Below are 572,296 nucleotides of genomic sequence, written 5' to 3'. Positions count from 1 at the left end.
ATGCTTAAAGTATTAAATTTTATTTTATTTTTTATCCTCATCTGAGGACATTCTTTTGTTGCTTTTAGAGAGAGAGGAAGGGAGAGAGAAAAACACTGATGAGAGAGAAGCATCAGCTGGTTGCCTTCACTACGTGCACTGGGATTAGGGATCATAGGCACCCGGACTGGGCACCATCAACCTAGGTGTGTGTCCTGACCAGGAACCGAACCGAAGCCCCTGAGTACAGGATGACACTCCAACCAATTGAACCACACCAGACAGGGCAAAAGTATTAAATTTTATGTTTAGACTTTTGAAACCAGATGCAGGGAGCTGCTGAGGAGCCCTGTGACTGCTATCTGCGGTGGGCGCCTGGCAATGGCAGGGCAGCTCTCCTGGGGGAGCTGAAATCATGGCTGAATTCTTCTCATTTGGCATCAGCAGCATTTTATATTAGATAAACAGTGTGGCACATATCCATCTGGAATCTTAACTAGGCTGCGGTAATGTAGATTCATCTTGTTAGTAACTACCAATTCTGAGATTATAAAATGCCTAAATAATGTGGTGAAACAACTAACAGATTGGTTATATGAGTATTCAGTTCAGAAACTGGTGGTAGTCATCTCCGATACTGAAAGTAGTGGGGTCTTTGAAAAACGGCAATTTGATACTGAGTGTGACAAGACTGCCAAAGATGACAATAAACAGTGAAAAGTATCAGAAAGCTATCCAAGGTGAAATCTGATCAAGACAGATCACAGCAATAGTTAAATTTCTGTCACTGTTGGAATTTCCTTGTTCATATCATCTTCTGGTTGATACAAAGATTTGGCTGTACCTAAAGTGAGATGGGTCAGGACCACAGTTTCTTACCACTTCTGCTGGATTGCTTCACTACTACAATCCACAAAGCCTACAAAACCTCTGCCTAAAAATAATAATGTAATTCTTGGGACTTCCAGTCAAGATGGCAGCATAGGCACACATGGCTCACCTCCTCCCACAACCACATCAAAATTACAACTAAAATATAAAACAACCTACACTCGGAACTGTCAGAAAACAAGTTGAGTGGAAGTCTGACAACTATGGAATTAAACAAACCACATCCATTCAGACTGGTAGGAGGGGCACAGATGCAGAAGAGGCCAAACCCACATTCACATGTGGTGAACAAAAATTCAGAAGGGTAAAATAAAATAAAATTTAAAATAATTTTTAAAAAATGCAGAAGGGATATCTTGGGAGCAAGGAGTCCCAGCCTCATACCAGGCACCCCAGCCCAGGGTTCCAGTGCCAAGAATATAAGTCCTCACAACTTCTAGTTGCCCAACCAGCATTATTGAGTCAGTGGAAGAAACTGCTGGAGCCCCAGGCAGTTCTAAAACAACCCCCACACATACTCATCTACTCAGATTCACTCCCTCTGAGCTCCAGCAGTGGGGTAGCAGCTGGAAAGGCAGCAGTGGTATACAAGGAGAAACTGAAGTGTCTGGCATCAAGGCAAGCAGAGGCCATTGTCTGAACCCTCCCCTGACAGAGGTGGCAAGTTGGTGCCATATCTGAGACTCCATCACCTGGCTAACACTGTTTGACCCTCCCTGGAGAGGCCCTGAGACTCTGCCCCACCCAATTTACAGGCCCAACCAAGCTGCTTTTCCCATATGAATGGCTGGTCTTGACTCATGCTTCAAAACTTCCTAAATACCATGAAACAAGCAACAGTTGGCATAGTGAGCACCAGGCTCAGCACTAGCAGCAGCCAGCCTAGATTCACAGTTCGGCTTCACCTGGGAATCTCCAAGCCCAGTACAAATAGCAGCCATATTAGATTGCTTTATAGCTCAGGCAGGATGTCCCCAGGCAAAACACAGATGGGAGCTGACCTTCACCTGTACCACCCAGGAAACCCCAGAGCCTGCACACCCAGTGTGGAGCTACAGACCATATCAGAGTACAACCACCCTGCCCCTACACAGCATATCCTCCATGGAGGGCAGAGGGTGATGATCAGTGGTCACAGCCAGTCCTTGCAGCTGACTGGCCTGGGTAAATCCCTCCCATTGACCTGGCAATAGCAATCAGGTCTCAACTACAAGAAAAATTGGGACAACTCTAATAGCATAATCAATAAAATATAACAAAATGTTTTTAGTTTGTCATAGAATCAAGCTTTAAATGACAATGTATACTTTTAAAACAATTTTAAAAATAAAATTTTCAGCTTGGGTGAAAGGGGAGGCTGTGACACTGGCCCCTACAGGACCTACTACATTAGGTGATGCTACCAAAACAGGGAGTCATAACAGCTCTACTTAATACATAGAAACAAACACAGGGAAGCTGCCTAAATAAGGAGACAAAGAAACAAGGCCAAAATGAAAGAACAGATCAAAACTCCAGAAAAAGAACTAAACAAAAGGGAGCTAAGCAATCTATCAGATGCAGAATTCAAAACACTGGTTATAGCCCCGCTACTTGGATAGACTGCCGTGGGCTGGTCTTGTTGGACGCGAGAGGTGCTACTGAACCAGGATCATTTTGACCCAGGGGCCTGAGGACAAAAGGTTTAGCCATGGCATCCTTAATCAGAAAGGTGATCAGCACCACGAGAGCCCCAGCAGCCATTGGTCCCTACAGTCAAGCTGTGTTGGTGGACAGGACTGTTTACATCTTGGGACAGCTGGGCATGGACCCTTAGAGCGGACAGCTTGTGCCGGGAGGGGTGGCGGCAGAGGCTAAACAGGCTCTCACAAACATGGGTGAAATTCTGAAAGCTGCAGGCTGTGACTTCACTAATGTGGTAAAAACAACTGTTTTGCTGGCTGACATAAATGACTTCAATACTGTCAATGAGATCTACAAACAGTACTTCAAGAATAATTTTCCTGCAAGAGCTGTTTACCAGGTTGCTGCTTTGCCCAAGGGAGGCCGTGTTGAGATCGAAGCCGTCGCTGTCCAGGGCCCTCTCACAGCAGCTGCGCTCTAAGCGGACCGAGTGCTACTTAGTCTGGAGTTTTCACAGTGTTTTTGAATTAATGTCTTAATTTTTATAGTCGACGTGGAGAAGTATACAATTGACTAAAGTATCTGAAGTATTATGGAAATATAATATAATAAAGGGAATGGAACATGAATTGGAAATGAGGAGACGAATCCCGTTACTGATACTGTAAGTTTCACTTATGCATGCAGATGCCTGGATGTGCGAAAGAATGAGTGTGCCTCCTTCAATTAGGTCCTTTTTAATCTAATGTTGTGAAATATTTCATTGTCGTGTCAGACATACGATTCTGCTTTTACTTGAGTAAAAATAAAGATTTCAGTTTGAATGGCNCTAGCCAGGGGTGGCAAGTTTTTAATTTTAATGAAGTCAGTTATCAATGTTTAATATTACATTTTGTGCTTATTGTGTCCTAGCAAAGAAATCTTCTAGCAGTGCACTTTATATTGATATCTTATCTTTACACTGCATCTCTGTCTGTTGCAGTCAAGCTGTGTTGGTGGACAGGACCGTTTACATCTTGGGACAGCTGGGCATGGACCCTTCGAGCGGACAGCTTGTGCCGGGAGGGGTGGCGGCAGAGGCTAAACAGGCTCTCACAAACATGGGTGAAATTCTGAAAGCTGCAGGCTGTGACTTCACTAATGTGGTAAAAACAACTGTTTTGCTGGCTGACATAAATGACTTCAATACTGTCAATGAGATCTACAAACAGTACTTCAAGAATAATTTTCCTGCAAGAGCTGCTTACCAGGTTGCTGCTTTGCCCAAGGGAGGCCGTGTTGAGATCGAAGCCGTCGCTGTCCGGGGCCCTCTCACAGCAGCTGCACTCTAAGCGGACCGAGTGCTACTTAGTCTGGAGTTTTCACAGTGTTTTTGAATTAACGTCTTAATTTTTATAGTCGACGTGGAGAAGTATACAATTGACTAAAGTATCTGAAGTATTATGGAAATATAATATAATAAGGGGAATGGAACATGAATTGGAAATGAGGAGACGAATCCCGTTACTGATACTGTAAGTTTCACTTATGCACGCAGATGCCTGGATGTGAGAAAGAATGAGTGTGCCTCCTTCAATTAGGTCCTTTTTAATCTAATGTTGTCAAATATTTCATTGTCGTGTCAGACATACGATTCTGCTTTTACTTGAATAAAAATAAAGATTTTAGTTTGAATGGCAGAGGTAAAGAAGAAGAAAGTGGACCAAAATTTTATAGAACATTTTTCTAATGGCAATAAAGTAGACATACAGATTAAAAAAAAAACAACAAAACAACAAAACACTGGTTATAAGGATGCTTAAGGAACGTAGTGAGGATGTCAACAGCATAAAAAAGATCTAGTCAGAAACGAAGGATTCACTAATTGAAATAAAGAACAATTTACAGGGAACAACAGTAGAATGGATAAAGCCTAGAATCAAAACAATGATTTGGAACATAAGGAAGAAAAAAACAACCAATCAAAACAACAAGAAGAAAAAGGAATCAAAAGAATGAGGATAGTATAAGCAGCCTCCGGGACAACTTCAAGAGGTCCAATATTCACATCATAGGGGTGCCAGAGGAGAAGAGAAAGAACAAGAAATTGGAACTCTATTTTTAGAAATAATGAAAGAAAACTTTCCTAATTTGGTGAAGGAAATAGACATGAAAGTCCAGGAAGCACAGAGAGTCCCAAACTAGATGGATGCAATAAGGCCCACTCCAAGACATATCATAATTAAAATGCCAAAGTGTAAATATAAAGAGAGAGTCTTAAAGGCAGCAAGAGAAAAGCAATTAGTTACCTAGAAGAGAGTTCCAGTAAGACCGTTAGCTGATTTCTCAAAAGAAATTTTGTAGGCTAGAAGGGATTGGCAAGAAATACTGAATGAAAAGTAGGGACTTACAGCCAAGATTATTCTACCCAACAAAGATATCATTTAGAATTAATTGGCAGATAAAAAGCTTCCAAGAGATAATGATTGGACTTCTGGCCAAGATGGAGGTGTAGGTAGACACACTGTGCCTCCTCCCACAATCAAAATAAGGACAGCAACAATTTAGAAGCAAAATAACAACCAGAACTGACAAAATTTAACTGTATGGAAGTCGGACAGCCAAGGAGCTGAAATAGACACATTCATCCAGACTGACAGGCAGGGCAGAGTAGGGCAGCTGAGTGGAGAGGGGTCATGGCACAAGAAACAATGACACTGGGCACACAAGACAGAGGTGGGCACACCCTGGGCAAGCAGGCGGTGGCTGGCAGACCCTGAGCACAGGTAGGCACTGGGCAGACACAGTGAGGAGGTGATTGTGAAGTGAGGCACTGTGAGCAAGCCAGCTGGCTGACTGAGTGGCAGTCCCACATTCCCACACAGATAACTGGGGAGCAAGACAAACTGCGCAACCCAGGGCCCAAGAAATTGGAAATAAAGCCACCGATTGAAAACACCTGGCGGGGTTGAGGAACAGGGAGAGACTCCCAGTCTCACAGGAGAATTTGTCAGAGAAACCCACAGGGTCCTAGAATGCACACAAGCCCGCCCACAGGGGAATCAGCACCAGAAAGGCCCAGTTTGCTTGGGGGAACCTGTGGAGGGGACTGAGATCTGATAGCAGGGCAAGCGCTATTGTTCCCTCTCGGACCCCCCTCCCACATACAGAGTCACAACCTAGCCACTGGGTTGTTCACCCTGGTGAACACCTAAGGCCCCGCCCTTTCATACGTAACAGGTGCAATAAGACAAAAAAATGGCCAAAAAGGAAGAACAGATCAAAGCTCCAGAAATAATGAAACTAAACAACCAAGAGATAGCCAACCTATCAAGTGCACAATTCAAAGCACTGGTGATCAGGATGCTCACAGAACTGCTTGATTTTCGTCACAAATTAGATGAAAGAATGAAGGCTACACTAAGTGAAATGAAGGAAAATGCACAGTGAACCAATACTGATAGGAAAAAAACTGGGACGCAAATCAATGGAGTGGACCAGAAGGAAGAAAGAAGTGACCAAACAGAAAAGAATGAAGAAATGAGAATTCAAAAAACTGAGAGGCTTAGGAACCTCCGGGACATCTTTAAACGTTCCAACATCCAAATTATAGGGGTACCAGAGGGGAAAGAGGAAGGGCAACAAGTGGAAAAGTTACTTGAACAAATAATAAAGAAGAACTTCCCCAATCTGGCAAACGAAATGACTTCCGGGAAGTCCAGGAAGCTCAGAGAGTCCCAGAGAAGTTGGACCCAAGGAGGAACACACCAAGGCACATCATAATTCCATTAGCCAAGATTAAAATGAACGAGAGAATCCTAGAAGCAACAAGAGATAAGGATACAGTTACCTACACAGAACTTCTCATCAAACTGTCAGCGGATTTCTCAAAAGAGACCTTACAGGCAAGAAGGGGCTGGAAAGAAGTATTCCAAGTCACGAAGGACAAGGACCTACATCCAAGATTGCTCTATCCGGCAAAGCTGTCATTTAGAATGGAAGGGCAGATAAAGTGCTTCTTAGATAAAGTGAAGTTGAAGGAGTTCATCATCACCAAGCCCTTATTATATGAAATGTTAAAGGGACTTATTTAAGTAAAAGAAGATAAAAAATATGAACAGTGAAAGGACAGCAAACTCACAGTTATTAACAATCACACCTAAAACAAAACAAACTAAGCAAACAACTAGACTAGGAACAGAACCACAGAAATGGAGATCACATGGAGGGTTAGCAACAGGGGAGTGGGAGGGGGAGAGGGGAGAAAAAGGTGCAGAGAATAAGTAGCATAGATGGCAGGCAGAAAATAGGGGGAGGGTAAGAAGAGTATAGGAAATGTAAAAGGTAAAGAACTTAAGACACATGGACATGAACTAAAGGGGGGTAATGTGGGTAGGAGAGGGTGTGCAGGGTGGAGGGGAATGAAGGAGGGGGAATGGGACAACTGTAATAGCATAATCAATAAACTATATTTAAATATTAAGAAAAAAAGAGCTTCCCAGAGAAGAGAAAATTAGAGTTCATCATTACCAAACCATTGTTATATGAAATGTTAAAGGGATTTATTTAAGAATAAGAAGAAAATCAAACTATGCATGATAAAATAGCAATAAATACATATCTACCAATAACTAAATCTAAAAAACAAACTAAGCAAATAAGAACAACAGAGATAGAATCATGGTTGCGAGATGGGAGGAGACTGTGGGGGAACAGGTGAAGAGATAAGGGGATTGAGAATTGCAAATAGGTAATCAGAGCATAGCCATGGAGATGTAAATTACAGTATAAGACATGGAGAAGCCACAGAACTTATACACAGTGACCCATGAACATGAACAATGGTGTGGGGATGGCCTGAGGGCGTGGTTATGCTGGGTGTAGAAGGACATAGGGGGAAAAATGGGACATTTGTAATAGCATAATTAATAAAACATAATAAAAATGTTTTTGTGTTATAAAATCAAGCTTTTAATGACAGTGTATGCTTTTAAAATATTTTAAGTAAAATTTTATGATATGACATATATATGTATAACTGTGAAAATCTTACCACTATCAAGCCTATGAAAATTTTAAGCTAGAAAGTAAACCATTATGTCTACTAAATTTTTGTTGTTTGCTGATCTGAGAGAGAAAGAGAGAGAAACATAAATTTGTTGTTCTACTTATTTATTCATTCACTGGTAGATTCTTGTATGAGGCCTGACGGGGGATCGAACCCTCAACCTTGGTGTATCAGGGTGACACTCTAACCAATTGAGCCATCTGGCCAGGGCCAATCTCCACTATTCTCTGATTCAGAATTTTTGTCTCTACAATTTTTTTCTACTGAAAATGTCTATTTGCTGATACAAGAAAAAAGTGAATAAATTCTAGACAGGCAAAAACAAAATACAGACATTAAAGGTAAGGTAGGAAGGGAAACTTCCTGAAGAAACTATCATTTATAAAGCAGCTTCCATATAAATTATCTATTGCTGCATTATAAACCACCCCTAAAATTACTGCCTTGTTCATGATTCTATGGGTCAGCAAATTGTGTAGCTTGGGTGGTTCCTCTGCTGGTCTTAACCTGGAGTCATGCATCTGTCTTTAGTCATCTGTGGTCTAAACTGTGACTGAATGTTCTAAAATGGCCTCACTCACTTGTCTGGCCATTGGCCAGTTGGACATAGGCAGGCTGCTCCTTGGACATACTTTGTTATCTTTTGAGCTTTGTATTAGGTTATTTCAGGCTTGTTCATATCTGTCTCAGGTTTACAGCCACAGACAAAAGGGGGCCAGCCCTTATGTACAAGCACATTTTAAATCTCTATTTGCATCTCATTTGCTAATGTTTCATTGGCTAAGCCCAGACCCAAGGAGTAAAGGAATAATCCCTACCCCTTGGTGGGAGGCGCAAAGGGATTTGCACATAAATGTCAGTAAAATCCTTGCAGCCATGTCTGTAAACTAATGACTTCTCCTACCACCTATTTAATATGTATTTAGTTAGTAAATGTTATGGAACATATGCTAGGTTCTAGGTCTAAAGAGAAAACAGACACATCATCTGTGCTGAAGAAGATTGGATTTAGTAAAGAACACAGACAACTAAGCTAACATCACAATGCAGTGCAATTGGAGCTACAACAAAATTTAGAGGATACTGTGCTAGGAGGTGGGAGGGCACATGTTTCACACTGGGTCAGGGACACAGGAAGGCTGCCTGGAGGAAGTGACTGCAGAGGAGAGTCTTGAGACCCTCTTAATTTGCCTCTTCAGTGGGTAGAGGTGGGGAGACGGAAAAAGGAAAGATTGAGAAATGAAGTGAAAGACCTAGCAGCTTCTATCAGCCTTCAACCATCAACTATCCTGCTTTCACTCATTAAGTGTGAAATCACAAAATTAAGATGGAAGCCCAAAGTTAAGCAGAACAAGAGCAAAAATGTCAGAACCATTTTTCCTGAAGCTCATCAGTGTCTTGGTCCCATCAGATTTTCCTTAAAAGCCCCTTTGTTAAAGTGATTTTCCTAGAGAAGGGTTGTGGACGGAGTGGCTACTGCTTACAGCGTCAGGTCTGGAGCACAGTCTTTTCCACTTATTTTCAGAGATGCCACCCAGCACAAGTTACCGAAAGAGAGCTATGATCAGCATCATGGCCAAACACCCTAAAGCAAGCAGAAGAATGAGGAGGAAAATGTCACAGTGGTACAAAGTACATGGTGCTCAATAAATACTAATTTAAAAAAGTGTTTGGGACTTCCGGCCAAGATGGAGACATAGGTAGACACACTGTGCCTCCTCGAACAACCAAAATAAGGACAACAACAATTTAGAAACAAAATAACAACCAAAACTGAGAGAAAATTGAACTGTATGGAAGTCCGACAACCAAGGAGTTAAAATAGACACATTCATCCAGACTGGTAGGTGGGGCAGAGTCTGGCAGCCAAATAGAAAGGGGTCATGGCACAGGAAGCAGTGACACTGGGTGAACAAGGCACCCTGGGTGGGCATGACGGCACCAGGCAGACCCTGGGCACCCAGGCAGCAGCTGGCAGGCCCCAAGTATGGGGTGGCAATGGGCAGACCCAGTCAGGCGGCAATTGAGAAGCAGGGCACTGTGGGCAAGGTGCCTGGTTGACCAGGCAGTGGTCACACATTCGCACGTAGATAACTGGGGAGTGAGACAGATAGTGCAACCCAGGGTCCTAGCACCAGGAAATGAAGCCTCAAAACACTGATTGTAAATACATGTGGGGGTTGAGGCATAGGGAGAGACTCCCAGCCTCACAGGAAAGTTCATTGGAGAGACCCACAGGGTCCTAGAATGCACACAAACCCACCCACCAGGGAATCAGCACCAGATAGGCCCAGTTTGCTTGGGGGAAGCTGCGGAAGGGACTGAGGTGCAAGAGAGAGTGGAGTAAAGCACAATACTTCCCTCTCAGACCCTGCCCCCAAATACAACATCAAAACCCAGAGACTGGGTTGCCCCGCCCTGGTGAACACCTAAGGCTCCACTCCTCATACACAATAGGCTCAAACACACCAAAATATTATGGCTCAAGTAGAAGAACAGCTCAAAGCCCCAGAGCCAATACTTCTAAGCGACAAAGAGATAGCCAACCTATTGGATGCACAGTTCAAAGCATCCAATGGTGATCAGGATGCTCACAGAACTGGTTGATTTTAGTCGCAAATTAGATGAAAAAATGAAGGCTACACTAAGTGAAAGGAAGCAAAATGCAAAGGAAGCCAATAGTGATGGAAAGAAAACTGAGACTCAAATCAATCAAATGGACCAGAAAGAAGAAAGAAATGACCAAACAGAAAAGAATAAAGAAACAAAAATTCAAAAAAATGAGGAGAGGCTTAGGAACCTCCAGGACATCTTTAAACGTTCCAACATCCCGATTATAGGGGTACCAGAAGGGGGAAAGAAACAGCCACGAGTGGAAAACTTATTTGAACTAATAATAAAGGAGAACTTCCCCAGTCTGGAAAAGGAAATAGACTTCCAGGAAATCCAGGAAGCTCAGAGAGTTCCAAAGAAGGTGGACCCAAGGAGGAACACACCAAGACACATCATAATTACATTAGCCAAGATTAAAATGAAGGAGATAATCCTAGAAGCAGCAAGAGATAAGGAGGCAGTTACTTGTCTGTCAGCTGATTTCTCAAAAAGAGACCTTATAGGCAAGAAGGGTCTGGAAAGAAGTAATCCAAGTATAAAAGACAAGGACGTACATCCAAGATTGCTACATCCAGCAAAGCTTTCATTTAAAATGGAAGGACAGATAAAGTGCTTCTTAGATAAAGTGAAGTTGAAGGAGTTCATCATCACCAAGCCCTTATTATATGAAATGTTAAAGGGACTTATTTAAGTAAAAGAAGATAAAAAAACCATGTATAGTAAATTGACAGCAAACTCAGTTATTAACAATCACACCTAAAACAAAAGCAAACTAAGCAAACAACTAGACTAGGAACAGAACCACAGAAATGGAGATCACATGGAGGGTTAGCAACAGGAGAGTGGGAGGGGGAGAGGGGAGAAAAAGGTGCAGAGAATAAGTAGCATAGATGGCAGGCAGAAAATAGGGGGAGGGTAAGAAGAGTATAGGAAATGTAAAAGATAAAGAACTTAAGACACATGGACATGAACTAAAGGGGGAAATGTGGGTGGGAGAGGGTGTGTAGGGTGGAGGGGAATGAAGGAGGGGGAATGGGACAACTGTAATAGCATAATCAATAAAATATATTTTTTAAAAGTGTTTGGAAGCAAAGATGCGCAGCCAACAGTTTGTGTATTTACTTCTGTTCTGGTCACTGGAATTTAGGGGAAGCAGGAACTTTCATGATTTTTTATATTTACTTCTATATCATTTGAACATTTAACAGTCAGCAGATAGTACCACTAGCATTGTAAGTTTAAAGACTTTGAAAAGAGAGCCAAAGGTCTGAAACCTTACCATTTGATATTACTACTACCACCAATAGAAATAAGTCTTAGTGCTCAGTTGGTATGTGCTAAGCATTTTATAAGTATTTAACCCATTACTACTCTGTCAGTTAGGTATAATCATTTTTCTTACTTAGAGATTAAGAAACTGAAATTCAGGTAGGTTGTATAATTTGTTCAGGGAGACACATCCAACAAGTGTCAGAGCAAGAGTTTGACTCTGGGTCGTTTGGCTAGAGAGCCTACTCATAATCACTGCAGTGTACCAAAATACTGCTATCAGCTCAGGGAAGGGACAAATATTCCTGGAAATCTGAGAGTAAAGCCCAAGGCAGCAGGTGTAATTCCTTTAAAGCTCATGTTTTACCCTTAAACTTCATTATAAATTACTTTCTGTCTTATAATGCAAGTACATTTGTTTGAAAATAAAACATGTAAGTTATTCACCATCAAGTCAGATGACTGCTCCAGGAAGATGCCCCATGTCTATCCTATGGCTTTGTGTGTCCTGGACACACCACGGTTTGTGTCCAGAGAACCGTTTGCCCCAGGTTGAGAAACACAGACAAAATCAGTTCTGTGTTGCTTCTGGCCTTCTCTGACAGATCAGAGGTCAGAGATGTTTTCCTAAGATCCTGAAACAGATGAGACATCGGTTAACTCTGGTCTCCTCCAGTTCCAGTTCAGAGGATATATTCTTCCTATTAGTAGAGCACAGCAGGTGACCTGTCTGGCTACAGCTGACAGATTGGCAGACCTGCTGGCCAGGGTGTGACATTCCTCAGGCTGGTCCCAGCTGACTCTGACTTGGTCAACTGTTCCTGAGAGTTCACAGCCCACTTTCCAGGAATTCACACACAGTGACTGCTGCCATGATACAGTTCAATCCAACACAGCAGTAGAAGGTTTAGTAAGTGCAAAAGTTTATCCACAAAGGAAAAAAAATGGAAGTAGGTAGTGGTAATTGTTATACACCATTGTGAATGTAATTAAAGCCACTGAATTCCACACTTAAAAACAGTTAAAATGGCCAATCTTCTTTTAAAATTTATTTATCTTTAGAGGGGAAGGGAAGGAGAGAGGGAGAGAAATATCAATGTATGGTTGCCTCTCCTGTGTACCCTGCTGGGAACTGGCCTGCAACCCAGGCATGTGCCCTGACTGGGAATCGAACCACAATACTGGTGGTTTCCAGGCCCGCACTCAATCCACTGAGCCACACCAGCCAGGGCTAAAGTGGCAAATCCTTTTTATTTTTTATTTTATTTTATTTTTTTAAGATTTATTTATTTATTTATCTTTAGAGGGGAAGGGAAGGAGAGAAGGAGAGAAATACCAATGTATGGTTGCCTCTCGTGAGTCCCCCGCTGGGAACTGGCCTGCAACCCAGGCATGTGCCCCGACTGGGAATCGAACCTCGATGGTGTGGTTCACAGGCCCGCGCTCAATCCACTGAGCTACACCAGCCAGGGTTAAAGTGGCAAATCTTATGTCACATATTTTACCACAACAGTAAAGTGGTAAAAAAAATATCCTCAGACAAACAATATTTGGTCTGGGCCTCATGAATATTTTGGGATTGGGAAATGGTAACTGTTCCAGATGGATGGAACCATTAACCAAGGGGAGAGCAAATCTAATCCTGTAACCTGAAATCCCTTCAATTGCTCACCATTACTGTTGGGATAAAGACCAAAAGCCTTAACAGCTTCTGAGGTCCTATGTGGTCATCTCATTTTGTGCCACTTCTCCCCTTGCTTTTCCTGTGCCAGCCACCCTGGTTTTTCTTCTCTTCCTTTCAACATGCAAAACTCCTTTCCACTTTAGGGCCAATGCAAAGGGACTTTTTCCCTTTGCTTGAAACCATTTTACACCCCACTCCATCCTTGGCTAACTCAATTCAAGCATCACTTCCTCAGAGAGCCCCCAATATGGCTCAGATTCCATGTTACATATGCTGATAAAACCACATATCTTCTTGTTGTAAACGAAAATCACAGAAAAACTCCAAATAACAGGAGTTTAAACAAAACCAAAGCTCATTTCTCTTTCCTGTTCACAAGTCCTGGGCTGCTCCAGGGTACCTGGAACTCAGGTTTGTTCTATCATTTTCTTGCATCACACATGGCTTTCATTCTCAAAGTTTCTTCATGATCCAAGACAGCAGCTGGAGCTTCAGCTATTATGTCCACATTCTCACAAGCAAGAAGGAGGAGGAAAAGAGGGCAAGCCTCCTCCCTTTAAAGACATTTTCTGGAAGTTGTACATACCATTTTGGCTTACATACCAGAATTTAGCCACATGACCACATCTAGTTGCAAGAAGGCTGATAAATGTGTTTGTTATTGTAGGTAAACATATATACACCTGGTAGTGGACATTTACTTACGTTACTCATAAAGAAGGGGAGAATGGACAGCACAGAATAAAACATTTCTGTTATCACAGCTCTTTTGGATTGCATAATCTCTAATGCAGATCAAAAACTGCCATGTGTGGGCCAAATTTAGTTCATAGTAGTAAAGCATGATGATTAAGAGAAGTCTCTAGAGCCAGATGACTGAGTTCAAATTCTGCTCTGCAACTTATTAATCATATGACTGGATAACTTAATTTCTTTGCCTCAGTTTTCTCATCTGTAAAGTGGAGGAAATGACATAAATGACTTTACAGGTTGTTATACAGACCAAATAATTGATACTTGTAAAGTACTTAGGAAAGTACCCAACACATAATAAGTACTCTTAAATACTTTGATTTGCCTATTAGTTACTAGCAACTGAAATGAAAATCAAAATTAAAATCTAGGCTTCTGGCTTCTTTTTTCCCTTTTGCAAAGCCTAGCAACCTAGCCTCACATCATTCCTGATATGTTATGACTGGCCAGAACAGAGTGGCAGCTGCCCAGATAAGATGGAGCATAAGCCCCACTCAGAGCAGGCATCTTTTCCTAATTTGCACAAAGACAGAGTGTAGGCTAGTGGGCAACCCTGGCAAAGGTGGCAAGCACAGGGACATCAAACAATGTCTTAAGGAGGGGGAATGTCAGGTGGTTAGCCAGGGCACTGATCACTAATGTTCAATTTTAAGCTGTAGTCCAACCTGTAAAGTGTTGTGATTCTGTATTTTAATGGAGTCTGCTGCACACAAAGTTTGAGGTTAGTAGTACAGCATTTTTGGGGAAAGGAAGGAATGAGGTTGTCCAGCAAGGAACAAAAGATGATGATGAAAACAGCAAAGACTGAAAATTTTGTAGTCTCTACAACAGTGAACCCCTTGAAAAATCTTAGGAGCTCATTTAGGGGTGGGCACCAGAGTATGTGGAATAGTGGCTAGAATCCTTGTATTTGAATAATTAGGAAAGCATGACTCACTAAGGCTGGAAATACTGGCTATCTCCCAAGGCAGAGATCTGGGTTATAAACTCATACACCTTGAGAACAGGGAACAAAGAATTCACAACTTCATAATTCCCTTTTGTTTCTTAGTATATCATGAATGTCTTTTCATGGAATTCTTTTATATCAGTGATTCTCAAGGAGGAGAGAGGTCATATCAGAATCAAACCACCAGAGGACTTCCAAGATGGAGGCGTAGGTGGAAACACTGTGCCTTCTCCCACAACCAAGTTTGAATACAACAAAGGTTTAGTAAACAAAGACACAACCAAAGAACAGAATATTGAACTATATGGAAGTCCGACAACAACTATACGGAAGTCCGTTCAACCGGACCAGTAAGAGGGGTGGAGCCAGCAGCGGAGCAGGGTCAGGCAGGAAGGATCCCCCAATCCAGGCGTGCAGGCAACCAGGGTAGCAGCGTGGACCCAGTGAGGGAGCGGGGCAGGCTGACCGTAGTCACACATTCACGCGCAGATAAACCAGCAGAGGAGTGAGCAGTGGGACGGACCGCACAGGCCCCAGCGGGCAAACCCAGTGAGTGCGCAAGGCGGTGGGCTGACTGAGGTAGCACATTCACACACAGTGGGATGGACTGCGCGGTTTCGCGGCGGAAGGCAGCGGCAGAGGGGTCCACTATTGCTTTCCTTTGACCCTGCCCCCACATACAGCATCATAACCCAGTGACTGAGTTGCCCCGCTCTGGTGAACACCTAGGGCTCCACTCCTCATACGTAACAGGCATGAACAGTCCAAAATACTGCTCAACAAGAACTCAAAGCCCCAGAGCCAATAACTCTAAGCGAAAAAGAAATAGTGAACCTCTCAGATGCACAGTTCAAAATACTGGTGATCAGGATGCTCACAGAACTGGTTGATTATAGTCACAAATTAGAGGAACATATGAAGGCTAAACTAATTGAAATGAAGGGAAATGCACAGGAAACCAATAGTGATGGAAAGGAAACTGGGACTCAAATCAATGGAGTGGACCAGAAGGAAGAACGAAACATCCAACCAGGAAAGAATGAAGAAACAAGAATTCAAAAAATGAGGAGAGGCTTAGGAATCTCCACAACATCTTTAAACATTCCAACATTCAAATTATAGGGCTACCAGAAGGGGAAGAGGAACAGTCACGAGTGGAAAACTTATCTGAACTAATAATAAAGGAGAACTTCCCCAGTCTGGAAAAGGAAATAGACTTCCAGGAAATCCACGAAGCTCAGAGAGTCCCAAAGAAGCTGGACCCAAGAAGGAACACACCAAGGCACATCATAATTACATTAGCCAAGATGAAAATGAAGGAGAGAATCCTAGAAGCAGCAAGAGATAAGGGGACAGTCACGTACAAAGGAGTCCCCATCAGACTATCAGCGGATTTCTCAAAAGAGACCTTACAGGCAAGAAGGGGCTGGAAAGAAGTATTCCAAGTCATGAAATCCAAAGACCTACATCCAAGATGGCTCTATCCAGCAAAGCTTTCATTTAGAATGGAAGGGCAGATAAAGGTCAAATTCAAGGAGTTCATCATCACCAAGCCCTTATTATACGAAATGTTAAAGGGACTTATATAAGAAAAAGAAGATGAGCCTGGCTGGCATAGCTCAGTGGATTGAGCGCAGGCCTGTGAACCACACAATCTCGGTTTGATTCCCAGTCAGGGTACATGCCTGGGTTGCAGGCCAGTTCCTGGCAGGAGACACACCAGAGGCAACCACACATTGATGTTTCTCTCCCTCTTTCCTTCCATTTCCCTCTAAAGATAAATAAATAAAATCTTAAAAAAAAGAAGATGAAAAATATGAACAGTGAAAGGACAGCAAACTCACAGTTATTTACAAACACACCTAAAACAAAAGCAAACCAAGAGGACAGCTAGATCAGGAGTGGAACCATAGAAATGAAGAACACATGGAGGGTTAGCAACAGGGGAGTGGGAAGAAGAGAAGGGGGGAGAAGATACAGAAAATAGCATAGATAGTAGGTAGAAAATAGATAGGGGGGAGGGCAAGAATAGTGGGGGAAATATAGAATCTAAAGAACTTGAGACACGTGGTCATAAACTAAAGGGGGGAATGGTGGGGGAGGGGGTGTGCAGGGTGGAGGGGAATGAAGGGGGGGAATAGAACAACAACTGTAATGGTATAATCAATAAAATATATTTTTTAAAAAAGAAGAAGAATCAAACCACCAGGTGCTTCTTCATGCCACACAGATGGGACAGTCAGGAATCAGGTGAGAGAACAAAATCACTTCTGATGTTTAAAAACAGAATGGATTCAACACAAAGATTAAGTGATGACCAAATCCCTGGGAGGGTGGAAGGAGCAGGCTCCAGGCTTGCTTTCACAAATGCCTCCCAGGACACTCCCAGGGAGCCATTCCCTTTTCTGCCTTCAAGAAATTGAGTTCCAGGATATGCTGCTCTAGCTACAATCCAGGCACCAGAAAGCTGGGACCGGGAGACTGCTGTCACCAGCCCAACCTGAACACTGGAATTTAGAATTCTGCCACTGCTGCCCCCAGAATTTCCTCTCAACATCCCTGAACTTGGAGATGGCACACTGGCAATCTCATCTCAAGAATATGGCACAACCCCTGCCCTGGCTGGTGTAGCTCAGTGGATTGAGCGTGGGCCTGCGAACCATACGATCCTGGTTCAATTCCCAGTCGGGGCACATGCCTGGGTTGCAGGCCAGTTCCTAGCGGGGGACTCACGAGAGGCAACCATACATTGATATTTCTCTCTCTCTCCTTCCTTTCCCCTCTAAAAATAAATAAATAAAATCTTTTAAAAAAGAATATGGCACAACCCCTACCCCACTTCCCCTTTTCAAATCTCACAGAACCTAACTTGCACCCAGAATCCTAGCTGCATGAATGTAGCTTCATCCTTTCAGCCTCTGTAGCACAAAAGACCCCTGGAATCAATGCTGATTCAACCACATCATTTACAGAGATTCTAGTGTGTCACCTCTAAGAAATCAGTCTTTGTTATACGCAAAGCTGTTTTTCCCTCCCTGCTACCCAGGTCCCCTTTTTCTAATCATAGTCCCCCTGATTTTCCTTTTGAGAACCACTCTTCCTATTTGCAACCATTGCAGTGGCTGAGGAGACCCCAGATCCCAGTCCCAAGGGAGGGCACATATCCCAGCCCTGGGCAACTACTACACTCCATCTCCTATTCTTGCTCAGTGTGTCATCCCTCAAAGATGTGAAGAGGTGGATATCATCCCCCTGGAGGCATGGAGAACAGAAGGGACAGCCGTTTATCTTGGACTGTTGAGAATTTACCAACCTAGAACCTGGAGGCAGAATACGATGATTCACTGTCACTTTCTGCTTTAAGACTTGGTGATCGCCTGGGTTGTGTGATGCAGATAAGCAAGTCATTCATAGGTATCTTTCAGAATTTTAAACTATCTACAAAAAAAACCAACCCTGATTTGAAATATTCTGCCCTTTAATTAAATGAAGCACTCGACCAGTCTCCATATAACATCTTCACGCTCAGCCTAAACTTTTTCCCAACACACACACACATTCTACCTCTACCTCTCACCTTCGGTTAATCTATTCTTTCTAGGTTGGGAACTCTACTCCTCAGTACCAACATCCACAGATGCTGGTCACTCATCTCTCCAGAAAGTGGACAGAAGTACACTAAACTAGAGAACAGAAGGAAAGAGAGGTAGAGATGGTTACCTGCTTAGGTCTGGTGACTGAGTGTGCCTAGAGACACAAACCTACTATCCATGTTGTTTAGTCGTGTATGGCAGAGCGCCTGGACCACCTACAATAAAAGTAGTTGTGAATGAGACCAGAGGGCTGGCTCTGAACCTGGACAGCCAAGTGACCCTGGGTAGTCTCTCTGGGCCTCAGTTTCTCATTTGTAAAATAAATGGGTTGGGCCCATTTATTTTTCTAGTTTTGATGGTTTACAGTCATACATCAGGTCAGTGTTGATTAGAGGGTAAGATGACATAAGACACAAGACAGTTTGCTTTAGAAATGCCCCACTTGTGAAGAAGATAAACAGGATTGTACTAAAGAGCTCTGAGCTGAGCCAGGAGCCAGGATACCTGTGCCCTGGTACTTGCTACATCATAAACTCTGCATCAGTGGGTAAGCAGCTTGGCTTCTCTGTGCTTTAAAGGGAGAGGCTTAGAGCAGATAGTATCTACTGGCCTTTCCTATTGTGAGATCCTACATGAGCCCACTGCTGGGGAAATAAATTAGAGGGGGCAGTGAACACCCTCTGTGGGTGAAGGGGCCACACCTGACAGGTTTGTCTGCCTCCTAGATTCATGGGAGTCTTCCCTGCCCTTTGTGTCTCTCTCACTTCCAATGGCCAGGGTTAAGGAGCTGGCACAACTGAGGCCCAGACAGGCTGAATGAGCAGGACCTTCAGTTCTGCTGAGTCCTCCTGTGGCTGGAGTCCAAGGGTTGAAGACCAGACTTTCCACGAAGCTTATCAGGGTACATCACCTGCTGAGCCCAGGTGACTTCTTGGCAGTGGACTTTGATCTATTAAGTGCCCCAGAAGTGCCACTTTGGCTGGCATCCTCAACCATACCGAACACCATGCTGTGTAGGTCTTGTCACCTCTAAGTCTTGATAAAATGAAAGTCAGTAAAGGGCCCTGGCTCATGTGGCTCAGTGGATTGAGTGCTGGTCTGGGAACCAGAGTCACTGGTTCAATTCCCAGTCAGGACACATGCCTGAGTTGTGGGCCAGGTCCCCAGTTGGGGGGTGTGAGAGGCAACCACACATTGACGTTTCTCTCCCTCTCTTTCTCCCTCCCTTCTCCTCTCACTAAAAATAAATAAATAAAATCTTAATTTTAAAAAAGTCAATAAAGGGAAATTGTCCTTGGAGATTTTCCAGACTGAGACACTTCAGAGAAGTATCACAGGGTAAGATACATTTTTGAAAAGAATGTGGACTAAGGAAGTCTAGTGGGAATAGACTAGGGGCTTGTGGGAGGAGGCACAGAGTGGGGAATTCTGGAGGTATGCTCATGGAGAGCAAGGCTTGAGATAAGGGAAGTGAAAAGATGCATAGAGTCCAAGAAATCTATTTCAGCTAGACCTTCATGTGAATAACAGATTAAAATGCATATAAAATAACATTCCAAGCAGCCTAATTACATATGCTACCTTCCAGTAATTTCCTCCCTGATTTTAAAAGTAAAATGTATATATGGAAAAGAATAACTAAGAAAAGAGAAAGCAGTCATAGTTCTACCACCTAGAAATAACCACTATTAATATGTTGGTATGTTTTCTTCTGGTCTTTTTTAAAAAGATTTTATTTATTCTTAGAGAGAGGGGAAGGAGAAAGAGAGAGAAACACTGATGTGAGAGAAACATCTATCAGTTCCCTCTTGTATGCACCCTGTCCACAGGCCAAACCCGCAACCCAGGCATGTGCCCTGACGAAGAATCCAACTGATTTGTCGGGTGATGCCCAACCAACAGAGCCACACCAGTCAGAGCCTGGTCTTTTATACATATGTACACAATGTGATTTTTTAAAAGAATGTATTTATTTATTTTTTAGAGAAAGAGGGAGGGAGAGAGAAAGAGAGGGAGAAAAACATCAATTGGTTGCCTCTTGAACAAACCCTGACCAGGGACCAATCCTGCAACCCAGGCATGTTCCCTGATCCAGAATCGAACCAGCAACACCCAACCAACTGAGCCACACTGGTCAGGGCACACAATATGATTTTTAAATGGATAATAATATATGCACTTTTTTCTAATCTGCTCTTTCCAATGAATATTTTTTCTTCTCAGTCAATATTGATTCTTATCATCATTTAAAATGGCTGCATAATGTTAGATCACGTGGATGTACTATTTTTCATTTAATGATCACTAGATATTTAAATAATGCCTATTTTTAAGCATTGCAATCATGCTTCTTTGAACCTCTTAGCACACATATATACCCTTGTACATCTGTCTAATTATTTCACTCAGATAAATTCCCAAAGTGGAGGTGGTAGGTCAAAGTGTATTATACATATTGACAAATTTCCCTGCGGAAGGATTGTCCCCGTTTATTCTCTGCCACCAGTGTCTCTGATGCTCGATCATCCTGGGTTAACAGCTTTGGCACTTTACGTCTTAAGACCATGGCTGTATTTCTTAACATCAACATTTTACAGATTTTATTCTTTGATTCAGTAATTCCACTTCTGGGTAAATGTTTAAAGAAAATATATAAATTATACAAATATAAAGGGTACAGATAGACAGGTAGATAGGTAGGTAGGCAGGTAGGTAGGTAGGTAGGTAGATAGTGCAGCGGCTGTGACTGAGTAAGCCGAATATTTTGGACAATCATTCCCTGTGGACTGGAAAGAGCACCCTTCCTTGTGTCTGGACTTCTCCATCTTTGATCATTAAAGTCGAAGGGACAGGCAATTACTCCTAGTTTCTCAGACAGTGCCAGGTTGTACATAGGGCGAATCACCTGCTTACACCATGCTCTCTAGCCTCTAGAACCTCCCCTCCCTTCCTTAATGATATCAGAGGCCTTGGCTCATACATAGTTGTCAGCCCTGCCCTGTCTGTCAAAGGTCACTGCTGACATGTGCCTAAGTATTTTTGCAGCATTAGTTACGAGGCAGGATAATGGGATAATAAGCAGTGTGTTCTTTCCCCTCCCTTTGGGTTGTGAGACTAGAGGCCACCGAGAGAAGTTGTTTGTATAGAACCATAAAAGAAAGTCAACAGAATCTCAGTTTTTAAACTCATAAACTATGTATTCACGTATAAGAGTGAATGATGTATGAAGAGACCTGTTAAAACATGTCAAGCAGCCCTGGCTGGTGTGGCTCAGTGGATTAAGCCATGACCTGCAAACCAAAAGGCCACGGGTTCAATTCCCAGTCAGGGTGCATGCCTAGGTTGCAGGCCATTATTTCTCTCTCTCTCCTTCTCCCTCACTTCCCCTCTCTCTAAAAATAAATAAATAAAATCTTTAAAAAAGAATTTAAAAAATATGTCAAACAATAGTCAAAAACAATTTTCCCCACCTCTACTCTAAAAAAGATAAAACCTATTAGAGAGAGAATAGAGGTGGAGAGTGTGAAGAGAAAACAGAACAGCAGGGACTGTGCACCTGGCCCCATCTGAAGTTCAATAAACCTCCCAGTTCAATTAACTGGGGGGTTGAAAAGACCTTGATTCCCAGGCAAGGCCCAGGCAGGTAGCAAGCCTCATAAGCAAATCTCCCACCTTTATGGTGCAGATTCTATGTAGTAGAAATGACAGCCAGGCTTGAGATAAGTAACAGAAGATTCTCCCAGCCTCTGGGGGGTCAGAGGCAGGGAGAATCTTCTGACTGAGTTAGGAGGATGCCAGGTAAGAACGAGGCTACAACATCAGTAGATTGCCAGCACAGAGGAGGGACCCTTGCCAACTTCCACTCACACACCACCACCTCCGCCCTTCTGGGAGCCAGACAGGGACTACTCACCTGTTATACTGGAATAGGAGGCTACCCTGAGGCAATGAAGTGAAAGCTCAAGAGGTGGTTGTCCCCTCTCCATTGACTCTGTCAGAAACAGAGAGGTAGGTGAAGAGCTGGGAAGAGCAGAAAGATCCTGATTATAATCGAGTTTACCTAGAAGGACTTGATTATGTTTTTTACTTCTGGAAATCTGGGGCTTAAGAAAGAAATTTATTCAATTATAGAAAAATAAAGAAAATTATTTTTTAAAAAAAGAAAATTATTTTATCCACACATCAATTCATGCAACTGTGAAGTTTGAACCCTCTTTTTAAAAAGATTTAATTTATTTATTTTAGAGAGAGGGGAAGTTAGAAAGAGAGGGAGAGGGAATCAATGTGTGAGAGAAATATTGATTGGCTGCCTCTCGCATGCCCCCAACCAGGGACCTGGCCCACAACCCAGGCATGTGCCCCAACCAGGAACTGAACCTGCGACCTTTCGGTTTGCAGGATGGTGTCCAATCCACTAAGCCACACCAGTCAGGGCTGAACCTTCTTTTACAATAGAGAAAACACTGGGAAAAGTGAGGCATCCAATAAGAGGGGAACAGTTGTAGTGTTATACATTCACTTACTGTTTACAAATACTACACAATAGTATAAAAATGTATATATTACAACAATGTTTAAAAGAAAACTTTAAAAATTATAGTTGCAATAAAATTTGGGAAATAAATGAACAAAAACTTCAACTGGTTGTCTTTGGATGGGAAAGCTGTGGGTAATTTTTTCTTCTTTTTATTTTTTCTTAATTCGTCTCCACGAGCACATTTTTTGTTACAATTAAATTTATGTATTTAAATATTTATGTGTGTGTATTACTTTAAACATGGCTTAATTCATGGCCCAGAGCTTTGAAGAGGTTGGAGAAAAGAGGAAGAAAGGTAAAAGGGATTTTTCCAGGCCCTGTTGAACTCTGTTTGGTCCAGTGACTGAACTGGTCATCAGTTTTCTCCTTCTTCCTGCCTGGTAAGTAAATGTTGGGTGATCGCATGGACAGAATGAGCCACAGAATGATAGGCCATGATGAATGAGAGCCTCTGTTTATGAGAAATACAGGAAAACTCGTATAATTTCAGTTTTATGTCAGTGGTTCTCAAAGTGTGACTCTCAGGTCAGCAGTCTCAGCACTGCTTACTAGAAGAGCAACTTCTCTGGCCCATTCCCAGACTGACTTAGTCACAGCTCGTAGAGTGGGACCCAGCAAGGGGTACTCTAACAAGCCCTGCAGGGGATTCTGATGCCTGCTCAAGTTTGAGAACCGTTTTCTTTTTCTAAGTTTTACTTTAATTTATTTTAAGATTAGGCTTTTAAAAATAAATGTTTTATTTTTAATAGTTTTAGATTTATAGAAAATTTTCAGGACTTCCAGCCAAGATGGAAGCATATGTAGACACACTTTGCTTCCTCACACAATCAAAAGGACAACAACAAAATAAAAACAAAAAATAACCAGAGCTTCCAGAAAATTGAACTGTATGGAAGCCTGACAACTAAGGAGTTAAAGAAGAAACATTTACCCAGATTGGTAGGAGGGACAGAGGTGGGCAGCTGGGGTGGAGAGGACTCTCGGCAAAACGACAGCTGAAGGACTGGGGTGAGTGAGGCTGCGGCTGGCACAGTGGACAGTCCCACATTATATGTGCAGAAAAACCAGGAGGAACAACTGGGCAGTAAGACAGACAGCTCAACTCAGGGTTCTAGGGCTCAGAAATAAAGCCTCAAAATCTCTGACTGAAAAAACCTGTTGGGGTAAGGCATCAGGGGAAACCCCAAGCCTCACAAGAGAATTCACTGAAGAGACCCAGAGGGTCCTGGAATGTACAGAACACCACCCCCCTTCAGGAATCAGCACCAGAAGGGCCCAATTTGCTAGTGGGTAGCAGAGTAAGTGACTGATTACCACAGCGATTACCTAAGGCCCCGCCCCTTACTACATAATAGGTGCTCAAAGATAAAGAAATATAGTCCAAATGAAAGAACAGATCAAAGCTTCAGAAAAAATACAACTAAGTAATGAAGAGATAGCCAACCTATCAGATGAAGAGTTCCAAACACTGGTAATCAGGATGCTCACAGAAATGGTTGAGTAAGGTCACAAAACAGAGGAAAAAGTGAAGGCTATGCAAAGTGAAATACAGGAAACCAACAGTGAAGGGAAGGAAACTGGGACTCAAATCAACAGTTTGGGGCAGAAGGAAGAAATAAACATTAACCTGAAACAGAATGAAGAAACAAGAATTCAAAAAAAATGAGAGAGGCTTAGGAACCTACGGGACAACTTTAAATATTCCAACATCCGAATCATAGGGGTGCCAGAAGAGCAAGGAATTGAAAATGTTTTGAAAAAATAATGAAGGAGCCCTGGCTGGTGTAGCTCAGTGGATTGAGCACAGGCCTGTGAACCAAAGGACTGTGGTTTGATTCCCAGTCAGGGCACGTGCCTGGGTTGCAAGCGAGTTCCCAGCAGGGGCCAGTTTCCAGCAGGGGACACACGAGAAGCAACCATACATTGATATTTCTCCCCCTCTCTCTTTCCCTTCCTTTCTAAAGATAAATAAAATCTAATAAATAAATAAACAAATAAATAAATAAAATTATTTTAAAAATAAAAATAAAATAATGAAGAACTTCCCCAATTTGGTGAAGGAAATAGACTTCCAGGAAGTCCAGGAAGCTCAGAGAGTCCCAAAGAAGTTGGACCCAAAGAAGCACACGCCAGGGCACATCATAATTGCATGAGTCAAGCTTAAAGAGAAGGAGAGAATCTTAAAAGCAGCAAGAGAAAAAGAGAGTTCTCTACAAAGGAGTTCCCATAAGACTATCAGCTGATTTCTCAAAAGAAACCTTAAAGGGAAGAAGGGGCTGGAAAAAAGTATTCAGAGTCATGAAAGGCAAGGACCTACATCCAAGATTACTCTACTCGGCAAAGGTATCATTGAGACTGGAAGGGCAGATAAACCGCTCTCCAGATAAGGTCAAGTTAAAGGAGTTCATCCCTAAGCTCTTACTATATGGGATGTTAAAGGGACTTATCTACAAAAAGATCAAAACTATGAACAGTAAAATGACAACAAACTCACAACTATCAAAAACTGAACCTAAAAGAACATAAACAATAACAAAAATGAACTAAGCAAACAACTACAGCAGGAACAGATTCACAGAAATAGAGATCACATGGAGGCTTATCAGCAGGGAGCGGGAGGGGAAGAATGGGGGGAAAGGTACAGGGAATAAGAAGCATAAATGGTAGGTACAAAACAGACAGGAGGCCCTGGTTGGTGTAGCTCAGTGGACTGAGCTCAGTGGATTTGATTTGTGGGCTTCAAATCAAAGGATTGCTGGTTCGATTCCTGGTTAGGGCACATGCCTGGGTGGTGGGCCAGGGCCCCAGTGGGAGCAACGTGAGAGGCAACCACACATTGATGTTTCTCTCCCTCTCTTTCTCCCTCCCTTCCCCCCTCTCTAGAAATAAATAAATAAAATCTTTGAAAAACTAGGCAGAGGGAGGTGAAGAATAGTATGGGAAATGGAGAAGCCAAAGAACTCACATGTATGACCCATGGACATGAACTAAGGTGGGGGAATGATGGTGGGAAAGTGAGTACAGGAGGGAGGGGAACAAAGCAGAGAAAAAATGGGACAACTGTAATAGCATAATCAATAAAATATATTGGAAAAGAAAAGAAAAATTTCAAAGGTACTACAGAGAAGTCCATATACCCCTCCACCCAGCTTTTCCTACTGTTCCCATCTTACATTAATATGGTAAATTTGGACCACTCTTCCAATGAATAATCACCAATGAGCTCACTTTAGATTAGTCACTGGAAGGAGCTAGGAAAGGTGCTTACGATCAGCATCATGCCTGTTCCTATTTAACTAAGACTTTAAGATGGTTTATTTCATTTTATCCTCAGTAGTGCCTTTGAAATAGGCCAAGAATTTATCTCCACTTAATGTTGAAAAAAACCGAAGATCAGAAAAATTAAATGATTTGCCCAAGATCACACAACTAATAATACTTATTCAACTTTTCCAATAGGCCAACTCTTATTGATAATATATCAACAATACATCAACAGCAAATATATATTATCTCATTTAAACCTCACACAAATTTTGCAAGGTAAGTACCATTGTTATATCTTCATTTTATAGACAAGAAAGCTGAGGCACAGAGACCAAGCAACGTACTTTTCAACATACAGCTTTTTAAAAAAGAGGTTCATACAGTGGGGTTTTTTACAGTTTACATTCAATATTATTTTGCATTAGTTTCAGGTGGACACACAGCTTTAAATAAAGGAACTGCAGTGGAAACGGGAAGTCTGATTCTAGGCCAGGTGTTCATAACTATTGAGCTATATAGTAATACAATGCCTTTGAAATGTTTCAGCTTGGCGAGACTAAATTCTATTTCCTAGAGTTCCCTTTTCTGTATGTTTCCAATTAGCATGAGCCACAAGATTCTTGTGGGAGCTTTGGAAGGTGGCAATGGAGCAGCAGCTATTGTGTAGCTGACATACGAAGTGGATTATCTGCTGCCTCACCTCACTGACATGAGGCAGCAGCTGTGCGTGTAACTGCTTCACCTTCCCTTGAACCCTCCCTTCAGCCTCTCTGACTTCTGGGCCAGGTTTGGGTGTTTTGCTGTGCAAAGAGCCCTGGCCTCTGCAGGACACCCACACCATCAACTCTAGAGGCCATGAGAACTGACACTGACTTCAGTTAATTCTCATAGGCTCCAGCTCAAGCCTGTAAGTTCCAGCTTATTTTTGTTCTCCTCCACTTCATCTCTGTTTTCTATTCCCAACTGCCTGCTCTGTGGACTTCAAGTTTCTGTGTCAGACATGAAGACAGCAGCCTGTTCAAAAGGCCAAAACTTAACATGTCAGAGTTTGCAGTAAGGAAAAGTTTGTTGATCAAGAAGGCACCAACCGAGAAGATGGGAGACGTAATACTGCCTCAAATCCATCTTGCTCACTGGAGAAGGTTAAGGAATTTTAAGGGGATCGGGGAAACAATTACGCAGAAGTGCTGGTGGGTCAATTTTTAATTGGAGGACCTCAGAACTTGGTCATTTATGGTAAAGATGCACCAACACCAGATCTTCCTGGACAACGTGGACCTTTGGCTTCCGAAAGGATTCAGATGTTCAAGTTCCAATTATGTCCTGGTCCTTTGTTCTGCTGGGGGTCCTTGTTCTGAGGGTGGCAAGACCTTGTTTCTGGGTACACCTGGATGTCAAAGTTCTCTCCTCTGCACATGCTTTGACTGCATGACTTGCAGTTTTGGTCCATTGTTTGTGTGATGTAACCGTGCCAAAAGAAATTTTATAGTTTTAAATACATATATTGGAAAGGAAAAAAGGCTAAGAATCAATGTTCGAAGCATCCATGTCAAGAAATTCTTTTAAATGACAGATTAAACTCAAAGAATGTTAAAGAATAAATAATTAATATAAGGGCAGGCCTGACCAGTGTCACTCAGTCAGTTGGGCATTGTCCAGCAAGGCAGAAGGTCGCCCATTTTATTCCTGATTAGGGCACATGTCTGGGTTGTGGCCTGGTCCCCGGTTGGGACATGTGTAAGAGGCAACTGATTGATATTTCTCTCACACATTGATGTTTCTCTCTCTCTCTTTCTTCTTCTCTCTAAAAATAAAGAAATAAAATCTTTTTTTTTAAACATAAGAGTAGAACTTAAGGAAGTAGAAAGCAAACATACAACAGAGAATATTAATAAAGACAAATGTTGGTATTTTGAAGAGATTAATTGCTAAAACTTTGGCACAACCAGTCAAGAAAAAAAAAGGTTTAATTAACCATTATCAGGGAATTTTTTTAAAAAGGGATAGTACTACAGAATCTGCAGATTTTTTTTTTTAGATTTTTATTTATTTATTTATCTTTAGAGGGGAAGGGAAGAAGAAAGGGAGAGAAATATCAATGTATGGCTGCCTGTTGTGTGTCCCCCTGCTGGGAACTGGCTTGCAACCCAGGCATGTGCCCTGACTGGGAATTGAACCACGGTTATTTGGTTCGCAGGCCCGTGCTCAATCCACTGAGCTACACCAGCAAGGCAGAATCTACAGATATTTCAAATGAGATTACAAACAACTTTATCCAAGTAATTTCTACATTTTGTTGAAATGGACAAATATTCCATATAATAAAAATAAAACTTCCCAGCCCTGGCTGGTGTAGCTCAGCGGATTGAGCATGGGCCTGCGAACCACACGATCACGGTTCGATTCCCAGTCAGGGCACATGCCTGGGTTGCAGGCCAGTTCCCAGCAGGGGACTCACTAGAGGCAACCATAAATTGGTATTTCTCTCCGTCTCTCCTTCCCTTCCCCTCTAAAGATAAATAAATAAAACCTTTAAAATAAATAAATAAATAAAACTTCCCAAAATGAACACAAGAACAAGTAGAAAACCTGGATCATTCTATACTTACGAGTAACTCTAGGCCCAAATAGCTTTATCACAGCATTCTACCAAAATATTTAAAGAAGAAACAATGCTAATTTTATGCTAACTTTATCTCTGGGCCTCAGTTTCCTCATCTGTAAAAGACAAGTTTGGCCCAGCCAAGTTCCTGTCCGCCCTTGATATCCCTCTTGGTGCCACTTCTGCTAGGTCCTGGTCCTGGGGTGAAGTTGAGGACTTTTGGCTTTAATGGGAAAAGATTCCTTAATTCTGTGGGTTAGGACCTACTGACCATCATTGGATGAACAGGAGTCACCAGGGTCCTGTTCTTTATGCTCTATCATTCGCTATGGAGGTTGCCATTTTAACTCAGGTCCTCTTCCCGTGGCCCTGTAACCCACACCACTGTCCTGTACTCCCAGGGGAGCACAGGAAATTTCAAAGTGTCCTGTAAGAAGAACCCCAGGAATAAGGGTACATACGGTCATGGGTGCAATACTCGTTTCAAAACCTGCAGACTTACCCTTTTAAGCATCAAAACTTTATTTTAACCATCTTGCTTGGAGATTGTCCTAAGTCTGTTACATCCAATACTTCTTCCTAAGTATAGGTTAACAAGCCTACATTCTTTAGTTCCTCCTTCAGACTATGGGGTCATAGTGATGAATGTCAGTTATTGTAATCTCAGTGAAGCAAAATATAGTTATTGACTCCTGCACAAACTAAATCTTTCCAATTTTCTATGATTTCTGAATTCCTGTCTGCATTAAAACAATTTTTCTCTCTACATGTTAAGCTGTTTGCAATCACTTTAGGTATAAGTGTGTTTTCTTAGCAGCTGCAGATTCTTTCCTACTCTGCTGCTTCTATTTTTCTGTGAGTTAAAAAAAGAGATCATCAGGAATGTGAATTCTGTGTGTAAACTAGGAGTAAATAAACCCCAAAGAGATAAAAAAAATTTTATTTAGATATTAACCTATGTACACAGTCTCCTCCTTCATTCAAGCAGATAATAGGTCTTATGCTACTATTCTCAGGGAGAATTTGTGACTGCTATCAGTGAAATCGGGATTAAGAGAGATGAATGTCCTCTGACCAGGGATTCTTATGACTTAGGCCTTTGAAGTTGAATGGAAAAAAGAATCACGTTTTTCTTTCATTAATCTGTATCTGAAATGTAGCATTTCCTTCCATTATGAATGCAGGCAATAAACCACTGTTGTATTAACTGTACCAAGCCTTTTTCATCAGCAGAAATCAGCTCTTTTTATGTCCTATCATGGGTGTTGCAGTATGTTCAAATATTGTTAACATTTCTCAGTACTTCCAAAGTATGAAGTTATTAGATCCATCACTAGATCTTCATATTCGATCTAAAAAACCATGCATTACTATATTGTGTCTGTTTTTAAAATACCATGATAACTGTATACACTTCAATGTTTCTCCCCAGACTGGAGGAAGGAAACAAGAAAAGAGCAAAGAAGGCTGTAAGACTGAGAGCAGGTGCACAGGTCCCTATGGAGGGCGTGGCTACTCACTGGGTCCAGGGACTGTGTCCCATGCCCCCAAGTTGGGAACAGAAACTGCAGACAGAGCCACTGTGCCCTACACAGGGATAAATGCCTGAGGGCTGAATAGCCCCTCCCAACAAAAGCCCTCCCAAAACTTTGGAACCCCCTCAAAAGCTAAGTTCTGTTTTTTATACAACTGAGTTTGAGGGCTGAAGTTTGTGGCAGCTGTAAAGTCTCCTCTAGTCATTAAAAGATGTAGCTTCAATTACAGGATTTCTGTGCACTGTAAACATGAACAGCATCGGAAAGGTTAAACATCTTTGCTCGGATTGTATGATCTAGCCTGGACCTGCTATGCATATTGTAAAGTTAAATGAAAAAAGAACCCCCCTTTGTGTTATAGTCAGGCAGTCTCAGATATGACAGTTGAATAATAATAATAATAAACAAAACAAAACAACACAAGCTCTAATCAGGTTGTTTGGGGCCTTTGATGGAATCCTGAGCAGTGGCTATGTTTCAGATGCGGGCTGATGTATGGCAGTCTGTGTGTGCCAGCGCTGGGAGAAGCCATGTGCAGTTCTGGTCTCTCGAGGTGCTGCCTCCCCGGCCAGGGGACAAAAATGGGACCCCAGACATCTTTGTACTGAGTCCAGTTTCCACTGCCTCCATTAGACTGGCAGCCTCACAGATCAACTCAGCCCTCTGTCTCACCTTCTCCTGTTTCTTCGTTTCAAAGATAAATGCTGAACTCAAGGGCTAAAGGAAGGACCCGGCCAAAGCTCCCTCCTCCATTCTACCTTGTCCACAAACTCCCTCCCCAAAATTAAATACCCACTTGGGGTGAGGAGGAGAAGGGAACTCCCTGGCCCCACCTCTTGTAGAGAACTTGCTTTCCCACCCTTACATCCCCTCCTCAGGCCTTTTTTACCCCCAGTGTACCCCAATCCTGCAGGGAGAGGGAAGGGTCAGAGGGAGAGGTAGGGGTAGTGTCCAAATTTTTGTTATTCCCTGAATCCTCACTTTGCCCTTCTACAGCTGGGCCTAATGTGGGAAGAAGAGCCTCAGGCCTCAGCCTCCCAGATTGTGCAATGGACCAGCTGACAGATAAGGCAGGCCTCTCCTGCCCCCAGATAATGTCAGCAGTTTCAAAGGCAACGTCTTCTAAGGTTGAATGTCTTGCTATTGGATGAAGCTCAGGTGGAGCTAAGCTAGGCTGTAGATCCGCCTCCCTCACCTCTGTCCCTCAGCAACAACAGGGAGGCAAAGGGATGGAGAGACTGGAGACTGGGGTTCTTGTCCACAATCTGTGTAAAGCATCCCTAGCCCATCCAAGTCTCCTTCCCACTTTAGCCTTAGTTGTTCCATCTTTAATATAAATGGGTAAAACTAGATGAACTTTAACATCTTTTTCATCCTTTAATGGTCCTTGCACATTATCTATGTCCCAAAAAATACTCTCTCTGGGGCAAACCAATAGGCTCCATGGCAATGAAGGGCCTACCACAAGCCACACAGTCAGGCAGGGGAAGAGGGGACTGGAACTCACCTATTTAGAATTCTAATCTATTCAACTGTATTGTTCAAGGCTTGACCTCACTCAGGAAGGAGCTCTACCCCTCTTCTAAAGGTTGGGTGGTCTTTCAATATACATACATGAGGGGAACGTCGGAGACCCAAGAGAGCTCTGCTCCTGCTGCTGAGCTCACAATCAGGAAGGAAGCCAAGAAAGCTCATGACCAAGGAAGGAGAAGGAAGCCTGGAGGCCCAGCCAGATGTGACACTGGCAGATGAAAAACGATAGGTGCTAATGATGCATTAGGATAAGAAAAAGTAGGGGCTAGAATGGCTTACTTGTTCAGAAAACAATGTTCCCAAGCATATGTTGTTGTCAGAGAAAAGCAGCATCTTATCTAAACATGCAATCAGCTAGGCTGGGAAAAGAGGCCATGACTTAGTGACACATACAGTCTGTGAGAAACAGATTGGAAAGGGGCAGAACAGGGGCATGTGATTGGTTGCCTCTTGCACACCCCCAACTGGGGACCTGGCCCACAACCCAGGCACGTCTCCTGACCAGGAATCAAACCCACAACCTTTCAGTTTGCAGGCCAGCACTCAATCCACTGAGCCACATCAGCCAGGATGGATTTTTATAAACTTCTGTTGGGTCTCTTCAGACTTGATATTTTGCTTCCTGGTCCACAGGCCTGTTGGAAGAGACGTGGGGTTCAGAGGATAAATAACCTTGAGAGACCACAGTAGTGACTAGGAGTTTCATCTTTCTTCCTCTTTACTTTTTACATTTTGAAATATTTGATATAGCCAAAAGAACATGTGTTATGTATATGTAGTCATATGCATAATAAAACAAACACTTGTAAACCCACCACCCCACGTAAGAGCTGGAACATCACTGCCTATGCTCGAAGATCCCACCCTGCCTTAACCTGAGTAGTGGCCACGTTTCGGGTGGGGGCTGACATATGCTGACTGCTCTTCTAAATTTGTCCCACAATCTTTTGCTTTTCTTTACATTTTCCTACACATAAAGCCCCAAACAAAACTAAACAATTGTTTAGTTTTGCTTATTTTTAAATTCAACAAGAATATATTTTATGAATTACTTTTTCACTCACAGTTCTCAAATTTATCTACGCCGATGTGTATATAGTTTATTAATTTGTAGTTGGTATAGTATTTTATTGTGTGAATATACCATGAATAATTTATCCATTCTTTTGTCCAAGGGCATTTGGATTCCTTCCAATTTTTTGCTCTTTTGGTGTCTATGTTTCCTGGAGCCCAAGTATAAGAGCTTCTCTGGGGTATATGCCCTGGAGTAGAATTACTGGGTCAAATTGTTTTTCAGAGCGGAAAAACAATTTGTTTGGTGAGCCTAGGGTACCCTGACTGATTGGGCATCACCCTGCAAAGCTAAACCTCTCTCTCTATTTCTCCCTTCCTTCCCTTCTCTCTAAAAAACAAATAACTAAATATTTTTTAAAAGTTAAATAAAAAACATATCAAATTATACAGTTTCCACTTTTCTTTGAATTTCCTGCAATATGTAGGCATCATCTTTATAATTTAAAAAAATACAATGAAACACAAAGTACAAAAATATCCAAAAGCATTTTCTGGATATTTTTAAAGGAGCTGGTTTAGATTATTCAACAAGTCCTAATAACAAACATCTTTAAATTATCAAAGGAAACACAACAGGAAAATTTTTTCAGATCTGAGGGGCCTGAGTTTCCAGATTAAAAGAGCTCACCAAAAGGCCAGCACAAACATCCCTGGCTGGTGTGGCTCCATGGATTAAATGCTGGACTGGGAACCAAAGGGTCACTGAGTTCGATTCCCAGTCAGGGCACATGCCTGGGTTGCAGGCCAGGTTCCCAGTGAGGGGCATGTGAGAGACAACCACACATTGATGTTTCTCTCCCTCTCAAAGAAAAACATAGAGTACTGAAGTCACCATAATGTAATGCCTAGAATTGATAAACTGTGAAACTGTAGGATATGCATATTATTTAAAATATGGTTAAAAACAAGGGAAAGAGTCGAAAGTAGTTGCCTCTGAGAAATGGAATAGAGATATGATAAAAGACTAGTGTATTTTGACATAAGCCTCATGGTAGTATTTTTTTAACTACATGATGCGTGCACCAGCCTGCAGTGTCTACGGTGTTTTGGATGAGATAAGATACATTCACATGGACTACCAAGTCCTGTGAAGGAAAAGGGATGGCATGCTACTCTCTCAAGGGGAGAGTGCCCCAACCCTTGCCTTGACAGGTTTTTATTGGGGTTCAATTTGCACAGAATAGAGGTAAAGCTCATTAATCATTGTCAGGCAGTAAGGATCAAACAATAGATAGCATACAAAGAACTACGAAGGCCTATTCTGAGTCAGGGTCTGTTAGCTAAAGGGCTACAAAACTCTGGGAAACAAACTTATTTCCTGCTCGGACCCTTATCATTTAATTGAGAGTATTCTTAGCAAAGCAGGTTTCACAGGACTTTATGTATTCTTTCTTAGGCCTGATCACCCGGGGACTTGTGCTTTCCAGCACAAGGCTGCACTGCCCTTTGTCATTGTTTCAGGCTTACGTCAGGGAGGGGAAGTAAGGCAGCCAAGAGATTAGGAGACTTCTCACAGACAGAATGAGGACTCAGGCTATGTCAAAGCCGAGGGGTGAGAGTCCATCACCCCCTTTTACTGTAGCCCCCCAAGTCCTTCCCAGGGACCTCCCTGTGATTATGCCTGTCTTAGGTTGTTCCCCTCTTGGGGAATCTTACCCGTCACTGGCTAACCAATCAAGCATTGTGGGCCAGTCATGGATGAAGTAAAAGGAGCACAAGCGGCACTTCTGCAAGGGAGATAAGCTTTCTCTCCTTAGTGGCTTATGATCTGAAGGTCGCTCACTCAGCCTCAGCCATGGGAGGGTTACAGCTTCTGAAACCAGGCAGGGCAGCTCCCAACAATTATGCGTACTTATTATTTTTGTAATGAAAGTTGGAACACACACACATTGCTATTTGAATGTAAAATGATTCAATCATTAATTTAAAAAGTCAAACATAGCCCTAGCTGGGTGGCCCAATTGGCTGAAGCATCATCCTATACACCAAAAGGTTGTGGGTTCAATCCCTGGTCTGGGGGCATATGGGAAGTAACCTGTCAATGTTTCTCTCTCATACAGATTTTTCCTCTCTCTTCTCTTTCTCTCCCTTTCTCCCTGCTCCTTCCCCTCTCTCTATAATCAATAAAACATATCCTTGGGTGAGGATTTAAATAAATAAAAAGTTAAACATAGAGTTACCATATAACCTGGCAATTTCACTTCTAGGAATATAGTCAAGAGAATTGAAAACAAGTGTTCAAACAAAAATTTATAAAAGAATACTTCAGCACTATCCACAATAGCCAAAAAATGGAAACATCCCAAATGTCCATCAACTGATGAATGGATAAGTAAAATGTGGTATATATCCTACAGTGGAATATTATTCAGCCATACAAAGGAATGAAGGATCAATATATAAATGAGTCATGAAACACTACCCTAAGTGAAAGAAGCCAGACACCAAAGGTCACATATTATATAATTACATTCAGAATAGGTAAATTCATAGAGACAGAAAGTTGATGACTGGTTGGCTAGGGCTAGGGAGAAGGGGAGATGAGAAGTGACTGCTTAATGAGGACAAGGTTTCTTTTGGGGCTGATGACAATGTTCTGATGATGGTTGCACCACAACTACTGAATCATACATTTAAAAATGGTCAAATGGTGGATTTTGTTATGCAATTTTTATCTCAATAAAGAATACCCAATTTGAACTGCCTTAAATAACAAAAGAGATATTTTGAGTTTAAAGCATTAAAACACACACACACACACACTCCAATATGCATGTTTTCCCTCCATTCTCCCGGGGCCTAAATGTACAGTGCTTCAAGATCCCGGTGCAATGAACCTGCAAGAGGAGTTGGGGAGGACAGGGCATTGTAGTGGTAAATAGACGCCTGAGAGCCAACCAGGGTTACAGCTCTGCCCCTAACTTGCTGTAAGACCTGCAGAATTCTTAACCTAATTTTTAGTTTCTTCACCACTAAAATGGAGCAATAACAGTTCTTATCTGTGCGATGGTGAAGATCAGAAGAGATAACCTTTTTTAAAAACCTCACCCAAGTTTGAAACATCAATGTGACAGAAACTTTCATCGGTTGCCTCCTGTACCCAACCCAACCCAGGATCCAACCCACAGCCCTTCTGTGTATGGGAAGACGACCAACTGAACCACCAAGACAGGGTGAGATAACATTTTCAAAGTCCCAGGCAAAGTGCCTGGCCCATAGTAAACACTTAGATACTAGTAAACACGATCTCACTTAGTGGACTCTTAGTTTAACATAAATATTAGACAACCCCTAAACACCAACGTTTGGAAATGATCCTCCTGCTCCTAGAATGAGTGGTGTAAGCATAATGAAGCAGAACAGGTAGGAGAGGATTTCCAGAAAATACAGTATTTATTGAGACCTTACTCAGCAACAGGCCCTGTTCTAAGGCCTTTTCCCATATGAGCTCAGTCTCCCTTACCCACCTGACCTGCCTGCTAAGACCTGTCTCAGGGAGAGACGTGTCCCTGGGGCCAAAGATGCTGGAGTTTAAGATTAAGACCAAGCAGCAGGAAGGAGGCTGGTGCTGATCAGAGAATTTTTTTAAAAATACTATTTATTTACTTATCTTTAGAGGGGAAGGGGAGAGGGAGAGAAATATCAATGTATGGTTGCCTCTGGTGTGTCCCCTGCCGGGAACTGGCCTGCAACCCAGGCATGTGCACTGACTGGGAATTGAACTGCGATCGTGTGGTTTGCAGGCCCACGCTCAATCCACTGAGCTATACCAGCCAGGGCTGATCAGAGAATTTTGGGGCCGTGGTCAGCAGCCTCAGCTAGGACCCAGAGGTCAGGTCGGGGTGGACCCAGGCAGGAGCAGGATGCAGTACAGCCTTCAAGGAAGGCCTGCAGGGACTTCTGTACTGTCCGCCTGTGGAAGGTCCCTGAACAGAAGGACAGGGAGGCATGCAGGGGTGGGGTTGGGCCACAGGAACCAAAGGGGCTTTGAATTCCACTGAACAGAGTGGCTAGGCCCTGTCCCCCAGGAAACCTCCCCCACTGAGCCCTGCCCCTTCTCTAGAGCCCTCTCATTCTGAGCTGCCCACTAACCTTTCCTGTTCATAGGGCTCAGTTTACTCACTCTGCTAGTCTGGGATTGTTCACAAAGTTGCATTTTATCCTTTTTAAACAGTGGGCAAAGGATTCAAACTGTGTGCCTCTCATGAGCTCAAGCAGACCTCTGGGCTCCACGAAGGCAGAGCTGGTCTTCCATCTCAGTAACCCCAGTGCCTAACATTTCGCAGCCTCTCAGTGATGGTGGTTGAATACATAATGAATGGCTGTGTGACTGAACTGCCTCTCTTGGGACTCAGATCTCACCCTTGGCACTCTAGAAGCAGAGGCAGAGGGCTATGATAGGAGCCTGGCCCAGAAATATTAACCGGCAGTTACTATAACCCCTTCCATGTATATACTGACAGACAATGTCAAAGCATACTCATTACTCTTTTCTTCTTTAACTCCTTAGTTGTTGGACTTCCATACAATTGAATTTTCTGTCTGTTCTGGTTGTTATTTTGTTTCTAAATTGTTGTTCTTATTTTGGTTGTTCGAGGAGGCACAGTGTGTCTACCTACACCTCCATCTTGGCCAGAAGTCCCCTTATACTTCTTATGGCTGGTCCAATACTCAATCTGATATAAGACAGATTAACAGGAACCAAATTTAATTACTTGTATAGATATGGGAATTCCATAAGAATAGGGGAACAAGGACAAATTGGAAGTTGACCCAGGGAGAAAGAGGGCAGGGTAATGGTTTAGATTTCAAAGGAAAGGTAGATACTTCACAGGTACATGAGGAAGTGTGAATGTTGGTAAGCAAATTCTAGCCCAGCCACCCAGAAACAATGGGACACAGAGGAGAGTCTAACATCTGTTCATATTTATGCATATTATGCTAAGGTGATAGTTAACCTTCTTTAAGCATGTTTTTACTTCATCTTAGCCAAAAAGCCAAGAAGCTATCCTTTTCTATCTGAGTTTCTTTAGGTAGGTAAGGTAGGGGTGAAGGGGTATAAAAGTTTCTCCTTGAGTCTTTTATTTCTTAAAAATAATCAGCTTAAAATAATATCCAAAAAAGTATATTTGGGGGCAGCAAACTCTGGTCCCCCTCAATATACATATATATTCAGGAGTTCGTGAAGTTTACCTAAAAACAGTCATTCATAACCAGAGTTCACAGAATACCTGAGGAGAATACCAAGTACACACATGCAAAATACTGATGTTAGAGTCCAACCTCATAATTTCCTGGAATGGGATCAAAGCGTGTGGATTTTTTAAAAAATGCTTTCCATGGCCCTGGCCTGGTAGCTCATTTGATTAGAGTATTGCCCGGATGTGCCAAGGTTGCAGATTTGATTCCCAGTCAGGGCGCATACAAGAATCAACCAATGAATTCATAAATAAGCGGAACAACAAATTGATGTTTCTTTCTCTCTCTCCCTCTCTCTTTTGAATCAATAAATAAATTTAAAAAGTAATTTAAAAAAGCTTTCCCTGGATTCTGATGTGCATTTTTATTGTCCTAATGCAAAACGGTTGATTATAGACCAATAAGAGAAGCACACAAATAACAACAAAGAACAAACTGGAGTGAGCACATTAATGTAGTGACAAACCAAGTACTATGGACTTTCAAAAGAGGGAGAAGTCACATCTGCATGAAGGAATCAGGAAATATGAGTAAAGTGGCAATCTGTGAGGGAATATAAAGTACGCATAGGTTATGGACCAGTTGAAATTGTGGGAAGGAGAAGAAGAGGCCATTTCAGTAAGAGAGACCAGCTTGAGGAGAGAGAGAGAGAGAGAGAGAGAAGCAGGAAAGAATACAAAGTGTGAAAGTATGTTCAGGGACCAGACCATAGTGAGTTTGGCTGGAGGGTGACTAAACATGGGAAGAAAGGAGCGGGGACTTTCAGTCAAGATGGTGGCGTAGGCAGACACGGCTCACCTCCTTGCACAACCACATCAAAATTACAAGTAAATGATAGGACAACCATCACTCGCAACCGTCAGAAATCTAGTTGAGTGGAAGTCTGCCAATTATGAAATTGAAGAAACCATACCCATCCCACCTGGTAGAAGTGGCAGTGATGTGGAACAGGCTGCCTCACCCACATGTGGTGGATAAAATCTTGGGAGGGATATCTCAGGAGTGAGGAGTCCCAGTCCTACACCAGGACCCCAACCCAGGGTTCCAGTACCAGGAAGATAAGTACCTATAACTTCTGGCTGCAAAAACCAGTGGTAATTGAATTGGTGGAAGAAACTGCTGGAATCCTAAGCAGCTCCCCTTAAATAAAACTATGAATTATAAAATGGCAATAGGTATATATCTACCAACAATTGAACCTAAAAACCAAACTAAGCAAACAAGAACAGAGACAGAATCATGGATATAAAGAGTGTTTTGATGGTTGCCAGATGGGAGGGCAGAGGGAGAGAATGGGTAAAGAGGTGAGGGGGATTACTAAGTACAAACAGGTAGTTACAGAATAGCCATGGGGATGTGAAGTACAGTACAGGAAATGGAGAAGCCAAAGAACTTATATGCATGACCCATGAACATGAACAATGGTGTGGGGATTGACTGAAGGAGTGGGGGATGCTGGGTGGAGGAGGGCAAAGGAGGAAAAATCGGGACAACTGTAATAGCATAATCAATAAAATATAATTTAAAAGAAAAAAGAAAATGAGTGGGACTCTGTTGTGAATGGTCTTATAGGTCAGAGTGAAGGCTTATTAAATACAAATGGAAGAGTATATATTGTAGAGATGCTGATCCTCTCAGAATTGATATGTATATTTAATGTAGTAACAATTAAAAATCCTGAAAGGATTTTTGTAGCAAACTTAATAAAATGGTTTCAGAGTTTATCTGTAAGCATAAATTTGGGAGAAGAGTTAGACAGTAAAAAGCTATGATAATTAAAACACATGAGTGCGTGTGTAGAAGTAGGCAGACAGATCAATGAAACAAGTCAAGAAATAAACCTAAGTATATATGGGAAGTATATATATCTCTCATCACTACATACATAAATTACTGTATGTAGTTCCCATATATACTTAGAGGACAATTCAAAGAGGACAATTCAAACTGATGGGTCAAATATGGTATTCAAATAAAACAAGCCAGTCACAAAAAGATAAATAGTGTATGATTCCACTTACATAAGCTATCTAAAATAGTGAAATTCATAGACATACAAAGTAGAACTTTGGTTACCAGGACCTAGGGGGAGGGGAAAAGGGGAGTTGTTTTTCAATTGATAGAAAGTTTTAGTTTTGCAAGTTGAAAAAGTTCTGGAGGTCTGTTTTACAATGTTCAAAATAACAGTTAAAAATGGTTAAGATGGTAAACTTTATGTTATGTGTGTTTTACCACAATTAAAAAATTTTAACAGTATTCCGCCCTGGCTGGTGTAGCTCACTGGACTGAGCGCGGGCCTGCAAAAGACGATCGTGGTTCGATTCCCAGTAAGGGCACATGCCTGGGTTGCAGGCCAGTTCCCAGTTCCCAGCAGGGGACGCATGAGAGGCAACCATACATTGATGTTTCTCTCTCTTTCTCTCTCTCTCCTTCCCTTCCCCTCTAAGATAAATAAATAAAATCTTTCAAAAAAAAATTTTAACAGTATTCCAACATTCAGCCAACCATTGGATAAGGTCCATACCTCGCTAGATTCCAGATAGAATAGATACAACAATGGTGAATATTTAGAGAATGAACATCAGTCCTCCTCAAACTGTTCCAAAAACTGAAGAGGAAGTAACACTTCCACACTCATTCTATGAAGTCAAGATTATTCTGATACCAAAAATCAGACAATGATACTATCAAAAAAAGAAAACTATTACAATATCCCTTATTAATATTAATGCAAAACAAAATTACATAAAACATTAATCCTCCACAAAATACTAGCAAATCAAATTCAATAATATATTAAAATACACCATGACCAAGTGGGTCTACTCTTGGAATGCAAGGAAAGTTTAATATATGAAAATCAATCTATTAATACACCACATAAATGGAATGAAGAGGAAAAAAACAAATGATTATCTCAACTGATGTGGAAAAAGTATTTGACAAAGTTTAGCACCATTTCTTGATAAACACACTCAACAAAGTAGGAACAGAAGAAAACCACCCCAACATAGTAAAGGCTATATATGAAAAGCCCCAGCTAATGGCATACTCAATGGGGAAAATCCAGAAGTTTTTCCTTGAAGATGAGCAGTAAGACCAGGATGCCTGCTCATGCCGCTTCTGTTCAACACAGAACTGGAAGTCCTAGCTACATCAACTAGGCAAGGAAAAGAAACAAAAGGCATAAAGATTGGAAAGGAAGAAAAAAGGGATCTTTGTTCACAGATGACATAATCTTATATGTAGAAAACCCTAAGGACTCCAGAAAAAAAATAAACAAATTCAGCAAAGTTGAAGAATGCAAAATCAACAAAAAATTAGGTGCATTTCTACATACTCACAATGAACAATCCAAAAAGGAAACCAAGAAAGCAATTCCATTTGCAATAGCATCAAATGTATAAAATACATACTTATGAATAAACATAATCAAAGAAACTATATCAGTTTTTTAGGGCTTCCACAACAAAATACCACGGACTAGGTAGCTTAAACAACAGAGATTTATTTTCTCACAATTCTGGAGGCCTGGAAATCCAAGATCAAGGTGTCAGCAGAACTGGTTTCTTCTGAGGCCTTTCCTGGGCTCACAGATGGGCACTTTCTGGCTGTGTCCTTTTATGGTTGTCCCTCTGCACTGTGTGACCTAATCTACTCTCCGTATATGGGCACTAGTCATCATGGGTTAGTGACCACCCTAACAACTTACCTTGATGTGGGTCTTTTAAAAGTCATTCAGTTTGGTACACAGTGAACACTTTCAATTTGAAGATTTCCATCTTTCTCAGCTTTAGGAAATTTTCTTCCTTTCTTTCAAACTCTGTATTCTCACCTTGTGGAACTCATACTAAATAGAGTTGGGGCTTCTGGGTACATCTTCTAAATCTTTATCTCATTTTATCCAACTTTGCCTCTCTTTCCAATTATCTTTTCCTGTGTGAGTTTTCAGGCTATGGTTTCTTGACAAACCTAATTTTCTTTTCTTTTTTTATTTTTAGGATTTTAAGTCTACTTTAAATTATAAAACTGTATTAATTCATTATCATTATAAAACAAATAAAATGGAAAACATTAAAAACTCTCATGCTCCATTGCTAATATTCCAACTCAGTTTTCCCAAAGTAACTGCTGTTACCAGTTTGGAGTTTTTCTTTTCAGATCTTTTCCTATGGTTACTTTCACATGTTTAGATCTTTATCTTGAAAGAGGTGGGTTTTCTGCTTTATATAAATCATATCAAATTGAACCTGTTTCACAATTTCCTTTTACCTTTTATATATTGGAGATTTTCCATGTTTGTAGATATAGATCTATTTATTCATTTTCAGAAAGAGGGGAAGGGAAGGAGAAAAAGGAGAGAAACATGGTTATATGAGAGGACCATTGACTGGTTGCCTCTTGTACACCCTTAGCTGGGCACCTGGCCAGCAACCCAGGCACGTGCCCTGACAGGGAATAGAACAGGTAGCCCTCTGGTTTGCAGGCCAGAGCTCAATCGATTGTCTCACCAGTCAGGGCTACTTACTGATTTTAGAGACAAAGGAAGTGGGAGAAAGAGAGAGTGAGAGAGTGAGAGAGAGAGAGAGAGAGAGAAATTAATTTGTTGTTCCTCGTATTTACGCACCGTATGTGCCCTGACTGAGGACTGAGCCTGAAACAGTGGTGTATCAGGATGATGCTCTAACCACCTGAGCCATCTGCCCTGGGCTGGTATAGATTTATTAACAGCTCTGTAGCCTCCCAAAACAGTTATGTATCGTAGTTTATTTACTCAGTCTCTTAGTGAGGGATATTTATGTTGTTCCTTTTTTTTCTTTTATAAAAAATGCGACAATGAACATTAATATGCCTACCTCAACCTCAGTGTAAACATGTGTCTCTCTGGCACATGTCTTAAAGATAGAATTGCTGGTTGGGAGAATATATACACATTTATTTATTTTCAATATACCCTTAGTACAAAACTCAAGTCACTAAATCAATCACACTGAAATGCAAGTCTCGGTCTTACTCCTGTTTCCCAAAAGACCAGTTCTTTATTCCTTAAGCAATCGCTGTCATCGGTTTTTCCTGTCACAGGTGTTCTAGGATTGGCCATTTTAGATTTTAAAATAAATATTGCTAAATTTGCCTTCAAAAGGGCAATTTAGCCCTGGCTAGTGTGGTTCAATGGATTGCGTGCCTGCCTGCAAACTGAAAAAGACTGCCAGTTCCATTCCCCAGTCAGGGCTCATGCCTGGGTTGTGGGCCAGGCTCCCAGTTGAGGGCGTGCAAGAGGCAACCTAATGATATAGATGTTTCTCTCCCTTTCTTTCTCCCTCCCTTCTCCTCTCTGTAAAAGTAAATAAATAAAAACTTTTTTTAAAGGACAATTTAGCCCTGGCTGGTGTAGCTCAGTGGATTGAGTGTGGGCCTGTGAACCACACGATCGCGGTTCGATTCCCAGTCAGGGCACATGCCTGGGTTGTGGGCCAGTTCTCAGCAGGGGACTCACGAGAGGCAACCATACATTGATATTCCTCTCCTTCTCTCCTTCCCTTCCCCTCTAAAGATAAATAAATAAAATAAAATAAAATAAAATAAAGGACAATCTATATTTGTATGGTGGATTGCAATTGATCACAAATTCTTTGCTGTTCCTTCCAGTAGGAGGTGAAGTCCATTTCCCCACTCCTTGTATTTAGGTTGGCCTAGGCCTTAAGAGATCCTGTAGCTTACTTTCTCATTTTCTTGGAATGTTGCTGCAGTGTGAATAAACCCAGTCTACCCCAGTGGAGGGTGAGAAACAATGTGAAACAGAGACATTATGTCCAGGTTAGGTTCCCTAGACCAGGGATTGGCAAACATTCTCTGTAAAGGGCTAGATATTCAATATTTTCAGCTTCGTGGGCTAGCTGATCTTTCTTGCAACTAGTGAACTCTGCTGTTGTATTGTGAAATCAGCCATAAATAACATGTAAATAAATAAGTGTGGCCACATTTAGCCTACTGGAAGTAATTTGTTGAGCCTTACCCTAGGCCAGGGGTGTCAAACTCATTTTCACTGAGGGCCATATCAGCCTTGCAGTTGCTTTCAAAGGGCTGAAATAATTTTAGGACTGTATAGATATAACTACTCCTTAACTGTTAAGGAGTTGAAACTACATTCAGTCCTTTGAAGGCAATCACAAGGCTGATGTGGCCTCCAGTGAAAATGAGTTTGACACCCCTGGCCTAGACCAAGCAGCTCGCCAATTGCCAAACATGTAGGGTCATCCTAGACCATCCGAGCATCCAACAAACTGCAGAGACCAGCTGAACAAGCCCAGATCAGAGTAACTACCCAGCTAATAGACAAAATTTTGAGTAATAATTAATGTCTTTTGTTTTAAGCTACCAAGTTTTGGTTTGTACACAGCAAAAGCTAACCAATATCCCAACCTTTGCCATCACTGAATATTATCAATATTTTTTATTTTTATTAACCTCATGTATTAAAAATGGTACATTATAGTTATTTTACTATAATTACTTATGTGTTTGAACATTTTTATATATATATTCACTGGCCAACTATACATACTCTTTTACTAGTTTCTTCATATCCATTGCTCCTTTTAACACTGGATTATTTTCTTACTGATTTGTCATTGTTTCAGAACATGTCTTGGATATTACCTGCTTGTTATATGTATATTGCAAATATTTTCTCCCTGTTAGTTGTCTATTATTGGTAGTATCTTTTTTATGTTGAATTTTTTAAAAATTTAATCCTCACTTGCAGACATGTTTATTGATTTTATAAAGACGGAAGCCCTGGCTGGTGTAGCTCAGTGGATTGAGCACGGGCTGTGAACCAAAGTGTCACCGGTTCGATTCCCAGTCAGGGCACATGCATGGGTTGTAGGCCAGGTCTCCAGTGGGGTACATGTGAGAGGCAATCACACATTGACATTTCTCTCCCTCTCATTCTCCTTTCCTTCCCCTCTCTCTAAAAATAAAATCTTAAAAAAAAAAAAAAAGGAAAGAAAGATGGGAATAGGAAGCGGGGAGAGAGAGAAACAGAGAATCAATATGAGAGAGAAACATTGATCAGTTGTCTCCTGTTCTCACCCCAACCAGGGATCAAACCTGCAACCTAAGTATGTGGCCAGACTAGGGATGGAACCCTCACCTTTTGGTGTACAAGCCAATGCTCCAACAAATTGAGCCACTTGGCCAGGGTGTATATTAAAATTCTTATATAATCAACTTTAGCAATCATTTCCTTTGTGGTTTTCTAGTTACGTGTCTTTAAAAGAACCTTCCTATTCTAAGTGTATTGAAACATTCTCCGAATGCTTCTTCTAATAAATTCTTCTAGTACTTCTATAGTTAACTTTATTTTTATAATGGTTTTATATTCTATATGGTATTTATGTATGGTGTAATTTTTATTATTTCTAGGTGGAAATACATTATTAGCTATTCTTGCACATTTTGCTTTTCAGATAAATATCAAAATAATGTGCAGTTCACTAAAAAACTTCTGGGTCTTTTACTTGTTATTCCTATTTGTGTCCTATTTCTTCACAGTACCTTCAAATTTTTTGGTCTGCCAATGGCACTATTTCTGGGTTTTCAGTCCTATTTGGAATTTACTTATTTTTAATTACCGTGTTTTTTGGACTATAAGATGGACCACCACCCCCAATTTGGGAGGAATAATGGTTGTTAATGCTGCTGTTGAGTTCTGTTTACATTTACATTGGCGAAATATTATGTTATTTATGTTATTAACTATTCTACCACATTTTTTGCTTCAATTTTTTTCCTGTTTTCCTCCTCTAAAACCAAGGTGCATCTATGGTCTGAAAAATATGGTCATATCTTCTGGTTTGGGGACTTGGAACAGGAGGAACAGTAGTCAGGTGTACACTTGGATCCAGTTCCTCCATCAGCTTTTAATAGTTTGAAACTTACTTTCCAAGTTCTTAAAGGAATTCAGCATTGTTTTATAAGAATAAAAAACGTGATGTACTAAGTGTGAAGTATAACTTGAGTAGCTCTCTGTTATGGGAATGTAAGCAGAGAAAGTCATTATTCTTGGATTAGGACATAGCTTTTTTGAGTTAATTAAGGTGGCCATTAGGTTTCTAATATATTAACTTAGTCCCCAAAAGGGAGTTGGATAAATTTATATAAGGAGGCCAGGGTCTTCTGGGCTAGAAGGAGCTGATACTCAATCATTGCTCTCTAAGACAAGAGGTTAGAGAGCTCTGTGGATATTGACTGGCTGGCCTTGGCCAAAGGACAGTGGCAGGGAAGAGTAACAAGGTCTTTGAGTAATTAACTTCTGCAAGTAGGAGTCCAGAATGATGCCCTTAGGGATTAATTTCAGCACTGTAGATGGCTGATGCTCAAAGGAGTTCTGGTACCAGCTAGGCAACATTTCAGAATTAGCATCATTACCCACTGAATGTACAGAATCAGTTTCCTACTACAAAGAGGCAGCATAAAACAAAGGTATAATTGACTAACCAGATGCCTATACTTTCTTTGCTGGTGTGTGGAAGTTGGACAGACTTCTCCTACCAGATTATATTCTTGGTGATTCGAGAGTAAATCAGGGAGATGAAACCTAAGAGGCTGATGTTGAATATCTTATTAATCTATTTTGTGCAGCCTCTAGACAATTTTCATTTTATGTAAAAAAATTTATAGATGTAATTATCATTTTACCACAATTTTAGGAGCAAGCCAACTTACGTCCACCCATAGAAAAATTAGTGAAAAACTTGTGCTGTGTCTATACAATGGAATAATGCTATGCACCCATCATAAAGAACTATATAGAACTATATAATTGAAGTAGGAGAATCTCTAAGACTAACATTTGAGTAGGAAAATATATAATGTTTATATAAAATTATTTAGTTATATAATATCCTTATAAATGTATACAGGTCCAGAAATTAGGTTACTAAAATTTAATGGCAATTGGCTCTAGGTGGTGATTTAGATAAGTTTTGCTTTCTTTTTCACACTTTCCTGTATTATTTAAATTTTTAAAAAATTTACTATGATAAACATATTTTATCTTTATGAAAGTTTTTTAAAAATGGAAAGTGACCAGAGATGTTATAAGAAATGATAGTAATATAATAATAGCAGTAGTAGTAGCTTACTGTGTATCAGAAACTAAGTATTTTACATGCATTATCTGACTTATTCTCACAACTCGATGAGATTACTATTCAGTTTTGTGATACTAAGGAAACCAAAGCTTGAATAGTTTAAGTACTGTCGATACTCACAGGGTTAGTAAGGGGTGGGGGCAAGAATAAAGCCCAAATTCCCTGGCTACAGAGCAAGAGTCTCTCTGGTTTGAACAAGAGAGATCCAACAAGAGAGTTGGATCTCTAGAGCTAACAGAGAAATTCAACATCTTAAATATAATCTACTTTCAACCCTACTAGTCAGAAAAGGTATTTTCTCTTTTACCTTTCCAGAAGAAAGCACTAAATATAGTAAAAATCCCCAGCACCAAAGTCATTACCAACTAAAGACAGAAAACTTTCTGTGGTATTTGCTACAATGGTAGATCCGGTGAACCATACCTTCTAGTACTGGAAAGTGGCATTGTCACTTGAATATCCCTCTTCTTGAATATGGTCCTTTGACTTGCTTTGACAAATAGAATATGGTGGAAGCACCAGTTCTGGGCCTAAGCTGTGAGAAGGCCTTTCAGCTTCAACTTTTGCCTTTTTGGGAGTCCTGAACCACCATGTAAGAAGCCTGGCTATTATGCTGAGGAAATTATGTGGAAAGGTCACTTGGAGAAGGAGAGGATTTGAGACTACAGAAGAGAGACCCAGTCATTCCAGCTGAACCAGCCCCCAGTTAATGTTACTACCAACAGCAAGTACTGAAGAAGAATGGCGTGGGGTGGGGGTGTCCTAATCCCAGCCCACACTGGGATGTTTTTAATTACACATTTTGGAGTGGTTTATTACATAATAGGTAACAAAAACACCTGTTTAACTTTCCTTGGATGACTACTGATACACTCAGTTCTGCATAAAGCTGAGATTGCCATTCCTCACTCCCTAATTCTCAGTTTCATGGCAATAGTTTACCAGAAGCTTTCACATTAATTACATGGACCTAGGCAAGATATTTTTTAATGGAAGCTGGTACAAGGTGAGGATCCAGAAACTTTAGTCCTAGTTTTGTTACTAGCTGTATACTTTCTGCAAGTAATCACCCTTTAATCTCAACAGTAAAATGGGGAAACTAAAGCTCACTCTACTTGCCAGAGGGTAAATGTTCATGTAACCGAGTTGAAAAGAAAAATGAAACGCATTTAACACCACTTTCAGCTCAAGAGGCAGGTGAAGAAATTCAAAGAACGTGGACTTGATGTCATCGGGGTGTAAGATCTTGAACAAACGACCCTAAATTCTTCCTCTGTAAATGAGACTACTCTTTCTTATCTCACCGTTTATCTGTGATGTTTAAATGAGATATCCAGGAGACCTGTTGCACAGTAAGCGCTAATTGCCCGCCATCAAACCCAAAAGCATTTCCCCCTGCCCCTCGCCCCCCGCTTATATATTCTGACCAACCCCAAAGACTGATTTAGTAAGTCTGTAGTGAGGCCAAGAATGCAACTTTGTTTTTAAAAAACATCTACATTTGTAAAAAACAAGTTACCTAGCAGATTCTAATGCACGTGCCTTCTTCACGCAAAGGACTCCACTTGCTATCACGCCCCTTTTTCTGTCTAAGGGAACCGCGAACTCCAGATCTCGCGACAGTTTCTTCTTTCTTCAGCGTCTACTACAGATCGCGCGAGGTGTGGATGGTCCAATCACGAGGCTAGATGACTGCTCAAGATGGCGGCGCGCTGGGAGCGTATGTTGTGCGTTTCCAGGAGCTTCGCGCTGAGGGTGGCTTAAGATTCTCGTGTTAGGGGCCCACTTGAAGTTGGTGGTTTGGCTGGAATTTGGACTCCATAGGTGAGTCGTTTATTATCTTTCATGCGGGTTGCGAGTTCACTTCAAGTATCACCCAGGTTTCTCATTCCCGGGTTTTGGGCCCGTGAGGCGCTTACTTCGGGGTCTTGGGGGAGAAACCCAATTGGGGGTGGGGGTGGGGCTGGGGCTGGGGGTGGGGGTGGGGGTGGGGGTAGTTCACAAATAGAATGCAGAGTAGGATTGAACGAGGGAACACCCCGGGGGCTGAGGTGGTTAAGAGAGATCTGAAACCGAGGTGGGAACACAGACTGAATGGGTAAAATGAGGGTGTGGAAGGAATGGCAGAGAGGGAGAACTGTTTGTGGCGGAACCACAAGAAAAAGTCGGATTTATGAGGGAAGGCAACAGGAAAAAAACGGAGGTTGGGTTTGAAGTGGAAGGAATCTGTTAAGAAGGAATTAGGAGTTACGAAAGCAGAATTCAGACTGCGTTAAGTGGTAATTGAAGATTATTTAAGGGTCAAGAGAAATCTCCTTGGCTTTTTGGGCGGACTCGGGCAACCCGGAAGAAAAAGCCCCAACCCCAGGACTGAACCTTTTTGAGAGTCGAGGTAGGGGACTTTACCAAGAATGAGGATCCTGTTTTTCAGTGGTCTGGACAATGAAAATAAGTTACACATCATGTTATTAGTCAACAAGTACTAAGTCCCTACTCTCCCAGGCCCTGACTTAGGTGCTGGGAAATCACAGTGAACAAGATAGGATGTTTTCCCTCATGAAGTTTATTGGCAGGGCCATTTTTTCAATAAGTAAAATATATGGAATATATGGAATGTCAAATGGGTAAGTTCATGTAGAAGATTGAAGCTAGTAAGGGAGACCAAGAGTGTGTTCACTTTAAATAGAGGTAGGTACTCAGGAAAGACATCAGTGAGAAGGTGACATTTGATTCGAAGACCTGAACAAGGCCAGGGTATCTTGTATGTATGTATTTCTGGAGAGAGAGAAATCCATGCAGACTACTAGCAAATGCGAAAGTCCTGAGACAGGTGTGTACCAGAATTGGTAAATGAGGAGGCCAATGCAGCTATAGTAGAATGAGCCAGGAAGACAAAAGTAGATTAGGTTAGAGAGAAGGGAATGATAATGCTGATGCCAGGTAAGAGCTGACACTCAAATAAATTGAGGAACCTGATAGATTTGGCTAAGAACCCATTGCTTGTAGAGAAGCTTGGTTAGCAAAGAAGTGGATTTATTGACTCCTTCTGTATCCGTTCTGACCAGGAAGGTTAGTGAGGTAGGAAATGAATTGAATCTGGCATACATGAATGTAAAAGGGTCTATGTATTATAATAAACCTGACAAGCTCAGTGACCAAAAGTAGCCACACAAGATGGTCTGATCACAAATTCCAACTGGGCAGGCCATAGCGGGTAGTTAATATCAGGCTTTACCTTATGAGCTATGTGTATTGTTCGTAATGCATCTAACTTAGCATACTTTTAAATGGTCAGAGTAAATGAAGGAAGAAAAATGAAAAGACCAGTATGTCTGGAGTACAGTGTTGGAAGGGGTAAGTGGTAACAAAGGAGGCTGGAGGGGTAGACAAGGCCCAGATTATGTATGCTTTGTTAATAGTAATAGTTTGGGACTTTATCAGCCTAATAGCTTTAGGAAGCCACTGAAGGAATTTAGCAAAAAATACTTAGATTTGTGCCTGATGGGGGATGGAATTCTTGTCTGCTGTGTAAAAAGTGGATTGCAGGAGCTATAGAGAGATGATAATGACCTGGGATAGAGATGTGTTGTGGAGGGTGAGAAATAGATAGGGTCAAGAAATAATTAGCAGATAAAGAATATTCAGGACACGGTGTGTTTGGAATGTGGGAAGTGGGGTGAAGATGCTAAAGATTTCTGGGTTGTGTGCCACAAGACAGATAGTGGTGTCATTTGGTGAAATAGAGAAGATAGATGACCATTTTGGGGTGGGTAGAAGTTCTTTAATTTTGAATATGTGCATGAAATACTTTGGAGCCTTTCAAGTGAGAAGTCTAGTGGGCAGTTGGATATATGATTTGAAAAGGTGAAGACAATTATTTTTGAAAATGGTTATTAAATTTCTAGTGTAGAAAGCTGTCAAAAAAACCCTTAAGAAATAGAATGTTATTTATTGCTGTGAAGTTACATTTCTAACAAAGCCTGCAAAAAAAAGGTGCTTGTTGCTAGGAAATTTTATAATAGAGGATAGGACTTAACTGGGGAGATTAGGGAAGGAAAGATTCCCAAAGAAGAGATGCTTGAGCTGTGGTAGTAAGGATGAGTAGGAATTCATCAGGTAAAGAGGGGAGGAGAGAACATTACAGACCAATGATTTTCAGTCTGTGTAAGAGGCACAATGGTGTGTCTCAGGTTTTTTTTTTTTTAATTAATAGTTGTAGATAGGGGTCAAATAGCTGCGCTTGGGATGGGGTTAATTCTCAAGGACATGCTGATCGATTTTAGAGAGAAAGTAGAGGGAGGGAGAGGGAGAAAAACATCCTTGGTTTGCCTCTCCTACACACCCCAACGGGGACCAAACACGCAACCCAGGCATGTCACCTAACTGCAATCCAAACCCACAATCTTTCAGTTTATTGGAAGACACTAGCCAACTGAGCCACACTGGGCAGGGCTGCCTGTTTAGGGCCATGTGCCTGATTTGCTAGCTCAGTCCCCAGTTGGGCATGTATGAAAGGCAACCAGTTGATGTTTCTGTCCCTCTCTTTCTGCCTCCGTTCCCCTCAGAAAAAAAGAAAAGAATTTTTAAAACATGCAGTTTAAGTCAGGGCGCTGGCCTCTGACTATTTAGTCAGGGCTCTGGCCTCTTTCCCCTTAGACTGTCAAATAAAAACATGACCACAGCCGATGACAATGGCTGTCTGGTGTGAATGAATCAAAATTTTACCTATTTTTATCAGATCAACAGAAAAAAGCAATATACTTCTTGGTGTGCTGCAGAATTTTAGTAATTAGTTTATGTGTGCTATGAGATAAAAAACGCTAAAAATCACTGTTGCAGATAAAAGGAGTGACCTGTTAACTCACTGCCAGAGTGGAGGGACAGAAAACTGAGGTGGGGGTGTAACAAACTAATAGTGAAGCAATAGGCAAGCCCACACCAGGCTGGACCTTATTTGTATGCTAAAGTAAGGTTTTTCATTTATTTTTATTTATTAAAATCTGTGCTTCCCCCCCCTTCCCCGCCATGCATGCTTCACCTCTCCACGCATTCATTCACCATTTGACTCCTGCATGTGCCCACAACTTGGTGCAGCCAGGATGACGATGTTTCAGCCAGCCGAACTATCCATCCGGGGCATGTTTTAAAATTTTATCCTAAGAGTAAGGCTTTGAGCAGTTGGGTATATGTGGAGGTGGGAAAAGGAACAGAGAGGATAAAAGTGGATTCAGAGAAACCAGTTAAGAGACTGTTAAAGCAGTGTAGGTAACTTGTATTGGGCTCATCATGGTGGAGATAGGGGAAGATACATGGATTTGAGAGGTCCTCAGCAGACTAAGTCCACAACTTAATTTCTTAGGCTGTGAGAAAGCAATTAGATGATTCCTAGATTTCCGGCTTATATAATACTGTTTAGATGAATGCTCACTATGAAAAAGTAGAAAATGAAGCAAAGGGTCACAGGTTCGATTTCCAATCAGGGCACGTGCTTGGATTGCTGGCCAGGTCCCCGTCATGGGGCCTGCAAGAGGCAACCACACATTGCTGTTTTTCTCCCTCTCTTTCTCCTTCCCTTCCCCTCTCTGTAAAAATAAATAAATAAAATATTTTAAAATCAAAAAATAAATAAATAAAAATCACCTACTACCCAGAAATATATAGTATTCTTTAAAAAATTTCTTTTTTATTCTCACTTGACTTTTAAAAAAAATTTTTTTTAAGAGATTTTATTTATTTATATTTAGAGGGAAAGGGAAGGAGAGAAATATCAATGTATGGTTGCCTCTCGTGAGTCCCCTGCTGGGAACTGGCCTGCAACCCAGGCATGTGCCCTGACTGGGAATCGAACCGCGATAGTGTGGTTCGCAGGCCCGTGCTCAATCCACTGAGCTACGCCGGCCAGGTCACTTGACATTTTTTTTAATTGCTTTTATAGAGGGTTTAAAGAGGGGGCAGGGAGGGAGAGAGAAAGAGAGAAACATCAATGTGAGACAGAAACAACAATTAGTTGATTTTCATAGGCTCCCTGATTGGGGACCAAACCCATAACCAAGACATGCCCTCACTGAGAGTCAAACTTGCGACCTTTGGTATTCGGGACAATGCCCAATCAATTGAGTCACACTGGCCAGGGCTCTAAAATATTTTTAATTTATCAACTACTTAGAGATTTACTAAACCACTACAGTGGCCTAGTTTTATTTCTTGGTATAAGTGCATTAACTTTTTTTCCCTCTTTATAATCTGGTAGGAGACAGAATTATGTTTGTTTTCATTTGGTTTTAGCTTCCTAGGAGTGACAAAACTGAAATTTATAAAGGAAGTTAGAATAGAAGATAATTTTTGAAACTTCAGTGATCGTTAATACCCTAAAAATATTCATCCATGCAAGGCCACTGTAAAAACTAACCTCTGATTATAATATTTCTAGCTATAGATTACAGTACCTTCTGCCACTTTTATGCTTTTAAAGGAATGGTTTTTAATTTTCTTGGTTTGGAAAAAAATCATCATATGTTGTGTAAATTTTTTATTGTGGCAAAATATACTTAACATAAAATTGACCATTTTAACCATTTGTAAATGTACACTCAGTGTTGTTAGGTATATTCATAATGTGCTATCATCACCACTAACCCTTTCTAGAAGGTCTTTTTAATCCTAAACAGAAACTGTATACCTATTAAAGAATAACTCATAATTCTTCTCTCCCCCCCCCCACCAATCCTTAGTAACCTCTACATTACCTGTATAAATTTGCCTACTCTTGGTACCTCATATAAATGGTATAATACAATATTAATGTAATACAGTATTTTTTGAGTGTGGCTTATTTTCCTTAGCACAATGGTTTTAAGGTTTGCCCATGTTATAGCATGTATCAGAATTTCGTTCCTTTCTGTGGTTGAGTAATATTTTATTGTATGTATATACCACATTCTGTTTATCATTCATCAGTTTGTGGATACTTGGTGGTGTTTCCGCCTTTTGGCTGTTGTGGATAATGATGCTAGGAACATTGGTAGGCAAATAAATGTTTGAATCCCTGGGTTCAGTTTTTTTGCTTGTGCTTTGGAGTGGAAATACTGGATCATATGGTGATTCTGTTTGAACTTTTTTGAGAGTCACCAAACTATTTTCCATAGTAGTGGTACTGTTTCATTTTCCACCTGCAATACTTGAGGGCTCTAATTTCTTCATGTCCTTTCCAACATTTGTTATCTTCCTCTAAAGAATTTTTTTAATAGTAGCCATCCTAATGAGTAGAAGTGATATCTTATTGTGGTTTTGATTTGCATTTCTCTAATGACAGATGATGTTGAGCCTCTTTTCATATTCTTATTGTTGTGTATATTTAAAAATATAACTTCTACTTTCTTACCTGATTGGCAAGGATGTATTGGCTGAAACTGTTGACTTGGCAACGACAGTTTTTCCTCATTAAGATTTTTTTTAGGCCCTGGCTGGTGTAGCTCAGTGGATTGAGTGCGGACCTGCGAACCAGACGATCGCGGTTCGATTCCCAGTCAGGGCACATGCCTGGGTTGCAGGCCAGTTCCCTGCAGGCCAACTCCCAGCAGGGGACGCACGAAAGGCAACCATACATTGATGTTTCTCTCCCTCTCTTCTTCCCTTCCCCTCGAAAGATAAATAAATAAAATATTTTTAAAAAAAGATTTTTTTTAAAACAAAAATGCTGATTCCCCCCTCCCTTGTTTTTTTCTTTTTTAAAGATGGCTCTGAGTAAATCAATGCATGCAAGAAATAGATACAAGGACAAACCTCCTGATTTTGCATATCTGGCATCCAAATATCCAGATTTTAAGCAACATGTTCAGCCAAGTCTGAATGGAAGAGTGAGGTAGGTAACAGAAGAAGAATTCTTGATACTGTATTATTCTAGTGTAATCTGAATGGATACAGTTTAGTGGAAAATGTACTGGGCTGATTGTAGACCTGAATGCTAATCCTAGACATTTCATTAAACATCTCATCTGACCTTGGACAAGTCACCCTCTTTGGTTTCTTTCTGTTCGATTATTTTTTTAATCCTCACCTAAGGGTATGTTTTTTGATTTTTTTTATATAGAGAGAGAAAGGAAGAGAAATACTGATGTGAGAGAAACATCAGTTGGCTCCTTCCCCATACATACTCCAACCAAGGATCTAACCCTCAACCTTTTGGTGTGTGGGATGATGCTTCAACCATCAGGTTTTGGCCAGGGCTCTGGGTTTCAGTGTTTTACTCTATAAAATGTCAGGATTGAACCAAATGTTTTTAAATTTCCTCCAGCTTAAAAAAAAAATAGAAAAAATTTCTCAGTATCTAAATTATTTCTTACCCAGCAGAGATCCCAGAGCAGCTGCAGAGACCTTAGAATTGTGCTCAAAAACTTGGTGGCTGGTGAGGGTCTAAAGTCCTTTTTTCAGTGTTATTTTGAGGTAGGAAAATAATAACTATGACATCTCAAAACTGTGATTTCACAGATATTACTTAGGATGGTACTACAATAAGTCAAAAAGCTGATTTTGAAAAAATTAATAGTATGACTGCTTCAGGAAATGGTTGACATTATGATAATGGTATGGGAATGACAGATGTGTGCAGTATACCCTTCAGAAGGAAATGTTTGATTGCATTCCTAAACTCTAGTAGTTACAGAGCAGGTGGAAATTCCAAGCTTGCCTAGGGAAAGGTGTCCTGATTTAGCTATGGGGAAAAGGAGGAACAGGATTTGTGAGGAAGAGGGAAAGTGGTAATAGGGTTACGGGGCTGACTTGCTCCTTCCTCCTAGCAGTCTTCTTATGAAGAAATAGAGGTCTTAGGGCAGGACTTAACCTGAGGATCAAGATACCTTAGAAATCATATAAAAGTGTCTTCAAAATATATTTACATTCATTTTTCTGGGAAATAATCCTTAGTCTTCATAGGATTCTCAAAGTGATCTGTGACATTACCTTCGTCCCCAAAAGGTAAGATCAGATGCCCCAGAACCGTAGTTTTAAGCTTGTTTATCTACTTCCTTCAGTGAAAAGTTGAGCATAGCCTGAATTATAATGCTTGTACTACTTAATATTTATTGATTAACCATTTTGTGCTAAGTCCTAGGAAAGCCATTATAACAAGAACGATGTGTTAGGTATGTATGGGGGCGACTTTGCCCTCAAGTCTCCCCTTCCCCCATGGATGAAAGTAAGCACTACTAACACATGATCTGCTTGGGAGGAGAAGTGGCCAGTTTCTCGGGGGGAAAAGGCCTTGAGCCCCTTCCTCCAGGGGCTTTTATTGGGTTGTAATACACAGGAATACAGGGCGGCAAGGATCAAACAGTAGATAACATTTCAAAGAAATCTGAGGGCTTAGTCTGAGTCAGAGTCTGTCAGGAAGGGGGTTTGCAGGAACTTTAGGGTTTCCTGCTCGGACCCTTAACATATGAATGAAAGCACTCTTAGCAAAGTAGGATTTTTCACAGGATTCTTTAGGAATTCTTTGTGATGCCAGATTTCCCTGATCTGCTCTAGCAAGGCAAGGAGCTGTACCCCTCCCCATCAGGTTTTCAGGCTTAAATGGATTAGAGCCAGGAAGGGCTTCTCTCAGAGGACATGGGGACTCAGGCTATGTCACATAGCCGGGGGCAAGGGTCCATCGCCGGCAGCCCCCAAGGCCTTCCGTGATGGCCTCCCAAGAGATCGAGTCTGGCTTAGGTTGCCCCTTGCTGTGAGGAGTCTTACTCGTCTCTGATTTCTGACCATACTTTGGGGGCAGGGAGAGGAAACTGAGGCAGCATTCGCTACCAGAGACAAGCCTTTGTCTCCTGTGGCTAGCATTCCAGAAGTCGCTGGCTCATCCTTAGCCATGGGAGGTAGTTACAATTCCTGAAACCAGGCAGAGCAGTCCCCAACAGGTATGTATTACATGTCACTGAGTTGGCTCCCACTCCTGGTGACCCTGTGAATGAGTGATGCCCGCAGTGTCCTCTTCCTAACAGCCCTGCTCACCTCCATAGACTCATTCCTATGGCTTCTTTTGTGGAGTTTGTCCATCTCATATTTGGTCTCCCTCTTTTCTGACTGCCTTCTATTTTTTTCCAGCAGTATTGTCTTTTCCAAAGAACCCTACTTTCTCACAATATGCCCAAAGCAGGACAGCTTCAGTTTTGTCATTTTTGCCTCCAATGTTTCCATCTTTATTTGCTCTAGAACCCATTTGTTCATTCTTCTGGTGGTCCAGGGTCCTTAGAGCTTTCCTCTAACACCATATTTCATATGAATCAGTTTTTTTTCCCTATCATCCTTCTTCACTGTCTAGTGTTCATATCTCTACATAGTAGTTGGGAATACGAAGATGTGGGTGTTCTCTGATGACACGTGTGCTCCTGGTGATCTTTCCTAATTCTTCCATTTCTGCTCTTCTGAGTCTCAGCCTTCTTTTTGGTTCTCATCCATTTGAATTGATGACTGAACCAATGTAAACAAAACCGTTAATATTTTAGTATCTTCATTGTCAATGTTAAAGTTGTATGTTTCTTCTGCTGTCTTCATTTTTGCCTTGATGTTCAAGTTCAGTCCTTCTTTGGCACTTCGTATTTCACTTTCACGAGAAGTTGTTTCAAATCATTGCTCCTTTCTGCCAGTAAGATAGTATTATCTGAATATCGTAAATTATTGATGTTTCTTTCACTAGTTTTCACTTTTTATCCTGAGTCTGGCCCAGTTCTTTTGTATAGGTTTTGCCTAAAGATTTCAATAGGAAAGGAAAGGCAAAAAAAGAAGAAGAAAGGCATTGTCACTGCCATATTTGGAGTTTACACACTAGTGGGAGAAGTATATACATAAACAAGCAGTTAACCTTGTTTGCCCCAATGTGGTAGAATCTGAGGGGTGCAGTTGAATCACATAGGGGGAAGACCTGACCCTGACTTTAGGATTTAGAGAACCATTTGAAACAAGTGGTATCCTGGTTGAGTTCTGAAGAATGAATAGGAGTTAGTTAGGTAGAAAGGTGAGTATTGTAGGCAGGGGGAGCAGCATGTGCAAAGAGCATTGAATAGTAGTGAAACTGCAAAGTTGAACATGCCTAGAATGCGGTAGACAAAGGACAGGAAATGGGTCTGCCTGTTCCCACCCCATGCCCAGGGTCTGCCAGCTTCCTCCTGGGAGCCCAGGGTCTGCCAGCTTCCTCCTGGGCGCCCAGGGTCTGCCTGGTGCTGTCTTGCGCGCCCAGTGTCACCACTTCTGTGCCGCAATCCCTCTCTGCTTGGCCGCCGGACTCTGCGTGGCCTACTGGTCTGTATGAATTTGTCTATTTTAACTCCTTGGTTGTCAAACTTTTCATACAGTTCAATTTTCTGTCAGTTTTGGTTGTTACTTTGTTTCTAAATTGTTATTGTTCTTATTGTGGTTGTGGGAGGAGGCACAGTGTGTCTACCTACGCCTCCACGTTGGCCAGAAGTCCAGCCTGGATTTTTAATAGATGCAGTTGGGAGAGCCATGGGAGGGGTGCATTATATTCTCTTTCCTACATGCGATGTAAAAGAAATTCCTGATTGTTTAATTATTTCAATATATATGTATTTTAAAGATCTTATTTATATATCTTTAGAGGGGAAGGGAAGGAGAGAAGTATCAATGTATGGTTGCCTCTTGTGAATCTCCTGCCAGGAACTGGCCTGCAACGCAGGCATGTGCCCTGACTGGGAATCAAACCGTGATCATGTGGTTCGCAGGCTTGCGCTCAATCCACTGAGCTACTCCAGCCAGGGCATATTTCAATATATTTTTAAGTACCAGATAAAAAATAAAGGTGAATGTCTATAACTTTGGGTGAAGGATTGGTCTTTCTAAGAATACTCCATGGGAGGTGGATTTAACTCCATAGGAAGTAAAAACTTTACATATTAGAAAATACTAAAGGTAAAAGGTGATAAAACAATATAAATGTTTATAGTATGTAACAAAGTATTAACTTCTTTTATATATAGAACTAATAAGACTAAGAAAAACTTAATAGATAAGGTCAAGGATAAAAATGGGTAATTCACAAAAAAAGGGGAAATGGACTAAATTAGCAAAGATAAAATGTTAGTGTTCATCAGTGGCCGCAATGTAGTTAAGTGACAGTGATAAACTACTGGTAGAATTGCACCTTGAAAGTTCTAAAAAGCATATGTAAGTGAATATATATATTTGAGGATGTTTATCCCAAGGCTATGTATAACAAGAAAAATTGAAAACAATTTAAATACTCAGTAGGTAGGTTCTTTTTTTATTATTATTATTATACAATGTGAAAACTTGTAAAATCTCTTAGCACATAATCTTTTTTTTTAAGATTTTATTTTTTATTTATCTTTAGAGGGGAAAGGAAGGAGAGAAGGAGAGAAATATCAATGTATGGTTGCCTCTTGTGAGTCCCCTACTGGGAACTGGCCCACAACCCAGGCATGTGCCCTGACTGGGAATTGAACCACGATCCTTTGGTTTGCATTCCACTGAGCTACACCAGCCAGGGCAGTAGGTAGGTTCTTAGAATGAAGTTTTGTACAGCAGAATAGCATGTAGTCTATAGAATAGATGTTGGGGACTTCTGGCCAAGATGGAGGCATAGGTGAAAATACTGTACCTCCTCGCACAACCAAGTTTATGAACAACAAAGATTTAGAAACCAGAATGCAACAAAAACAGAATATTGAACTGTACTGAAGTTCAACAACAATGAACCATTCATCCAGACTGGTAAGAGGGGCAGAGTCGGCAGCCAGCAGAGACGGGTCGTGGCAGAAAAAAGCGAACAGACCAACCAAGGCATGCAGGCTGCGGTTGGCAGATCCCGGGCGAGGGGAGGCAGTGCGCAGACCCAGTGAGGGCGTAAGGCGGCTGGCTGACCTCGGTCACACATTCCCGAGCAGATAAACCAGGTGAAAAAATGGACACTGAGACCGATGGTGCAACACAGGGCCCCAGTGCTGGGGAAGAAAGCCTAAAAGCATCAATTGGAAAAACTTTTGGGAGTCGAGGTGCCAGGAGAGCCTCCCAGGCTCACAGAAAGTTCATTGGAGAACCCCCCAGGGTCCTGGAGGGTTCACAAGCCCACCTACCTGGGAACCAGCACCAGAAGGGCCAAATTTGCTTGTGGAAAGCAGCAGAGGGGACCAAAATACAAAAGATAGCAGAAAAAAACGCCCTTGCCCCTCTCTGACCTTGCCCCCACATACAGCGTCACAACCCAGTGACCTGGGTTGGCCTACCCTGGTGAACACCTAAGGCTCCATACCTCCTATGTACGTAACAGGCACAAACAGGCCAAAATATTATGGCTCAAGAAGAATAGCTCAAAGCCCCAGAGCCAATACTTCTAAGTGACCAAGAGATATCCAACCTATCGGATGCACAGTTCAAAACACTGGTAATCAGGATGCTTACAGAACTCGTTGATTTTAGTAACAAATTAGATGAAAAAATGAAGGCTACACTAAGTGAAATGAAGCAAAATGCACAGGGAACCACTAGTGTTGGGAAGAAAACTGGGACTAAAATCAATGGAGTGGACCAGAAGGAAGAAAGAAACAACCAAACAGAAAAGAAGAAACAATAATTCAAGAAAATGAGAAGAGGCTTAGGAACCTCCAGAACATTTTTAAACGTTCCAACATCTGAATTACAGGGGTACCAGAAGGAGAAGAGGAACAGCAACGAGTGGAAAGGATATTTGAACAAATAATAAAGAAGAACTTCCCCAATCTGGCAAAGGTAATAGACTTCCTAGAAGTCCAAGAAGCTCAGAGAGTCCCAAACAAGTTGGACCCAAGGAGGAACACACCAAGATACATCATAATTACATTAGCTAAGATGAAAATGAAGGAGAGAATCCTAGAAGGAGCAAGAGATAAGGGGACAGTCACCTACAAAGGAGTTCCCATCAGACTGTCAGCTCATTTCTCAGAAAAGACCTTGCAGGCAAAAAGGGGCTGGAAAGAAGTATTCCAAGTCATGAAATCCAAAGATTTCCTCCATCCAAGATTGCTCTATCCAGCGAAGCTTTCATTTAGAATGGAAGGGCAGATAAAGTGCTTCTCAGATAAGTTAAAGGAGGCCATCATTACCAAGCCCTTACTATATGAAATGTTAAAGGGACTTATCTAAGAAAAAAGATAAAAAATAGAAACAGTGAAAGGACAGCAAACTCACAGTTACTAACAACCATACCTAAAACAAAAGCAAACTAAGCGGACACCTAGATGAGGAGCAGAACTACAGAAATAGATATCACATGGAGGGTTCGAAATAGAGTCAGAGGAGGAGATGGGGGAAGAAGGTACGGAGACTAAGTAGCATAGACGGTGGGGAGAAAATAAATGGGAGGAGGGCAAGAATAGTATGAGAAATGTAGAATCTAAAGAACTTGTGACACATGGAGATGAACTAAAACGGAATGGGGGGAGGGCGTGTGCAGGGTGGAGGGTTAATGAAGTGGGGAAAATGGGCAACTCTAATGTCATAATCACTAAAACATTTTTAAAAAATAATGGATGTTGCAGATTGTAAAACGTAATTTTTTTTCAAACTAAAACCAAAATATCCGCACTGATGTGCACAGAAAGTGACAAACAGGTTGTGAACTGTAATGCTCAGAATGGTGATTTTGTGTAACATACTGGCTCACGTGATTTAAAAAATTTCTGGCTTTTTAAGAAAAAAAAGCATTTGTCTGTGAAGGGTGAGGCAAGCATTGAAGGGCTTTTTGATACCTTGTGGCTGTACCATTTTTATCATCTTGGTGAAGCTCTAATAAATTGAAACCCATGTTGGAGTAAAATCAGGAGGCTTCAACCTTTGTTGTGTTGGAGGTTCATTGTTAGAATGATTGATGGTTTAACCACGAGTCACAGAATATATCCTTCTAAATGTCATCTATAATGGTAATACTGTATTCATCAGTAGCAAGCAGTTCAGGAGTCATTTTAGGGAAATCTGACATGAGCCTATTGGTGGTAGGCTATTTTGTGAAGCTGGAGGTGTTAAAACATCAAAGACTGATGGAGTAAATTGCTAATTTCCATGTGAGAGCTAATTTTAGTTCCTGTGATCTCAGAAATGAGAATGAGCCCTGGCTGGTTTACCTCAGTGGATTGAGCATGGGCCTGCAAACCAAGGGTCTCTGCTTGGATTCCCAGTCAGGGCACATGCCCGGGTTGATGGCCAGGTTTCTGGTTGGAGGCATTCAAGAGGTAACCTGTGTTTCTCTTCCTCTTTTTCTTCCTTCCTTTCCCCTCTCTCTAAAAATAAATAAATAAAATCTTAAAAAAGAAAAAAGAAATGAGAATGAAAAAGATCTTCCCTATGCTCAGAACTTTTTAATGTCCCAGGGTGATAAAGTGACCTAAATACTTAACTAGTAAAGTCGGACGACTAGACTTTGTCCTACAAAAAGATTTCCAGCCCTCAAATTAGTGTCTGTGTTTTCTTAGAAGTAGGAAAATTAACACGTTTTTTAATTTTTTTAAGATTTTATTCATTTGTCTTTAGAGTGGAAGGGAAGGAGAGAAGGAGAGAAATATCAATGTATGGTTGCCTCTCATGTATCCCCTGCTGGGAACTGGCCTGCAACCCAGGCATGTGCCTTGACTGGGAATCGAACCTCGATCGTGTGGTTCGCAGGCCTGTGCTCAGTCCACTGAGCTACACCAGCCAGGGCGAATTTAACACTTCTTTTTTTTACTGGTAAAGTGTAAGAATCAACTCTTCATTGATTTTTCAGCTTTCTTTCTTCAATTAGACTAGCCTCTGCTTGGTGCATGTTGTACTTTTTGGTGATTAGGATGTGGTTCCTTATTAATAAATTGTATGCTCTAGTCCGTCAAAGTAAATACATACATATTTTTTTGAATAACAGAACTGTTTCTATAAATAACTCAGAAGACACTAAGGAAACAATATATTGCTTCTTCTCTTGCTCCAAGAGTTTCATGAAGCTGTGTAATGATCAAGCTGCAGTACTATTTTTTTTCAAAGATGTTATTTATTTATCTTTAGAGAGGAAGGGAAGGAGAGAAACATCAATGTGTGGTTGCCTCTCGTGAGTCCCCTGCTGGGAACTGGCCTGCAACCCAGGCATGTGCCCTGACCGTGGTTGTTTGGTTCCCAGGCCCGAGCTCAATCCACTGAGCTACACCAGCCAGGGCCTTTTTTTCAATTTTTTTGATCTTCCCCCAAGGATGTGTTTATTGATTTGAGAGACAGAGAGAGAAAAAGAGAGAGAAACATCAGTGTGAGAGAGTAATGTTTATTGGTTGTGTCCTCAATGTGTCTCAGTTGGGGATGAGAACTGCAACTGAAGTATGTGCCTTCATCAGGAATTGATGTATAGGACAATGCTCCAACCAACTGACCCACCCAGCCAGGGCTTTGCGGTTGTTATTTTGAGAGAGATACAGTCATACATCTTGTTTTTACCACCACTTGATGACAATTATAAACATTTTTTGTATAGTTGCAAAACACTTATGAAGATGATATTATATAAAATATGTTCAGATAATACAAAAATATGAGGAGTATGAAAATTTCTACTCCTTTCGTCTACCCACACATTTCCACATTGAGAAGTGGTTCTAACCCTTCAAGACTTTTTAAAAATTGATTTGAGAGAGAGAGAAACATTGATTTGTCGTTCCCCTTATTTATGCATTCATTGGTTGACTCTTGAATGTACCCTGACTGAGTATCAAACCTACATCCTTAGCTTATTGGGACGATGCTCTAACCAACTGAAGGACCCAGCCAGGGCCTTCAAGACTGTTTTTCCTATGCATGTATAATTCATACAGGGTCTTTTTTTGCTTTGCTTTTGTTTTATTTTTACCAGAATGTGACAATTTTCTACATACATGCTTTTACTCAAACTTGTGGCTTTTTTTTTTAAATCAAGGACCCCAGTTTATACAAGAATACGTGGATCATTCTAGTCGTACTCCTTTTAATGACTATGGAGTATTCTCTTGTGTGGGTGTATTTTAACTTTTCTGTCCTACTCACTATTGTTTATTTTAGGTCATTCCTAATTTTTTTTTTAAATATAAAACACATTTACTTAACTATTGGACTTCTTTTTTTTAAAGTTTCATTGAATTTAGGATAAGTCACTTGGCTTTGCTAGAAAATTACTGTAATCTGAATTGTACTTGGAAAGAGTAAAGAGATATTAGGATGACCAGGTTTTTCTTGTTTGCTCTTTAGCTAGCATGGAGATCTACATTTAAGAGATAACCCAGGTAGTTTCTTAATATTTTGCAAGTAGGATTTTGGGTTCTTTGGTTAATTTAGCACTATCAATAATAATCATTTCCACTGTTTCAGGATCTTTGCTTTTGTACATTACTTATAGTTTAACCCATGGTGATCTTAAGTTTTTTTTTTTAATTATTCATTTATTTTTAGACAGAGGGGAAGGGAGGAAGAGGCAACCAAACATCAATGTGTGGTTGCATCTTGTGTGCCTCTTACTGGGGACCTGGTGTGTAACCCAGGCATGTGCCCTGACTGGGAATCCAACTGGCAGCCCTTTGGTTCTCAGACTGGCACTCAATTGATTGAGCCACACCAGCCAGGGAAGTGTTAAAGTTTTTTAAACTCAGTTGTAAAGAGGAATGAGTTAGTGGAAAACACAATGGAAAGTCATGGGTTTGGCTTTGGTTGTGTTTAACAACCAAATATTATTATTACTACTACTAGTAGTATATTCTAATTCAATTAAATACTCCATCTACTTTCTCTCATATTTTCTCCTTATCACAGGAACTTTACACAGTCTGCTATTCCTTCTCTTAAATATTTAATCCTTCTCTACCAGCTTCTTCCCTTTGACTTTTTAAAAAATAGAGATATAATTTACATACCATAAAATCACCATTTTAAAGTATACAGTTTGGTAGTATGTTTACAAGGTGTACAAGCAGCATCATCATTATCTAATTCCTGAACATTTTCATCCCCCAGAAGGAACCTCGCACCCATTAAGTAGTCACTCCCCACTTTTTTCCTCGGCCCCTAGCAATCACTAATTCACTTTGTTTCTACAGAAACCTCATATATGTGGCCTTTGTGATTTTTCCACTGAGTTTTAAACGTGTTTAACTTTCCCATTAAAAAATTTTTAATGAAACCCCCCACCCCCAGACTTTTCATGGCCACATTTCGCTTTTCCCTTGCACAGCTCCGCTCCCTAAAGAATTGTCTGTTTTTACTGTCTTCATTTTTTTACATCCTTAATCTCTCTCTCGTTCCAGAATGGTTTTTTTAAAAATATATTTTATTGATTATACCATTATAGTTGTTCTATTCCTCCCTTCATTCCCCTCCACACCCCCTCCCCCACTTCCCCCCTTTAGTTTATGACCACGTGTCTCACGTTCTTTAGATTCTATATTTACCTTACTATTCTAGCCCTCCCCCCTATCTATTTTTTACCTACCGTCTATGCTACTTATTTTCTGTATCTTCTCCCCCCTTTTCCTCCCCCCACTCCCCTGTTGCTAATCTTCCATGTGTTCTTCATTTCTATGGTTCTGCTCCCGATGTAGCTGTCCTCTTGGTTTGCTTTTGTTTTAGGTGTGGCTGTTAGTAACTGTGAGTTTGCTGTCCTTTCACTGTTCATGTTTTTTATCTTCTTTTTCTTAGATAAATCCCTTTAGCATTTCATATAATAAGAGCTTGAAGATGATGAACTCCTTGAATTTGATCTTATCTGAGAAGCACTTTATCTGCCCTTCCATTCTAAATGAAAGCTTTGTTGGATAGAGCAGTCTTGGATGTAGGTGTTTGGATTTCATGACTTGGAATACTTCTTTCCAGCCCCTTTTTGCCTGCAAGGTCTTTTCTGAGAAATGAGCTGACAGTCTGATGGGAACTCCTTTGTAGGTGACTGTCCCCTTATCTCTTGCTCCTTCTAGGATTCTCTCCTTCATTTTCATCTTAGCTAATGTAATTATGATGTATCTTGGTGTGTTCCTCCTTGGGTCCAACTTGTTTGGGACTCTCTGAGCTTCCTGGACTTCTAGGAAGTCTATTGCCTTTGCCAGATTGGGAAAGTTCTCCTTTATTATTAGTTCAAATAAGTTTTCCACTTGTGGCTGTTTCTTTCCCCCTTCTGGTACCCCTATAATCCGGATGTTGGAACGTTTAAAGATGTCCTGGAGGTTCCTAAGCCTCTCCTCATTTCTTTGAATTCTTGTTTTTTCATTCTTTTCTGGTTGGATGTTTCATTCTTCCTTCTGGTCCACTCCATTGATTTGAGTCCCAGTTTCCTTTCCATCACTATTGGTTTCTTGTGCATTTCCCCTTCATTTCAACTAGTTTAGCCTTCATATGTTCCTCTAATTTGTGGCTAAAATCAACCAGTTCTGTGAGCATCATGATCACCAGTGTCTTGAATTGTGCATCCGAGAGGTTCGCTGTTTCCTGGTCACTTAGAGTTATCCGCTTTGAGTTCTTAAGCCATATTTTGGACTGTTTGTGCCTGTCCAAGGCAAGTATGAGGAGCAGAGCCTTAGGTGTTCACCAGGGCGGGGCCACCCAGGTCACTGGGTTGTGATGCTGTATGTGGGGGCGGGGCCAAAGGAAAGCAATAGCAGCCTCCTCTGCTGTCTCCTGTCGCCACCACCGGCCACACTGTCTGTCTCACTGCTCACTCCTTTGCTGGTTTATCTGCGTGCGAATGTGTGACTGCAGCCAGCTCGCCGCCCCGAGCCCTCACTGGGTCAGACTGACGGAGCTGCCTGGGTGTTTGGAGTCCGGGGATCTTTCTTGCCTGTCCCCAGCTCCTTTGCTGGCTCTGCCCCTCTTATCGGTCTGGTTGAGCGGTTTGTTGTTGGACTTCCGTATAGTTCAATTTTTTGTTCTTTGGCTGCGTCTTTGTTCTCCAAACCTTCGTTGTATTCAAACTTGGTTGTGGGAGGAGGCACAGTGTTTCCACCTACGCCTCCAACTTGGCGAAAGTCCCCAGAATGGTTTTTAATGCTACCACTACCAGAGTAGCTCTTGAAAAGGTCGCCCGTGATCTGATCACTAAATCCAGTTTCAGTTCTCAGTTGATTTCTGAGAAGCAGGTCACTCAGCTCACACTGTTCTCCTTCACGGACAACCTCTTCTTTGGCTTCCTTGGCACCATACCACATATTCTGGTTTTCTTTCTTCTACCTTTTCTGTCTCCTTGTGTAGCTTTCCCTGAATTGATTATATATTCAGCCATTAAAAGATTCTTCAAGGCTCAGTGTTGAGCTCTTTTCAGTTTGTATTTTCCCCTTAAGCACTCTCCTTGCCAGGGCCTCACTTGTTTGTGAACCACTTACACATTTGTCCCTGCAGACTGGTTTTCTGAGCTCTGCACCTAAGATCACTGCTTACTCAGTATCTCCACTTGAATGTCTCAGATGCAGCTCAGATTTATGACTTTGTTCCTCAGAAACGGGTCTCTGCCAGAGTTACTGCTTTCGGTGAATGGCACTGTCTATCCTGTTGAACAATCCAGACTCATAGGAAGTACATCCTCCTGCACCTCACATATCGGTCCATCACCAAATCTTGTACATTTTCTCTCCTAAATCTCTCTTAATTCTTTTCTTTTTTTTTCTATTTTTGCCACTGCCTCTTTTGCCCAGCCTCTAGACTCAGATAAAGCAATTATTTCCTAATTGGAGCCTATGCTTCCATACTGGTCTGCCTGTCTGACTTTATTTCATCCCAGATGTAAATGGTTAACATAGATTATAATTTTCTGATGTGATTATAACAGCTTTTACTTGCACTTTCAATAGAGTCCTATATTAAATGATAAACTTGTATTTACCCTAATTATTAGGCTCTACATGATCTGGCCTGTCTTTCTCTCCAGTCTCATCTTGAGCTATGTATGCTTACCTTGCCCTCTGCATTTTAGACATAGTGGCTCTCTCAGTACCTGGAATTCCCCATAAATTTTCTCCTGCCTCAGGGTCTTTGTACCTGCTGTTCTCATTACCTGGGACCCTAGAATGCAGTGCATGTTTCCTTCCCCTAGTGCTTTCCATTGTTAATTGTTGTTCTCTCCTTAGCTCAGCTATCTCCTCAGGTAAGCCTTCTCTGACCTTCCTAAGACAGTTCCACTTAGTTATGCAGGTTTCATAGCACCTTGTACCTACCTACCTTTTACAACATTCTTCACAGTTACAATTTCACATGTATTTGAGTGATTTCTTGGGTTGATACTTATCCTCTACCCAGACTCTGCTTCATGAAGGGAGAGATTATATCTGTTTTTGCTTACTGCGGTATCACCAGCATTTTGAGAATGCTTGGTACATAGTTTGACACATAGTGACTATCTGTTGAATGAATAAAGGAATGAATGCCAGCTATCACAACTTCTTAAAAATCTAACCTATTCTATATAACTTAGTTGAGCAAAACAGTGCTTAAAGAGAGTGAAAGTTTTTAAAAAGATTTTATTTATTTATTTATTTAGACAAGGGGAAGGGAGGGAGAAAGAGGAGGAGAGAAACATCAATGTGTGATTGCCTCTTGTGTGCCCCACACTGAGAACCCAGCCTGCAACCGAAGCATGTATATGCCCTGACTGGGGATCAAACTGGCGACCCTTTGGTCCACAGGCCAGTGCTCCATCCACTGAGCCACACCAGCCAGGAGAGTGAACCATTTTTATATTTTATCTTTAAATGTGTAGAATAGCCAAATACCCCAACTTTTTAAAAATAATTTCCTTAGAGGGTACAACCTGTAAGCCTATGTGTTGCATAAGGCTTACGAGTTGTTTATTGCCTACATGGATTTTAAGAATCGGGCAAATTTAATATAAAATTATGGGTTGCTGGTTCATTTAAAAATTTTAGAGATTTGGCATAACTGAGCTACAAACCCCCTTGACATTAATTACCTAGAACAGAGTGGTGGTCATACCCTTTGAAATTGTTATTTGTGTCCTCTTGTGTCTTTTGACATAGAGCTGCTAAAAGTGTGGTCATTGAGCGGCTGCTTGGCCTCAATGTCTTTGTTTACTAGCCACAGAGATAAAGGACCTTGTGCCACATTTAATTTAGTTCAGCAGTTTCTTTGGTTGCATGACTTTCTTCAGTGTGTTGATTTACATTCTAGCACAGGCTCCATATCTTGTCAGGCACCGGCGTTTTAAGTAGCACCTTATACATATTTGAGTTTGCAATTCCTGATTTTCACAATTTAATTTAAACGCAAGTACAAAATAACATTCAGAAGTACTAGGACAGGCCCTGGCTGGTGTAGCTCAGTGAATTGAATGTGGGCCTACGAACCAGATGATTGCGGTTTGATTCCCAGTCAGGGCACATGCCTGGGTTGCAGGCCAGTTCCCAGTGGGGGACACACAACAGGCAACCATACATTGATGTTTCTCTCCCTCTTTCCTTCCCTTCCCCTCTAAAGATAAATGAATAAATATTAAATTTAAAAAAAAAAGTACTAGTACAGTAATTAAGTCAGTTACATACTGCTCTTAGGAATATTGTTGAAGATTATTTTATAATGGATGTAGATTAGGTTTTTCAGTACAAAAGTTATGAAATTTTACATTTCAGATTTTAAGGCATTGAACATTATAAATGTTCAATGCCTTAAATATAAATCCATTTTATTGAGATTTATATTTTTTGTATGGTTAGCAGTGAAGTTTAACTATAGACTGAGCTACTATTATAGGATAAAGAATGTGAATTTACTTGAATGCCATAGTATGGTACTCAGATATGAACTTCTTCCCATGTGTAAAAATTGACTCATCACTGTGCCATGGAAGGAATAGAGTTGGCTCATCTTTTTTACACGCTTGATTGCTTTCACAGGAATAAAAATACAATATTCTTGTATTTAACACCTTTTTGTTGCTGTGTCATTTATTTGTTGAACCTGAGTTTGTACTGTTTTTAAATAAGGAAGAAATAAAAAGGTAGTGCATGGTTTTGGGTGTTTTTATTCTTATTTGAAAATTGAGGCAATTGCTCTCTGATCGAGTGAAACAGCAATAGGTTCATGCTAGCCCATGGATTAACTCTCTCTTTATCAGTCCCCACAAACAACAGAATTAGAATGTCTCTACTTCTGATGTCTAGGGGGAGACTTACTATCCCTTTAAATAGATTTCATAAATATTAATGAGACTTTTTATTGTTAGCATATATTGACACAATACACTTTCACTGTTTTATAGAAACAGGTCTTTGTAAACTCACTCATTTTTGGAATTGTTCTCCTGACTTTGCTCCAGCATTTTGTATTTTTTATTGTTCCTACACAGGTTTTTCTTCTTCTCACTTAATCCTTTTCTCCCCCTCAAAATGTAAGGTTATCTATTGTAAGGTTCATGACTGCTGCTTCTTTTTTACTTACAGTTAGTTAACTGGAATGCTGTGGCTTAAGCTTCAGTTTTCAATCTCTGGGTTTTGATTTGGTTATAGTTTTTGTTTACAGCATAGTCTATCATAGTTGGTTTTGTCTTTATGATCTGAATCTTATGAATTTACTGTTTACATATATTCACACTTGTTTTATGTTGGGCTGTTCTGATTGCTTCCTTTTTTTTTCTTTACACTGTATGATCTGGGTTGCACCTCCCTATTCTTTTATTTACACATACACACACATATATTTTTTTTAATTTGAATTTCTCTCAAGGGAATTTTTTAAAAGATTTTATGTATTTACTTTTAGAGAGAGGGAAAAGGGATGGAGAAAGAGAGGGAGGAAAGCATCGATGTGTGAGATGTTTCCTCTCACATTGCTGCCAACTGAGGACCTGGCCTACAGCCCAGGCATGTGGCCTGACTGGGAATCAGACCAGCGACCTTTCGGTTTGCAGGCCAGTGCTCAGTCGACTGAGCCACATCAGCCAGGGCTATTTATATATTTTTAAAGAGAGTGGAAGGGAGGGAGAGAAATATCAATCAGTTGCCTCTTGATGTGCCCTGATTGGGGGTGTAACCTGCAACCCTGGCATGTGCCCAGACTGTTAATTGAACCCATGACCTTTAGCTCTGCAGGACAACACCCAGCCAACTGAGCCACACCAACACCAGTTAGGGCTTACCTCCTCTTTCTTTGTCACATGATTTTATCTGATTGTATTAATTCTCTAAATTTTTCTAGTGTTTATAGTCTTAAATGTCAGCTTTTATCTCTGCTGCTTTTGTTAATGCTGGAAGAAATCTTGACCCCATGTATAAAACATAAGGAAATAATGTACTATACCTTTTCTCTTCCCATTTCCCCTCCTGAATTTTAATTATGTGTACATTGTCATAGCTGACAAACATTTACATTGTATTTTGTAGCTACAGTTCACAGGTGTTTTAATCTTAGCTCTCTGCTTAAAATAGTTCCAATGCTCACTGCTAGTCCTTGTGCCATAGTTTTTTCATGTCTCGATTGGTTGAACTTTTTCCATTGGGAATTTTTTCACAACAGTGAAAAAGGATCAAGAGATCCTTTTGAAAGAAAAAATTCAACAGTTCACAGGATCGAGAGAACTGTTATATTCTTTGAGTTCTTGTATGCTCAAAAATGTTAATCTGTCATCATTGTGATTAAAGTGTAATTTGGCTGAGTATAAAATTGCTGAGTAACATCCTTTTTTCCCCAAAGGGCTTCAGAGTCACTGTTCTTTTGTCTTTGAACCTGCTGGACATCTGAAGCCAGCTTTTTTTTTACCTTGCTGCCTACCTCTCTGCCTAATACTTTGTTTATTTTGTGAGGGGAGGGAGAAAGAAAGAGAGAGACACATCAAAGTGCATGAGTGATACATTGATCATTTGCCTCTCTCACACCTCCAAGTGGGGACCTGGCCTGCAAGCCAGGCATGTGCCCTGACCGAAAATTGAACTGGCAACTTTTCAGTTTTGTGGGAAGACACTTAGTCCACTGAGCCACACCAGGCTCAGGGCTCAGGGACTTTTTAATTCTATGGGCTATAATCCCTTTAAAGTCAGGGCTCAGGGACTTTTTAATTCTATGGGCTATAATCCCTTTTTAGCACTCTTCATTCAGATTGCTCCAGATTTGGCCAATGGAAGCCCTTTCAAGGTGGCCTGTGTCCTTTTGACTCATCCTTATCCTCATCTTTGAGCATTTTCTGTTCTCTGATACAAGAAAATATTCCAAACTAATTTTGTGCTTTCATGACTCCAAACCTAAAATAGCCATTTATCTAAAGAACTCTGATTCCTTTTAGTGGGTTGTGCTGTTTGGGAACAAAATTCTGGAACCCTAGGTTTGCTCATTACTATGTGATTGTCATTGCTTCTAAGCTGTTACTGTATCTCTTTAGATTTCACTGTGGCCATTTTCTTTCTGTTTGCTATAGATTATATTACAGTTTTGTTCTTTATCTCTCGTATTTTCTCCCTGTAAATTAGTAACCTGGGCATTCTTAAAGGTCACAAGAAACAGTTATATTCAAGTATAGAGTATAATTTTTGTATATACAACTAACAAATCTATATTCCTGAAATCTAATCCTGCCTATCATCGCTCTTTTCACGAGTTCTTTTATTATTAAAATGGTGTTTTTCTAAGAGTAGGACATGTCATCTAACAAACACTGTATATTCTTAATATATATTCAGTAATGTTACTGTGTGCTTATACCATGTAGCAGAAGTATAAAGAATTTTTATGGGCCCTGGCTGGCATAGCTCAGTGGATTGAGCTCGGGCCTGTGAACCACACGATTGCGGTTTGATTCCCAGTCAGGGCATAAGCCTGAGTTGCAGGCCAGCTCCCAGCAGGGGACTCACTAGAGGCAACCATACATTGATACTTCTCTCCTTCTCTCCTTCCCTTCCCCTCTAAAGATAAATAAATAACATATTTTTTTTTAAAAGAATTTTTATGGGCTTAGAGTGGAGGATTATTGAAATCTATCTTCAGTAACTGTTTCTGTTGTTTCATATCTCTCTAATTTGCTCCATAAATTTTTAAATGACTACCTTAGTACTAGTTCACAGGGTTCTTTACAGGGCCATAAAATTTTACCTGGAAAGACCCTTAAGGTATTGTGTCCAATTCCTTAATTTTACAAATGGAGACACTGAGGCCTCAGAACTGAATTGACTTTAAGTTCATGGCTAATCAGTTGCAGAACCAAGATTAGATTCTATGGTAGGTTTCTGAAGTCACATACTAGAACGCTTTTCCTGTAGGTATTGGAGGAGCTTGGATCCATGATACCTATCTGAAGTTTCCATGGTAACCAGGTGTATAGAACTTTCTTTTGTGTTTGCACTCAAGCATTAGAGAATTGAGTTTTTCAAAATGGTCATTTGATGACTAAAAATGAAACAAAAGAATTTCAGTTCTTTTATAATGTTATTTTTTAAAAATTTTCAATTACAGTTTACATTCAATATTATTTTGTATTAGTTTTACCTGTACAGCTTAGTGGTTAGGTAATCATTATATTACATTACAAAATGTTCCCCCTCCCCAGAATTTCCAGTACCTACCTGGAACTGTACATAGTTAGTACAATATTACTGACTATGTCTTGTGCTATACTTTATATCTCTGTGACTATTTCTGTTCTCTTTTCATTGCCTTATTTATAAGTAAGATCTGTTGGTTTTCTTTTTTAAGGTTTTCACTTTAGCAGCATTTTGATATCAAAATAGTTAAATCAGCACAAGTTTCTTAAAAAGTTAAATTTAAATTTATTATATAATCCATTCCTAGGTATCTACCCAAGGGAAATGAAAACACACTCATGTGAAGACTTGTATGCGAATATTTATAGCAACATTGTTCATGATAGCCAGAAAGTAGGAACAATCCAAATGTCCATCAAGTGGTAAATGGATAAACAAACCACAGATGTGGTTATTTGTATATTAAATAAACCACAATGTGGTTGTCCATACAATGAAATATTACTTGCCCGTATAAAGGAATGAAGTACTGATACATGCTATACCATGTTTACACCTCATTAACATTGTTCAAGTCAGCAATTTTTAACTGGTTTGCCACCACTGGCACACAGGTGTCTTAGAAGAATTTTTAAACATGCAATACCTGACTATTTAGTCAGGGGCACTGACTATTTTTCCTTTTGATTGTCAAATTAAAAAAATGACAACAGCCGACACAACAATAGCTGTCTAGTGTGAATGAATCAAAGTTACATCTTTTTTTTTCTTTTCAGATTGGCAAAAAATTAAATACTGCGTTGGCCAAAAAGTCTGGTCAGTTTTTTCCATAAAATAAAAGACATCTTTAATTTTTTTCAGTATAGTTTATTGATTATGGTATTACAGTTGTCCCATTTTCCCCCCATCATTCCCCTCTGCCCTGCACACCCTCTCATACCCACATTCCCCTCCTTTAGTTCATGTCCATGTGTCATACTTATAAGTTCTTTAGCTTCTACATTTCCCATACTATTCTTACCCTCCCCCTGTCTATTTTCTACCTACTATCTATGCTACTTTTTCTCTGTACCTTTTCCCCCCTCTCTCCTCCTCCCACTTCCCTGTCACTAACCCTCCATGTGATCTCCATTTCTGTGGTTCTGTTCCAGTTCTAGTTGTTTGCTTAGTTTGCTTTTGTTTTAGCTGTGGTTGTTAATAATTGTGAGTTTGCTGTCATTTTACTATACGTTTTTTTATCTTTTACCTCGATAAATCTCTTTAACATTTCACACAGTAAGGTCTTGGTGATGATGAACTCCTTTAACTTGACCTTATTTGAGAAGCACTATCTGCCCTTCCATTCTAAATGAAAGCTTTGCTGGGTAGATCCATCTTGGATGTAGGTCCTTGTTGTTCATGTCTTGGAATACTTCTTTCCAGCCTTTTCTTGCCTGCAAGGTCTCTTTTGAGAAATCAGCTGACAGTCTGATGGGAACTCCTTTGTAGGTGACTGTCCCCTTATCTCTTGCTCCTTCTAGGATTCTCTCCTTCATTTTCATCTTGGCTAATGTAATGATGATGTGCCTTGGTGTGTTCCTCCTTGGGTCCACCTTCTTTGGGACCCTCTGAGCTTCCTGGACTTCCAGGAAGTCTATGGCCTTTGCCAGATTGGGGAAGTTCTCCTTTATTATTTGTTCAAATATCTTTTTCACTTGTTGCTGTTCCTCTTCTCCTTCTGGTACCCCTGTAATTCAGATGTTGAAACGTTTAAAGATGTCCCGGAGGTTCCTAAGCCTCTCCTCATTTTTTTGAATCTTGTTTCTTCTTTCTTTTCTGTTTGGTTGTTTCTTTCTTCCATCTGGTCCACTCCATTGATTTGAGTCCCAATTTCCTTCCCATCACTATTGGTTCCTCGTGCATTTTGCTTCATTTAACTTAGTGCAGTAGCCTTCATTTTTTCATCTAATTTGCGACCAAATTCAACCAATTCTGCAAGCATCTTGATCACCAATGCTTTGAACTGTGCATCTGATAGGTTGGCTGTCTCTCTGTTACTTAGTTGTATTATTTCTGGAGCTTTGATCTGTTCTTTCATTTGGGCCTTTTTTTTTTTTTGTCTTGACGTGCCTGTTATGTAGTGTGGGGCAGAAACCTTAGGTGTTCACCAGGGCGGGGCAACCCAGTGGCTGGGTTGTGTGACACAGTATGTCAGGGAGGGGTCGGAGAGGGAACAATGGCTGTTGCTCTGCTCTCTGTTGGATTTCAGTCCCTTCCACCACTTCCCCCAAGCAAAGTGTGCCCTTCCGGTGCTGATTCCCGGGTGGGTGGGCTTGTGTACATTCTAAGACCCTGTGGATCTCTCCAACAAACTCTCCTGTGAGGCTGGGAGTCTCTCCCTGCGCCTCAAACCCCACAGTTGTTTTCAGTTGGTCTTTGAGGCTTTGTTTCCTGGCACTGGGACCCTAGGTTGTGTGGTCTGTTTTGCTCCCCAGTTTCGCCTGGTTTATCTGTACGGGAATGTGGGACCACCCGGACTCCCAGCTGCCTTGTGTGCCGTGCCCCTCCACAATCCCCTGCCTCACCGGGTCTGCCAGCCACCACTTTGCCGCAGGTCCTCCCTGCCCCTCCTTCCAGTCTGGATGAATGTTTCCTTTTTAACTTCTTGATGTTCAGACTTCCATATACTTCAATTTTACATCAGTTCTGGTGGTTTTACTCGTTCCTAAGTTTTTGTTGTCCTTATTTTGGTTGTGGGAGGAGGCACAGTGTGTCTACCTATGCCTCCATCTTTGCCAGAAGTTTAGACATTTATTTATTTATTTAGGTTTTCTTTATTTATCTTTAGAGGGAAAGAGAGAAGGAGAGAAGTATCAGTGTATGGTTGCCTCTTGTGAGTCCCCTGCTGGGAACTGGCCTGCAACGCAGGCATGTGCCCTGACTGGGAATTGAACCGCGATCATGCGGTTCGCAGGCCCTTGCTCAGTCCACTGAGCTACGCCAGCCAGAGTGAGACATTTTTAATTTTCACCAATAACTTTATCAACTTGGATCTTCTGAGTATGTTGGCTATCTCTGCTGTTGGCTTCTAGTGGATAGAGGCCAGTGGTGCTGCTAAACATCTTCCTGTGCATAAGACAGCCCACAGGAAAGGATTATTTGGTCAAAATGTCAATAGTACCAAGAAACTTTGCAAACCAGTTTTGACACAATCAGTCACTGCGTCTTCTCCATATACTGCACAAATCTTTTTTGTGTTTCAGTGCATTTTTGTCTTGCTTGAAATAATAAAGCATTATATGCCAAAAATAATGCATATTTTCTTCCATCTTCAATATTAAAATAGCACAAAAATTCACCCATTTTGATAACTTTTTTTAATGTATGCTGATATGACAGCTGTCACAATATAATTTAACAAAATTGTTTCGAATGAAGTTAAAGACAACTAAGTGCTATTAAAATCATGTTACGGGAAAAAAATCAATGAACTTTTGGCCAACCCAATATACTTTTTGGAATGCCACAGAATTTTAGTAACTAGTTTATGTATGAATGAAAAAAGTTAAAAATCACTGTGCTAAGTGAACAAATCCAGAAAAAGGAACATGTATCGTATGATTTCATTTATTGAAGTAGCAACAAAAGGCAGATTTATGGAGACAAAGTATATTAGTCGTGGCCTAGAGCTGAGAAGAGAAAGAAGAAATGACTTGCAAATAAGCATGAGGTTTCTTTTTGGGTTGATGGAAGTGTTCTAAAATTGGATGGTGGTGATGATTGCACAATTCTGTGAATATACTTTCCGCCAAGATGGAGGCATAGGTGGAAACACTGTGCCTTCTCCCACAACCAAGTTTGAATACAACAAAGGTTTGGAGAAACAAAGACACAACCAAACGAAAGAAAATTGAATTATACGGAAGTCCGACTACATCTAACCGTTCCACGGGATGGTAAGAGGGGCGGAGCCAGCAGCGAGCAGGGTCGGGCAGGACAGGGCCCCCGACCCAGGCGCGCAGGCAGACGGGAACCAGTTGGGGTGCGGGGCAGACCGCAGGCGCATATTCGCGCACAGTGAGACAGACCACGCAGGCCCCAGGGGGCGAGGGCTGACGGCGGTGGCACACTCGCGTGCAGTGGGACGAAACGCGTGGGCCCGGTGACGGCAGCAACTGCGGCACCGGTGAGGGCCGTGGCGGCAGGCGGCGGACAGGACGCCATAGTCCCTCTTTGACCCCGCCCCCACATACAGCGTCACAACCCAGCGACTTAGTTGCCCTGCAATACCAGTGAGAGCCATTGTCCCTCTTTGACCCCGCCCCCACATACAACGTCACAACCCAGCGACTTAGTTGCCCTGTTCTAGTGAACACTTTAGGGCTCTGATCCTGCTATGGAACAGGCACGAACAACCCGAAAGATGGCACAAGAAGAACTCAAAGTCCCAGAGCCAATAACTCTAAGCGACCGAGAAATTGCCAGCCTCTCAGAAGCACAATTCAGGACACTATTTATCAGGATGCTCACAGAACTGGTAGATTATAGTCACAAATTAGAGGAACAAAGTCACAAATTAGAGGAACATATGAAGGCTAAACTAATTGAAATGAAGGGAGATGCACAGGAAACCAATAGTGATGGAAAGGAAACGGGGACTCAAATCAATGGAATGGACCAGAAGGAAGAACAAAACATCCCACCAGAAAGGAATGAAGAAATGAGAATTCAAAAAAATGAGGAGAGGCTTAGGAACCTCCAGGACATCTTTAAACGTTCCAACATCCGAATTATAGGGGTACCAGAAGGGGGAAAGAAACAGCCACGAGTGGAAAACGTATTTGAACAAATAATAAAGGAGAACTTCCCCAGTCTGGCAAAGGAAATAGACTTCCAGGAAATCCAGGAAGCTCAGAGAGTGCCAAAGAAGTTGGACCCAAGAAGGAACACACCAAGGCACATCATAATTACATTAGCCAAGACCAAAATGAAGGAGAGAATCCTAGAAGCAGCAAGGGATAAGGGGACAGTCACCTACAAAGGAGTACCCATCAGACTGTCAGCGGATTTCTCAAAAGAGACCTTACAGGCAAGAAGGGGCTGGAAAGAAGTATTCCAAGTCATGAAATCCAAAGACCTACAGCCAAGATTGCTTTATCCAGCAAAACTTTCATTTAGAATGGAAGGACAGATAAAGTGCTTCTCAGATAAGGTCAAGTTCAAGGAGTTCATCATCACCAAGCCCTTATTATATGAAATGCTAAAGGGACTTATATAAGAAAAAGAAGATGAAAAATATGAACAGTGAAAGGACAGCAAACACACAGTTATTAACAACCACACCTAAAACAAAAGCAAACCAAGAGGACAGCTAGATCAGGAGTGGAACCATAGAAATGAAGAACACATGGAGGGTTAGAAACAGGGGAGTGGGAGGGGGAGAAGGGGGGAGAAGGCACAGAAAATAGCATAGATGGTAGGTAGAAAATAGGTAGTGGGGAGGGTGAGAATAGTGGGGGAAATATAGAATCTAAAGAACTTGAGACACGTGGTTATAAACTAAGGGGGGAGAAGGGTGGGGGAGGGAGTGTGCGGGTGGAGGGGAATGAAGGGAGGGGAATAGAACAACTGTAATGGTATAATCAATAAAATATATTAAGAAAAAAAATTCTGTGAATATACTAAAAACTAATGTATGGTATACTGTAGGTGAATTTTATAGTATATAAATTATACCTCAGTAAAGCTGCTAAAAATGATCACATTTTAAATTTGATATTTGTAATATTTGTTATATCCTATTTTCATTATTAAACATTTTTTCTTCTTTCTAGGTTTAATTTTCAAAGACTGCTAATGTCAAATCATGTTAATTGATAATGGTAAAAATGGCTAGCGTTTCTGGCCAAAGTAGTTGCTGTGTACTGAGCATTATGCTACGTACTTTTTACAGATTCTCTTTCAGAAGCACTATGATATAGGTAATGTTATCCCCATAGTACAGCTGAAGAAATAATGCTCAAGTTGTCTTAAGTCGCATAGCTAGGTAAGGAGTCAGTCAGGCAGGAATGCAAGAGAGACACTGTGAAAATGCATTGTTTGGGGTGGAAATTTTTATAGTGTTTATGCACTGTCAATGTATTAAACATCTTTGCATGGATGCCTCTGTGCTGAATACTCTACACAGCTCTTATGTGTCATCTCTTGGGACATTCAAATGGGTATTTGGTATTGCCTGGCTGCCATGAAGCTTGTACAGCATAGCAAATCTTATTAATCAGTTTTACTTCTTTTTCTCCACCCCAGTCTTAATTTTAAAGACCCTGAAGCAGTCAGAGCTCTGACTTGTACCCTCCTGAGGGAGGATTTTGGACTTTCTATTGATATTCCATTGGAAAGACTAATTCCCGCAGTTCCCTCCAGACTCAACTATATTCACTGGGTAGAAGATCTGATTGGTCATCAGGACTCTGATAAAAGTACTCTTCGAAGAGGAATTGACATAGGTATGTGGTTTTAAATTCTTTTTACTAAATGTAAATTTTATAAATTTCTCAAGGTCAGATTCTTTGTAAACTCCTCTGGTTATTCATGAAAGAATCTGACTATAGATATTGCTGCTCTTACTTCCTATACCAGCACTTTTCTGCCACTGATTACTCTTAAGAAGTTGTCGGCACCAAATAGGGAGGGAGCAGATGGGTTAGAGGCAAAATGAAAGCTCTTGTTTCTTAGCTTTTCAGATTACCGTGTTAGTATCTGTGTATATTGGGTATTATTTTTACTCTGAATTATTTAGCATTAGTAACGTAGTTTCCATATTGTGTCTTTTAGTGATGGCCATTCGATAAAAGATCATGTGGGCCTGAATACTTTCAAGAACCTCTTGAATGATTATTTGTAGAGGGTATTTAATCCAAAATTAAAATGTGAGGAAAAGTCACTGAGTTAGAGTAAGATGTTCTCAATTGTAAACTTCTGCAATGGAGAAGACTGTTCAATCTGATTCATTTAGAAGAGTAAGTGGATATACAGAAAGAAATGAAGCCAGGGTGTGTTTTACAATTATAAATGTATTATATGTTTGTCATAGCTGATGTTTCTATTTGATAGCATTTAAATTCCTTTTTAATTCTGTGGCCTTTACCAGTCCTTTATGAAAAAAATTAAAAGCTTTGTGGCTCTTTTTTAAAATACAGTATAGTTGATAGCAAACGCTATTTTTAGATAGTAAATGTTTAACTTTGACATTTGCATGCATTTTCAGTCCTTGTCACACATGGCCTTTTTAGCAGCATTCATTATTGATCCCTCCTTTCTTTTTAATACGCTCTCTTCCATTGGCATCCATGACCCCAGATTCCTGGTTTTCCTCTTTCATTTGTTAGTCTCTCTTCTCCCCTTTTCTGGCTCACTTTCCTGTATCTGGCCACTAGATGTTCAAATACTAAAGCTCAGTCTTTAGCTCTTTTCTTATTTAGTACCTTACCACTAGGCAATTTCATCCACATCATTTCATTTCCACCTCCATGCAAATAACCTGCAAATTTATGTATTTCTCCAATTCAGATTACTTTTCTAGTGTCACATACATGAGAAACTTGAATATCTCAAAACATTTTAGACTTTGCCATGTCGAAGACCAGACTCGTACTCTTTCTTTTGAATCTTGATCCTCTTGTTTTTTTGTTTTGTTTTTTTTAATGTTTAAAAAAAGGTGGAGAAGGGAAGGAGAAAGAGAGGGAGGGAAACATCTGTGTGTGGTTGCCTCTCACACAACTCCTATGGGGGGACCTGGCCCACAGCCCAGCCATGTGCTCTGATTGGGAATTGAACTGGCAACCCTTTGTTTCACAGGCCCGCGCTCAATCCACTGAGCCACAAGGAGCCAGGGCGCTTCCTTTGTTTTTTATTTCAGTGAATCACCACATCCCACCCTGTTATTCTTGATACTTACTTCTCCCTATCCTGACTGAGAATGTCTGTCACCATTTCCTGTTGATTTTCTCTCAAATATTTCTTTTTTTTTAAGATTTTATTTATTTATCTTTAGAGAGGAAAGGAAGGAGAAAAGGAGAGAAATATCAGTGTGTGGTTGCCTCTCATGAGTCCCCTGCTGGGAACTGGCCTGCAACCCAGGCATGTGCCCTGACTGGGAATCGAACTGCGATACTCTGGTTCGCAGGCCCGAGCTCAGTCCACTGAGTTACCCCAGCTAGGGCTCAAATATTTCTTAAATCATCTACTTTTCTTCATCTCCACTGCCACCATCCCAGTTCAAGTCACCAGTATCTCTCCTGGTGTGTAGAATAAGCTTCTCATCTACTCTCTTGTTATCCACTCTGGTGCCTCTCTATTCCATTCTCCAGAAAGTAAAACTCATATGCGATCACATCTTTACTACTTATTAATGGCTTCCTATCGTTTCTGTGACAAATACCCAAAACCTTGACTTGTCCTATGAAAATTTTCATTGTCTGATTTCTGCCCTCTTTTCTAGGCCTCCCTAAAGCCTCATTTTATGTGCTTCTCTTTTTTTTTTTTTCCTGCACTCTTTAATTCTTCTGTGAAGGCATTATACCTTTAGGCCTGTGTACACGTTGTTCCCTCTAGGTGGATCTTCCCACCCTTACTTTATGAAATAGTCTCATTTATAGTAGTTATTAACTCAAGCCTGTTTCATCAGGAAAGCCTTCTCTGACCTTTCAGCATAAGTTCCTTGATTATGAGCTTTGGAAAACCATGTTCCTTCCTTGGCATTATTTTTTAGCTTTTAACTACACATTCACTTGTCTGATTAATGTCTTTCTCTACCACTAGGTTGCAAAGTGCAGAGCCTGTTACTTTTGTGCTTACTAACAAGGCCTAACAAAGGTTCTAGTACATAGTAGGTATCCAGTAAATGATTCACTTAATATTGATAAATATGTGATTCTTTCAACATTCAAAAATATAAACAACCCGTATAAGCTAAGAACTATATAAAAATAACGGAGTTTAACAAAAGCTTTTGCTCTTTTATGTTAATGGCAGAAGATTGGCTTGATGGGTTATAGAAAGCTTAAAAAGCTTGAGAGCCTATTTGGTACTAATTTATTTCAATTATGCCCTAACCCTTCTAGAATAACACTTGGGGATATAGGAGGTTAATGGATTTTAGCTCTTCATAAGGTGCACTGGTGCTAAAATCACATTAATTCTAATTAGGGTTTTATATAAATTCTTCCCCCAGACTCCCATCAGTTTGCTCTAATTCTATGATTATACACTTTCCATTTTTATTTATAATTACACGTTCTTTTTTTTTTTCCATGTAAAATGTCGTTCAGCTGTCTGAGGGGGTTAGGATGTTAGAATGCAAGTCTTGTGGTCTTAAGAACTGAGAAACTTGATTTTTCCCCCCGTAAGATAGGCCTTTTACCTGTGTTTATCATTAAGCAACTGAAGAAAATTTTTTTATGTGTCTGTTTTGCTTTAAATAAAATTGAAGTATAAAGAGAGAGGCAATCATGTGAGAATCAAGGGCCTGGGGTCTGGTCTGGATTTTTTTTTTCCCCTGCAAAGATGAAAGTGCTGCTTGAAATTCCTTACTCTAAGCGACTGTGGCTTACCAGAATGGCTGACAGGTAGCTAAATAACTGGCCTCTGAGAGGAGCTTGAGTACCCTTTGCCATCCTTTCCCTCACAGTGCCACATATCCTCAAGGAGGTGTGTGTTCTGTACCATCAGGGCCTGCATGTAAACATGAGAGAAAATTTAGCAATCATGGTGACTGTCAGAGAGCTTAAAAGTTCTGGCCATCAGTTGTCCTGTGTTTTACTAGACTGTTCAGAATACTTAATGAGGAAGCAGTAAAATGAGCCTGAATTTCCGCTGGGTTAGGAGTATCTCTAGCTTCCATTCTTCTGCACCAAGATGTGACCAGGGAAAACAGGCCTGGAGTGGCTGGTATGGGCTAACTACTTAAACCCTTGGGAGAAACACTAGATTTTCTTCTCTTTAAAGTTTAATTGGCTGCCCTGCTGGTGTGGCTCAGAGGATTGAGTGCAGACCTGGGAACCAAAGGGTCACTGGTTTGATTCCCAGTCAAGGCATATGCCTGGGTTGCTGGCCACATCCCCAATAGGGGGCATGTGAGAGACAACCACACACACATTGCTGTTTCTCTCCCTTTTTCTCTCTCACTTCCCCTCTCTAAAAATTAGTAAATAAAATCTTTTTTATGTTATAGTTTTCATTAGTTTATTTTTAAAATTTATTTAATTATTTTTCAAGTATAGTTCTGTGTCTGTTACTTCTATCCCATCCTCCCCCGCCCCGTGCTCCCCTGCTCCCCTGCTCCCTCCCATTTCCACCCTTCTAAATTGTTGTCCTTGTATCCTTTATATTTGTTCCTCTAAAATCTTTTAAAAAATAATAAAGTCTTACTGGCCAAGATTAGTTGGTGGTTATAAAAATGATATTTGAGGTTAGTATATAGTCCATACCATCCATGGTTAAGGGTTCTACATACAAGTTTAGGACCAACCCCTGTTTGTCAAAGAGTGATCTTTGCCTAGAGCATTTGCCTCTGAATGTCTTCCTTGAAATTTTGGTGGGGCAAGCCAGTGATTGATGTTTTGGATCTGGATGAAATGTGTTTCCATGTCTTCACATGTAAGATGAATTTTCTCTTTAGTTTTTGGGTTTTTTAAAATAATTTCTGGTTTCCTTCAAGGAACAACTCACAGATACATGAGGAATTGAGTGATTTGTTACCATAAAAGTTTTATACCTTATATATTTTTTCTATTTTGGGGAATGGGGTGTCTAATTTATAACTGTGGTGTTTTAACAATTAGCATTGATTTCTTTTAAGAAAATCAAGTTTTGTGTGAAATTTAAAATGAAATTTTATAAATCAAATAAAATTTTTTAAAGCTTTTGATTATTTATTTTTAGAGAAGGGAAAGGAGGGAGAAAGAAAGAGAAACATCCATGTGTGGTTGCCTCTCATGAGCCCCCTACTGTGGATCTGGCCCACAACCTAGGCATGTGCCCTGACTGGGAATTGAACCAGTAACCCTTTGGTTCACAGGCTCGAACTCAGTCCACTGAGTCACACCAACCAAGGCCAAATTAAATTGTTTTAACAATTTAATGTATTCAGTTATGTATTCCTTGATCATAACAATACATATTCCTTGATCAAGGAATACATAACAATCAGTTATGTATTCCTTGATCATCAGCCAGTTATGCACACTTTATTTTACATATAACATACAAGAAAAAGAGATCAACAAGATTTGTATCGCCTAAGAAATTTGAATCTAATTATGAGGCAAGACTAACACACATGAAACACGAAGGAACCTAGTAGCTACAGTATGTATATAACTAGGTACCAGCTTGTGAATTCAACTGTCAAGGCTTTAAGAAGTCTAAGAAGATAGCCCTGGTTGATGTAGCTCAGTGGGTTGAGTGCTGCCCTGCAAACCAAAGGGTCATCAGTTCCATTCCCAGTCAGGGCACATGTCTAGGTTGCAGGCCAGGTCCCCTGTGGGGGCCACATGAGAGGTAACCACACATTGATGTTTCCCTCTCTCTTTCTCCCTCCCTTCCCCTCTTTCTAAAAATAAATAAATAAATAAGATCTTTTAAAAAAAGCATTCTGAGAAGATAAGAATAGTGTTTTTGCTTGCTATTCTTACCTCTTCCTCACATATGTGCGGTGTGATTTGAATTTTCATTTTTACTAGGTACTGGGGCATCCTGCATCTACCCTTTACTTGGAAGTACCTTAAATGGCTGGTATTTCCTTGCAACAGAAGTCGATGATATGTGCTTCAACTATGCAAAGAAAAACGTGGAACAGAATAACCTATCTGATCTTATAAAAGGTTAGTTCTACAGAACAAATGTCCCTTTTAAGCTTTATTTATTAACCTGTTTTTCTAATTTAACACATCTTATTATCTTTTGCTTTAATATACAAACTTTGGTAATTGAAAAAGTCTGGTACATTGTAATGGGCTTTGCTGTGTTTTTTTTTATCAGAGGTAATTCAGAAAGAAATATGGTAAATACAGTCAATCCTCATAATTTGTGGATTTTGTACTTGTGGATTTGCCTACTTGGGGTTATTTTTAACCCCAAAATAAATGTTCCTGGTGCTTTGGTGGTTATCCATAGACATGTTCAGAGTGGCAAAGAACTTGAGTCACCCAACATGCATGTTTCCAGCTACAGTTGAGCAAGGCGATGCTCTGCCTTCTTGTTTCAGCACTTATACTGTAGTCAAGGGTCCTTTTCATGGGCTGTTTAGTGTCACTTTCTTTCACTTCTGTGCTTTTTCTTGGTGATTTTGCTGTTTAAAATGGCCTCTAGTGTTCCTAAGTATGAGAAGGCCATGACATGCCTTACAGAGAAAATATGTTAGATAAGCTTCTTTCAGACAAGGGTTCTAGTGCCATAGACCATGAGTTGTGTTAATTAACCAACAATGTATATTAAAGTGTCTTTAAACAGAAACATGCATAAATATTGGTTGATGAAAATGTTGGACCAGAGCTTGCAGTTACCTAACTCATCTTGTATTTCTCTTCACAGCCCGTTAGTTCAGTATACACTAATTCAGTGATTGTAATGACTCTGTAGAACATAAATAAATGTTCATATACTGCAAATAGTGAGGATCAACAGTATGCAAAGTAACTTAGTCACCAAGATTTTAAAAGGAAGAAAACCCGACTGTTGATTAAAATATACCATCTTTTTTTATTTCAGTACGTGGAACTGTGCTACAAATAGTTGAATTTCCTTAATAATCAGTTACTTTTTATTTTTGTGTTTATTTTATATATAAAGGGCTGGATTTTCTGTCTTTGGTTGTTGAATTTTTTCCCCATTAAAGGGAGTCCCATAAAGAAACTCCATAAAGTCTCTTTATGGAAGAAATAGCCTTTTCTTGCTGGTGTTAAACATATGACTGTACGAGGAGATAGTGATATTGTTGATGCATTTTTTAAGCTATCCATTTCTATATTACAGATTACTCTAAAATCTAGCAGCTTTGAACAGTGAACATTTATTATCATAGTTTCAATGAATCGGTAATTTGGCGTAGTTAGGTGGTTCTGGTTTAGAGTTTTTTCTGGGGTTGCCATCATCTGAAGGATTGACAACCTTCAGATGGTGAAGACTTACTTCCGCCCTGACTGGTGTGGCTAAGTTGGTTTGGTGTCATCCTGCAAAGTGAGAAACGTTACCAGTTCAGTTCCCCATCAGCACACATGCCTGGTTGCAGGTCCCTGGTCGGGGTGCACACGAGAGGCAACTGATCAATGTTTCTCACATTGATGTTTCTCTCCCTCTCTTTCTCTCTCCCTTCCCGCCTCTCTAAGGATAAATAAAAATTATAAAAAATGATTTGCTTTCAAGATGGCTCACTTTGATGGCTCTTGCCAGGAAACCTTAGTTGATTGCCATGTGGATCTCTTCTCGGGGCTGCTTGGCCATCCTTACAGCATGTCAGCTGGCTTTTCCTAGAGCAAGTAATTCAAGAGATAGGACAGGCAAGAAGCCATATTACTTTTTATGGCCTAGCCTCAGAAGTGACACCCTTTTATTTCCATGGTGTTCTGTTCAATAAAAGCAAGTCTGTGAATGCAGCCTATACTTAAAGAGAAAGAAGTCAAGCTCTACCTTTTGAAGGGACTAGTGTCAAAGAATTTGTGGACATATTTGAAAACTACCGCAGCATTTATAGTAGTTAACAGTTCCTATCTTTTTTCCTAGTGGTAAAAGTACCACAGAAAACACTCCTGATGGATGCTCTTAAAGAAGAATCGGAGATAGTCTATGACTTTTGCATGTGCAATCCTCCCTTTTTTGCCAATCAGTTGGAAGCCAAGGTAATATATCTTCTGTTTTAAAGTAATTGAATATTCATCTAAGTTAACCTTGTTTGCAAAAATAAGAACAAAGAACAGCTTTTGTTTCGGAATCTAAATGTGGCTGCTTTTCTAATCAAGCACATAAAAACACAAGCACAATTTAGACCAACTTAACAAGAAAGGACATTTATTGGTTTACGTATCTGAGAATCCAGCAGTAGTGTTGACTTTAGGAACACGTTGATCAAGGGGTTTATAGTAGTATCAAAGGTAAGGCTCAGGTTTTGCAGGTTTCTCTTGGCTCTGACCTAGCCCTTGGTTGGTTTTGTTCTTAGGCTGGTTTATTTGTGGCAGAGTAATATTTGAGCAGGGGGAGAGTGAGGGCAAAGCTCTTTTCTTCCCTAAACTATTCAACTTTTCAGTTTCTTCTGATTGGACCAATTGAGGTTACAGTGTACTCCTGCATTGGGTTTGTTGGCTGAGGGAGGAGGTTAGCTGTTTTTACTGCCACCTATCATTTGATAGGAAACAAATGTCCAATTTAGTCTTTCCAACTTCAAATGAAAAATGTATATGAATGTGGAAAGAGATGACACTGGATTAAAAACAAAGAACCTGCCCTGGCTGGTGTAGCTCAGTGGATTGAGCACGGGCCTGTGAAGCAAAGGGTCGCTGGTATGATTCCCAGTTAGGGCACATGCCTGGGTTGTTGGCCAGGTCCCCAGTGGGAGACACGTGAGAGGCAACCACACATTGATGTTTCTCTCCCACTTTTTCTCTCCTTCCCCGTCCCCTCTCTCTAAAAATAAATAAATTATTTAAAAAGGAAAAAAAAAAGAACCTGGGCTTCCGGCCAAGGTGGAGGCATAGGTGGAAACACTGTACCTCCTTGCACAACCAAACTTAAAGACAACAAATTTTTAGAAACAAAATCACAATCAGAACAGACAGAAAATTGAACTGTACTGAAATCTGACGACGACAAACCATTCATCCAGACCAGTAAGAAAGGTGGCATCAGTGGCCATCAGAGAAGGGTCCCAGCAGGAAGATGCGGTTGGCAGATATGAGTGTGGGGAGGAAACAAGCAGACCCAACCCAGGTGGTTGGCTGACCATGGACACACATTTGTGAGCAGGTAAACCAGGCGAAAAAAAAAGGCAGTGAGACAGACCGTGCAACCCAGGGCCCCAGCGGTGAGAAATATAGCCTAAAAGCACCGATTAAAAAACTTTCGGGGGTTGAGGTGCCCGGAGAGGCTCCCAGCCTCACAAGAGAGTTTGCTGGCGAGACCCACACGGTCTTAGCACGTACACAAGCCCACAAACCCAGGAAACAGCACCAGAAGAGCCCAGTTTGCTTGGGGGAAGTGGTGGAAGGGACTGAAATCCAACAGAGAGCAGAGCAACAGCCATTGTTCCCTCTCCGACCCCTCCCTGACATACTGTGTCACACAACCCAGCCACTGGGTTGCCCCGCCCTGGTGAACACCTAAGGTTTCTGCCCCACACTACATAACAGGCACGTCAAGACAAAAAAAAAAAAAGGCCCAAATGAAAGAACAGATCAAAGCTCCAGAAATAATACAACTAAGTAACAGAGAGACAGCCAACCTATCAGATGCACAGTTCAAAGCATTGGTGATCAAGATGCTTGCAGAATTGGTTGAATTTGGTCGCAAATTAGATGAAAAAATGAAGGCTACTGCACTAAGTTAAATGAAGCAAAATGCACGAGGAACCAATAGTGATGGGAAGGAAATTGGGACTCAAATCAATGGAGTGGACCAGATGGAAGAAAGAAACAACCAAACAGAAAAGAAAGAAGAAACAAGAATTCAAAAAAAAAAATGAGAAGAGGCTTAGGAACCTCCAGAACATCTTTAAACGTTCCAACATCCAAATTATAGGGGTACCAGAAGGGGAAGAGGAACAGCAACAAGTAGAAAAGTTATTTGAACAAATAGTAAAGGAAAACTTCCCCAATTTGGCAAAGGCAATAGACTTCCTGGAAGTCCAGGAAGCTCAGAGAGTCCCAAAGAAGGTGGACCCAAGGAGGAACACATCAAGGCACAACATCATTACATTAGCCAAGATGAAAATGAAGGAGAGAATCCTAGAAGCAGCAAGAGATAAGGGGACAGTCACCTACAAAGGAGTTCCCATCAGACTGTCAGCTGATTTCTCAAAAGAGACCTTGCAGGCAAGAAAAGGCTGGAAAGAAGTATTCCAAGACATGAACAACAAGGACCTACATCCAAGATGGCTCTACCCAGCAAAGCTTTCATTTAGAATGGAGGGACAGATAAAGTGCTTCTCAGATAAGGTCAAGTTCAAGGAGTTCATCATCATCGAGCCCTTAATATATGAAATGTTAAAGAGATTTATCTAGGTAAAAAAAGATTAAAAAAACGTATAGTAAAATGACAGCAAACTCACAATTATTAACAACCACACCTAAAACAGAAGGAAGCTAAGCAAACAACTAGAACTGGAACAGAACCACAGAAATGGAGATCACATGGAGGGTTAGCAATGGGAGTGGGAAGAGAAGGAGGAAAAAAGTAAAGAGAAAAAGTAGTATAGATGGTAGGTAGAATATAGACGGGGAGTGCAATAGTCGTGTGGGAAATGTAGAAGCTAAAGAACTTACGACACATGGACATGAACTAAAGGGGGGAATGTCAGGGGAGGGGTGTGCAGGAGGGAGAGAAATGAAGGGGGGAAATGGGACAACTGTAATGGCATAATCAACAAAATATATTTTTTAAAAGAACCTATTAAAAACCTCAGTACTATAAAATACTGATTTTAAAGAGTTTTTCTTCATCTGGTTAATTCTCTGTTAATGAAAAGGGAGTATATTAATCAGAAGGAAATAAGGGAGTGTATGTAGTTAAAGCTTTGAGAGAATAAATTGTTTTTAGAATCGAAAAGTACCATTTATGTAACTCAGAAGTACCATTTATGTAACTCATAACGAAATAAACTCCAGATGTATTAAATCTTTTTCAGGGGAAAGGAGGGAGGGGGACAGGAATTTATTAACAATACCAACACTCTAGATTGGAACAAAAGGTGAAGCAGAATTGAAGAAATCTTTTTGTCTTTGATGCAGATAAATTATAAGAACTAAAATAGGCATATCCTGGAGTACATTTTTTTCAATATTGAAATACTGCATATATGCATAAAAGTACATGCCATAAATGTGAACTGGATTTTCCTAAAGTGAATACGCCTGCAGAATTAGCATCCAAACAAATACAATACAGGGTAGGGCAAAAGTAGGTTTGCAGTCGTGAGTACCCAAAACACAGCATTCTTGATTGACTGATTTATTATTATATTATTTTCCAGCGGTCGGCTGTAAACCTACTTTTGCCCCACTCTGTATTACTAGCATGAGACCTAATTAACTTTTTGTAACACACTCACTTAAAAGGTAGAATTTAATTATTTTTAGTATACTTACAGAGTTGTACAGCCATCACCACAATGAATTTTAGAACACTTTAATCATCCCCTTTTACGCGCCCATCGCCCACCCACCCCAAATAAAAATACAAAACCAGTTAGTCTCAGTTTTACTTACTGTTTCTGTGGATTTGCCTGTTTTGGACATTTCATATAAATGGAATCATACAATATGTGGTCTTTTCTGATTGACTTTTCACTAAGCATAATATATATTCAAGGATCATTCATATTTCAGCATCTGTTCTTCATTTTTATTGCCAAATAATTTTTTATTGTATAGAAATAATACATTTCACTTACCCATTCATTAGTCGGTGGACATTAGGGTTTCCATTTTTGGCTATTACTAAAATGGTGCTGTGAGCATTCATGAACAAGTGTTTGGATGTGTTTTCATTTCTTTTGTTTTTTGGTCTTTGTTTTTAATTACTTTATTGTTGTTCAATTACAGTTGTCTGCATTCCCCCCCCCATAACTCCCCTCTGCCCCAGCCAAACCCACCTCCCTACCGTGCTTCCACCCTCCCTCTTGGTTTTGCCCATGTGTCCTTTATAGTAATTGCTAAAAACCCTTCTGCCCTCTGTCCCCTCCCACCTCACCTCTGGCTGTTGTTAAGATTTTTCCTAATTTCAATGTCTGGTCATATTTTGTTTACATTTTTCTTTTGTTGATATGTTCCAGTTAAAGGTGAGATCATATGGTATTTGTCCCTCACCGCCTGACTTATGGGTGGAACTGGAGAGCATTATGCTAAGTGTTTTCATTTCTTTTGGATATATAGGCAGTGGCCCCCAAAACCGCAGAATTATCTTCTGGACAGTGGGCATCTTTTTTTTTCCACTTAGATTTTCTTAAATATATATATTTTATTGATTATACCATTACAGTTGTTCTATTCCCGCCTTCATTCCCCTCCACCCTGCACACCCCCTCCCCCACCATTCTCCCCCCCTTAGTTTATAACCACGGGTCTCAAGTTCTTTAGATTCTATATTTCCCCCACTATTCTTGCCCTCCCCCCTATCTATTTACTACCTACTGTCTATGCTATTTTCTGTACCTTCTCCCCCCTTCTCCTCCTCCCACTCCCCTGTTGCTAACCTTCCATGCATCCTTCATTTCTATGGTTCCACTCCTGATCTAGCTGTCCTCTTGGTTTGTTTTTGTTTTAGGTGTGGTTGTTAATAACTGTGAGTTTGCTGTCCTTTCACTGTTCATCTTTTTCATCTTCTTTTCCTTATATAAGTCCCTTTAGCATTTCATATAATAAGGGCTTGGTGATGATGAACTCCTTGAACTTGACCTTATCTGAGAAGCACTTTACCTGTCCTTCCATTCTAAATGAAAACTTTGCTGGATAAAGCAATCTTGGCTGTAGGTCTTTGGATTTCATGACTTGGAATACTTCTTTCCAGTCCCTTCTTGCCTGTAAGGTCTCTTTTGAGAAATCAGCTGACAGTCTGATGGGAACTCCTTTGTAGGTGACTGTCCCCTTATCCCTTGCTGCTTCTAGGATTCTCTCCTTCATTTTCATCTTGCTCATGTAATTATGATGTGCCTTGGTGTGTTTCTTCTTGGGTCCAACTTGTTTGGGACTCTCTGAGCTTCGTGGATTTCCTGGAAGTCTATTTCCTTTGCCAGACTGGGGAAGTTCTCCTTTATTATTTGTTCAAATACGTTTTCCACTCGTGGCTGTTTCTTTCCCCCTTCTGGTACCCCTATAATTTGGATTTTGGAACATTTAAAGATATCCTGGAGGTTCCTAAGCCTCTCCTCATTTTTTGAATTCTCATGTCTTCATTCTTTTCTGGTTGGATGTTTTGTTCTTCCTTCCATTCCATTGATTTGAGTTCCAGTTTCCTTTCCATCACTATTGGTTTCCTGTGCATTTCCCTTCATTTCAATTAGTTTAGCCTTCATATGTTCCTCTAATTTGTAATCAACCAGTTCTGTAAGCATCCTGATGACCAGTGTTTTGAACTGTGCATCTGAGAGCTGGCTATTTCTTGGTCACTTAGAGTTTCTTGGTCACTTATTGGCTCTGGGGCTTTGAGTTTTTCTTGAGCAATGTTTTGGATTGTTTGTGCCTGTTATGTATCAGGAGCAGAGCCCTAGGTGTTCACCAGAGCAGGGTAACTCAGTTGCTGGGTTGTGGCGCTGTACGTGGTAGCGGGGTCAAAGAGGAGCAATGGCGTCCAACCTGCCGCCACCTGCCGCCTCCTGCCGCTGGGGCTGCAGCTGCCACCATCACTGGGGCCCTCACGTTTTGTCCCACTGCACGCGAATGTGCCACCGCCGTCAGCCCTCCGCCACTGGGTTCGCCCGCTGGGGCCTGCGCAGTCCAACTCACTGTGTGCGAATGTGTGACCGCGGTCAGTCTGCCCCGCATCCTGACTGGATCCGGGCTGCCTGCATGCCTGGGTTGGGGGATCTTTCCTGCCCGACCCTGCTCCACTGCTGGCTCCACCCCTCTTACCGTTCCTGTTGAACGGTTAGATGTAGTCGGACTTCCGTATAATTCAGTTTTCTGTTCTTTGGCTGTGTCTTTGTTCTCCAAACCTTTGTTGTATTCAAACTTGGTTGTGGGAGAAGGCACAGTATTTCCACCTACGCCTCCATCTGGGCGGAAGTCTCGACAGTGGGCATCTTGTAGTACACGATTCCCCCGCTAGGTGAGTGTTCTAGGAACCCATCTCTATCAGTGGTCTAGCTGGCATTGTTGTAAAAGGCTGTGTTCAGCTTCACTGTACTTTTTTGAAGGCTGTTGTTTCAACACATTTATTTATTTCCTGATGGGTCATCTATGAGCACAACTGCCCACACGGTGCTGAGTGTTCATCTGGTTTTGACGAAAAACAGCAGGACTTTTGTGTCCCACCCTCCCTATTTCTCAGATCTTGCCCCAAGAGACTTTTTTGGTTTCCCCACATGAAAAAGTCCTCAAAGGGGAACATTTTTCCTCATGTGGAAGAGGTAAAACAAAAATCAGCAGAAGCACTAAAAGGCATCAAAATCAGCAAGTTCAAAAACTGGAATTTACCTAATTTGGTGAAGGAAATAGACATGCAAGTCCAGAAAGTGCAGAAACTCCCAATTATGGATGCAAAGAGGCCCACTCCAAGACACATTCTTATTAAAAAGCCAAAGTTTAATGGTAAAGAGAGACTCTTAGGAGTAAGAGAAAAGACATTAAATACTGGAAGGTTCCCATATAGGAGGGGGGCCGAGGATAACCAGCGAAGAGGTGAGGGGATTAAGAAGTACAAATGGGTAGTTACAGAATAGCCATGGGGATGTAAAGTACAGAATAGGAAATAGAGTAACCAAAGAACTTACACACATGATGATAGACATGACAGTGGTGGGGGGAATTGCCTGAGGGAGTGGGGGGTGCTGGGTGGAAGGGGGCAAACGGGGGAAAATCAGCACAACTGTAATAGCATAATCAATAAAATATAATTTTACAGATGTTTTAAGTAATGAGAGAAAAGTCTTGATGGGTGAATAGCATCAAATGGAGAGTACCATGAAGGTGACCAAAGTTGAAACGTGTAAAAATAAATACACATTTTTTTATAACTAGAATCTGGGGTGGAGTTGGGTGCCCCCTTTTATATACCAAAGAGTAGAATCAGTAGGTCCTATGATAGCTCTATATTTATTTGAGAAGCTGCTAGACTTTTCCCAAGAGCGTACCATTTTTCATCCCACCAGCAGCAGTGTTTAGAGTTGTAGTTTCTTTACATTCTTGTTAATTATGGCTGTCCTAGTGGGGATGAAGTGGTATCTCATTTTAGTTGTGATGTACCATTTGTCTGATGACATTGAAAATCTTTACATTTGCCTATTGGCCATTTGTATATCTTTGGAGAAATACCTCTTCAGATCCTTTGCCCCTTTAAAAATTGGGTTATTTTTCTTTTTATTGTTGTAAGAATTCTTTTTGTATTATAGATACAAATCTCACATTCGATATACTATTTGCAAACATGTTCTCCCATTCTGTGAATTGTCTTGTTACTTTCTTGATGGTGTCCTTTGCAACTCAAAAGTTTTAAACTTTTATGCACTCCTGTTTATATTTTTTTCTGGTTGTTGTTGTTGCTTATGCTTTTGATGTCATACTTAAACTGTTGCTTGATCTAAGGTCATGAAGGTTTACTGTCATGTTTTTTTCTCCGAGTTTTGCAGTTTTTACTTTTATATTTAGATCTGTGATCCATTTGAATTATTTTTTAAAACGTAGTATGAGGTAGGAATGGAGTAAGTTTTAAAGGTAAAACCATGAAAGTGCTAGTGGAAACATAAGTAAATATTTATATAGTCTTTGGGTGGCATATTTACTGTACATGATACCAAGACAGAAAACATAAAGAAAAAGTGACAGAATTGGGTGCATAAAAAGGTAAAATTTCTGTATGTTTATCCACAAAGATGGAAGGTAAATGATCCTAGGAAGGAATATTTGTATGAATGCAGATTTTAAAGTGTAATATTGGAATGATTATATGATTGGTAAGTCCTAAGTCTAGCATGATATTTGGAAACTAAAATTATATCTCAGCACTCTTACTCAGAACTAGACTACAGTCAAAGACTCAATCTAAAGGTGTAAAATTTACCCCAGGCTTTTGTTGTTGTTCAGGGAGTGAACTCTCGAAACCCTCGAAGGCCGCCACCTAGTTCTGTGAATACAGGGGGTGTCACAGAGATCATGGCAGAAGGAGGCGAGTTAGAGTTTGTTAAAAGGATCATCCATGACAGTTTACAACTGAAAAAAAGATTAAGGTAAGTTGATTTTGACAATCTGGTAGTATTTTCCCCTGTGTAATTCCAAAATAAAAATGTGCCCCTTAGAGTCAGCGTAATCACAATGATCTAAAAAACAAACATAGAAAAATTGAAAAGGTAGCAGCTCCTGCAGTCTGCAAAGACCCCGTTTCTGAGGAGTACTCATGCCTTTAATTGATACGAGTTTCCTGTAATTGTCTGTACTACATGGACAGAAAGGAGGAAAATACCATATGATTTTATTACTTTTATTTCGGTACTGTGATGGAACAAAACTGATTGAAATATGGCTTTTGATTAGAAAACAGATGGATTCAAATCTGTCCCATGAACCAGAATAAATTTGATGCCTAGTTCTCAAAGCAGTTTGTGTTCTTGGAATCATTCTCCCAAACAATGACAGATGTGAGGATATTGAACTGTCAAGAACTTAATGAAGAGAAACTGAAATCACTAAAGCACTTCCAGAGGAAAGTTAAGTTAAAAGCTAATTATTTCAAGCAACACACCTGTTATTAAGTAGCATAAGGTAGTCAGAAAGAGCTATTTGCCTCACTTGACTTCTCACCCTGCCAAGTGTTGTTGAAATGATGGATAACATGGTAGTTTAAAACTAAAAGGTTTTCAACCCTAGAATTTAGCTTTGAGACATAGAGAAGATTTTTGTTTTTAAGATTTTATTTACCTTTTTTTTTTAAGCTAGGAGAGGGAAAAAGAGAGGGAAACATCAATGTATGGCTACCTCTTGAGCTCCCCCTACTGGGAACCTGGCCCATAACTCAGGCATGTGTCCTGACTGGGAATTGAACTGGCGACCCTTTGGTTTGTAGGGTGACACTCAATCCACTGATCCACACCAGCCAGAGCTAGAGAGGATTTTTTTTTAATTGACGTAAAATACACATAACAAAATTTACCACCTTAACCTTTTTTTTTTTTACCTTAATCATTTTTAAAGCAGTGTTCAGTGTTCAGTATTCAGTAGTGTTAAGTGCATTCATATTGTTGTGCAGCTGATCTCCAGAACTCTTTCCTTTTTGGAAAAGTAAAACTCTATACTTACTAAACAACAACTTACCATTCCCCTCTTCACCCAACCCCTGATAATCACTGTTCTATCTTTTGTCTTTATGAATTTGACTATTCTAGATGCCTAACATAAGTGAAATCATACCATTTTTGTCCTTTTGTGGCTGGCTTCTTTCACTTACCATCATGTTCTCAGGGTTCATCCACGTAATAGTGTTTGTGTCAGAATTTCCCTTTTAAGGCTGAATAATATTCCATTGTATGTATGTGGCACTTTTTTTTTTTTTTTTTGATGGACACTTGGGTTGCTTCCACCTTTCAGCTGTTATGGGTAATGTTGCTGTGAACATGGGTGCAAGTATCTCTTAACACTCTGCTTTCAGTTCTTTTGGGTGTATTCCCCAAAGTGGAATTGCTGGATAGGGAATACTTTTTTCTTTTTCTTTTGGATTTATAGGTATTTAAAACTGCTTGCTTTATAAAAGGCCAGTTTCAAAATCAAATACCCTGATTTGTTAAATGTGAGTTTTTAAAAAATATTTGTGGGAAGCAACTGGATTATTGGATGGTCTGTCATAGAAAATTCACACATTCTTGAAGCCAGAGGTTAATAAATTATTGCTTTAGATTGATTCATTCAAAGATCCATTACATATTTAGAAAAAAGAGGCTTAAGTAATACTGGGCACTGAGAAGAGTCTGAGTAGGTAACATAAACTTAAAGAGCCTGAAACACATAAAAAAAGGTAATCTGGGCCATTTCCAGTATCTGTCATCTTTTGACGGGACTGGTGCTAACCAGGAAAATGGGGAAGGTTGTTTTCAAGGGGCTTTTAATCAGTAAATTTCTATTATTTCCAAAGTCCCATTGAACTACAAAAATATGTTGTAAAGTAATACCAGTCTAAGGGAGAGAAATTGGTCAATATGTTTCAAGTCTGCCTGTACCTGGCTTCTGTGGTAGCCCATGAATTGAAAAAAATGAATACATTTGCTAGGAAGGATAAATTGCGAGAACCTGTCATGTCTCTGGAGTTGACTATTTGGAGGTTGATGGCCCCTTACCCAGTTATGATTTAAAACCAGGTTTTAGCCCTGGCCCGGTGGCTCCATTCACTGGAGTATCATCCCGTGCACCAGTGAGTTTCGGGTTTGATCTCTGGTCAGGGCACATAACTAGATTGCAGGTTTGATCCCCAATTGGGAGGCAACCGATTGATGTTCCTGTCTCACATCATTGTCTCTCTCGAAAATCAATAAACATCCTTGGATGAGGAGTAAAACAAAACAAACAACAACAAAAAAGGGCTCAGGAGTCTTGTCTGCTCCAGCAAGTGAGACAGATTAATTTCTTGAATGTATTATTTGCAAATACTGTTTACAGTTTCATATTGTACTATGACAACTTTCATTTGTACATGTATTACCTGTTCATGTCCTCCTGCATATTTTTATGGTTAATATGTTTATGCTACTATGCAATTCTCAAATTTTAGAATGCTGTGGAAACTGCATGTTTTGAAGCTCTAAAAATAGATCTCAGTGATGACACTCGAGATAACTCACCTGTAGCAACTGCACTTTTGTTTTGTATCTTAAGGAATTTTGCAGCTGGGAGTCCTTTGCGGGGTACAAGTTGTACATCCTCTTAGTTTTACAGATTAGAGACTTGGGACCCATTATCTCCTGATTCTGGTCCAGTGCTCTTCCCACCACTCCATTTAGCCTCTGGGGCCCAACCTGCAATTGGACTTCTAGTTAGACAGCCTTTTTCAAAAAAATAATGGATATAATTGACATACAACCCTTCTGTCAGTGGTCTGCAGGTGTCTGTTGTGCCTATGATTTGAGTTTACTTACTAGCATTTTCTTTTTTAGAGACTCACTCTCTTAACCTTTTAAATAAATTAGGAGACTTTATCAGACTTCTTATGGCCTGAATTCCACTCTTGTTATTCGTTAGTAGTTCTGTAGCTGATGCCCTTTATGGCAATAACTTTACTATTTTTCCAGGAATTAAACCTCTGTATCTAACAGTTCCAACTTAATACTGGTTTCACCTAGTCTCCCTCATTTTTCTTTTTCCTTTTCATTACCTGCCCCCAGCCAGATGGTGGATACTTCTTGAATTTGGGTATAATCCACGTATTTGGTGATGGGCAATAAATTTAATAATCTAGGCCTTTGAAAATGTAGCTCATTGACTTATCTTTTACATTTTGTTTTCTCATTGGTAAAACGGGATAACAGTATTTACCTCATAGAGTAGTCGTAGAATTAAATGAATATATACTTGATATAATTAATAATAATAAGGAATAATAAATAGGGTCATTTTAACTTGACCATTTTAGGAATTCAGTAAATTTAAATGCAGAGGTCCATGGTTATGAAAGGAAATGTTATGAGTACTTGGTTGTTTATATTACTGTAGAGCTTCCCCTCCCTTTCTGTTTTTCAAACCTGGTGTTAGTATAGTTATAGGGTATTATAAGTATTAGTTGTAGGGAACAATTGTATTGTTTTTTTTTAATTTGTCCTTACTGGGAATTGAACCAGCAACCCTTCGGTTCACAGGCCAGCACTCAATTCGCTGAGCCACACCAGCCAGGCCAAGTGTAGATTTTATAACTGAGCTTTTAGTTAATTCCCCAACTGAAAGGCTGTCCAGTTCTGTGAACTTTTTTTTAATTTTGTTTTTTTTACTTATTTATCTTTAGAGGGGAAGGGAAGGAGAGAGGGTGAGAAATACCAATGTATGGTTGCCTCGCGTGGGTCCCCTGCTGGGAACTGGCCTGCAACCCAGGCATGTGCCCTGATTGGGAATCGAACCGTGATCCTTTGGTTCACAGGCCCGCGCTCAATCCACTGAGCTATGCCAGCCAGGGCCAGTTCTGTAAACTTTGACTTGCCTTTGTAAAAGGGTAGGCATGTAAGGTTGATAATGATACCCTTTATGGAATTAAATGGCAGAAGAACATAGGAGTCAGCTCAAGCCAAAGATAGGACAGTGTGAGTTCAGAATGAATAACGACAATAATGGCTTATAATCACCAAGTAAAATAAGCAGTGCAATACGTAAGGAAGATAAAGGAAATGTTCTTCATTACAGTAGGATGCCAACTAATTAAATGTAGAAGGAATAATAAAGTTAGAAGAATCATTTTGTAATTGTTACAGTAATAATTGATTTGTGAAAGAATCAGCAATGGAAACTTTGGAAAGAAACAGGATATTTACATAGTTTCAGAGTATCTCCCCACAGTTTATAGTTTCAAAAAGAAATATGGTAACTTGATATTGAAGAAACCTGGAGGAATACCACCTTGATCAGGTGATCACCTCCTGATATGAGGGACCTAGAAGGGCACAGTAGCACCTTTTGTCTCTTTATGTCCAAAATGTATAACTTGAATCTAACAATGAAGAAGCTTTAAACAAACCAACTTGAAGGATTTTGTAAGACAGTTCTTAAAAAACATTAACGTCATGAAAGTAAAAAAGCATGCTGGCTGGTGTGGCTCAGTGGGTTGAGTGCTAGTCTGCAAATCAAAAGGTCACCAGTTCAATTCCCAGTCAGAGCACATGCCTGGGTATTGGGCCAGGTCCCAACTCAGAGGCAACCACACATTGATGTTTCTCTCCCTCTCTTTCTCCCAACCGTCTCCCCTCTCTCTGAAAATAAATAAATAAAATATTTAAAATGTACAAAATATTTAGGTTTGAAGGGGCATGATGAGCCTGGCTGGTGTAGTTCAGTGGATTGAGTGCGGGCCTGCGAACCAGATATCACGGTTCGATTCCCAGTCAGGGCACATACCTGGGTTGCAGGCCAGGTCCCAGCAGGAGATGCATGAGAGGCAACCATACATTGATGTTTCTCTCCCTCTCTCCCCTTCCCCTCTAAAGATAAATAAAAAATTTTTTAAAGGGGGGGCATGATGATATCTTTAGTTAGGTACCAAATGGTTTAGAAAAAATATATACACATAGAACAAGGAAATGGAGGAAAATGTTAATTGATGAATCTGGATAAAGAGTATACTGAATCATTGCAACTCCTTTGTGTTTGAAATTATTTCAAAATAGTTTCCTTGAAACCTGCTGTTTCATAGGAATTGCTAAACTCTGTAAATAGAAGAGTGCTATTAGAACAGTAATTGTTAAAATAGTATAATGGCTTCAAAGTCTCTTGGGTAACTAGATCTTTTTGATCATTTTTTTTACCTGAATTTTGATTAGTTGTCACAAGATTCCTGTTGAGAGTAGCTAGGATCTGTTAGGAGTGAGGTTAACACAGAATTTTTAATACAACCAGTTTATCTCTGCTTCCTTTCTATAAGAAATATAACTTGCAAAAAACAGTTAAGTATATTGATGAGATTAAGTCTTAAAAAGATTTATAATGCAGTATTCACCTTTTACAGCAAAGGTTTAAAGAAAACATGAACTCTCCCACCTCTTTTTTTTCCTCTCCCAAGTATATATAAAATACCAATGACATATTTTATCATTACAAGACTTACTTATCTAAACATTTACTTTTCTTCATCTCTTGAGGGAATCTATAGTATCTTTCTTTTGTCTCTTTTCTGGGCTATTTCTGTGGCTTCTGGTGACTGTGATCTAATCTGTTCAGGAATGTTAATTTTAACAGAAATGTGTTAATTAACCTACTTTATAGGTCACTATGTGAGTACTAATTGCTTGTGTTTTTTGGGGGGACTTTATTTTTTTAGAGAAAAGGGGAGGGAGGGAGAAAGAGGGGGGGGAAACATCAACCAGCTGCTTCTCACATACCCCCAAGAGGGGACCTGACCTGCAACCCAGGCATGTACCCTCACTGGGAATCAAACCAGCGACCTTTTGGTTTGCAGGCCAGCACTCAGTTACACTGAGCCTCAACAGTCAGGGCAAATTGCTGTAATTTTTTTCTTCATCTTGTTCTTAACATACCAAAGGGTTTTAAATTCCTTTTAATTCTCCGTTTATACAGTGTCTTCTTAAAGGGAACATACTATTTTTCTTCCAAAAATTTTAAAACCACTAGATGAAATTGATTATGTTCTAGGTAAATTCACCCAGGTTTTTTAAAAAATATATTTTATTGATTATGCCATTACAGCTGTCCTATTCCCCCCTTCATTCCCCTCCACACCCCTCCCCCACCATTCCCCCCTTTCGTTTATGTCCATGTGTCACAAGTTCTTTAGATTCTTTGTTTCCCATACTATTCTTGCCCTCCCTCCTGTCTATTTTCTACCTACAGTCTGTGCTACTTATTCTCTGTACCTTCTCCCCCCTTCCCCTCCTCCCACTCCCCACTCCATGTGATCTGCATTTCTATGGTTCCACTCCTGATCTAGCTGTCCTCTTGGTTTGCTTTTGTTTTAGGTGTGGTTGTTAATAACTGTGAGTTTGTTGTCCTTCCATTGTTCATATTTTTTATCTTCTTTTTCTTAGGTAAGTCCCTTGAACATTTCCTATAATAAGGGCTTGGTGATGGTGAACTCCTTGAATTTGATCTTATCTGAGAAGCACTTTATCTGCCCTTCCATTCTAAATGAAAGCTCTGCTGGATAGAGCAATCTTGGATGTAGGTTCTTGCCTTTCATGACTTGGAATACTTCTTTCCAGCCCCTTCTTGCCTGTAAGATCTCTTTTGAGAAATCAGCTGACAGTCTGATGGGAACTCCTTTGTAGGTGACTGTCTCCTTATCTCTAATGTAATTATGATGTGCCTTGGTGTGTTCCTTCTTGGGTCCAACGTTTTTGGAACTCTCTGAGCTTCCTGGATTTTCTGGAAGTCTATTTCCTTTGCCAGGTTGGGGAAGCTCTCCTTTATTATTTGTTCAAATAAGTTTTTCACATGTGGCTGTTCCTTTTCCCCTTCTGGTACCCCTATAATTTGGATGTTGGAACGTTTAAAGATGTCCTGGAGGTTCCTAAGGCTCTCCTCATTTTTTAAAATTCTTGTTTCTTCATTCTTTTATGTTTGGTGATTTTTTCTTTCTTCTGGTCCACTCCCTTGATTTGAGTCCCAGTTTCCTTTCCATCACTATTGGTTTCCTGTGCATTTTGCTTCATTTCACTTAGCATAGCCTTCATTTTTTCATCTAATTTGTGACCAAAATCAACCAATTCTGTGAGCATCCTGATCACCAGTGTTTTGAACTGTGCATCTGAAAGTTTGGCTATCTCTTGGTCACTTAGGAGTATTGGTTCTGGGGCTTTGAGCTGTTGTTAAACCATAGTGTTTTGGTCTGTTCACAACTGTTACGTACAAGGGGCGGAGCCTGAGGCGTTCACCAGGGCGGGGCCACCCAGGTCTCTGGGTTGTGATGCTGTATGTGGGGGCGGGGTCAGAGAGGGGCAATGGCGTTTTTTCTGTTCTCTCTCAGATTTCTGTCCCCTCTGCCCCTTCCCACAAGCAAATTGGGCCTTCTGGTGCTGGTTCCGCTGTGTGTGGGCTTGTGTACCCTCCAGGACCCTATGGGTCTCTCCAACGAACTCTCCCAGCACCTTGACCCCAAAAGTCTTTCCAATTGGTCCTTTTAGGCTCTAATTCCCATTGCTGGGGCCCTAGCCTGAGCCTTCTGTCTCACTGTTTGCTCCTTTGCTTGGTTTATCTGCACGCAAATGTGTGACCACAGTCAGTCAGCCGCCCTGCGCTCTCACTGGGTCCGCCCATTGCCATCCTGCGCCTGGTATCCGCCAACCGCCTCCTTCGCCCCTGGGTCCACTGATCTTTCCTGCCCAGCCCTGTTCCATCGCTCATTCCGCCCCTCTTACCGGTCTGGCTGAATGGTTCATTATTGTCAGACTTCCGTACAGTTCAATTTTCTGTGTTTTGGCTGCATTTTTTTAAATAAACTTTTACTCTTTTTTTCAAATTTCATTTATTTATCTTTAGAGGGGGAGGGAAGGAGAGAGGGAGAGAAATATCAATGTACGGTTGCCTCTTGTGTGTCCCCTGCCGGGAACTGGCCTGTAACCCAGGCCTGTGCCCTGACTGGGAATCGAACCGCGATCATCTGGTTCGCAGGCCTGTGTTCAATCCACTGACCTACACCAGGGCTTGGATGCAGTTTTGTTACTAAAACTTTGTTGTCTTTAAACTTGGTTGTGTGAGGAGGCACGGTGTTTCTACCTATGTCTCCATCTTGGCCGGAAGTCCACCCAGGTTTGTTTAAAGTACTGTAGGTAAAACAATTATTCCTTTGTATTTTCAAAGGGAAAGGGGATTGATGAAACAAAAATAGGGCAGTCACCTGTTCTTGAATGTACAAATAATGAAAACAAAATATATGTTAGTAAACTCTGTTTCTAAAGCAATTTGATAGTGTATTTCCTTAATTTGTAATTTCTCTTTAAAAATAATGTGCACCCTGGCTAGATGGCTCAGTTGGTTGGAGCATTGTCCCTGTACACCAAAAGGCTGAAGGTTTGATTTCTGGTCAGGGCACATATGAGGGGTACCCACCCAAAAAACCCTGGAATTTATTTATTTATTTAAAATTGTGTATTCTTACATGCTTAAACTTTAGTCACCTTCAGAGTTCTCCCATTTGATACAATATACCTATTGAGACTTTTTTCCACTGCTCAAAACAGATTTTGAACTGGTCAGTTTTGATGCCTATTAATGTTTCCACCATTTTTTGTTTCGCTTCTTCCACAGCAGCAAAAAAATTCCCTTTGAAGACTTTTCACCTGGGAAATCAAAAAAAGTCTCTTAAGGCTTTTTGTGTGGATAGGGAGTGTGGGGCACAAGGGTCATGCTGTTTTTGCTCGAAAACTGCTGAACACTCAGCATGAAATGGGCAGATGCGTTCAAACAGCCTTCAAAAAAAATTCACTGGCCCTGGCTGGTGTGGCTCAATGGATTGAACACAGGCCTATGAACCACACAATCACAATTCGATTCCCAGTCAGGGCACATGCCTGGGTTGCAGGCCAGTTCCCAGCAGGGGATACATGAGAGGCAACCATACATTGATATTTTTCTCCTTCTCTCTCCTTCCCTTCCCCTGTAAAGATAGATAAATAAAATCTTAAAAAAAAATTCACTGAAGCTGAATTCAGCCTCTCACAATAATGCCAACTGGACCACTGATAGAGTTGGGTTCCTAGAACACTCACCTAGTGGGGGAATCGTGTACTACAAGAGGCCTGCGCTCCAGAAGATAATTTTGGGTTTTGGGGAGTCACCCCTGGTATATAGGTTGTGGTTTGATTCCCAGTCTACATATATATAGAAGGGAACCGATTGATGTTTCTCATGTTGATGTTTCTCAAGATAATGTTTCCGTCTCTCTAAAGTCAAGGGAAATATCCTTGGGGATGGTAATAAAAATAAAAATAATAATAATATTAATAATAATATGCAATTAGTGCTGCCTGGATATCTCAATTGGTTAGAGCGTAACCGGTCAGGGCACATACTATAATCAAACAATGAATGCATAAGTAAGTGAAACAACAAATTGATCTTTCTCTTCCTCTTCATCTCTCTCTCCACCCCCTCTCTAAAATCAATAAATAAAAAAGTTTAAAAATTAATGTGCAATTAGATAAATTTCAACTGACATGGGTAACTGTGATGATTTGAAAAAATGCAGAATAACTCTGTATTGCTAGTGTAACTAAGCTGTTTGTTATAAGCAGAGAAATGTGAAACATTACTGTATTAACTATTCTTTATCTGTATTTGAAGAGATAAGATACATCATATTTAGAAATTTATATTTAAATGCTTTTCAAGATATAACTTACATACAAATTGAAGTAAAATTCTCCAATTTTAAGTGTATAGTTTAATGAGTTTTGACGAAAGTGTATGTAACCACCACCACAATCAAGATACAGGACATTTCCATCACCCTAAAAAGTTCCATAGTGCCCCTTTGCCATTTGCCTCACCCATGTCAGCCTCCAGTGACCACTGATCCTTCTGTCAGATAGTGTTTGCCTGGGCTAGACTTTCATATACATGGGGTAATACACAATGTAGACTTCTGTACCTGTCTTTGCATTATAAATATTTTTAATTTTTTATATATCATGTTTTGACTCCTTGAAAATCTTTTTGGTTAGAGAGAGACTGCCCCTACCTGGGCTAGCCATTTTTTAGAGATGGCAAAGGGCCCAGCTTGAGCATGCCTTTGATATGCAAACTGAAGAAGATGTGGGATGGAAATATTATAGACATAAATATACATATGGATAATGGAATAGTACTCTGCCATAAAAAATAATGAAATCTTGCCACTGATAACAGCATGGGTGAACCTAAATGGTATTTTGCTAAATCAAGTCTTGGTCTGTTTCTAATTGACCAAGACTGATTTTTAAATCCTGGTTGTGAGTTATTTTCCTGCTTCTTTTAATGTCTGGTAATTTTTTATTGGATCCTATACATTGCAGATCTTATGTTTTGTGATGCTGTCATTCATTGTGTTTCTTTTTTAAAGAGTGTTGGATTTTGTTCTGATGCTTTCTTATTTGTGATCAGTTTGATCCTTTGGAGTCTTGCTTTTAAGCTTCATTCAGTAGGGAACATACAGAATAGCTTCTAGTCCCATTATAAAACAATATGCTTTCCAGAACTCTACTAGATAGATACCCCTTTTATCATCAAGGACTGTCTGCTTTCCCTAGGGGAACCACAGACTAATCCCATCTCTATCTAGACTCTGGGAATTGTTCAGTTTATTGCTGTCTGGGAGTAGTTTCCCTGGCCTCACAGAGTTCTGCCTCACCTGTGCAAATAATTGTTCTGCATAATATTCCAGGGAACTCTTCTTCAGGTGCCCAGAATTCTGTCTAGGCAGCTCCTGCTTTGTGTTTTGCCATTTAAAGCCTTACTCCTTTGGCCTCTCATAACTCCAATATCTAGCTCATCAATTCAGCAGGATTATTGGGCTCTGTGTGAGTTTTCTTTCCCTGCATTGCAGCTTGGAAATTTCCTTCAGGCAGTAAGTTCTGGGAGTTGTAGGACTCACCTTGTTTGTTTCTCTCTCTGAGATCATAGGTCTTCAGTTATCCAGTGTCTGAAAAACAATTTTTTCATGTGTTTTCTCAAGCTCCTAGTTGTGTGTGGGAGAAGGGAAATTCCCATAGTAGTTCGTCCCATATAATGTTTATACTTTTCAAACTTTTTAGAGTAATTTGAAGGCGTAAATTCTGTTCTTTTATTTATTTGTTTGTTTGTTTTTTGTTTGTTTATTTTTAGAAAGAGGGGAAAAGAGGGAGAGAAACCTCAATGTGTGGTTGCCTCTCATGCGCCCCCTACTGGGAACCTGGTCCACAACCCAGGCATGTGCCCTGACTGGGAATTGAAATGGCCTTTGGTTTGCAGGCCAGCACTTAATCCACTGAGCCACACCAGCCAGGGCTATCATTTTTTTATATGGGGAGGGGGTGTTTATACAGCACATGTTTACTGTTGTTGTTGAGGTATAATTGACACATTATATCAGTTTCAGGTATATATGTTTTAATTATTTATTAACTAATTTCTGTCCTAAGGCTAAATGGCCTATATTCAGAGCATCACAGGTGAGACCTCTCACTCTTTCGCTCTCTATACAAATATATAACAGCCCTGAATGATGGTGAGGCTAAGTGAATTTTTCTTTTTTAAATTGCTTTGGGCTTACTTTGGCTAGATTTGTTTTTTGTCTAAATACTTTATATACAAATCTTATTTTTGTCACTTATAACTTAATTCAGCTTTTGTTTGCTACTATTCTTATCCTGTTCACTGGAATAATGCTTAATTTAAAACTGTAACCACATAGCCTGGCTGAATAGGTCAGTTGGTTGGAGCGTCATCGCCTCTGCCAAGGTTGTTTGTTTGATCTTTGCTCAGGGCACATACAAGAGGCAACCAATGAAGGCATAAATAAGTAGAACAACAAAATTACTGTTTCTCTGCCCCCCTCCCCTTTTTCCTGCCTCTCTTAAATCAATTTTTTAAAAATGTAACTACATAAACAGTGGTTTACTTGTCTGATTTTCCCCCCCAGGTGGTATAGCTGTATGCTAGGAAAGAAATGCAGCCTTGCTCCTCTGAAGAAAGAACTTCGGATACAAGGGGTAAGCCTTTGTCATTACTGTTCTTGTGTTCCTACTTTTGATGGTAGTCAGAATATAGAATTTTCCTCTATACTTTCAATTTCTAAGTGGGTTTTTTATCTTTGCTTATTTTTTTGTTTTGTAATTTTGGGGCTAAAAGGGACTTTTTATAAATTATTTAAATAAGGCCTTGTTTGACAATTACTCATAACAAAGAAAGTGGCAAAATAGGATGTGTAGAATGTCAGAGAAACCAGAAATCAAAAAACTTGGTTGGTATCTACCTTCTGCTGACCTCACATCTGACTCCTTTATAATTGTAGAAACTCAGGGCTACATAAATTAAGAGACTTGTTCTAGATTATGCGTCTAGTTATCGAAGAACAGCTGGAACCAGAACAATTCTCAGTATAGATTGTTTCCCACTATGGTACAGTCCATACCAGTTCAGCCCCTTGATTCTGTTTTGCAAAGCAGGTGGCAAATACATACTTCACCCATCCTTTCCAGTGCCCTTCCCATTTTGTTCTTTTGTCTGAGTAAGCCTGAGCAGGATGACTTTTCAGAGAAGGAGATCAAATGTGGGGTCAGTGGTAGAAGCCAAATTTCTGATTGCTGGTTTATCTCTGATATTCTATTTATCTTATGTTCCTACCACACCTTTTCTTTGTTAAAATTAGAACACCTGCAAAGTAGTTTTTTCTTTCTTAAAATCTGATAGACAAAAGGGAGACTACATAGCTGTGTTTAGCCATTTGGTGGCTCTCTTTCTTAGAAAAAGAAAACAAACAAAAAAACCATTCAAATCATTTTACCAAAGATTCCTGGAAGAGCTGTGTTTGGGTGTTTCATTTATTTGGATTGCAAGCCAGAACTATAAATTCTCTCTAATGTTTTATCGTAGTGCAGGGGGAAATCTTGTAACTTTGTTGAGATAATTTATTCATTGATTTTAGGCAGTTGGGCATAATTGTTTTTGATAGTAGTGTTTGTTAACTGATAAAAGGAAAGACCAACACACAATTTCACATGAGGCAGCAGCCAGAAACATATTGATAGAATGACTTCAGTTTGATCAGATGCTGTGCTTATTGGTTTCAGGTTCCTAAAGTCACCTACACTGAATTCTGTCAAGGTCGGACAATGAGATGGGCCTTGGCTTGGAGTTTTTATGATGATGTAAGAGTACCAGTAAGTAGAGACCTTGCTTCAATTTCTCCAAATGCCAGCACGTGGTGGGTTTTAGTAGGTCATAAATGAACTAAATTTGTGCTGTCCTGTATCCCTGAAGTTTGCTCTAAATGCTTGCGTCAGGATGGAAAGTGCTTGTGAATAAGACACAGTCTTGGAAGGCTGGCTGTGGTCGCTGTGGGGCCTTTCTTATGAGTTGGTGCAACACAGTGCTTCTTGCTCAGCAAGCATAAATGAATTGGAAGTACATCTTTTAGGAATTACAAATTCAGATAAAATAAGTTGTAGAAAACACTTTGTGATTATAATTATTCTTTTGGACATTCCTCAAAAAGTGAAGTGGAAGTCTGTTTTTCTTTGCCCGCTGCTCCTTTCCTAGAATAGCTATCTCCTGGGGCTCTCAGTTATCCACAGAAATTTGCCGTTTGGGTTTGCAGGCTTTTGATGTGTAACACTTAGAACACTTCACTAGAATGATCCCTATATTGGCTTATGATTAACACTAGAATGCTGATCATTTTTGAAGCTTTTAAAACAATCATCCTATTCTCTCTACTTTGTATATGCTTGAGCTTGAACATTTTTTGTAATAGAACATTTAAAAAAAATTATTTGTTCCACAAACTTCTCCTTTTTCCTCTTTGCTGCTATATATAAAGGAAAAAGACTTAGGAACTGGTGAGACTGAATATATTTTTTCTGGGCTATACTGAAAAGTTGTAATATAATCGCATCTGTTTGTTCTCACATTTCCCTCGTAAAAGTGATTGACTCTCGTTGTCCGTAGTCTCCCCCCTTAAGTTTAGGCACACTTGGCTCCGTTTGTGCTCCTCCTGCCCATAGTGTTGATGGAGGCCAGTACCTGACCCTTCAGATCTCTAGACCTTTGCCCATAGAATAGGGTAATTCTCAGTGCTCCTCTACAAAGGTTTTAGCTGCTCTCTGTCCCTAAAGTCATCTTAAATGTTGCTGTGTCTATGAGCTTCTTTCCCCACTCTCAGGGCAGAGGAATAGAGACACATGCAGATGTAGAAGGGGACAATTTGCAGATGTTTCTGAATACATGAGCTTGAATTTGAAACTGAGCTTGTCCTTCCTAACACTCTGCAAATAGGTATGTTGCTGAGTTGAAATAAGTTTCACAGTCAAGTTTGAATGGCCTGTCCCATGGAAGCCTAGACCCACCTCTCTGTATAGTGATTGCTATAGGGTATCTAAAGGTTAGAGTTTGAAATAGTCACTGGTTAAAAAGATGTTTTTGCTTTTTGGACCTTGCTCCTTTTTCTGTCATCTTCTAGAATACTACGGCTGTCACACCAGATTGTTAAAATCATTTCTAATGCCCTGGGTTATTCCTATGCAGACACTAGCAGCTGCAGGAAAGTGGAACTACACCTGTTTCCAAATGTTTCTGTTTAACTTGCTTCCCACATTTGTTGACACTGCGGGTGGAAGAGCTCTTATTGAGCTCTGGCACTCTTCACATCATCTCGGAGACCAGAGTTGCCCTCACACTCTGTATTAGTAGCTATTTCAGATCAAAGTATCAAAGGGCACTATGTTTCTGTGTTAGCAAAAGCAGCTTATTTTGAAAAGGAATCTTGCAAGCTTCCCTCCCTGTCTTTTAGGCCATCCTTGAGCCCTTTTCATAGTTTCAGCCGTCAAAGAATGCCTTTTGCTGAGTCGCCAGTTTCTTCCATTCCAGAGTACTCATCCCTCCCCATCACTATCCCAACCCAAAGCTCTTAATAACGCATTCCCAGGTGTTCCATTAGGTGCACTTAAACTGCTACAGGGAAAATGGCAATTTCTGACTTGTGGTAACCCAGCAACAGTTTCTTAGCACTGGTTCCCTTGATCAGTAACTGCTTTTCCAGGGGCAGTCCCAGGGCATGCATGAGGTTTTTCGTGGGCTGTTCTCTTGGTTCTCCTCCTTTCTGCTTGGACAACCCTGTGCTTTTTGAAGGAATAACTATCGCCTGATTTTCCCCCTCTTGCTACTTTTGGGGGTGGAAAAGAAAGATGCTACTTTAGATGAGGAGAGGAGGCCAAGAACTAGAGCTCATTAGGCAGAAATATTGACCTACTTCCCTGTCTCTCATCCTCAGTACAGCCTTTTTAGGGTAAATGTGCAGGTTACTATGGCAACTTCTGTTTTTACTTATCTCAGACCTAACTGACTCCTTTCTATTGGTGCTGAGTACTGAAAAATTCTATTCACTCCTGATTCAAGTGCCTACACCAAGGCCATTGCTCTTGTCTGGATTTATTTTAGCAACAAAAAGATAAGTCTTAGTGTTGATAGCATTTTTCTACAATCATTTTTGATTGATGATGGATATAAGGAAGCATCTTGTAAGGACTGTTTCTTTGCAGAATTTTAACAAGCCACTTAGAATGCCTCTTTGTCCCAGCTTCTTTCTGATTGCTCCAGGCATTATTTTAGCTTTGCTTCCAGAAGTTTGATGCTTGTTAAAAGAAAAAGAAAAAATAATGTGTCTCCAGCAAGTTGGGCACTCTTGGTATGAGCCTTGCCCGGGAACTTTGGTTTTAAAAAATTCTTCCTCTGCATTCAAGGTACTTACTAGGACTTCCCTGCCCAGGGAATAATGACTAGAGAGCCTTTGGGATTGGAAAGCAGGGGGAGGGAAGAGGAAAATTAATTAGGTCGCCTTGTTAGTGTCAGGGTTTGGGGTCTCCTGACAGTGGCTGTGCTGATAACTCCATAGGATTTCCGAACAAGTTCCAGATAGATTAGGGATTCCTTGTAAATGTCCCAGGGGATGACAGTTGGGGGGCAGACATCAAGTTGGTACTTCAGGCCTCACTCTCATTTTAACCAGAGCTATCTGCTTTTAGCAGTGTTATGTATTGATTTTAATTGTTTGAAGGATTCTTTGTTAAGAAATAGTTTGATCCCTGGCTGGTGTAGCTCAGTGGATTGAGCGCAGGCCTGCGAACCACACAATTGCGGTCCGATTCCCAGTCGGGGCACATGCCTGGGTTGCAGGCCAGTTCCCAGCAGGGGACTTACGAGAGGCAACCATACATTGATATTTCTCTCCTTCTCTTCTTCCCTTCCCCTCTAAAGATAAATAAATAAAACCATTCCCAGAATGGTTGAGAATTAGAGTTGAGAAAAGGCAGCGGTTTGGGCTGGGCTGTCAGAGGTGACTTCATGGAAGAGGAATTGTTCCTGTTGGTGCTCAGTATTTTCTGACCGTGGAAAGCAGTGACGTAGTACAACTAAGGTGCAGCATTGTGAGCAGAACATTAGTAGATTTGAAGAACTGGATATTGTCTTTGTTGTTTGAATGGTTCACTTCAAACACATTATCATTTCATATAAACCTGACAACAATCAAATGAATGAGATGGTACTATTTCCACTTACTAAATGAGTAAACTGGAGGCTCCGAAACATCAGATTGGAGCCCAGTTAATCTGATTTCATAGCCTGTACTCTTTGTCACTCTGATACTCTTGCTTTCTGCAGTACTGCCTTTTGTTCCACTCTGGCCATGTTAGAGCCTGCTCATGTGGACCCTGAGGTCTACATGGTCTACATGCTTGTAGACCATCCTCAGCAACCCCCCTTTTCTTGTAAGAGTCGCTTGGTCTCATCCTTAGCTCACCTTTCTGCTCAAAGAAAGGACTCAATGCCAGTGTCCTTATTTGGCTCATTGGGCCTTCCAGATCTCTCTGACTTTATCCTAGTTGCTCCCTGTTTTTCTGACTATACGGTTTTCTGCCATATTGGCACCCAGTCAGCTTTGACTTTGGGATCATAAAAGCCTTTGTTCACAGTCCGTTTTCTGTCTGGACCTTCTCTCGGACTTCCCTCTCCTGCAGCCCATAGAAATCTCTGGACTGGTACTTATCTTTTTCAGTCATTTGTATATACTTTGAGTTGGTCATTTGTTTAACTCTGGCTTGGTGGATAAACACTTAAACTATTGTATAGTATATAGAAAATGCCTTTTGTGAGCTGGCCCCTGCCTAGTTTTATGTTGAGCAGGTTATTTAACTTCTCTAAGCTTCAGTTTCCTCATTTGTAAAATGGGGGGTAATGATAATACCTATCACATAGGGTTTTATGGATTAAATATACTTAACACGGTGCCTGCTAAATAGTAAGTTCTCAGTAAAATATATTGTATTATCATTTTCCAGTTTGGTGCTACAGTAATGTTGAGTTACTGCTGAGATTCCTTTTTTTTTTTGACATGAAGAGAATACCCAAGTAGTCACTAGATTACTAAAAATTATCAGGAGAGTCCTCTGTGACCATCAGATTCCTCATCTATCAAGTTAGTTCAGATATTACCTTCTGTGAATCTTGTCCTGACTCTTCTGAAGCTAACGTTGGGACCCTCTCCTATCTTCACTGTAGTACTTGTCTGTATTCCTATCATTGTATCTTTATGTAGCCCCAACCTAGCATAAATGTCTGGTCCTCAAATAGTAATCATCAAATGAATGAAAATAAAGGAACAAAGATGTAGGACAGTGATTCTCAGACTTTTCCACTGAAGTACCAACGATAGCAGAAAACAGTTACTGACAAACCCCTGCGCACCAACATGATGATAAAGCACGCTCTGCCCGTGAAGTGTCCTATACTTTCCTGTTTTAAAATCCATTTGAAGTTTGTATTCTATTCCATACATGTGTTTATTTTCATTTTTAAAAATTAATTAATTTTAATACTGAGTCAAATTGACATAAGAGTACCCGATATTTATCATTTGGTTCCGTTATTATTTTTACAAAGTATGACAAATAATAGGGTTAATTTTATAAATCATAAAAAAGGTTAATTTTATTTATAGAATCATTTCTATTTTTATTTTCTTTTACCTTTCTGGCCCCAAAATGCAGCTTACAGAATTAACTACAGTGCTAGTTTGATGCATCTTTTTTGTTTGTTTGTTTGGATTGTCACTTTTTATTGAGTTACAAATTTAGGTGTTTAGCATCAGTGGCACCAATCACCCCAAACACCCCCTCCTGGGTTAGTAGGTCTTATATTTGTTCTGTTGCCATTTATCAAAACATTTTATTTTGGTTTCAGTTTCTAATTACTTTTAATTTCTAAGGGAATTCTCTTTTTGAGTTAAAATTGTTTTCAAAGCCCACATAGCTGATTTGGAATAGTATTCAAAATAGAATACCTTTGTGCTTTAAAACTGGGTTTGATTTTTTAAATTTTATTGTTATTTAAGTACAGTTCTAGTTCTTAAGACTATAACATAGCTTCTTTATTTATGTGTGTGTGTGTGTGTGTACACATGTATATACATACATACACACACATATATATACATATATACATATATATGTATAATTGATTATGCCATTATGGTTGTCCTATTCCCCCCCTTCATTCCCCCCACCCTGCACACTCCCATCCACCCCATTCTCCCCCTTTAGTTCATGTCCATGAGTCACAAATTCTTTAACTTCTACATTTCCCATACTATTCTTGCCCTCCCCCCATCTGTTTTCTACCTACCTACTGTCTATGCTACTTATTCTCTGTACCTTCTCCCCACTTCTCCTCCTCCCACTCCCCTGTTGCTAACCCTCCATGTGATCTCCATTTGTATGGTTCTGCTCCTGATCTAGCTTTCCTTTTAGTTTGCTTTTGTTTTAGGTGTGGTTGTTAATAACTGTGAGTTGGCTGTCCTTTCACTGTTCATATTTTTTATCTTTTTCTTAGATAAGTCCCTTTAACATTTCATATAATAAGGGCTTGGTGATGATGAACTCCTTTAACTTATCTGAGAAGCCCTTTATCTGCACTTCCCTTCTAAATGAGAGCTTTGATGGATAGAGCCACCTTGGATGTAGATCCTTGCCTTTTATGACTTGGAATATTTCTTTCCAGCACCTTCTTGCCTGTAAGGTCTCTTTAGAGAAATGAGCTGACAGTCTGATGGGAACTCCTTTGTAGGTAATGGTCTCCTTTTCTCTTACTGCTTCTGAGATTCTCTACTTATTTTAATCTTGGGTAATGTAATTATGATTTACCTTGGTGTGTTCCTTTTTGGGTCCAACTTCTTTGGGACTCTCTGAGCTTCCTGGACTTACTAGAAGGCTATTTCCTTTGCCAGGTTGGAGAAATTCTCCTTCATTATTTTTTCAAATAAGTTTTCAATTTCTTGCTCTTCCTTTTCTCCTTCTGGCACCCCTATGATTAGGATATTGGAATGTTTAAAGTTGTTCTGGAGGTTCCTAAGCCTCTCCTCATTTTTTTGAATTCTTGTTTCTTCATTCTTTTCTGTTTGGTTGTTTCTTTCTTCCTTCTGGTCCACTCCATTGATTTGAGTCCCAGTTTCCTTTCCATCACTGTTGGTTCCCTCTGCATTTTCCTTCATTTCACTTAGTGTAGCCTTCATTTGTTCATCTAATTTGTGACCAAAATCAACCAGTTCTGTGAGCATCCTGATCACCAATATTTTGAACTGTGCATCTGATAGGTTGGCTATCTCTTGGTCACTTAGAAGTATTGGCTGTGGGGCTTTGAGCTGTTCTTCTGCTTGAGCCATAATGTTTTGGTCTTTCGCGCCTGTTATGTATGAGTTGTGGAGCCTTAGGTATTCACCAGGGTGGGTCACCAAGGTCGCTGGGTTGTGATGCTGTATGTCGGCATGGGGTCAGAGAGGGAGCAATGGCATTCGCTCCACTCTTTTTTGGATCTGGGTCCCTTCTGCCACCTCCTACAAGCAAACTGGGCCCTTCTGGTGCTGATTCCTGGGTGTGTGGGCTTGTGTATGTCTAGTACCCTGTGGGTCTCTCCAATGAACTCTCCTGTGAGGCTGAGAGCCTCTCCTGGCACCTCAACCTCCAAGTTTTTCCAATTAGTGCTTTTAGGCTTTATTTTCCAGCACTGGGGCCCTGTGTCGCACCATCTGTCTCACTGTCCGTTTTTTCACCTGCTTTGTCTGTGTGTTAATGTGTGACCATGGTCAGCCAGCAGCCTTGCACACCTCACTGAGTCTGCGTGTTGCCACCCCATGCCTGGGATCTACCAGCTGCTGCCTGCGCACCTGGGTCAGTCCAGCAGCCACCGCTTTTTCCTGCTGTGACCCCTCTCTGCCAGCCACCAACTCCGCCCCTCTTACCAGTCTGGGTAAATGGTTTGTTGTCGGACTTCCATACAGTTCAGTTTTCTGTCTGTTTTGGTTGTGTTTTTGTTTCTAAATCTTTGTTGCCCTTAAATTTGGTTGTGTGAGGAGGCACAGTGTTTCCACCTACGCCTCCATCTTGGCCAGAAGTCTTTTTTTTTTTTTCCTTTTCTTTTTACCTAATTCTCTTCCAAGGATTTCTTTTTAATTGATTTTAGAGAAAAAGGAAGGGGGCTGGATGTGGGTGGTAGGGAGAGAGAAAAACATCTATATGAAACAGAACCAAGATTGGTTGGTTACCTTCTGTATGCACCCAAACCAGTGATTAAATTCACAATCCAGGTGTGTGTCCTGACTGGGGATCAAACCCACAACCCTTGGTGTACAGGATGACACTGCAGCAACACACTCACCCAGCGGGGGTGAGTAGTTTCTTTTTTAAAATTAAAATTTAATTTTACACATCAAATAGTACAAAAGAATTTATCATAAGCAAGTTAGCCCCATCACGACCTTTTTATACTATCCCACTCCCCAGAAAGAACATACAATAGTGTGGGTTCTGTTTTCTATAGTGGTGCCTACATAGAGCACTCTTTTTTTTTTAATCCTCACCTGAGGACTTTTTTTTTTTCTACTGCTTTTAGGTGGGGAGTGGGGGGAGAACATCAGTGTAACAGAGAAACATTGATTGGTTGCCTCCTGTAGGCTCCCCAGCGAGGGACCAAGCTCGCAACATAGGTATGTGCCCTAACCAGGAATCAAACCCCTGACCTTTGGGTTTACAGGACAGATGTTGCTCCAGCCATCGGAGCCACACTGGCCAGGGTGGTAGTACCTCCATAGCTCTTGATCTGTGCTGTCCAGTATGCTGGTCATGAGTGCCTTGACTCTTTAAATTAAATTAAATTAAAATTCAGTTTCTGAGTCTCACTACCTACATTTCAAGTGTTCCAATAACCACATGTTGCTAGAAGCTACCGTATTGGCCAGCACAGATACAGAACATTTCTGTCATCACAGAAAGTTCTACTGGATAGCAATGCTCTAGAAAAAGATATACTTTCACTTTGACTTCTTCGTTTGTCAACTTTAGGCCATTTTAATTGCCTTGGTTCTGTTTCTATTCAGATACAATTTTGTAAACTTTTAAAAATGGAAAGGTACGTGCTTTTATAAAAAGATACTAGTTATAAATTTGAATCTTAATGACTTGTTTACCAGTAACCCAAATTCCTCTCATGCTCACTTGTAATTACTAACCCCTCCCTCCTGTTGGTGATCTTTGGTATCTAGTTTCTTTCATACAAATTATTTATGTGGGATTTATCTGCGTTGGTTTGAGGAAGAGTTTGTCCTTTGAAACAATATTACTGTATCTTATGAGTATACTACAGTTTATCCATTTTACTATTTAGAGACATTTGAATTGTTTCCAGTATGAATAATGTTTCTGTGGAACATTCTTGTACATGTTTACATTTCAGTTGAGTATGTACCTAGGAGTGGAATTGGTGGGTCATGAAGTTTAACATCTTTTAAGATAGCCATTGTTTGGGTGTTCTCTTTATGTCAAGTGTCTGCATTTCTTGCCTATTTTATTACTACATTTTTTAAAAATGGAATTGTTCTGGAGGGAGTGGGGGTGGAGGGATTGAACAAAAAAGAAAAAAAGAACTCATGGACATGGACAACAGTGGTGATTGCTGGGAGAGCGTGGAGGTGGAAGAGGTTATATGGGGGGATAAATGGTAATGGAAAAATACAATAATAAATAATGTAAAAAGAAAAATAGAAGTATAGCCATTTTCAGTATTTTTCTGGATATAGGCCTCCTTTTAGTACAGGGTGGGGCAAAGGCTTATAGTTGTGAGTACGTAAAATAGTTCTTATATTATGCTTATTTATTATTGTATTATTTTCCATATGAACAACTATAAACCTACTCTTTCCCCACTCTGTATGTTACTAATATTTTCTCCGAGGTGTTAGCTTGTCAACACCTTTGCATAAAAAACAAATCGTAATTTTAGTTTAACCCAGTGTGCCAGTCTTTTCCTTTGTGGTGGTTAGTGCTTTTTGTGTGTTGTTTAAAAAAATCTTTCCTGCCCTGGATGGTGCGGCTCAGTGGATTGAGTAGTGCTGGCCTACGGACCAAAGGGTTGCTGGTTCGATTCCCAGTCAAGGCATGTGTCTGGGTTGTGTGCCAGGTCCCTGGTTCAGGGTGTGTGAGAGACAGCCGGTCAGTGTATCTCTCGCACATCGGTGTTTCTCTCCCTTTCTCCCTCACTTCCCTATTCGCTGAAAATAAATAAATAAAATTTTAAAATCTTTACTTATTTCAGGTAAAGATTTTGTTACCCAAGAGTTCATCTGGTAAAAGCAGGATAAACGCTTGGTTATTTTGCTTTCTTTTTCTTTTTATTTATTTGTTTGTTTGTTTGTTTGTTTAGAGAGGGGGGAAGGGAAGGAGAAAGAGAGGGAGAGAATCGTCAGTGTGTGGTTGCCCTCCACGTCCCCCCTACTGGGGACCTGGCCTGCAACCCAGGCGTGTGCCCTGACTGGGAATCAGATCGATGACCCTTTGATTTGCAGGTCCATGCTCAATCCACTGAGCTACACCAGCCAGGCAGGGTAATGTTTTTTTAATAATGCAACAAAATAACATTTGAAGGTCCTCCACCTGCTGATTATGATTCATTGAATCCTTGCAATTCAAAAGATACCAAACCTGTATACACTGTGGACTTTACTGCTTCCCATCAAGCCTCTCACATTGTAATTTCAGCTGGGTAACATTAACATCTTCTAATGTGAAATCAGTTGTAAATTTATCTGCTGGTCCTTTGCATTAAACTGAATTAGCCATTGTAAAGAATTGAGTTTTAATTACACTTTAAAATGGTGGATTATTTGTTATCTTGCCTGTTAAACTACATTATGACAGTTTGAATATAGCACTTTTCATTTAAAACATTTGTGGTTTGAGCCCAGGCTGGTGTAGCTCAGTGGATTGAGCACGGGCCTGTGAACCACAGGATCGCGGTTCAATTCCCAGTCAGGGCACATGCCTGGGTTGCAGGCCAGTTCCCAGCAGGGGACGCCGGAGAGGCAACCATACATTGATACTTCTCTCCCTCTCTCCTTCCCTTCCCCTCTAAAGATAGACGAATAAAATCTTTAAAAATAAATAAATAAATAAATAATAAACCATTTGTGGTTTGAGCCCTGGCTGTTGTGGCTCAGTGGATTCAGTGGTGACCTGTGAACCAAACGGTCTCCTGTTCGATTTCCAGTCAGGGCACATGCCTGAGTTTCAGGCCAGGTCCCCAGTGGGGGGTGCATGAGAACCAGTCATACATTGGTTGTTTCTCTCCTTCTCTTTCTGCCTGTCTTCCACTCTCTCTCTAGAGGAAATAAATAAATAAAATCTTTTTTAAAAAACCTGTGGTTTGAAATTATAAGCATATTCACAAAATAAGATAATCTCAATTGGGGAAAAACAAAGAGCTTCTATTTACTAGTGTTGTGGCAGGTGATAAAATTTACCTACTACCAGGGACCTGTGGGGTTGATTTTAACTATTAATTTCTAAGGACCTGCTTCTGTATTTTACTCTGGCCCTGCCTACCAAGAATTTTCAGTACAAATCTGAGGGGGAGAGGAACGATTGCTATAAGCCAGGCTTAAGTTCATCTTTAATTATTTAAAAACTTTGAGAATTTTGAGAGTACAAATTCTCTTGCTTGAGTACCGATATGGTATAATAGAGTAAAACTGAAATAATCCTAAGACTGTGTGTGTATATTTGTGTATCCAGATTGGTCAGTTATCATTTTGTATGGAAAACTGGGGCCAGGGTGCAAGATAAAAGAGCCATATCTGAGACAAGAGGAGTTTCATTTTATTTTATTTTTTTTAAATATATTTTATTGATTATACCATTAGAGTTGTTCTATTCCCCCCTTCATTCCCCTCCACCCTGCACACCCCCTCCCCCCACCATTCCCCCCCTTTAGTTTATGACCACATGTCTCAAGTTCTTTAGGTTCTATATTTCCCCTACTATTCTTGCCCTCCCCCCTATCTATTTTTTACCTACCATCTATGCTATTATTTTGTGTACCTTCTTCCCCCATCTCCTCCTCCCACTCCCCTGTTGCTAACCCTCCATGTGTTCTTCATTTCTATGGTTCTGCTCCTGATCTAGCTGTCCTCTTGGTTTGCTTTTGTTTTAGGTGTGGTTGTAAATAACTGTGAGTTTGCTGTCCTTTTACTGTTCATATTTTTTATCTTTTTCTTAGGTAAGTCCCTTTAACATTTCATATAATAAGGACTTGGTGATGATGAACTCCTTGAATTTGATCTTATCTGAGAAGCACTTTATCTGCCCTTCCATTCTAAATGAAAGTTTTGCTGGATAGAGCAGTCTTGGATGTAAGTCTTTGGATTTCATGACTTGGAATACTTCTTTCCAGCCCCTTCTTGCCTGTAAGGTCTCTTTTGAGAAATCCGCTGACAGTCTGATGGGAACTCCTTTGTAGGTGACTGTCCCCTTATCTCTTGCTGCTTCTAGGATTCTCTCCTTCATTTTAATCTTGGCTAATGTAATTATGATGTGCCTTGGTGTGTTCCTCCTTGGGTCCAACTTGTTTGGGACTCTCTGAGCTTCCTGGATTTCCTGGAAGTCTATTTCCTTTGCCAGACTGGGGAAGTTCTCCTTTATTATTTGTTCAAATAAGTTTTCCATTCGTGGCTGTTCCTCTTCCCCGTCTCTACCCCTATAATCCGGATGTTGGAACGTTTAAAAATGTCCTGGAGGTTCCTAAGCCTCTCCTCATTTTTTTGAATTCTTGTTTCTTTATTCTGTTTGGTCATTTCTTTCTTCCTTCTGGTCCACTCCCTTGATTTGAGTTCCAGTTTCCTTTCCATCACTATTGGTTTCCTATGCATTTCCTTTCATTTCAATCAGTTTAGCCTTCATATGTTCCTCTAATTTGTGGCTAAAATCAACCAATTCTGTGAGCGTCCTGATCACCAGTATTTTGAACTGTGCATCTGAAAGTTTGGCTATTTCTTTGTCACTTAGAATTATAAGCTCTGGGGCTTTGAGCTGTTCTTGAGTCATAATGTTTGGTCTGTTCGCACCTGTTATGTATGAGGGGCAGAGCCTTAGGTGTTCACCAGGGCCGTGCAACCCACTTGCTGGGTTGTGATGCTGTATGTGGGGGTGGGGTCAGGGAGGGGAAAAATGGCGCTTTGCTCTGCTCCCCTCTCTCAGATTTCTGTCCCCTCTTTGGCTTCCCCCAAGCAAATTCGACCCTTCTGGTGCTGGTTCCCAGGTGTGTGGGCCTGTGTACTCTCCAGGACCCTGTGGGTCTCTCCAATGAACTCTCTGTGAGCCTGGGAGCCTCTCCCAGCCCCTCAATACCGAGAAAGTCTTTCCAGTTGGTGCTTTCAGGCTCTAATTCCCATCACTGGGGCCCTAGTCTGAGCTGTCTGGCTCATCGTTCGCTCTTTTGCTTGGTTTATCTGCACACGAATGTGTGGTTGCAGTCAGCCAGCAGCCCTGTGCCCTCACTGGGTTCGCCCGTCGCCACCCCACGCCTGGGATCCATCAACCACCGCCAAGGACGCTCCTGGGTTGGTCCGACTGAACGATCTTTCTTGCCCAACCCCACTCTGCCTCTGCGCCTGCCTCTGCGCCTGCCTCCGCCCCTCTTACTGGTCTGGCTAAATGGTTCGTTGTTGTCGGACTTCCGTACAGTTCAGTTTTCACTGTTTTGGCTGCATTTTGTTTCTAAAACTTAGCTGTCTTTAAATTTAGTTGTGGGAGGGGGCACAGTGTTTCCACATATGCCTCCGTCTTGGCCGGAAGTCTGATTTTATTTTTCATTTGCAGTTTACATTCAATGTTACTTTGTATGATTTTCAGGTGTGCAGCATAGTAGTTAGACTTTACAAGGTGTTTCCCCCCAGTAGTGGCACTGTACATAGTTCTTACAGTATTATTCACTATATTTTCTATGCTGTGCTTTACATCCCTGTGACTGTTTTGTGACTACCAATTTGTAGTTCTCACCCCTTTTTTACTCAGTCCCCAACCCCTCTACCCTCTGGCAGCCATCAGTCTGTTTCAGTTTTGTTTATTTTGTTTGTGAATCCGATTCTTGTGCCCCTTCCTCCTATACACCACCATCTTTCTTCCTACCCAGTTGCATCTCCTTAGTGCAAAATATTTAGGCTCTCAGTAGACTGGAAATTATGTTTCTTGTGCTGGGCGGTTGAGTAATAACAATACTATTGGCTTAATGTCAATATAAATTTGTCTCATCACGTTTTCTAGCATAGAATAAACTGACTATTTTGTGTATGTATGTGCAGGGGATGGGATTGCTGGTTAGCTCTTACAAGGCCCCACCCAGTAGTTAGACCCTTCTGTGTGTGTGTTTGCACCTGATCTGACACTGTTTCCAGGTAGATTTGGAGTTAACAGCAACACAGTTCATCAGGGACTCATTTTTTGTAGGAAAATATCTGAAATGCTAAGTAGGTGTTTCTCTTTTTAAGCCTTTCTTCATATAATCTTCATCTGTTCATCTTGACCATGACCTTAAAATTACTTCAGTTTTTTTTAAGTTTGGATAAATTTTGTCAACAAGTATGAGGCTGTCTTGAAAAATAAAGTGTCAATAATATATCTGGTTTTAGCTGAGTTTTTTTTTAATATTTAAAACCTTTTTACTTTAAAGAAATAAATTTTAAATACAGCAGTGTCATTTGGTTTATAGAATGGAACTTGAGTCCCTCTAGTGGGTAGAGTACAATTCACTTTTTAAGCTTGAAATAGGAAGATGACAGCTTTGAACTATGTGGAATCAGCTTTCAAATTCACTGTTCTCATTGGTTCTGGTGCTTCCTCTCCACACTGAGAGTCAGTGCCAAGCCAGTGGCTCTACTACGGAGCAAGATCAGCAGTCCTCATCTTCCGCCCATGTGATCCTAGCACCCTGCTCATTTTTAGCATGTGATCTCACAAGCCGCAGCTCACCAGCTATTTTCTTTCAAGCCTTAGCAAGTGTGAACTCAGACTACAAGTTGGAGATTTTTAAGCCATGAAGTTCTTTATAGAAAAGAACACAGTGCCTTCAGGAGTCTTTGAGTTGCCATGAAGGAAATAATTACACAGGTCCATTGGGGACATCACAGGTAGATAAGGATATTTAATTATTGGAGGAGTTGCCACATATGAGCCAGAACACCAGAAGCATGGTACGGCAGAAAAAACCTGGGTTTGGAGTCCCATCCTAACTTTGCAGTTATTACCTATGTGGCCTTGAGCTGGTTACACAGCCTCCCTGTATTTTAGTTTTTTCCCTTCTGTAAAATTGGGAAGTGATAAGCCTATTTTCCAGGGTTAACTATTACAAACATACATACCAAAAAAAACCCTTTGTGTTTTGAGTACTCTGTGATTGGTAACAAGTCATGGACATTTCCCCAGCTGTGTTCATTATAATGCATTAAATTATTTGGATAACTTTCTCCTCTTCTCCCATGCCTTCTTTTTCTTTCAGTCACCACCAAGTAAGCGAAGAAAGCTAGAGAAGCCAAGGAAACCCATAACATTTGTAGTGTTGGAGTCTGTGATGAAAGAATTATCCCTCAAAGTGTCACCTTTGGGCTCTGAGACAGTGGAAGGCATAGTGGTTGTAACGACATGGATTGAAAAAATTCTCACTGATCTGAAGGTACCTGATTAGTAAACACATTGAAAAAGTACTTATAATCTCTTTATTTTCTTTTCCTTTTTTAAAGAAAGATTTTATTTATTTATTTTTAGAGAGATGGGGAAGGGAGGGAGAAAAAGCAGGAGAGAAACATGGGTGTGTGAGAGATACATCAACCAGTTGCCTCTCACGTGCCTCCAACCAGGGACCTGGCCTGCAACCCAGGCATGTGCCCTGACTGGAACTCAAACCTGCAACCCTTTGGTTCACAGGCAGGCACTAAGTCCCCTGAGCCACACCAGCCAGGGCTCTTTTCCTTTTATTTAAAGAAGTTTTGAGTAGAAAAGTGATTTCCTATAAAATTTTGTTTTATCTCCAAATAGGTCCAGCATAAGCGAGTTCCCTGTGGAAAGGAGGAAGTTAGTCTTTTCCTAACAGCCATAGAAAACTCTTGGATTCATTTAAGGAGAAAGAAAAGAGAACGAGTGAGACAGCTGAGACAACTGAGAGAAGTTCCTCGAGCTCCTGAGGATGTCATCCAAGCCTTGGAAGAGAAAAAGTTCACCCCCAAAGAGTCTGGCAGTAGCCAAGATTTGGCTCAGGGCCCTGGGGAGAGTACTCTGTGTGGGCCTGCTGTACAGGAAGGCGAGTCAGCCCCTATGAGGGGCCATGGCTCAGTCCAGGATTCGCTTTCTCAGGAAGAAAACCCAGAACCCATGGAGGACGACGAAAGGAGTGAGGAAAAAGGAGAGATGGAGGGTTTGGAAAGTTGTAAAGGCTCTAGCAGTGAAACCCAGGACCAAGAGGCTTGTGAGCAGTTCAGCAATCCGGTGTCTGAAAAGGGGAACCATCTTCAAGGAGTGGCTGGACATTACCTATTCAAGTGTTTGATAAACGTTAAGAAGGAAGTAGATGATGCCTTAGTTGAAATGCATTGGGTTGAGGGTCAGAACAGGGATTTGATGAACCAGCTTTGTACCTATATACGTAACCAAATCTTCAGGCTTGTTGGTAGCTAACTCCACACTTCTAACATAGTTGGGAAAGTTCTATAGAGCAACTTGTTTTGGAGTGGGCGGTGGGGTGGCAAGAGGAATTGTACCATTGGCCTGTTGGTAGGTCTCATTATGTGGCATTATCTTTAAAAACAGAAAAAAAATTCATTTTTTAACCCTCCCCCTTTCCCATTTTTTTAAAAGTTTCAGGGTACGTAGTATGGTAGTTTAAGAGGAAGAATTGTGGTTATCAGCAGCAACAAAAAGCCATCAGAAGACTCAAAAGGGATTTAAACCTGACTTAAACTGGTCACCTTAGCTTTAGATTTCTTTTGAAGCCAAAAGGATTGCTTTTGGAATTGTTCTGGTCTGGGATATAATTGTGTAGAGCATCATGCTTTCTCATCCCGTAAATGGAGGCAGGACACCTGGGCAAATAGGCTGTGTACCCTTTTGTAGAGATACTCTGAAGACTGAAGACTTTCTCGGGGTATATATGATTGATTACCCCTGTGTCAGTACTAAGAAGAGAACTGGATTGGTGGTAGGTGGTAGGAGAGTCAGGGAGAGAAAGCTTAGTAATGCCGGAAGAAGGGCGAATGTGGGCAGCACCTGGAAATGTCACATTCCTGACTCATGTCTGTTTTGATGACACTTATTTCAGAAGCAATTAGGTAAGCAAAACTCCCAGATGTGACTGAGACACAACAGAATGAAGCCATACCCCTGCCTCCAACCTGTTGAAAGTACTGTTTTGTAAGCAGTTTTACTAGTGTACAACATTTGAAATGGAGCTTTGTTTTGTTTTTTATTTTTATTTTTTAATATAAGAGTATTCAGAACTGAAAACTGTCCATCCTGTTTGAATCCTGGGGTTGGGGAAAATATTTTCTTGGCTTTGAATGGGTAAATGATGATAGAAATAAGCAGTGGAACTAGATACGTGCAGTAGGCTGCTTAAGAAATGCTCATCTATGGCAAATAAGTTGTAGCTGATCAAATACTGTCTTTTGTGGGCTCCTTTGTAAACCACCTCTGTGCTTACCTGTTAGTGTAGAGAATTCTGAGGTCAAGGTAACCCATGTTCTTAAAACGCATTTCCAGTTGGAATGTCAGGGCTCAGCAGGAATGCCTCTGGAAACGGGGTTTCGTTTTTTGTTCTGTTAGAGTTTTGGTTACCTTATGCTTAGCTTCAGTTTCAGTTTCAGTGTTCTGTTTAGTCTGATGTTTTTAGTATGATGCCAGAATTCCTTGTTATCTGCAAAGAAGACTGGAGCTGTGTAGTTAAGCCACACTTTTGAAAGGTGGCTGTTGGTTAGGGCAGGATACTTATGACCTCAGCATATTTTTGCAGTAGCTTCTAGACCAGACCCTCAGCAAAGATACAGGAAATGAAAGTAGGACTATAATACACCTCACTGTGGCAGTGGATCCTGAGCTGCAGAAGATAACGTACTAACCCATCATTGTTCTTGCCCTGGTCTGTGACTCTCTAGAGCATCCATAAACCTCCTGGGTTGTTTTTTAAAAGCTCTGTGAGCATACGTAGGGTTTTTTGTTTGTTTGTTGTTTGTTTTTTGTTTTTTCCTGGAGAAGAGTGGTCAGTAACCCACTGAAGATTAGGAAACGCTATTCTAGTCTGACCTCTCACTTGACAGACTGAGGAAACGAGTCTTGAGCTAGGTCACACAGAGTCAAGATTTAATCCACGGCCTCGATTCCTCCAATCCAGTAATCATCTCCTGTACCCATCCACACTGTCCTGCTGTACTTACCTGTGATGACACAGTTAACTGTATGCCAGACCCAAATCCAGTTTATACCTTGATGGAATTTTAGGGTAATTGAGGTAGGTGGCATCTATTCGTTCAGCAAGTGGTCAATAAGTATTTATTATTTATTTGTTTGTTTCATTAAAAAAGAGTAGCATGTACTCATTAATTTGGAAAAGTGAAAGAAAATGGTAACAAAGTCACCCCTCGTCTCAGCCTTCTCAAACACAACCACTACTGGTACTTGAGCATTTCCTTCTAGTCTCCCTCTCTGTAGGTGGGGTGTGTGATTGTGGGGGTTTAACTTGGGTCATGCTGATGCCATTTTCAGTTTTATATTACGCTGTTTTTCATTTAACACCTTACAGGTATTTTTTCATGTTTTTAACAATAGTGTATTTATTTACACTCCTTGCCTCTTCAAAATGTATTTCAGTCACAGTATTAGCCTTTGTTTAGATCTAGTACTTAAAAGATTCCCGGGGAATATGCTGAATAACTGGAGGCACGAAAGATTTGTCTTGTGTCTTTGTGTTTCAGTGCCCCAGGTTTAAGGCTTGGTGTCACAAGTGAGCTTTTATAGATATTATGTTAATGCTCTTAGAGTTTAAAAAGTATGTGACAAGGGAAGCTTCTACTGCCAGAGCTGAGTGCCTTCTTTGCTATTGGTTGTCTTCATTTCCTTCTCTGAGAATAGTTTATCTAATGAGAACTCTGAAAACATTTTAATAAGACATAAAAATTATTTCAAGTATGCATATACTTTACAATTGGGTGATAATGTGATGGTATATACCTCTGATATGGGGGAAAAGGAATTTATTTTCTTTAAAGAAACAGGTTATTGACCCATATATCATGTTGAATGATATTTGCCTTAAATGTCTAGAGATCAAGTTCATGTTGGTGGATTGGTATGAAATTAAATCTTTGTGATATTATCTCAAATTCTATTCTGGTCCCTGGTGTTGGCTTACAATCTTCTATAACTCCAATGGGAACAGAAGCTGGACTTGTTTTCCAATGTGGACTAAAGCTGCTTTTGTTCTTTGGAAACTGCTTTGCTTCCAGCAGGTTGGTTCCCTCACCCCACATCCTTGCCTGACTGTTCACTAATCAGAGCATTGCTGCATGTCCTAGCAGGGTTGGACATGTGGTAGGGTTTCCACTAATCTTGATGGTTCATGTTTATTACTTAAAACTTTAGTATATATATTTAAAACATGAAACCTCTCTTTTTGTTAGAAATCAAGGCTTATGATGCAAACATACCAAATCCTACAAGTAATAAAACTGCAAAGTGTGGAAAAGATGCAAAACCCTGTGGGAAACCTGAGGCTTCTTAAAAGGTGTTAGCACCTCCATCTTAAGCTGCAGCATTTTCCTCCATGGCCACATGGGGGCACCCTTGGCTCTTTTTATCAATTAACTGCACTATGGGAATAGTTAAAATTGTGTCCTTGGTATTTTCTTGAAATACCCATTTGCTACCCAGATAAATATTTTTATGTAAGTAAAATTTAAAAAAAATAAAAGTAGGAGAAAGAAAAAACCCACTATTCCATGTCTTTTTTATCGGCATAATCTTTCAACACTTTAAGTTTCTTTATGGTCCTAGTTGACTCTTCATTTTTTTTCTTTTCTTTCCATCTGTCCTGCTACTCTAGAACATATCCAGGTTGGGTCAGTCCTTAGGATCAAGTTTTTATTAGTATCTTGTTAATTGGGGTACCGGGGGGGATGTTTAATGATCTTAAACAGTAACTTTTCAAAAAGCCTTATGTTCAAGAAATAGAAACAGCTCTAAGAAAGAAACTGTTTTCAATGTTCTTTTTGTCTTTAAGTTATTTTGGTTTGTCTGGCTGGGTGACGCATGTAATGTGTTGTTTACATCCAAAGTTGACATAGTTGGTTCTGCGTTGTGTTTATTCTGAGGTTAGCTGGGCCTTCTTTCCCACAAGGGGTGTTTCTGTGTAGAACATGTGTACTAACCCTGGGGTCTTTGTGGGCTCAAGAGGAAGTTCATCTACCCTTGTTTGCATGGCATCAGATCAGGTGTTACGGATGGCCACCCAAAAGATTTGCACATTAGGAGGAGAAAGTCCACTTCAGGAAACTAGAGCCCACTAGGAGGAGGACAGTCGCAAAAGTGCAGCAGTTTTACCACCACCCAGGAGGTACCCCCAGGAAAAGGACCTGACCACATTATTTTTTAGGAAAGTTGGTGCTTGGGAGACTTGGTTTGCTGAATGGGCAGTAGCCCCAGTAAAACCCAGGAGAGGCTTATCAGTAGAATGAACTGGCTTCTGCCTCCTCGAGCAGAGCATTGGCGGTCTTGAACCTTTCTAATGCTTGCAAGTGTCAATTGCTCAGTGCTCAAGCTACCCCAGTATTAGCCCTGCGTGGGGCTCACCCTACTAGCAGCAGGTCCTCTGCTGTGACTCAACCAAATGGCTAAAACAGCAGTTTGTTATTTTAATTGCTGGTTGGAACAGCTAATGCAGCCTTTTGGAGACTATGCTTTTACTCTGTGTTGTGACTGAATGAAGCCTTGCATGGCTGAATGCCCTTTGAGGTATAGCCTACCCGCCTATCTTAGCTCAAGCAGAAACCTCAGAAACTGCGCTGTCTTCAGGGAAGTGGAGGGTCATTGGTCCTTATTTTGAGCCATGGAAATGAAATAAGGAATGAACCAGAGAGTACAGATGAACTTGGCAGAATTGGCTTCTATATGATGTTCTTAAGAGGGCTATGGTTGTTTTGAGTCCCAGGTGCTTTTCCAGCTACCCTAAGGGAATGAAAAACAGAAAAGAGCACAGGCTTCACAGTTCATCAGACGTCAGTTTACATTCCGGTTCCACTTATAGGGTAAGTCGGTTCCACTAAGCCTTGGTGTTCTTATACATAAGATGAAGCATTCTTGCCCCCCAGAGTTATAGCAGCAGTTAAGTGAGAGAAGTACTAAAACTTGGAAGTGTACATAGACAGAGAATAGGCTTTTCAACCTATTCATCTCTTTATTCTTTTGAGTTTTCAATTTCTAATCAGAAAACCTTCCAATAAACTCAAATGGAAAGACCAGGGCCTCAGGTGTAGACTGCCACTTTTCAACCAAGAGCAAAACCCAGGCTTCCGTGTGCTGGAGGATGAACAGTATTGATTAGCCTTTTTATGTATAAATTGTCACATTTAGTAACCCTGCAGGTGGTGTGGTGTCTCTGTGTGATAACTTAATGAAATAGAAGCTCAGAGGACCTAAATTACTTGTCTCAAGGTTAACAGAGCTAAGTCAGCTGAACTCAGGTTCAGAGATCCAAGATACCAAATCTCAAGCTCTGAAACAAGTGCTACGTTTAGGGTGGAAATCCAGGCTAATTTGACCGACCTCTAGGGAAGGAGATGTCAATTATTTGACACAGGGAAGAGAGAAAAAGCATCTCTTAAACCCAGCCTCACAATATAACACCTTGAAGTAATATTGTTTTCCAGCTTATGATCAATGACAAAGATTTAATAAGTGAGATTACTTGTAATTCTTAATGCTACCAGATCTTCATAGAATTTTGTATTTGGCAGTAGTGCAGATAATTAGGTAGTCAGTAAAACCATAAAATATCTTGTGCATGTACGTGTTGGATCAGAATCATGTAGATAACTGATAATTAGGTAATGAGTTTGAGACAATACCTAATGTATAATAATTGAAGAAGGATTTTTTTAAAATAGACAGCACTAAATATTCCATGTGTAGAATACAGAACTGATGTGCTTTTTAATCTTGCTGGAGAGGGTAGCAGTTGTCAGAAAAACAGCAAGTCATCTTTGTCAGGTAGGGTGGATGAACTCAAAATCTGGAGGAAAGAAAAGACTGCCGACCGTCTGGTAGACCCATTCAGGGGGTATGGCCTGAGAGTCTAGAAACCAGAGCCAGCAAGTTTTCAGCTGGGGGACTTGCTGGCTCCAGCAGCCTGTCAGCCCCTTAGGAAATGCCCGGCTGCTGCTGTCCTGGAGAAAGGGCCATCCAGAGAGCACGGCTGGGCCTGGAACTGTCGCTGAGGCAGGCCTGCTCACATAGATTGGCTGGGAAAGGGGGACTCCCACTCTGATAGGACAGGATCCTTCATTCAGGCCTGGTTGTCCCAGGTTCCTGCCTTCAGAGCCAAACATGGGCATTATGGACCAAACTCTGGCCTGTGTTTGAGTGACCTCTGGATGAGCACCAATAAGGACTTCATTCACAAAGGGAAGTACAGTACTTCCTCATCTTCTACACCAGGGGCCAGGCAAGAAGGGATAGCTCATGCTCTGACTAAAAGGAGCTAGCTTTTATTCAGTTTCTGCTGGTTATTGCTGTGCAAAAATAGGTGCTGCCCTGTGTTGGTGGATCATTAAATTTTTTTGAGGGAAGCCAGAAATCCAGATTTATGGGAAATTTACCTAATTGTAAATCCTGACAACTAATTAAGTATTATATAAAAGCCTGGTAGACCATCAGCTTGTGGCTGCTTCTATTCCTAACTCTCATTTACTTTAGCTAGTGAAGTCTAGTTGCTAGCCACCCTCCTTTTCTAGAGTTCTTCTCATCTCTTTAAGAGAGTATCCCAAAGATTCTGTCCATGGGCCATGTTCACTCTTTTCTCCCCCTTATGGACCTCATTTATTTTCATGACTTCAACTAGTGCTCACCCATACATTCATGCCCAAGTCTAGCCCTTTTCTGAAGTTCCTATATCCACATATCTAACCCGCTAAATACAGAATATCTACCCCCGGGACTGTGGCTGTGTCAGACTCAGCTTACTGTCTGCACCTGCTGTTTCTCCTTTGTTCTTGATCACCATCCATCCACCCAGCTGTCCAGTCACTGTCAAGACATGAGTTTGTCATCTGTGCTCCTCCCTCTTTTCACCACCAGTGACTACAGTCTTCTACCTTAGAAATAGCTTTCAAATCCAGCCCAACCTCTTCATCCCTAGTGCTGCTGTCTGTGCTGTTCCTCATATCACCTGGATTCTAAGGGTAGCCAGAACCATTTGGGGGGAATGTGAGAGCTAAGCATCAGAAAGAGGTTTAGGCCCTGGCTGGTGTAGCTCAGTGGATTGAGCACGGGCCTGCAAACCAGAGGATCGCAGTTTGATTCCCAGTTGGGGCGCGTGCTTGGGTTGCAGGCCAGTTTCCGGCAGGGGCCAGTTCCCTGCAGGGGATGCACGAGAAGCAACCATACATTGATGTTTCTTTCCTCTCTCCTTCCCTTCCCCTCTAAAAAGATAAATAAATAAAATATTTAAAAAAAATAAAGAGGTTTAGGTAGGATTGAGAGGGGAAGACAAAATCTGCTTTTGAGGGTAAAATGGGAGACCTTTCACAATAAAGACTTAAGATGGAAAATAGACCCACAGCAACATGTTAAAGTAGTTGAGATCAAGAATCGTGAGGCCCTTCCTCATAAAGCACAGGAGAACTTTTTCCCCTTTGACAAAGTAATACATTTTCATTGTAAGAACAAGTTCTTTGGCTTCATTTCCTGTACTCTTCTTAACTTGCCCTTGTCTTTTTTGTACCTCCCATTTATGCTTCTTATTCCCTGTACCTTTTCCCCCATTCTTCTTCCTCCCCCTCCCCACTAACCTTCCATGTGATCTCCAATTCTGGGATTCCGTTCCTGTTCTAGTTGTTTGCTTAGTTTGTTTTTGTTTTTGTTGTTTTTTAGGTTCAGTTGTTGATAGTTGTGAGTTTGTCGTCATTTTACTGTTCATATTTTTTAAATATTTATTTATCTTTAGAGGGGAAGGGAAGGAGAGAGGGAGAGAAACATCAGTGTATGGTCGCCTGTCGTGTGTCCCCCACTGGGAACTAGCCTGCAACCCAGGCATGTGCCCTGACAGGGAATCAAACCGTGATCCTGTGGTTCGCAGGCCTGCGCTCAATCCATTGAGCTACACCAGCCAGGGCTACTGTTCATATTTATCTTTTTCTTAGATAAGTTGCTTTAACATTTCATATAATAAGGGCTCGGTGATGAACTCCTTGAACTTGACCTTATCTGAGAAGCACTTTATCTGCCCTTCCATTCTAAATGACAGCTCTGCTGAATAGAGTAATCTTGGATGTAGGCTCTTGCCTTTCATGACTTGAAATACTTCTTCCTAGCCCCTTCTTACCTATAAGGTTTCTTTTGAGAAATCAGCTAAGATTCTATGGGGACTCCCTTGTAGGTAACTGTCTTCTTTTCTCTCACTTCTTTTAAGATTCTCTCTTTCTCTTTAATCTTGGGTAATGTAGTTATGATGTGCCTTGGTGTGTTCCTCCTTGGGTCCACCTTCTTTGGGACTCTCTGAGCTTCCTGGACTTCCTGGAAGTTTATTCCTTTGCCAGATTGGAGAAGTTCTCCATTATTTTTTTCAAAAACACTTTCAGTTTCTTGCTCTTCCTCTTCTCTTTGTGGCACCCCTATGCCAGATGTTGGAACATTTAAAGTTGTCCCAGAGCCTCTCCCTATTTTGTTGAATTCTTGTTTTTCATTGTTTCAGTTTAATGTTTATTTCTTCCTTTTGTTCCAAATTGTTGATTTGAGTCCCAGTTTTCTTTTCTTCACTGTTAGTTCTCTGTATAGTATTATTTATTTCACTTTCTCCTCTACTTTGCAACCATACTCAACCATTTCTGTGAGCATCCTGATTACCAGTGTTTTGAATTCTGTATCCACTAGGCTGGCTACTTCTTCATCACTTAGCTGTTTTTCTGGAGTTTTGATCTCTTCTTTCAGTTTGGCCACGTGTCTTCGTCTCAGTGCACCAGTCTGGATGAATATTTTTTCTTTAACTCCTTGGTTGTGACTTGCATACAGTTCAGTTTTCTGACAGTTCTTGTTTTTTGTTCTTAAATTTTTTGTCCTTTGGGTTGTGCAAGGAGGCAAAATGTATCTACTTACACCTCCATCTTGGCTGGAAGTCCCTATCTTAGTATTTTTATATGCATATATAATTTTAAACAGCAAATGTGGGATCATATTGTATATTACTCTTCCATAATCTTTTTCATTTAGCAATATATGATAACCTTTTTCTGATTATAAAATTATTCTGTATCAGAAAACTTGTGAAAATAAAAATTACCAGTAATCACCTGCCCAGACACAACCATTGTTTAATATTTTCGTATATTAACAACCCTCTTTGTCTTCACATGCCATATTATGAGCATTACTTCACTAACCCAGTTGTTCCTTGTTGAGAATTTAAGTTTGCTGGTTTTCACTTTTGTAAATAATGCTTTATTGAGTATCTCTATAAAAATGTTATTAGTTTAGTGTAAACTTACATAAGAATCACTGAAGCAGAAGATATGACTCTTTTAAAGGTTCTATATGTATGTTGCCAGTTCGCCTGTTAAAAACTTCTGGGCTAGTTTGCACTTCCGCAGGTGCCTGTTTTTACCACACCTTTGATAGCACTAGAAGTTTAATTTTGAGAAATCCTTTATCAATTTATTGTGATACTGATATGGTCAGACATTTTCATGTATTTATATGTACAACATAGAAATATGTTATACAACATATTTTGTGGTATATACAGAGTCTGGTATAAATAACACCCCTTTTAATTACAAAATCTTTTATTATAAAATCATAAGCATGTAATTCTTTAACACAACAATATCACACTCAAGCACACCATATGACATTTTAGGTGAAATGTTAAAATTAAAAGTATAAGTTATTACACCCATATTACTACCCTACCAAACACACTCAAGCGGGCATTACTTGTGCTGGACCCTGTATTATTTCATACATTGTTTTACAAATTTTAAATTACATTTGTGTTCATTTTTTATTTGCAAGTGTTCTTTCTGTTACTGAATTGCAAAGGCACATCTTGCCAATATTTTCCTGTGTTATTATTTATATGTTCCTTCTATTTATGGTGATCTTGTTTTGTTTTTACAGTTAAGGAATTTTTTGAGGGTTTGTGTAATCAAATTTGTCAGGTTGTTCCTTTACATTTTCTTTGTTTGCCTTTATGGGTAGATGCCTCCTTCACTACCCTTGGAGCAGAAAAAAATGTCTGCCCATATATTATTATGGTCTTTTTTGGCATTATTTTTTACATTTAACACTTGAATTGGTGTTGGTTTATGGTATGAGGTTTAAGGACCCTTGTTTAATGAGTTATCACAGAGTAATGCATCAGAGAGATGACTGATCACCTCTAGTACCACCATCTGAGGCATCTGGGTTGGGAGCAGGGACCTGAATAGATGAGGGTGGGAGGTATGTACTATTCCAGCCCCCAGCCTGGAAGTGGTGGGACGAGAGGCACAGACTGATGTGTTGCTCCTGGAGTGTCCTGAGTATCCTCAACACTGCCCAGTGTATACTCTCTCTCAATAGACCCTGGGGCCTTAGTAAGAATGTTGGTTGCAGGCCCTGGATCTAGGCAGTCCAGCCAATGACTGGCTCCTGCTCCTGGCCTTACATAGTCTTCTGAGAGGGTACCAGTTACAGCGCAGGTAGCAGATCTCCTGGGTTTTAAAGACTTGGTCCTGCAGCCTTGCTTTTCGGTATGAACTTAGATTGCTGGGGCAATAGAATAGACCTTAGGCCTTTCTGTAGGGCTGATTGTATTCCATCCCTTATGATCTGGAAGGGGCCTTCCCTTTCATCAACATTCCCCCACCTGCACTCATCCAGCCGGCTCTTGACTCCATTGTAAGACTTTACCTCTCTCTGCTAACTGCTCAGGCTCACTCCCATGACCTGAAATAATTTACTCCAAAGCCACATTCTCCCCCCTCCTGCTCCCCCGCCCACTCTTCCCCCCACAGAGGAATAAGTGAAACCCTCATCCTTCTCCTTGTGCCTTTCCACCCTTTACATCTTCCTCCTCCCTAAATCATCCATAGGCGCCATATCTCTAGCTACATAGAGTGGCTAGCCTCTCTGGTTTCTCAGAAAAGCTCATAGTGCGTGACTCCTCCCTTTTTGCTTTTGAACTGCTTTCTTTCCTTATTACTCAGTGTCCACACCCAGGGCGGTTGCCTGGATAAAAATCTGCCCCTTCTCCCAGTCACCTTTTTAGGCTAGCTCCGGGAGAAGAGAAGAATCTCTGTCCATCTACCTTGGCCCAGTTAGAAGCCCTTAGCTCTTCAGAGTGGCCGGCGGCAGTGTAGTACCCTCTGAGTCCTCTGATTTGTCTTCTCACTTATCTGCTAAGCTTGTTTATTGAGCACCACTAAGCAAAGGTAATGAGCATTCTTATCTTTAGCCAGGAAGGGAGAGGTTATCTCCCTGTCATCACTTATTTCTGTGAGGCCTTCGAGGACTCTGGACTCACTGACCCTGGCTGGGCTGTTCACACAATCAAAGGAGAACCAGGCCACTTCTCATTCCAGCTGACACTAAGCAGCTTTGTGACCTTGGATGAGAGGTTTATCTTGGAAGTTTGGACCAAGTGATCTCACTCTTCAGCTGTGACAACATGTGAGGCAGTGAAGAGGATAAAGTACCTGAATGGGAAGGTGGAACTTGATTGTACCTGTTTTGTAGGTTCAGGAGAGTCCTTTGACAACTGCCCAGGCAGAAGAAGGTAGGTAAAGACTTAGATGGAAACTGCCAGCTCTGCAGAGCCCGCTAAGTGAATGAGTGCCCCATAGGATACACCTCTATCAAAGTAATTAAAAATCTTGCTCTCCTTTCAAGGTGGGCTTACCAGGAATCAGGGTCAGTTGGCTAACCCAACCTTAAACCCACTTAACTTTTTCTTATCCCTTCTTACAAAAATATGATTACCTGGGAACCTAACCTTCTAAAAAACGAGTATCTCAGTACTCTTAATGGTCTTTGTGTAGTCCCATGATCTTGTGCTATCCAGCAGGGTGGTAGAGAGCAAAGCTAATCTTTTCCTAGGTATTGTATGGAGTAGAGTTCTGCTCTCTGACCTTTTTCCGCACTCTGGCTCACCAAAGGGTCACCTGACCTTGGCTACAAGGATACCCAGCCCAGTGCCTGAGATGTGTTATGCATAGTAAATATTTGTTAAAATAATGTTGTCTGGTATGTCCCTGGGTGTACTAGTTTCTGTTCCTTCCTCTACATCTTAAAGCTGATTTTCTTCTGGTTTTGTTTTAATTGTGATAAGTGAAAAACTTCCTAAAACCCCTTGCAGAATTTGAGACGTCAGGCCTGGAATGTTAAGACATCTCTGGGACCTGTCTATGGCCATACCACCCTGATTGCGCCTGATCTCAGAAGCTAAGTAGGGTTGGGCTTGGTTAGGACTTGGATGGGAGACATCTCTGTTATCTAATGTGAATACCTGTACTTTTGGCACCACACCTTTCTCCTGTCTCATTACTTACACTTTGTAGGGGTCAGGGAACTGATTTTCATAGCTCTTGGAGTTGTATATGTATGTTAAACTTTATTGGGGTGAATAGGCGGTGGAAGATAGTCCATTAGGGAATGCATATTAAAAAACTGAGGGACTTAATCTGGGCATTGGGGTGTACAGGACTAGAGGAAGAAGACTAAAAATAGAAATCTCATGAGAAAGTACAGTGATGGATGGCCACGGTGTCTTCCTGCCCCAAAAGTACTAAAGCACCTAGAAGCCATAAAGAGACTTCAAAACAACTCTTTGGAAATGGCTGGGCTTTGGATCATTCCCAAAATGTGCTAACCTTCCTGCTAAAACATCAGAAGGATTTCTTTTCCCCTTTCCTTGAATGAATACAATTGGCAGTGTCTATCCTAGTTCCACCCCTTTGGAACAGGAAGCTGAGGCTAAAATGTTAAATGGCCCTTCTGTTCATTCCCTTCTCCTTTTATTCCCCTCCCACTCCCTTTACAGAGATATCTGTCCATTCCCCAAGTGCAGGGACTATAGTAGATGAAAAATTCCGTTTGACCATTTTCAAGCTTCTGCAGGCCACAACAGGGCCAGAATAAACCACCTTTCTAAACCCTTGCTTTTGCCTAACATCCCCTGGCTGCTGTCCCCACATGACCCAAATAAACAGATGATCATGTGAAGCCAGTAAGGCTGTTTGTTTTAAATAGCAAGCATCTCCACTAAGCTCTAGAGCAGATGGGGTATTGGGGGCAAGGGAGAGGCTGGCATTTGAATCTCTTCACTTTTATCTCCTGCTTCCTCATCCCTGAAGGAAAAGGTGTCTTTAGAATATTACTTTTCAAAATGGTACCTAATGATAGAGCTGGTCCCTGATGAGAAGAATCAGGAAAATTGGACTTCAGCCTCTAGATGATACTTCAAGAGCTGTATGTGTGCAATGACTACCTGAAGGCAGAAGGGTACGCGGGTTGTGGCTCCCTGAGCATCACGGGGCACTGGGCAGAATGGTTCAGTGCTAACTCCAAACAAAATGAGAACTTTGTCAACATTATTTCAGGCCACTATTATATATACATTATATATACTGTTTACTCTCCCCCTACCACATACACCTATATAGGGCATTTAAATTTGCCATTTTCTTTGGTCATGAGGTCAGCCAAGCCCAACCACACTGGTAGCAGGTTGCAGACACCTTAGACCAGCAGGGGTGTCCAACCTGTGGCTCAGGATGACTATGAGTGTGGCCCAACACAAAATCTTAAGTTGACTTAAAACATGAAGTTTTTTGTGTGTATGCGTGACTATGTTTCACAAAGTAATGTGTGGCCCAAGACAATTCTTCCAATGTGGCCCAGAGATGCCAAAAGGTCGGACACCCCGCAAGAGCTTGAAGCAATGTCAAAACCAGTACAGATCTAACCCTTTCAGGAAAAGAGCATTCATCTATCCCCTCTAGAAGAACTGGGCTGTTCCTCTAATCCCCTGTTGCCTTCCAGCTTTATCATAAAATCAGTGGCACCCAGGCATTTTTTGTTTGTAATGGCCTCTCTTTGCTCAGGTGCAGATGCTGGGGCATTAACTGTAAAGGTCAGAGTCCTTTGTAAACTGGTCTGGCAAACAGCCCCCGTACTCCCATTCACTATGTTCTTGATTCCCAGGATCTCTGCAGATTTCCTTTCCCTAGGATGTACTGTGCCCTGAAAGGTAATGTGCAAAGCCCATAATGCGTCTGTACCAGTTTTCAATAGTCTAACACTCTGGTCCCCAAAATAGGAACCTGTTCCTCCAAGGCACAGTGGGGATGGGATGGATTAGCCAGGCGGTCAGCCACTGAGCCCTCCCCATAAAGGTTTGCTTTCTGTGAACCCAAATGGTGGTGTCCCAACTGTACTGGTTAGTAATGAAAGGAATCTTCGGCCCGGACCGAGGGGATCCCGGGCTTGCTGGTATTGGTACCGACCTGAACATAAATCAGGGTGCCCCAAGTCTGCCTTCAGCAAACCTGTATGCCACTGTAAACTACCAGGGGTTTCTGCAGCTTCCACCAAAGCAGAACAAGATTTTGGTGGTTGCCATCACAACTCCTTCCCGTGTGAGCAATTTGATGTTCCTCCAGGACCTTTTTCCTAATTGGGGACCATGCCCTAGAACTGTCCAAAAAAGGCATCCATGGGGTCACGAATAAATGCTCCGCCCTACAGAGCAACTGAAATACTGAGTAATCTTAGGCAAGTCCTTTCTAGTCTCTGGACCTGTCTCCTTATCTGCAAAAGGAGGATTTGAGCAAGCTGATCTAAAAGGTCTAACTTTCTGATTGCTCCCCCATGCGCCCCCAAACACTAGCGCCAGAAGCGGCGGTAAGGAATGTCAGCCAAGGGTCCCACTGCCCTCCCCGCGAGCGGGGTTGAAGTCTGACGAACAGGCCCCGCCCCCGTGCCCGTTCTGCTGCCCCTGTCTCCCAGCCACCCTGAGGGCAGGGCTTCCGCCCTCCACGTTGTTGTTCCCGATTTGGGCCACGCCCCCTTAGTCTGGGCTGTGGCTACCTCTCAACCTCCCCTGCCAGGTCCCAGAGTAAAGGGTGGCCTCTGGGATGGCACACTTCGATCCTCTACTCACATCAGACACGAGTGGACAAAGACAAGAGTTTGAGGGAAGGAGAGACTTTGTTTTAAAGAAAGGGTGGTGAAAAATCAACCCAGAGCACAACGGCGGAATTTCCCTCTCGGTGTCCCACCCTTATCTCAAACAGCAGCCCTCGAATGTGACCCTACTAAACACTGGCCCTTTAAAGAGAAGGCTGGCGGCCCGGGGTGTCCATGTGGAGCTGCTCCATGCCGTGTTGTCCTGCCCGCCCATTGGCCCAGGGCCCGGTGACGTCAGCTAATAGGATGCTAACGTACTGCGGGGGGAGGAATGGAGACAAAATGTGGAGTCGGATCGCCACTCCGCTCCCTCTGCCAGTTCTCGGTCGGCCTCTTGCTGTCAGCTCCGCCCAGGGGCGGATCCCGGAGGAATTGCGACAGCGGGTGGCTGCAGGAATTAGGTCACGTGTGGGTAGTGAGTGGAGACTCAGGGATCAGGCTGGTACCTACCATCCCAGTGTTTCCCTGACCAAGAATGTCCTTGTTTGAGCTAACTTAAGTGTTGACTTTTCCGTCCTTCCCTCCGGCAAGACAAATTTCGTCGTGAATGACCCAAACACACGGCCATTGCTCAACTTGTGAGATGCAATCGGGGCGGGGTGAGGCGGGAAAGCGGAAATGAAGGGCGCGAACCCCGCTCGAGCCTTTCCCACCCCCACCCAGACCACGTGTGCTCACGCCGTACTTGTAGTGGGCGGGGACAGCTCGCTCACGACCCCGCCCCTCCTTCCGTGAGACGCCACGGCCCTGTGGGTGGGGGCTCCGGTCCGGGCTTTGGCTGCGGCCCCGGTGTAGTAGCGGGGGTGGCGGCCGGGGGCAGCGCGGCTCCTTCCCTTGTTGTGTGTGTCGGTGCCTCCTCGCCATCTTGTTGCAAAGCCTTTTCTTGTCGGCGGGACTCCTGGGGGCCGCGGGGCGGGAGGCACTGGAAGGAAGGAAGAGAGGGAGGGGAAGAAGGGAGGCAGTGCCGCCTTTTTTTTTTGCAGCAAATTATTTTAAATTTGCAAATTATATTTTGCAAAATTTTGGGAGACATTGATTTTCCCCCCGGTGCTCCCTGTTCTTCCCTGCGGAGTGCGCTGCGCCGCCCAGCCCTGTCGCCCCCCGGAGGTGATCCCTCCCTCCTGCCAGCCCGCCAGCCTGTCCTGTGCCTGGCTCACGGGCCGCAGTCTTGGCCCCGGCGCGCCCCCGGCAGCTCTCGGCGCGATGAGCATAGAGACGCTACTGGAGGCGGCCCGCTTCCTGGAATGGCAAGCGCAGCAACAACAGAGAGCACGTGGTGAGCGGCCGGGCTGAGCCCCTGGGGCACTGGGAAGGGGGAGGCGAACGACCCCCGTCCCCAAACCTACGCCCAAACCGCAGGCTGAATCCCCTCCCGAGCGGCCCGCGAAACCAAGTAGCGCAAGGCTTCGCGCAAGAGCCGCCGCCCAGGGAGGGAGGAGTGTTGTGGGCAGTGAAATTAATTAATGACTTCATTAACATGCAGCGAAGGACCCGGCTTCTGTGAGCGCCACCGCAGCTGCCTGCCACCCCTTGTGCGCCTTTCGTGGGGGCTCCTTTCGCGTGGGTCAGTGGTGCCCTCCGTAGCTCTGAAAATGTGTGAGCCGGGGGTGGGGTGGGGTGAGCAATGGTTTGCGTGGGGGGGGGCAGACCCGCGTGTGCATGCGTGTGTGCACGGGGGATGTATGAGAGCCTCGAGGAGAGCGGATGATCGGATGTGCACACGGGCGAGTGTAGAGCGCACACGAGTGGGCGTGTGTGTAGCGGAGTGGGGGCTAGGAATTACTCTAGGCCGAGCAACTCCCCGGTTTCCCTGACCCTATTGGGAGGGTGAGAGGGGTGCTCCCGGCAGATCTACGCGCCACTTGGGGCGGAGGCGGCCTTTGCAGAATGAAATGACATCGCGTGTCTTATGATCCTGGCCAGCCCCGCCTGACCCCGCCTCCCAGAGCTTGGGCTAGGTCGCGCGTCAGGGGTTTGGGTGAGAGCAGTCTGATTGGGTGTTTGAAAAACGGCCTGCAGGTCGCTGAGGGCAGCCCCTGGTCCCCCCTTTTCTGCGCCCCACTTTAGCCGATGTGGAATGTGGCTTGTCTTCGCGTTCCATACCCGCTCTCGGCTGGAATGTTGCGTGTGTCTGCGTACCAAGCCCGTTGGTTACACCGGGTGGTGACGTGGACGAACCCCGCCCCCGACCACGTGCACTGGGGACACTCCCGCTAGGGATGGCTCGGCCCGGCCCCTTCTCCTTGCCTGGCGCTCAGCCGGGGGCGGGGCCTGGGCGGGGCTGGCCAGGGGCCTGGCGCCCGGCTGGGCTCTGGCTTTGGGCGCTGGGCATCTCTCTAGGCGAGCCTTTGCCCTGAGAAGGAGAAGCCGAGCTCACCTGTCAGTTCTCGCCTCAACCGCCTGTTTTTGATCATGGGGAGAGAGAAATCCGTAGAATTGCAAAGCAACAGGATATCTAGGGCTCACATTTTCCCACTGACCCCAAAACGTTCTCACCAGAACCTCCTGGCAAAATCCCTGACCACACTGTAAAATGAGCCGGGCTAAGAAGGGGCAAACTTAGGACCTCCCTCGACAGGTGAGAAGAAAGATTTCGTTCGGATGCTTCCTATCTCCACGCGCCCTTGTTAATGGTCCTCAGCTTCAGGGTGCTGCAGAAATAGAGACTGGAGTAAAGACCTCCGTTTTCCGGACTGCTGCCCAGGGCCTCGGGCCTGTATCAGTCCGTGTGTGTGCGCGCAGACAGTATCCGGGGACTCCTGCCCTCTCCGAACCTCCCCCTCCCAACCCTTCAGCCAGGTTGGTTGTGGTAGAGATTTCGCTTCGCCCTCCTTTCCTTTCTCTCTGCCTATTGTTGCTTCAGTGATGAGTCATGCAGGAGGTAGTAGTGTGTGTTGTGTGTGCGTGTGCGCGCGTGCGCGCGCGCCTGCAGCCGCTGCGGCCCGGTGGGGGGGAATAGCAGCAGGCCAAGAACGGGGGAGCAGCGGTCTGCTGACCTAGTTGGGTCCACTGGCCTCTCAAGGTCAAGAGTCGCTCGAAATATGTGAGACCAAGATGCTTGGGTTTCTCGAAATCGATGGGCTGAGACCTCATAGCACTGCCCCTCCCCCTTGGCTTTGGGGTCCAGAGCTGGGTCTTGAGGTGGATAGTGCTGGTAGTGACCAAGAACTCCTGCGTGCCCAGCGGCAGAGGGAGGAGCGTGCACAAGATTTTGGAAAGACTTAGTCAACTGCTGCCATCATCAACACAATGCAATTCAAGAATACCTGTTTTGTGCCCATTGGGTACCAGGCACTGTGCTTGAGGTGAACATGATTGACCCTAACCTTGTCCCAGGGAAACACTTAACCCTTATTTTACCTACAGTCTAGTTGGCCGTATGGGGAAAAGAAGACACCACCACCACCCTCGTTATGTGTCTGCCCTTTTCCAAAATAAGTTCACAGCTGACCAGTAAGAAGGACAGGGATGATATATGCAGCACAGTGAAGGAACCGGAGAATGGTTCTCTCCTACGCAGTTGCAGGGCCCTGCCCTCCCCCCCATGTGGTGAGAGCCAGGGGCAGGGAGCTGCATTGGGGCCTGTCACAGCCTGTTGGTGGGGCAGGGTTCTTAAGGATAGATGGATGCTGGAAAGGCAGATACACACTAAGAACTTGAGTATAGATGGCTAGATCTGGCCATGGGATTTCAGTCTCCAGAGTTCTTTTTTTTCTCTCTCTCTCTCTTATTCTTGAGGGTATGTCCTCTGACTGGGGAGGGGAAGAGTGGGAACCTGCTGACTGGAACTGCTATCCCAAGTTATGTACCTGATGAGCATCTCTGAACAGGGAGCCTCTTGTGCCTTTCCCCATTTTACCTAGAGCAGTCAGTTTGCTCACGTGGTGAACCTGAGGGTGTCTGTGCCTGTGAGAGAGAGCAGAGGGAAGGGCAAGGCCATCCTGGTGGTCAGCTGGAGTTTCTGGTCATTTCCAGCAGTCATGGAAGTGGCTCCATTGGGACCCTCTGCTGCCTTGATCAGGGGGAGCTGGCCAAGTGTCCACAGGCTTCTGACCTAAGGGGTACCCTGGGCTGCCTTATGTGCCAAGCTCCCTGTTAGCATGTAAAAGGAGAGAATGCCCCTGGAAATTTGGGGCCACCAGGTGTGGATGTCTCAGGCCCCAGCCCTGTGCTTGCTGGGCCCCTGGGCCACAGTGATGGGGGATGGCTAAAGGGAGCACAGTCCCTAGTACTCTCCACTGTGGCCCCTGGATCACTCCAGAGGGGTCATGCTAAATTCCCTGGGGTGGGGCTAGGGGTCGGGGGTGGGACAGAGCCCAGGGAAGGTACCAGAATATGTTTGTGCATAAGTGGGAGTTAGAAGGGAGTGTACCCATGGGTACAGCAGACCATTATTTTAAAGAGCCTAAACCCATATGCTCCTGAGGGACTGCCAGCTTGCTTTCCCCACTTGTCTTCCCCTCTGCAGGGCACTGGGAGGGCGAGGGTAGCTGCTGGGTTGGGATCGAGTCAGAGCTGCCAGAGAGGAAGCAGGAAGCTTTGGTGGGTGGGATCTGACTTGGGCCATGCCTGTTCTTCACCACCAGTTTTTCATGCTGATCCAGGTGTGATAGACTTTGCCTTTCACCTAGGTCCTTTTGACTCCTATGGGAGAAAGGGTAGGTGAGGAGGTTGCCATCTCCTGGATGAGCTTTGGAGTTGCTTTAAAATATGGGAATATGAGATTTGCCTTCACACTGAGTCCCCAGGGCACCAGTCCTTGGGGTTTGGGGCCCTGTCCCTCCCCCTGCTTATGGGAGACTGGAACATTTGACCCAAGGCCAATGAAAGTTTGGGTGCTGGCTCAAAGGAATGGAGGTGGGGACTTTGTTGGGCTCTGAGTTCCAGAGCCTTGTCTTAAGGGTGGAGAGGGGGAGATTCTGAGGGGGAAAGGAAGCAGACTAGGGATGTCCAAGGCTGGGCCTGAGAAGGGCTCCATGGCTGGAACTCAGCATTATATGCTGAGTTTCTTCCCATTATATTCTGTGGGAAGCTGGAGTGGGGAGCTGGTTTACTTTGGGGCTGTAACATAAGTCAGTACTGGCTGGAAAGGCATGGGAGAGCCAGGCCTCCCCTTACTGGAGTAGGCCTGCTCTGGCCTGGCAGCTCCCCTTCCTGAAGGGCAGGGGAGATACGGAAGGGGGGAAGAGGCCTGTGCTGACCTGTCCAGTCCCTGAGCTCTGGCTGCTGGGAAACCACTGAGTGCTTCCCCTCTCAGAGCATGTCCACATGTCTCCCTCTACTTCCTCCTTTGCCTACTCTGTGCAGGAGGGAGGGGTCCCAAGCAGGCCTGGCTTACTCAAGTTGTTGATTGACCAAAGGGCCCTGAGTTATCCAGTTTTCTTGGGGCCCCTGAGGCCAGCAGACTGGTGAGGGTTGATGCCCCCCTGCTGAGGGGGGCAATTGGGCAACCTCACCCTCAGCCCCATCCCTTGTTGGGTGGCCTGTTTGGGGCGTGTCCATGCTGTCAGCTGGGTTAGTCAGCAGTATGGCAAATCCAGGGCAGGAGGGAGGGCAAGCTGACCAGCCTGCTCCCTGGCCTGGGGGCTGCGGCTGCTCCCCAGGCCCCTGGCCTAGCCCTCTAGTCAGAGAAGCAGAATGGTGGGGCCCCCAAATTGGGCAGGGTGGCAGTAGAGTGGGGTCTCTGGAGCAGGAGAGGCCACTTCCTTCCCCTGTTCTTGGCCAGCTGCTGAGCAGGCCTCCCTTTCCTGCAGGGCTTTCTTTCAGCAGAGATGCTAGACCAGTGGTGCAGGGTTGCCCAAGCTCATTGCCTGGCTCAACCTCTATTAAAGCGTATGGCCTCCCTTTCTGCCTGTCTTCTACCTTTTTAGTTTGTGCTGCGGGGGAGCGGGGGGGGGGGGCGTCGGTGAGGGGTAGGGGGGGATGAGTCCTTGCATGACAAAGGGCAGAGAAGGACCAAGTATGTTTTATGTGGTCCCTGAGGAAAACAGCCTAGGAGTCCTGGGCCTAGTTCCCTCACATGTGAGCTGAAGGCGACACCCCACCCTACCTGTGGTGAGGGGCTCTTGTTAGGAGCCAGGTGTGTGTATAGACACCTAGTGAGTACATGGTGGCATAGTAAGTACCAAGCATCCACCCTGTGTCAAAGAGATAAGGCTGGGGCTACCCATTTTACCTATGACTTGCTGTGTGACCCTCAACAAATCATTTAGCCTCTCTGAGCTCATTTATCTCAATCTGTGAAGTGAAGGTACTGCCTGCCTTCAGAAGGTAGTTGGTAAATATTGTTGTTGAAGGTCTTGCTCAGAGGCTATCATCTGTCCATCGTGGACTGGCATCTGCCCACCTCATCTGTCACCCTTTTACTCCTGACCCCTGCTCGTCAGCTGCCTCACCCTTTAACCTTCAGGTGACTAGGCATCCATCGTCCATCCTAAGTGACAGCTCCCATTCCACCAAGGCCTGTGTGTGCTCTTCTAGCCTGCATTGTTATCCTGTTACTTGTCTCCCCCCCCCCCCCCCCCCCCCCCCCCCCCCCCCCCCCCCCCCCCCGCCCCCCCCCCCCCCCCCCCCGCCCTTCAGGCCTTAACCTCCCCAAAGGCAGGGACTGGGTTTCTTTCAATTGTTCACTGCTGTGCCTCCACCACTTAGCCCAGAGCCTAGCTGGGTGTGGATGGGTATTTGTGGCATCTCAGTCTGAGCAGAGGTGTCACTGAGCCCTGACTCGGACAAGGTGAGAGGATGGGTTATGGTCAGAGGACAGGTAAACGGGAGGCCCAGGGCTCTTGGCCATGCTGTGACATCCCTTGTGTTCTCTCTGTGTAGAGGAGCAGGAACGGCTTCGCTTGGAGCGGGAGCAGGAGCAGAAGAAGGCCAGCAGTCTGGCCAGGCTGGCCCATGCCCTGCCTGTGGAGGAACCCCGCATTGAGGCACCACCCCTGCCTCTGTCACCACCAGCACCCCCACCAGCACCCCCACCATCACTTGCTACCCCAACCCCACTGACCGTCATTCCTATTCCAGTAGTGACCAACTCCCCTCAGACTCTTCCCCCACCCCCACCACTGCCCCCTGCAGCCCAGCCTCTGCCCCTGGCACCTCGCCAGCCAGCCCTGGTTAGCACCCCTGGACTCAGCATCAAGGAGTCTGCTCCCCTGCCCACCAGGCCACAGGTGCCCACCCCTACTCCCCTACTGCCAGACTCCAAGCCCACCAGCAGCCCCAAGCCCTTGCAGCCCCTCCCTACACCAATCCTGACCATAGCACCACACCCTGGAGTCCAGCCCCAGCTGGCTTCCCAGCAGCCACCCCCACCTACTCTTGGGACCCTGAAGTTGGCATCAGCTGAAGAAGTCAAATCCAGTGAACAGAAGAAGAGGCCTGGGGGGTGAGTGACGTGTGGCAGAGTTGAGGCTGGTGGGATGGAGAGAACTGCCCACCCCCTGGGCTGTTTGTGCAAGAGGAAGTATTCTCCCAAACTAGCCCTTTGGAATCATGCCCTCTCTGCCTCTCCTACCCAAAAGCACCCTCCTTTGTTTGGACATTCTCACTGTGCCCATGCCCATTCTCATCCCAGGAGTGGGGAATGGCTATTGCCCTCTGTTCTCAGGCTTCTGTGTTCTCTAATCCTCTCCAAGGCTGGGGCTGTTAGCATTTGTAGGCCTTTAGAAAGAGGGTGGTATTATGGGCCTCTTGGTTGAGAGGTCTGGGGTCTACCTTCTGAGTCGCTTTCTTCTGAGTCGGAGGAGCCCTTCTGTCTCAGAGGTGGAGAGGTGGAATGGAGGATTAAAGAGCTTGTAAATTATGAGCATATATGTGCCCTCCAGGGGGTGACTGCACCAGGGCACGGGCGAACATATCCCTTTGCTGCTTTTATAAAGGCGAGAACAAAATGCCTGTGGCACTTGGGGGAATGGAGGAGGGGGCAGGAAAGCCGCCTAATCTGGCCTTTCTGAGCCTCCTGTCTGTCTGGGTTGCAGGATCGGAACCAGAGAAGTCCACAACAAGTTGGAGAAGAACAGGTGTGTGTGCGCGTGATCTGGTTCTACCCTTGGTCCCCTAAGCTCTCCCGGGGCTTTCCCGCCCCTCCCCCACCACGCCCCCCCCCTTCCTCCTGGCGCTCCCTGACCAGCGATTCTCGACCTCCTCTCCTCAGGAGGGCCCATCTGAAGGAATGCTTTGAGACCCTGAAGCGCAATATCCCCAACGTGGACGACAAGAAAACATCGAATCTGAGTGTGCTGCGGACCGCGCTGCGGTATATCCAGGTATGGGGGAGGGAGGCCCAGCCGAAAGGAGGCAGGCGGTGGCGACGGCTGCAGCAGGCAGAGCCAGCTTCCTCCCCACTCCCTCTGCCCTCCGCCCTTCGCCGTGGCCCCGCCCGACTCCACGCGGGCGCTGAGCACATGGCCGGCTGACGTCAGCGGGGCTCCCCGCCCGGGAAGGGGCGGGAGAACGCGTGCGCAGGGAGGGCGGTGTCAGAGTTTCTCTCGGCTACCGTCCCCCGCGGGGTGGCTCCAAGGAGCCCTGCCAACTGTAGGGCCCAGCAGCTCTGTTGTCAGACCCAGTACTCGTCCCTGTTCTACCACCTGGCGCTGTTAGTGCACCACGGGTGAAAAGGGCATTGAGCGGCCCTGCGCCTCCACCCCACCCAGGGGTGGAAACCAGATCAGCGGAGGCTCGTGGGTGGGTGGGGTCTCCTGGGCGTGGCTTTTTCCACCACTTGGCGGCGAGCCGTTAGAAGCCCCCCCCCCCCGCTTTCACCCCANCCCCCCCCCCCCCCCCCCCCCGCTTTCACCCCAGAAGGATTAAGATCTCTCCAGTTTATTTAGGTGCCACGACCTCTTAACCTGGGAGTTGGGAAATTGCGGCGGTCTGACTCGGTGACAAATAGACCCTACGACACTGAACCTTTAAATATTACGCTCTCCTTCCGTCTTTCCCAGGGGCCTTCCTGGACACTGCAGTATCGTGGGTGGGGGTGCGCCCGCCAGATAAGACTGTTGTTGCCATGACGGCCTGAGTTTCGGTTTCCCTGGAAACCGGCCGAAGGTTCCGCTTGCCGGGAAGGAGACAGTGGGGGTGGGGCGGGCTGCCACGCACGGCTGCAGCGGAGAACAAGTGGGAAGAGAGCCGTTGGGAGAGTGGGAGGGGCCTAGGGCTCCCAGCCCGCGCATGGCGGGGGCGGAGGAGCCCCGGGTCTCCCTGTCGGCGCGCTTGAGAAGCTTGGGGGCTGGGGCGGTGAGCCGCGGCGGGCGCCACCCCTCCCCCGGCCTAGATTGTGGGGTCACAGCCCGGAGGTAACCGCTGCCTGACTCGTCGAAGGGCGGAGCACTGCTTTGCGACTGCTCCCAGCCGGCTGCCTCCAGTAAAGATTCACCCTCCCCCCCGCCCCGCCCTCGGGCAGAGGGGGCGGAGCTGGGGCTGCCGATTGGTGGTGCTGGGGGGAGGCGGGGTCCCTGAGCGCGCGGAGGGAGGGTGCGGCCCGCAGGAGTGACGCAGCAAAGCCGGGTCCGCGTGGGTGCGCGCGTGTCCCTGGAGGGGCGGGGCGCCGCACAGTCTGCGTGTGGAAAGAAGGGGAGAGGCTTGGCCGTGGGCTTAGGACCGTATTGGGAGGGTTAATTCTGGGATGTTTTTGCGGAATTTGGGCTTTAGTGTAAGTTATTTGTCTTTCAGTGATATGGCCTGGAAGCAAATCCCTATCCAAATGATGTGACATTTCTGTGAATATCAGTTTCCTCTTCTGTATTACAGTGATGCTAAATAGGGGAAAAAAGGTACCTTCATCATGGAATGTTAGGAGTATTAGCCTTCTATAAAGATTAACTCAGTACTTAGAAATAGGAAGTTTCTGGGTATAGGCACATAACTTAGGAAGGGAAATTTTGCTTGCATGATGTATGGGGTTGAAAATAAAAGTGTGGCCCTGGCTGGGCCGTTCAGTGGATTGAGCACGGGCCTAGGAACCAAAGTGTCGCCAGTTGGATTCCTGGTCTGAAAGTTGGGGGTGTGCGACAGGCAACTACACATTACTGTTTCTCTCCATCTCTTCTTCCCTTGCCCTCTCTCTAAAAATAAACAAATAAATAAATCTTTAAAAAAGAAAAAAGTGTGTGTCTCTGTCCTCATAGGTTCGGTTTTGTGGTAGATTATAAACAAACAGGATTGTCCTGAAGGCATAAAAGGGACAGAATGCAGCATTTGTTTTGGTCATCCAAATGCTGAGGTCACAGCATTTGAGCTGAGACCTGAAGGTCTCAGGGTGACCTAGGCAGAGTAGAGGGCAGGCATCAACAGAGGCCAAAGTTTCTCCTGCAGGAGGGAGCAGGGTGTGTGTTTTTGAGTAAAAGATGGTCAGGGTGGTTGCCATGAAGAGATGGGGGTGCTGCAGAGCACTAGATGGGAGTCAAAAGGAAGTGCTGGAGGGACCACGCAGACCGAGGGCCTTGGGTGTGTGCCCAGGCAGTACGCTGCAGGAAGACTGTAGCCCTCAGCCAGACCCAGAGTGGCTTAGGGGATGGTGAAGGATTTGAAGAAAGCCACGGTTAAGTGGACAGAGATAGGAAGGAAAATAGTTAGGTACCAAACCACACATTTCCTTAGAAAGGGAATGGATTTAAAATGAAGCAATGTGGATTAAAGTTAGACGCTGGGAAATCTTTCCAGGTGCCCCAGGTTTGTGGAGAACTGGGCTAGGTAAGTAGAGGAAGTTTGGGCCACTGACGTTCTCCTTCCCTGAGCCAGAAGTCTACCTGCTCAGCTAGCTAGCAGGTGAGTTCAGGATGGCCACTACTAGTGATGGCCACTCCAGCAGCCAGGCTGGAGTGCAGGTTGACTTACCACAGGCCCTGTCATTGATGTGGCCTCATCTGATGTCATGTCTAGCCCTGGCCTCTTGGGTTGAGAAGCCAGACAGGTACGTGTGGGTAAGGGGAGGGATATTTCTGGCAGAAATATGAGGAGAAGCAGATTAATCTCAAAGATGGTGGGGGGGGTGTGGCCTGGGAGTGGCAGCAGAGATGTAAAGCTCCCAGGTTTCAGACTACTACAGAACAAGGCTGTGTCTGGGGGTTGTGTTGCAGGCACTGACGATGTGAGGTACCTCTTACTGGTGAGGTCAGAAATGTAAGGAGTTAGGGTCCATAGGAGGAAATGTGGGGAAGTTGGGCTTCGTTGGTGTGTGGAATTGAAGGCACTGTAGAGCCCAAGATAGGCAGTGAACAATCAGGAGGGACTGCAGCAGAACTGCCCATGAAGTATTTTGTGATAGGAGCCATTGTCTGATAAAATATGACCTGTTGCATTAAATGCTCAGGGATGTGGTGGAGGTCAGGAGGATGTATAGGTAAGGGCACGGGGTAGGGAAGGACAGTGGAGGAGGTGTGCGCCCGAGTGCGGTCTTGGAGCATGAGCTAGTAAGACTGAGAGTGGTGAGATGGGAGGGTCTGTGTGTGAGCAGCTGGGTATGTGGTGTTGGAAGAGGCACATAAGATAGCAGGTAAATTTGGTATAATATGAAGAGCCAGTGGGCTGTGCACCTGGCTCTTACCAGCAGATCTTTGGAGGCCAGAAGTTCAGGAGCATCGCAGGTCAGAGACCCAGGAGGCAGCCAGGCTGGATTGCCGGTGTCATCTGGTTGACCCAGCAGTCATGTCATGCCTGGACCAAGGAGAAGACTGCAACAGGGTGGCCTGTGGAACTTAGGTAGTTTTAATAGTGTCAAAATCAGAAGGTCATGGAGGACAGGTGAGACTTTGGGAGTGGAATGAAGCTGAGAAATAGGATGTGAGCTGGCATCTTGGAGCTGCTATTAAGCCCCATGTGAAGGGAAGCCAGAGGCACTTCTGATGGGGGAGTAGTGCCACAGTTGGGGAGGTGTGGCTTCCAGCCCTGAGGTGACGGGTCAATCTTAGGGGCCAGGTGACCTGTGAGAACCTGAAGGAGAGATAGCATGGTATGTAAAGGAGCTCCCCGTGGTGTTCTTAGTGAAGTGGATGGCACCAGCTCTTTGGGGGTAGAATCGACATGGAACCTGCAGTGAAAGACAGAAGCGTCTCCAGGGGCCTTCAGCCAAGCCAGTGGTGCTGTCCAGCACTTGAAGAGCTGTTTCTCATTGATCACCGCAACTCAGGGAATGGCGTGAAAGGAGGAGCACACTCCAGGGCTTGGGGTTGTCCAGCAGCTTGGACAGTCTGGAGGCTGGGGGCCGTGTGGAAGTAAAGGCTCTGGGGAGGTGTCACAGGTGGGCATTTCAGGGAGTAACACAGGAGATTGGGACAGGAGGTGCAGAGCCAGCAGCTGCTGGGGGCCAGGTGGAGGCAGTTCAAGGAGATGAAATGGCGGGGCCTGGGGGGTTACAAAGGCTCATGGGTCATCCTCAAGGGTGCTGAAGTTAAGGAGACTAGTGAATGATAAGGTGGACAGAAGGGCTGAATCATTTGGTTGTTTGGGGAATGGGTTCCCAAGAGGGTAGCTTGTGGCATTAGTGAGTGACATGGGGGCATCATGAGTGGTGATGTATAAGTCTTGGGCAATGTCTGAGGAATCTGTTAAACCTTCTGTGGTTGGCAGAATGAAGGGAGGTGCTGCTAGGAGGGTGGATGGGGCAAGAGAGCAAAACCCCTCAGGACAGAGTTGATGTGGAGAAGGGGGAGTCACTGGCCTGGATCTGCACTTTATTTCAATGGCATCTTTTTGGAGAGCCCACATTTCCTGGGACACTGGGCCCCACTGGGCACAGCCATGGCCCAGGAGGCTGGTATGGTCTCCAGCAGCCCCCATCAGCCTGAGTCCCCTGGTCACTGCAGACTGCCCTTGTGGACCAGGTGCTTTGGAAGCAAGGGTCGCTGTGGGGGTGTCTGAAGTAGTGCGGGCCCTGAGGTCTCTGCTCAGTGTCCTGCTTTTCCTCGCCCTGCTCTCCAGTCCTTGAAGAGGAAGGAGAAGGAATACGAGCATGAGATGGAGCGGCTAGCACGGGAGAAGATTGCCACACAGCAGCGGTTGGCAGAGCTCAAACACGAGCTGAGCCAGTGGATGGATGTGCTAGAGATTGACCGTGTACTCCGGCAGACGGGCCAACCCGAGGACGACCAGGCTTCCACCTCTACTGCCTCTGGTGAGCTCCACCCCTCAACTGCCAGGCTTCCTGGCCAGGCCTCTGCCCACTGGAAAAGATGTTACCCACTGGGAATATGTCCCATATTTCCCAGACCCCCAGGGGTGTCTGATTCTCCAGCCTTTTGTTCCCAAGCCCTTCTGACCTATCCCTGTCCTCGTGTCCCCCCACAGAGGGTGAGGACAACATAGACGAGGATATGGAAGAGGACCAGGCTGGTCTGGGTCTACCTAAGCTGAGCCATCGCCCCCACGTGGAGCTGCCGAAGCCACCACCCAGCACCGCCCCTGCCCCTGCGCCTCTGCCTCCCCACCCACACCCCCACTCCCAGCCTGTGGCTTTGTCTCCTGCCCACCTCCCTGGGCAGCAACCTCTGCCACAGCAGAAGACACCTCTGCCAGCCCCTCCCCCCCCACCAGCTGCCCCCACCCAGACACTGGTGCCTGCTCAGGCCCACTTGGTGGCTGCGGCGGGTGGGAGCTCCACAGTCATCTCCCACACCGCCACGACCCACGCCTCAGTCATCCAGACTGTGAACCACGTTCTCCAGGGGCCGGGCGGCAAGCACATAGCGCACATTGCCCCCTCAGCCCCCAGCCCTGCTGTGCAGCTGGCACCTGCCACACCCCCAATTGGCCACATCACAGTGCACCCTGCCACCCTTAACCACGTAGCCCACCTTGGCTCCCAGCTTCCCCTGTACCCACAGCCTGTGGCAGTGAGCCAGCCCGTGGCGGTGAGCCACATCGCCCACACCCTCTCGCACCAGCAAGTGAATGGCACTGCTGGGCTGGGCACCCCCCCGACCGTTATGGCCAAGCCTGCCGTAGGGGCTCAGGTGGTGCACCACCCCCAGCTGGTGGGCCAGACAGTGCTCAACCCTGTAACCATGGTCACCATGCCCTCCTTTCCCGTGGGCACGCTCAAGCTGGCTTGAGGGTGAGGCCACGCAAGAGACCCCCCCAGTGGGGGCATGGAGAGGGACCTGTCCCCATACTCTCCCACCAGCTCCACACATTCCAGCCAGGCCCATCCCATACACCCCCACTCCCAGGCCTCCTAGGGGAAGGGGGTGCAGAGACTCTGAGCCAGAGGAGGGAGGGGCCATCCCAGGGAGCTGGGCATAGGGTAGCGGTCAGCCCACTGCTCAAGGACTTGATAAAGTGGTGAGACGCACTCTGGTGGACATGCTGCCTGTTGGCCTGGTGCCAGTCCTGCCTTCCCGTCCTGTCCCCTGAAACCAGTCCCATGTGGGCGTCCTGTTCTCCAACTTCTCCCTCACCGCCATCCTGTGCTGCTGCTATTGCTTGTCTGGTGATGTGGCGAGAGTCCGGGCCCTCCCCTCCGGAGCCTCAGCCTTCCCTTCCCAGGCCTTTGGAGAGGAGAGGTGGGGCAGGCTGAACTGAGGCAACTTGGCCCAGAAAGTTGGGGCCCACTGTGGGCCCTGCTCTGAGTACAGGTGACAGGTCCTAGGAAGTGGCTGGTCTGGAGTCCTGCCCAATCAGGTGGGAGCCCCAGGCCAGGGCTCTCCTACCCAGTTGCAGTCACTGTGATTTCTTACAGCAGAAACTTATTTAAGATGGTTCTCTACCAACAGTAAACCAAACCCAAGCTGCTGCCAAGCTTCTAAGCCTCTCAACCCTTACTGGGCTCCTGACCTCTAAAGGGCAGGCTGAGGGAGGGGTGGGAGAGGAAGGGCTTGGCCGAACCCATGGTTCACCCCACCCCACCTCCCAGCCTGGGTCTGGACTGAGCTGCTCTGGAGCCCTGTTGCCACCCCTGTGGGGCTTTGGGCTTCAGAAGGCGTGCATCTCCCTGATTCCCAGGCCTCTGCTCAGTGCTCTCACTCCCCCAAAGGATGGGTGTTTGGGGTGCCACCTGGGACACGTGGACCAGCCACCAGTCTGGGTTCCAGGAGCCTGAAGCCACACTGTTGAGACAATCAGGAAGTTCAAACCCAGCCCTTTCCCAGATAGGCCCTGGGCACCTGGAAAAAGGGGGCAGGGCCACACTCGCAGGGCTGCTGCAGCTGTCCCAGCTCCTGTGTCTCTGGCGTCATCTTTTTGCTGTGAACGTCCCCCTTTCTCCAGTGGGCTTCATTGAGTGTGCCCTCTCTAAGGGGGCTGCCATGTGCCACTGCCTTCCTCTGAGGAAAGGTCTGTCCTGGGCCAAGGCCAGGGGAACAGGCAGTAGAAGATGCTGCTTTCCCTGCCTCTGCCTTGGCAGACTGGCTTCTCTTTGTGGGCATTTATTACAGGTGGCCTTGTGTCAGACACACACCATGCACACTTGGCTCCCCACCTGGACACTCACCAATGGCCTTTCCGTGTAGGCAGAGGAAGAGTGTCCCTGGGTGTGAAGTTTGCACTGACGGGTTGGGGCGGGGAGTGGCGGTCAGTGCTGGGGCCCAGGATCCTCCAGAGGAGCCCCAGCAGAGGTCTTGAGTAGATTTCTATGTCTAAGAACAGCCTTTCAGTTCCTTCTTGGTCCTGGGGACCTTCCAGGGGGCTTGGCCTCTCATTTCTCTCCAGGTGGGGGAAGGGAAGGCTTCTCGGACCCCTTAGAGGCCTCCTGGAGGGAGCTGCACGTAGCCTCCGGCTTCACAGGCTCGCTGCCTCCCTGCACCTGGAGCCACCACCCCCACCCTGATGGTCTGGAGAGCCTCTTCCCCGCAATGACAGTGGGAAGAAGGGAGGGCAGGCCTGGCACCCCGGGAACAGGTAGAGGCACTGGGGAAGCGCCTCTGCTCTGCTCATCTCCCCGCGTCGTGAGGCCGGTCCAGAGTTAGAACGTTTGTCAGCCAGTCTCCCCCCCGGGCCGCACAGATACCTCATCCGCCCGCTGCCCGTGCCCCTCTCCGCCCCCAGCAGTGGGGGCTCGGAATCTAGTGCCGAATGACTCTGTCCAGATTGGTGACGATGGGTGTTGTTGCTGTTGTTTTCGTTTGTGAATGCTGTGACGCTGTGTGCCCGAGAGGGCAGCCACCGCCCAGCCCTTTGGGCACTCCCCCCTCTGAGAGCTATCAGGACCTTGTCTATCCTCACCCTGTGGGACCGCCTGCCCCGCCCCTCCCCCCAGCCCTTCCAGCCTGGGGGACGCGCGTGCGGGCGCGCGCACGCGCACACACACATCTTACCTCTCATGCGTGTTTTACTTTTTGATGTTCTGAGTGGCTCACTGGCTGGGAGTCTTTACCTCGGGGAGAGGGGGAGGTTGGTTCCTTGGGGGGCCAAAGAAGGGCAGGGATGCCTGGAGGGAATGGCGGGGTCACCGGAACCCCTGCTCTCTAGGAACAGCTGCTTCTCCCCCATCCCAAGGTCCCACCCCCAACCCCCAAAGAGGTGGCCCTTGTTTACAGTGAGGACTCGGTCACTGTGTCTCCGTTTCCTGAAATATAAATTGTAGTGACCCCAGACTGTAGAGATTTTTATGTGTTTGGATACATCTGCTGTGTGGGAAAAAAAAAAAACTACAAAAACCCTACTTTTGTACATATTGTATTTTTACTATTGAACTGTATTCTAGTGGCTGTTCATGCTCCAAGACTTTAGGTGTTGAGACATGAATACTATCCATGTAATAAGCACTTGCCTGGAATAAAATATAAAATTGAAATAAACTTGCACTGAAACCTGAAATGGAGCTGCCAGCCTGCAACATCTGGGTCCTTTTGCTGAGAAAGAAACTCAGGGACCTCCAGCCACAGGCTGCAGGTTCTCTCCCTGTTGGCCTCTGAGGGATGAGCAGCTCCCATGCTGGTCAATTACAGGAAAAGATTAGGGCCCTTTAATGTTCATGTCAGTGCCACATCTTCAACGAGCTCTGAGAACTACAGTTCTGGTCGTCCCTGTGCTTTTGCAATACTTCCTCTAACCACTTTTACAAACACTATCTTGTTTTATCTTCTAACACAGTGAAGTAAATAAGCCAAGAACTAGCCTCATTCTGGCAGAAAAGGAAACAGGTTTGAGACCAGCCACGTGACTTGTTACAGTCACAATTGTGTAGCTTGTCTGACCTCTCAACAGTGCAGACTTCTCCCTGAGCTTGTGTCTTCCTGCCTTGGGGCCTGTTGTGGAACTGGAGGATCTTGAACTCAAGAAGGTTCCAATGGGAAAGGTGGAGGGTCTGTTCACAGAAGGTGAGAAACCCGAGAAGAGATGTGTTCGTGGGGGAGAGGTTAGGATAAGTTAACTGAGGAGTCCATAAAGCAGTTCTTTCAGGGAGAGGAACAAGAAGAGGAAGAGGTCAAAGGCATGTTCTAAGCTGGGCCTGCAAACCAGGTTCTGGAAAGCCTTTGTTCCTGTAACTACATCTCTCCCCAGTTTGGGGTAAACCAGCCCTTTGGGCAGGCTGTCTTGGGAATAAGTGGGGAGGTGAGAGCAATCAGCCAGGCCTAGCCATAGAGCAGGCGGGTGCCTCATCCTGCCTGCCTTTCTTTTTTTTTTTAAGATTTTATTTATCCCTAGAGGGGAAAGGAAGGAGAGAAGGAGAAAAATATCAATGTATGGTTGCCTCTCGTGTGTCCTCTGATGGGAGCTGGCCTGCAACCCAGGCATGTGCCCTGACTGGGAATCGAACCGCGATTGTGTGATTCGCAGGCCCACGCTCAATCCACTGAGCTACACCAGTCAGGGCCTCATCCTACCTCTCTTAAATCCCAACACACCTGCTCCGCTCCCAGCCATAGGCTAGGAACTGAATCAGCTTCTCTTCCTGGGGTGGATCTGGGGGTGTCATCCTTGGGGAAGGGAGTGGTGGCTACTAATGTCTTGGGGTTCTATTCTTTGAAAAAAGCCAGCTTCAAAAGACCAGACCCAGTGACCCCCAACTGGCCCCCAATCCCGTCAGCCCCTTTCACTTGTGAGATGCTGGCTCCCTCTGCTGGTAGTTTTGGGGAGAGATGCGTGCCTTCAATTAAAGGGAGGCCAACATGCCTGCCATTAGGCTTACTTACTTTCCTTAATATTTCCTGAGTGCTCGCTGAGCTCAGTGTCAGACACTGTTCAGGGCACTGGGGACAAACTGCTTCTGGCAGTGACGGCCCAGTATCATCTGAGAGCTATCACTATATTGTAAGAATAGGCAGAAATTCCCCACTGCACTCAGGACAGACCCCACCAGCCCCAGCTCAGCCGCAGCTGCAAGAGAGGGGCCTGTTGCCAGGGCATTGGGAAGCAAAAAATCCCAAGAAAGAATCCACCTGCCAGCTGTGCTCTGTGAGAGAGGGAGACTTACTTCCAGAATTAGAGGGGTCCCCGAGATGTTTGTAGTGCTGTCCTCACACTTCCTGCTCCTCCTATTCACACATTACCTTCAGCTGCCCCATCATTTTGGGATTACCTCTGGTCCCAGAAGACCATTTGTGGCCAGAACTTCTGGGTGAGTGTGTGAAGGAACCAGTCCACTTCCAGGCTAATATATCAGGGGCCTTTGGTGAACTTTCAGGTGGAGTCACAGCAGAAGAAATTCTGATTCTCCAGGCAACAGGATCAGTTTTGGGGTGGGGGTGAGGTGAGGGCAATGTTCCCTTGAGAGCCATGTAAGTTCCCCTGGCCCCAGAGCTCCCTGTGTCAAGTTTTCTCACCTGGGCAGGTAGGAGTGAGTTGGCAACAGGCCCTAATGCTCCCAAAGTCAGTACCTTCTAGATCAGACCATGTTCTGGTAATGGGAGCCCTCTACCTGGGACCATGGGTGATGGGCAGCAGTCCTGTGGAGTGGGGGAAGGAGAGCAGGAACCTGCAATTTGGCCCTTTCCAGGCCTCAGCAGGTTTGAGCCCTCTTGATGCCACCCTCCTCCGGGGCCTCCAGTCTGAAGCAGGTATCCCAGAGACAGTGTTCAGTGGGCAGGAGCCAAGGCCAGCAGGGCAGGGTCCTTCCCCACTGGCTGGAGGGGCAGGGTGGCTTTTGCAGATTCCCAGTCAAGCTCCAGCTTATCACTGTAGCTGTTCAGGAGGGCAGGCCAGGGAAGCGGTGGGACAGGGGCCTATGGTAATCCACGGGCTGCGGGGGCCATTGCTCAGTCTGAGACAGGACTGCTGGCCGTAAGGGTTCTCTCCACACCTGGAGTCTGCTTGTCATCCCCACTTCCACCAGCCTATAGCTGAGGTCCCTCTCTCTTAAAAAGTCTGCTTCTCTTCTCGCCATCCTTGCCTTGTGGGGTTGGCCTTTGCCGCTCCGTTGTGGAGACTATAGAATTCCCCAGCACACAGCCACTAGCTGTCCTGCGCCAGCACACAAGCAGCCAGAGCCTCGAGCATTGCCAAGTGCTGTGTTTATTGGTTTGTCACACTGAAGAGCAGTTTTTGAGCCAAAATACATACAGATTCTGTTCCTCACAAAAACCACTGAGTCACTAAGGTAGGCACACAATGGCCTCCGAGCTTGGTAGAGGCCAAGGACTCACGGACACGGGTGGGCAATGGGGCAGGCTGGCCCCCCAAACAGGCCATGCAGTGCCCAGGGCAGGGGTGCGTGGGGAGGCTGTGCCAGACTTCTGGGCCCTTTTTCATGTTTCTCAAGTATAGGAAGTCTCCAGACCTTAGTATGGGGGCAGACTGAGGGCAGGCCCCAGCCCTGGGCCAAAGCCTAGCTAGCCTGCATGTGTTGGGGGTGGGGAGGGGATGACAGAGCAAGCAGCATGACATGCCCCCTCCCCCCAATGTGTGAGGACCTTCCAAAAGGGGCTCTGGGTCCATATGCCTCTCGACATCCTGAGAAGCCTGTGGAAGGCAGAGCTAGCCTTGCTTCTCACCAGCAACAAACAAGGGGGACCCAGGCACCTCCTTCCCTCCAACCTCAGGGACTCAGTAGATGCCTGGGATGATGGGCTGCCTCCAAGTTTTAGGGTCACCTTTGAGAGGAGGCTGTGACAGGATCACCTCCCTAAAGAATCACCCTGGGACTCCTCTCTAAAGGAAATGCTCCGTCCACATTCCAGACCCTTCAGCTGGCAAAGAGTCACCCACATGGCTTTCTGGGGTGGATCTGACATGTGAAGCAAGACAAGGCAGCAAGAGAGGGGTCGTACGGATACACTCAGGCCTGCTGTGCGGGCTCAGGAGTGCGTGGGATGGCCTCTGATGGCCAGAGACAGCGGCAGTGCTGCTGAGGTGGGCTGCTCCCAGCCAGGGCCTGGCTCCTGACTGCCCCTCAGTCTCACAGGAGGGCCCGGAAGGCAGCCCAGGAAACACACCCAAACTGGCAGCCATTCCGGCCGCCCCAGCTACAACTGGCATGCACGCACGCACTGGGCCCACAAAGGGACTCTCAGAATAAATACATCAGAGGCCCCTTGCTTCACGTGACCCTCACCAGAGGGGCCCAGGCAACTACAGCCCTGATCGCTCTAGAGAGCCTCAGGCTGAACTGGGAGAGGACATGGGAGCAGTTCAGCCTGAGGCTGCTGGTGGCAGTGGGGCTATTTCCAGGTGTTTGAGAGGGGAACAGAGTAGGTGTTCCCCAAGTCAGCTGCTCCCTGAGGCCGCCTTTCCCCACCCTGGCCCCCGACTTGCTCAGCAGGGCCAGAACTGCCCAGAGTCAGATCCCAGGCTCACAAGCACTTTGTTAGAAACACAGCTGGGCAGGCAGGGCTGGCTGAGAGGCGGTCTCCGCAGTGCTGCCCCGCACCTTTCCCTGTGGGGCCCGGGGCACCTGGAGCCTAGGCTCTGGCTGGCTGCTGCCTCGGCTGGCAGCCCTCACTTGTTCTCTATGAGCATCTGCACCTTGTAGACGAGGTCCCGGGCGATCTGCAGGATCTCCTGGGCATCGTGACGCTCAGCTCGTTCTGCAGGAAACATGGACAACTGTGGGAATGCTGGAGCAAAGGCAGTAGTCTGGAAGGAGCCTTGGGGCTGCCCACCCACTCAGTGTCCACCTGCTGGACTCCTGACATCTGCTTACGGGGAAGCTGGCATTTCTGAGCCCCTCCAACCCTGCCCAGGCCAGGATGGGCTGGACAAGCTCCTACCATTGAAGAACTTGATAATGTCGGTGAAGTCCATGTTGTTGTCACGGATGATCTCACGGTAGGCCTCCACCAGGGCCAGGGCAATGAACAGGACGAAGTGCTCTGAGGAGATGTGCCGGGCCGCCCAGATCACCTCCCACACAGCGAACACGTCTTCATACGGCAGCTCTGGGCACAGCCAGGGGCTCAGGCTGAGCCTGGCTGCGCACGGGCCTCCAATGGGCCACAGGCAGAGATAGAAGTCCAGGGGCCAAAGCCCTGGGGCTCTCTCCCCTACAGACAGCCCAGTCCAAGGGGTGGGGTTCCCTGCCTCAGGCCAGGACCCCGTCCTCCTTGGTAATCCCCGCACCCAGGGCTCATGCAGACCCCACACCACCCTCTCTCCAGCTGGAGCAGCTCTGCTTTCACAAACCCTGGTGTTCGGGGAAGATTTGGTTTGATACAGTCCCCAAACCACTGCCTGCGGGTGGTTCTCCTCTGTCCCCACTCTGGGTTCACCCAACGGGGCTCTGAGAATCTCCATGCCTGGGCAGCCAGCCACACTAGCAGTCTGACACCGGTGCAGCCCAGGGCACTGGTGTTTCTAGAAAGTTCACCAAGTGGTTCCAAAGTGCAGCTAGGGTCCAGACCCACCAGCCAACCCTCCTCTCACCTCTCTTAAAATCCAGCAGAAACCAGCGGTAACAGAAGTAGAAGTGGGTGTAGTCCCCGTTCTGGTGCATCAGTTCGAACAGCTCCGAGTCCAGGATCTTATGTGAGTGGAGAAAGGGAGGACTGACCCCACGTCGCCGTGCCTTCCCCACGTCACCCTGCCGCCCCCGCCCCCACCAGGCCCCTTCTGCTGTGGCGCCCGTAGCTGCACGGCCCGAGCCCTCGCCTGTGCCCCGGAGGCTGCGCTCTGCGGCCCTGCCGGTCTGTCAGGGTCGCGCTCTTTGTGGAGCCATACCACGTCCTGCGTGTTTGGCTGCGTCATCAGCCACACCACTCAGCAGAACTGCATTCCCTTACGACATCCCACCTTGAGTTGTAACACTGAAAACAATGTGTTTCCCAGAAACAGACGCACAGATACAGAGAACAGACTGATGACAGTTGCCAGAGAGGAGGGAAGCTGGGGGACTCGGTAGAAAAGGTGAAGGGACTGCGAAGTACAGATCAGTGGTCACAGGACAGTCATGGGGATGTAAAGTCCAGCACAGGGAATACGGTCAGTAATATTGTAATGACTGTGCACGGTGCCAGGTGGGTGCCAGACTTTCGGGGGGACCACCTCACCTCATAAATTAGGAATATGTCTAACCACTGCGCTGTACACCTGAAACTAACAGAATATTGGATTTCAGGGGGAATCCAAGATGGCGCAAAGTAGGTGAAAGTTACATTCACTTCCTCCCAGATACAAACCAGAATTACAACTAAGTTGTAGAACAGTCACCCTGAATAACCAACTGAAGACTAACTGAACAGAGTCTTTTTACTAAGGGCTTACAGAAGAAGCCACAGAGGCCAGCAGGACGGGTGGCTCAGGGGAAAGGCGGGCCCTCTGAGAATCCAGAGGGACATCTCAGCTGCCAAGGTCCCCCTCAGAAAGGGGGGCCTCAACCCCACGGCGGGCTCCTCCCAGCTCAGAGCCAGGAACAGGAGCCCACATTAACATCTGCTTGTGTAAGTCAGCTGTACTTAGAAAAAAGAATGTGTTTCTGAAATGAAAGAAATTAAGCTTATACATAAAACAATTTTTGGGACACTCCCTGGCCTCTCTGTAGAAGATGGAGAAGCCCAGTAGTGTCTGGTAAAGTGCCCATGGGCGACAACAGACCTCACCTGGATGAGGGAGCGCATGTTAGCAAAGTGGGTGTCCATGGCGCCCCCATTGGGGAAGTTCTGGCTCATCCTCTTCATAAGGTGGCTGAAACAGCTGTAGGCCAGCTGGTCTGAGGGGAGAGGGGAGTGAGGCCACGGGGCAGGAGACCCCAACACCTCACTTCACAGGGGGTGTCCTGTGGCCCAGGGGACAGGGTTGGCTAATATTCTCACCCGTCCAAACCCAGCAGTCCTCTTTTCTTCTCCACCTTTTGTGAGCCCAACCCTGACACCATTCTGGGAACACTCCCCCACCCCCGAGCCCCATCACTCACCGTCATCAAGGATGACCAGGAGAGGTGCCAGCAAGTCACACATGCCCTGCACATAGCCCATGTCCAGGTGTTCCCACACGTAGCTGAAACGCCAAGGACAGAGTCACTGTGGGTGTGTGCCATCCTCCCCTCCCCTCTCGGATCCTTGGGAGGTGGCCTCCAGAGCAGGCCGCGCTCAGAAGTCTGCCTTTGCATGACCTCACAGCACTGGCAGTACAATGGTGAAGAACCCAGCACCCCCTCCTCAAGGCACTCGGGTTCGGGCAGAGGCAGTGCTGGGGGGGCAGCCCTGGCGTGAGCAAAGTCAGGCAAGGCTTCCTGAGGTGTGGCTGAGCTACGATCTGAAAGGCCCTAAGAGTGAGGAGGGGTGGGGCAGCGGCGCCTGCAGACCTGACCCCTCCCGGAGCGGCCCCCCCCGCCCCCGCCACCCTCCAAGCCCTGCCCTGCAGGGGCACCTGCACATGATGTCTCTGAGTCGCTCCAGGTTGGGAGATGTGAAGTACCAGTAGTTGCGGTCACATCGCTGCACATCCTTGTCAATTCGGTGCAGATTTAAGGCCACAGTGTCCAGCAGTTCTATCTGAAAGAGTGGGGGCCCCTCAGGGGTGAGCTGGGTGCCAGAGGTGACATTCACGAAGAATGCCAAGGGAGCCCTGGTTGGTGTGGTTCAGTGGATTGAGCGCCGGCTCGTAGGCCAGGGGATCGCGGTTCGATTCCCAGTGCCTGGGTTGCAGGCCAGTTCCCAGTGGGGGACATATGAGGGGTGACCACGCATTGATGTTTCTCTCCTTCCCTTCCCCTCTAAAGATAAATAAATAAAATCTTAAAAAAAAAAACAATGCCAAGGGACTGAGAGTTCAGTTCTCTGGGGATGCTGAGACACGCTTGGGGCCCCCCAAGATGGTCGGGGCACCCCTCCTTCCACCCTCCAGCCTGTGCCCACGCTTGGGGATGGCAGGGTGGCTCTGGGACAGGCTGAGGACAGGGCCTGGGGAACACCCACATACAGTGTAGGCGGAGGTGCACTCAGCCATCAGCTCCTCCCCTGCCTCTGAGGCCTTCTCTTGGCTGGGATCTTGAGGCTCAGAGAAAGCGTGGACTGAAGGCACTGGCCCATCAGAGCCTTCCTCCCCACCGCAGTCCTCCTCCTCGAAGCCCACACTTGGCCCCTCATCAATGCTCGACTGGATGCCAGAGGCCACGGAGTAGTTGCGAGAGGAAGGCAGTCCCGAGTCCGGAGAGTCGAACTCCACTGACTGCTGCTGCTCCACCACGGCAGTGCCTGGGGGCCCCGCGCCTGCATCCGCCTCAGGCTCCCGTCTGGGATCTTCAGTGCCTGGGGGCTTTGGGGGCTCCAGGTCATCCACAGAGATAAACACCTGGTGGGGGAGAAGAGGAAGGAGCTTGCACCGCACTCCAGCACCTTCCCTCTGCTCAGTGTCTCCTTCCTGGGGGCACAGAGGAGGATGGAGGATTCCACCTCATCATAATCTCCTGCTCTCACCCCACAGCCTCAGGCACGGCGCCCCCTGGGCACCGAGCCTCCCTGTCTGACCAGGAGGGAAGTCAGCTTCCAGGCAATCATGACATCAGCCCTATCCAGTCCCCTCCTCTGGCTTCTTCCTGGGGCCTGATGAAAAGCAAAACACTCCAGGCTTCCTGCGGCTGCTGTGCAGAGGAGGGGACGTGAGTCCTGAACACTCAATGGCACTGCATGGCCAGGGTGCGCTGTGTCATCCTAGGAACACCCGAGGGAGTGGCTGCCCCTCGGGAGAGCTGATGTCATGCGGCTGTAGGGCAGCCTGGGGGGCGTCAGGCTGAGGGTGTTGGGGAAAACAAGTTCTTCCTTTCTTTCAGTATCGACTGTTCAGAACAAGGCAGGAGATTTTTGTAGGGACTGCCTCATCGGTCACATTAGCCTCAAACAAGCTGAGAGGTAAGAAGTAAAAGGAAACATGTTGCTGATTAGAAACAGGCCATCACTATGGACAAGTCACAGGGAAAGGAAGAGACACACGCAGACTGGTTTGTAGTTTTGTTTTGTTTTGTTTTTTTCTCTTTGGACTATGTAGGGAAGGGGGTGCTAAAAGGAGTTTTCACTTTGGGCAAGAGCGTGGTCTCAGGTCAGGCCATGGGGTGGAGGCAAACCACAGCCTCCAAGCAGGGCGGGCGAAGGAGCGAAGTCCGTGAGCCAGGCTGCGGGGCTCTGGTGCAGACTCGGGACTTAGCAGACCCCGAAGCCAGGGAGGGCACGGGCTTGCCAAGAGGGGACTAAGGACAAAGCATAGGGCTAAGAGCTAAGGACACTAAGGAAAGGAGAGTGTGCCCTGATCGTTTTGCTGCAGCTTGAGTTTTCTGTTAATATCAGTAAGGATTTAGTAAAGTAGCAAGAATACACATTATTTAAAGTGGCAGTTGTAAAGAAAAAACGTAAGTTAGTAAAAGAATGTCCTTAAAATGGGAACTTATCCCTTCTGGTCGAGCCCAGCAGCCACCTTCTGGGAAGCATCCACCTACGGGCGGGGGCGAGGCCCTGGCCCAGGCAGGCTGAGCCGGCTCTACACAGTCCCTCTCACGGTGGTGACTGGTGGTGACGGACTGGCACGCGGGAGGTAACTCCTGCCAGTAGACACAACAGCTCCACTCTGAGTGCTGCCCTGGTCTCTGGCAACAGGGCGCAGTGAAGTCTGTGCCAGCAAAGGATAGCAGAGCTGGGAGGGGACACTGAGGCCAATGATGGGGAGACAAATCCCTCAGCTTCTCAGTAGTGGACCTGGACTAGAAGCCAGGGCTGTGTATTCTAGCCTTGAGGCCTCTCTATAGGGAGGAGGGACTTCCCTAGTCCCCATAAATCCACCTTTCCCTGGTAGTCCATTAAAACAGAGCACAACGCACTATCTTGCACACCCAGAGAAGTGGAGGGCAGGGGGCAGTCACCCCATGTTTCAGTGAAAGAAAACAAGACACAGACACACAATGCCATCTTTCCAGGGCTCCGACACCAGTGAGCACTAGAGGTTGGGCTGGTGCTCAGGACTCCTGGGGGCAGAACACGGGTGGCTCGTGTCCCATCCCTCACCCCTAGGCCCCGTCTGGCTCACGTCATTGCTGATGGTGGAATCTCGGTGGATGAGGCGCTGCACATGGCTGTCGATGCTGCTGCCCGAGGAGAACTTGGTGACCGTGGCCGGGTGAGCCTCCCGCTCCCGCTGCCGCACCACAGCCTCACAGGCCTTCCACTCCGCCAGTACCCGCTGGTACCTTGCTGCCACCACTGCGTCCACCTGTACTAGGACCACACCGTGACCACAGGGGAGGGGCGGGGCGGGGCCCTTCTCTGCAGGGCCTGGGACAGCTAAAGACTAAGCTCAGGGCCCTGGCCAGGTAGCTCAGTTGGTTGGAGCGTCATCCTGATACGCCAAGGTTGTGGGTTCCATTCCCAGTCAGGGCACATATAAGAATCAACCAATGAACACCTACATAAGTGGAACAACATATTGATGTTGTACACTCTCACTCTCTCTCAAAATTAAAAAAAAAGCCCACAAAACCAGGCTTGGGCCTAGCCATAAAGACATTTTTCTCTGCTAACATCTTCCTCTGCCATGTTTGAAGAGGCTAGGCCTTCTGAGGCCTCTTTCCTCGGGTCCCTTGGCCTGACCACCCATCTCCCTGTCCCCATGGGAACGGGCTTCCCTACCTGCTCCATCTCCTTCTTGCTCATGCCAAACTTGTAGTGGCCAAGCAGAAAGGGCCAGACGTCCTTGCGGATCTCGTGCTCCACGCCTCCGTAGTAAACTTGCCGCAGCAGCTGCAGTTCCTTGTAGTTCTGAGGAGCCCAGGGGGGACAGACTGTGCCGATCCCACAGTCCCTGTGGTCCCTGGGTGACCCTGTCCCACGGGGAGCTGGGGCTGGGAACAGTGCCTGGCTCCCTCTGCTGCAGCCCAGGGAAGCCCTGCTTTGGGGCAGTCACACCCTGCCTGCCTCGCAGTAGAGCTCCATGAGATCCCCTCCTTCTCGCAGGGCAGGAATGAAGCCCAGAGAGATGCAGAGATTTGCCCAAGGTTGTTGGGTAATATGGAAGCAGAATGAACCAGTGCTCTTCCCATGGAAACCCACAGCCCCAGCTGATAGTCTACCAGGACCAGGGCCTCTCCACGGCCATCAGTCCTGGAGAGCAGAACTCCATGCACGCACTGCCGCCCGCCGCAGCCCCGAGCCAGGCCCACCCTGATGCCCTAGAATGTGTACCTTTTCATCCTTCTGATACTTGCTCCACACGTCCTTGGTGAGGCCCCCTGATGCCCCTGGGGGCCGGGCGGGTGGAATGATGTTGTGGTGCACCAGTGCCGACAAGTGAGTCCGCACCGTGGACAGGTGGCGGCAGTGTGCCAGCCCTGGGGACGGGTTGGTGAGCCAGGAGGTTGTGACCACTGCGCTGCCCACCCTCCCCCCTGCCCCCGCCCCTGCCTCCCTTGGCCCGACTGCACCCCGCACTCACAGCCGTAGAAGGCCCGCGACACAATCTGCCTCTTCATGCTCTCGCATAGCAGCCTGAGGGGCAACCTGTGGGACCAGCCTGGCTCAGAGGGCCGTGTGCCCTCTGGTGGGGGAGGGAGAGAACTAAGGACCTTGGGGGACAGGTAAGGAACTCCGGGTGGTGCGGGGAGAGGTCACAGCTCAGCAGCATCTCGGGGGCTCCCTGTGGCTGCCAGCCAGCCAGGTAGAGCTGCTGGGAGCCCAGCCTGGCCTCCAACCACCCAGGGGAACTTTCCACCAGCTTCACCTCATGTGAGTGAATTCTGGTTTCCTCAAGTGAAAAATGGAGAGAATCACCTCAGAACCCTCAGGAGTAACAGGTGAAAAGAAGCAACAGGTAAAAGGGGCCAGCAAAAGCATTAGTGCTGGCACACAGTCCTGGCACGACCGCCCTTCCCATGCCACTCCCGGCACGTGCACCGGGTGTCCAGGGACCTGCTGCCTGTTCCCAGACACACACCCTGAGGGCGGGGCCCAGGTCTGCACCGGGAAGGGGGCTCACAAGGACTGAGTGCCTGTGCTGCCAGGCATAGCTCTGGGTACTCCCACGGGTTCTGTACCTCATTTAGTCCTCACAAAAGCATTAGGAAGTGTGTGGTGTGAGCCCTGTTTTACAGAGGAGGAAACTGAAGATCAGACATGTAGAGGCTCATAGAGACAGTAGCTTGCCAAAGTCACATGCGTAGCAGAAATGAAATTCGGACCCAGGTCTGACCAACTCAAGGCCACTGTGCCAGGCAAGTGACATAGACTGGCCCATACACATGGATGGACACACCCATACGTTGATATTCTCCCTGCCCACTCACCGGTCCGGGGCACAGGTGCAGCGCTTGGGAGTTGCATATGGGGAGCTACTGGTGGAGCAGGAGGGGCAGGGAGAGCCCTGGCTACACAGGGGCTCTAGGTGCCAGGCCGGCAGGCTGGGCCCAAAGCCCTGCATCTCGATCATGTCGCCAGCATCTGAGGACAGGAGGGGGAGCCGTGGTCAGGGTCTGGCAAGCCTCCTGCCCCAGCCACCCTGCGGCATGCCCGCCTCTGTGCCCAGAGCTGCAGCATGAAGCCACCCATTGGTGGAGAGCCACGGGGGTGGCGCCTGCCAGGTCCAGAGCCCAGAGATGGCAGTGGTGAGAGGAAGGTGCCCGACACTTCCCAGCCTCCACCTGATTTTCCTGCACGTGAGGGAATATTTTGACTGAGTTGTGGATGATTGTGTTTGTTCTCCCCAACTTGCTATCAGCAATGGGAAACACTTGCTTTTCCAGAGGAAAGAGAAAGCAAGAGAAGGGAAACAGAGGCCTGAGCTCCCTAAGCTGCTGCTAGCTAGGGTGTTCTTCGGTGACTCAGCCCGGTCCTCCCGGACAAACTCTAAGAGGCATAGGCAGACACCTGGGCCTGGAACACCGCCAGCTTTCCTGTGCCAAGAATCTCCACTAATCAAAGCCCCTGAGGACCCCTGGGGGTTCTAGACCTGGTGGCCAGTGGCTAATGAGGGTCAGGGCTCCCTCGCATCCCTGCTGCCTGCTCCCGAGAGTCCTGAGTTCCCCGTCTTTGCCCAGCCTGACTGCACTCAGCACAGTGCCCCCTCCCACACACACACACAGGCAGGCTGAGAGGAAGGACAAAGGTCCCAGGGCTCCCAGGCCACCACTGGGAAGAGGGTGGCGGCTGGGCACACCATTCCACCAACCATTCAGAAGAATGTCCCTAGGGGCAGCCTCAGAAAACTGCTCCTTAGACACATCTGCACCCAAAGTACAATAGATGGAGCCTCCTCCACCAACCCAGCTGGTCTGAATGAAAAGTCGTGACCAGTGAGAGCTTCTAGGGCCCGAGTCAGGCGGGACACAGCTCAGGGGGCACTCCGGCAGGTCCAGTGAGCCACGGAGAGGAAGCAAAGTGAGGGCGGGAAGTGAAAGGACTAGGAGGCAATGCTGGGAGGGAGGGAGAGAACAGAGAAGAGTGAAGAATGGGGAAAGAGAGAGCTGTGTGTGTACATGGTAAGGACTTCTTTCAAGCAGTGTTGCTTTCTGTGAGTCGTGGCCTGGCCCCTGGTCTTCTGAGTCCAGAGCAGACCTGGACCTGCTTTCTGTGGGGCCAGACTCCAGCTCTAGGGGTGCCTTGGTCGGGAGGGCTGAGCTGAGCCCCCTCCAGTCCTCTCAGGGGCTGCCAGGTCTTGGCCAGATATCTCTTCCCAGACCCAGGGTGGGATTTTTGTAGCAATCTGGCCCTTCAGCTCCACCAGGAGGCAAATTAAGGGAACACACTTGGTGTGGAGGGGCTGCGGCTCTGGGAATGAGGCCTTGCAAGCCATGCGGAAGACTCAGGGAAGAGAAGAGGGGAGGACAAATGCAGGTGGCATGGGATGGGGTGGGGCAGGGGGCCCAGCTCAGGCCACGACAGCAGGCAAGGAGAGCGGGTGGTCTTGAGAGGAGCTGAGGTGGGAGCAGGCCCAGCCAGGCAGGCAGCAGGCAGCAGGCGTGCAGGCAAGGGGGGAAACAGGTGCAGAGGGTGGGCACACAGGGAAACGGGCTCATGCCGGGAAAGCAGGGCTCAGCCAGGGAAAGTCTCCTGGGTCAATGCTCTTCACCTTAATTCTCCAGGAAGGAGCTGAACCAGCCAGCATGGAACACTGCATCTCTGAGTTAACCCAGTGCAGACAGCGGGAGCTCTGGAGTGACTGGGCAAGCGGTGGCAGGCTGGGAGGGGGCTCGGCTGGGTCAGCTTTGACTCTGACTCTCTCCTCTGAGCTTGAGGAAAGTTTGAAGCAAAACAATCAGGGTGGTTGAACCCCACAGCCCCTAAGACTCCGAGTGAAAGGTGCCTGGCCTGGAGCAGAATTAGAGTGAACAGCATCTCTGCTCTCTGGGAGGCAGCAGGAGAAGGGGGAGGGGAAGGAGAGGAGAGTCTGGACACCCACCACTTGGTTCACATGCACAAGTCAAGCATGTTGCAGGCCTGAAAAGCAACAGCCAGCAGGACGGACTCAACAGTGTTGTCATTATGGACTGGAGTGGAGGTGGGGCCTCTCACACCACCTCCCCCAACCACCTGCTGACTCTGCTCCCCTGTCTCCTCCCCTCTCCCAAGTACTGGAGTCCCAGGGGCTGCATGCTGGCATACTGGGTGGATCTCGCCCCCAAGTTCCCCAAAATAATTATGAGACAAGCCCTGAGGCCTCTGCACCCTGTGGGCCTGGACATTTCTGACCCTGGAGGCCTCGGTATTAAGACTGGTCAGGGAGGGGCCTCCTACCGTCAAGTCTTCCAGGACAGGGGCTCAGCAGGAGCCCCCCAGCCCCCAGCCTGACTACCAGTTCCTGGGGGTAAGAAGGGTCAGCCTGGGCCCTCCTGACTCAGCTTTTCCACGTTGCTTAAAGTCAGTTAACCTGTAATAAGCATCAGCCCCAAGCCCAGGCTTACAAGAAACCAGGTGCAGGTGACAAATATCAAGTGAGGGTCCCCAGGTTCCCACCTGGGCTGGCCTGCACATTCGACTGGAATGGCTGAGAGGGAGGGCAGTCACGAAGGGGGGCATGTGGTGAGTGGGGGGCAGCTGGCAGGGCCATGCTGGGGGGGTGCTGGGTGTGGGCTAGGCCATGGGACTTGGTTGCCCAGAGAGAGGGAGACTCATCACTGGTTTGGTGGTTAAGGAACTGGACTCTTCGGCAGAAATTTGTGGAGTGTAAAGGGAAGGTCATGTGTCCTTTGACACCCTCTGTAGGGCTGGGAAAGGGGCAAAAATTAACTCTGTGGCATGAGAATGGGGAAGTTCCCCTAAATTCCAAGAGAGCTGGCCTTTTGTAATGCATGTCTCTTGGGCACCCCAGCCTAAGTCTCACAGGTTCTCTGGCTGATTACGCTCCAGAGAGTGGGGTCCCTCTCCGCTGGCCTAGCTCTGTGCTAAGATGGGTGACAGAGCAGCTGTGGGCACTGGGCCATGCCGTTTACACTAAAGGGACCTCTGCAACTGTGCACCCTGAGGCCTGGGAGGGCAGAACACACCTGACTTATACCCCTGGCAGATGTCTCTAGATTTCATACTAAAGCACCAGGCAGTGCCTGCTGGAGCACCCAGGCTTGCTGGGTAAACTGAGCCCTGAGTCTCCTTGGTGACCCCAACCCCTCACCTGACCCACTAGTGACTCCCGTCTACATGAGCCATCCAGCCCTGCCCAGGAGGGCCCTGGTACTTCCGTCCCGTTTCATAGAGGCAGGACTCGGAGGCACAGGGCTGAGAGGCTGGGCTGCCCAGCCAGCAGGGGAGGAAGAGAGAGGCACTGCCTTGGGTTTGCCCACATGACGCTCAGGAGTAGGAAAGGGCTCAATGGCCATTAGGGGTTTCCAGGGGAAGCCGGACCATCAGACCTTCCCACCCAGTGGATCTCTTCCCTCTCCTTACAGACTCAGTGGGGACCCCAGGGCCCACTGCACTTTGTCGCATCCACTCTTGCCAGCACCTTCTTCCGCCCTCCTGGACCTGCCTCTTGACGGAAGGGAACCACCCTAGGCACAAGTCCCATAATGCCAACACTGCCATTCGAGCCCTGCGGTGGGTGGCAGGTGGGCCCAGGAGGGTGGGGCAGAAGGACAGGGTAGGGCAGGGAGAAGGGGAGGGATAAAAACCTTTCATCGGATTGGGAGCTGTGAGGTTCCGCGAGCAGATCATTGAGAGCATCGCGTGTAGTTTATCTTCCTCTTCCTCATCATCGTCCACCGAGGCCGCTCGGCTGGCCGCTAGGTGGTGGTAGTTAATAGTGACTGCTCAAAGAGAACAGCGAGAGAGGCAGAGCATAAGGACCCTGGTCCTGGGGCAGGAGAGACGGGACTGGGTCCTCCTGGGGAGAAGAGTGGTCACCTTGAGCCTATAGCACATGGAAGAGTGGAAGGGGGGACCTGAGAGTCTTTGGATGATTTACTGGGGAGAGCATGAAAGAAAGTGGGGGGACAGTAGCAGCTACAGAGCTCCACTCTTTGGAGAAGGCCCTCCCTAGAAAGAACAGACAAGAGAGAACCAAGGAGGGAGCCAGGGCAGGGAAGGATGGGGCCAGCTGGGGTGAGCTGGCGGCACAGGCGCTCCCCAGCCCTGGCTCAGACTGGGCACTACTGTTGGTGGCTGGATCCCGACCATCCTTCAGCTTGCGTCATGGTCAGACTGGGCCAAATGCACAGATTTCCCTGAACCCTCCTCTTCGGACTAAAAATCCAACCTTCTCCTCCAAGGGTTTCCCAGGGCTGCTCTCGAGGAGCCTGAGTCACTCTACTGGGTTTTAGCTCCTTGGAGCCCCCGCTTGCCCTCCAGGGAAGTGGATCTTGAAGTGAAGTGACCAGAAGTGGGAAATGCCAAGGCTTGGAGAGAGGAAGTGCAGGGTGAGTAATCTAAGCCGAGTGATCACCCGAGGTCAAATGCCAGGCTTGACAACATGCCTGGCAGATGCGTCTCCTAGTCAGGCACATCAGAGGGGGGGCAGGCCACCACATCTTGTGCCCTCCAAGCCTGTTGGGACTACTTGTGCTGTGGGCACGTGTGTGCAGTCTGGGAAACCCATCTGTTAGCACAGAGGCAACTTGTTGACAAGTAACTGGCACAAGTTAGGACATTTAGGGAGCAGGTGCTCTGGCAGCAAATGATCTAGGCTGGCACATCCCCTGACCTTCTTCTCAGATCAGTGGGTCTGGTCCGGAGAACAGGGAACAGAGCGTGCTGCCCGGAAAAGAACTCTGGTGTTGGTAGATACCTGGTGGGGCCTAGCAGTGTACAGCCAGGTGGGACAAGACCCATCAGTGCCAAGCGGCCTTTCGGCCCCACCCTCATCCCGCCCAAAGCTGAAAGTCCCACCCTTTTCAGATGCACCCCCTACTCCAGTTACAGCTCCTCTCATCAGTAGCTGGTTTGAGAAGGGCTCTGGCTTCGGCGGAGTCAGTGAACAGTGTGCACCCCCCACAGAGAAGCACTGACCCCGCCACCTAGGCCTTGTGGAGGTCAGGCAGTGGGCTGAGGCAAAGTGGAGGGTTCACCTTCTGTATCTAGTCTCGCCACATTCCTACCCCTGGGGCAGGGCATGAAAGTATGACTAAGAGAATATCGTATAGAGACACCTGGATCGCTGAGCTGAGATTCTTGGGGCAACAAGGGAAGGGAAAGAAAGCGGGTAGAAGAGAAGCAAACTCTTGGGGGGGCAGCTGCAGGTAAAAGGCCAAGCGAGAGACTAAGCCCCGAACCGCTGGCCTTATCCTGGTCTGGTCGTGGACCTCGCCTGCCACCCCTCCCGGGGGAGGCTGTCTCCCCCACCGCCCCGAGCACCCTTCTCCTCTGCAGAAGCAGTGAGGGACACTCACTGTGCTCATGTCTGTGACCAGGGTAAACAATCCGGAACACGTAGTCCGTGGCCCGCCCCGTGCCCACCTCCTCTACATCCACAGGCCGAGTGCTGCCGCGTTTCCGTAGCCTGGGGAACACCTTCCCCTGGGGAGGCAGAGGTGGGCAGTTGGCTCCTGCCGGGCGGAGTCCCGCCCGTTCCAGGGTCCCCGCCAAGGCTGCTCCTAAGAACTCCATGTGGGGAAAGGGAGGGAGGCAGGCAGAGAACCCACCTCACACACCCCTCCATCCACAGCCTCCCAAGCCCTGAGGTACCTTCCCCTGCTGGGTCCAGAGTGGGGGCTCTAGCTGTCCTCGAGGCAGAAGTCCGTTCTCCAGGCAGGACAAAAAGGACAGTAGGTGTCCTCCCTGTGGGAAGTGCAGCGGTGGCCTCTGGATGCCATCCTGGCTCACCAGGACGAGTGTGCCACCGTTCTCTGGGGGCGGGGGGTTGAACAAGGGTGAGTGAAGAGGGGCCTCCAAGACCTCCCGGCCCTCACCGCAGCCCAGTTGGCCAGGCCCCCAGACTTGGCAAGGGGACAGCAGGGCTGGGGTCTGGGGGTGACAAAAGGAGGACAAGACGCGCGACGGGCCGTGCCCAGCGTGTGACCGGGAGAGACAGCCTCCCCTCCCTCACCCCTGTACCCCGGACAGGAGGCTCACTCTGCTGGTGGCAGTGGATGCAGACAATCTGACTGAAGGGCACAACCAGGGCATAGTCCCAGTAAACACTGGAAAGAAACCAGATTGGTGTCACTGTGTCCCAAGACCAGCCATCCTGCTTTCCTCATCTCCTGGCCCCAGCACCTGTGAAACTACCCTGAAGACAGGATCACTGCAGCCAAGAAGTAACCTCAGCCAGCCATGTCCCTCTGGGCTCCATGCTGCCCTCAGGGCACAGAGCCTGGCAGTGTCAGATGCCTAGAGCTTGGCTCAGGCAACCCTCTTAATGCCCAGGCCCGGCTGGGTCTTAGGGAGCTTGGGAATACTTCCAGGCAGCCTCTCTCTGCGATTCTTGGCATCGGATACAGTGTGAGGCCTGCCTCCTGGAGCAGGCTGCGCCTTTCCACCCCCTGGCCTGCTGGCAAGCTCTTCCTCCCTTCCCTGGCTCCTGGGAGCGAGTCCCAAAGCCCCCACCTCTTTTCTAGCTCGGAGTCCCCCAGAGTCCCATTCATGAGCTGGTTGGGAGTCCACTTCAGGGTTAGGCTCTCTGCAGACTGGTGCAGGGAGAGGTAGCCAGGGACAGCCTCCATGTTCTCCTTCTACAGGGAGGAGATACACAAGAAGACAGAGATGACGAGGGGCTGGGAGTCTCCCAGGGATGGCCTATGGAAAATGAACTCCAGGTGGGAGTCAGCAGGCCACGCTATGCCAGTCACGGGGCCCTGGACTGAGGGCCCAGTGAAGGCAGCGGGGAACGTGAGCCACATGTGGATGTGGGCATATCCTCTTCCTGGCTGGCCTGGTGCCACTGGCTCTGCCCTGTCCGTCTCCTGATTGCCAAGTATGCCCTGAGCCAGCCATACCCAAGCTGGGCGTTCCCCTGCCTGCTGGCTGCCATTCCTGTCCCCAGACGGCCTGGTTCTCAGTTCACCAGAGCAGATGCCATTTCTGGCTCCTGCAAGTTCATGACTGGGTGTGAGACAGTGAAGTGGGGGTGAGATCCTTATCTCTCTTCTCTCTGGTCAAGCCCCTTAGGAAAGGGATACATATGTCTGGAAGGTTCTAGTCCTGGGGCCTTTGGAGGAGGGAGGTAAGGGGTGGGCACTAGGCTTTCCTACCGGCTGCACCAGCACGTTGTTCTTGCCGTAGAGCAGCCGTGTCCTCGAGTTCTGGTGCAGGGACTCCACGTACTCGCGGGCGCAGGCAGCTAGCCTGTCCTCCGAGGTGCTGCCACTCGAGTGCCGCTTCCGGATCTGCACAGAGCCCCAGCTAAGCCCCAGCCCTGGGAAATCAACCTGGGCGGTTGAAGACCCCGGACTTCCATGCAGACCCTCTCTGAGACACCGGGGATCCTTCCTGCCCCTACTTTGCTCTCAGCCACATGTGCCCCTGGGCATTTAAGTGTTCTTGGCATTAACTGCCAGTGTGGGGAAGAGGCTCTTCTGAGGTGGCCACTACCTTGGGGCATCTCCAAGTCCCAGCCTGCGTCTGCAAAGAACATGGAGGCCAGCTGCTCCCCCTACATGCCCACGGGCATAACTTGGATGAGCACACGGGGCAGGGAGAGGGGTGCCTACTCCTAGGGCTGGGCGTTTCACAGGGGAGTCCTGGCGATTAAAGGGACCCCGGATACGGTGTCTCTGGACAAGCTCATCAGCAGAAGGATCAGTCCAGTAGTGATCGGCTGTCTTGAGCTTGGTGTACTCCAAGGCACAGGGTCCCACTGTGGAGACAGACACAGCCACTCAGATGGTGCCCCCTACACCTGCCCCTAAGCCCCCACTGGCCCGGCAGAGGCGTCTCTGCTCTTACGCTCACCTAGAAGACAGGCCAAGATGGGACCAAACACAGGGTCTGCCAGTAACGCCTCCTTCTCATAGTACTTGCTGCCAGTGGGAGAGACAGACAGGGGCACTGCTGGGCTCCCGGACTCATCCCAGGGCAGTCAAGCTCACCAAGCGGGGACATTCCCACAGAGACTAAATTCTTGTTAGTCACCAAGAAGGAATAAACCCATAAGAACGGAGCTTGGTGGGGTGCCTGGTGTGGTCTATGCTTTTGAGGAGCTACGAGGAGAGTGGGCGTGCCTGTGGCTTATGCTGGACAGCTGAGCATGCTGAGGGGTGGGGCTGAAGGAAAGGTCAGGAGGTGGGCCCCAGGAAGGGGCATTCACCTGCAGTTCTCCACCAGGTACTGCACGACCCTGTCCAGCACCTTCTCGATGAGCGCTGTGCGTACCCATATGTGTTTCAAGGCCTGTGGGCTGAGGGCTGGGGCCTTCCCACTGGCAGAGCCCTGTCTCCGCAGGGTTTCCTGGTTACTCACCAAGGGTTTCCTGCAAAGAGGGGTGGGCTTTTGGAGTGCAAGAGCCCAGGGCTGAGCCCCAGACTAGTGGCACGGGGAGTGGAGTTTGGTGCCCTAAGACGAGAGCCCAGAGGACTGACTACAATGCGGGAGCTGAGGGCAGGGGGATAGGGCCTAGTGCCTGCAAGGGGCCAACACCTACCCTCAGGCCGGTACTGAGATGCCCCTCAAGAAATGAGCCCAGAAGCCAACCTGGGAAATAGCCAATACCAGATGGTAAAAGCAGAAGGGAGGGGTGGGAGGGCCAGGCCCAGGGCTCACCTGCCTTCTACTTGTTGCTGCAGCTCTTGTACCTTGTGGCAAATCTCCCCAGCTACTGGGCACGTCTTCCCCACCTTGGTGAACAGAGCAGCCACCTTGTCACTGCGCAGGAAGCCGGCGGCACGGCGTCTCAGCTGATGCAGGAGGCAAGCCTCCACCGCACCTGGGCCACAAAGGGAACCAGCACTTAAGCCTGGGTAAGGGGGAGAAGGGAGAACCCTCCTCGTTCCCACACCTAGGGAACAGAGAGGGGCAAGGGCAGGCTGACCCATGCTAGGACCAGGAGGCCAGTGTCAGTTTTAGCCAGGCCAGCAACACCGACCTCCTTCTAAAATTCCCCTTCTTATCCATCTCTTCCTGCCCTGAATGGACCTGGGAGGCTCTGATGTGCCACGCCACTCACCTCCCTCACTTGGTGCACAATGCCTCCCTCCATATGCAGCACTGCCCCTCGGGTGGTGAGGGCCAAAGTTGCCAATTCCAGGTGGCATGGGTGGCCCCACCCCCTGCCCACTTACTGGACTGGGGACCCAGGGAGCATACAGCCCAGCAGCCCTCCTGGAGAGCATGGATGATTTGGTTGCTAAGAAACGGGCTCTGGAGAAGGAGCTGAAATATTGAGGAAGCCATTGCAGAGATCAGACCTGACAGCAGCTCCTGAATTATTGATGAGCCCAGCAACTGAGAGTGAGAGATTTCTATCTCCCAAGCAGGGAGGGCTTCCCTTCACTCATTCATGTTGTTAGGGGCCAGGCTTCCTCTCTCTGCCTGGACACTGCCTACTGCAGACAGGCTCCGCAGGAAGAAAAGCAGGGCTTGGTAGGGAGAGTAGGGAGTTACCGTGGCCATGTATAGAATCCCAAAATACAGTGTGTGTATATGGGGGGAGCGGGGAAGAAGGCACTTGGCCATTACTGAGGCCAAGCTAACTGCTTTACAAGAGAGCAGGAAAAAGTCCAGAAAGGGGAAGTGATTTATTTGATCACAGAAACATGGTGGTAGTGTTAGGACTAGGACCCAGGGCCCCAAACCCTGGCCTGAGCTTCTTGCACCTTCTGCAGGAGTGTTAAGAGGGCAGGAAGGCGCAAGTGGGAGAAGGTGCCGCCTTCGCTCCATAGGTGCTGTTTTCATGAGGACTGAAAACAGTGCTGGGCTGGAGCGGCGAGGACAGGGTCTGGAGCTGTTGCAGCCACTCAGACTTCCTCTGGAAAACGTGTGTGACTGATGCGCTGAGTCTCTGTTTTACGGTCTGTGAAGTGGGGAACACTTCTAAGGACTGGTATGAATGTTACGAGATCAACAGGATCCTGCATGCATGGGGCACTTGACCCCCGTTGGTCTCTGACTCCTCACCCCTTTTTGTCCAGACTCTGTTCTATGGCTCACCTATAAGGCCTGGAATTTTGCAAGACCTCTCCTTGGCAGGGAGAGGAGAGGATGCATTGGAGACAGGATCACAGAAGTGGGTGGAGATACTGTTCTCTTAGAAACAGGGGAAGTGAAGCTTCTCATTTATTGTGACTAATATTAGAATAGGAGACCCAGACTTAGGACATAACCACTGAAAAGAGATGTTCTCACCTATTTTGCCTTCATTTTAGTAAGTGACAGGCAGTCACTGCTGTCTGTAAGTTTTGTTTGGCCCTCTCTTGTCCCGAAGTCAAAAAGCTGGAGTGTCCCGGGAGACTGGCCCGCTCGGGGAGGGCATCCCAGGACAGGGGAACAAGGCAGGACCCTCCTGCCCCCGAGTCCTGCCGGAGCTTCATCCCTGCTCAACCTTTGAGGACCTCACACGTGTTCATACAGGAAAAGCCCCCAAAACCTGGAATTATCTTCTGGAGGGCGAGCCCTTTGTAGTAAAGGCTTCCCCCACTAGGTGAGTGTTCTAGGAACCCATCTGTATCAGTGGGCTAGCTGGTATTGTTGTGAGAGGCTATGTTCGGCCTCAGTGAATTTTTTTAAGGCTCTTTCAACACATTTGCCCATTTCACGATGGGTGATTTACGAGGGCACCTGCCCACACCATGCTGAGTGTTTGGCAGTTTTTTTTAAAAAAGATTTTATTTATTTATCTTTAGAGGGGAAGGGAAGGAGAGAGGGAGAGAAGGCGAGAAGGAGAGAAATATCAATGTATGGTTGCCTCTCATGAGTCCCCTGCTGGGAACTGGCATGCAACCCAGGCATGTGCCCTGACTGGGAATCGAACCGCGGTGGTGTGGTTCACAGGCCCACGCTCAACCACTGAGCTACACCAGCCAGGGCTTGTTTGGCAGTTTTTGACCAAAAACACATGACCCCAAAATCCCACTCTCACTATTCACTTGCCCTGAGCGACTTTCTTTTGTGTTCCCAGATGAAGTAAGTCCTCAAAGGGAAGGGTTTTGTCCATGTGGAAGAGGTAAAACAAAAGATGGCAGAAGCACTAAAAGGCATCAAAATTGAGGAGTTCAAAAACTGTTCTGGGCTGTGGAAAAAGTCTCAATAGATGTAGTGCATCAAATGGAGAGCACTTCAAAGGTGACTGAAGTTTTAACACGCAAGAATACACACATGAGCCCTGGCTGGTGTAGCTCAGTGGATTGAACTCAGGTTGTGAACCAGGGGGTCACTGGTTCGATTCCCAGTCAGGGCACATGCCTGGGTTGCAGGCCAGGTCCCCAGTGCGGGCCATGTGACAGGCAACCACACATTGATGGTTCTCTCCCCTCTCTCTAAATAAATAAATAAAATATTTTTAAAAAAGAATACACACACGATGTTTTATGAATAACTTCCAGGTTTGGGGGCCTCCCCTTGTATGTCTATGTCCACATGTGCATGTGGAGACAAAATTTACACATGTGATGTGTGTATGGGGCACGTGCTGGAATCTTTGCTGAAGTGTCCACATACTCCTTTCCATAGTGAGTCCCCTTGGTCCCTGGAGGTCTTGGTGGCCTTGGGGATGGGGCACAGGCAAGAGGCCATTTCACCCCAGTCTCTAGGTCCGGGGGCTGCTGCCACCACAAGTCTGCACCTGAAGAAGGCGGTGACTATTTTCTAGGGCTGCACACCTCACCCAGGGCAGGAGAGACGCAGCACTGAACAGGCCAGACTGGCATCACGTGGCACCCATCCTGCAATCAAGTGCCTTGGTGACGTGACTAATGGCTGGGATAATGAGTCATTAACCTCCCCACCTTCCCCAGGAGATTGAATGCAACCCTGCTGGGGAGCCTGGCAATGGCAGGCAGCGGCCCTCCCTTCTGCCTGGCCTCACCCATCTTCCTAGGCAACCTCTGAGCAAGGGCGTCAGGGTGCTCTGGAGTGAGCGAAGATACTTATTTCAAGCAGGGAACGTGGAGAGAAGCCCAAATTGCACACCCAGTCCCCCGCTCACCCCACAGCCAGGGCAGTGTCTGGGGAAGACGAACCCCTCTCACCCCTCTGCTTTTCAAGCAAAGCGAACAACCCTCTATGCCAGGCATTCCGAACCCAGCTCCACAGGCTCCTTGGCCAGCAATTGTTCAAACTACCCCGTTCTTCCCCATTCCCACAGGGTTGTCTCCACAGAGAATCAGCACATGCACGAACAACGTTCATTGTGCTGGGTGCAGCATGCAGACAAAATAACAACACAGAAATAGTAGTAACAATAATAACACTAGTAATAAGTGAGAACTGCTATCCTAAGAGGGTTGGGGGATGGACTTCTGGAGCTCCCGTGACCCCCTGAAACTGTGTGCAAAATTGTTGACGTGCTCCAGCACCCTTAGGTGAGTGCTTTTATTCCGAATAGAGGGTTGACCCATGGCTTTCAGCTTCTAAAAGGGGCACCTGACCCCCCCAAAATTTAAGAACCTTGCTCTAAGATGTTTAGGTTGAGCAGAACCATAGACCTTCAAAACTCAGAGAGGCAAATATAAACTCTCTCGCTCCCGCCCTCCCTTCAACAGTGAACAACCCCCCCCCCCCCCCACAGCTGCAGTTCCAGAGCCTCAGCACAATGTCCAACTCCCCTGCAGTCCTTGCTCCTCGGGAGAAGCCCATTCAGAGGCCCGTGCCTCTTCTCCCCTCCCTTATGAAGGCCCAGAGCACCAAGCAGGAGAAGGCCGCTGCCTTGCTTCTCTTTCCACCCCAAACAGCCACCGTGGAGGGCCGTGGCGGGGGATACCTATCACAGCTAAAGCATCGAGTCAGCAGGACCCATCCCCCTCTAACCAAGCTCTCTGGGCCCTGGTCGCCCAGATGTAAGGGCCACAGGACCCCCTGTCCCAGAGGGTTCACCTACAGCCCTCTGGACACACCAAAACAGGGGTGGGCAGGCCTGACAGCATTCAGCTCAGTTCATGTGCGAAAGCACAGGCCAACTTATAAAAACCAACAGTTTTTGCTCATTAGTTAGCGAGGAAAGGTTTGGTGAATGAATCGAGACAGAAATAGAGACGTGACTCAAGCATGATCATCTTACCTCCCCACCCTGGCCTTCTGAGTCACCGTGCCAGGTGGACTCAGGGCACCCTCTCTACCTTGTCATCTCACGTGCTGACAGGAAGGCTCACGGAACTGCACCTCTGGGCAGGAGTGGAACCAACGTTAACCCTGGCACCTTGCTGTGGACATCTCCCTTCACCCAGAAGGTCTGGCATCGTCGTCCCAGGGAGACACCAGGAACGGCTGGCCTTGAGTCTCTGCCTCACTAGCCTCTGACGTGTCCCTGAGGTCTGTTAAGTTACAGGGTTAACAAATGCTAAATGGGTGAAGACTCTAAGTGCTGATGGAATAGGATAAGGCCCCCTCCTACAAACCCATGACACACCAATTTGGTCATTTCAAGGAGTCCAATTTGGAATGGAGCAGATATTAGTAGACAGAGATGGAAAGGACTTGGGAAGGAACCGAATCTTCTCATGCCTCGCTGGAGGGAGGGCGGGCTGGTACGGCCCTGTGGAGGCAACGTGGCACAACCTACCAGCAGGAGAAGGAACCTCTGATCCAGTGACCCCTCTCAAAGCATCTAGTCCACAGATACAACTGCAAGGTTACTTGGTTACAACAGCAAAGACTAAAAACCATCCACATGCCCATCGACAAAGGACAGGTTAAGTAAATACGGCACAGTCACAGAGGAGAATGTTATGCAATTCTGAGAAAGAATGAGGATTCTCTCTAGAAACTAAAAATGGAAGAGCAAGATGCAGAGCAGTACGGTTGCATGGTACCCTGATTATAAAAAAGAGTGGGATAAACAAGGAAAATAATTTTTTATTACTATAAAAATTCTGGAAGGATACACAGAGACAAAAGTGGTAGTGGTTCCCCACGTGGGGATCAGTAAGTGGAGGGGAGCCAGGAACAATGAGACTTTGCACTGTGTATCTTTTGTATAGTTTTGATTTTTGAACCAAGTAGATACACTACCAACTCAAAATAATTATTGTAACAATTGAGTAGGTGCCCATTCCAGCCAGATACCAGTAGTCCATCATGGCATGATACCAGAGGTTCTTTCCAAACTAGGGGTGGATCAAAACTCGCAAAACCCACGGGCACCGACCCATTCCTTCACCAGCTCCCTCCGCAAACAGTCTCCCAGTTGGCTTGGCCTCCCATCCCCACAGGAGCGTCTGGGCTCTGCTTAGGGAAGCCACAAGTAATCTGAGCTGGTCAGGGGCCATAGAAACAACTCAGTGGGCTGGGACACACTCAGGTGTCTCAGGAGTCCACAAAAATGGACAAAAGCTATGGCTGCCCAGCCCAGGAAATGCAGAAGTGGATCGGTCAGTCCAGGGGTCCTCAGAAATGACCCTGGCTTTCACCTGCATATCTGTTTAAAGTTGCACTCAGGAGTCAAGGGGCCTGCGAGCCCAGACTGGTAATAGAGGGACATGCAGAATGACCTTCAAGGAACTAGGCCTAGGGACACAGCACCCAGAGTTAGCACAGCACGAGGTGGAGGCTGGGCCTGAGGCTCTGCCCAGGAGGGGTTTCTCCTAGGAGGAGCAGGTGTTCCCCGATCTCCCCTCCCACCAGCTGCTACCTGTGCAAGGGAAGAGAGTTCGGCTGTGGTTGCCATAGAGCCCCAGTGAGGAAAGCACGGGGTGGGGTGGCCAGCCACAGGTTTGTGGACTCTACTCAGAGCAGAATTTTTCAAAGCCTTGGGTGGTGGAACCAAGACTGTCAGAAGAGGAGCGGCCTCACTGGCGAGAAAGGAAAGGGTGGGATGGGTGGCCTCTTTTTAAGTTAGGAACTTCCTCTAACTGCTAATGGAGGAAGTCAATATTTACCTGCAGCAAGGAGGTGGGAGGAGCAAAGAGGCTGGGCCGGGCTCACGTCATCAGCCTCTCTCCCCCCACCTCCCCTGGCTGGTACTTCCACCCAGGGACTCAGAACGAGCTTTTCTATGATAACTAGGGTACATTTTCTCTCAGCCTACACTGGGTGACGTTGGCTGTTTGCTTCAGTATGAGGTGGCAGCATCCAGCCTTGTTCAACATTGTAGAACAAGAAGGCACTGCCCTGATATTGCAGAACTAAGATGAGGAAAATGAAATTCACACCTCACTCACATACGCATCTTCCTCCCCCCACTGGGAAGGCAGGGCAGGGCCAGCAGGCATAGTACTCCAAAGGCATCCTGGGGAACCAGGCCAGTGCTGGCCTTATGCAGCTTGGCAAGGGACACACTGCTTCCCAGAGTATCTATCTATGGACACCATGCTTGGTGACCAGAGCTGTGTCTCCCAGACAGCTAACTGCTCGTCAATGCCCCACCCCTCCAGGCTCCACCACTGGGCAGACCTCACAGGTCGACCCATCCCTGGGCAGCTCAGGCTTTGTAGCAAGACAGATACAGGTTGAAATGCTTTCCTTACTAGCTATTTGATTTTGTGCAAATCACTAAGTCTCTCTGCGCTTCAGCTGCAACTGGGGAAAAGAACAGGCACCTCAACAGGTGTTGTGAGACTGAAGGCAACCGCAAACCAGGTGCCTTCCCTCTTGTGCCTACAGATGGTCTGGGGTGCTCCTCCTCCCGAAGGCCACCCGTTCCACCTCTCAAGGGTGTAGCTCCAGCTAACACCCGTTCTCTTTCCTGTATCTTTAATGTTTCCCTATGAAGTACTTTCCATTTGTATATAAACATTCTGTAATTTTTCCAACTTAAAAAAAAAGACACCATCACCACTATCACCTACCTTGGCCCTACATCCCCATTCAGGTAGGTGTTGAACTGTTCAGCTGTTCCCCTTTATGTAAAATTTCTCAGGGAAGTTATCTATATTCACTAACTCTATCTACTTCTCCCATTCTCTCATCGTCCCCTCCTTTATAAAAAGAAAAACATTTCATTACGAAAAATTCCAAACATACACAACAGAGGACAATACGACAAACCCTGCATTCTCACTTAAGCAATGACAAAGTCATGAGCAACCTTGTTTCAGTTATGCCAACTCCAACCACTTTTTTGCTTTCCCCCAGATTATTTAAAAAATCTTTTAAAAATCTTTTATTTATTTTCTTTTTAGAGAGAGGAAAAGGGAGGGAGAAAGAAAGGAAGAGAAACATCAATGTGGTTGCCTCTCATGTGCCCCCATCTGGGGACCTGGCCCCCAACCCAGGCATGTGCCCCGACTGGGAATCAAACTGGCGACCCTTTGGTTTGCAGGCTGGTGCTCAATCCACTGAGCCACGCCAGCCAGGGTGCCCCAGATTATTTTGACCCAAATTTTGTTTAAAAATTTTTTAAATTCATTTGAGAGAGAGAGAAACGTTAATTTGTTTTTCCATTTATTTATGCATTTATTGATTAAGTCTTGTATGTGCCCTGACCAGGGATCAAACCGGCAACCTTGGTGAGATAAACCGATGACGCTTTTACCAACGGAGCTACCTGGCCAGGGCTAGAAGCAAATTTTAGATAGACACCATAGACTTTTATCTATATTTCAGTATGTATCTCTAAAAGATGATTCTTTTTAAACATGTGCATAGTACTTTTTAAACTTCCTGATTGAGTTTCTGGAGTACAGATTTCTCTGACTGTCCAGATGCTTCAAACTCTCAGAAACAAGAATTCCCAGAGGGAAACCTGGGAAAGGTTCTAGGAGGCTTCATGGGGAAGCCTGTAGGGTCACTTTGAATAACAAAGTAGAGTGTCTTCATGGTGTGATGACAGCTACTGCCTCCTGGCATCCTTCCTTTAATCCGCACACTGGCCCTGGGGGGCAGGTTCGGAGTTGCTGGAAACTGGCACACATACTTAATGACCGGGTCAGGGTGAACCCAGGTCTGTCGGACTCTAAGCTCTCAGACACAGACCACAGCCACGTGCCCTCAGCCACAGCCCAAACCGGGGTGAGGGGAGCCAATTCCCCAGAGGGCCTTCATTCCTACTCATTCGTTCTGGAGGGAAGGTGGAAGCCAGATACCCTAAGAGTGAGCTGTTCATTCAGTGCGGGTGGGAAGAAGAGAGAGGAATCCCTTTCACTGAAAAGAGACAGACTAAAAACTGCCTGGAGTCTGAATCTCAGTGCTAAAATACCTCTGGCTGCAATACCCCAGGTGAGATGCAATCCTTCAGTAGGGCCTGCTTCTCCCCTAGCTCATCAGCATTTCCTTGCCATTCCCCAGAGGAGCTCACTGCTGCCGTCCTATCCAGCTAATGACAGCTGCTTAGCAACAGGGAGCGGGTTAATAAAGCCCTGATATTGTTCCCAGCTCCACAGACTCCACCCCTGTCTCCCATTACGGCTCATCTTCAGCCCAAAGCAACCCTCAGGTTAACAGATCTTTGATCTGTGCTGGGAGAGTCAGGAACCTGGTGACTGGGGTGTGGGGCTGCCCAGGTCTGGCCTGGAGCCTGCCCCAATGCCTCCTGAGGAGAGGAGACCATTGTGATTCTGAGAACCAAGGGGCCAGGCCAGGAACCTCTCTGCAGACCATGCAAATCCGTTCTACCACTAAAGGTTAAAAATCCAGCCTCAGCACCCAGTCAGAATAGAGCAAACAGAAGTGCAGGCACACCTTGTTTTATTGCACTTCGCTATATTACGCTTCACAGATATTGCATTTTTTTTAGATGTTGCACTTTTTACAAACTGAAGGCAAGATCCTCCACTAACAAAAAGCTTATGTCTTGCTTTGTTGCGCATGGTCTGAAACAGAACCCACGACATCTTTGAGGTACTGTGGAGGCAGACACACCCAGACCTGCAAGAGGGTGGGCAGGTCCAGGGAAAACACCAGTATTCCTGGCTGATGCCTACATTGAGTATGCCCTCTTTAAGCACACACGTTGTTATTACAAATGCAGAGTTCAAAGGTGAAACCTGCGACAATTTACTGTTCAACCTTAACCTTGAGTTGTCTGCAAGCCGAAGTTAGGTTTCCAGAAGAAGGGGTGGCAGGAGATAACTAGCCTACACCTGGGGGTTCAATAAGCCACGGAGAAAACAAGAAGCATTATTCTGATTCAAGGGTAAGTCTACATTAAAGTAAAAGTTTCAAAGACCATAGTATGAAACAAAATGCAAACCTGCCCTGCCTTGACAAACCACAGAGTGGTAGGTTTGGGCCTACTCTCCAAGCCCCAGACTTCAGCAGAAGGGAGCGGTCACATGGGTCCTGATCCTCAGGTATGGGGGTTCATAGGGGGCTGCCTCAGTTGGAGCGGCACTGCAGCCATGCTGTGTGGTCAGGGAACAGGGCACAGAGAACCCCTCCCTGCCGGCCAGGATTTGCCAGCAAAGCTTCCTCATAAGGTCTCTACCTGCGGGGGGCCTGACGGGTTTCTGGACAGGCAGGTTTAGGAACCACCAGAGCAAACACACAACAAATGCACACTGCTTGCCAGTCCCAGGAGTCCCATTCTTAACCATGGGTAAAAGGAACCAGGGTCTGATGCAAACTTCCTTGAGTTTGCCCAGGGCCAAGTCTTGACTCTAGGATTGTTCCATTTCGCTTCTATGACTCTCCAGGAAGGTTCTGTTTCCGGTTCAAATGTCTATTCTAAGAAAATTCAGACAAGCTCATCTTGCCCAGGCCCTGCCCTCCTCAGTCACTTCCTAGCCATCCTCCACCAAGAACAGAGGGGTCCAGGGCCCAGCATTCCCCAAAGCTCTAGGGAATGTCAGTCTCCACAGCCTTCACCTGATCCAACCTCTCAGCACCTTCCCTGCATGCCCATTCCTTCCAGAATGAAGCTGAATTCTGGATGTGGTTAGAACAGCAAGACCCAGTCAGTATAAGGCTGAATCTACTTCAGACTAAAAATGTATTCCTGAGCATCTTTCCAGGAGACTGGCATAGCAGAATCTTCAAAAAGTCAGAGAGGTGGAGTTTTCCCTCAAAATCTATCCGTTCTTCCCTCTGTTCCCCGCCCCCCCCAAGAATCCCTGGTTATGATTCCACTGTGTGATGCATGTGCATGGCTCGAAGGCCGGAAAAAAGGTCGATAATCACTGCTTTAAACCAACCTGGTTGCACCCGGATTGAGATTTAAATCACTGAATACCAAGTCTGACAACGCATGAGGATTCCTTTTTCAGTGGGTCTCACATGCCCCAGCCTGAGCTTTATACTGTTGGCAGCCCCCACCCTGCACGTCCCCCTTGTGACTGTGCACCAAGCCCCAGGCAGAGGCAGCAAACTGGCAGAGGCTGGCAGATGTCTTTTGTGTGGCCCACACAGTTTTCTGGAAAGGGAAATTAGCTATCAGCATTTAAAAACTGAGAAATTTCATATAATATCTCAGACTTCTGAGTTCTCTTAAGTCAAACAGAGGCCATGGCAGGCCTGGGCTGGCATTCATGCAGGAGCTGAGTGGTGGCTGCCTCTTCAAACAGGGCAACTGCTGTCCACTTCAGCCCAGCCCAGCCCCTGCCACGGCCTGCTCGCTCACAGCTGGACAGCTTCCAGTGGACCTTTCTCACCTGACCCTGTATGCATTTTAAGTTAGCACTCCTGGACCCAAGATACCTCCTGAAATCCAGCAGATCAGAGTGCCTCTTGCTCCTGGGCTGACTTGTGAACCCTGGTGACTTGGGTCCAATTCATAAACCCTTTCTATTTCAGCATCTGAAACTGGTCGAAAGAAGAGAATCATTCCTTCTGAGGATGATACCCTGCCTGCTGGAGAGCCCTGGGCTTTCAGGCAGTAGAAAAAGGCAAAAGCCCCACTGGCTCCTAGGGGCCCCTGGACTGGTTAAAAGAGAGCTAATGGTTTCTTCTCACCCTGATCGGCCTGATGTGGGATGCCTATCGCTTTTCTCCCTGCTTCTCTCTCCCCACTCCCCCATGGCCACCCACGTGTGGCTCCCATGCACAAGCTGTTTGTGCTAATTTATTTTGCTTTCTGTGTGTGCACCGGACAAAGCCTGGCATCAAACCACTCAAAATTGGGCTGCCAGCACAGCCCTTCTGGTGACAACAACAAACAGCGGCTGACGTCAGGGGAAGACAGTACAAGTAGAAAGTAGAACCCCAATACTCTTCAGAGCCGCTTATTGCAGGACTAGCAGGTTTGTTCCCTGGCATAGGTTCTACCCAAGGAAAGACTCCTCTTTGTAAATCTGGGAATCATTACATCATCTCAAAGAATAGGGGAAACAGACCCAAAAGGGAGATGGTGGGAACTCAAATCCTGCAAACCTAGCTTCAGCCTCAACATTCCAAAGAAGGAAAGACGGGCACTTTCTGAGCTCTTACAGTGCTAGGAACACTCACATGCCTCATCTCAATCCCCAGAAAAATTCCTTGAGGTGGAAACCCTCCCCACTTTTAGAGGGGAAGATCGAAGGTGACAGATGTTGAGAAACTCGTGCAAGATGACTTCAGAAGTAAGCAGAGCACCAGGATGTGTGTGAATCCTGTCTGTCACTCAGGTTCTGCTGGCAGGCCACCTCTCCCTGCTCGTCCTCCCACATCTGCTTTATTTTTCTTCATGGCCATTATCACACCTGTTATTGCATGATATGTTTATGTTATTGCATGATATGTTTATGTTATTGCATGGTATGTTTTCCATCTCCCCACAGGATGTGAGCCTCTGTGACACAGACTGTCCACATTGGTACTGCTGTTTCCCTGCCTGGAGAACAGTGCTCGGCAGCAGGTGGACATCCAGTCTTTAGGGCTGGACCGATGGGAAGAGCAGCTCTATCTGCCTTATCTGCCTCGCCACGCCACCGCCAAAAAGTACCCCCTCCACATCTGCTCTCTCCTCCCCTTCAGAAATGCACAACCTCCCTCCTAACCCCAATCTCAGAGGCCACGTAAACCAACATAGAGATGGCAAAAGGCTCTGTGTCTGCTCAGAAAGGGAGTTGCAGGGGAGGTCGAATCCCTGGAAATCCAAGAAAACTCTGCTGTGTGTAGAGACAGGATTGCTCCTGCAAAGGCAAAACTGTTCATGTTGCGGGAAGTGATGGTTTATTACGGACTTTCTCCCTTCTTAGGCAGGAAGGCTTCGGCTATCCCTTCTATCCTACACTCACGTTGTTTTGCATCCAATCAAGTGCCTGGAGATTCGGGATGCTGAAGTGACGCGGATGGGACTAATGAGAAAGTAGATGTGGCACAGAAAGCATTCAAAAAGCACAAAGCCTTCCCCAAAGTTAATATAAGGATAAACCATACTGGTGGCTCACAAGCCCTAATTACCTAGGACAATGCTTCTTCAAGTGTGGTCCCTGGACCTGCAGCATCAGCATCATCTGCAAATTTGTTAGAAATGCAGCTTCTCAGGCCCACCCCAGACCTACCAGAACCAGCAACTCCAGTGTTGGGACCCATGGAACTGTTTTAATAAGCCTTTCAGGTCCCTCTGATGTACGCTAAAACTTCAACATGGCTGTTTGAGGGAACTAAGCATACACAGATCTCTGGATCTTGAAGATCCTTATTCAGTAGGTCTGGGATGGGGCCCAGGGAGATTTCAAAAACTTTTTTTTTAAGATTTTATTCATTTATCTTTAGAGGGGAAGGGAAGCAGAGAAGGAGAGAAATATCAATGTATGGTTGCCTCTCGTGAGTCCCCTGCTGGGAACTGGCCTGCAACCCAGGCATGTGCCCTGACTGGGAATTGAACTGCGATGGTGTGGTTTGCAGGCCCGTGCTCAATCCACTGAGCTACACCAGCCAGGCTCAAAAGCTTTTGAGTTGATTCTGACTTGCACCCAGATTTAAAAATTATGAAACCTGAGGTCCCATCTTCCCCTGGCCCCAGGACAGTGTTTTCCGTTTTAAACCCATCTCCCATGATCCCCTGGTCACTCACCACACAGAGCAATGATGTGGCTGCTGTCTTCATGCACAAACTTCCTGGTGACAGCCTCCTCCATGATTTGCTTCACCTGTTGGCAAAAGGGCAGTATCATCATTTTTTTCCTAATCAAAGGCCTGCGGGCAAGTAAATAGCGTGGCTCTACCATCCTGTCTGAGTTTAGACACTTGCAGAGTAGATCACAGGATGGGAGGGGCAGGGAAGCAGTTTCCTCCGCACAGATAGCTCTGAGCATCTTGGAAAGGCAACTAGGGAAAGAGATACCATCAAGCCCACCAAGCCCACCGAGCCCTCAGTGCCAATGTTCCAGCCCCGGAGGAAGTGTCTGCTGTGGTGGACAGGGGTAGGATGCTGTTCGCTCATCTGTACTTCACTGGAGAAAGACTTCTGGGCAGACGCACTGTCCTTTAGGGACAAACTGTCTAGTACGGGCTGTGGATAAACAACCTGGCCCTCTTTTTCTCCCCCTTCTCTGAGGTTAGGGGTAGGTCCATCCAGGCCTCAGGGACACTTTCCACATGCTCACAAGCCCAGCTTTCATTGTCTAGGGAACACCCTGATGTTTGGGTTCCTAGAAGCTTCCAAATAACTTGTAAAGTAAGCAGTTTCTTTAAGAAAACACACACACAACTTTCTTTATTGACATGTAGTAAACATATAGAAAAGGGTACATATCACAATTATACGGCCTGATGAATTTTCAAATGGAATGCACCTGTGAAACCAGCATTCAGATTTAGAAACAGAATACATGACCTGCACCCCTCATGCTACCAAGTTTTCTTCTAGTCACCACTCCCCTCAAGGGCACTACTATCCTGACTTCTAACATCACAGTGTAGTTTTGTGGGTTTCTGTAGTTTTACTAGATGGAATCACTCAATGTAGTTTTGTGACTGTGTTTCTTTTGCTCCCTGGTGTGACTGTGAGATTTGTTCATGTTGTGTGTAGTTGTGGATTGTTCATTCCCCATTGTGTGAACATTCCACAATTGACTTGGCATTTGGGTAGTTCCCAATTTAGGGCTGTCATGAATGATATTGCCATGAACATTCTGGATATGTCTTTGGGGGAACACAGATGCTCATTTCTTTGGATTTATATTTTCAGGCAAGGAATTTCTGATATATTATTTTCCACTTTACTAGATTTTGCCAAATTGTTTCCAAAGTGGTTGTACCAATCTACACTCTATCAGCAGTATATGAGGTTCTGGGTACTCCCACCATGTAAGCCAAGCACTTTTGATGTCCAGGGGACGGATACTAATCCTAGAGATTAAAGGAATGGATTACCTCAAGCCCAGTGTAAAATCTTTCAGATAAAGCAAGCTCTGGGCAGAGCTAGGTTTTGCCATTCATTTTGGACAGGCATGAAATGTCCTGATGCAGCCTTTGCTCCTAAGTCCCTCACCTAGGACTGCACCGTTAGACGTGTGGTAGAGGGCCTAAAGCCTAGGGGTAGCGGGGTAGGAGATCGAGGCTTCTCCTTGCTGGAAACCGCTCATGGTCAGCAGTTAGGCAAAGGGGGTTCAGACCAATCCTGTGCTCTAAAAAACTCTTAAAAGTGCCCTGGCTGGTATGTCTCAGTGGCTTGAGTGCAGGCCTGCAAACCAAAAGGTTGCTGGTTCGATTTCCAGTCAGGGCACATGCCTGGGTTGCCAGCCAGGTCCCTGGGTTCTCCTTCCCTTCCCCCTCTCTAAAAATAAATAAATAAAATCTTTTTTAAAAAGTCTTAAAAGTTTCCTAGATTACTTACCAATGGATGTTTGCATTAAACAGAGCATAACATCACAGCTCAAAAACCTGTAGGCATCTGAGGCCGGAATGGCAGTTTTAGGTTAGCAGGACCTACAGATGCCCCTAGAATTTGGATACCAGAGGCCCACTGTGAAAAACCAGACTTGCCTACAATTATCCCCACCGTCTCTACTTATGAGAAAAGAAAGGATATGTTTCTCTTGAAATCAAGTACTCAAAGGGGAAGGGAACTAAGCTCGAAGCAGGTCAACTTTGGTCAGGTAATATACATACCTGTGGCATATTCTGGACATTTCTCACATTTGTTTAAAATTCACTCTTAGAGTTGTACAAACAGCCTTCTAAGTACTGAAAAAAGAACTGTTGTCTATATCAAAAAATCTTTCCTATCATCTCTGACCAACCCAAAATTTGGATCACACTAACAATCCTAGCACCTCTGTCCATAGTTTGGGTATGGCTACTTTTTTGTTATTGCTTATATTGTTCAGGTAAATCTCTCTCACTAGACTACTTGTTTCCTGAGTATACTCACTGAGATTTGAGATTTCCCTTTTCTTTGGGGAGACCAGAGTTGGGGCTTAAGTGCTGATTTGATATACTCCTAGCCTAAAAAACTTTGTCTTGGCCACTTCACAGCAAAGGTACAAAGAAGCTTCTCACACATGGCTGGAAAGGTAATTACTTCTTTGCCAATGAAAGTAAAAGGAGCAAATGTTAGGGCACAATAGCCAGGCCACAGTCAATGCAAGAGAACGGCCTAGAGTCCTCCAGGATTTTATTAGAACTCTGAGTCTTCTCCAATCCTGAAACTCTAGGAACCATTATGGTATAAACTTCCATATGTGAGGTAGATATAATTATCCCTATTTTAGAGATGAAGAAATTAAGATTCAGAGAGGTTAAGTAACTTATTCAAGATCACACAGAACTAGGTCCAGACTATTCTAAAATTTACACATTTTGACTGTCTTGGTAGTTTTCAAGATCAGTAGATTTAGTTACCAAATAGTCATTGAGTGCCTACTGTGTGCCAGGCCCTGGATACAGAGTAGAGGACAAAACAGAAGGGTCTCCTGCCTTCGTGGAGTGTACACCTCTGGCAGACACCGAGGTAGGTCAGAGTTGTTCCTGGCTCCAGAGGCCTAATCTATTCTAATCCACACTGCGGGTTTGAGCTCTCCAGCTCTCACAAGGGGGTGAGTCATTCCTTTGGGCACCCCACCACCAAATTGAAATGGGCTTTAGGGCAGGTCAAGGTAAAGGATGTTAGTAGAGAGAAGGACTATTTTTATTTTTCTCTTTCCCTCATGGAGGAGGGGTGCTCCTCAAAAAGGGAAAAAATCTGAGTCTGAAAAACCATTCTCAAACTCCCCCCCCACAATCCTGTCTCTGGATAAGGAGGTGGGCGTGGATTGAGAATCAGTGAGGTGTGCGGCAAACCCTCGGGCAGCTGCCACTCAGTTCCCAGAAGGATACCAGAGTGGGGTATAGGGCAAACAGGGGCTAAGTCCCCAAATCACGGGTTCCGCCACTCTAGGAGGCCCGCGCGGGGCACCGCCCCCTCCCCAGTCCGCGAGGGCAATGAATGAGCAGCCTCAGTTCTCCAGAAATCGCCGCCACCCCTCCCCCGACCTCGGTCTCCCAGCGCAGCTGCTGTCACAGGGCGGGGAGCTGTAGGCTCTCGGAGCAAACAAACCCGGGAGCACCGGCTTAGCCCCTCCGGCCGAGGGGCGCTGACCCCAGATTCCGGAGACCGATGGGAGCCTCAGCTAGTCCAGAACCCCGCCCCCGCCCGGGGGCCTGCGAAGGCCCCAGTCAGACCGTGGGCGGGGACCTTTCCACCCCCTGGGCCGTTCGGGGAGTGATGCGAAACCCCGGGGGTCCTTGCTCAGACTTTACCTCCTTTTTCACGTTCCACAGCAGTTTCTCTTTGACTGCGTGCTCCGCGCTGCCCATGATGCTGCGGGTGGCAGAGAGGCTGCGCCGAGTGGCCCCTTAAGCCCCCCACGCGCCCTCGCCGCCTCTGCGCCTCTCAGCTCAGCGCCCCACGCGCAAGGCGGAGACCTCGCCCGCTGAGCTCCCCGCCTGCCGCCGCCGCCGCCGCCGCAGCCACTGCCCGTTGCTCAGCTCCGCAGCCATCTTCCGAGCCCCGTACAGACGTCAGGCAGCTGGCCCGGCCCCTTCCCACAGCCGGGGGCGGGGGGGTGCGCTCAGCGACCCGGGGCTGCCGCCCGGGCGCGCACCACGCTGGCCGCTGTCATGGCAACGCGCGGGCTCCAGTCCCCAGGGCGCGAAACGGCATTGTGAGCGCCTGCAGTCAGGCCTGTACTGCGACCCGCGGCGAGGCGAGGCGCGCCCTGGACCCTGCGGCTGGCTGAAGAGAAAGTTGCTCGACCGGGAGCTGGCCTCAATCCAGCTAGACGCCCCTCCCCCCTAATTTCTACCCGCTCGCTTTCCCGACGGGAAGGTCCTGGGGCCCCGTGCGCCTCGATTCTGGCCATAGGGAAGGCAGTAGTCCTCTGGCTGAAAGGCCGGAGCTCCATCATTAGTCTAAGCCCCCTGCCCTCAGTTGCAGATTTGTTGGTAGAGGAGTGGGAGCGCAGAAGACCTGAGCCTAAAAAGGCTGGCTAGCCTCCCTCCTCCGTAGGGGTCGTCATGCCCAGTTCGGTCTTGCAGCTCTGTGGGTGAGACGGTCCTGCTGCTCCGTCATGCCCAGTTCGAGAGGGGTGGGCGAGATTTGGGGTAACTAGGACCCTCGGGAACTTGTACAGAAGTCGTGAAGTTTAAAGACGCGCTTTCCACGCTATTTGCCTTTAGCAGACGCCCACAAGGAAAATATGGGTGAGAAAAGGTTGCTCAATGTGACAAAGCATATACTACTGCACACTAAGGTATGGCGTATAAAACTAGTTGAGAAGAGGGGCTCAGCCTTTGCCGCGCGAAAGGAGAATCTTACACTCAACTTCTTTGTAAGTGATCCAACTTGACAGAGCAAAAACTGAAAACACGGGTGAGCAAAACACCCTCCGGGGCTAAAAGCGCAAACTTAAAAGTCTACATTCACCGTTTTAAAGCCCCTAACCGCAGACAGCCGCGTGGGAAAAGTTTACTAAGCGGTTTTGTGGAGACGCGGGAGCGGCGATAAGACAAGCTGGTGGGAAGGACCCGCGCGGGAAGCCGGGAGGATCTTTGGTCCAGCCACGAGGAGGACACGCCCCCAAGGACGGAACCGGAAGTGCCTTGCCCGGACCGGAAGTAGTGCTGACCTGGTACACGTGAGCTGTAGCATGGCAGCCCACCGTTCTGGTCCGCTCAAACAACAGAATAAAGCTCATAAAGGCGGGCGGCATCGAGGTCGCGGATCCGCGCAGCGGGATGGCAAGGGTGAGATTATAGGGTTGGAGGAAGATGGGCTGCTGAGTCGATTTTAACTGCTTTTGTCCATACGGAAACTCAGCTCCTACCCCGGCCTGAGCCAGCTTAAAGTCTGTAGATGGATGGAAAGAGGTCCCCCTTCTTCACCTCCTTCTGGTGCCCGGCACAGAATCCCTTTATGATCTCCCTCCAGGTCGTCTAGCAGTGAAAAGCTTAAGTAAGAAGGTGAGAAAGGAGCTCAGCAGAGTAGACCAGAGACACCGCGCCAGCCAGCTCCGGAAGCAGAAGAAGGAGGCGGTGAGAGGAGCAGGGACTGGGGATGGTGGGCCTTCATAATCGTCCTAGGCGGATAATGACTCATACTAGAAAATGTGACCCTGGGAAGGGACCGGAGGTGGATAATAACCCTAGAGCACGTCTCAGTGTGCAGGTCTAGACTCATGCTAGGGCATTCTTTGCTTTGGTCCGAGATCCTGCCCCACTCCTTAATATACTCGTCGCGTTTTACAGGAGAGATTCGGGAGAGGTGGTGGTTGGGGGAAGAGTAGGACATCCGTACTGTTGTTGGAAGGGCAATACTAGAACGAACTACTAAAGTTGTAGGTGAACATTGAGGTGTTCTCTGGTCCTTTGTATTTGCAGGTTCTGGCTGAGAAGAGACAGCTGGGCAGCAAGGATGGCCCTCCTCATCAGGTACTCGTGGTTCCCCTGCACAACAGGATTTCTCTGCCAGAGGCCTTTCAGCTGCTTCAGGATAGGGACACTGGAACAGTACACTTGAATGAATGGGGAAGCACCCACAGCTTTATGCTGTTATGCCCCGTCTTGAAACATCGATGGTTTTTCACATCTGCCAGGCCAGGTTAGAGTATACAGTATTGTTTATCATTTTGTATTGAGTAGTGGTTATATATTTTTTGTTAATATGTGCTGGAACTGACCACCTCTTTTTACTGACTTTGTTTTCAATATTTAGGGGATCTGCACACTGTACTAGACTTGGCTAAAGTGGCTGATACCATCCTGTTTCTTCTTGATCCACTAGAAGGCTGGGATAGTACTGGAGATTATTGCCTTTCCTGCCTCTTTGCCCAGGGCCTTCCCACCTATGGTAAGTGATTTGGAAATATTGGAGACCATGAAAGAAGTGATTTAGCATTTATTGTGCTCCTATAATTGTTTCAAGATGCTTACGATTTTCTTTTTCAATTACAGTTTACATTCAATATTATTTTGCCCAAGGTGCCTTTGTATTTTTGGATTGCTCTTTGCCCAGAGGAAGAAGACTATAAAGTTTTGGTTTTACTTTGTAATTTCTTTAACGTAGCTGAGTGTCAGGTTTTCGAGTGATCTCTAGGCTCATAACTGCTTGTTTGTGAACTTGCTTGGGGGGGTTTTCATGTAGTGAAGCAAGAGGTCATGAAGTTCTTTTCTCTTTTATTCACAGCACTAGCAATCCAGGGGATTTCTGGCCTCCCACCAAAGAAACAAATAGATGCCAGAAAGAAGCTAAGTAAAGTCGTGGAGAAGCGCTTTCCAGATGACAAACTCCTTTTGTTAGACACTCAGCAGGAGGCAGGGATGCTGCTCAGGCAGTTGGCTAACCAAAAGCAACGGCATCTTGCCTTTCGAGATCGGCGGGCCTACCTATTTGCTCATGATGCTGTCTTTGTGCCTAATGATGAGAATAACTTGGTGGGGACCTTGAAAATCTCAGGCTATGTTCGTGGACAGGCTATGGATGTAAATAGCTTGCTGCATATCATTGGACATGGTGATTTCCAGATGAAACAGATAGATGCCCCTATGGACCCTTTCCCTTTAAATCCTAGAGTGATCAAATACCAAAAGAACCCAGGCATGGCAATGGAGGTAAGATTGATATTCTTAAAAGACTGTATTGTAGATTCATCTGTAAGCTGGTATAGGCTGGGAGCTAGTTTCAGAGAAGGTAGAAGCCTAGACGACTTCCCTGGTCCCTGGAGGTGACTGCTAGTTTGAAGTAAGGTGCTAGTGAACTACTAATATATTGCTGTGTTACATGTCTATCCAGCACTCTGTAGATGCCTTACACAGCAGTTGGCTCTGAGTTTATAGAAGACACAAGAGTAGTCTCTTTCTTCAGACAATTAGATCAGGAAAAAATGGCAAACACGTGAAGTAAAGATTGAGAAAATGTGGGTGAGGTACGGACCTGTTGTGGGAGTTGAGAAAGTAGACTGACAAGCTTCACAAAGATCACACTTCAGCCAGGTGTTGAGAAGGATGAATGGGATTTATGAGTCCTAGATGAAAGACTATCCTAGAACATAGAGATAACATGAACCTAGCATAATGATGGATCAAAGGGTGTCTTTGAACTGAAGAAATTAGCTCCATGTGAGTAAGGTATATAATAAACAGATACAAGTAGGGCCAGATTATGAAAAACCTCAAGAGCCAAGCAGAGGTTTACGAGTAGACTTAAAATGCTGGGAAATAGAACCATTTGCAAAAACTCCACAAGTTTTTGGTACATTTTATTTCATTTTCTACTCAAGGACTATGTTATTTTCAGATACTTTGGTTACTGTGTTAGACCAGTAGATTTTTGGTTAATGTTTGACTGACCATCACCTGCTTTGGGTTTTTAGACTTGTACTACAGATGCTGTATCTGATATGGAGGAAGACCTTAAGGTCTTAATGAAAGCAGACCCTGATAGACAAGAATCTTTGCAAACAGAGGTTATCCCAGATCCAATGGAGGGGGAGCAAACCTGGCCCACTGAGGAGGAACTGAGTGAGGCAAATGGTTGGTAGTGGCAAGCTTGTTTTTACAGTAATTCATATGGCCTGGAATTGTGCAGTTTGCCTAGTTGCTCACAGTCAATAAGTGGAGTGGGATGAGAATGTATTTGGAGGCCTGTCTCCTCTTACCCCCAATTGCTGTAATGTTTGCACTAAGCAAATATTGCACACAGCTTTGCTCTATTTCTCAAAATCACTTGGTATTGTTTCCTAATGAATAGATAAATAACTTTGGATTTGTTACAAGGTTTATTTAGTTGTATAAGTATTGCTAGTTTTGAGGCAGCTGAATTAAATTTGGAAGTAGTAGTCTGTTTTGCTCATAATGTCTGCTAGGATTGCTAGTGTCTTGATTAGGTGAGAATACCCAGAGTAATAGGGGAAAGGAGGTATACAATTACTTGTTTGGGCTTTTATAGATGTCTTGAAGGAAAATTCCAAGGTGGTAAAGAAGGTTCCCAAAGGAACATCCAGTTACCAAGCTGAATGGATTTTGGATGAGGATGGTGAAAGTGGTGCGGAAGGAGATGAATATGATGATATAGAGCATGAGAATTTCATGGAAGAGGAATCTCAGGTGAGGAAATGGTCCAATTGGACACTTCTGTATACAGCCCCAAATGCAAGGCAAAGTGCAGTCCTAACCTTGAGGTGCATGTGTGGTCAGTTTTTCAAGAATGCTTTGTAGTTGTTGGGAATGAGACTTATTTTATGACCAAGTCTCTTAGAATTGAAACAGTTTGGATTAGGTGTCTAATAAAGTTATTTTATTCTTAGCTTTAGTCTTTAAGGGTAGAGGTAGGTATGAGTGTCTTCTGAAAGTGTAATCTTTTTTCATTTTATGTTTATTTTTTTAATTTTAATGTTCAAGTACAGTTTTCTGCCATTTACCCCCATCCCAGCCCACCCCGTTGAAAGTGTAATCTTACTCCACAGGATGAGAGTAGTGAAGAGGAGGAAGAGGAGGAGTGTGAAACTATGACGATAGGAGAATCTGTGCGTGATGATCTGTATGATGAGAAAGTGGATGAAGAGGCTGAGGAAGAAATGCTGGAGAAATATAAACAAGAAAGACTGGAAGAGATGTTTCCAGATGAAGTAGATACGCCTCGTGATGTGGCTGCTAGAGTTCGGTCAGTCAAGTCTAAAATCAATCAGTAAATTTTAACTTAAAATCTATGTGGCTCAGAGTTATGTCATGTGATGCAAAAGAAAAAACAGCCCTGACCAGTGTGGCTCAGTTGGGTGGGCAACCTCCCGCAAAGCAAAAGGTGCAGGTTCTATTCCTAGTGAGGGCACATGCCTGGGTTGTCTGTCTGTTCCCCATCTGGGGTGCTTAGGATGTTTCTCACATCATTGTTTCCCTTTCTTTCTCCCTCCCTTCCCCTCTCTCTAAAAAAATAAATAAAATCTTAAAAAAGGAAAAAACTGGCCCTGGCTGGTGTAGCTCAGTGGATTGAGCATGGGCCTGTGAACCAAAGGTTCGCTGGTTTGATTCCCAGCCCCAGAGCACATGCCTGGGTTGCAGGCTAGGTCCCCAATTGAGGGCGTGCAAGGGGCAACCACACATTGATGTTTCTCTCCCTCTCCTTCCCTTCCCTTCTCTCTGAAAAATAAATAAGTTCTTTTTAAAAGAAAACTGTTCTGCCTCCAAAGAGCTAACATTCTATGTAGGAAGATAAAACCTACATACAGGAAATGGTAATGCATTATTAAGTTCTAAACTGTGTGGTATAGACAAATAATGTTACTATACTTTAATGACTGAGAAATACTAAGAGTAATTTGCGAATGCTTCCCATGTGAACTAACACTCAATTGAAGTAGTGTTTGGAGATTTGGGGGAGTTTGGGTAGAACCACAAAAATAAAAGCATGAAGGTGTAAGTGATCATTTCTGCTCTGGGGGCCAGTCGGACTAAACCCAGAGAGTTTGTTGGGTATTAGAGAAGTAAGCCTTTCATCAAGGATCGTGTCCCTCAGGTTAAGGAGCCAGTCCCTGTAGGTACCAGTGAGCCACTGTAAATACTTCATCCTTTGTCAGTGAGAAGCTTGGGTTTGGTTTAGAAATACTTGTTAAAAACTGTTTTGGCCCTGGCTGGTGTAGCTCAGTGGGTTGAGCTTGGGCCTGCAAACCAAACAGGTCCCTGTGGTTCGATTCCCAGTCAGGGACCATGCCTGGGTTGCAGGCCAGTTCCCAGCAGGGGACACACGAGAGGCAACCATACATTGATATTTCTCTCCTTCTCTCCTTCCCTCCCCTCTAAAGATAAAAAAATAAAATCTTTAAAAAAAAAAAGACTTTTTGGAGTGTGGTCTTGATTTTAGGCTGTTACGTTATCTTGGGAGATACTGGTAAGAGTTACTTTAAGTTAGAGCCTGAGACTTTATTGACTCGAGTGAAAGGGTAAGTAGCACCATATAAATTTGACTAGAATTTTTTCAAAATCTCCTATGTTCTAGATTTCAGAAATACAGAGGCCTCAAGAGCTTCCGCACTTCTCCATGGGACCCTAAGGAAAACCTTCCTCGAGATTATGCTCGGATCTTTCAGTTTCAGAACTTTACTAATACCAGGAAACGCATCTTTAAAGGAATCGAGGAAAAAGAGTTTGAAGGAGCTGAGGTATCTGCCTTCCTTTATTGACCTCTGCAATGTGTTTCTGTTTGCCAAGGTGCCCCCTCCTTCACTCCTCTTGGCAAAAGTCCCTGATTTGGTTTTGTGCCGTCCATACCTGAATTAGTGGTGCCACTGGGTCATTGATAAGAGTGATATTGGGAACAAAGAGGTATCAGAAATGTTAACTAGAAAAGTTTAGTATGGAGAGTTGAGGCATCTGTGAAAGGCAGTTTTGAAGGGCGAAGGTTGGCTTTAGGGTAGTATGAGACTTTTAACATATTTGGAAAACTGTTTCATCATTTTTGAGGCCTTAAGGGTATAAGTGTGATTGTGCCCTGCTTTCTTCTGGCAGGTGGGCTGGTACGTCACACTCCATGTCTCTGAAGTACCTGTCTCTGTGGTTGAGTACTTCAAACGAGGAGCACCCTTGATTGCCTTCTCTTTACTACCTCATGAACAGAAGGTTAGTATCTGGTGGGAAATGGGAGTTATGAAACTTTCTGACCAGTTTTGCCTGACAGTCTAAAATTTTATTTATGACATGCATTTTGCTCATTGGATTAGGAATACCGGTGATAGAGAAGTCAATGATGGTTTAACCCAAAATGTCTGAACCTGTCTGATGCATCTCAGTGATGCAACCTATGTGGAGCTGAGACTTCTCTGAGATGATTATATTTGTCAGATCAGATTTCTTTTTATTTTTTAAATATATTTTATTGATTATACCATTACAGTTGTTCTGTTCCCCCCCTTCATTCCCCTCCACCCGCACACTCCCTCCCCCACCATTATCCCCCCCTTAGTTTATAACCACGTGTCTCAAGTTCTTTAGATTCTATATTTCCCCCACTATTCTTACCCTCCCCCTATCTATTTTCTACCTACTGTCTATGCTATTTTCTGTGCCTTCTCCCCCCTTCTCCCCCTCCCACCCCCCTGTTTCTAACCCTCCATGTGTTCTTCATTTCTATGGTTCCACTCCTGATCTAGCTGTCCTCTTGGTTTGCTTTTGTTTTAGGTGTGGTTGTTAATAACTGTGAGTTTGCTGTCCTTTCACTGTTGATATTTTTCATCTTCTTTTTCTTATATAAGTCCCTTTAGCATTTCATATAATAAGGGCTTGGTGATGATGAACTCCTTGAACTTGACCTTATCTGAGAAGCACTTTATCTGTCCTTCCATTCTAAATGAAAGTTTTGCTGGATAAAGCAATCTTGGCTGTAGGTCTTTGGATTTCATGACTTGGAATACTTCTTTCCAGCCCCTTCTTGCCTGTAAGGTCTCTTTTGAGAAATCCGCTGACAGTCTGATGGGTACTCCTTTGTAGGTGACTGTCCCCTTATCCCTTGCTGCTTCTAGGATTCTCTCCTTCATTTTAGTCTTGGCTAATGTAATTATGATGTGCCTTGGTGTGTTCCTTCTTGGGTCCAACTTCTTTGGCACTCTCTGAGCTTCCTGGATTTCCTGGAAGTCTATTTCCTTTGCCAGACTGGGGAAGTTCTCCTTTATTATTTGTTCAAATAAGTTTTCCACTCGTGGCTGTTTCTTTCCCCCTTCTGGTACCCCTATAATTCGGATGTTGGAACGTTTAAAGATGTCCTGGAGGTTCCTAAGCCTCTCCTCATTTTTTTGAATTCTCATTTCTTCATTCCTTTTTGGTTGGATGTTTCGTTCTTCCTTCTAGTCCATTCCATTGATTTGAGTCCCAGTTTCCTTTCCATCGCTATTTGTTTCCTGGACATCTCCCTTCATTTCAGTTAGTTTAGCCTTCATATGTTCCTCTAATCTGTGACTATAATCTACTAGTTCTGTGAGCATCCTGATAAACAGTGTCTTGAATTGTGCTTCTGAGAGGCTGGCAATTTCTCGGTTGCTGAGAGTTATTGGCTCTGGGACTTTGAGTTCTTCTTGCGCCATCTTTTGGGCTGTTCATGCCTGTTGTGTAGCAGGATCGGAGCCCTAGGTGTTCACCAGAGCAGGGCTACTCAGTTGCTGGGTTGTGACACTGTATGTGGGCGCGGGGTCAAAGAGGAACAATTGTGTCCCGTCTGCCGTCTCCTGCTGCGGCCCCCACAGGTGCGGCAGCTGCCACCATCACCGGGCCCTCGCGTTTTGTCCCACTGCACATGAGTGTGCCACCACCATCAGCCCTCACCCCCTGGGGCCTGCGTGGTCCATCTCACTGTGCGAATGTGCGACCGTGGTCAGTCTGCCCCACACCCTGACTGGGTCCGGGCCACTTGCGCGAGTAGGTCTGGGGATTTGTCCTGCCCGACCGTGCTCCGCTGCTGGCTCCGCCCCTCTTACCGTCCCAGTTGAACAGTTAGTTGTAGTCGGACTTCCGTATAATTCAATTTTCTGTTCTTTGGCTGTGTCTTTGTTCTCCAAACCTTTGTTGTATTCAAACTTGGTTGTGGGAGAAGGCACAGTGTTTCCACCTATGTCTCCATCTTGGCGGAAGTCCTTGTCAGATCAGATTTTAACCAAGGATTGGCAGCTTAAAAACGGGGGTTTTGCCAAGGTGTAGATCTCCTTTCTCTTGATGGCCAGCAGTCATGTAGATTGGAGTGTACGTGAGACCTTTGGCCTTCAGTCAGTTAGAGTAAGGGTTGGGGAAGAGAAGGGGCTTGAATGAGTGGTTTTGAGTGAGTGCCTTGAAGTCCCTGACCATGTGGCAGATATTGAGCTCTTGCATGTTAGACACGGGAATGTCAACTAGTATAGAAGGGTAAGTGAACGCTGTGAAAACCAGCCTATGTTCAGCTCAAATGCCAGTTGTTGGTGGAGGTAAAAAGTGAATCTCTCATCATCTGTACTACACCATGAATTAGCATTGTCAGGTTTTGTTTTTTTGTTTTATTTAAGATTTTATTTTTAGAGAGAGGGGGAGGGAGGGAGAGAAACATCAGTGTACTGTGGTTGTCTCTCACACACCCACGACTGGGCACCTGGCCTGCAACCCAGGCATGTGCCCTGACTGGGAATCAAACCAACTACGCTTTGGTTCGCAGGCCAGCGCTCAATCCACTGAGCCGTATCATCCAGGGCAGCGTTGTCACTTCTTAGAGTGAATCTGAATGTTAGTTTTGTTTGCCACCTTTCAGGGTAAGCTGTTCTAGATATGAAGTATTCTTTTCCTTACTTGGCCCCTAGATGTCAGTACTGAATATGGTAGTAAGTCGGCATGCTGGCAACACTGAACCTGTAAAAGCTAAAGAGGAGTTGATCTTCCACTGTGGGTTCAGGCGCTTCCGAGCCTCCCCTTTATTTTCTCAGCACACTGCAGGTAAGCAGTGGGGAGCCTTCTGGGTTCTTGTCTATCCTGTTGTCTTTGGTGGGGCCTATAACTATTGGTGGGGAGGTGTAGAGTACACACTTTCAAATTCTAGGCCTCTGGGTTAGAGATATTTTCAATACTGTGGTTTAGGAGCCAATGATGTATTTATTCAAAATGTCTGAACCTGTCTGAAGTATCCCAGTGATGCAACTTCTGTGTGATACTGAGGCTTCTTTGTCATGAGTATTTATTCCAAATTAGGTTTGTGTGTGTGTGTATTCATTTTCAGAGAAAGGGAAAGGGAGGGAGAAAGAAGCAGGGGAGACATGGGTGTGAGAGAGAAACATGGATCGACCTGGTCTGCAACCCAGGCATGTGCCCTGACTGGGAATGGAACTGTTGGCCTTGTACTTCACAGGTCAGCGCTCAATCCACTAAGCCACACTAGACAAGGCCCCAAAAGTAGATACTTTTCTACTTTAAATCTTTTTAAAGATTTTATTTATTTACTTTTAGGGAGGAGGAAGGGAGGGAGAAAGAGGGAGAGAAACATTAATGTGTGCTTGCTTCTCGCGCACTCCCTACTGGGGACTCGGCGCCAACCCAGGCATGTGCCCTGACTAGGAATCGAACCAGTGACCCTTTGTTTCACAGGCCGGCGCTCGATCCACTGAACCACAAGTAGATTTTTAATCAGAGTTGGCCACTTTATAAAACTGGTGTGTCAAAGTGTGGAACCCTTGGCATCTGATAACACCAGTGGCAGTATTGGTGAAGGCTAGTGGGTTGCCCACAGTTGGATAAAGCAAGAGATGTGTGGCTTATGAGATTTTGAGACTGGATGGGTGATTGGAGAGTGGTGACCCAAGGACACTTTGGTGGCAAAAATTATTGTACTACATATTAGGAGTAGGAAGTGGTTTTGTGTATTAACTTGGGGGCTTATGAACATCACCTACACACCCTTAGCTCAGCAATGGCCAGAGGAAAATGATGAAGACAGTATTAATGCGGGAACTCTGGGTAATCTGTTCTCATCAGCCATGCTGTCCAAATGAGGGATTAACTGTTCTTTCCCTTAAAATATTTTCTTTCCCTCAACTTTAGTATTGAAAAAAGGAGCAGGGTTTCACTGAAGGTAAACACAGAAACTTCAGATAGTTCTCAAGATCAGAGGTCAGAAAATTTTGGCCCTTGGGCCGAGTCTGTCTCACTGTTTGTGAAGTTGGAACACAACTTTGCCCTTTTAAAAATATATATATATTTTCTTGGCTATTTTGTGGTGCAGTGACAGAGTTGAGTAATTGGAACAGAGACTGTGTGGCCACAAAGCCTAAAATACTTATCTCTGGCCCTTTGTAGAAAATGTTTGCCAATCCTCACTCAAGACTAAGAGGTGTAGATTTAGTGGACGTATTCTCTATAAAGCACTGGTTCTCAAGTGAGGTAATGGAAGAATGTATTAGAATCACTGGAGAACTTTTTCAAACAGAAAATATAGTCCAGGCTCCAAGATTCTGTCTCGAGTTGAAAAATCACTGATAGGTTGGGTTGTAGCGTACAGGTATATTGAGGCACGAAAATATTTGGAGATCTGGTGGGGTGAAGAAACACAAGTTGCCTTGGGTATAAAAGCTGCAGAAATACAGCTTTACACAGGCCTCTGGGCTACCTATGGTTCCTTTAAACGTTTTTGATTTTTATTTTTTAACCCTTATTATGGCAGCGGATAAACATAAATTTCAGAGATTCTTGACTGCTGACATGGCCCTGGTGGTGACAGTGTATGCCCCCATCACTTTTCCTCCCGCATCTGTGCTGCTTTTCAAACAGAACAGCAATGGTAAGTTGAGTTCACAGAGGTAAACAGACCTGCAGGTCCCTAATCCATGCAACATGGGTTTCTGTATGTCAATTTGGGAGCCAAATGATACGAAGGTGATACTAGTTTTCAGAATATCCCAATCTCAGCCTGTTGGTGGGTCTAAGGCAAAGATGACAATGGGGTTTAATCTTGCTTGTAAACTTGAGCTCACTGGTAGAGACTGCTCAGAGTGCTGTATTTCAGACAAATTCTGGGGACATGCTCAGTAGGAATATCACTTAATGATATTTGCCATGGACCCAGGAAGGCAGCATAGTACATCCATACTTTAAGGTTTTCCTAAGATCTATCAGAGGTCTTTAAAGTGGGCTAGAGCAGGAAGTGCTTTGGCCTGTAGACTCCCGCTGCTCTGCTTTTGCCCCTTAGGAATGCACAGCCTCATTGCCACAGGCCACCTATTGTCTGTAGATCCAGACAGGATGGTCATCAAGAGAGTTGTTCTGAGTGGTCATCCTTTCAAAATTTTCACTAAGATGGCAGTGGTGCGTTACATGTTCTTCAACAGAGGTAGGTGTGAAGGCTGGGCTTTGACTGCCTGTGTGGGTGAGGGTTGGGTTTCTGTTTTGAGGGTAAATGTCGCATCTTGGTCTTCTGTGTGTTTCATTCTAAGAGGATGTGCTGTGGTTTAAACCAGTGGAACTGAGGACAAAGTGGGGCCGCAGGGGACACATCAAGGAGCCTGTAGGTAAGCGAACGTGGTATTTGGAACACGATTTAGGTTTCTGTAGTGCTACTAAATCACTATTGAGGTAGGGGACCATCAGTAAAATTTTTTATTTTAATTTGACCAGCTTGCTGTGTTTTCTTTCTAGGTACTCATGGCCATATGAAGTGCAGTTTTGATGGGAAGCTAAAATCTCAGGACACAGTACTGATGAATCTCTATAAACGAGTTTTTCCCAAATGGACTTATGATCCATATATACCAGAACCAGTACCTTGGGTGAAAAGTGAGATTAATTCAAAAGTGCCAGAAGTGGACATGGAGTAATGGATTCGGTGGGATTCTGTCTCATTGCTACTAGTTAGCAACCTAAGGATGGGAAACTACACGTTGTAATTGGGCAAAGTTTGTGTCTACTTTAGCCTAGAAGTCTGCTGTCCCTTTTTGCAAAAGGTTTTTCTTGGCCTTGATAAGGGGTATCTTAGTAGGGTGTCTTAGTTAAGTATGGATGTTTTTGATTGCTACTTCATCCAAAAAACTATTAAATCTTACTGAAATACACACTCTTCATTAGGATTTTAAATCTTACTGAAATACACACTCTCCATTAAGATGGCAAGATGGGAAGTTAATAGTGACTAGGACACAAAATTACCAAGTGTCTGGAGACACTGAGCCCTATTTCTTCCTTATGAATAAATTAAACAAAAACAGATTGATAAGGAGCTGGCCTTTCAGCCTGCTTCATCCAGGTTACGGAGGTTAAGTCTACATTTCCACCACTGAGCACAACACAAATGTTCTTTACTTCTGGGGCAATCGTTTGAAAATGCTGAGACAGAACAGCAGCCACTCCAACACCAGCTGTAGGTTCAATAAGCAGTTTCATCCTCTCCCACACCAGCTGGGTTGCATACTGTTGGTAGAGAAGGGAGTAAGAATTAGTGAAATGCGGGGAGGAAAGCCTAGTTGCTGGGCCTTTTCAATATATACATACATGCTTGCCAATGAAGAGCTGTGCTTTTTCATTCTAACTTTGTTACTGTTGAGGGCTGTCAACAGTATCTCGGGTACCCTCCCCCGTGTCGTGAAGTCCCCAGTGGATGAGTTGCTACTTACAAGAGAAGTATCTTTTGGTTAAAAAGTTATTCCATTCTTCTGTTAACTTTCTTTCCTGTTGGTGCCTCACCTTAATTTCATCCTCTCTGACAGTGAAGACTTCGTCCACAAGGTCCCTTATAATAGGCCAAGTATTTAAACCAATGCTGGATTTGACACCATCTGCTATGGTTTCTGGAGGGTAGGGGTTGGGGGTCAGTTCCCCTTTCAGTTTGGATTGGTAGCAGTCATCTGCATTCAAGGGTTCAGCAGCATATATCTTCACACTAGGTCTCAGAGCCTGGGAAGAGGAATATTAGACATGTCACCACCAGCCACGTGTTTTGCTTGCATGCCTGCAGTAAAAGAGGCAGGTAACACATTTCTAACCAGGCAAGAGCCTTTTCTGTGATATGTAATGAAAAATGACTTTAAAGCACTTTAAATTGTATGCCTAATAATGGCCTTCAGTTGCCTACGTCACATGTGGTTCTATTGGTAAACTGGGAAAATAGCCCCTGGCTTGGATAGAAGGTTGGTGAGAAGGAATTCAGGGAAAGGACTGTGGTAGGGTGCTACTCATTGTAATTGCTTTTGTGCTGTAAAGTCTCAGATTAAGAAAAGGTTAGTGAGGCAGGCCCTGGCTGGTATAGCTCAGTGGATTGAGCTTGGGCCTGCGAACCACATCATCGAGGTTCAATTCCCAGTCAGGGCACATGCCTGGGTTGCAGGCCAGTTCCCAGCGGGGGACACACCAGAGGCAACCACACATTGATATTTCTCTCCTTCTCTCCTTCCCTTCCCCTCTAATGATAAATAAATAAAATCTTTTAACAAAAACGAAAAAAGAAAAGGATAGTGAGGCAGAGAAGAGTCTTCCATCTCAAGTGCTAAGAAATGATGGGAAGGAACAGCAATTCAGGGGACATGTTAAGCAAGTGCCACATTGTACTATGATGGGAAATAAAATCCTCTGTGCCTGAAGTGGGGAGTCTTCCAGGAGTTGTTTTCTCACCTTAACTGTAATTGCTATTCCAGCAACCATTCCTCCTCCTCCTACAGGTACCACCAGTGCATCTACCAAGGGAACCTTTAGTGAGAAAAATGTAAAGTATAAATAGGTCTGTTAAAAAAAACCCTGGCTGCCCTGGCTGGTGTAGCTCAGTGGATTGAGCGCGGGCCTGCGAACCAGACGATCGCTGTTCGATTCCCAGTCAGGGCACATGCTTAGGTTGCAGGCCACTTTCCGGCAGGAGCCAGTTCCCTGCAGGGGGTGCACGAGAAGCAACCATACATTGATGTTTCTTTCCTCTCTCCTTCCCTTCCCCTCTAAAAAGATAAATAAATAAAATTAAATCTCTTAAAAAAAAAAAAAACCCTGGCTGGTGTGGCTCAGTGGATTGAGTGCGGGCCTGCAAACTAAGGGATCACGGTTCGATTCCCAGTCAGGGCACACTCCTGGGTTGCAGGCCAGTTCCCAGTGGGGGACACACGAGAGGCAACCATACATTGAGATTTCTCTCCCTCTCCCCTTCCCCTCTAAAAATAAATGAATAAAATCTCTAAATAAAGTGTTAAGAAATAATCAGTTTTTTATGTACATAGCAAATGGTTGATGCTATAGCCAAACATCAGATTTACCACTAGCTCAGTAAGAACGGACAAGGCTTACCTGGTTCAGCACTTCCATAGCAATTGTCCCTTGCCCAGCTATCACTGCAGGCTCCTGGTTGGGATGTACCATGATGCCTTCTGTTTCTTCCATAATTCGTTGTGTAACTTTTTCTCTGGCCTGAAAGTAAGTTAATTTAGCTTACTTGATTTGTATTTAATAGTGTTTCCAACAAGTTAGCCTCAGTCATTAACACTTTATTGGCCACCTCCTTTTTTGAGACTAGGCACTGGGGACATAACTGAACAAAATAGTCCCTGTGCTAAAGGGAGCTGTGTGCTGATACAGTGGGGGGGGGGGGGGGGGGGGTNATGCTATGGAGAAAAGTTAATTCATACGGGGTACTTAGGAAGGGCCTCTGCTAGAGTGACATTTTAATAGATGTGAATCATCTATTTCTAGAACATTCCAGTGAAGTAATTCTACGTGCTAAGACTACAAAGTAGGAGTGCTTGGCCTTTCTAAGAAATTGCTGAGTGGTTGGTGTGGAGTACTGGGGGGAGCATGACAGTAGGGTGAGATTGGAAAGATAAGAAATGGGCCAGTTCATCTAGGCCTTAGGTAATTGGAAGAACTTTGGTTTCCACGGTGTATGAGGTGGGAAACCATTGGAGGATTGGGGCTGACAAGTTTTAACTAAGGGGATAGATCTGGTTGCTCTTGGAAAACAGACTAGTGGGACAAGGATGGAAATGAGAGGCCAGTTAGGAGGCTACTAAATCTACATGGTAATGGTAGAGGCTGTTAGAAGTATTTGGATTATGGAAATATTTTGAAAGTAGAGGTAAGATTTGGATGTGGGGTGCAAAAGAGTTACCAAGATGACTCCCTTTTTTTCTTTTTTTCCTTTTTTTTGAGCAACTTAGAAGGATTAAAATTGCCATCTACTGAGATAGGTGAAACTGGATGAAGAGTAGTATAGGGTGAATAAGATGAGTTTAGGTTTAGACAGCAAGTTTGAGATGCCTAATTATGATATCCAAGAAGGAACACTGGGTAGCTGTTGGATGTACACATCTGGGTTAAGGGCAAAGGTCAGGGCTGAAGTTAGCATGTAGGTGGGCAGTATTTTAAACAATAAGACTAATAAGATCATTTGAGTAAGTGTAGATAGAGAACAGGTTGGGCATGCCAATATTTAGAGATAAAGGGAAAATAGGTCTGTTAAAAAAAAAGCTGTGAGAAGGACTATCCAATAAAGTAGGAAGTTTCATTTGACAGTGAAAACTTAAGTTGTTAACTGAACATTGCTCTCTTCCTCACCTCATCACTCTGTTCACTGAACACTATAGAGGCTCCATAGGCTTGTATTCCCAGTTTTTTACAATTGGGAGCTGTCTGAGGCACCACAATATAAGCGGGAATTCCTGAGATGGAGAAACACATTCAGTTAGTATAAGTCAGGAGAATTTAGGATAGAAGTTTCTGTTCAGTAGCTTGTAATCAGATATATACTCATTCACTTCCCACAGCTATCATCAATTTCACTGAAAGTAAGGGTACCTTTCCACTTCTAATGATCCTACCCAGTACCCTGAGAAATCAAGTACCTTCCAATTTGGCAGCATAGGCAAGAGCCTGGCCGTGATTCCCACTGCTGTGAGTAACAACAGCTTTGGGCTTTTCTGAAGTGGCAGGAATCAAACCCCTGATTGCATTGAGGGCACCACGAATCTAGAAAAAGAAGAAAGTGAAATTTATGTATTTGATTAAAGTTTCTTTTAAAAAGACCAAGGAGCTTTACTAGATTTTCTCTTCCTAACACCATACATCCAGTCCATCACTAAATCTTAACCCATTCTACTTCCTAAATATCTCCCATGTGTCTCTACTGCTACCTTGGTGAGGCCTCATTGCTCGAGTTACCAAACCAACTGATCCCGCCTTAAGGATCATTCTCATGTAATATTTCCACTAGGTTATGAAAGTGATCTTTTAAAAACAAAGATTATCTTTTCCTTTGCCTTTTTCAAGTTGCATGCAGCCTTTCAAGCACATGTACTGCCCCTCTCAGTGTTGTAGCCATCAGAATTTGCTTCTAGTTTCCCTCCTACCAGGTTAGCTCACACCCCTGTACCTCTCAGTATGCTCATACCTCTACCTGTAGTGTTTTTACCCACTTCATGATCTGGTTAAAAGTACTCATCCTGTAAAACTTGGATCAACATCATGTTAACTTCCTTGATCTCCCAGGCAAAATAAGTCGTTTTATTCTCTGTCCTTTCACTGCACTTTGAAAGTGCCTCTCTTAAGACACTCCTCATGAGCCAATTTGTTGACCAGCCTGTCTTCCCCTGCAAGGTGGATACAGAGAAGGCAAGGCCTCCTGTATATATGCCCAATAAGCCATGGAAGAAGCAAAGGGCAAGAGAGAATAGAGAGTTTATGTTCTGTTTTAGTATAAAAGCTCTCAGTTAACCGGAAAGAGGGGAGGTAGATTCTTGAGGTCCTAAAGCTACCTATTCACAGGTGCTGACACGGTACTAAATGCAGCTTTCAGATTTTTACCTGAAAGGATCTTAAAGTTCAACTGATGGTTAGAAAATCCAGGTAAGTGAGTCAACAACAGAAGCCTATCTTTTTGCATAGTAAAGACACTGACATAGTTTGTGTAATAAGATTACACAAGGGCCCTGGCCGGTGTAGCTCAGTGGATTGAGCAAGGCCTGTGAACCACACGGTCGCGGTTCGATTCCCAGTCAGGGCACATGCCTGGGTTGTAGGCCAGTTCCCATAAGAGGGGGGGCCCATAAGAGGCAACCATACATTGATGTTTCTCTCCTTCTCTCCTTCCCTTCCCCTCTAAAGATAAATAGAATCTTTTTAAAAAAAGATTACACAAGGATTCAGTTGGGTTTAGACATTTTATATTTAGAGTAAGGTAATGAATAGCAAGTTGATACCAAGTGAGTGCTTACAGTTGGTTACCCAGTGGTCACATGTGCCCGTCTTGCAACAGTCCAGAGTCTGCTGTCTCTGTTTAATCACTAGAAGTTCCCTCTTTCATTCTCACGTCCGAGTTTAGTCAGTAAACTATATCACCCAATTATAAGCAGTGTTGAGATTGTGTACAAGTGGCTCCTCAACACCTGATGCTAAGTAACGAAGTTGGTCAAAGGAAAACTTCTAGGACTCTTTCTTCAGCTATAAGAAGGTATGAATTCTATCTACCTCACTGGGTAGTAGGAGGATCAAATAAATTTAATATATGAAAAGGGGTTGAAAAGGTACATGACACTATCAAAAGGGATTTTTACCTTAAAAGATCCAGTTTTCTGGAAGAGTTCACATTTGAAGAAAAGATTGCGCCCTGTTACTTGATTCAAAATGGAGCTAGTTAGCACTGGTGTGAGGTGGATAAAATCTCGAATGTTGATATGAGCTTTTTCAACATCAGCAAAGGAGATGCAGTACTGAGCACACATGGTTCTGAAACCTGGGAATAAAAAAGGGTAAAAGCAAAGTCCAAGACAATGTGTTCATTGAAAAGGTTTTGAAAATGCAAAACAGCTCCATAGAATATATAGGAGTGAACTACAGTGTAAACCATGAACTTTAGGTGATAATGTTTTAATGTAGGTTCAATGGTACATTTAGGTGGTACATTTGTTAATGTACCTTTCTGGTGAGAGATGTTGATAACGGGCGTGGCCATGCATATGTGGGGCAGGAAGGCTTATGGGAAATCTCTACTTCTGGATCAATTTTGATATGAAATTTAAACTGTTCTAAAAATATTTTAAAAATACAAGAATATGTCTAACATAGGAAAATAGGCCTAGGGCCTTTGGTGTTAATGTGGGAACTGTCTCTATTACTGGGGCTCCAGAATCTTTGTATAGAAGGGAACTTATCTTGAAGCTGAGTTTCTTAGTAAATATAAGGTTTTTTTTCTGATGAAGCTTTTATTTATAATTGAAAAAATTTATTTTAATTGTTGTTCAAGTACAGTTTTCTGTCTTTTACTCCCATCCCAGCCCACCCCCCCCTCTGATGAAGCTTTATTGGAAGTAATTGGTGATGAGTATGGAAGGCTTAAATTTCAACTCTTACCCATACCATCCATTACTTGATTGCTACTGGTCTCTATATTTTCATTATTGTAAGGAACTGCATTCAAAATTTGCTATAAATTTTTATTTAAAAAAAGTATTTAACAATGAAAAATTTCCTACAATCCTGTCATAGTAAATTATGATCATTTTCTATGTTTCCACTTTTTTCAATATACATAGTTTATGTGGCAGTTAAAGTCAAAGCAAAAATAACATTTTGTTTACTCCTCCATTTGGCTCAATTTCTTCAAAGTCTTCATAAATTATAATTTTTAGTAACTATTATGCTTCCATTTTCAGTACTTTTATTGTAGCATTTAACCATAATGTTTCTCTTTGTTTTCCCTTATTAACTAAGAAACAAAGGCAATGCATGGTCAATAGAAAAATAGAATTTAATGTTTCCTCCCCAAACACAACTGCTATCTAAGCTCTGGTGTTTATTTCCAGACTCATATATATATGCAAACAAAACTTGACAGGTTTGGTAGCTTTTTTTATGGTATTATGAATATTGATCTTTGCTTATCAATATGTATATTTACGCAAATTTTAAACAATTTATTGCTTTCAGAGAAAGGGAGAGAGAAATATTGATTTGTTGTCCACTTTTTAAAAAAAAGATTTTATTTATCTTTAGAGGGGAAAGGAAGGAGAGAGGAAGAGAAATATCAATGTATGGTTGCCTCTTGTGTGTCCCCTGCTGGGAACTGTCCTGCAACCCAAGTCATGTGCCCTAACTGGGAATCAAACCGTGGTTGTTTGGTTTGCAGGCCCGTGCTCAATTCACTGAGCCACACCAGCCAGGACATGTTGTCCACTTATTTACTGCTTGATTCTTGTTGTGCCCTGACCAAGGATTGAGCCCACAACCTTGGTGTATTGGGATGGTGCTCTAAAACAACTAAGCTACTTGGCCAGGGCTTTATAAAACTTTTAAAATCGCTTACTACTACTTCTTCTTTAAAAAACAAAAAACAAAAACAAAAATAGTTTTACATAACTCTATGGTTGAACATTTAATTTTTTTGGCTATAATAAATAATGATGTAATGAATAATAGTGTTGTTGCAAGATCTTTGTGTATCTCCATACATGCTTTGGGTAGATCCCACCAAATGGTATTTTGCATCAAAAGGCATGCACACTTATAAGATATTTGATACCCACCCCCACTGCCAAATTGACTTCCAGAAGAGTTGTAGATTATACCATTTTATACTCCCAACAGCAGTTTCCAAGGAATGTGTTTTCCTTCATCTTTGCAACACCATTTTTATGTCAATTTAATGAAATGTCTAGTAGTCAGAATTTTGTTTTCTTTAAACAGTGATTGAACATTTTTTCTGTGTATCTATTGGCCACTTATTCTTTCATGAATCTTTAGCACACCATTACTGACTAATCATCTTTCTCCTTTGAAACGTTACATTTGTCAAAATTAAATTTTTATTAATGTTTGGGCTATTCTGGACTTCATATTTTGTTCCATTTATGAGACTGCTAGTTCCTTTTTCAGTTGTTCATTGTATTATGTTCTTCCCTGATTACTCTTTTGAAAATTTATTGGCTTTTCTTACAAATAATTCTTCCAAAGGAACATTCGACATCCTTTGTTAAGGTTGTCAGAATTTTCACTATAAAATGAACAAATGAATTGGGGCTGTGACTGACATTTAAAAGAGTCTTCCTGCCCACAAACATAGGTGTTTTTCAATGTAGTAAAATTGAAAGTAAATTTAATAAAGTAAAATTTAGTAAAGTTTTTGTTTTAGGTTTCTCAGTAAAGTTTTTATAGTATATTTGGATCCTGTACAGATGATTAAATTTCTGCCTAGGTACATTTTTGTTGCTTTGGGGGTATTTCTTTCCTTTGATTTTTATATTGCTCACTGGTGATATATATAAAAGCTAATAATTTTGCATAGTTATCATGTAATATGGTATTTAATAGACTATCTTGTTACATCTAATAATTTTACAGTTCATTCTTCAAGTAATCATGCTATCTACAAACCATTTGTCTTTACCTTATACACACCCCTCTGGTGGCCCTGACCAGTATGGCTCAGTTGACTGTGGATCCTCCCACAAGGCAAAGGGAAGCCAACTGATTCCCGGTCAGGGCACGCACCTGGGTTGCAGGTCAGGATCAATGTTTCTCTCTTATATCAATGTTTCTTTCCCTCTCTTTCTCCCTCCCATTCCTCTCTCTAAAAACAAATAAAATCTAAACAGAAAAAAATTTAAAATATCCCTCTGGTAACTTTTTCAGTGACTTCATAGTTACTGGTTTAATGTAGATTTGCCACCTCCTCCTGAATTAATTTCAGTAACATTCTTGGCAAAACAATATCTAATTTAAAATTAGTATAAAATTATACATATTAATATTTCTAAGTATTCTTCATCATATCTGTGGTATTCACTCATTCATTCACGAAATTTTGAGCACCTTCTATGTGTAGGATACCGTTTGTTTGGTCTGGGGATATAGTTTTAGACAAATAGACTTGTCTCTGCTCTCATGAAGCTTATGATCTAGTGCAGTGATGTATAATAAGTAATCCCATTATGAACACGTATTTACAAATAGTGATAGGTGATATTAGGGAACTGCATTATAATAGGATACTATAATATGGGGCCTTATTTAGATCAGGTAAGGTCCTCTATGGAGAAGCGAAATTTAAGTTATGATCCATAAGATGAATAGGCAAATAAGAAGTGTTTCAGGTAGGAGAAAAACATGTGTGAGGCTCTAAGGAGGACAAGAGTTTGGCATATTCCAGGAACTAAAAGGAGGGCAGTGTATCTGAAAATAGTGATCCAAGGGGAATGTGATAAGAGGTGAGAGTGAAATTGGTTGGCAGGGTCTAGACTGTAAGAGAAAATGGATCGTGTATTTTACTTAAGAGCAATAGAATGCCATTGGAGAATTCTGAACAGGTAAGTGACAGGTTGGAATTCATATTTTCAGAAAATCACTCTCATTATGTTATGGTGAATGAAAAGGAAAGAGATACGAGTGGTATCAGTCATTTCAGCTAAGTAGTGTTAAGAGCTGTCCACGTGAAAGACAAGATGGACCTAGATGGTGAAAGTGAAGGTAGAAAAAAATTAACACTCAAGATACATTTTGGAAAAACAAATCTTATTTAAAAAATGGGAGAATCTTGACTGGTGTGGCTCAGTGGGTCGGGCATTGTCCTGTAAACTGGAAGGTCTTTAGTTCAATTCCCGGTTGGGGCACGTGCCTGGGTTGTGGTCCAGGGCCCTGTTTTGGGGTGTGCATGAGGCAAACGATCCGTGTTTCTCTCTCACATTGATATTTCCCTTATTCTTTCTCCCTCCCTTCCCCTCTCTCTAAAAATAAGTAAATAAAATCTTTTTTAAAAAATGGGTGTAGTTGTATAGACATTTCCAAAGAAGATATACATAGAAATGGCCCACAAGCACGTGAATAAAGATGCTCAACATCACCAATCATCAGGGAAATGCAAATTGAAACCACAATGAGATACTACCTTATGACTATTATTTAAAAAAACAAACAGGACATAACAAGTGTTGGCAGGGATGTAGAGAAACTGGAGCTCTTGTGCATTGTTCATGGAAATGTAAAATGGTATAGCTACTATGGAAAATAGCATGGTAGTCCATAAAAAAATTAAACATAGGTTTACCATATGACCCAGCAATTCCACTTCTGGGTATATACCCAAAAGAATTCAAAGAGGATCTTAAAGACATATTTGTACACCTAGGTTCATAGAAGCATTATTCACAATAGTCAAAAGTGGAAGCAATCCAACACTCTCTCTTAATTTTTTAAAAATTGATTCCAGAGAGAGGAGATGGTTGGGAGAAAGACAGGGAGAGAAACATTGATGGTTGCCTCTTACACATGCCCTGAGGACCAAACCTACAACCCATTCCTTTGTGGGATGACACCCAACCCACTGAGCCGCACCAGGCAGGGCCCCTAGTATCTATTGACAGATGAATGGGTAAACGAATTCTGATGTATACATATAATGCAATATTATTCAGCCTTAATGAAATGGAACATTGTTCATGCTACAACATGGACAAATCTTGGGGATTTTATGCTAAGTGAAATAAAAAAGACACAAAGACAAATACTTATAATTGCACTTATGTGAGGTACCTAGAACAGTCAAATTCATAGAAAGTAGAACGGTGGTTGCCAGAGGCTTGGGGAAAGGGCAGGAAAGTTATGGCTTTAGGGTACAGTTTCAGTTTTGCAAGATGAAAAGAATTATGGAGCTTGGTTGTATAACAATGTGAATGTATTAATACTACAGGACTCCATTTAAAAATGGTTATGATAATACATTTCATATTATTTGTAATTAACCACAACTAAAAAAACACACAGAGAGAAAGTTACATTTTGGAGATTATAATTAGGCCTTGGCTGCAAGTGATAGAACCCCAATTTGAATTGGCTTAGGCACAAGATGGAGGTGATGAGATTTATTGGCTCATGGAACAAAAGGAAGAATTAAACAATGGGAAGGGCAGGGATATGGACCTTCAGGAACAACTGGAACCAGGGATTTGAGATTTTCCAGCACACTCTGCTTCTCACCGCTGCTGCTTTCTGCATGTCAGCTTCATTCCTTTTCATTGCAGATCAGTTCCACATGGCAGGATGCGTGGCTGCTGACAGCTCCTGTGTTTTACATTTTATGGCTTCCACACTGAAGAGGGATTTTCTTTCTTAGTTTCAGTTCAAAATATTCTGGGTAAGGACTCTGATTGGTCCATCTTGGCCCAGGACCAGTAGCCAAGGGTGTGAGGTCATTTAAGACAATACTATGCAATAGTCAGAAGTATGTACAGAAACATGAAAAAGAAACAGAATGATTCCTATAACACAGTATCAATAATGTACATTTAAAACACATACATACATAACATACTATATATTATTAAAAAATATATGTGTATCCAAGGACATTTTTCAGGCATATTAGGGTGATGACTTAAGTGGGGGAGGGGGTAGGAACATAGTGGGAATTGGATGAAGGGAAAAAGGATAAAATGAGAAAGGCCTTGATGATGTGAACCAAACAGTATGATTTCATTACATTTCTGCACCTTAGGGAAAAGTAGAAGCAAATAAAGAGAGGGAGGCAGTAAGAAGGAAAAAAAGAGAAAAACAAAAAGAAAAAGAAAGCATTTCTGTGAGTGAGGGGCAGTTTTTGAGAGGAAAGAGGAGGATGTGGAGGTGAAACGTTCCGTAAATGTCCACTACAGAAATAGAAGAGACAGATCCTAATACTGGACTGAATGTGGCAAGTGAGAGAGACAAGGAGAACTTCTGGGTTTTGTCTTGGTGGTAATTTATTGAGATATAAGTCTGACAAGTATTTTAGGAAAATTAGAGATTTGATGAGCTAAATTTGAATTACTTATGAGACATCTGGGAGGATGTTCTTCAGCTTTTTTGTTGTTGTTGCCAGAAATGTGTCTATTTTAATGTCTACTTTATTCCTGAAGAATGAGCTCTTCAATTTATTTATCAAGTACTGTTCTTTCTCCCTTACTAATTTCTGATTTTATTTCTTTCTTCTATGTTCCTTGTAATTTTCATTCTTTTAAAATTAATAATAAAAGTACCTGAATACTTCTTTAATAATATACTACAGGTTTTGTGTACAATATTTTCATTACCCTTAACTTCTAAAGAACCCATGATCTTAGTTTTGTTTATTTTTTGGTCCATAAGTTAATTAAAATTGGTGTTTTAAAAAATTTTTCAAATGCTTAGAATTTTGAAATTTGTGGTTATTCATTACTCATTTTACTACTTTATGCTGGGCAATCATGACCTGTCCAATTTTTGTTTTTAGAAACTGAAATCCTCTCTCCCCCATTATCCAAATATGCTTTGTTGTTTTATTGATTACTCTCATAATGTGACCAAATCCCTACTGGAATAATTTAAAACACTATAAAAATATATAGGCCTTTTAGTCTCTTCCATTAAATTGACTCTCTTCCACAAAGATAACCACTTTAAAAGTCCGGTATGTATTCTTCCACAGCTTTTCATAAATTTATATAGAAATTTACATATGCAATAAGTAGGTTTTGCTGCACTCAGGGCTATACTCTACACACAGGGGTGGGCAAACGTATGATTACATTTGTTTGTATGGAAAATATATAATAATACAAGAATAAACTCTGTGTTTCACATACAGCTATAAATGTACTTATATATACCTCTCCAACTAGCATTTTGTTAAACTAACATAACATCTTTAAAACTGTCCCATGTTAACATATATTTCAATTTTTATAGTGGAAAATTTTTTAAAGAACTAAAAATAATTGATTCTTAGAATAAGGGACAGGAAGAGAGGGAGCTGGGAGAAATTCTGGAGGGGGGGGAGGGAAGGAGGAAGAAAGGTAGGGAGGATGGGGAGAAAGAGAGAGAGATCAAGATCAAATTTTTGTTCTACTTATTTATGCATTCAATGGTTGTGTCCTGACCAGGGACCAAACCAACAATCTTGGTGTATTGGGATGATGCTCCAACCAAATGAGCTACTTGGCCAGGGTCATATTTCAATTCTTTAAACTCAGAAGCTTTCATTTTATACAGGTCTAAAATATGGTTGTCTTTTCATTTACTTTTATCTGGTATTTCATGTGCTCTTTAAATCTGAGGGTTGGATTTAAATCTTTTTTTAAAAGATTTTATTTATTTAGCCCTGGCTGGTGTAGCTCGGTGGATTGAGCGCGGGCCTGTGAAGCAAAGGGTCGCCGGTTTGATTTCCAGTCAGGCACATGCCTGGGTTGCAGGCCAGGTCCCCAGTGGGGGACACATGAGAGGCAACCACACATTGATGTTTCTCTTCCTCTCTTTCTCCTTCCTTTCCCCCTCTAAAAATAAATAAATATTTAAAAAAAGATTTTATTTATTTAACATTAGCAAGAGGGGAGGGGAAGGGAAGGAAAGAGGGAGAGAAACAATGATGTGTGAGAGATACATGGATTGTAGCCTCTCGCATACCCCCAACCATGGGCCTGGCCCACAATCCAGGCATGTGCCCTGATCAGAAATCGAACCAGCGACTTTTGGTTCACAGGATGGTACTCAATCCACCAGGGTGAATTTAAATCTTAAATTCAAAAATTTCCATCCAGTTAGTGAATTTTTTTGTAGTATTTCTTTGATTAATGCTCCTCCACAGTCAATTCTGTTATCACCTTCTGGAGTTCATATTTGGTTATTAGTTTTCTGGATCCATTCTCCATGTCTCCTATCCTTACCTCTAATAGTTTTGTCTATTATTATATTTTCATTGTAAATTCTAGTAAATTTTCTTGAACTGGTTTAAATTCTGGCATATCTCACCTGCAGTTCACTGACACTATTGCAGTAATTTGGCAACAGTGTTTTACCCATTCACACAAGTTTTCTTCAGATTATTTTTCCATCTTAAAAAAAAACCCAACTGATGAAATATCCTCTCCAATTTTGAACTTCCTTCATATTTATTTCTTATGTTTTAAAGACTGTCATTTGTTCTGACCACTTAAATCACTCCCCTTTATTTGATTTTTATTGGGGATATACTGGTTCATAAAATTACATAGGTTTCTGGTGTACAATTCTATAACACATCTGTATATTGTAGTGTGTGTTCACCACCCCAAGTCAAGTCTCCTTCCATCATCATTTATCCCCTTCACTCTCTTCCACCTCTCCCACCTCTCCTTCCCTCTGGTAATCACTATATTGTTATCCATGTCCATGACTTTTTTTTCTTAATCCCTTTACCACCATCCCCTGCCCACAGAGGCCCCCAACCTGCCTCCTCTCTGACAGCTGTCAATCTCTTCTCTGTATCTATGAATCTGTTTCTAGTTTTCTGGTTTAAAAATAAGCTAGATTCACCCTGGCTCAGTTGGTTGGAGTGTCATCCTTACACCAAAAGGTTATAGGCATGATCCTCAGTTAGGGCACACACCTAGGTTGCAGGTTCAGTCTCTGGTGGGGGAGTGTATGGGCAGCAACTAAATGATGTTTCTCTCACTCTCTCTCAAATCAATAAAAATATCCTTAGGTAAGGATTAAAATAAGTGAATAAATAAATAAAATAAACTAGATTCATTATATTCCATGTATAAGTGAAATCATATAGTAGTTGGCTTTTTCTGACTGGCTTGTTTCACTCATAGGTCCATCAACGCTTTTGCAAAAAGATTTCCTTCTTTTTATGGCTGAGTAGTATTTCACTCCTCTACTTTTGGACCATTGAATCTTTTACTGTATCTTACTGACTTTGTATGTCTGCTTAACCTTCTGGTGGCAAGTGTCTGTCACGTAATAGGAAATGAATGAGTTTCCTTACAGATGATTCAAATCCTTTAGATCCACTCTAAGGAATAATTCATAACTTTTTATTATTTTTTTAAAATATTTTTATATTTATTTATCTTTAGAGGGGAAGGGAAGGAGAGAAGGTGAGAAATATCAATGTATGGCTGCCTCTCGAGTCCCCTGCCGGAACTGGCCTGCAATCCAGGCATGTGCCCTGACTGGGAATCAAACCGGGATCATGTGGTTCACAGGCCCACGCTCAATCCACTGAGCCACACCAGCCAGGTAATTCATAACTATTTAAAAGCAGGGATGTCCAACTTTTTGGCCTCTCTGGACCACACTAGAAGAGTTGTCTTGAGCCACACATTAAATAACAAACACCAAAAAAGCTGATAAGCAAAAAAAAGGTTTTAAATACATTTACGATCCTGTGTTGGGCCACATTCATAGCCATCCCGGGCCACAAGTTGGACACCCCTGGTGCAATAGCCTGTAAGCATTGGAAGGAGCAACACATGGAGGAAAGCAGCAGCCTCGGGGCATGGCGTTTCATCACAGTTCTGAACAGGAGCTACTGAACAAGCGGTTAAAGTACCAGTCTCTGGATTTAGAGATGGGGAAAAAAATCAACCGGAGCTCCAGGGAAGTCAAGTAATTTTTCCAAGAATTCAATCGTTAAAAAAAAAAAAAGCAAGCCCTGGCTGGTGTAGCTCAGTGGATTGAGCGCGGGCCTGTGAACCACACGATCGCGGTTCAATTCCCAGTCAGGGCACATGCCTGGGTTGCGGGCCAGTTCCCAGCAGGGGACTCATAAGAAGCAACCATACATTGATATTTCTCTCCTTCTCTCCTTCCCTTCCCCTCTAAAGATAAATAAAATATTTTTTTTACACATAAAAGGTAGTCAGCAAATTCTAGTTGCCCTAGATAAATAAAATATTTTTAAAAAACATAAAAAAAAAGAATCCAATCGTACAGAAATTCACAAACCGACTTATAATACCTCCTGATTTACTTCCACACAAACCCTCCCCTCGGCAAGAGCCAACTACAGTGTACTTTTAAAAGAAAAAGTCAAGAGGTTTGGGGATGTACTTTGCCATAAAGGAGAATACTTGGATCTGGTACTCATCAATTGTATCACCCCAGGTAATATAGTAAGGTTCTCTGGGATTTCGCTTCCTCATATGTGAGGGCGGGGGGAGTAGGAATAACAATAATTACTCTTACAAGATCTTTAGGGTCCCAAAATAAAGGCCTGGGGCACTAGTCCGGCCCTGCGGTGGGAGACCATGGCCTAAGATGAGTGGAGGAAGCCGGATTGTGGGCTGTCTTTGTCAACCCCAGCCCCAGACCAGCACCAGTATTCTCAGCAGCGACAGCGGCCACCGCGCCACCGCCAGCCCATCCTGACTTCTCCCGGCCACATCTCACCTCAAAGGCACCGCACCTCCAACTCCAGCCTCAGATCACCTTCCCCAGACACCGCCTCTGCGCATGCGCAGCGCCCGTCTCCCACGCCCCGGCTCACGTTTGGAGTCTTCCCCACAGAAGTGACTGAATGTTTTTCCTCCCAGTGCGGCCACCGTCGTTTGGGGAGGAGGGCGGGAGGGGGCGGGGAAGAGGGTGGGAGGTGGATGAGCGCGCGCGCCGCCCGTCCGTCGTGGTTTCCTGGCTGCGCGCGGCGGTGGCGGAGTAGCTGCAGCTGTTGCAGCAGCAGCGAAGATGGCGGAAGGGTTGGAGCGCGTCCGAATCTCCGCGTCTGAGCTGCGAGGGATCCTGGCCAGTCTGGCGCCGCAGGCCGGGAGCAGAGGTGAGTCGCACCGCCCAGCTCCTGGGCCGGGCCTGCCGCCCCGCCTCCCTCCCCTCTACCTCCTCCCTGCTCCGTCCGAAGCGCTCTGGAGCCCCCGCCCCTTTCCTCAACTGTGGGGGCGGCGGGCGGAGGGCTGTCCTTCTCCCCGCCCTACCAGCCCAGGGTCCGTGTGGGGTTCCGCTCAGCCAGCTCCGGCCCCCTACGGACGAGTCCAACCCTAGTGCCTGCCTCCGCCCCCTTTCTTACAGAGAAGGTGACTGTTCCCTCATTGCCCCAGTTGTGTTAGACAGCCCGTGGATTCTCAGCCGTCAGGAGACAAGAAAAGGAGTGGGCGCTGGGGTCTGGTGGAGGCCCCAGGGTGTATCGTTCACGGAGCAATCGTCCGCAGGCCTGCCCCGTCACCTATTTAGCAGCGTTGGAGAGAAGGAACTGGGGAAATTGTGGAGGAAGGAAGCTTGGGACTTCCTTGCTGAAACTTTTTTACCCCAAGACAGGTTTCTGAAGACTGCGCCACTGAGGGATCCAGGACTTCAGAGAGTTGACTCTTCTCTGGTTTGGCTTTGGCATGTGTGGGACCTGTTTTTATCAGAGAGAATGCTCAACTTGCAAGTTAAAGTCTCTAGGTACACCAGGAAAGCTCTTACGAGGATTCTAGTGTCTCCCCTTTGTTAGGCAGTGTAGTTGTGTAGAATGGTAGTTATGCTTCTGCAGACCTGTGGCCAAAGTCTATAAAATTGGTTTTCGTTGGTCAATCGAATTGAATTATTCAGGCTGTTTTCTCCCTCTGCTGTGGAAAATAGTAGTAGCTCTTCTCCTTCCCTCCACTTTGCCTACACTACAAAGGCTGCTGAGGGTGATCTACTCTCGAGTTAAACTGCTTTATTTTATTCATACTTGATGAAGCAGCCTTTTAAACTTCTGATAATGCTGGAACAGTATCTTAAATATCAGAGGGTTTTTTTTTCTGTTTTGTTTCGCCCATAGGTGTAAATGCCACAGCATATGATACCTATTATGAGTTTGTTTACATAGATGTTTATAGGACAATACTAGGACTTTATATAACATTCTATTTTGTGTGCTCTATGATCTCAGTAATCCCCATCACTTTCCCACTGAAATGTTTAGTGGCTATTGTAGTAGTCTCTCCCCTTAATAGATAGAGGTAACAGAAACTAAAAGTAGAGACTTGCTTATCTGTCATTAAGTAAGTTTGTGGAGCCTGGAGAGTGGCTTCTGAAGTCCTGTGCTCTTACCCTTATTTAAAAAAAATTTATGTATTGATTTTATTTTTTAAAATATTTTATTTATTTTTAAAGAGAGGAAGTGAGGGAGAGAAACATCAGTGTGTGGTTGACTGTCAGGCACACCCCACTGGGGACCTGGCCAGGCATGTGCCAGGACCCCACGTGTGCCAGGCGTTGGCCGTAGGCTGGGAATTGAACCTGTGATCTTTTGGTTCGCAGACCATCACTCAGTCCACCAAGCCACACCATCCAAGGCTATATATTGATTTTAGAAAGATTAGAGGGAGAGAAACATCCATTTGTTGTTCCACTTATTTATGCATTCATTGGTTAATTCTTGTGTATACCCTGACCAGGGATTGAACCTACAGCCTTGGCATATTGGGATGACACTAACCAACTGAGCTACTCAGCCAGGGTCATGTGCTCTTCTTATTCTTGAGTGCCCTCGGTCTTTGGTATTTTAAGAGCATGTCACATCATCTTCCAGGGAAAGCTCTCTTATGGAACTTTTTCCTTCTTGTCTTCTATCATCATAGTAGCAGTTAGTCTCAGTGTTCCAATGATGATAGTCTGCGCAGTATTTCCTTGGAATAATTCTGTTGGCTGCTGTTAGAAAGCCAATGATCCTGAGTGAAGTTGAAGAATGTGAAAGGAACTGCTTCCAGTTTGCTTCTATAGGAGGTGTATGATTGGGTAATTGGTATCCTAAAGAAGAGGATTGTTCTGGCAATTTTTTTCTCCAAAGATATCCAGAACCGTGGGTTTTTATGCATATCCTGCCTTTTCTCTTTTTCCCCCTCTTTTCTTGCTAGTATGTTAAAAGGACTTAGCCACCCTGGAAAAACATTAGAGGCAGAAGAAGAAAAGATTAAGGGAGATCTTAGGACTCTATAATAGAGAACAGTCTAATACTGAAATGTTTGGAAATCTTTTACTTTGACCATGAGAGTGTAGTGTAGAGTCTTGGAGATCTGAATATGACTTGGTGACATAGGTTTTTTTTTTCTTGTTTTCCTATCTGGGGTTTCCTAAGAACTCCAACACAAGTTCTTAGCTTTGCCAGTTGCTGAATAAATATTGTGAACTTAGTAGAATTTCTACTTCTGCAGAAATTTCCTTCCTTGTTCATCAGTAATAGCATTTTGATGTATAATTCTTGCTTGATTTTTCAGTTAATTTACCAGAATGACATTTTTCCCCCTTCCCTTTTCCTTTATCCTTTTCTTCTACCTCCCCCCCCCACCCCCATCACTTCTCCAACATCACAGAAAACATTAAGGAACCCAGGCAACGCAAAGATAACAGGCGCCCAGATCTGGAAATTTATAAACCTGGTCTTTCACGTCTAAGGAACAAACCAAAAATCAAGGAACCCCTTGGGAATGATGAATTTAAGGATGAAATTGTTAATGACAGAGATTCTTCTGCTGTTGGAAATGGTACACAGCTCACTAAAGATGTCTGCAAGAAACTGGACAACCAACAGCAAAATGGTCCTATGGACCCAGAAAATACTCAGGCACAAGAATCCTGTCCTAGGACTGCTGGACAAGAGGATGGAAGTCTAAGAATTATCAAGAGAACAAAGAAGCCTGACATGCAGATCTATCAGCCTGGAAGGCGTTTGCAGACTGTTACCAAAGAGTCTACTAGCCGATTGGATGAGGAAGAAATCCTCAACCAGGTAGAACAACTGAAAGTAGAAGAAGATGCGTCTAGGGGACATACAAAAGAGGAGGTTGTGAATAAGCCGGAAAAAAATGAGGCACACAAGAGCTTAAATTGTGACAGAATAAGGACTGCAAAGGGAGAAAAAGGAAAGAGGATTGAAAAAGGGGAGGGGATAAAGAAAGTGAATGAAGACCCCGCACAGGGGAAGCTGGGTTCTGCAAAGCGATATTCCCGCTCAGACAAACGGAGGAACCGCTACCGAACTTGTAGTACCAGCTCAGCTGGTAGCAACAACAGTACTGAGGGGACTGGCCTGACTGATAATGGATGTCGCCGCCGCCGCCAGGACAGGGCCAAGTTGAGGCCGAGACTAAAGAAGCAAGTGTCTATGTCCTCAACTGACTCCTTAGATGAGGACAGAATCGATGAGTCTGATGGGCCTAGGAGGAGCTCAGAAAGGAAGAAACATTTAGAAAGAAGCTGGTCTGGCCATGGGGAAGGAGAGCAGAAGAGCAATGGTAAAGAAAATCGAGGTACTCTTCATGTCACTTTCGATGCAGAAACCATGAACAAAGATTCCCCCATGGTGAGGTCAGCCAGGGAAGATGTGGATAAGATAAAGCCTGACAAAGGCTTGAGCAGTGGGGGCAAAGGCTCTGAGAAGCAGGAGTCCAAAAACCTGAAACAGGAACTTCGGGGTCGTGGCCGTGGCATTCTGATTCTGCCTGCCCATACCTCCCTATCTGTCAATTCATCTGGTTCTCCAGAATCTACACCTCTGGGGTCTCGGCTTTTATTTGGATCTGGTAGTAAGGGATCTCGGAGTTGGGGCCGAGGAGGCACCACTCGACGATTGTGGGACCCGAACAATCCTGATCAAAAACCTGCTCTAAAGAGCCAAACACCCCAGTTACATTTCTTGGACACTGATGATGAAGTCAGCCCTACATCTTGGGGTGACTCACGCCAGGCCCAGGCGTCTTATTATAAGTTTCAAAACTCCGACAACCCCTATTACTACCCCCGGACACCAGGCCCGGCCTCCCAGTATCCTTATACAGGCTATAACTCTCTGCAGTATCCAGTGGGCCCTACAAATGGTATGTACCCTGGGCCTTACTACCCAGGCTACCCGACTCCATCAGGACAGTATATTTGTAGTCCTCTCCCTGCCAGCACCATGAGTCCTGAGGAGATGGAGCAGCACATGAGGAACATACAGCAGCAGGAACTACACAGGCTTCTTCGGGTGGCTGATAACCAGGAACTGCAGCTCAGCAATCTGCTGTCCAGGGACCGCATCAGTCCTGAGGGCCTGGAAAAGATGGCTCAGCTTAGGTATGGTGTGTTCCATCCTGGCTAAAGGGAAATGGGGATAAGCTGGGAGGTGCATAGGCTTCTATGGCTGAGGAAGTTAGAAACCTTTTGGGTAAGCCATTGGGTGTTAACTCTTTTTCATATTGATTTTTGTAAGGGAGGGGCAGTTGGGGGGGAAAAACAACTGAGTATTTTTAGTTTTAGAAATTATTATGCTTCCCACTTTTTAAGGAGAAAAAAATAACCTTAAGAGAACATGGAATATGGAAATGGAAAAGAAAGACTTTTCAGAATGCCAACTAATGAACAACATATAACTTGTGAAGATCTTATGTCAGCTGTTAAATTTAGGTGGAGGCATATGGGGGGAAAACTTTCCTAGACATAACTTTTTAAAATGGCATTCTATTGTGCGGGAAAGAAGTTAGGATGATTACTATACCTGGTGGCATTTTGGATTTTCTACCAAGGAAGATGCTTAATTTGTAGGAAGCTCAAATCTTGGGTCTGGCCTTTTCTGTGGTGTATTTGGAGCTAGAAGTTGCATGTATTTTATTCCAGAGCTGAACTGCTGCAGCTATATGAGCGCTGTATTCTATTAGATATTGAGTTCTCTGATAATCAGAATGTGGATCAGATCCTGTGGAAGAATGCTTTCTATCAGGTGATTGAGAAGTTCAGGCAGCTTCTCAAGGATCCAAATGTCGATAACCCAGAACAGATTCGGAACAGACTTTTGGAACTCTTGGATGAGGTAAACCATCATCTTTTTGTCCTCAGGAAAAAGGCTTCAGCATCCTGTAGTTGTGATGGATTTTTACCATCTGAAATACTATATGCTATAACAGAACATTGACAAAAAACTGTATGCTCTTTTCTTAGGTTTAGGCCTGCCTTATTCCTATGGCTTCCTTGAGACCATAAATTGCATTTAGAGTTAGTTTTTAGCTTGGAAGCTTTCTTGAGCATATTTGTGTTGAGAAGAAAGGGCTAGGGGATTTAAATGTCTAAGGAATGTCTTAGCTAGGGGTAGGGGAGTTTGGAGGGTGGGTAAAAGAGTATATGTGCAGATGTTTATATCTTTAAAATCATGGAGTGGCTTATGCAATGGATTTGTCTTTTGCTTAGTTGGTGGCTACTAAATACTGTATATGCCTCCCTTTACATCAGATGGCTGAGCTTTAGCAGAACTGTTGATCACTTGCCCCAGTTTCTGATGGGTAGACTGAGTCAGAACTTGCTGATTCAGCATTTAATTTTTTAATTTCTTATTTTTTCTCTTTATAGGGTAGTGACTTCTTTGACAGTTTGCTTCAAAAGCTACAGGTTACCTACAAGTTCAAACTGGAGGACTACATGGATGGCCTTGCCATTCGTAGCAAGCCATTACACAAGACAGTAAGCCAGTTTATCTTAAATTTATTTATTCATTTAGTAAGTGTTTATCTAGTGTCAGTTATGTGCTAGGCACTGTACTGGGTGTCAAGGACACCAAAAATAAAACACATATTCCATTACTGGGGTGACAGTAATTAAATCAATAATTGTAATGTCATAAGTACTGTGATAATGGTATATATAGAATGTTAGGGAAGTGGAACTGATTTAGATGGATGGGGTCAAGGAAAGCTTCTCAGAGCCTGTCAAGTTGAGTTTTAAAATAATGAATAGGAGCAGAAGGGGCAGTTTCAGTACAGGGCACAGTGAGAGAGAATCAGGCCTTGTTGGAGAAGTACAAGAAGTTCAGTATGCTGGTGTCTATAGTGTGGAGTTGGGTTGTACAGGAGATAGAGCTGATGAAGTAGGAAGGGACAGATCATAAACCCTTGCTGAAGAGCTTAGGCTGTTTTCTGAAAGCACTGAGGAACCATTGATTTCCAACAAATGGATATTGTAGATTTGTTCTTCCAATGAATCACTCTGGGAAATGGATGAGTTTGGGCAGGAGTGGAGGTAGGAGAGTCAGGGTGTGGGCCTGAAAGAAGGTAAAGGTATTGGATGGAGGCAGAAAAGAAGAGACAGATTGGAAAAATATAGGGGAGATAGAACTGAACTACTGGCTGACTTGGTATGAATGATGAGTTTGGAGGCATGAAGAGAGTCTAGATCATCTCCCAGTTTGTGGCCTAGGAGAGTGGCTGGGAAGAAAGAGGTTAGTTCAGTTTTGGATATGCCTAGGTGGAGGAGCACGAGAATGAACAGATGAACATTTTGGTCGGTCTGGAGCTCGGGAGAAAGAGCTGGGCTGGTGATAATAGATAGAGGGGTCATCAGTGTATAGGTGATAGTTGAAGCAAAAGTTGGGATAAGGGGAAGGCTGGGCAGAAAGTGGGGTTATCAGATTTCAAGGTGGTGGTGGGTAAATTTGTCAAGTGCTATAGAATCATCAAATGCTAAGCTTACTAAAAAGTGTTCATTGGATTGGATGGCCTTATCATGAGTTACTTTAATTGGAGGTAAAGGAAACCAGATTGTAGTGAATGAGAGGTGGAACAGTATATATAATGAGAGAGTAATATAAACCATTCTTTTTATTTTATTTATTTATTCTTAGAGAGATGGGAAGGGAGGGAGAAAGATAGGGAGGGAGAAACATCAATTTGTGGTTGCCTCTCACGTGCCTCCTTCTGGGGACCTGGCCTACAACCCATGCATGTGCCCTGGTGGGGAATCGAACTGGTGACCCCTTGATTCACAGGCCAGCACTTAATCCACTGAACCACAGCAGCCACAGCAATATATAAACCATCCTTTTAAGAATCTTGGTAATGAAGGCAAGGAGGGGAGATAGTAGTTAAAAGAGAAAATACTGTCAAGAGATGTTTGTTTATTTGGAGGTTGTTAAGCTGGGAGAGACTTGAGCATATTTGTGTTGAGAAGAAAGGGCTAGGGGAAAGGAAGGATTTAAAGATTCGTTAGAGAAAGGGGTGTGATTTATGGAGAAGAGGCTTCCTTTTGACTTTCTGCTTTTTCTGTTTAATTGTTATTACTAATCAGTAAGTATTTACTGTGTCCCTGCTAAGTGCCATGTGCCATTCTAAGTACACACAATTCATTGTGAAGCCATGATCCCAGCTCTTGGAGTTTAGAGTTTGATTAGGGGTGAGTGCAGGTGTTGGATTAGTAATTGCAGATGTAGTGACTTTTGCAAAGGATATTGTGGGGGTATATATCGTAAAGGAGCTTAAAACAGGTGTCAGACTCATTTTCACCAGGGGCCACATCAGCCTTGAGGTTGCCTTCAAAGGGCCAAGTGTAATTTTAGGACTGTATAAGTGTAACTACTCCTTAACTGTTAAGGAGTTGAAATTACATTTAGCCCTTTGAAGGCAACCACGAAGCTGATGTGGCCCCCCAGTGAAAATGACTTTGATATCCGTGGCTTAGAGAATGGATCACAGAGGATTGAGGAAGTTACAGTTAAGCTGAGGCTAAACACCTGAGACATTAGTCAGGTGTATGTGAAGATGCAAGAATGACAACTTTCTAGGGAGAGTGAACGGTGTATGTAAGGACCTGAAGTGGGAAAGAGCGTGGTATGTTAGGGGGATTGGGAAAAGTCTAGTCTGACTGGGGCTCAGAGAGTAAGGAGGGTAACGGTGCTGAAGAGATGAGCAGAGGTTAGATCATCTAGGACTTCACTGTGAGGGTAGTGGAGAGCCTTTTGTGTTTTTTCTTCCCCTCTTGAGATGGCAAAGTGGCTGTAGTATGGAAACAGAGCTGGTTTTCTTGGTGCTTTATCAGTTAAATACTAAGGGTTCTCGGTGTTTATTCATAAAATGTGTGGAATAGTCAGGACTCCGAAGACGGGTGATGTAGTGATGTATATAGCTTTACTGAGGCACTTTTTGAGTTATGTGTTAGGAGGCCGGTATGCAGAAGCTAGTTATGTAGTTAGTAAATGAGCTTCTTAAAGCTTTGTGCTTTTTTCAGGGACATGGTGAGTTCTCATGTGTGGGGTGAAGTGGAATTATGTATTGTGAAGTGATGTTCCTCAGGGAGGTCTTTAGGTTGGGCACATGTCTTGGGGCTGCTGAGGGTTTACTCTCTTGTTTTCTCACTGAGTGACAGATGCCAAGCCCATCAGTAAGAATATATACAATACTACACAGTACTGTCACATTGTAGGTATTTGGTAAAGAGTACTGTTTTAGGGAATTATTTCGCAAAGGGGATTTAATGCAGTAATACAATGTGTTGATGTTAACAATTTGAAGAGAGAAAGTCTATAATGATAGGAGGAAGAAAACAGTAAACAATTGTCTTTATATTTGTATGTAATTTTAAAATTTGTAAAGTATATTTATTCTCTTCAGTTATTCTGTGGAATAGGTATTTTTACATTCAAATGAAGAAACTGAGTCCCAGAGACCTTGTTGAGATCGCACAACAATTACATGGAGAGTCAGGCCTCCTGGCTCTTACTTTCAGAATGTTTTCTTCCATTTGCCTGGGCCTCGAAATAAGAATGACCCCTCTCCCTTCTGCACCTCTTTCTCAGTAAATTTTTCACCATACTGTTCACTTTTTTTTGGTAGTCTAGGTTAGACTGAAAACTTTTTACTTTATTGAGGACTGTTAGTGCTTTATTAATGCTGCTCTGTCATTTTGACCCTATCTGTGTCCTTTGGGATTGAAATTAAGAGTTTCTTGGGAATGCTATTAACTAATTGTTTTTCCTAAAGGTAAAATATGCCTTGATCAGTGCCCAGCGGTGTATGATTTGTCAAGGAGATATTGCTAGGTACCGGGAGCAAGCCAATGACACGGCAAACTATGGGAAAGCACGCAGGTACTATTGCCTCTTGTACATTTGCTTTTCTCCCTATGTGGCTTTGAGCTATGCCCTACTAAGAACAATAGGCCACCTGACCTGCCTCTTATAGGGTGTCCTATAGGTGTCCTTAGTGGTCTCTGTAGTCATGCTTTACTACTCCAGGGTTATATCTAATATTCCAGCTTATATCTTAAGTAATAAGGGATATCAGGTGATGAACTGGGAAAGAGTTGATAGGGAACTAGCATTTTTTCAAACTGTTTTTCTGTTCTAGTTGGTACCTGAAGGCCCAGCACATTGCTCCCAAGAATGGGCGCCCCTATAACCAGTTGGCTCTGCTGGCAGTGTATACGGTAAGAAATCCTGTGGACATGGGAAGAATTCTGCAGGCAGTATCTTAGAATATGGATTTTGATAGCAACAGCTCCTGGAGCTAGATTTCATCTCTTCAGCTAGAATAATGTAACCTAAAATATATCCCCTTATGTCTCCTATCCTCAAACTCCTTTTTAAATTTTTTTATATTTATTTATTTTTATTTTAATTGTTGTTCAAGTACAGTTTTCTGCCTTTTACTCCCATTCCAGTCAAACTCCTTTTTAAAAAATGATTTTATTTATTTATTTTTAGAGAGGGGAAGGGAGGGAGAGAAAAAAAGGGAGAGAAACATCAATGTGTGGTTGCCTCTTGTACACCGCCTACTGAGGACCTGGCTTGCAACCAGTCATGTTCCCTGGCTGGGGATCAAACCAGCGACCCTTTGCTTTGCAGTTCAGGCTCAGTCCACTGAGTCACACCAGCTTGGACACAAACTCCTTTTATTACTATTCCTTTTGGAAGTAAGTTGTCAGGGATTCCTCACTTCAGTTGAATATTTATGTTATCCACTTTAGCTGCACTTGAGTTCCTTGGGGAATGCTCTTGCTCCAGTCAAACCACTGTTTTTGATCAAGGTTTCTGCTCTGAATCTTGTCTTGCTTCCTTTCCCTGTCTCTTTGAACCAGGTTACTTATTTCTAGAAGAAAAATAAAGCTCCGTCTCCCTTTCCCTCTTAAAGTTCTCAGTTACAGGCCTGCGAACCACATGATCGTGGTTCGATTCCCAGTTAGGACACATGCCTGGGTTGCAGGCCAGTTCCCGGCAGGGGACTCACAAGAGGCAACCATACATTGATACTTCTCTCCTTCTCTCCTTCCCTTCCCCTCTAAAAATAAATAAATTAAAAAAAAAAAAGTCCTCAGTTAGCCCCAAGTACTTAAAACTCGATCCCTGTATCCTTTTTTTCATATAATTTTTTTATTCCTCTTAGCTTTTCACCTAAGGAGTCTTCTTAGCAGAAGCACAGTAAATGCCAAATCATACCTCTCCGGATCGGACCAAACTCCTCTAAATGTGGCTGTAACAGAGAGCCTTGGGGTCTGACAGAGTTCCTAGTGAGGAAGCTGAATTGGAGGGGAAAGGGTGGGGGCCAGTGGTAGGTATCAAAGGTTCAACTATAAGAAGCAGCTGACATGCTCATTAGCAGGGAGAGTTTTCTTAATGCTGTAAAGTTCACTGCCCAAATAATGTTGGAGTTATTCCACAAAAGATTCAAAGAAACACCTCGTACTTAATTATGGATTTAAATTGTTAAAGAATGTGGCTTACTGATAAACTTCCTTCAGAATCTGTTGAATCTGTCCTTGCTTTTTACCTTCGTCCTATTCTCTTTCTGATTTCTTTTTTCACACTTCTTTGTGGCTTTATTTTCCTCTCCCCTTTCTCCTTCTCTACTGTTTTTCTTTTTCTTTTTATTTTTTTAAGATTTTATTTATTTATTTATCTTTAGAGGGGAAAGGAGAGAGGGAGAGAAACATCAATGTATGGTTGCCTTTGGTGTGTCCCCTGCTGGGAGTTGGCCTGCAGGGAACTGGCCTGCAACCCAGGCATGTGCCCTGACTGGGAACCGAACCTCGATCCTCTGGTTCGCAGGCCTGTGCTCAATCCACTGATCTACTGTTTTTCTTCTTTCTCATTTCATCTCCTTGTCTGGTTTTTCTTCTTTGTAATTATTGAATTAATTTTCATGTTTCTTGTTAATTAGAAGATATAATTTAATTTTTTCTTCAATGGCTTTAAAAATTGCAGTAAAATTCACATAACTTGTAATAATTTATTTGTAAGTAACTTATTATTTGTAGAATCTGTTGGCATTTAGTACATTAACAGTGTAACCATTAGCTTTCTCTAGTTCCAAGGCATTTTTACTACTTTATTTTTCAAGGTGTTTTGTTTTATTTATTATATTTTATTGATTATGCTATTACAATTATCCCCATTTTTCCCCCTTTGTCCCCACCCACCCAATACCCTCTACTCTCTCAGGCAATCCCCATACCTTTGTTCATATCTATGGGTCATGCATATAAGTTCTTTGGCTACTCCATTTCCTGTACTGTGCTTTATATCCCCGTGACTATTCTGTAACTACCCATTTGTACTTCTTAAACCCCTCACCTCTTTTACCCATTCCTCCAAACCCCAGTCTGGCAACCATCAAAATCCTCTGTGTAGCCATGATTCTGTCTCCTACTCGCTTGCTTAGTTTTTTTTTTTTTGTATGCAATTGTTGATATGTATTTATTGCCATTTTATTGCTTATAGTTCTGATCTTCTTTTTCTAAAATAAGAAGATCCTTTTAACATTTCACACAGCCCTGGCTGTTGTGGCTCAGTGGCTTGAGTGCTGGCCTGTGAACCAAAGGGTTTCTAGTTTGATTCCCAGGCAGGGCACGTGTCTGGGTTGCTGGCTGGATCTCCAGTTGGGGCTGTACAAGAGGCAACCACACATCAGTGTTTCTCTCCCTTCCCCTCTCTCCCTTCCCCTCTCTCTAATAAATACATAAATTAAAAATAAATAAATAAAATCTTTAAAAAAAAACAACATTTCATATAATCCTGGTTTGGTAGTGATGAGCTCCTTTAGCTTTGTTTTGTCTGGCAAGCTCTTCATCTGCCCTTTGATTCCAAATGATAGCTTTGCTGGGTGGAGCTGTCTTGGCCATAGGTCCCTGTTTTTCATGATGTTGAATATTTCTTGCCAGTCCTTTCTAGCCTGTAGTTTCTTTTGAGAAATCAGCTCACAGTCTTATGGGAACTCCCCTGGAGGTAACTAACTGCTTTTGTCACACTACTTTCAGAATTCTGTCCTTATCCTTACCTTTAACCTTTTTTTTCTTTTTTAATTTTTTTAAAAGATTTTATTTTTAGGAAAGGGAGGGTGAAAGTGAGGGGGAGAACAACAATGTGTGGTTGCCTCTCACACACCCCCTACTGGGGACCTGACCTGCAACCCAGGCATGGGCCACAACTGGGAATTGAACCAGCGACTCTGATTCGCAGGCTGGCACTCAGTCCAGTGAGCCACACTAGGAATGATTTATGATGGTTCTGAATGAGATGGTTCTGAGTGATGGTTGTTTCATAGTTTAGTTGTAATTTTGATGTGACTGTGCAAGGAGGTCAACCATGTTTACCTCCATCTTTTTTTTATTTTTTGTTTTTATTTTATTTATTTTTTTAAGATTTTATTTATTTATCTTTAGAGGGGAAGGGAAGGAGAGAAGGAAAGAAACATCAATGTATGGTTGCTTCTCGTGGGTCCCCTGCTGGGAATTGGCCTGCAACCCAGGCATGTGCCCTGACTGGGAATCAAACTTCGATCCCTTGGTTCACAGACCCACACTCAATCCACTGAGCTACACCAGCCAGGGCTCCATCTTTAAAAAAAAAAAAGATTTTGTTTATTTATTAACAGAGGGAAAGGGAGGGAGAAGGAGAGGGAGAGAAACATTTGTGTGTGGTTGCCTCTCATGTGCCCCCTACTGGGGACCTGGCTGGCTGGTTTGTTACTTTCATCTTTTGATTATGAGTAACCTAGTGGGTTTGAAGTAATATCTCATTGTGGGTCTCCCCACATGAAATGCGGGGGCTTTTTTCTTTTCTTTTTTTAAAAGATTTTATTTATTTATTAAAGGTTTTATTTATTTATTTATTTATTTATTTATTTTTAGAGAGAGGGGAAGGGAGGAAGAAAGAGAGAAACATCAACGTGTGGTTGCCTCTCACGTGGCCCCCACTGGGGACCTGGTCCACAACCCAGGCAGGTGCCCTACACCAGCCAGGGTGGGACTTTTTTCTTTAATATTTGTTCTTTTTACTTTTTGGGTCAGTTTAGATTTACAGAAAAATTGAGAGAGTTCCCATATACTCTCTCAACTCCTTCCTTTCTCCCAATTTTCCCTATTATTAACTTCTTACATTAGTGTTGTATATTTGTTCCAATTAATGAGTCAGTATTGATGCTTTATTATTAACTAAAGGCGATGATTTACATTAAGATCCACTTCTATTATTGTACACTCTGTGGGTTTGAACAAATGTGCAGTGATATGTATCTACCATTATAGTATACAGAATAGTTTCATGGCCCTAAATATATCCTGTGTCCACCCTCCACCTGTTGTCTCATTTCCCTCCTCTGAACCTCTGGCAGTCACTGATATTTTTACTATCTCCATAGTTTTACCTTTGCCAGGATGCCATGTAATTAGAATCATATGGTATGTAGCTTTTTAGGTTGGCTTCTTTCACTTACCTATATGAATTTAGTGTTATTTTCATGGCTCGATAACTCTTTTTGTTGTATGGATGTATCACAGTTTGTTTATCCATTCCCCTAATTGAAGGACATCTTGACTGATTTCAGGTTTTGGGTATTATAAATAGAAATGCTGTAAACATTTGTGTGCAGGTTTTTGTGTGGACATGAGCTTTCAGCTCACTTGGGTAAAACCTAGGAGTGTAATTACTGTACCATATGGTAAGAGTATACATATGTAGTTTAGGGGGAGACTGCCAAATTGTTTTCCAAAGTGGCTACACTGTTTTGTGTTCTCACCATCAGCGGATGAGAGTTCCTATTGCTTTGCATCCTTGCCAGCATTTGGTGTTGTCAGTATTCTGGGTCGTGGTCATTCTAATAGGTGTGTAGTGGTATCTCATTGTTTTAATTTGCATTTTCTTACTGACATGTGATATGGAGCATCTTTCATAAATTTATTTGCCTTTTTTGTGTCTTTTGGGAGGTATCTGTTTAGTTCTTTTGCCCATTTTTAGATCTTTATCTATTTTTAAAAGGGGAGGGAGGGAGAGAGAAACATCAGGAATCAGGCCTGCAACCTAGGCGTGTGCCCTGACTGGGAATTGTTCCAGTGCCCTGTTGGTTTGTGGGACAGTACCTAACCAACTGACCTACACTGGTTAGGGCCATTTGCCCATTTTTAAATTGGGTTGTTTGTTTCCTTATTTTGAGTTTTAAGAGTTCATTGTGTATTTCAGATACCAGTTCTTTATCAGATATGTGTTTTGTGAATATTTTGTTCCTTTTTTTTTTGCATTTTCCTGGCAGTGTCTTTCACAGAGCAGAAGTTTTTAATTTTAATGAACTCCAACCTGTCAGTTTTTGTTTTATGGATCGTGATTTTGGTGTCATATCTTAGAGGTTATCGCCAGATCCAGGGTTACCTCGGTTTTTTCCTATATTACCTCCTAGGAGTTATATTACATAATTTTGCATTTTACATTTTGGGTTAATTTTTGTGACAGGTATAAGGTCTGTGTCTAGATTTATTTTTTTGCATGTGGATATCCAGTTCAAACACTATTTGTTGAAAAGACTATCCTTAATCCATTGACTTGTCAGTGTTCCTTTGTCAAAGATCAGCTTACTTTATCTGTGTGGGTCTATTTCTTGACTCTCTATTTTGTTCTGATCTGTGTATGTATTCTTAGGTCAGTACCACACTCTTAATTATTGTAAGAGTGAGTCTTGAAGTCAGGTAGTATCCATCTTCTGACTTCGTTCTTCTTCAATAATGTATGGGCTGTTCTGGCTCTTTTACTTTTTCATATAAACTTTAGAATTAGTTTGTTGATACCCACAAATCCAGTGACTTTGAAGTGATATTTCATTATGGTCTCGTTTGCATTTACCTAAGAACTAATGATATTGAGCATCTTCATTATGCTTATTGGCCATCTGGAGAAATGTCTATTCAAATCTTTGTCCACTCTTTTTAAAATTAAAATATTAAAATTTCTAATTGTAAAATGTACATAAAATAAAATTTGCCATCTTACTGAATTTTTTTGAAAAGATTTTATTTATTTATTCTTAGAGAGTGGGGAAGGGAGGGGGAAAGAGAGGAAGAGAAATATCAGTGTGTGAGAGAAACATTAATTGGCCCTGACTGAGGACTGGGCCCACAATCCAGCCTTGTGCTGTGACTGGGAATCAAGCCAGAGACCTTTTGGTTTGTGGGATGCTGCCCAACCAACTGAGCTACACCAGTCAGGGCCCATGTTACCCATTTTTAAGTGTACTGTTCAGTAGTGTTAAGTACACTTACATTGCTGTTCAACCAATCTTCAGAACTCTCCTCATCTTACAAAACTGAAACTCTGTACCTATGAAACAACTCTTCCCCATTCTTCCCTCCTTGTAGCCTCTGACAACTACCCTTCTACTTTCTGTTTCTGTGAATTTGCCTGTTCTAGGTACTTACATAAGTGGAATCATACAGTATTTAGTATTTGTCTTTTTGTGACTGACTTAGTTTACTTATCATTATATCTTCAAGGTTCATTCATGTATTAGAATTTCATTCAACTTGTATTAGAATTTTCTTCTTCTTGGAGAACATTATGCTAAGTGAAATAAGACAGGTGGTGGGGAACAAATACTATATGATCTCACCTTTAACTGGCTCATAATCAACAAAAGAAAAAAAAAACAAACAAAATATAGCCAGAGACATTGAAGTTAGGAACAATCTTAACAACAGCCAGAGGTGAGGTCGGAGGGGACAGAGGGGAGAAGGGTTTTTAGCAATTACTATAAAGGACACATGGACAAAACCAAGAGGGAGGGTGGAAGCAAGGGAGGGAGGTGGGTTTGGCTGGGATAGGGGGGAGTTATGGGGGGGGAAATGCAGACAACTGTAATTGAACAATAAAATAATTTTTTAAGGTTTTATTTGTTTATTTCTTTAGACGGAGGGGAGGGGAAGAAGAGAGGGAAACATCAATGTGTGGTTGCCTCCCACACGCCCCCCCACTGGGGCGTGCCACCTAGGCATGTGCCCTAGACTGGGAATCCAACCAGCAACCCTTTGGTTCACAGACCGGCGCTCAGTTCACTGAGCCACACCAGCCAGGGCAACAATAAAATAATTTTTTAAAGAAACTTCCTTCTTGCCCTGGCTGGTATAGCTCAGTGGATTGATCGCGGGCCTGTGAACCACACAATCGCAGTTTGATTCCCAGTCAGGGCACATGCCTGGGTTGCAGGCCAGTTCCCGGCAGGGGACTCACAAGAGGCAACCATATATTGATATTTCTCTCCCTCTCTCCTTCCCTTCCCCTCTAAAGATAAATAAATAAAATCTTTAAAAAAAAACAAAAAAAAACCCTTCTTTCTTAAGGCCAAATAATTCTCAGTTGTATGTATATACAACATTTTGTTTATCCATTCATCTCTTAGTAGACATATTCACCTTTTAGGCATTATGAATAATGCTGCTATGAACATGAATTACAAATACCTCTTCAGGATCCTGCTTTCAGTTCTTTTTGGTGTATACCCAGAAGTGGAATTTCTGGGTCATATAATTCTCAGTTTTTTGAGGAGCTCTCTCATTTCCTCATCTAACATGGGAATGATAATAACTGTGTGGCAGTGTCCTTCCTTAGCTTAGAGATAGGATCTATGAAGTGGTGATCTCTCTTGCCTTATTTTAGTTATGCTTACTCATTGGTATTGCTATTGTTATTTATAATTTTTAAAAACAATAAATAAATGGCTAGGTGAGTTGAACATTTTTTTCTCTAAAAACAAGACATAATTGGCATTTATATTTTATGAGGCTCTTTATTTTTTCCCCCTTATGAATACTTGGCTGAGAGTACCTCTGCATATAAGGAATAATATTGTGCAAGACAAGATCTTTCTGATATCATTGCCATGGCTTTTTCCACGGATAACATTCTGATTTTCTTATTGAAATTCCTCACAGCTTGGGGCACAGGTTGGGAGAAATAATAGGGTTTCTTGGGTCAGCTGACTTAGGCCAGACTCATGAAGAAAATTGGTTGACTCAGTGTCTCTGACCTCTTTCTACAGAGGAGGAAGCTTGATGCTGTCTATTACTATATGCGCAGTTTAGCTGCCAGCAACCCTATCCTGACTGCCAAGGAGAGTCTCATGAGCTTGTTTGAAGAGACCAAACGAAAGGTGAGTGGGGATGAGGCAGAATCATTCCTTCCTAGAAGAATGTGTTTCTCTTAGTGCCTCTGTGTCCTTTCAGGAATGACAAATAATGTGGTCAAGGGGTCCCCCTGGGCTGTACTGATGGAAGTCAGTCAGTGCCAATGCAAAACCAAACTTGTCTTTAGGAGAGCTCTCTGGGGCCCTTGGGTGTACAGGTTTCAAAGCATTTAGTTTATAGAATTAATAACTTTTATGAGACAAAGCAGATCATAGTCTGCTCCTTGTTTTTAATTTTAATTTTGTTACTTCGGAACTGTGGCAGAGTTTTTACATTTTATAGTCCTTGGGCAACAAACTCAGGTGAGGTAAGCACTTGTCTTTACTAGCTAAATCCTTGGAGAGTCTGAGCTTGTGTGTTTGTATGCTGTACAGGCAGAACAGGTGGAAAAGAAGCAACATGAGGAATTGGAACTGAGCCCTGAGCAGTGGCGGAAAGGAAAGAAGTCTACTCTCCGGCATGTTGGCGATGACACTACTCGCCTGGAGATCTGGATTCATCCGTCCCATCCCCGCTCCTCTCAGGGCACTGAGTCTGGGAAGAATTCCGAGCAGGAGAATGGGCTGGGCAGCTTGAGCCCCAGTGACGTAAGTTCCTAAGGGTGATGTAATGAGCAAGAGGAGATGAGTAAGTGTGGGTGCCCTGGGACACACAACTATGAGGCTCACTGCACAGTCACTGCATACATATTTATTATGCGCTTCCCTCTCTCACCACCACGTGGCACTGTAGAATTTAGTAAAAGTAATTTTTCTAAATGAAAATTTACTTAGTATAGGATAAAAATTTTTTGCTGCTTTGGATTTGAGTGAACAATATGATTCTTTTGGATTCAGTGTGGGATTTGGGGGAAGCTAGGAAGAGAGAGCACAGTAGTTAGAAAACTACAAATGGCTATTTCATTAGGCCTTGAGATTCACAGTGGAGTGGGTGGTGGGATAAACTGGGACCAGATCTTGAAGGGCTATGCAGTAAATCATTTGATATTTATCTGAAGGCAGTAGCGAGCTACTGAATGCTTTAAGTAGGGAAATAACATGTTATACATATTTTAGAAATACAACTCTGGCTGCATGTGAAAATTTGTGAAAAGCTTGGCAAAGACTAGAACTAAGAACAGTAGGTGGGTGCTCCAGTCATCCAACATGTGAAGAGGATCTGAACCAGGAAATGGCTTTGGATCGAGAGAAGTGAACAGATACAAGGCATATTAGGGAGGTAGATAACCCAAAGGACTTGATTGGGCATGAAGCACTGTGGGAGAAGAGGGAGTCAAAAGGAGCACCTGGGTTTCTGGCTTAGCAACTGGTTGGGTGATGGTCCATTCTCTGAGATAGGGAATAGAGTTGGTACTAGTGGAGTTAGTTTTAGAAGATGCTGAGTTTAGTTTTGGACATGTTGGAGTTTTTATAGGACATTGAAGTGGAGAGTTTTAAAGGCTAACAAGATATCTGAAGCTGAGGAAAGTAGTCTAGGTCAGAGGTGAAAATATTTGAAGATATCCTCTTGTAGATGCTAATAAAGTCATGAGAGTAGATACAGTCCCTTTAGGAAAAAACGGAATAATAAGTAGGTTAAAGATCTAAGAAAAAAGGAAATAGAAGGCAGGGAAGAGAGGTCCTTGCAGAGGATGGGAAGGGAGTGGGATTCAGAGCACAAGTGAAGGGATTAACCTAGAAAAGGGTGAGAGATCCTTCTTTCTTATGCTTGAGGGAAAGGAAGAATAGATTAATTGGGGCTGCAGACAGATTTGTGGGTATTGTAGGAGGAAGATGAGGGGGGCCTTTTTAAAAAGATATTTATTTATTTTTAGAGAGAGGGGAAGAGAGGGAGAGAAACATCAGTTTGTGAGAGATACATTGATCGGTTGCCTCTCCCACACTCCCGGTTGGGGACCTGGCGGCCTACAACCCAGGCATGTGCCCTGACTGGGAATCAAACTCGTGACCTTTCTTTCAGTTTGCAGGCTGGCACTCATTCCACCAAGGGACACCAGCCAGGGCGAGGGAGGGCCTTTTTGATGTTTTCTATGTTCTCTTTGAAGTTGGAGGCATGGTTGTCTGCTAAGGATGAGTTAGTGATGGGATAGGAAGACTGTTCCTGTGTGGTTTAATTTAAAATTTTTATTTATATTTTTGTATTTTTCTTAGTCTTTAGCTGTATTCTGGATGACTTGGAAAAAGTCGTTGTGTATAAATGAAATTGTCAACTTCTGATGTGCATAGTGTGCCTGGGTCCCCATACGGTGAGGTGTCTCTGAGGAGTTGCTGTAGTAGTAGAATCCTTTACTGCTGCCCTCTTCCAGTTTGGATATTACAGTCCCGGGACACCTTTTTGAATAAGATAAATTGTTTTATTGTGTTAGCTCCACTGTTTAACAATCTAAAATGAAAGTAATAATGACAATAAAGCCATTTTATAGCTTTCTTTGGCCATGGCCTAAAGGTTAGAGATTATTCCTCATAAAGGTTAGATCTTTTATAATATGACCTTTTCTTCCATTAGGTTTTTAATTTATTTTTCAAGTAATGTGTTTGTAAGTTTGTGTTTAAGACTTTATTTATTTATTTTTAGACAGAGGCGGAGGGAAGGAGAAAGAGTGGGGGAGAAACATCAGTGTGTGGTTGCCTCTCATATGTCCCCTACTGGGAACTGGCCTGCAACCCAGGCATGTGCCCTGACTGGGAATTGAACCGGCGACCCTTTGCCTCACAGGCCCGTGTTCAATCCACTGAGCTACACCAGCCAGGGCTTTGTTTTTATTCTTATGTGCATTTGAGAAAAGGCATTTTCAGCATGTGAGCTGTCATTAATCCATTATAATTTTATTAATTATTTTAACATACAAATATGTGAATGTATAAAATTATTTAAATAATTGTACATGTATGTGGAGTAAAGTGTGATAATTCTGTTTTCTGAACTGTTTGTGAAACTTTATGTATTTTCAGTCTGTGCATCATTTTTGAGTAATTTTTACTTCCCTTAATTTCTTTTAAATTTACTGTGATTTTGGGCTTTTAGTTCTAGACTACCAGCCCTTGAGGCAGAAGTCTGCAGTTTCATAGCTCTTCATTTAACCAGTCAAAAAACCACACTGTGTTTTTTTTACCTGCTTTCTCAGGCCCAACTCAGCCTCCCATATTATTTTATTCTTAGATTAGGCCCCAAGAACTCAGCTTGCTTTCTGTGTTCCTCAGAACTTAGAGTTGATGGGAGTGGGGATTTATTCACATATATTTGAGTGATTAGGCATTAGGGATACAGAGATTAAAACAACCAAAAGTGATCTTCAACCTCAGGAAGCACTCAGTCATGTGGGGAAGACCCAGCAGCATAAATGTATGGTTATAATGCAGTGTTCCAACTGCTGTGAGAAAGGTAAACATGAGAGACAGAGGGAACATGCAGTCTGAGCACCTAGTCAGAACGTGGTTAGGGAAGGCTGGGATGGAGAAGCGTTTTGCAGCTGAAAAATGATGTAAAGGACATTTCCACTCAGAGGCACGGAAGCTTGAAAGAGGCATGGCTTAGAAAACTGCAAGTAGTTCCGTATGGCTGGAGGCTAGGATGTGGGAAGTACTCTTCCTAGAGATTTGAGTCATTCTTTACCCCTTCTTTTCTTGTACCCCCACATCCAGTCAATACCAAGAGCTATTGAATCCACCGACTAAACAGAATTTAAATCCATCCACTTTTCTCTGTTTCCACTTCTACCATCCTAGTCCAAGCTCTCACTTTAGAAATCCACGGACTTTTGAAAGAAATTCCTAATGGCCTTTCCACATTATTTCTGGTCCTCCTTTGGCCTTTCTTTTTAGACAGTAACCCAAATGAGTTACCTGATCATGTCACTTCCATATTTTTTTATATTTTTTAAAGATTTTATTTATTTATCTTTAGAGAGGAAGGAAAGGAGAGAAGGAGAGAAATATCAATATATGGTTGCCTCTCGTGAGTCCCCTGCTGGGAACTGGCCTGCAACCCAGGCATGTGCCCTGACTGGGAATTGAACCGCGATCATGTGGTTAGCAGGCCTGCATGCAATCCACTGAGCTACACCAGCCAGGGCTAGGTCCAGAATTTTTAGCATAGTTTATGGGCCCCACATGATTTAGCTTCTGCTGTTGCTAACCTTATCTTACACTTCTCTATCCCTCTTTGTTGTTCTCTGGACATACTGCCTTTTTCCTTGAAGGGCCCATGCTCTTTTCTAGTCCTTTGACTGTTGGGCATTATCTCTGCCTGCAATGTTCCTCTCTCCTTATCAGTCCCATTTTTGCTTATCCTTCAGTCCTTAGCATGAATATCATTTCCAATGCCAGGTAAGTTTTTCCTGATTCTTGAACCTGCTTTTTTCCCTTTTGTGATACCACATTTCTTTTTTTTTTAAAGATTTTATATACTTTTTTTTTTAGAGAGACAAGAATGGAGAGAGAAAGAGTTGGGGAGGAACATCACCAATGTGTGGTTGCTCCTCATGTGCCCCCAACCAGTGACCTGGCCTGCAAACCAGATGTGCTCTGACGGGGATTGAACTGGCAACCCTTTGGTTCACAGGCCAGAGCTCAGTCCGCTGAGCCACAACATCCAGGACTCTTTTTATTTTTTTTTCAAAGTATATTTTACTGATTATGCAATTACAGTTGTCCCATTTTTCCTCCCCTTTATTTCCCTCCACCCCCTTCCCACCAGCATTTCCCCTCCTTAGTTCATGTTTATGGGTCGTACATACAAGTTTTTTGGCTTCTACATTTTCTATACTATTTTTAACCTCCCCTTCTATTTTGTACCTACCATTTATGCTTCTTATTCCCTGTACCTTTTCCCCCCTTCTTCCCACCACCCCCACCTCCATAACCTTCCATTTGATCTTTATTTCTGTGATTCTGTTCCTGTTCTATTAGTTTGTTTAGTTTCCTTTTTTTTTAGGTCCAGTTGTTAATAGTTATGAGTTTATTGTCATTTTACTGTTCATGTTTTGATCATCATCTTTTTCTTAGATAAGTGCCTTTAACATTTCATGTAACAAGAGCTTGGTGATGATAAAGTCTTTTGGCTTGACCTTATCTGGGAAGGACTTTATTTATTTATTTTTTAAATTTATTTATTTATTTACTTATTTTTAGACAGAGGGGAAGGGAGAGAAACATCAATGTGCAGTTGCCTCTTGTGTACCCACATTGGGGACCTGGCTTGCAACCCAGGCATGTGCCCTGACTGGGAATTGAACCAGTGACCCTTTGTTTCATAGGCCAGCACTCAATCCACTGAGCCACACCAGCCAGGTGGGAAGCGCTTCAACTGCCCTTCCATTCTAAATGATAGCTTTGCTGTATACAGCAATCTGGATGTAAGTCCTTGCCTTTCATGGTTTTGAAATCATGTAGGGTTTTACCTTTAGGGTTTCTTTTGAGAAATCAGTTGATAAGTCTTATCGGAACTCCTTTGTAGGTAACTGTCTGCTTTTCTCTTGTTACTTTTAAGATTCTCTCCTCTTTTTTTAAAATATATTTTATTGATTATACCATTACAGTTGTTCTATTCCCCTCCCTTCATTCCCCTCCACCCGCACACTCCCTCCCCCACCATTCTCCCCCCCTTAGTTTATAACCTCGTGTCTCAAGTTCTTTAGATTCTATATTTCCCCCACTATTCTTGCCCTCCCCCTTATCTATTTTCTACCTACCATCTATGCTATTTTCTGTGCCTTCTCCTCCTCCCCACTCCCCTGTTGCTAACCCTCCATGTGTTCTTCATTTCTATGGTTCCACTCCTGATCTAGCTGTCCTCTAGGTTTGCTTTTGTTTTAGGTGTGGTTGTTAATAACTGAGTTTGCTGTCCTTTCACTGTTGATATTTTTCATCTTCTTTTTCTTATATAAGTCCCTTTAGCATTTCATATAATAAGGGCTTGGTGATGATGAACTCCTTGAACTTGACCTTATCTGAGAAGCACTTTATCTGTCCTTCCATTCTAAATGAAAGTTTTGCTGGATAAAGCAATCTTGGCTGTAGGTCTTTGGATTTCATGACTTGGAATACTTCTTTCCAGCCCCTTCTTGCCTGTAAGGTCTCTTTTGAGAAATCCGCTGACAGTCTGATGGGTACTCCTTTGTAGGTGACTGTCCCCTTATCCCTTGCTGCTTCTAGGATTCTCTCCTTCATTTTAGTCTTGGCTAATGTAATTATGATGTGCCTTGGTGTGTTCCTTCTTGGGTCCAACTTCTTTGGGACTCTCTGAGCTTCCTGGATTTCCTGGAAGTCTATTTCCTTTGCCAGACTGGGGAAGTTCTCCTTTATTATTTGTTCAAATACGTTTTCCACTCGTGGCTGTTTCTTTCCCCCTTCTGGTACCCCTATAATCCGGATGTTGGAACGTTTAAAGATGTCCTGGAGGTTCCTAAGCCTCTCCTCATTTTTTTGAATTCTCATTTCTTCATTCCTTTTTGGTTGGATGTTTCGTTCTTCCTTCTGGTCCATTCCATTGATTTGAGTCCCAGTTTCCTTTCCATCGCTATTGGTTTCCTGGACATCTCCCTTCATTTCAATTAGTTTAGCCTTCATATGTTCCCCTAATCTGTGACTATAATCAACCAGTTCTGTGAGCATCCTGATAAACAGTGTCTTGAATTGTGCTTCTGAGAGGCTGGCAATTTCTCGGTTGCTGAGAGTTATCGGCTCTGGGACTTTGAGTTCTTCTTGCGCCATCTTTTGGGCTGTTCATGCCTGTTGTGTAGCAGGATCGGAGCCCTAGGTGTTCACCAGAGCAGGGCTACTCAGTTGCTGGGTTGTGACACTGTATGTGGGCGCGGGGTCAAAGAGGAACAATTGTGTCCCGTCTGCCGTCTCCTGCTGCAGCCCCCACAGGTGCGGCAGCTGCCACCATCACCGGGCCCACGCGTTTTGTCCCACTGCACATGAGTGTGCCACCACCATCAGCCCTCACCCCCTGGGGCCTGCGTGGTCCATCTCACTGTGCGAATGTGCGACCATGGTCAGTCTGCCCCACACCCTGACTGGGTCCGGGCCACTTGCGCGAGTAGGTCTGGGGATCTGTCCTGCCCGACTGTGCTCCGCTGCTGGCTCCGCCCCTCTTACCGTCCCTGTTGAACTATTACTTGTAGTCGGACTTCTGTATAATTCAGTTTTCTGTTTTTTGGCTGTGTCTTTGTTCTCCAGACCTTTGTTGTATTCAAACTTGGTTGTGGGAGAAGGCACAGTGTTTCCACCTATGCCTCCATCTTGGCGGAAGTCCAGATTCTCTCCTCTTTAACCTTGGTAATGCAGTTATGATGTGCCTTGGTGTGTGCTTTCTTGGGTCCAACTTCTTTGGGACTCGCTGAGTTTCCTGGACTTCCTGGAAGTCTTATTTCCTTTGCCAGATTGGGGAAGTTCTCCATTATTTCTTCACAAATGTTTTCAGTTTCTTTTTCTTCCTTTTCTCCTTCTGGCACCCCTATGCCAGATGTTGGAGCATTTAAAGTAGTCTCGGAGATTCCTCAGACTCTCTTCATTTTTTTGAGTTCTTTTTTCTTCATTTAAGATTTTATTTATTTATCTTCAGAGGGGAAAAAAAGGTGAGAGAAGGAAATATCAATGTATGATTGCCTCTCATGAGTCCCCTGCTGAGAACTGGCCTGCAACCCATGCATGTGCCCTGACTGGGAATCGAACCGCAATTGTGTGGTTCTCAGGCCCACGCTCAATCCACTGAGCTACACCAGCCAGGGCCCAGTATAGTTTTTTTTATTTCTCTTTGCATAGCCTTCACTTTTTCCTCTATTTTGTGACCATACTCAGCCATTTGTGTGAGCATCCTGAATACCAGTGTTTTGAACTGTGCATCTAATAGGTTGGCTATGTCTTTATCACTTAGTTCTTTTTTTGGAGTTTTGATCTGTTCTTTCATTTGGGCCATATTTCTTTGTCATAACAGAGCACCTGTTATGTTGTAAGGGGTGCAGTCTTAGCTGTTTGCTAGGGCAGGCCAATCTAGGTTGCTGCGTTGCGGTGCTGTATGTGGGTGAAGGGTCCAAGACAGAACAATGCCATGTACTCGGCTTGGTGGCTTTCAGTCACTTCCTCTGCTACCCAGATCAAACTGGGCCCTCTTAATGCTGTTTCCCAGATGGGTGGGTTTGTGTACATTCTAGGACCCTGTGGGTCTCTTCAACGAACGTTCCTGTGAGGCTGGGAGTTTCTCCTGCCACCTCAACCTCCACAGATTTTTACAGCCAGAGGTTTTGAGGCTTTTTTTCCCTGCACTGGAACCCTGTGTTGTGTGGACTACCTTGCTCCCCAGTTGTCTCTCCCTCTTGGTTTATCTGCATACATAATGTGGGACTGCCGATCGCAGCCTCCCTCACTCCATTCGTTCAGCCGACACCTTGCTGTGAGTCCTCTCCACCGGGGCTGCCTGTTCTCCTCTCCTACCAGTCTGAATGAATGTTTCTTCTTTCAGTCTTGGTTGTTGGACTTCCATACAGTTCGATTTTCTGACAGTTCTATTGGTTTTTGTTTTAAATTTGTTGTCCTGTTGGCTGCACAAGGAGGCAAATTGTATCTATGCCTCTATCTTGGCCGGAAGTCATATCACTTTTCTGTTTTAGGTGCAACTTTATCTTTGTTGGTTAGGTCTTGCCCTTGCTAGATTTGAACTTCTGTGAGAGTGGGGTTTATATTTATTGTAGTGTTCACTGCTTTATGCCTAGTGCCTGCATATAGAAGATGCTAAATAAATCTTTTTTTAAAAGATTTTATTTATCTTTTGAGGGGAAGGAGAGAGGGAGAGAAATATCAATGTATGGTTGCCTCTTGTGTGTCCCCTGCTGGGAACTGGCCTGCAACCCAGGCATGTGCCCTGACTGGTAAATAAATCTTAATTGAATATATAAATGAGGGGAAGAACAGTGAAAGATGAGGCTGGAGAAGATAGGAGGGATCAGATCCTTTATAAATATTGAAAAGTTTTCATTCATGTATTGAAGATTTTAAGCAGAAGGATAACATCAGATTATGTAACAATCACTCTTTTTTAATACTTCTAGTATTGGAAAGATTTAAAGGAAATTTTAAAAATTGCACACGTACCACCAATTCATTGTATCTTAAGCAATAACGTACTTAAAAGTTTAAAGTGACAGTCACTGGTATTCTTGTCTTCAGAGATACCACAGTTAACTGTTGGATGGCGATTCTCCCAGACCTTTCTGTAAACATTTATGTGTGTGTGCATATTCACACACACTCATAGATACATGAAATGTATTTTTAATAAAGTGGGGTTATACTATATATATTAACTACAGTTTGCTTTTTTAAGACATGTTTGCCTGTAGAAGTGGGCTTCAGAGGACTGCAGCTTCTGAGTTACTGTGAAGTGGTGGTTATTCGATATTAGATGGGCAGGTGAACACCAAACGTGGATAGGTGTGGCTCGTAACACAAGTTCGCATGGTGAACTGCAATAGCTGTTCTGTGTATTCCTATGCAGCTCAGTTCAGTTGGGTTCAATGTTCTGTGTTCACCTGGTGTTTCTCATGAACAAAGTCACACATGAGTAAATGTAAAATTTGTGTTGTGGCCATATTGTTTTCTAATATATTGATCACAATAAAATGAATTCTTATTTTCAAACCAAACATAGCAGAGTTGACTTTATTTCCACTAAGAAGAATACCTTTTCTTAGTGTGTTCTTATTATGGCTGCATGATATCCCATTATAAAGATGTATATCATTTATTTAACTCATGTGTATAATGTAAATATATTCTGTTCATTGCTTGTTCATTTTAGTTGTCCTTTTTGGGTGATTAGCCTTAATAGAAATTGTTCCTTTGCCAACTCCTAGAGAGTTTCTAGCATAAGCTACTAAAATTCAGATCCATGAATAAGAAATAAAATTTGGCTTCAGATGGTTGTTAGTAATGACAGTAAACTCTCCACTACTTTGTTATCTCTCCCAAGCATAGGCTTTGGATCTCTCTGTGAATTTGAATGGCTGCAGGAGGTTAGCTTGTGGGTTGTTGGTTTTCAGCCTCGAGATGTGGTTTGGGTTGCAAATGCAACCTGGGAAGGGACTGCCAACCTCAACTGTGAGTGGCATTGAGACTATTGAGACTTCCATTTAAACTATTGAGACTTCCATTTAAACTCTTCTCCTACGAGCTAGGCCACTCAAATTTAATTCACCAGGGTTCCTAGCATTTTTTATTTAATAGATATGCCTTCTGGTATGCCTCAGTTTTCTTTGGAAATCAGAAAAGAGTATGGCTTAGCACATACTCTTGTTACTGATAGTGAGTTAATTAAGGATATTAAATGATAGCACCAGGAATAATTTTTACACTGAAAAACAAAGGTCTCTGATAGAACTACTGAGGGTTTTCTCAGATCTGATTCCTTCATTAGTATTTTGAATAGAATGGTTACACATATGTGTCCACTGTGGAAAAATGAGCAAATAAGAATGGGAGCCTTTGATGTTTGTCTCTCAAACTTTAGTGAGTTCTTATTGTTTGGCATGATTCGTTTACCATTTCCAACATTTTCTTCAATGACTGTGACTATTGTACCTACGACATGCTTGGTGCTGTGTATAGAAATACATCTTTAGACAGGTGAAATGTCATTGTGTATTTGGCCAAGCTCTTCCCAAATCTTCCTTCTCTTTTGCCCCCCTGAATGTGTGTTTAAGTGTTTATATTGGGCTGTACAGTAGCACCTAATACCTGTTATTTGGCCTCTTATTTGAATTAAGCTTATTTCNATGATTCGTTTACCATTTCCAACATTTTCTTCAATGAACTGTGACTATTGTACCTACGACATGCTTGGTGCTGTGTATAGAAATACATCTTTAGACAGGTGAAATGTCATTGTATATTTGGCCAAGCTCTTCCCAAATCTTCCTTCTCTTTTGCCCCCCTGAATGTGTGTTTAAGTGTTTATATTGGGCTGTACAGTAGCACCTAATACCTGTTATTTGGCCTCTTATTTGAATTAAGCTTATTTCACCCACCAAATATTATTGTTTGCTTTGGTCTTTAACTTTTGTTCCTTGTTCTTCTGTCACATTTCATTATTTATTTTGTTTCTTTGCACAGTATCTGTTTTAAGGACTTGTACAAGTTTGGAATTTAATGCAGTTACCCCTGAGTTTTTGGAGTAGAAGGCTGTGTTCCAGGTCCAGTGCTTAATGAGACTAAAGTTTAGTTTACCTGTCCTACTGTGCCAGCTTTGTGCTAGGATTGTAAAAATGAACATGACATTGGTATTTCTTTTGAGAGCTTAGAGTCTAGTGTATGGGTCAGCAAGCCTTTTCTTGAAAAAGGCCAGATAGTGAATATTTTAGACTTTGTAGGTCATGTGGTCTTTGCTACAGAAACTCAGCTCTGCTGTTGTAGAGTTGGAGTAGCCAAAGACAATACATAAATGAGTAAGTATGTCTGTGTTCCAGTAAAACTTTATTTACAAAGACAGGTGGCAGGTTACATTTGGCCTGTGGGCCTAGTGTGCCAGCCTCTGGCATCAGTTATATGTTCTATAAAGCTGTCACAGACACCGAATTAGTGAGTACTGAACCATTGCTCCTAAGGAAAATGCAGGCTAGGCTCCCATGAGCCTCTGGTTATAAGAATTTCATCAGTATGCAACCTTGTTTTGTGTATGTTTTTGTTTAAAGACACACCTTATTTAGTATTGTCGTTGACTAATTAACATTGAACCTCATGGCCAGCAGCAATCACGCTCAAGCAAACTAGTGTGACACACTTTCTTTAAGTGATTCTTTTTTTTTAAAGATTTTATTTATTTATTTTTAGAGGGGAAGGGAAGGAGAGAGGGAGAGAAACATCAGTGTATGGTTGCTTGTCGTGTGTTCCCTGCTGGGAACTGGTCTGCAACCCAGGCATGTGCCTTGACTGGGAATCGAACTGTGATCCTCTGGTTCGCAGGCTCGAACTCAATCCACTGAGCTACACCAGCCAGGGCGTGACACATTTTTTTCCATAAGGCATACTACAGCTGCCTTGTGCCTACACAGCATTCCAGTACTACATTTGGGGACCATTTTAATCAACAAAATTACCAACAGAAAGCACAAAAATGTGAAAAAATGTGGCACTAAATAGATCGTGAAAAGGATAATTGTTTACAGTATGAGAGCTTGAACAAGAAGCCAGAGTCACCTATTTGACCTCAACTGGGAATGTGTATTGGGCACCTCAAATTTTTTGCCACTTTGTATATGTCCACAAATGATTGTGAAAGTACCATGAGTGTAGATTTGGGTGTTACTAGTAAGTTTAGTGGGGAGGTGAATTCACAGTTTGAAATCCATAGATAATGAGGACTGACTGGTTTACAGTAAGAGTTCTGAGGGAGGTAGGCATTGGTTATCATGGAAACCCAAAGAAGGGCACTTGGTCCAATCCTGGTGGAGGCATAAGTTTTGAGAAGGAAAGCAGAGCAAATTCAGAAGGCTTCCTGGAAAACTTAACTAGGCAGAGTGAGGACAGACTGTTTCAGGTAGAAGGAACAGCATGAGCAAAGAGAGGAGGTGTGACACAGCAAGGTGTTTGCTTGGTATCTAAATCTGTGGTCACTTGGAGGATAATGTGAGAAAGTTGGAATGGTAGAGAGACTGATGACTCTTCCATTGAAACCACTTTCTTGTGTGGTGCTTGGTATGCATGGGTGGTGATCAGTGGGCTTATTGTGGTAATAATTTGTTTCTGGAATTTCTCATTGTTTACTTGTGTCTGTATTGTTAATTCAACAAAAGCAACACCATTCCATTCATTAAAATTTGTGGGGTGGGGCCCTGGCCAGGTAGCTCAGTTGCTTAGGATGTATTCCCGATATACCAAGGTTGCTGGTTTGATGCCCAGTAAGGGCACATACAAGAATCAACCAATGAATGCATAAATAAGTTTAACACCACTGAATGTTTCTCTCTCTCACTCTCTCTCAAATCAATAAATTAAAAAAATTAGAAAAAATTTTTGGTAGGGTGGAAGTTGACTGAATTTTTTGCCCCATAGTCTACTGATTAAAATTTGAGGAGTATTCTTTCATTTTTAAAAAGATTTTACTATTTTTTTAAAGATTTTATTTATTTATCTTAGAGGGGAAGGGAAGGAGAGAGGGAGAGAAATATCAATGTATGGTTGCCTCTCATGCGTTCCCTGCCAGGAACCGGGAACTGGCCTGCAACCCAGGCATGTGCCCTGACTGGGAATCGAACCTTGATTGTGTGGTTCGCAGGCCCGCGCTCAACCACTGAGCTACACCAGCCAGGGCAAGATTTTACTATTTTTAAAGGGAGGGGAAGGGAGGGAGAAAGAGGGTAAGTGAAACATCAATGTGTGCTGCCTTTTGTACACCCTCTACTGGGGACATGGCCTGCAACACTGGTTCACAGGCCCACGCTCAGTCCACTGAGCTACACCAGTCAGGGCCTGAGGGATACTCTTTTTAGACAGTGCTTTTAGGCATTCTGAACCAAACATACAGAAGATTGTCTCTGTGTCTTGGTTGTTGGAGGAAATTACCACTGGCTCTGATTATTAAGTAGGGCATTTTTTCTTTCATTTTGATATTTTTATGGCTTTAAAAATTTATAAAGCCAATGCATGCTTATTATAAAAAAATTGGAAATTCAGGTAAACAATATGTTTTTGCCACCTAGAGATAATCACTATCGATGTCTTAGGATATGCTCTTCCTGCATGTTTATACAGAACACAGCATTTAGACTGGAAATGTCTAATGCCATTAACCTGGGAAATCAGAATAGAAAAAATGCACAATTATTAACCCAGAATCTGGTTGAGAAAGTGGTATTCTAATTTTTTAGGTCAACACAATTATCTAAATCTTGCTGTTGATGAAAATAATACAATTAGAGTGATACTATAATGTCTTCCTTGTCATGTATAAAAAGACTTCTCAAGACACATGAATGAAGAAGGGTGAGTTCAAGAATCTTTGATTCTGAAAGTGCCCATTTCATGAAGAAGCATCTTGGAATAGTGATAAATTGGGGCATGAGTGGTAAATATGAAGTCCTTTGGGCATAAAAAGTTTGTGACTTTGTAAAGCTGGATTTCAGTTGAAGGAATTTGTAGGCAGTAATGTTTGGGTTGGTTTCTAGGTCAGTGGGAATAGAGACTGAAAAAATCTAGTGGAGAAATGATTGCCTTTTAAAATATATTTTAATTAAAGAATGCCCTGGCTGATGTGACTCAGTGCATTGAGTGCCAGCCTGTGACCCAAAGGGTGGCTGGTTGGATTCCCAGTCAGGGCACATGCCTGGGTTGTGGCCAGGTCCCCAGTGTAGGGTGCATGAGAAGCAACCACACATTAATCTTTCTCTTCCTTTCTCCCTTTCGTCTCCTCTGTTTAAAAATAAACTAAAGTAAAAGTCTTTAAAAAATGAATATATTTTAAAGAAATATTTTAATAGGTAATATAATTATTATGTTTGCTTTTATATGTGTGTGTGTGTATGTGTACAATGGTCTCCCTTTTCTCACATTGTTAGTGGTGTATCATACACATTGTTATTTATCTTTGTTCACCCCATCCCCCTGCATATTACTATTGAACTTGACAGATCCTTTCACGAACAGTTGCCTGCAAGTCCATTGTGTTTCTCAAGGGGCTGTCAGCTGGATAGCTTTCATTAATTGTATTTGGGCAGAATAATGCAGAGAGGTTAACAGCTTGGGCTTAGGAAAGTCCTAGGTTCAAGTCCTAGTTTTATCAGTTATTAGCTATGAGATTTTGGGCATTTTCCTTAACCTGGTGGAGTTTTAATTTCCTGATGTGTAAGATGAGATAATGCATATAAAAGTATGAATGGCATGCTATAACTTCCTATATATTGGTGGTGGTAGCTGTTATTTACTTATTATATTCTTGTTATAAGATCTTTTAAGCTATTAAGCTTATTTTTGCATTTTTTTACTGTCTCTGACCAAAATAAACAATGAAAATGAACATGTGTATGGTAATTCACAGACTGATAGCCCACTGTCTAAATACAGACCTGTTTTTGACTGGAAGAATTTTATTTAATAATGGAAAAATTTAAACACGCAAGAGAAAATATTGATAATATAATGAGCCTCCATACACCTGTCGCTCATTCAACAGTTATCAAGATTTTTCCACATTTGTTTCAGCTTTCCCTTTTCCCCATCCCCATTGAAGTATTTTATTTTATTTTATTTTTTTAATCCTCATCTAAGGATATGTTTATTGATTTCAGAGAATGAGGAAGTTGGGAGGGTGGAGAGAGGGAGAAGCATCATTGTGAGAGAGAAATATTGATTGGTTGCCTTCCGTACACACCCCAACGGGGGATTGAATTTACAACCTAGGTATGTGCTCTGCTCAGGAATCAAACCCACGACCTTCTGGTATGCGGAACAATGCTCCAGCCAGGACCCATCGCAGTATTTTAAAGTGAACCATAGATATCACATCACTGCATCTCTACGTATTTCACTTACATAGACATTAATTTTAAAATTAATGGACATTTCTTACATACCACAGTGCCATTGTCATGCTTATTCTTGGCATCATTCAGTATCTGATCCAGAACTTCATTTCCCAGGTTATCTAACAAATGTCTCGTAATAGTCGATTTGTTCAAATCAAGATCTGCATGTCGTGTTTGATTGTTTTGTCTCCTAAGACTATTTTAATAAAGAAGCAGCCTGCGTTCAGTTTTTAAATTTTCTTTATGTCATTAGTTTGTTGAAGAAGCAAGCCCTGTTGAGAATTCTTACATTCTGGATTTGTCTGTTTCCTTGCAGTGTCCCTATCCCCCCACATATTCCTATGAGAGTTAGCTCTAGAAACTTGGTTAGGTTCAGGTTCAGCCTTTTTGGCAAGAGTACTTTGTAGGTGGTGCTGGATGCTTCATTTTGCACTGCATTAGGTGTCTGATTATCTTTCTTTTAGTGACGCTAAGACTAATCACATGGTTCAGGTGGTACAAATAGTGGCTTTTGTTTGTTTTGTTTTAAATTTTCAGTCAGTTGCTAACTAACCACAAAATAATCAAGACCTAGCAATGATTTACCAGAACCTAGTAGCAGCTACCCCCTTTTTGAAGGGGCTTGTGTTCTTTAGCTTGTCACTAGCCCCGACAACTCTCTTGTACTTGCACTTTGCTCACTTAACATCACCTGTGTAGGCATTAAATTTTGTGATCCATGCCTTAAGAGTGCCACATTGAGGAAAACCCAGAATGGGCTATTGAAGTCCAGGTTTTTAAGAGCTATTTAAGTTGTTTCTCTGAGATTTTGTTTAAGGTTGGCAACTCACCCCCAAACAGGCTTGACTTTGGAAATAGGGGAAAGTGACTTAGTCTTTGGGCCATAGGTGTTTTGCTGGACTTTATGTGACATCGTGATTGGTGTTGACCCAGAAACTAGTTAGCAGTGTGTCCTGCTACCAGGCCGGCTCACTCTTTGCCTTCAATTCATTAGTGGGCCTGCAGGTGTCACTCCTGTTTCCTAATGAAATTTGTACCTCTGGCAACTGAGGCCTACACACACAGCTCGAGGGAAGATTTTTCTCCCTCAGCATCCTGTTGCTCCAAGCTTGGTGAAAAGTGAGAAATTATGATACTTAAGTGTATGAGTTGAAAAGCTTCAGGATGTTTTCTGATAGTCTGAATGCCACCCACCAAACCAATTGGTTAGAAATGAACTTTTCGTTTCACGTAGTTTTTCTTATTCCCAGGCTTTTTATTTTTTTTATTTTTATTTTTAAATTATTTATTTATCTTTAGAGGGGAAGGGAAGGAGAAAAGGAGAGAAATATCAATGTATGGTTGCCTCTCGTGAGTTCCCTGCTGGGAACTGGCCTGCAACCCAGGCATGTACCCTGACTGGGAATCGAACCGCGATTGTGTGGTTTGCAGGCTCGCGCTCAGTCCACTGAGCTACAGCAGCCAGGGCTCCCAGGCTTTTTAGTAGTTATCTGAAATCTTTGGCACAGTGAGAACCTTGTTTTCCTGGATTTTGGATTAATAATTTCTACCTGAAATTTTGCATGCTGCCCTGGCCTGAATCTCTTGTGTTCCTGTTTCCATGGTGGTTTTATTTTTCAAGGATCTGCTATAAATTGAGAATGATGATTTTCTTTCTGACTGGTTCTATGAGACTGAGTATGTATTTTTTTAAATATATTTTATTTATTTATTTTCAGAGAGAGGGGAAGGGGAGAGGGAGAGAAATATCAATGCGTGGTTGACTCTCATGTGTCCCCCACTGGGATCCGGCCTGCAACCCAGGCATGCGCCCTGACTGGGAATAGAACCGCGATCCTTTGCTTCACAGGCCCGCGCTCAATCCACTGAGCTACACCAGCCAGGGCGAGGCTGAGTATGTATTTTTATGAGTGTATGAGTATATATATTTTTTCTTGCATTTAATCAAGAGTCCAGCAAAGTAAACATTGGCCAACAAAGGAGCACAGTTTCACTGTGGGAAACCCACATCAGGTGGCCTATAGGATAGAGCTTTTACAAGCTCAACTTGTACTTTTGCTTCAAGACTTGTTTTTGAAAAAGTGTGTTTATGTATGTGACATTTTCTTCAGACCCATCATTTGTCTTGCTTTTTAGTGCCCCTTGCATATTTTGTGTACCTGAGCTGCTGCTGCTGCTGCCGCCACCACTGCTGCCACCACCACTGTGCTAAAAAGAAAGCTGTGACATGTGGGTGGTACACGTCTAATATGCCTCCACCTTTCCCTCACTCCCCCACCCCCCCGCCCCATGAACACAGCTATAGGTCAAAGCATATATATATATTTTTTAACTTTAAAAAAGTATGGTTTTACAAGGCCTCCTTCCCTAGGCATGATGATGTGCCTTGTAGTGGAGTGAGCTGATTCCTAGGTTTGTGAACCTTTGGGCTGACGATTCCAAAACTAGTGCCATGATGAAGCTCAAAAAAGCTTTTGGCCTGATTTTCACGGGAGAGCATAAACACTGATTTAATCTACAGTGATGAAGAAGAATTGAGTCTGTGCTAGTAGGTAGGTGTTTTATCTATGGTGATTTCATTATTTCATTGTCCCATAATTATATCCTCATAACAGAGAAAGTTAGCTTAATTTTTTGGCCTCATGAATATAAAGATTCTGTATCTGTAAGGTAGATACCATACAGATATTCAGGGTTGCTGTGGGAATTGTATTAACTTCATTTACTTTTGTAGCCTTTTACTTTTTAAAAGTAGTTTGCAGTATGTACCTCATGGCATACTCTTTTACCCTGGAAGCTATTTTAAAGTATTCTGTGAGCTGAGATTTGGGAATATAGGATGACGGGGGTTCATAAAAGCCTCAGTCTATAGGAAGAGGTTGCAGACTGGCTGATTTTTGTTAGGCCGTAAGAAACACCTGATTACTCTTAAAGAAAGTCAGGACAGGACTGGATTTTTCAGTTATTGATCATGTTACGTGTGCTGTGAGGAGCAGCCCCTAACAGGCAGAGACTGGGGCTACTTGCCTGTATCACTGCTGGACTCTTGGGCTGGTGTCTTTCTCTGTATCTTTGTGGTTGGCAGTGAGTGGAAGTTCTCAAAGTACATTGGCCCTACCTACAAACCCTTAACGCCCCACATGACCTCGGTCACCAAACCACTTCAGGGCTTTATTTTTATCCTAGCCATTTTGTTTCAAGATGTGAGGTTGGTTTCTTTCCTCTAACAGAGCAAACTTCTCTGAGGGAAGAAACAGAGTGCCAGGGTGCAGTTGAGGCTGGTTAAACACCAAAACCACACTCTCTGTCTTTCGGGGCTTGAGACGTGACATAAGCCATGCTGCAAACACCAGCTTCTACACTGTGAAGAAACCTCATTTATTTTTTGTGTTTCTTTTGTTTTTATTTTTAGACAGGTAGAATGTGGAGTAAAAAGAGGTATACCTGCCCATTCTCCTTTAGCCAGAAATGTAATTCCAAGAATGGATGCTTTTTAAAAATCCAGTATTTCCCAGCTTAAGGCTTTTCATCTTCCCCAAGGGTGTTGATGAGAACTCTCACAACTCACCAGGTCTCAGGAAACCAGATTACCAACATATCCTGTTCGCGTGCATGTGTGTATTCTGTGCTACCCACAGGCCACTTTCCACTCCACGTGACCTTTAGTTACCATCCGGAAAGTCGGGACCCAGATACCAGTCAGAGTTTCCAGACTTTGGTTAGGTTTAGACAATTTAGAAAATGTTAACAGTAGTAATTTTAAAGAGACTTCTGAGTGGCATGCATGGTGAATAGGAAGTAATATATATCCTGTAGGGAGAGGGTAAGACTGCCTGCCTGTGTTCTTTCCAGTAACACATTTGAAAATGAACATTCAGAAGAAAACTTTTGACTGACATGCACAGAGCAGGAGAAAAGATGAGAGAACTATTTACTTCATTAAAAGTCAAGTATATATCCCAATGCTTAGATTTTAGATCTAAATTCTGAAGCTCTTACTATGTTTGTTAAAATTCTAGTATACATTATTAGTTATATATGTAACACACTTCATCATATTTTATTTTAGTCAACATCTCAATATAAACATACCTTAATGGGCCAGGTAATGCTCTAGAGTAGGGGTAAAGTCTACTAGGGGCCTGCAAGCTAAGATTGGTTTATTACATTCTTTCATAAGCAGTTGTTTAAAAAGAACATGTAGCAGATGTGTGTGGCCCACAAGACCTGCATTATTTACTGTCTGACCCTTTACAGAAAATGTTTACCCACTACTCTAGAAGCTGGGAAGGTTGAAAATAGTAAGTGTGGAGATCCTTCATTTAGGGCATTAATTGTTAGTTAACAAGGGTGTAACTGCCCTTTGGCAGGGACAATTGTTAATTTTGTGGACCTGTCACCCCAGGACATGTAGCATCCCTGGCTCCTCTGCCCACTAGATGCCAGTAGTGGCCCACGTACATTTCCAGGCACTTCCTCAGAGAGGTGGCACTGTTCTGGTTGAGAACTACCTAGTGAGGAGCTTGATGAGCTCAAAAACACCTTGTTAAGGTTTCCTTCCTTGTTCCTCCCAGTCAGAGGAACAGACTTGGGATTGGCTCTTCCTGGCATATGGGATCAATCATAGTGAGAGTGTTTGAGTAGCTAGTGGAATAGAGTGAGTTTTCAGTAGCATGGAGTAAAAAGGTTTTTAGGAGACCATTTAATGAGAGTGTTTGTTGCTGTTCTGCCATTTCAAGAATTGTTGAGATTGATGAAAGGTTTGTTTTGGTGTGGCCCATGCTATGAAAAGCACGTTCCTGTCTATGGGAAAGGAGAAGTGACCATCTTTGGTCTTAATGACCAGATGATTTTGAGATCTGTGGGAATCTGTATGGTGTACTTGAGAGACTTGTTCAAAGCCAATGAAAAGACGTAGTTTTGGCATCTTGTGAATAACCTGATATCCAGACTTAAGCCAGAACTCTGGGCTCAGAGAATTTTCCAGCCTGTGAGAGTTGACTGAAACAAGTCCTCCTTTGGCTCTTTACCAAGTTAGACAAGGGAGCAATCAGCTGCTGAGTTCCAGCCAACTGGAATGTATGTAAGGGTGGACTATAAATCGTCCCTTAGGACCCAGTTCCTAGCCTGTGAAGAGCCTTCCAAATAAGAATGAGACCCTTACATTGGATCCTTGTTCAATCTGCAGCTGCTATAGAAAGAAGTAGAGTAGTGAGGTGATGTGTCTTTGGGAGCAGCTCATTTTATAGTAACATACTGCCTTGTGTGGGGTAAGAGACTGTACTGACCTTTTTGTTTTCCCCATGTTGCCTTTCTCACTAATTTCCTATATTGGTTTTTGTTTCTGACCATACTCTTGGGGGAGATGCATTTGTAGTTCTATGGTTCTGCAATTCTTCTCTATTCTTAAAGGTTCCACAATTTTATCTGTCTACTCTATTTCAGTGTCTTGGATTTAATGTTTGGGCTAAGATGTAGAATATGAAATAGTTGTTTTCTTGGCTTGTGGTCATCCCCTAGTCGGCAGACTGTTTGTTTAGCTCCAGGGGAAAACTCTGGGTTTTTCCCCTCTTGGAAGCCTTTCACTTTACTCATAAATATTCAATACTGAAGTTACTGCTCAGTTTTTATTTTCCCAAGTACTAATGTATAGATTCTGTAGACCAAAAGGAGCTTAAAATCCTATCAAGACTCTTTTTGATGCTTGAGTCTCCATAAGATGTATTTACTACACATTTTCATTTTTAAGAACTTAAAATGAAACAACTGGTGATTTTTCCAGTTGTTTGTCTTCCATCTATCCACTAATCCAAAAATTTATTGAGCATTTACCATGAAAATCACTAGTCATCTCTCCTGCTATTGTACTTTTCATGCCATTCATGCCTAGAACTACCAGAGAGCTGTTTACCTCAGTGACATATCAGTCTCTACTAGTATTGCTCTGACTGAATTGTACTTCAGTGTAAGGTCATCAGCTTATGTTAAGATGAATAATAATAAAGAGGCCTAGGGAATCATTGCTATTTGCACTATATGGTGTCGTCTTTGTGGAAACCCATGAGAGAATTTTTTTTTTTTAGTATCAGAGATAGTCCTGCTGTGTGGTTTTTTAAACCTCATGTACATTTACGAATTTGTAATTCAGAATAATTCTCTATTTTAATTGTTCCAGGGGTTAGAGCTGAACTCGTAACTTCCTTTAATAAGTGTGAAGGACTTCCTGGCATGCATTTTATGTTGTGTCCTTACTACCAATGACCTCAAATCTTTTTCTTGTAGTCTTCTCTTTCTTGTTTTTAATTTATTTTATCTTGCAGTCTAGTGTATACCTTTGTTGTGTGCTCCTTTAAGAGGTTTCAGTTTTATGTGGGCATTTTCCTTTTTTCTTGCTTATTCACTTGTAAAACCTCATTTTCTTAGGGCAACTAGTTATCTTTGAAAGCATCAAGCTTTTTCTCTGTCCCCATTCAGTTCATTTCCATAAATATTTAGTGAGTACCTTTATGTGTTAATCACTATTCTAGTCACTGCACATAGAAAGGTGAAGTGACCATTCTTCACCTTATTATTGGTCCTTCCCTCAAAGATGCAAAAACCATCCAGTAGGAAAAATGGATATATATAAAAATACTTGCAATAAAGTGTTAAAAGTCTAATAATAAAAATAATGTACACTGTACAGAGGAAATACAGAAGAGAAAGATACTAATTCAAGATGGACAGGAAAAGCTACCCAGAAAGATGATCTGTGCTTAGTTTTGAAGGATGAAAGAAGTCCTTTAGGTAGATGTGGGTAGCAAACTTTCAGGCAGAGGGAACAACAGGGATATAAACAATGGTGTGGTTAGAAACTTTGAGCAGTTGCTTCTGAGATTCCTAGCCAAGAGTGTATCATTAGACTATCCTAGGCTATGGTACAGATCTCCATATTGATGCTGTCTAATCAGTCAGCTGGAACTGAAGATTTATCACAAAGAAGATACTTATGGGCTTTTGATTTGGCCGAAGCCTAGAAGTGGTTCCTTCAAATAGTCCTTCTCTGCTTTATTTTATGCATTAGCAAAGGTTGAGTCATCCTAAAGTCATGCCTTCCATCATTCTGGGAAGCTTTCTGAGCCAAGCTCAACTTGGCTTAGGAATAAGTTATGCTTTTTGTTGTAACTGTTGGCAATAAGTCCTATTCTTGCCTTTCACATGCACAGTAGGACTGCAATTACTGAAGCATATAGGAAAGAGGAGTGAGATAATGTTCTCTGTGGATTTGCATTTTTCTGGGTTGTTACTTTCTTGATAAAGATGTAAACCTTATTCTGTCTAATGAGATTTTGAGCTGATTTGTGCTACAAATCTTTGAAATGCTACGTCCTAATTTGTAAAGCAAACTATTCTCTGAGGAATTTTTTTGGCTGATTTTCTTTTATACTTCTGGACAGATCTGTAAAACAATATGGCTTCTAAAATATTTCCAAGTGACATATATCAAAATGTTGAATAAGGCACTAATACGTATATGCCTTTTGCCCCTGAGATGCTGTCCCTTGTGGCCGTGGCAACTAGGAGTCAGATATTCTGGATTACATTCCTGTTTTTATTCTTGAACAGATTTCTTAATCTCTTTCCTTGTTTCTACATCTGTAAAACAGAGATATAGTCTACACCATCAACAGATCTGGTATTTAACACCAGTGTAGCTTTCTGAACCTGGATAGAGCCCCACACTTTTAGGACAGTCAGCTTCATTTCTGTCACCTGAGAGTTACAGTCTTGCTGGGGCTTAGGGCATATGGGGCAAAGGGTACTAGCTGTAGAATAAAGACATTTTTTGTGGAACAGCAGAAAAGGTGGTGATAATTAACAGAAAAACTTTACCACAGTATAATATACATTCAGGAAAGTGCATATTATAAAAGCCATACAGGTTGATAAATTGTCACACACTAAGTGTACTATGTAACCAGATTGGTTTTTGATTTGTGTCACTTTTGTTCTTTTCTTCTAAGTCTAAACTCAGAATCTTTCCTGTACATTTAATAGTAATATAGTGACAGGGATGGAGCACTGTTTTCCTGCTTTCTGTTATGCCTAAGATAGATTTTCGTTGTTGAGAGAGGATAAAGAGAATGAGGGGGAGAATTCGATCAAAGGTAAGAAATTTGAAGGTGTCTGCTCTGTCTTTTGATTTAGGTATTTTGGGTCTGGGAACCAGCACAGAAAAGATATGACTGACAAAAAACTAAGCAAAGCAGGCCTTGCTTCCAGCTGCAGTGACACTGAGCCTCTCACCAAAAGTGCTATGGTTTTTGCCCTTCATGTTTAACTGCCTGGCTGTTGGTGGGGGAAGTGACATCATGGCTTGCCTGCTCATGGGGATGCTTGGGTCCAGCTGGGATGTGGAATCCCACAAATTGTGCATTGCCATGTTTATAGCCTTGTCTTTGGTGTCCAGGTAAATGTCTGGCTGCACCAGGTTGTGCTGTCCATATGTATTCTAACAGTTTCCTTCTCTTTCTGCTGCTAGCTGCCAGTGAAGTAGGGGTGCCTCTGTTGATAAAGAACAGATACAGAAGTTCACATCCAAACCTGAATAACCATTTTTAACTTGAAACACTTTTCCTAGGAGTTGATGCACCAGAATCCTTCCCTTATTTGGTGCCTTGCTTAAATCTGAAGCTTGTACAAGATTGCCAAAGCTCCCTGTACTGGTTATTTGCTTTTTGGTGCCCACAGCAGAGTGGTTTGTGAAACCTTTGTGACCACATCTTTCTTAAACTGAAGCTTTGTTCTCCTTTGGGTTCTTAGATTAGTTCTTACCCCTCCCTTTCCTGAGCGATTCAGGGGTTTTCCTGTATTGTAGTAGGTGGTAGGTAGGCCAGAGGGTAAGTTTTCAGATATTTCTTCCTGGACTGTGCACAGCCCCTGGATGATAGTGTGTGAATGCACACATATTCTTTGGGTCTTGAAGAACTTCCCTTATTATTAATCAGGCAGGTCTGAATCTATCAAGAAGAGTATTAGGGATTTTATTTATTTTATTACTGCTGTTTTACTGTTGTGGAAAACTACCTTTTGTTCACTTTTGTCTTTTCTCTCTGCTGGCTGCTGTTAGCCTGGGGTGCACTTGTTAAGTGTGCTTTCATTGACCTGCATGATATGATCTGGACTGGAAGAATCTACTTCCCTTAATTTGCAAGACTTCCTAGTTGGTTTGGCTTAGTCGTCTCTCAGTAAATGATAGCTGGAACCATTGGTGGGTTTTTGCTTGGGGTTGCTTTAGCTTTTGGCCTTTATAAACATTTTTAGTGTCTTTCTTGATTCTGCTGAAAAGGCTGCCTTTTTAAAAAGTGAAAGATTGCCCTGGCTGGTGTAGCTCAGTGGATTGAGCGCGAGCCTGCGAACCACACGATCGCGGTTCAATTCCCAGTCAGGGCACATGCCTGGGTTGCAGGCCAGTTCCCAGCAGGGGACTCATGAGAGACAACCATACATTGATATTTCTCTCCTTCTCTCCTTCCCTTCCCCTCTAAAAATAAATAAATAAAATCTTTTTAAAAAAAAGTGAAAGATTAAGAGCTCAGACTCTGGGTGCCAGACTTTCTGGGTTGACCTTGGGCAAGTCATGTCACCTCTCTGTGGCTCAGTTTTCTCATCCATAATGTCAAAATAATAATAGTCCTTACTTCACAGATTGTAAGGTTAAGTGAGTTAATAGACATTATGTGCTTAGAATAGTACCTTACACATGGAAGGTGCTGTAGTAGTTTTGACTGTTTTTAAGGTGGTTGAGTATGGTATACTTGTTATCGTAAGCTGCGAAAACCTGAGCACTTCTTTTTTTTTAAGATTTTATTTATTTTTAGAGGGGAAAGGAGGGAGAAAATCACCACTGTTTGGTTGCCTCTTGTGTGCCTTCTACTGGGGGGGGACCTGGCCTGCAGCCTAGGCATGTGTCCTTGACTGATAATTGAACCTGCAACCCTTTGCTTTGCAATCTGGTGCTCAAGCAACTGAGCCACCCCAGCCAGGGTTCGTTCGTTCATTCGTTCGTTCATTCTTTCTTTATTTATTTCTATAGAGAGAGGAAGAGAGGAATAAAGAAGAGAGAGACACCAATGTGAGAGAGAAACATTGATTGGTTGCCTCTCATATACACCCCTACCTGGGACCAAATTCTCAACTCAGTCATGTGTCCTGACTGGGAATCAAACTGGTGACCTTTTGCTTTGCAGAATGGCACCAAACCAACTGAACCACACCAGTCAGGGCAGAAAACTTGAGCTCTTAATGTTTGAATAACTTTTTAACTTCTAGAACACAGAGCCAGCTCTGTAAGTTCAACCTGTCCTTAGTTGGGGGCTGCCCCCAAGGTTCTGAAAAGTGAAGTCCCATCATTAAAATCAGATGTTAGGCCACACTCTTCCACAGTATGTGGATTACATAGCTGGACGGGAGTGTAGAATACTGGATAGGTTTTTCAGATCTTTTGCTCCCATTGGCTGAACTTTGTTTGTTCTTCATTGTCTCTCATTCCTACCATAGGGCAAGCCAGAAATTGTAGAAGTCGGGGTAGTGTAGTCTTTGGAGCCAGCTGTCTCACAGTTATCCGTCTTTGTCTACTCTTCCGTGACCTGCACCCATCGTCCACTACGCATCCATCAGATAATTCTTGTGTCCTGCGCTGTGGTATCAGAATGAATCATTCACTAAAGGACATTACAGTCTAGAGCTGTGCTGACCCCTGTGGTAGCCAGTAGCTATATATGGCTATTCAAATTAATTAAAATGAAATAAAATAAAAAATTCAGTTCCTCAGTCACAATAACCACCATTCAAATATTAATTATCCACATGTGACTAGTGACTACTATATTGGTCAATGAAAATAAAGAACATTTCCATCATGGAAAGTTCTGTAGACACAGTTGGTCTAAAGACAGACATGTATGTGTATAATTAAGATGTACTGTGATACCCACTATCACTGAGATGTGTGAACTATTCTTTGAGCCTGGAGGATACGGTGTCAGACTCAGCCTGGAGGTAGAGGATTGGGAGAGGTTTAGCAAGGAAAGTGGGGCTTTATTAGATATAGAAAGGAGTGTATGAGAAGGTACTAGATGGAGAATGGGCATAACAGTGGAAAGAACATGGTGAATGTAGGGTACCACGAATAATTTTGTTGTTGTTAAAGGATAGGCTGTATCAGCAAGGGTGGAGGCAGGATGAACAGCCAGAGACCAGACTAGAAAGGCTATTTGTCCACTGAGTATTTATTGGTTACCTTCTATGAACTCACTGTGGTGAACAAAATGCACAGAGTTCTTGCTCTCATGGAGTGCGTATATGTGTGCACACTCACAAGTGTAAAAATTAGTGATAGGTGCTATAAAAACAGGATAAACTAGAGCAGTGGTTTTTAAACTTTGCTGTATAGTACAATCACTGGGAGCTTTTAAAAATCCTGATGCCCAGTTCTTACCCCTTGCTAATTAAATCAATGTCTGGTGATGGAAGCCAGGCTTACATGTTTTTAAAAGATTTGCAGACAAGTCCAGTGTGCTATAAAGTTTGGGAATCACTGGGTTAGAAAGTAAATTAAATACACAGGCCCCTGAGTGAGAACATGCTTGGCACATTCAAGAAACAGGAGGCAACAGGAGTGGAGAACGATTACGATTATTCCATAGGCCTTTTGCAGGCTAATGTAATATTCTGATGTTAACTAGGTTGTCTTGTCCTGTCTCTCGGGCTGGATTGCAGTAGATAGAGCTGCTGTTACTCAAGATCTGAATCCTTAAGTCCTGATAGAATTCTGGTTTTCTTTGAATACCTTTGTCTGGGATTGGCCAAATTACCCTCCCAAAAGAGATAACTTCTTAGAATTAATGCTGAGTATGTTATTTCCCTACAGCGTTAATATTAGTACTATACTATTTTTCTTGTGTTTTTTTGTGTGTGTTACTTGGATCATCTATTTAATCACTATTAAATCTATGTATTTTAATAGGTTCTTCAATAGTCACTTACTGCGTACTAAGTATACAACACTTAGGCCCTTTAAAAATATTATTGAAAGGAAATAAGACTATTTAAATTACCTCTAAAACTAAAACCAGTATTTTATTTAGTGTAAGTCTTTTGCTAAAGACTTGTACTTGGTTCTGGGCCACTGTTTGTCTCTGTAAATTGAGTTATTGAGGATTAGAACCACTGGTAGTTAGGAACAGGGATCATAAGTGAGTGTGAAATAATTACTTATTTTATTCTTCCCTTTCTTCTCTATGTCATTGTCATTGGATGATAGCAACAACATCTTAACTGGTTTCCTGGCCTCCACACATTTGACACCCTCTTCCTGTCCCCAATTGGTAAATTAGTAGCTACAATGTCCTTTTAAAAACAGAGGTTTTCTCATGTCACTTCCCTGCTCAAAACCCTTCGATGGCTTTGTTTAAGATCAGATTCTTTATTGAGGACGCCCACAACTCGGTTCAGCCTTTTCCTCCATCCTCTCTTTTGCAGAATCACTCGCTTGGCCATGTTAGTCTCTAATGTACCATTTTTGGGACCACCACACATGCTTATGATACATAGGCAGGACTCCCTACCCCCTCCAAAACCAGCTGGTTAATTTATTCAGCCTTCAGGTTTCCACTCAAGGGTTTCTTCCTTTGGAGATTTCTAATGCTCCTATTGTGGAAATACACAGCATCCTGTGCTTCCCTAGTCATGATACTGTACAATTGTGTCACCCATAGAGCAGGGATTATCTCTGCCTTGCCCATAGTTCATGCACTGTGTCGTGTACATAGAAGATGGTAAATTTTTGTTGAATGAGTAATTGAATGAGTGGAAAGAGTGTAAGAAGGACTTCATCATCCTTGCACTCTGTTGACCCATTCATTTATAAGATGGGTTCGAGCTTGTGTATTTGCCTTTGGAGAACAACTTTCTGGTTTCAAATCTGATCACCGAATGGGAGGTTCAGCTATTTCCTCTTCTTTCTTTCTTTGTGTGGTACAGACACAGGGTGTACCAGCGTCTCTACTTTTTGGGTGGATGAGCATGAGAGTTCCCAGGCACTGAGAGACATGAGTCAGAAAGAAGAGTCATTCAGAAAGTAACCCAGTCAGAGCAACAATGTTGCCCTTTGGCTGAACTTTCTCTCTTTCTCTGTATACCTAGAAATGCTAAGCTGGTGGCATTTTTGAGCTGGTTGCTATAGATTGTCAGACCACACAACAGGTATTCATAAACTTTAATCTGGCACTTTCCTTTGATTAGGGATGTTTTGGGAAATGTCCAGGGACTCTCAGGCCTAAGTAAAATCTTTATTGGGCTGGTGTGTTCTGTTTCTACCCTGTCACTTAGCCCCATGGTGGATTCCAAGGGGAAAACCTGGAGAACCCCATTTATATGCCTTTGTAGCCTTTAAGGTGTGTGAGTTCAAAAACTTGAGAGCATCAGTCTTTTGGAATTTGGGTGTGTGTGTGCGCATGTACACGATCATAGAATAGAATGGTACTTGCTCAGAAGCTGGCCGGAAAGGTTAGATTGAGTTAGAAGTATACATTTGCGGGCCTGAGATACTAGTGTTCTAGATGATCTAGCCCAGGGATCAAACTGTTTCTGTAAAGGGCCGGATGGTAAATATTTTAGGCTTTTGGGCCATACATTTTCAGCCACAGCTACTCAGCTCTGCCTTTGTAGGGGAAACAGCTATAGACAATAGCTGTTTGTAAACAAACAAGTGTGCCTGTGTTTGAGTAGAACTTTATTTATGGACACTGAAATTTAAATTTCCTGGACCGTGAAATATTCTTTGGATTTCTTTAACCGTTAAAAAAATATAAAATCCACTTTGGCCAGTGTAGCTAGTTGGTTGGGGTGTCGGTCCCATAACCAGAAGGTTGTGGGTTTGATTCCCTATCAGGGCACATAACTAGTTTTTGAGTTCAATCTTTGGTCTGGGCACTTCCGGGAGGAAACTGATTGTGCTTTTCTCTTGCATCGATGTTTCTCTTTGTCCCTTCTTCTCTCCCATTCTTTTTCTTCAAAAACAAGGAAAAAATGTCCTTGAGTGAGGATAAAGTAAGTATATATACATTTTTAGCTCATGGGCCGTGCAAAAAACCAGTGGCAGGCTAGATTTGACCTTAGGGCCGTAATTTGCTGACTCATGATCTAGCTATTGTTTTCTCAAGTCTGGTTATCTTTCAAAATTACCTAGAGACCTTTTTTTTTCTTTTTTAAAGATTTTATTTATTTATTTTTAGAGAGAAGAGAAGGGAGGGAGAAAAACATCAATGTGTGGTTGCCTCTGGTATACCCCCCAGCAGGGACCAGGTCCACCACCCAGGCACGTTCCCCAGCTGGGAATCAAACCAGCAACCCCCAGATTCACAGGCTTGCACTCAATCCACTGAGCCACACCAGCTAGGCACTGGGATAGCTTTTCAAAATGCTGATGTGCAGTTCCCTTCTCTCTTTCTGTGATGATTTTGCTTCTCTAGGCCGAGGGAATCTGTATTTTTTACAAAAGCTCTTGTGATGCACAGACCGTTAGAGTTATGGAATTGCTGATACTGATCTCATTCAACCTTTTCATTTTTTGGTTGAATAAACAGCTTTAGAAAGATGAGGTGAACTTGGGGTGAGAAACATGCAATATAATATACAGATTATGTATTTAGAATTATACACCTGAAACCAACAATTTTATTAACTGTCACTCCAATAAATTCAATTTAAAGAATGATGTGGTGACTTGTGATTAATTATATAACAAATAATGTTATAACCAAGATTTGAACCTAGATCTTTGACTTTTACCATCAGTAGTCTTTGTTTATACCATTTTGTCCTACTACCATTTTGGTCTACTCTCTCCCTTCAAATGAATGAGCAGTAAATACAGAACAATTACAAAGTTGTGGTTCCTTCCTTTTTTATACCTAGTGCCAGTTTCCCTCCTGAGAGCCTGCTGGGTATTCTGAGCTTGGCTGTCCCTCTGCTTGCTTGCTGGGTTTTCTGGAGCTGGCTGCTGATTTGACCTTTAGCCCAATTTCCCTCCAGTCTGCTGGCTTTAAGTAGGAGAGATAATGAAGTAATAGCCAGTAAATTGCTTTGAAGTAAGACTTTGTTGAGCCAGCACTAAGCTGCAGTGTGAGGGTGAGAGCCGTTGTATCGAGAGGTGCATTAGTTTAAAGAGGTGGTTTTAAGAGGCACGTTTTACACTTGAATTCACATGGCTCAGATCCAGCTGTCTAAGTAGGACATCTCTACCTGGAACCTGTGCTTAATTAGAGCTAATTGAGCTGTCATCCTGCCCAGAACAATTCAGAGGTGGAGAAACTAAAGGTGAGGAGTAATCACCATTCTTGCTTTACCTCAGGCTCGGTGTGGCTCTTTATATTCTAGGAAGTTCAATACTGAAAGTTGTAATGAATAATTTTTATCTTTACCAAATCATTAGTGCATTACTGACTTACTGATAGGGTTCCCACATTTTGTGTGCCAGGCTGCCCCCATTCCCATTTCTTTAACCTCTCCTTAGATCTCACCTCTCACAACTGTAGACTTGCCTTGGCTGAGGGATAGCTACAGTCAGGGGCTACGCCGTGCCCCCTGGAACCTTCATAGCCCTTAGGCCTTGTCTTAGGTTTCAGAGAATAAACGGGGAGTTGGCAAGTTGGTATGTTATTTGTTTATCTTTTGTTTTTGGACTATAAGTTTCTTGGCATTTGTGACCCTGTCTTGCTGGTTTGCTCTTGACCATGCCTGGCATAGGAGCGTGATGAAGGTGAGCAGCATAGCCTCTGTGCTCACACCCTCTTTTTTACCCTTTGATGTCCTCAGTGCTTTAGGCTGATGATAAATGGGCTTCGAATGCATGCTCTGAAAGTCCCGGACATTTACTAATAGGTACCATTGAAATCTGGTCTCTACCTATGTTGTCTCATATCTAAGAGGATAGAGCCCACTTTTAAAAATACAACAAAGTGTTTTTTTTAATATTTGTTATATAAAAGTAGAAACATTCCTGACAGATAAATTAATGATAATTTATGCTCCTCAAAACACTTTAAAAATGCACATTGGAATTCCTTTTAATACTGACTACGTTTACTGTCCTTCAAATGATTCACTTTTTAGAAATTTAACTTTACACACAACTATTTAGGAATGGAAATTGGGCATATTTCAGAATCTTCTCCTCTTGTGTTGTATTTTTGCCTTTGAGCAGCTTCTTTTCCTTCTTTGCTCCAGAGTTCACAAAGCACTTATGCAGTTTTGAGTGATAATTACCAAGCCTTGCATAAAACATTTACTTTTCAAGATGCTTTAATTTGTATTATTTATTTTTGTCCTTTCAGCTCTGCGTTAGGTAGTGGCAGAGGTGGAAATTACATTTTACAGTTGAGGAACAACCCAAATCATTTTACTCGAAACTCCATAGTTAATGGCAGGACAGATACCATTGTGAGTGGCTAGAGACAGCTATCCAAACTACTGCCATTAGTGTTTCTTTGGGTCTCTGCTTTTAGATGGTACAAAAGGCTCAGGCGATGATCTGTAGTGACTTGGGTTTGGACTTGAAATAAAGAGTTAGGAGCCCTTTCACAATTACAGCACTGTCTCTCAGGGCTATACCTAAGAAGCATTTTTAGTTTCTGGTGAACAGTGTGTAAATGTGCAAGAAAGATCTGGAGGCACATAGTCTCACCATTGAAGGAGTAACATTTCTTTCTCTACCTGAGTGAGACTATCTGAGTGTATTGGTAAAAAACAAAAAGTTGCAAAAATGAAAGTCAGTCTATGATGTGTTGGAGGGGGAGGAAGCTCAAACTAAGACTTTCCTTATGGTGCACTTAGTTTGTCGAAAAGTTCTGCCTTAGTACTAGCCAACTTCATATTATTACATATAGTGTTGCTTAGGCCCATAGTGATCAATGTGTAACAAACCTACTATCTCACTATAACATGTAAAATGCATCTACGTTTTTAACTCCTTTCCTACTTTAAGTGTTATCGGTGACAATAAAAAGAAAGTACAGCCCTGGCCGGTGTGACTCAGTGGATTAAGTGGTGACCTGCAAACCCAAGGGTCACTGATTCAATTCCCAGTCAGGGCACATGCCTGGGTTGCCAGCCAGGTCCCCAGTAGGGGGCGTGTGAGAGAAAACCACACAATGATGTTTCTCTCCCTCCTGTCCCCTCTCTCTAAAAATAAATACATAAAATCTTTTTAAAAAATTAATTTCTTAGTGTAACTGACAAAGCTAGAAAGAAAAGAAATGAAAAGAACAAAAAAGAAAAGAAAAGTTATAGTTGACCTTTCAGCAATGTGGGGGGGTCAGGCTCTGATGACCAGTCAAAAATCCAAAAAATTTTTTTTAGATTAAAAAGAATTTTTTTTTATTTTTAGAGAGAGAGGAAAGGAGGGAGAACGAGATGGGAGAGAAACATCAATGTGTGGTTGTCTCACACACCCCGGGCTGGGGACCTGGCTTGTAACCCAGACATGTGCCCTGACTGGGAATCTAACCATCCACCCTTTGGTTTGCAGACCAGTGCTCAATCCACTGAGCCACACCAGCCAGGGCCCACATACCACATTTGACTCCTCAAAAACTTAACTACTAAACATCCTACTTTTTTTTTTAAACATCCTACTTTTGATCTGGAGCCTTACCAAGAACATAAGCAGTCGATTAATACCTATTTTGCATGTTATATGTATTAACATATAACATGCTGTATTATTACAATAAAGTAACCTAGAAAAAAGTTATTAAGAAAAACATAAGAATGAGAAAAATACATGTATAGAATTTAATGGAAAAAACCTATGTATAAATGGACCCATGCAAATCAAACCCTCATTGTTCAAGGGTCAACTATGTGTTTAGGGTGACAGATACTTTCAGACTACAAACAAACCACTGGTTCTCATTAACTAAGATCAGGGAGAACGCTGGATCTTTGGGAAGTATAGATAGAACTACAATATTCAGAAACCTCCTGTTGCTCTCATTTTACTCCAGGAGGCATTGTGGGTCACACAGTATGAGTTTCCTACCTAATAGGTAAGAAAAACTTAAATGTAAAACTGAACTGCTTTTTAGTTTGCTCCTATTTTCTCATCAGCCCTTCATGAATAAAGCTCACCAGTTCTTTTCCTGAGATAGATGCAGTATAAGGGAAGGAGAACGTTTTAGTATCAGAGGACCTGGGTTCAAGTTCTAATTCTGCTATTTATTGTTTAAGTTGCTTAAATTTCTGAATTGCCTTGTGGCTTGGGGGATGGTAATTGCCTTGAATGAAATGGGTAGATTGTTTTGTTTCTACCAAAGTACCCTGTATATATAAATATAGCTAACTACAAAGGATTTGTCCTAGTAATGGATGAGTTAACCAGTTTATGATTGTGGGAAAAGGGATAATTGAGTTAAAATAGGAATCGAGAGAATGTATACATATTTTACTTTATTCATTCATTCATTTATTCATATATTCTCCGAGAGAGGGTAAGGTAGGGAGAAAGAGGGAGAGAAACATCGATTGGTTGCCTCTTGCACATGTCCCAGTGGTGCTGAGGGGTGGGCAGGGGACCCTGCAACCCAGGCATGTGTCCTGACCAGGAATTGAACCAGTGACCCTTGACTTAGTGGGATGATGCCTATCCAACTGAGCCACTCCAGCTAGGGCTTACCTATTTATTGAAAAAATTTCATACTTGTAGAAAAGTTGTACGAATATTACAAAGAACTCCCATAAAGTCTTTACCCAGATTCTCCAGTTGTTAACATTTTATTACTTGTTTTATCATTCATTGGGAAAGAATGTTCAGCTAACACTCTAGTGTTTACAGTAGGTCAAGCATGCTTTATTTGCCTTATCTCATGTACCAACACATTAATATATGGGTACTGTTATCTCCATGTGTAGAGCGAGAAATTTAGGGAGGTTAGATCTGAGATCCCACAGCAGGTAAGTGGCAGAGATTTGATAAGAAAGTCTGTTTTTCACCACATTCCTCTGCTAGTAAATCTAGGGACTTACATTTTACCCCAGGTTTTGTGGCTAATGGTGATATAACCATTCGCAATTTGTTTTTGCAGCAGTTTTTCTCCTTTCCCTTCTGTTCATGGAACTCAGTGTCCATGGCCCTGACCCACCTCACTGTAGGGAGAGGTTACCTTCAGTGAAGTACCCTGAGCTTTTTAACTACATAGCTCAGTGTTTGATATAGTATTGCTGACTAAATGTAATTCATTTATGCAAAAATAAAGGTTTGAGCTTGTTTGTAGAATTTGCTCTTGAAATCATTGGTGGGGTGAGAATGCACTTCTTTTCCTACATCTAGCTTCCGTATGACAAATATAGAATGACCATAACTTAATTGATACTCTGTTTTGCAAGGGGATAAACCAGAAGAATTTTTCCTGTTGGGCAGAGCATCCAGCGTGCTGGACTGTTTCTTGCCCCAGCCACTCCCCTGAGATCAAGACTGTTACTCTTGTCTGGCTTGTCTGAGCATATTGCTTCTAGGAGACCAGGGAAGATGACAACAGGGTTTGATTTTTTGCTGTATCTACTTTCTTTGGAGTTGATTTGTTCCCCCACCCTTGTTTTGTTTAGAGGAATCTCTCCCCTCATAGCAGCAGGTTTTCTAGAACATTGAACTGGGATTTTAAATTTGTTAGCTCATGGGCCAGATGTGGCTGGCATGTTTGTGCTTTGGGCTTGCCTAATGTTAAGATTTTTTTTGTTATTAGCCAACATTTAAAAGCCAGAGAATTTCATATAAAACCCCAGCTTTCAGCTGTTCTTTAAAAAAAAAAGGAAAGAAATGATAGTATAGGGTCCCCAAAAAACAACTGGAGTGGACAAGCCATTGATTGCTGCTGTCACCACCAGCCTATTTCAAACCTGGCCCCTTGTAGACACTTGAATATTTTGTTCCAGACCTTGAACCTGAAATTTAGTCTTAAAGGATGAAGAAGTATAGCCTTAGCTGGGTATCTCAGTTGGTTGGAGCATCATACCATACACCAAGGCTGTATGGTCCCATCAAGGCACTTATGGGAGGCAACCAATCGATATTTCTCATATCCATGTCTGTCTGTCTGTCTGTCTGTCTGTCTCTCTCCCTCTCCTTCCCCTTCCTCTCTCCCCTTCCTCTCTCTAAAATTAATAAACATATCCTTAGGTGAGGATAAAAAAAAAGATGGAGAAATATAATCTGATGAACTAGTTAGTGGTAGGTTACTTTACCCTTGTTTACCAAAGACTACTGTTTTGTTGGTTAGATGGAAAAATAGATCATAAACAAAATTAGGGACTTATCCAAAATTTGTATTATCTTTGTCCTTGTCCGTTTCTATCGCTGTGGGGCAAGGGTGGCTCCTAGATCTCAGAGCTAGCTGCAGGCATCTTTCTACCCAGTTTAGTTGGGATTCAGCGCTTCATTCCCTGCACACAGTGCTGCCAGCAGAGGGTGCTGTCCCCTCACTGAGCTTGCTGTCATTTGGCTCAGTTGAGCAGCAGCTGTTGGGCATATGCCCTGGGTCTGTATGAGAGCTTGGGCATGTCCATTTGGTTCCCATCCCTAGTGCCCACCCCCTAGACCCTGGCCAGGTTATTGTGTCACTAGGGACTCTGTTCAGTAACAGGAAACTGGGGAAAGTTTAATTGTTTTCTCCTCTCTTTTTCCCATGCAGCTGAACAAAAGGTTCATCCTCAGTTTTCTCCATGCCCATGGGAAGCTGTTTACCCGGATTGGGTAAGTGTGCAGGATGTTTATTTTATTTTCCTACATTACAAGTCATTTTGGAATTTAATATTGTTAGCAACTAGACTGTGTTTGTAACTGAGGGCACAGGGTGTGAATTCTTAGAGGCCTCCACCTTCTCTTCCCTTCACTCACTCTCCTACTTTGCTCATGAGGTTTGGGAAATACTGCTCTCCACCCCTGTCTCTTCTTTCTCTACCTTTATAAAAGCTCCCTTTAAACATAGTCTTTTCTCAGCCCCATTCCTCATCCCTCTGGGTTTCTCTTTCCTCTGTCTTCCAGCTCAGCCCCTAGTGAGCTCCTCAAGGAAGTCGTGCTCATTTCCTGGGCACAGCTGTCAGTGGTCATCCTTAGTGGGAATACTGTCCACTCATTTTCCCTAAAGAGGAGAGTAACATTTTTTCCCTCCAACATTTTCTCTTCTTCCTGGACCATACCCCTTTTTCCTGTGCTCAGGTTCCTGTGCCATACTGCTGATCTCAGTAAATGCTAAGGATTTGCTGTGGTTTTGCCATCTCTCGTGGATTTACATATAAATCTCAGGGAAGCTGTTGTGTGCAAAAACCCTGTTACTTCACCCATTAAATCCCTGGACAGAGGTCAAGTTTAGGGTGTTTCTTTGGTGGATCAGAGTTTTTCTTCACTGTGTAAAACAAATGACCCTAAAAGCCTGACTAGTGCCCGCCCACTGGAGCAGAGGTGTGCTCAGGGCCTCTTCAGAAGAGCAGTAGGTGGTGGTGCTCTCAGACAGCTCTTCTGCGTTTTAATTTTGTCTGAATTGGAGGTTTTATTGTGAGCTACCCTTTGAGGTGATTTGTTTTGGATTATAGATCCCACTGTTGCTGTCAGTGTTTCCCTTTCACTTTCTGTCATAACCTTGTAAGTTTATCTGTAATGCTGTAGAAGTTTTCCTTAGTGGGAGAGACTGAAAGGCTTTGTCCAGCTTTGAAGAAACATTTTTTATGAATGGTGAACTAGAAAGTGTGCTTATTACATATTCATTTGTCATCGACTTGGTCAAGAGGGAGGGACAGTGACAGCCATCACAAGGGTAGTCCTAATCTAAATGACTTGGAGTGCTGCCAGTAGACGTATCTCTATTAGTAGAAGTAGAAGTAAGTGTGAGGTAATTCACTTAGGAAAAGTAACCAGGTGCATCAGTAGCTCCCCCCTCACTATCTCCCCCACCCCCATGTAAGCTCTGTTCTGACAAGAACTTTTATGTTAATGCCTGTCATGTAGTAGATGCTCAGTAAGTATTTGTTGTATAAATGAGTGACTTGTTAAAGAAATGGGTAGACTAAAAGGCTGGAGAGAAGGAACTAGTATTCTAGTAGGTTATAGTAGACTCAGGCCAATCATTAGTGAGTTATGTAAGCTGCAGTTACAAGTGAGCAAAATGATAACATCACTTTATATAATATCGCATCATAGTAAGGAATACTATTGTGCTGCACTTAAAATAGCTACTATGGTTCTTTATATTTTATCATCTTTTTTCAGCTTTCATTTTTAAAATCTTTCTTTTCCTAACTACTTTTTCACTCAGTTTTTCTCCTGTTTTCCTATGTAATGTTCATGTACCGTGTTGCTTTAAGTCAGGACTTCTCAACCTCTGTACTATTGATATTTTGAGCCTTATAATTTCTTCATTGTAGGGAGCTGTCCTGTGCATTGTAGGATGTTTAACAGCATCCCAGGCTTCTACCCACTTCATGCCAGTAACATCACTCCCCTCCCCCAGTTGGGACAATTAAAAATGTCTCTAGACATTGCCAACTGCTCTCAGGGGGTAAGGGGTGGTTGCAGAATTGTTACTGGTCAAGACCCACTGCTGTGGGTATGTGTTGGGTCTTTTAGAGACTTGTGGGGCCAAAGAAAGTATGAATCTTGGTCCAGAATGTAGGAATATTTAGGATATTTTTTAATCAAGTTAGGACATTAACATTTTTCCCCCTCACTTAAAATTCTGACATTTAGATATATATATATTTTGGAGAAGGCTTAGGAAAGAACCACAGTAATGGTTAAAAAGCTAGAAGATGATTGCCGAGAGGGAAAAATTAATCTTAAAAAAGTTAAGGTAAAACAAAGGTTTATTTAAAGACAGCTGTGGGTTCTCCTAACTGTGTTTAACTATAAAAGTTATAACCAGATAATTTTGATTTCTGTGGGACGACAGCAAGAGAAAATAGGCTTATGTTGCAGCTGGAGAGATTTGGGTTAGGTGTAAGAAAATTTCACACAGGGATATGTTCAGGAATTTCCTTCTTTGGAACCCTTTAAAAAAGAATAGATTATCTAATTTGACAGAGATGGTTTGCTGTGGTCCAGATTACTTTTCAGTATCTCTTCCATTCCTGCATACAAGATATTCTGTTGGCAAATGATAAGGCCAGTCCAGCTTCACCTTCATAAAAAATGAGTTACAGTAGTGTTCACATGAGGAAAATGTATGCAATTCTAGGCACTCCGGCCCCTTGATGAGTATTCCTCCTATGCTGTCCTGGAGGTAAAAGAGAATTTTGCCCCATATTTATTCTGGAAGGCAGAAATAGCAATAACTTTCCTATTTTTTTTTTAAAGTATAGACGTCTGTAAGACAAGAAAAGCAATGAGTCCAAGCCACACACAACAACATGGACTGTTGCCTAATTACTAAGAAGATGTGAAATGTGGGAGGCGTTGAAAATGAATTAAGAGTGAGGAGATTGTAATGGGGAGCAGCTGAAGACACATCCACTGTCCTGCCTATCCCTTAAGAAAAGCCCAACCATTGCTCTCCAGTCTTCGTCTTCTCTGTGCCCAGCATTCCAAATTGCATGAGGATGTGCTTGAATGCCTACTGTGTGCAACATGAGTTTCTTTACTCTCAGCATCCAGTGAAAAAGAGGTCCAGCATGTTAGATGGAATCACGTGCCAAAACTAGTCAGTTTTCACCACTGACTAGTTATAAGACCTTGAGAGTGAACGAGTCAAAGCCTCTGGGGGCTTCCATTTCCTTATCAGTAGTTTAAATAGATGATATCCAAGGTCCACTCCAGTCCTTAATGTTCTGTAGTGCTATAATTTCTTTCTCTCATTTCTACCCTTGTCATATGGCTTAGTTTTGTTTTTGTTTGTTTTTGCTACTGGGTTGCTTTTGTCTTACTCAGTTTTTAAAGACTAAGAAGTTGAGAAGAGTTATGAAGTCTGATTCTTTTCTGAAGACAATGTTGTCTAGCTCAGCTCTGTTCCTGAGCATCTGAGAGGTTGGGTCCTGCCCTGTTAGTCACTGTCTGAGTCACTCCTGGGTATAAGTTCCAGTGTTGTCTGAAAAATTGGTTTTTTAAAACTGACATTCAAATGAGACAAGGTGTCTCTAGAGATCATTTTGGAAAGTAGTCCTTTAAGTCTGTGAAACACACATCCTGAAAATGATTATATCTTCTGCAGTTTTAAAGGACCGGACAAAATTCTCTTAGGCTTAGGAAGGAGAATCCGCCGGGAATGCCAAGTGGCTCCTGACAGACACTTGCTTTCCCAGCGAGAGGCAACGGAATCAGAACTACACTTGGACTCTGCCGAGGGAGGTTGAGAAGCTTTCGGCCTGTAGCCTTTTCATTTGTGATAAACAGAATAATTTTGCCTCCCATTATCGCCTTGGTTGAAGTTACCAGTTTAGTTTTACTTGCTTGCCTAGTCATGCTGTTTGCATAGTTTCAAGATCTCTTGGAATTCAAAGACTGATATATTTATTTTGGTCTTTGAATTGTTAAAAATACTATATTTGTATTTTGATTTACTTTTAAAATTATAAATGTTTTACCTAAAAACCCATAGTATATATTGTAGGAGAAATCTTTTTATTACTTTTAAAATTATAAATGTTTTATGTAAAAAATCTATAGTATGCATTGTAGGAGAAATCTTTTTATTGCACATAGTGCCTACTGTAAAATACTTTAAAAACCCAAGAAAAAGAAGAAATAAAAAATTACCCATATTCTCACTATCCAGAGAAAACTGTTCGCTGTTGGTACTTGATGTATTTTTTTCTATACATCACACACACACATTTATTTTTAAAATATGCATCAAAGGCGTTCACATTGAACAACTTTGAAATGTTTCATCTAATATATATTAAACTTTATCCACATGATTAAAAAATCTAATACAATTTTTAAAAAATAGAATTCAATTTTACAGGTGTGCCTTCTTAATTATTGAACCTGCTATTATTGAACATTCTAGGCTGCTTCCAATTTTTTGCTGTTACAAATTACCCTCCATGTATGCTTTCTCTCCTCCTCCGCCGCTAGTGCTATTGCTGCTTCTTGGCTAACAATTATTGCATAAGCAATACACAAAATCTCCTTATTAAAATGTAGCATTACAACTAAGGCTAAATTTCTCTCAACTCTCTTCCAACTCCTATGTTCTCCAGAGATAGTACTAGAGATTCAGTTGTGTACTCTTCGGACCTTTTTACTCCATTTACATATTTACATATGTATCCATAAAAACGATCATTTTATTTTGTGTGTTTTTTCCTAAACATAAATTGTATTCTGTCACTGTCTCTGTTTTAGTATAATTTTTATTCTATAATATGGATTGTAGCGAAGAGAAAGATGTAGAACTACTTAAGAGGTAGTTTGAGGCCAAAATCAGATAGCATTTTAGGTACAAAATTGGGAATCAGAAACTGCATTATTGAGCTCTGAGGAAGCCTTTTATCTGTGTGTCCCTTGGTTGCTGCCTGACAAAGCTGATTTTGTCTGAGTAGATCCATCTTCCCTCATATCTCAGAATTGAAGTTACTCTAACTTACATCCTTATGCATTTGATTTTCTTTTCTGTTTTTGATGTTGAATTTAGTTGAAAGGCAAAGGGAATAATTGAAAAAAACAAACAAATTTAAGAAAAAGATGTGGACATTTGTCCTGGTACTCTTTTCAGGCCCCAGTCTGACCTAGGGAGTGCTAATGGATGTTTCAGTTCCCATCCCAGGAAAGAGGTTTCCTCAGACACAGCTTCGAAGCAAGACTGTCCCACATGACATTCTGTCATGTCGTTCTGTGTTGGCTCTCTACCGCCTTTCAACACGGAGACACATGGCTTTGAAACTTGCCCAGTGTGACTGCTTTTCAAGCAGAGTGAACTCTGCTGTTCTCTTAATGAGAAGTGCTACCCCCCTCCCCACCTCCGACCAGAAGGAGTGCTGCACAGTGTCAGGATTTAAAATGAAACCTTTGTTACGGCCCGTGGGGAAAATGGATCCAGTCCAGCTCCAGGCATATCACTCTGCCATTCCAAACCTACCAAGAGTTTTAATGGCTCTGAAACATTTAGAGAAAGGAGAAAAAGAGAGGGATTTTTTTTTTGGTGGTGGTAGTAGTTGTGTATGGGGGGAGGTATTTTTTGCAGGGGTTGGAGCACTTAAAATGGCATATGGGGATGGGCAACAAATGCATGGCATGTTGTGTGCCAATGAAAATGAAGAAAAGGGAACTGGAATATAAACTGTAATTGACCCATAGCTGTGGCGTGATTTCTGAATACCAGAAGGTCAGTAATAAGAGTTTCCATCCAGGGGCAAGGAATGAAGATTGCCAAGATGCCAGAGAGCTCTGGAGTTTGCTAACCTGGGGAGGGTTCTAAGTCAGGAAAGGGTCAGGTTTGGGTTAAACTAGAAGTACCTTTCTGTAGGACTTGAAACTGTTTTTGCCTTTTTGAGGAGGATTCCCTTTCCTGTGGCTTTTCAGAAGCTCTATATTAATCCAGCCGGAGGCTCTTCCTTACCCCATCACCCTGTGCACTATAAGCAGTTTGTTTGTTTGTTTTTATGGGGGAGGGCTTGAGGATGGATAAAAGATACTTTGCTGACCGTGAATTGTTCAGCATGGCCCTGGGGCCCATTGTGCCTGGTTTCTCTCTCTAGCACCAAGTTTGAATTTGCTTTTTATTCCTGACGACTTCAGCTGTGGTTTGTTGCTATTGCCAGAGGAGCTCCAGGCATGCACCACTGTTTGGAATCCAGTGGCCACATTTGGCAAGCAGTGGTTTGAATGACCTCTCTTTAGGAGCCCTAGGTCACTGGCTGGAGTTCTACCTCCCTACATTACAGGCTCTTCCTGTATTGGGAGTGGCAGTTGGCCAGGGCATTATATTTCCACTGGCCTGAGAACATACAGACCTTGATGAGCAGAGTCTTGTGAGAGCAAGGAGGGCAGCAACACAGGAAAGGCTGAAACAGATCATTGAGGACCTAGGTCTGAGGATTCTTCAAGGGGAAACTTGGGATCCTTAGGTAGAGCAGTTAGTGCAATAGTGCCTAAGAAGACGGCAAGAGAACCCTTTCTGGTTTCTTGGAGTAAAACCTTGAGTGAAGATCCGATCCTTAGATTCATGAACCAGAGAGTTTGGGGAGTATGTAGGTCTTAGAGCTTAAAGGAAATTTGTTTGCTATTTAGAAAAACTGATTGTTTCAGAGAGAAACTTTGATTTCATTTCAGCTTGAATTCAGTTATTGCCAAGGGTTAGGAAATAGCATACCAAAGTATAATAACTCATGGCAATTTATCCAAAATTGAATTGATTCCATCTCCAAACCCTGAGCAATTCTGTCTCTTAAATTTGTCCACAACATTAGAAGAGCAAGAAGGTTTGTGAAAGTAGCAAACAGACATTGTAGGCATTAGTTGTGTGCTTTAAGAGAGAGAGATGGAGAAAGAAAGAGAGAGAGGTGGTGGGAGGGAAGGAGGAAGAGGAGAGGGAAAGGGTGTGTGTGTGTGTGTGTGTCTGTAAATGCTCTTGGGGGTGTCCCTCACTGATGGGCTGGATGTATTTGTAGGATGGAGACATTCCCTGCAGTGGCTGAGAAGGTTCTCAAGGAGTTCCAGGTATTGCTGCAGCATAGTCCCTCTCCTATTGGAAGTACTCGCATGCTACAGCTTATGACCATCAACATGTTTGCTGTACACAACTCTCAGTTGAAAGGTAAGGCATGTCCAATTTCTTTATGTAGGCAGATAAAGATTAATCTAGCTTCTTTTCCATACTACCATACTGCTACACCTGCCACTAACACACATGCACACACGTGTGCACACACCCACACACACCCTTCCCCACCATTGCCTCTCATATACTAATTTTACTCCCTAAGATCTGTATGACTGTCTAGTGCTTGGGTGGGATGAAAGGAGGGAATCATGGGTATGGAGCTTAATTTGCAAACCCAGAGATGCTGTTGCACATCTGGCCATGCTAAAGGCAGCAGCAAGGCCTCTCGGAGTCTGCAGACCCAGAGCCTCTCCCCTGGGAGAGGCATTGCTGAAATGTTTCATTGCAGGGACCATACGCTTGGCAGGGATTGGGAATAGCTGTTTCTGGACTCATGTACCCTGTTTGTTCAGTATGGAAAAGTCTAGTTCCCTGTGGGATATCCCTTGTGGGAGCCTGCCAGGGAGTAAGAACAGAGAATTGATGAGCTTTGGTGACTCAGATTGGAAGCACAAAAATCACCAGGCCCAGAGTCTGGCTAACATACTGGTGTGCATTCTGAAATGCTTTTTTGAACACTGGGTTTTTTTGAGTGTGGTGTGGCAGTCGGGAATGCTGATTGGCAGGGTTTTTTAATGTTTTTTACAACCAGGTCATAGCCAAAGGATGTTACCAGGATTTCTTCCCTTCCCCTCCCACCACTTAGGTAAGGATATCTGCTTTGACTTGATGGAAATATGTAGCATAGGGATGACATTATTTTGTGTGTTTGTTTGCGTGGGGGATTTGGTCCATGCTGCCAAAGAATTGTTTTAGAGTATTGACAGAGTAAATTTTGGTCTCAGGGTTGAAAGGTTATCTGAAATGCCAAGAAGTGGGAATTGCCCCATGGAGACTCCTGGCGTTTCTGGACAGAGTGTCTCTAGTTCTCTTATTGCACCTTTTTTTTTTTACGTTCTTTCACTCTGAAATTGACTTACTTCCCTCCCCACTGATATTTGGGGGTTCTGCATCAGCTTCCTGGTGGGGGGTTTATTTCTTCCCTAATAAGTAGGTATGCCATCATTTCCCCAGGCCCCATGCTTGTCTGCTTGGGTTTTCAATCACATCTGAATCATAGAGGACTTTCTCCTCTCAAAGTTTCCTGCTCTAGCATTTAAAATTCCCAGCAGAAGGCAAGATGCAGAGGCTGAGGTGCCATTTTGAACTTGGCTAATTATTCCTGAGAACAGCTCTGAGGAAGTATGCAGTCCTTGGGGACAGTGATAGTTTCCAGGAAAGAGGAAATAACGTTTGTAAGTGCTATCCTGGTGAGACTGTGAAGTCCAGAGGGGCAGGAGATTGATTCCTTCTTCATTACTCTCCTGGTTCTGCTATGAAGTGGGACGCTCACTGGACTCAGGAAATGGGGCTTCCTGAGATGCCTCCTCTTCATTTTCCTGCCTTCCTCCAACCTCAGTCTGCAGAGTTCAGTCAGCTGCCTGTCACAGAGCTACAGCCTCTGCCAAGGTGGTTTTCTAGCATCAAGTGACCTGTAATCTTGGGAGGTGTGACTGTAAAGGACATGCAGCTTTTACCTGTTAAGCATCTGTTGTCCAGCAGCTTCTGCTCCATGAAAAGGAATACACTGTGGCCTTTCATAGGCCACCCGTGAGTCCTTTTCTTGTAACTGTTTTTTAGTGAATGTTAAAAAATACAGATGAAAGGAAGATGAGATGGTAAGACCAGAGAAAGAAGGAAATAGGTGGTTTCCCTGTTGGAGGCCAGGGTACTTTTTAAAAAAGGGCTCTTTTCTGTGGTTGGTTATATGTGGACCCACTAGCCAGGAAGGGCATGTCAGAGCCTGTGCGTGAGAGCCCACTACTCATTTTTGGCCTTGTCCTGATGCTCACCTCCATGAGGCAACTGGGGCCAAGAGAAGGATGATATGAGGTGGTCAGAAGCTCCAAGGGTGTTTTGGGGAAAAACAGCCTCGGCCACAGGATATAACACTTAACTAGGACATAGAGCTCTGTGGACGTGCTGCCAAGTACCCGGTGTGCAGCTGAGGCGGCTGTCCAGACCCCACTGTGTGGGCTGCCATTGGGAGAGGAGTGAGCAGAGCACTCAGCGGGACTGGTTGGTGGGAAGATGCACTTTTCCATTTCCCAGCATATGAGTCATCTTCTCTGGGGCCCTGTGCTGTGCTTGTATGGACAGTGGCAAGAAGGGGGTGTTGTGGCTGAGTAGCAGCATCTGTGCTGGGGGTGGAGAGGGAAGGGGGTTGGGGAGAGGGTAAAGGTTTAAATCCTTCACTAATCGGCAGCAGTTTGAATCACATTTTTATGAGTAAGGAAGTGATAAATCAGCCCTTAGTGTTCAGCCCCCAAGTCCTGTCCACCAATGCCCTTCTAAAGTCTTCTCTCCTGGCCACTCTGCTTGCTGTCAGAGTCGCCAGCCACCCAGCTGCAGGACCCAGGCTGTCTGAAACCAGGAAGCAAGGGCCTGATGCTGCCTGGCCCTCCCAGGTGCTTGGGGTCTGTGGTGATTTGGCAGTCACTGCAAGTTACAGAACATCTGGGCCATCATTTTTCTTTCCATTCCTTCTTGGACGTGTCCTTCTGGGTGGGTGTTTGTGTGTATCAGTTCCTGGACTCTGTGGAGAAGGAACGTTCCAGACTGAAGCAGGGGTGATCTGTGGCCCCCAAGGCAATTAAGGTTCTCTTAATCTGGGCTTCCCTGTTGTAGATGTGGACCTAAGGAGTATGATTTGGAGAGCAACAGGGACATCTTACTGAAAAGTATGTCCTTCATGATACCGCTAATTAATTTTTGTGTGTGTTTTCAGTGTTTCCCTTGTATTACTTGTCCTTTTTTCAAAGTACCTATAGTCCAGGGGTAGAAATGATACTAACACTTTAGTGTGATTGCTTTTTATATATGCTTTTCTTGTGGTCAAGAGAGACCAAAAACTGTTGAAAAGCTTTGGATGCTTCACAAGACAAAATAGAGGAAAAAACTCACAGTGGTGAGAGAAAGGCATCCTTCCCCATTTCCTAGGTTATAGTTTTTCCTGGAGCTCAGGGAGGCAGAGGTTGTGAGGTCAGATTTGCTCCCCTGTCCATAGGGGAAAATGAGTTGAGTTATGCCACATCATTTCACCAACTAAACTTTCAGATCTTAACATTCATGGATTCAGGGCTATTGGTGGGGAGGCCATTATCTCCTGCTCTAATGAACACTATGCAAAACCCTTCATCAGTGGGATTACAGAGAGTCTAGAATCCTAGTACTCTGTAGTGAAGTGTTTGGGGACAGATAAATTTGAGGGATGTTTGGGATCTCTTAGCATAGTACCTGGAATTTATTAGACACTCAGTAATTATTGAAAGTATGGATGAAGAAGGCAAGCCAGCTCTTACTGTACAGTGTGTTCCTTACCTGGCTTGTGTCCAAAATTGTCTTTTGGCGAGTGATACATGGTGGTGATAGGTGGTTCCCAGAGTGATGTCACCACTGGTAATCGCTCTTCGACATTCCCAAGCCTGACGGGAGAAGTGGGGCCTTCTCCACGTGCCTCAGCATTTAATACTTCAGTAGCCATCTGATTGGCTGATGTGATACTGGAGGGTGGACCGTTGATTTAAACCACAAGCACTCTAAGAATTTTAATTTTTTAAAAATTTTGTAATTTAAGGAAATAAAACTCTAGTTTCTTGAAGAGGAGTAATTGAAGCAACATTTGTGGTAGGGCATCACTGAAACCCCATTGCATCTCCCATCTGTGCCCAATTTGCTCTGATCTGGCCTTTTTTCTCTCTCTCTTCCTTTCTCTCTCTCTCTCTCTCTCTCTTGCTCTCTCTTTTTAAAAAATATGTTTTATAATTCCTGGAATCAAAACCATTTCAGGCACACACTGTTTTATTTTACTGTATTATTGGATTATACTTCCTATAAATCATTGGATGTTATTCATTGGCCACCACTGGAATAACTTCCCCTTTCTGTGCCCTGGGCCTCTCTTTTTCCTCCTCTACCAGTTTGTAGAGTGGCCTCCATTTCAGCCTTGCAGAAAAGCCCTGGTGGCAGCAAGAGGGCACCCAAGAGACACCTCTTAGGTGTGCCGTTGGTACTTTCTGCCTTTAGGGAGCATTTAGGGGCTGGGATTGAGGCAGAGCTAAACTGGCATTCTTTCATCATCAGTTATGCTTGCTTTTATGGTTTGTTAGTAATCCGGAATTGCAGGAGGTAGACAGTGCCACATGTGCTTCTCCAGAGAGAGGATTACAGCTGTCTCTGGGACTGATAGAGCTCAACGCAGATGTGTGGGATACTTGAGATGGGGCTCTCACACCTTCATGACGTTATTGTGTATAGAGGCTGACTCTAATTGTGAAGTTCGATTCACAACCAAAATGTCTTTGTCTTTAGCAAACAACCGCCTTAGAGACTTTTAATAAAGCAATTTGCTCCCTTGTGGCAATTCACTTCTGTCTGAGTTTCTTACCTAAACAGAATGTATGAAGTGCCTAATCTTCTGCTTGTCAGAACAGTTGTACAGGAAATCCACCTTTCATAAGGGGTTGAATTTAGTGGTATAAACTGCCCTCTCATTCCTCCTTCTATATCTCTGGTGGTAGAAGCCCTTGGGCTTTTTCTCCTTAGGGATCCATGGGTAATCAGCAGGTAATCTACAGGTAATCAGCACTGCCTGACCTTCATTTTCAGGACCGCCCAGTTTAGAGTAAATTAACAGAAAAAAGAGCCAGCCTGGCCAACAAATTTTGTGAGAAATGGATTGGAAGGTCAGAAGAGGCTAGGCTTTAGAAGGTAGGTCAGAGGAAGATGCATCCTTCAGCTCTGCCCTCTGTCTCTCTGGGGAAGATGTAACTATCAACAGGCTGCTTAGCATAGACTTCTTCCCTCAGAATTCCCTGGAAAAAAAGTAAAGAAGTAAGTTTGTCGAGGAACCTTCCCAACTCTGACTTTCAGGGTCCTTGTTTTTTTCACATTGAATTTATTGCTTTAGACTGGGAGAGGAGAAGCAGTTATGAAAAGTTAAAGAAAGGAGAAAATTCAGTTGTACCAATAAAATTAAGCATCTTATCATGTCATTTGAAGAAATGTTTGTTTTTGATGCCCCAAGGTAACATCAAACAGTAGTTCGATGTCCATGGTTGCTTCGGCATGGAGCACAGAAACGCAGTAGCCCTTCATTGCCCAGTAGTTGATGTGCTGGACGCCTCATCTCTGTTGCCATTTCATAGCTTCTCAATGTGTGTGTGTGAGCATGTGTTTTGATACAGGATGGACTTATTCTGAAAAAAAAAAAAGAGAGAGAGAGACAGTATTGGGCAGAATGTTGGCAGCAAGACTCTCAGCTACCTCTTCTGAGCTCTTTTTAAGCTTTTCCTGAGGAGTAGAATTCTAAACGTGTAGCTTACAGAGGGCTCAGGCCTCACATGTTCATTGAATACACAGAGGAAGCAGGTATGTTCTGGGCATGGAGTTTGGGGGGAGTAGGTTACACTTTGCACCCTAACCAACTAAATGCTGGTGTGGGGAGGAATTGTAGCATTCAGAGGTAGAGTTTAATAATGGCAACAGAATAACACTGTGATAATACCTAATTTTGTAGTCGATACAAATGAATTTTCATTTGATTTCTCCATATAGCCCTCTTAGACAGGTAAGACAGATATTTTGTGTCTTTTTTTTTTTTTGTCTATTTACTCATGCTTTTATTTCTTTGGAATAAAGATTTCAGGAATGGGGTCACTTGGTTGAAGGATATATGTATTTTTTATTTAGATAGGTATATCCAGCCCTGGCTGGTGTGGCTCAGTGGATTGAGTGCTGGCCTGTTAACCAAAAGATTGCTGGTTCAATCCACAGTCAGGGCTCATGCCTGGATTGTGGGCCAGATCCCCAGTTGGGGGCATATGAGAGGCAACTGATCAATGTATCTCTCACACATCAATGTTTATCTCCCTGTCTTCCCCTCTCTCTAAAAATAAATAAAATATTAAAAAACAGATGTAGCCATATTGCTTTACGAAGATACTATAAGCATTAAATTTTTACCAGCAGTAGTGAGAAAATACTTTTGCTCTGTCTTTACCAGCAGTATGTATTACTATTTTATTTTATTTATTTTTAAAATTATTTTATTGATTATACCAGTACAGTTGTTGTTCTATTCCCCCCTTCATTCCCCTCCACCCTGCACGCCCCCTCCCCCTCCATTCCCCCCTTTAGTTTATGACCACGTGTCTCAAGTTCTTTAGATTCTATATTTCCCCTACTATTCTTGCCCTCCCCCTATCTATTTTTTACCTACCGTCTATGCTACTTATTTTCTGTACCTTCTCCCCCCTTCTCCTCCTCCCACCCCCCTGTTTCGAACCCTCCATGTGTTCTTCATTTCTATGGTTCTGCTCCTGATCTAGCTGTCCTGTTGGTTTGCTTTTGTTTTAGGTGTAGTTGTTAATAACTGTGAGTTTGCAGTCCTTTCACTGTTCATATTTTTTATCTTTTTCTTAGGTAAGTCCCCTTAACATTTCATATAATAAGGGCTTGGTGATGATGAACTCCTTGAACTTGATCTTATCTGATAAGCACTTTATCTGTCCTTCCATTCTAAATGAAAGCTTTGCTGGATAAAGCAATCTTGGCTGTAGGTCTTTGGATTTCATGACTTGGAATACTTCTTTCCAGCCCCTTCTTGCCTGTAAGGTCTCTTTTGAGAAATCTGCTGACAGTCTGATGGGTACTCCTTTGTAGGTGACTGTCCCCTTATCCCTTGCTGCTTCTAGGATTCTCTCCTTCATTTTAGTCTTGGCTGATGTAATTATGATGTGCCTTGGTGTGTTCCTTCTTGGGCCCAACTTGTTTGGGACTCTCTGAGCTTCGTGGATTTCCTAGAAGTCTATTTCCTTTGCCAGACTGGGGAAGTTCTCCTTTATTATTAGTTCAAATAAGTTTTCCACTCGTGGCTGTTTCTTTCCCCCTTCTGGTACCCCTATAATCCAGATGTTGGAACGTTTAAAGATGTCCTGGAGGTTCCTAAGCCTCTCCTCATTTTTTTGAATTCGCATTTCTTCATTCCTTTCTGGTTGGATGTTTCATTCTTCCTTCTGGTCCATTCCATTGATTTGAGTCCCAGTTTCCTTTCCATCACTATTGGTTTCCTGTGCATTTCCCTTCATTTCAATTAGTTTAGCCATCATATGTTCTAATTTGTGACTATAATCAACCAGTTCTGTGAGCATCCTGATGACCAGTGTTTTGAACTGTGTATCTGAGAGGCTGGCTATTTCCTGGTCGCTTAGAGTTATTGGCTCTGGGGCTTTGAGTTCTTCTTGGGCCCTGTTTTGGACTGTTGGTGCCTGTTACGTATCAGGAGCGGAGCCCTAGGTGTTCACCAGAGCAGGGCAACTCAGTTGCTGGGTTGTGACGCTGTATGTGGGGGCGGGGTCAAAGGAGATCACTGGCAGTCCCCACTGCTTCCTCCAGCTGCAGGGGCTGCTCGGTCCATCTCACTTCGAGTGAATGTGGGACCGCGGTCAACCTGCCCCACACCCTCACTGGGTTCCCCACTGGGGCCTGTGCAGTCCGCTGGGGCCTGCAGGGGTCCGTCTCACTGCTCACACCTCTGCTGGTTTATCTGCAGGCGAATGTGTGACCGTGCTCAGCCTGCCCTGCACCCTCACTGGGTCTGAGATGGTACCCTGGCTGCCTATGGGCCTGGGTCGCCTGGGTTGGGGGATCCTTCCTGCCTGACCCTGCTCCGCTGCTGGCTCCCGCCCCTCTTACCGGTCCCAGTTGATTGATCCATTGTTGTCAGACTTCCGTATAGTTCAGTTTTCTGTTCTTTGGCTGCGTCTTTGTTTACTAAACCTTTGTTGTATTCAAACTTGGTTGTGGGAGAAAGCACAGTGTTTCCACCTATGCCTCCATCTTGGCGGAAGTCTCATTTTGTGTCTTTTTATTAAATATTTTTTAATTTATTGATTTGAAAGGAATTTTTATTTAGTGATTTAAGAGAAAGAAAGACATCAATTTGTTGTTCCACTTATTGGTCCATTCATTGGTTGTTTCTTGTATGTGCCCTGGCTGGGAATCAAACCTGCAACCTTGGCATGTCCGGATGATACTCTGATCAACTGAGCTACCTGGCCAGGGCTGTGTCCTATTTTATAATTGATAAAAAAACATTTCAGAAAGGTTAAGTAATGTAAATAAGGTTGCACAACTCGTAAATTATACTCAGGTCTCAAGAGGTCCAGCTTTCTATATCAGAAGACACAAAAACTTCCCTGGACTGAATTGAGACAGCTTAACAATGCAAGCATCTCCTGCCCCTAAATCTCCTATCTGAGCAGTTGCTGCCCTTTGATGAAGAAAGTGATCCTTGCATCTGATATGAGACTTACAGAGGAACTGAAGTAAAGATGAGGAAGTTTGCAGGAGTCACAATTCTCCCAAGTTCAAGTGGGGCCACAGGTAATAAGCTGGCAGAAGAATATGGTTTGGAGAAATCAGGGTTGTCTGGGGTCCATTTACGATTGTCCCAGGTCATGGGTGAGAGGATGTCTCCATCTCACAGTGGTAAATGTTTGTTCATGACCAGTTAGTAAAAGAATTGTTGGTCTTTCTCTTTCTTCAGCCTAGGTAGTATCTCTTGAAAAAAAGGAGGCAGGGAATTTTTTAGGAATATTGTTTCTTATTTTCAGCAACTTTTTGTAGTATCCATGCTTTTTAAAAAGAGGCTTTCACATGCCATTCATAAGAGTAGACGATGATTCTTTTTTTGGCCTGGGGGTGAAGGGATGGATATATCATTGATAAAGGAGTATGAGAGTATAAAACATTTGAGAGAATAGTAAAATGAGTATATATGTAACCACCACCCAGGTTGAGAGGTAGAATATTATCAGTACTTTAGAGGGTCCTTGTGCATTTCATTCCGATTGTCGCGCTCCCTTGCCCTTTCAGGTAATTATCATCCTACCTGTGAAATTCCTTCCCTTTTAAAAAAAATTTTTTAGTTGAATTTGTTGGAGTGATATTTTTAAAAAATTATATAGGTTTCGCCCTAGCTGGTGTAGCTCAGTGGACTGAGCGTGAGCCTGCGAACCACACGATGGCGGTTTGATTCCCAGTCAGGGCACATGCCTGGGTTGCAGGCCAGTTCCCAGCAGAGGATACACAAGAGGCAACCACACATTGATGTTTCTCTCCCTCTCTCCTTCCCTTCCCCTCTAAAGATAAATAAATAAAATCTTAAAAAAAAATTATATAGGTTTCAGGTGTACAATTGTATGATAATACATCATCACCCTGCTTTTCTGTGTAGTATTATCATCTGAGTATATACCCCCTAAACAAAACGTAGTTTGGTTTTGTTTGCATATAAGTGGAATCATGTTAATCATATTATCTATATCCTTTCTCTTTGGCTTATTTTGGCCCACCTAGTGTTTGACTTCTGTTGATATTGATGTGTGAATTATTCATTTTCATTGCTACAATACTACATTTTATTCATTTATTACAGTTTATCTGTTCTTTTTATGGATATATGTATTTTCTCTTTGGGGATATTATGATCATTGAGTTCATTGACAATTATTGTAATTCTTGGTGTATTTGGATTTATATACTGTACCATTGAATTTTTAAAATCAATTTCATTGAGGTGAAGTTTATATACAATAAAATGTACCCATTTTAATGGTGCATTTCTATGAGTTTGACTAATTTATGTACCTAAGTAACATTTTTTCCCTGTAATCTAAGTAACCATCATTGTAATCAAGATACAGAACATTTCCATCATCCCCAGAACTGCTTACTGTGACCATCACAGTTGCTCTCCATCCCTACCCTGGCCCCAGGAAACCTGATTTGCAATCCATCACTATACACCAGATGTGTTTTTTCTAGAGTTTTATATAAATGGAATCATTCCGTGTGTGTACTTTTTGTGTCTGGCTTCTTTTGCTCAACATAATGTTTCTGAGATTGATTCGTGGTGTCGTATGTTACCAGTATTGCATTCCTTTGTATTACTGTATAGTATTCTGTTGTATGGGTATACTACAATTTTGTTTATCTAGGTACTGTTGATGGAATATTTGGGTTATTTCTAGTTCTGGGCTATCATGAATAAAACTGCCATGAACATTTGTATGAACTTCTTGTGAACACATGTTTTCATCTTCCCTGGGTAAATACCTAGGAATGGATTTCTTGGGTCACATGGTAGGTGTTTGTAAGAAACTGCTAAGCTGTTTTTCAAAGTGTTTTGAACCATTTTACATTCCCTCCAGCAGTATCTGAGAATTCCAGTTTTTTTTTGCAAACTTGCCAACATTTGGTATTGTCCGTCTTTTTTTACTTTATCTATTCTAGTGGATATGCAGTGCTATTTCATTTTGGTTTTAATTTCTGTTTCCTAGATGACTAAGATGATGAATGACTTTTCATGTACTTACTTGCCATTTGTATATCTTCTTTGGCAAATGTCTATTCAGATCTTTTGCCCATTTAAAAAAATCAAGTTGTCGCCCTGGCTGGTGTGGCTCAGTGGATTGAGCCATGGGCTGGGAACCAAAGGGTCGCCGGTTCAATTCCCAGTCAGGGCACATGCCTGGGTTGCAGGCCAGATCCTCTCATGTGGCACATGAGAGGCAACCACACATTGATGTTTCTCTCCCTCTCTTTCTCCTTCCCTTCCCTTCTCTCTAAAAATACATAAACAAAAATCTTTAAATTAAAAAAAATCAAGTTGTTTGTCTTTATTAAGTTTTATATAATTTGGATATAAGCCCCTTATCAGATAAATGGTTTGCAAATATTTTTTCCCAGCGCGTTTCCATTCTCCTATTCTGTTTTTTTCTCCTCACTTTTGGGTATTTCCTTTTCCCCATTTCTTCCTCTCCCCTCACTAGCTTACTTTATTTCTTTTGGTAGTTACCCTAGGAATTAAAGCATGCATACTTACCTTGCCAAAAGTCAGAAGTTATTCAGCATTTTTACTCCCCTCCTAAATAATACAGAGACCATGAATTGGTCTTAAATTCTATTAAGAATTTAAACACTTAAATACTTAAATTCTATTCATTCTCTTCCCATTTTATTCTCATTTATATGCTGCTGTTGTTGTGTATTATAATTCTTCTTTTCCTTTTAAACTTGAGAGATAAAAATTATTTTTGTTTGTTTTCATTATTATTGTTATTGTTACTATTTTGCTGGTAAATGTGTATTTAGACTTGTCCTTGTATTTACCACTTTATTTTCATTTCCTTTTGTATTTCAGACCCTCCACTGGGATCATTTTCTTCCCACCTTAATTATAGTCTTTAAAATCTGTTAAGTGAAGTTCTGTTGATGACAAACTTTTTTCAGTTTTTATGTGTTTGAAAAAGGATTTATTTTTCTGTTCCTAAAAGACCTTTTATAGGTATTCACGAGTAGTAGAACTCTAAGTTACAATTACTTTCCTTCAGGCCATTTAAGATATTTTTCTGTCTCTGAGCTTTCACTCTTAATGATTGAAAGTCAGCTGTCACTATGATTGTTTCTCTTTTTAAAGTAGTCTATCTTTTCTTTCTGAGTGCTTTCCGGGTCTTTTTAAAACGTCTTTGATGTCCTGCAGTTTTAAAGATGAACTTTCTTTTCTCTTCTGTGAGTGATTAGATCTATGTTAAACCTTACTCAGTCTTTAATGTCTTCTAAACCCCTCTCATTTTTCTGACTTTTTTTTTTTGTGCTACATTCCAGAGCACTTTCTTAACTCGGTCTTTCAGTTCACTGAATTTTTCCTTGGCTGTATCTAATCTGCTAAATATGCCTCACTGAGTGGTATTTTAATTACAATTTTTTTATTTCCAGGTGTTTTGGTATTTTTTCCCCCTTCAAATCTACTCTTAGTAGTTTCTTGTTTCCTGAAGATATTTTTGGAAGCTTTTTTTTTTTTAGTTCTTTAAAACATATTGAACATGGTCATTTTAGAGACTATGATGAAGGGATTAGTTTAGGTGAGTTTCTGCTCATCTCTGTTTCTGCTGGTTGCCCATGTGCCTTCTAAAATTTTTCCTGTGTGATAGAATTTTTTTTCTGTAGTCTGCTTATTTTCTGTGGGATTGCATTAATGAGAATTCTTAGAAACCTGAGGTAAAAATGAGGAAGGGATTTTTAAAAAAATATATTTTATTGAGTATCCCATTACAGTTGTCCCATTCCCCCCCTTCACTCCCCTCCACCCTGCACACCCCTCTCCCACCATTCCCCCCCTTTAGTTCATGTCCATGTGTCACAAGTTCTTTAGAGTCTATATTTCCCATAGTATTTCTGCTCTCCCCCCTGTCTATTTTCTACCTACTGTCTATGTTACTTATTCTTTATACCTTCTCCCCCCTTTTCCTCCTCCCACTCCCCTGTTGTGCTAACCCTCCATGTGATCTCCATTTCTATGTTTGTGCTCCCGATCTAGCTGTCCTCTTAGTTTACTTTTGTTTTAGGTGTGGTTGTTAATAACTGTGAGTTTGCAGTCCTTTCACTGTTCATATTTTTTATCTTCTTTTTCTTAGATAAGTCCCTTTAACATTTCATATAATAAGGGCTTGGTGATGATGAACTCCTTGAATTTGACCTTATCTGAGAAGCACTTTATCTGCCCTTCCATTCTAAGTGAAAGCTTTGCTGGATACAGCAATCTTGGCTGTAGGTCTTTGGATTTCATGACTTGGAATACTTCTTTCCAGCCCCTTCTTGCCTGTAAGGTCAAAAATGAGGAAGGGATTTTTAATTTTGCTGTTGTTCACAGCCTGATGTGACAGTCCAAAATAATCATTCTAAATTGAAATATCTGCTTGAGGGTTTTTAGACCACCCAGGTAATGTGAATCTATACTGCATACCCCTGTAAGGACTAGTGTAAAGTCCATATTTTCAGTGCCTTATTTTGTTCTCTTCTAGCCAGTACCCAGGGTTTGACATACTGAATTTTCCAGCTGTCTTCCGGAGGGGCTAAGGGTTATTTCTGATTTACTCCTATATGTTGACTGTCGCTCTGTGGGATCCTGGCTTTATGGCACAGATGTTGGCCATCCTCTTGTATTGGCCATACCCATGAAGCTTGGAAACTGAAGCTCAAGTTCATCAGGTAGCAAATGTTCTTAGGGTGAAGCCTGGCTACATGCCACACTTACATCTCTAGTTCCTTGTCTTAGTCAGTCCCTGATCAAAGGATTTCTTTTCCATTTACTAATTCATCAATGCTTTCTAAAAAGATTTTAAAAATACTTTGAGGGTAATTATTTGGGAGAATAATTCTAGGTACCTAGTCTACCGATCTTTTTACTAGAGGAAATAGTATGATTCCTTTTTCCTTTTTTTATCATGAGACTCTAGTATTTTTTTAGCTTTGCCTGTGAGCAGTGTGACTGGGGCACCTCTATCTAGGGTGGCAAGGACAGGAAGACTTCTCTTTCAAAGAATAGCTCCTTTTTCAACTCCTAGTTTTATGGTAGTTGATGTTACTGGGCTCATATTTTTAGATTTTTCCAAGAGGTTTTCAAGGTATAGACTACTTAGAGGACTAATTGGGTGGGAAGAAAGGAGAGAGGGGCCTGCGGCTGGAATGATAGAAGCCATTTCTTACTAAGAGCATATGATCTTGGAAATCCGGAAAAGAGTGCTCTCTAGTTTCAGTCACATTACATTACATATCTGGTGAACCCTGTTGGCCCAGAAAATCCTTTCCATTAGTCAGGGTGCTCTGTGCTTTTGTTCTTGACTACTGCTGTTCTTAGAGCTGTTTGATTTGCTTGTATGTCTCAGTTTTCTTTTTAGAAGGCAGATTGTCTTTTTTTTTTACTTCTTTAGTCCCTTCTTCAAAGATCAGACTCCCATCTTCAGGCTTATTTCAGAAAATGCCCATGTGATTCCTTGCCCCGAGTGCCAACAGCAGATGCAGCAATTGACACGCTGCAGGGAATTTCCAACTGCTGGACAGGTTTCTGAAATCCAGACACGTGCTGTTCACACTTTAGCTTCTGAAGCAAGGATCAGTGGTTGAAGGAGGGGTGGGGTGGGGGCTGGTAGGGGACTGGAGGGAGAAAGATCTTATAATGCCTGCCCAGGGCTTAAGGCTGTGTCAGCTTTCTTCATCCCTTCTCCAGCTGGCGTTGGCAGGGTAGAGTAAATCACTGCAGAGTGAACTCACTGGAGGCTTCTTTGAGGCACACCTGTGACGTCATCCTGTTATCATTTCTTGTTCTGAATAACCTCCTTTTACCTCTCCCCTGAGAGAGGGTGATGCCCAGAACTCATGTCAGGGCAATGAGAAGAGAGAAATGTTTGGTAATCATCATTTTGAGATGCCTGCTAAGGACACAGTTGCAGGCTGTTGACACATTCTTGAAGATTCCACAGTGGGAGAGAAAACTGTTTGCAAACATTGCCTGAATACCTCTTGCAGATAAAACTGCTTTTAAAACATAAAGAGAAAGTCCAGAAAGACTTGAAACTCCTAAGTAATCTCTTTGTTACCCATCTCCCCCTGCCCCCATCTCCTTACACACAGACACACAAACACATACATACATGCTCTATACAGCCGTAATTCTTTTAAAAGCATCAGATCATGTCAATCTGCTCAGAATCCTCCACTGGGTTCCCATTTCTCTTAGAGTAAAAATTATACTCTTTACAAGTCCTTTTTATATGGAAACTCCCCTGCCTCCCCACCCCACATTGCCTTTCTCTGACCTCTTCACTACTCTTTCCCCCCTGGCTTACTTAACTTTGCTTCAGGCACAGTGGCCTTCCTGCAGGCCTTTTGATAAGCCAGGAATTCTCCCATCTTTGGACCTTTGCATCAGCAGTTTTCTCTACTTGGAATTCTCTGCCTTCAGCTATTTGCAGGGCAAATACCTCATCTCTTTGCTTAAATGTTACCTTCATGAGTCCTACCCTGATGATTTTATTAACACTGCTGCATTCCCACCCTGTGCTCTTGATCTCCCCTCTCCTGCTCTACTTTCTTTTTTTTTCATTTTACACTTATTTTCTAATTACTAGATCACTTATTTTTTGTGTAAATGTTTATTATTTATTTTCCCCTACTACTCTGCAAGAATGTAAGCTCACTGCCGATAGGGATCCTTGACCTATTTTATTTGCTTATGTATTGTGAGCATCTAGAACAGTGTCTAGTGTGCTATAAGTTTTCTATATGTTTTGAATTGTGTTCAAGTCAAGAATTAAGTTTGTCAACAAATCAGTCTGGGCAATGAAAATTGAATGGTAAGGCTAGGGGTATCTGTTATCTTGGTCATTGTTCATAATCTTACTGTCTTTCCTTGTTTTTTGTTAAAGTGACATTTCTGAAAATGTAATATCCAAAATGCATGTTTTCCATCCTGGCATTAAATTAAAATACATTCAGTACTTTAATTTACAGTCAATGCCTTGGTATTGAGTGTTAATCCTGGAGCCAGTGTCTTTGGGCCTCTGGAAAAGCAAAATTCTTTGGAGAACAGCAAAACTTCTGTTTTTTTCTGGTCTCCTAAATCGTCATTTATTCTCTGTCCTTTCTTCCTGCCCATAAATATTCTTTTATTTCTCCTTCCCTGCTTATTTACCATATTTTTACTGTTACCATACTGGAGTAATTGTCCTGTTTATGAAACCTAAATAATTTTTTGAAAAAGATTTTGCTCTGGCTGGATATCTCAGTTGGTTAGAGCATTGTCTCGATATACCAAGGTTATAGATTCAATCCCCAGGCAGGGTGGTATATATGAGTTAACCAGGGAATGCTTGGATGGGTGGAACAGCAGATGGATGTTTCTTTCCCCTGCCCTACCCCCTTCACTTACTCTCTCTAGAAGCAATAAATAAAAAGAAAACTTAAAAATTATATATCTCGCCCGGGCTGGTATAGCTCAGCAGATTGAGCACGGGCCTGCAAACCAGAGGATCACAGTTTGATTCCCAGTCAGGGCACATGCCTGGGTTGCAGGCCGGTTCCCAGCAGGGGACTCACGAGAGGCAACCATACATTGATATTTCTATCCTTCTCTCCCCTTCTATCCCCCTCTAAATATAAATAAATATTCTCTCCTTCTCTCCTTCCCTTCCCCTCTAAAGATAAATAAATAAAATCTTTATAAAAATTATATATCTCATTAAAAAAAGATTTAATGGTTTTGGGTTTTGTTGAGTGTACTAAAAAAGTAAGAAAGAGGGAGGAAACTAACTTCCTAGCAATGATGTTTCTTCTACATCTATGTATGAATTTTCAAGTTCTTCTACACAGTTGAAAGGTTACTGAAAATGTTTGATTCAACTGCTTCTACTTATTATATGTATTCAGTTATAAAATTTTTTTGTATACTTCTTTTTTTTGAAGATTTTATTTATTTTTAGAGAGAGGGGAAGGAAAGGAAAGGGGGAGAAACAGCAGTGTGTGGTTACTTCTCATGAACCCCCTACTGGGGACCTGGCCCACAATCCAGGCATGTGCCCTGACTGGGAATCGAGCTGGCAACCCTTTGGTTTCCAGGCCCATGCTCAATCCACTGGGCCACACCAGCCAGGGAATAAACTTGTTTAATGGTTGAATAATGTTTTCATATGAATATTTGACATTTAGTCATTACCTTTTGAGGGGGCATTCCCTCCACTGCTTTTCTAGTGTTATAGATAAAGCTATAATTAACATCTTCGTACATAAAACCTTTGTTTGCATTACATATTGTTTCTTAGAATACATTTTTAGAAGCTCAGTTTTAGGGCTAAAGGATTTGAAGTCTTAAAGCTTTTGATATGTGCTGCTGGATTACTTTCTTACGAAGTTGTGCCGTCTTCCACTCTTACAGCAGTGTTTGAGAATGCCCAGCTACCACCGCTTACTAGCATTGAGTGTTTTTTGTGTTTTACAGTCTTTGGCACAATGACTACATTCATATATTTGTTGAGTAAATGATAGGTGAACACCTATCTTTTTTTAATGGATTTTATTTTTGAGAAGTTTTAAGTTCATAGCAGAATTGAGTAGAAAGTACAGAGTTGCCATATATCTCTTGCCCCAAACATGCACTACCTCCCCTGCTATCAATATCCAGAACCAGAGTGGTACATTTGATAGAATTGATGAACCTGTATTGACATATCATCATCACCTAAAGTTCACAGTTTACATTAAGTTTGGTGTTGTGAATTCTGTGGGTTTCGACAAATAAATATGTAATGACATGTATCCCCCACCATAATATCATACAAATAGTTTCATTGCCCTAAAAATCCTCTGTACTCTGCCTGTTCATTCCTCCCTTGCCCTAACTTCTGGCAATCACTGATCCTTTTACTCTCTCCGTAGTTGTGCCTTTTCCAGGATGTCACAAAGTTGGAATCCTGATTGGCTTCTTTCACGTAGTAATATGCATTTAAGATTCCTCCATGTCTTTTCATGGCTTGATAGGTCTTTTCTTTTTAGTGCTGAATAATGTTTTGTTGTCCGAATATATTAGTTTATTTGTTAATCTACCAAAGAATATCTTGGTTGCTTCTAAGTTTTTGCAGTTGTGCAGAAAGCTGCTATAAACATCTTTTGTGTACAGGCTTTTGTGTAGACATGAGTTTTTAACTTATTTGGGTAAATACCAAGGATTGAGATTGCCAGATCATGTGATAAGGCTATGTTTAGTTTTGTAAGAAACTGCCAAACTTTTTTCTAACCTATCTTGTTTTAAATTTTATTTCTTTGAATATTGATCAGCATGGACAGTTTTTTCTTATGTTTTATTAATCATTTATAGTTCTTGGTAGTCTTGTCCTCTGCTCATTTTTCTATCCAGCTCAGTATATTTTGTATCAATTTATTTGAGCTTTATAGATAGTAAATATAGTCTTTTCTTTATTCATTGATAATCTTAATTGTATTTGATTTTAATTATGTTCATGTTTTTATAGAGAAAAGTTTTTAGATGGTTAAAAATGTTGTCTTTTTCCTTTTTGATTTATTTCATTGCTCTTAAGTTTGAAAAGGTCTTTCCAGTGGAGAATTTTTTTTTTAATTTTTAAACATTTTATTTATTTATTTTTAGAGAGAGGGGAAGGGAAGGAGAAAGAGTGGGAGAGAAACATCAATGTGTGGTTTGCCTCTTGTGTGTCTCCTACTTGGGACCTGGCCTGCAACCTAGGCACGTGCCCTGACTGGGAATCGAACCAGCGACCCTTTGCTTCACAGGCCTATGCTCAATCCACGGAGCTATGCCAGCCAGGGCCAGTGGAGAAATTTTTAACCAGCTCTGCATATATATCTTCTTTCCTATGAGTTGGAGGGAATTCCAACACCATTTGTTACATAAGAGATGTGAGGACCTGCTCCTACAGGCTTAATTAATGCAGCAGCATGTTGTGAGAGTTGATCTTTTATATCAGATATAAAAGTTTCCAGCCAACAGATCAGCCCATTTTTATACATTATGTTGAGTGAGGTAAGGTTGGGGTCATCATGGACTCCATCGTTAGGGTCAGACCTGTTACCTCATCTGACTTCAGGTGAAAACTTGCCAGCTGGGAATAGTGCAAGGTTGGAAAGCTAGCACGGGTATGTAGATGAGTGGTACAGTTGTGCTGCTGTTTCAGGGAGGAAGGAGCATGGTTGCCTTTTGTGGCTATCCTACTTTTCACTAATGAATGAACTGTCTATTACTGAGAAGTACATTATTTTGGAGTAAAAGCTATTGGAGTAAAGCATCTATTGAGCTGAATAGCCAGGGAGTAAGGTGGTTTCTGTGGAGGGCCTATGAGCCACCAGTGTATGGGACCATACTCAACCAGAGACACTTGAAGATTTTATTTATTTTTTAGAGAGTGGGGAAGGGAGGGAAAAGAGGGAGAGAAACATTAATGTGTGAGACAGAAACGTTGATTTGTTTCCTCTCTCATGCCATCTGGGGACCTGGCCCACAATCCAGGCATGTGCCCTGACTTGTAATTGAACTGGCACCCTTTCAGTTTGCAGGCCAGTGCTCAACCCACTGAACCACACCAGCCAGGGCTCAGCTAGAAACATTTGGATATTTCTCATAATTTCTGATGGCCTTCATTGATTAGTCCAGGCTTTGGAAACATGGTGGAAAGTGTACTGAGGGCAGCATTCCTACTGCGTGAGTCAGTGCACCTGACTGTCTTGGACTCGGCATGTGCTGGAGGCCAGAATATAATAAGATATCTTTGAAATCTTTCGCTTTAAGGAACTTAGAGAGCAGTATATGGATGAAATGAATGTATGCTGCCTAGTATGGGGAGTCAAGTCATAATGTTTCTGTTTTCTAAATGATTGACTCTTGGGATGGGATTCATGCCAACAATACGGTCGTCGCTTTCTCTGCAGGCCATGAGGTCCCATAGTTATGAACTTTACAATTGATCACATTTTTCTAAAATAATATATATTCTATGTACATTCATAGAAAGACTGATAGATATTGATCAAAACAATCATGATTCCCTAGGATTGTGGAATTATTGTGGTTTTTAAATTTTTCTTCTTTTGTTTTCTCTGTATTTTTGTGATTTTCTGTAATGATCATAATATTTTTGTAATACAAAATGTATTTTTAGGAATCATAATGACAAAAAATATATTTGAAGTTAGGTAAAACTAGGTTCTAATTCTGGTTCTGTTATTTGCTATAGCATACAAATTACAAAGCACTTCTTTTTTTTAAAATATATTTTATTGATTATACCATTACAGTTGTTCTATTCCCCCTCTTCATTCCCCCCCCGCACACTCCCTCCCCCACCATTCTCCCCCCCTTAGTTTATAACCACGTGTCTCAAGTTCTTTAGATTCTATATTTCCCCCACTATTCTCGCCCTCCCCCTATCTATTTTCTACCTACCATCTATGCTATTTTCTGTGCCTTCTCCCCCCTTCTCCTCCTCCCACTCCCCTGTTGCTAACCCTCCACGTGTTCTTCATTTCTATGGTTCCACTCCTCATCTAGCTGTCCTCTTGGTTTGCTTTTGTTTTAGGTGTGGTTGTTAATAACTGTGTGTTTGCTGTCCTTTCACTGTTGATATTTTTCATCTTCTTTTTCTTATATAAGTCCCTTTAGCATTTCATATAATAAGGGCTTGGTGATGATGAACTCCTTGAACTTGACCTTATCTGAGAAGCACTTTATCTGTCCTTCCATTCTAAATGAAAGTTTTGCTGGATATTGCAATCTTGGCTGTAGGTCTTTGGATTTCATGACTTGGAATACTTCTTTCCAGCCCCTTCTTGCCTGTAAGGTCTCTTTTGAGAAATCTGCTGACAGTCTGATGGGTACTCCTTTGTAGGTGACTGTCCCTTTATCTCTTGCTGCTTCTAGGATTCTCTCCTTCATTTTAGTCTTGGCTAATGTAATGATGATGTGCCTTGGTGTATTCCTTCTTGGGTCCAACTTGTTTGGGACTCTCTGAGCTTCGTGGATTTCCTGGAAGTCTATTTCCTTTGCCAGACTGGGGAAGTTCTCCTTTATTATTAGTTCAAATAAGTTTTCCACTCGTGGCTGTTTCTTTCCCCCTTCTGGTACCCCTATAATCCGGATGTTGGAACGTTTAAAGATGTCCTGGAGGTTCCTAAGCCTCATTTTTTTGAGTTCGCATTTCTTCATTCCTTTCTGGTTGGATGTTTCATTCTTCCTTCTGGTCCATTCCATTGATTTGAGTCCCAGTTTCCTTTCCATCGCTATTGGTTTCCTGGACATCTCCCTTCATTTCAATTAGTTTAGCCATCATATGTTCCTCTAATTTTTTACTATAATCAACCAGTTCTGTGAGCATCCTGATAAATAGTGTCTTGAATTGTGCTTCTGAGAGGCTGGCTATTTCTCGGTTGCTGAGAGTTATCGGCTCTGGGACTTTGAGTTCTTCTTGCGCCATCTTTCGGGCTGTTCGTGCCTGTTCCATAGCAGGATCAGAGCCCTAAAGTGTTCACTAGAGCGGGGCAACTCAGTGGCTGGGTTGTGACGTTGTATGTGGGGGCGGGGTCAAAGAGGAACAATTGTGTCCCATCTGCCGCCGTGGCCCCCACCGGTGCCACAGCCACCACCGTCACCAGGCCCACGCGTTTCGTTCCACTGCACAAAAGTGTGCCACCACCGTCAGCCCTCCACCACTGGGTTCGCCCCCTGGGGCCTGCGTGGTCTGTCTCAGTGTGCGCGAATGTGCGACCACGGTCAGTCTGCCCCACACCCCAACTGGTTCCGGGCTGCTTGCGCGCCTGGGTCAGGGGATCTGTCCTGCCCAACTCTGCTCCGCTGCTGGCTCCGCCTCTCTTACCATCCCCGAACGGTTAGTAGTTGTCGGACTTCCGTATAATTCAGTTTTCTGGTCTTTGGGTGTGTCCTTGTTCTCCTGACCTTTGTTGTATTCAAACTTGCCTGTGGGAGAAGGCACAGTGTTTCCACCTATGCCTCCATCTTGGCGGAAGTCTACAAAGCATTTCTTAATCTGTTTCTACATCTAGTGTCTTGTGCATAAAAGATATTTAATAAATAAGTGTTGAATTAAACTTTCTCACCATAGTTTATTTGCTACTGATTACCAATATTTTTCTTTCTTTAAGGGAAGATTCTATTTCCTCTCTTGAACTTGAATTTCAAACAAACCAAGTTTAGTTCTGAGAGTTTAATAACTGTTTTGTTTTCTATTAACATTACCGATTCTTCTAATTATCTTCTTTCATTCCAGAAGAACCAACAACCTGATGGACTGTTAAAGAATATTCAGCTACTCTAAAAAATGCCATTATTTTAGCTTCATAAAATGTGTAGATCCCTGAATTATGATATTTTATCAAATCTTTAATAGTGTTCAAGGCTGACTTCAAAATTAGGTACTAATAAACAGTGATTGATTAACTCATCAGGATCTGGAATTGTATAAAATGAGTTTAGATATATAAGAAACACACTGTTAAGTTCTTTAAAAATTAATGTCTTTATTGCAGCTAATTGTGCTCAGTAGAATGTTCATGTGTTTTTAAAAAATTATTTTTAGGCTGCCTTATGCTTATGTAAGCTCCATGATGATAAAGCCATTAGAATGCCTTTGAGCATCATCACCAAGCCCTTATTTTATGAAATGTTAAAGGGACTTATCTAAGAAAAAGAAGATAAAAAACATGTATACTAAAATGACAGCAAACTCATAACTACTAACAACCACACCTAAAATAAAAACAAACTAAGGAAACAACTAGAACAGGAACAGAACGACAGAAATGGAGATCACATGGAGGGTTAGCAACAGGGGAGTGGGAGGAGGAGGGGGGCATGGTACAGAGAATAAGTAGCATAGATGGTAGGTAGAAAATAGACAGGGTGAGGGCAAGAATAGTATGGGAAATGTAAAAGCTAAAGAACTTACGACACATGGACATGAACTAAAGGGGGGGAATGTGGGTGGGAGAGGGGGTGCAGGGTAGAGGGGAATGAGGGGGGAAATGGGACAACTGTAATAACATAATCAATAAAATATATTTGGGGGGAAAAAGAATGCCTTCGAGATGGTAATGCAACAATAGATCACTTTGAGAAATCAGAATTAAAATCTTAGACATACCGCCCTGACTGGTGTAGCTCTGTGGATGGATGTCAGCCTGCAGTCCGAAAGGTTGTAAGGTTTGATTCCCTGTCAGGGCATGTGCCTAGATGGTGGCCGGCATGGAGAGGCAACTGATCAATGTTTCACTCCCTCCTTTTCTCTCCCATTCCCTCTCTCTGAAAATAAATAAAATCTTAAAATCTTAGTCACACTTTCCCCCATTTTATTTATTTTTAAAATATTTTATTTATTTATCTTTAGAGAGGAAGGGAAGGAGAGAGGGAGAGAAATATCAATGTAGGGTTGCCTCTTGTGTGTCCTCTGCTGGGAACTGGTCTGCAACCCAGGCATGTGCCCTGACTGGGAATCGAACTGCAATACTCTGGTTCGCAGGCCCGCGCTCCCCCATTTTACTTTTAGTCCCAAACTATGGGGCCTTCTTTATTCCTCTGAAGCAATAGGAAGGCAAACTTATAAAGAAACTTCTATTAATTAATGATCTTCAGCCTATGCATGGTCCTTTCCAAAGGTGATTGGGACAGCTCATTGAGCCATTATGGTACCTGCTGTCCAAGTTTCACCCTTGCTTGAGGTCCTTAAAGGCAAAGAAAGTTCTTTTGGGAAGTGGTGGAAAGGCTTCCACACATGTGTGCTATTTCTTTAAAAGAAAGTGTAGCGGAAGTGATGCTGTAGGGAACATCTGCACTTGGGGCTGAGTGGAGAGAGCGAGATGCGCTGCAGCTGGTGTAAGGCCCTGGCAGGCTGAGGCGCTGCTGTCTATTGGGGTTTACTTCTGTCTACATTGAAACATGGCCTAGGAGGGGGTTGGTGGCCTGCTGCCAGCCTCAGTTAGCCTGCCCTTCTCTTTCCTCTTTCCTCCTCAACACCCCCTCCCCAACAATTCCCCTCCCTCATGCTTTAAAGTCACATTTCCAGGCCAGACGTAGAATTAATCTCTGGGCACTTCACATTGCTGGCAGCTGAAAGCAGGATGTGGGATCTTTTTTTTTCCTTCTCTCTCTGCGTCTTGGCTGACTTTTTTACCTCTCGAAGAATTTGGAAGGCCGTGAGATTCCCCCCCCCCCCAAGTACTGTGGAGTTTTTCAGCACACTGATCACCCTGCTGCGGCTTCACCCTAATAGACTTCATATGTTGATGCAGTTGACATCAGTATCAAACTATTTTACATGTGATCTGGTGTATTTCCTGAGGAAATCTGCAAGATATTTATTAAGAACTAATAAAATAAACCTCTCCATGAGTTTTTAGGTAGTTTTCAATTTTTCATGTCTCTCTCGTTTCCTCTTATCAATGAGTTGCTATTTTCTCTCTTTACTCTGACCATCACAAAAGGAAACAAAAATAAATGTTTTAAACTGTTCCTGAAGGGACAGAGAGAATAGTTCTGCCATGATGTATCAGCCGGGGCTGTATTTTTAGTGCAGCATTGTAGAAACTAAAAATATCTTGTTATAGTGGATCCTTTTTATAGGTCTGTGTGTGTGTATGTGTGTGTTTATAACGTTGTACGCACAAGTGCCTTTGTGCATCAGCAGCCGCTCTTCCCATTACAGCTGGACTCCATTAGTCCTTGAAAATTAATGTAATCCCAGTTAAGAAAAAAATTAATTACTCTACCAGAACTGCATTTTGTCCAAAGCTAGTGTTAGCTCCCTAGCTGGCAGCTTAGTTTTAGAGGCTCCAGGGGCCCATGGAATTGTGGCTTTGGTATCACAGCATTTGCTGCTGTGTTTTTCCCGTTGAGAGCATTCCTCAGTTCTTTAGGGCTAAACATGTGGCGTGCAGAGAGCAACTGCAGACCTCGCTACCTCAGTGAAATACCATGTTCCAGTCCAGTCATCCCCAAAAGGGATGTCTGCCACAGGGTTAACTCACCTGCCATAGCAGGGTTTCTTATCAGGGTTCTTTAAAAAAGAGATTCTTTGGCAGTGGTGTTCTCTGGGGGAGAAATACCGTTTATCAAAGTCCAAGAGATGCATGGGATTTGCCTAGGAGGGTTTTTTGTGGACAATGAAGAATGACAGTCATGTTTTCTTCTTACTTTTTGTCTAAGGTTGGAGTAGTTTGTTTAATACACATCTTTTATTATAAATGAGTGTGTCAGAGTTGACTGCTGGTTCCTAGTCAGACTTCTCAGCACCAGTCCTAGATGAGGAGCTGACTGGCTCAGCATGTGAGTAACGTTTCCAGCTCTGTAATCAGTGTTCTGGGATGAGGTACAGGGCACAGCCCAGAGGTTGTTGCAGTCAGCCTGGCCTTCATGATACATCTCTTGTGCAATTGTCTGCATTTGTTGTTGTTGTTTTGTTTGTTTTTCCTCTTCGGGGGCTTGGATTGGATGGAAGGATAGAGTGGGATGGGTAGGAAGGGTGGCTGTTTGTTTTCTCACTGGTCAGACTCTCCCAGCTCTCTGCTGAGAGTACGGCCTGGATCCATCAGTCTTGGACTGCAGTTCTCTTTTTCTGCTGAGCTGGGGCGTGGGCAGCAAAGGTCTGTGTAACTCGTGACAGGCTTCTCAAAATGCCATGATGGCATGGATCCTCACAGTGCTGTTTAGAACAAAAACAGGGTTAGTGCCCTTTTGTTTCTTTTTGGGCATGGGCTCTGAGGTCTGTGCACCTCATGTTCTCTCCCGCTGGTGACTCTTGGTCCTCCCCTCCTGCCCCCACCCCCGGGCTCCCTCCCTGTCATCCCTGCCTGACAACTGTTTGAGCCCTCGGCTTCCTGTACTTGATCCCCAGGCAGTGTAGTTCAGTAAAAGCAGTAATTAGGCCTTTTACAAATTTATTTTATTAGTGAAGAGAGTTGGTAAGTAATGGGCTGTAATTCTAACACAGCCAGTTTGGAGATTAATAAAAAATTTAAAAAGAGCAGTTTTTACCAGAGGCAGTGGGCCTGTTATTTTGAGTTCTCAGCTGAGCCGAAATCAGAGCAGCGTGGGACCCATGGTGGACTGTGCTGCTGGGAGGATACAGAGCCACGTTCCTTGTTGTTACAGTCTGTGCAGTGCCCGTCCTTGAGGGTGTTTTACGCTGGCATTGGAAAAAAGAAAACCTTGTTTTCCAAGAACTCTGCTCTCTCTCAGCTTGATAAGCATTTAAAAATAAAAGCTGCACAATTGAAATTGGCAGTGCATCTTCATTCTTTTGTCTCTCTGTTTATTTTTTTCCCTCATCCCTCAACATGTGTGCTACAGCCCATGGTTATTACACCCTCAAGAATGATGGCCTGGAACTCAGCAAACTCGCACCAAGGTCTGCCCGCCCTCCCCTGTTTGAATCAAGCTAGCTGCAGCATCAGGGCCTAGCACTGAAAGAGGCCCGGTGGATCAGCCTCAGTGGCTCCCTCTGTGGCACATTTCCCTTTTCCAAGCTGCTGCCTGGAATTTGTAGCTTCTCCAGAATCCCGATTGTCAGCTTGATCTTTCTTGTTAGTTTTTGCAGTTTAACTTAATTGATTTGTTTACCTCGCCATTGGAGGAGCTCAAAAAGAAAGTGCTTTGGCAGTAATCAGGAGTAGTCCTGGCTTTTTTAAAAGATTCTTCTGAGCTAAAATTTTATAATATTGACCCAAGGAAAAGAAAAGCTATTATAGTTTAGGCGAGGGTGAAGATAAGAGTTTGTCTAGGAATAGACTCTGTTTATGAGTTATTAATAGCATACACTTTCTCTGTTACAAGTGTTACAGTTTAGGAGATCAATTTTAGCATCACCCTAGGGTAGATGAGTTGAGCAGAAAAAAGAACAAAAACCCCTCGCTTACTACATCATGTTAATTTTTTATTCAGAAATTGGCTTTGTAAGTCAGTGCCAAACCCTGCCCTGAGTATTACATGCAGATTCCACTGGAGTTCTGCATCTGTGACCTGAGAAAGAATTGTTGTGTCTCTGGCTCTGTGAATGAAGATTGGCCCTCCTGCTTGGTTAGGTCCTGGTAAAGCCAACTTTGAAACACCGTCACTTGTTTGAGCATTTCTGGTTATCATCGCTTAGTTGGTTGAGTCAGAACCTGAAAGTTTGTTTTTGGTTGGGGTGTGGTTTCAGGTTTGTAGACTTCCCAGTTGATGGCTGTGAAGGGTTGGTGCCTGATGTAACTGAATAGGGTGTTACTTCAGGTTAGTAGTCCTTGTTTTTGCTTGGCTGGTTGGACTGAACCTGGTATTACTGTTTCCCAAAGAATATTTTTGGTTTGAAAACTGAAGGTCAGCAGTTCGCAAGTGCTGAACTTAAAGCCAACTCTGTGGTTTGTCTTGTGCCACTGGGCCAGCAGCACTGCATCCCTGATCGATTGATCTGCAACAATATGAGACCACGAACAGCAACTGCCAGACAAAACTCCATCTCACCCCATTTCCCTGTCCAACCTGTCGCTCTGCCCAGATCCCCTTTCTTTTTCCTTGTATGTCTGTCTCACTCTTGGTTATGTATTTCACTTTTTTGGGTCTATCTTTTTCCATCTCCCTGTCTCTTTCCATAACAATTTTTAATAATGTTTTAGTTAGTTCCAGCCTTTTCCCTGAATGGATCCCATTGGAAAATGCATTTGAAAGGAAACAGTTATACACTTCCCTTCCTTTGAAACTCTGTTGGCACCTTTTCCAGTGCAGTAAACCATACAACATGTATTTTCAAAGTTTCCAAACACAGACATGCTGGCGTTAAATTTATGAAAAATATTTTATTCAGCTGTATGGTAACTGTGACTCTCAGAGATGCCAATCAGATTTGAAATTGGTGCTGACTTGGAACTCCAACATTTTCAGATCTCTTCAGGAAATATAGCCACATTAGGGAGTCTGCAATGTTTTGTGCCTTAGCCTTTGACTGCAGGTTGAGCAGGAGGAGTTGGGGCAAGAGATGTAGATGTGGGGATCCCTTCAGCCACACCCAGAAAAAAAACCAGGGAAAGTCAATGAGTCATTGAAGAGTATTGCATAACTGTGTTGGGCACAGGAGCAGAAGTTAAATTCCTTCTATTCACAGAAGGTAAATTCTTTTCTGTTTACTGCAGCCAAGGATTGGAGGTCACGTAACACCTGTTTGTGTAGTATATTATTTCCTTCGTGGTGCCATGGCAAAGAAAAGTTTGTGTGAAGCAGTAATGGATGTTGCAAATGACTATAACTGATTACCTCACTCCTCCCTTTTTATACTTATGGTGTGATGCAAAAAAAGACAATTATGTTAGAATCAGTTTTATTTGAAAGTCTGTGGGTTTGACTGAGGTTTGAATTTGCTCCATAAGGACAGTGATCCTTCTCAAGGATCCCAGCTGTTTATTCAGATCTTTGGGAAGTCTCTTGAAAGAAGCATTTTAGAAGGGGTTTCTTCCAAATGGCTCAAGCAGCTGCCCTCTGTCTTGGCTCACTTAGGTTTATATACTATGCCATTTCAGCTTTTCTTTGCCAACCAGTCTAGCAGAGTGGGTCTGCTTCAGGGCATTCACAGAGACTCTGTGCCTGTTGTCTAGGACAGGAGCCGTTGAAGACAAACCAACAAAAGCTGAGCATCCCGTATGCCAAATGTCCCACCCAATTCAATAAACAGGGGTTTGTTAAGCATTTGTTGGATGTCTCATTCTTAGCTTCTTGGGTAGAACTTGCCTTTGCTGACTACAGACTTTCTACAAATGCATTCAGCGATAATAAACTGTCCTTCTCTGTTCTCCCCTTCCTCACTGCCTGTTTTTCTTCAGTTTCCTCTTTTCTCATCCAGCATCCTAAATATTAGCACTTAATAAAAATATTACTTTGGCCTTCTTCTCTTCAGTTTTCCTCATTGGTGTATCGTAAAATCTCACGGTTTTTGTTGTCGCCTCTCTGTGGATGGCTCCTAAATTTCTCTACTGCTCAGATCTTTTTCCCAAGGTTTAGTTCACATTTCTAACTTCTGTTTGACATTTCACCTGGAATCTCAAGCTTACTAAAACTTGACTTGTTGCAAAGCAGGTTCCCCAGGAAGCAAACTCTTAAGATGGAGACTTTGTCCTGCAGAAATTAGCTGGGAATGCTCACAAGGTCACTACCTGAGGGGATGTGAAGGTAGCAGAAGGAAGCAGGATATGGCAGGGGGAGAAGTTACACAGCACTGCAGCTTTATCAGAGGCTCCAGCCAGTTCTACAAGGAACTATGGAGCTGGACTAACTCTTTAGAATAGTCCCAAATTGGGTCAGATGGGCTGAATCTTTGTACTTCCTCCTGCCCTCCATTAGCCAGTGAGTGGGTGTGAGTTATCCCTGGGAATGGGCAGTGACACGGAGGAGGTGCTTTTCCTCAGCTTAGAGAAAGTCTAGGGAGGGATCAGCCCCGACCTGCTGCTGCCAGCACTCTCAGCTGTTGGGAGAACCAGTGCTTTAGTCCGGAGGGGGTCTCACTGGTGCACCACATTATCTGCTGCCCTGCCAGTACCTCTTATTGGTACCAGTGCCCTCTGTATACCTCAGCTGTCTTGGCCTCACTGTTTTTGTTTTTAAGTTGAGGTATAATTTACATAAAACAATAATGCCCAGATTTTTAAATGTTCACTTTGATGAGTTTTGACAAATGCCAACCCCACTTTTTTCTTCTTCACCCTGTGAGTGAGGGGCATTTGAAAATAATAATAACCATCTCAAAATAACTTAAACAAGAAAGGAAGAATATTGCAAGGAATTTGAGGACAACGTTGTTTTGGAACGAAGAAAGCCTTTACCTGCTCCTCTGCTTCTTTCTGCATATTGTTTGTCCCTCTGCCCCCACCCCTTCCTGGCAGGTAGTAAGGATTTAGTGAATAGTAGCTTTAATTATTATGTTATTTTTGTATACATGTTTACATACATACATACATACATTTTGTATGTATTTTTACTAGTAGAATTATCTCACCCTTTTTAATGGTTGTCTGTTCCACTGTATGTCCATCCCATGATTTATTTAATGTACTTTACATGTGAGAATTTAGATTGTTTATAGGTTTTTCCTGTCTAAGCTGTTTAGCAGTGAATTTCCTCATGCATATAATTTATCTTTACCTCTGAAGATATTTTTCACTTTCTTCTTTGATACAACATGCATGAACCCTATTGAACTTAAACTCCTTTTATAAGTATATATAAAGCACTGTATACTTATAGCTCCAATTTATATCTGATTCATTTTTGAAAGTTAGATGCCTTGTACAGGGTATGTAGTAGCTGCTTAGTAAGCACTGACTGTGCAAATAAGAAAATGAATTGATCCAGCACTAAGTGAGGGACTACTCAGAACAGATCAGCTCCGATGACCAGGCGCATTGATAAGTGTTTGAAATTTACTGGGCTCTGCACTGTAGACCCTGCTCTAGTGGGATTTCTTAGCCTAGTAGGGGAAGTTTGATGGGTTGTAAATCCTGTGCTAGGGCAGCTTTGAGCCACATGCCTGGTGCATATTATGGATAGAAATAACTTTGAGTCCAGAGGAAGGAGGCTTATCAGGCAGCACAGTTCAGGCTTACTATTATGTTGGGTCTTGAAGGAAGGACTTGGATAATGGAGAGGAAAGAGATAGGCCTTGGAGAGTCAGGGTGGAAGAATGGCCATTCAGGGCGACAGAGGCAGGTTTGCTATTTTATTTCTTCTTGGCTGTTGTCATTTACTGTCTTGTGGTGTGGGTGCTTTTTAAGAAGCAAGTCAGTGCTCTATAAATAAATCTGTTAGGTCTTTTGAACCAGCCGGAAGCAGGTCAGTTCTGTCCTTTAAATGGAGGAAATCTAACCGAGAAAATGAATTTGAACTGCTGCTTAAAAACCGTCTGCTTGGCAGGGGTGCTAATCCCAGAGTTATAGAGCTTTGTTCTCGTATCAGTGTTCAAGTATAAATTTAGCATTTCAATCTGTTTGCTTTATAGTATGCTGTTGTACTTTTTGTTTTAGAAACATCCCCCAAATGTTCATAAATCAAATTATACCGTTTAGACCATTTCCCTTTAATATCCATTCATCTGTGTTTATATATATGTTTTTAATAGCACATATATTTTAAGATATCCTTTGGTCTTTTTAAACAAGAATCTTCTATAGTGTATGTCGCTTTCTCATTTATCTAGGGTTTTTCTTTAAGATTTAAGAATACTTCAGTCTTGGGGAAGGATTTACAGGAACTAGTATAAAGGATACATGGACAACAACTAAGGGGGGTGGAAATGGGAGGTAGGTGTGGGGCACTGGAAGGGTGGGCTGGAATGGGAGTAAAAGACAGAAAACTGTACTTAAACAATAATTAAATTTTATAAATAAATAAATAAATAAAAGAATACTTCGGTCGTTAGTCATCCATTGCACATAGATAGCACTTGCACTTGAAGTTTTCTGACTCTTAGTCTCTTTGTCACATACTCAATTTTGTGTAAACAAATGAATTGCACATCAGGGATTTCTCTGCTTAAAGAAACCCTTCCTGATCCTTTTGAACTAAGAATTATCTCCTAATTTAGTATTATTTTAACTTAGTTTTAAAGATTTTGTTAAGTACTATGTACTTACTAATACATAAAATATTCTTATATTACCCTGGCTGGTGTGGTTTAGTGGATTGAGCACCACCCTGTGAACCTAAAGGTCGCCAGTTCAATTCCCAGTCAGGGCACATGCCTGGGTTGCAGGCCAGGTCCCCAATAGTGAACACATGAGAGGCAGCCACACATTGATGTTTTTCTACCTCTCTTTCTTTCTCCCTTTCACTCTCTCTAAAAATAAATAAATAAAATCTTTAAACAAATATTTCTATATCTATGTTTTTGGAAAAACATTCTTAGATTGTGATACATGTATTTTGTCTCATCACACAGGTAATTTTAGGATCGTATTTCTTGGGTATCTCTTAACAATATGTAGTATAAGGCCATGTGTTATAAAGACCTTTCAAAATCATCATTTATTTTTTTCAAACAGTATCCCTTGCATAGCATCTATGTTAAAAAAAATATTTTAGAACTCAGTGCTGAGAAAAGATTTGTTTTTCCTGAGGAACTGATATACTTACTCCTTTCCAATAATGACAACTATACAGTTGTTGGTGTTTCCTTTTTTGCTTTCACTGCCAGGAAAATCAGAGGCAAATTTTAAATTTATTCATGGCAGACTGTTAATCCATGTGATTGACATATTTGTATATTCCTTTTTCTTGGTTCTGCCTTTCTATATCTAATGTTATTTCATTGTAGGTACTTTTGCCTTAAGTTGTCAAAAAATTTTATGGAATAGGTATAAGAGAATAAATATAAGTAAAAAATTCGGTTTTTTAAAAAGTTGTTCAGTTACAGCCATCTCACTTCTCCCTGTTGCTCTCCCTGCCCTGTCCCTGCCCAGTTCCCACAGTGTATCCACCCCTGTTGTCAGTGCCCATGAGTCCTCTATTTATGTTCCTTGACTTGCCCCTTCCCCTTCTTTGTCCCTACCACCCACTACTCCCCCTCCCCCACCCCTCTGGTTACTGTCAGTTTGTTCTCTATTTCCATGTCTCTGGTTCTGTTTTGCTCATTTGTTTGTTTTGTTGATTAGGTTCCACTTATAGGTGAGATCATATGGTATTTGTGTTTTACCACCTGGCTTACTTCACTTAGTGTAATGCTCTCCAGTTCTACCATGCTGTGGCAAAGGGTAGGAGTTCCTTCTTTCTTTCTGCCGCGTAGTATTCCATACTATGGTGTAAAAGTTTTTTCATCTACTCTTACTGATGGGCACTTAGGCCGTTTCTAGCACTTAACTATTGTAAATAATTCTGCTATGAACATTAGGTTGCATAAGTTCTTTTGAATCAGTGTTAAATAAAAAAAATTAAATCTAGTTTAAAACAGTGTGTATAGATTTCAGTAAGTATTGTTGACAACTGACCAGTCAGTAAACTGAACACAAATTAGGAAGATCTGTTACTAAAGGGAATGTCCTTTCTAGAGCTGCTGAGTTAGGACTAGTTTGTGCCTCAGTGGGTTTCTAGTTACCTTCATTGAATCCTACCTCTTCTTTGATATAATTGTTTTATTTAGCTGTTATTCTGCCAACCTGTTTTCTACTTTAAAACTACATCTTACATGGTAGGTGAGTTTGGGTAGAGTCATTACTTACTTTAGTTTGCGCATTGATCATAGATTAACGCTTTGAGGGACTTCTTAGGATTTCTTTGACGAGTGCTTGTGGATTGCTAGAGCAGAGCCAGATGAAGGCGCAGATCTGGATATTTACAGGGTCCACCTAAGAATCACGACTTATCAGTTGGCCTAATTTTTCAGTACTGACCCCTCCAGATTTGTTTGATGGCTTTAATCTTTGCATTCTGGGAGCTTCTCAGGAGTAGAAGAGTCCCTTTCTATCCTGGGTACCTCTCTGCCATGCTTATCTCAGAATTTTGGGGGGTCATTTTTCACAAATTCTGTCACACTATTTTAAAAATTATTCAGGAAGCCATAAAATGAAAAATTGGTTTAATCTGTTAATATGGAAGCTGAGCACTTCTCTGCCCCTCTGCTTCCCATATCAAGGGAGATTTCTCTGAATCAAGAATGTCTGCAGGCATTCTCTCTCATTAACTTTTACTTTAAGCTCTAAGTGCTCCTGAAACTTCATACCAGCAAAGGCGGGTTTCAAGCTGTTTGTCTGAATCAGCTGCCAAATCTCTGCCTGCTCTATCAGAAGGCATGTAGCTGTATTAATTCCTTCTCACTGTTGCCGCAAGAGCTTCCTTTAAGTTTGCTAATGGGCAGGCCTCCTTCCCTTCTTCTGCACCACAACCTTAAGTAACTTCTGATACAAGACACCTCAGGTCTGCTGATGGAATTTCATAGGGACTTACCTGCCTGATGTAATTAAGAAGCTGTCATTCTTGTTACTCTTCCCCCAAATTTTGGGAAAGAGGCAACCTTCCCAAAACTTTTGGCAAGCAGTGTGGAAGCAGAAACTCTGTCCTACAAGATCTACTTATAACTTTCACATGAAATGATGGAACAGCAGGCCCCCTTCTTCTGGGGCCTGTTCCTGAGGGACTCTGCTGGTAGCAGCATGCCATTTTGTTGGCAGCAGTTCAGCTGCCCAAGAGGGGTCATGTTTTTTATTTTTATTTAAAAAAACTTTTTTAAAAGATTTTATTTATTTATTTTTAGAGAGAGAGGGAAAGAAGGAAAAAGAGAATGAGAGAAACACCAATGTGAGAGAGAAACATCTATTGGTCACCTCTTGTACACACTGCATCTGGGGATTGAAACCTCAACCCAGGCATGTGCCCTGACTAGAAATCGAACCTGTGACCTTTTGCTTTACTAGACAAAATCCAACCAACTGAGCCACAGCAGTCGGAGAGGAACATGTTTTTTAATGATGCTGGAATGAGGCATGAAAATTCTGGGTGACAAAAATGCCAATTCAGAGACACAGCTAAGGTAGAAATGGCCAGAGCATGTTTTGATTGGTGATCAATTGACTGATTGATGGATTTCCCAGGAAATCTGTAGGAATACCATTTCTAAATTGCATGGGTATTTAATGGAAAAAGTTAAAGCACTTGTTTAGAAGTGTTTTCATTTTTCTCTGTAGAGAGTAGAAATGGTTTGTTGTCAAAGTGTTGTCATCTGTGTTACCAAGATGTATTGATAGAGCCCCCGGGACATTTCTTGACTCTAGAGCACCTTATAAAGGTGGAGGGAAAGCCAAACTGTCCTGTGGAGAAGGCCTAATACTTCTGTAGGTTATCTTCTCACCTAGCAGTTGTGTTGTAATGCTATAAAGAACTTTGAAATCAACCAGATCAAGAATCTGAATTCTGCCCTGGCTGGTGTGTCTCAGGGGGTTGAGCCTCAGCCTGCAGACTGAAAGGTCGCACGTGTGATACCCGATCTCAGGTGCATGCCTGGGTTGCAGGCCAGGTCCTCAGTTGGGGCACACAAGAGGCAAACAATTGATGTTTCTCTCTCGCATCGATGTTTCTCTTCCTCTCTTTCTCCCTTCCCCACTTTCTAAAAAAATTTTTAAATCTTTAAAGAAAAAGAATCTGAATTCTGTACTCAGTCATTTATCATCTGTGTGACCTTGATGAAGAAAGTTAATTTATCCTCTCTGAGGCTTAGTTTTCTTGTCTCTAAAATGGAGAATGTCACTGCCAGTCTGAGTTTCAGATTAGATAGCATATGCAAAACACCTTGCCCAGGGCCTTGGTACGATTAGGCACTCAGTAGATACCTAGTTTCTTTATCAAATTAGCCTCTAAGTTATGAACTCAAAATTTGAAATAAGAGAAAGAAGTTACAGACACGGACAGCAGTGCAGTGATGGCAGGGTGGAGGTGTAGGTAGAAGAAGGTATAGAGGTATAAATGATGATGGAAAAAAATAAAGTAAAAAAAATTTTCCCCTCTTTATTCCCCTTCACCCTGAGCACCCCCTCCCACCCACATTCCCCCTCTTTAGTTCATGTCCATGGGTCATATATATAAGTTCTTCAGCTTCTACATTTCTAATACTATTCTTAACCTCCCCCTGTCTATCTTCTACGTCCCATTTATGCTACTTATTCTCTGTACTTTTCCCCCCCCTCTCCCCACCCACACCCACACTGATAACCCTCCATGTGATCTCCATTTCTGTGATTCTATTCTTATTCTAGTTGTTTGCTTAGTTTGTTTTTGTTTTTGTTTTAGGTTTGGTTGTTAATAACTGTGAGTTTGTTGTCATTTTACTATTAATATTTTTTATCTTCTTTTTCTTAGATAATCCCTTTAACATGTTATATAATAGGGGCTTGGTGATGATGAACTCCTTTAACTTGACCTTATCTGAGAAGAACTTATCTGTCCTTCTGTTTTGAATGATAGCTTTGCTGGATAGAGTAATCTTGATGTAGGTCCTTGCCTTTCATGACTTGTAATATTTCTTTCCAGCCCCTTCTTGCCTATAAGGTCTCTTTTGAGAAATCAGCTTGACAGTCTGATGGAAACTCCTTTGTAGGTAACTGCCTCCTTATCTCTTGCTGCTTCTGGGATTCTCTCCTTCATTTTAATCTTGGCTAATGTAATTATGATGTGCCTTGGTGTGTTCCTTCTTGGATCCAACTTGTTTGGGACTCTCTGAGCTTCCTGGATTTCCTAGAAGTCTATCTCCTTTGCCAGATTGGGGAAGTTCTCCTTTATTATTTGTTCAAATAACTTTTCATTTCTTGCTCTTCCTCTTCTCCTGGTGGTACCCCTATGATTCAGATGTTGGAACGTTTAAAGATGTTCTGGAGGTTCCTAAGCCTCTCCTCATTTTTTTTGAATTCTTGTTTCTTCATTCTGTTATGGTTGAATGTTTATTTCTTCCTTCAGGTCCAAACTGTTGATTTGAGTCCCAGTTTCCTTCTCGTCACTATTGGTTCCCTATATACATTTTCCTTTATTTCACTTAACATAACCTTCATTTGTTCATCTAATTTCCGACCATATTCAACCAATTCTGTGAGCATCCTGATTACCAGTGTTTTGAACTGTGCATCTGATAGGTTGGCTATCTCTTCCTCACATAGTTGTATTTTTTCTGGAGCTTTGATCTGTTCTTTCATTTGGGCCCTTTTTTGTTTGTTTGTTTGTTTGTCTCCACATGCCTATTACATAGTAAGGGGCAGAACCTTAGGTATTTGCCAGGGTGAGGCAACCAACATCTCTGCTTTGTGATGCTATATGTCAGGGAGGGGTCCAAGAAGGAACAGTGCTCCTTGCTGCTTTTTCTGCTGGTTTTCAGTCACTTCGCCTGCGACCCACCAGCAAACTGGGCCCTTCTGGTGGTGATTCCCAGTTGGTGGGCTTGTGTACATTCTAGGACCCTGTGGGTCTCTCCAGCAGACTCTCTTGTGAGGCTGGGAGTTTCTCCTGCTGCCACCTCAACCCCCACAGGTGTTTTCAGTCAGAGACTTTGAGGCTTTATTTCCCTGAACTGGAACCCTGGGTTGTGAGGTCTGTCTCGCTTCTCAGTTGTTCCTCTTGGTTTATCTGCACATGAATGCAGGACTGCCCAGTCCGCACTCCGCTGCCTTGCCAGGTCCACCAGCCTCCACCTTGCCGCAAGTCCTTTCCGTTTGGTTGTCCCTCTCGCACCTCCTACTTATCTGAATGAATTTTTTCTTTAACTCCTTTGTTGTCCAACTTCCATAGAGTTTGACTTTCTGTCAGTTTGGGGTTTTGTTTTTAAATTTGTTGTCCTTCTTTTGGTTGTGCAAGGAGACACAGTGTGTCTACCTGTGCCTCCATCTTAGCTGGAAGTTCCTGTAAAGTAAAAAAATTTGGAACAATTTTTTTTGTTTCAAAAGTCAGACTAGCCTTTCATTCTAATATTTTTAAAATTTAAATAGTTTTGAGATAAATTGATGTATTTTAGACTAACACATGTTTAAAGCATACAGTGTAGTGCATTTTGACATATGTATACATTTGTAAAACCATCACCATCTTCAAGATAGTAAACATACCCTTCACTGCCCACGGTTTCCTTGTGCTCCTTTGTAACCCGCTCTTCCCTAGCCCTCCCAATCCCAAAACAACCACTGATCTGCTTTCTAGCGCTATAGATTAGCTCGAATTTTCTAGAATTCAATAGTATATTTGTGTTCTGACCCACTGCCTATCTCCCATACTCTGCATAACAGTTTTTACATTTGGCCCTGGCTTTTGTCGCTCAGTGGATTGAACACCGGACTGCTAACCAAAGGATTGCGAGTTTGATTCCCAGTCAGGGCACATGTCTGGGTTGCAAGCCAGGTCCGCAGTAGGGTGTGCATGAGAGGCAACCACACATTGGTGTTTCTCTCCTTCTCTTTCTCCCTTCCTCCTTTTCCCTTTCTCTAAAAATAAATAAATCTTAAAAAAAGAAAAAAAACAGTTTTGACATTTGTCCATGTTGTTGATTGATTGAACAGGTTGTTCCTTTTTATTGCTGAGTAGTCTTCCATTGTATGGATATAGCATAATTTGTTTATTCTTTCCCTTGTTGAATGGCATTTGGGTTTACCCAGTTTTTGGCTGTTACAAATAAAACTTCTATGAACATTTAAGTGTAAGTCTTTGTGTGGATATATGCTTTCATTCCTCTTGGATAAATACATAGGAGTGGTATAGCTGGATCATTTGGTAAGTATGTGTTTTAAGTGTTCAAGAAACTTCCCAACTATTTTCCAAAGTGTTTGCCCAACTGTTTTCCAAAGTGTTTGTGTCATTTGTATATGAGAGTTCCCATTACTTCACATTTTCACCAGTACTTGTTGTTCTGTCTTTCTGATTATAGCTATTTTAGTGGGTATGGAGTTGTATTTGTGGTTTTGATTTCTCTAATGATTAATAATATTGAGCATCTTACAAGAACATATTGAACATGTACTCATTTGCCATCCATATATCTATGCTCATTTTTAAAAAAATGTTACTAGGTTGAAAGAGCTCTTTACATATTCTAGGTGTGAGTCCTTTGTCAAATATATGTTTAACAACTATTTTCCCAGTTAGGAAATTTTCTCTGGCTTCTTGTTTCATTTTTGTTTTTTGAAATTTTTTTATTTTTATGAAATCTATTTTTTTAAGTTTGATTTTTACAGATTTATTGGCAAAGAGGCTATTTAACATGATATTGTAGCTGATGCTGCCAATTTTAAAAATTTCTTAATATTTATCTGATTGATGGCCCAAAACAATGCAGCACTGAAAATGCATAAGCAGTTTTATTTATGAAGAAAACAGTGCTAAGGCTCGTGCTTTTATGCAACTTTTCCCCACCAACTGCCCTTGCTAAAGAATGTACATACCAGTAGTCTGAGATTTATACCTTTACTTATTTTTTGAGCAGCAAGAACATGTTTAAACAGCTCTCTTAGCTTCTGCAATTCATTCTTCTTGTCATCTTTCTTCACTTTCTCATCACCTTCACTTTGTGCTGCTTGACATGGATATTACTGATCTGATGAATCATAGCCTTAATGATGAAGTTCTCTTGCTTTACTTCTTGTTCTTTGGACAGAAGGTCTACTTTCAGTGAATTTTCCCCCTTTTCCCCCTTTTGGTTGCCCCTAGCAGTTTCTGGCTCAGTCCAGATCAGGAGTCACACAGCTGGGCATCTACAACAGCTCAGGCAGCACCAGATCAGAAAAAGGGGCTTGTAGCTTCTGCATACAGTAATCAACTAATTGAGAAAATGTCCCCAAAATGTTTAAGTACCTTTTTCTATGTGAAAGAGAAGTGTCTAGAATCCTATGTCAGATCTTTTTTACTTTTGTTTCCTTATTTTAAATTTTTTATTTTGAAATAATTATAATTGAAGAAGTTGAAAAAATGCACAGGTAGGTCCTAAACACCCTTCATCCTTCCTTCCAAAATATTAGCATCTTGAATAACTTCAGTGCAATATCAGTACCATGAAATTGACATTGGCGCAATACACAGACCTTATTTAGATTTCAGCAGTCTCACAGATGCATTTGATTATGTTTGTGTGTGTAGTTTTATGCCATTTTGTCATACAGCTTCATGTAACTGCTGCCACAGTCAAGACATAGAACTGCTGCATCACTACAAAGCCCCCTCGTGCTAGCCCTATAGAACCATCCATCCCTGCTACCTTTCACACCCAAATCCTAACCCCTATTTTCTACCTCTACATTATTTCAAGAATATTATCTGTCTGCCTCACCAGTGTGGCTTGGTTGGAGTGTCATCCAGTAAACTAAAAGGTTGTAGGTTAGGTCCCCTGTTGGGGCACACACTAGAGGCAACCGATTGATGTTTCTCTGCCTCTCTCTTTCCCTCCCTCCCCCCCCTCTCTAAAATTTGTGCATGTGTCCTTGGGTGAGGATAAAAAAATTTTTTATTTAAAAAATTAAAAAATTATATTATATAATAGGATTATACAGTATGTAACCTTTAGAAATTGACCTTTTTCACCCAAGTGTAATTCCCTGATCCTGCATGGCTGAGTTGTATTCCATGGCATGGATGTTCCACAGTTAGTTTAACCATTCACTCACTGCAGGACATTTGGATTGCTTCCAGTTCTAGGCTGTTATGAATAAAGCTGCTATGAACATTTATGTGCAAGTTTTTTGTGTGCAAAAAATAAGTTTTTATTTCTCTGGGATAAATGTCCAAGAGTATAATTGCTAGGTTATATCATAAGTGCAATTTTAGTTTTAGAAAAAACTGCCAACCTATTTTCCAGAGCAGCTGGCTATACTATTTACATTTTCATCATCAGTGTATGTATGATCCAGTTTCTCTGCATCCTCACCAGCTTTACGATTTTTTATTTTAGCCATTCTGGTAAATGTTTAGTTGATATCTCATTGTAGTTATAATTTTCATTTTCCTAATGGCTAATGATAGTGAACTTTTGTGTTTTAATCCTCACTTGAGAATATGTTTTTATTGATTTAGACAAAGAGGAAGGGAGAGAGAGGGAGGAAGGGAAGAAGAGAGAGAAACATTGATCAGCTGCTTACCATACATACCCTGACCAGGGATGGAACCAGCAACCTAGCTATGTGCCTGACCAGAACAAACCCATAGACTTTTGGTACACAGGATGATGCTCCACCAATTGAGCCACCGGGCCAGGGTGATAGTGAACATCTTTTCACGTGCTTATATTTCATCTGTATATCCTTTCTGGTAAAATGTCTGTTTATATCTTTTGCCCATTTTCTAATTGGTTTGTTTGCTTTCTTCATGTTTTGAGAGTTTTTTTTTTTTTTAGTCCAGATACTAGTCCTTTGTAAGATGTGTCATTTGCAAATATATTTTCCCAGTCTGTAATTTGCCTTTTCATCCTCCTGCAGAGTCTTTGCAGAGTAAAAGTCTTAAATTTTTATGAGGTCCGGTATATCAATTTTCCTTTTTTTAAAAAATATATTTTATTGATTATACCATTACAGTTGTTCTGTTCCCCCCTTCATTCCCCTCCCCCCGCACACTCCCTCCCCCACCATTCTCCCCCCTTAGTTTATAACCACGTGTCTCAAGTTCTTTAGATTCTATATTTCCACTATTCTTGCCCTCCCCCTATCTATTTTCTACCTACTGTCTATGCTGTTTTCTGTACCTTCTCCCCCCTTCTCCTCCCACTCCCCTGTTGCTGACCCTCCATGTGTTCTTCATTTCTATGGTTCCACTCCTGATCTAGCTGTCCTCTTGGTTTGCTTTTGTTTTAGGTGTGGTTAATAACCGTGAGTTTGCTGTCCTTTCACTGTTCATATTTTTATCTTCTTTTTCTTAGATAAGTCCCTTTAGCATTTCATATAATAAGGGCTTGGTGATGATGAACTCCTTGAACTTGACCTTATCTGAGAAGCACTTTATCTGTCCTTCCATTCTAAATGAAAGTTTTGCTGGATAAAGCAATCTTGGCTGTAGGTCTTTGGATTACATGACTTGGAATACTTCTTTCCAGCCCCTTCTTGCCTGTAAGGTCTCTTTTGAGAAATCCGCTGACAGTCTGATGGGTACTCCTTTGTAGGTGACTGTCCCCTTATCCCTTGATGCTTCTAGGATTCTCTCCTTCATTTTAATCTTGGCTAATGTAATTATGATGTGCCTTGGTGTGTTCCTTCTTGGGTCCAACTTGTTTGGGACTCTCTGAGCTTCATGGATTTCCTGAAAGTCTATTTCCTTTGCCAGACTGGGGAAGTTCTCCTTTATTATTTGTTCAAATAAGTTTTCCACTTGTGGCTGTTTCTTTCCCCCTTCTGGTACCCCTATAATCTGGATGTTGGAACGTTTAAAGATGTCTTGGAGGTTCCTAAGCCTCTCCTCATTTTTTTGAATTCTCATTTCTTCATTCCTTTCTGGTTGGATGTTTCATTCTTCCTTCTGGTCCATTCCATTGATTTGAGTCCCAGTTTCCTTTCCATCGCTGTTGGTTTCCTGTGCATTTCCCTTCATTTCAATTAGTTTAGCCTTCATATGTTCCTCTAATTTGTGACTATGTTCCTCTAATTTGTGACTATAATCCACCAGTTCTGTTAGCATCCTGATAAGCAGTGTCTTGAATTGTGCTTCTGAGAGGCTGGCTATTTCCTGGTCGCTTAGAGTTACCGGCTCTGGGACTTTGAGGAGTTCTTGCGCCATCTTTCGGGCTGTTCTTGCCTGTTCCTTAGCAGGATTGGAGCCCTAAGGTGTTCACTAGCGCAGGGCAACTAAGTTGCTGGGTTGTGACGCTGTATGTGGGGGCGGGGCCAAAGAGGGACTATGGCGTCCTGTCTGCCACCTGCCGCCTTGGCCCTCACCGGCGCCACAGCCACCACCGTCACCAGGCCCACGCGTTTCGTTCCACTGCACAAAAGTGTGCCACCGCCGTCAGCCCTCGCCCCCTGGGGCCTGCGTGGTCCGCCTCACTGTGCGCGAATGTGCGACCGAGGTCAGTCTGCCCCACACCCCAACTGGTTCCGGGCTGCCTGTGCGCCTTGGTGGGGGGGGGCGGGGGGGTCTGTCCTGCCCGACCCTGCTCGCTGCTGGCTCCGCCCCTCTTACCGTCCCCGTTGAACGGTTAGATGTAGTCGGACTTCCGTATAATTCAATTTTCTGTCCTTTGGTTGTGTCTTTGTTTCTCCAAACCTTTGTTGTAATCAAACTTGGTTGTGGGAGAAGGCACAGTGTTTCCACCTATGCCTCCATCTTGGCGGAAGTCCTCAATTTTCCTTTTATAGATTACACTTGAAGACTTTTTCTTATTTCTTATTTTTCTTAGAAGTCTTATGGTCTTATGTTTTACATCTAAGTCTCTGGATCATTTTCAGTTGAGTTTCATATAGGATGTGAGATGTAGGTCAAGGTTCATGTTTTTTGCCTGTAGATATCTAATGGCTCCAAAACCATTTGTTGACAAGGGTTTCCTTTCTTTGACTTACTTGGGAATAGTGATTCTCTTTATTCTTCTTTTTCAAAGTTGTCTTAGTGATTCTAGGTCCTTAGCCCTTTCATATAAACTTTAGAATAAGCGTGTCTTTACCTAAAAAAAACTTTGCTGAGATTTTGGTAGTAATTGCGTTAGACCTATAAATCTTTGTGGGGAAAACTGACATCTCTTGCAGTATTGAGTCTTCCAGTTCATGAACATGGTAAACCTCTTCAGTTATTTAGGTCTTCTTTGATTTCCTTTATCAGCATTTTATAATTTTCAGCATAGAGATTCTTTAGATATTTTGTTAGGTTTATACCTAAGTATTTAATTTCATTGGCCTTATTGTAAACGGCATTGTGTTTTAAATTTTGCTTTCCACTTAATTGGTATCAGAGCTTTTTATGCAGATAATGGTTGGAATAGTCTGAGGTTTTCATGTTCATTTCAAAGAAGGATTAGAGCAGTTGAAGTTTGAATTGCATACATTTGAAAGCCAGGTATGGAAACTGGGTGTAGAAGCAGATAGATGTGAATTTAAATCCCAGCTCTGATATTTGCTGGCTCTGTGACCTTGGGCAAGTCGTTTTACTTCTTTGAGCCTGTCCTTAACTATCAGAAAGGGAGAGTAATACCCCTTTGCAAATCTTTTGTAAAGCTTTGAGATAATGTATATAAATGGTTTTGTGCCTAGCACAGGTCTCAGTATATCTTAAGTTATTATTTATGGCCACAGTGGAATCATGTCGTTTATGGTTAGGAGTCACAAATGAGAGAGGCAGGTAAACCTACTGTTATGAACAACAGACGTTTCTTGAACCCCTTCATAGTGCTGATTTTCAAGGACGTGAAGTCTTGACATAGCTATTTTCCTCAGGGGGCTTATCATTTTGTTGGCAAATATGTTACATGTATAAAAATTCCAGGACAAGGTATCACTTGTTAAGTTCCAAACGCATGGGGCAGACAGTGGGTACATCAAAGGACTTTCTCTTCCTGGGTTTTGTTTGCCCTTTTGGACCTTGTTCAGTGAGGTGGTTTCTGGATGTTGTTGATGAGAGAATGTGTGGGGGTGGGAGGGGGTGTGTACAGATTTAGGGGAAGGGAATCATGTGGGAATATGTAATTAATTTTTATACTTTCCCCAGTAAACCATCGACCCTTTTTATGATGTCATGAGGGATTCCTTAATTTTGCAGCTGCTTCCTGATTACGTCAGAGAGGAGCCTCTCACCCCACAGCCTGGAGCTGCACTCATACAAGAATTGGAAACAAATGAAGTGCTGAATATCTAATGGCTTCCACAGGGAGAGCCAGTTCAGACTTCCCAGGCCTCCTTATGCAAGGTCTTCCTCAAGTATTTCTGACCCCCTGAAGTGTCTTTGTTCTGGAAAGACAGGACTGGCCCAGAGCCAAGTGGGCAGGAGCCTTGGGACTCCTTGATGCATACCTCCCTCCCTCCAGGTGTTCTGCAATCCCAAATTTTTGCCCCTTTCCTGGGCCTTGTTGGTGGATGTTATCCTTCATTGAGGCCTCAGGATCCTCTGCAACCTGCTGAGATTATCAGCAGGAGAGTTTTTGACCTGTCCCAGTTCATCTCTTCCCTCCCCCACATCATCTCCATCTTCTCTTGATTTCCTTTCTGCAGCATTTCTGCCATCTGTGCACTCTTTCACACTCCATCTTCCACCTTTCTTAGAGAAAGATGTTGCATTTATTTGGCGTTGTAAAGTTTATGAAGTACTATACATATAATTTCTCTTAATTTAAACAAGTTCATGCTGTTAGTTTCTCAACTGGTCTCCCTCCCTGTTACCCTTTTCTAGCTACCCTAACCTGTCCTAAATGCTTTAAGTAGATTACTCTTAAAGCATTCTTTGTCTTCTTCATTAGATTATTATCCTCTCATGGGTAGAATCCTGCTTTCCTTTGTATCCTCCAAAATTGGGCACCCAAATAAATGTGTTTTGAAATAATGGGAGAGGTCACCTTGTTATAGCAGGTTGGGATTTCCTTTGCCCCCACATCTAACTAGTAAAAGAAGTTAGGATTTTACAATCCTAGAAAATCCGAAAGGAGTAACAGGCCTGACTGTAAGGCTCTTAGGGAGGAAACATCTTCCGTGTTCCTCTGGCTTATCTCAGCTGTACCCTGTTTGGGGATATGTCATGGCTTGCCTTCTACCCAGTCAGCCTTACTGTGTTCAGCCACTGTGCACAGTTATGTTCTTAGGTGTATTGGTGCTTGATTCTTCTGACTCACTCACGTATTTTGCTCCTCAAGGAATGCAATTATGCCTCAAATGGCATGGACTGTTTTTGCTCTGAGATTTTTGTCCTACACAGTGACTGCCTCCACCTCCTCTTCGGCCAGTAACTGCCACAGAGAACTCTGTGCCTCAAATAGCAGCAGTCAAAAGATGCTCTCACTGCCCACTTCCTGTACACAAGGAGGTTTTGGTGGGCCATTCAGGAACTGTGCCAGCCCTGTGTCTGACTGGTGACTGACTCATGAGAGAAACAGCCTTATGTCTGAAAGATAAGAGCCAACAAATCACCTCCAGGTGGTATTAGTTTGGAGGTGACTGACAATTCATTTCCTCTCTTTGGGAAGAGCCAGTGGGGAGGTACTCAGTGAATTAGTGGTCTTGCCTGCATTCTTCTCCAACTGTTAGTGAAACAGCCAGGCAAATGATTCTGTCTACTAGACTGGCTAGTGGAACCCAGTGCCCTCTGAACCCCTTCCACTGCTGTCAGGGTATCAGACTTAATGTGTCATCCATCCTGTGCCTTCCCTTCATTACTCTTCTCCTCTTATCAGGAAGCTGACTGTGTGCACCAGGGGGATACTCTGCTTGTTCATTGCTGCTAGGTTTTTTTTTTTTTTTTGACTAGCCAGACCTTATCCCTACTGATACTGGCTCCCTCCAAATCTTTCCCTGACCCAGGAGTTAGTCAGAAGCGATGGTTCTGAATGACTTTCCCTTTGCTGGGCCCAAAGGGTCCAAGCAGGTGGGCCTGCCTCTCCTCCCCTCCTCTTCCTTCTCCACCCCTTGTGCCTCACTCCCGTTTCCTGCAGGAGGATGCTTTGCCATCCTGGAGCCGTCAAGCACAGCTTTGCTTTGGCAGCACCCTCTCTCTCTCTCTCTCTCTCTCTCTCACACACACACACACACACACACACACACACACACTCTGGTTGGAGAGGGGACGTGTTTATCACTTTTCCTGGAGATTATCTGTTTAAGCACTTCTCTGACAGTTACAATAACAAGGGCAGTGTGTTGTGTTTCCCAGCAGAAGGACACTTGCTGTTGAAAGATGTATAGCACTAATTAGAAATACATAACATCCGGCCACATGGCAGCCTTCTCCCGGTCGCTCCATTTCCTGATTTCATACAACTTTGACGACAGTTGGTTTATGTTTTCCATGAATATGTTTTCAGAAAAATGAGAAAGTCTCACTGCTACATAGGAGCGAGAAGAATATTTCTGCGTGAGTAGGTATTTGGCCACAGGAAGAGTGGGAATGGTGGTCACCTACCCATCTCAGAGCATTTGTGAAGTGGCAAAAGTAAGTTCAGACCTCAGGTGACTTTCTTGGTAAGAAATGTTTTCATCTGACTTCCTTAGCCAAAACCATCCGCTTAAAATCCTGAGCAGGCCTGCTTTTGGAAAGAAGGGGAAAGGCTGTTTCACAATGTTAATGAGTTCTTCAGCTCATGTCAGGCTCTTGCTACCTGACACAAAGCCAGAGGAACCCAAGCAAATACCAAGGCAAACAATGCTTTTTCCTTCCCCACCCCACATCATTTGTTGGCCTGGCCCAGCCCAACTCTAGGGATATATCGGGCATTTGTCAGACTGGGGCCAGTTTCCCAGGTCTACCCCCAAAGTGGGTGGTCTCTGGAAATCTAGATGCTGTTTTCCTACCCACTTGTGTGAGCAAACTTTTCAAGGAGTGGCATCATATGGCATCTAGCCCACAGAGGCCCCGATGAGGTGAAGAGCATCTCTTGAAGATACCAGAGCACTTACTGTATTTCTCACTGGAGGTGCTGGGTTCAAGTTGCCATAGTTACTTGGGTAAATAACTGGTTTTCCCCCCCACCTGGCTGAAATGTCCTGTGGTTGCAGGGACCCTGTTTCATTTGCAGCCATGTTCTCCACAATACTCAGCACAGAGTGGAGCACATTGCAGTTGCACAGTATGTGCTGCAGGAAGGGCTCCATCCGAAGTGGTCAGTCAGAGGCTGACAGAAACCCAGGCATTCCGACCCCCAGGTAGCTGTATTATTAACACTTGCTTGATCAGAGCAGAAAGGCTTAGTGGTTTTTACCTCCACATCAGTCAGACCAGACACCCAGCAGGAGTGCTGTCAGGCCCTTTCCTGGGAAGGTGGGAGGCAGGGAAAGGGTTGAGGTGATGCGAACATGGTCATGAAGCTGCCTTTGACAGGCTGCTCTGAGAGGTAGTTCAGCCCTTCAGACCTCTCTCTACAGCAGGGAGGCTCCAATTGCTCCCCCACCTGGTGCCCAAGACCTTGTTACAGGAGGCTTAAAAAATGAGCCAACCTGGGCTCCCCAGAGGCCACAGGTGTCATTACTCTTAAGCTGTTCAGTGTCTCCCTTGAGCCCTAGCCCCGACTTTGAATTCTGAGAAATAATCTAGCCTGAGATTGCCATTTATTATAGAAATAGAATGGGCTTGGTGAAAGTCATTTCCCTGCCCCATCTTGTTCTTATCTAGGCTAATGAGAGTGTCTTATCATAGCCTTTTGGCTTCTCGAAATGCTAGTCTCTTGGAGCCAAGACTTCACCCCTATCCCTTCCATGGACCTTCTGTGTGCAGGTAACTTTTGCCTGAATGCCCGTCTGATGAAGGGACACTAATGTGTACTCTGTGTGTTATCCACCAGGATGTGGGCTTCACTTGGTCTAGTTTCCTCCGGACTTACTCCTCTCTTCCAGGTTTTGTTGCTAATTAGAGGCAGGCTGCTGGCAGCGCTTGGCAGGAGCCTGGGCTGAGTGGGGATGGTTGTCTAGACAGTGCTGCTGCCTACCAGAGGGGTGGAGGGAAGTGTTGGCAGTTTTTCTTGGGATGGTTTCTACATCTTCTCCTTTCCTATTTCCATGCTTTCCTCTTGGTTCTTAGATACTTGTTTTCTGTCTCTAACAGAGGTTTAGGGCCTTACCAGTAGTGATCTATTCTAATCACATGGATTGTTACCACTTCCTCAGTGCCTGCCACAGTGGAGTTGGAAAGTTAAAGAACGATATTCAGAATCAGTGGGCAACGATATTCAGAATCAGTGGGCATATGGTAGGATGGCTGGAAAGCCACAATAGAAGAATTGCTACACTGATGCTATTCATATGTTGGGACCTTCTGAGCAGCAGCCTGCTCCTTCTCACTCCCATGGTTTTCAGAAGTGGTTTGGAGCTGGCTTTGTGCACTCCAGTCATGTTTGCTCCTGTGGCAAATACAGGAATAACTGGAGTCAAGACTTTAGTTAGGCTTTGTTTGACAAGACTAGTGTCAATTAGGGGAGTGCAGAGGGGACTACCCCTTGGTTATCAAGGTTAAAATGCAGGCAGGGACTGAGATCAAACAGGTGGCTAATTATCCTTTTAACACTCAGAGATTCCTAAGTTCTCCTATGTTACAGAGGGAATTAACAGATTAACTGCTGCCAGAGGGAGTTAGTCTGGTCCCTGATTTCATCTCCTATGTGTGTACTTGGTGTCTCTTCCTCATTGGACTGTTGCCTTCGGTTTGTCACCAATTCCTCTCAAGTCTGGATGAAGTGGCTATCAGGGAGGGCCACTCATAAGGTGCAAGGTTTGGGGTTGTATATGTAGCTTACGCCAAATAGTACCCCTGGACACCACCAAGGTGGCTCCTTTCACTGAACTGTAGCCAGAAGGAAGTTAGTCTGAGAAAGTGAGGTGGGGAAGGATACTAGTATTGGGAGCCAGATTTATTTTTCAGCACTAGGGGAAATAATTTGTGAAAATAAACAGTAATATAGATTAAGTGCTTATTGTGTGCCATGCACTGTCCTGTATAAAAGCAACTCATTCAGTGAAACTACATCATTTGTAAGTGTCATGTATTCTCTTAAGAGGAGGAACATAGAGGAGGTAAGGATGGGACCAAAGGTTGTGACTGAGGAAGATAACTTTTAAATTTGTATTTTTATTATTTTAATCGGTGATTGTACTCCTGCTATGTATACATTAGAGAGACTGAGTTAATTAAATATGCGTTTTTGTAACTCTGGCCTCACACCAGTAGCTAACTAATGAAAGGCAGAGAGCCTTCAGCTCCAAATCAGACTGCCTACCTCGGGGTAACTGGTTCTTGGGAAGTGATGTGATACAGAATTTATACAGTCGGTCCCTATAATAACCTTTTGAGTGTTTGCCCACACACCAGGTATCATGGTAAGTGCTCCACGTTCATTATTTTATTTAGTCTTCCAGCTCCCCTTTGACAGAGGAAATATCACTACCCTCAGGCTTACATGAGGAAAAGGAACCTGGTGATGTGACCAAGGATTGTGCACCTGGTGAGGTAGGGAAGAGTAGCCCTTGGTCCCCAGCTTACTGATGGGATTTCATTTGCCTCTCCTCAGACTGCTTCTCGGAGGAGTGTCGCTCTGTGATCCAGGAACAAGCTGCAGCCCTGGGCTTGGCGATGTTTTCTCTCTTGGTGAGGCGCTGCACCCACTTACTTAAAGAGTCTGCCAAAGGTAAGCAGATGAGGGACACCCCTGACCGGTTGGCTTTCTAGCTGCCTGGGCCCTGTGACAATAAACTCAGAATACTATGCTGCTTCCTCACTGTCCTTTTCCTCTACTCCATTCTTCTCCTTCCCAATATGCCCTCTTTCTTTTGCCCACCTAACTAGTCCCCGCTTCCTTTTCCAGTCTGATTACCTTTCTGGCCCTCTCTCTTCCTCGTGGAACTATGCCCTTCCTCTTTTCTCCCTCAGTAGTTAGGGTTTTCACTGTACCTATGAGCTATTGTGAATTCCTGCCACTTTAAAAAACCAGAAAAGTAAGTTTTCCTTTTTGTTCATAATTGATCTTTTGGTTTCCCCCCTTTAACTGTAGGTCTTTCTTTTCTGGTACCTTGGTAGGTGCTATAGTGGCTGTGAACCAGCCATCTTGGGAGACTCACCGGACTAGAGCAGAGACTATTTTTAGCCCTTGTGTTGAGCAGTGTCCTGTATCCTTTAAGTCTGCCTTTAGAATTCCAATCCTGACTGCTGAGCCATGTAAGGCAGGGTTGAAGGTTGTACCTTTCCTTAGCTCCTGGATCAGTACTTGTGAAGTTTGTCCCCTCTCTCATCCTCCTGCAGTCATCAGCTTTGTGAATGCCTGCAGCCTCTGAGGCCAGTTTTTATTTTGGAGGGAGGGTGGGAGTAACTTTTAATTTGGAAACAATTTCAAATTTATAGAAAAGTTGCAAGAAGTATGCAAAGAACTCGTGTGTGTGTGTGTATATATATATATTACCTTTCACCCACATTCTCCAGTTGTTAGCATTTGACCCTACTTGCTGTAAGTTCTCTCTATTTCCATACACATACATCTACTTATGTTTATTATTTTTCTTCTGAATCGTTTGATTATAAGTTGCAGACATGGTAGCCCTTCACCTCCAAATACTTGATTTTGTACTTCCTAATAACAAGGACATTCTCTTACATGACAGTACTGTTATCAAAATCAGGAAACCAACACTGATATAGTACTGTTATTGAATCTACAGACCTTATTCAGTTTGTACCAATTGTTCTAAAAATATGTTTTTTTCTGGTCTAGGATCTACTCCAGCATCACACTTTGCATTTAGATGTCATGTGTCTTTAGTCTCCTTCAGTATGGAATGGTTTCTTGATCTCTCTTTGTGTTTTATGACCTTGCCATTTTTAAGTGTGCAGAGCATTTATTTTGTAGACTGTCCCATAATTTGAGTATCTCTAGTATTTCCTCATGATCAAATTCAGGTTAGGCATATTTGGCAGGAACTCTGGTGCCATCTCAGTACTGTGCTAAAGAAAAGCTAAAACAGGGGCGTAGAGGCCAGAGTAGTAACTTCAGCCAGGCCACAGGTGGAACAGAAACAGCTCTCTGCAGGGTCAGACCCAGTACACTCGTTCTCTCTCTGTCCTGCTTTTCAGAATCCTTTTAGGTGCTGGCACTTGTCCTCCGCTTCTGGGCCCAGCTTTCCTTGGTCTCCCTTTCCTAAGAGCTTGCTGCCGTCCCAGCGCCCCAGGCCTCCCTCGGGGCCCACAGCAGACATAGGCCCAGTTCTCACCCTTTGCCTCTGCAGCTCAGCCGTCCTCTCCTGAGGACGAGGATGACCAAGATGACATCAAGGTGTCTTCCTTCGTCCCGGACCTGAAGGAACTGCTCCCCAGTGTGAAGGTCTGGTCAGACTGGATGCTCGGCTACCCAGACACCTGGAATCCTCCACCCACATCCCTGGATCTGCCCTCACAGTGAGTCAGCCTGTTCATTCCTTCAGCGCTGCTGGCTTTGGCCAACCTGTGTTTCCAGTTCTCTTCTCTGTCTCTTTCCACCCACAGCCCCTTGTTTCTCTCTTCTCTCCCTCATTTAACTTTGGTTTTACTCCTTGAACACCATCCGATGTGTCTTCCAATGTTTTAGGTTATTTTTGCCTATGCTCCAGGCTTTTCCTCTTCCTTTCTCAGTCTCTCTTTTTCTCTCACTCCATAGCTTGTTCTGTTTTGTTCTTTCTCCTTGCTCTTGCTCTCTCATTCACTTCATATTATTCATGCTCACTGTTTCTGCAGCTTCCTCTTGAGTGTCGGTGTGCATGTGAGAGAATTTGTCTCTTTCTCTCCCGTTTAGTTTTTCTCTCTGCATCTTTCAGGCTATTTCTCACTGCTTCTTGTGCTGTCTTGTGCACTCTGCTTCCTTGTCTTCCTCTCACAGCATGTGTATGGGGAAGGGTGGATGCATGTACCTCTTTACTCCATTATCTTCTCTCCATGTGTCTCATCAGCATACCCCACCTCTGTCTCCCTGTCTCTGTATTTCAGGGTGTCTGTCGGAGCATTTGTTGGTATGAACATGTTCACCTGGGAAGTATATGTGTGTGCCTGAGTGTGTCTATGTAGATCTGTTTAAATTTGTATGGTTTTTTCTCTTTTTAAAAATTGTGGAGATGCACACACATGTATATCACAACAAACTTAAAAATATATATAACAAAATTTGCCATCTTAACCATCTTTAAATTTTTTTAAGGGTTTTATTTATTTATCTTTAGAGGGGAAAGGAAGGAGAGAGGGAGAGAAATATCAATATATGGTTGCCTCTCATGTGTCCCCTGCTGGGAACTGGCCTGCAACCCAGGCATGTGCCCTGACTGGGAATCAAACCGTGATCCTTTGCTTCACAGGCCCGCACTCAGTCCACTGAGCTACACCAGCCAGGGCTAAATTTTTTTTTACTTACTGATTTGAGAGAGAGAGAGGGGAAGGGAAAAAGAGGAGGAGGGGAGAGACAGAGAGACACATTTGTTGTTCGATTTTATTTATGTAGTCATGTGTTGATTCTTGTATGTGCCCTGACTGGGGTGCAAATCTGCAACCTTGGTATACCAGGATGATGCTCTAACCAGCTGATCCTGGCCAGGATCTGACATGAACCATTTTTAAGTGTACAATTCAGTGACATTTTACATTCCCATTGATGTGCAACTGTGTCTTTGTATCTCTGTGTGCATTGCATCCCTCTGTGTTCCTGTTTAGGTCTGGTTGTCTCTGTATGTCTGGGTGTCTGTCTGTATTTAAATGAGGGTCTGTGTGTTTCTGTCTCTGGGTGTCCGTGTAAGTGCCATTCAGTGTGTGCCTGTCTGGGTCTGTCTGTGTGTGTGTCCATGTGTTGTGTTCATACCTATGCCTGCGTCTCCATCCTTCCTTGGGTTTGCGGATCTGTTTGTGGGGTTCTTGGGTCCCCAGGGGTCTGTTTCAATGTGTGTCTGTAGTCTCCATGTCTCTGTGTCCATATCTATGTCTTCCTATGTTTTGTGTCAGACTCTGGGTCCATGTCAGTCCATGTCTGCTTGGTCCTCCCATGTCTCTTTGTGACTGTGTCCTGTGGAAGTATGTATTTGTACATGTGCCTGAATGTCTGTGTCCAAGGCCATCTGTACCCATGTTCATGTTTGTCTGAGACTGGGTCTCTCTGTTGAAGGGGGATTTCTGTGTATGTGGGTCTGCCTATATTTACCCACCTTACTTGTGTATCTTTGTCAGTCTCACTTAACTGCTTGCTTGCCTCTGCCTCTCCCTTCTGCCTGTCTCTGTCTGTCTTGGCGTGTCCCTTCCTGCTTGCCTCTCTTTGTCTGCCTCAGCTGTTTTGTGTCAGAGGTCAGCAAAGTATGGCCGGTAAGCTAAGATAGTTTATACTTTTTTCATGGTTGAAAAAATATTTCACAAGTCATTAAATTGATATGGAAGTCCAATTTCAGTGTCCAAAAAGTTGTATTGGGATATAGCTATGCTTATTTGTTTATTATCATTTGCACTTTGTCTGTGGCTGCTTTTACCCTGCATGAGTCGAGTTGATAGTATTGGGTTGGCCAAAAAGTCCATACGTTTTTTTTTTCTGTAAAATAAAAGATACATTTTTTATTTTCACCAATAATTTTATTAATTTGAGTTTGAGTTATGTATTTTGAGTTTGTCAGCTGTCTCCTGCATGGTGTAATGTTGATTGTTCTCAATTAATGTCCTGATTTGGTCTTTATCAACTTCAACTGGTCTGCCTGACCATGGAGCATCCCAGCAAGAAATCTCTAGCACAAAACTTCACAAACCATTTTTGACATGCTCAGTCAGTCACAGCACCTTCTCCATACACTGTACAAATCTTTTTTTTTTGCATTTCAGTTTCATTTTACCTTTCCTGAAATAATAAAGCATAATATGCCAAAAGTGTTGCTTATTTTCTTCCACCTTCAATATTAAAATGGCTACACAGAAATTGACCAGTTTTGATAAGTTTTCTCTTAATGCACACTGATAGGACAGCTGTCACAATATAATCTAACAAAATTGTTTTGAATGAAGTTAAAGACAACTAAGTCCTACTACAGCCATCTTATAGAAAAAAACAAATGAACTTTTTGGCCAACTCAGTAGTTGTGACAGAACCCTTATGTTCTGCAAAGCCTAAAATATTTGCTATCTAGTCCATTACAGAAAAAGTTCACCAACTCCTGATCTATATCCATGTTTCCATGTGTCCCATTTTTTCCTTATCATTGTCACTGTATGCATGTGTATTTGTGTTGGCATGATATTCTCTTTGTGTATAATGTAGGTGCCTATCTGTGGTCAACTGTTAACTGTCCATCTCTCTTCCTCTGTTTCCCTTTCTCTTCTTTTCCTATCACTGTCTCTCTCTTGGTTTCTCTGTCTGTATCTTTGCCTCTCTCTCTGTTTCTCCTTTATAGAGAACAGATTTTCTCCTTCCTCTTCTTCCATCTTTATATTGTGATCTCTAGCAGGAGTAGTACACTGAGAGCTCCTTCTGGCTCTGTGTCGGGTATGTATGTATGTGTTTGGTAACAAGCATCCATACCCAGTATCTCATCATTCTTCTCCAGTGCTCCTCTGGGAGGGGGAAAATACTGGAGCATACAGAGTGGAGACTGAGGCTCCTGCAGACAGTACTTCTAGGGAATGAGGAGAGGTGCTTCTCTGGGCTGGGGACTAGCCATGTGAGTCTCTATTTGTAGGTGACCCACAGAAGGAATACTTCTGCGGAGATTGCTGGCCAGTGGTTATTGATCTTTCTGTGTGGACTGTGTAGTTAACTCTTCCTCCCCTTTCTTTCTTCAAATTTCTTTCTTGTTCTTCACCCCCATGGACGATTTGGCCCTCTTTCCCTATGCCTCCCCAGCTCTAACTCTGTAACTGTGTGAGTGATGCCCACAGCATCAACAGTTCTCTGCATTCTTCCTGCAAACCCTCCTAGGCTTCCCAAATGCATTCGGGCTGAGGCCTCATGAGCCAGGGTTAAACCCTGAGCTGGGCAGCTGGGGCCACACAGATGAACTGACAGACCTCCTAGCTAGGGGTCAGCTGTTTCCTAGCCATGCTTCCCAAAGAGTTAATATGTACAGCCTTAAACTTTCCAGGCTGTTAATCTATAATGCCAACTAGGCAATTTGCAATTTTGGAAAGAAAATGACAAAGAAAGGCTCAGCTCTCCAAGTATGTGAAGCCACTGCTTCTGAGCATGTGCAGGAGTCACAGAGTGTTCCTCCCTTACTTTCAGGGGTTTTGGAAGCAGACTGTTTGTTCCTAAAGCCTAGGTCTTCCCTGGGTCACCTCACCTGACGACCATATGTCCCTTAGATATCGTCCATCCAGCCCCTGTTTACCCATATCCTGGGCCATCAGGCCTGTTAACTCTCTTTTGCGGCTGTCTCCTTTCATCCCTCCTCCCTCTCTTGTCCCCTTTGGCTTTTGTTTGGCTGAGGAAATGGAAAGCTCACACAGGAAGTGCTGGGCCTCATTTGCTTGAGGTGCTGAGTCTGTTTTTTCTTTGGATGCTGCAGCAAATGGCCCGTTGCCGGCTTCTGCGAGCTGCTGCCCATCTTTGGGCAAGGGCTCAATCAGCAGCTGGGCACGTGGTCATGAGCTACAGGCATCCCCAGCTGGGCTTTACCTCCTGGGCTAAAGAGAAGCAGAGGGGGTTGGGACACTTGACAGATTTGCTTAGTCTTCTCAGACTTTTTCACAGGGTGGGGGAGCAAATCTGACCAAATAATGTATTGAATTGATTGTCCAATAAATGAGTTCCTATAGCTGTGGGCACCACTTACTCTAATGAATGCAGTCTAGGCTAGAGAAGTCAGTATGGTAGAGAATAGAGCCCCCGTCTGCACTCTATCTCTGTCGGATCAGCACTGGTTATCTCTGGAAGGCAAATTTAAGCATAAAGGAGGGGCATTGTTGTCCTGGTGCCTGACCACAAGGCATGGTGGTTTTGAGGGCTGGTGCCACTGTTGGACAGGGTAAACCTGGCCTAACCATCACTGAGGATAATCCTACCTCATAGCCTTCAGGTCCAAGCAATGGAAACGTGGAATATGAATTTATCTCCTTCCTTTTCATTTTCTCATATGGTCACCTAACACTGAGTAAATACTATGGTTGAGAGATTGGCGAGGTATGGTGGTTCTCTGGTTTCAAAGTTGCATCTGATGCCTATTGATCTTTGAATTGTGGAACCTTTTCTTTAAGACCATAAGGAATGACATATTCAAGATCTGTAGATGTCAGAATAGTAATCCTTCTGAATGAAGGATTACTTAAGGTCCTTGTGTGATCTTCATTTTGGAGGGCTTAGGAATGCTCTTAATAGAGTAGGAAGGAAAGGGCTTAGCATCTCTACTTTGCATGCTATCATTGGCCTTGGCCTGCATTTATTCTCTATGAAGACAAACCCCTCATTGATAAGGTGGCCAGATAGCCTCCGTTTTAGTTGGCTTCTCCTCCAGAAACCTCACCCCCAGATTGTCTCCTTGACACATTAATTTAATCCTGCTCCCTGTCTCTGTTTTGTTAACTATCTTTCCTTGTACAGTTAGAGAATCCTTTCGAAGCATCCTCTACTCTCCTAAGGGTGTTCCAAAGCCCATCGTTAGTCTCCTTGATTCTCTCCTCTTGCCCATATTCTTCTTCTTTCTGGCCAGATCTACTTTTCCAAGGCAGTAGCCACTCAGGCACATGCAGAACACTTAGAGTGATGATTATAATAGACAATCACTGACACTGCAGAGTGATAAGGGCAGGATTTCAGGGCCTTCCCACATGGTGACACTTAAGTATGTGTGCTGGGTCAGCATGTCAGTAGGTTGACTTCCCATTTGTACCTGTTGTAATAAATGGCTTTATATCCCAGGAGATTTTGGTATAGAGAATTATAGCAGGGTGTGGAAAGTTGCCTTGGGCCACTGTAAGAGACAGTGTCAAGTGCTTTGGTCTGTTTAGATCAGACCATAGTGTTTGGAGGGGCCATCTACTAATGGGGGTTGGGAAAGGAGTCGGGGCCCAGTTTCTGTGCCAGACCTTTCATTAGAAGGGAAAGGCAACTACTCCCCACTTTACCAAATAAGCATGAGTAAGGTTGTGAGTGTCAGGTAATAGAAAGGAGCAGAGCAGAAGGCTTCCACAAGTCTAAGCATAGTGATCTCTTGTATCCCAGGACCTTTGGCAGGGCTAGGGCAATGGGACAGCCTACCTCATTTCATCTTCTCTGCTGAAGCCAAATCTTCCCTCATCTTGATCTCTAGTTCTCAGTAAGTGAAAGAGTCAGGGGACTTTGAGAACATCCAAACCTAGCCCAGCTGTGGCAGTTGGTTTATTGCTTTCAGCTGGTACTTGAACCCAGGTCCTGGTCTTGGAGGCTTTCCCAGGTTTAATCCCCAGAGCTTTCTCTGCAGCTGTATGACACTGCGCTGACCCCGAATGAGGATAGGAAAATAGAACCAGTGCCAAGCCAGAGTCTCTTTTTCATTTGGAGTCTGGCTGTCTGCCCATGACCAGGGTTACATAATGGGAAACATAGCTGGGGCTCTGGAGAGCCCGTGTTTCACCAGGCTGCCCAGACCTTCGCATTCTGATGCTATATATCTTCCTAATTGTAGCTCGGATGCATTTATCACACTGTTGGATTGGAGTACTATAAAAAAAAAAAACTCCAAAAATTCCTGGACTTGCTGCTTTTCCATGGTTTGTCTTGTAGAGTCTACAGAGCATGCTGGAAAAGGCTTATAGGGATCCCTCTGAGGTGCTGTCACATAGGGAGACATAGATGCAGGGAGTATTCAGTAAGCTAATTTCCTCTGGGCGTCTGCATGTGTTGACCTTGTAGGATGAGACAGAAATTCTTGAGTTAAAAAACAGCTAGTTCACTCATCCTCATAGGGCAGCTCTGAAATAAGAACTAATCCCAAGTCTAATCAGCACCCCTTCAAGGACGCTTAATACATCTTCCCAAAAGGGCATTTTAGGAGGTCACTAAGTAATAGTCCATCAGCACTTCCCTGAAGGAAGTGGTGGTGACTGTGGGAAGCCCCTTTGCTACCCTGGCTCCCCACCCAGTCTCCCTGGCTCCGGGTTAGGGCGTCAGCACTATAGCCTGGCACCAGGGGGTTCCTCTTCCTCCAAGTGCTGAGTGTGGGGCACACGTGACGTCTCCCATGGCGGGAACCTCTGTCCCCTCCCCCCTCTTCCCACAGGACTCCTTGTGAGAGGAAGGGGTGTCGGCTTAAGGCTTCAGTCTGACCCCAGCAGGGTACAGCAGCTGACCCCAGGGAGAGTACTTTCCAGCTCTGGGCCGAGGTCATTTGGGTCCAGTGTGTGCTAAACTAAGAAGATGTATTGGAGTGGTTACAGCTAAAATTTAGAGAGGCGGGAACCGTGAGAATCCGCACCAGGGAGGCCACCGAGGGCTCCACTCATGCTGTGGAGATGTCCAGGTCCCTTGGGGGCTGCTCTTTCCCAAACACACTGTGCTGATGGGTTTTACACACCACAGTGATGTGACAGAGGCTATACTGTAGCTTGGGAGAACTAAAATCAAATAAGGCACTGACCTAGATAAAGGTTGAGGGAGGCATAGTCAGAGGTACTTGAGAAATCCTGGAGTGAGGTTACTGTGACCTGTTGTTGGCCATAGGGCTCCAGCTGCACTTCTTAGAACATAGAGAAGTTTATGTACTTGGAGTAGTGTGGGGTGTCTGAGTTTCAGAATTTGACTTGCCATATTGGGCAAAATTAATTTAAGTTGGGCACTTTCCCAAGGGCCCATGTTGACTTGTTGGATTCAGGTCCATTTCAGCTATTAGCTGCTCACCACGTGTAGTTTTCTCCACTTGGGCCAGAAGTCCTGCAGGGCTACAGTGGTCTTATGTTGACCATTGAACCCTATGCAGAGAGTTGTGAGTTAAAGTATAATGGTCCACAGGCCAGCAAGTTTCCAAAGGAGAATATTGCATATCTCTTGTTATGGCCATTTTCCTTTCCCCTTTGTGTATAATAGTCCATGGGCTTTCCCTTTTTCAGCTTCCCTGTGCCTAGTTTCCCTGCCATCTTGGCTCTATTTCCAGAGCTCCTCGCCCCAGGAACCAAAAGACCCAAATTGTTTCCCATCTGTACCACTTCTCTGATCTTCCATAGCTCCAAAACACAATGCAGGGCTTCTTCTCACTCAGGTCTTTCCGGGTTTGTTCTGCAGCTGTGGAGTTTGAATGTTAGTGTTTAAACAAGCTGGTATTACACAGGAAATGGCCACCTCCACAGGCCCCTGCAGGCTTGTAACATGGGGTCATTGTACTTGATATTAATCACCAGTCAGCCTATTCCCCCAGTAAAAATATGAAGGGGTGTGTGAGGGCTCACTCTTCCTTAGACTTGCTGGAAGGATGGCCTGAGCCTTGGTCAGGCCTTAATGCTCCACTTTCCAAACCATCTCCCTCCCTCAGTCCTGCCCTGGATGGGGCTTGCAGAAAAGTTCCTACCTGACCTCTTCCCTATAAAGCTGGCAGATCGGCCTTTTGTTCTGAGTTCTAGGAAGGAGATGGATTGTTGTACAATTTGCCTCACATATCTCACACCTTAATCTTTCAGAGCATGTTGTAGTTGAATAACATCTCACATGAGAAAACTTCAAAATTGTAGAAACACAGAAATCCACTGGTCCACCTGAGACCAGGGCTTCCCAGTTCCTTGTACTAAAGCTACTTTTCTAATGTTGTTTGCAGAACTAACTCCAGCCTGAAGGGTTAATCTGATTCCCCAAGTCAATATCCCCCAAACAACCAGCCAAAAGTGTGTGTTGGTTCATTTCTGTGAAATGTGTTTCCCCAGTCACCTGGGCTGGCCTGGGCTGCATTGTATCGGCCAGCAGCTGCACTGCACTCAAACTGACAGCTACATTAAACCTTGGAATTCTGAGGCAATAAAAAGTAAATTAACTCTTATTTTTTTCCTTTCCTGGTGGAGTAAGTGAATGCATGTCTGTGGAGAAGTGAGTGAGCCTTGGTCCTGAGTGCATACCTCTAACTAGCCACTGCTGGTCGGTCCCAAGCTAGGATCTGGTGTCCAGCCAGGGGTCTGCTTTCCTGGTGTGTGGTGTGTTCTGTGGGGTTGGGCCACTGGGTCACCCTGCAACTGCTGATCCCTGCTCACTAATCACATCACAGCTGCTGAGAGGCTCCCTTGCCACCATTCTGAGCGCCATAAATGGACTCATTGGACGCAGTTTCATGTTCTCTGGCTGCCTTGTGTCTGCTAGGTGAAGAATGCACCCTATCTTTAGTGGGGTTTTGTGGGCCCCAGGACCTTGCCAAAATATGAGTTGGGACTTGAACAAGGTAGAGGGACTTGCCTGAGCCCATAGCACTCTAGAGGGTTCATTTAGAACCAAAGGTGGTATGCAATTCTCTGAAAAAACCTTTTGGAGGGTCATTTCCAAAGCATTTCTAAAAGACGGGGGTGGGGGGTGGTGTTTAAAGCTCCTCATAGCCACCAGAATTTGACTTGGACTGCTTAGCCTAGGCCAACCTTGAGTCCTTTGATTCCAAGGGCTGCTGTGGGGTGAAGGTTGGAAGGGACTCCTAACTGGGGTAAAGAACTAGAGCAGGAAGAAGCTAAGCTTTCCCCTTCTATTCAGGAAACCCTGTGTTTAACCCCTGAACTGACCTTTCAGCCCAGAGGCCTGATTGGGGTAAGCTGAGGTGATACTGCCCAGGTTCCAGGAATTACCTCATCTGTTTGCAAATATCTTAACTTTGAGTTCGGGCATCTCACCTCTTTCTTTTAGTATTAGTTTCTCAACACTCCCCTCTTTCCCACCTTCTGTGGAGAGTCACAATATGGCCCACGGGTGCCTAGTTAGTTGTATTCTTGTCTGTGGTGCCACTTTATACTTTGGAGTTGGGAACTCAGGACACATCCCGTGTCTTTTGGGACCAGCTGCTATGTTACACATCAACACTGGAGTAGGAACTCTCATCCACTTGATTTTTGCAGTGAGTTTTAAGGTTTGGCACAAGATGGGTGGGTGGTAATGGGCAAAAGACAGATGTGGCAGGGGTCCCTAATGGTGGCCAGCAATCTCTGGGAGGAGCGAGTTTTGGTTTATCTGAGCCTTAGGGGACAGGGGAGCATGGTAATGAGAACCACATGGTACCACATATTTCTTCGTCTTAGATCCAACATGGTAGGGTGGGAGGATGAGAGAGGGATGTGGGGCCTCCCACTGTGGCAGCCGTGGGTAATTTTCTGCTGCCTCTCTGTGGCTGAGGATGCTGCTGCCCACACCTCCCACCCCCAGCTACATCCTGAAGCAGGCTTGACTTGCACAGCACCAACCAAAGCCCCCAAGCCAAGAATTCAGCTGGGAGACTTTTCACCTTCTTCCTTCTCACTGTCGTCTTTCCTGTTTATTTTCCAAATTGCTGCTCTGCAGCCGAGCAGTGCCTGTTGGCCAGAGATCACCAGCACTGTGGGATCAGACTCAGGCAATGGGCTCAAGTGGCCAGCAGGGCACTGGGGGAGGAAGCAGGGAGCTGGAAGAGCCTCCCTGTGCGTCTCCCATGGGCAGCGCTAACCTCGGAGGCGGCCCTGAGCAGCCCTATCACATCCGGTGCTTGTCTTTGCAGCCGGGACTGGAGGATAAACTATCAGAGCTGTGGGGCAGTGCATCATTCCTCTTATTATTTTCTTCTCTGCAGATGGGGTCGTGGAAAGTTCAGTTCCTTTTAACCCTCAAAGTTCTGTTTATTCTACAGCTGGTAGCCTGAATGCCGCGTTTCCCATTACATCACAAAGGGGCTCAGGCAGATCGCTGCACAGAAACGTGTTGCAACTGTTTATTTTTTTCCATATTTAAACATTTCTGACAGCCAAACCCAGCTGAGCCAAAAGATGGAGCTTTGTGAATGAGTCTGGTTGTTGGTGTCTGTGCAGAGAGAAGCTTTAAAAAACCCTTGTCCCTCCGGTGATTCTTCCCAAACATGTTCTTTTTCTTGGGCAAAGCCTGTGAAGAGAGTTACTTCTGCTGTACATGTGTGTTGATTATGTGCCGTCTTGTGATTAATGGTGCTGTGTTCCACCTGGTTCCCAGGACACTCTTGAAAACAAGATGTTTCATTTCATTGCCTTTTCCTAGTGCAGTGATTACAGTAAATAAACCAGTGCAGGCTTCTTCCACCTGGACCCAGTCAAGGAGTCTCCACACCTCTACTCCACTTTCTCTTCCAGCCTCACCTTCAATGGCATGTCCCTTGAATGCCCTCCTTTCTGCCAGCCCCCCAAGATTCCTAGTCTCCAGGAGCAGCAAACTGCTTAGGTCTGAGGCCCCTCCCTAGCAGATTTGGCTCATGCGCAATAACTCATCTGGGAAGATTCCAGGATGTAGCTCATTCACATACCTCTCTTTGCTTCTTGCCTCTTGCCACTTCATCTCTTGAACCTAATTATAAAACTTTTCTTTGTAATTCTTTTATGGGTCTCGCTTTTTTTGGAGTACAGCTTAGCATCTGTAGGGTACTTGCCTGTTGCAGACTCCCTGGTTAGGTGGTCCTCTGGGAAAGAAAGCCAAATATATGAACTTGGCAGGCCCTGTATCTGACTGCAGCTTGACCATTTGAGCTGTGTCTTGGGTGGGCAACAAGAAAGTTGTAAGGCTCCTTAGCTCCTGTGAAAAGAGAGATCTGAACCACAGTAGGTTTTTGACAAATGATGGTAACAGAGAAATGAACCTTCTTTTTATAATTCTACTCTGGAGTTTGAACTGGAGAGAACCAGACTTCGAATTTTCAAGGTTTCTTTCTCCTCAGGGTCAACTAAGACCCAGTGATATGCACTGAGGATGACCATCCATTCTGGTTTGTCCAGGACTGAGGTATTTCTGGGAACACAGGGCTTTCAGTGCTAATGTAGGGGCAGTCCCAGGCAAAGCAAAATGGTTGGTTACTCTATGTCTAACCTTCCAAAAGTGAGGGAAAGGGGAGGGAATAGGATGGCCAAGATAGCACTGATAGTGGTTCGTCTGCTGTAATGCACGGGAAGCTCGGCAGGCCAGGAATGAGGTTTTGTTGGATGTGTGTTTAATTGTTTTTCTGCTTATATGTAGGAAGAGATTTCTAAAGCATTAAAGGAGGGAGGTAAAAAACCACATGACTCTTTTCTGTGATGTGACTAGCTCCTCTGGTTGTGAAAGAGGAGGGGAGATTGGCACTCTTGTGTTGTCTGTGTGGCATGTATTTGGCTGGGAAGGAGTAGGGGAATTCTGGGAGCTGCCTCAGGCACTGAGTGTCAGTTTAAAAGTTTTTTTTTCAATTTATTGATTTTAAGGAGGTGAAAGGGAGAGGGAGAGAAGCATTGATTTATTGTTTCTCTTATTCATGCATTCCTTGGTTGATTCTTATATGTGCCCTGACCGGGGATCGAACTCACAATTCTTGGCATATTGGGATGATGCTCTAACGAACCAAGCTGCTGGGCCAGGGAGGCCCTGGGTGACTAGAGTGTTTGAGTAAGTGTTGTAGGCACACTGTCTGGAAAGGTGACAGGACCTGCATTAGGCAACTGATTTCTCAAAATTCTTTTCCCTCTCAGGTTAGGATTGAAAACTCCCCTTAATCAATTTCAATTTTGCATAGATAGGACATACATTCACCAGACTGCTGCTATGGATACAGTTTTGTATCCTAGCTTTTTGGGTAAGATTTCCTGGTAGATGCCAGCCATAAACAGCATTTGCCACAACTACCTCTCTGCACATAAGTGCTTAGAATACTTAAACTGGTCTCTCTTTAGAACTGTTCTTTTCTTACCTTATTTCTCATAGGGTTGCTGTGGATGTGTGGTCGATGCTGGCTGATTTCTGTAACATACTGACTGCCGTGAATCAGTCTGAGGTGCCACTGTACAAGGACCCGGACGATGACCTCACCCTTCTTACTCTGGAAGAGGATCGGCTTCTCTCGGGCTTTGTCCCCTTGCTGGCTGCCCCTCAGGACCCCTGCTACGTGGAGAAAACCTCGGATAAGGTCAGCCCCAGGCCAAACATCACTCCCCATTCACCCTTCCTCTTAATTCTCCAGACTTTTTTATTCTTGGGAAGTTTTCTGTGCAAACGGAACATGATTAAGTCATTGAGAAGGGTGTTAAGGGAAAATATCGACCTTTTAGCCGCTGACATCCAGCTCTGTGTCCTGAAAAAAAAAACTCCTCTCGACTTCCTTTGGTGTGTGTGTGTGCTTGCTGGCATGTTGTATATACGATCATTTCCTCACTTGTTTAAATAGTCCAGCTTGTGTTGGCAGTGCTCTCACTCTACTCCAAATGGTTTGCATCATGCTTAAAGCACCCTCCTTCTCCCCCTCCTCCTCCTTCCCTCCAGCCACAAAACTCTGCACTAGGAAAACAGCCAGGGCTTTTTCCCTTTTCTAAGGAGGAGAGTGATAAATAGGTGACTAGAGAGAAGCAGACACCATGTGTTAACTTACAAAAAAAGCTTTTAGGAATATGAAGCATTCCCCCGCTGCCTGGTTTCTATTTTTCTTCCTCTGAGGACTGTGTTTTCACCTGAACTTTTTTCTTGTCTGTCTGTTTACAGAAAACAAAGTCCATTGCCTGTTGCCTTGGTGGGGACTGTGGAACTTAGTATCTGCCTAACAGTTGTGTCTTTGGCCAGGTGCAGAGAGGAAGGCAGTTCATTCTGCTTCACAGTCCCACGTAGCAGTTGCTAAACTGGGGAAGTAGCATCCATGGATCCTGGGAGCTGAGTCTCCTTTACTGTTCAGGGGAACCCTATGATTGAGCTCACTGTGGAATAGTTAGCATTGTGTTCCTGAGAATGTGGCCTTTGGGGAAGAGGCCACAAATGACCTCTCAGAAAGAAGTCTTTTGACTTAAATGAAGTATGCTAGACCTGTAGGTAGATTTTTTAAGTCACATAGTAAAAACTAAATTCCAAACAAACTGCAAATATAAGAGATTTTATATTGAATGTGAAAGTTTTTAGCCTTGCTGGTGTAGCTCAGTGGGTTGAGCACCAGTCTGTGAACCAAAAGGTTACAGGTTTGATTCCTGGTCAGGGCAGGCCTGGGTTGCTGGCCAGGTCCCTGGTTGGGAGTGTGCTAGAGGCAACTGATTGATATTTCTCTCCCTCTCTTTCTCCCTCCCTTCCCCTCTCTGTAAAAAATAAATAAAATTTTAAAAATCTCAAAAAAGTTTTTTAAACTTGTTCTTAGTAGAAAATAGTGTAAGTTTCTTGTAGACAAGTAAAAAGAAAAAGATTTATCTATAATCCTTCTATCCAGAGGTAACATCACTGTTATTTTTGCTGACCATCAATACATAATCAGATTTAACTTCTAGTATACACTTACACTTTTTTAAAAACAAAACTAGTGGTCATATTACACATATTATTTGTAATCTGCTTTTTTTACTTAATATTTTTAATGTAGTCTTTTCTTTTAAGATTTTATTTATTTTTAGACAGAGGGGAAGAGAGGGAGAAAGAGGGGGAGAAAAACATCCATGTGTGGTTTCCTCTCATGCACCCCCAACTGGGGACCTAGTCTGTAACCCAGGCTTGTGCCCCGACTGGGAGTTGAACCAGCGACCCTGAGGTTCGCAGGCTGGCACTCGCCATATCAGCCAGGGCTTTTTATTTATTCGTGTATGGAATCATTTTTATGATCACTTAATATTCTTTTATATGCCAATATTTCTTTAACCATTCTTTGCTTTATTGAACCAAAGGATTATTCTCAATTTTTGCACTATCAATAGTGAAGTGATTTCTTATTACAGAAATTTTGTATATATTCCTTTTGGTTTAATTTCTATGAATAGATAAAGGTTCTAGACATTGACATTCCAAAAACCCATATTAACCCACTCCAATCCATTGGCTGCATTTAATGGCTAATGGATTTTGGGAATGTGAGAGCGAGAGAAATATTCATTGTATGCTTTTCCAATGAAAAGTTGGAATGAAACCTTGCTCTTCTAGTTTCAGAAGGAAATAAGAATAGGGAGTTGTAGTATGTAAGGCCGAGGATAGCTAACACAATGTTTACACTTTGTAAAAGATGTTCCATTAGAAAAGAAACTGGATAACCATGGCTTGAGTCAGGGGATTCACGTATTGTCATGTGATCACAAAGTGGACTTGACTCTGAAGGACGTTTTTGAGAGTGGGCTCTTGAGTTAGCTATCTTTCATTCCAGAACAAGGAGGAAGTCCTAACCAGCTTCAGACTTCCTAAGTCCTATGTCCTCATCAGCTCTCCCACTATTAGTGTCGGTAAATGATAATTATATGATCTGGCCAGGGAACACAGAGCCAGTGGTTCATGTCCTCAGCCTGTAGTAGTGATCGACAGGCTGCCGTGGCAGCTGTAGCTCATCAAGACTAAGGTAGGGCTCTGCTTCAAGGACTGTGTAATAGGTGTGTGAAGTATAACATCTCCAAATCCAAACTCCTGAATTTTTCTCCCCCATACTTGGTTTTTCTTCAATCTGTTCATCTTGGTAAATGGTAACTTTGATCTCTGGGTCACTCAAGTGAAAATTCTTGGGGTTATTCTTGGTTCCTCTCTTTTTCTTATACCTCCATAACTAATCCATCAGCAATTAATGACTTATTTACTTTCAGAATATGTAGATTCAACTCATTCTTACCACTACACTCTAGTTCAGTTCATTAAAATGCCTTCTAACTGGTTTCTCTAGTTCATCTCTCTTCTTATTCTCCAATCTATTTCCTTCCTTCTTTCCTTTGTTTAGACAGAGGGGGAGAGGCAGCCACATTGGTGTGGTTGCCTCTTGCACACCCCCAACCTGGGACCTGGCCTGCAACCCAGACATGTGCCCTGACTGGAAATCAAATCAGCAACCCTTTGGTTTGTAGGCCTGCACTCAATCCAGTAAGACACACCAGCCAGGGGCTCCTCAGTCAATGTTCAACACAGCAACTAGAAGGATCTTTGTAAAATATCAATAAGATCATGTCACATCTCTGTTTAAAACCTTCTGATAGCTGTTTCTTTCATTTAAAGTAAAAGCCAAAGTTTCAAGAACAGCCAACAGTGCTATCAATGATTTGACACCACCTATAACCTCTTAACTGTCTGACCTCAGCTCCTGTTGCTTTCATACCCAACATACTCTTGTCACATTGGCATGCTTGCTGTTCCTCAAATAAGGCATGCACTCGTGCCTAAGAATCTTTGCACTTGCTTTCTTCTTAACCTGGAAAGCACTCTGTCCCCAGATAGCTGTATGGCTCTCACTCCCTTCTCAATGCCACCTTGTTAGAGAGATCTTCCCTAGTTACTCAATATAGAATGTTACCCACCTTTTGTTTTCTTTTATTATGCTTTATTCTTCAAGGCAAGGGAAAATAACATTTCTTGAATATTTAGTGTGTATCAGCCCCTGGCCTAGGTATTTCATTAAGTCCTCAAAATAAGCCTGCAAGTAGGTATTAGTACCTTCATTTTTTTTTTTTTTTTGAATGAGGTAACTGAAGCTCAAGAGAAGAGTGAAGAATGATGATAAACTCATGGGCTATCTCCATGGCTGACCTAGAAGATTAGTATAGATGTATCAGAAGGAATCTTTAGGAACTCTTGACCTCTTAGGAATCTAGAAGGATAGATATTTTCTCCAGTTTCTAGTTTTCACTCCCAAGAAATGTAAGATATCCATCTCAAGGACTCGTGAGTAGCAGCAATATGAGCAGTGTCATTGCTGGTCAAGATTCATCACGTGTTTGGTCCAGCCTTGATGCTCATTTAATAATTACTGAGCATGTCTACACTACACTGTCTTGCACATATAACATGTAAGATCCAGACGTATAAGGCAAAGTTCCTCCTAGTTTGACAGCTAGTTTGTGGCATATACAAACATGTGAGAACCAACATAAGTTAATATGAACCTGTAGTTAAGGAGAAACTCTTGACGTTTTGTTGAGCTTACAGTATCTCAATGAAGGTGTTGCTTAAGGAGTCCTGATTTGTCATTAACATGTCATTGTATTTCCCAAGCATATTCTATGAACTCTAGTTTTGTAAGTTTTTGGTTGTTGGATGAAAGAGTTTCATGATCATGTAAGTTAGGGTAAAGAAGTGTTGAACAGGTCTCATTATTGTAAGATTTCTTGGAGCTTTTTAGTAGAGCATACATTGTGAGGATAGCCTTTGCAGTTTTTTCCAAACTTGCTTCACCCTTGATCTTTCTGATTTACTAAACACCTTACAGGATTAATATTCTACCTAAAATAAACAGACCCCCAGTAGAAAACCCAGATAGAGGATAGGCAAGGGGTGAGAAAACAGGTTGCCATTGGGATTATCCAGAAGTAAGATAAGGAATACAGATTAGGCTAAAAGCCATAGAGTGGAGCTGGTTACATTTTGAGAGAAACATTGCAGATGTTGAAACCAATTAGAGCCATCCAGGGGAAAGAAAGTGATCTTAAATTTATTGAGTGGTTGCTAGGCATCTAACTCCAGAGGGTAAGTAGCACACCCAAAGTGATATGGCTAGTGAAGAAGTGTAAGATTGGAACTCATATCTGTGAGACTTCAAAACCTCATGTTTTGATGAATGATTTGATGTCTAGGATTTACCTCAAAATACTCTGGGGAGGGTTGGGGAGAGGGGTATTAATGAAAAGTGGACAGATATTGATTATTATTAAATATTGATAATTATTGATTAAATGGTGATCATTATTACTAAGTCCAAATAATGGATTCATTGAGTTCATTATAGTATTCTACTTTTGTATATGTTTGAATAGTTCATAGTAACAATTTTTAAAAGAAGTAATAAATAGCCCTCCTAAAAACAAAACAAGTAAAAATTTGTGTCCCTCTTGCTTAGGTGATTGAAAAAGTAATCAAACTATAGTAATAATAAATTTAAGTTCTTACACTCACTAATCATGTTCTTCTAGGCACAGTGCTAAGCTATTTACATGCATTTTTCTCATTGAAACCCCAATAACCCTCTAGGCAGATAGGAAAAATGATGAAAAGGCAAATGTTTTAGGAGAAAGATGTTGAGTTCATATTGTGCCTTAGTATCAAAAAAGCTTAGTTATCATCTTCAAAATATATGCATGTGACTGTGTAGCTAGGTGGTACTACGGAAGAATCTGTTTAGCGACAGGTCCCATTTCCTTAGGCTCCAAAGATCTAGTTATTTAATGGATACCAAAGCATCTATTCCATGAGTAGATGTAAGCAATCCTCATTCTAGCTTCCCCAGGTAGATTAATCTGTTTGATGTTCTTTGTCTTTGTCTATATTGTCTGACCCAAGAAGTAAGTGAAGAACTTCCCAACAAGCGAATGCTGGGACCACTCTTCAGCTTGATAGGGAATAAAGTGTAAGTCACCTTGCAAGGCTGTAAGTCTCACATCTCATCCCACTCATTCGCAGAGTCATCTTTGCTTTTCGTCTGGATGTAGGATCCCAGGAAACTGTGTCATTAATAAAAAATGTAGTTGAGGTTAAATGAGGCTTAAATTGTCCAACTTTGGGAAGTACTGGCTTATCTGCGTGCTTATTTGTTAAATGACATTTTTGGTACGTTGTTTATTGGTCCTATGATTACCAAAAAAGTATTTCAAATAGAAAATATTAAAAAGCACAAGAAAATAAAAATCACCTATAAGCTACCACCTAAAATTAACCAGTGTTAATATTAATAGTTTAGTATGTGTGCTTCCAGTCTTTTTCAGTTCATGCTTATTTGTACACTTACTCTTTTCCCTTCATGAAGCTGGAACCATACAAAGTATGCTTTGTTCTTGTTTAATGCTTTTATATGCCCTTGTTGTTTTTACGCATATAGTTTGGGCAAAAATGTTATCTTTGTCATTTGGTAGTCTGGAAAATGTTTATTGTAAGTGCTAGTTACCAGTAACTAATTTTTTGAAAAACATATTTGATCCTTTGTTCTGAAAGTATCAATACCAAAAATAAAAACTACTGACTATTCCATATTTAAAATGTGGAAATTAGGGCTGTTTGCAATATGTATTTTCTTTTTCACCCAATTACATTTTCTACATTTACAATCATTATTAAGAATTAATTTATATTGTTTGTAATGCTCACCAACAGTCTTTTTATTCTGTATCTTTCCTATTTTTATGTTATTTTCATTCATCTGTTATTCAAATGCAACATGAGGAATTTTGTTCAGCAAAGACGTCATGATGCTTTTAAAAAATTAGGATGACTTGTAAAATATAGTAGTAAAACATATACTTATGCTAAAGAATCAAACAATTCACAAAAATAAATAAAGTCAAAAACCACCATCCAGGGATAACTGTTGCTAACAATTTGAGTTATCTTTTTAAACCACTTCTGTGCCCATTGAAACATATTTGTACACATCTATTCGTATATGGTCAAAATGATCTCTTCCTTACTTTGTTCTTTTTATTAAGGACATTCTTCATGACTAGTTTTTGAATACTTATGCCTTGAAATTGTCCTAATTTAGTCCTTGTGTATATAAACCTTTTTTAGGTTTACTTTTTTTTCCTCCTTAAAACTATAAATATTATTCCATTGCATTAATAGTTAGAAAAAATTGAATAAAAATCTGATTTTCTTTTTTTGTAGGTAATTTTTTTTTGGTCCAGCATGAGTAATTTTTTCTAGTCTTGAATTTCAGATTTTATGAAGATTTGTTTAGATGTTGGGCTCTATACTTAATTTTTTGTGGTACTTAATGCATATTTTATTTTTTAATTCATTTCTAAAGATTTTATTTATTTTTAGAGGGAAGGGAAAGGAGGGAGAAAGAGGCAGGAAAACATCTCTCGGCTGCCCTCATATGTGCCCTGACTGGGAGTCAAACCCATGACCCCTCCGCCTGCAAGATGACACGCAACCAACTGAGCTGCCCCAGTCAGGGCCCTCGTGAGCTTTTTAAATACGCACATCCAGTTCTGCCTTTGGACAAGGGTTTTCATCTCTTTTGTCTTTGATTGCTAATGTTCTAGTTTCTTCTTTTCTTCAATAATTTCTCTTTTCCCAATGTATTAGATCTCCATTCTTTTCTTGTATATCTTTCTGTCATTTTAATTGCTTACTGCCTTGCCTCTGCGTTATTGGAGGGCTTTTCAAGTTTGTCTTGTCTGTAATTGATTCAGAATTTTGTAGTGCTGATTTTACTATTTACTTCTTCTAATTCAATTTTTCAGCCTGCAGTTTCATTACTTGTTCCCTTACATTACTTCTTTATCTTACTCTATTTTTTAAAAGATTTTATTTATTTATCTTAGAGGGTAGGGAAGGAGAGAGAGAGAGAGATATCAATGTATGGTTGCCTCTCGTTCGTCCCCTGCTGGGAACCGGGAACTGGGAACTGGCCTGCAACCCAGGCATGTGCCCTGACTGGGAATCAAACCACAATCCTTTGGTTCACAGGCCCGCGCTCAATCCACTGAGCTACACCAGCCAGGGCTTTTATCTTATTCTATACCCTTTATGTATAAAGGTTGTTGCCTGCCTTTATCCAGGTCCCATCTTTCTTTTTTTTAAATTTTATTTATTTATTTTTAGAGGGGAAGGGAGGGACAGAGGGAGAGAAATATCAGTGTATGGTTGCCTCTGCTGGGGACACACAATATATCGTGTGTCCCCTGCCAGGAACTGGCCTGCAGCCCAGGTATGTGCCATGACTGGGAATCAAACTGCGATCCTCTGGTTCGCCGGCCCACGCTCAATCCACTGAGCTACACCAGCCAGGGCTCAGGTCCCATCTTTCTGTCTTTGTTTTTGCCATTCATCTTTCAGCATACTTCACAGGTTCTATGATTTTAAAAATTCCAATTTAAAAGTGAAACAGATACTGTCTTCTTCACCTCACATTATCTCCCTAAATATGCTTTGTTTCTCTGTCTCTTTGCATGGTATGTTCTCCCTTTTCTATGTTGCATACTCTATAGTCTCCAAGTTGGATTTCTGCAATCTGATTTTGGCAATCTCATTTTGTATTTCTTCAAACAAAAAAGATGATTTACTCAGGTCTGATGTTTTCTCCAAAATAGGTTAGGTAGATTCTCACTGGATATCTTCTTTGTCTCCAAATATTTCCCCTTCTCAAGTCTAAGGTGGTTGATACAAGTTTGTAATGCTAAGTCACCACCCTGACAGGCATGAGGAAACCAAGTGGTGTGCAATCTCAGTAAATGAATTTACTTTCTATGTTTTCTGTTTTGTGTATTGTAGAGCCACTATAGCAGAGCTAGTTTCCTGTGTCCAGTCTGTTTCACATAAATGATAAGGCCATTTCTGACCTCCTTCATGGAGCTGTTGCCTACCATGTCAAGAAGAAATTCTACTTTCTGGCCGCTTCCCTTGGGCCTCTCTGAACTGCTGATTATGGGTAGTACTGCTTTGTAACAGTGAAAAAGCTTCCAAGTAGTGGTCTGCATCTACCCCGGTACACAGACTTTGCAAGTAAGTGGATCAAAATGTGGCCCACATCTTTAATCCGTGAAACCTATTAAATATATTACCTTATAAGGCAAAAGGGCCTCTGCAGATGTGATTAAATTAAGGATCTTGAGGTGGAAAGATGATCCTGGATTATCCAGGTGAGCTTAATTAATTACAGCAGTTTTAGGATGCAGAAGTGTTAAAGTCAGAAAAAGGAGACGTAATGATAGAACCAGAAGCCACAGAGAGAGAGATTTGTAAATGGTGTACTGCTAGCCTTGACAATGGTAAAAGAGATCATGAGCCAAAGAATGTAGGTGGCCTCTAGATGCTAGAAAAGGCAAAGAAACAGATTCTCCTCCCTCCCTTAGATCCTCCAGAAAGAGCACAATCCTGTCAACACCTTGGTTTTGGGAATTCTGACCTCCAGAACTATGATAATAAATAGTGGTGTTTAAAGCTATTACATGTGTGGTAATTTATTACAGCAGCAGTGTGCAACTAATACACCCTTTCAAAGTGGAGAATTTTGCCAGGCTCTTCATTCTTTAGTTCTACAGCTTTCTTTTTCTTTTTTCAACCTTTTAAATTATGAAATATAAATAGGAAAATGCATAAGGTAAGAACTCAATGCAAAGTGAGCCACTGTATAACCACCAAGCAGGTCAAGAAATAGAATGAGACAAGGGTGATTAATTACCCAGTTCCATTCAGCTTATCCTAAGCAGTACAGTAAGACAAGAAAAAGAAATAAAGTATAAAAAAGATGATTGAAAAGGAAAAAGTAAAGCTATCTTTATTTGCAAATAATATGATACATACTTAGAAAATCCAAAAGAAAATAAGAATAAATGATTGTAACTAATAAGTGAATTTAACCAAATTTCTGGATATAAAGTCAGTAAACAGAAGCCATTCTATATTTACAAACTATCATCAAACAAAATGAAATTTTTTTTTAAGTTGCTTTCTTAGGAGAGGAAGTAGTAAATGGACTCTTAATGACCTGCTTCTAGCTATCTAGCTATTTATCCATCTGATAGTAATACTTTATGTCGGTGGCAGGTGGATGGCATTTTCCCATTTAATGGCTATTCACTGTCTGCTATGCATCAGACACTGTTCTGTATAACACAGCCATAGTAGTGAACACAGTAGACAAAGGTGGGATCATGGGGCATCAGGGATAGACTCTGTTTATTCATTTTGGTCACTTTAGTTGGGATATTGGAGGTAGAGTTAACTCAGCAGTCCATACTTCTTACAGTTTTTTAACTATAACAATATAAAAAAAGAAAAAATCTATGTTTTAAAATAGATGTTCATTTCAGAAATACTAGAGAAATCAAGATTAGCAATAAGGAAAATAAAGGAATCATTGGTCTTTGTATAATGGTTGGATAGATGGATAGACAGATTTTTTGCTTTTAACAGAAATAAAATCAAACTATATACTGTTTTGCCCTGGCTGGTATAGCTCAGTGGATTGAGTGTGGGCTTGTGAACCAAAGGATTGTGGTTCAATTCCCAGTCAGGGCACATTCCTGGGTTGCAGGCTAGTTCCCAGCGGGGGATGCCTGAGAGACAACCACACATTGGTATTTCTCTCTCTCTCTCTCTCTTTCCCTTCCCCTCTAGAGATAAATAAATAAAATATTTTAAAAAAGAACGATATGCTGTTTTGCAATCTACTTTATTCACTTAGCAATAAATATATCCTGAGTATGTTTCCATGTTTATCTATAACATGAAGTTTAAATGGCTACATTATATCAACTTTTATGGACGTAACATAATACTCATTTAGTCCCCAGTCATTAAACATTTTAGGAAGTTACTGATTTTTCAGTTTTGTAAATGATGCCATCTCAGGAGACCTTATTCAAAAATCCGTATATATGTCTTTTATTAGTTCATTAGGCAAATTTTCAAAGTGGGATTAATAGGTCAAGGAGGGTATGCAGATTTTTAAGACTTAATAAGTAATGCTGAATTGCCTTCTAAAAAAGGTACAGTTATTTAAACTGCAGAATGTAAGTGTCTGTTTTGTAGCATTTTCACTAACCCTGAATGGTTTAATTTTTTGTAACTTTGCCAGAGATGCACAAAAGTGGTATCTCACTATTTTGATTTTTATTATTTGATTAAAAAGTATTATGGCCTGGCTGGTGTAGCTCAGTGGATTGAGTGCGGGCCTGCGAACCAGACTATCGCGGTTCGATTCCCAGTCAGGGCACATGCTTGGGTTGCAGGCCAGTTTCCGGCAGGGGCCAGTTCTCTGCAGGGGATGCACGAGAAGCAACCATACATTGATGTTTCCTTCCTCTCTCCTTCCCTTCTCCTCTAAAGATAAATAAATAAAATATTTTTTAAAAAGTATTATGATTATTAGTTATAAGTATTTATGTAATTATATTAAATTGCCTTATCATCTTTGTCCATTTTACAGTTGAAATGCTCACCTGTTTGCTTCCTCATGATTTGTAAAAGCTATTTTTGAATAACTTTTGAACTTTCTTTGGTTACCCATATATATATGAGGTGTTTTATATTTATGTTAAATAAGATGAGAACTTTCAGAAACTTGGGAGGGTTGTAGCACTCTACTTTTTAGGCAGTTAAGAACACACTAGATAATATTTGTTGTTTGTTTTTACCCTATCATTCAGTTTCTGTCAATCCATCTTAAAAAATCACTTCTAGACAGATATTTAGAAATGAACTATGAACTGTACCTGTTTTCTTCTCTATTTTGTCTGTTTAATCAGAGGAGCCTTTGATATAGGTATAAACTTAGTAAAAGTTATAACAGTGTTTTGAAAAGTCCTCTGGTTTATACTTAGAAAATGTTATAAATTCAGACCTTTTTTTTTTGTTCTCACTTTAGGTCAGGGGCATCAAACTCATTTTCACCAGGGGCCACATCAGCCTCACAGTTGCCTTTCAAGAGCTGAATGTAATTTTAGGACTGTATAAATGTTGCCATTCCTTGACAGTTACACCAGAGCTTGGTGCTGCCACCAGGTAGAAACAGGGTGCTGTGCTTTAGGTGTAATAAATACCTTCATGAGCCACTTCACTTGATGATTGATTTCCCCAGTGACCCCTTGCCACTGACTAAATCTGTACTGTGTGTTCTCCTCTGCCTACCTCCATTGTTGATCTCCCTCACTCTTTTTGTGCTCTCTCTCGCCTCTTTACTGATTGTTTATAAATTTATAAAATTACTAATTACTATGATTTGCTCCAGTCCCTGATTATATCAGTTACTGCCTCATTTATAAATCTAACTCCCCAAATGGGCCCTGTTGAATTCAGTTATCTCTATGCCCATGTTATGGATAGATCAATGACTAGGTGTTCTTTTTGTTCTAGGGTAGTAATTCTTTTTTTTTTTAAGATTTCATTTACTTATTTTTAGAGACAGGAGAAGGGAGGAAGAAAGAGAGGGAGAGAAACATCAATATGAGGTTGCCTCTCGTGTGCTCCCTACTGGGGACTTGGCCCGCAACCCAAGCATATGCCCTAATTGAGAATCGAACCAGCAACCCTTTGATTCGCAAGTCGGCACACAATCCACTGAGCCACACCAGCCAGGGCTAGGATGGTAATTCTTATGCTTTAGCATTCATCAAAATCACCTGGTTGTTAAACAACCATTTGCTGAGTGCCAATCCAATAGTTTCTGAGTAGTTGGAAGGAGAGAAGAAAATCGCATTTCTAAACAACTTCCCAGGTGAAGCTGATGGTCTGGGTTCCACACTTTGAACCACTGTTTTTAGGAATTTGGTGGCTGCCAGGGTTACAGCCATCAGGCAAAAATTTTGACACAGGTAAAAATAATAAAGATTTGTGGTGTAAGTAGTCTTCCTAATTCTGTTTTTAACTCTGGAACATAGAGCATATTACCTGAGAGTTCATTACTTTTTCTCCATTTTGTCTAACAGCTTTCCGAGCCCTTCAGGAAAAGGGTATATTCAGAATGCTGTAAATACACGTTTCCTCAATATATATGAAGAGTCGTATGGGTCTCCTTTCCCAAGAGGACCTTGACTGAAACAACTGACTTTTATTAAGTGCTTATCATCTGTTAGACACAGTTTTAATGCTTTACATTATCTCATTTAAAATTCACAAAAGCCCTGTGGGAATTTGAACTGTAGGAAGAACTTGCCCAGGATGACAGCTACAAATAAAGGGAATCAGCTCTGGCCCATGTGACTCAGTGGTTGGAGCATTGTCCTGTAACTGAGAGGTTGCAGTTCAGTTCCTGGTCAGGGCACATACCTAGGTTGTGGGTTCATCCCCAGTCTGGGCATGGGCATGCGCAACCCCCAGTCCCCATGGGTAGATCCCTGGTCTTGGTGGGGATCCCCAGTCTGAGTGCATCCGGAGGCAACTGTTCGATGCTTCTCTCATTTCAGTGTTTCTCTCCCATCCTTTTTCTCTCCCTCTAAAAAAAGCAAATGAAAAGGACCTCATGTGAGGATTTTTTAAAAAGAGAATAAAGGAATCAAATCTGAGCAATCCAGATCTAGAACACACACTCTTACTTGAATATACATACAGTAGTAGACTGGTTGAACACACACATATTACTTGACACTTTTAGTTTTCTTCTCAGCTTTGTCCATGCCCCCCGCCCTTAATTTTCAGTGGGAGCTTGATTTCTTACTAGAAGTTTGTGAACTATTGATCTGGTTTAGGGAGATAACCTGATCTCTCATAATAACTTCTGAGGATGAACAAAGAAGTCAAAAGTTCATATGAGTGGAATGGGTGCTCAGATTGAATTTACCTCTCTAGGTTAGATGTTCTTCAAATCTTGTCATGTCCTTGGTCCAAAGATATTTGCATGTGGAGAACATTGATTTTCAACCTTTTTCATCTCATAGCACACATAAACTAAGTACTAAAATTCTGCACAACAAAAAAATATACTTTTTGCCGATCTGACCGAAAAATAGGTATAATTTTGATTCATTCACACTGGATGGCTTTTATTGGGTGTGCTGTTGTCATTTTTTTTTTTAATTTGGCCATCTAAGGGGAAAGAGGCCAGTGCCCCTAACTAAATAGCCAGGTATTACCTGCTTTATAAATTCTGTGGCATGCCAGTTGGAAATCGCTTGTCTAGGATATGAGTCTCTGGAGAGAGAACTTGATTTATTCTTGGCAAACCCGTGAGAATGCTCTAAGAGGGATTGAGTATATATACATTGGATGACATACATCATTTTGGAAGTGTGTCTAAGGGCAAAAAAAAAAAAAAAGAAATCTAAGAGCAGTGTTTGTGAAACTTCCAAGGACCAGAAGATCAGGACAGTGCCCTACGCTCCAAACATTGCAGGCAGGATTTCTTGTAAATGAACATTGACTCTTGGAGTTGGCTGATGGGAATAACTGATGCATAGAAACCAGAAAGTCAACACAGTGTGCATGCCTACCTAGCTACATGCATACATGCAAACAGCCTTTGGCTGTACAATGAGTATGGGCCATAATGAAATGGAAATTGAAATTGGTAATAGGAAGATGTATGATAGAGAAAAGTCTTAACTATTGATGTAAACATCTGCCTCACCTGTACTTCCTGTCCCACCCTTTTAAATTTTCTAAAGTAATTTCTCATATATAAAAGAATATACTATATTTTTATTTCATAACTTTATCTGAGAAAGTTAATCTTTATTTCAAGTTCATATCTTTACTGTATCAACTTCTTGGTCTATTTACATACAATGATACCATATATTTGAATATATTTATATATGTATACACCTATGTAAAGACCACCCCAATCAACATATAGAATAGTTCCATCTCCCCAAAATATGTGCCCCTTTGCAGTTAATCTCTCCCTAGTCTTCCTACCTGCTCCAGGCAACCACTGATCTAATTAATTTTGTTACAGCTTAGTCTTGCCTGTTCTAGAATTTTGTGTCAATGGAATCATACAGTATGTACTTGTATGTCTTTGTTCTGTTACTCAACATAATCTCTATGGAGATTCATCCATGTCATTGTATTTTTCCAGTAGTTCATTCCCTTTTATTGCATAGATATGTCACAGTCTGTTTATCCATTCCCTTGATGATGGATGTTTTGGTGGTTTTAAATTTTTGGCTTTTATGAATAAAAGATGCTGTGTACACTACTGTACAAGTCTTCTTGTGGACATGTTTTCATTTCTCTGGGTTAAATAGCTAGAAATAAAATTGTTCAGTCATATGACAAGTATATTATAACTTTAAAGGAACTACCAAACTATTTTCTGAAGTGATTTCACCATATTGTACTCCCACTGGCAATATTTGACAGTTCCAGTTGCTTCACATCTTTGCCGACACTTGGTATTTGTAGTCTTTATGGTTTTAGTCATTCTAGTAAGTGTGAAATTGTATCTCAGTTTTGATTGCATTTTCCTAATTAATAGTGAGCACCTTTTTTGCATGTATTAGTAAATCATATATTATCATTTGAGATCCAGATCTATCGTCATCCAATCTATTGTCCTTTCTTTAAAAATTGGGATATTGATGTGTTATTAAGTTATAAAATCTGTCTATATATTCTGGATACAAATCTTTGTCAGATGTGTCTCCAAGTGAATATTTTCTTGCAGTGTGTGGCTGCCATTTTTTTAATAGAATCTCAAAGAGCAAAAGTTTTTAATTTTGATGAAGTACAGTTTTTCAAAATTTTCCTTTATGACTAGTGCCTTTTCTATTTTGAGAAATCTTTGATATGCCTTGGCTAGTGTACCTCAGGTGTAGTGGATTGAGCATGGGCCTGTGAACCAAAGGATTGTGGTTCGATTCCCAGTCAGGGCACATGCCTGGGCTGCAGGCCAGTTCCCAGTAGGGGAAGGGGATGCATGAGAAGCAACCATACATTGATATTTCTGTCCCTCTCTCCTTTCTGTCCCCTCTAAAGATAAATGAATACAATCTAAAAAAAATAAAGAAATAAAATTAAAAAAAGAAATCTTTGTATTTAAAACAATTTTTAAATATAAAATTTTATTGATTATGCTATTACACTTGTCCCATTTCCCTCCCTTCATTCCCCTCCACCCTGCACCCCCTCTACCACTCACATTCCCCCCTTTAGTTCTTGTCCATGTGTCATAAGTTCTTTAACTTCTACATTTCCCATATTGTTCTTGCCCCCCCCCGTCTATTTTCTACCTACCGTCTACGCTACTTATTCTCTGTACCTTTTCCCCCTCTCTCCCCCTCCTACTCCCCTGTTGCTAACCTTCCTTGTGATCTCCATTTCTGTGGCTCTTTTCCTGTTCTAGTTGTTTGCTTAGTTTGTTTCTGTTTTTGTTTTAGGTGTGGTTGTTAGTAATTGTGAGTTTATTGTCATTTTACTGTACATGTTTTTTATCTTCTTTTTTTCTTAGATAAGTCCCTTTAACATTTCATATAATAAGGGCTTGGTGATGATGAACTCCTTGAATTTGATCTTATCTGAGAAGCACTTTATCTGTCCTCCCATTCTAAATGAAAGCTTTGCTGGATAGAGCAGTCTTGGATGTAGGTCCTTGCCTTTCATGACTTGGAACACTTCTTTGCAGCCCCTTCTTACCTGTAAGGTCTCTTTTGAGAAATCCGCTGACAGTCTGATGGGAAATCCTTTGTAGGTGACTGTTCCCTTATCTCTTGCTGCTTCTAGGGTTCTCTCCTTCACTTTAATCTTGGCTGATATAATTATGATGTGCCTTGGTGTGTTCCTTCTTGGGTCCACCTTCTTTGGGACTCTCTGAGCTTCCTGGATTTCCTGGAAGTCTATTTCCTTTGCCAGATTGGGGAAGTTCTCCTTTATTATTTGTTCAAATAAGTTTTCCGCTTATTGCTCTTCTTCTTCCCCTTCTGGTACGCCTATAATTCAGATGTTGGAACGTTTAAAGATGTCCTGAAGGTTCCTAAGCCTCTCCTCATTTTTTGAATTCTTGTTTCTTCATACTTTTCTATTTGGTTGTTTTTTTCTTCCTTCTGGTCCACTCCCTTGATTTGAGTCCCAGTTTCCTTCCCATCACTATTGGTTTCCTGTGCATTTCCCTTCATTTCAATTAGTTTAGCCTTCATTTATTCCTCTAATATGTGACTAAAATCAACCAGTTCTGTGAGCATCCTGATCACCAGTGCTTTGAACTGTGCATCTGATAGGTTGGCTATCTGTTCATCGCTTAGTTGTATTTGCTGTGGAGCTATGATCTGTTCTTCCATTTTGGCCATTTTTTTTTGTTTGTTTTTGTCTTGTGTTGCTTGGTACGTAGTGAGGGGCAGAGCCTTAGGTGTTCAACAGGGTGGGGCAACCCAGTCAACAATTTTTTTACTAATATTGCTACGAAGAGAGCTTTTTCCAGTCTTCTTAGTACTTAAAAAAAAAAAAGAAATCTTTGCTTTTGTATTCCTAACCATATTCTTTTTAATTTTTTTCAGTGTTTTTTTTTAGGCCTAGCAATTTGCATTCTTAATTTTCAGAATATATTTAGTGTCCATATTGTATTTTAAACTTTACATCTTATGCTTCCTGTTTCCTGCTACACACTGCAAATATAATAACCTTAAAACAGTAGAATTCCATTTACCCATTCCCTTTTGTTTTTCACAGTATCGTACATTTTACTTATTATGTTATAAAACCTGCTATACCATGTATTATTTCTACTTAACAGTTAAAGTTACAAACAAAAATAAGAGATATTTTCATATTAATCCATTTACAATACTTACTGATGCTCTTCATTGTTTTCAATAGATCTAAGTTTCCACCTGGTATCATTTCTTTTGAGCCTATGGGACTTAAGCAGGTAGGCTGGCGACAAATTTCTGTAGCCTTTGTTTATCTAAAAATATCCATTTCCATTTATTTTTTAGCTTTAATAGATTTTTTACTAGATAAAGAATTCTGGATCAAAGATTTTTTTCTTTCAACATCAACATGTAGTTCTGTTATTACCCAGCACCCACTGCTTTTTCATGAGAAATCAGCATTCTTTTGTTTGTGTAATGTATCATTTTGAGGGGGTTGCTTTATATATTTCTTTTTATCTTTGATGTTCAAAAGTCTGATTGGGGCTTGCATAGGTGTAGTTTTACATTTGTCCTCCTTGAAGTTCACTGATCCTCTTGGATTTGTAAATTGGTGCTTTTCATTACGTTTGGGGTGTTGTTCAGAATTCATTCTTTTTTCTGCCTCAGTTACTCTCTCTTCTCTTTCTGGAATTCCAATTATGTATTTGTTAGACATTTTGATACAATCCCACAAATTTGTGAGACTCCATTTGTCTTGTATCTTAGTTCCTATTGATCTGTCATTGAGTTTACTGACACTTCCCAATATACTTTTAAACTTATCCTTAAACTTTTTATTTCATTAGGGTTTCTTTTTTCTTTTCAGTTCAAGAATTTCTCCTTGGGCCCTGACTGGTGGGGCTTAGTTGGTTGGGCCTTGTCCTGCAAAGCAGAAGGTCGCTGGTTCCATCCAAGTGCCTGGGTTAGGGCTCAGTCTCTGTTTGGACCGTGTGAGAGGCAGTTGATCCAGGTTTCTCTCTCACATCAATGTCTCTCTCCCTTTCTTTTCCCCTCTCTTTCCTTCTCTCTAAAAATAAATTCTTCAAAAATTTCTCCTTGGTTCTTTTTCATAATTATCTCTGCCTACATTGCCAGTTTGTTTGCTCTTTTGGATCATATTTTCCTTTAATTTCTTGAACATCTTTCCCATTAATATTTTGGACATATTTGCAATAGCCGCTTTAAAGTCTTTACCTGCCAGTTCCAGCCTCTGAGGCATCTCACATTTGATTTCTACTGAATAGGAATTGCATTTTCTTGTTTCTTTTTGTCTGGTGAGTTGTTGTTTTCTGAGAATTTTTTAGTTTATTTGAGGCAAACTGATACACATGGTGGGGAGCAAGCTCTCAAATGCTCTTTAGTGATTTTTGTTTAAAATCAGTAGAGATTGTAAATAATTTGGTAGAGAGTTTCTGGAATTTATTGCCTTCCTCTGGAGAGGTTTTTTTAGTTTTTGTTTTTAGTATTAACAAGCAGTTAAATTACTGATTGATCATATTGAACTTGTGTAGGCTTGGTTTTTACACACTATTACTAGATATGTAGCTACGTAGACACCTAGGATGTTTCCCAAGCTCCGGTAACTTAGTGATACTCAACCTCCAAACCCTGACTCCCCTGCAGATTTTGTTTTAGGATCTACTTCTTTTAACTTTTTTTAAAATTTATTGATTTTAGAGCAATTGGGGAAGAGAGAGAGAAACATCAATTTTTGTTCCACTTTTTAATGCATTTATTAGTTGATTCTTGTATGNCTGGAGAGGTTTTTTTGGTTTTTGTTTTTAGTATTAACCTAGGATGTTTCCCAAGCTCCGGTAACTTAGTGATACTCAACCTCCAAACCCTGACTCCCCTGCAGATTTTGTTTTAGGATCTACTTCTTTTAACTTTTTTTAAAATTTATTGATTTTAGAGCAATTGGGGAAGAGAGAGAGAAACATCAATTTTTGTTCCACTTTTTAATGCATTTATTAGTTGATTCTTGTATGTGCCCTGACCAGAGATTGAACCCACAACCTTGGCATATTGGGACAGTGCTTTAACAACTGAGCTGCCTAGTCAGGGCTAGGATCTGTTAATGTAGATTTAGATTAGGTCTAACTCTAGGGAGTGTGGCCTCTCTGAAATCTCAGATTTTAACTCAGAGGTGTTAAAATCTATCACTTCTGGCTGTAGCTGGAAGCGTAGGTGGGAACGCTGTGCCTCCTCGCACAACCAAGTTTAAAGACAACAAAGTTTTAGTAACAAAAATGCAACCAAAACACAGAAAATTGAACTGTACAGAAGTCCGACAACAACGAACCATTCAGCCAGACCGGTAAGAGGAGTGGAGCCAGTGGCTGGTGGAGCAAGGTTGCACAGCGGCCAGACTGACCCAGGCGTGAGGGCTGTGGTTGACAGATCCCAGCCGTGGGGTTGCAACGGGCATACCCAGTGAGGGCGCAAGGCTGCAGGCTGCCCATGGTCACACATTCGCGTGCAGATAAACCAGGAGAAGGAGCGAGCAGTGAGATGGACTGCGCAGGCCCCAGTGGAGGGAAGCGGCAGAGGGGACTGCCATTGCCCCTCTCTGACCCCACCCCCACATACAGCATCACAACCAGGGGACTGAGTTGCCACACCCTGGTGAACACCTAGGGCTCTGCCCCTCATACGTAACAGGTGCAAACAGACCAAAACATTATGGCTCAAGAAGAACTCAAAGCCTCAGAACCAATAACTCTAAGCGACCAAGAAATAGCCAGCCTATCAGATGCACAGTTCAAAATACTGGTGATCAGGATGCTCACAGAACTGGTTGATTTTAGTCACATATTAGAGGAATAAATGAAGGCTAAACTAATTGAAATGAAGGGAAATGCACAGGAAACCAATAGTGATGGGAAGGAAACTGGGACTCAAATCAAGGGAGTGGACCAGAAGGAAGAAAAAAACAACCAAATAGAAAAGTATGAAGAAACAAGAATTCAAAAAATGAGGAGAGGCTTAGGAGCCTCCAGGACATCTTTAAACGTTCCAACATCTGAATTATAGGCGTACCAGAAGGGGAAGAAGAAGAGCCACAAGTGGAAAACTTATTTGAACAAATAATAAAGGAGAGCTTCCCCAATCTGACAAAGGAAATAGACTTCCAGGAAATCCAGGAAGCTCAGAGAGTCCCAAAGAAGGTGGACCCAAGAAGGAACACACCAAGGCACATCATAATTATATCAGCCAAGATTAAAGTGAAGGAGAGAACCCTAGAAGCAGCAAGAGATAAGGGGACAGTCACCTACAAAGGATTTCCCATCAGACTGTCAGCGGATTTCTCAAAAGAGACCTTACAGGTAAGAAGGGGCTGCAAAGAAGTGTTCCAAGTCATGAAAGGCAAGGACCTACATCCAAGACTGCTCTATCCAGCAAAGCTTTCATTTAGAATGGGAGGACAGATAAAGTGCTTCTCAGATAAGATCAAATTCAAGGAGTTCATCATCACCAAGCCCTTATTATATGAAATGTTAAAGGGACTTATATAAGAAAAAGAAGATTAAAAATATGAACAGTGAAAGGACAGCAAGCTCACAGTTATTAACAACCACACCTAAAACAAAAGCAAACTAAGCAAAGAACTAGAACAGGAACAGAACCACAGAAATGGAGATCACATGGAGGGTTAGCCACACGGGAGTGGGGGGAGGGGCGTGGAGAAGGTACAGAGAATAAGTAGCGTAGATGGTAGGTAGAAAATAGATAGGGGGGAGGGCAAGAATAGTATGGGAAATACAGACTCTAAAGAACCTGAGATACATGGACATAAACTAAAGGGGGGAAATGATGGGGGAGGGGTGTGCAGGGTGGAGGGGAATGAAGCGGAGGGGGAAGTAGGACAATTGTAATAGCATAAGCGATAAAATACATTTTTAAAAAAGAGGTGTTAAAATCTTTTCACTCTGGCAACACTGGAATTCCACCTCCCCCAATCCTTAGGCAGTAGTATTCTCTGTGTTCCACTCTCAGCCCTGTAGCACCTGCCGTCTGGTAAGGCTTTGGTAGTCTTGGCCCGCATATGTATCATAATTTTCTTAGGATTCAGCTTTCTGTATCATAGTTTGAAAATTATGCTCAAGTAGTTCATAGTCATTTCTTGAGTTATTCTTCTGTAGAGATCACAGTCTTGTACTGCCTGTTGTCCACTCCCTACAGACATTCTCCTTACATGTTTTACAGCTGTTTATCGTGGGAGGACTACCAGTTACTCCATCGTGGTCAGAAACAGAAGGTGGACTGATTTACTTTGTAATTACAAAAGTAATTTATACTCTGCAACGATATTAAAATAACATAGTACTATAGAAAATAGGAGTTACAAGTCCCTCTCTTCCAAAGATGATTGCTGTTAACAGTTTGGTAACCATCCTTACAGACATACAAACAGTACTGATTTTTCTAATAAAATGAAAATGCATTTATATATATTTATATATATATATATTTATATATATATATATATATATAAACTTTTCTTTTTTGCTTGATATACGTTGGAACTGTTTCTAAGTCAGTACACGTAAATTTACACCATTCTTTTTCAAGTTACATGATATCCATTTTTTGTCACTACAAACAGTACTGAAGTGAACTTCCTTATTCCTACAAGTACTTCAATCTTGTGTGTTTCAGGACTGTTCTTGTAGTGTAGATTCCTACAAGTAGAATTGCTTTGTCAAAAGACGTACATGTTTACTATTTTGCCAAACTGCCCTCCAAAATGATCATACCAATTTACACTCCTATTAACAGTATATGAGTGTCCAATTCTTAATTACTGTCACCAGTACTGTGTATTATTATCACTATTTTAAGTTTCTGCTAATTTTCTGGGCTTAAAAAGGAAATGTCAGTTCAACTTGCATTTGTTATCTAGCAGAATAAAGGATCTTTCTTTTTATTTATTGTCTGTTTATGTTTCTTTTTCTCTGACTTGTGTATTTATGGCCTTGTCCATTTTTATGTTAATGTGTATTATTATCAACAAATAGATATTTATTTATTTATTTATTTATTTTTAGACAGGGGGAAAGGGAGGGAGAGAGGGAGGGAAACATCAGTGTGTGGTTGTCTCTTGCGTGCCACAAACTGGGGACCTGGCCTGCAGCCCAGGCACGTTCCATGACTGGGAGTCAAACCAGCAACCCTTTGGTTCGCAGTCCTGTGCTCAATCCACACTGAGCTGCATCAGCCAGGGCCATAAATAGATATATTTTATTTTATATATTGCAGGTATTTTCTCCTGGTTTGTAGCTTGTTTTATGATCCTGTTTATATTTTTATAATGTACAACTTAAAATTTTTATAGAGTTAAATCTGTCCTTTTCTTTATGCCCTCTGTGTTTTCTTGTCATGCCTTCTTCCTCTTTGTATACACCTATTACTGTTGTTGCTAACTGTTAACTGATTTTTCTAAAAAGAAAGTTTGTGATTAACAAGAAACACTGTGATTTACCCTAGCTTTCATTGGAATTTTGGCTGTTAAAGTAGGGACTGCCAACTTTTATGTGCTCCAAATATTCTAGAATTGGAGTCATTTGGAACAAGGGCTTTTGGAGGTTTGATGTTTTTGTGGACAATTTTTTGTGATATCATTATTGTCAGGAAAAACTAATCTTTAGCTGCCTAAGAGTAAACCCAAATGTTGCTTAACTACTAGTAAACTCTGAGATAGCTTGATGAAATCATGGAAAACCTCATTTGTAGTGAATGCTTATCTAGAAATAGAATTTCTTTTCCTTATGCACATAGCCCCCTCTAAAGTGAAGAAGAGAAAAATGAGAAACTGTTCTTAATTCTAGATTCTAGAGTGCAGTGGAAAACGTGGTTTGCATATGTGTGGCATGAAGCTTTGGAAGTTGGAATTGCACAACGAGTATAGGTTGAGCAATTGCTTAACAAGGCAAACACAGTGATGGGGGGGGGGGGGCATCCTTTGCTCTTGTGCAATTAGGGAACTCCAGGGCTGCCTGAATAGGGGATTTCCTTTTATTTCTTACATGCCATTTTAAAAATTCACTTTTTCCCTCCTTTTCTATATTCTTTTTTTTATTCGCTGAATTCTTATTTGTGATTGTCTTTTTTCTTAAGGGAAGAGATTAATTAGCCAGACAGCCACATGTCCTCACCTCTGTGTTTGTGATTAGAAATGAACCTGGGCCAGGTTCTACAGATGGTGGTAGGGGAGGATGGTTGCTGGTGGCTTAAGGATTTCTAGTTCAACTTCTCCTCATAATTGTGAAACTCAGCTGGTTTTGAGTGTTTGAAATGTGGATTACTGATCAGCCAGCATTCCCTGATTTCTTAGTACAGTACTAGAATTTTGCAGACTTTGTAATGAGTTTTCTGAGGTTTTTGCCTGTTTTCCTTTTAATGGCGAATGACACCTCCTGATGAAGATCAGCTGCAGACTTTACTAAAAAAAGTAAAGCCAAACTTTAAGCTGAACGTATAGGAGCCAGCCAGTTAGAGCCAGAGCTATACAGTACTTGCTTCTCTCTTGGCAAAAGAACAGACCTTGTTTTCTCCTTCTTCCCTTTAGCCTGTTCAGTCATACTCGTATTAGACGGTACTTAGTAAGCATGCTCCTGATTCTGATTCTCTTTCCTTTACCTTTGTGCTGGGGGTACTGGAATCTCTTGGCTCTCAATTTTGTTCTGTTTCAGAGGAACAGGAGAGGTAGTTGGGTCAGAGTGCCAAAAAGCAGAAGTTAAGTATGTGGATTTCATAGCCACATGTATGAGTGTTTGTGGGGCAGGGAACCTCTAATGGAAAACATTTGTGTTGCTCCAAAAACAGAGTGAGGCCTGGTTACAGTCTGTCTGCTCTGTCTGTCAGTCTGTTCCCTACCAGCACTAGTCATTGTTCTCCTGGGAGTCTCAAGCATATTTTGGTTTCTTCTGCTCTTGCTATCCCCTAATCATGCCCGAGTTTTTGTGTCACGGGTGGCCCCATTCCCATTTTGGAGTGAGACTGCAATGGTGGTGACTAATGGCTTTGAGGCACTCAAGCCCACATACTGGGTTGGAGACCCTTTTTAGGGTCAGGCTGAGGAGAGGGAAGGGTCCCAGCACAGACAGTGGTAGAAGCGTGCTGAGACACATACAGACACTTTTTTAGCCCCTGCTTTTACTGCTAGCAAAGCACAAAACTGAAGAATGGAGACCAGAGGCAAAGGCTTGCTGTTTGGGCTTGCCATTTCATTTGTAAATTCTCCTAAGGGATGCACCTGGGTGCCCAAGCTTGTCTCTGACAGGCTGATGTCAGTCAGGTTGTGTGGCTGAATCTCCTTTGAGGAAGACAGAAGAGAAAGTGCTAATTTCCCTGAGGATAATGTCACTCCAAGAGGGACCTGTAACTTGAGCTGTTTCTTTTTTTTTCTCCTCCAGACCCTCTGAAATTCACATTTGTTCATCATTTTAAAGAAAGAAAGAAAGAAAACAATAAAAAAGCAACAGCTCAAAGTTTTCTGGGTCCCCAAGAAGGCACTTCACCAATGTGGTTTTCACATTTTCAGGTTTTTGGCTGGTGAATAAGATTGAGCAGAAATGCTCCTTCCCCTGATAACAATACATTCAGATGCAGGATCAGGAGCGTGTGGATTAAAACCAGACGGTGGATGATTAATATTTTTGCTTATGGAGGTAGACATGGCAGCTTCCTCCATTTAAATGAAAAAGCCCCTTCTCTCTATTTGTATGTGTGCATATGCTTACATGCTTGTGCTCTTCCAAGGTGGGAGCTAAGAGTTTCTAGCTTAGTTGTAGTTTCCAAGTACCGTTTCCTTCCTCTCACTTGAAGCACCCAAGAAGTACTAGAAGGATTAAGCTGTGAAACAGAGGTGTGAAGATAAGCCATTAAAATGAGAATGGGAATATGTTCTCTTTTTCAAGCTGCTTTCACAGCTCTCCAGGTACCGCTGCAGTACACATCTTTATTCACTCGACCTTCTCCTTCCCTATGGTCCTGTGACCTCATTATAAGAGGTATAATTTTTCTTTCAAAATACTGCATCTTTGAAAGTACCCATCCTGTCATTTCATTATTGGAAAATAATTATATTTAAAGAAACTTTATTACACAGGTATACTTTTATGTTTTTTGACCTCATTCACTGACAACATGACTGAGATTTCTTGGAGAATACTTCTAATTAGACGTTGGAAGGTATTTGTTTATTATTTTAAAAAATATGTGGTCAGACTTCTTATTTATTAGGTTCTGTGCACATTAACCCATTCAAGCCAGGAGGACTCCAGTTAGCCTAGGCCTCTGGTTTCCCCCATGATTTTTAAACTTGCCCTTTATAAAAACAGACCTCTACCCCTGCCCAAATGAAGCAGGAAATGAAAGGGGAGGAGAAAAGCCAGACTGGGACTTAGTGTCTTATAATCTCCATGAAGAAGGTTGTATTGTCTCTGCAACAATGAAACGTCTAGGAGACAAAGGCTGCAAAGGTCCTTTTATCCCAGCAGAAATCTGGGTCTATTTTAATGTTGCTTCCAGTTGGGCTTCCTGTCAGCCTTGTTGCACACGGCTGTGTGCATTCAGGTATCCAGAGCCACAGGGTGGAATGATGTTGCTCCAGTTCATCTCCTTCCCTAGAGACCACAATTTATTTGTTTGTTTACCTACAGGGTCTGGAACAAATATTGCCCTTTTTTTAATTACAAAATCTTGTATTACAAAATCATAAACATGTAATTCTGTAACATAACAGTATCACAAGCACACCATATGTCATTTTAGGTGAAATGTTCAAAGTAAAACTATAAATTATTACTCTACCAACCACACTCAAGCAGGCTTTGCTTCTGCCAGACCCTGTACATTGAAAATCTCCTCCTTGTTATATACTTTTGACAGACACTTAGTCATGTAAGTATCACCACAGTTCACATACATAGAGCATTTCTGTCACCCAAAACTCCCTCATGCAACCTGCCCTTCCCCCTAGTTCCAGTCCCTGCAGCCTCTGGTCTGTTTTCTGTCCTTACGACTTTGCTTTTTCCAGAATGTCATATGAATAAAACCATATAGTAATTAGCTCTTTCTTGCTTCATTCACATAGAATAACACATTTGAGACTCATATCAGTAATTCACTATTTTTTGTTGTAGAGTGGTATTCCCTTGTATAGATAAACCACAACTGGTTTATCCATTCACCAGTTGATGAATTACTGGTGAATTACTGATGAATTTGGGTTGTTGGCAGTTTGGGGTGATTATGGATAGAATTACTACAGACCTTCTGTATAGGTTTTATATGAACTTAAGTTTTCGTTTCTCTTGTGTAAATATCTAGATGAATGAATGAATAGATGAGTCATTTGGTAAGTATGTCTTTAACTTCAATAGAAACTGCCTGTTTTCCAAAATGACTACCATTTTGCATTCCTACCAGCAAGCAGTGTATGAGAATTTCAGTTCCTCCACATCTTTGCCAACACTTGGTACTGCATTTTTTAAAAGTCATTTAATAGGTATCTCATTACAGTTTTAATTTGCATTTCTCTAATGGCTAATGATGGTGAGCATTTTTTCATGTGTTTATTTGCCATTGTAATATCTTTGGTGAAGTGTCTTTCAATCTTTTGCCTATTTTTAAATTGGATTGTTTGTTTTTTTACTGAGTTTTAAGAGGTCTGTATATATTCTGGATGCAAGTCCTTTGTCAGATATATGTGTATTGCAAATATTTTCTCTCAGTCTGTGGCATGTCTTTTCACTTCAGAGACCAAGTTTTGACTGATTAAATGCTGAGAGCTAGAGGTTTCAGGCTCTCTTGGTGGAGGAAAGTAAGGAAATTGAGACCTTAGTCAGCAGAAAGATGTGAGGACCACCCCTTTTGAAGCTGTTTATTTAAAATAAGAGAAGGGAGAAAGAAGTGGACCAAAATTGAGTTGTGCAGACAGATGTCTGAAACTTTTTAAAAATTCCTCTCTCTCTCCTGTTCCTACCTATGATGCATATTCTGGGATCTTACCTTCAACTGGGTTCTTCAGTTTCTGCCATCACTTCAAACTCAAGAGGTCTCTCTAGCTCTGCAAACTCCAGTGGAATACATGAGAGGGCAGGCCAGCTTCTTGCCTAGAGTATATTCCAGACTGAAGTCATTTTTGATAAGTAATCATTTCCAAGCCCTAAGTGATAGCCTCCAAGTTGTCACTCACTTTGAAGTGCTTCTTTCATCTACAGCTGGACTCTTTCTAAACAAGCATCAGCAGAACATCGTCGAGGCTCTGCCACATAGGGTTTTGCCATGAAAAGCAAATTGGCAGCAATAGGCAGCCCCCTGAGGCAATGGAATTCAATTCTCAGAACATATATTAAATGTGGATGAGATATTTATTTATCATGGGACTCTTTCATGTTGTATGGAATTTTTTCCATGGAGCAGCCCACTTAGGTACAGGGGAGAAAATATGTCTTGCCCCACTGGACAAAAGTCAAGAAAAGGTACTATGTGCAATCTTGTCACTTCTTAATTGCTGACACTCTTAACGTATTTATCTTAAACAGCATTTGCCACTGGCTAGACACTAGCAGAGATTTTCCTTTCGGCACGTGACATGGATCTCTAACACTGCATGTGATGGTCAGAGGAGGGCTGCTCTGGTCCTAGAGGTCTGTCCGTTTCTCCAGGATAATGCAGTCTGGTCAAGGCTCTCTGGCTTCTGACCCCAGTAGGAATGATGTGTACAGAGAAGAATTTCTGACCCTTTACTGATCTCAGTTATTTAATGCCTTTTTATAAATAAAGCATCTTTTGGGCAGAGCAAACTTAAAATTTCCTTTGCTGTCCATATAGGTACAAATTTCTCACTTTACTAGGGACAAATAAATGCAATTAAAGATGAAACTGTAATGCGGAATAGTTCAGCCTTTAAAAACAAAGGGAGCGGTTAAAAACAAGTTCTGCAATAAATCTGCAAGTGTGAAATCCAGGGGAAATGATCCCATCTGGAAAACTCTACCAGTGGTGCCGTGGCTGGTTTGTGGAGCAGTGAGGATTGTGGAGTGAAAAAAGACCCTGCAGTCTTGAAAGATGACAGGCTCCTTAATTGATGTCCATTTCAGCTGGTGCTGTGCCAGCTTATGTTGGCCCCAGTCCAGCGTTCCTGTAATTTGGGAGCCAGGTGTGAAGCATTTTTGTTCCATCTTGTTCCCCAGCATCTACAGAAGCCTCACGCATTTCACTTGAAGCAGCAGCACTCTGTAGGAAACAGATGTACAGGTATGGGTGGAAGGAAGTGTCACAGCTGGGTTATGGATATTTTTTTTCTTTTACCCCATACTCATGAGATCTGGGCTTGAGAGGTGGGGGAAAGAATATTTCACAGCCTCAATATAAGGTGTGACTACCAAATACCCTAACTACTCATTTGTAATTTTTAAAAACATTGTATTACTTTAGCATTACACTTCATATAGGCAGAGATCTGTAGTGATTTGCCCTCTGCCTGACTCTGGGAACAGTAAGTGTAGTATAAAGAACATTTCAGCATGGCCATCACAGTTGGGTGTGTTCATTTCCGTAGTATCTAAGAGTCAAGGGAGCCCTGGCTGGTGTAGCTCAGTGGCTTGAGCACAGGCGTGTGAAGCAGAGGGTCATCAGTTCGATTCCCAGTCAGGGCACATGCCTGGGTTGCAGGCCAGGTCTCCAGTAGGGGACACATGAGAGGCAACCACACACTGATGTTTCTGTCCTTCTCTTTCTCCTTCCCTTCCCCTCTCTCTAAAAATAAATAAATAAAATATTTTTTAAAAAGAGTCGAGGGAACATAATCTGAGAGATTAGCTACCCCTGACTAGGTCGGGACATACTGTGTTCTTTGGGGGATCTTGATGAACACACTTAAAAGACACATCATCTGTCCAATACATCAATAATAGTGCATTCATGTTCAAGAGTATGGATGCATTTGGCTCAAGAAGATATTCTTCCTAGAGTCCAACCTGTATTCTTTCTAGCCCTCAGGCTAAACTGAACACTAAAGAACAGGCAGTTCTGCCTTTCAGGATTACAAAACATAAGCAGGATCCTCCCTCTGGGAACATTAAAGTACTGTGGACATAGAATTTAAATGTTGGAATCGGTGTTTTGCCATTGGCTTACATTTTGATGTTAAGGCAAGTTTTAGCCTTTGAGAACTAAAAGTCAACTCTGTTTCCTGGAGTGCCCAACCCGTAAGCAGACAACTGAAGGAATGCTTTGTTATTCTTTCATTTAACTTAGAATCTCATACAGACAAAGCTAAGGATAGTTTTTGGCCTTGAGAATCAAACCATGAAGTCAAGGAGTAACTTAAAAGCCTGTCTAGGTTGCTTTTTGCTCCGATTGTGCCAGCATCACAGGACAGTTTGGTTCACTGATAGTTTTAATCTGTTCTTCTTTATGCTTTCAATACCAGAAGCTAGAAAATGCCTGTATCAGACATTTCAAAATAGTGAGGAGCTAGGAAGAGTGATTTTCCTTTAATTAAAGTCTTATTTAAAAGAGGTTCATTCAATTTTTAAAGTCATAATTGTTTAAATATACATAATATGAACCTTACAGTTTTTAAGTGTACAATTCTGTAGCATTAAGTATATTTGCATTGTTTCTGTAATCATCACCACATCCATCTACAGGCCTTTTTCATCTTTCCCAGCTGAAACTGTACCCATAAAACACCAGTTCACTCCTTATTTCCTCCCTCTCCCACAGCCTCCGGCACCCACCGTACTTTCTGTCTCTGAATTTGTTCTATAAACCTTATCTAAGGGGAATCATACGGTATCTGTCTTGTGTGTGACTGGCTCATTTTACTTAGCATAACAGCTTAAAGGTTCATCCTCTTGTAGTACATGTCAAAATTTCCTATTTAAGACTAAATATCCCATTGTATATATACCACGTTTTGTTTATTTGTTGGATACTCGAGGCACTTCCACCTTTAGGCTATTTTGAATAATGCTGCTATGAGCAGGAGTGTACAAACATCTGTTCAAGTCCATGCGTTCTTTTGGGGGATATATATCCGTAAGTGAAATTGCTGGATCGTGTGGTAAAGAGTTGAATTTTTTGAGGAATTGCCCTACCGCTTTGCACAACACCACTTTACATTCCCACCAGCAATGCACGACGGGTTCCGATTTCTCCACGTTTTCACCAACACTTGTTATTTTCTGTTTTATTTATTTATTTATTTATTTAAATAGCCATCCTACTGAGTATATAATACCTCATTGTGGGTTTTTAAAAAATATTTTATTTATTTATCTTTAGAGGGTAAGGAAAAGGAGAGAGGGAGAGAGACATCAATGTATGGTTGCCTCTCATGCGTCGCCTGCTGGGAACTGGCCTGCAACCCAGGCATGTGCCCTGACTGGGAATCGAACCGCAATCCTTTGGTTCGAAGGCCCACGCTCAATCCACTGAGCTACACCAGCTGGGGCTCTCATTGTGGTTTTGATTTGCATTTTCCTAGTGACTAATAATGTTGAGCATATTTTCATGTGCTTATTTATTGTGTACATTTAAAAAACGTAATTTCTACTTTCCCACTGAAATTGGCCTTGGGATACCAGAGCATTGACTTTTTCCTTATGAGGCAAAGGAATGCAGGGTGGAATAAGCAGAAGTGTCAGATGTGTTCTGAAACTGACTCTGCTGTGGGTTGTTGTGCAGCCTCGGGCAATTCATATAGCCTCTCTGGACCTCTGTCTCTTTTCCAATAAAACTAGGAAACCTGTAACTGCCCTATCAAACTCAGAGAGCTGTTGTGAAGATACAAGGAGATCATGTTTGCGAAAGTACTTGTAAACATTTTACAAAAGTGGAGAAATACGTATTCAGATACACATTTCGCCTATTTAAAAAATAGATTATTTATCTTGCTGAGTTGTAGGAGTTCCTTATATGTTCTGGATGAAAAAGTCCATTAGCAAATATATGATCTGCAGATAGTTTCCTCCATTCTATGGGTTGATTGCATTTTCACTTTCTTGAAATTTTAATGAAATCTGTCTTTTTTTTTCTTTTGTTACTTGTATTTTGGTGATGCAAAGACATTTTTAAACAGTAAAAACTTGGATGTTTATGACCAGAAACATCCTTATAAAAGAAGCACATCCTTTAGGTAACTGTCCTAGACACAAGAAGGGATTGTTTGCCATGACAGTAATTATAAAATTGGATCAGATTGATTATGAAAGAATCTCGGGAGGCCCCTTAGAAGGCATCATAGTCAGTCTTTTACCTGATTAAGAAATAGTCTCCCAGGATCCTCATAGCCCCTGCTTCAGATACTTTCCAAAGTTTGCCATATCATGAGACAGTCACTATGAAAAAGTTTTTTCTGAAACTGAACACAGTCTGTAATTCCCATGTGCTGACTTTAGAGAGATTCTCTTAGTTACAAAGCCTTTTTTTATTTCTGCTCTATCTGACACGTCTTAGCATACTTAAAATTCTCCCTAAGTTTACTTTTCTCTAGGGTGAACACTTTACCAGCACAATCAAATAGATTATTTTTATTTTTAATACATTTTATTGATTATGATATTACAGTTATCCCATCCCCCCCTTATACCCCTCTACCCTGCACGTTCCCTCCCATCTGCATTCCCCCACTTCAGTTCGTGCCCGTGTATCATATGTACAAGTTCTTTGGTTTCTACATTTCCTATACTATTCTTAACCTCCCCCTGCTATTTTCTGCCTACTATTAAATAGATTATTTACAAGTGCTATCAAATAGAACTTTCTTTGATGATAGAAATGTTCCATTTCTACACCCTCCTATCTGGTAACAACTAGCAACATGTACTTGAAATGTGGCTAATGTAAATGAGAAACAAAAAAAATTTTTTTTAAGATTTTTTATTTTATTTATTTTTAGACAGAGGGGAAGGGAGGGAGAAAAACAGAGAGAGAAGCATCAATATGTGGTCACCTCTCCCATGCCCCCTACTGGGGACCTCGCCCACAACCCAGGCACGTGAACTGACTCAGAATCAAACCAGCGATCCTTTGGTTTGCAAGCAGGTGCTCAAATCCACTGAGCCACACCAGCCAGGGTGAAAAACAAAAATTTTAATTTAATTTTAATTAAGTTGAAATATCCACATGTGGCTAGTGGCTACTAATATTAGTCCAATTCTAGATCATTCTGTTGGCCACATTATCTATACCATTGGTTCTCAAATTATGGTACTGGGACCAGCATCATGAGATTTACCTGGGAACATGTTAGGTAAGTAATATTTTAGGCCTTGTTCCAGACCTATAAATCAGAAATTCTGAGGGTAGAGTCCAGCAGTCTCTCTTAAGCTTCCAGGGCCTAACCCTTGAAAGCCAGTTCTAGTCCCTCAAGGTTCCTGTTAGAAAGCAGTGCTCCTGCATGGTCTGATGTGCATGGATTTCATCTGAAGGAAGTTGCAGTGGCTTTTTTAAAAGTTTGAATACTACTTACTACCTAGGTAGCACAATGTATATTATAAAATAAATAAAATGTGGTTATGAATAATTTTTAATATGAAGTGCCAGCACAGTTCCTAATATAAAGAGTTAATGAGAACTCCCTAAATCTCACACACAGTCTAATAGTGCTGGAATTAGAACCCTGGGCTTTTGATTCTCACAGCTTGGTATGCTTTCCATCTATCAGGTTGTTTCATGAAACAGACCCAACTGTTTGTTTAATTTGGTGTCTCCCAGAAGAGAAAAATCTGGCATATATTCCTTGGCATGTATTTTCACCCTACTCCCTTCAGAGGGCATTTCCGCCTGTTCCTGTAATATTTCCCTATTGTTAGGGTACCTCTGTTAATCACACCTGAAACCCCCAGAATACCTCCCCTTTTTAGGGTTAACAGACTTCACCTATATAATTATCTTCTTTTAATATGATTTTTGTCCTCTTATGCTTGAAACTCTGAAGAGGAGCTGGCTTGTTCTGTTGCTGGCCCTGAGCCAGATGTCATAACTCCAGGCAGTGCCACGCTACACATTTCCAGCAGTTTGAAATGGAGAACGAAGTTAGAGATAAGATCAGCAGCTTTAGGTGATGGCATTGTTTCAAATAAACCATGCATGACCCAAAGCTTCCACTTCAAATGGGGAATGAAATTGCTTCATCCTTTGACAGCTTGCTCCATGAAAGAAATTTATCTTCACTTAATTGCTTTAGATCCCAAGAGGCTACATTCAGTAATTTCTAGGAGATAATTGTATCAAATTTTTAAAATATGTGACTGAACGTGAATATACAACTATAGTGGACAGGGAAGGAGAACAACAGTGTGGGACCAAAGGTCCTGCTAAACTTGCTGGTAAGTTTCTGTTCTCATTATTGGGAGTCTCCTTGGGTCCTAGACTGAATCCGCTGATTGAGATACAGAGTCCTTGGTATAGTCCTGTGCTGCTGGGGTTAAACCGTCTTGTCTAGTAAACTAAAGTAGCTGCATAGCATTTTACTGAAACTCCTGCTCAAGCTGGAAGGGGTTGGGCTGGCTGGCTGACTTCCGCTGCATGTCTTCATCTCCTCTGGCTGGGCAGTCTCTGTGCTGTGAGCCAGAGCCACTGGGGGTTCCGGTCAGTGGCAGCTGAAAACTAGCAAACTTGTTGATTTTAAGACATGACTATTTAGATATTAGGGATAAACTTCCTGTAGGTTGGGACAGACTCCTTAATCTAGGCATATTTGAATCTCCAGGCCTCCCTTCCCAGGCCTTTGTATCTGAAAGAGTCTCAAGTTTCCACTGTCATTTTCACTAGTCCCAACTACAACCTGCCTTTACCCCATATTTTTTTCTCTCATTTCTAAAATTCCAGGTTTTTTACTCCCACTCCCTACTGAATAACTCACTTTCCACTTTGTGGTATAACAGCGCCTGGGAAGATCAGAGGTATCTTTTGAGTGTGGACACAATTCTTCTGGGTCATCTTTTACCCCTTTCTGCCTGCATCTGCCTTTAAGACTATACAATGAACATTAGGTTGTGATTTCCTTGAAACTAATCTCTGACAGACATCCCCAAGTGTCTAGTGTGGTGCTGCTGATTTCATCAGGGATTGATAAATACTTCCCGTGTAAGAGCCAGCGGGGCATAACTAGATGACATGTTTTGTAGATGCTTCTGCCCTAAAGACAAGGGAAATCTGACTTGGAGGTCTAGGGGACTTTGGGATTCTGTACTAAGATCAGTGAATACCTGAGCCAACATAGGAGGGAGAGAGCTGCCAAAAATCAAGGTGGTCCAACTCACACAAGAATCTTTAGAGCCAAAGATTTCCGTTTCCCACCAAGTTCTATCTGGGCCAGTCCCATGGAGCCTTCTGCTCACAGGGGTCATTCTTTTTTTTTTTTTTAAGATTGATTGATTGATTGATTTACCTTTAGAGGGGAAGGAGCGAGGGAGAGAAACATCAATGTATGGTTGCCTTTTGTGCATCCCCTGCTGGGAGTTGGCCTGCAGGGAACTGGCCTGCAACCCAGGCATGTGCCCCAACTGGGAATCGAACTGCAACCCCATGGTTCGCAGGCCCATGCTCAATCCACTGAACTACGCCAGCCAGGGACAGAGGTCATTCTTCAGGTGTCCTTTCCCCTTGTTGACACTCCATCAAGGGCAGCCATATTCTTCAAGTCAGGAGAATGTTGCCTTTTCTTTTAAACTCCTCCCCAAGAAACCTGACAGCTATAATGAGTAAGTAAATTTGCATTTGAAAAAGGTCACACTGGTATGCCTCTAAGGGAAATCTGCAGCAAGTACGGTCAGATCATTTCTTGGATTCACTTCAAGGGGTTTTGAAGGAATTATACTTTCGCTCACATCTAAAACATGAGCACCTGAGTAGCAGCCTGGAGGGGTCACCAGGGTCAGAGTATTTGTTCTAATATGTATCTTTGGAGCTAGAAACACATCTTTGTGTATTGTTACCATCTCTGGTACCCTCTTCTGGAGCTTTTCCTCTATCCCCCCTATTCGCCTGATAACAGATGTCTAAAAGAAGTTGCCCAGTCCTGGGCTGAAATACCTGTGTATCTTAATTTAAATGTATTGGGTTGCCCTGACCGGTGTGACTCAGTTGATTGGGCATCGTCCTGCAAACGCCAAGGTCACCAGTTTGATTCAGGTCAGGGCACATGACTAGGTTTCAGGTTCAGTCCCCTGTCAAGGTGTGTACAGAGGGCAGCTGATTGATGTTTTGCATCAGTGTTTTTCTCCCTCTCTTTGTTTCCCTTCTCATCTCTCTAAAAATAAATAAATAAAATATTTTTTAAAATAAAATGTTTTGGGCTTTCCAGGCAGATGCAGCAGGCCAGTAAATTAATGATCACTTGTCCTTTGTGGGGATGGGTTAACATTGTTGAGAGGTGTCAGACCTTCATTAGGAATTAAATCACCTACAATATTATTTTAACCAACTTCCCATTCCCCATCATGGAGATACTAATTCTCAAATTGATAGATTGCTTACCTGACAGTTTCATTTACTGTACCAGGATTCCCATGGCCAGTAACCTTGCTTCAGGCCATTTATTTTAGTTTGATCTTCTCTTAGCAGAACTTGCCTGTTTCTTCTCCTGTTTTATTTAATTAAAAGAGCATACCAGACTTACATTGTATATATAGGGACTTATCAAGAATAACTGAATTTCTGCTATCTTTAGACAAAAAAAAGTGGCTTTTCCAGGGAATTAATCATCTTTGGTGTCTTGAGGTTGTTTGTTTTGGTGGATTACATAAACCCAGTTATTCTCGTGTGTTAGTAAAGCTTTGCCCAAAGAATGTCTATCTCAGGAGTGTGTGTGTGTGTGCGTGCGCGCATGCGTGCGCTTTGAACAAATATGTCTATTTCTCTGGAAAGAAGATAATAAACCCAATTCTCAAATACGGAAATGGGGACTTCCCCAGGATTTAGGGTTAAATCAAGAGTAGAACCCTGGCTGGTGTAGCTCAGTGGATGGAGCGAGGGCCTGCAAACCAAAGGATCGCGCTTCGATTCCCAGTCAGGGCACATGCCTGGGTTACAGGCCAGTTCCCTGCAGGGGGTGCACGAGAAGCAACAGTACATTGGCATTTCTCTCCCTCTCTCCTTTTCTTCCCTTCTAAAGATAAATAAATAAAATCTAAATAAGTTAATAAATAAAATTTTTAAAAAATTTTAAAAAGAGTAAACTAAGAGAAAGTATTGTAGCGTAGTTTATTGACAAGTAGGATAAATCAAATAGGATGAGGAAGTACCACACAATTTTCTTCTCTTCTTTATAGCTGACTCTGCAGGCTATACTGTCCAATAACAGACACACAATAACCGTGTGTGTCTAATTAAATTAAAATTAAATAAAGTTTAAATGTAGTTCTTCAGTCACACTAGTCATATTTCAAGTGATTAATAGCCATATGTGGTTAACGGCTACCATATTGTCAAGAATGGATATAGAAGACTTCCCTTCTTGCTAGAAATTCCGTTAAGTACCTCTGCTTTGTGGTAAAGTCAAAGTATGGCTTGATTATTAAGGTTAGGGGTAATGACAGGAAGGCTATTGAGAAGGAGATACTGGGATTTGAAAGGCCAATGTCATTTAATTAAGAATGAATTAGCATCAGAGATAATGAACTCCAAGGAGTGGAAAATTATGAGATTCCTATTGATAATTCTGTAGTATATTTAGGCAGGATTCAAGGTACAGGCTGTTATCTCACCTAATAATCAATTTTCATGATAACTGTAAGAAAGTTTTCTATTCTTAAAAACTGTCTTTTCCTAGACTCTTTTTTAAATCTTCTATCTTAGTCTTTATCTTTGTGCCCCACATCATTATCACCTGCTTTTCCTTTCTGAGTGTCTTTCTTGTTGTCATTGATAAAAATTACATCAGATTTCTACCTAATACTCTTTTTTTTTAAAGATTTTATTTATTTATCTTTAGAGGGGAAGGGAAGGAGAGAAGTATCAATGTATGGTTGCCTCTTGTGAGTCCCCTGCTGGAAACTGGCTTGCAACCTGAGGCATGTGCCCTGACTGGGAATCGAACTGCGCTCAATCCACTGAGCTACGCCAGCCAGGGCTACATAATACTCTTAAAATGTTACCTCACATGATTGCCACAACATCTCTGAGGTATTAGTCACTTTTTTACAGGTGAGAAAACTAAGATTTGGAAAGACTAGTTTGCCTGAGATAATCTGATAACAATAACAGGCTTGCGTCCATATTTACCATGAAGTATTAAGTTTGAGTGAATATGAAACCCAACTACAGAGGCTATTAAATACATAAGGTTTTACGCTTTCACATCAGAGTGCAGAAATAGCCATTCCAAGGCTAGTGTGAGGGCTGCACCAAGTTGGCAGGCGCTAAGGTCACCAGGCACTCCCAGGTGACCCCATTCCAGGATGGCTGCTGCAGCATCGGCGGGCAGCGTGATGGAGAAAGAGGACTCCTTCGTACTTTTAAAAATATTTCTTTGGGATTTTACATAAAACTTCTACTTATATTTCAGTCACATAGCTGCTGTAGCTGCAGAGCGGGCTGGAAATAGAGTCACCTCGCCAGGCAGAAGTGTACCCAGCAAAAAAATAAGTTCTTTTACTAAAGAGGAGGAGACTGGGTATTGGGAGGTAATTGGCAGTCTTTGCCCAAACAGGCGTTTTGATTTTTGATCTAGTGCTTTCCCACTGTTTCATGTTGTCTCTGTTTTATTAGCTAATGATTTAGTCACCCAAGCCTCCAGAGCTAGCAGTTTTTCCAAAGAATTAAACCTAAGTTCTCTTTCTCCCAGATGAATAAGTACAATAAAAGCTACCATTTGTTGAGAACTTACTATGTCCTATGTATTATTCTAAGAGCTTTACTTATATTAAAACCTTTAGTCTTTACAACAACCCTAGGTGGTAGATAACATTATTAGCCTCCCTTCTATATTTAAGGAAACTGAGGTAGAGAACCATTAAGTGACTTGCCTGAGTTTTCACAGTAGTAAATGGAAGAGTCATAGTTAAAGACTGAGAGGCCTAGCTCCAGGGCCCATACTCTGAATCACCGCTGCTCCACTCAGCCCCATGGGGAGTGTTGTAATTGCCCGGAAGTCACTGGGGGCCTTCACCATGGCCCAAGGGAAGAGCCTTCCCAGACACCTCCCCGTGGGCATGTCATTCTCCTCAGGATTATTCACAAGTCATGTTTATTGAGAAGCAATACATTTGACGTGTCATCTTGTTTTTCCATTCCCTGTACTCTTTCTTGTTCTGTCCTCCGAAACCTGAAGCTGGGTACAGATGAAATGGCATGCATGCTCTAGGTTTTTAGAAAGTTCATATCCCTGAATTCATGTTGGAACTTGCATAGGAAGATTGTGCTAGATAATTAATTGTCTGTGGAGAATCCAGAGTGTCACAGTTTCTGTATCTTGTTAATAGAAATTTTGTTTCCAAATGTAATTTTTGTTTCGTCTTCACTCCCACCTCCCCTGCTCTGATGTTCAAGTTCTAGCTGGAGCTGGTAACAGCACTGCCCATATTCATACCATGCCTTTCCTATGGACATTGCACAGAGAGTGGTGCTTGAACTCACAGCCGATACATAGCCTGCGCCTGTCTGCATGGTTTGATGGTTTGACGGTTTGACGGTTTGACATCCTTCCCTTAATTTATTTTGGTAGGCTTGACTTCCAATATTCATTTAACATGAGATATTGAACAGTTATTATTTGTAGTGCAAAGAATTCTTTGGAGAGACAGATACATTCTCTTCTACATGGACTTTATGTTCTGGTTAAAGGGAGACATGGCAGCAAACAACTAAAAAATAATAAGCAAAATAAATTCAGTTTTTGTTAAATATTATGAAAGAAATAAAATGGGGCATTTGGTAAGAGACTAAACAGTGTGAATTGATTTAGTCACATAACCTTGTTCCAGCATCTACTACTTTGAGCTACAATTTTACCACCATTGAAGTAGAAAAGGACACCGACAATGAATAATGGTCCTCAACAGAAGCTGAACATTGAAACTGTCTTTGTGACTGACTGATCCTGATCTCCACGCAATTGTTTGGTGGGTTTTTTTATTTTATTTTTATTTTTTTTAAGATTTTTTTTTATTATTTATCTTTAGAGGGGAAGGAGAGGGAGAGAAACATCAATGTATAGTTGCCTTTCGTGCATCCCCTGCTGGGAGTTGGCCTGCAGGGAACCAGCCTGCGACCCAGGCATGTGCCCTGACTAGGAATCGAACTGCGATCATCTGGTTCACAGGCCCGCGCTCAATCCACTGAGCTACACCAGCCAGGCTTGTTTGGTGGTTTTTTTTTAAAGATATGATGCTTACATCAAAGAAAAAGTAAAATAGTTAACAAATACCTGGGATACATTTCACCCAGCTTTAAAAGAAATAATACCACTCTGGTCAGATAGCTCAGTTGGTTAGAGCATTGTCCTGATATGCCAAGGTCACAGGTTTGATTCCCTCGTCAGAGCACTTACAAGAATCAACTAATGAATGCATAAATAAGTGAAACAACAAATCGATGTTTTTCTCGCTATCTCTGTCTCTAATTCTCTTGCTCTCTCCCTTCCTTCCTTCCTCCCTTAAAAAAATCAGTAAATAAAATATATTATAGAACATTTGAAACTCCTTCCATATCCCTGTTGGATCCCATTTCTCTTTCTCCTTCCCTAAAGGTAATCACTGTACTGAATTTTTTATATCTGTATATCGTTTTACATATATTGTGTTTATATCCATAAATTACATAGCATTATTTTGCTATGTATTTGTTTATTTTTGCTTAGTATTTGTTTAGCCTTTATACACACATGGCATCTGCTTTGATTTTCTTACTCAGCATAAGTTTTTTTTTTATATTTTATTTACTTTTTAGAGAGCGGGGAAGGGAGGGAGAAAGAGAGGAAGAGACAGAGAGAGACACATTGATCTGTTGCCTCTCGTATGGCCCCAACTGGAGACCTGGCCCACAACCCAGGCATGTACCCTGACTGGGAATCAAACCAGCACAGGCTAACGTTCGATCCACTGAGACACACCAGCCAGGGCTCAACGTAACAGTTTTTAGATCTAACCACGTTGATCCATATAGATTTTTCCCCATTTTAATTGATATGTAATAGTTTATTATATGAATATACCACAACTTGGTAATATCTTACACATGCACACTTTTTGCCATTATCAGCAATACTGTAGTTTTTTACTAATGTGTAAGTTTCTCTAAGAAATCTATCTAGAAGCAGAATTGCTACACTGTAAGATATACTCATCAGTTTTACTAGCTATTGCTAAATTGGTTTCCAAGGTGATCATACCAGTTTACCTATAAAAATATGAGCTCCAACTTTTCTACATTCTCACCAATACTAGGCATTTCAAAACTTAATTTTTGCCAATTTAATGGGATTTAAATCATATCTTGTTTTCTTTTTTATTTTCCTCATTACTAGAGGTGTTAAGCATTTCCTCATATGCTTATTAGTCATTTGAGTTTCCTCTTTAAATTCCATGTTCATAGTCTCTTCATTTTCTTTCCTTATTTCTTCTGATTGTTCTTACTGATTTGTAGGCAAATCCTTTGTCAGCTGTGTACATTGAAAGTCTTTCAATCTCTAGTTTATCTTTTAAATTTATTTACAGTTTCTTCATTTGTATAGAAATCCTTTTTCTGATAAACTCATCTGTTTCCTTAATGTTTTATCATCATATATCTTTTTTTAATTTTTTAAATTTATTTCTCTATAGAGGGGAAGGGAAGGAGAGAAATATCAATGTATGGTTGCCTCTTGTGTGTCCCCTGCTGGGAACTGGCCTGCAACCCAGGCATGGGCCCTGACTGGGAATCGAACCGTGATCTTGTGATTCGCAGGCCCGTGGTCAATCCACTGAGCCACAATAGCCAGGGCTATCTTGTATCTTATTTAAGAAATTCTCCCTGCGTGTGCATATAGGATATGTGTACAGTGTTGGCCCTTTATTGCTAGTTGTTGAAGCTGGGTTGTAGCAGTCACATTTACTTATTATACTAGTCTCTACTTCTATGTAAGTTTGAAATTTTCCATAATAAAAATGTTTTACTATAACAAGTCCAGTGGAATGCATTTAGTAGCAAATGTGTTTGTTTGTTGTATAGAAAAGTCATTTGCCCTAATTTAGAAGCTAAAGCTCTAATTTGGTAGTTAAAAGAGTTATTTTTATCCCTATATAAGGTTTGGTCATTTGATTTTTTTTAAACCACTTTATTGTTAGGTTAAAATGTTACCAAGAAGAATTGAAGTTCTACCTGAAAAAAAAAAAGAAAAGGAAGAAAGAAAGCCTTATCTACCCTGAGGTCTCAGGGAATATAACATACCTATATTTTTTTGTCTAATAGTTTTTTTTTACTTGGTACATTTACGTCTTTGATCTGTCTGGAATTTATTTTTGTAAATCAGAGTTCCTATGTGTGGATCATTTTCTTAGTTCTCTCTGATCCAGTGGGCCAGTCAGTACCATCATCCTGGTTTTATAAACCTTTTTTTGTCATCTTTTTTAATTGATTATTCTATTACAGTTGTCCCAATTTTCCCCCTTTGCCCCCCTCCACCCAGCACCCCACTTCCTCTGGCAGTCTCCCCTCCTTTGTTCACCTCTGTAGGTCATGCAGATAAGTTCTTTGGCTTCTCCACTTCCTACATTTGCTCTTAAAATCCCCCTGCCTATTCTGTACCTCCCAATTTGCACTTGTTAATTTCTTCACCACCCCCCTACCCTTAGATTCCCCTCCCCACTGGCCACCATCTCCGTGTTCTCCATATCTGTTGGTTTTATAAGTCTTTAATTTTTTGATATTTAGTTAGTTAGTTAGTTAGTTTTATTTATTTATCTTTAGAGGGGAAGGGAAGGAGAGAGGGAGAGAAACATCAATGTGTGGTTGCTTCTCATGTGTCCCCTGCTGGGAACTGGCCTGCAGCCCAGGCATGTGCCCTAACTGGGAATTGAACCGTGATCGTGTGGTTCACAGGCCTGCACTCAATCCACTGAGCTATACCAGCCAGGGCAAGGTTTTGTAAGGCTTTAAAAACTAGTAGGACAAATCTCTCTACCTTCTTATTGTTTTACAGATGTCTTGAGTCTACCTAGTCCTTCTTGATGAGTTCCACTTTTCAGATTCCACCAAAAATTCTTTAGGGATTTTGTTTGTAATTATAGTTACTCAGAGATTAATTTGAGGAGAATTGCCATATTTATGATACTGCATTCTCATCCATGAACATGGTATACTGGTCTTCGTTTATGCCCTATGAAGTTGTTTTGTAATCTTTTTCATAAAATCTTTGTACAGTTTTTATTGTTAATTTGTATACTGTATTTTCCAGTTGATTATTAGTAGTATAAATATAAGTACTATTTTTCTGTTGATTATTAGTTCTAATAGTGGCAATAATAACAGCAATTCTTACTTTCTCACTTTAATATCAATGCATCTAAAGTTATATCATTATTTTTTAAAATATGTATTTATTTTTAGAGAGAGAGGAAGGAAGGGAGAAAGAGAGAAAGACATCAGTGTCAGAGAAAAATGTCAATTAGCTGCCTCTTATATGTGCTTCCACCAGGGACTGAACCTGTGACCCAGGTGGCAACCTTTCACTTTGCGGGACTACACTCAACCAACCAAGCCACACCAGTCAGGGCTAAAGTTACATCGTTATATCTGTTTGCTGTAGATTTCTGTTAAATATCTTTTTTTAAGATTTTTATTTATTTATCTTTAGAGGGGAAGGGAAGGAGAGAGGGAGAGAAATATCAATGTATGGTTGCTTCTGGTGTGTCCCCTGCTGGGAACTGGCCTGCAACCCAGGCATGTGCCCTGACTGGGAATCGAACCGTGACCCTTTGGTTTGCAGGCCTGTGCTTAATCCACTGAGCTACACCACCCAGGGCTGTTAAATATCTTTCATCAAATTAAGGATGATCCCATCTATTCCTGATTTTCTGGGTTATTTTTAATCATAAATAAATGAGGGGTAAGTTTTGTGGGGTTTTTTTAAGATTTCATTTTTAGAGGGGAAGGGAGGTGGAAAGAGGAGAGAATCATCCATGTGTGGTTGCCTCTTCCACTGGGACCTGGCCTGCAGCCCAGGCACGTGCCCTGACTGGGTATCAAACCAGCTACCCTCCAGTTCGTAGTCCGGCACTCAATCCACTGAGCTATACCAGCCAGGGCAGGGTTAAGTTTTATTAAATATTTTTCTTAATATGTTGGTGGTCAAGTAAGTTTTCATTTTTGACCTGTTAATAACGGGATAGGCACTGGCTGGTTAACCAGTTAGCTCAGTTGGTTGGATCGTTGTCCTGATACACCAAGGTTGCAGGTTCAATCCCCAGACATGGCACATACAAGAATGAGACAATGAATGCATAAATAAGTGGAACAACAAAAATTGTTGTTTCTCTCCCCCCCCTGAAAAAAAATTTAAAGAATAATGGGATATATATTCATAAATTTCTAGTGTAGAACTACCATTTCCTTTCTCACATAGCTCATTGTATTCCTATCCTTACTCTCCTATACCCAAAATGAACACATTCTTGACCATTCTTATTTCATAGAAGGTACATCTTACTTTTTATTTTTTCTTAAATGTTTTTATTCTACTACCTGCATGCCACTAATTTTTTCTGCACAGCTATGAGTTTTATATCATTAATTTGATAGGGAAATACAGAAGAAACCCAGAATCAATCTGAGTATGATACACAGAAAGGATAGCCTTACTTCAGTGAGGAGTTTTGGGGAATAAAATTTTTAAGTATAAAAAATACATTTTATTTCTGTATAATAAAGGAAATGTTAGAGAACAGCATGCCAGAGTTGGAGATACAGTGGACAATTCTAGTGGCGTTGTTTAGGAGGGGCAAAAGAGTATAAGCAAGAGCTTGTTAGCAGTGTGATGGCTAAGGGGTGGTGACAAGACTCTAGCTCGGACCAGTGGCAGCAGCAACAAAAAGGAAAGGGCAGATATAAGAGCAGCATTATAGTATGACTTGGTATTTCTTTAAATACAAATAGTATAGTGGGACTTAAAATGTAAGAGAATTAACTGCCATGTGCAAGTCCAGGCAAATTAGGAGGTTTGTTCTGTAAATTTTTTTTGTATTTTAATATTTTATTTATTTTTAGAGAGAGAGGAAGGGAAAGAGAAAGAGTGGGAGAGAAACATCAGTGTGTGGTTGCCTCTCATGTGTCCCCTACTGGGGGCCTAGCCTGCATCCCGGGCATGTGCCCTGGCTAGGAATCGAACCAGCAACCCTTTGCTTCACAGGCCCATGCTCAATCCCCTGAGCTACACCAGCCAGGGTATTTTAATTTTTTATTGATGTATAAGATACCTACAAAGTGCATCATCGTCTTTTTATTTATGTGGTCTTCTTTCTACCTTTCCTATGTGTTCTTTTAAAATCTGAGATCGGTATAAAACTGTCTAGAATAATCACAATTTGATAAAATAGACAGCTATATTTATAAAGGTGTAGAAGGAAACGCATCATAATATAAATGATTATCTCCGTACAGTAGGATTACAGCTGCTTTTTATTTTTCTTTCTCCCTAAATTTTTTTTAGTAAACATGTTTTACTTTTTATAGGGAAAAAATGAATAAATATAATTAGGATAAAGGAGGGAAGAATCGAATATTTGCACAAAATTTTGAATTTAAATAACTAGAAAATTTCAGCTACTGTTGATTAAAATGGGAAAGTTGGAAAAGGAAGGCTTTGGGGATACAACATGTTTGAGATTGGGAACATGAAGATTCCTCTGTGTTTTTCTTCTAAGAGTTTTCTAGTTTTAGTGCTTACATTTAGGTCTTGGATCTATTTTGAGTTAATTTTTTACACTTGATCTTAGCCAAAAGGCCAAGAAGCTATGAGTTAATTTTTTTATATGTTGTAAAGGTCCAACTTTGTTCTTTTGTGTGAGGATATACAGCTTTACCAACAGCATTTGTTGAAAACTGTCGTTTCCCCAATGAATAGTCTTGGTGCATTCATTGAAAATCAGCTGACCATATTTGTGAGGGTTTCTTTCTGGACTCTATTTCATTCCAGTAGTCTGTACATCCTTATGCCAGTTCCACACTATAACTTTATGTAGTAAGTTTTGGAATTGGGAAATGTGAGTCCTCCAACTTTTGTTCTACTTCTTCAAGATTATTTTGGCTCTTTGGGGGTCCCTTGAGATTTCATTTGAATTTTAGGGTCTGCTTTTCTGTTTCTGGGAGGAAAAAACTCCATTGGGATTTTTATGGGGATTCCATTGTTACCTAAAAAATAGTAAGTCTACCAATCCATAAATAAGAGATGTCTTTCTGTTTATTGGAACTGAGTTTTTAATTATACTTAATTTTAAGTAGTTTAAACTTAAGTTTAAATAGTCATATTTGACCCCAGCTGAGTAGTTCAGTTGGTTAAAGTGCCATCCTAATATGTGCCAAGGTTGTGGATTCATCCCCCCCCCCCCCCCCCCCGCCCGCCAGGGCACATACAAGAATCAGCCAATGAATGCACAAGTAAGTGGAACAGCAAATCTCCCCCTCCCCATTCTCTCTGAAATCAGTAAGAAATTGTAAAAGAATAGTTCCCTGTGGCTAATGCTTACCATGTTGGACTGCTTAGCCCTAGAGAATCATCCTCAGGCCTGCTTTTCCTTCTAAAACATTGGGCTCTGGTGACGTCTGTGGAGGCTTTGTGGTACCTGAATCGTTACTGGCCTCGGGAGGACTGTACCATACAGAAAGTATGGTTAGAGATGCCTGCGTACAGGAGGATTTAGGTCCCTCCAGGTGGATGTATCTCTTTTTCCCTTCCTTTCCCTCTCCTTGAGACGTAAGATTCAGGTCATACAGCACCAGACCCTGTCTCCTCTTTTCCTTTTAGAAATGCCTGGCTTAGTCCAGAACCAAAGGGAGCCTATTGCTTTTTTAAAAATTAGCAAAAGACAGACTGCCTCTGGGTGAAATAGACCTCCTTTTGCCATGTCCATTTTCCATATAAGCTGAGATCATGGTGCCCAAAATGGAGCAAGTGTTTATTAAAAGAAATTCCTTCTCTAAATGAAGATAGTAGTTATTTTGAAGCATTTGTATTTTGTTCATCACTCTGATGCTTCATGGGAATAACAATGAAAAGTGCCCTTAGGTGCAAAGAATCGTTGTGCTCTTCATTCCATTTATGTTGAGAGTCAAGAGACTCAGAGATCCCTGCATATCCGAAACAAAAAATAAAGGATGAACATTAAAATTAATTCATTTAAACAGGAAACTTCTTTCTATGTCCATTCTCCCTGTCTTGCCGGGTAAAAGTGTAATTTAGGATGTACAAGAGCTGATCTGTAGTTCTGTTAACAACAGTCTCCCTATGTCACTTTCCCTGGCATCTCTCTGAAGACCCCATAGGGAGATCTGCAGATCTTCTCAGAGTAAACAGGAGAACTTAAATAAAATTGGGAGTCTTAGAGGCTATCAAGACACATCCCTGCAGTAACAATATCATTTAGCCTTGGACGACCAGGAGCAGTGGGTTTGTGGTATTTTCTGTGAATGTTCTGTTTTGACTCCCCTGCAAAGGAGCATTCCAGTCATCTTCTAGACCAGAAATGGAACCTTATGACCCACCTGGCCCATAACCACTCTGCATCAGACTCTCCTAAAAAGAGGCTTGGAACATCCCTTGTATATTCAGAATTGGACTGGCTTAGCAGCTACCTGGTTCTCTAAAAATGATTTCTTCATCTTACTAACCTATAGCCTGTATCCCACACTCACTCATTCTCACCCCTCTCCTTGTATAGAGATAGCTTCTTAATTACACAGCATTTGGTTTTCCCCACACTACAGTTCATCTGTCACCACTCTAGCAAAATGTCTGTGCTAACCACTTGGGTGTTCTGGTATCAGAACTTAGAAGTGTCCCAACTGTCCCACCCAGCCTCCTCAGTCCTCCTCTTTCTCTTCTGGGTTGTTGTGCTGGAATGGTATTCTTCTTGGATTTCAATGTGTGCAGTCTTATTTGGGTGGAGCCTTGAGCTGTTCACAGGAGTGCTGGTAATGTCTGGCCTTCAGTGCTGCCAAAGGCAAAAAATTGGCCTCTTCTCAGTTTAAAACACATAGTTGGATCGCTGAGACAGTGTTAGATGGAGGGTGGGGTGAGCAAATACCACTCTCTTCCTACTGTGTTTTCAGGAAATGATTATACAGCAGCTAGGAGTGCAAATGAAGTAAAAAGAATACAGTGGCACCGTCCCCCACCCCACCCCTCCAAAGAAAAACAAGTGAAAACTCTTGCTTTCTCTCCCCCCCTCCTCCCTCTCTCTCTCTCTTTCTCTCTCTCTTTCTCTCTCTCCCCCCCCCTGACACAAGCTCCTTTAGGTTCTGTCACAGATCCACACCCTTATTGTTCTGCTTAGCTTAACTTGGGTACTATTTCAGAGCAAAGAACCTTTGTTCAACCATCTCCGTTCTCTTCCCTGGAAGAGAATTCAGGCATAGTCTGATGAACAAGAACTGAACTTCCCCTTTAGGCAAACTGTGGGTTCTATTTCTCTGTCCTCTCTCCCCTCCCAAGAGGGATGTGGGCAGAGGCATATAAATGGGAGGAATAACCAGTGCCAAGATTTAATCCCTCGGTTAGGGAATGGGCTTTTCAAAACTAGTAGTAAAATTGTTTGCAGAGACAGTTGTCAGTGAAAGGCGTCTCTGCCATCAATACACTTCCATTCCTTTCTTCCAGCTGCCTCTTTCCCTTTTACAACTCTTTTGCCTGGTATCTCCGTGGGGTTTAAGCCATATGGCTCTTACGAATCTTTTCTGGAGTCTTCTAAAGCGGCAGGTTTTGCTGTGCAGGGCACAGCACCCCTGGGTCTGCCCCACCCCTCTCAGCAGCTGTTTGCCACTGACCGAAGTGGCAACTGAGCCTGTGTGTGTGGCCCCAGTCAGTGACAAGCCTCCCACCCAGGCCTGGGGAAGCCCTCAGCCAGTGTGGTTCCTGTGGCAGCAGCCAAACATGCCAGAGCTCCTCATACCTTCAGGGCTGTGGTGTAACAGCCAGCTTCATGCGGTGGCATTGTTTAGTATTGGTTGACTTAACTTCTCTGTCCCCACCCTCTGCGTTTCAGAGAATCTGGCCATCACCCAGTAGAGAATAAGCTGGCATTTGCAGAGTGGCTTCCTGCTGCCTTCTTATAGTAGGAGCCAGGACCACCTTTCATTTCTGCCGTCCTACCCCTGTGGCAAAGGAAAAGGGCTCCCCTGTGCTTAGCCTCCTGTTGTGGGGTTTCGAATTGCCTAAGATCAGGACACGGCTATCTGCCAGGTTAGCTGCCCAGATAAACATTTATTGTTTACAGGGACGTGTTTCAGCTGCTCTGGCTGATCCCACTGGCGAGATCGTGTAGTTTCTTGAGGTTTAAAGCCAGTTTGTGGGGCTGACATCCAGACACAGAACTTCTGGAGCTTGAGAGCCTCTAACTGACGAGCCACTTTTAAGTTAGCTTACCCATTGCCCCCTTCCCATCCAGTGCCAGAGCCAAATTTTTATCTCTCAGTTTCCAGTCTGCCTCTGTATTTACAACATTTCTAGCTTTAGAATTTGGGAATTTGTAATATAAGAGCCAATGTTATGATAGAAGCAGCTGGAGACTTCTTTTAGGTGGCAAAACCAGGGTTCTGACACCATGGTTTTTTTAATAGTTTATAAGACAGCTATTTAGTGAAGGCAACAGAGATAAAGACAGATTTTCTTTTTTTTATTCAAACGATCATGTCCACTATATCCAAATGTTCATTGTATTTTTATTTTTTAGTGATATAATTGATTTCCAACATTTTATTATACTGCAGAGTTGAAAGGATTTTATAGTGAGCTCACTTACCCTCAGCATCTATATTCTGTCATTTTCATTTTACTATACTTTATGATGTATCTATCCAGCTCTCTCCATCTATCATCAGTTTTCATTTGTCATCAATGAAATTTCTCTTAATCCTTCAGCATACATATGTACGTCATTAACTACAGTTCAATATTTGCTTATGACATTTTCTTTTGAGATTAAGTTTACATAAAATGAAATGAACAAATATTAATTGTACCTTTGAGACTCCTCCATGTTGTTAACATTTATCAGTAATTTATTCTTTTTTATTGCTGAGTAGTATTCCATTTTATGACTATGTCACAGTATCCATACTCCAATTGATGAACATCTAGATTATTTTCAGTTTTGAGCTTTTATGAATAAAGTTGCAATGAATAATTGTAGGCAGATATTTTTGTAGACATGTGTTTTCATTTGGGTAAATGCCTAGGATTGGAATTTCTAAGTCATAGAGTAAATCAGCAATTTTCAACTGCTGTGCCAAAAGAATTTTTAGAACATGCAATACCTGACTTCTTAGTCAGGAGCATTTACCTCTTTTCTCTCAGATTATCAAATTAAAAAATGACAACAGCCAACACAGCAGTAGCTGTCTGGTGTGAATGAATCAAAATTATACCTTTTTTGTGTGTGTGTCAAATTGGCAAAATGTATATTTTTGGTGTGCCACAGAAAACAGTTGAAAGTCGCCAGGGTAGATGTTGTTTATGGGAGACTACTGACCCGTTTGCAAAGGTGATTGCATCCTAATACGCTTCCACAATGAGTTCCAGTTGCTCTGCCTTCTCATTGTGGGGCGGAATGTATCATTTTGATTTTAATTTGCATTTTTCCTTATGATTAATAATAGAAGTTACATACTTTTTCATGTACTTATTGGCCATTTATGTATCTTTTTTATGAAGGATCTATTCAGATCTTTTGCCCATTTTTTTTTATTGAGTTGTCTCTTGTTATTGAGTTATAAGATTTCTTTATGTATTCTAATACAAGTACTTTTTGGTTTATGTTTGCAAGTACTTTTACTCAGTCCATGGCTTGCATGTTTTTTGTTACATATTTTATTTATTTATTTTTAGAGAGGGAGGAAATGAGGGAGAAAGCGAGGAAGGGAAACACATCAGTGTGTGGTTGCCTCTCATGTGCCCCCTACTGGGCACCTGGCCTGCAACCCAGGCACTGGGAATAGAACTGGTGACACTGGTTCATAGGCCAGCGCTCAATCCACTGAGCCACACCAACCAGGGCTCTGTTTATTTTCTTAACTGTATCTAGGTGAACAGTTTTTAATTTTGGTGAAATCTAATTTATCCTGTTTTTCTTTTATGGCTATTACTTTATGAGAGCTAAAAAAAAACTCAAGTCATATACACTCTTTCCATTGCCACCCCTCTCCCACAGTTTCCCATTAATAGCATCTTGTGTTAATGTAGTATATTTGTAACAACTGATGAGTGGATATTGATACATTATTAACTAAAGTCCATAGTTGACATTCACTCTTTGTGTTGTCATTGCTGTTGAATTTGACAAATGCATAGTGACATGTAGTTGCCATTATAGTACCACATAGTATTAGTTTCACTGCCTGTGCTCCACCTACTCATTCCTCTAGTTCCTGGCGACCACCGATCTTACTACTGTCTCCATTGTTTTGCCTTTTCCAGAACGTCATATAGTTGGAATCATAAAGCATGTAGCCTTTTCAGATTGTTCTTTTTTTCACTTCGCACTATGCATTTAAGGTTATTTTTGTGGCTTGATGGCTCCTTTCTTTTTATTCTCGAATAATATTCCATTATGGATGTACCACAGTTTGTAAATCCATTCACCTGTTGAAGGACAACTTGGTTGTTTCCAAGTTTTGGCAATTACAAATAAAGCGGATATAAACATTTGTGTGGATGTAAGTTTTCAGCTCATTTGGGTAAATACCAGTAACTATAATGCTATATCATTTGGTACCACTATGTGTAGCTTTGTAAGAAACTGCCAAGCTGCCTTTAAAGTGACTGTACCGCTTTGTAGAATATATGATTGCCTAACCACTGTGCTGTACACCTAAAACTAATAGAAAATAATATTGAATAAAAAATAAAAATAAAGCATTAGAAAACAACAACTCCTAGAAAGTGGCAGTACCATTTTGCATCCTACCACCAATGAATGAAAGTTCCTTTTGTTCCACATCCTCATTTGCATTTAGTACTCTCTCTGTTTTGGATTTTAGCTGTTCTGATAGGTGTATAGCAGTATCTCATTGTTCTAATTGGCAGTTTCTTAATGACTCATGACGTTGAGCATTTTTTAAAACTTATTTTCAGCCCTGGCTGGTGTGACATAGTGAATTGAGTGCTGTCCTGAGAACCGAAAGGTCACCAGTTCAATTCCCAGTCAGGGCACATGCTTGGGTTGCAGGCCAGGTCCCCAGGTGGGGGAATGCAAGAGGGGACCAATTGATGTTTTTCTCACACATCAATGTTTCTGTCCCTCTCATTCTCCCTCCCTTTTCTCTCTCTCTAAAAATAAATGAAATCTTTCTGAAAATTTAGTTTCAAATATAATTGAGATATAGTACTTGATAGTTTTGGGTGTTCAGCATAATGATTAGACATTTATATACCTTATTCAGTGATTACCCTGATAAGTCTAGTACACATCTGACACCATACATAGTTATTACAATATTATTGACTGTATTCTCTATGCTGTACATTCTTGACTATTTTCTCTTTCCTTTTTAATTTGATTTATTGAGGTGACATTGGTTAATACAAATATAGTTTTCAAGTATACATTACTGTGATACATATTCTGTATATTGCATTGTGTGCACACCACCCAAAGTCCGATCATCTTCTGTCACCATAAGAAAGACACCGTATACTTGGCCCCCTTTACCCTTGGTCCCCCTACCCCGCTTCCCTCTGGTAACCACCATACTTTGTGTCTATGAGTTTTATATTTCACTTGGCATAGTATTCTCAAGGTCCATCCATATTGTCACAAATGATAGTATTTTATCTTTTCTTATAGCTGAATAACATTCCATAATATGTACACACCACATCATCTTTATCCAGTCATCTATCAAAGGCCACTCTGGTTGTCTCCATGTCTTGACCACAGTGAATAATGCTGCAATGAACATAGGGGTGCATGTATCTTTGTGAATCAGTGTTTTTGAATTTGGGGGGTCGATATCAAGGAGCGGGATTACAGGATCATATGGTAACTCTATTCTTAACTTTTTGACAAACCTTCAAACTCTTTCCCATAGTGGCTCTACCAGTCTACATTCCCACCAGCAGTGAATGAGGGTTCCTTTTCCTACACAGCCTCTCCAGCACTTCTTATTTGTCTTATTGATAATACCCATTCTAACAGGTATGCAGTGGTGTCTCATTGTCGTTTTCATTTGCATCTCCCTAATAGCTAGTGAAGTTGAGCATCTTCTCATATATCTTTTGGCTATTTGTATGTCTTCTTGGGATCAGTGACTCTTCGGGTCCTATGCCCACTTTTTAATTGGATTGCTTGGTGTTGTTTTATGAGTTCTTTATATAATTTGTAATTAACTCTTTTTTTTGGAGCTGTTGTTCACAAGTATATAGCCTCCCATTCAGTTGGTGGCCTGTTTGTTTGGGTGTGCAGAAGCTTTTAGGTTTGATATAGTCCCGTTCATTTATTTTTACGTTCACTTCCCTTTCCTTTGGGGTCACATTCATAAAATCTTCTCTAAGGACAGGGTCCATAAGTTTAGTACCTATGTATTCTTCTATGTAATTTAATGTTTCAGGTGTTATATTCAGGTCTTTGGTCCATCTTGAATTAGTTTTTCTACATGGGGACAGGCTAATCTAGTTTCTTTTTCTTTCGTTTTTCTTTTTTGTTTTTGCACGTGGCTTTCCAATTTTCCCAGCACCATTTATTGAAAAGGCTTCCTTTTCTCCATTGTGTGTTTCTGGCTCCCTTGTCAAAAAGTCTGTGTCTGGCCCTGGCTGGTGTGGCTCAGTGGATTGAGCACGGGCCTGCAAACCAAAAGATCACGGTTCCATTCCCAGTCAGGGTTGTGGGCTGGTTGTGGGCTGGTTCCCAGAGGGGAACACGCGGGAGGCAGCCATACATTGATATTTCTCTCCTTCTCTCCTTCTCTCCTTCCCTTCACCTCTGGGGATAAATAAATAAAATCTTTTTTAAAAAAGTATGTATCTATATACATGTGGTTTTAAATATACCTGAGCTCTCAATTTTGTTCCATTGATCTGTGTGTCCAAGTCAGGTAATGTGATAACTCCAGCTTCATTCTTTTTTCTCAGGATTGCTTTGGCTATTGGGGGTCTTTGTGGTTCTCTATTATTTTTTTCTTTTTCTTTAAATACATTTTATTCATTACACTATTACAGTTGTCCCATTTTTCCCCATTATTCCCCTCTGCCCAGCACCATCCACCTGCCTTCCCCCCGCCCCCCGCCCCACTGCTTACCTCATGTCCACGGGTTGTACATATAAATTCTTTGGCTTCTCCATTCCCTATACTACTCTTAACCTCTCCCTGTCTATTTTGTACCTACCATTTATGCTTCTTATTCTCTGTACCTTTTACCCATTCTCCCCCTCCTCCTCCCTTCCTCGCTGATAACTTTCCATGTGATCTCCATTTCTGTGATTCTGTTCCTGTTCTAGTTGTTTCCTTAGTTCATTTTTGATTTTTTAGGTTTGGTTGCTGATAGTTGTGTGGTTGTTTTCATTTTACTGTTCATAGTTTTTTATCTTCTTTTCCTTAGATAAATCTTTAAACATTTCCTATAATAAGGGCATGGTGATGATGAACTCCTTTAACTTGACCTTATCTAGGAAGCACTTTATCTGCCCTTCCTTTCTAAGTGATAGCTTTGCTGGATACAGTGTTATGAGATGTAAGTCCTTGCCTTTCATGACTTGGAATACTTCTTTCCAGTCTCTTCTTGCCTGTAAGGTTTCTATTGATAAATCAGCTAGCTGATAGTCTTATGGGAACTCCTATGTAGGTAACTGTCTCCTTTTCTCTTGCTGCTTTCAAGATTCTCTCCTTCTCTTTAATCTTGACTAATATAATTATGATGGGTTTTGATGTTTACTTCCTTGGTTCCAACTCATTTGGGACTCTCTGAGCTTCCTGGACTTCCTGGAAGTCTATTTCCTATGCCAGATTGAACAAGTTCTCCTTCACTATTTTTTTCAAATAAGTTTTCTAATTTCTTGCTCTTTCTCTTCTCCTTCTGGCACCCCTGATTCTGATGTTGGAGAGTTTAAATTAGTCCTGGAGGTTCCTCAGCCTCTCTTCATTTCTTTTTGAATTCTTGTTTCTTCATTCTGTTCCAGTTGAATGTTTATTTCTCCATTCTAGTCCAAACCATTGATTTGAGTCCCGGTTTCCTTCCCTTCACTATTGGTTCCTTGTACATTTCTCTTCATTTCACTTTGCAAAACCTTCAACTCTATCCTTTATTTTGTGACTGTACCCAACTATTTCTGTGAGCATCCTGATTACCAGTATTTTGAACTGTGCATCTGATTGGTTATCTCTTCGTCGTCGTTTAGTTGTATTTTTTCTGGAGCTGTGATCTGTTCTTTTATTTGGGCCATACTTCTTTGTCTCAGCACACCTGTTGCATAGTAAGGGGCAGAGCCTTAGGTGTTCAGTAGGGCAGGGCAACCCATGTTCCTGCTTTGGGGTGGGGGAGGGGTCAAAGAGCAAACAATGGTTCTTGCTCATCTCTCTTCCGCCTTTCAGTCACTTCCTCTGTTACCCACCAGCAAATTGGACCCTTTTGGTGCTGATTGCAGGGTGGGTGGTTTTGTGTACGTTCTAGGACCCTGCAGGTCTCTCCAATGAACTTTCCTCTGAGGCTGGGAGTTTCTCCTGCTCCCACAGATTTTTACAGCAAGAGGTTTCAAGGCTTTATTTCCCCAGTTCCTCCCAGTTTATCTGCACACAATGTGGAATTGCCCATTCCTCCAGCTGCCTTTTCACAAGCCCTCTCTGCCCTGGCTACCCATCTCCGACCCTCCTGCTGGTCTGGATGAATGTTCCCTCTTTAACTTTTTGGTTGTCAGACTCCCATACAGTTCAATTTTCTGGCAGTTCTGATTGTTTTTTGTTTTTAAATCTCTCATCCTTCTTTAGGTCATGCAAGGAGGCACAGTGTATCCACCCATGCCTCCATCTTGGGTGAAAGTCTTTCATTTCTCTCATGGTTCCATGTTAATCTGATGATTTTTTTGTTCTTTTTTTTTTTTTTTTTTTTAAAAAATGACATTGGGATTTTGAAGGGGATTTCATTAAATATGTATATTGCTTTGGATAATATGACCATTTTAACTATGTTGATTCTTCCACTCCATGAACACAGAATATCGTTATTTCATTAAGTCTTTTTCTGTCTCTTTTAATAATGCTTTATGGTTTTCAGTATATCGATCTTTCACATCCTTGTTAAGTTTATTCCTAGGTATTTTATTCTTTTGGCTGCAATTGCAAATGGAGTTTTTTAAGTTTATTTTTCTGAAGTTTTGTGGCTACTATACAGGAAAGCATTGAATTTTTGTATATTGATTTTTGTATCCTGCAAATTTACTCTATTAGTTTATTGTTTTTAATACATTTTCAGTGGTGTTTTTAAGGTTTTCTATATACAGAATCATGTCATATGCAAAAAGTGATACTTTTTCTTCTTTATTCCCAATTTGGATGCCTTTTATTTCTTTCTCTTGCCTTATTGCTCTGGCTAGGACTTCCAGGACTATGTTGAATAAGAATGGTAAGAGTGGGCATCCTTGTCTTGTTCTTGATTGAGGAGGAAAAGCTTTTAGTCTTTTGCAGTTGAGTATGATATTGGCTTAGGGTTTGTCATATATGGCCTTTCTTACATGGAGGTATTTTCTTTCTATACCCATTTTATTAAGTGTTTTAATCATAAATGTATATTGTATCTTATTAAATGCTATTTCTTCATCGATTGATAAGATCATGTCATTTTTCTTTTGTTAATGTAATGTGTTATATCGACCAATTTCCATTGTTTAACCAGCCTGTGCCCCTGGAATGAACTCCGCTTGATCTTCATATACCATATTTTGCCATGTATAATTCATTCCCATGTATAATGTACATGCACATTATGGCCCAAACATTCATAGAAAAAAATCATTTTTATTTTTTCTTTTTGTTCAATATATTTTGATTATGCTATTACAGTTATCCCATTTCCCTCCTTTCATTCCCCTCCACCCTGCACCCACTCTCCCACCCACATTCTCCGCCTTTAGTTCATGTCCATGTGTCATAAGTTCTTTAGCTTCTGCATTTCCCATACTAGTCTTGCCTTCCCCCCATCTATTTTCTACCTACCATCTATGCTACTTATTCTCTGTACCTTCCCCCCTCTCTCCTCCTCCCGCTCCCCTGTTGCTAACCCACCATGTGATCTCCATTTCTTTTTTAATATTTTATTTATTTATTTTTAGAGATGGGGGAAGGGAAGGAGAAAGAGTGAGAGAGAAAGATTAATGTCTGGTTGCCTCTCATGTGTCCCCTACTGGGGACCTAGCCTGCAACCCAGACATGTGTCCTGACTGGGAATGGAACCGGCAACCCTTTGCTTCACAGGCCCATGCTCAGTCCACTGAGCTACACCAGTCAGGGCTGATCTCCGTTTCTGTGGCTCCGTTCCTGGTCTAGTTGTTTGCGTAGTTTCTTTCTGTTTTTGTTTTAGGCGTGGTTGTTAATCATTGTGAGTTTGCTTTCATTTTACTGTACATATTTTTTATCTTCTTTTTCTTAGATAAGTCCTTTTAACATTTCATCAAATAAAGACTTAGTGGTGGTGAACTCCTTTAACTTCATCTTATCTAGGAAGAACTTTATCTGCCCTTCCATTCTAAATGAAAGCTTTGCTGCATAGAGCAATCTTGAATGTAGGTCCTTGTATTTCATGACTTGGCATACTTCTTTCCAGCCCCTTCTTGCCTGTAAGGTCTCTTTTGAGAAATCCACTGACAGTCTGATGGGGACTCCTTTGTAGGTGACTGTCCCTTATCTCTTGCTGCTTCTAGAATTCTTTCCTTCATTTTAATCTTGGCTAATGTAATTATGATGTGCTCTGCTGTGTTCCTCCTTGGGTCCAACTTCTTTGGGACTCTCTGAGCTTCCTGGATTTCCTGGACGTTTATTTCCTTTACCAGATTGGGGAAGTTCTCCTTTATTATTTGTTGAAATAAGTTTTCCACTTGTTGCTCTTCCTCTTCCCCTTCTGGTACCCCTATAATTCAGATGTTGGAACATTTAAAGATGTCCTGGAGATTCCTAAGCCTCTCCTCATTTTTTTGAATTCTTGTTTCTTCCTTTTCTATTTGGTTGTTTCTTTCTTCCTTCTGGTCCACTCCATTGATTTGAGTCCCAGTTTCCTTCCCATCGCTATTGGTTCCCTGTGCATTTTCTTCATTTCACTAAGGGTAGCCTTCATTTTTTCATCTAATTTGCAACCAAATTCAACCAATTCTGTGAACATCTTGATCACCAGTGCTTTGAACTGTGCATCTGATTCGTTGGCTATCTCTTTGTCATTTAGTTGTATTTGCTCTGGAGCTTTGATCTGTTCTTCCGTTTGGGCCATGTTTTTTTGCCTTGTCGCCTGTTACTTATGAGGGGCAAAGCCCTAGGTGTTTACCAGGGTGAGGTAACCCACATTGCTGAGTTGTGACACTGTATGTGGGGGCGGGGTCAGAGAGGGAACAATGGTGCTTGCTCTGCTCTCTGTCAGATTTCAGTCTCTTCGCACTTCCTTCAGGCAAACTGGGCCTTTCTGGTGCTGATTCCCATGTGGATGGGCTTGTGTACGTTCTAGGACCTTTGGGTCTCTTCCACATACTCTCCTGGGAGGCTAGGAGTCACTCCCTGCACCTCAACCCCCACAGGTGTTTTCAGTCAGTGTTTTGAGGTTTTATTTCCCGGCGCTGGGACCCTGGGTTGTGAGGTCTGTCTCGCTCCCCAGTTTTGTGACCTGGTTTATCTGCGTGTGAATGTGTGACTACCTGGTCAGCCAGCCTCCTTGCGCACTGTGCCCAGCTTCACAGTCACCGCCTTTGCTGGGTCTACCCGGTGCCTGCGCACCCAGGATTAGCCCACCGCCAACTTGCACGCCTGGGGTTTGTCAGCTGCTGCCCAGTGCCACCGCTTTTTTGCCGGGACCCCTCTCCACCCAGCCACCCGACTCTGCCCCTCCTACCAGTTTGGGTGAATGTGTCTATTTTAACTCCTTGGTTGTCAGACTTCCATACAGTTCAATTTTCTGTCAGTTCTGGTTGTTATTTTGTTTCTAAATTGTTGCTGTCCTTATTTTGGTTGTAGGAGGAGGTTCAGTGTGTCTACCTATGCCTCCATCTTGGCTGGAGGTCCCATTTTAATATTTTAATTCAGGACACTGCTGCAGCTAGGATGGAGGTGTAGGTAAATATGCTTTGCTTCCTCACACAACCAAAAGAAGGAAAACAACAAATTTAAAAAGAAAACATAACCAGAAGTGACAGGAAATGAACTGTATAGAAATCTGACAATTAAGGAGTTAAAGAAGAAACATTCATCTAGACCACACCACAACACAGTGACGTGGGTTGCCCTGCCCTGGCAAATACCCTAGGCTCCACCCCTTATAACATAACAGATGCACCGAGACAAAGAAATATGGCCCAAATAAAAGAACGGATCGAAAGTCTGATAAAAGAACTAAGCAATAAAGAAGTAACCAAGCTATCAGATGCACAGTTCCAAACACTGGTAATCAGGATGCTCACAGAAATTGTTAAGTAAGGTCACAAAATGGAGGAAGAAGTGAAGGGTATGCAAAGTGAAATAAAGAAAATTATACAGGGAACCAACAGTGAAGGGAAGGTAACCAGGACTCAAATCAACAATTTGGACCAGAAGGAAGAAATAAACATTCAACCAGAACAGAATGAAGAAATGAGAATTCAAAAAGAAATGAGGAGAGGCTGAGGAACCTCCAGGTCTAATTTAAATGCTCCAACATCCAAATCCTAGGGGTGCCAGAAGGAGAATAGGAAAAGCGAGAAATTGAAAACTTACTTGAAAAAATAGTGAAGGAGAACTTCCCCAGTCTGGCATAGGAAATAGACTTCCAGGAAGTCCAGGCAGCTCAGAGAGTCCCAAAGAAGTTGGACCCAAGAAGGAACACACCAAGGCACATCATAATTACATTACCTAAGATTAAAATGAAGGAGAGAATTCTAGAAGCAGCAAGAGATAAGGGGACAGTCACCTACAAAGGAGGCCCCATCAGACTATCAGCTGATTTCTCAAAAGAAACCTTATAGGCAAGAAGGGACTGGAAAAAAGTATTCCAAGTCATGAAAGGCAAGGACTTACATCCAAGATTGCTCTATCCAGTAAAGCTATCACTTAGAAAGGAAGGGCAGATAAAGTGCTTCCTAGATAAGGTCAAGTTAAAGGAGTTCATCATCACCATGCCCTTATTATATGAAATATTGAAGGGACTTATCTAAGGAAAAGAAATTGATAAAAAAATATATGAACAGTAAAATGACAAACTCACTACTATTAACAACTGGACCTAAAAAAAAGAATAAGCCAACAACTAGAACAGGAACAGAATCACAAAAATGGAGATCACATGTAGGGTTATCAGCAGGGAGTGGGGAGAATGGAGGGAAAAGCACAGGGAATAAGAAGTATAAATTGTAGGTAGAAAATAGACAGGGAGAGGTTAAGAATAGTATGGGAAATGGAGAAGCCAAAGAACTCAAATGTAGGACCCATGAACATGAACTAAGGTGGAAAATGCTGGCGGAGGGTGATGCTGAGTGGAGGGGAATAAAGAGGAGATAGAAAATGGGACAACTGCAATAGTACAATCAATAAAATGTACTTAAACAAAAAATAATTTTTAATTCAATTTTCTATTTATTTATATTTAGATACCTGTTTTTTATATTATTTATTTTTTAACATATTATGACACTAGAAATGTTATGTAACAAAGAATTACAAAACACAAGAACAGACAAGGTATTTCAGGTACTATCCATTTATAATGCGCATCCTCATTTTTCCTTCAAAAATTTGGGCAAAGAGTGCACATTATACATGGCAAAATGCAATGTCTTTTTTTTTAAGATTTTATTTATTTATCTTTAGAGGGGAAGGGAAGGAGAGAAAGAGAGAAATATCAATGTACGGTTGCCTCCCGTGAGTCCCCTGCTGGGAACTGGCCCGCAACCCAAGCATGTGCCCCGACTGGAAATCGAACCGCGATCGTGTGGTTCGCAGGCCCACGCTCAATCCACTGAGCTACACCAGCCAGGGCCAGTGTCTTTTGAAATATACTGTTGTATTTGATTTGCAAGTATTTTGTTCAGGATTTTTACATATCTGTTCATCAGAGATATTGATCTGTAGTTTTCTTTTTTGTGTGTGTTATCCTTGCCAGGTTTTGATATCAAGGTTATGTTGGCTTCCTAAAATGTGTTAGGAAGTCTTGCCTTTTCCTCACGTTTATGGAAGAGTTTGACAAGGATAAGTTTAAAATCTTATTTTAATGTTTTGTAGAATTCACTGGTGAAGCCATCTGGTCTTGGACTTTTTTGGTGGGGGGCTGTGTTGATGTTTGTTTCAGTTTCCTTGCTGCTAATTGGTCTATTTAGATTTTCCACTTCTTCATGATTTAGTCTAGAAAGGTTATATATTTCTAAGAACTTATCCATTTCTTCTAGGTTATTGAATTTAGCAGCATATAGTCTTTCATAATATTCTAGTGTGATTCTTTGTTTATCTGTGATGTCTGTGGTAACTACTTTTAGTTCTGATTTTGTTTATAGGAATCTTCACTGTTTTTTTCCTTAGTGAATCTAGCCATGAGTTTGTCAGTTTTACTAATCTTTACAAAGAACCAGTTCTTTATTGTATATATTTTTGGAGGGATAGTCTTTTTATTCTCTGTTTCATTCATTTCTGCTCTAATTTTTTTTAAGATTTTAATTTATTTCTAGAGAGGATAGAAGGAAGGGAGAAAGAGAGGGAGAAAACCATCAATGTATGCTTGCCTCTCACATGCCCCCTACTAGGGACCTGGCCTGCAACCCAGGCATGTGCGCTGGTTGGGAATCGAACTGGTTACCCTTTGGTTTGCAGGCCAACACTCAGTCCACTGAGCCACACCAGTCAGGGCTATTGTAATATATATACATATACATATACATATACATATACATATACATATACATATACATACGTACATATGTATGTATATGTATATACATATATACTTTAAAGGTCTTTCTTGCAAGAGTTTTATCTCTTTTCCAATCATTTATATGAAAAATATTTTAGACAATTTGTCACTTACCTTCCATAGACTAATTGTCTATGGAATTATCTTTGTATTTATATTTGTTTTTATGCTTAGAAAAGCCTTCCTTACATAAAGTCAAATGAGTAATTCTATTTTCTCACTTTTTTACTTTTTGAAAGTTATTAAAACTTTCATCTGAAATTTACTTTGCTGAATTGATATGAAGTAAAGATATAACTTATTTTTTATTTTCTTATATTTGTTTATTCTTGAAACATAACTTTACTATTTTAGTTACTATAGCTTTATAATATGCTTTAATACTAGTGAGGTCAGTTTATACATACCCCTTTATATATTTGATGGTAGTATAGCATTGCCTTTTCCTACCTATTGATGCATTATGCAAACTTCAGATTAATTTTAAGTCCCTTTAAACTCCCCCCACCCTCAAAAAGAAATCCTCAAGGTGTGTTTTGAGATACTGAAATATAATTTGATAGTTAAGTTTCTGGTATAAAACATGATTTGATTTAGGTATATATTCCAAAATGATCACCACTACAAGTCTAGTTAACTATCACCATAAAATTGCAATTTTTTTTGTTATTGTGATGAGGATTTTCAAGTTCTACTCTCTTAGTAATTCTCAAATATACAATAAAAAATATGGGACACTTAGGAATTTGTATGTCAGTTTTTCACAGAACCATGCTAATCTTATCTGTGGCATTGCAGTTTTAGTATATGGGCTGCAGAAGTAACCATTTCTTATGGCATTTTTAATTGGATATTCACAATTTCTTTGAAAAAATTTAACATTGTCAAAGGGTTTTTTTTTTATTCAAACAGTGTTCTCTGCATATCAGTTCTTTTATGTCTATCACAGTTTTTCATTAATTTTCTTTCTATAATTAATGGGATGTTTTTCCATTACAGCTTCAAAATAATACTTGGGAAAGGCTAACTTACGTATTTATATCCAGCCATCACATCAAACTCTCTTATGAATTCTTTTTTTTCTAGCTGATTGCTTTTGATTTTCTGAGTTTATTTATTTCAAATACAGCAAATGAAATCTTTTTCAGTTGTCATCTATCTTTTAATTTCTACCTCATTGCTTTGACTAAAGCTTTTAGAAACATTAAATAATGCTGAAAGAAATTTTTTCTTGTTTATTTTAATAGGAGTACTTCAGTGTTTTAAACATTTCTATAATGTTTCTATTGTTTTAAAAGACCTAGATATTAAGGAATTGTCTTTTTATTTTGGTTTACTGAGTGTCTGCCTAGAATAAAAAGTTTGTTCAAGTTTTAACAAATGCCTTTCAGCAACTGTTAAAATCATTTATTCTTTAATTTATGATAAGATAATACAATTTTTAAACTTGACTTTTTCTTTTCTTAGTAGAATAAAACCCTATTTAGAGTCAGTATAGTTGTATTTTAATGGTCTGGCAAATTTGATTTGCTGTTATTTTACTTAGAATGTTTACATCCATTTTCATAGTGGGTTTGGCCTCTCTTTTCTTTCTGCCGTTCCTCCTACCCTGCTCTTGGGTATTTGAATATTAGGGTGTGCTGACTTTGTTTTTTGAAATGAGAAGCAGCTTTTCCTTTTTGTGGCCTGGAAAGTATATGTTACTTAAGAATCATTGCTTGCGAACCAGAGGATCGCAGTTCAATTCCCAGTCAGGGCACATGCTTGGGTTGTCTGCCAATTCCTGGCAGGGGGCACACGATACATTGTGTGTCCCCGACAGCGGCAACCATACACTGATATCTCTCTCCCTCTCTCCTTCCCTTCCCCTCTAAAAGATAAATAAATAAAATTTAAAAAAATATATAAAAAAAAGAATCATTGCTGACTCTTGCTCATAGTCTACCTTTAGTGTCTCAACCATCATAACTCTCTACCTTTGAAATGTATCTGGAATCCAGCCATGTCCCCATTTTCACTAGCACCACCTTCATCCAGTGTTACTTTCTCTTGCTTGGACTATGGCTGTAGCCTTGTTCTGATTGTTTGCCCCCCTTCAATCTAATTTTAAGACAGCAGCTAAAGTGATCTTTTAGGATGTGTATTGGGTTATTTAACACCACTGTTCTAAGTTTCTTTAGACTCTGGAGGGGTATCCACCCCACAACCTGTAGGCAGGCCTCATGTGACCAAGGATGGCTATGAATGCAGCCTAATACAGAATTGTAAATTTGCTTAAAACCTTCTCCTTTTTGCTCATGAGTTTTTGTTAGTGTTTATGTATTTAATGTGTGGCTTGAGGCTACTCTTCTATTGTGGCCCAGAGACACCAGACGTTTGGACACCCCTGAGAAAGGATTCCTCTCTCACTCAGAAAAAAAAATATTAAGCCCTGACCTCATCTCTTGCCACTGTCCTGTTCACTAGCCAAACAAGCCTACTCATTCTTTGGTCCTGCCAAACACTTTATGTCTCTAGACCTTTACACTTCTATTCTGCCACATTCAGTATTACCCCACCAGCATTTACTTTCAGAAATGTTCTTCAGATGTTGAGTCATCCTTATCAGAGATTCTTTACCGGCGGGCCGTAGAAGCAAGCACTCTGCCCCAGGCACTCTCTGCCCTCTTACTGTACTTAGGTTTTCTTCTTAAAACTTAATCATCACCTGACAGTTGGTTCTTTTGTTTTGTTTGCTTATTTATTTTTTTCCCACGAGACTGTAAAAACCTTGTTTTTATTTACTGTATTAATTCCCAGTGTTTAGAACTGTTCTGGAGAATAAACCCCTCCCCCCATACCACTAATTAATATTCATTGACCAAATATATGAATGATCTGAAGGAACTCACCTATAAAGGCATCTCTGGAAAGAAAAACGTTGGCACCTCATTTTTCCATTTCTTCTCTTATTATTAGTCTTTTAAAAATTTGTAGCTCTTGTGTCAAACTTTTCAGGTAGAATTATTGAGACATAATAATGAATACATATAAATAATTCATCAATTTTAAGTGTCCAATTGGTTAAGTTTTGACAAAAATATACAGTAGTATAAACACCACCACAATCATGACATGAAACATTTCCATCATTTCCTGTGTCACTTATGTTAACTTACCCAGAAAGTCATTCATTTCTCTAAAAACATCACATTTTTTAAATTTTTAACTAACTAAAAATTAGGGATATATTATTATATCTACTTCCCGTTCTGTTAGGGTGGTTGGTAACGCGGGCTGTGAAAACAGTCCCAAAGAAAAGAAAGTGCAGAAAGTAAAGGTTTTATTTTTACTTTCCCAAAGTGGGGAAAGGCCTAGGTCTGGAGAAATGCACCCGCAGCAGCACTGAGGGGTTAGGTTTTTGAGTTTTTATCAGGTAACGGGGTGATTGTAGAGCAGGGTGTTTCAGTTAGGCTGCAGCTTGTTTCGATGTTATTTTTGGGTGCATTGGTCAGTGGTTGTTGTGGTCCAGTATGGACTATTCTATCTGTGAGCTTCTGAGCCTTCGGGGCTTCCAGTAATTTTCTAGTCCTGAAGATAAAGACTCATAAAACAGTTAGGCTCAGCCATGCTAGTGCTGCGGAAGAGGACCTGAGGAAGGGGGTTTTGTCCTAGTGTATTTCTCATTTCAATTTTATGGTTTTTGATATTTTCTTAAATTTGTTAGCAACTTTCATATTTTAGTTTTCAAAAACTGGCTCTTATATTTATTGTTTAATAAATTATTTTTATTTTTATACTTATTTTTTGTTTTTCTTAAGCTTGTTCTATTTCTGTTGGATCTTCTATGTTTATTTGTTCTTGATTAAATGTACTTAAAAGTTTTATGGCTTTAAATATGCCATTGTTAATACTTTGGCCACATTCTAATCCATTTAGAGAGAGGAAAAGAGAGCAAGAAAGAGAGGGAGAGAAACACCACTGTGTGAGAGAAACATCAGTTGCTTGCCTCAGATTCGCCCCCAACCCGGGCCCTGGCCCACAGCACAGGCATGTGCACTGACTGGGAATCAGACAGGTAACCTTTTAATTTGCAGGCTGGAGCTTTATCCACTCAGCTACATCAGCCAGGGCTATATGTATATTATTCTAATGATTGTATTCTATATGGTCTTGGTCATTTTGACTTTTCTCTTTAACTGTAAAGTTATTTGGTGGCAGGTTTTTTTAGGTTAAATTTCTTAAACTGTTTTTTATTATTTTCTACTTTGGGATATTTAATTCTGTAACCTGTAAAAGTTACAGAATGTAAAAGATGTAAATCTTTTAAATTAAATGTAAAAGATGTAGAGACTTTTATCGAATTCCATTCATGATAGAGGCATAGGTAGAAATGCTTCACTTCTTCACACAACCAAAAGGAGGATAACAACCAATTTAAATACCAAAAAACAACCAGAACTGCAAGAAAATCAAACTACGTGGGACTCCAACAACCAAGGAGATAAAGAACTATTCATCCAGACTGGTAGGAGGGGCGGAGACAGGCAGCCAGGTAGAGAGGACACGCATCAAGGCAGCAGAGTGTGTTGGGGACAGGCAGCAAGGCAGGGGTGGCAGATTGGGCTCTCCCACATTCATGCACAGATAAGCCAGGAGGAACAACTGGGGAGCAACAGATTGCAAAACCCAGGGTTTCAGCTCAAAAAAACTAAAGACTCAAAACCTCTGGCTATAAAGTCCTGTTGGTGTTGTAGCAACAGGAGAAACTCCCAGTCTCACAGAAGACACTGTTGGAGAGGCCCATGGGGTCCTTGAGTATACAGGCCCACCACCTGGGAATCAGCACCTGAAAAACACAATCCACTTATGGGAAGTGAGGGAAGTGACAAAAAGTGGAGCAAAAGCCCAGCAAGCAACATTGTTCCCTCTCTGACCACTTCCCCACAGACAGACCACAGTGCAGCAATGTGGGTTGCCCCACCCAGGCAAATACCTAAGGCTCTGCCCCTTACAATGTAACAGGTGCACCTAGACAAAGAAATATGGCTTAAATGAAAGAACAGATCAAAACTCCAAAAAAAGAACTAAGTGAGGAGGAGATAGCCAGCCTATCAGATGCAGAGTTCAAAACACTGATAATCAGGATGGTCACAGAATTGGTTGAGTAGGGTCATGAAATGAGGGAAGAAATAAAGGAAGGCTATATGAAGTGAAACAAAGAAAAATATAAGGGGAACTAACAGTGAAGGGAACGAAACTGAGACTCTAATCAACAATTTGGACCAGAAGGAAGAAATAAACATCCAACCGGAACAGAATGAGAGACAACCTAGAGACACTAGAGACAACCATACATTGATATTTCTCTCCCTGTCTTCTTCCCTTCCCCTCTAAAGATAAATGAATAAAATAAATTAAAAAAAAAAAAAGAAGTGCCAATAGGTAGTTACAGAATAGCCATGAGGGTGTAAATTACAGTATAGGAAATGGAGTAGCCAAAGAACTTACATGCATGACCCATGGTCATGAACACTGGTGGGGGGATTGCCTGAGTGAGTGGGGGGTGCTGGGTGGAGGGTAGGAAATGAGGAAAAATCAGGAAGACTGTAATAGCATAATCAGTAAAATATAATTTTAAAAAATAGGGGAGGTTAAGGATAGTATAGGAAATGTAGAAGCCAAAGAAGTTAATATGTACAACCCATGGACATGAACTGAGAGGGTGGGTAATGCTGGAGGTTGGGGATGTACAGGGTGCAGGGGGATGAAGGGGAGAAAAAATTGGGACAACTGTAATAGCATAATAAATAAATATACTTTAAAAAATAAATGTAAAAGATGCTGAATGAATTTTGAGAATATTTTTAGAATAGAAATTCAGCACATAGGTATTGAATAATTACAGTATTCTAATAGTCTGTGTTACCATTATTTTTACCTGCTTGATATGTTAAAGGGTGAAAGTGGTATTAGTGTGCCACTATAGTTTTTGTCAATTTGTTTTTCAAGGGATTTTTTCCTATATTTTCATTTCAGTTTACTTTTTAAAAAATATTTTTTATTTATTTATCTTTAAAGGGGAAGGTAAGGAGAGAGGGAGAGAAGCATCAATGTATGGTTGCCTCTAGTGTGTCCCCTGCTGGGAACTGGCCTGCAACCCAGGCATGTGCCCTGACTGGGAATCGAACTGCGATTGTGTGGTTCACAGGCCCACGCTCAATCCACTGAGCTACACCAGCCGGGGCTCAGTTCACTTTTGTCTTGAATCCAGCTTTATTTTTATTTTGTTTTGGTGTTTGTCTTTGCTTTACAGATTTTGGCCTATTCCCCTTTCCTTTTAAAAATTTCATTGTTTTAGGTCTGTCTCTTCTAAATTGTATATATACACTGCATCTTTAAAAAATTTTATTGCAGCCCTTGCTGGTGTAGCTCAGTAGATTGAGTGCGGACCTGAGAACTAGGGGGTTGCAGGTTCAATTCCCCGTCGGGGCATGTGCCTGGGTTGTGGGTCAGGTCACCAGTGAGGGGCGGATGAGGGGGAGCTGCACGTTAATGTTTCTCTCCCTCTCTTTCTCCCTCTTTTCCCTCTCTCTAAAAATAAAATAAAATATTTCCAAAAAATTTTTATTGCAGTTGAATTTATATAACATAAATTTATGTAAAGTGAATGATTCTGTGACAGAACATTCACAATATTGTTGCATTCACGGTGTTGCCGCTACCACCTGGATACTCTTTGCATTTTAATTCCACTTATTTATATTTAATTGTTAAAATCCAGTATCTCCAATTATTTTTCTCTGCTTATCCAATAGAAAAATTAAACAGACTATAATAGTTTCTCATTTTAGTTAAGTTTATGTTCATGTGCAAGAAACAAAATCTCAAATAACAGTAACTTAAATATGATAGAAATAGGTTTTCCTTTCAAATGAAACAAGCCCAGAGATTTTTTTTTTTCTGTTTTGGCACTCATGGTGTCAGAGACTTGAGGTTCTTTCTTTTTTGTTGCTTTGCTGTACATGGCTTTTATTTCCAAGGACCCCTCAGTGTCTAAGATAGCTGTTGGAATGCCAGCCATTTAATCTTTGTACAAGCCTGTGGTGGGTAGAAACAGTTAAAGAGGGAATGCAACTTACAAAAAAAAATTTAGCCCTGGCTGGTGTGGCTCAATGGATTGAGTAGCAGCCTTCAAACCAAAGGGTTGCTGATTCCATTTCCAGTAAAGTCACATGCCTGGGTTGCAGGCCAGGTGTCTGGTTGGGGGCGTGCACGTATCTACTGATCGATGTTTCTCTCCCTCTCTTTCTCCCTCCTTTTCCATCTCTCTAAAAATAAATAAGTAAAATCTTTAAAATTTTTTTCTTTAAAGACACCTCTCTTTTTAAGGACCTATCCTAGAAGTTTGTACATACTTCTGCTACATTCTCTTGGCCAAAACTGTGTCATATGGGCAAACCTAGCTGCAGTATAGACTGGGGTATATTTTTATTCTAGGTAGCCATAAAAAATGCTAAAATCAAGTCTTCTATGTTAGAGCCTGATCAGTGTGTCTCAGTTGGTGGGGTGTCATCCCACAAAGTGAAAGGTCACCACTTCGATTCCCAGTCAGAGCACATACCTGGGTTGTGGATTCTGACCCTGGTCGGGGCACATATAAGAGGCAACCAATTGATGTTTCTCTCCCTCTCTTTTTCTCTCCCTTCCTCTCTCTAAAAATAAACACATAAACTCTTTTTTTTTTTAAGAATTTTAAAGTTGTTGGGTTTGGGGTTTTTTTGTTTTTTGTTTTTTAAGGCTTTATTTATTTATGTGTCTTTAGAGGGGAAGGAGAGAGGGAGAGAAACATCAATGTATGGTTGCCTTTTGTGCATCCCCTGCTGGGAGTTGGCCTGCAGGGAACCAGCCTGCAACCCAGGCATGTGCCCTGACTGGGAATTGAACCGCGATCCTCTGGTTCGCAGGCCTGTGCTCAATCCACTGAGCCACACCAGCCAGGGCTCACATAAACTTTTTTTTAAGTTTTTTATTACAGAGGAAGAGAAAGAGAACAAATAATGAGAACTAACTAGTCATTTCTGGCACATCTCCCATGCATAAGTATAGGATATTCTACTTTCTCCTTCTCTCACCAATCCTCCAGTTTCTTAATTTTTATAGATATCAGTGAGATATTAGATAATGGTAGTTATGTATTAAAAGCTTACAATGTGCTGGTATTTAATCTTTATAACAGTCCTACCTGAGGGTGAGTACTCTTATTATCCCCCTGTTACAGATAAAAAAACTGAGACCCAAAAAGATTAACCACCTCAGTTAAAGTCACACATCCAGTGATTCAAACCCATGCCTAGATTAGAGGTATGCCTCTAATTGATCTAAGGCAGCAGCTGCTAAGGTTCTTCTGATACCCTGGTGGGATCCCATTGTGCTCTTCTGAGTGTGCCACAACCCACTTTGGTTCTTGTCCTAGTTGCTCCAAGAGCATTAGTGGGGCACTGTTGCTATGGTCTCATCTACATACTTACCAGGCAGACAAAGGGTTGAACATTACTTGCTGTTTTCCTCATTCCAGTCCCATCTGCAGTTTGTCTTGTAGAAAGTTCCTCATAGTTTCTGGTATGTGGTTGCCTAGTACCAATATATGCTTTCTGCATTTTTCCCCAGTCATTTCAGTGGAAAACTGGAAGAGTGGAAGAAATAGCTAGAAGCATGTGCTTAAAGCCATTCTAATTAAAGTTAATGCTAGTTTTCAAAAAATGAGTGTCTGGTCTTCCAAGTTGAATACTTTGAAAGTCATTGTTCATTTTATTAAAGTGAGCATTGTTCTTAAAATGTGCTTGCATGGATTTATATCTGTGTGGCTTGTTACTTTATAACCGGTAGCTCTGCTACTCTTCCTATGAACTCAGGAAATTCAGTGTTCCTGAAGATATCCCTCAAGTCTTTCTGTATTGAGTCTCAACTCTGCAGCTTGGTATTTCTCCCTCCATTCCCAGGCTGAATATGAGTAGAACCATAGCCCAGAGGCCCGGTGAGCTGCACTGAGAAAGATAAGACAGTGACAGATATCCATAATGGGGTAGGAGTGAGAGTTTTAAATACCTTTATTTGAAGAAAATGCCACATGGCTCTCTTGCCCCTGGGGAAGAGAAACTGACCCTGGGGTTAGGGATGGCCCAGCTGGTGCTCCTGAGCCAGAGCCCTTTCCCAGTTTAGCTTCTCGACCCATCTGGGGAGCAGGGACTATTTCTCACATTCTTTGTAACTCTAGTGCTGGTTATAATTTTCAGGAATTAGTAGTAATTGCTGATTGGACACATTTAGAAGTTTGGGGCTCATTACACCTGGCTTTTGTTTGTTTGTTTTGCTTTTTAATGTAGTTAAAGTGTATAGATGTCCTAAGTTTTATTTTTTTATTTTTTAGTGGAGAAACAGATTTTTTTTTTTAGTTTTTACATGGTAATTCAAATACAAGATCTTGGAACAGACCCTTAAGTAGTTTTTAAATAGAAAATTTAACTAGAAATACCCTATGCTCCCATTGTAAAGATACCTCCTTCCTCAAGAATTAGACCTGATCAGGGTACAGGCCAACCAATACGGAGTGGGAGGGGTAAGGCACAACTAAAGACCTTGGCACTTCTATAAGAAATTTAAATAACAGGCAGACATATAGAGATTCGTAAATATGTACTGGGTGCCAGCTGAACCACAGAGAAGATACTGCATTTGTGGTCCAGAGAAGTTAAATATTTGTGGTCAATTTAAAATTCAGCATAAAACTCTCATCTGTGATGGAAAATATCCAGAAATCTGCATGGAGTCCATACAAGCAACATAAACTCTCAAAGGGCTCTGCTTTCACCCAGCTGGGCTAGAAGAAGCTGTTCTTTTTTACCCTGCGCATAGCTGGCAAATCCTCCCAGGAGAGAAGGTACCCTGGCACTGTGATTACCTACCTTGGAAGGCCCTCTCTGCTTTGTGGCTCACTCCTCCACATCTGATCAAACGGCATGTTATCCAAGAGCCTTTCCCTGTCCGTCTTATACAAAATAACAATACTCTCCCCACCCTGTTAATCTCTGTCCCTCTTTTCCTACTTTTTTAAATAGTACTTCCCACTACTTTCCTGTATTTATTTGCTTATTTGTTTCTCAGTCTCACCAGAATATTAAGCTCCATGTCCTAGGGAGCATTGTTTTATTGATTGCTGTATTCCTGGTTCCTTAAATAAGGCCTGCCACACATAGCAGGTGCTTAATGAATATTTATTGAATTGAGTTCAGTGGAATACCTTTAATGTTTCAGGAGTACAGTCCAGGAAACAAAGAGTTACACCCTGCTCCGGAACAGGGTACCGTTACATGGTAGAACCTCAGACTGAGATCAGCCAGAAACACCTCAAATACTTAACTTTCTATTCCATGGTTCCTGAGAGGGAGACTGGCACTTTCAGACAGTGCCTCAGCCTGCAGATGTCCAAAGCACCTTTCCCCATAACACCTGGCTAACACACAGTGATGGCATTAATACAGTTTAATTTTCATGTTGCAGTGTTTGTTTCTGGCCTTCAAATTTGTTGAAGACTCTTTGGTGTGGGAGCTCTTTCTAGGCAGCTTGCAAACTGGAGCACATACATAGACTTTTCATGTTCTTTCTGGGATGTAAGTGCAGCCCCTCTTACCCAGCTTTTTGTCATTTGAGACCCTGCCTGGTTGAGGGGACTGCTTTTGCTGACTACTCCCAGGCCTATTGGACCTGATGCTGAGTGACGGGCTTGACTGATTTTCCCCTGTCTGCTTTTCTGTGCTGCCTTTGCAGGTTCATCCCATCCTCCCGACACAGAGAAACTCGGTTGCAATAAACACATCTGGTTTTCTGGATCTGTTCCAGAACCTTATTGTTGAATGACCTTTTAGCATTCAGTATGAAATGTGCTTCACAAACGATGTTGATGATCTCTAAGATATGCTGTCATGTTTCTAAAAATGGCAGTGTGTGTCACCATTTATATAAATATATTTATAAAAGGTATAAGAAGAGCCCGTAGTTAATCATATATGGCAGTGCGTGCATAAATATCTCAGAAGGACATACCAGAAACTGGCAGCAGGGCTGGGGAACAGGGGTTCTAGAAACCAGAGGTGAGAAGATTTTGTTTTTAAAATTCAGCCTTTTGTACTGTTTGTTTGTTTGTTTGTCTGTTTTTAACAGGTGCCATGTATTTAAACTACAGATTTATAAGCAGCTTTGGTTTGGCAGGGTACTTGAAGCCAAGATAACCCCCTATCTTCAGCAGCTCCTAGAGGAGGTGCTAACACCAAACTTCTTTCCTGCTTTGTCAGTAGCAAGAGTGGCTTTAGCCTAAATAACAGAATTCAGTGACAGCTTTTAGTTTTGTGTTGTCAATTTTTTTTTTTAAGTTTAGGCTGTGTGTAGGCTTTCCTAGTGGAGGCTAGTATGGAAATTTTCTCTCTTTCTTACTAGTGTGAAGCACTGAAACTGTACTTTAAACTAGTTTATATCGTAGTCACTCATTTTCCACAGGGAATTTATTTCAAGACTCCCAGTGGATGCCAGAAAGTGCGGATCATACCAAACCCTGTATATACGTTTATTTTCTACACATACATATCTGTGATGAAGTTTAAACTGCTCTTGTTCTGTGGAGTCATTATTAAGTAAAATAAAGGTGACTGGTACCAAAGCACCATGATAACAGGATAGTCAGTCTGATAACTGAGGCAGCTACTAAATAAATAATAGGCAGGTAGGGTATATGGCATGGATATGCTAGGCAAAGGGATGATTCACACCCCGGGCAGGACACAACAGGACACCAAGCTTTCATCACGCTTCTCAGAATGACACACAATTTAAAATTTACGAATTATTTCTGGAATTTTGCATTTAATAATGTCAGACCAGGTTTGACCAGGTATACCTGAAACTGCAGAAAATGAAACTGCGGATAAGGGGTATTATTCTCTGTGCTTCAAAAGTAGAATAGGCAGCATTCATAGTAACCAGCTTGCTCTCTGCACCCTCTTCTTAATCTAATAACTTGGAAAGGTTTAGTAAAGAATCAAAAGTACATTCTTTTTAAGATTTTATTTATTTATTTTTAGAAAGAGGGAGAGAAACATCAATGTGTGGTTGTCTCTTGTGTGCCCCCTACCAGGGACCTGGCCCACAACCCAAGCATTTGCCCTGACTGGGAATCAAACCAGCAACCCTTTGGTTTGCAGGCTAGCACTCATTCCACTGAGCCACACCAGCCACACCAGCCAAGGCTCAAAAATATATTCTAACAGTAGCTTTTTTATTTCTTTTTCTTTTTTTTAATTTTATTTATTTATCTTTACAGGGGAAGGGAAGGAGAAAGGGAAAGAAATATCAATGTATTGTTGCCTCTCATGTGTCCCCTGCCGGGAACTGGCCTGCAACCCAGGCATGTGCGCTAACTGGGAATCGAACTGTGACCCTCTGGTTCACAGGCCTGGGCTCAATCCACTGAGCTACACCAGCCAGGCTTTTATGTCTTTTTCAAATCCTGTGAGGATATATTACGTAGATTTGGTGATCAGGAGTGGATCAGATGAGATACCATCAACTCTAATGCCAATCTGCCATACTGACCTACAGAAAAATACATCTCCCTCATCTAAGTAAAAGTCATAGTCTTCATTATTCACTGTTCTGATCATAAGAAAAGCTCATATAAGTTACTCTGTCTGGGTTTGAGTTTACTCTCTGTAAAATGGGGATGACAGCAGTCCTGTGATAGGATTTAAGGATTAAATGAGGTAACATAAGTGCAAATGTTTAGATTATTTTTTTAAGTCTGTCTTTCAACATATATGTTCTTCATAATAGAGGGGGCAGTAAAGACTTCAAAGAAACAGCCGGTTATAATCCAGTCCTACACCAAATTCCCATATAGCTTCCCAGATTATTCTGTAGTTTCTGTTGCTGTTTTCTGTAATGATTAAGGATTTCCTGAGATTCTCTACCATCTTCATTTTTCACTCTTTTAACTGTCGCTATTGTCTTGTGGGTTTGGATATGTAAAAGAAACAAACAAACTTGCTAGATTTACCTTTTAGGCTATAATTCAGGCCCAGGAAAAAGTCAGGCAGAATTCGGGTAGTTTTCAGAAGGCAAGGCATTATCCCAGGATTCCACTATAGTAGTAACCTTCAAGTGAGAATTTGTGTGCCTTTGAAAGAGAATAGCAAATTCCACTTAGGAGACAAAACCATGCTGTCCTGGGCATTCCATTGCTTCCTCTGCTGGCCTCTCTGCAGCACCATCCATCTTTGCAATCCCACCCCACTCGGCCCTTGGCGCGTAGTCTCATGAACATGCCACCTGCCTTCTCTCTCTCTGGCCCTATCCTTTGGCTGCTTGATTTACTTTTTTCCACATCCTCACCCTCTTCCAGTTCCAAGCTAAATAACCTTCACAGATGGCTTGTTTCATCAGAGCTGTTTAAGAACACAGGACAGTGAAATGGGGTCCAGAAGGAGCTGCCAGAGCCTGAGGCTGCCCTTCCTACATAGACTCAAGCACACTTTGTCGTCAGCTCCCTTGAAGTCCATGGACAGTGAGCAGAAAGCCTGGCAGGTTGGGTGGTGGAATGTCTCTTTAACACTCTAATCCTCTAGCAGCTAGCAACTAGTTCTCACTTAGATTTACAAGTCAAAACCTGGAACGGATACATTGCACACTCCATTTTCCACGGAAGACAGAGCACTTTGTAGTTGGCATTTCTCCCCCACTTTTTTACAGCATGGAAACCCAACAGGAAATGGCAGTCCCATTTGTGTTTTGGATCATGTTTTGAGTCCTCACTGAACTTCTTTGTGAACTTCTGGAGAGGTCTAGATCTCTGCCCTGCCCGACCTGAAGGGCAGTATTCCCAGCTGTCAGCATATCCTTGGGAAGAGGGTGAACTTCAGTCGCCTATTAGAAATCCTGCAGATGAGAGAAGACCCAGAATTTTACTCTTTCTTTCCTGTCAGCAAGGACATGTAAGTTTCCTGTCTGCCTTGTCATCAGCTTTGAAATACTTTCCTCCTGCATCCCCCACGTATGCAGTGGGCTGTAAGCTGCTGCCCCATTCATTATTCCAGCACCCTCCTTCCCTGTTACAATCAGACGGGTCTGGTTAATTTTGTCCTGTGACAAGACAGCCTTTTCCTTGTCCTCCCAGTTATGCCTGTGGGATGCAAGACCTCTCCGATCATAGTCTCCGTCCCTTTCCCTTCCCTCTAACTGCAGTCTCTGTAAGGAGGCCCCTCCAAGATCACTGAGGAGAGGCAGTAAAGTGTCATTTACCACCGTGGGGAGCTCTTTTCTCTTAGTAAGCAGAGCCCCCTTGAAAGATCCCCTCCCCTCTTCCATTAATCTGCTTGAATTTGGGCATAACTGGGTGGGGAATGATGGTATGTGTGGAGTGGTCTGGTTAGAGGGAAGTTAACTCGCAGAGAGAGCAGGCAGTAGAAGAACAACAGAAGAGAAGGAAAGAAAATTGTGTAGCAAGAAAGTAAATTATTCTTTCTCTCTCTACCCCACCTTCATGTCTTCCTCCAAGATCGAGAGTTGCCAGATGAACAACACACTGTTGTTTGCACAGTAAAAGATTCTTGGATTGATGGATTTGTGCAGCCTTTGTGTGCCAGGTGGAAGAAGGCAGCTTCGATTTTCTTTGTCTTGTCCCAGTGTTCTCTGATGAACCTTCCTTTTTACAATACATCCAGAGGTCAAGACTGTATACTGCAGACAACTTTTGGGGGGATACTCATAGGTCTTAACTTGGCATTCAACGGTGACAAGTTTCCCGTATTCATTGGTCTCATCAACTGGTTAGCTTAGGTCTTGCCTGTATTGTGTCCAGGGAAATGAAATGAATCTGAGTGATAGAACTCCTCTTAGGGCAAGTGCTCTGAGAAATTTTTAATTTTAGTATCTCTGTTCTTACCTGTAACTTAGCCAGGTACCATTTGGTTTGTATTGATCTAAATGCAAAATCATCATAAGTGTTGATTGTGTCCTGGGGGCAGCGCTGTGGGCTGCTTGGGCTGGTAGGGGAGGGGGCTTGTCCTTTAGTGAAAAGGACTTGAAGTAGGTCCCTGTCTCCAAAAGTATCATTACCTTCCTAAGATGCTACAAGGTATAATGAGCTGGCACAGACTTTGGAGTAAGACAGATCTAGGCCCAAATCCCAGCCTCACCACTTACTGGATGTTTCTTTCCTTAGAGCTTCAGTTTCCTCTTCCTCTTTCTATCTCACAGGCTTGCTGGGATAATCAAATGAAATAACATAATACCAAGCAACTATCAGTCAGTCACCACTTTATCTCCACCACAGCTTTCCCAATAAAATGGAATATACCAGCCATCAAGAAGCTGTGACCAGTGAAAACTACAGAGGAAGTAAAATGCTGGCTTGTTCTCTATGCCACTACCCTGTACCTCTGTAACAGGCGACTTGGATGCTCATGAGTTTTTGTTTCTAGAAAGTGCCCAACCTGAGTTTGTTCAATATTCTTTTTCACTTATGAGGACTTCTTTCATGACCAGTGCCCGAGGGCTTCAGAATGTCTAGATGGTGGTTCTCCTAGGAGGCCAAACCTGTTTTCTCTGTGCCACCACAAAGGGGTTGCTGACCGGCTCGTGTCCAGAGACAGTTCTTTACCTCTCTGCACTTTGTCTTTTCTTAAAGAGCCTTTCCTGGCTTCAGATCTGGTGAGAAGTTAGCCAGAGAGCTGGTCCTCATCCTCCTATGGGACTCAGGTTTGGCTTGTACCCTCCAAGTGGCCTGGAGGGAACTACAGGGTGTTGGACATGGCCATGGGAAAGAAACGGCTCACAAAAAGAGTGCTGTGCGTGAGCCAGCTGCTCCCCACTGCCTGTTGGAGCAGGCTCAGTGAGGCCTCTGACAAGAGTCTTCAGAACACTAAACAGGTGATTAAAACATCAGTACAAGTCTTTCCAAACGTCACAGAAAGCCAAAAACTTAGTTTGGACACCAACAGAAATTTTCCACTCTGGAGCTTTATAAACTGGTCTGCTGTTTCTTCCTCTGCTCTGTGGCCAGAGGGGAGCTCCGTGCTAATGATTCCATAAAACCCTCCAAGTCTTCCTTAGTGGCTTATCATATGAGAAGAACCTATACCACCTTTTTCCATCAGGAGCTGTCTCCAGCCTCACTGTTAGTTCAGACTCTGAACCATCAAGCCTTCCAAAAAGGCCAAGCCCGGCTCCTGGCACTGTCCCCCATGACAGAGCTGAGCTCCCCCGTCAAGGTCAGCGGTAGAACTGAACTACTTTCCTCTCCTCCTTGCCCAAAACCATAGAAACCTGTAAGGATGGAAAGAGATCTTCAGAATCATCTGTATCTTGCAAACAAGGTCAGGAACTTGCCCAAGTTAGGAGAACATGATGTGAACTTTCCTCTAGACCCTGCTTTCCCCGGACCTGTGGCATGTCAGCTGCCTGAGAAAAGTGTACTCAGACCAGTAGTTGTCATCAGAAATCAACAGTGAGAGTCTGTCCCCCTTTGAATTTCTGTACTAGATCAGACCTTTCTCCTTGTGGGGATTGTGAGCATCTCTGCCCAAAACACAGGTAAATGGTCTGGATCCACTGAGAATTGGGGCAGCTGGACACTAAAGAGACACTTAAGAGGCACTTGCAATGGCTGGTGTGGCTCAGTTGGTTGGAGCATCCTCCTGTGACCAAAAAGTTCTGGGTTCATTTCTCAGGTAGGGCACATACTTAGGTTGTGGGTTTGATCCTCAGTCCTGGATCCCTGGTCCGGGCACATACAGTCCCCTGTCCTGGCACATACAGGAGGCAACTGATCGATGCTTCTCTCATGTCGTGGTTTCTCTCCCCACTGCTCTCTCTAAAAGCAATGAAAAAAAATGCCCTCAGGTGAGGATAAAAAAGAAGGGAAGAGACACATTCTAGCTCCTCTACTTACTAGCTGCATAACCTTGAGCAAGTCACATAACTCTGTGCCCTGATTTCCTCATCTGTAAAATGGAGATAATGACAGTACCTACTTTGGGGGGTTGTTGTTGAGATTAGATGCATCGGTGCATGAGAAGCATTTGGCTCAGTGCCTGGCTTGTAGCAGCCATTCACTGTCACTGGTAACTTTTAAGGAGGAGTGAAGCCCACAGTGGGTTCATTGTTATGCTTTAGGAGACACAGTGGTGTTCTCCCTGGAAGCAGCTCTGATGAGTTGGCAAGAATATTGTACTACTTAATCATTGCTGGCTTTCAAATCTCATTTAAATTACTCAAGTTATAGTTTTCTCAACTCTTTTATAGTAATTAATGCTTCATGGGGTGCTGAGGATTTTCTAGATCCTAAGAGAGTCCTGAAAAATAAAAGGTAGTATTTTTTGTACCTTATCTGAAGTGGAGTTGTGTTTAATCAATTTGAAGAATTGACCAAATTTATCACCACCTATCCTTTCAGCCTCTAAAGCAGTGATTGTCAACTTCAGTGTTCACAAGTACCTGGAAGACTTGTTCAAAGTGCACTCCAAGGCCCTATCCCCCGAAATACTTGTGTATTTAGTCCAAAGAAGTGTCCAGGGGTCTGCATTCTTAAAAAGCTCATATGTGATTCTGATTTGGGTGGTTTGAAAAAATAAAGGTTTTTTAGTGTTTAGAGGTGAAGAAAGGCTACTAATAATACTTAGTTTCTTCTGTGTGCCAAATATTTGCCTTAGGTATACCTCATCTCAAAGATAAGTAGACTTTAGTTAGCAAAGCTTGTCTTGTCTCCAACTGTGTGATGTCATTGGCCACCTTTGATATTTAGGACTCTAGATGTAGGACCTAGTAGAAGGCCACAACTTTAAAGCGGCCTTCTACTTCAGCCCTAACTTCAGATAATTTCCACATTTTTAATATTTTTATATAAAGATATGAGTATAATTTTTTCCAAGAGTATAACACCAGTACTTTGAAGAGCATAGTCACACCTTTTGCTGAGATGTGTTTTCCCTTGCCTGGGGTCCACAGCCTTCCACTTAAGGCAAAGTGCGATGTGTCCAGGACTTGGCTTCTTGTGGTATCTTATTTGAAACTAGGACACTGTAAGCACCTCATCAAAGAGAGTACCTGTTTCTCATTGAGCCCAGACTTCATGGGCAACACCACCCCAAGCAGAAAGTAGTGTCTCCGAGTCCATCCAGGGCGTCTGTGTTGCACAACACGAGGAGCATGAGTCACATGGTAGACAGTGGTTGGCGCTCCCCCGTGATCACGGTGTCCTCTTGAGTTGTCCTAAGGTCGCCATCTGTCTCCCATGATGAGTCATCCACGTTGTCCAAATACCCGTAGTGTGTGTTGCAGGTAGAGTTTCTGTGTGTGGGGTGCGTGTCTGTGTGTGTGTGTATGTGTGTGTACATTCGAATTACAGTGCCAACCCCCAGGAAACTTAAGAGAGAAGATAGGACAGATTAATGGGAGAAAGATACTGAGAAACATAAACAAATCAACAGATGGAGTTTATGGATGTCATGACCATGAGAGAATACATTCTCAGAAAACAAATTTAGGGTCCAAAGAGAACTTGACAGGCTACAATGAAAGAAGTAAATAAGATGAAATCAAACAAATAAGAATCAATGCATAATCTACCTTATCTAGAAAGTCAGCTGCACGTAGCAAGTAGCAGGCAGCACAGTACTAAATAATAGGGCTTCTTTCTTATAGTGTGGGGAGACCTCAGGGAAGACATGTTATGAAAGGGACAGTTAGTGAAGTCCTTGCATTCAGTGGGGGAAGATAGTATTAGTTACATATGTGAAAACAATGTAGGGATTTGTTGATTAAAAGCTCACAACTCGCTGTTAATGCAAGGTGGTGAGCAACAAAACCAATGCCATTTCAGCCTGTTCACAGAATTGAGGTATCCAGAACAGAAAAAGGAGGAGATGTCCTGCTCTGTTCTCTGCTGCCAGATCACACGTGGGTACTCACACTAGGAGACACAGTAGTCTCAGTGAAAGTCTTAGTGAAAAATAAACAGGATGTTGAGGAGACAGTTGAAGTGAAGAACAGTTGAAGGAAAGGGGACTGTTTAGCCTGGAGAAGGTATAACACAGCAGACTTCAAATAATTTGAGGCCAGTCACGTAGAAGCCGAATGAGTTTTTCATGTGGCCCCAGAGAATAGAATTAGAAGCACTGAGGGGCAAATTTGGGCTTAAAAAGGGACAGACATCTCTACCTGTTAGAGAAGTCCAAATATGGAATGGGTTCCCAGTGGGAAGTGAGCCCCCTTGTAGATTTCCAGACAGTAACAGACCTCTCATACAGCATGGTCTGGACTGAAAGTTAACAGGGAAAAAAGTCTATTAGGTAGGTAATCATAAAAATTACTTAGATGTTTCTTAAATATTAAGTAATGGTGGTTTTAAAAGTTTCCTCAGGGTCTTGAATCCTTTCCCATGAAATATTAAAGAAAGCGTTAGATCACGGGAGATGGTATTGAGGAGGTTCTAGCATGTCTCTGAATGATCAGTAACTCACTTTGTGGCATATAAATGATACAGATGTTGAGGGCTGCTAATGAGGTCAGAGCAGGTGAAGTAAGTATAGGCCTAGCCCATAGGTGCTGAAGAGACAACCGTGCCTTTGGAAGAAGTTCGTGTCAGGTTACTGTGGAATCCCTCTCTGGAATGAAAATACTGTGAAATCAAGGACTGCATCTACCATGTTCTCTTGTGTGCCCAGGATGTCTAGCATAGTCCCTGTCACATATTTGGACCTTGGGAAAAATTTGTGGGCAGTGGGCTGGCAGGCTAGGTAAAGGTTTCTTGAAAAGAAAGGCATTTTATCAAACATAAAGGAATGAATTGATTGCACAAAGGTAAAGTCACCCTAGATTAGGGGGATAATCTGTAAAGTCTCAGGTGTATAGGGGAGCAAATGGTGTGCAGGGGAATTCGAACAGGGTTGCCTGGGGCCTGGAGTTGAGGGTTAGGGAATAATAACTAGAAATCAGCGTGGCGATACACAGCGCGGGGTGGGTGGGTAGTAGAGATCCTGCCTTCCTCACTACCCTTCTTACTAAAAGGGATGAAAAAAAAGGAGCAGTGTGCCAAGTCTCTACAAGGAGCTCTTCTTCACCTCAGGCTGCCTCTTCCTTTTCCCTTGAGGGAAGAGGGGTTATTTCTCTCTTGAGGGAATCTTGGAGGTCTGAATATGACAACCACCCCTTCCCCCACACTGGAGCAGGGACTTTGCTTTGCTCTCTACTGAGTCCTCAGGGTCTAGAATAGCATCTAGTGCACACAGTAGGCACTTTGTAAATATTTGTTAAATTGAATATTGTCTAAATGTGTTGAATGCTATCTGTGTCTCAGAAAGGGCACTCTCCCCCATACACACACAAAAATAAAACCAGGAACAAATTTGGTGAAAGAGCCTGAACACAAAGCTAAGGGGTGGTCTCCTTATCCTGCCTGTCTAAACGGCAAATAAGAATGTGACTCAGAGCAGCTAGAGCCCAACATACAGTGTTCCTGGCCCGAAATTAACTGGCAGCGTAGAAACAGACTGCATGTGGATATTTGCAGACTGAGAGACGCAAGGACTTTCATCCCCAGGGGCTGAGCTTGTAGCCTCCCCTGCTGGTTTAGTAAGTGAGGGCCCCAGTGCCTATGTTCCAGGTTTCAGACCAGCTGAACCCAGCCAGACCTGAAAGGCTTGTGTTGGCAGTGCCAGTATCTGCCCCTAACCCCTGCCAATTTGGGTGGCTACTCAGAGCACTCTGCAGGGGAAGCGGATTGGACTGCAGCCCAAGCTGCTGCTCCCTATAGTTTGTTCTCTGTGACATGCTCACTATTAAGAATGCACCTTGCTCACATGGTCGGAGCTCAGAGCTCTAGAAGAGAATGGTTTCTTTCCATGAGGGAACAGTTCAAGAAGAGCAGGCTGTACTCTGCCCAGCAAAACCCAGACTCCTGTCTGGCTTTGTTCAGAATGATTGTCTGTTACACTCAGGAAATACAGGTAAGTAGAAAATGCCTCATGGGACTTTTTCTCCTGCATTGAGAGACCTGGAGCAAGGATCCAGTGGGGTCTTGTTGAAGAAGGATACCATTAACAAAGACGAAGCCACCCCCCACCCCCCAATATGAAGGGACCAGATGGGCAAGACAGTTGTGATGTTCACAATTTTATTTCTGATGTGTGCTTTGGTTTGTTTCCCCAAACCCTTACAGCCTCTCTAGAGTCCTGTAGAATGTGTGCATGCTTCTGGTTAAGTCCAGGAATTTTTTAGGAAAATTAAAAAGAGGGACAGCTAGAGATTAGACCAGGCTTTCCCTCCACCAAGTGGCCTGCCCAGAAGCCAGGATCCAGTACCTTAGCTCTGAATAAAATACTTCATCAGCCTCAACATCCAGGTGAGCATTCCAGGCCCTCTTCCCTCATCCCAGGCTGTGTGCCAGCCCCATGCTTCCTTCCTCACCTCGGAGTCTGGCTTCTACACATCTCTGTGGTGTTAGGTGGAATGCCCCTGTCACCACTGAGCAGAGTAAGGCAGCAAGGAAGAAAAGAATAACAGCCACTAGTTTATTGTGCACTTACTGGGTCTAGGCACTCTGCTGAATATTTTATATGTATTATCTCTTTTAAACTTCATAAGTAACTTGAGCAAACAGGCTCTAAGGAAACACAGCTAGGAAGTGGCAATTAAAACTTGAACTCAAGTTTAACCCTTATGATCTCAGGTTCAAGTCTCATAGCCTATGAAGCCCTTGCCAAATCCCTATATTGCCTCAACTTGCCTCTTCCCAAAATGGACCCATTTTTTTCCTACTGTACTTACCTTCTCACTGCCAGTGTATGCTCCACAACTCCCCTGTTCTCCCGATTCTCTCCACTGTGAACAAAATCTCCCTCTCAGTAACCAAGTAACTATACCTTTTGGAATCTTCAATAAAACTATTAGCTTATTTGCTCCCCTCCACCCCCAAGTCTTTCCATCAGTTTGCCAGTTCCCGTGCACCTCTCTCTAGGAAACTTAAGGCTAGCGTGTGTGCGTACATACATGCGTGCAGACAGTAGACATAGGTGGAGCCAGCAGGCTGCCATGCCACTCTGAATAGGCATCTGTGCGTTGCCAGCTGATTGGTAATGGCCCGCATTGCCTCCACTGAGAAGGAAACAGCTGTTGGAACCAGACACATAGAATGGTGTGACTGGTGTGGGTTAGCCAATGATGTTAGCATTTCATCTTGTGACCCATTGACTCCTCAGTTAGCACAGACAAACCATAGAGTTAGAGAGGTCTGGGTCTGGGCTTTGGGATCAAAAGGGACTGAGGGAGACATCTGTGCCTAGCTATCTTGGCATAGAAATGAGGTCCTGCTACAGCAGGGATAGGGAAAGAGTGAAATGCTGATTTCACTTAGAGTTGATCCCCTTGGACGGTATTTCCAGGGGTGGTCAGGATATGCCTCTGGCACAAACCCCTGTGTCCTTTCCCCCTCTGACCCCTTGTCATTCAGCCACAGCATTGGTTCTTCCTTTCTCTGCACTTCTGACACTTGCTCACAATTCAGGACCAGTTTGCTCTGATTCAGGTAGGCTGCAAATGTGTCTCTCTGTTGTAAACCATTGCTTCTGTCTTCAGAATGACTGTGCATCCTTGTGGCCAGCTTCCCTCCTCCCTGGACACTCCTCCTCCTACGACTGGGAATAAACCATTTCCCCTGTCCTCCCAGCTCCAGAGGATTCCCTGGATCTGAACTTTCACTGGCAGGCCTCTTCCTTAGGCTGACCCTCCTCCTTGGCCACTACAGAATTGCCCTACCCACCGTCAGTCTCCTGTGAGGGTGAGTCGTGTGTAACCAGAGGTTCCCAGTTAGTGAAAACACTTTAGTCGGAGTTCAGTTTCTTATAACCAATCCTGTAGACTTGGCTCATTAGAGATGATAATTAACCCACTGCTAATTGACCTCAGAAGCCAGCCAAACAGCCTGTATTTTACCAGCTTTGGTGGTGGATTTGTAGGCTATTTTAAGGTTTCTTAATAATTTCAGCAAGACTTCACTTTCCTGTCTGCATCTTACTTGCTCTAAGGACATTCTGTAAAATTAACAAGCTGTAAAGTTTGATTGAAGGTTTCAACAAATGTGAGAATAATTGACTCCATTTAGAAAAACAAGAGAAACAACCTGTAAACTTGAGTTTGTAGGGGAAAACCCGTGTGATTTTTCTCTTTAACCAGAGGAGCAATAGCAAGCAGTACTTTTTAAGACCAGGAAAAAAAAAACAGAACTGGCTGATAATGCAAGTTTAGATTCTGATTCGCCAAAACCAACGTTCAGAAAAAGAAATTTTGCAAAATCTAACCAGCCACTGTAGTGCTCATGCCTTCCGAGAGGCCCGTCTCTATGGGGGAGACAGGGACCCAGTAAAGATGGAGGAGCTCCTCGTTCCCTGGAGTCTGCCTCCAGAGAAGCCTGCCCGCCCGGTTCAGCTCTCTGACCCCTCCGCCTGTTCCCTACTTAGGCTGAGGGTTTTTCTCCCTTCCCTACGGCTGCTCTGAGGTGTGTCACATCTCACAACTCAGAACACATCAGACTCTGGTTCCTGGTGCTTGGTGCCTTTCCTTTCTCATCCTCTCGCCTTCCATAGCTTGGCTCTTTTCCTCTTTCTCCCTGGGCACATCCCCTGCAGAGTGGCTGTGGAGAGTCTCCAGCGTTCAGAGAACTCCATTTCTTGCTCATCTGTCATTCTCCTAAGGTACCCCAAACCAGTAACTCAGTCTGCCTCCCCTCTTCTCTCTTGACCTAGAGATTTCTTCTTTCTTTCCTAAAGACTTAACCTCCCCTTAACTCCAGCCTCCACTTTCCCCTGTGCGTGCTCACCTTATCTCTTTCTAAGGAACTGAGCCTGAGACTGGCCAGGCTCCTGTATCGCCTTGCCACATCTCACTTTCAGTTTTCCTTTCTGCTTGGTTCCTTGCGTGTGGACCTGATCCGGGTGATAACTAGAGCCCTGAAGCTAGAGGTTTCAGTTCCCGCTGATGGGGCACGCTGCCTCAGCTGGTCTTCAAGAGAAGGGAAAGGGGCTTTCTCTGGGTGGCTTTCTTTCAGCTCTTCCCTGACCTAAAGTCTCAGTTTTATTTTCAAAGCTGACTGGAATGGTTTGTATGAGACATTTTGTCCATTAGCTTGGGAGTTCCTGATAGTCAACACAGAGAGTCTCCCTCCAGAAGGGCCACGAGTACCACTGAGAAGGTGCTGAGTCCCATACTTCCTGGGGCAGTCCTTCCCGCTCTAGCCCCATTCCAGCACAGCCTGTTAACAGCCCAGGAAGGAACACGCTCCTGCCCAGCTCTTTCCCCTCTAGAGAATCTAGAGTTTGCCCAGGGCTACAATGTACATACCACTTACATTCTCTGTTTTTCATTGATATAGAATGGAAAAATGTACTCATGAAAAGAGCTATTGTGAGGATTATGTCATAGACTTCATCTGGACTCCTTCCTCTCCAAGCAGGGAGCCTAGCTTTAACCCCTCTCCTACCAGGAAGTCCTCCTTGGTCAGACAAAGATTATCTCGGAGTTGGCTCTTTGTGGGTGGTTTGAAGGGCTTCTTCTATCATGATGTCCCTTGTTAACAGTATTTGAACCTTTTTTGTCCAACTCAAGTTCTGGAGGTTTTATCTAAGAGACTATTCCCATAAATCTGTAAAACTCCAGGGCTGAGAGAACTGCGGTCCCCACCCCTCCAGGCTCATTCCCCCTACCATACGGCAGAATGCTTTAGCTGGCAGGCCAGCAAACTGGAGACAGAAGGCTTCTCTGTGCCCCGGGCAAGCCCCAGACTTTCTGCCTCTCGGTTCCCAATCTACCACTTAGCTGGAGCCTCATTTCTCATTCCCAGGGTGCACTTTGGAAACAAGGAAACTATGCACAACCTTGGCTCTTCTTTCCGCTAGTTCAGATGCAAAGGAGCAGGGACATTCTTCCAAAAGACTGGGTGACTTTTGTCTCTCCAAACAGGTGGAATCCTTTTCAGGCCTCTTAGCACCAGCTCAGAGACCCCATTGGATCAAAGGCCTTTTGAGAATCAGCCAGGAGTGCCCTTGCCCTAGGGAAGGGACTAACGGCCATAGTAAACGAAATCTGGTGGGAAACCAGGTGCCTTCTAAATCAGTGAAAATGAAAAAGGGTGGATGGGGTCCGTTTTGCTTCTGAGTCCCTGTGAATGACAATTCCCACAGATTTTCCAAGAATGTGCTACAGGCGGGCTCAGGATGTCTGTATCCCTAGGTCCCGCTGTGCCCTGGAAATCCCCATCTCCAGGAGTCCCACGTCCACACATGTGGCCTTTCTCCTCCTTGGCCAGGAATCACACGCTTTCTGAGCCATTCCACATGCCACCCAGCCTATGCTCTTAGCAGTGAGAATTTTCCTGCCCTCCTATTCAGTGTGCACACAACTACGGGCACACTCCTCTTCTTGGCAGATCTCTGCTGCACATTGCAGGAGTGCCAGCATACCTCTCACTGTCCCAGCGATGCCAAGGTCCCCTGGCAGGCTTTGTCTCTTTTTCCCACCCCTGAATTCCCACCTCTGTGCCACTCAGCATTAGCAGCCTCATACTGAAAAGGAAAGTCCTGGACCCATTACATAATTCTCCATAGTGCAAGCAGTAGCTGGGGCATAAGGTCAGAGGTCATAATAGGGTCAGGTGGCTGACACACACTGTAACGACAAGGTGGTTAAAATTAGACCACAGAGAGGAAACTGGCAGTCTTGTGGAAATGCAGAAGTTTCCTCTGCAAGTGTGAGGCTGGGGATGCAGGGAGGCCACTGTGCGTGCTGCCTGCCAGGCTATTACTCATTTCAGCTCTGTTCTTTAATGCCTTTTAGCCCCTGCTTCTGTATTTCTAACCTTCCTCATCACATGTTTGAGTACACATAGTGGAATCCATGGTTACCTGCCTTGGTCCAAGGAGGTCTTCCTTCCTCTTTCAAGGAGGTGTAAGCCCAAGACCAGGCGCCCCAAGCTCAAGATGGCTATTCTTTCCAAAGCCTTTTCTGGGTAGCTGAGCACTCTTAGCGTCAGCCTGTCAGGTGGATGTGGTTGAAGTTCTTAGCCTGAGATTCAGGCCTGTAATGATCCAGGACCATTGGTGAGGGTAAACAAGGGCCACTCCTAAGCAGGAAGGGTAGCAGATTTTGTGGGGAAAGATGGTAGAGGATGGCCCTGGCTGGTGTAGCTCAGTGGATTGAGTGCTGGCTGCAAACCACAGGATCGAGGTTCAATTCCCAGTCAGGGCACATGCCTGGGTTGCAGGCCAGTTCCCGGCAGGGGACACACCAGACGCAACCGTACATTGATATTTCTCTCCCTCTCTCCTTCCCTTCCCCTGTAAAGATAAATAAATAAAATCTTTTTTAAAAAAAGATGGTAGAGGATGGAGCATCAGCTGACAGAGTGGTGCTCATTTCCATGGCATCCTAGAGGATGTGCCTGCCTCTTCGCTCCTTGTGGTACCCAGCCAAGTTTCCCTATGCCTGTCAGTCCTTACTGTGAGCCTCCTGTGTGCCCCACTCCCTGGCAAAGGGTACTAAGGGAAAGTGCTAAGGAGATGTAGTCTTTGCCACCAGTGGGGTTATTGTCCAGGTGAGGGAGTAACAAATGCACCTGTAAAACAGTGAGCAAACAGTCAAAGACAGACTCCAAGTTAGTACTTTACTGCGTGTTACAGACATAGAATTCCCTTTCACATTGTGGAATGAAAAAGCATTGGGGGGCAGTGGACACTTAATATGGGCTAGAATCAATGATGATGAGAATGGGCTGCCACCCTGTGGCATATCTGGCCACTGAAGTGTGTTTCCCTGCGTGGATTGGCCTTTACCAGCTTCTGAGCTCTGGATCAAGTAGGGCCCCTCCTCTGCTTTGGAGAGTGCCCTGTCACATGGAGGAGACCCCGGGGGCCTGAGCTGAAGAAAAGGTCATGAGAGGGCTCGAGCAAAGCAGATGGATTTGCAGGTGAGGCCATGTGTGTGTGGTCTCGCAGGAGGAGGACCCCAGATAGGGTGACTATGGAAACTTCATCTGAGACACTTACAAATTTGACAGTTGCTCAAGATATTGAATTTCATTTCAGCTAAATCAGCCCCAGCTCCTCTGACAGCACTGGCTTATGTGCTGATGTGGCCACATGGGAGCAGGATGGCGGGAACCCCTGGAGGAGCGGAGCTTTGGTGGAACACCCCCCACCTGCTTTGCCTGTCTCCCTTCTCCTGACAACAATTTCCTTCCTGACCCCAATCTCTGGAGTATGAGAAGTTCTTAGGTGGGGCAGGAACCCGTCAGGGGAAGCCCAAAATGATCTGGCTGAAATGAAACAGCCAAGAGAGCCCTCATCATTCATTTTGCGCTCAGGCTGAAAGTTCTCCTTCTTGGAGTCTGGAGAGAGGGGAGCTGGGAGAAGAATGGAGAGCAGCAGTGAAGGGTACCAGAAATCTGTATTCTGTGAAAGCCACTCACCCTCCTATCAACAAGATACCAGACTTAAAAGAATTTAGTCTTTTTTGATATTAGGACTTCAGGGAAAGAAAGGCAAAACCCCATAGGATACCTGTCATTGGTTTTGGGGTTGTCTGCTACACTCGAGATGCCCTGAGAAGAGACCGCAGTGATTTCCCTCCCTCCAAGGATCTTGGTCCTCAACCCACCCTTGGCCCTGGCTCACCATCCCTCACCTGCACACCCGGTCTATCTCCCTTGCCCAGCAGCTCTGACACATCTCTCATGTGCCCTGCAGCCAGCAGTGTGTCTCGTCTTCATCTTTCCGAAAACGCTGTTTTTCTTCTCTCCCTTTTGCCCTGTAGGTTATTGCAGCCGACTGCAAAAGGGTCACAGTGCTGAAGTATTTTCTGGAAGCCCTTTGTGGACAAGAAGAGCCTCTGCTGGCATTCAAGGGTGGAAAATATGTGTCAGTGGCACCCGTCCCAGACACCATGGGAAAGGAAATGGGAAGCCAAGAGGGAAAACAACTGGAAGATGAGGTACTATTCGGGAAGAGCCCGCTGTGGCAGAGGGAAGGCTCCCCTTCCCTCCCCCTGCAGCCCTGCTCTGCCCATGTCTTCAGCTTCTCCCCCGGGTTATTTATAACCACTCAGAGCAGTGTCAGTGTTAATGTGACCAGCCAGCTTCTCAAGAGTGCACTCTGCTGGTGCCCCTTCCTGCCAGTCCCACCCCAGTGCCTCCTTCTCTGCTACGAGTTCCAGATGCTTCTTTTTAATGTTGCATTGGAGGAGAAGGGAGGGAAAGAAAGAGTTTAATAATGTGCAGCTCTGGAGGCTTAGGAAAGGGAGTGGAGGGGGGGTGTTAGGGTTCAGGCTGAGGATCAAGTTTATAGATGTGTGGAGCTCAGCACAGCACAGGCCTGAACTCCAGCCTCTAGCACACGTACAGGAAGAGCTGACATTGCTGGCCCCGTGTGGAAAATCACCCCCTCCCCTGGCGTACCCTCCCTCCCTCATTCCCTCCCTCCCTCCTGCACATCCTGATGTGATTAAGGAATTCTCCTCTTGTTTGTTTGCCCTTGGTTGTTCCTGTAGCCCTTGCTTCACTCTAGACCATGCGCGCGCCCTAGCGTGCACACGCGCAAGCCTGTGTACCCACCCCTGCCAAAGCCTGCTGGCAGTTGCCCTGCCGTGCAAGTGTGTATCCTTGTGGGGGCGACTGCTGTCATGGGTCTGTGTGTGCTGGGCTTGTATGCCAGTTGAACACTGTTGCCAGCTTTCCTGCTGTCCATGGGTTCTGAGTAAATGTGAATGGGTAACAGTGTTGGCACATGTATGTGTTTAATGTCACTGCCAGCTGCCCTGCTATGTGTCTGGGTGTGTGTATGTACACTGCTCACTTTTGCCTGATGGTTGAGTCTTACCTTCTTTTTACCCCACAGTGTTAAAGACAGAGGGGACTTAGGTGGGAAGGAACGTGGGACTTAAGGAAGGGACGGAAGCAATTCCAGCCAGAGGCCAGGTCACCCATAGGCCAACTCAGTCATTTGGCCCACAACAGTCTCAAGCGCCTGGTGGAGCAGGGTGCGGTGCAGAGATGAAATCAGCAACAGGCCAGGGAAGCCAGATGTCAGCTGGAAGCTGTCGTTTGTGATCTGAAGGAGTGATAGAGTGGCCACCTTTGGTTCAAAGTCTTCAGACCAGCAAAGTCTTGGACCGGCTTCATTAGAATAACGGGAGAACCCCACCCCACCCCTGATGATACAGGGCTCAGCTTCCAGGACAGAGGTGGTTCCAGGGATAAAGCTGAGCCCATGATTCCAGACTCTCCAGATGAAACCCAGGCAGGGAATAATGGGAAAGAATGAGCTGTCAGCATAGGAGGAGACAGTGGGGTTGCTAAAACCATCGGGGTGTCCGGGCCTCAGGCAGGCCAGAGCAGTACCATCTAAGCCCTGGGGACTGTGTAGGGAAGTGTGGGTGGGGCAGGGCTAAGTCGGTTATCTCACCCACACAGTACGGCAGAGGCAGGCAGTGGAGAGTCAGCAAGGCCAGCTCTCCAGAGTTGCTGTAAGAGATGTCCTCTGGCCAGCAGAGCCTTCAGTGCCAAGTCAGATTAGGCAAGTGAGGCCCAGAGAGAAGAGCTAAGGAGGGGCTCTTTCACCCCTTGTTTTAAAATTATTTTTTTATTTTATTTGTTGGTTTTAGAAAGAGAGAGAGAAGGAGAGAGGGAAGGAAAGAAACACTGATTTGGTATTCCATTTATTCATACATTCATTGGTTGGTTCTTGTATGTGCCTTGATGGGGACGGAACGCACAACCTTGGCACATCCAGATGATGCTCTAACCAACTGAGCCGCCCAGCCAGGGTGGGTGACTCTTTCACTCTTACAAGGAGCAGACCAGCTCTCGCGTCCCAGATCTTGGCTGTGCCACACTCTCTCTCTCTCCTAAGTGTTATTGACCAGACAAAGGTTGTGACCCATGCCATGCTACCCACTTCTTCCTTTTCCCACGAGCCTCCTGAGTTCCTTTATGTTAGTGGTCCCTGGGAAACCCTACTTACCCTGGTCTGTGTAATTTCATAACCCTGCACTTCCTCGTTTGCTGTGAGAGCTGAGCAAACCTCAGACAAGCCTTGCTGACCCTCTTTTGACCTCAGTCAAGCTCACTCTGAGACCTGTGATAACCCAGTGTATCCCTGATCAGAGCAGGCAGAGGCACTGTCCCCTCACAGGCCAGTCAGACACGCTGTTCCACTTACTCCAGTCCAGGTTAACCCCACAAGCAAGGAAGTAAAGGGTTAGTGTCTTCCTCCTTCCCAGCGCCTGGGCCTCTCTGGAAGTAAACCATGTGACACTGTAGCCTGCGGTCCGTCAGATGAGTGGTGACTATGGGCAGCACCCCAGACTCCTGATACTTCTTTAGGATAGTGATATCTCATCTCTCCCCAGTAAGACCGAGTCACTTAACCTGGTTGGGAAAGAAGAAGTAGATGTTTCCTCTGACATCATTCCTCATGAAGAGAAGAGAGTCTAGTTCCATAGGGATGCTACCAAAACACCTGTCTTCCCACCCTAGATTCTACTCCCAAGACACACAGCATCACCTATCCACCCACACACTTTACCAACCACTTTCAGCCAAGACAATCCATTGAAAAAGCATCTTGCAATAGTCAGTTAGAGGAGAGAGCATATACACTGAGCAGGTCCCAGGTGGGCCTGTGGAGACCTGGTGACACTGATCCACTGGAGGGTGGGTCTGGGCTCACTCTCCATTCAGAACCCCACCACTGTGCGTCCTGGTGTTACTGGTAAGAGCATAGACCTTGGAGTTGAACTCACTAGAGTTCTAGTACCTGCTCTGCCACTTACTAACTTTGTGACCTTGAGCAAATTGTTTAACTCTAAACTTCAATTTGTTTGTTTATAAAATAAGGATCATAATATCATCTGTTTCACAGGCCATCGTGAATATTAAATACGTTAATACATGAAAAACAGCCTTGTCCTTGGCCAATACTAAGCTCTCGGTAAATGGTAGCTGTTACAGTCACAATCGTTGTCGTTAATATCATCCAGTTAGAAACTCAGGAATCTTCTACTAAATCACTCCCTATTACCCATGCTAACCCTGTCCCTCAAAGGAAGTGTCTTGGGCAGCTGCATGTTCTCTACTGACCAAGGCCAAAAGTGAGAGAGTAAGGAATGGAGCCTGGGACCACCCAGGGAGCAGTGGCTTCTGAGCTGAAGCTGCAAGCAGGGAGATGCCATCCCTGGGGAAGGCTCCACAGGCCTGGCAGGAGACTCCACACACTGGCCAGCTCTCTCCCAGCCTACCCAGGCTCCAGTAGGGCAGCTGAGCAAGGCCGTGTCATGTGAATTCCTCTAAGGGGGCCCAGCAGCGCTGACACCACCAGGCTGTGGTTTTAAAAAGAAACCAGGGCAAGGTCTGCTGAGCTACAGCATCTGCTCCCTGATGCCGTCTGGGGAAAGGGAGCTTCCACCCCTGACTCCCAGCTGTTGGCCAGAATTGATTCCCATCAGATCATTAGCATGAATTAGATTTAAGTTGGGTGATTTAACTTTCTCTGTTGTTTTCCCCTTTGGTGTTTTCAAAATGAAAATAGACCCAAAGTTTGACTTTGTGAGTGTGTGCAAAGGAGAATGAAGAGCTGTGAGTGTGTGTGACTTACCGAGGGGATCTGTGACTCGGAAATTCAGAAAGAGCCGTCGAGTACAAAAAGGAGTAATTGGTTTGGGGGGAGGAAGTGACAACTTCTCTTTACCCCCTCACACCTTGGGGCTCCTTGCAAGAAATGGTCTGAATAAGCATGGAGTGGGGGTGCTGGAAGGACAGAAGGGTGGGTCTTGTAAGGATCATGGGCTCACAGTCTCCTGTCTTCCCTTGCCTCATTTTGCCACCCAAAGGAGGAAGATGTGGTGATTGAAGACTTTGAAGAAGATTCAGAGGCTGAAGGCAGTGGGGGCGAGGATGACATCAGGGAGCTGCGGGCCAAGAAGCTGGCTCTGGCCAGGAAGATAGCGGAGCAGCAGCGTCGCCAGGAAAAGATCCAGGTGGGGCTGCCTGGGGAGGGGTTTCCCATCAGGGTGTGCAGGCCAGGGCAAAAGGGAATGTGAGCAGCGAGCAGGGATGAGCAGGAACCCCAGTTTTCTTTTTCTGTCACTAAATTCTGGTAGCACATTTGAGGCCTGGAGACCCCCTACTTCTGGGCTCCAAGGCAGGGGCTGGTTCCCCTCAGAGAATCTGATGAAAACTTATCCCCCTGAGATCGGCAACTCCACGATCTTCCTTCCACACAGTTGCAGGAATTTTGAACCTTATCCTTACACTGCCCAAGAGGCCAGGGATTCTTTCTTGAGAACACCTGTTCTCAGGGGCAGGATGCCATGGCCACAGTCTGCTTGTCTGGATTCCCAGTGGGACAGCCAGGCCCCTTTGCAGACTCTCCGAACCTTCCCAGGAAGCAACTACTGCACAAGGATTCCTCTGCCGTCAGCCCTCCTGTGGGCCCATTTCTCCACTTCCAGTAAGTTTTTCACTGTGGCTCTTCCAGTTCTGCCCTCCTGCACTGTAAGTTTACTTCCTCTTATCTAGGGCCCAGGGCAGACAGGGAAGAGCCAGTCAACTGCCCCACTTAACCCTGTGCAGAGAGGAGCATCACGCCTCTTTAGGAATGTCTGTTTTCAACTCTTCAGATGCCCCTCACCTTTGGCAGAGGCCTCGGTGCATGTGGCCAGGCAGACCTGATCACAGTCCGGGCACCACCACTTACTAGCTTTATGACTTTGGGCAAATTGTTTTAATTTCTCAGAGCCTGTTTTTCCTCATCTGTAAAGTAAAAGTGATAACAGCACCTGCCTCTTAGAACTGCTGTGAGGCCTGCAGAAACTGGCCGGCGTGAAGTGCCCGAGCACAATGCGTAGTATACAGTATGTCCTCTGTAAATGGTCGCCATGCTCTAATATTACCCCTCTGGCGGAGCCCTGCCCTGCCCTGGGAAGGGAATAAATACCAGTTGGGATCTGTTGTTCTTTAGATGGATCCCTGCCCCCCTGTACACTGGAGTCAGGTGGGTGATGCCTCTGCCAGCGTCAGCTCCTCAGCCCTCCCGCGGTCTCTCAGTTGGGGCCCGCACAGCAGCCTCACCCTCACGTCGCCTGTCTTCCTCTCCTGTGTCTCTTTTCTCCCCAGACCATCCATCTTCCCAAAAGTTTTACTCACACCGACCACCTCCATTTCTTGACTCTCAGCCCACCACTTATATAATCTGTTGTGTCATAAGTCACCAAGTACCTGTCTTTATCAGATCTCAGTCCCCGTCAGAGTTGACTTCCCATAGCTTTGGAACCTAAAGCCATCTTCCTTCCGCTTCAATTTTACACAAGTGAACCCTGTCTTCTCTCTCTCTGTCTCTGTTTGACCTACGCTTCCTCACCACTGTTCTTTGCTTGGTCTCTTCCTTTCTTCCTGTTCCTTCTTAGTTTCAGTGCACAGAGTTGGCACTCAGCAAATACTTGTTCAGTGACTTAATAGATGGTAACGACTAGAGCATCATCGTAAATTCCTCACTGGGTTTTAACCCATCTTATCTGGGTTTTTTAAAAAATCAAATCTATCTGTTCACTCATTTATCCCCGTCTCTCCTCTCTGTTTTCATTGCCACTGCTGCTAGTCTGGTCCAGATGCCAACATGGAATACAGCAGTCCAGGCCTGTGCTTTGCACAGCTCTGGAGGGTGCCGTTTACCAGGTAGTCTGTGAATGGCACATCTTGGAATTGTGCGGTGCCCTGTCTGCGTGCTGGGTTCACTGCCTCTAATGCATCTGTATGTGTTTTCGTCATTGTCTCCCCAAAAGAGCCGTTCCCCCTGCTCAGAAATTATCAGTGCATTTGCTTGGCTAGTATAATAAAGTCTAATTCCTTATTATGGCATTCAATGCTTTCATGTGTGTTCCCAACCTCTTCTCCCAAACCCCAGGAACCCTTACTATATATTACATTGGTTAAATAACGTACCTTCTCTGAGCCTGCTTCCTCGTCTATGAAACGGAGGTGGTAACGGCACCTGCCTCGCCCCCCGCACGACAGAGCGTGTGAAGTGCCATCCCCGCCCCGGCGCCCTGCCCCTCCTCTCCTGACTCTCGGGTCCTTGGCCACGCTCTTCCCTTTTCTCCACTCCACATTCCTGTTACCCATTGAAATTCTCTTGGCAATCCCCAGATGAAACTCCATCTCCCCAGTGAAGCTTTCCCTGATTCCCCCTGTTCAGTGTACCTGTAGCACTGATTTATGCTTCATATGTGAAACTTATATCACATCTCAAATTACACTTATTTCTGGACTTCTTCCTTCACTGTACTGTGAACTCCTTGGAGTCAGGTACCCTGTGTTCAGCTCAGTTTAGGAAGTGGTGGTGAGCATCTACTATGCTAGTGGTCAGGGGATGCGGGAGTGACAAAAAACTCCCATCCCACTCCACAACGGAGTGGAGAAGCCCGTGACTTGAAGTGTGGATGAGCATTGTTACAGAGAGGAAGGACAAGACGCTGCGGGCACTTGTGCTGCGGGGCCGTGGCTTTGTCTGAGCGCCATGTTCAGTTCTGCCTCTCCAGGGGCAAGTGGTACCTTACAAGTAGAAAGCCTTGTATAAGACTTGACTTCCGGTGCCAGTGGCTGCCCCCCCCCCCGCCCCCGTCATGTCCTTTAGAGAAGGCTACTCAGGCCCANGCCAGTTGCTGCCCCCCCCCCCCCGCCCCCGTCATGTCCTTTAGAGAAGGCTACTCAGGCCCAGGCACTGAGAGCCTGCTGTGGTTTGGCCAGAGCTGGGGCTGCTGTGGCCCCTTTAAGAACAGGCCCCACATGAACCGCTGCTGGCGGCCCTGCCTCCTGTCAGCCTTCTTCCTCCAGCCTCACAGCCACAGGAGGATTTCTCAGCAGAGGAAAAATTCCCCCCTTTCCTTCTCCCCCCACCCCTTTTAATGCCCGGGGCCCTTCACTTCCATAATTCTTCATTTTCCAGCCTTGAACGTAAGCCAGACACATCTGTCTGGCCATATGCGTGAACCCTGGAGTCTGTGCCGAGGTGGCTGTAAAACAGGGCCGGTGAAGGCCCTTCTGGGAGAGCACACACATGTGTGTGCCCTCGGGCCGTTGGCTCCCTGCCCAGAACCACGGGGCTGCAGCGCTCCAAACCCATGTTAACCTTTTCTTATTTTTCCTCTTTTTGTTTACTTTAAGGGGGGGGAAATCCCAAGGAAAAGGGGTAAATTGTCCTGGGAGTGGGGGAGAGGCTCCTAGCTAGAGAGGCCATTATTGTTGGCAGGTACCTGGGTCACACTAATACAATAAGGAAGAGAAGAGCATCGAGTGAATTAAGATTGGAGAGATGGGCTGTAAATTACACTGCTCTGAACTCCATCAGTCTCCAGGGGTGTTAACCGAGAGGTGTAAGGCAAGTCCCCAGCTCCCAGCGCCTTTTACAGATGCAGCAAAACAGGAACCACTAATGTTTGGGGAAGGGGATATGAAGATGGGGTTGAAAAAAATCCTCCTGGCCCCCATGATGGCTATAAAGTCCAACTGAGATCTGGAGCTATAGCCACACCCCCACTTCCCTGCTCACACCTAGACCCCTGGGCCCGAGCTCATCTGTGGGGCTGGGGGAGGTGGGGCTTGGCCTCACTCAGCAGCCTGTCCTTCCCTGCTTCCGGCGTTGCACAGAGGCTGGTGAGTGGGGCCGACTGGAGGTCAGAAAAGGGGTGTGGGCAGCTCTAGGGGCCTGTGCAGCTGGAGCCCCGGCTTCCAGACAGGCCCCTGGATGCTAAGGGGCCAGATCCGCCCACGGGGGGCTTTGAGGCCACAACTCTCCAGCTCAGCCTAGACTTTGCCTGTTGCCTGAGACAGCTGTCTTCATATCAGGTTGGTTCTGCCCACCTTGCTGCTTTCCACCCTTCCAGTTCTTTTCATTCTCATTGCCTTTCTTGGGGGGTGTCCAGAGACCACAGCAGGGTACATGGTTTGTCTGGGAAATTGGTCAGAAGTGTTTCATTCCTAACCAGGCCCCCAGGGTAAAGCAGTCACTGAAAATCCTCCTCCAGGCATGAGGTGTGGCCTCTTGGCACCTTGTACTGGCCCTGGCCCTATGAATCCCCCGCCTCCTCTCTGCCTCCATGAGGCTTTGCTGTGATTTGTGCTGCTGTCGGGCGGGGTCAGGTTTCCTGAGCAGTTGCAAACATCCCACCTGAAACATAACAGGCTCTTCCTCTGGCCACAGCTATTGTTTCCCTCCGCATTATGGCCACAGTCTTGCTCTGTAGCCAGCAATGACATGTGTTCTGAAAATAGCTTCACTCCCCTGTCCCCTTCCCGCCCACCCACCCTCCTGAAGATGCAGTCACTCCTTTGTGGTGGCCCCAGGAGTTTTGCTCTAAATATAGCTGCAGCCCATTCACGCTGCCACCCAGCTGGGGGTGGGGGGGCACTGTGGAACAATGGGGCACGCACAGAGCCCCCCACACCTGTATGGAAGCTGCGGAAGACAGACACTCAGCTCTGGCTCCTAGCTGTCGGAGGCAGGGTGGGAGCGAGCGCACTACCAGGCCAGGGGCACGTTCACTCCAGGGCAGGAAAGCACATCAGACTGTGGAGCCGGGCGACCTCCCTCCCCACTCAAACCTGTTCCAGAGCCTGTTCCAGCTTCTCCATAAACTGTGGCACTGGGCCTCCGGTGTGCTTCAACTTCTCTCGCCTCCCTGGCTCCAGCAGCATCCACAAGGTTCTAGTTCCTTACGGAAGGGTCAGGCTGTTGGCTGGACCACCCTTAGGCTGCTGCCTGGAATAAGTTCAAAGGTGTCATGCTTAGCCCTGTCCCTCCGTCTCTCTTAGGAAAGGGCATACTTCTCCGGCATTCTCAGAACAAGAGTTACAAGGTAAAATTCAACCTGATTATCTTTAAAACGTCTTCCAACACTGAGATTCTGCAATTTAGCTCATTGAGCCCCTGTGAGACACCAAACTCTGTGCTTGGTATTATAAAATAAAGGTACCAGAAAAGGCACTTCTCTTTGAGCTCCTTATGATCAAGTTTGAAAATAAGATCAGTCTTCACAAAATAATCAGAAGTAGCAAGCAAGTCATCATACTTGTAACTTTGAAAGAGAAAGCAAAGTGTATGTTAAGTTGGTACCAACTTTGGACACCTCCAGAGAAGGGGTCCTAAGTACAACTTTCCCATGAGCACCCTGAATGAAGGTGCTGAGTGTGCTGCCCCCAGAGGAGGCTGGTGGCTCTGCCTGTTTTCTACACAGCAGCCACTCCCTTGGTTTCTGCAGCTCGAGAAGGAATTGCCTCCTGTGCTGCTGAGTATCTTACCAACTATTCCTACTTTTTATTTAATTTTTATTTTTCATTAAGAAAAAAACTATGCCTCAGTGGATTGAGCACTGGCCTGCGAACCAAAAGGTCACCAGTTCCATTCCCACTCAGGGCACATGCCTGGGTTGCAAACTAGGTACCCAGTTAGGGGCACACAAGAGGCAACCAATCAGTGTATCTCACGCATAGATGTTTCTTTCCCTCTTTCTCCCTCCCTGCCCCTCATTCTAAAAATAAATAAATAAATAATTTTTAATGAAAAATACACATAGTTTTTTTTAAAGAGTACCATGAGTCATAATAGAAATCTGCAGTCCTCTGCCTGGCCCTTCCCCATCTCCAGTTCTGCCCCCTAAGTAGTTTCCCCAGATATTTACCCTCCTGGATATATAGAAGTTGAAAAATGGAGCTGGGCAGGAAGTTTGTTCAGTTGCTAATGCATGTATCAGACACATTGCTAGACACTTTCACATACAAGGTGACTGTGGAAATTTGCGGTATTAGCAAAACTTCTCATTTCTGGTAAAGACACTGCTCTACTGAGAGAGGCCCAGGGATGAATGAGTCCGTCATCCCAGGGAGGCAGGATGCCCCCACACTCCCTGTGGAGCCCTAAGGGGAAAGGAAGCCTGAGGCCTTCTCGTGTTCTGGGCTCTTCACACGCCACAGCTCCTTTGCAAGCTAACTGTGTTACCTTTATTTGTGATACTCAGTGTCTCAGCTTCCATGGGGTTAGCATCCCCAAATCATCGCTGGTGTCTAGAAGAAGGAATTTACCCTATGCAGAACTCCTCCCAGAGACCCAAGGCAGTTCACTCCCTCATTAGATGTTGTTGTGGACTCTCTCTTTCCTAGTTCCCCACCAGCTTGCTGAATGATGCTCCCTTACTTCAGAGAAAGTTGGTCACTTAGCACCTTCCAGATGCAGAGTTATTTTCCTCTTTCCCACTTTATGACAGCTTGGTCCTTATTTTGCCACTGGTCTGATTCAAAGTGTTCATGCTTTCCGTGACTTCCCAGTTCACTGTCCTGAACCACCGTGGCCCAGTCTTCGCTGCAGTAAGAAGGGTTCCTATGGAGCTCTGCTTCCGGGTCAGCACACTGGATTCCAGGCCAGGGCCGGTCTGTCTGAATTGCAGCATTCCAGTTGCGCCCCCCCCCCCCCCACCAGAGGCTTCTGCAGCTTTTTACTCATACAAACAAAAATAAATCTCACTACCGGCCTCTGAACTCCACAGCAGCATGCTTCCCCCTCCTCCCTGAGCGTCCCGTGGCTGTGAGTGGGGACTTGGCACTCTCCCCACCGACATCACTTTTTCACTCCCTGCGCATCCTGTGTCCTTCTCTCACCGTGCGACCCAGAGATCAGAATGGGACGTGACGGCCGGCACAGGCGCCGCGCACAGCTGCCAGGAATCTGACGGGTAAAATCTGGAAAAGCTGGGAGGGCAAATGCTAAACACACACACACACACACACACACAGCACCACTCAGAGATGGCCGGAAACACAGACACCCACAGAAAAGGGTTTACTGACTCCCAATCCTTTCTTGGTCTGCCATTCGTTGGAGGGGACTGGTCTAGTCTCATGACCCAGGTATGACCCCCTTCAGGGGCCCACTGGTACCCCAGGAGGAGAAGGAACAGCTTCATTTTATCTTCTGAGCCTCCAGGAGGGCATGCGGGGAACAGGAAGCAGTTGTGTGGTGACTCACTGGGCAGAGCCAGGTTAAGGGAAGTTGTCTGCGGGTGTCCTGGGGACCGGATGATGGCAGTGCAGCTCAGACCACCCTCATACATTTGACCCCACCCCACCCCTGGGGAACCAATGAGGCTGCCCCCTCCCTAAGAAGCTGTGGCCTCTGTTCACCTTTCTGGCCCTGAGCCAGAACTCATAGAACTAGGAGCTCCGCTGCACCCTGCGCATAGATTTTCCTTCCGTCCTGCCATCAGAAGGCACAGGTGGGTTTACTTAGCCCCCATCCTCCATCCTCCCTTGGCCGATGGGCTTAAAGGCCCTCCCGCCTCTTGCCAGCCCTAGAGGTATGATGGTTTGAGGTCTTGGGAGTTCGCTGTTCACACAGGGTCAAAAATAGCAGCCAGTTCCACTTCCTTAGAGTCAAACCAGGGCTGGAGTGTCATTTCTGGAGACAGAAAAACTGAGATGTGAAAGGAGTCAGTGGGGCAGCGGTATAGACACACTGCCCGGGACCCTGAGGCCCTGTCAGCACGGTGCCCGTCCTTTCCTCTCTAGTGCGGTGCTTGTTCTCCCTCTCACCCAGAAAGAGGTTTCAGGGCCTGTGACACCAAGGTAAACGTTTCTGGCGGTGGAAAGGCTGGATAGGGGACACTGGGAGCTGGGAAAGTGAGGAACAGGGATCCTGAGGTTTCCTCGGTGTGAAGAGAAATAGTAGGTATTAACCAAACCTGAGTGCAGACTGCGTCCCATTCTTCCAAAGTGCTCAAGCTGCTCGCTACACAGTGTTGTATGTCAGTTGTATCTCTGTAAGAAGATGAGTTTTTAAAAAATGCCCCAGCCTAGTTTGGTGGACTGTGTGTCACCCTCTAGTTGGCAGCACCATGGGGAGGGACAGTGACCCAGGCCCCCTGGGAAGGTGGCTAGCAGCAGTGGCACTTTACCCAAATGAGGTGAGAGCAATAGGAAAACCAGCAGACTGGGCCTCCCAGCTGTATTTCTCATGCCTGCCAGCGTGCTGTGGCTTGTGCCTTCCACCAGCTGTGGTGGCTGTGGCAGCAACGACTTACTCATAGGGAGAGGTCCCCAGCAGGTCACAGAGAAGCCACCCCCAGCCTTCAAAGGCATGCCCTTTCAGTTTTACTGTCATTGCCAGTGAAACCTGAGCACCTTCCTCACTGACTGTTAGTGGCCAGGGCCTAGCACCATGGGCCCCATCACGCTTGGCACGCATATCTGCTCCCGTGCCCTGTGCCTGTGTTTGTGCTCCTGCAAGCTGGTGTGTGGTAGAAGGCCTGGCGGGGACGGGACAGAGCTGGGACTTGCTCACCTGTCCCTGGCCCGTATGAGTGCCCTCCAGCTCCATACATCGTGAGCGCACTTTCCAGGCAGGTGCCAGCAAATCAATTTGCTTCTTGGCCATGACCCCCAGAAGAGGAAGCCACACAATAGACCTTGCCCTGTAGTGACAGGCATACCCAGAGCCACTACCACATATAAGTCTTTCTCAGACCGGAGAAAACTGGGTTTTCCCAGGTGTGCACAGAGCTTCCCCGAAAGACTAACAGACACTGGGCCATGTGTTCCCCGAGGTGTGCTGCGCCAGCCACTGGTGGCCACGTGAGGTGGTTTTTTAGTGATGGTGCACAGGAGACACTTGGACTCTTCATTGTGAAAATTCAGTTTGTACTAGTAAACATGCCTTGGCTATCAAACCCTTGATACCACAGATATTATTGCTTAAGAAGGAGCTAAGCAAAAAGGTCAGTTGACTTAAAGTCAACTTAAAGAAAAACATCAAATAAATAATAGTACATATAGATTGTACAGAGTTGTGGCAGAAGAGTGCAAATAGAACACAAAAGATACACTGCACCGGCGTGGGTCAGGGGAGTGGGCGGTTCCAGTCAGTCTGAGTGCAGACATGCGAACTGAGTCCTACCCTGTCCCACCAAATGGGCTCCTGCAGCTGTGGGCAACTTCGGTATTACTAGTTGTCAGCATCACTTTTTTTGTAGAGTCTTTGAGTTTAATTTCTTTTTAACCACACAGTGGAATAAACTGAAATACAAATTCCGTTTGGGATCCGTATGTGCATATATAAAGTGTGTGGACTGAGAGGCACCCCCCTGTACTGTGTATGAAACCGCCTCCATTATCCAAGGAACCTAACTCGCCCTTGCAGGGTTTTAGCCCAAGTTCTCACGTTCAGAGACCTGTTATTGTTAATACAGCAGATCCTTTCTCAATCCTAGGCAAGGTTTTAACCATGCCCCATTCTCGGGGCCATTTGGTATCTGTTGATTTTTATTGCAGTGCTTTGCCCAGCCCTTGGACCTGTCCCTCAGCCCTGACAGGGCCTGGCTGTTCCTCTGGAGGGGAAAGAGGTTCAGGGGGCAGGATGCTGACACACTGTGGAGTCAGGGCCCTGGCTCACCCACCCACTTGCCCACTCACTCTTTGGCTCACTCACCGTTCTGTGTCCCTATAGGCTGTCCTGGAGGACCAGAGTCAGATGAGGCAGATGGAGCTCGAGATCAGACCCTTGTTCCTCGTACCAGACACCAACGGCTTCATTGACCACCTGGCCAGTCTGGCACGGCTTCTGGAGAGCAGGAAGTACATCCTGGTGGTGCCCCTCATCGGTGAGTCAGGCCAGAGCAGTCCTGCACGTGCACCGCAGCCCCCTCTACACACGTGTCCCTAGTTCAAGGGCCAGGCAGGCAGAGCCCTGCGGGGGGTGTAAGGCAGGATTTGCAGGGAAGTAGGGAATGTGTGGGGCAAGGAAAATTGTTTAATAATCAGAGCAGATGAAATTATTATGGCTGATCCATGGCTTACACTGTGCGAGCAAATGGACTCCTGTGTCCCAGCAACCAGAGGCTGTATGAGCCCAGCCCTTGTTTTTATCCTTATAAAGCTTGCAGTAAAACAGCAAAGCTGGTTCCCGTTATTGGTAAACACTCAGCCCTGGCAGATAACGGCAGAGCTGCTGGGTGGTCTGGCAGGGAGGCTGGGAGGATTTTGAAGTGGTTAGATGCCTTTGGTCTGATTGTCTTGTAGCTTTTCATGATCATTCTGTTGGTTCAAGGTAGCATTCTTCCGGCCAATGTCACCCTAAGGCTGAGACGACAGAAACCCTCCAGAGCAAGCCCTTGGCTCATGCCTGTGGACTCCTGCCACTTAGTCCCTTACCAGTCTGGCCATTGGTGCTGGTGCGGGGTCAGCATCTCAGGGCCCAGCTAGCTTGCTTCCATCCTCAGGCAGAGGAGCCCAGCTGGCCTCTCTCCAGGAGACTGTCTAGGCACCCTTAGTTCTTGGAGTTCTGTGGTAGGTCAGCCTCAGGATGAGCTTGGGCTCTGGGCTCCTGTCTAATCTAGCCGATGCAGCTTATGTAGCTGAAGACTGTCCTGTGCAGAGGGAGGGTCTGGGAGAGGATTGGAAAGCCCAAGCTTTTTGTGAATCGAAGTACCCGCTGAGCTAAAGCCAGCCCTAGTCCAGGCTTTTTAATGTCCCTTTTCCAGCAGCCACTTGGAGCAAGTTCGGGAGCCCTGTCCTCTGGAGAAGCCCCCAGACTGGCAGTCTGCCTGCCGAGCCACCTCTGACATCCATGCCAAGATGTTCCATTGGGCCTTCCCTCCCAGTCCCAAGTGTCTTAGTGCCAGATGAGGGTGGAAACAAAGGGCAGGAAACATCCGCCCCTGCAGAGGCTATAGAACCCTGGGGGGTTGTGGGAAACACGTTAGCACCACCTGAGAATGTTGGCACTGAAGCAGCCCTCGTCCCGCCTCCACCCTCCCTGTCTTCCTTCCCCCTCCCCATGTGGCCTGGCCAGAACCTCTTAAGCCCAGGCTCTCAGACTGAAGGGAGGGTTTTCTGTTCTTCAAAAAGTAGAGCAGCTTTTCTCCCCTCGGCAAAGCAGCAAGACCCTCACGTTGTTCTAACTTCCCCTCACCCCTCACTGGGTCCTGTGGTGGGGCAGCTTTCAGGCTAGTGTGTGTCTGTGCTTTCCTGCCAGATTTTCAGGGGGAAGAAAGTAAATTGGACACCTTTTTGCTAGATGGTCAGGAAATTATATAACTGAGAGAGAGGTACCATCTCAGGAGCCCCCTAAGACTTAGAAGGAGCCTCAGACACCATCCCAGGCTAGCAGGGTTCTTCACCAGCATGGATTGTGCACCTACTGTGTACATAGTTTCCTTGTTCCTGGGTGCTCCAGTGAATGTCAGAGCTGCAGCCACTGGTCTTAAGGGGCTTTTGGTTCAGTGGAGAAAGCCCGATTTGGTAGGGAAGGAGCAAACATATAAGAAACCCCAGAGGATACATGCCAAACAAATAGATGGCCCCAGGGGTGTTGGGAAATGACAACTCTGTGAAAACAGTCCAGGCCGGCCTCTTTGAACCTTCCTCAGCTGGTCAGGGCCTTGGACTCGCAGAGTCTAGAGAAGGAGCTCCTGTTTCATGAGGCTTCCTCAGAGGACTCCTGCCCTCTGTCCAGAGCAGAAGGGGTTAAGCCACCAGCCTTCCCTGCTTGTTTCTTGTGCTCTTTAACCTGCTCTGTGCTCCTTAGGCCTGACCCCAGCATCAAGAAGCCCCGCCTGGTGCAGAAGCACAAACAAGCTTCCCCTTTGAAGCCTGTTTAGCTTGGAAGCAGGAAAGCAGATTTTGGGATGGAATACCAGTTTTTTGTGTTTGATGTTCTGTTTGCTGAACCATATGCCCATCTCCCCAACTCAGCCATGCACCGTGTGGACCCCGTAGCCTCAGGTTGCTGAAAGCATGGGCATCCTGTGTGTGTGTGTGTGTGTGTGTGTGTGTGTGTGTGTGTGTGTTCCCACACAGGCCCTTTCCAGAGAGTGTCTCCGAATACCCAGACAGTGAGTGCCAGGCTCACCATGGAACAGCATGCTCATGCTGATTCCCCAAGCCATGAATCATTGCACCGAGGAGAGGGCCTCAGACCCCAAACTCTCCCGGAGCCCCCAAGGAGTGCATATTTCCCACTTGACCTCAGGCTTTTGGCTGGAATTTTGGAAAGAATCTTCACCAGAAAATGAAGCCGTGTCCCAGACACATAGGCAGGCAGGCAGACAGACATACACACACGCACACACACATTCAGTATCAGAGGAGGTAGATGTGCCAAGGGCATGGTTTGGGGGAATACCAGGGCTCTTGCAGGCGAGGCCGTGACTGCTGATTCCCACTTGGCGACCTCCTGCCCTCTGCCGGGGCGTAAGGCGTAGAACTTTGCCCCCTCTTAAACTGCTGTAGTCGGGGCCCGAGCGGATGAGGTCTAGTGCCTCTTCTCCTTCAGCTGTTGCATACCCTCACCTCTCCTGAGGGACCCTTTCAGTTGGATCCTATAACTGAAGAATGCAATAGAGGGGCCAGGCTTCTTCTCCTGAGTACAGCAGCTCCAGAAAAATCCCTGTAAGTTCCTCCCAGGAGAAGCGCAGGGCCTGGAGGAAGAGGCAGAAAGAGGAGAGAGCACTGTGCAAAGTCTGGGTTGCTTCTTGCCCCCAGAGGTCCCCTGTTTTCCCTAGAAGGCTCCTGTGGGGCAGGGTGGATTCTGTGATTGGGGAAGGGGCTGGCTGGGAAAGCGAGGCCTCGGGTGAAGACAGATGCAGTGTTTGATTGCTGACTCTGCTGCCTTGTGGAACTGTGTCTCACCAGTGATCAATGAGCTGGACGGCCTGGCCAAGGGTCAGGAGACAGACCATCGGGCTGGGGGCTACGCTCGTGTGGTACAGGAGAAGGCCCGGAAGTCCATCGAGTTCCTCGAGCGGCGATTTGAGAGTCGGGACTCTTGCCTACGGGCCCTGACCAGCCGTGGCAATGAACTTGAATCCATTGCCTTCCGCAGTGAGGACATCACTGGCCAGCTGGTAAGATCCCCAGCAGAAAGGGAGTGCTTATAGCCAGCCTTCAGAACAGGGTTCCCGGGAGGGAGGGGCTAAAGGAAGATCAGACAACCTGAGCAGCTGAGGGGGCAGCCACCATCGAGGCCCGGGAGTGGGAGTTCCACGTCCCGTAGATCACCCTTGGCACAGCTGGATTTGGCCAACCAGGGCCTGGGCGTGTACTGGAGGGACTCTGGGAGGTGACCCTCCCCAGCACCCCAGAGGCAGAGTGTACCTGTGCCTCCCCGGCATGGCACCCCTCCTGCCCAGGAGTGCCTCTCACGCTGTCTTCTTCCAGGGTAACAATGACGACCTGATCCTCTCCTGTTGCCTTCACTACTGCAAAGACAAGGCTAAGGACTTCATGCCCACCAACAGAGGTACAGTTGTCCCCTACCTTGCCTGGTCCTGCCATCCCCAGCTGTAGGAGGTTTGAGGAACTGGGGGTCAGTCCTGAGGCAAGCTCAGTTTCCTGCCCTCCTGGAAGTTAGACCCTCCTGTCTTTCTTAGCTCCCCTGCCCCCAGGCAGTGTCAGGTAGACCCTGGGCCCACTAGGGGCAGGCCTTGCCCAGGAAGCTGGGCTCTGCAGTGAGCTTTCCCACTTGGTGTGCATCCATTTCCCTTCTTGGGTCTTTAGTGAGTTCTCTGACAGCAAGAATGTCTTTATGATTCAGTGTAGCTTATTCTGGCCATAGTCTCCTGAGCCCAGCCCTCTGCAGCTCTGAGAGGACAGTCCCCGGTGGTCCCTGCCTCAGTGGTCCCTGCCCCATGCTCATCCTCTTAGTTCATGCCGGACGTTTACCCTGTATCAGGCGTCAGTGCAGGCACTTCCCCAGTGAGCTGTGGGCGTCTCCCTTCCCGTGCCGGTAAGCTGCAGCACTTTGCAGGCTGGCTGGAGCTGGAGGCAGGTGAGACCCTGAGCACCTCACTCGACCTGGAACTTTCCTGCACAGCCCTTGGAGTCAGGGAGACTCCAGTGTCTTCTGCTCCTGACTCCCAGGAATGTGGCGTTTCTTCTTTTGGAAGGAAGTCCTAGGACCTCCATCTGGTTTCTGTCTACATACATGTCGTGTCTTATAGTTGGTTTTTGGTCACTGTCACCCACCTCCTCTGCTCGCTTTCCTGGCCCTGGCTTCCAGGCTGGTCTGGGGACTGACTGCTGTCCTGCTGCTCCTCTCTCCCACCACATCAGTGCAGCCACTCACTCCCGCCGAGTCTCTGTCCAGGGGCTGGGAAGGAGTCCACAGTGGCCCTTCTTCAGATGGGCCTGCCATATTGCCTGCACACACTGCCCCCCAGAGCCAGAGCTGGAGCATTCGAATGGTGGAATGGAGTCCTGGCTGAGCCAGGCAGGGGCTGGGGCTCTGCTCCCAGGCAGCCCCCCAGGGTGAGGGGCACCTTCCGAGGGAGAGGAGCACAGGAGTGCAGACGGCCGGCCTTGTTGGGAAGTATGGTTCAGATACTGCTGCGGCCCCACCCAGCCTCAGAGCTGTTTCATTCTTAGCAGACACACATTTTGGCTTTGGCCCTACTAATCTCCCCACCCCCACCCCCACTTCACCCCAAACAGCCTACAGGAACCCATTGCCATCCTGGGGACCGCCCCTATCAGAATTACATCAGCAACGGCTAGTGTAATCAAACCCCATTTGTCAGTGTGAATTCTTAGCAGATTAACTTGTCAGATTCACAGAGAAACTGTCACCAAATGTTTATGTGTAAACGATGTTGAATTTTAAAATCATGTGGATTATGGCGGATGGGGCCTGACAAGATGACAGTCTCTGGTTTCTAACAAAGTGAAGTTACCAGTGTCAAAACAGAGGATGTTTATTGTTAAAAATGTCTCAAAGTATCCACAGAAACCCCTGCAGACCCCTGCCAGCAGTGCTGGGCCTTGGTTGGCTGACCTAAAGCCTGGGACTCTCCTGGTCTGAGTCCCAGGGCAGGAATGGTGGAGCTGCAGACAGACCTGGGCTGCTGGCGGGGGGCAGCCGGCTGGGAGCCCCACACAGCACTGAGCACCACCGCCCCGCCCCCCCAGCACGCACACTCCCAGGGGGATCAGGCACGGGCATCTGAGCAGCTCAGAGCACCCCCTTTACCCATGGCCACCTTCCTCTCCCACTCTGCCCACCACAGCCCCTCCCTGTCCCTCACATCCTCCTTCCACCTCCCCCCTCTCTCATCACCCTCAACCCCAAGAGCCTCTCCGTCCCTCCCTCCCTCCCTCTCCCCCCCCCCAAACTCCTCCCAAGGCCGACAGCCAGTTCTCAGCCTCCCTGGTGGAGCTGGCAGGCCTCAAGACTGCTCGGTCCCGCATGAACATCTGCAGCCCCCGGCCCAGCCAGCGCCCTGCAGTCGGTCCGCCCCGCCGCACGCTTTCTGTGCCCCACTGCCTGCTGGACCGGCTGAGGAGTGGGCTTGCCACCTGAGAGGCCTTGCCAGGGGCAGGGGCATCAGGGGAGGTCACTTGAGCCAGCACTTGGCCCCAGCTGAAACTCCCCAGTACGTTAAAAAGTTCAGGAATTTGGAGAATAGAGAAGGGTGGAAGGCATCCTGCTAAACGTCCCCTAAGAAGAATGAAGGCGCTCTGTCTGTGCCAATATAAAAAGGTCTTTAAAATACACGAAATTTGAACAAAGTAAGTAGGGTAGTATGGCTGTAATGTTGCAGGGGTACAAGCTTATAACCAAGTATGTATACTGGTGATGTGCACAGAACCATCTGGAAGATGCCCAGAGCTGCCCAGGGGGACAAGGTCAGGAACACAAGAAGGGAGAGGACTGGGAGCGTGCACCTAACTTTTCCCTTTCCTCTTTTCTCTTCTATGCTGTGAAGAGAGTTCCCCCATGGATTACTTTTATTGAACAGGAAATCATTTGGCTACAGCTCAGGCCCACTTGAGACAACTTTGCCAAGGACCCTTTAGCCCTGTCCCCTCAGGGCTCCTTGGGCTAACCCTCTCCTCACGCCTGCTGTTCCGCCTTTTGTTTCCTACTCTTACTGGTTTAGAGCACTGGTTGACGTGCTGGCCTGGGGGGCGGGGTGGGGGGGCAGTGCAGCACGACGAGTATTCTGAGCCCAGGACCAGCCTGCAGTTAGGAGGGGTGGGGGGAGAGGGGTTTCTTCTGCTTCCTCAGTTCAGACTCCTGCGAACCGAGTGTTCAGAGGCTGGTTTGGGCAGCTCTCAAGACACAAGGCGACACAGAATTGTGCGGGAAGCAGGGCTCCAGCTCGGCCCAGCATGGCCCGCCCGCCCTCAGCCAGCAGTGGGGGGCATCCTCAGCGATCATCTGTGTGAGGGAAAGGATTTGAGGAAAGGCCAGGAAGTGCCTGGCCTTGACCTCCCAGGACCACATCCCCCTCCAGAGAGGTGACCGGGTGCCAGTGCCCCTGTCTCCTGCCCTTAGTGAGGTTCTTCTGCTCTTTTATGCCAACAGAGGAGCCAATCCGGCTGCTACGGGAGGTGGTGCTGCTGACCGATGACCGGAACCTGCGAGTTAAGGCACTGACGAGGAACGTGCCTGTGCGGGATATCCCGGCCTTCCTCGCATGGGCCCAAGTGGGCTGAGGGGACCGCACTGGGGCCACCCCCCATGGAACCGCTCCTGAGAGGCCACCAGGTGCCCAGTGTAGCACGGAAGATGCCCACATGCCTGAGCCACCAATCCACCCAGACAATAAACCATCCTCTTCCAACCCACGCCGTGGCCGTGCTGTGGGGGAGCTGCTCCTCACAGAGCCCCTCCTGAGGGTTGGGCAGAAGCTGCCGGGCCCCTCCTGGGCTGAGGTTTAGCAGGGAGGTGGCTGGCTGTGGTGACAGCAGGTGGGCCGGCTAGACAGGCCGCCCCTGCTCTCAGCCTTTCTCCCTCCCCCTGCCTCCTTCACGGGCTGGGGGAAGGCCTTCTGAGCTTAGGGACTCGGCCACTTTCTCAAATGGAAATCTTACCAGGGGGTTAGATTTTCCATCAGATGCAGAAGAAATCACGGGTCCCTTTAATCTTCTGAATACCTGTCCTGAATGTGTCTAAGAGGCTTGATCATGCCACGCAGGGAGTGCTCAGGGTGTGTCTTTTCTCCTTGAGGCCTGAATTCCCGCGGGGACCCAAGTTAGGCTCTGGACAGCAGCCCTAGACCCCCTGCCCCCACCCCACCCCAGACACACACACCGGCCCACAGCTCTTCCCACCCTTGGCAGCCTGGACCTGTTGCACTTTGCCGCTTGCTTTCCCGGCGGATGGTCATGGGTCTAAAGGGAAGGGACATCTGGTCTCAGGCCACACTTCCTGGGTGGCCTTTGCCTGCTTCCTCTCCCCTATTTGGCCTTCCTTTTGCTCTAGTTCCCACTGAACCAAATTTCCTCAGACTTTTCTCAGTTCTCCCCTCCCCTCTCCTCATCCTCCACCTTTACCCCCTGAATCATCCCCCACCCTCCTTTCTAATTGACCCCCTCTTACCCCCCAGGTCCCCCAATTTCCTCACCTAGGGGTTCTCACTTTGAACCTCCCTCCTCCTCCAGCACCTGTGGCAGGACCCTAATGACGCTTTCCCACCCCTGACCTTTCCCAGGCTCATGCTCTGAGGAGCCTCCAGACCTAGTACCTGGACGAGCATCGCCTGGCCAGGACTTCACACCCGGCTTCTAGCTTTCCCCTAGAAGAACTGGACACGGGGGCCTTGGAGGGTTTTGTTGCCTCTTCAGCTGGCACCTGTGTTCAAAGCCTCACTCAGGAGGCTTCCTACTGGGATGTGCTCTCCCAGCCCAGGGACAGAGATGAGGGGAAGACAGGTTTTGAGGAGGAGCCAGGAGTATGTTTTGATGGGACCAGAAGGGGCATCCCCTAGAACCCCTGTCTGACTGTGTAGCCTGGCAGAGGATGGGAGCAAGGCTGTGCCCTCCCAAGGCCCAAGATTATGCCAGAAAGGAGGACTGCAGGAGCACCTCCAGTGGTTTGGGGGTGTTAGTTCCCCAGAGCCTCAGAAGACTGGGCTCTGGGGTACAGTGTCCCCAGTCCCTCCTTTGAGATCCTCTCCCCTGGATGAAGGCTAATGACTGGGTGGGTGGGAGACCTGGCTCTCCTTTCTGTCCTATTTGCAGCATTGGTTTTGTTTCCTTAATAAATTTTTAGTTATGAAATATACCTGACCTCTTGCTGATCTGTCTCTGGGACTGGGGAGGGAAGACCGTCCAAGCCTCTGCACCCGTGTGAGGTTCGGGTTTGTCCTCCCTCCGCCCACCCTGGTGCTGGCACCCAGGTCCCAGTGCAGGCTGGGAGAGAGCTGAGGGTCCAGGGTCCTTGGTTACTGCTTTATTGCTGTTCGGTTCGAGTATAGAAAATGGAAGCGGCTCTGGAAGAGCCTGTGTACAAGGTAGAAAATATACAAAAGAAGAGGGAGCTAAAGAGACCACGTTCCAGCCCAGCCCAACCTGGGCTTGGGGTACGGGACTGCCCGGGGCGCATGCAATAAATATGGTCCGGGGGCCCCAGGGAAGGGAGGAAGGGACACTGCAGGAATGGGAGACCCGGTAGGCAGCACTGTCTCGGCCCTCTGACTTCAGAGGAAGGGAAGGGTTGGCCCTGGGGCTAGTGCCACTTGTGCAAAATGAGGAACTTCACATTATAAGTCCCGGGGCGGGCGGGAGGGGGGGCCAGGGGGCCCTCCGGCCGGCTCAGTCCCCTCCCAGCTCCCCAACTCTGCCCGACGCTCCGACCCCAGCGGGGAGATTCACAGTGAGAATGGGTGTGGTCGCAAGGGCCGGAGGTAGGGCTGGGAGCGTCCCGACAGCGACACCCCTACCCCTAGGAGCAGCACGGAGCCTGGGGAGGGGGCCGACGAACCACAGGAAGAGGCGGAGAAGGGCCGGGGGTCTCCTTTGGTCAAAGCTGATATCAAAAATATAAATCTCCCTTCCCGCAACCCACCCCGTCCCGGGGTTTTCCCCTCACCCCCATCCCCGGGCTAAGGCACAAAGCAGTGAGGCCAGGTGAGGCCGCAGAGAGGTGGGGCCGCCGCCACTGCGGTGCTGCGGCCGCTGCTACTACAGAGTCCCGGCTCGGTCTGCCTGCTCGCTGCCGCCGCTGCTCCCTGGGGGCGCGGGTCGGGGCCACGCGGCGGCGACGATGAGGGCTGGCAAGGGACGCTCTAGGTGGGGGAGAAACGGTCGATGGTCCGGCCGTCGGGCCCGGCAGCCAGGTGCGCACCCTGGCTCAGCACCTCGGCCGCCTTGTCGGGACTGAGGCCCAGCTCCGCGGTGAATTTAGCCAGTGGGTAGAGGCTCTCGAGCGCCACCTTGGGGTCGTGCAGGAAGTGCGTGGTCTGCGCCAGCAGCTCTGCCGCGGCCGCCTTGTCCTGCTGCTTCAGGCTCAGCTGTTCAGCCGTGAGGCGGGCCACAGCAAAGACGCCCTCGGGGAAGTCGAGCTTGCCCTTGCCATCCGGGCCGGGGACGCCGGGCAGCGCCCCCAGCCCTGCCAGCGCCCCGGCCGCGCCGGCTGCGCCTCCCACGGCGTGCATCTTCATGTGGCTGATGAGGTTGCGTTGCTGAGCGAACTTGCCGCCGCACACCTGGCACTCGTAGGGCTTCTCGCCCGAGTGGATGCGCATGTGCTCGGTGAGACGGTACTGACGCGTGAAGCGCATGCCGCACGCGTCGCACGCGAAGGGCTTGAGGCCCAGATGGCTGCGCATGTGGCGCGTCATCGTCCCGCGCTGCGTGAACTTCTTCCCACAGATGGTGCATGGATAGGGCCGGGTAAGCCAGTGCGTCTTCTCGTGTTGCCGCAATGTGGCCGGGTCCTTGTAGCTCTTGTCGCACGACGCGCAGCGGTATGGCCGCAGCAGTTCGCCCAGTCCGCCCGGAGCCCCAGCGACCTTGTCCCCACCGCTTCCAAAAGGGGGCCCGAGGCCGGCGGCTCCCGCCGCTACCTCGGCCGCCTCAGCCCTGCTATAGAGCGCCTCCTCCTCCTCCACGTGCGCCTCCACATGCGCATTCAGCTGCTCCGAGCTGGGGAAGCCCTTGCCACACGGGATGCACACGTACAGATTGTCACCGAAGCTCTCAGGCTCACCATAAGCCAGGTGTGGACATGGGTAACCCTCGAGGTGGCCGCCGGGAGGGCTGGGATCCTCGCTGCTGCCAGTCTCCTCGCTGCTGCTTTTGTAGTCGTCAACGTCGCCGCCTGCACCAGGCCCGTCCAGGCTGCCTGGGTAGCGCGGCGGTGGCGCCAGGCCGAGCGGGGGTCCCCCGGGCGATGAGGCTGGGTCCCCGCCCCGCTCCTCGCAGCGCTCGCCGGGGGAGCCGCGCTCCCGACCTAGCTCGTCGCCGTAGCTGCCCAGGCCTGGCTCGTGCTTCATCCAGCGGTAGAGGAGGCTGGGCCCGTCGGGGCGGCCGGGGGGCTCGGGTCCCGGACTGCCGCCACCCCCACGGAACGGATCCGGAGGCGGTATGGCCTCCTCCAGCTTCTGGAAGGGCAGTGACGACAGCGGCGGTAGGACGAGTGGCGGCTCCTTGTAGGCCGCGGGGCCGGCGCTGGGAGGACTGTCTGGGCGAGGAGGCAGCTCACGCTCGCCCGGTGGCCGCTCCGGAGGCGCGGAGCCCGGCGGGCTTTTCTTGGACAGGTCCAGGCCACAGAGCGGAGAGCAGCGGCGCTCCGGGGCGCAGAGAGAGGCTGCCGGGCCAGGGCCGGAGGCGTACAGCTCCGCGCAGTGCGTGTTCACTGCGGCCTCGGGGCCCGAAGGCGGCTCGGCGCTGGGCTGCGGCGGAGGCCCGGCTGGGGACGAGTAGCACGTCTGGATGACGGGCGTGGCGGCCCGCAGGCCCCGGCCCGGCCGCCCGTAGGGTGCATAGCCGCCGCCGCCCCCGCCGCCGCCCCGCAGGTGGCAGTACTTGCCGTGGCGCTTAAGGCGCTTCTTGCACAGCGCCACGAGGTCGGGGATCTGCAGGTAACTGGCGGCGGCCAGCACGGCGCCCAGGCTCGGCTCGGTCCCCGGAGCCACAGCCGCTGCCGCCGCGGCCTCCGCGCCATCAGCCAGGCGGCCGGTGTAGATGAAGTCCAGCACCAGGCGGAACACGGCCGGGCTCACCATGTCATGGTCCAGGTTGAGCAGGTTGTCATGCACCACCAGGGACTTGAGGTAGGCGCTGCTGGCCGCCAGCACGTTCTTGTGCGCGCGGAAGAGGGCGTTCTGCACCACGATGATCACGTCGCACAAGAAGCCCTTGGTGCGCTGGTTGTTGAGCTGCAGCAGCAGCTGCCTCGAGTGGCCGGGCGCCTCCATCGTGTCCAGCATCGTCTGCCCAGCACAATCTCCTGCGGGGACACACACCAGTCGGGTCAGGGCCGCATGAGCCCTCGCTGCCGGTTCCCAGCCCGGCGTCTCTCCCTTCCACTTCCCCTTCCCCTCAGCGAGGCAAGAGCGTCGAGCACCACCAGCCTGGGCGCCGGAGGATGAGTGGCCTCCGAGTGTGAGGGCCTGGGTGGGAGGCCCGGACCAGAGGGAGCAGGACAGTGGCCGCTGGAGAGGAGGCCAGGCTGGCCTGCACCCCCTTGGCCAGAGGCACCAGGCACGCAGGCTGGGTTCTGGGGGCTTCGAAAGAGAAAACTGTTCGGACGAAGTGACCCTTTCGGAGACAGTTACCCGATTTGAGGAAAATGTCCGCTTCAGGAAAAGTCATTCAGGGCCGAGAAGTTTGCCCAAGTGGGATCTAAGGGAGTGGAGTGGAAGGCGCCTCCCGCCTCGGGAGAAGTCGCCCTAGTTGGGGGAAGTGATCCGGAGGAGGGGAGCGCCGTGGTCGCCGTGGCGCCGCCCCGGCCGGGGGCTGTCAGGCCCTAGTTGGGGCCGGACCGCGGCTGCGGCACGGGGAGCGGAGGCAGCCGCTGTGGTGGCGGGCAGAGCTCGAAGGCCGGGCCCCGGCGCGGGGAGGGCGTTATATCGGGGCAGGAGGCTGAGGCAGGAAGCAGGTGGGGGGGGGAGGGGGGAGCCACGCAGCTCCCAGGGGAGGGAGGGGGCAGCGCCCCGGGCGGGCACCGCGCGCAGCCGGCTGCGGCCCTGACCCCGGCCTGCGCCCCACCCGAGTCCCGGCCTGGCGTCGGCCTTAGGTCTGCGTTCACAGCCCGGCGCCTCCCTCCCCAGCTCCCCTCGGCCCCTTCTCCACCGGAGCTCGGCCGCCCCAAACTTAGGAAAAAGTTTCCCAACTTCAGACAGGCCGGGAGGGGCGCGTCAGCCCCGGTCCCCGGGCTCCCAGCTTTTCCTCTCGCCCCCCATTTCAGCAAGCCGGGCAGCGGTGGGGCCTGAGCCGAGCCCTGAGCTGCCCTGCCCGCCCGCTCGCCGCCCCACTCTGTTTCCCGCCTGGCCCGCAGGGCCTCGCGGCCCGTTACCTGCGGCCGCGGCGGGCCGGGCTTCCCTCCCTGCGGCGGTGGCAGCTCCCAGCCGGCGCCCCACCCGCCCCGCTGCCAGGCGCCGAGCTGTGCCAGGGCAGCGCCCCTGCCAGCCCCGCCCGCCAGCTCTCCCCTTCCCTTCCCCGCGCCTCTCCAGCCCATGTGCGGGTAGAGCTCGCCCCGGCCGCTGACCCCGCCGTGAACCCGGCGCAGAGCAGCGACCCGGTGGTCTTGAGTCCCCTAGGGGCGACACCCGGAGCTCCGAACCCCAGCCGCGTCGGGACGCTCGCACCGGAGGATGCACCCGAGGCGGCCAGAGCGCGAGGACCGGGCTGCCCCGGTCCCCTGTCTCTCCCCGTCCCCAGCCCCACGACCCACCTGGGGGGCATGTCGGAAGCCCCGGGCCCGGCTACCGGCGGATCCAGGGGGGGACGTGGCTGCGCTGCGCTGCCCTCCACCCGCCGGGCCGCCGGTCGGTCTGTCCTGCTGGTCCGTTCTCCCCGCGTCCTGGTCGCGTCTCAGCCCCGCCGCGCTTTCCGCACACTCTTATCTGGAGCGGCCCGGGCCGGCGGGCTCTGGCTGCAGCTATGGCGCCACCTCGCGGCTACGCGGGGCTTTGCGCAGCGCAGCCACGACCTCCCTCCCGCGCACCTGGGCTGGAGGCGCGCAGATGTGCAGCAGGGCCGCGGAGGGGGGCCTATTCGCGGGTTCACCCTCCTAGATGTGCCCATCTGGAGACCCAAGCCCCGAATCTTTGAGCCCCTCACATCCCGGGGTTTTGAACTAAACGCTTCCGTGTGCATATTTCCAGATTCTTACATTGCCCCAATTCGGAGAAGTCCTGCCCTCAAGGAAGAGACTGGTGACAGTAGATGTTGGGAAAGAGGTTACGAAAATCCTAAGGGAGAAGAAAGTAGACAAGATCTCCTTAGACATTCCTGGATGGGGCTATTTCTACCCACCCCCAAGCACACCCACTCTCAGACACATGGGTTAGGTATGCAGAGAATAAGCCCGTTTGCACGCAGATCCTCTCCAGGTATTGACACCCGTGGGCGCGAATGTTTGCACAGACCTCCAGAGGTTTACACAGCTGACCTCTCCCGGGAGTTCGAGTCCTGACTCTCTGGGATACTCCCGGGGGCTGCCACTAGAGCCCTCCGTGAACCTGGGGAAAAGGGCTCCCAGACAGCTCGCTCTGAACTTGGTCTCTGGAGGGACCCCAGGATATTCGACTGGGAATAACACCTCTTGGGAGTCTGGCAGAGGCAACTCCAGCCCGAAGATTACCCAAGCGAGCCGTTTTGAGGGACCCAGCGCCCAAAAGAAACGGGACAGGACGGCCCGCAGCCTTGCAGAAGCCGAGACCCGCGCCCCACGTGAAGGCCAGATCTGGCAAGTGACCGCCCTTCTGGGAGGGAGCGGACCGGCACTGGTGCCCGGGCACTCGCCGGGCTACTCCGGAAGTGTCCCCGCGGTGCGGCACCGGGCTGGCAGCAGCACCGGGTCCCGCCGCGGCCCACGCTCCGCCTCCTCCCCCACCTCCTGACCCCCGCCCACACGTGAAGGGTGGGAGTGGGTCTCCGAGCCCATCCGCAGCTTACGATTGGCTGCGCCTCCCTCAGCGGTGGCGGGAGAGGCTGGGGCGCGGAGTTACCATAGTAACCGGTGAGGTTCGCCCAGATCTCGTCTCTCCCAAGGCCTTGGAGAGCTTAGCAACCACTCAGGGCTGCTGGGCGGGTGGGGACTGTGCTCGCCGCGCGCCGGGTGCGGTCATCAGCACCCCAAGTCCCTCTAAGAGGTAGTGGCTGAGTCATTCATTGAGGGGACGTGAGCGAGGCTACTCGCCGTCCCAGACACCAAGCGTCCGGTCGCCCCCCAGAGACGCCCCTTCCTCTGCTGGAGATTTCGCGGCCTCAGGGCCCAGGAGGCGGCTCCTGGTGTCTATAGGTCCTTCCCATCCTCACCGAATCCTGAGTCTGCCCGCACCCACTTTCTACTCCATGTTCTAGGTCGACCTAACCCCAATCTTCTCTACCATCTCCCCATGGTACCCTCAATAGCGAAGTGGTGGGGTTCTGAGAATGAAAATGGGGGGCTCCCGAGCTGGAGCCTCTGTGGGCAGAGGGACCTGTAGTGCGCTAAGAGGGAAAAGTGAGTGGAGCGCTAGACCGAGACCAGAAGGCTCTTCGGACGCGCTCTTAAAGCTGGGCTTTGATGCATGAATAGGAGTTCTCCCCCAAGCAGGAAGATGTATCTGGAGAAGATAACCTCTGGGACAAAGCCTGGAGGCAAAACAACAACAACAACAACAAAAACTCAGGGAGGCTAGATCCCAAAGGGTCTGAAGGGCCTCTCTGACTTCTTCCCAGCTGCTGTATTTTAACCTCTGGACGAGGCCATATCCGAACCCCATGAGGAGTTCCTTAGCCCTGTGTCTCCTTTGCGCAGCGGAGTCTGTCCACCGTAAATCGCCTCCCCCCTTGTCCCCTCTGCCCAGTCTGCATGTTTTTCTTTAACACTCTTCCCAGAAACCGGCTTTCCGAATTAACTCGCTGCCCCAGGCTGTGCTTACATCTAAGTGGGCGGGTCTCACGGACCTGCCCCCCAGCCTAGCTGCTCCGCTGTGGATTTCAGTCGACCTCCCCCCCCCCATTCCGCCTGCTCCAGCCTGGCCCTGGCCCTTGCCCGCCCCAACCCCACTTCTCTCACACACTCCCCTGCCTCCCTTCGAGTCCTGCTCAACTGATGGCGGCAGGCTGGGCCAAGATCATTCATTTCCCTGCTCCTGTCCAGAGAAACTCTGCCCCGCAGGGCATGTCCAGTTCCTGCCAATTCTGCCCTCCAGGAGGTAGTCCTTGCTCGGCCACCGCCTTGAGAGCCCTGTCCACCAAGCTGCTGCCGAGCGTGTGGTCTCCTTCACTCACCACCACCCGCGTATGATGAGCTCTGCCCATGCCCGTCATTCCACACATGGGTCCTAAACTCCTCTTGCTGGGTGCTAGGCTGTGAAATCGACCCCGCCGACCTGTTCTCCTGGCTCCCCTCCTCCTCCCACTCCCCTTCTCCTGCCACCTTTTGCCCAACTCCCCCACAGAGGACCGCCCTTGCTCATATCCAGAGTCCAAGCCACCCTACTCAATCTCTCCGCCTTGCCTCGGGTCTCCATCGGGAGCTGAATACCTGCTCCCCCCGCATTCCTTCCAGGCCCAGCCTCCTCCTACTTCCAAGGCCCCTGAGCCCCCCTGCTCTTCTCCCCTCCACTCCCTACACCACTGCCCTAGTGCTGCTCTCCGAGGGTCCAGCTCCCTCTCCTGTCCCGTCCCCCCCCCCCCGTGATGACACCTCAAGGCCGCTGGGGTGCCGCCGCGGGGCACCTTGCGACGTCACAGAGCCGTCGGGTGGAGGGACTGAGGCGGGGGAGTGGGGACTACGGGATGAGGACCTTGGAAGACCTCTGGGGGCTAGGGTTGCGCCCCAGGTGTCCCAGAGCGAACGGACACGTAAGGGGCCTACCCCGACCTCCACGCTGCCCTCCCGCGGGCCCCTCGTGGACTGGAACACAGGGGCACGGGCTGCCCTCCCTGCTCCTGCTTCCGGGCGCCCGCCTCCCCCTCCCGGCTCCCCATCGCCGAGGTCTCCACACCCCCCCCCTCGCCACTATAAATAGCCCCTCTTCCCGTTTCCTAAATTCCCCGCTGACGTCGGCAGCGCGTCAGTGTGTAGGAGCCGGCTGCATGAATGAGCCGCCGCACGAGTACTACGCGCGCCTATAAAAGCCGCGGCGCCGGCCGGGCTGCAGGAGGCGAGCGGGCGCTGGCGCGACGCAGCCGGACAGGTAAGCGGGACGGACTGACCGACAGGCGATAGGCGCGGACGGGAGGGCAGTGAGGAGAGCGCCCCAGCCGGGCGGCAGGCTGGGGGCTCCTGCGGGGTGGGGCTGGGGACGCGGCTGGGGCGAGGTTTCCCTTGCAGCTCGTGGCGCCCGGGCCGGAGGCGTACACGGAACACTCTGCAGCGCTTGCCCTGATGGAGAAGCGGCCACTTCGGAAGAACATCGAACAGAGGACGGGCCCGAGTCCCCGTGGCTTTTCCTGGGGTTCCTGCGCCATCCCCCCAAGAAAGTGGGGCGAAGAGGCTGGAGCCACAGGAGAGGCACCCCCTCCTAACCCTTCCCGCAACGCGGTGACTCAGCCTCGCTGCCCTCGGGCGGCTGAGCCAGGCACCGGCTGCGGATTTCTTGGGACCCCGGCCTGCATTCAGCCGGGGTACCCCTTCCCCTGCCTGCCGGGCTAGTGCCTCTGCGTCCCGTCGGCCGGTTCACAAGCACAGCGACAGCCTGCCTCCCGCCTCTGCGCGAGGAGCTGTCCTCTCAGGACCAGGCGGGGGCGGGTCCATGGCAAGACAGCCCCGCCCCACCCCCACCCCCACCCCCGGAAGTGTCTTTCAGCAGGGACATCTTTGACGTCACAGGGCTTTGACGTCAAGGGCCGCGTGCCCGTCCGCGAGCGCTGGGGCCGAGAAAGACGGGAGCTGCGGGGGGGCGGGGGGGAAGAGCAGCAGCGCCCCCAGCTGCGGGTGACGGAGGCACTCCCCCGCACCCCTTCCTTCCGCGGGCAGCGCGCCGGCACCTTGGCTGTAGACTGCGTACTGCCCGGGCCACCCACAGTAACAGTCTCCAGTCACGGCCACCGACGCCTGGCCCCGCCCCAGGACCGCGGACCCGGCCGCCTGCCGCGCCCCCGGCCTCTCTGTCCCTTGGGGTCCTCAGCCCCGTGCTCGCTGCACGCGCCGCCGCTGTCCGCGGTGCTGATCCAGCGCAAGCCCCGCCGTCAGGCGTCCCTTCTCGGGTCCCCAGGGGCTGCGAGGGGCGGCGGACCCACAGACCCCACACAGCCCCGTAGCAGTCGGGCGCTGCGTCGCAGCCGCGAGCGCCGCCCCCGCGCCCCCACCCGCAGTCCTGACGTCAGCCCGACTGGAGCTGCCGCGCGCCCCGCCCCCGCGTCTCCAGGGCAACCGTGGCTTTCGATTGTTACTGTGGGAACCGGAGGTAACAGTCTACAGCCATGGTCGCCCCGCAGCACGCCCACGCGCCGCTCCACGCCGCTCACCGCCAGCCCAGTAAGGGGGAGACCAAGAGGAAGAGGGGGTGGGGGGAGCCAAATTCAAGGTATCTGCAGGGGTGGCGGGAGTTTTGGCGCAGGCGGGCGGGTTTCTTCAGGGTCTAATGGCTGCGCTTCCACCCGAGCAGAGAAGGAAGCGGAGTGAGCGCAGTTCTGTCTGCCCATCCAGCTCAGTGACTGTTTTGTTCTCCTAGCCAAGGTATTGCAGACAGGGGATGGCCAGAAAAGGGGCAGTTAAGAAATTTGGGTCCTTTTTAGCGCCTCTGTGGGAGGGAGACTGCTGGGACCCTGAGGCAAGAACAAAATGTTTGCCTCCTGGGGACTGGAGTGGGTAGACAGAGCAAAGTTTTCCTAAATATGCCATAATCTTATTCTTCCGAGAACCCTTAGCTAAGTAGGCAGAGGGCAGAGTAATTCTTGAACCCATTTTCTGGTGGAGTTGCGGCCTCCTTTCTTTCCTCTCCCCACTCTGCTCCTCTGAACCATGTAGGATAAGGAAGATTCCCAAACCTCAGGAAGGCAGTGGGCCTGTAAAGTTAACCAGGCCCAGGAAGTGTTGTCTGAACTTACCAACATCCTCCCCTCCATCTATCTCTAGGTGCTGGATCCCAATTGGAGACTATCTCAAATCAACCCTAAAGAGGGGGAGTGAATCAGGAGGGCCTATTGTGCCAGTGAAGTGTGAGCCATGACCTCTTCAAAAACGTTGTGTAGATCATCTACCGCCACCAACATCACCTGCGGCAGGGGCTGACTGTTGGATATTGGGTGCAGGACTGCCCTAGGGACAGTACTGGGAATGATTAACGCAACTCAGCCCTGCCAACAATTCATCCAAAATTTTAAGAGATTTTGTTTATTTATCTTTAGAGGGGGAGGGAAGGAGAGAGGGAGAGAAATATCAATGTATGGTTGCCTCTCCTGCATCCCCTGCTGGGAACTGGCCTGCAATCCAGGCATGTGCCCTGACTGGGAATCGAACCTCGGTTGTTTGGTTCACAGACCTGCACTCAGTCCACTGAGCTACACCAGCCAGGGCCCAAATTTTCTTTACTTTTTCCATACACCTTCCTTTTCATTAATTTTTTATTTATTTTTACCCCCTCCTCTTCTAAACTTCTATGTTGGTGCTGGTTTCACAGCTAATTGGCGCTCACCTGCTGCCTTCCTCCCACCCAGGGACCCTGGGGTCATATATTAAAACGCAGTCGATTCTGGAATCCAGTGGACATCGTGGGCAGATGCAGTGCATGTAGGTGGGAGCATGCACTACAAAGCAGGTGGTCCAACCAGGTTTCATCATCAACTGGTTGTTACTTAAGGGGCCATGTTGTTTCTAAGCTTTCTGTAAAATGAGATGATCCTTTTGGGCAAGCCTGATGTGAGGATCAAATAGGATGATGTAAGTAAAAACCATTTAAAACCGCAAAATGCTATTTTACTCTTAAGTACTATTCTATTAGGCCACTATGTCTTTGTGAGGGGGGTGGTGTTGGGGAGACCCCAGGCCTGGACACTTAGGCCCAGTGAACAAGGGAGGGGCCTCTGAAGACTCTCCGTTGCTGTCTGAGCAGGACCTCAGGGACTCAGGCTGTTGAGAGGTTTATTGCCAAGGGACTCTCCCAATCGCTTCAGGGATCTAAAGTGGAGTGAAAGGTAGGTAAGAGAAATGCAGGGATGTTCTTGAAAAGAACATTTTGCAGTTGGACCCCATCTGGAGAACGTGGACAGGGGAAAATAACCAGAAGACTGACTGTACAATGTTAAAAGAGTTTTTTAGTGTCTTGGAAATCATTTAACGCACTCAACCCCCAACTTACTCTATGGACTAGGGAGGTGAGGCTGGGAGAAGACATTTAGCCCAACCATAGTGAGTGGTGGCCTCTGCTCACCTTCTATGGGGCAGCAGAGAAAACAATGACTAGTAAAGGTCAATCATGAGAGTTCTGGAATCTGAACGAACTTTGGGTAAGTTACCTAGCCTTTCTGTACCTGTTTTCTCAGTCGTAAAGTTAGTAATAGTATCTACCTCCGAAGTTGTGAAGATTAAATTAGACAACTATAAAGTTCTATTTATCACAATGACTGGCATAGTTAGCACTCAATAAATGCTATTGCTCTTTCTAGCCTCTGGATCTCCTTTTCCTTAGATATAAATTGAGAATGTTAGATCAGTGATTCTTGAGAGCTTGCTCCCCCTCCTTAGTGGAGTGCCTGAGAATCACATGGTAGACTTTTGTCAAACGACATTAACAGAGACTTACATTCTATTTTCTAAGCAGTGGTTCTCAGGTGGTGTCATATTGCATGAAAATAGCCAGATAGCTTGTCAAAGTAGATTCCTGGAATCTGAATTCCCAGTCAGGGGCACATGCCTGGGTTGCGGGCCAGTTCCAGGGGCGGGGGACACCGAACCTTGGATTCCTGGACCAAACTCCAGATCCACAGAGTCAAATTTCCCCCATTGACTCAGTGGATCTGGAGTTTGGTCCAGGAATCCAAGGTTTACCATGATGCAGATGCAAATGGTCCACAGAATATTTATGTGTGGGTGGGTGAGTGCAGGGGGCTGTACACAGACCCCCCAGGATTCTCAGCTGTTCCTGGAGGGCATGATGTCAGGCAAGTGTCTCATTTGTTGGAACTAGTGGATCACATGACCCGCCCCTTCAGGGGGATTTTATGCTTCTTGGGGAAAATTCTCATCCCAGGCACGAATGCTTCTACTGCACCCAATACTGCTCTACCTTCACCCTTCTACCAAGGAAGAGAGCCCTTTACACAACAAGAGCAAGGCCCTGCCGGGTGTGGCTCAACTGGTTGAATGTCACCCCACAAAGCTAAAGGGTCACTAGTTGACTCCCAGTCAGGGCACATGCCTGGGTGGCAGGTTTGGTCCCTGGTTGGGGTGCAGAGAGGCAATTGATCAATGTTTCTCTTCCTTCTCTTTCTAAAGAAAATAAGTACAGTAAAAAAAATAAACCAAGAACAAGGCAGAGACAGAGAACTGTGACAAAGAACTTTCCTTGCACCCTTACTTTCTGCTGTAAAGGCCCCAAACCCAGTAAACTGGGTCTGTCTAGGCAGGTAACTCCAGCTTTAAAAAAAAAAAATCTTGGACAGCTGCTGTCTACAGTGCAGAACTCAGAATTTGGGGTAATTTAAGGACTGTTAGTCTGGTTGTCTCAGGATAGGCTGGAGTGTTTATGCTGTATCCCCAAGCTTAGTTTCTGTTCCATGACTTAAATCCCCAGGGGCAACCATGCTTGAGGCATAGAGAGGATCTGTTTGGAAGAGGAACAAGTTGGTGAGCCTGTGGAGGTAGGGCTGAAGTCAGAGAGCAGCAGGGGCAGAAGGTGGGGTGCTGAAAGTAGGGAAATGGCTAAAGCAGGCAGGCTTTAGGGTACCCAGAAACAATCATAAACCCAATAGGCAGCTCAGGCTTTGGCTGGGACCACTACAGTGCAGCATCAGTCTCAGAAACTATGCAAATGGAGGCAAGTTTGCAAAGGGTTTCCTCTAATTGTGGCCTACATCCAAGGTTTATCACCATCCCGCCCTTTGAGCTCATAGTTCACAGGAGCCAAGGCAGTTATGGAGGAGAAAACAAGAACACAAGAAGCCAGGGTCTGACAGGCCAACACACAACTGTCAGGGATCACGATGGAAGAAGCTTCAACTCAGTGTGGTCCAGGTGGACCCTTATCTGGTAATCTTTTCCTAGAACTTCTGATACAAATCCTTACCTGATTCAGTCAGCAAGACCTCCTTTCCTTCAGGGCGGTACTGAAGACCTCCACCAAAACCAGAGTGTGTGCTCGTACACACAAGCCTCTCCTGGGGGCTCCTAATTGGAAACACCTCTCTGCTTGGAGCTGCCCTGGAGGCAGTGCAGATGGAGAAACTTTTTTCTTAAAGATGTTATTTATTTTTAGAGAGGAAGGGAAGGAGAGAGGGAGAAATATCAATGTATGGGTGCCTCTCATGTGTCCCCCCTGGAACTGGCCCGCAACGCAGGCATGTGCCCTGACTGGGGATCGAACCACAATCTTCTGGTTCACAGAGCTACACCAGCCAGAGCCAAAATTTCTTTTTCTTGTATCAGGAAAAAGATGCTCAAAAAACAAATCACCACTTTATTTTGTGGCAGTCACAATGGTGCCAGCCCCTGCTTTTTCCATGTTGGAGTACCAGATACGAAGGTGAAAGTCCATTAAGGCCTCCTGTTCCCCATTTCCTTGAGTGCAGAGCTGGGCTTATATAATCTGAGTTTTAAGAACTGATATTTGTCTCTTAATTGGAGATGGTGAGGGACACTAACAACAGTGGAGATTCCAGGGTAGGGAAAAGGGGAGGGCAGGGATCATAGAGGTTCTGATCCCTGTGTCCCAATTGGGGGTGGTAAGGAGGATATGGGAGCCCAGGCATTTGTTGATCTTTCACTCTGCAAACTGGTCCAAGAACTTAAGGTAGGCCTGGCGCTGGGGTGCAGCTGCTGGAATGAAGTGGCCACCAGAGTGGGTGAGAGTGATGGATCCAGTGAATCGGCTAGCCAGCTGCATACTCTCCTGGCAGGGGATGACTCGGTCAGTGTCCCCGAAAACATGGAGTGAAGGCACTGAAAAGGGGCCCTGCAGGATGGATTCCTGGAGGCCAAGGCCCCGAGGACAGAAACCAGATACCAGGATGATAAACCTTGGCAAGGGGAAGCGGGGATCGCCTGCTTGGCTGAGGGCATACACAAAAGCTGCTAATGCAGCCCCCTGGCTGAAACCAAGGAGCCCATCGAAAGGTCCCAGCGTGTTCAGTGCCCGTGCCACCGTTCCCAGTGCTTCCTCCAGTCCTCTGCACACTGTGGGCTCTTTTAGTGCGAAGAAAACGTCTGTCTCCTGTTCTGAAAACCACCAGCCTCGAAGCTGCTCCTCCGGAGGGCAGGGCCCTACAGCAATATGGGAGATAGAAAGGGGTTAGGGCAAAGGGGAATGCTGCGGGAAAGAAATGAGAGAGACTTGGGAATGACAGGGAGAGGCGGCTAAGGAGAGAGAAGTCTGGGGGAAGTGAGGTTGGGAAATGGAGTACAAATTAAGGTGGAAATCTGGGAGGTTGGGGTGGCAGAAATGACAAGTATGGGCAGAATGGACTGGGAGGGTGGGAGGAATGAGTGAGGATACAGGGTGAGGGGGTGCTGAGGATGTTATGGAGACGACGCAAGATACAGAAGACTCGTAGCACATTTCCGGGACATGACTCCTCTCACCGGACTCCGGCGAGGGGCCCGCTGCGTCCACTATCGGGTGCGGGCCACTGAGGCACACGAGCTCGGCGCGGCCCCGCAGCGCCTTCCTTAGCGCTCCGGTCTTCTCGCGAAAGCCCCGCTCGCTCTGGCGGAAGCCAGCCAAGCACAACACTCGCAGAGGTCGCTGGGCCGCCATAGTGCTAGGCAGCGCGCCAGAGAACGGAAGCGGCCTTTCCCCGAGCGGAAGTCAAATTACGGGAGGGGCGGGGCCAAGCGTCAGCACCACCCTGAAGGTGGGCCTCAGAGCTAAGCGGGCGTTCCCATAACAACGCGGAAGAATAAGGCGCAGCCAAAGCAAGGCGGATACCTGAGACCCAGGATCGTCTCATTGAGCAAGTGGCACCACCTTGTCATCTCTGCAGTTGCAATCCTCGCAAGTCACGTCTGGAGAAGGGCGCAAGGGCCCCTCCTGCACCAGAAGTCACACACTTCGGTCAGGATCCGGCTTCTACGGCGTCCTCCCTCCCTCTCATGCATTTCCCGTAGCGGCCGCGTGGCGGCGGCCACAGCTCGCGTCGCTAGGGAGCTACCGCTCCTCCCTCCTTGGAGTCCCTGCCTACCTTCTCCAGCGCAGGCCGGCGCGGGGCCTGGGCGGGCCGGTCCCGCCCGTGGTTCACCGTCCATGGACCCAACGAGCTCCCGGCATAAAAGTCCATGGGGTAGGGCTGCTGCCAGGAAATGTCCCTCAGGGCCACAGCCGCCTAAGGGAGGAAAACCAGACAATAACACTTGCCAATATTTTTCTGCCCGGGATTATTTAATCCAATCCTCACAAGGGTCCTCAACATACCACAGAGGAAATGTCAGGTTCAAAGAGGTTTAGAGATTTGCCTAAGGCCACTTGGCTAGGAAGTGGCTCAGCTGTAAATAAGTGCTGCCCACCTACCCGACTCCACTTTAGTTCCCAAAACCAGGTACAAAGCCCACTCTCAAATGTTGGTGTTACCTCATAGGGTGTCAGCAGCGGCTTGGGGAAGGCTGTGCCCCAGTCAATGGAGAGGCGTGGGCATGCCACCTGTACCCACCTGTGAAGGGAAGTCAGATCAGACTCAAGGGAGGACTTCCCCCTCTCCTGGACAGCAAGCTGAAGAAGGTGACCCTGTCCCCAACACACCCAGTGAATGCTTATTATGAATTCTAAAGTAAAGGCTGGAACTTACTGCTGTTTAGAATAACACTTATAATGTCGCCTGTCTTGTTTTCACCACTGACTACATGCTTTCAGAGGGCAGGGCCTGGGCATCTGCTCTGTGACAGTAGCCCCAGAATCAAATTTAGTGCCTGGTAAACACAGGTGCCAACCACCCCTCCCACTTATCTCACACAGAACCACTTTGAAGCTGCAGTTGCCTTCGAGCTCCAAGGCAGACAGAATAAGTATGACCTAGCCCCTGCTGGATGAGTGTTCTGTAAACATCACAATTTCATGATCATGGCAGCAATTCCCATTGACTCCAGCCTTCAATATGTGCTGGGCAGGAACCAGCTCCTGAACTTTTTTAGCCAGCCCTAGCTAGGTCAAGGAGGTGGGGAAACTTACACATCTACCTGAGGAAGCAGGCTAAGCTTGCTGGGAAAGATCTCGGACAGCAGTAGCCTCACAAAGGGAAGTCTGGAGGCTTGGAGTCTAGATTCCAGGTGCTGTTGGTAGAGAGAGGGAGGCGGAGCTGGAGTCACCATGACCAAGCTGCCAAGGCTAAGTTCCTCAGCCTACTGATTCTTCCTGCTGGGTTTCCCAGTCAGTCCCCTCCTCCAAAGGCCATCCCAAGCCCTCTGACCTCCAGAATCTTGGGGCTGCCCTGGCGGCCCAGAGTGCCCAGGATAAGGCCCCAGGATTTAGCTGAACGGGCAGTGGCTATGGCTTCTTGGCGGTTAGTCTGCATTCGCTGATGGTCATAGTGCTCTCTGGATAGAACTTTGCTGTATGGGTCATATCTGGAAAAAAAGCTGTCAGGGTCACAGTAATGGCCACTCATGGGACTTGGGCTGTACACACAGCCCCCTGACTCAGCCCCTCAGTCTCCTGAAGCTTCAGGCTCTATGCAGGTAATTAGGAACACAGGCAAGAGTGTGGATTGTCGTTGGGAAGATCAGTCCCACAGCTCGAGCAGGCAAGAGGGGAAGAGGGTTTTAAGATGTCTGTGTGAATCCCAGGGGACGGGTGGATACTCTGCAGCAGCAGCCCTTGGTTCAGTATCCAGATTCAGGACCCAAGATCTTTAAGTACCAAGTACCTCAGATCTTTAAGGCTGGGAACAAGTTGGGGAGAGCTGAACTGTTGCCAGTCACCCTAGATCTTTAAGTACCAAGTACCTCAGATCTTTAAGGCTGGGGGCTGTTAAGTAGCCAGAGAATAAGGAGGTTCTGACTGACTGAGGGCCTCAGTGGCAGAGAATCCCACCCTCTCCCTAGGTGGTCAGCCCATACCGGTAAGCAGGGACATTGGGATTGGCAATCATGACAGACTCCAGATGGAAGCGGCCATCTCCAAGATATCTGCAGGGGGTTAGAGAGGAGGAGGTAAGTGGGGGAGGGGCAGCAGCAGAAGCAGGCACCCAACCCTCTGGCTTGGGTTCAGAGGACTGAGTTCCTGGCTGGCTATGCTACCACTTGTGCATGAACTGGGACAAGTCATCTCACCTCCTGAAGTCTTGGTTTTCTCACAGGGTAAACTTGGGAAAGCAAGGAGTTTGAGTTGGATTACCATAAAGCTCCTCCAATTATGCAGAATCTAAGAAAGCCCCCATCCCCTAACCTTCTGGGGGAGGAGTAAAGGCATGTCTGAGGCCAGGAAAGGCCACTTCAGGCTGTGAAGATCCTAACTTGGAAGGGGGGCCCAGATTCTCCTTCACTCAATACAGACAAGGGCAGTAGTCAGTTATCTAGGCTGTAAATCAGGCTTCAGGGTATATACTGGCTCCCCTCTGTCCTACCTCTTGGGTCCAGTTCCTGAGTTGTGACAATAGCTACTGTTTATTGGGCTCCTGCCTTCTGTGCACTGGCTGGGCTAAGCACCTGCCATGTGTGACTTCACTCAGTCCTATCCAATAACTCTCCAAGCTACCTACAGTGATCCCATTTTACAAGATACAACTGAGGTTCAGGGATGTTAAGAAACTTGCCCAAGTCACAACTACAAAGCACTATATTTGGGACTGAACACTAGGCCTACCCAGCACGCCCTAGGAGATGCTACCTCTAATAGTGCCTTCCCAGAGATGAAGAGGCCAGAGCAGGGAAGACAATCTGCCACGGCAGCTCCTTCTCTGGGCAACCACACTGAATTCTGATGAACGGCTAACATTCGGGGCGTCCCTCCCTCCAACACATACTTTGCATGCCCCATAGGTAGGCATCTGAAAGTTCAGTTATGCAGGCATAGGCACAGGCATAGGGAAATGTCATTTGGGAAGCAGGACTGCCAGGTCAGGGCTGGGGACAGCCCTGATGTGGGCCTGTCTATGGGCAGGGGTGTCTGTGTGGGCACAGCAAGGTCAGCATCTGTAGCCCCAAAGATGGGACTCAGTCAGGGGAGTGCCCCTGCCTCCTTTCCTGCTATTAGCTGGGAATGGGGCTCCCCTCCCCAGTCCCAGCTGGGAGCTGTCGGCTCTGAAGCTGGCTGCATTCACACAACATTAAGCATTTCCATTACCTAAAATAATTAGGCAGCAGGAGACACGCTGCTCCTGCTTGTTAGCTGTCCGGATGCTAAATTAATGGGACTACAGCCTGGGTGTGCCCATCCATCTTCCCCAATTATATTCCCACCATTTCTAGCCCACCTTCAGCCCCTTATCAGGCTCTCTGAGCCCTGCCTCACCCGAGCACAGCTTTTTGGATGGTGGACAGAGCACTGGAGAGGGAAACAGAACACCTGAAAACCTGTTTGGTCTCCATCTTGCAGGGTGACCTTGAACGAATGGTTAAGGAGTTTTAGACTCTGAGGGTACATTTCATACAACCGGCACCCCCATTTTTCACTTACACAACAGCCTCTGTCTCTCTGGGCAGGTAGGGGGATGTGCAGCCCAGAATCTCTCCAGGGGACAGGGGCTTGCACTGTGGGACACTCACACGATACTCAGCTTTCAGCTCCTGGGCAACTGCCTGTAGGGAAAACGGGAGAAGGAAAACGAGTGGATGCGGGGCAGGGGAGAGCCAGGGCCAGAGGACCAGTCTGTAGCACCCAGAGGGGGACCCAGAAATAGCTGGCAGACTGGCTGCTGTCTGCCCACGTACCTGTAAGGTCGACACAAACTGTATGGTGCTGACCAGGGCAAGGGCACTGGATGGGGGAAAGGTGAGGCGGAGAGAGTCCAATAGGTGGGCAGTGTCTATCCGGATGTCCACAAAGACATACAGCACCCGGAAGTCTTGGGCAGAGGTATCCATGGGAACTGGGAGGAGGGAAGAGTTCAGGAGACTTTGTTTTGGAAGGCAGGAGGGGCAGAGGGCCTGGCCTAGGTCAAGGTCTCTGAGGAGCCAGGACCGGGGGCTTCAGGCTAGGGATAGAAGGAAGTGTGGTGTTGGAGGGGACAGTGGGAGGTCACAGGTCCCTTAGAAGCTCCTTCTCTGTCACTTGGCTGGGGGCCCAGTCTGCTACACCATCAAAAGTCTTTCAAACACCCGCATCTGGGACAGCAGCATGGTTTCCAAGGCAACAAAATCCAAAGGAAAGAGCAGGAAGGCTGAGACCATCCCAGAAACCAGGAGGGACCTCATGCCCATAAGCAAGACAAGGCACTGTGATGAGGACCAGAGTGCAGTCCTGCCTCCCTACCAGCCCTGCCAGGCTCCAGGTGTCCTGGTCTGCCATACCCAGGCAGCTATGGCCATAGTGCACCAGGAAGTCAGCTCTCAGGGCCCTTGCAGTAAAGTCATCCACGCAGCAAGCCCCGTAGGTCACATCACCCATCACCATCACTTCGGCCTCTGTGAACCTGTGGGGGCAACAATGGAGAGGTAGGGAGAGAGGAGCTGAGCCCTGAGGTGCCTTCCCCATAGTGACACAAGGAGTGAGGTGGAAGAGACCTCACCCTGGGGAGGTACCTCAGGGCCCAGCTCCTCTCTCCCTACCTCTCCCAATCCCTTGGGTAGGCAGCTACCATTTCTGCCAACAAAGAGGAGGAGGGGCCCAGCTGCTACCTCCTCCAGCCCTGGCAGCAGCTCCTGAGCCAGAGGATGGTCTCCGTAGCACCCCAATTCCTCTGCTCATGCTCAGACTACAAGAGGAACTCCCAAAATCTCAGACTGGCATACATGGGGTCAAACACAGACCCTCGATGGCCTGACTCATCCCACCCAGAGCAATGAGCGTGCACACAAGTGCAAAGGCACCTGCCCCCACATGCTGGCACTGTGGAGGCATGTGGGCATGCACCTGTGGGCACGACGACCTCCCTGATGCCCAGACCCCACGCTGCCTCCTCACCCTTAGTCAGGGCCCTCTGTGCCCAGGATGGGGGCACCCATGCACAGCTCCCCCACAGCACATGGCATCACCCACACACCTCATGTATCAGGAACAGTGGGCTCTGGCCAGCACATTGCCATGGGATCTGCTGCCAGGCCTGAATCACTGTGGGATGGGGGTGGATGGGAAAGACCCCTCACCTCCTGAACCCACTTCAGGAATGGAGCAGAGGACCAGCTCTTTCCCAAGAGACCCACCCCTCAGGCATGTATCCTGTTTCAGTGACTGGGGTCTCCCCATGCCTGTCCTGGGAGCAAGCTGGGGAGAGCTGAACTGTTGCCAGTCACCCCCAACCCCTCCTCCCCCATCCCCAAATCAGGCTGCACAGAAGCAGATTATTCAACTCCTTAGAATGCAGCCCAGGCATCTGAGTCAGCCTGAGTACTTAATTTTTTATAGATTAAAATGTATGCAAATTGGCCCAAGCCCCAGAGAGCATCCCTAAGGGGCAAGAGGGTGGGACCCGGAAGTGAGTCTGTGGCAGCAGGATGAGGAGCAGGGTGGGGGGAAGGGCAGCAGCAGGGAAGTGGGAGGTTCCCATCATGAGATGACCTCTCCTTTCGTTCCTGTGATGGAACCAGATGGCTGAGCACTCACCCCCACCCCCCAAGGATGGCTCATTGTATTGAAGAAACTTAGACAAGCGGGTAGAGGAACTGAATACCATCTCCAAGGCACTTCTCCCCCACCAAGCCCCTCCTTGCCCTATTCCCCAAGATGTGCCAGAAAAAAAGGCTCCCCCTAGCCAGACCCTGCACTGACTACTCAACCCACTCCAGGGTCGATCCTGAGGATTCCTAGGTTCCTCCTCAGGCCCCACCACCTGCTATATCTTAACTTTGGTTTTTTCTCCCCTTTGTGTGTCTATGGTTGAAGGCAGATGTCCAGAAGAAAGAATGAGATCAACAGGCAAAGCAGTAATGAGCATGGGATCTCGGCCCAGCTCCTTCTCCAGTGTCTAGGCCTCACCTTTCCAAGATGTCCACAATGGTGCAGGCGAAGAGGAGGAGGCCTTCAGGCATCTGCAAGGCCACTGCAAAACAAGGCAGAGACATGAGAGCAGGAGGATGGGAAGAGGCTGGAATGGGGTCACTGCCCCTAACTGGCCAGGCAACCTCTCCACCCCCACCTCAGCTCAAAGCTTGGGGGCTCACCTTTCTTGGCCTGGGCCTGCTGGATCCTCCAGATGGTCTTGGGGATCTCAAAGTTATAGTTGGAAGGCAGGACTTGAATGGCTGCCTGCAGCTGGGGGTTGTTCAGGATCTCAGGGGGGATCTGATTGGCTAAGCGGCCCCGAGGGGCTCGACCTACATGAACATTGAGACCCCAGTCAGTACCCAGCTGAAACCATAGCCACACCCAGCTGAACTACTAGCTCTACTCATATTTCAGTCCCAGATCCCAAATGTGTTGGGCCTTGGCCCTGCCATCTCCCCCACTGAATTCATCCTGAAGCTAGAAAGAAAATTCATTAAGCCAGGAAGAAATCTGCACAATTAATTTCCGTGTTGTGAGATTATTGGAAATCAAAGACCTGTGTCCATGAATGGGGTATGGTTCACCCCTTACCTCAGGAGACCAGAGGTGACACCAGTGGACTGAATTGAGGAGCCAATGGAAAACAAATCCATACAACTGCTCCTTCATAGAGAACAGTCCTAAAGAAAAACCATGAGCCAAGGCAGCTCAAGTATTCTGGGAGAAATTCTCCTCCCACTACCTGAGAACATCTTGAGGTTCTGAGGTCCTAGATAAGAGATCTGTCAGCAAACTGTTCTAAGTGCTCATTTTAAAGACTGCTTTCCTTACCTGAGCATACTGATTATGTCTACACTGGTTAGTTCCTGCACTCTCCCCTCTTCTCATTTAAAAAGAAAATAAACATCAAGCACTTAACTGACTTCAGTTCCCTAGTCCTACTGTTCCACCCCGCCTCCTACCCCAGAAAGGACGGAAAGAACAATCTAGTCAGGCTGTGGGCAAACAGGTAAAGACAGAAAAGTGGCCTCAACCTCTAGGGGGCAGTAGTGTAATGGGGGCAAATGTAGGTATACATATAATTATAAACCCCTGATTCAAGTTTTTTTTTTTAAAGATTTTATTTATTTATCTTTGGAGGGGAAGGGAAGGAGAGAGGGACAGAAATATTAATGTATGGTTGCTTCTGGTGTGTCCCCTGCTGGGAACTGGCCTGCAACCCAGGCATGTGCCCTGACTGGGAATCAAACCGCAACCATCTTGTTCCCAGGCCCGCACTCAATCCACTGAGCTACACCAGCCAGGGCTCAAGTTTTTTTAATCCTCACCCAAGGATACGTTTACTGATTTTAGAGAGAGGAAGAAAGAGAAACATTGATCAGTTGCCTCCTGTATACACCCCAACCGGGGATAGAACCCACAATCTAGGTATGTGTCCTGACTGGAGATTGGACCCACACCTTATTACGGTGTATGGGATTTGATCTTCCAAAGGTCAAGGCTGTCTCACTGGATGCTCTGTCTTTCCTTTGGGATCCCAGGACCTCAGGCCACTAAGCAGGAGAAAGACTATCCCAGGCCTGGGATATTCAAGTTTTTTTAATCCTCACCCAAGGATATGTTTATTGATTTTAGAGAGAGGAAGAATAAGAAACATTGATCAGATGCCTCCTGTATACACCCCAACCGGGGATAGAACCCACAATCTAGGTATGTGTCCTGACTGGGGATTGGACCCACAACCAAGCCATCCCTCCAACCAAGCCACCTGGCCAGGGCCCTAGTTACCTCTTTAGGAGCCAGACAGTTTGGGAATGTGGCAAGAAATTAATTTACTGAACAAATACTGGCTGAACCTGTACTATGTGCCAGAACTTCTGCTAGGGCCCCTCACTATAATAGGCAGGTTCCTCCCAGACCTGGTCCTTCACCCTGAGTGTGTGTGTGTGTGGGGGGGGCGCTTGGGGGGGAGTAGGTGGGTGGGTGGGGCAGTGGTGGTGATGTTGCAGTGCAGAAGAACTAGCATGTCCAGCTGGGACCCGGAGACTAGATTTGAATGTTATCACTGCTATGGTTTTGTTCAGTTGTTTCAAAGGCCTTGGAACAACCAGCTCAGTGTCCCTGGACCCCTCATAGAAGCTCCTCTCACAGGTCTACGTCCCTTGTGGTTTTACTACACTATCTGGGTAGTCTTAGCAGCTCAATTTGCCCCAAGAGTGAGTAGGTGCCTCCTCCTTTTATCACGTGGCTAAATCTTCTGTTTACATTAGTGTTCCCCGGAAGACTGTGCGGTTCCCAAAGGCAAGGCTGTAGGCTAGTCCTCGCACCTTGCACAGGCCTGGTATTCAGTGAGCGCTCAGAAAGTGCCTGGTGACTAAAACCATTTGCCCCTTCCCTGAAAGCACACCCAGCGAGCCCACTGTGGAATGCCCGCTGCAAAGCTCTTGGGTCTTCCCCTCCCCCCAACCCCAGTCAGGACCATCTTTCCTGTGAGTGTTTACGAGTCTGTCTGAGGGCCAAGGCAGGAGACAGTGTTTCCGGCTTAAGAATTGCAAGTTCCTGGAAGGGGCTGCTCACGATCGCGCCCTAAGTCTACAAAAGGGACACCGGTCCCCCGGTGACAGCCGCCCAGAGAGAGTGACGGCGGGACCTTCCAGGTCTGTGGGAGAAAGGAGGCTGGTCCTGTCTCTAAGTTGGAAGCCCTACCCCGAGATGCAAGGTCCAGAAACCACTGCGTTGTAGCACCCACCTCTGCCAGGGCCTTTTCGGCCGCCCAGTTCCGCTGCCTCGGCTGCAACCAGCGCCGCCATTACCGGTCTGCCCACGTGGGGGCCAAAAAGACAGCCCTAGAAGAACGCGGAGAGCGCAGCCATTGCAGTTGCTCGCGGAAGGGCCAGCGAGAGGCGGGGACAGTGAAGAAGGTGAAAGGGGCGGGGCTATTGTGGGCCAATCTCAGCCCGCAAGGTCGGAACTCGCGAGAGCCCCTAGTGGCCCCGTACTACGGCGGGTACACTCTCCCGGCCACCCTGTCCCCTCCCCCCCCCCGCGCCCCAACCCTCCCCCGGCCTACCCGAACCCGGCACTCCCAGACTAGACCTTCCATGCCTGCCCGCCCACGCCCCGCCGGACTTCTGCGGGCTAAGTCCTGTGATTGGAGACAGCACCACGTCTTTCTGCTCCGCTCCCCACCTCCTCTCCCGGTGAAAGCAGTGGATGCATATGGGTGGGGCCACATTCCCTACCTCGGCGAACCCCACGGCCGCAGGGGACAGAACTCCCTGCCCAGCTCCTGACTGAGTCTCGATGTCGATTTCCGGAGCGCCGCTGCGCCCTCAACCACTTTTCTAACCCACAGTGTGGAAGGTTCACATGTGGGAAACTGCTACCAAGAGAAGGTCCTGCGCTTGAGGGCGCTTTCCTGTGAACGAGGGGCAGTCCAAGGACGCAGACTCCTTAAACTTCGGATTCTGGCCAACGTTTGCCCTGCCTAGGCTGCCCCTCAGGCCCGGGATAGACTTTCTCCCGCTTAGTGGCCTGAGGTCCTGGGATCCCAAAGGAAAGACAGGGCAGCCACTGAGACAGCCTTGACCTTTGGAAGATCAGATTACTTTCAGGACTGGCCTTCAGCAAGGTCTGCCCCATAGAGCAATGGTTCCACGGGGCCGTTTGCCGACCCAGCCTTCTGGCACCATCTTCCCCTTTCTGCAGTGGTGATGTGAGCACAGCTGGCCCTTTAAGACAGCTCTGTGGCCTCAGGCTCCCCTGGAGGCCCTCTCAGCTTGGAAACTCCTAATTAAGGTGCCGAGAGAAGTGAAAAACAAGCAGCCGGGGACTGGCCCTACCTACCTAGGAAGCTGTCTAGAGAGGAGGGATGCATGGCTGGGCAGGGAGGGAGAGAGCAGCCAAGGGGAGGACCCGAGGGGTCAGTGCTCTGCTCCTTGGGCCACTGACTCATGCTCCTAAGACAGTCACAACTTTGAACAGGAATGTGGCCAACAAGGGTCCTAGGAACACCCCCCCCCCTTAATTCGAGTTCAGCCTGGCCTTTCCCATCTCCCCCCAGTTTCTCTGGATCCCCAGGGATATCAATTCTAGGGATCCCCTGAGTCCAGCTCCTCCTGCTTCACAACACGAAAGTCCAGCCTGTGGGCAGCTTTAGCTCTGGCTGCAGTTATAAGTTCCAAGGGGGAAAAGACTGGCTCCCCAGAGCAGTGACTGCTTCTTAGCAGACACCCTTCCTTCCACTTATGGCTTTTTCAGAGGTAGAGGTGGGGCCTGTTGATAATGGAAGCCCCCCCCCCATCTTCTTGTAACAGCCTCTGTGCTAAATGAGCTTCCCTGGCCCCCATTAGTAAGCCAGATGATGTTTGGGAGAACTAGACATCAAAGACAGATGGGAGCATGTCCCTCAAGACCCTGCAGTACAAAACGTTGGGGGCTGCTATTGAACTTGGTCCAAGAACACCTCCATCTGTCTGTGGGGGTCTCCCTGCCTGAGTTACTCAGCAGTCTGAGTAATTACTGCCTGACAAGAAAGTGGGCAGAGCACACCCCCACGTTACACCACAACACCCGCCTACAGTCACCCCCACCCCAGCCCTCCTGAAGCTGAAATAACTCTGCTTCTCACACTCACGCCCAGCTCCAGCCAACTTTGCCTAAGATGTTGGAGTTTGTGGGGCAGGGACACATGGGGTGGTGGCAGGAGGAGTAACACACCCCGATTCAGGCTGACAGTTTGGCCCTGATCTGCTGAGCAAGTGGTTCAGACTCCGTGGGCCTTGGTTTACTTGCAGAGGGTCTCTGCAAGTTCTCAGTGTGGCTGAGTTCAGCAGCAATGTCAACCAGGCAGGGCTTAGGCAGGGTGTAGGTCGTCCAGCCCCACAGCTGGTCCAGGCTAAGAGAAAGGCTGCCTCACATCCTGTTCCCACCCCAAGACAGGTCAGTCGTCTTAATCTTCAGAACAAGGTTACTTCCTCACCTCCTAGCCTTTGCACACTCACTCCTGCCTGAAGTGGCCTTTCTCCTCCTCAGCCTGTTGAGCACAGCCCTCAGGACCTAGCCCGAGTGGCATCTCTTCTGTGACACGCCTTCCTTGGGGGTCCTTCACCCCCCCCCAGAGCTAACAGGGACCTCTCTCACACTTTGTATCCTCTCCTGTAATGCTCTAGGATGGTTTGTGGGTCTTTCTTCCCCAAGCTTCTGGAAATTCAAGTCTATAAAGTTAGCTCACACCGAAGCTCAGGGCAGCAAGTGCATGTGTGAATGAATGAATGATACCGACCTTTTTGATCTTCCTATCATGCCAAGTTTTTCTCCAACGAATCACACAACTGATTCTCTCTCACTTCAATTATACCTCTGCTTAGATGTCACCTGCTCAGAGAGCCTTCCCTAACTCCCTCACGTCAGCTCCAGAATAATTGTTTTTCTTTCAAGCACCATCTCATCTAGACTTTCCCCATTAGGTTCCTATTAGACTATAAACTCCACAAAGGCAGGGAGTTTTCCCATCTTTTTCATTGGCTGAAGTCCCAAGGATAGTAGTGCCCTACACATGATAGACTCCAATAGATGTGTTGAAAGAGTTCTTTGGCCCACTTTTTCCTCTTCCAGGACCCGTCTGAGACCAGTAGGGGGTGCCGGCCTCCACCCAGGATCTTGGCTAGCCCTACCCTTCCCAACGCTCAGCCCTGCCTACCCCCTACGGAACCTATATTCTAGGCGGTGCCGCCTCCATTTCCTACGAAGCCCCTGGTGGGGTCTGTATAGTTCAAGAGAAATCAGAGGGCACCCTAGGCGCAAATAACCCACTTTAGCCCCACCTTGGTTCTTCTATGTAGGGTTTGCAACTGGGCCTCCTAGAATGCTTGCCGTGAGGTCTAGAGCCGCCTGGGGGCACGCCACACCTCCTCCCCAAAAGAACAATGTTCTGGGACTCAGGGTGAGAGGCGGCTGGGTCCGTGGGAGCCGTCTCAGGCTGGGAGGAGCCGTCCAAAGAGGAGATGGGCAGGGGTGCGGACTTGTGATCGAGGGCTTTGGGCGGCGGTCGTCTCGTTCCAGCGGGTCGGCGGAGAGCACGCTTCCAGCCGCTGGGCTGGGTGACCTCCATCCGCGAAGGGCGAACGCGCGGGGGTTGGGCTGCGGGTGCGAGCTCTGGGGAGCCCACGGGCCCGGGAGGGGCTTTCGAGTGCTCAGAGGACCAGCACTCGGGGGGCTGGGGCAGGTACTTGGACGGACGCGGGTGGACGAACGTCTCCCGGGGCGGGCGCATCGAAAACACCTTGGGAGGCGGCGCCGCACGGCTGAGCGCCGCTGCCCTGGGAATAGGACGGCACTCGGCACCGCGAGCTGAGAGCACTTTCATAAATTTTGTATGGGAGGCGCTCCGTGAGCGGGGGCGGGGAGCGGAGCGAGGGGGAGGGAGCTAGCAAGCGAGGGAAGGAGGGAGGGAGGAGGAGAGGTGGGGGAAGCTGGGGGGAGGAAGGGAGGCGCCCCGCTCCGCCGAACACTCGGTCCTGCAAACGCGCGCCGGGCGCTTTCCCCGGAGCTCCGCGTTGCATGCGAGCGCTCTTTTGCAGCAGCCGCGGCGGCGGCGGCGGCCCGAGGGGGCGGAAAGGAGGGGGCCGCGGCCAGGGGGCGGCGTCCCCCCTCAAAACCGCCTGCAAAGTGCTCTGGGCTGCAGAAGCAGGCCGCCGGCTTCGCGGAGCGAGACGCTCGTCCCGGAGCTGAGCGAGCGCACACGGCTGCCGGGCGGCGCCGCGGTTGCTGGTGGGCGCCGGTGCCCTCTGAGCGGGGCTAAAGCTCACCATGCCCCTGCGGGGCCGGGCCACGGGGCACAAGCGGATCCCCGGTTTGCCCCCGCCTCGACGCGCTCGGATTAGCTGCGGCCAGCGCCCAAGGATTTGAATCCAGACCCTGGGAGGGAGCGCGCCTAGGCCGACCTCGGAGTGGCGGACCTGCGGCCAACATGCTTCGCAAAGGTGAGTTGGAGCCGCAGGGGCAAGTTGGAGTTGGATGCGCACGGGGCAGAACCGCGAGCCTTGGAGCCACCAGAAAGCTGCCTGGTGCCGGGGGCTCCGGCCCGGAAGCAGCCCCTGGCGGGTTGGAGGGCTTTGCAGGGACGTACCACCGGGGGATGGCTGCTGGAGCTCAGCCCCGGCCGGTGGCTGGTTGCGAGACACGGGATTTGCCCCGTGGATGAAGCGACCAGGCCTAGGGATCAGGCTCGGCGAGGTCATTTCGAGACCACTGTGAGTTGTCGGGTGATGGAAAGGGAGCCGGCCTCCTGGGACCTTTGCTTTGCCATTACAAAGTTTTGCACTTGCAGGCTCAGTGCCCTGCGCGGGCACAAGTTGCCGGCTTCTGCTGCTTTGGGGGGGCCGCGTCCAACCTGTGCTCCAGCGCAGCCATAGGTCAGTCACCAAGCGGCCCGGGCGCTCTTTGCGCGCCCTAGCTTCCCAGGTGGGGCCCGGACGCCGGCACCTTCCTCGTAGCCCGGCATTGGTCTCCAGGCGCCGGGCATCCACCGGTCGAGGGCGATGGCTAGCGCGTAATGTCCGCTTCCTCAAACTTTCTCTATGCCTGGAGTGGAGAGATGCGAAGGCGGAGGCCGTGCTGGCTGCGTGCGCTGCCTGGGCCAGACTGAACTTGAGATCTGGCTCTTTGACCACTACCCTCCGGCAGCCCGGCTCATTGCCGAGCGCTGCAAAGTTGGCGCTGGCGCTGGGAAATCCCGCCGCGCCCCCACGTGGCTGCCGCGCGGGGAGCGGGTAGTAGGGCCCAGGGAGGGCAGGTAACCGTGCTCTGAGCCCGTGGGCCCCACTACCCATTGCCCCGATCTCTGAGTCTTCCTCTTTACCCTCCCAAGTCCGGGTGGGCTTTCACTCCCCGCCGGGACCCGCCCCTTCTCCGAGTCTCTGGCCCGAGCCTGGAGGCTGGCGAGCCGCGGTGTCTGCGGCGGGCAGTCCAGGCCCTGCGGAAACCGGCTGAAGCGGGAGCTCAGGTAGCGGAGGGGCCTGATCCCTGCGCTCCGCGCTCTAGCCTTAATCCGCCCCTGTTTCCATGGCAACAGGCCGAGTTGTCGTAAGCGCAGGATTCTGACCTCACAGTAGGATGGAGAAGAAAACCGGTAGGGGGAGGTGGCCAGAGGAGGGGGAAAGCGAGCCTCAAGGTGGGCGGAGAGGAGCGGTTGTGGGGGTGCTAGAAAAGACCCCGTAAGTAGGTCAGACAGGTGGGGCAAGAAATCACACCTTCGCTGGGAGCGGTAAAGGCTGTGTGATGGTTCCCACTCGCTCAGGCTGACCCAGGATCCTGGGTTACTACCCCTGTCACGTCAATACTCACAAACTTGTGTGTGGCTTGTGCCCTCCACGTGGGTCAGCCGGTGCAGTGCTGGGGAAATGATGACATGACTGCCTTTCATCGCAGTGTGGGAAAAGTCTCTCCTGCTGGTTGGAGAAAACACTTCGCTGATACACTCCAGTTCTTTGTCCCTGCAGAAAGAGACTACAAGTCTTTTCAGCAACCAATGTGCTGGTCAGAGTGTCTCTGCACAGGGGAGGTGATTGGCACAGAAGATCTGGGAAACTTGGGCCTGGAGCATGCAAACTTGCCCCAGTGGAGAAGGCTTCCCAGGCAGTTTTAAAAGGCTGCTGTGTCTGGCTGCAGGTCTGTGATGGAGATAGTGGAGAGGACTCAACATCTCATTTTCCTTTAGATTTTTTTTGTCTTTTGTCAGTTTGCAGTTAGAAATGAGCCACGAAGCCGCCCACACACTTTGTTTAGATGGTTGGGGTGCCTAGGGAGGCTTGAGCAGCCTCCAGGAGCCTTTCCCCCATCCTTGCTAGCCAGAGGCCCAGCTTGGGATGAGCCCAGTGCATTCTGGGGGCTGCTCCCTGGGGGAGCCTCTTACCCTGCTCAAGAGGTGGCCCTGGAGGCTTGGCAGGCCTGTGTTTTCTGCTAAGGCTATTTTTCCCTTCCTGCTCAGCTTGGTTGGTGGGAGACCTTCTACCAACAAAGAGGTTTCCACCTGGATTGGCCCCAGAGGAAATAGAAAGGAGAAGGCCCTGCTCTGTGCCCTAGAGCCTGCTGCTGGGACATTGCGTGGCAAAGGACTTTTATTTTTATTTTTTTATTTATTTTAGAGAGATGGGGATGGGGAAGGGAGGGAGAAAGAGAAGGAGTGAAACATCAATGTATGGTTGCCTCTAGCACACCCCACACTGGGGATATGGCCTGCAACCCAGGCTTGTGCCCTGACTGGGAATCAAACCGACCGTGCTTTGATTCGCAAGCCTGTGCTCAATCCACTGAGCTACACCAGCCAGGAGGACTTTTATTTTGGTTCTTTCCTGCACAGTTTTCTCCTGCAGCCTCAGAGCTGATCCCTAGGACTTGTCTGTTTTACACACATGCTGGATGCTCAGATTCTCTGTGTGGATTCTAGGTACCTGCCCAAAGCCAAAGGTGTGCCTGACAACAAGGGAAGTGGCCACACATATTTCTTCTTCTGGAATTTTTCCTAAGGGGTCCAGTAAAAAGTGTTGTAGGGCGGATTGCAATTTCCCTGCCTATTAGGCGCAGAGTGCCACCGAGGGTCCTGGCCCCGAGAGAGTTTCACAGTTCAGTTATGATTTGGAAAAGGGTTTGAAAGGTGAAAACAAAAATTAACCCTCCCCAGGTCCTGGGGGAAGGCCTTACCTTTCTGCAAAGGGCAGGGCTCGTGGCCTTGACAATGGAGCACTTTGTGGAGTTAGGAGGGTCAGTGGTCTGAAGCCTCAGAGGAGGAAGATGAGAGTAGGCATTGGACCATGAGGGTCATCTCTCCGATTTCCGGTTGTCCTATTACAGCTAGTGAGGTGCTGTCCCCTGTCAGGACACTTTAGCAGGTGCTGCCTTGCATCTCTTAAGGAACGGACTCTGCCAGGCACAGCCCCACCTCGGTGATCCAGAGCACCCCGAGTGGGTCTTGCTGCTGGCAGTGCTGGTAGCTGGAGGCTTCCACAAACTGCCCTGCCAGCTTTTCCATACCCTGGCCTGCCTTGGTGCAGCCAGGGGTATGAAAATCAAACCTCTGGTCCAAGATGAGAGGCAAGCGAGACCTCACGCCACCCAGTACTACCCAGGAAGGAAGGGCAGCTTGCTGGGGATTTTGCTTTCCCAGAAGTGGTCTGCTTAAGGTCAGAATCTATGGTTTTCATTTTTAGAGCTATAAAAACAGAATGCAAATCAACAGCCTCTGGGCTAATACAGAGCCTTAAAGTTTTTGTCTTGTTAAGCAAAGAAATAGAGTGCCATGTAGGCTTTGTTAAGTGGCAGTCTAATTAATAATTTAAAATCTTGTAGCTGTCTTTCATTAGAATTTATCTGTACATCAACCACAAAATCAGTCAAACACACTCGTTTATAAGGTAATGCCACCCCTGAATAATTCAGCGAGAGCTAGATTAAGGCCTGCAACCCAGTAAGAAGCATTTTGTCCTTTCATTTTCCCTAGCCAGATGGGCTGGCCTGGTGGCCAGATTGGGTTTCCTTTGTGGGAGGAAGGGAAGGCACCCGGAGGACAGGACGGTGGGGCTCAGATGCTCAGTCGATTGGAATCCAGAGGTTCTCTAGACGCCCAGAGAGTTGCCGTGTGGACAGGTGTGAACAAGCTCTGTCTCTTGGAGTGGTTGGTGACATGGCCCGCTCCAGCCCCAGTGGAGAAGGGGAGGGAGGGGTGTTCCAGAACCGACAGCTGAGACACACCTGCTGCTGCTGCTGTAGCCCAGACAGCCAGAGCCCTACTTGGAGGGTTGAGGTATGAGGCTTCTTCGCCAAACGCAGGTGCGGAAGGAATTTCAGTCTTCCCAGACCAACTCCATCCCACTTGAGGAATGTAGCCAGTGTCATCTAAACAGCCTCTTTAATTGGGAGCTTCCGGGCTGCTGCTGTCCTCAAAGCTCCTGGTCCTTATGGCAAGAAAGAGAAGCCAAGAGGAGGAATTTTCGGGGAGTACCAGGACACCTCAAGAGAAAGGAGAGGCAGAGTTAGTTGCTAATAATTAAAGTCCACGTGTGCGTTTTCTTACTGTAGCCGGAATAAAGATGAGGAAAGCAGTGCGGCGTCCCCACATGAGCTGAGACAGCATAGGGACATGTTGTTTTGGTTCAGTTCCTGTCATGCTAACACCTCGCTGCAATTCACAGGTCCATTTTCTGCAGAGAAACTGCAAAACCCAATGCCCCGCATGGCTGCAGGAGGGACCGAGTTTCTGTCTCTGTTGAGACAGCTACAAGTTGCCAGCCCTCAGCCCTCTGGAGTGCCACATGGGGGGGGGGGGCAGGCAGGTAGGTACCTGGCACAGACAGTGGGCTTGGTGCCAGGAGAGTTTCTTGGCCAAGTTCGAAAAGAGGAAGTCTTGTTAGGAAAAGGAAAAGGAAAGGGTAGGTGTTTGCCCTTTGACCTGTGGCAGAAGTAACAGCAGATGGGACCTAGGAGGGAGGCCTGTGGGGTGAATCCAAGTCCAAGCTTTGGAGTGACGGCCTGAGAAGGACAGAGCAGAAGTTCACTTGCTGGAGATGAGAAGGAGGGGGCAGGCACCACGAAGGATGTCAGGAACGGATCTGTTTGGTACCATCTGCAGCAGAGTAGTGGTTAAGGTTAAAGCAGAGAGGAGATGACAGGGAGGGAACAGATGGCCGAGGAAGCAAAATAGCTGGCGAAACAGGAACAGAGCCTCCAGGGACAGCAGAAGGCAGGACCTCCGCGCAGAGTGCCAGAAGCAGTCGTTTTTTCGGGGTACGCTGGCCAGACTGTCCTGGGTAGTCTGGGGTAGTCTAGAAGTGAGTTAGAGAGAGGAGTGGGGTGGGGACTTCAGGGTGAGGGCTCCATAGAGCTGGCTAGGGGTCCCAGGAGCATGGACCTCCTCAGGTGTCATTGACGTGGGACGGGAGGCACAGCTGACTTGGCATCTGTCACCAGGGTGAGGCAAAGCCTCCCTGGGACTCACAGCACGCCTGGCCCAGCCTGCTGGGAGGAGGTACAGCTCTAGCTGGCAACAGGGGCAGCAGGGCCTGGACCCTCCTTCCCAACCTGCCCTGGGTCTGCTTCTGCCAGTCTCTGTCCTCATGCTGACAGCAACTGCGTATAGTTACTGGTGGGCCGAGCTGAGTGCACGCCACACCTTATCTTGCGCTCTCTCCACGGTCCCCCTTCAAGATCAGTCTGTGCTTGTCCCTGCCATAGGGGTGAGGAAACTGAGGCCTGCATAAATGAGGTCTCTTGCTGTGGGTCACTCAGCTGGCACACTGTGGGCTCAGAGTGCAGTCCCAGCGCTGTCTGCTAACACACTCTCGGCCTCGCGCGCTCAGCCTCTGCGCTCCACTGCCTCACGTGCCCATCTGCCTTGATTTATGTGACATTTGTTTTGCAGGGTGCTGGGTACTGCGGAATCATTTGTATCTTGTTACAGAGCTCCCTGGTAGTTCCCCTGCATTCCCCTCCTGGGTTTTCTCCAGGAGTGTCTCTGGCTGGGACCTGGGGCCTCTGGGACCCTGAACCACTGTCTCACATGACTTTCCTCCTCTGTCCCCCTTTACGTCTGGGTAGACGTGCCCGTCACCTGCCGTCTCCCGCTTTGGCTTCTTCATTGTAGACAGAGGTGGGCCAGTGGGCCAGTACCAGTCTGCCTGCTTTCACATCCTTGAGAAAGGCCTGGCCATGGTTTGCTTGGGGGCTGGGCCCTCCGCATCATTGCCCTCCCCAGATTCCTATTCTGGACTGACCCAGTGGGTTTGCCAACAGTGATATCCCAGACTGGTTGGTGGTTGTCTGGGAAGCAACAGCCCCGGAGCACTCCAGGCCAGGTGGGTGGCCATTGGTGCTCCGGATGAGGTAGGGCCCCCACCTGTATCTGCCCCTCTTCCTCCTCCTCCTCCTCCTCCTCCTCCTCTGAGTGCTGCTCACTCCTGGGAAGCTTCCCCAGGGCCCAGCCCTGGCCTGTTAGCCGGATGGTAACTGCAGAACTCAGGGCTGGGCTCCCGAAAGGGCTTCTGCTCCTTTCCCGCCGTGGGTATGTTCCAGAGAGTCCAATTCTTCCTGTGCTTTTAGAAAAAAGAAAGAAGATGAAGTAAGGGAAAGAGTTTAGATGATCTCAGGGCTTAGAAGAGCAGACCCCCATCTCTGAGCGAGGAGCCCCCTCCTACCAGTGAGGCAGCGTGTGTGATCAGACAGATTCTGTGGGTGCTCCTGATCAGCCAGCCAACGTGGGGTCGGAAACTGCAAACAGCCCCTGCTACCTGATTCAGTGCTGGCACAGCAAGGGGGTTGGCACAGCGTTCTGTGTGTGTGTGCAGAACTACACCTGGTAAGCCCTGGCCAGTGTGGCTCCATTGGTTGAACATCGTCTCTGGAAGCAAAAAGTTGCTTGTTTGATTCCCGGTCAGGGCACGTACCTGGGTTGCGAGCCAGGCCCCCATTTGGGGCATAATTGATCAGTGTTTTTCTCTCACATTGTTCTTTCTCTTCCTCTTTTTCTTTCTCTCTTCCCCGCTCTTTAAATAAATAAATAAAATCTTTAAAAAAAAAGAAAGAAAGAAAGAAACACCTGGTGAGTTCACGACAGGCTCCAGAAGCGTGCGTGCCCGAGGTCAGGGCAGAGCGGAGCATCCGAGGGCATGCTCCTGGCTTGCTGGCCTTGGAGGCCACACAAGCACTCACGGCCTCGGTGCAGCGTGGCATCAGTGCCATGGGTGGGCTGGCAAGCCGCTCGGGGGGGGGGCGTCCCCAGGAGTGGGCAGGCTGGTGCCGTGCGTGCCACGTGTGAACAAAGATAGCTGAGCGGCTGCGTGGCTCCTCCATGCAGGGGTGGGTGGGCATGACTCATTAGGTATCTGCCATGAGACAGACTACAGCCCCTGGAGGTGGGGCCTAGTGGCAGCTTCCTGGGGTGATTCCAGAGGGCTGTGGCCCCCGGGGTTGGAATGGGTCTGCAGGAAACGGAGCAGAAGTCTTCCCAGGTCAGGAGAAGAGCTGGGCTCTCAACTCTCAGCCCACGGAGGTGGTGTGAAAGTTTGCTTCTGTCTCCAAAACTGTCCTGGTGGAGCTTGTCAGCTCTCTCTTTCTGTCTCTGTCTCCGTCTCTGTCACTGGGCACTTGAGCCAACACATAGTGAAGGGGCCTTTACATATATATGCGTCTATAGAGAGATTCATGAGGCCCTAGGGGGAAAATTGGCATTCTTCTTACAATGATTTATTTATAGGGCGATTGGATGATGGGGGCATAGAGGCTAAGGTGCCTCCATTAGTGAGAAACACACAAGGCAGGAAGCCTTGCTCTGCATTTGACATTTAGTGAGGCGACTCCTACCAGGGAGCTGCCTTTTCTTTTAGAAGGTTTGCCTTTAATGTTCTATTCATGGGCTTGTCTGAGCAGGCTTGGGGAAGGAAGGAGCCTGTGGTGTGGGGGCTCCAAGGCTGGGGCCACCCTGCCTTGGGAGGCAGGGCCCGGCAGGTCACTCGGCCAGTGTAGGCAGCCTGGGGAGGCCCGACGCTGGGAAAAGCAGCCCTGCCCCTGTGCCTCAGGCAGCCAGTCACCCGCCAGCCGCCTCTCTCCTTGGCATTGGCTTCTGGCATCATGCCGTGTGTGTTTGCTCTCCTGTCTGTCTCTGTCTTCACCGGCCACCAAGCCATGCGATCTTGGCTTTGGCCTGGATGAAGCCCTGTTCTTCCGGGGACTCTGGGATTGTGGAAAGAGCACCGAACTTGGAGTCCTGGGGCCGTGTTTGGTTCCATCTCAGTGGCTGACTCAATAGACCCTGGGCATGTTTCTGCCTCTCTGGCCTCAGTTTCCCCATCTGTAACATGACAAAATGAATGGTTTTCCAAATGTTTTTCAGCAGTAGAAGAGTTTCTTCAAATGATATCCAGAGTCAGAGCCCAGAACATAAAACGGATAAGCACAGAGCTGGGACAAGGGGCCTCCTTCTCTGGCCTCACTGCCACCCAGCACCCTCCCCTGGGGTCCCTCCAGCAGGACACTGCACCCAGGAAGGCCACTGGGTGTGATGTGTGTTGTGTGCTAACAGAGAGGACACTGTCCTGTCCCCAGGGTTTGAGCTCCCTCCTGCAGTGGGGGTAGGTGGCTTCCTCCTCTCTGTTTGGACACCTCGTGACCATTAGCTGTCTGGGAGACACTGTACTTGGAGTCTCCTTGCCCTCCCTGCCACACACACACTCCTCGCTCAGACTTCCAGCTGTCTCCTCCGTCACTCCACTGTCACTGCTCTGGCTTGATGTTGACCTTACCAGACATTTTCCTTATCTCACCTGACCTTCCAGTGGCATTTGACTCTGTCGGCTACAGTTTCCCCTTGGCTTCCCTGCCAGCAGCTCCCTGGGCTTCCTCTTCTGGGGCCCCTGCTCCCAGTGTCTGTGCTGGCTTCACCTCCTGCCATCCGTCAAATGCCGTGCCCTCCTGCACACACAGCGCCGGGGGCTTTCAGCACAGGCCGCAGCGCCCATTTGCCGGCTCCCCCCACGTCCCATCTCCAGTTGAGATGTTGCTTCTGATGTCCAGAGCCACCATTCCAGCTGATCCCTGACACTCCCAGAGCTCACTGCACACTTGCTCACTCCTTCCCCACCCCCCACCCCCCATCTCTGGATCCAGCACCGTCATCCAGCCACCCTCAGTGCCCAAACCAGACCCAGTGATGAGCCCCACCTCCCCCTCCTCAGTAGTCCACTGGGAAGGGCTGTGTTCTCCCTCCGTGTCCTTCACTTCTCCTCTCTCAGCCTCTACCCTGGCCCTGTCTTCTCCCAGCCATCTCTGCAGCCTGCCTGCCTGCCTCTACGCATGCCTTCACCTAAACCGACCTTTCCATTGTGGCCAGATTCTGCGATGCTGTACAAGCATGTTCCTTGCTGGAAAACCTTCAATGATTCCTTTTTCTTTGGAGGATAGTCCAGACTTCCGGGCTTGGCTGTCAAGTCTCTCCCCTTTGCCCCACCTGCAGCTCCACCCTCTCCCCTCCTACCGCCCACTTTGAACTCTGAGGCCCAGGTCTAATGAACTTCTTCCAGTTCCACTGAATCATGCGCTCTCTGCTGTAAGGCTTTGCACTAGCAAAGCCTTCACTCTGCTGAAGACACCCTTTGCCTTCAGTCTTGTGCTTCAGGACCCAGCTTACACTTCACCGCCTGTAGAAAACCTTTCCGCACCTTCTGGACTAGGGGAGCGGTCCCGAAATCGCCGTAACACCCGTGCTTTCCCGTCATTGTACTCCACCAATTTTATTGCAGTTACTTTTGTATTATTGTCTTCCCCACTGGATGGCAAGTTCCACGAGGAGACAAACTCTTTACCTGTTGCCCCTCCAGACCTGCTCTCCGCTCTTCTGCTGTCTGTCTTGGGATGTCGGCCTGTCCAGCTCCAACGGTGGGCTCCCGTGCCCTCTCACTTCCAGATGGGTTCAGCCAGTGGTGAGTCACCATGGCTCCCCTGTCCCTCCGTCTACACCCAGAGTTTCTCCCAGAAGTGCAAGGATTCAAAGGCCAGTCTTTTGTTTGAGAGGCACCTTAGGAAATGCCAGTAGGCGAGTGGGGAACTGAGAAAGAGAAGGGAAGGAGCCAATAATGGGTGCTTGTCAGGCCAATTACCACCCCGGGGACAGAACTTCACCCAGAACTTCACCCTTGGGGGAACTTCAGGACAGCCTAGAACAGGCACCTCAAAGTTAGCTCACCCAAAGGGCAGGGAGCGGGTATTTATACACACCTCCCACCCGGCCTTGGCTGAGTGCTGTGCCTCTGGGGCGATGAATTCCCAGGCACTTTAGGCCTGTTCTGTGGGTGAGCAAAGTCGGCTCTGCTGCTAGAGAAAGCCCTCAGGCAAAGAAATGCAGGTTTTGGCAGTTGGAAGTCAGGCTGGTGTTTGCTGAAATGGTAAAAGCAAGGGATAGGCAGGCCCTCATAGCATCTGCTGTGGGGCTTCTGCCAGCAGGTCTCAGCAGCTCTGTCTCCAGGTTCAGCGAGAGCTCCTTCCCCCCACTCAGCCCCGGTTGCAGGGGAGGGGGGGGAGGGGTGGTAAAAAAAACATTATCTCTTAGGGTTTCACAACCCTTGTTCTCACCTTTATTATGTACTCACCAAATTATGCAATCTGAGAGTGCTCTCTGTTTTTCTTACCAAGACCCGACTAAAGCAGCATCCTGAAGAAAATAAAATGTAGCCATGATGTAGACATTGAGTAGACAGTGTTGAATCAACAGCTAATGTCTTATCTTTATGAGGTGATAAGAAATGTTGATTGAATATGCATTTAAGTTGGAACCCAAGAAACTTACTACCAAAACCTAATTTTTCAGTTGTTCTCTAGTAGTATGAAAAATTAAATCATGATTAGTTAGGGCTTTAAAAAAAAGAAAAACAAAAAACTTAGTGCCAGGAACCAACAGGAAACAGGTTTTTTGTTTTGTTTTTGACTTTGTTTTTTTAAGAAGGAGGATGCAGAAAGGAGTCTTACAGTTTTCCCTGTGCAGTGACTCATTAAAAGCAAAAAAAGGCCCAGGCTGGTGTGGCTCAGTAGATTGAGTGCTGTCCTGTGAACCAAAGGGTCGCAGGTTTGATTCCCAGTCAGGGCACATGCCTGGGTTGCAGGCCAGGTTCCCAGCAGGGGTCGTATGGAAGGCAACCATACATCGATGTTTCCCTCTCTTCCTCCCTCCCTTCCCCTCTCTCTGAAAAAATGGATAGATAAAATCTTTTTTTTAAGGCAGTTCTTTTTAGCCCCAAGTTACAGATGAGGACACTGAGGCTCAGAGGGCTGCAGAGCTCTGCCAGGCCCAGCACTGCTGCCCAGAAAGCAAGGAGCCACAGAAAGAGTGAGCAGACTACGGTGGGGCGGGAGCTGTGTTGGGAAAAGAAACAGGACTCTCGCTCAGAAAAGTTTAGGCTTGTACTTGGCAGATTTTTGTGAAACAAAATTTGCACTACTGGTTCTGTGGCAAATGAAAAACCTCTGGTGGACACCCTGGGCTTCAGAGATCTGAAATGTTGAAAAGAGTCAGGACCAAACACAAAGAGTTAAAGTTGCCAGGTAAAGCCCAGCTAGCCCATGGTACCTGGGGTGTGAAGACCCTGTCTCTTTTGTCTTCTCTGCCATAGGTGAAAATGACTCATTACTCTGAACTGCTCTCTCCCTGGTTGTTGCCCAGGCCCGTGGTTGAAATGGAATCTCTGAGTAGAGGGGGAAAGGCCATGCGCAGGAGCAAGTGCCAGCCAAGGGGGAAATGTTGCCACCTGATATGGGGTGGGGGTTGGCCTGGGGCTGCCTCGAAGGAGCAGAGGTTATTATCTTCCTATAATTCACCCACTGCCCCCCAGCCCGTGGGTTGGTAGTTCTGCCTTAATGAACCAATTGGATTGCAGAGATGGGATGACGCTTGTTCAAAAATGGAGGATTATTGCAAAGACAGGCATGAACTGGACTCCAGAAACCTCCAGAACAGAAAGTGGCAGCCTGTCTGCAGTCCCTCGCTCCTTCCGCCCAGCCACGCTGCACCTGCTTCTGCCCCACGGTCTGCACCTGGGACTTTCATCTTGCTCACGGCCCAGTGTGGTTGCTTGCTCTTCGGGGTGGCTTTTCACCTCCTGCTCCTCCTGAGAATTGCCCTCCATTCTTGGTCTTCCCAGCTTTATTTCCCAGAGGAAGACCCCCAGCCTAGCCAGCTATGTTTTTCCGCATCCCACCTGTTACAGGTCACAGTCACCGATGGATTATCTGTGCGCGGATGAGCTGGCCGCCTTTCATCCTGTCAGCCAGAGGGGTGTGGGGAGGCCCCTTCATTTGACAGACATGAACCACTATTGAGTGCCTGCCTACTGCTAGCTTGGCACTGAGGGTGAAGCAATGAATGAAAAGCAAATCTCCTGTTCTTCTGTAGCTTACATTCTAGCGGGGAGAACAGACAGTAAATGACCAACTATATTCTGTCAGGTGGGGGGAGGTGCTTTGATCAAAATGAACAGAAGTTAATTATGGAACAGGGGGACCAGATAGCTGTTATTTTATTTTATTTATTTTTTATTTAATTCTTGTTCAAGTACAGTTTTCTGTCTTATATTCCCAGCCCTGCTCCCCGCCCCAAGAGAGCTGTTATTTTAGAGACTGGCTGGGGAATCTTTCTGATAAGGTGACATGTGAACAGAGGCCTAAGCAAAGTGAGGGCAGGCTCTCTGCTGCCACCAGAAGCTCTTGCTTCTGCTTGGGAAGAGTTCTCCAGACCGAGGGAACCAGTGCAAGGGCACTGATGCAGGAGTGCGTTAGAGGTCCCAGATACCCCCTCGGTATGCAGGCTTCACACTCCCCCAGCCAGCAGCCAGACAGCTCAGAAGCTTTGGAGGGTCCTGCATGTGTATGTTTTGAGGCCGTGGACATGGCCTAGCTCTCTAGTGAGGCAGGTGTGGGTGCACCAGAGGGGGAAGATGGACAGAGGCATTAGTTTTCCTTGAGGTGGGAGTGGCTTTTGGCACCTGAAACTCTTGAGGATGGAGTATGAGAAAGACCATGCTCCTGGCTTCCAATCTGGACCAGGGGATATGTGTGATTTGGGGGCTCTTTGGTGCTAGAAGGGATCTTATAGCTCATTTGAGAAAACCAAGGCGCGGAGAGCTGCAGTCGCTTGCCTGACATTACACAGCATTGGGAGCCATTGGCTGCTGGGTTCCACAGAATGTCCAAGATACGTTGGCTGATAAACATTGCTAATGTGCCTCTTCTCTCCAGAACCCCCTTGCTAGCCCCTCCCTGTATCTCCACCCCAGGACAGCTAGCATTGGTGGCCTCTCCGGCCGTGCCAGTGGTTGTCCTGGCTCAGTGAGGGCTTTCTCTCACAAGAGGAGTGGGTCTGGTAGGGAGATCTCGTTCTAGGGGTCAGTGGCCAAACCCTTCATCTCTAGGTGGGGTGGTTTAGCATACAGGAACTGGCTAGACCCAGGTTCAAGTCCTGGGAATGACCTTACTTCTCTGAACTTGAGTTACTCCATCTGTAAAATGGATCTAATAAGAGTACCTATCTTATAGGGTTGTGAAGACTAAATGAGATGATGCTGATAAAGTTCTTTTTTTTTAAAGATTTTATTTATTTATCTTTAGAGGGGAAGGGAAGGAGAGAGGGAGAGAAACAACAATGTGTGGTTGCCTTTCATGCGTCCCCTGCTGGGAACTGGCCTGCAGGGAACTGGCCTGCAACCCAGGCATGTGCCCTGACTGGGAATCGAACTGCGATCGTCTGAGTTGCAGGCCTGCGCTCAATCCACTGAGTGATAAAGTTCTTTTTTATTTTATTTTATTTATTTTTAGACAGAGGGGGAGGGAAAGAGAAAGAGAGGGAGAGAAACATCAATGTGTGGTTGCCTCTCACACACCCCTCACTGGGGACTTGGCCTGCAACCCAGGCATGTGCCCCGACTGGGAATCGAACTGGTGACCCTTTGGTTCGCAGGACAGTGCTCAGTTCACTGAGCCACACCAGCCAGGGCTGATAAAGTTCTTTTGACCCTGAATAGGAGCTCAATACATACCACCCTCAGTGGGGGTAGTAGCGTTGACTTCTGGTGCCGTCCTTCCTGCAGGCCAACGTGACCACCGTTTGAAGGTTTGCCTCCCTGTGTCCAGGACTGAGTCTATGGAAATGGTCAGACTGACATAGGACAGCCCTGGCTAGGAGCAGGAGTCTTGGGACCAGCAGGGACAGGTCACCTTGGTGGTAGGGGTGGGAGTGGGGGGAGGACTGGCTCTGTCCTGAACACTGCCTCCTGCACAGAGGGCCAGGGAGAAGTCTCCCACGGCAGTGCAGGGGGAGCTGTGGAAAGCATCCCCACGTGGTTTCCACTGGCTTAGAAAAGTGAGATGAGGCTGAAGGCCTCCCCAGAAAACTGCTGCATCGCCCCTAACTGCCAGCCCACAACCCTGGCCTCTGTGCAGCCGACTCCACCTTCTCAACAGGGTCTCCCTGAGCAGAGAGGAAAACCCAGCCCCAGCCCTGGGCCTTGGGCTCTTGGCCTGGGCAACAGGCACTGCTTCTGGTCCCTTCCCCTCGCACTTATTTCTCGTCTGCTTGGGTTCTTCTGCTAACTCCACACACGGAGCCGGCCAGTTGAAAGTAGGGACTGTGAAACCAGACAGGCGGGAATCAAGGCCTTGCTCTGCCACTTATCAGCTGCCTGATCCTGGGCAAATGCTTTCTATTCTTCGGGCCTCAGTTTGGTCATCTGAAAAGTGGGCTAATGCCATTACCTCTTGGGATCCTGAGATTTGTGATAGAAAAGATATAAAGTGCTTTCCTGGCACGGAGCAAGGCCTCTGTGAGATGTTGCTCTTGTGTTCTGTCCTCAGCATCCTTATCTGTTCTTCAGCAGCCATGTGCAGAGGCCTACTGTGTGCCAGGCTCTGGAGACCACACGTACCAAAATGAATGCCACTGTCCTCTTCCCGGTGGCCTTGCCTCCCGGTCTTTTTCCTCATTGTGGATCCCTCTATATTTTGTTATAGGATCCATACAAAAGGCGTCACCTGCCTGCCTGCCAGATCCAGCCTCTGTGGGCCTCAGGGCCTCTGCAGGATGCCTCCCCGCATTGCGCAAGCGGACTGCCTGCCCCTGTGCAGACTGACACAATCCTGGGAAGGGCAGGGTGTGTCGGAGGAGCTGGCAGTGCCCCTGGGTGAAGCCCTGAGAAGTCTGGGGTGAGAGCTGTCACCTCCTCTCCCAACGGGGGAAGCTGGGGCAGTGTCACTCTCACCACTGTCCTGGAGAGAGCAGCCACCCGAAGAGGCCTGTCACTGGTGGAGGATTTGTCCTCAGAGAGCAGAGGGGTAGCGAGAGAAGCAGCTGGCAAACATGTCTGCCACGGTCTCGGACTGTGTGGCCCAAAATGGGGCACAGGCCCTTTGCGATCCTCTGCTGAGATGGAGTCCAGGCTCCCCAGTGCCTGGGGTATGGGGCTCCCTGGTGGAGGCTGCCTTCTCGGGTGCCCAGCCCTTCTGGCCCACTGGGAACTGGCCAGGACGCGTTACTAACAACCTAGCCACATTACAATCTCAACAGAATTAGTAAAAAAATAATAAAATTTTTTTAAAAGCGAGAGGAATGGGAAAGAAAAGGAAATAGCCCTTGTCCCTGTGGTGTCTGCCAGCACCTAGGATCTGGTACTATCTATTTTTTAATAATTGAGACTAATAAATATGTATTTCTTTTTCCTTAACCCCCCATCCTCCGCAGCTTGTCAGCTCTCTGCGTCTCTCCTCTGATCAGACCAAGTCTTTCCCAAGCCAAAAAAAAAAAAAAAAAAATCCTTTAAGCAAAAAGGATTAAAGCCTTGAAAGTAGGTCTGCCTAAGCTCTCCCCCACCCCCTCCCTTCCCTTCCCCAGTGTTGATGAAGAGAAGCCCCTGTGGGGAGCTGGGGACAGGGGTGGGCCGGGTGGGCTGATGAAGCAAGTCCCTGGTGGGGGCCTTGGGCTGGAAGACCAGGGGCTGCCTCCCTGCATCCCATGCAGGCCCAGTCCTGGCCAGGCCTGAGGTGGCAGCTGAGCCCGCCCTCCACTGGCCCCTGAGGCAGGGCCCACCTGAGAACCAGGGCAGGAAGGAGGGCTTTGGTCTCCTTCTCTGCTTGGCTTTGCAACCTGACTTTTTGCTTTAGGGGCCTGTGTGATCTTGGGGGTAAGCCCTTGAACCTCAGTTTCTCCATTTGTAAAATGGGAATATAAACAGTATCTACCTCACAGAGGATCAAATAAGCTAAAAATAGTCTGGTGCCCTGCACGTGGAAAAGATAAAATACACAGAATTATTACTTTCACCCAATTCTCAGACACACAGGACAGTCTGTAACCTCCCCGTCCCATGGCCCTCCCCAGTTCCCAAGGGGCTCCCAGGCACACCTGGTTTCCATGCAGCATGCCCGACACCCTATAAAGGGGGTTGGAGCCAGGGCTGAATGATGCAGTTAGGAGCCTTGGCCAAGGCTGATGGACCAGTAGGTGATAGAACTAGAGCTCAGAGTAGGACTTGTATCCTCTTGCTCACTTCCTGTCCTCCGTCCCATGCAGCTTCCTGACAGAGCACCCAATATCCTCGACCCTGGGCCCAGGAACCAAATCAGGAGCCAACCCAGGGAAGGACTGGCCTGGCTGGGAAGGGAGCATCTGGGCAGTCGTGGCTGCTGCTCGGCAAACCCACCTTCTTCCCCTCCTCCTGCAGCTACCAGCCTTCGCAGTTCTGCTGAAGCAGCAGCCCCAGCCTGAGTGGGCCTCCCTCCCTCTGAGCTGGGCACGTCCATATGGAGCTGGCTGCAGGTGGCTGGCCTTCGGCCCCTGCACCCACCCAGGCCCGGAATTCCTGGCCAGTCCCAGTGGTCAGTCCTTAGCTACATGGCTTCCAGGGCCTTGCCGCTTGTGCCTGGTGACAGGCCTGCCCTGGCTGCTCTGGTCCCGCAAGGCAGGAGAGGAGAGGCAAGGCCAGCAAGGCCGGAGGGCAGGAAAAGCAAGGAGGGAGGTGGCTATTTATAGCTGGCTTTGCTTTTGTTCCTTTTCCAGCAATGCTTCTCTTTAAATAGGAGCAGGGCTGGAGGCTGCAGCTCTTCCCCAGCCGCCTGTAGTCAGTGCACAAGCGTGTCTGCTTATGTGTCTGGGGGGTGTATAGGGTGGGGGTGGGCACCAGTGCATGCGTGCATGTGTGTGCAGGGATAGGATGGGGGATTGTCGGCTGTATGTGTACACCAGCAGGTACAGAGGTGGAGGTGGGTGCTCTTTGTGTGTGTGTGCACCAGCATATACATTCTTGTGTAGGGATGGGGCCGTTTTTAGTATGTATGTGTGTGCGTGTTTGTTAGCCTGCACACACACGACAGTGGGTGGGGTGGCCACTCAGTGTGTGTGTATGTGTGTGGACACATGTACATGTAGCGATGGGGTCAGGTCGCCAAGTGTGTGTGTTTCTCCATGTGCAGAATGTGATGTGAGCAGCCCTTTTAGGGTGAGTAGTCACTCCTGTGTGAGCGTGTCATAGTGTGCATCTGAGTAGGGACTGGGGAGAGTGGCAGCTCTTAACTGTGTGTATACCAGTGAGGACGGCCCTGTCTCCAGTCCTCTGACCCGCACTGTGCTTGTGCCGCGAGAGTATGGATGGCTAGGAGTTGTGTGTGTGCCCCACAGCAGGGACTCCGGGTCCCCTCTGGCTGCAGGAAGAGCGGGTCAGACCGGCCCACCCAGCAGGCGTTTTTTAGAGCACTCCCAGACTGGGCCCCTGCAGTGCTGAGACCAGCACACTTGCCTTTCTTTCCCAAGCTCACGCGCCGGTGGGCAGAGCGGGCCTGGCACCACGCCACTTCGGGTGGAAAAGTACGATCAGATGCGGGGCGAGCCTGGTGAGGAAGCCCTGGGTGTAGGGGGCGTACCTGTGCCCGCTCTGGCCCCGCATCCTCCGTCTCCGGTTGATTTCGAGTCTGTAAAATGGGAACGCGAAGCTCCCCCGGGGCTGCCGCGGGGTCAGATGCGATGGCGCTACTAAGGCGGCCTAGCGCAGCCTGGGCGCTCGGACCCGTCGCGACTCCGGCTCGGGCTCTGGGCTGCGGGCAGGACCGACGGCCGGAGCGAGCGGGGTCGCCAAGAGCGCGGCGCGGGCGAGGGGGAGGCGTTTCCGTGCCCGCAGTGGCGCCCCCGCGGCCCAGCGCCGTAACCCGAACCTGTCAGCGCGGCCCTGCGGCTCCGCCCGGAGCAACCTCCGCCCGGAGCAACCCCCGCCCCGGGGCGCGCGGCCCCGCCCGCCCGAGGAGACCGTGGGCTCGGCTCTGGGCCCCGCCCTCGCCCTTGGGCCCGGCCTGGTCGGCAGCTCCGGATCGATGCGACCGTCCTCCCCGCCCTTCTCCCAAAGGCCAAACAAAACCTAGTAAATATTTAATCCGGGCCAGGGAGCCAAAGAGGCCTCCCCGCCCCCTCCGCAGCCGTCTGGCTCCTCTGCCAGCCCCGGCATCTCTCCTCCGTAGTGAGGCGGGAGCTGCAGGGATCGATCGCGGCCCCGGGCGGGGTGGGGGCGGGGGCCTGCGCTCTCGGTTGGCGTCGTGGTCCACCCTGGCCCGGGATCCCCGGAGGCCCTAGCAGACCAGGGCCTGCGCTTTTCCAAGGAGGCCTGTGAGGAGCGTGAGGACCCAGCTCCCTGACCACTCCTGCCCACCCACATCTTAGAGGCTTCCTGTGAGTTTGGGTCCGGTGAGGGGGGAGAGGAGGAGGTAGCCCAGGGGGCGGGGAGCAGCGGAACGGAGGACGTCTGAGTCCCCCTTGGTTCCTGAGCTGCTCCCAGCCTGGACCCGACCTCCAAGGATTGGTGAGCCAAAGCCTGCAGGGTCTTTGGGGAGGCCTGGGTGGGACAGGCAAACCAAGGAGGCCGTGGAGAGAGGCTGGAAAGGTATCTCTTTTGTGCTGCACTCCAGGCCTCCTGGGTATTGCCCTGGAGGATCCCTAGAGGGGTGATGACATTCTTGCTGTTCATTCATTCATTCAGCCATTCAGGCAGCAGATAATTATTGAGCACCTACAACTGGCCAGTTATAGAGGCTGCCAGCAAGGCAGCACACAAGTCTGTGCCCTCAGGGAAATTACATTCCAAAGAAGGAAACGGTAAACACATAAAGTAAGTGATTTCCGATACTGGGTGAATTTTGTGTAGAGAATAAACAGTGATGTGTTTGGCCAGGAAGAGGAACAACACTTGTAAGGTGGTCAGGGAGATGAACCCTGACAGTGGGTTGTGGCAAAGGCATCCCAGGCAGTTTACAGTAAGTGCAAAGGCCCAGAGGCAGGAAAGAGACTGGAAGGACTGGATGCTGGGGCTGAGCAAGGGCTTGAAGGAGGCAGCAGCAGACCCCATAGGGGTAGGGGTTTTGTGGGCCTTGGGAGGAGTTTGGATTTTATTCTAAGTGCAGTACAAAGGTGTTACAGGTTTAAAGAAAGGAATGGCATGATCTGATTTACATTTTAAAAAACTCCTGCTGGCTGCAGTCTAGAGAACAGAAGACAGGGAGTTAAGGGTGGAGGCAGGGAGGCCAGGGTTGGGGTGGAGGGGTCTGCAGTGGTATATGAGAGGGAGGCTGCTGTCCTGTCCAGCTTGGGCAGTGTGACCATAAAGTGGACCTGTAGGCTTCTCCAGCTGCAGCCCTGTCCCTGCAGCCCGAACAGCCTGTGCCTGGGCTGCTGGCTCGCCAAGTGCTTTGGCACTGGGAGACCTGGGGTTGCCCCTGTCCTGTCTCCACAGTGGGCAGCCCAGGAAGTTTTTAAAGGAGCGTTAGAAAATGTTGACATGTTTTTTGAAACAATTTCAGATCTGATGTCTCTGCCAGATTGAGTTTGTAACTAGCTTTATTGTTTAAGCCTGCTGGGATTTCATCAAAGGCGGCTGCTGTTTACCCAGAACATTTCATTGGAGAAAATAGCAAACAGACCTGCATTTCTATCTGATTTCACTTTTTCCCTTTTCTCATGCATTTAAGTGCTTGTGAAAAGCAAGGCTGATAAGGCAAAGCAGCTAGGATCAAACCCTGAGGATCAAACCCTGAGGAGGGGGCTCAGAAGGATGTCAGCTGAGCTTTATAAACATAGCAGAGTGAAAGGTGGCTGGCCAGGGCTCTGGCCAGCTGAGAGGCTCCCTGAGCCAGTAGCTAGCCCTACACGGGGGTGGGGGGTGGCACTGGGAAAGTGGGGAGTGCTGCTGTCTACCTCCACCCAGGCCAAGTACTCTAGGCCATCTCCTGGTGTCTGTTGTCTTTATCAGTTTCCAGACCATTTCAGACACTGAACATCAGCTCCACTTGGACAGCCGTGGTGACCCAACGCGGGTGGGTTCAGTGAGGCAGACCCACGTTTTCCTGGGAGCAGGCCGAGTGAGGAAACAGATCAGAAGGCTGGCGGAAGCCAGATCAGCCAGATCACGAGAGTGCCGGGAACACCAGCCGCCTTCCTGCTCCTCCTCTGCTGATACTTGGGATACAGCCCCTTCCCCTGCAAGACAGCCTGAGCCAGGGCAGGGCCCAGGGACTCCTCTCCTGTCTCAGGCTCAGCACCCCCGCTGCCCCCCTGAGGAATCTACACTAGCATTACCACCGCCTGCCTGAGAGAACCCGACGCCTCTAACAGGCCTGTTGCCCCGCAGATGTTTTAGCACGATAGGGGAAACATGGGCTCTGCAGCCTATCAGGAGAAGGTGTTTTGAGAAATTTGGGTTAATGAGCCCTGTTCGGTTGCTTGAGCGACAGCTAGTTAAATGGAAGGGTTGTTTGACATACAGGTCATCCTTTACCAGTTTTACATTAGACCCACTTACAAGGTCAATCAATTTGAACCAACTAGCAAGAGGATAAGGACTTGTTTATCTTTGACTTAGACCTTGAGCTGGCCATCTAAGAGGAACGATGACGGTACTGAGGTGTTTTCTCAGTGCTGCATGCCAGGCATAACCACTGTGTCCCCCTGCCTTCTGGCAGATGGTGCTTCCATCCCCAGCAAGAGTCAGCCCTCTCCTCTTCAGAATGAGCCCAGGAGGAGAGCAAGGGAAGGTCAGAGGTCTTGTCCTGACCGAGCTGAGCCCATCCAGGCCCCTGCTTCAGAGGCTTTCCTTCCCTGCCTGCCTTCCGCAGCTACACAGTGGAGGCTCAGGGGGGTGCTGGGGCCTCCGTGACTCCTTCCATCCCGTGGGCGCAGGGCACCGCCCCAGGCTTCACATTCCAGCTGCAGGCCTGTGCCAGAAGGCCATGCACATATTTGCTTCCATGGGCGGAGGGCCTACATCCTCTTGATTCATCTTTATAAGTCCCCTTCCTGACCCCACTCCCCAACCCCGGTAGATATCTTCCCCATTTCTAGACAAAGAAACTGGATCTTGGAAGTGGGAGGTGGCAGGGCCTGCCTGTGCTGCCCAAGCTATTTGAACCCAGGCCCAGCTAGGGTCTTTTCACTTTGCCACACAGCCTACAGCCTTCTCAAAGGTTCGGTAGGGGCAGGGACTTCTTCCAAGTTGTGGGTTTGGGAGGAACAAGCTCCGAGCTGGCAGGGAGTGGATGGAGGGGGCCGTTTGGCATTTTCCAGCTGGAGGATACTTGGGGACAAGGCTGAGGAAGTTCAGACCGTGGGCAGCATTTGCCCTGCCAAGTGCTGGTGGGTCCTTTGTAACACCCTGGGTGTGGGCTGGGGGTGCGGGGGACACAGCTCTGCGTCCTGAGGCATCCCATCTCCCACCCAGAGTCCCTGCACTCCTTTCTCAGTGTCCCCGTAAAAGACGGAAGGAAGGCCACGCCACCCCCTGAGACCTGTCTACCATTTCATCACCTTGCCCTCGCATCCAGTGTCTACCAATTCCGCTCCAGCACACACTTCTCAGGGGCAGCAAAACTGGCTCTCCCCGCCCCCGCCCCTGTGCCAGAGACTAGGAAATGTGATCTGAAGGGTAGAACGGAGGAGCAGGGAGGCAGGTTTTCCTACAAAGAAGCTTTGAGCGTGAGTGTCCTATGGCAGGGGATCCCCAACCTCCGGCCCGCACTGCAGGAGGTAAGCTGGAATGTAACTCATCTGCATCGTCCTGAAACCATCCGGCCCCACTGCCCGTCCAGTGGAAACACAGTCTTCCACAAAACCAGTCCCTGATGCCAAAAAGGTTAGGGACCGCTGTCCTAAGGAACGGGCCAGTTCAGTGTCCTGGGGGTGAGAATGGGCACTGGGGCTGTGCTCTTACCCCAGTCCTGCTGTGCTAGTTCAAAACACTTGACTCGTTCTTGGGAAATTGCTTCAGATCTCACAGCGTTTTCCTCGTAATAGCCCCAGCCAGTGGCGAATCCTTGACCTTTGAGGGTGGGTTTGATTTTCTGGAAAAGGCCAAAAGTAATTTGAGGCTGTGTGTTGTGAATAAAGGAAATGAGCAACCTGCAGAATGTGGTTTGTTTTGTTGGGGTTTTTTTAAGGTTAAAAACGAGATGGGATTCAAGAATTGAGTCTGTTTTCTCACAAGTTCCAGCAGAGCTTCAAGGGATGGGGCTACTTGAAATTGGGGGTGGGGGCACAGTGACCATTTTGACAGAAGGGCAGGGGAAGGAAATGGATGCTTTATTGAGCCATACTATGTGCCAGGAACTTTACACGCATTATCTCAACTGCCTGAAATCATTTTTGGAATAAGCCTGGTCTATTAAAAAAAATTCATAAATAATCCATTATGTTGTTTACCCCTTACAGTAATCCTATTAGAACAAATGCTTAGCCCATTTCACTGGTGAGAAAATTAAGGCTCAAAGAGGTTAAATGACTTCCCTGGGCCACTGAGCTTGTAAGTGTTGGGGCCAGGATCCGAACCCAGGAGTGGCCCCCCCCAAAATCAAGGCCAGTTCTGTTGGGGTTTGTAAATCCTGGTGCACCTACCCCACACTTCCTTGTCCCCAATAACACGCACATTCTGTTTTGTCATGTCACAGTGACATCATTCAGCCTGCATTCGCCACTTAAAAAAGAAAGCAGGTCAGGAAGGAGCCATATGCCAGGGTGAAATGCTGACTGTGTGCAGCGGCTGACGTCATCAGCAGGCACCAGGGAACGAGTGGGTGACAATGGCAAAGCAGGACGTATGGTGTTTGTTAGGTCCTGGCTAGGCCCGGGAGTCCCAGATGCCAAGCGGTAAGAAGTAGGAACTGCCCGTCTCAGCTCTCTCCTGGCTGCAAATGCTGAACATGCTCCTTTGACTCAACTGGACAGGCTGACCCCGGGAGCTTTCCTGGCCACTGGCAAGACAGGGCTCCCTCTGAATAATAATAATCCCAATAATACCTCGTTGATGGAGCACTCACCGTGTGGCAGTCATTGTGCTAACTAAATGCCTGGACACAAAGCTTTGATACTCCTACACACCCTTGGCCCCTGACCAAAGGGGTCTGCGCACGCTTGGCTTCCAACTGGGTCCCCAGCCACATAGGTTGGCTCTCTGCAAACCCCGAGGGGGACTCTTCCCTTGCGTGCAGTCCAAACCCTTGCTCTGACACGGCCCCTTGTTGGTGAGGGAACTGGGGCCTGTATGCGCACGGAATGAGGGCAGTTGAGGCTCAGCGCGTGCATCTGTCCTAAAGGTACAGCCCCAGCTGCACTGAACGGCCACAGCCCCGACCCCAGTTGTCTAAATATAGCAGCAATTCCACTGCCAGGAATTTACCCGACTGATCCCCTGGCACCTGTGGGCAGAAACACACACATAGGAGCAGGCATGTCGTCACCGCCGATAATCACAGACACTGGAAACAGCCTAAATGTCCGTCGGCAGGGGGCCGACTGGGGAGATCACCACACCCTGCTCAGTGGGAGTCTGCGCTCCAAGGAAGGGGCGGCTCTGTGTGTGCTGCTATGGGACGGATGCCAGGACGCATTACTGCGAAGTGGAAACGCAGTGGGAATACTCTGCGCTGCCATTTGGGTTTTAAAAAGCGAGATATGCTTGTACGTGAGAGAAATTTTTTGGAAAGACACAAAAGGGACTGTTAACAGTGGGATGCCTCTGAAGAGAGATACTGGGGACTGGATGTGTGGGAGAGGAGAGGAGACTTATTTTTCATTGCATACCCTTTGTGTTCTTACAAAAAATGTGTGTTTTTTTTTTACTATGTGCATGCATTATCTTTTCAATTAAAAAGAAAGTAGGGAGAGGTTTTAAACAAACACCTTCCCCGTACCNCCCCCGGCCCCCCCCCCCCCCCCCCCCCCAGGCTTCAACTGGCTTCTCTGTCTACTTTCCCTTCCCCGTCTGCAGCCAAGTCCTGCCACACTGACGCCAGGCTGTTTCTCAGCGCCTCTCCCTCCGCCCCAGCCTGTGCCCACCCCTCCTCCAGGCATCCATTACTGCCTCTTACAGGTACTTAAAACCTACCTTTTTGCCTTGAAATACAAATAACTCTAATCTAGAGAGGAGGCTGAGCTTCACTGCACTTACAGAACAGACAGAAATGGACTGGCATGAGAGGCCCGGTAAGTGTTTACTGAATCAAATTGAATCTGTGACTCGGCTGGTTACACCGATCAAGGTACTAATTGACCAAAGGTCAGACCCCAAATCCCACCCAGCTCACCTCTCTCTGCACCCAGAGAGGGGCTCCTTCCTGCGTGCAGCCCAAGCCCCTGCTCTGTCTGGGGTGGCTATGAGTCACGAGGAGGTGGGGCCCGGGTGTGGAAGGCCGGAGGGTGAGTCCGGGCTTGGTGCCTGCTGTCTCACCTCCTGGACACCACGCAGCTCGACTTCAAGGAGCAGGACAGGCCGCCCGCGGGACACGCTGGAAGGCCCCGCTGTGGAAAGGTTCTCACGCCAAAGAGCGTCTACACTGGGCTCCAAAAGCTCCATGATGACTTTTTAAAACATTAATCTGTTTGATTTTATTCCAAGAAATTCCTAATAGAGCATAAAAGATGGAGTCTGCTGTTAAGCATGACAGTGAACTGCCTGTGTATGTGTCCAACCTTGGCTGAAAGACTGAGACCTCAGCTGGCATCTTCCAGGAGAAGTTAGGGCGTGAGGTAGTGGGTGATTTCAACGGACTATAGGGTATCCTTTCAATTATTTATTTTATGTTATACATAACATTTACTATTTTTTTAGAGATTTTATTTCTTTATTTTTAGAAGAGAAGGGAAGGAGAGAGGGAGAGAACTATCAACGTGTGGTTGCCTCTTGTGTGTCCCCTGCTGGGAACTGGCCTGCAACCCAGGCATGTGCCCTGACTGGGAATCGAACCACGATCGTGTGGTTCGCAGGCCCGTGCTCAATCCACTGAGCTACACCAGCCAGGGCTCACATTTACTACTGGAGTCATTTTATCCGTACAGTTCTGTGGCAGTAAGCGCCATCACACTGGTGTGTGACCCAGGATGAACATTTTTCATGGTGACGCCGGCACAGTTGTTAAAAGTTAGGGGAAACCTGAGTGGGCACAGATGTGGAGAAGTGGGGGGGAGCTCTGTGCCCCTGGTGGTGGGAGTGTGGACTGGGGCAGCCACTGTGGAAAGTGGTATGGAGATACCTCAAAAAATTAAATATGGGCCTGCCTTTTGACCCAGCGATCCCACTTCTGGGAATATATCCGAAGGAACCCAAAACACTAATTTGAAAGAACAGAAGCACCCCTGTGTTCATTGCAGCGTTATTGACAACCACCAAGATACCAAGATACGGAGGCAGCCCAAGTGCCCACCAGTAGATGAGTGGACAAAACAACTACGGGACATTTATGCGACAGAATGCTACTTCCATTAGCAAAGAAGAAAGCGTCGTCCTTTTCGACAGTATGAATGGACCTGGATCATGCGCAGGGACAAATACCATGATTTCACTCATATGTGGAATCTGATGAACGCACTGAACTAACAAGCCAAATAGAGACAGACTCATAGATGGAGAGCAGATGACAAAGCTAAGGGTAGGGAGGGTAAGGGAGGGATTGAGCAAAAAGGAGAAAAGGAATTATGGCCATGGACCGCAGCATGGTGATTGTGGTGGCAGTGGGTGGTGTGAGGGGACTAGATGGTGAGCGGAAAAAATGCAATTAAAAAAAATAAAGGAAGCCTGAAAAATGCCTCTCCCTGGCCACTTCATTTCTGCCGAAGGAGGGCGTCCCTGGTCAGACGCAGCCTCTGTGCCGCTCCCGTCTTCCAGACGCTAGTTCTGGCGCCTCCTGCCAGGGGGCTTCCTCCGCTGGTCTCTGAACTCACGCACAGGCTTTGGCATTCCAGAAGAACATGGGTAATGGTCATGGAAGCCTCTAGAAACAGACACGTAGGGAGTATAGTGTGGTGATATTTCTCTTACTGTTTCTTTTTTCTCTTCTCAAAAGTTCACTAGCCTGGAGGAAGGAGAGACGGTGTATTCCCTCGCCCAAGACCACTTTTTCTTTCTTGAAGTCACATCCCACCCCCAGCGGTTCTCTGGCCCCAGCCAGTGTGTGATGCCCTGGGTGCTCTTCCCAAGATTGCGACCCGGCAGCTTGCCACGGGCTGCAAGACTCAGTCCTCTCACCGTGGGCCCTTCTTGTCTTTGCAAGGGTTGTGTTGGTGAGGGAGCATTTGCCTGCAAGCACAGTGATTCAAAGTTTGATGTGCTTTCCCCCAAAAAAGCATCTATAATCTTTGGCTATATTAATAGAAGTGTCCAAATCTAGGACGGTGAGGGACCTGCTTCTCTCTCTGCTGAGCACCCACTGAGTCATCCTGTCTGTCGTCATCGTCCACCAATCCAGGCGCGGTGCTTAAATTCATCCCCTTCTCTCCATTTCCCCTGTCTCTACCACCCTAAACTGGGGTCCCCCATCTCTTGATTGGACTGCTGCGTAGCCCCCTGATTGCTGCTCTGGCTTGTTGACTGCAGAATCCACACCAGACAGGTGATGTTACGGGCCACAACCTAATCACACCACTTTGCTTAAAATCCTTCAGTGTCTTCTCACAGCGCTGGGAATAGGGCCCAGGTCTTAAGCGGGGCTTCCAGGGCCTCCTGTGAACTGGCCCCTGCGTATCCCTCTGGCCTCGCCTGCCACCACTTGACCCGAACGTGTGCTGATTTTCTGTTCCTCACACCTGCCGGTCTCCCTCCCCCTAAAGGTCCCCCCACAAGTGATTGTGCTGCCAGTGAAGCTGTCCCCACCTCATCCCTCTCACCTGGATGATGAAGTCCTTCTCCTTCAGAGCTCCGTTCAAATGACACCCCCTCTGGAAGTGGTCCTGAGCCCCCAGCGTACGTCAGGTGCCTCTCCCAGTTCCGTGTGCCTACAGCATTCACCATCCATTCACTCACTGAGCAAACACCTAAGGACACCAGCTGGGTGCCAGGCCCTGGGTGCTGAGGACACAGTGGTGAGCAAGAAGGCCCAGCCCTGCTCTCACGGAGTTCACACTCCAGGCAGGTCACAGACCAGAAAGCGATGGCAGGGCTGGCGAGTGCTGGGAGGGCGAAGGCACGGAAGGCGAGGGTGGCAGCTTGGGGTAAGGTGCTCAGGGAAACCTCCTTGAGGGGGTGACGTTGATCGGAGACCTGAGTGAGATGAGGGAAGGAGCTGGGCTGAGGAAATATCCGATGCAAGGTCCCTGAGAGGACAGTGCTTGGTGCATTCTAGGGACAGCCTCCAGGGGCCTGGGACATAAGGATGCAGAGGGCAAGGGGGGGTGACAGGGTGGACAGGCCACACAGGGCCTTGTGGGTCATGGTGCGGTTGCTGATTTTTATCCTCAGTGTGACTTATCCTCAGTGTGATGGGCAGTCATAGGAGGGACGGGGTTACTTTTTTTTTTTAATTCCAGAGAGAGCAAGAGAGAAACATTGATGTGAGAGATACATAGGTCAGTTGCCTCCCACAGGGACCCCAACCCGGGACCAGACTCGAAACCTAGGTGTGTGCTCTGACCAGGAATAGAACCCGTGACCTTTCGGTGTACAGGACGAGACTCCAGCCAACTGAGCCACACCAGCCAGAGTGGGACTGCGTGACATTTTTAAAGGACTCCTATTTTGGGGAGACTGCCCTGAGTATCACGTGAGGAAGAGACTTGGGGGCAGAAGAAGGAAGAGGACAGAGAAGTGAAGAGACACTGTAGTCCCCAGAGGAGAATGGCTGCACGGACTCGGGTGGTGTGGATTAATGATTTAGTGCCGCAGCTGGTCATGCGTGTCCCCGGACCGTGAGCTGCGTGAGGACGGGATTGGATCCACTTCCTGGGTTTGTGTCCCCAGCTCTCACCCGGTCCCTGGCATGTGCGCTCAGTGAGTTCCTATAGAATGGGTGTGAAGTGTGAAGTAGTGAGGATGCTGAAACCCGGGTCATGTTGGGGGCTCCTGAGCAGCCGTGTGCTGGCTGGCCCTGAAGGAGAGGTTCGGGGGACCTATCTGCAGGTGCATAGAGGAGTTGGACTCCGAGGCTTCAGGATGTGACCTGGAAGTTACTAGAAGCACCCAGGAAGAGGTGGGCGAGGCTTGGCCTGGACCCCCAGTGGGTCAGCGGCTTCCCAAGTGGGGCTTCAAGCAGTGGAGGCGTGATGTTCTTTTGTCAGAGACGTGTGTGTGTAGGGGGGATCCTGTGAGGGAAGTACACAGGTGCAGGCATGTCTGTGAACTGACACGCATATGCATTACAGGCGAGTACACATATGAATTTTCTGGTCCTGAAATCACCTGCTTCAGAACTAGAAGGACCCTTAGAAATGGCGATGCCTGGTCACCTGAGAATTGGGACACTGTGGTTATAAATGACAGAAGTCCAAACTGTTGGAACAAAAAAGGAATTGCACAGGCTCCTAAAACTGAAAGATCCATCTTTAGCTGTAACTCCATCCCACGGTGCCGGTGCCAGTGAGGCGGGACGACTTGGTGTCTTGGTGCGGCTCCCCTGAGCTGGCGGGGTGCTCGGAAGGCCCCAGTCGCTCTCCGCTCGTGGCCCCCTCCCCTAAGAAAGAGGGAGCTTCCCTCCCCACAGCAGTCTGAACAGAAGTGGCAGGCCGGATGTCCTGGCCCAAATGTGGCCCTGAATCTGTCACCGAGGCCCAGGAGTACGGCTGATGGGGGCAGGGGTGCTTCCATTGAAGCATGCCGGTGCAGAGCTGGGCAGGAGCAGTTCTCCCAAAGGAAAATCAGGGCGCCGTGTCCAGACGCTCAGGAACATATCGCGGGGCGCCAGAAACCTGCACGAATTGTGGCCTGCCAGTGGCTCATTAAGGCTTTTTTCTTTCTCACCCCTAACTGTGTCCCTCAGAACCCCATTTGTCCTTTCTTCGCCGTGGCAGCCCCTGCCTGAGGCACTGCACTCGTCTTGTCTGATCCCTCCGCGTGGCACAGGAGTCGGCTGAGGCGGCTGAGGCGTAGCGACTTTCTCCAGGTCGTCCAGCTCCACCGCTCTGGAGCCGGGACAGGTACCCAGCCCGGGCACCCAGTGGCGTTACCTGGTGGGCACAGCCTGAGTCTGGGGTCAGCCTGCCACACTTGAACCCTGGCTCTGCTATTTGTTACCTGTGGGGCTGTATCGGCTCCCTGGGGCTGCTGTAACAAATTGCCATGCGTTTAGTGGCTAATACAGTAGAAGTTTATTCTCACAGGTCATGAGTCCAGAAACCCGAAAGCAAGGTGTTGGCAGGGCTGTGCTGAGGTGTTGAGGGCGCTGCGGCACTGTCTGCTCCTGGCCGCTGGCAGCACCGTGGTGGTGGTTGGCCCTCCGTGCAGCTACATCACTTCAGGCTCCGCCCCTGCCTTCAACAGGCTCTCTCCCTTCTCTGTCCTCTCCTCCTCTGTCTCTTATAAGGACATTTGGCATCAGATTTAGGGTCCATCTGGGTAATCCAGGGTGACCTCATTTCAAGATTCTTAATTACATCTTCAGAGACCCTTTTTCTAAATAAGGTCACATTCACAGGTTCCAGAGATTTGGACACGGGCATATCTTTTTTGTAAAAAAAATTTTATAGTTATTCTATCACAGTTGCCCCAATTTTTCATCCTTTGCCCTCCTCTGCCTGGCCCATCCATGTTCCCTCAGCCAGTCCCTGCACTGTTGTGAACGTGGACACACGATTTGGGGGCCTGGGGAAATCACTGCCCTCTCCGAACCTCAGTGTGTCATCTGTAAAGTGGGGATAATAATAGCCCCTGCCGCAGAGGGCTGCTATGGGATTGACAGTACGAGGTGATCCTTATCGCATCCTCCGCGGAGAGCCATGCACTGAGAAAGGACTGAGTAAACGCTCGTTACTGTTATCACCACTCTGATTCCAGATCCAGCCTGGTCTTCCTGTGCTCCTCTCCCAGCCGCTTTCTTCACAGGCAGGCTTAGCCCCCCTCAGCTGGTAGTGTTCAGCAGTAGAGATGAGACAGGTAGTCAGTGTCTTGGTGAAGCCAGAGCTGCCGGGGTTATGGTGAGTATCTTCCTACTTGCTCCTAGGGTCCCTGCAGGCCCAGTTCCGAGACCTGCTGCCCAGAGGCAGGGCAGCCTGAGGCGGTCCCCTGCCAATCAACCTCTCACCCTGGCTCCGGGAGGCCAGCATGGGAACCCTGTGATTTAGAGTGATGAAATGTAAGTTGCAGAGAGTCCACGCTTCCCGGCTTCCCCTTCGCTTGAGATCCCTTCAGCATCTCATTCAGTTTACCTGGGGCTCCTCCAGGCCTCATTTGGTGGATCTGTTGGTAGAGAACCTCCTCGCCGCCGACCACGACGGCTTTCCTCGTACATCTATCACACCTGCACTGTGACAGTGTAATTTTTATCTCTGGTTGTTTATTTCTCAGATGGAACTACTTGTAAATTCCAAGAAGAAAATATATTCCTGTGTGTGATAGAACCGCCCAGGGCGATTAATCTGGGCTTTTAAGCTGGGAGTGCAATCCCAGTTGATGCTGGCTGCTCCGTGCCTAAGTGTCCAGTAATTAACCACAGCCATTAATTGTCCCCCAGTGGAGCAGTGGCCCCAGGAGGGGTCAAACTTAGTGGGACTTGAACCAGCTGGATGGGAATGGGGTCCCCAGTTTCCATGTGCCAGGTGGCTAGCAGGCACTGGGGACACAGAGCGGGAGGTAGGTGGCTTGGGGCCCAGAGGTACGAGAGGTGGAAGGAAAGACCCATATTTCAAGGCAGAGTGGACAGTGGGTGTGAAAAGCAGGAGGGGACTGAGGGTGCTGCTGCGAGCGGTGGTCAAGGTCCCGGCTTGTGGAGACCCTGGGTCAAATCCTCGCCCCACCTCTTACCATCACTGCGGGGCATTCCTTTACCCCTCACCCTGACAGAGGGGTTTCTTGATCTGTAAAATGGAGCAAAGGATATTGGCTCCACTGGGTAACTGAGGGAATTCAATGACACTTCAGAGTATGAAAATGCTGGTTGCACATGAGGCCTGGGGGCGGTGCTCAGGCTTGCAGCGGATGGAGGTGGCAGAAGCCGTCAGAAGGAACGGGCTGGAAGGAGTGCGGAGAGCATCCGATGCGAAGCCCAGTGGCGGTCTGGGACGTGAAGAGACTTGGAAGCTGGGGTGGAAGTGAGTCTCCGGTCACCATTTCATGTTGTCGTGTCACGCTACCTCCATAGCAGGGACCTCAACCTTGGCCTCTCTGCCTCCCATGGGGCCACCCATGGGCCTCAGGCACCCATAACCCTGAAGTAATGTGTACTGTTCTGTATATGGGGCAATTTAGTGCACCCGGGGTTCTTACAGATTCTTTTTTAAATTTAATTTATTTATTTTTAGAGAGAGGGTAAGGGAGGGAGAGAAACATGAATGTGAGAGAGAAACATCGATTGGTTGCCTCTCACACTCATACTCGCCCTCACCAGGACTGAGCCCACAAACCCAGGCTTGTGCTCTGAAGGGAATCAAACAGGCGACCTTTCATTTTGAGGGCCGATGCCCAACGAACTGAGCCATGCTGGTCGGGGCTTTCATAGATTCTCCTTGAAAGGGGACATATTCGTCCCCTTAAAAGGACCTTCACATTCAGAAAGAATAAGAATTTTTGGATTCTGATATTGTGACTAAATGCGGGGGTGGGGGTCGGTGAAGAGACAGATGCTGACCACCCCTCCTGCCTGCGTGTGGTGTAGATACAGCCTCCACCAAGGCCAAGATCTGGTTGGGGGTTTCCTTGGCTTCAGGGCGCCCACCAGCCCTTCTTGTTCTACCCTGGGTTTTGCTTTTCTTCCCCGGAATACCAGTGTACCCGCTTCAGCCGGAAGCAGGCAGGAGAGAATGTCCTGGTTCTGGCATTCTGAGCAGGATTCAGATTTCGTGGAGCCTAAAGTTTATACAATTTGGGGCTCCTTCCGTGAAAAAATACAGATTTAGGGGCAGGGCCTTTGGGGTTGCTGCGGATGCTCGGTTAGCATCCCTGTAAATCTGCCTCGACTGGCCTCATTTTTACTGGACAACTGTCCTTGGGAGGAGGGGAGGTCTCAGCCCAGCTCACCCACCAAATGGCCCTCCAGGGTCTGTTACCCACCCCGCCCCCTCCTGAGGTGTTTGCCCAGCTCCCTGCTGGCTGTCCTGCAGTGTGCTTCTCCCAGAACCGTGGGAAAACAGCCTGACCCTCAAGGGGTTCCCAGCAGAGGGAGACCCGGTTCCCTATTGCCCCACCCCTGCGTTCACTTTGCTGCCCGATGAGCCACCCCCTTCCTCATTTCCCCGGCTCAGCAAGTTGCTCTGTCCCCTTCACCCCATTTTCAGGGGTGCCCCGAAAGACCCAGATCCGGGGAGTCCTGGCAGTCTTCATCTGTGCAGAAAGAGGCAAGGGCTGCCTGCAGGCCGTCTGAAGAGGGGACCTGGTGTCTGTGGCACTGCCCCTTCCCTTAGTTTCTGTTGAGATGAGCAGACTGTGATGCCGTGTCCAGGCCCAGGCTTAGGGCAGGTCCTTGAAAGGTGGAGGGGCGGGGCATAGAAGCCCTGAGCTACCTCTGTCCTGCCTGAGTCATTCAACTAGGGAGTGCACTGGGGATGTTATGATGGTGAGAAAGATGCTGCTGTGAGCAAGAGGCTGACCACAGAGACCCTGAATTTGACTCTTGCTCTGTCACTTTCTACTTGTGGGTGTTGTGGGATCCTCTGAACCTCTCTGAGCTTCACATCTGTCATCTAGAAAATGGATAATAACACCTTCCTCACCTGGATGTTGAGAAGGTTAAGGATTTCACACATGTGGGGCAGAGCATAGCACCTGCCCTGAGGTCAGGACCTATAGATTCTCACCTAGTGTTAATATTTTGGAAGAGCCGTTCCTGCCCCTTGAGTTCACACCCTTTCTTCCTCTCCAGCATCTGGTAAGTCTCCTTTTGTGCCTGGTCCTAGAGCTTCCTGGGAGCACAGCGGTCAAGGCCAAGACATGGACAGAGCTCCTGGGGCAGTGTCTAGGGCGGTGTCACTATGTCAGGCTTGGGGGGCAGTGACTCGTGCCAGGGTCAAGATGGGCAGATGAGGCAGCTGCAAGGATGAAGGAGAGACACCCTCCCACCCTGAAGCCCGTTTCCCCAACATCTCTGCCAAGACAGAGCTAAGTGAAGGGAAGACACCAGGATGGAGTCAGCCTTGTTTCTAGGCCTCATAAAAGGGCCGCTCTGGCTGGTGCCCTGGGCAGCTGCAGGCCTCTCGCTGCCCACTGTGACCACAGCCATTTGCTAGCAGGTCATAGGGAGCTGCTCAGAGCACTCTCTCCTGTCATGCCCCCTGACCTTCCTCCCCTGTGTGGCTCCAGAAAGCAGCTTGGAGCCAGGGACAGGGGCCAGTTCTGTCCCCCGGGGAATCCCTGCTGTGTTTCTGATAAGAATTTAAACAGGTTGCTGAGCAGACCCAGTAATTAATCTTTTGTTTTTGTTTGTTTTTATTTTTATTTTTACTATAAAAGTAAAACATGCCATCTGTGGAAAATATGAAAAGTGTAGAAAACTACAAAGAAGCAGGTGGGGATGGGGGGACCCAGACAGCAAAGCAGAGTCAGGCACAACTATGTACGTACTAGTAAGTTGTCTTTCCACTGAAAAGCAGAAGCTTCTAAAAACCCCACGTAGCCCTAGCTGGTGTAGCTCAGTGGATTGAGCATGGGCTGGGAACCAAAGGGTTACCAGTTCGATTCCCAGTCAGGGCACATGCCTGGGTTGCAGGTCAGATCCCCAGTAGGGGGCACATGAGAGGCAACCACACACTGATGTTTAAAAAAAAAGGCATGTAAACACCAGTGTCAAAGGCTGTTTGGGAGTCCATGGAATTAATCTTTTGAAGAAAGCACACTTGAGCCAAGTGGTTTGTAGTACAGGGAGTTGGAGGAACCTCCAGGCCCTGGGGAGTGGGATGAATTCTGGGTCTTCAACCCCTGGGATTCCCAGGAGCCTCCCAGAGGCTGGATGAGTTTTGCCTCAGTCACAGAGATTTCCTTCTTCACATACTTCCCAGCGGGAGCTGCAGGATCACTTTCACATGTGGCCTCCCTGCTTGCCTACTTGCCTTGGAAGTGGAAGGCAGTGAGTGGTAGAGGATCAGAAGAAGGGGGTGCGGAGGAGGGAGGCAGTCTCCAAGGAGAAGGGCTGTGCCATAAGGCAAAGGGCCCAATGGCCTGCTCCTCCCCACTTTTTTCCCTGAAGGTATGTGTGTGTGTGCTGGGGGAGTGTCCAGCCTTGCTCAACTGCACGTGAGTAACCACTGTCCTGGGAAGACCAGGCCTTAGTGCAGGCTGATGAGGACCCCATAGAAATCATTACCTTAGGAGGAGAGAAAAAAGGCAGGGCCAGGCCAGGAGAGGGTGAGCCTTGAGTGCCCCCACCAGTCAGCCCCGCACTTGGTGTTTCTCTAGGATGGTTGTAAATGGAGACAGCACATAAGGGGCTGCACCTTCTGCTGCCTGGGTGTTGCCACCACTTGGGTAGCAGAGTAGCCCACCATCCTTCCCTGGGCCCCACCTCTGAGTGACCACCTGCACGGGTTACCGGAAGCAGGGTTGGAACACCGTGCGCTCTGGGCAGGAGTCCCCACAGCCATTCTGTGACTTATGCCTGGTGGAAACAGCTTCCAGGCCCTAAGGGAACTATTTACTTTTCTGAGCTTGAGGACTAAAAATTTGCCGATCACTATCCTAAATGGTCTATGTGCATTACTTAATCCGCACAGCAGCCCTATGATGGGGGTCTTGTTTTTCCCCATTTTACATATGCACAAACTGAGAGGTTGCTTGACTTGCTCAAGGTTACACAGCCAGCCAGCCAGTCAGGAGCTGGGATCCAAGTGCAGGCCTAGTTCCAAGCCATCCCTCCCAGCCGCTGTTCTTGGCTGCAGAACCCAGCCGAAAGCTTCCACTTGGATAGCTGTTGCAGACCTACACCGAATTCCTCCTCTGAAGGCGTCTGTTCCATTAGCAACTTCTTTGTTGAGTTGTTATTTGTGTGCCAAATGAGAGCCCAGATTCCAGAGAGGAATGTGCCACCCTTCCTCATTCTCGAGTTTCTCTGAAATACTGGGTTTGATCCGGAGTTGTGCGCTTGTGCGTGTGTGCCGGCATCACTGATTCCGAAGCCGGTGACCCAGCGGTGACTAGGGACCGTAGAGGAGGCAGGAGCACGCGTGCCAGCGCCCGGGAGCCGCCCGAGCCTCGACCCCAAAGTTGAGGACGGTGCCTGGAGGTTGGCGGGACAAGGCATCGGCTGTGAGATGCGGTGAGGCTGCCGGCCCCGCCCCCCTCCCCCCCCCCACCTCCCCAGGCTCCCACCTGGGCCGGCCTGGCGGGCGCTGGTTGGCTCTCTGGGAACGCCGCTCGCCCTATCATACACCTGCGCGGTTGCCAGGCAACTAGAACCGAGTTGTAACACCTCGGCAGCTAGAGGCAGGGTGGTGGTTTTATTTCCTAGCTGCTCCAAGTTTTTCCTTAGAAGTTGTAGAAGGGGTTGGTATCCCTCCTCAAAGGGACCGCACCCCCACGCACCCCAGTCCCCAGGCCTCCAGCCCGTCCGCAGCCCAGCGGTCTCCAGCTAGACCCGCCTCAGGATCTGTGGTTTACTCCAGGGGCCCAGATCCCCAGCCAGGCAGGCAGCAAGGGGCCTCCGGGGGCTCTTCTCAGCGTCCTCATTGTGACAGAGTCATCCTCAGTGGAACTGGGACTTGCCCCTGAGGCAAGGTGGTGGGATCTAGGGAGGACCCGGAGGTGGGGAAGGACAGGCTCCAAGGTCACTGGCCTCTGAACAACTTCGGTATGGCCATAGGGTGGGGCATGGTTGGACCTGGATTTTGGCTTTACACACAGGACATTATATGAGTGTTTCCCAAACTTTGCTCTCTGCCTCGCACCTTCCCAGTGTCTCGTCCATCTGTGAGCCACTGCACAATTTTTTCACTTCTTTCATCTACATATTGACCCACTTTAGCTTAAATAAATGTATTTAAAAAGGAAACTTGGTAACACTCCTGTAAATGGAGACTCAGTATCACTTGCCATAAATAGAAAGTAACTGCAGAAATAAATACAAAGAAACAAAATGTTATGAAATTTTAGCACATGGAATCTGATCTGGGAGGGCCATAATGATTTTTTTAAACCCTGCTTATTAAGCACTAGCTAAGCACTTTACGTGCATTACCTCATTTGACCTGGTATTGCTAATGTTCCCATTTCACAGATGGGGCACCTGAAGTTCAGAGAAGTTAAGGGCTTTGACCAAGGGGCACATAGACACTGAGTGATGAGTCTCATCCAAAAGCTTGGCTTTCAGCCATGGCCTGTGCTGGCTCTCTCTGCTTGCTGGCACCACTGGCTTCCTGCCCTGGGGACTGGGTGGCAGCCCTTTGCAGGACCAGAGCAATAATTTTGAGCCCGGCTGCAGGGGTGTTTACCTTGCCCCAGGGAGTGTAACTCACTAGGTGCTCTGATAGATAAACTACGAGCCCTGTGAAGTGTCTCATTTTACAGCTCAGGGAGGCCAAGCCACCTGTCTGGGGTCACACTGCTGTTGAGTGTGCCTTCTGTCTCCCTCTGCAGTGCTGACTCTTGTGTACCTCCTTGGAGCTCCCTCAAGCCCATGCAGAAAGAGGACCCTTTCATTTTGAGCAATCCTCACAGCTGAAAGAGCCTTCCTCCTCTCACAGGGAATCACATCTCCATCTGGGAAAGAGGACAATTGTCAACCTCAGCCTCGGCTGTGGATTGACATCTCAGAGCTGAGTCCCGTCTCTGGAATTGTGGCCTTCTGTGGGTGGGCGAAGTCCCCGGGGGTCAGCCCCCAACCCCTGGCACTCCACACACCTCAGGAGGACTCCTGCACCAGTGGGCAGGGATGTTTGGCTTTCTTATCTGCCTTCCTGGAAATACAGTCCATCATCTGCCATCAAAACGAACAACTGCATTTCTCACTCCAGAGCTGGCTTGCTCTTACCTGGGAGAGGAAGAACAAGGGAGCCTTTGGAGAGGGAGGAAAATCATATGTTATTTTTAAAGGCATTTTGAATGAATGCTGAATAGAATTCAACAAAATTGCCTTAAAGGCTTGCTCTCTGCAGGGATGACGCTTCTCATGGCTCCCAAGTATTTGGAAACTTAATTGCACATTTGTACGGGCTACTGTTTTCATTTCTTTCTGGTCTCGGAGGTGGGCTTTGAAGACTGTGCTCCCTCTGTAATTCTTTTTAATCTCAAATAAATTTTGCACACCTGCAAGGTAGAACCACTTGAAAGAAACTGTGTCAGAATTGGCTCTCAATTTAATAAATCTGCAAAAGGAACAGGCTTCGGTGAGATGATAGGGCGTTAGCTCACCCTGAGCCTCCTGCCACAGGGGTGCAGCCTAACCCCACCACCCAAAGGGGCTGTGCTCTTTTCTGATGCTCTGAATTGCAGAGCCTTAGCTCACACCTTTGCTGAAATCCTTTCTCTACCCCAAGCTGGAAGCCAGGCGGCATGCGGGAGACCCAGTTCTTTGTGGGCGTTTGGGGCCTCTTAGGCCAAGACGCTAATAAGAGCTTTTTTAGGTTAATTGTAGAGCCGCGGTTCCCTGCTGCTGGCGACTTCCTGAAACCTCCCATGCCATACTGTCTCAGAGAACTAGGAGGTCCATTTCGGGGTCAGAGCTGCATAGTGAACAAGGCAGGACTTGGGCCGTAGTGCTCGGGTCAGTAGGAAACCCCAGACTTGTGCACAGCCCCTCCTCGACTCTGGCTCCTGCCTGTGGGAAGAGGGTCGTGGAAGGGCTGCATGCCTGCCTTTAGAAGCAGGCAAACCGGAGTTTGAATGCAGGCTCTGCCTCTTTCTGGCTGGTGAAGGTGCCAAAGAATTCTGCTTGTTGTGCTGGCCCCCTGCCTTTGGCACTGTGCCTGGAGGCTGCACTGGATGTCCATACCTGTGGGCTCCTGGCCTGTGGCTTCAGGCTCACCAAGGGGAGGCACTGGCAGGTGATGGGTGGAGGAGGAGAGAATGATTGCTGGGTATGCACCCCCCGCCCCAGAGGGTGGTTCCATCCCTGACCCAGGTCTGAGTCCTTGTCGGGCCCTCTCTACACAGCTTCTGTTACAGTTCTGATTTCCCAGCCCTTCCCTCCCACTTTGGGCTAAGGATTGTTGACATCGGTGGTTTCTTTCCAGTTAATTACTATCCCTGTGCATTCCCCTGGGCCCTGCCTTTGGACCTCTGTCCATCGTCCCTTTATTAAACTGTCCTCAGCTCACCTAACGACCCCTGCCGGACACAGCAGTCGGAGCTTTGGTTTCCTCGCATGCAGAGTGAACTTCACTGTTGAGCAGTTGGTTTGTGTGGCTGACCCTGAGTGCAGAGTGCTCGACCCAGGGCCTGAGGACGGCAACCTCCGTTCTATACGGGGGACACTGGTCAGACACATTCTGTCCTTGGGCCTAAGGCAGCTCACACCCTGCTCTCTTTCTGTCCACGAGCCAGCACGGCTGACTGGTGGTGCCAGAGACGCAAAATCCCACTCAGGAAGCTGGCATTTCTTCAGTCCTGTGACATCCCACAGAAGCTGCTCATCTGGCCAATCTGTGCACATGCTTTTTTTTTTTTTAAATTCACCAATTTGGGAGAGAAAGAGAGAAATCTCAGTTTGTCGTTTCACTTGTTGATGCATTCATGGGTTGGGTCTGGTTTGTGCTCTGACTGGGATCAGACCCACAACCTTGGCTTGTTGAGGTGACACTCCCACCAACTGAGCTACCCGGCCAGGGCCTGCACATTCTTTTTCATCTTTATTGATTATTATCGGGAAACAGTATGGTGTCCCCTGCAAAGGAAACCAATGACATCGGATATCCCAGCTGGAGCAGTCAGGGATTGGGGCCTTGGGCTTGTTCAGTTGCTGCTTCTCTGCATAAAGCAGACATGCCCGGGGGCCACCAGCTCCTCTCTAGCCTGGTTCACTCTGGAATCTCATTCAGTTTTTTGGTTCGAGTATTCAGAACCCATCCAAATGATAACAGAGAAAATGGACCTTGGGCCCTGGCTGGGTGCTCAGTTGGTTGGTGCATTGTCCCCATGCGCCAAGGTTTCTGGTTTGATCCCCAGTGAGAGCACATGGGAGAAGCAACCAGTGAATGTATAAATAAGCAGGACGACAGATCAACGCATCTCTTCTCTTATTCTCTCTCCCCACTCCCTTTCTTCTTCTCTCTTTCTCAAAAAAAAAAATCATCAATACTTTTTTTTCCCCCAAAAGAAACAAAATGGACCTGGGGAGGAGTCTGTGGAGCACCACTGTTTAGGAATGTGAGAAAGACACAGAATGGGTCTCTGCTCCCAAGAGGATCACGGTGAGGTTGGGAAGCCAACACTTAGGAAAGGATGGGAGCCCCACGTGGGAGAGATCATAAATAGGCACCGGTCTGGGGCAGACCATCGGGGAAACTGACAGGGAGGAGGAGCCTCGGCCTTTGGGTGAAGACAGAGGGGAGAGAGAGAGCACTGCAGGAGAGAGACCGCAAGGCGAAAAGTGTCAGAGGTGGCCAGGCCGAAGGGAGTAATAAGTGTGGTCTGGGAGTAGCTGGAAATGCAGGGGAAGAGCATAGGGTGGGCGTGGCTTATTCCAAGTCTCGAAGACAAGTCCTGAGATCTGGGTGCAGGACTTTGGGGGCCCTTAAAAAAGGAATTCTAAACTGGGGTTCCCAGGCAGACTTCAGAGCATCCTGGAACCTCCCGAAACTGTGTAGTACAGTGGCTGGGAGTGTGTGGGACTCACGGTCGGCCCGACCCACCTGCTCTGAATCCCGGTGCCCCTTTCTAGTTATTCCTTAACCTTTGTGCGCCTCAGCCTTCTCATCTATAAAATGGATCTAAATGGCAGTGTCTGCCTTGCAGCATGCTTGGGGCGATACTTCGGACAGCGCACATGCTGCACTGCCCTGCCACTGGCACAGGGGAAGGACCCCAGGAAGGGGCAGCTGTCACCAAATGCTGCAGAATTGTGATTAGATAGAGTCGCACTTCTCCAGAGAGAGGGTCTCCTGCAGCTTTCTTGAGATTCCCTAAGGGTTCCCTGATTCAAAAAATGTTAAGCACCACTCACCGCTTAAGAGGTTTAAAAATAGAGGCGTGTGAAGCAGCAGAGAGCAAGCAGTGTTTGTGCGAAGGAAACACGGCGGTGTGGGCCTGGGGGCGGGGAGGACGGCATGGAGCCTTTGTGTCCATCTGCATGACCCGTGTCCCTTCCACTCATTGACCGGCTCTTCAAGCCTTGTGAGCACTGACTCAGCCAGGCCCCCCCCGCTGGGTGCCGCAGGGCCCCGAGACCGAGCACAGTGTCAGTGGGAAGGAAGATCTGCACGGCCAGTCTTCCGAGATTGCCCTCGAGCCTCCTGTCCTTCTGTCCTTGTGAGGGTCCCGTCTTACGTGGAGTCAAGCTGGCCTGTGACTCGATTTAATAATAGGGTTCGGTGGGGCCAGTTCCGGTCCCAAGCCTGAAGAAGGCTGGCAGCCTCGCTTCTGTGGGTTTGGGAGAACTGAGACACCATGTAAGAAGTCCGTCTCTGCCCCGCCGGAGAGATCACATGTGAGACATGTGGGGAGGGACACAGGCACAGGTCTGCCAGCATCTTAATTCTAATGACTCCAGCGGCTGCCACCACCTGGCTGAAGCCACAAGAGAAACACCCGGTGAGAACAACAGAAGAACCATCCTGTGGAACCTCTTCAGCCCACTGAGCCCTGAGGTCATAAAATGGTTTTGACTTAAGCCCTCAAGTTTAGAATGGCTTGTTGCCCATGTGGAAATAAATGGAGACCAACCACATGAGAACAGATAAAGCCTGTGTATTCAGAGTTTGCTATTCTAATGGAATCAGCCATTGTCACTTATATTTTGGTAAGGATTCAATGGCAGGCAGAGGAGTGAGCACATTTTATAGTAGAACAAGGGCAAGGCTTCAGGGCTGCCCCGATTGGAGGCTGTTGGAGGAGGTGGGGGGTAGCAGGAGGCAGGCGAACTAGATACAGTGGGATGGTTGGTTAGGGATGCATATTTGGTTTTCTCTGGTTGGTCCTAAGTTGGAAGTGGGGACAAAAATTAGGGAAGCTAATTAAGGCCTGACTGTGTCTGATTGTCTTGGGGGTCACTCTTTGTCCTCCCGGACTGTTTGCTAGACACCTGGTCTGACTTCCTACAGGTATGACTTCCTGCAAGAAGCAGGCTGGCTTCTTGGGTTGGTTACTTTGTAGACAATGGTATGGTTTTCCGGGCTGGTTAATGTGGATGGGGATGTCGGAGTTCTATTTTTATATGTGGTCTGGCTTTGCCTGTTTGTATATTCAGTCTCTCATGTGACAGCAGGTGCCTGTGTGCACACTGGTAGTTATGATTCCATTGTGGATGAACAAAGTGATCTAGGTAGGTCCAAGGTGGCAGTGGGGGGGGACCCTCCCTAGTGTGTGCCAAGTTTGAAGAATCGGTGAGAAATAGCAGGCAGATGAAAGGAAGGAAAGAGAGGTCTTCCAGGTGGAGGGGACAGCGTGACCCGTGAGGCCCAGGGATGGGATAGAACAGGGCATGTGTGACAGACTGAAACAGGCTGACCTGGCTGGGCACATGATGGGTAGGGAGCACTGGCTTAGGACCCAGGGCACTGGACAGAGTCAGATGGCCTCCTCGAAGGATCACAGACAGCACAGTGATAAAATCAAGCTGAATTTAAGAAAAACTCTTCAGATGGAGAAGATAGAGGGGGTGCGAAGTGAGTGCTGAATTGGTGAGGATGCTATAGTTGTAGCCTCAAGAAAGGGTTCCACCTGTGAACAGGACTCCAGGGAAGAGAAGAAGGCAAAGTCCAGGTTTAGTGCAGACTGAGGAGTTGGCAGTCACCAAGAAGGTGGCCCAGGCAGAGGGGAGAAGGTTGGGGGGGGGTGCGATGTTTGTTTTGGAAATGCTGAGTAGGATGAGTCTGGGAGATCCCCGGGAAGGCGTTCAGGGAGTTGCTGGAGATTTGGAGCTCGGAGAGCACTGAGGGAAGGATGAGTTTGTGTGGGTCATTGTGGTCCCCAAGGGCTGTGAGTGAAATGACAAGAGGAAGAGGTGCCCCTGGCAGGGGCTGAGAAGGAATGTCAAGCAGACGCATGCTGGCGTCCACCCACGGGAGAGCAGTGTCAAGAAAACTGGGGGAGCCCCGGCTGGCGTAGCTCAGTGGATTGAGCGCTGGCCTGCGAACCAAACGATCGCGGTTTGATTCCCAGTCAGGGCACATGCCTGGGTTGCAGGCTGGTTCCTTGCAGGCTAACTACCAGCAGGGGACGCGCAAAAGGCAACCATACATTGATGTTTCTCTCCCTCTCTCCTTCCCCTCTAAAGATAAATAAATAAATAAATAAATAAATAGAATCTTAAAAAAAAGAAAACTGGAGGAGATTTCAGGGGGCACTCTGCCCCCAGGAGCAGTTGAGTTGATAGTGACTGGAAACTTGGCTTTGGACCCGTGCAAGGAGTTTGTGTGTGAGAAGGCGGGGACTCCAGGGACAGGGACTTAAAGCGAGAGAGGAGGGAGAGGAAGTGGGCCTACTGTGGGGAGACAGACATTTTAAGCAGTTTGCCTAAGAGGGGAAGAAAGAGGTGGCAGCTGCAGGGAGGTCTTGTTTAGGCGAGCTTTGCCATTCGGTGGGAGACTCGAACAAGTCTCTAGTCAGAGAGGGAGCTGTCCACAATGTGGGCCGGGGACCAAAGATGCTGGGACAGGGCACAGCAGACCAGGAGGCAGCTGTCAGGAACCTTGGCCTTGGGTGGAATCAGGCTGCAGGTGGAGCTGTTTTGGCCCACATAGGTTTTTGTTTTCTTTTTTTGTTTGTTTGTGTGTGTGTGTGTGTGTGTGTGTGAAATTTGCTACCAACCAGTTGCATATGAAAATCCTGATTCCCAGTCTCTGGCAAACTCTAAAAGATCTGATAACCCAGGGCCCCCCCTTTTCGAAGGGCAGCAGTGGCTGGAGCCTGGGGCCTTCGGATGGGCCTGGCTTCCAGGTGGCCACCTGCCCTATCCTACCTTCTTCCCATCTCACCCTTTTCTGTTTCCTGCGTGTCATTCCCCCAACCCCCAGGTATTTGAATAGAAACCTTGGGGTGAGTAGAGGTGAGAGGGTGGAACCAGAGCCACCCTCAGGCGGAATCAGAAGGCTGTGTGAGAGAGCTGAGAGGTGAGGGGTTAAGCCTGGAGGTCAAGGGTAGGGATTGAAGGAGCCAGTGAAGGAGCTAGGGAGGTTGGCAGTGGTCACTGAGGGGGTTGGAGAGGGAGCTGCAAAGGCAGCGTAGACTGAGGCTGGCTGGGGCAGCCGCAGGGTGGGGACCAGCTAAGACTGTGAGCCAGGGAGGGATCTGCAGCTCCTGCAGTTCAACCAGAGGGTGAACGGAACAGGGTTTGGAGTGGGGGAGGGGGTGGAGGAGCCTGCTCTGGCCTTCAGAAGCCTCTATACTCAGCTCAGTGTCCTTTGGCTCTGTTAGTGAGTGTGCACCACCCCTGGGACTGGGGGCCACACAGACAGAGCCCCAAAAGACAGAGCCTGGCCTTGCCCACCCTAGGTGAGGACCCTGCTGAGAAGCTCCATTTGGCACAGGGAGAGACTCATTCTAGGGGAGCCCTGTGGGAAGTTAACACGCTCTTCAGCTGCTGGCTCCTGTTCCTTGTGGCCAGCCCTCGGTTTCTCGGACACCCTTCCCCCCCAGCTGTATTCCCTCTGAAGCCTCCTGGGTCTGCCCCACTGTGGTTCTCAGGGCTAGTTCTCAACAGGACGAGGGGCTCAGTCACGTAACAGGTCCCAAGCACACCTCAAGGTGCATGCTTCGCACCCGCACCCTGTGCATGGGCGCTCTGCTCGTGGTCTTCCCGGGAGGCGTGAGCAGCCCGGACACAAGTCGCTGCATCAGTAGAGCCGGAATGCAATTAGGCAATGTTGGGGAAAATTGCGCCTGTCTCCTGGGAGTACGGGAATAATGAGCCATCTCGAGGACTGAGGAGGCTGGTGGGGGCGGCTGACCTGAGCCAAAGGCTCCGCTCATTCATTAGTTCTGGAGGAGCTCCTGATTTGTCCCTCCTCCTGGCTGCGTCAGTGAGCGGCCCTGTTCTTCAGCGGGAACATTAGTGGAGAGCCTAAAAGGGTGAGCTGGGCTTTAAAGCAGGAAGTGAACAAGGTGTCCCATGTTGAGGTGGAGGAAGACAGAGCCACGGTCCTTTACAGCAGTGAGTGACCTTGGGGTCTGCACACACAGAGTGGCCAGGGGTCTTGACCTGGAGAGGCCCCAGGGCAGCCTCACCCTGAGCACCCTTGAGGGTCAGCCAGACCCACTCAGAGGTGCTCCCAACGCACCCCCCTCCTCCCCAGTGAACACACAGGTACCCCTGCCAGGGGCTCCTGGGAGGAATTGGAGAAGAGACGAGCGCAACCCCAGCCTGGCCTGCCCAGCAGTCTGCCGCCACAGCCCCTCCTTCCACACAGCAAGCTCCTGGCTTGTCCCCATGTGGGTCCACCCATGGCTTCCCTGGGAAGCCTCCTGCTACCCCCCATCTCCCTTCCCAGTCCCAGGCAGAAACCCCGGTCCGCTTCTTCAGCCCCCTTCCACTGGTCCTCTCACCAGCTTCTCGGATCCTTCTCCTAATGGAAGCCATCAGCTCTTGATGCCGGAGCCCACATCCCACATAGATGCCTTCATTTCTTTGGGCTTTCTGTCTCTCCTTTTCTCTCTCTCTCTTCTCTCCTCTCTTCCTCTTCCCCCTCCCTTCCTCTTCCCCTTCCCTTCCCCTCCCCCTCCCCTCCCCTCCCCCTACCCTCCCCTCCCCTCCCCTTTCCCTTCTCAGGTCTGTAGCATTTCACGTTGGGGATCTGCTGCAACAACCTCCCCAGAGAACCCGGTTTGCGCTGGGCTCTCTCAAACTCCTGGGTACACACTCCTGCCCCTGGTCCTCCACCTGGGCGGCCACAGGGAGCTCGGTGGGCCTGCCCCCCGCCCTCATGAAAGCATGAGCCACTCTAAAGCTGCCACTAGGTCTGTGCTGCCCATGGTTGTGACTTCAGGGCCCATGCTGCTCCTGGCACTTGGCAGGTGCTCCAGCTGAGCTGTGCTGGAGGAGTTGATGGCAGCGAAGCCCTTCCTCTGCTTCCGCACCAGGCCACGCCCCTTTTTGGGGCCGGTCTGCAGGACCTTGGTGTTGCACATCCTTCTGTGCAGGCAGCCTCACTGGTCTTCCGGCTGCGCTTCTTAGGGGAGCCCTTAGAGGGGTGTCAGGACTGGTTTCCTCCAAGCAGCACCATCCTGTGGGGGTCCCTGTTCCGCGGTCTTCCTGTTGCTTTCTCCCCAAGGAGCAAGGAGTCCATGGGGCCAAAGAGATGCGCCCACCTGGAGCCCATGCCCATCGCTCTGGACCAGTTTTGTCCAGTAGAAATGTGAGCTGCACGTACTTTAAATTTTCTAGTAGCCACATTAAAAAAATTAAAAGTGGCAGGTGAAATTAATCTTAAACTATTTTTACTTAACCCAACGTATTAGAAATATTATCATTTCAACATGTAAATAATGAGCATTCTTTTTCATACTAAGTCTTCGAAATAGCCACATTTTAAGCATTCAGAAACCACATGTGGGCCGCGGCTACTGCACGGGACAGCAAGCTCAGGCCACACCCTCAGTGTTTGAGACCCGGAATTCTCTGCTCAGATGGCCCGGCCCGCTCCCAGGGCCTCTTCCCCACTCGGACTCCTAAGGGCAAACAGACTGTACCCAGAAGCTTCAGGGGTGGGAATGGCCAAGAGCCAGGCTTGCCTTCAAGGAGGGAGCAAATGCCCCCATGCATTTATTTCCCTCCTTAACTCAAAGTTCACTCGGGTCTAGAGGCAGGGATGATGGAACCTATGAGCACTAGGGACAGTGGAGGCTGGGCACAGCTCGGGAGCAGCAGGGGACCCTTGGGGTGGTGGGAGTCCAGGATCCCCCAGAGAAGCTTGGACAGGCCCAGCTGGAAGAGGGGAGAGAGGGTGGGAGCAGGTCCACAGACAGGTTAATGGCTCCTGCCGTGCACACAATTGAATTTGCCCTCCTGAGCCTCCCGGCTTTGGGGAAGGCCTCTCTTCCTGGGAACTCAGCTGTACTCCCAGAGCCACAGGGCCTGCCTGGGTCAGCCAGGCCTGATTCGATCAGGAGCAGTGAGGAACACGGGGCTCACAAGCTGCCCAGTGCCCAGAGGGGCTGGTGGCTCATCCCAGAAAGATAAGGCCAGGGAGGGCATGTGGGGGCCACAGGTCCAATCCCCTCTCTGTCTCCCTCCTGAGAGCCCCCCCAATACTCAAAACACAATTGATAGTCATCTACAACGTACATCATTGTCCCCTCCCACTTTTCCATCCCTCTTAAAGGTGGGTACAGGGTGACTCAAAAGTCAGAAAGCTTGGAACCAGTGTGTTTTCCTTGTGTCTTTGGGGGTGGGTGTCCTGCACATGCTAGGACCAGGGTGTGGAGGGAGAGGCAAATAAAAAAGACTGTTCTTTTTTTCCTCTCAGTACTTAACATCCTGTATCAAACCCGACTCCCAAGACATGCACTGTGTCTCTTCTCCATGGAAGCCTGGGGAGACGATCAGGGGACAAACTGCAAACTAGAGGAGAAGACCACCTAGGACTCCAAAGTGGACATGTCACCTCATGCCTCCAGGCCTTTGGCCATGCAGTTCCTTCCACCTGGCACGCCCTCCTTTCCCCGCCTTGAATGCCAGGCAGCAGCTTCTGCTCACCCTTGGAGGCTGCCTTCCCTCTGGGACTCCTCCACCCCCTCATCCCTGTTTCTATGACACTGTGGCTTGCTCCATCTCATAGTGTGCTTCATCAGTCAATCAGCAAATAATTGTCAAGCGCCTCCCGGGTGCCAGGCATTGTCCTGGGGGCTGGGGACATCACTGGGAACAAGCCCAGGGGGGAAAGACAGTAAACATGTAAACAAATAATTAAACACGATACACTCACAGAGTGTTATGTGCTGAAGGGGAAATAGAGCAGGGTACTTAAGTAATGAAGAGTGACTGGGATGGGTGGGGCCTCTGCCTGCGACCAGGAGGGGATGCTCCAGCTGAGTCCTGGCTGCTAAGAAGGAGGTGGCTGCAAGGGCCTGGGGCAGAGGGCTCCTGTCAGAGCAAACACATTGTATCGTTCCATTTGTATGAAATATCTAGACCAGACAAATCCACAGGGACAGAAAGCAGATTAATGGCTGCCAGGGGCTGGGGGTGGGGTGGGAAAGGATCGGGAGTGACTGCTAATGGCCAAGGGGTTTTCCTTTGGGAGGAAGAGCATTGGAGAACTAGGTGTGGTGATGGTTGCACAGTGCTGTGAATGCACTAAACGCCACTCAACTATACGCTTTCAAATGGTTAAAATGGCACTTTTTATGGTACGTGTATTTTGCCATAAAACAAAAACTGCTGAGGCAAAAATGAGCTTGCTGTGGCCTAAGAACAGAAAGGCTCGGGCGGCTGGTGAGCGGAGGGTCATAGAGGAAGGGGCTGGAGACGCGTGGGGGCCTGTCAGGAGGACACGGTGGTCCAGGAAGGAGTTTGCATTTTACTCTGGCGCCGTGGGAAGCCACCAGAGGGTTTTGAGCAGGAAAGCAACGTGATGGCTCTCACTGTTTGGGAGGCCCCTGTGGCTGTGGTGTGGGCCACGAGGACAGGCTGCGGGCAGTGGGGATGGAGTGGTGTGGATGGATTTAGGATCTTCGAAGGTAGAACCAGTGAGGCCTGATGGATTAAAGGGGCAGAATGAAGGAAATGGAGGAACGGAGAACGCCATCCACACTTTCAGCTTGAGCATCCAAAAGGAGGGAGTTGTGGTTTGCTGAGAGCTCGTGCGGGAAACACCTTTTGGACACGTTGAGTCTGAGCCTCTTATTAGATGCTCAGGTGGCAACGTCAGGCGGGCAGTGCAGGGGCTGGTCTGGAGCTGAGGGCTGAACGCACATCTCATGCCCGCCTCCCCCAGCGGAGATGGAGTTTTCAACCTGGGCCTGGGTGAGCTGCCCTGGGGGTGAGAGAAGGCCCAAGGGCTGGGGCCTAGGGAGTCTGGGGAGTCGGGCACAAAGACCCTGGCAGAGGAGGAGCTGCCAGAGAGGCAGGAGAAAACACAGCGGAGCCATCTGGGAGGGGAAGGAAGTGTTTCCGGAAGGGAGTGGCAACTCTGCTGCTAAGAGGGAGTCGATGAGAACAAAGAAGTCACTGCTAGACTTAACCACAGAGTTAGAGGCCAGACTCTCTGTGAGCCCGAGCACCCAGAGCACCAAGCGCATAGTAGGTGCTTATGGAAAGGTTGGTGGAGTTGAAGTGCTCATGTTCTGCACTGTGTCACAGACGTCCCAGAACTCAGAGGTTTGAGCTGAAAATTGGGCATCAAAGGGAAGTTGCACAGGGGCTTGGGGCACCTGGGAGCCCCGGTCAGAGGGAGCCCTGGGGAGCCTGGGGGAGGCTGCCAGGAAGTCTGGAGGAGCGCAGGACCCCAGTTCGCCCATTGGCACATTTTGAGAGGGCCTTCCCTCCGCTTCTTTTCCCTTTTTCCTCTCAGGAGGTGATTTCATATTTCAATGTATTCCAGCTGAAAAAGGATCCGATTTTGAGCAGGTGGTAAGTCAGTACATGGAAATTTGATGTATTTTGACTAATGCGGTTTGAAATTTGAAAACTGCAGACAGTTTTATTCAAGATCCATTTTTATACCAACTCATTATTGGGAGAAACAGGCAAGACTTCAGGTTTCTGGGGGAGGACGTATGAACCCAAGCCTGTCACCAGCGAGCCCCACTCAGCAGCTTGACCCAGCCGCTGGCCTGTGTGCCGCTGCTGCCCACCTCCGCCACCCGCCTCGGCAGCCCAGCGATCCTGCCGGAAAAGCTTTCTTTAGCAACCTCTTTCAAGTATCCCCCTGGGGTTCCAGTCCAATTTAATCTGACCTTCAGCCCCACCTCTGTCGCACCAACTCCAGCAAATCCCTGGGGCTGGCACTTAAGACAAGTTTTGTGATACAGACGATGGTGTTACACAGAATTTCCACTTCCTTCCCCATCTGCCGTGTCCATTTCCCCAGCCTCAGGAGTGTGAAGCGTGAGAGGAGGAAATAAATAATGAAGATCGGGAGGAATGGCATTACTGCCCAGGGAGGAAGGACACAGTCCGTGGGAGGCGGGGGAGCTCCCTGCGAGGGCTGGGGTGCTGGGGTGCTGGGGGGATGGGCAGGCGGGGAGAGGGGTTCGAGGGGCAGTGACCTTAAAGGAGAGAGAGCTCTCTCTTCCCGTGGTTGCCAGATCAGCGTTGGTTTGAATCCTGGCTCTACCATCTTGGGTAAATCACCACACTTTGTTGAGTCTTGTTTTTCTCAACTACAAGATGAGGGTTTGGGGGGACCATTCAGTGAGTGATGTGGATGCCCCCGATGGGTAGATCCGATGCCAGCGGCAGGAGAGAGTCAACACATCAGTCTCCTTTGCTTCCCCACCCTGGAGACTTCCTCTTCATTTGGGGCACGTAACTCTTGTCTCTTTTGGGTAGCTAACGGGCTAGTTGGGGAGCCCAACAGGAAAGGCCGAGCCTCTGGAAGCCCCCCCTCCAGTTGGCGACTTTCTGGGTGTTGAACTCAAGGTTTCATGGGCTCAACTTTCTAGAAGGTGACCTGTCATTACACATCAAGAGGAGTTTGACTCAGTGGATCTCTGGTTTAAGGAAAGAGAAGTTTGGACAAAGCTTTATGGGTAAAGATGTTCATTCCAACATTATTTAGGGTTTTTTTAAAATTTTTATTTATTTATCTTTAGAGGGGAAGGGAAGGAGAGAGGGAGAGAAATATCAATGTATGGTTGCCTCTGGTGTGTCCCCTGCCGGGAACTGGCCTGCAACCCAGGCATGTGCACTGACTGGGAATCGAACAGCAATCGTGTGGTTCACAGGCCCATGCTCAATCCACTGAGCTACACCAGCCAGGGCCAACATTATTTAGTTTTAATGTAACTGACTCTTAAAAGAACCGATAGGTCCATTTACATACCAGTGAATCAAAAGTCCCCAACAGGCCTGCTGTGAAGTTCCCCTCGCTCCAGTCCCCAAGCTTCCAGTAGCGCTCCCAGGAGGCAACTGCTGTCACCAGTTCTGCCATGATAATTTATGACAGTGAAACATGAGAAACAATCTGCGTATTTCACAGATGAGTTATGGTCTGTCCATACAGCAGAACACTCTGCAGTCTCTGAACCATGCCTGTCACCACCCCGTTCTTGGGTTGTTTAACTGGGTGTTGCCTCTGGCCTCAAGCCCTCAGCATATGCTGTTCCCTCTGCCTGGAATACCCCCCAACCCCTGCCCCACAGCGGAGTCCTCAGTGTTCAGACTCCCAGCCTCCCCACTGGCCAGAGGAGCCCCACAGTCCTCACCACTCCCTGGACCTCTGTCCCTTTACTCCTCCTCACGTGGTGCAGTCGGGATGTGGCCATTTGGTGAGTGTCTCCTCCCCAGGCTGCACTCTCCTGGAGGGGAGGCAGGCGGGTTGTTGTGCTGCCTGCTGGGCTCCCCATGGCTGCCTTCGTGCCTCCGATGTGATGTAGGCACCAGGAGAGCTGCTGGATGAATGAACGGTCGGTCGAAGTGAAGTAGAAAACACGCGCGACAGAGCTGCATATACAGCATAATCCCACTTTTATTGCTTCAAATAAAATTTTTATTTAAATGCTATGTATCCCTACATAAGTAAAGGAAGTATTAAAAGAAGGTACAGCAAGGCACTATCTATAGATGGTTGTCAAGAGTAATGGGATTTCAGTGATTTTTTTCTTCCTTTTTACATCCATACGTTTAACTTTTTTCACAATTGGCAAGTATTATTTTTAAATTCAAATGAACGATGAAGAATTTTTCAAAATCTTATGGAGGAAAATGGGGTTTGGGGACCACAGTGGCAAGCCTGTGCTGAGGGCTGCCTGGGCCAACCCCCCCCATCCCCCCACCGCCCCACCCCCAGCTTGGCTCAGGGCCAGAGGCTGGTGGGTGCTGGTGGCCAGCGGTGGGCCCTGCAGGAAGTGCAGGACTCCAACCAGCAGGGAGGAGGTAGCAAGTCAAGGCCTGGGCCCCAGGATCCTCGGCCAGACTCTGAAGAGTCGTTTTTTTTCTTTTGCATGATTTCTCTCTTTCTTTTTTTTTAAGATTTTATTTCTTATCTTTAGAGGGTAAGGGAAGGAGAGAGGGAGAGAAATATCAATGTATGGTTGCCTCTCGTGCGTCCCCTGCTGAGAACTGGCTTGCAACCCAGGCATGTGCCCTGACTGGGAATCGAACCGAGATTGTGTGGTTCACAGGCCCGCGCTCAATCCACTGAGCTACACCAGCCAGGGCTGCATGATTTATTGCTTGTATTAAATAGTAAACACATACATCAAGATGTATGTATAAGTTAACATACTTATGGAATGAGAGAATGAGAAAGTTAACATCCATGAACCTGGTGCTCACTTCTAAGACACAGAACCCCAGACGTACTTTCCCTGCAGGGGGTCTTAAGTGGAGAGATTCTCCAGAGGGGTCCAACAAGAAAGGGAGGTAAGGCCTAAAATGCCTGGTAAATCCATTTGCCCTTTTAGGCATGAGATATCTACCATCGGGTCCTCTGGTGGCTAAATCTTATTATACATCTACACTTACCCACATGAAGGCTGCCTTGGCTAATTAAAGCACTTACTTCTTTGCTTTTGGCTGGAATGACATCAGCTGAATCATTCATTCATTCACTCACTCATTCACCAGACAGACATGGATGAGCTCTATGTACCAGACACCAACTGGACACCACAGCAGCTCCACACTGCAGGTGACTTGAAGACAGCGCTGAGCACTTTGAGAGGAGGGAGCTCTGAGCAGGGCGGAGGGGCTAACAGGGAAGGGGAGGGGTCTGGAGAGGCTTCCGGGAGCAGGTCCTGCCCCAGCTGGGTCCTGCAGTCGCTGTCTAACATTAAGTTAGACTTCTTCGGTTGTAAGCAAGAGAAATCTAGGCTGGCTGACTAAGCAAAAGAGGAAATCACTGGAAGGTTTTAGTTAGGACACTTTGGGCTGTAATTGAAAACACAACTCAAAGTGGCTAAAACAAGAAGAGGATTTATTATGTCATATACCAAGAAGTCTGCAGATCCCAGGATTGCTTATTGGCTCAAAAATGTCATTATGGATCCAGGTTCTCCCCATCTTTTTGCTCTGTAGTCCTTGCCAAGCTGGTTTTGGCCGTTAGATTGGTCCCTTTGTAGTCAAAAGATGGAGCCTCAGCAGACTGCCTTTGCGTCTCTTTGGTCAGAATGGAGTCACGTGCTCCTGTCTAAACTAAGCCCTGACGATGGAGTGAAGACCCACTCCCTGGGCTGGAGAGGAGCCCAGCTCCTCCAGAGCATCTGGCTGCCTGATACATGAAGGAAATTTGGATCCTCATAGCCCAGGAGAGGGGTGTTGAGTGGACCTCTACAAAAAGAAAACCATGGGACTCAAATGAGAAGCTCAACAGCCTAACTCCAGACAGGGCCGAAACCAGGCTGGCTCTGGGGGTCACAGTGGGAACGACTGGGGCAGTATCCTCAGAACAGCCCATGAGGGTGAAACAGCTCCAGCCAAGTCACTGTGCTTCAAGTTCAAGTTCACATTCCTGGGGAGAAGTCTCATTGGCTGAGTGTGGCCACTGATTGATAGCCCTGCTTCCTGAATCACCTGCCATGTGTATGTGTGGTGGGGGGGGGTGCATCCCCTAAGAGAATTTGAGGAGCTGCTGCCTCAAGAAGAGGGCACAGACAGGGGAGTAAAAAGCCCCTGAGCTGAGATGAGTGGGGGAGAGAGCACAGGGCCTCGCTCAGCTGGAGGGACCTCACTTCAGTGAGGATTCTTATTTGCAAACCACAGACACCAGCCTTGACTAATTTAAATAAAAAGATTTATTTTAAGGACGCTGGGTAATTCACAGCCTCTCCAGAGGGTTGGGGGCTCCGCAGGCAGGAGCAGTGTCCCAGATGAAGACGAAGACATGTCCAAGCTTGCACCTTCAGCGTTCCCTCCACAGCCACTAGCCCCGCTGGCTCTGCCCCTGTTGCCGCCCTTGCAGGCACGGATCCTGCTCGGCCCCTGCGTTTTTGCATCACTGACTCCTAGTCCTGAGTCTGGGGTAGGTGTGTGAGGTGGCTGAGTCCAGGCCTTGCGTCCAGGCCTTGCCCAAGCTGCAAGAGAGGCTTTGAAAATGAGGGCTTGACCTTTTCAGGTTCCACAGAGAGGGGAGGGCTCACTTACATAATGAACTGGGAGTGCTCCCAAATTACAGGAAGAGGCTTTAATGGCCAGTAGCAAAAAAATAAAAAAGAAAAGAAAAGTGACAAATGTTCACAACATACTATCCTGAAGGCATTTGGGGAAGACAGTCAGCTTGTGGAAGCCAGAAACTGGGTCTTTTGTCCCCAGAGCCCTCTTGGCACGGTGCTGAGCTAATGCCCTGTCAGCAGGGGAGTGACAGGAGCAGACTTAATTGGAGGGGCCAGATAGTCCCAACCGTCCAGCAAGAGGGATAGGGAACTTGGGCAGTGGCTGGGGCAGTGGTCATTAGGAACCTGTGTTTGCAAAGGCCTGCAACTTCCTTGTCCCCACACACCCCTCCTGTTTCATTCTGTTCTTTCTCTTCAAACTCCCACCCTCTTCCCTGCCTTCACTCTCAGCCGATGGGCCCCTCCTACTGCGTGGAGAGAACAGGAGCTCTCTGCCTAGTGCCAATCTCATTACTGCGTCCCCTCCTGTTACAGGGCAGGAGCCCTGAGCCTGGGCCTTCTCACTGCTACTGCATCAGTTTCCACCCCTCCCTCTCTCCTCCGGAATCACGCTCCGGAGCATGCAGACGAGCTTCCATCTTAAAAAAACAAAAAACCCTCCCTGGACCCTGGACCCCTCCAGGTCCTGCCCTGTTTCTCTGCCCCCTTCTCAGCAAAACCTGTGCCCCCAAATGCTGCTCCGACTCCCTTGGGGGTATTCTTTCCCACCCGAGACAGGCTGGGCCATGAGACGATTTCAGCCAATGAAACATGAGCAGGAATGACGTGTGTCACTTGAAACAAAAGCCGTAAGAGCCAGTAAGTAGTTGGCCCATCAGCTGTTTTCTCTGCCGGGAGGCTGAGCAGGGCCTCAGCAGCCCTGCCTGAGCGAGACACCGGCCTTCGTTGTCAGCCACTGAGATTCTGGGGTCACTCGTTACGTCGGCCCACCCTACCCTGTCCTGACTGATAATGGTGCTGTCTCCCCTTCCTCATATCACATTCACTTTATTTTACATTTAAAAAATATTATTTTGCAATGATAGCTTGTACACAATATCACATTAGTTTCAGGTGCACAGCATAGTGATTAAACATTTATATAACTTACAAAGGGACCGCCCGGATATGTCTAGTACCCATCTGATGCCCTCCATAGTTATTACAGCAGTATTGACTGCATTCCCTCTGCTGTGCTTTGCGTCCCCACGGCTGTTTTTATAACTGGCAATTCCTACTTCTTAATCCTTTTCACTTTTTTCACCCATCCCCTCAACCTCTCTCCCACTGGGCAACCATCAATTTGTTCTCTGTATCTATGAGTTTGCTTCTGCTTTGTTTATTTTGTTTCTTCGATTCCACCTATAAGTGAAATCATATGGTATTTGTCTTTCTGTATCTGATTTATTGATATTTCACTCAATGCAATACCCTCCCCCATACGCTCTTTATCCCACTCGGTGTGCCTTCTGCCCCCGCCTTTCTCCTGGAAATGAACTTGCCAGCATCGCTAATCACCACTATGATTCCAAACCCGCTAGGCACTCCTCTGTCCTTACATAAACCCTCAGCAGCCCTCATCACAGCCCATTCCGCCTGCCTTCTTGAAACAGTCTTGGCTTCAGTCACATCACACTTCCTGGCTTTCCTCTGACCTCACCGGCCATTCCTTCAGAACTGTCGTGTTGCCAGAAACCTCACTCCTGGATCTTCTTTCTCGGCTCTCCCGGGCGACCTCATCCATTCCCACGGGTTGAAATACCATCGCTGTGCCGACAACTCCCCAGGGTGCGGCTCGCCTCTGTTTTTGTACACCCAGGTGCCTCCAAGTAAACACCTCTATACGGCTTCCCAGACTGTCATATCCTAACCTGAGTTCTCGGGGGTCCCTGCACCTGCTTTCTTAGGCTTCCCCAGTCTCACTGTACCCGCGTCCTCTCCAGCCGCCCCGTGGACCTCCCACCCCCTTTCCTAGCACTGGTTTATCTGTGTGTCCTGTCTGTTCTATATCCCAGACATTTGTCCACTGCTCCACATCTGTCTCCACGGCCCCTCCTGCTCCAGGCCACCCACCGATACCAGCCACAGGCTTTGCTTCCTTGACTTCCTGCTCCCCCTCAACCTGTGCTCCAGAGCAGCCCCCCCAAATCTCATCATGTCACTCCCACTTCTGGCTCTTTAGTGGCTTCTTGCCACATCCACAGTTAGACCCACACTCTATACTGAGGTTTTTAAGGCCCTGGAAGGGCTGCCTCCTGCACTTCTGACCCCATCTCTTGCCTCCCTTTCCTCTCCCACACCAAGCACAGTCCAGACCCAGGGCCTTTGCACCTGCTGTTCCCTCTTCCTGGAATCTTGTTCCTTGGCTCCTTCTTATCCTTTGGGTGCCACTTGCCTCCATGTGCACGCAAACTAATGTCAGTCCCTTCATTTGTCTCAGCCTTAACCCCCATCTTGTGTCCCCAGTGCCTATCACCCAGCGTCACTTGGGGCTCCTCTGGTTCCTTTCGTACGTCCCCTAGAGTGTAGGCTCCATGCAGGAAGGAGCCCTGTCTCTCCCTGTTGTAGCACCAAGCACAGGCCTGTTTCTCGAATGAATGAAGAAGCTGAGGGACGGATTCAGAAGAAGGTGATCCATACCTGGGTGTGGGTTCCGATTGCCTTTCACTGACGGCAAGGACTAGGAACAAGGACACCCGGCAGAACTCTGCAACGCAAAGGCTGGTTTTCAGCTCCTGTTTTTGTGCTGCCCGATGCCAGGGTCTTCAGGATTCAGTAGATCCTCACCCCACTCCCTCCCCTTCCCACGCCCTCAGGAGCCCCAGGCAGGTATCTCAATGAACACGCCCCTGAGGACTGTCCCGTCCCCACAGACTTCCTGCCTCACTGAACACCCTAAGATACCCTCTGGTTTCCGCAGGCCTATTGGGTTGCAGTGGGTCCGGTTCACTGTGGTTTGGGGAGAGGGAATCCCACAGGATTCTGGGGGGGGGGGACGGCCCCAGAGCCATCTCTGCACCTCCCAGGGAGGCTCGTTTCCAGAGGCTCTCCACCCTCAGGCTCCGTCTGGAGTCCCCAAACTGAGCAGCAAGTTTGAGTTAATTGGGACATAGTTTATGATGCCATGGGGGGCCTCACAAGGTGAAGGTTAGAGCCCATGTGCCCTGGGCTCCCTGCAGAGAGCTAGTGGCTCCAGACTGGGATGGATGGACTGGGAGAGGGAACAAAGCAGGGCCATCAAGACCCATCGCCACCTGCTGTGCCCTAAGGGCAGCCAAGGCCTGGCAAGGAACTTGAACCTGGGGTTGAGCCCCTAACTCCACTTGTAGTCTGATCTCTCAGGGTCCCTCTGCTGGGCGTCTTGGGTCTGAGAGCACCAGGGTGCATGGGGTGAAAGCCAGGGTTCCCTGCAGGGTAGGGAGAGCCCTAAGGGGTTGGGCGGCAGCTCCCTTTGATAATAATAACAGAAAAACAAATCATCACCCTTGGGGAGCATCTTTCTGTAGCCCCCTGGACTAGAAGTTCAGGGGCACAGCCTCACTGCATGCTTTCTTTTTTAAAAATTTTTTATTTATTTATCTTTAGAGGGGAAGAGAAGGAGAGAGGGAGAGAAACATCAATGTGTGGTTGCCTCTCATGCGTCCCCTGCCAGGAACTGGCCTGCAACCCAGGCATGTGCCCTGACTGGGAATCGAACCACGATCCTCTGGTTCTCAGACCTGCACTCAATCCACTGAGCTACACCAGCCAGGGCTCACTGCATGCTTTCAACACTCAGTAAGTCAGGTGCTCTTATCCCAGTTCCAGACTAGGATGCTGAGGCCTCTGAGCTTGAGCGACCTGCCTGAGATGGCCCAGCCTAAATGTGCTCCTTCTGAGGCTGGTCTCAAGCCCAGGCAGTAGTTGGGTGCACAGCTGCCCGCACTGGCCTACAGACCTCCTTCCCATGCAGGGACCTCCACAGTAAAGAGGTGGGAGACGCTGATAGCCGGAGGATAGGGGAGCCCGAGGCTGCTCCCACAAGGCCCTCTGAGAGCTTGGCAGCCCGATTAACGTGGCATCCCTGGCCGGGCCTGCTCAGGGGACTGGGTGCAGCGGACGAAAGCTGAAAGGTGGTCTCGACGAGGGCCTGCCCGCTCGGCAGCTGAGAGTGTTCCTAGTATGCTGCAGGGGCGTGGGGTGCGCATGGAATTCGGCATATCTGGAGGAGAGTGGGAGCTCGAGGCAAAGCCAGAGCGAGTGCTGAGGTAGGACAGGGGCATCACAGGCCAGGGATGCCCCTCTCTTCAGAGCAGGTGCTGCCCCCACTCGGGGACGGAGCTTGGGGGCGCTTCGGGATGAAGGGTTGTAGCTTCCAGTGCCCTTCATGGTCTCCAGGGACAGATGTGTGCTCACACATGCATGCATGTGTACTCAGATCTGTGCACAAAGGGGTGTGAGTGGCATGTATACACATGCATATGCACACATGTACACTAGTGCACACACAGGATCGCCCTCAGGGGCTGTAGGCACTTGGCCTGAAGTTCAGGTGTCTGGAGAAAACTCATGCTTCATGCCTATCTGTCTGTCTGTCCCCTCCTCCTATGCCCAGAAATGGTTTTTTTAGGGTTTGCTGGGGTTGGGGCACAGTCCTGGCCCCCAGGTAGGGAGAATAACTTGTCCTGGTCTGTTTGGGACTTTCCGGTTTTAACACGGAAGGTTTTACGTCTTGGGAATCCCCGAGTCCCAGGCAAACCTGCACGGGTCACCCTGCTCCACTCCCAGCCTCGGGAAGCCTGGTGTACACCCTCCCTCCCGAGCGCTTCTGTCTGTCTGCTCTCACCCCAAGGCCCTGGTAGTAATAGAACCACTGTGTTTATTCAGCACCTACTATGAGCGAGGTCCAAGGATTTTCTTCTTGAGCACCTACTGTGTGCCAGGCACCTTTCGAGGCCCTGGGGTATACTAGAAAATGCACCAGGCAAAATTACTGTCTTCTCAGAGTTGACACTCGGTAGGCCGAGACAAAAAATAAACAAGATGCATGAATGATGTCATTTATTCGAAGAGGATGAAGAGTAGACAGAGAAGGGGCCCTTTTAAAATAGACTGCTGGGAAGGTGGTGTGGGAGAGACCAGAACGGTGAGGTTAGGAGCCCTGCAGATGTCCTGGGAAGTGGTCCAGGCCGCGGGAACAGCGTGTGCACTGGGCTGGACAAATGCTGAGCCTGTGAGAGAGCAGCAAGGAGGAAAGTGAGGCTGGGGGAGGGGGTGAGCGGGAGGGCAGGAGGAGAGGGGGTGGGCCGCCCCTGGGCCACCGTAGGAACCTGGGGGTAAGGCAAGCACTTACTGAGTGTGATGGGAGCCACGGAGGGCTGAGCAGAGGGGCCATGTGCTCTGACTCACACGTTTGCTGCTATTGTAGCAGAAGTGTCCAGGTAGGTTTGGGAGCAGGGGGACCCCACAGGGGACTCTTGTAATGTGATGGTGGCCAGGCCAAGATGGTGGCTGGGAGAAGTGGATGGATTCCAGGTAAGTTCTGAAGTTGAGCCAACGGGATTTCTGGTGGATTGGGTGAGAGGTGAGGGGGGGAGAGAGTCAATCCGATTCTGAGGTTCTTGGCCTGAGCAGCAGGAGGAAGTTTGTGGGGAGCGAGCAGCAGCTCACCTTGGACGATTGCATTTGACAGAGGGAAATGTGGACGAGGCAGGCGGATACGGTTGTCTGCAGGCAGAGAGGGCCGAGTTGCAGCTTCATAGATTAATACCCATTTTACAGGTGAGGAAAGTGAGGCTCACACAAGAAAGGGGATGTACTTATTAAGCTGGGGATCCTGGACCCAGGTCTCTCTGGCTCCAAGGCCTGTGCTGGTCCCCACTGCCCTGTGCCATGAGACACCAGCCGCCCTACCCAATGCCCCACACCTGGCTGTCAGGGCTGAGGAGGGAAGCCCAGCTTCTCCCCGGCTGGCTTCCTGTCCCCAGGGCTGGGCCAGGTTGAGGTGGTAGAGGAATGCCCACCAGGAAGTGACTGTGTCAGGGTGTAGCACGGAGGGACAGTGCCAAGTGGCCTGAGGCGCCAGTAGCTCTGTGAGCCTAGCTGGCCCGACCTGAGGTTGTTATCTGACCAGCAGAGCCATTCGGTTAGCATCGATTGGCTCAGAGAGGAACATCTGTCAAGGCTGGGGTTGGGGGGAGCTCCACCCTGTTCACCGGAGGGCAGGCTGCAGAGCCAGAAAAATTGACCACACGGTTATTGATCTCAGAGGCTCAGAGAGCCCCGTGGACCCGCCTGGGGCCCATGGGGATCCTAGGCCATCAGGCTGTTCCCATGCAGGTGTATGGAGGGGAAGCCCCTCTGGGGCCAAGTGTCGGACTCAAGGCAGGTTGAAGCCTGAGACCTTGGGGCCAGAAGGGGCTGGCTAGCCCCTGCCCCGTGTGCTACATGTCCTCCTCCATGACAGGGCACAGTACCCGTGGGCTATTGTGAAGATTCCACTTAAAGAAACTGGCCCAAGCTGAGGGCTGGGTCTTTAATGCTTAGCTTCCTTTGCTGCCAGGAGTGGGCCCCAGCCACACTGGCCATCTAGCCTGGGATTGGAGTAGGAGCCCTGTCAGTGTGGGTCCCAGCCCAGCTGAGCTGGTATTACAGCTTCTTTGGGAGCTCTGGCTACTTAGACACTGGCAGAGGGGCCAGGATAAGAGGGGGACCCCGCCACCTGCTTCCCTACCTCAGTGCCTTTGAACATGCCCTTCCCACCTATCCCACCTATCCCACTAGGTTCAGCCCCCACGGTACCATTCATAAGCACGTCTCAGGAATGGGCTGCCAAGTAAACTAGGTCTGGTGCCTGCCCAGGCCCAGGCCACTCACTTCTGCCCCAGCAAGTCCCCATCTGGCAGGTGAGGGGGTTTGGGATTGCAGGAAGGAGGACATGAGAAGGATGCCCAGTCTTTATTCCTACACAACCTCTTTGCTGGCAGGGAGCAAAGGGCTTCATGGAGGAGGCGACACGGGGGCTGCAGGAGCCTTCCCTGAACTTCCCCAACTCCCCCTGCACACGAAGGTGCCTGCTCTGGGCGCGGCACCTGGCCAGGCTGCCTCATAGTGTAAGACCCCTCTATCTGCTAATCCCCTCCCTTCCCTGGCATACTGGATACTCCAGGTCTCTGGCAGCCAGTGTTGAATGGAGGAAGGAATGAATGAGGCTGCAGAGACACAGGTGAGCTCAGACATGTGGGAGGCCAGGAGGTGTGGGAGCAGCTGAGCCAAGCAGTCAGTCAGGGGCATGCTCTGGGAGGAGGAGGGGGAGAGCCCGAAGAAGGCCACAGAGTGAGGGAGACTCAGCCTGGCACTCTTCAGCCCCCTCAGGCACAGCAACCCTGCCTTACCAGGAGGGGGCTGAGGAAGCTGATGGGAGGGGGTGCAAAGCTTCTCCATGGAGACTGGGATCCCTGCTAATTTGCAATCTTAAAATGCACAGCAAAGGCACCGGCCTCCTTGTTAGTGCATTAATCAGCAATCAGTGGGTTGGGCCTCCCCTGGGCCACTTGGAGGGGCGCAGAGGAGTCTTGGCAATGGAGTGCCAGCCTTCCTGGGAAGGAACTCAGCAGGGGGACAGTCTGGGGCCAGGGCACCCGCTGGCTCAGGCAGGGGCTGCCGGAGGCAGGTGGGGTGGGCTTCGGGATCTGGTCTGGGGCCTCCAAAATGGGGTCAGCTTCCAGGGTAGAGATGCAGACTCAGTTGAGAACCACTCCAGTACCCAGGGGGAGGGGACAGCTTCCATGGCATGGGTCCCCTGGTATCTGGGCAGTAATGGAGGATGGAGAGCAGCTCCAAGCATTTGCTGAGCTCCCTGCCTCCTTTTGGACGCTTCTCAAGAGGACAGGCATGGTGGCTCCTGCCTTGAATCTTGCCTTTGCCCTGCTCTCTGATCCCCTGCTCTCTGACCCCCTCCCACCTGCCCGAGTGTGTTTACATGCTGACACTACATTTTTGGACAGTTGCCTTTGTCACCCAAACTGGGGTCTTCACCTGGTTTCCCCTGTGCCCTAATATCCCCTGGAAGCATCTGTCTGAGGAAGTGGTATTGCTCTCTGTGGTTCCCCCAGCTTCTCTGGGCATAATTTCAGAGCTCCCCATCCCAGAACCTTAAAAAGATATGTCTACAACAGCAGGCAGAAGGGTGTCTGCCACTCTGCCCCTGCCAGGTTGTGGGGCAGGAAAACCCCTCACCCCCACCCACAGGGTAATTCTGAGGATCAGAAGAGCTTGAGCAGAACTACTTTGTCAACTCCATAAGCTGCACAAATGTCAAGTGGCATTAGCGCTGAGCCTGCCCCAGCTCACCCCCGTGCCCATGGTGAGGAGTTCAAGGGAAGGAAATGCCTTTGTCTTTGTAGGACCCTGGAGGTGGGGTGGTTGGTATGGCCTGGTGTGTCCCACAAGCACAGGTTCATGGCCATGGCCCTGCCCCTTCCACACAACGACACCACAAATGCCCTTGAGCTAGGAGGGAACCTTGGGGGCCCTCACAGTGGCAGGGTGGGAACTGACTCCCTGAGGCAGGGCTCCTGGAAGACAGCAGCCTGGGCTGGGGTGAGGAGTGGAGCTGAGCAAAGGAAAAGGGGTCAGGCTCTGGAAGGTGCGGCCAGTGTGGGTTGGGCCCTCCTCCCAGGCCCGGGTGTTGGAGGCCAGACTGAGGTGGGCAGTGGGAGGCTGTGGAGGTCAGACCCAGGCTTCCACGTGGGTGGCATATTATAGAAGGGACACAGGCTGAAGAGGCACACCAGCTTTGGACCTGGCCTGCCGGCGACAGGCTGTCCGGTGGTCGTGATGACGGCGGGTACTACAGGGGGTACACAGAGCACGGCCTGGCCCTACTCTGGGCCCCGAGAGGCCCCCCACAGCTGCAGTGCCGCCACCACCACTGCCAAGGTCATAATTGCTCAGAAATTGTAACTGAACCCAATTATGCAAAAACCAAATTATGTGCAATGATTTTTATGTGTTGGAAACGTCAGGTCAAAGCCGGGTGATTACAAGGGGACGGGAAACAGCTGCCACTCTCTGGGAGCCCGTCACTCCCAACAGCTGGGAGCTGTCACTTATTTACAACACCGCTTCTACAGGAAATGAGGGGTGGCAGCGGCAGAGTGGCCTGACGGAGTCTGGGCACACAGCTGGAGCATAGGCAGGCCTGGGAGCCTAGCTGGGTGGCCAGCGTGAGGATGGGAGCACGACCCAGTGGCTGGGAGGGTTGGCTCTCTCGTTCTGCACCCTCTGGGGACAGCTGGCAGCAGGAAGAGTCCACAGAGTTGCCCTAGGCCCCCAGCTCTGAGAGGCCGGGCTGGCCAGGCTGGAAGGGACGGGCAGGAGGCCAACTCGGGCAGGGACGAGCCTGGAGCCTGTCCCCCCAATACCGGCGCGCCTGCTGGGCTGCCAGAGGCAGCTGCAACCCTGGAAAAAGGCAGGTAATGACTGTCGTCCATAATGAGGCTGCTCCGATAATGAGCACGGGGCTATTATCTGACCACAGGCTGGACACATCCGAAAATAAATTATTTTAAGGATCCATTAACGAATGCCTAATTAATGCCCAATTACAGGGAAGCTACAGAGGAAACACTCTGGACAGTCTCGAGGCAAGGCCTGGTTTGCAACCACAGCCAGTGAGGTGGGGAGAGGGAAGGGGCTAGAGGTGGGCTCGAACGGGGGGGCAGCCTCTGCCTGGCAGCTTCATGGGCCCCAGAACCCCGTCAGCCCTGGTACCTCCCCAGTCCTTAGCACATCTGTGTCCTCTCAGTGCCTCTTCACAGCTGAGCTAGGGACAAGTATTCCTGTTTAGAAACGAGACATCTTTTGAGATGAACTTTGGTGTCACACATGCATGCTTTGCTTATTTTGGGAAATAATTTAAATAATGAAACTCCTCAGACTTCCATAGGAAATGTTTACTTGGTTAGAACAGGAGTCTGAACAGCTACGTGTTCACACAGGTAACACTGAGGAAGTGTTAGAGCTGGCTCAGAACTGGAGGCTGGCCGCAGTGTGATGTGTGATCGCTGTCCCAGCGGGGGCTGACAGAGCCTGAGGGGGTGGGGCTAGGAGGTGGGGCGGGGTTAGGGAGTGTGCGTGGAAATCAGAGCCTTCGCCCCAAGCTTACCTCACAATCCAGGCTGGGGATAGAACCCCCAGTAGAGGTGGGGTGCCAGGATGTGGGAAGTAGTATCTACCCCCAGATGGGGGCCTGGTTTGGGCCTGGTCCCTGCCTCCATTCCATCACAAGCCAGGCCCTCAAGGGGGCCACTATCCCAGACAATCCAGAGCAACCGGGAGCAGGCAGGACAGAGCCCCAGCACGCCAAGGAGGGCCGCGTGCGGTGCCGTCCTCCCCTCCCCCACCCAGTCCGCCGCCCTCCTCGGGGCAGCCCCTGACCTGGCTGTGCTCTCTCCCCACCAGGGTGCTGTGTGGAGCTGCTGCTGCTGCTGCTGGCTGGAGAGCTGCCCCTGGGTGGCGGCTGCCCGCGGGACTGCGTGTGCTACCCGGCACCCATGACCGTCAGCTGCCAGGCGCACAACTTCGCCGCCATCCCTGAGGGCATTCCGGAGGACAGCGAGCGCATCTTCCTGCAGAACAACCGCATCACCCTCCTCCAGCAGGGCCACTTCAGCCCGGCTATGGTCACCCTGTGGATCTACTCCAACAACATCACCTTCATCGACCCCAATACCTTCGAGGGCTTCGTGCACTTGGAGGAGCTGGACCTTGGCGACAACCGGCAGCTGCGGACGCTGGCACCCGAGACCTTCCAGGGCCTGGTGAAGCTCCACGCCCTCTACCTCTATAAGTGTGGGCTCAGCGCCCTGCCCGCGGGCATCTTCGCGGGCCTGCACAGTCTGCAGTACCTCTACTTGCAGGACAACCACATTGAGTACCTGCAGGACGACGTCTTTGTGGACCTGGTCAACCTCAGCCACCTGTTCCTCCACGGCAACAAGCTTTGGAGTCTGGGCCAGGACACCTTCCGGGGACTGGTGAATCTGGACCGGCTGCTGCTGCACGAGAACCAGCTGCAGTGGGTCCACCACAAGGCTTTCCACGACCTCCGCCGGCTCACCACCCTCTTCCTCTTCAACAACAGTCTCTCCGAGCTCCAGGGCGACTGCCTGGCACCCCTGGGGGCCCTGGAGTTCCTCCGCCTCAACGGGAACGCCTGGGACTGCGGCTGCCGGGCTCGCTCCCTGTGGGAATGGCTTCGGAGGTTCCGCGGCTCCAGCTCCGCGGTCCCTTGCGTGTCGCCGGAGCAGCGGCAGGGCCAGGACCTGAAGCTGTTGAGTGCCGAGGACTTCCGGAACTGCACCGGACCAGTGTCCCCGCACCAGATGAAGTCACACACGCTCACCACCACCGACAGGGCTGCCCGGAAAGAGCATCACCCGGCCCGGGGCCCGGCCAGGGACAAGAGCCACCCACAGGGCCATCTGCCCGGCTCCCGGACGGGCTATAGGAAGCCAGGCAAGAACTGCACCAGCCACAGGAATCGCAACCAGGTCTCCAAGGCGGGCGTCGGGAAGCAGGCCCAGGAGCTGCAGGACTACCCCCCGGACTACCAGCACAAGTTCAGCTTTGACATCATGCCCACCGTGCGACCCAAAAGGAAGGGCAAGTGTGCCCGCAGGACCCCCATCCGTGCCCCCAGTGGGGTGCAGCAGGCCTCCTCCAGCAGTTCTCTGGGGGCCTCCATCCTGGCCTGGATACTGGGGCTGGCAGTCACTCTCGGCTGAGGACCCAGGGCACTGGCACCCAGCACTGCCACATGTCCACCAAGGAACAGAATTTCTTCTCTTTTTATACAAGTGGAGGATCTGCTGGGTTTCAGACAGAGTCTGGTAAAGGCTTTGCTGCCGTTTGGGCCCTGCCTGATGGATTATAAACCCAAAGTGTACAGCCCCATCGAGGGGGGATTAGCACACCTCACCCGGCTGTGCCAGCCAGCCCCTGCCGAGCAGCCACGGACGGCACCTGTCCAGCAAGGCGGCTCAAGTGCTCCAAGGGAACCCTTCATTAAGTGACCATGGCAGAGAGCCCACGGGAGCCAGGCTCTGCGGAGTCCCAGTTATTGGGAGAGGTCAGAAGGGCCCTCCCCGTTCTTGGAGGAAGTAGGGCTCAGGAACAGATGACACTCACCCAAGAGGCTGGCCTGACCGTCTGTATGGGAGCACACGCGCAGGTGGCCTTTTGGCTTTTGCCTGAAGCCATGTAGTCAACCTGCCCAGGATCCACCAACAGTGTGCCGCCTTTAGTCCTTCCCCTAGGGTCACGCCTCTCGCTCTGCCATCTCAGGCCACCCTGGCACACCCGGCCCAGACCCTGGGCTCCAAGAACCGATTACCAAAGGAAAGATCATCAGAGACTGACATTCAGAACTTCATCGTGTGCAATGAGGTTCTCACAGGAGGTGCAGTTTTATAACTATGTCCACTTATATATAGACACACACTCTACATATATATATATATATATACACACGAAGGCACAGGTCTCCTGCTCCACTCCCCTACCAAACTGTATGTCTTACCATGTTTATACTATGGAAAACTATGTCTGCTAAACTAACGATGGTACTGGCCACTTCTAGCAAGAAAAGAGTGATAGGAGTTTTGTCTAGAAGCCCAACCTGCAGCAACCGTCCCCATGTAACCTGGATTTGCCGGGGGCTTGGGCATATGGTCAGTGGGGAGGCAACCAAGGGCCGGAGAGAAGGGGAGGCAGCAAGAATCACTCCAGGGGACCAATACTCCTAGCTATTTAGAGCATCACCTTGTTTTTATATGCAGCACAAGCTCATCTGCCGCCCAGCACACAGTCACCCCACTGTAGTAACTGCCGGCGTCAGGGTGAGAAGCGAGAAGCCACTTGTTGGACATCAGGGAGGCAGGTCTGCGGACAGGCTGGATGGAGAAGGGGAGGAAGGAGCTGTGGATTTCCCAGGCCATTGGGTGAAGCAGCCTTCACAGTGTTAGTTCAAGCAGCGGGGCAGTGTCGGCAGCCTAGCGTTCCGCAGCGACAGTCTAGACAGACGACAGGTCGGGGAGACTCTGGACAGGAGCCCTCCTCTCCAGCATGGCTCAGCCACTGGGTTTTTCCTTGGGGCTCTCTGATAGGCGTCCCAGCTAGGGCTCCATGTGGGGTGGCAGGAGGGAGAGCATTAGGGGGCCCTTAGCAGAGGGGAACAGTGTGGGCATTTCAAGAATCAACTCAGGCACTTCTGCATTTTGGAGGCCCTGTCCCTACTGGCCCTTCTGAAGATGCCCAGGGACGGGGAGAGGTCCAGGGGCCAGACTCAGGGGTCAGAAGCAGGGATGTGCAGGCAATACAGCAGGCCAGACAGGGCGCAGAGGCTTCGGTCCAGGCCAGCCATACTGCTGGCTGGGGCCTGGGTGGACACAATCTCCTGTGCGCTTTGCACAAACCTGAATTTTCCCCCAGAGAGGACGTATATGAGGAGCAAGAAACACTGAATCCAATTAAGAGAGAAAAATAATAATTAAAAACAATTTCTCTTGGACAAGAATCCCGTTTCTCATTTCCTAACCCCGCATTCCCAAGCTTGTGTGGGGTGGGCGAGCCTGCCTGGGCACGGCTCTGGGAACACAGCATGTTTGTTGGCAGGAGGAGCTGGTGGGGCCGGGGCACACTGACTCACTGGGACGCGTATGCACGCGTGCGCGCGCGCACACACACACACACACACAAACACACACACACACACTTGTTCTTCGGTCCACGGTTCTTTTCTCGCCCGCACAGAACATGACTCACTTCCCACACTGCTGTACTGGGTCGGCACCGGCTCTGTGGCTCCCCCCGGAGCAGGCTAGCTGGATCCTTCCTGGCCTGTTCCCGAGGGCATCACCAACAGCAGCTGAGTTAGTGATTCTTCAGGGGCTGGGAGGAAACTGCCTGTCGGTTCCTGGAGGCCACAGGGGTTTCCAGGAGCCCAGGGACCGGCCCAGATAGCAGTGGACTGGCCCTGGGAGTTGCACCTGGTCCTTTGGCCTCAGAGAAAGGAGAGCGTTCCCAGATGGAGGGAGGAGGGCTGTGTTTTCAGGTCTGGACAAATCCCCCTCAGTACAAGGCTTCAAATGGGCACTAAAGGGAGCCCAGCGAGGACAGAACAAATTGGTTTTGGCCCGAGGTTGCTCCCTAATGGCCCTCCTGCTCTTGCCCAAGCCAGTGCCAAGTCCTGGCTGTCCCTTAGAACCCGAGGATGTTGCTGATTTCATTTCCAACTTTAGATAGCAAAGCCCTCAGTGGGAAAATCAAGAGTCCAAGCACTTTATTAAATTTTTTCATAAAACTTAGTAAGTCCCTGTAATATGGAAGTAAAATGTCAGGACGAGAAATGCTAATGTTCTATAAATGATCCGCTTCTGTCAAGCACAGCACAGTCTCTGGTTGCCGACAATTATTAGAGGCAAGGCAGAGGGGCCCGGGACGCTGGGCATATTTTTAGCAGCTTCTCTAACAGGGAGAGGGAATAAGAGCCACTCTGTTGTGGATGACATCACTTGCCACTCAGCAGGTCACATGCTACCCAGTTATGACACCACTGCCCATATTTCAGAGCAAGCTGGCAAGTCAGGGGCTGAGGGGAGGCCCCTGTAGTCACCAGAATACAGTGTCCCTCTGGGTGGTTCAGGGCAGGGAGGTGTGGGCTCCTGCCCCAGAATCCTATCCTCCCCCGAGGAGCTGAGGCCATTCCTTTGTTCCCAGTGGGGCCAGCCCTTCTGTCGTCTTCAGTCAGCACTCGTCCTGGGCCCCAGGAGGAAGCCATCTCCTCCCTCACCCCTCCAGCCACAAGCCCTCTACTTTGAGGGGTGACCTGCGGGAGGGGCTGGGTGGCCACTGGTGGTCTGAGTCTCTCTATACAAGCTCCTCCCATGAGCCCAGAGCTCTGCTGGCTTCCTGCCCTTCATTCAACAAGAGCGGATCAAGGGCCTATGTATGCCAGCCATTAGTCCAGACCCTGGGGACCTAAAAATGAGAAGACATGGCTCTCCTTCAAGGAGCTCAGAGCCTAAGTGCGGAAACAAGTATGGGATTGGTGAAACCAGTGTGGGATTATTTCCTCTGTCAGTGCCCACTCTACCCCCGCCCCCCCCCCAATGAGAAACTCACCTGGGGTAGGGGCAGTCAGGGAGAGCTTCCAGGAGGAGGTGGTACTCCATGACTCAGAGAATGAGGTGGCCAGAGAAGAGTGTGGGGCAGAGGGCTGGAGGCATTCAGTAGCACCACATTTGGAGTGTCAGCAAAGAGCTGTGAGTCGAGGACTGGGAATGCTGTTTCGGGAGGTGCGGGAGGTGGGTCCTGGAGGGGAAAGGCGTGGTTTGCCTACTGAGGGACTTGGACTCTACTCTGAAAATGGAGGTGTGTCCTCCAACTTGGGGTCTCTCCTCTACCCCACACCCCCATTCCCTCTCCAAGCAGCTGGTCCCCACCAATGTCTTGCTTGCCAGTGTTCCTCAACAGTGGGTTTCATCATTGTGACTGGTCTCTTCTGCTCAGCCAGATCCTTTCCTTGTGCCAGCAAGCTGGAGCGCTCGCTGGAGTCTGCCTGGGCCAGAGTCCCATTCCCAGACACTGGCTGCTTCCAAGCTCAGAAAGGATCCCATTGCCATCTTGTCTCCTGTGCTCCCTTCTCTCCCATTCACAGAGGGCTCAGCCCTCAGCCCCTCTCCTTACTTCCAAGCACAGCTGTCCAGGTACCTCCTCAGCTGCCTTTAATGTGCCCTTGCTGGCTGACTAGCAGCGATCCCTGAACTTCCCAAAGTGTCTCCCCGCTTTTCTCTCCTACTAGGGTTTTTCATTACCAGGGAGCCAAGAAGCCAATTTAGCAAATGTTTGCTCATCACCTAACTAATCACCCAGCACTCTACCACTGTGGCCAATGGCATTCCAGAAGGCCTGTTGGTAGGTTTGAGGGGGCAGGGGGCAGGAAGGCTTCTTGGAGGATGAGCTGTGCGCCCTGCTTCAGAGAGCACACTGCTGGGAAGGCTCCCTGGAGCTGGCTGGGAGCCTCAGGGCCCAGGAGCTCCCAGTAAATCCTTCCTGGTACTGTTATCAACCCCCCAGGCTGTCCCATCTCTGGGACCCAGCACCACAGAGCCCCACTCAACATTGACCAAGAGGCCCTGGCTGGTGTAGCTCAGTGGATTGAGTGTGGGCCTTTGAACCACACAATCACGGTTCGATTCCCAATCAGGGCACACGCCTGGGCTGCAGGCCAGTTCCCAGTAGGGGACTCACGAGAGGCAACCATACATTGATATTTCTCTCCTTCTCTCCTTCCCTTCCTCTCTAAATTTAAATAAATAAAATATTTTTTTTAAAAAAAACATTGACCAAGAGAACACCAGTCTTTCTCTGTGCACATTCTTTGATTGCCATGAAGCAAGTGTGTGGAGTCCTGGCCGGAACCCACTGTTAAGCCTCCTGACCTGGCAGTGATCGCCCTCTGGTTCATCACCTCCCAGCCGGGCTCTTTGGCCTCACCTTCCCCTTAGTACGAGTTCAGCCCGTCAGCCATTCCTCCATTCCCCTGTCACCAATACTGCATTTTCAGCTCATAATGGGCCAATTTTCTTTTATCTTCTGTCTACTTGGAAAATACCTCAAGAACCTTTGATTGTGCATTAAGCTATCCTTTACAATTCTATGCTTGATATCTCTTATCCTCAAATTGTCCCTTTTAACTCATTGTGCTTTCTGTATAAATCTCCTGGTCTCCCCCTTTACAGGCTGTTAATAAATGCAAGCTCTAAAAAATGTACATAAACATCTATTGTTGGCTAAATAACTCACAGCACAATCAAAAAGCCTGGGAAAAAGGGAGGCTTGGAGCAATGCATGCCCACCTCCTCTCTCTCCACTCGGGCTGCCCTCGTTTGTCTTTTGGAAGAGGGCCGCTGGACTCAGGGTACTTATGGTTCTAGAAAGTCCATTGGGTAAAGGGACCAAGGATGCCCCAGGGAAGGAAGATAAGAAAAGAGAGCAACTAGGGTGCCATGTCAATGGGTTTCCTCCAAGAGCAGCGAGGGAGGAGTGAGGACAGAGGAGATCCCTGTGCAGGGAGCAGTGGCTAATTTGAGTGACATTTCAGTAAGGCTGGTCCACAAGGCCCCTTACCTCCAAAAGAAATAGGTCAGGCTCTCGGCTGCAGCCTGCACTGTTGTGGCCTGCCCCCGCCACCCCCATCTCTCCTTTCAGCTCTCACTTCTCATTAGAACCGTTAGTTTCTAAGCACCAGGAGGGTGGGGAAGGCTGTGTCTTTTGTCGCCGATTTCTGTGTGGCAGCGTGCACACTAATGGCAGGCCTGAACGGCAGAATTTGACACTGCTGCTGCAAAATGTGCTTGGGTCACAGTGTTTTCCAAATTGGCTGAAGCTCCACGCCACCCCTCCTCTTTCACCCAGGCATCTGGGGCAGGGCGGGGGGCGGGGTTGCCCGCGACAGCTCCTGCTGCTACTGCTCAGGGCCTCAGAAGAGAGAAAGGAAGCAAGAGATGTATTAAACTCTTCAATCTCTGTAAGTACCATTTCCCAGGGGACGGACTCTAAGGAAGGAGGAAATGCAAGTGCTGAGGACCTAAACAGGTGGGAGGCCCCTGAGGCAACCGGCTCCACGTCCTCCCACACCCACCCACCTCGTGCACAGGGGGCATCAGGGGTAAGAAGACATAGTGCCCTCTGGGTGGCAGCTGACTGGAGACTGAGAAATCCAGGTGGCTGCTCACTGCTCCAGCCAGAAAGCGATGCGAGATATACACAGCAGAGAAGCCTTTCTCAGTGATGAGGAGCCAGGGAGAGGAACCCACAGAGGGAGAGCTGCAAGGGGCAAGGTCAAGCACAGACAGGATAGGCAAGGCAAGGTGAAGTCTGAGTGAGACACCAAAGAAGGCACACATACAGGGTCACTCAGTGAGAAAGCACAGCCCTAACGTGGCAGTCATGGAGCCAGAGCCAGAGGCAGAAAAAGACGCAGACAGACAGACAGACAGGAGGGCACAATAAGGAGAGAGAGCCATTTTGCACACATGCACACACACGCCACTCAGGCACAGTGTCCTGCCACTGTCCCTCGTGCAGCTGAGTGTGGGACATTCACACAGGCTATCATGGGCACGGCCCTGGCCAGGCCCTGGAACACCATGGTGAATGAGTGCCCATCCACGAGCAGCTTCCCTCTCAGCCAAGATCAGTCCCTTCATCTGATTGCGTAGCGGGGGTGGCGAGGAAAGGCACAGAGGGTCTGTCTCCCAGACACCCTCCAGGGAGAGTGAAGGGTGGGGAAAGCCCTGCCCTCCCACGTACTGGTGACCATCCATTGGGGGCACCCGTGTGTGTGTGTGTGTGTGTGTGTGTGTGTGTGTGTGTGAGTGTGTGAGGGGCAGACTTTTGTCTGAGCCCTGGGCCTCAGCATTTCCCTCTGAGCCTTGACCCCGACAATGTCTGTGTGGCCCCCAGCAACATGGAGGCTCCAAGAGGCCTCAAGCCCTTAACCTCTGACACTGGCCCTCAGGCACGTGCCCCTCGGCCCCAGCTAGGCCACCTTGTGGTGGCCATTCTCCCCCTAAGCTCTAGGTCACAGGGGTGTCCAAGGTGTTTTCATTCTTTGTCTGAATCAGAGGCCCTGAAGTCCTCTGACCCCTTGTCTCGCCTGCCACCTGGAGAGTCTCTCACTGTTTTATCTGTAGCATTTAAAGTGTCATCGAGTGTCTGGCACTTTGCAAGTCTAAGGTGCAGGATCCACTGAATTTCCACACCAGCCCCCTTTCCAGGAGCCTTGCCCCTTTCTCGGTGCCACCCCCAGGCTCACTTCCTTCCTTGTGCCCCTGCTGGCTGTCACCAGACTCCATCAGGAAAGAGGCTCAGACCCACCCCGTGGGTCCTACTTTATTCTCAGCTCAATGCCCACATAGGGGAGACAGGCAGAGACTTGGTGTTCTGGGTGGAAGCCGCTGGGGCACAGCTGCTGTGCACTCCACATCTCCCAGCCGCCTCCCAGTTCCAAGTCTCTCTGCTGCACCACCCACAGACCAACGTCCCTCCCCTCCCGGCCTCACAGGTGCTGCCTGCACAGGAAGTTCTCCCTGCGATCACTCCTGTTGCCTGACTAGCTCCTCTCTCCTCCCCCACCAACTTCACCCTGGACCCGACACTGGCCTCGCCTCCCCAGCCTCGACCATCAGGAACTTCAGGAGCTGCCTCCTCTGGCCCACTTGGCCTCTCGCTCAGAGATAGCTTCATCTCTCAGAGCCGCTGACCACTTCAGCCCCCTGGGACAGGCTCCTGCGAGCCAGGCCACGGCCCTGTCTTCTTAAGGATCTTTGGTCCTCATCCATTTCCTCTTGTAAGGTCAGTGACAAGTGAAAATGAAAAAGCAACTTAGAGCTGGGCAGGTTTCTGAGGTTTCCTCGTAGACACAGCCTCGTATCAAACTGGGAAGTATCACCTCCAGGGGGATTTGATTATAATTCCCTTTTTATAGTTGAAGAACTGGACTTCCTAGTTATTCAAACCCAAGCCGATGACTGCAAAGCAGGGTTCTTCCCCAACATAGCTCTGTGCTTCTGTCCCCTGAGGGGAAGGGACCCCAAAGCTTTGGGCAGTCCAGGGCTCAGGCTGATGCTAGTGGAGACCCCATCCCACACAACCTATGGCTCAGTGGGTCAGAGTCTTGTCCATGTGCACCAAAAGGTTGCAGGTTCAATCCCCAGTCGGGACACATACAGAAAGCAACCGATCTATATTTCTCTGTCACTTTGATGTTTCTCTCTCTCGTCAATAAACATATCCTCAGGCGAGGATTAGGAAAAAGTTTCCTCCTCCCCGCCAAAAAGGTACAGGGATGTCCTGTGTATCCTTTACTGAGTTTCCCCCAAAGTAACATCTTTTCAATTCTAAGTTTATTTTCAGGGGCAAAGATATGCATGGTCACACTTTTTCTTGGGTATTTCTGAATGAAACATGGATTTTTTGTGTAAATTTATCATTGGACTGAGAAACGAAAGATGAAATATGTTTGCCCAGAGTCAGGAATCTTAGACCAGGGTCCCTGTCAGAGTAGGAGGGGAGCGACGGGGGAGTGTGCCCATAAGCTTCCTGGAATTTGATGCAAGGCACCTGGGGAATGTGCAGGTTTCTAGACAGGACTTTTCCTCAGATCCTCAAAAAGTTAGTTAAGAGCTGCTGGTCTAGACTCACTCTAATTAAGCCTTCGGGTAATCAGAGGCATTGCTGTACCTCCCTATCCTGACCCATAGGTGGCGCTCTGCCTTTGGGCTGACACCATTGGCGAGCTGTAAGGGCAACATTGGCAGGAAAGGTTACCAAGTCCGTGGTGGAAATAACCATTGACACAAGGAAAATGGAAATGAGAAAAGGATTGAAAGACTACCAGAAGACGACATCAACATTTTAAGCCCGGGCTCTCCTGCTTCCTTTTCATTCCAAAAGCTATGGCCACTGGTAGAAGCAAAGCTTTCCTGGAACAGCGATTTCCAAACGCTAGTGTGAAGACCAGGGGAGCCTGTAACTGAGATTTCACCGCTTCTCGATGAAACATTAATGTAGGGAGGATTTCATTGAGCCGAATTTATTCAATGTAAAGGTAATCCTTTATTCTGAAATTGTGTCTCAATTTTTGGTTGGGAAAGGGAGAGCAAAGTCCTAAAAAGATCTTTTTATTTATTTACTTACTTGCTTACTTATTTATTTATTTATTATTAATGTAATGAACTGAACGTATGGATGCATAGCTGCTTGTTATTTCTCAATGTCTCTAATTGGCCAAATAAGATTTTGGCCACACTAGGTAGGCCCTCCAAATTCTTTTTGGAATGTTGCCTCTCTGCGGAATCCCAAACTCTGGGAACCGAGTTTGGAGTCAGGCCTTATTGCCTTAGGTCCTCATGGCCCCGCCCCCGCCCCGCCCAGGCCAAGGCGCCTGCTGACCTGTGCCCGCCCCTTCCCACAGCATTCTTCTTTGTTACCTGCCTCTCTGATATTTGCAGACAATTACTTGCAATAATTAGCCAGTTGTTCTTAAAGACAATTATACTCATCCACTGGCAAACATTGATATTCTTTTCTTGGGTCTTTTAATGAAGCCTGTATTAAGGAGACACTTTATTTACATAAAGCCACACGGTTCCTTTTGGGGAGGGTTTGGGTTCACCTCGGGGCTGGTGCTTGGGGCCGATGTTTGGGGTAGAAACGCAGTCAGGAGGATTTTTTCCTTCTTGAAAGGAGAGGAGCTGCTCTAAAAGGTAAGAGGCCCCGGTACAGTGTGCACTTGCCCTCCCCAAGCTAATGAGATCTAAGAGTATCAATGTGATGAGCTCAGTCTCGCAAGCAAAGTCATTCGAAAGTGCTGCCCTCGTTGCTGTGCCGGCCTCTTACTGACCACAGCCTCACTCTCCTCTCCCAGCCACCTCGGGGCCTCCAGAGCTAATCGCTTCAGGTAGCTTGACGGAAATGTGCTCCTCACCCTTGGCTGCTCATAAAAGCTTTATCCTGGGCAAAGACTGACCCAGAATGAATGGAGGCATCTCATGAGTCAGGAGGCCAAAGGTGCCGGCCAAGGCAGGATCTAGGCTTACAGACAGAACTCCGTTACGGTGGTTGTATTCAAAAGAAGAGAAAGCTACCATTTTATCTCCTCACAAGTGCCCCTGTCTTTATGGTTTGAGCCCTACCTGGTGGCTATTTGTACTTGACTTGTCTCGGGCAAAACAACAGTTAGATGCAGTTTCTTTCAAAATTAGAAAGAAAAAAAAACCTAGTCTGCTCCTGCTGGGCTTATAAAGAGCTGTTTTCTTCCTGAGCTCTACAGCATGGTGGCTCTCATCTGAAATTTCTTTTTAATCATAGCAGGAGTCCCAATTAGCATGTTGGGTAATCTTTCAAGTAGAACCGGGAGTTCCATGACAGTAGAGAGCAGAGGAAATATTACTGTGTGAAGCCCCCGAGAAACAGGGCGGAGAAGGCAGAGCTATTGGGCCTGTGCACACGTGTGTGTAAATAAACATGTATTTGCAGGCTGACTCCGCACTCACAGGACTGGGTGTGTGTGGCCCAGGTCCCTGGGACCCCAGCACAGGACCAGGACCAGAACTAAGACAGATGTGCGAAGCGTTGCTCTTGGTGCAGGGCCCCCTGCCTTGCTCTGTCAGTTAGTATGCGAACACCCAGTACACATGTGCATTCTCCTCTCCCTGCAAGAATACAGGGGGGAGCCCAGCTCTATTTGTAAGGCAGTGAGCACAGAATTGGGGGCGCTCCTCTGTTCTCTGTGAGAGGGGCTGCACCCCCGACTCAGTTGGCACCAGGGCCCAGCTCCAACCTGGAACCGCCAGTGACCTACTTTCCTTTGTTGTTGTTTTTGGAAGTGCTGATGTCAATGCAGGATTCAGCAGAGAGGCTGAGTGAGAAAAAAAGAAGAGAGAGAAAGTAAGGGGAGGAGGAGAAGGGGGCGAGTGAAGGGGAGGGATGGAGAAGGGCAAGAGCATGTCAGATAGCTACCATGGTGTAGGTGCCTGCAGTGGTGCTAACCACATCCTATTCTGTCCCCAGAGGCTGGCCCAAGATAGCTGGGGTCGGTCTGGGCCCTGCAGCTTTGGGCTGAGTAAACAGGGACCAGGCTTCCTACAGCTTCCTCAGTGGATGGAGGAGACACCCTGGCAGGCTTGCCCAGATGTGCCTTCCTTGGGAGAAGGAGCCACACAATCTTTCCCGGGTGCCTGGAGGTGCCTGGTGGAGGTGCTGGGTGTGCATCCCCCTGCCAAACCATTGGCGAGACGCTGAGCCGGCCACCCTACCCGGTGGGATTTGGTGCAGGCTCTGAGCACTTGCTGGGGCTGGAGGGAACTGGCCTTGGGGGACGCGGAAGGCAGTTTCCTCTGTTCACTTGCTCCTTGGTAATGCACATGACAGAGCTCTGCAGGCATTGGCCTGCTCTCACCTCCGTTGTTAGGATCCCTGGGAGACCTGCAGAGTTTGGGATGAGAAGGCCCCCAGGGGCAGCAGGACTGGAGAGAACTTATCTAAGGTGCTGCTCTTCCGGGTTCTGAATCTCATCCGGTCTTCACTGCCTGGCTTTCCCATTTGGCAGTTAGGGCTGCATTCCAGACGGGGGCGGTTGGGGGGGCGGGGGGGGGCAGTGACGAAGACTCAGGAACTTTCCACCCCTTTGTAAACCTCACCTGCTGCACAGAACTCACAGCAGAGCTCTTCCTCATGGCACTGGGTCAACAGATTCTTAATGAGAAAATGATTCCAGGTCCACATTTTCACGAAACCTAAGGCCATAAGCCTCATTTCCCCTTTCCAGGGTTCATCCAGGAGCTGAAGGGACTGCATTCAGGTGGGGCCTGGGGCTGGGGCGGGTCACATCCTCCTGCTCTTTCCCCTTTGGCCGCTTGACCCCCAGACAAGTGCAACATATGATTAAAGGCATTCTTCTCTGCTCCATAAGCTCATACATCCTCCAGGTAAAGAAATATACTGATAGCCCTGGCTGGTGTAGCTCAGTGGATTGAGCGCGGGCCTGCGAACCAGATAATCGCCATTCGATTCCCAGTCAGGGCACATGCTTGGGTTGCAGGCCAGTTTCCAGCAGGGGCCAGTTCCCTGCAGGGGATGCACGAGAAGCAACCATACATTGATGTTTCTTTCCTCTCTCCTCCTCTTCCCCTCTAAAGAGATAAATAAATAAAATATTTAAAAAAAGAAGAAATATACTGAGGACACAAAGCCCTTGCATGCTGAAATTAGCCCCCGAAAAATAGGTTACCTGACAGTTACTTGTGTCTAAGTGGAACATGGTGGACACAGTGGATGGGCTGCTGGGACTGGCGCCTTCTCCCAACTCGCTGCCTCTTAACCTCACTCAGTCTCTCGGTTTGGAGAAGAGACAGTAATTCGCTCCACCTCCCATCCTCAGTGGGCTGGTGGAAGGCATAATGAATCAAAGTCTGAAGCGCTCTGAAGAGCCCAGGTTCCGGAGGCCGTGTGAGTGCACAGCCTCGCCAGCCCCCTCTCGAGTCTACACCCAGCTGATTTATTTACTTCCCATGCAAGAGACAACAATCATCATATTTACACTTCATGCGGCAGCTTCCTGCCTTCCCCCTCCGGCGCCCCTCCCTGTTACCACTAAGGACTCCATGAAGACGCTGCCTTTCCGCAGAAGGAGCCCTCCCCCGCCCCCCAGCAGTTCTCCTGCCTTCTGGATCACGGTGGCAACCGAGTTCCCCAGATCACAATCTGTTGCCACAAAATGCACGGGAGACCGCAGCAGCTCCACGGGGGGAGGAGGAGGTGGATTCCACGGGCAAAAGAGGCTTCCTTGGAAGACAAACTCTGCCGATAATTAAGAAGCAAAGCAGAAGCGAGTGAAAGGCAGATGGATGCTGTTGGGATGTGGCGTCATGGGGAGACTCCCCTGGTGCTTGACCCCTCGTGCCCGCGCAGGACCACGGACCGTGGCAGTCAGGCCGGCACCAGGCGCTTCGCGGTGAGGAACCCGGCTGTCAGGACGCACGACCTTCCAGCTGTTGCTCGTGGGGTCACGTTGGATGTCCCCTTCCTTTCGACCTTTGGCAATTGCCCTCATTTTCAGCAGCATTTAGTGCCTGGTGCTTTTACACAGACAGAAAAATGATATTAAAAGGGGAGATAAAAAGAAAGAGAGAGAGAGAAAGGTTTGAAAGGCTCTTATCAGTCCCGAGAATCAGGAAAGACTGGGGCTCCTCAAACATCCGAGCCTGGCGGGGAGGCAGCAGCGCCAGAATGTTCGACATTCTGGAGCGACAGGGTGCACTGCCAGAGCGCCTGGGCACCCCCTGCCAGGCGGCAGGATGAATGCCTCCTCTCTCCTCAGAGCACAGCCCAGGGACCCATTCCCCAACACTGATGTGTGAGGGAGATGTCAGCAGAGGTCCCCTAAAGAATGATGTCTCTATTTCCATGCTAATCCTGGGCTGCACAGAGAAGGGACGCATCTTTCTGAAAGGCCGGGTGGGCCAGCACGGCTCACAGAAGCAACCCCGGTGGGGCTTCAGGGGTCCTCCCCGGGGAGTGCAGGGGGCTGGGCTGGGGCCTGCGGTGGGTGGGATGGACACCGCTCCTGCGTGGTCTGCCTCCAGACGCCCCAGCAGGCTGAGCTGCAGATTCTGGAAAACAGTGTTTGCCTCATGCTTGTCTCCGAAGGAAGTGCCGTGGTGGGGCCTTCGGGCTTCTCTCCACAGTGCTTTCCAGATCGAAACCCCTAAACTCCTTAACTGAAAACTGCCAAGGGAACAATACCCACTGAGGTGCAGAACATGTTGCCAATTCTCTCATTAAAATGTTTTTCAACGTGAAAACTCAAATCAACGGTGGGCACTTGACCACTGCCAGTTCAGAATAAGATGCCGAACAAAGGAGAGGATACCAGCTGCGTCCGGGTCAAAACAGATTAAATGTGTGGCTGACGGACCAGCCGAAAGCTGTTGATTGCACACTTGGTGCTGCTCTTTCTTCCGAGGTGATTTTCAAAAATGTTCATCCTGTGGGTGACATGCCTTTTCCGCCCGGGGCATGGGCCTTGTGCTGATGGCCCTGTGTTTCTTCCTGCTGTGGCTTAGGCATCACTAAGTCATAAAACCCCGGCCACTCAGCATACGACACAAGTGTACCTGATACGGAAGAAAGCAGACACCCAGGGAGCATTCGGGGATGGAGGAGAGTGAGTACTGAGCCGAGCAGCCGAGCAGAAAGAGAGGTCCCAGCAGTCCGTGGAACGCAAAGGAAACCCGGGTGAGCCTCACTGCCCGAGCTGAGAGAGCAGGGGAGGGTTCGGGGTTGCAGAACAGCCGCTGTATGTTCCCTAGTTCCTGCCAAAACAAATGACCACCGACTGGGGGGCTGACGACAACAGAAAAGTACTCTCCCCAGTTCTGGCTGCCAGGAGTCTGAAGCCAAGGCATCAACAGGGTTGTTTTCTTCCGGAGGCTTGGAGGGAGAATCTGCTCCAAGCCTCACAGTTTCTGGTCGCTGCCAGCCGTCGTGGTGCCCCTGGCTGGCAGAAGCCTCACTCCCATGTCTGCCTCTGTCTTCTGTGCATCCTCCCGCCTCCTCTTCCCTTCTAAGGACACTTGTCATTGGACTTAGGGTCCACTATGAGGCAGGATGATCTCATCTTGAGATCTTCAACATAATCTCATCTGCCAAGATCTGTTTTCCAAATAAGGACACATTTACATGTTCTGTTCCACATAGCTTTTGGGGAGTCACCACTCAGCCCCGTGTGACGGCCACAGCCACCTGGAGGACGGCTCCCAGGGCAAACCTCCTTTCACTGGACACTCTGCCTGCCTTTGAGGCTCCCGTGATTGGGGCTCTGTCACAAAGCCACAGGGACTGAGCCTATCCTCAAAGTCAGGCCACACCTGTCAAAACCACTGCCCCATCACAGAGTGTCACTCAGCCCCAAAAACCTTCTCTCTGAGGCAGTTCCTAGGATGGCAGACCACGGCAGTGCCTGCCCACAAGGCATCCTAGGAATCAAAAGGAAAGGGTTCTGCTGAGCACCGAAGCCAGGATATTCTCCGAGGCTCCAAGTTGCAGGGGCCAAGCACAGACCTTCCCTGCTTCCGAAGCTTTGCAAATGTTTACCAGCCTCTTCACAATGGGGAAGGGGTGGAAGCTCATTATATTCTAACTCGACCTATAACGTCATTGGTTGTCCTGATCATTAGAAAACGCTTTCTTTGGTTGAGTCAGAATTGACCTCCCCGTAATGCTGGCCACCCACAGTCCCAGACTGGCCTTTGGGAGATGTAGCAGCGGAGGTCACTGCGGGGCTCCCAGAAAGCTGCCTCATTCTGATCAGCTGAGGAGATGAAAGTATCTGTCCAGAGGTCACAGGGTCTTGGCAGCTGAGCCCGACCAACCAAAGGAATGTCATTTTTTCTACAAGAAAGCATAGCAACTATCACTGCAATTTTGATAATTTAGCCCATTATATGCTAGATGCTTTATGTATATTATTTCTAATTCTCTCAACAGGACTGAAAGGCATGCATTATTATCATCATCCATGCTCCATCTAGGAGGGAATGAATTCTGAGGTCAGATAAGTGGAAGATGTGTGATTCGGGCCCAGCAGGGCGGATCCACCGCTTGAGAGCATCAGCCGGATGCTCCGGGCCTGCGGTTTCCAGCCCTGGTCAACCAGCGACTGCCTGAATGGGCGGAGCAACAAGTCTGCGTTTCTGTCTTTTGCTCTCTTTCTCCCCTCTTTCTCTCTCTCTCTCTAAAGTCAATAAATTAAAAAAATTTAAATAAAATGTATCTGTTTTAAAAAAAAAGACATGAGATTTGAACCCAGATCTCTCTGCCCACAGACCTGTCCCACAGTCTGCCTTCCCCTCTGCCTCTCTCACGGGCACAGGGACGGTTGGGTTCCCGTGTCCAGGGGCCAGAAAGTGGGGAAAGGATGGGAATCCGCAAAGGAGGGTGAAGATGAAGCAGAGACGCCAGTTTCACATCTCAACCAAGGAATAATGTTTTATTTCAATTCCCCTGAATGTATAGTTCAGTTACAAAAAAAAAGCACAACTGGTGCTTGAGAAATGTCAAGTATTACATTTCAGCGGACGTGCACGGAACAATCAGAATGTTGAACATCCCCAAACAGACGCAAACCTTTACCACAGTCTCTTCCACAGGCACATCACTGAGATTTGAAAAGAGCAGCTCATGTGGCCCAGCCAGCTGGTTTTTCTGGAGTGTGAGTGTCGAACCTCCAGAGTCTGGTTCACCTGGAGCAGAAAACATAATTACGCTTTGCACACTTCTGGAAGGCAGTATGTGTTCTCTCTCCCACTTCCCATTACACTTGGTCCTCACTTCCGCACTGTGAGATTGGGGGCAGACATCACCCTCACTGCGAAGGTGAGGATGTCAGGAGGTGAAGTGGATGCCCAGTGACGAGTCCCCAGTGGAAGCAGGACAGAAAGTAGGTCCCCTCTTTATCTATCATCCTCCTTGCAGGAGCCCCACTGTCCCTTTGGGTGCTTCGGAGTCCCAGGAAAGATTGGACAATTTGAGATCGCACCAAGGAGTTGGGTTCGGAGGGAAGGAAAGACGGAAGAGGGAGAGGAAGGACCGTGGCCAAGACCCAGGAAGAGGAGCTGTGGTGGGGTCATCACGGACTTGATCACAGCCTCTAGCAGGGCCAGACATCAGCCAGCACACCCAGGCTCTTTTGAGGAGGTGGGACCAGAAGTCTTTTGAAATGGAATGCTCTTCCTGCTTGCAAGAGCTTTTCCTTGGGACCATGAGCCTGTCCTTGCCGTGTTGGCCGCAGAGAGGCTGGCAGGGACACGTGCCCTCTGGCGTACGTGTGGCCAGAAGAGATCTAAGGTGCAGGTGGATTCTCTGAGGTCATGTTGCCTAGTGAATTAAGGTTAACAGGCACACAGAGAAAGAAAGGGGCCTGAACTTTGCTCTGCTACCACTTAGCTTCTAAGCAAATACTTTGGGGATTGCCTCACTCTGTTTCAGATGCAAGTAGCTCCAGCGAACGACAAGTCCAAGGCAGCTGATCCGTCTTCGGAATACACAAACAGACCTGCGCTTCTTTGAGAGGGCCAGGCCGGTCTTCGCCTTACGCAAAGCCCCAGGACAAAGAAAACTGAACAGTCACACTTCAAAAAACTCTGTTGGCCTATTAATTCCCACGCAGAAGGGTACTGGCTGCTCCAGCAGTGGGCATCTAGGTGTGGGCCCTTTCCCCTCCAGGGCCAGGGAGAGCCCTCCACGCAGATTTTGCTATAATCCACACTTCTATTTGGGGGGCCACTCTGCTCCTGTACATGGAAAAGGGGAGAGTTGATGTTTTAAAAATATTTTCTTTATCCATTCTTAGAGAGAGAGAGAAACATCAATCACACACACCCCAACTGGGGACAGGGCCTGCAACCCAGGCATGTGTCCTGACCAGGAATTGAACCAGCGACCTTCTGCTCTGAGCAACACCCAACCAGCTGAGCCACACTGGTCAGGGCCCAGAAGGGTTGGTCTTTACGTGGTCATTTTTGTTACAGTAATAAAAGCCTTGAAATGATCACAAAAGGAAAATAGGAAAGTATGTCTCCTAAAAAGAGTTGAGGCAAATTATTATAGCAACCGAATCCTAACAGGAATTTTCAAGTAAAAATATGGCTCATGTGAAGTTGTTATGGCAACTGACATTTAAAAGTAACTGGATTTGGGCAAGTTTCTTCCTCCACCCTCCCTGAAAAATCTTGCAGGAACTTCATGCTAAAATTATGCTTTAATTTTAATTAGCCAAATAGGTCATAAATATAGCTTATTCCCAAATCCTTGCAAGCAGCTGATCTACTAATGAGAAAATATTTCTATAAAAACCCACTTACCATTAAAAAATCCTAATATGTTTCTAATATAATTTATCAACTTAAACACATTGCATAACATGATATTCTGTAGCATTCCATTAAAATGATAAATAGCAGTGGGGGGAAAAACAAGAGATTAAAAATATTGCAAGCAGCGTAACTGTATTTAAATAACCCAGGCCACTGTCGAGAAAAACACATGGTTCTGTTCCTCAAATACAGTCTAACCTGAACTGCCTATCCCTGCCTATAAGGATATTAACAGGACAAAAGAAGGGGGGCAATAAGACATGACAGGCAACTTCAGAAGAAATAAAATTTCTATTAGGCTTTCTTATCAGATTACATCAAAGCAATTCATATGTTTTAATCTGGGGAGAGAGAAAGCAACTACTTGGGGTTTGTGCCTGGGGGCCACCTCTGTGCATTGAACCAGACAGTTTGCATAATGAACAATTTTCATTCAATCAGGAGCTAAGCCCAGATAGCTCCCACTCGAGGGTCTTAGGCTCTGGCTCAGAGTTTTTATTCTCCCGGCCCCCCCTGCTGGAGAAACAGTGCTTAACAGGGAGAAAAGAAGGCAGGACAGCTCTTCCAAGCCCATACTCCAAATTTAGGTCCATAAACTTAGAGATCTGACTATACCCAGCCCCTCCCAAAGTGGAAAGGGCCTCTGAGCTACCCAAGGGCACCTCCTTTAACAGTTCTTGCAGGAAGCAAGGAGGCTCGAGGGCGTGCAGCATGCAAACCTTCGCCCTTTCCACCATTTACTGCATTGAGGGTTTTAGAAATCGCTGTTCGCATTCTGGGCCAAGCACTGGGGAGACTGAAGTTGCTGGAAGGCAGTTTTCCCTGAATGACTTGTAGACATGCTCACTGGTGTAAAACACCACGCGTCGTTTCTACCTGGCTAATCATCTTTCAAGTTTCCCAGCTGTCCAGATCTTCATAAAATAAAATGAAGGGGGGAAAAAAGCTACCCAAATAGAATTGCATTTTCACGCACAATGGAAAACTTAAAAGCTGAACAAATCGTTTTTGAAACGCTGGCACGACCGACACTGGCTTGGAGGAAGGAAAGTGCTGGGCCAGCTGGCTGCGCCAGGACCAGGGGCTACAGCCTAATCCCAGTTTATCCGAGGGTTTAGTTCGGCTCCCGCTGCCTTCGCCGAAGCCGCAGATCGGCTGTGCTCCACCTGGCTCCACTGGGGCGATCATGCGGCTTCGTTCCCGTGGGGAGGCCACCCCAGGAGGGGAAGTGCCATGAAGCCATGTGAAATTGTTTTTGAAAACCTGGGATGATCATTTAAATGTTTAAAATATGCACATGGTAATTCGAAACTAATTACCCCGAGCACATTTGAAACATTGATGCCATCATCTCTGGATCCTGCCTACAGTAGATTGTTCGCCACGGCTCACTCTGGTTTCTATAAACGGCTCCAGCAATTGCAACTTCCAGGCTGAAGCGGGCAGCTGCAGGCCCTGCCCCCTGCCCCTGGTTGGCGAGACACCCCTCCCCTCACCTCCATGACAGGAGGTTGCACCCTCTCTCCCAGGAGAGCCATTTGTCATGGTCGTGTAGTTCTAGCTACCGAACGATTGCTCTCATCGCTGTTCATGATTGTTATATCCATTAGTTAATTTAGATTAAAATGACCTCCCTCCCCACCTAGGCTTATTCCTCCAGCCCCTCCCCCTCTCCCCTGCTTCTGTCTCAGCCCGTGGCCTCATTTCCCAATTCATTCAGGCGCATCTAGAACTTGCCTTGACATTCATATCCCATTGGCTACTTCTCCATTTGAGGGTGGATACGGGAAATTTTCAAGGAGGCAAAGGGATGGTAGGATGGTCTAGTCCACAGCTCTTTAAAGAATAGGACACAGG

The 572,296-nt window shown here is 45.6% G+C and overlaps 12 protein-coding genes, 1 long non-coding RNA gene, 3 other non-coding genes and 1 pseudogene across 32 annotated transcripts; 11 read left to right on the top strand and 6 right to left on the bottom strand.

Moving 5' to 3' along the window:
- Nucleotides 1-917, top strand: part of LOC119003598 (mitotic spindle assembly checkpoint protein MAD2A-like) — a 1,522-nt pseudogene extending 605 nt beyond the window's left edge.
- A 1,561-nt stretch (nt 918-2,478) lies between these two features.
- Nucleotides 2,479-3,315, top strand: LOC119003694 (2-iminobutanoate/2-iminopropanoate deaminase-like). The gene is given in 1 exon segment (XM_037070214.1): nt 2,479-3,315. A coding segment is annotated over 1 exon segment (414 nt). The 5' UTR covers nt 2,479-2,560; the 3' UTR covers nt 2,975-3,315.
- Nucleotides 3,316-3,352: 37 nt separating this feature from the next.
- Nucleotides 3,353-4,247, top strand: LOC119003693 (2-iminobutanoate/2-iminopropanoate deaminase-like). Its single transcript, XM_037070213.1, has one exon. The coding sequence runs from the start codon at nt 3,369-3,371 to the stop codon at nt 3,822-3,824; it is 456 nt and encodes a 151-aa protein (XP_036926108.1). The 5' UTR covers nt 3,353-3,368; the 3' UTR covers nt 3,825-4,247.
- A 44,740-nt stretch (nt 4,248-48,987) lies between these two features.
- Nucleotides 48,988-128,348, top strand: METTL16 (methyltransferase 16, RNA N6-adenosine). Of its 2 annotated transcripts, XM_037070186.1 has the most exons (10): nt 48,988-49,130; nt 55,040-55,167; nt 80,030-80,229; nt 85,465-85,605; nt 87,503-87,618; nt 95,725-95,867; nt 107,930-107,999; nt 109,080-109,169; nt 123,877-124,050; nt 124,413-128,348. In XM_037070186.1, the coding sequence occupies exons 2-10, from the start codon at nt 55,040-55,042 to the stop codon at nt 125,046-125,048; spliced, it is 1,698 nt and encodes a 565-aa protein (XP_036926081.1). In that variant the 5' UTR covers nt 48,988-49,130; the 3' UTR covers nt 125,049-128,348. The 2 variants fall into 2 exon arrangements, with proteins under 2 accessions (XP_036926081.1, XP_036926082.1); XM_037070187.1 differs by lacking the exon at nt 85,465-85,605.
- Nucleotides 128,349-140,758: 12,410 nt separating this feature from the next.
- On the top strand, nt 140,759-156,550 carry MNT (MAX network transcriptional repressor). Its single transcript, XM_037070185.1, has 6 exons — nt 140,759-141,072; nt 146,622-147,183; nt 147,776-147,817; nt 147,952-148,063; nt 152,718-152,910; nt 153,084-156,550. Exons 1-6 carry the CDS (start codon nt 141,000-141,002, stop codon nt 153,845-153,847), a joined length of 1,746 nt encoding a protein of 581 aa, XP_036926080.1. The 5' UTR covers nt 140,759-140,999; the 3' UTR covers nt 153,848-156,550.
- Nucleotides 156,551-159,167: 2,617 nt separating this feature from the next.
- Nucleotides 159,168-194,375, bottom strand: SGSM2 (small G protein signaling modulator 2). Of its 4 annotated transcripts, none has more exons than XM_037069933.1 (24): nt 194,129-194,375; nt 190,461-190,536; nt 177,203-177,365; nt 176,751-176,912; nt 176,396-176,463; nt 176,155-176,300; nt 175,696-175,830; nt 175,052-175,176; nt 174,578-174,645; nt 174,191-174,351; nt 173,896-174,022; nt 172,183-172,317; nt 168,367-168,520; nt 167,520-167,584; nt 167,270-167,415; nt 166,718-166,846; nt 166,119-166,301; nt 164,025-164,396; nt 163,473-163,597; nt 163,018-163,100; nt 162,704-162,813; nt 161,532-161,628; nt 160,880-160,981; nt 159,168-160,696 (listed from the first exon to the last, which is right to left on the bottom strand). In XM_037069933.1, exons 1-24 carry the CDS (start codon nt 194,183-194,185, stop codon nt 160,608-160,610), a joined length of 3,078 nt encoding a protein of 1,025 aa, XP_036925828.1. In that variant the 5' UTR covers nt 194,186-194,375; the 3' UTR covers nt 159,168-160,607. The 4 variants fall into 4 exon arrangements, with proteins under 4 accessions (XP_036925828.1, XP_036925827.1, XP_036925831.1 ...); XM_037069932.1 differs by having other exon boundaries at nt 160,880-161,047; nt 194,129-194,374; XM_037069936.1 differs by lacking the exon at nt 176,751-176,912 and having other exon boundaries at nt 160,880-161,047; nt 194,129-194,374.
- Nucleotides 194,376-195,485: 1,110 nt separating this feature from the next.
- On the top strand, nt 195,486-208,923 carry TSR1 (TSR1 ribosome maturation factor). 2 transcript variants are annotated; one of them, XM_037070402.1, is made up of 16 exons: nt 195,486-195,613; nt 195,798-195,901; nt 196,247-196,466; nt 196,581-196,715; nt 197,052-197,476; nt 198,238-198,397; nt 198,813-198,970; nt 199,330-199,526; nt 200,856-201,018; nt 201,365-201,475; nt 204,169-204,301; nt 206,019-206,135; nt 206,544-206,684; nt 206,788-206,862; nt 206,990-208,563; nt 208,794-208,923. In XM_037070402.1, the coding sequence occupies exons 1-15, from the start codon at nt 195,517-195,519 to the stop codon at nt 207,166-207,168; spliced, it is 2,415 nt and encodes an 804-aa protein (XP_036926297.1). In that variant the 5' UTR covers nt 195,486-195,516; the 3' UTR covers nt 207,169-208,563; nt 208,794-208,923. The 2 variants fall into 2 exon arrangements, with proteins under 2 accessions (XP_036926297.1, XP_036926296.1); XM_037070401.1 differs by having other exon boundaries at nt 206,990-208,567.
- LOC119003815 (small nucleolar RNA SNORD91 family) lies at nt 201,589-201,681 on the top strand. Its single transcript, XR_005070031.1, has one exon. It is a non-coding gene; the product is annotated as a small nucleolar RNA SNORD91 family (small nucleolar RNA).
- On the top strand, nt 204,438-204,532 carry LOC119003814 (small nucleolar RNA SNORD91 family). Its single transcript, XR_005070030.1, has one exon. It is a non-coding gene; the product is annotated as a small nucleolar RNA SNORD91 family (small nucleolar RNA).
- SRR (serine racemase) lies at nt 206,933-223,660 on the bottom strand. Of its 8 annotated transcripts, none has more exons than XM_037070408.1 (9): nt 223,469-223,660; nt 218,282-218,508; nt 212,869-213,047; nt 211,162-211,285; nt 210,875-210,978; nt 209,612-209,731; nt 208,955-209,029; nt 208,031-208,240; nt 206,933-207,757 (listed from the first exon to the last, which is right to left on the bottom strand). In XM_037070408.1, the coding sequence occupies exons 3-9, from the start codon at nt 213,034-213,036 to the stop codon at nt 207,542-207,544; spliced, it is 1,017 nt and encodes a 338-aa protein (XP_036926303.1). In that variant the 5' UTR covers nt 213,037-213,047; nt 218,282-218,508; nt 223,469-223,660; the 3' UTR covers nt 206,933-207,541. The 8 variants fall into 8 exon arrangements, with proteins under 8 accessions (XP_036926303.1, XP_036926305.1, XP_036926307.1 ...); XM_037070410.1 differs by having other exon boundaries at nt 218,282-218,460; XM_037070412.1 differs by having other exon boundaries at nt 218,282-218,393.
- On the top strand, nt 223,659-459,563 carry SMG6 (SMG6 nonsense mediated mRNA decay factor). 3 transcript variants are annotated; one of them, XM_037070398.1, is made up of 19 exons: nt 223,659-223,847; nt 226,366-228,106; nt 228,647-228,839; nt 229,373-229,483; nt 232,771-232,877; nt 233,137-233,215; nt 241,084-241,194; nt 241,603-241,815; nt 277,469-277,530; nt 284,379-284,524; nt 333,634-333,750; nt 335,339-335,507; nt 347,911-348,112; nt 437,281-437,457; nt 441,352-441,498; nt 451,008-451,161; nt 454,193-454,404; nt 454,718-454,799; nt 457,863-459,563. In XM_037070398.1, the coding sequence occupies exons 1-19, from the start codon at nt 223,760-223,762 to the stop codon at nt 457,991-457,993; spliced, it is 4,242 nt and encodes a 1,413-aa protein (XP_036926293.1). In that variant the 5' UTR covers nt 223,659-223,759; the 3' UTR covers nt 457,994-459,563. The 3 variants fall into 3 exon arrangements, with proteins under 3 accessions (XP_036926293.1, XP_036926294.1, XP_036926295.1); XM_037070399.1 differs by lacking the exon at nt 223,659-223,847 and adding an exon at nt 224,413-224,470; XM_037070400.1 differs by lacking the exons at nt 223,659-223,847; nt 226,366-228,106; nt 228,647-228,839; ... (5 more) ...; nt 277,469-277,530; nt 284,379-284,524 and adding exons at nt 320,918-320,922; nt 331,316-331,319.
- LOC119003850 (U6 spliceosomal RNA) lies at nt 410,122-410,224 on the bottom strand. The gene has a single exon (XR_005070052.1). It is a non-coding gene; the product is annotated as a U6 spliceosomal RNA (small nuclear RNA).
- A 770-nt stretch (nt 459,564-460,333) lies between the features above and the next one.
- Nucleotides 460,334-464,306, bottom strand: HIC1 (HIC ZBTB transcriptional repressor 1). Of its 2 annotated transcripts, none has more exons than XM_037070404.1 (2): nt 464,178-464,306; nt 460,334-462,731 (listed from the first exon to the last, which is right to left on the bottom strand). In XM_037070404.1, exon 2 carries the CDS (start codon nt 462,709-462,711, stop codon nt 460,567-460,569), a length of 2,145 nt encoding a protein of 714 aa, XP_036926299.1. In that variant the 5' UTR covers nt 462,712-462,731; nt 464,178-464,306; the 3' UTR covers nt 460,334-460,566. The 2 variants fall into 2 exon arrangements, with proteins under 2 accessions (XP_036926299.1, XP_036926298.1); XM_037070403.1 differs by lacking the exon at nt 464,178-464,306 and adding an exon at nt 463,060-463,326.
- A 4,504-nt stretch (nt 464,307-468,810) lies between these two features.
- On the top strand, nt 468,811-469,611 carry LOC119003793 (uncharacterized). Its single transcript, XR_005070022.1, has 2 exons — nt 468,811-468,920; nt 469,521-469,611. It is a non-coding gene; the product is annotated as an uncharacterized LOC119003793 (long non-coding RNA).
- A 3,581-nt stretch (nt 469,612-473,192) lies between these two features.
- Nucleotides 473,193-474,508, bottom strand: OVCA2 (OVCA2 serine hydrolase domain containing). The gene is made up of 2 exons (XM_037070416.1): nt 474,180-474,508; nt 473,193-473,861 (listed from the first exon to the last, which is right to left on the bottom strand). The coding sequence occupies exons 1-2, from the start codon at nt 474,352-474,354 to the stop codon at nt 473,362-473,364; spliced, it is 675 nt and encodes a 224-aa protein (XP_036926311.1). The 5' UTR covers nt 474,355-474,508; the 3' UTR covers nt 473,193-473,361.
- On the bottom strand, nt 473,774-483,582 carry DPH1 (diphthamide biosynthesis 1). Of its 2 annotated transcripts, none has more exons than XM_037070405.1 (13): nt 483,419-483,582; nt 480,846-480,998; nt 480,661-480,724; nt 479,037-479,158; nt 478,458-478,615; nt 478,204-478,325; nt 476,646-476,714; nt 475,997-476,153; nt 475,759-475,859; nt 475,165-475,243; nt 474,779-474,919; nt 474,526-474,633; nt 473,774-473,861 (listed from the first exon to the last, which is right to left on the bottom strand). In XM_037070405.1, the coding sequence occupies exons 1-12, from the start codon at nt 483,477-483,479 to the stop codon at nt 474,544-474,546; spliced, it is 1,317 nt and encodes a 438-aa protein (XP_036926300.1). In that variant the 5' UTR covers nt 483,480-483,582; the 3' UTR covers nt 473,774-473,861; nt 474,526-474,543. The 2 variants fall into 2 exon arrangements, with proteins under 2 accessions (XP_036926300.1, XP_036926301.1); XM_037070406.1 differs by having other exon boundaries at nt 474,526-474,627.
- A 3,570-nt stretch (nt 483,583-487,152) lies between these two features.
- On the top strand, nt 487,153-554,511 carry RTN4RL1 (reticulon 4 receptor like 1). The gene is made up of 2 exons (XM_037069912.1): nt 487,153-487,652; nt 551,400-554,511. Exons 1-2 carry the CDS (start codon nt 487,640-487,642, stop codon nt 552,722-552,724), a joined length of 1,338 nt encoding a protein of 445 aa, XP_036925807.1. The 5' UTR covers nt 487,153-487,639; the 3' UTR covers nt 552,725-554,511.
- The last annotated feature ends 17,785 nt before the right edge of the window (nt 554,512-572,296 follow it).

This window comes from Sturnira hondurensis, unplaced genomic scaffold, assembly GCF_014824575.4.
Source record: "Sturnira hondurensis isolate 20B ecotype Veracruz unplaced genomic scaffold, ASM1482457v3 Scaffold0018728, whole genome shotgun sequence".
NCBI classification, from domain to species: domain Eukaryota; kingdom Metazoa; phylum Chordata; class Mammalia; order Chiroptera; family Phyllostomidae; genus Sturnira; species Sturnira hondurensis.
The sequence above is the reverse complement of the archived record's forward strand: the minus strand, read 5'-3'. Positions and strand labels throughout refer to the sequence as shown.

Excerpts from the sequence above, each read along its gene's own strand:
- LOC119003693 (XM_037070213.1), top strand. The coding sequence starts at position 3,369 with ATGTTTAATATTACATTTTGTGCTTATTGTGTCCTAGCAAAGAAATCT.
- METTL16 (XM_037070186.1), top strand. The coding sequence starts at position 55,040 with ATGGCTCTGAGTAAATCAATGCATGCAAGAAATAGATACAAGGACAAA. Across the intron at positions 80,230-85,464 it reads TCGAAGAGGAATTGACATAG|GTACTGGGGCATCCTGCATC; the intron begins GTATGTGGTTTT and ends CATTTTTACTAG. Across the intron at positions 95,868-107,929 it reads CAACTGAAAAAAAGATTAAG|GTGGTATAGCTGTATGCTAG; the intron begins GTAAGTTGATTT and ends TTTCCCCCCCAG.
- MNT (XM_037070185.1), top strand. The coding sequence starts at position 141,000 with ATGAGCATAGAGACGCTACTGGAGGCGGCCCGCTTCCTGGAATGGCAA. Across the intron at positions 147,818-147,951 it reads AACAAGTTGGAGAAGAACAG|GAGGGCCCATCTGAAGGAAT; the intron begins GTGTGTGTGCGC and ends TCCTCTCCTCAG. Across the intron at positions 148,064-152,717 it reads CCGCGCTGCGGTATATCCAG|TCCTTGAAGAGGAAGGAGAA; the intron begins GTATGGGGGAGG and ends CCTGCTCTCCAG.
- SGSM2 (XM_037069932.1), bottom strand. The coding sequence starts at position 194,185 with ATGGGCAGCGCGGAGCACGCAGTCAAAGAGAAACTGCTGTGGAACGTG. Across the intron at positions 177,366-190,460 it reads CCACATCATTGCTCTGTGTG|GTGCGGTGGAGGCTTGCCTC; the intron begins GTGAGTGACCAG and ends TTTGTGGCCCAG. Across the intron at positions 175,831-176,154 it reads TGAAACGCCCAGCCCTAGGA|ATCCGGAAGCGGCACTCGAG; the intron begins GTAGGCACCCCT and ends GGCTCTGTGCAG.
- TSR1 (XM_037070402.1), top strand. The coding sequence starts at position 195,517 with ATGGCAGCCCACCGTTCTGGTCCGCTCAAACAACAGAATAAAGCTCAT. Across the intron at positions 195,902-196,246 it reads GGAAGCAGAAGAAGGAGGCG|GTTCTGGCTGAGAAGAGACA; the intron begins GTGAGAGGAGCA and ends TTGTATTTGCAG. Across the intron at positions 197,477-198,237 it reads ACCCAGGCATGGCAATGGAG|ACTTGTACTACAGATGCTGT; the intron begins GTAAGATTGATA and ends TTGGGTTTTTAG.
- SRR (XM_037070408.1), bottom strand. The coding sequence starts at position 213,036 with ATGTGTGCTCAGTACTGCATCTCCTTTGCTGATGTTGAAAAAGCTCAT. Across the intron at positions 211,286-212,868 it reads AGAAAACTGGATCTTTTAAG|ATTCGTGGTGCCCTCAATGC; the intron begins GTAAAAATCCCT and ends TTCTTTTTCTAG. Across the intron at positions 210,979-211,161 it reads CTATGCTGCCAAATTGGAAG|GAATTCCCGCTTATATTGTG; the intron begins GTACTTGATTTC and ends TCTCCATCTCAG.
- SMG6 (XM_037070398.1), top strand. The coding sequence starts at position 223,760 with ATGGCGGAAGGGTTGGAGCGCGTCCGAATCTCCGCGTCTGAGCTGCGA. Across the intron at positions 348,113-437,280 it reads TGGAGAAAACCTCGGATAAG|GTTATTGCAGCCGACTGCAA; the intron begins GTCAGCCCCAGG and ends TTTGCCCTGTAG. Across the intron at positions 454,405-454,717 it reads AGGACATCACTGGCCAGCTG|GGTAACAATGACGACCTGAT; the intron begins GTAAGATCCCCA and ends GTCTTCTTCCAG.
- HIC1 (XM_037070403.1), bottom strand. The coding sequence starts at position 463,096 with ATGACTTTTCCTGAAGCGGACATTTTCCTCAAATCGG. Across the intron at positions 462,732-463,059 it reads GGACATTTTCCTCAAATCGG|GAGATTGTGCTGGGCAGACG; the intron begins GTAACTGTCTCC and ends GTGTCCCCGCAG.
- OVCA2 (XM_037070416.1), bottom strand. The coding sequence starts at position 474,354 with ATGGCGGCCCAGCGACCTCTGCGAGTGTTGTGCTTGGCTGGCTTCCGC. Across the intron at positions 473,862-474,179 it reads GGGCCCCTCGCCGGAGTCCG|GGCCCTGCCCTCCGGAGGAG; the intron begins GTGAGAGGAGTC and ends ATATTGCTGTAG.
- DPH1 (XM_037070405.1), bottom strand. The coding sequence starts at position 483,479 with ATGGCGGCGCTGGTTGCAGCCGAGGCAGCGGAACTGGGCGGCCGAAAA. Across the intron at positions 476,715-478,203 it reads AGAGAGACAGAGGCTGTTGT|ATATCTTGGAGATGGCCGCT; the intron begins GTAAGTGAAAAA and ends AACCCCCTGCAG. Across the intron at positions 474,920-475,164 it reads CGCTGCTGACACCCTATGAG|GCGGCTGTGGCCCTGAGGGA; the intron begins GTAACACCAACA and ends TTCCTCCCTTAG.